The sequence below is a fragment of the Bubalus kerabau genome, chromosome 17 (genome assembly GCF_029407905.1).
Source record: "Bubalus kerabau isolate K-KA32 ecotype Philippines breed swamp buffalo chromosome 17, PCC_UOA_SB_1v2, whole genome shotgun sequence".
Taxonomy (NCBI): domain Eukaryota; kingdom Metazoa; phylum Chordata; class Mammalia; order Artiodactyla; family Bovidae; genus Bubalus; species Bubalus kerabau.
Window position 1 is genome coordinate 35,008,719 of NC_073640.1, and position 576,716 is coordinate 35,585,434.

Consider the following 576,716-nt stretch of genomic DNA (forward strand, 5'->3'; position numbering starts at 1 on the left):
CTAGGGAGATGGAATATATATATATAGGAAAAAAATGTAAGGATAAACTGATGAACGTTGGTTACTAATCAGACATAGGATGAAGTGGAAAGGGAGAGCAAAGAGTATAGGGCATAGTGAAGGACTGAAAGAGAAGCAAAGACTTTCATTTTGGTCACAGTCACATTGAGGTGTGAGACATGTACTTTGAGGTGTTCAACGGACAAATTGTACCTAAAATCTGGATCTCAAAGAAGACATCTAAGCTGGAGATATAGGTATCAGCGGTCGACAGACAAAAAAAAAGATAGCCAGAAGGAACAGAACAGGAAGGGTGGAGAGTCACAGATTAACACCAGAAAACTCAGTAACTTCCCATATAAAGGAGGTTTTCTTTCTCCTTAAAGATGTGAAATTCCTATTCCTGCCTGGAAAGTCCTCTTTTCCCTGGTTAAAAAATTATTTTCCTGAGCTTAAAGTTTTAAATGTTCTCCCATGTATAAGTAGGTCCTTTTTGTTATTGTCACTATCACAATGAGATCATTTAATGAATTATTTCTTTACCTGATCATTGTCTATCTCTTCCAGCAGAATGCAAGCTCCTTGAGATCATGGATCGTGGCTGTTAATCAATGAATACCTATCCTTTGTTTTCCATTGTGACTAAGTAGAGTAGTAACTCAAATATTTGATGAATGAATAAGTGAATATTAAGTACATGGGTCATTAAAAAGGCTTAATCCAGTTTGGAATTCGGTGTAAGAAGGATTGGTATTTACAATTTGATAACAAGAGCTGCTCTGAGATTGAGGCAGCCAAATTTGATTTCTGAATCCCAAAGTTGATGCACTTTGATCTCCTCTCTTCTTAGGAACTCTTGCGTTTTATTCCAGGAACCCATAAACATAAGGCTATACATGTGGAAAAGACATTCATTTTACTTTTATGATTATGTCTTATAAATCCCTCTCTCAGATGAGGAAAGGATTCCAAGCACCAAACATTATCTATGACTAGGAAATATGTGTTGTTGGAAGAGGAATTATTTATTTCAGTGAAATTATGTAGCTGTAATCAAGTGATGCAAAACTCAATTTCTAAATGACACCATATGTGAGAAAGATTCAGGCATTTTAGAATAAAATACAACCTCCATTTTTCTAAAAGACATTGGAGGTGTTAGATGGTCCAAAGGAAAAAAAAAATCTTTCTGTTCTAGGGCACAGTCAAGTGAATCTATTCACTAGATGCTTGTCCAAGACTTCCTAAGCTACAAAACTTCATGATATGGATCCTGCAGATCTTGTGAAACCATGCCTTTTATGGCAAGGGAAATCCTGATGCATACCATTCAGTCCACTCCTCCCTGACTTCATTACATCAACTACTTATTATAATGCCTCAATCAATTACTTGATCAAACTCTTTGTCCTAGCAATGACACATTTATTTAGGTACCTAAAAACCGCTATAGAGGACTGATAAATGCAATCTTCTCCCCGACTAATGATTAATTAAGTATGAGTTAGTGTGTAATCTGTCCAATTTGTAATGACATTTTAAGCTTTAAGTGTAGTCTATAATATGCTTTTGGATACTTATTAAATACCCAAAAGTTACAAGATTCAATTAGCAACATTTAGAGAATAGATATTGCTTTCTAGAATCCAATAAATTGCCTCACATCTTGGATTACTATTTGCTTTCTCTTATTTACCTAGGACATCAGGGACACAGATGGTTCAGCCAAGCTCTTCTTAGCCATTGTTTAGATAAGCTTTCACAGACCTCCACAATCTAACCGACAGCATAATCCTCAAAACTATATACTAGTGACAAACATGTTCTCAAGTCCTATTTTGCTCTATACCTGGGCTGAATGATTAGGATAAAAGATAAAGCAGATGTAATTCTGTATACCAGGGCTAGACAGACTCAAGGAAGGCTTTGTCAAAGCCACCATCTCTTCTTTATAATTTCCTCTTGAAATGGAGTGAATTGATACCCATTTCATATATAAGAAAAGAATGGCAAAGAGAAGATAAAAGACACTACAAACAAGATTACACAGCCAAGCTTCCAATGTAGACTTATTGATCCTAAATAACACCTTTCTTCTAATTCTATAGAGTACCATCCACTCCTAGGATTATGTGGAAGACAACAGCGGGAGTTGAAGTTTCCTTAGCTAGAAAACAATAAAGAAAAAGAGATATATTTTTGATCACTCCAAGTTCAGAAAAGCTCTAACTCCAAGTTCACCAGAAAAGGTTTAAAAAATAAAGTTTATAGGAAATGTTTTTTTTTGTTTTAATTTATTCATATTTTAATTAGTCTATTAGCATGTGGAGGTAATGCACTTTAATGGGACCTTGGCAGGAAAAGCACATTTTAAACAATAAAAAACCAGGGAAAACATTGAACATAGCTATTATTTTTGGCAGGAGTCTTTTCTTACATACTATTTTTTCTTTTTGTTTCTTCTCTCTGGTAACAAAAGGAGAAAGAAGTTTAAATGGAATAAGACTGCATAGAGTTGGGGATTAACATATTTAATTTACATAATGTCAGTGTGTTAAAAACTATAGAGGTGCAGTAGTATAAAATATTCTTAGTTAAAAAGCAGCTCAAAATAGGAACCTCTTTTATTGTGCACATTTTACCAAGTTCATTGTGCGGCTAAGTTAAAAAAGAACACCATTTTCTCAGCAAAGGCAGCATGGGATATGCAGAGAGGTATAATTATTTAGGAAGAAGAGTAGGTCTTCATTTGATTAACTCCCCAGATGATGTAATGAAGACATCACCAATGATATAATTTGACTCTCCTGGCCCATCAAAATGGCCAAAAAAAGCCCACACAGAAACATAATATCAGACTTAAAATTTCAACAATATAAAGTCAATGATAAGGGAAAGTCTTTTTTTTTTTTTTTTTTAGTAGAATCATCAAAATCTTCCTCTCTGAAGGCACAGCAGGCTGCATAGTAGCTCTCGCTTGGATACCACGAATGCTCACTGGCAGCTTTCACTCAGAAAGAGCTTTTGCACAAAGACCATAGAGTATTTTTCTCTACACAGCATGTTTAGCCAATGCCCATATTTGAACAGCATTCCAGGAGTCTTAACTCTTAAGTGCAGAGAGTCATAAACTAACTGCTATCTTTCCAAAACTCAGCTGTCCCCTAGTCAGAACACTTTGGTTTCCTTTTTATCTCAAGGCCCAGTTGGTGATTGAGAGAGGGAAAAAAATGAGAATCAATGACCCAGAGTTAAGTTTAGTCCATATAAAGAAAACATCATGGGGTCCACAGTGACCATCGGGGTTCAAATACTGTTCGAGTGAGGAAAATACTTCATCCCTTTGCATCTTATTTTCGTTCAGGTATAGGGAACTCCACTGTTGTGACCCTTGTGGGTATATTCCATTTATTTATACTCTTCATCTTAGAGAATTTGGAATGACAATCACACACATAAATCTGAGAGAACTGAAATGTTCAACTCTGCATTGTATTTGTTCCTCTTGGGGCTCAAGCCTACATGTGTCCAGTGACCCTTCAAGTTATCTTACCTGGGCAGACCCACTCCAAGTGATTAATACTGCTGTCCTGGTCCAGACCCATTTGGGACTGAGTGATTCCACATCAAATTCTGGAATATAGAAGTATCAAGTTCATCTAACTAATTAATCTAATGTCAATCATCTGATCTTACCCATTCTTAATGATAGCCAAAAAAGATATTTTGGTCTCTATCTGTATTTCCTGCTCTATTTTCAAATTGTTCATAATCTTTGTTTGAAAATGAGCATTCACTCTCTCTCTCTCTTTTATATATGTATATATCCTGGAGAAGGAAATGGCAACTCACTCCAGTACTCTTGCCTGGAAAATCCTATGGACAGAGGAGCCTGGTGGGCTACAGTCCATGGTGTTGCAAAGAGTCGGACAGGACTGGGTGACTAACACTTTTACTTCACTTTCTTTCACCTTGGTAGACTGACCTAAGAAAACATTGGTGCAATTTATGTCAAAGAATGTTTTGCCTATGTTCCCTTCTAGGAGTTTTACAGTGTCATGTCTTACATTAAAGTCTGTGAGCCATTTTGAATTTATTCTTGTGTATGGTGTGAGGGTGTGTTCTAACTTTTGATTTACAGGAGGCTGTCCAGCTTTCCCAATGCCACTTGCTGAAGAGACTTTCATCTATTGTATAATCTTGCCTTCTTTGTTGAAGATTAATTAACCATGGGTGTGTGGATTTATTTCTAGGCTCTCTATTCTGTTCCATTGAACTGCATGTCTGCTTTTGTGCCAATACCATGTTCTTTTCATTATTGTACCTTTGTAGTACTGCCTGAAGTCAGAGAGGGCTGTCCCTCCTGCTTTGTTCTTTTTTCTCAAGATCACACAGCTCACCTTACAGAGTATTTACAAAGGCCTACATAAACCTTACTTGATAGCACCACTCCTAGAAAAATCATATTCTTGGTCAGAAAAGTCCTGGTGCCTAGCCTGTCATTTCTAGATAGGAATGTCCAGGATGATTGTTTTTATAGATGATTCTAGTAATGACCTATCCATCCTTAAAATCACTGAATGTCTTAACTAAATAAAAGTAACAAAATTTAATGTCCCTCACACAATATAGAAAACGTTTAACGACTCAGTCATGCCTTTCATCCGCCGCCCCCTCCCCCACCCCACATTGTTAGTTCCTCCCAACTTCTGTGGGCCTCCAGGCCTTAGTTCATGATCAATCTTCTATCTGGAATGATTTTACGCTTCCTTCTCCACTGGGTAATTTCACCTGACATCTTTCAAGGCCAAACTTATATGCCTCCCTCTCTGAGAAAGTGTATTAATTGTTCTTATCTCTGTGTTCTCAGAACTCTTTATTTATATCTTTAAAAAGCATTCATTCCTTTGTAACATCATTAATTATGCATGTTTTGTTCCTTACTTCATGACAAAGCTATGAACCCTAGAGGCTAGGGACCACAAATATATCAGTTCTCTCATTAGAGAACATAAAAGATACTAGGTATTAAGTAAAAATATAAGGAATCTAATCCATAATACTCAAAAAAGTCTAATTTGGATTTTGCAGTGTGAAGGGATCTTTTCTTTAATCTCAATTATTTAAAAAGGAAAAAAAAAACACTCCTTTAAAATACGGATCATCAAACCCTTTGTTTTGCCTTGGTTTCCTTGTGTCCCTTTGCATTTATGATGTTGTTAATTAGTTTCTTCTCCCTCCAGGTTTATAACTAGCCATTGGGTAGTTATGTTTATAAACCAAATAATGCTGATTTTATGTCATCAAATTATGTACAACTGATGGTTGAAAGAGCTGCATGGTATTTACAATAGCTTTGTGAAATTGGGGAAGAATTTTTAGGAGAATTCCAATCAAGAAAAAAAGCTACTTTCCCACAAACATTGTCTGGCAAAAGTAATTAATTTTATAGAGAATATGCATTCATCCACACAAACTTTTTTAACTTTAACAGCAAATTAATAGCTAACAATTATTTACCAATGATTATGTGTCAGATACTTTTTAAAGCAGTTCACAAATATTAAATCATTCAGCACAGTTACGTGTCTTTATTTTCCCCAGTTTACAGCTGAGAAAAAAATGAGGCTGTAAAAGGATGAAGTATCTCAGCTCTATCTGAACACAGTCAACTCTAAGTCCCACACTTCTAACTTAATGAATGTCACTACTGAGGAAAAGAAGAAATGTCACATGATTTCAAAGTAGTTTGTGCAATTTACTTGCATTTCTTAAATACCATGAAAGGGCACAATGTCTAAAGTCATACTTTTTTCCCCTAGTTTCTCTTCCATTGTTCTCACATATCATGGCTCCTCCAGGATCTTTCTGTCCATCCCCCCTGCATTTGCCTACCGTGTAGACACTTCCCAAATCCTGGCCAATGGGCCTCATTTCCTACTGCCTCTGCTCCCTCTCTACCCCACAAATCCCATAAGTAGAGTCCAAAGGGATAGCCAGGAGAGACAGAATTCTCCTCATATCACATATTCATTTCTTAAGAAAGTTTTATTCAACTAGCTAAGCTAAAGCATATTTTCCTCATCACTATTCCATGACCTCCTTTAAACCACTAGTCTTTGGATTTACTTTATCGAGTTAGCAGTTAAGTGAGGGCTGTTTGTTTCCCACACCTCCTTAAATTTAAGCACCTTGAGACCAAGAACATCATCTTGATTACCATTCAGTCTTAAAAGGAAACAAAACAAAACCAACCACACAAAAAAACTTTTCTGACTGATTAGAGCATAGAGAGAGAAGTCTGAGGATTTTATAATTAAGATGAGTGGGAGCAAAGAGCTCAATGACATTTATATTGTATGATTTTTGAGCAAATACAACACTAACTTTTGTATATTACTGTATATTAGTATATTTAATACTACATGAGCATGCATGCTAAGTCACTTCAGTCATGTCCAATTCTGTATGACCCCATGGACTGTAGCCCCACCAGGATCCTCTGTCCATGGGATTCTCCAGGCTAGAATACTGGAGTGGGTTGATATTCCCTCCTCCAGGGGATCTTCCCGACCCAGGGATCGAACTCGCATCTCTTATGTCTCGTACATTGGCAGGTGGGTTCTTTACCACTAGCAGCACTTGGGAAGCCCTCACTCCTACTACTACTACACACACACACACACACACACACACACACACACAATGTGCATGTCTAGAAGTATGTATACTGTTCATTAATTCACAAACCATCAGACAGCAAAACATATGCCCTTACACAGTAAACGTGTTGAAAACAAATATGTCAGGTGCCAATTAAACACCAAACAAGATATCATTAAAGAGTTGCTATCAAATTTTGGCTCCTTTTTTATGTTCTAAGTAAAGCACATCACTAATTCTTGTCATAGAAGCAGACATCTGATTCTAAAAATATTAAAATATGAATATTTCATTATGTGTTGGGCATCAAGTTTCAATCTTATGCACATTTTTCATTATGTATTTTGATCCATCACACCATTATGAGAAAGAGACTTTTATTGCCCAATAGAACTTGGGGAAAATGAGGCTCAGAGAGGTTCACAGAATTATTCCAGGTCAAGGAACCAGGATTCCAATGGAAGTTTGACTGATTCTGAAGTCTATTGTCTTGTGACGTCCCTGGTGACCCAGTGTCTAAGACTTCACGCTCCCAATGTAGGGGGCCCAGGTTGAGTCTCTGTACAGGAAACTAGATCCCACATATGCATCAACCAAGAATTCACATGGTGCGACTAAGGATTCTGCATGTCACAACAAAGATAGAAGATCCTGAGTGCTGCAAATAAGATACAGTGTAGCCAAATAAATAAATATTTTTTAAAATGAAAATAAAACAACATCTGTAAATAGATAAAGTCTATTTTCTTAACCACAATGCTATAACTTATTGCATGTCATAAAAAGGAGGACACAAAATTGACCAAATCTAGTAACTAACAGTCTACTTCCATCCAACCCTCTAAACTATCCCTGCACAGAACAAACTTGAAAGAACATGTTTAATTGTTGTGATCTGCGAGATGCATGCTGTAGAGGTGTGTTTTTTTTTTTTCCCCTAAATTTGCCACTACACATACTGAATGCTTTCCCCATATTCAATCTTCTATGTCAAGAGTCATTTTCATATCGTCTAATAGTACATCAGGGCCATTTTGTTTACAATTACTTGTGTTTGTCAGAAATAATGGCTGTTCTTATTCTACAATATAATCCTCGGGTTAGAGTGCTTACTTTATTTGGCAACTATATTCCCAGGTGCAAGGTGATGGATTCTAAAAGAAATTTAATATGAGAACAATACACCCCCGGCAACAGCAGTCAGGACAGCATTGTGTTTCTTCCTGAAAACTTGTAAAGCTTTAAATGGGAGTCTTCCACTAGCACTTTGCTGTCATCTCAATTGGCTTGTAGTACAGAAATCTATGTGAAAAGTTGGAAAGGTAACAATTAGAGAAGAAATATTGCCCTTTTAACCACTTATTTTGTGCACAAGATTTTCCTCTGTTTCTATTACTTATTTAGGACAACTGCTTCCAGAATAACAGTAAACAAAAAATAATACAAGTAACAGTCTTGTGCTCCTGCTCTTCGCCAAGTCATTTCTGACTCTTTGTGATCCCATGGAATGTAGTCCTCTAGGCTCCTCTGTCTGGGGGATTTTACAGGAAAGAATACTAGAGTGGGATGCCATTTCCTTCTCCAGAGGATCTTCCCAACTCAGGGATCGAACCTGAGTCTCCTGTGTGTCTTCTGCATTGGCAAGTGGATTCTTTACCACTGAGCCATCTGGGAAGCCCACAAGTAACAGTAGATACTATTTATTGTGTGAAAGCTCTTCAAGGGATCAGACAATATTTGTATTTTACCTGCTGTATTCCAAACAGGTAGCACATTGTAGTATCCATTGTTGCTTGTAAATACTGTCAAATAATTGCTAAATAATTTCTGTTTTGTCATCTGTCTAGCTTGCAAGAAGTATGTAGCTTTACCCTTTCAATGATTATAACATACTGCCTCAGGGAGATATGTCTAAATTCACATAGTAATTTGATAATTAAAAAAATATTTATTTTCCATCCTTTTCTGGATTGACACTCATACTTCAGGTTTTCACTTTCAAAGGCATTTTCCCATGTTCTTTATCAATTGTTGAATGGTCCGAACATGGAAAGACAGAGTAAAGTTCCCATAAACCTTGGAATCACAAAACCTGAGTGTGAATCCCAGTTTTATACGTTTGATGTGTGAATTCTTTCTAGTTTTCTCATCTTGAAATAAGATAGTGAAGACATTACACAATGTTATCATGAGAAGTAAATGAATTAAGCAATATTAAAGCTCCAGTGGATCTTCCCAACCTGGGAATCAAACTAGGGTCTCCTGCATTGCAGGCAGATTCTTTACCAACTGAGCTATCAGGGAAGCCCTCTGACACCCACTGGACTCTTAATCTATTTATATATTATCCCTATTGGGAGATATATATATATATATATATATATATATATACACACACACACACACAAATGTACACATGTATATTTAAATATATATATATATAGGCTCATGATCATGCTCAGTTGTGTTCAACTCTGTGATCCAATGGACTGTAACTGCCAGCCTCTGTCCATGGGATTTCCCAGGCAAGAATACTGGAGTGGGTTGCCATTTCCTTCTCCAAGGGATCTTCCTGACCCGGGGGATTGAATCCACATCTCTGGGGTCTCCTGCACTGGCAGCCAGATTCTTTTTCATTGCATCCCCTGGGAAGCCCATATGTATGTATGTACTTGTGTGTGTGTATATATATATATATGTATATATACACACATACATATACACCAATTGCATGTATACAGCAAATATATAGCCATTGCAAAATGTGTCTTGAATTTTCAGTGATAGCCAAATGAGCAGCAATAAGTTAATATCTAACCAGGTTTAAGACAGATGGGTGGGTAATATATTCCTCCAGCTTTCTCAAATCTAGAAATGCAAAGGAGAATTGCAAGTAAATCTTGGGAATCAGGAAAAAAAAAACTGAGCTGGGTTATTATGATCAGCTCTAATTACTAACTAACTGGCCTTTACAAGTTAATGAGATTTCATAATCTCACTTTTCTCATCTGTAAATTTAGCTTGCTAATACATAAGATTAAATGAGAGAAATCAACATATGTCACCCAGGATGAGTAAATCACAACAGAAGCTTGATACAAGTTAGTGTTTATTTTCATACTTAGGTATACTCAGCTAAAACAAATCAAGAAGCCCAACTTCTAAGTATTGGTATAGTGGATGAGATATGAATATGAATTTCTGCTCTTCTTCCTTGTTGTTATATTTTAGTTTTTAATTTTTCCAAATGAATATCTACTGTCTTTTCCAAAATTCTGCACATTAGGATTTTATTAGTGTTATTCTTTGTTTGTTATTATAAAATCTGTAAATCATTATTTCATATTTCCTCATATTTCATCAGACACATACTTTACAACTTTATCTTTTATAGGAGTTCAGATTTTTTTTCTTTTTTACATAGTATTATAATGCACATCTTATTTGGATGTTCTAAGTAAATTATCTATTTCCTCATTATAAGTAAATAAGTACTTAAGAAATTTCTACAGGGACATATTATCTAGTAATTTCCTCTAAAGTCCTATTCAGAAGCAAGATATCATTACTGTAATTGCTGTCGTGCTTTAAAAACACAAATCAAGGTCAATGTGAACAGGAAGACATTGTTTAAAAGCTGATAATCAGAGGAAGAAACCTTAATGTTAAGTATTTGATTTAGGAAAGGACTTAGGAAAGCTTCCTTATAATGATCAGTTGATGCATTAATTTTATACTTGGAAAGAAACAGACCTCAAACAAGACTTACATGATCCCCAGGACCACACATTAAAAAAACAACAACAACAACTTAATGAATGCTAAGCTTTCAATGAGTTCATTGTTCTTTTAGCAACTCAGTAAGTGAATTTGACAGTAAGTCACTGTGTAAACAAAAGAAGAGTAGATAAGTTAAAATATGTGCTATTTAGGCCCCATTAATATCTATCTATTGGAAACACACCTGTGAAAATTTAGAGGTATAATTAGAAAAATCATGTAGATGTTTCTTGGTTGCTGTAGTGGAAATGCTGTCATTCTAGTTTCTGCTGTATAAACAATACCAAATGTATCCAGTTAGACTGCCTTTTTAAGAGAAATAAATAAATTAACCAAATTTTTACAGTCTTTTTCTTATTATTTTACTTGACTAGGAGATTGAAAAACAACACAGTAAACAAAACAATCTATCATTTCTCACAAAATTGTCTGCATTTAAAAATATTTAAAGCACTCACTCATAGAAAGATGACATATAAGATCTTATACCCAGCAAGGAATTGAGACTTGGCTTAATTGGACTTACATCCATTGGTTTCTATTTTATGCCTTTCTGGGATATTCAATTCAGTTCAGTTCAGTTGCTCAGTCATGTCCGGCTCTTTATGACCCCATGAATCGCAACACGCCAGGCCTCCCTGTCCATCACCAACTCCCGGAGTTCACACAAACTCAAGTGCATCGAGTTAGTGATGCCATCCAGCCATCTCATCCTCTGTCGTCCCCTTCTCCTCCTGCCCCCAATCCCTCCCAGCATCAGAGTCTTTTCCAATGAGTCAACTCTTCGAATGAGGTAGCCAAAGTACTGGAGTTTCAGCCTCAGCCTCATTCTTTCCAATGGACACCCAGGACTGGTCTCCTTTAGGATGGACTGGTTGGATCTCCTTGCAGTCCAAGGGACTCTCTAGAGTCTTCTCCAACACCACAGTTCAAAAGCATCATTTTTTTGGCGCTCAGCTTTCTTTATAGTCCAATACTCACATTCATACATGACCACTGGAAAAAACATAGCCTTGACTAGAAAGACCTTTGTTGGCATAGTAATGTCTCTGCTTTTCAATATGCTATCTAGGTTGGTCATAATTTTCCTTCCAAGGAGTAAGCATCTTTTAATTTCATGGCTGGAATCACCATCTGCAGTGATTTTGGAGCCCAGAAAAATAAAGTCAGCCACTGTTTCCACTGTTTCCCCATCTATTTCCCATGAAGTAATGGGACCAGATGCCATGATCTTTGTTTTCCGAATGTTGAGCTTTAAGCCAAACTTTTAACTCTCCTCTTTCACTTTCATCAAGAGGCTTTTTAGTTCCTCTTCACTTTCTGCCATAAGGGTGGTGTCATCTGCATATCTGAGGTTATTGATATTTCTCCCGGCAATCTTGATTCCAGCTTGGCTTGTGCTACTTCCAGACCAGCGTTTCTCATGATGTACTCTGCATAGAAGTTAAATAAGCAGGGTGAGACTATACAGCCTTGACGTACTCCTTTTCCTATTTGGAACCAGTCTGTTGTTCCATGTCCAGTTATAACTGTTGCTTCCTGACCTGCATACAGTTTTCTCAAGAGGCAGGTCAAGAGGTCTGGTATTCCCATCTCTTTCAGAATTTTCCACAGTTTATTGTGATGCACATAGTCAAAGGCTTTGGCATAGTCAATAAAGCAGAAATAGATGTTTTTCTGGAACTCTCTTGCTTTTTCCATGATCCAGCGGATATTGGCAATTTGTTCTCTGGTTCCTCTGCCTTTTCTAAAACCAGCTTGAACACCTGGAAGTTCACGGTTCATGTATTGCTAAAGCCTGGCTTGGAGAATTTTGAGCATTACTTTACTAGCATGTGAGATGAGTGCAACTGTGCAGTAGTTTGAGCATTCTTTGGCATTGCCTTTCTTTGGGATTGAATGAAAACTGACCTTTTCCAGTCCTGTGGCCACTGCTGAGTTTTCCAAATTTGCTGGCATATTGAGTGCAGCACTTTCACAGCACCCTTTTTCAGGATTTGGAATAGCTCAACTAGAATTCCATCACCTCCACTAGCTTTGTTCGTAGTGATGCTTTGTAAGGCCCACTTGACTTCACATTTCAGGATGTCTGGCTCTAGGTCAGTGATCACACCATCGTGATTATCTGGATCTTTTAGAGGCCCACAAAAACAATTATGGTTTTAGGGACTATTTTCTAGTATTTAAGGATTTAATTTTTTAAAAGATTATTAATTTTATCATCAAGAGGCAAAAGTGAAAAATCATATAGTTTTTATTTCATTTTAAATTATATCAGTAATTATACTTAGTTCTTCATGTTTATTTAAAAGCTTTACTTGACCTCTCTAAATATAGATAGATTGACAAATATAATACACAATGTATTCAAAACAATAAGTTTATTTAAGGCTTACTAATAGAAATTTAAGATATAATGTTGAATAAATACAGAAAAATCTGGCTCTCAGACTGAGAGATAAAAGAAGTAAATGATTACACACATAAAAGGTACATAGGTGGATAGAGACAAATTACAAATGAAATGATTGTGACCCGCAGGATACAACAGTGATACATGCACGATGCTTCTAACCAAGTCTTGAGTTTATGGAAGAAGTAATATTTAAGTTAAAATCCAAAAATATAAGTAGATGTTAGGCAGCCAAAGGATATTTTTTTTTAGGAGAGAAAATAAAAGTATAAAGCAGAGTAAAAAAACATGCACAGGCACACACAAAATTTTTTTTCTCTCTATGGCAATGAGTCAGAATAGCCTAACAAGCTTGTCAGAAAGGTCAAAGACTAGAGTAGGGACACTTACATGTAATGCCTGAAAAAGCTCAGTCATAAAACTCGCTCAAGTACAACATGAATCATGAGTAAAATGGAGAGTTAAGAAGAAGAACATGGGGAAACCAGCACAATCATAGACACTATCTAACAGAACATGTTGCTTGGGATTCCACTCTAACATAAGTACAAAGGAAAAAAAAAAAAAATCACATGCTGAATGGGGTCCCAAAAATGACTCCAAGCAATGCTGATGAAAGGCTGAATTATCTCCAATGGTGGATGCATGATTTTTGATTTTAGACCAGTGATTCCTATATCATCTAGGACTATGAATAAAGGTCAATTTCCAGGAAAAGAAGAGGACAGGTGAAGGCTCAACCTGGTGTCAGAACCTTTGCTAAATTGTTAAGTTTCAGCAAAGAGCTGTATCCTGCAGGGAGCTGCAGAGTTTATCCATAAATAGAGTCATAGAGTCTCAGCAAATTTACAGAACAACTATAGAGTTGTGCAAAGCTGAACATGTGGGTTGATAGGGGTACCCCAGGGTGCATGAGATAAAAAGCTCAAAGTATCATGGTAAACTGCAGAATCAGTGTGACTGTGGGAGAGGCACTAGAGGGTAGGACAGTTACATGCATATGGAGTTCAGATTTGGTCTATTCAAAATTACTACTTTAGACCTCTCATTTTCTATGATTTTGTGACACTGTAGAAATACTAGCACCCCACTCCAGTACTCTTGCCTGGAGAATCCCATGGACGGAGGAGCCTGGTAGGCTGCAGTCCATGGGGTCACTAGGAGTCGGACACGACTGAGTGACTTCACTTTCAATTTTCACATTCATGCATTGGAGAAGGAAATGGCAACCCACTCCAGTGTTCTTGCCTGGAGAATCCCAGGGACGGGGGAGCCTGGTGGACTGCCGTCTATGGGGTCACACAGAGTCGGACATGACTGAAGCAACTTAGCAGCAGCAGCAGCAAAAGCAGGAAGTACTAGCAGAATAAGACTTGCTTGTCTCAATAACTTAAGGGAATTACTTTTAATTTGAAGGGACACATGAAAACATCAGAGATTATAGCAGGGTATGATAATGAAGAATACAAAAGGCATTTAGTTCACCTCTGTTCTTGGAACATGTTAGGCATTCAGTCATACCCTTAATGATTTAATCAATAAACAATTGTATTATCTGAGAATTATTTTATTTATAATTGAATATATACAACACGTATTAGCATATATTATATATATATATATATATATATACACACACACACACACATATATATACACACACACACACACATTTACATTATAAACATAATTGTTTCTGGTCTACTGCCCAGTATGATGGGATTCTTTTTTTTTTTCCTTTGCATTGTCTCTCCCCATGGCTTTAATTATACAAGTTGTTCTGATTTGATCCAATTATAAACTGTCCTTCTCTATACTACACTTCCTAGTTGGCACAGTGGTTTAAGAATTCATGTGCCAGTGCAGAAGACTCAAGACGAGGGTTCAATCCTTGGGTCAGAAAGATGCCCTGGAGAAGGGCATGGCAATGCGCTCCAGTATTCTTGCCTGGAAAATCCCATGGACAGAAGAGCCTGGTGTGCTGCAGTCCATGGGTTTGCAACAGAGTTGGACACATCTGAGTGACTGACCACATCCTACAATGAATACAATTCAGGCTGGTAACAAGTTTTTGTTTGTGACTCCCCATCCTCTGTGTCCATTCATGCACAGTCATGGAGGACTAACTCTCTAAATCTCTAAGTCTTAGGTTATACTCATCTATCCAGGATTTAGTATCTCTTTGTTTCCCTTTTTTCTGTCAGGTTCCCTCTGTTCTGCTTCCTACCATTTCTCAATGCTCTTCACGCTTTCTTGTATCCAACAATACTTGTCTGGACCTAAGTTTTTATCCAGAGAGTCTAAGTCCCTTTTAATCCATCAGATCCTAAATGTTCCAAAACAGAGGGTATATAACAATTATTTATGGAAATTTTTGCATGTTTAATGTTTCAAAAAGTCTAAGAAGACAATCTTGAATGAAAATGGGAGCAAAGATACTTTCAAGGGCTTAACATGGAGGAGAATTATTTCAGATTAGCACCAAGCAGTGGTCCCTTGAAATGAGCTAGAAGTTGGATTGGATTTTATTCCCACAGATTAATTTTTTTTTTAAAAAATAGAAAAATAAAACTGATGAGATCACTTACTCTTTCACCCACCTAAAATATTCAATGGCTACCCATTACTTCAGGGATATTCTCCTTTTATACAGTCCACAATGCTCTGTGCAGTCTTGGCCCTATCTATCTCTAACTCAGTTTGTCTTTTGCCAGCTGTCTTCCTTTTTCTCTTTTAATACATATTCAGTCCTCTGAGATCTCAGAAACCCTGGCCCTTTCTTGGGTCCCTGAACCCAGCATGATTCTTGATCCACAGAGTCTTTTCAATGGCTTTTGTCTACCTCACCGTCTCCACTAATTACTTAACTCTGCTCATCCCCAGACCAAAATTGAAGTAGGGATTTGTGAGATAGGTCATTCCTGAGCAGGTCAAATTCATTCAACATAAATTCCTTAAGGGTCCACTATGTACCACACACTGTCCTTGATACTAGCTTTATAACAGTAAACACATTGTCTATGATATACTTTCATCATTATTTTTAACTCCCTTATACATCACTTACCACTGATGTAACCTAATTACTATTAATTTCATACTTAAATGCTTATTGTCTCTCTTACCGTTACTCTCCCTGAAGGCAGGAAGCATGGCTTCCTGCTCACTTTTTGAATTGAAGCTTACAGAAAGTCAGTGCACAATATTGGTAGAATGAGACAATGAGTAAAATTATGACTCCATATCATAAGGGTAAAAAATAAAAAAGGATCATTGATTTGGATAATTAGGAAGTACTGTCTATCCTGGTTCACAAGTAAACAGTTTATCAATATACCTCTCTTTTAAGCTGAAATAGGTTAAAAAAAAGAGTACAAAAATAAATGCACATAACATATACTTAGAAAGAGGACATTCATCATAGCTTAGCCATGTAGAGAGATCACCCAACTTTGATCAATAAAGCCCATCCACCTAAACCTCTCTTGGTACAAAGTACACTTTGGGCATAAAGAGATCCAATTTTGTTGTCAGCAGTGATCAAATTCACTAGCAGCTACCCTTCTCTGTAGTCAACCAACATCTCAGCTCTGGATATAGCCAAACAGTGAAAAGTTTTCAAAGACATTGTAAGGGAAGAATGGATTGTCTTTGTTTTTCTATAGCTGCAAAATTATGAAGATAATATTAGAATTCCTTTTCTCTTTGTAGAAATGGTAGGATTTTATTTTATTTTAGAGCTTCCCGGATGGCTGAGATGGCAAAGAAACTGCCTGCCAATGCTGGGAACTCAGGTTCAATCGCTGGGTCAGGAAAATCCCCTGGAGAAGGAAAGGCAACCCATTCCAGTATTTTTGTCTGGGGAATCCCATGGACAGAGGAGCCTGGCAGGTTACAGTCCGTGGAGTCACAAAAGTGTCAGACACGACTGAGTGACTAACACTTTCACTTTGTGTTTTATTTTACTTTTTATTTTATGGATGGAAATAAGACAGGATGGTTGCTGGCAATAGCAGACAGCTGCTAATTATTTGAAAAGGGAGATACTAAGTGAAGCATAAGATAGGGATTGAGAAGGCTGAATTCTGGTCTCTGCTTTGGGATTTAAGGATGTCTTTCAATCTCTCTTCACTTGATTTATGCAAAGAGTTAACATATTAATTACTTTTATAGCTCTAAATTCTATAATTTTATATAAACCTTTGTTGTTTTTTATAAAAAAGTTAATGTTTATTTGGCTGTGCTGGGTCTTAGCTGGGGCACACACAGTCTTCATTGCCTTATACAGGACCTTTCGCTGCGGTGCACAGACACTTTAGTCGTGAGCGTGGGCTCAGTACTGGGTGCACAACCTGCAGGGCGTACGGATTTTAGTAGTTGTTGCATGTGGCACATGGGCTTAGTTACTCCGCAATATGTGGGGTTTCAGTTCCCCAACCAGGGAAGGGACCTGCAGGGGACCCTTGTCCCCTGCACTGCAAGGCAGATTCTTGACCAATGAACCTCCAGAGAAGTGACTGCTTTGCTGCTTTTATTTTGAAAACTTTCAGAAAATTTCTTCTCCATGATGAGAATCAGCATCAAATAAGAGGTCTTCTAGGAGTCTGATTTTACACAATTAAACCAAAAACTTTTTTTTAGTGTTTAAACTATCCTATTTAAAATTCTCTGTTTTAAAGCATTTAGCATTTATGTGTATATTATGCTTGCCCTTTGCAAAATAGACAGTAAGAAAGTTCAGAAATTTTGAAATAAAAAAGTCACTTGCAGTTTCATTAAGTTTATTTCATTTTCCATTCTCATTACTATCACTGTCAAAATAATAGGTTCAATTTGTGTTATATTCTCATTACAACCTTGAATGAGGCATCAGAATTTTAATGCCTCATATTTTCAAAGAATTAGAGAGCATGCTGTATTACATTGACCTTTTCAGTATTCCATACAAATGGATTACTGGAAACTACCTTTGAGAAAACATATTTGTATCTCCCCTCCCTTGCTCACATGGCAAATTCTTTCCTTTAATTGGAAAGAAGAACAGGAGAAACTGTCCAATCAGGAAGGCACAAATCCTGAAAAGGTCATGAAGTCTGTGTCTCTGTGTGTATACACATACATAAATACACACAAATTATATACATGTAAATAATATTGAATATACACAAAGCCTTTTATAATATAAATAAATATATTGGTAGCTTTAGCAACTGTATCCTGACATTTAGAACCCATGGAAAAGATGAACTCTACAACATAAAATTAGAAGAATTTTCTTCTTATTCTCACTTATGAAACACAGATTGAGGTTTGGTTTCAAAGTTAACACTCAGTTCAGCTTAGTTCAGTCGTTCAGTTATGTCTGACTCTTGAGACCCTGTGGACTGCAGCACGCCAGGCTTCCCTCTCCATCACCAACTCCTGGAGCTTGCTCAAACTCATGTCCATTGAGTTGGAGATTCCATTCAACCATCTCATCCTCTGTCATCCCCTCCTCCTTCTGCCTTCAATCTTTTCTAGCATCAGGGTCTTTTCCAATGAGTCAGTTCTTTGCATCAGGTGGCCCAAGTATTGGAGTTTCCGCTTCAGCATCAGTCCTTCCAATGAATATTCAAGATGGATTTCCTTTATGATTGACTGGTTGGATCTCCTTGCAGTCCAAGGGATTCTCAAGAGTCTTCTCCAACACCACAATTCAAAAGCAACAATTATTCACTGCTCAGCTTTCTTTACAATCCAACTCTCACATCCATATATGATACTGGAAAAACCATAGTTTTGACTGGATGGACCTTTGCCAGCAAAGTAATGCCTATGTTTCTTAATATGCTATTTATATTAGTCATAACTTTTCTTCCAAGTGGGAAGTGTCTTTTAATTTCATGGCTGCAGTCACAATCTGCAGTGATTTTGGAGCCCCAACATATAAAGTCTGTCACTGTTTCCATTGTTTCTCCATCTATTTGCCAAGAAGTGATGGGAACGGATTCCATGATCTTAGTTTTTTGAATGTTGAGTTATAAGCCAACTTTTTCACTCTTCTCTTTCACTTTCATCAAGATGCTCTTTAGTTCTTCTTTGCTTTCTGCCTTAAGGGTGGTGTCATCTAAGTATCTGAGGTTATTGATATTTTTCCCAGCAATCTTGATTCCAGCTCGTGCTTCCTCCAGCCCAGTGTTTCTCATGATGTACTCTGCATATAAGTTAAATAAGCAGGGTGACAATACACAGCCTTGACGTACTCCTTTTCCTATTTGGAACCAGTCTGTTGTTCTATGTCCAGTTCTAACTGATTTCACAGGAGGCAGGTGAGATGGTTTGGTATTCCCATCTATTTAAGAATTTTCCATAGTTTGTTGCGATCCACACAGTCAAAGGCTTTGGTGTAGTCAATAAAACAGTAGATGCTTTTTCTGGAACTGTATTGCTTTTTCTATGATACAATGAATGTTGGCAATTTGATCTGTGGTTCCTTTGTCTTTTTAAAATCCAACTTGAACATCTGGAAGCTCACGTTTTAGGTACTTTTGAAGCCTGACTTGGAAAATTTTGAACATTACTTTGCTTGTGTGTGAGATGAGTGCAATTGTGCAATAGTTTGAGCATTCTTTGGCATTGCCTTTCTTTGGGATTGGAATGAAAATTGACCTTTTCTAGTTCTGTGAACACTGCTAAGTTTTCCAAATTTGCTGGCATATTGAGTACAGCACTTTCACAGCATCATCTTTTATGATTTGAAATAGCTCAACTGGAATTCCATCACCTCCACTAGCTTTGTTCATAGTGATCCTTCCTAAGACCTACTTGACTTCATATTCCAGAATGTCTGGCTCTAGATGAGTGATCACACCATTGTGGTTATCTGGATCATGAAGATCTTTTTTGTATAGTTCTGTGTACTCTTGCCACCTCTTCTTAATATCTTCACTTCTGTTACATCCATATAATTTCTGTCCTTTATTGTGCCTGTCTTTGCATGAAATATTCCCTTGGTATCTCTAATTATCTTGAAGAGAGCTCTAGTCTTTCCCATTTTATTGTTTTCCTCTATTTGTTTGCACTGATCATTAAGGAAGGCCTTCTTATCTCCTTGCTATTCTTTGGAACTCTGCATTCAAATGGGTCTGTCTCAGATATGCAGATGACACCACCCTTATGGCAGAAAGTGAAGAGGAACTAGAAAGCCTCTTGATGAAAGTGAAAGAGGAGAGTGAAAAAGTTGGCTTAGAGCTCAACATTCAGAAAACCAAGATCCTGGGAACTGGTCCCATCACTTCATGGGAAATAGATGGAGAAACAGTGGAAACAGTGTCAGACTTTATTTTTTGGGGCTCCAAAATGACTGCAGATGGTGATTGCAGCCATAAAATTAAAAGACGCTTACTCCTTGGAAGGAAAGTTATGAACAACCTAGATAGTATATTGAAAAGCAGAGACACTACTTTGCCAACAAAGGTCTGTATAGTCAAGGCTATGGTTTTTCCAGTGCTCATGTATGGATGTGAGCGTTTGACTGTGAAGAAAGCTGAGCACCAAAGAAATGATGCTTTTTTTTTTTTTAATTTTATTTTATTTTTAAACTTTACATAACTGTATTAGTTTTGCCAAATATCAAAATGAATCCGCTACAGGTATACATGTGTTCCCCATCCTGAACCCTCCTCCCTCCTCCCTCCCCATTCCATCCCTCTGGGTCCTCCCAGTGCACCAGCCCCAAGCATCCAGTATCGTGCATCGAACCTGGACTGGCAACTCATTTCATACATGATATTTTACATGTTTCAATGCCATTCTCCCAAATCTTCCCACCCTCTCCCTCTCCCACAGAGTCCATAAGACTGTTCTATACATCAGTGTCTCTTTTGCTGTCTCGTACACAGGGTTATTGTTACCATCTTTCTAAATTCCATATATATGCGTTAGTATACTGTATTGGTGTTTTTCTTTCTGGCTTACTTCACTCTGTATAATAGGCTCCAGTTTCATCCACCTCATTAGAACTGATTCAAATGTATTCTTTTTAATGGCTGAATAATACTCCATTGTGTATATGTACCACAGCTTTCTTATCCATTCATCTGCTGATGGACATCTAGGTTGCTTCCATGTCCTGGCTATTATAAACAGTGCTGCCATGAACATTGGGGTACTCGTGTCTCTTTCCCTTCTGGTTTCCTCAGTGTGTATGCCCAGCAGTGGGATTGCTGGATCATAAGGCAGTTCTATTTCCAGTTTTTTAAGGAATCTCCACACTGTTCTCCATAGTGGCTGTACTAGTTTGCATTCCCACCAACAGTGTAAGAGGGTTCCCTTTTCTCCACACCCTCTCCAGCATTTATTACTTGTAGACTTTTGGATCGCAGCCATTCTGACTGGTGTGAAATGGTACCTCATAGTGGTTTTGATTTGCATTTCTCTGATAATGAGTGATGTTGAGCATCTTTTCATGTGTTTGTTAGCCATCTGTATGTCTTCTTTGGAGAAATGTCTATTTAGTTCTTTGGCCCATTTTTTGATTGGGTCATTTATTTTTCTGGAGTTGAGCTGTAGGAGTTGCTTGTATATTCTTGAGATTAGTTGTTTGTCAGTTGCTTCATTTGCTATTATCTTCTCCCATTCTGAAGGCTGTCTTTTCACCTTGCTAATAGTTTCCTTTGATGTGCAGAAGCTTTTAAGGTTAATTAGGTCTCATTTGTTTATTTTTGCTTTTATTTCCAATATTCTGGGAGGTGGGTCATAGAGGATCCTGCTGTGATGTATGTCAGAGTGTGTTTTGCCTATGTTCTCCTCTAGGAGTTTTATAGTTTCTGGTCTTATGTTTAGATCTTTAATCCATTTTGAGTTTATTTTTGTGTATGGTGTTAGAAAGTGTTCTAGTTTCATTCTTTTACAAGTGGTTGACCAGAGTTCCCAGCATCACTTGTTAAAGAGATTGTCTTTAATCCATTGTATATTCTTGCCTCAATCAGAACAGAAAAAGAAATAAAAGGAATCCAAATTGGAAAAGAAGAAGTAAAGCTCTCACTGTTTGCAGATGACATGATCCTCTACATAGAAAACCCTAAAGACTCCACCAGAAAATTACTAGAACTAATCAATGACTATAGTAAAGTTGCAGGATATAAAATCAACACACAGAAATCCCTTGCATTCCTATACACTAATAATGAGAAAACAGAAAGAGAAATTAAGGAAACAATTCCATTCACCATTGTAACGGAAAGAATAAAATACTTAGGAATATATCTACCTAAAGAATCTAAAGACCTATATATAGAAAACTATAAAACACTGGTGAAAGAAATCAAAGAGGACACTAATAGATGGAGAAATATACCATGTTCATGGATCGGAAGAATCAATATAGTGAAAATGAGTATACTACCCAAAGCAATCTATAGATTCAATGCAATCCCTATCAAGCTACCAACGATATTCTTCACAGAGCTAGAACAAATAATTTCACAATTTGTATGGAAAAACAAAAAACCTCGAATAGCCAAAGCGATCTTGAGACAGAAGAATGGAACTGGAGGAATCAACCTACCTGACTTCAGGCTCTACTACAAAGCCACAGTTATCAAGACAGTATGGTACTGGCACAAAGACAGAAATATAGATCAATGGAACAAAATAGAAAGCCCAGAGATAAATCCACGCACATATGGACACCTTATCTTTGACAAAGGAGGCAAGAAATGATGCATTTGAAGTGTGGTGTTGGAGAAGACTCTTGAGAATCCCTTGGACTGCAAGGAGATCCAACCAGTCCATTCTAAAGATCAGCCCTGGGATTTCTTTGGAAGGAATGATGCTAAAGCTGAGACTCCAGTATTTTGGCCACTTCATGAAAAGAGTTGACTCATTGGAAAAGACTCTGATGCTGGGAGGGACTGGGGGCAGGAGGAGAAGGGGGCGACAGAGGATGAGATGGCTGGACGGCATCAGTGACTCGATGGATGTGAGTCTGAGTGAACTCCGGGAGTTGGTGATGGACAGGGAGGCCTGGCGTGCTGCGATTCATGGGTTTGCAAAGAGTCGGACATGACTGAGCAACTGAACTGAACTGAACTGATCTTTCCTTTTCTCCTTTGCCTTTCTCTTCTCTTTTTTCTCAGCTATTTGTAAAGTCTCCTCAGACAACCATTTTGCCTTTTTGCATTTCTTTTTCTTGGGGATGTTCTTGATCACTTGATAGTTTATATTAGATTCATTAAGTTGCCCTCAGTATAATATTATCTGTTTTTCCATGTTTGTGATTTAGATATTTAACTCCATTTTAATCTACTAAAATGGGCACCATAAAAATAAGATATCATGTTATAATTTACTCAGAACACGTAAGGACTAGTCAGTAGTCTAAGCAATCTATTTGTTCAAATATTCTCTTCTCATTACAACCTAAGTTGTCATCAATATCTCCAGAGGCAGAGTAGGCACAGAGTTTTATTGAGGCCATAAAGCAAAAGAGATGGAACCAGAAATACTTATTTTAAATATTTTAAAATAAAATAAAAGCACTCCTGTATTTAGTATACTATCACCATTAAATATATAAAATATATTTCAACTGGTTATAATTTCATCATACTGCTAACAATTGTGTTATAACTTTATCATGCTATAATTTTATATGTTACAATCCTAGCATACCATAATCTGCAGTAGGAGAGATGGAGAGAAATCTGATCTGTAACCCTTACTCTCGTGATCAGTGACTGAACCTATAATCCAAAAGTTTGTAAATCAGCAATATTGTTACAAGATTCTCCTGTCATGTCCCATTGCAATCAAATTCAGAGTCAAGAATTGTTTTTGATGATGATGACTATATCTCTACTAGATCATATGTAATATTTTAGACAGATGTGACTTCAAATTGTACTAAAATGACAGAATTAAGAGAAAAAAAACTAAACACCATATTTTAAAAGACTAAATATTTGTAATCATGTAATTAGGTATAATTAATACATTCATTTATCAAATTTCCTAATTCTTAATTGTACACTGAAAAAGGTGAGTGTGAGGTGGGGATAGAAGGGGATACTTTTTATGTTAAAGCATTTTAAAAGCTTCTTTAGATCTATATTTAATTAAGAATATTAACATATTTTTACTGGTAAAAATCATTCAGCTCAAACTTGAAGATTTTAAATAACCATTCAGTATTACCTGATTGTAGGTTCTCTAATTAAAACTTTAAACTAAATTGAACTTTTTTTCTCCTAATACACACATGCATACTCTATAGACACCTAAAACAAGATTTCTAAATTTTAATATAGAATTTAGAGAGTATAATTTCCTGTATCTTCTTTGTGAATTTTGAGAGCTTAATTGCTATGTTATGGCTGCACTTATCAGAAAGCATTGAAAAGTGTTAATTACTTTGTACTTTGGTTAGTTATGAATGCATGCAAAATTTAACTTTTTCCCCAGAAGCAAATAAAGTCCACATTTATTATGTTACATAAAAGTTATGGAATAACTTAAAATAATGAATCCAAAAGCAGTCATACTCCAAGTTTCAAACACTTGTGTGACATATAAAAGGAATCCTGGAAAATTCCATAAAACCATACAGCCATTTTAATAAATCATTGGTGGGTAATGAGAAAAAAATGTGTGTGTGCATTATGTATATGTGTATCTATGCACAAATGTGTGTGTATGTATGTTTTCAGGCAAACATAAAACTTTGTAAACAGTAAGAAAGTAATGGAAATGAGCATAGAAAGAATTTTTTTTTTTTAAATCACCTGTACCAACCATTTTCTTGGGATTACCTTGATATCAGTACCACATCCTAGTTTCTGAGTTCAGTATTAAATCTTTGTCAATAACCTTTGCGAGAATACTTCTACTGACTGGGAGCTCATTATGGCTTCAGGTCTTTTTATCCCATATATAACATTTTTAAAGCATGATTTGTGTTTAACTGGGATATGCCACACAGTTAATATATTTGTTACAATTCATTAATAAAACTGAGAAATATTTTTTGAGCATATGGTAAATAGCCAGCATTTTTTTTTTAGTGTGATGAGTCATAGTGATGAACAAAAAAAAGCAGAAAAATTCCTGTCCTCATGGAGCCTGTGTGCAGAACTGAGAGGAAGACTGGGTGATGTTAAACAATGATAAATAATGAGGGGAAAACATTTAGCATGAAAAAGGAGCATTATGATTAAGACACAGCTCCTGGAACCAAGGCCACCACTGCCACATAATAGACATGAGATATTGGATTACTTCTTCCAGTCAAAAGCTATTAGAAGGATATCACCTGACACATAAATATGGGTTACATTTGTTCTTGCCTCAGCATTCAGCAGTCTTAACTACTGGGTTGATGGATTATGGTGGTGGTGCTGGGCATGACGGGGGTAACCATTTTTATAGAAGAAAATGATCAGGTCCATATCTTCTTCCACACTGCAGTCCTCTAAATATTTGAGAACAAGTCACAGTTAATTTGAGACATCTTAACTCCAAATTTATCCCTTCTGGTCCCTAAACTGGTTCTTGATATGACTTGCTTTCAAGTTTCTCCATCGTTTTTTTTTCAGTATCTTGTGAAAAAAACTCCTATGTCTTAAGTCATGTTCCTGCATTCAGCATGCATGCTGAATAGAAAGATGTACAATCAAAATAATATGTTATAAAGAGGAAAAATCTATAGAATAGCCTTTTCAAGAAAGGTAAAAAATCTGATGATCCCACTGCAATGTAAAAATAATCTTTAAGAACTACATGTACCACAGCTTTCTTATCCATTCATCTGCTGATGGACATCTAGGTTGCTTCCATGCCCTGGCTATTATAAACAGTGGTACATATACACAATGGAGTATTACTCAGCCATTAAAAAGAATACATTTGAATCAGTTCTAATGAGGTGGATGAAACTGGAGCCTATTGTACAGAGTGAAGTAAGCCAGAAAGAAAAACACCAATACAGTATACTAACGCATATATATGGAATTTAGAAAGATGGTAACAATAACCCTGTGTACAAGACAGCAAAAGAGACACTGATGTACAGAACAGTCTTTTGGACTCTGTGGGAGAGGGAGAGGGTGGGATGATTTGGGAGAATGGCATTGAAATATGTATAATATCATATATGAAACGAATCTCCAGTCCAGGTTCGATGCACAATACTGGATGCTTGGGGCTGGTGCACTGGGATGACCCAGAGGGATGGTATGGGGAGGGAGGAGGGAGGAGGGTTCAGAATAGGGAACACATGTATACCTGTGGCAGATTCATTTTGATATATGGCAAAACCAATACAATATTGTAAAGTTAAATAAAATAAAAAAAAAAGAACTACATGTAATGTGTGGCATGGTGATTGTAGTTAACAGTATTGTATTATACATTTGCGAGTTGCTAAGAGAGTAGATCTTAACATTTTGCATCAGATAAAATTTTGCAGTCATATGAGATGATGGATGTTAACTAAACTTATAGAAATAATTTTGTAATACATACACATATCAAATCAATATGCTGTACATCTTAGTCTAATACAATGTCATGTGTCATTTATATCACAAAAAAATGGAAAAATTAGCAACCAGTTTTAAAAATGTAAAACCTCAAAGTTAAGTAGGAAGAGAGGGAAACAATCTAAATATAACAAAAATGGATTACTGAAATAGATGATAACCATCATCCTAAATAGTGAAACACTAAAAACATATCAAATAACAGAAACAGAGATACTATATATCATCTTTTTATTTAAAACTAGTCTGGAGGTGTTAGCAATTGCAATAATGAAAATAAAATTAGATAACCTACAGACACATTAGAAGATGTAAAAGTATCCTATTTGGTGATGATTATTATTATATTAGAGTTCAATAAGGAAATGTGGCAAAGTAGTAGGTTATAACATGAGTATATAAAAATCAGGATTTTTCTTGCCTCCAGCAAAACAGATGAGTCAAAATTTTAAAATCCATTCCCATTAGAAAAAAGTAATAAACTATGTAGGAATATATTCAACAGAAGAAAGGCAAAAGATCTATATGAAGAAATGTATATAACAAATGGAAAGGCTTCCTGAAAATGAAGATTTAATATCATAAAAATGCAAATTCTCCCAAAATAAATAAATTTAAAGCAGATCCTATTGAAACACCAACAAGATCAACATGGTAAAGGAGATTTGGATAAATTTATCTTAAGTTATGTGGAAAGTAAAGACTCAAAAATAGCTTAGAAAACTATGAAAATGGAAAGAGAAGGTGTACCAGATAAGCAGAATATTCTATAAAGACTCTGCAGTAAAATGTGGGGAAAATAAAGGACTACACTGAGACAGTCTTCTGGCTACATATCAGGCATAGTTATTTTCAATGTCATTTTCTATATTTCAAGTGTTTACCCTTCCCTCACCCCTTCTTTTCTCAATATATCTCTCAACTTTCATTCAGAAATTCCCATATATAGATTCAGTGGTATATTATATAGTTTGCTATGCTCAGTCAAGCATCATGGCTATTTTCCATGAAAAGAACAAAACACTAAACTGATAGACATGGGACTAATTTTTTCTCTTTATAAAGGAATAACCTCTTCTAGGTGTTATTCTTCTTATGTGTTTAAAACCCAAAATAAGTCAATCAAACTAGAATTGACTCTAATTGGGACTCCCACAAGCTCTTAATCTTTTAAAAAGTACCTAAAGTTAAGAACAGGTGAAGAATTCATCTGTGATTTTAAGTATTAGAAAATCTGATTTTCCTAAGAAATTATCTCTGATTCTGAATCAGAAATATATAAGTATGCACATATGTATATGTCAGTTCAGTTCAGTCGCTCAGTCATGTCTGACTCTTTGTGACCCCATGAATCGCAGCACGCCAAGCCTCCCTGTCCATCACCAACTCCTGGAGTTCGCCCAGACTCAAGTCCATCGAGTCAGTGATGCCATCCAGCCATCTCATCCTCCGTCGTCCCCTTCTCCTCCTGCCCCCAAACCCTCCCAGCATCAGAGTTTTTTTCAATGAGTCAACTCTTCGCATGAGGTGGCCAAAGTACTGGAGTTTCAGCTTTAGCATCATTCCTTCCAAAGAAATCCCAGGGCTGATCTCCTTCAGAATGGACTGGTTGGATCTCCTTGCAGTCCAAGGGACTCTCAAGAGTCTTCTCCAACACCACAGTTCAAAAGCATCAATTCTTCGGCGCTCAGCCTCCTTCACAGTCCAACTCTCACATCCATACATGACCACAGGAAAAACCACAGCCTTGACTAGATGAACCTTTGTTGGCAAAGTAATGTCTCTGCTTTTCAATATGCTACCTAGTTTGGTCATTACTTTCCTTCCAGTGAGTAAGCGTCTTTTAATTTCATGGCTGCAGTCACCATCTGCAGTGATTTTGGAGCCCAGAAAAATAAAGTCCGACACTGTTTCCACTGTTTCCCCATCTATTTCCCATGAAGTGATGGGACCGGATGCCATGATCTTCGTTTTCTGAATGTTGAGCTTTAAGCCAACTTTTTCACTCTCCACTTTCACTTTCATCAAAAGGCTTTTGAGTTCCTCTTCACTTTCTGCCATAAGGGTGGTGTCATCTGCATATCTGAGGTTATTGATATTTCTCCCGGCAATCTTGATTCCAGCTTGTGTTTCCTCCAGTCCAGCGTTTCTCATGATATACTCTGCATATAAGTTAAATAAGCAGGGTGACAATATACAGCCTTGACGTGCTCCTTTTCCTATTTGGAACCAGTCTGTTGTTCCATGTCCAGTTATAACTGTTGCTTCCTGACCTGCATACAAATTTCTCAAGAGGCAGGTCAGGTGGTCTGGTATTCCCATCTCTTTCAAAATTTTCCACAGTTTATTGTGATCCACACAGTCAAAGGCTTTGGCATAGTCAATAAAGCAGAAATAGATGTTTTTCTGGAACTCTCTTGGTTTTTCCATGATCTAGCGGATGTTGGCAATTTGATCTCTGGTTCCTCTGCCTTTTCTAAAACCAGCATGAACATCAGGAAGTTCACGGTTCACATATTGCTGAAGCCTGGCTTGGAGAATTTTGAGCATTACTTTACTAGCGTGTGAGATGAGTGCAATTATGCGGTAGTTTGAACATTCTTTGGCATTGCCTTTCTTTGGGATTGGAATGAAAACTGACCTTTTCCAGTAAAAAAGAAAAAAATGCATTTATATATATATATATATATATATATATACACACACACACACACACACAGTTATGTATATATACATATACATATCTCGTGAAGAGATATGGTGGTCCTTGGAGGGATATTGACTGGAAATGGACACAAGGGAGCCTACTGAGATGCTGATAACATCCTATAACCTGATCTGAGTAGTGAATGCATCCTGGGTGTTCAGTTCAGTTCAGTCACTCATGTCCAACTCTTTGTGACCCCATGGATTGGAGCACACCAGGCTTCCCTGTCCTTCACTATCTCCCGAAGTTCGCTCAAACTCATGTCCTTTGAGTCGGTGATGCCATCCAACCATCTCATACTCTGTCTCTCCCTTCTCCTCCTACCCTTAATCTTTCCCAACATCAAGGTCTTTTCCAATGAGTTGGGTCTTCACATCAGGTGGCCAAAGTTATTGGAGCTTCAGCATAAGTCCTTCCAAAGAATATTCAGGATTGATTTCCTTTAGGATTGAGTGGTTTGATCTCCTTGCTTTTTTTTTTTTAATTTAAATTTATTTTAATTGGAGGCTAATTACTTTACAATATTATATTGGTTTTGCCATACATCAACATGAATCCGCCACAGGTGTACACGTGCTCCCCATCCTGAAACCCCCTCCCACTTCCTTTCCCGTACCATCCCTCTGGGTCATCCCAGTGCACCAGCCCCAAGCATCCTGTATCCTGCATCAAACCTGGACTGGTGATTTGTTTCTTACACGATATTATACATGTTTCAATGCCATTCTCCAAAATCACTGGAAATGACACTGTGTTCTATGGAAATTGATGCACTGAATGTGGAAAATGTGGAAAGCTCCTATTTATAATAGTTAAAGTGTTGGCAAATAAGAGCTATGAGAAAAAGCAAAAGGGATCTAGAGTATTAAACTGTAAGCAGGGAATGTTGCTGAATAGCAGAACAGTTTCTATAAGGACACATTAGCTTATAACATAAATTAAGCTGATCACTTGTTCACTATTCTTCCTGTGGGTAAGCATCAACTGCATTAAAAAGACCAGAGGAAGGACAAGGGACTGGTCTGTTATGCTTTAAGTGGAAGAGAGAGTTATTAACATTTAGGGTACAAAGGTAATTCTAATACTAATAATACTTTTTTTGTAGTATCTTAACACACAGGTGGTTCAGGTAGATCTATTTGAAAGTACTAATGAATTCATCTTTTATGTGTTTTTATGACTCAGGAAAGATGAGGTGATCTCAGACAAGGTGATCTTTTGTGTTTTTGGACAATAACTTAATTGCCTCTAATCATGAAATGCTTTAGTTGTTGAACCAAAAAACAAAATTACAACACAAACGGCTTTCAATACTTCATCAGAATCAAAATCAGTCTATAGGGCACAGACTACCTAGAAACTCTGCTGGAAAGTTTATCTAAACATTATCTTAAACCTTGGCTTTGTGGAACTTGGAAAGGGGAGTTGATCACTTCTGAATGCACAGTTGTAAATATCCCTTTGCATAAGCACGTTAATGATCAAATATTAGACTACCCTTTTGTGACATTTTCTGAGCTTTAATTTTTATTTAATTGAAAGTATGTTAGAACTGCTGTAACATTTAGAAGCATGGCTCTGGGAAGGCCACGTGCTCCTGTCTCCTTAAGTACATATTTATCCAGCAGGCTAACATTTTGAGACAGCTATGGCAGCTGTTAACAAGACTTTATAAGTTTAATGTTGACACATTAAAATTTTAATTTATGCTTTATCAACTGCTGACGTAGGTGATGATTAGCAAAATATAAAACAAATCAATTGTTTTTCAATTAAAATATGTTCCACAGCATACAATTTAACCAGACATTTTCTGTTCCTGATACTGTATTATCTTCCATTCATATAGTTAAGGATATAATTTCCAACACTTCACACAGAACTGGCCATGATATTTTAAAAACTATACACATCAGCAACACTGCAATTAAACTTACATTTATTTAGTTGATTAATGTTTGGGGGAAAGTTTTAAAGTAGTTTAGTCCTTTCACAAATGTATGAGGCAGATATCACTATTCCCATTTGACAGAGGAGAAAACAATGCTTGTAAAGATCACTAGCTTATCTATAAAATTCAGGTTTTGAACCCAGATTCTCTATCTCCAAGTTCTGTGCTTTCTCATTGTACACAACCATGTATCTTTTAGAATGTGTCTAAGTCTGCTTGTCTACTGTAACAAAAATAACATAGACTAGGTGACTTATGAACAATAAAGATCCATTTCTCACAGTTCTGGATCCTGGGAAGTCCAATATTAAGTTGAGGGCAGATTTGGTGTCAGGAGAAGGTCCACTTTCAGACTTATAGGTGGCCACTTTCTCACTGTAACCTCACATGGCAGAAGGGGCAAGGAAGCTCTCTGAGGCTTCTTTCATAAAGGTACTAATCCCATTCAAGAAGACTCCACTGTCGTGACATACGTATCTCCGAGAGATCCTCCTTCTTTATATACCATCGCAGTAGGAATTAGATTTCAGCATATGAATTTGGGGGAACATAAATATTCATTCTAGAGCAGAGTGCATGTGTGGATGCATGTGCGTATGTGTGTGTGTTTCCTTGGACTGTAGTGAACGTGAACATGTCTTTAGATCATATGCACAAACATCTTGAGTAATGAAAATATAACACTGCTAGATAAGTATCTGCCTCTGCATTTTAATAATTTAAGAAGATTATAGCTCAGTATATTTAAGGACTCAATGTGTTCTGTATGATTATCTTGTGGCTTCTGTTGCTGCTCAGCTTAATTTCTGAAAATAATGTTTCTGACAAACAAATACTGATCACATTTGCATTACTCTCTCCAGATACAACACCACACTCTGTCTCTAGTCTACATTTGGTGTCTTTGAATCATATGTGTTATAAAAAAAAAATTGAGCAGAGAGAAAGCCTAACAGATTAATCTGAGAATGAAGCTAATTGAAAATATAAAAACAGGAACTTCTAGCATTTAGGAATTTCTAACTGCTACAACAAGTCGAGAGGTTCGGCTCACTAAAAATGCTTTAGTTAGTACAAGTGGTTACCTCCCAAACATCCACTCATGCTCAGTATGATTTTCTCTTTTATCTATTAGTAATATTTTAAATATTTGTTTTTTCTTTGTGTCTATATTAAACTATCTTATATACTATAATTCTAATATAATATATAGGCATATTCTTTTTTTTATTTTTTTGCCATTCTATCCATTATAATACATATACTCTATAATTTTTATCCTGTTTTGTATTTTGTTCCAACTGCAGAATCTAGGATAGTGCCAGGCACACAATAAAGATTCAACAACTATTTTCTGGCTTGATTCATTGTGTGAAAGGAGGCTGGAAAATTATTCTTCCATTGAGAAGCATTATATACCATAAGACTTTTAAACTGCTTTATTCTGAATCTTGAATATTGTTGATGAGGTGTCCATAGCACCATCACCAATTCTCATTTCATAAATTCAAACCACAGGTCAGAATTGCTTTTCTTTAATCAACTCTCATCCTCAAATATGTTGAAGAAACTGTCAAATGCAGTTCAAAAGGAGGGGGAAAATAGCCTGGTGAGGTTGTGAATAAAATTTTCCTCATTCATGTGATCTCTTTTATTAAAAAGGTCTCCAAAGCTTAGACCCATGAGCCAGGCTTAATTAAAGTTATTTGCTTTTAGCTTAGAATATGAATCGCCCCTTCTCATTTTGAGATGGAATCTACCACTGACAGCAGGAATGGAAATCTGGGGCTCTATCTTCCCTAGATTTTGTCCCTTTGTCTTCAAATGAATCACTTTAATTAAAATAACTTAGTGACCTTTCTCTCTCTCTCTCTCTTTCTCCCCAAGTCTCAGATTTGCCCTTGGCTATTTAAAAATACTGCACTGAGAAACTATTTTTATTTCCTCTAGGAATATGTTTTTGTAAACATCTCTTCCTCTTATTATGATTGGATATTTTACTGATGTCTTTGATTGATAAATATTAACGCCACAAACAAATAGACTTCAAAGCCAAGGGAATAGCAGTGCTCTTCAACATTTGTTTCTTTTGGACCTTATACAACACTTGAGACTTAGTGGGACTCAAACACAAACTTTGTGAATGAAAGAAGCAATGAATTATATGATCAGTTATTTGCAATACTGATGATGATATGACATCATTACAACGAACAGAGATGATTAGATTCCATGAGGACTTATTATGCATTATGCAGTCTATCAAAAATATTTATTCAACCATATAATATGCCAGTGTATTTAGTGTGCAACAGAGCAGTGAACAAACTCAGTATCTCTTTTCAGCAATCATATATTCTCATGGAAGAAATATACATTAATCAGAAAACCACATATATTATGAAATATTTATACCTATGTTAAGCTATATGAAAGAAATAAAAAAGAATTTTATAATGAGAACCCAACTTCAATGAGTAGAGGAGAAAGCCTCCCTGGGTAAGAATCATTTAATCTGAAGAAGAAGAAAGCTGTGTCACAATAAACAGGAAGGAGGAAAATATTCCAGGCAGAAGAAATAACAGTTGTGAAATGCCTGGGAGATGGCCCACTGGAAGAACGATGGGCAGCAAGAAGAGAAGCAGGAAATGGGAATGCAGATAATCTAAACCAGATATTGTGGATTAATGAGGTCATGTGAAAAATTCTGGATTTTGTTCTAAAACCAATGGTACTGATTTATTTTTAAAATGACTCCATTTTTCTGTATGCAATATGACACTGAAAGGAGGCAAGAATGACAGTGAGGCTACTGGAGACAAGATTACTGCCACAGTCCAGATGACAGCAACTTGTGCTTTGGGTGGAGGATCTAAAGTGCCTAGAAAGACTTGGCTCATATATGAACATTTTAGTAAAGATGACAGCTATGTGGAAATCAAATTTGGAGTGAGGATTAAATGCTCTGCTTTGAATACATTAAGCTTGACATTACTGTATGAAATCCAAGGGCAGATGTCAACTAGACATTTTTATATTTACATACCCACACAAATATAATCACACATGGGGTCTGCAGCTGACATGAAGGGCCCATACTGGAGATGAAATTTTGAAATTGAACACTTTACAAGTAATATTTATAGAAAAGAAGACTGATATCTTGTAGCAGAAGGACGGAAGGAAATCCATGCCTGAGTAACATCACAGAAAGCAAAGGCAGCAAGATTTAATAAAAAGTAACTCAACTGAATATGAAATGATGCTTGAGACTAGAGAGGTGAATGGGCACCACTGATATTATCTTCATTTTATAAATAAATTATACAGGATTTAGGAAAAGTAAACAACAGGTCAAAAATTACAGTGACATGGTCAAGATATCAGGTCAGTTTTTGTTTTTCCTATAAATTCTCATCTCACTGAATTATGATATCATGATAATTTGGATGCTAATATAAAGTAATTAGGGCTTCCCTGGTTCCTCAGTGGTAAAAAATCTGCCTGAAAATGCAGGAGATGTGGGTTTGATCTCTGGTTCAGGAACCTTCTCCCCTGGAGAAGGAAATGGCTACCCACTCCAATATTCTTGCCTGGAAAATTCTAGGGCAGCCTGGAGGGCTATGGCCCATGGGGTTGCAAAGAGTCAGACATGACTTAGTAACTAAGCAACAACAACATAAAGTAATTGAACTTATTTACTTATTTAAACAGAATGGTCAGAGCCTGGCACTGATAAGGCAAGTAGACAGACACAGGCACATTCTTATTAGAAGGTGGCATTAGAGTCTTACCCGCCCTAAACTGGTCACCTTCTCTTGAATGATCTAAAATTCTTATGCAAGTTCTAAAAACTTGACTCTGGAATTTCTTCTGTATTTGTCATTAAGGTACTGTGGGACATGAAAATAGAGTCACAGTGGATAAAAGATAAAAAGAATCAAGAATCATGACACATTAGGTCTCCACAAAAAAATAAACTTCTGAGTTGGGGCCACATTTGACTGTCCTATATAGAACAGCATCTCTCTCATTATCTTGTCACACTTTACTTCATAAAATACATACATAAAATACATACATCTGTCTACTACCTTCCTTGCTCATCTATAAGGCCAATAATGGTAAGAATTTTATTGTTACTCATTCTTTACTGAAACATCTAGCAGAGAGTCTACACATACTGGTCACTAGATAAATACGTATAGAATGAATGAGCAAATGGATTATTGCTGTAAACATCAGAAAACACCAACATATTGTTTATTTGTATGACCGCACATGGTCTGAATGCCAGTTTAACTAGAATAGTTATAATTTGTAATAAATAGGAAAGTCTGTTTATATCAGCCTGGTGCTTGGAAAAAGTAAGGGTAAGATACATGTGAGGGGGGAAAGTGAATGCCACTTTCTATTGAGAGATATCCAAAGGAGATATCCAGTGGATACCAGGAATGAGTATCCCAGAAAAGAAAATCCTGGGTGGCAAGCATAGGTAATATTTGGAAAAAAAAAATCAGTCCTGAGATAATGCATCTCCTATTCACCTTCCACTTATGAATAATAAATGTTCTCATTTATTGACTGTATAGCAAGTCCCATTTTCACAATCTACTGTTATTCCTTGTCACTAGTGTCTACCTGTCTACTACAAATGAAAAAAATTCAGATATTTGATGTATAATAGGGTACAGTCCCAGGTAGCAGAACATAAAAAGACACTGATCAGTGATCAGTCACATACATATGGGTACATTTAAGATCAAATTTCCAATGATTGTTTCTTTAACTTAGTGAAGACACACTTCATAACTTCTTAGTTTTACAAGTTTACAATGCAATTCGTATCTCTGGATTTAGAAACTGAATTTGAAATGGGCTGCCCAATCTTACTTAGGAAATTCAAAATGTCTAATATAAGTACTTTCACTTTCTGTTCTATGGTTGAAATTCTCCAACAAAATAAAGCATTTTTAGATGCAGCTAAAATTCTTAAGATATCCTCAGGGTTTCACTGAGGAAAGGAAGTTAACCTCAGATTATTTAGTATGGAAAACACTTTACATATATACACCCCCACATATAGGCATACTTCATTTTATTGTGCTTTGTTTTCGTTTATGTCACAGACACCATATTTTTTTCAATTGAAGTATAGTTAACTTACAATATTGTGTTAGTTTCATGTGTATAGCAAACGGATTCATTTTTGAGATTCTTTTCTATTACAGGTTATTGCAAGGTATTGAGTATAGATCCCTGTGCTATACGGTAGGTCCTTGTTGTTTACTTATTTCATATGTAATAGTGTGTATATGTTACTTCCAAACCCCTACTTTATCTCCCCCGGCATTATTTTACAAATTAAAGGTTTGTGGCAACCTGTGTTAAGCAAGTCTATGAGTGCCTTGTTTCCAACAGCATCTGCTCACATTGTGTCACATTTTGCTAATTCTTCCAATATTCCAAACTTTTTCATTATTATTGCTTTTGTTATGATGAACTCTGATCAGTGACCTTTGATACCACTACTATGAGTCACTGAAGGCTCAGGTAATGGCTAGAATTTTTTAGCAATAAAGTATTTTTAATTGATATGGACACTATATTTTAGATATAATACTATTTCCAACTTAGTGGTCTACTGTATAATATAAACATAACTTCTATGTGCACTGGGAAAAAATGTGATTCATTAATATTTTACTGTGGTGTTCACTTTGTCATGATGGTCTAGAACAGATCCTGAAATATCTCCGAGGTATGCCTGTTGGGCTTTCTGGTGGCTCAGTGGTAAAGAATCCACCTCCCAATGTAGGAGACACGGGTTCAATCCCTGGGTCGGGAAGATCCCCTGGAGAAAGAAATGCAACCCAACTCCAGCATACTTGGCTGGGAAATCCCATGGACAGAGGGCAGTCCAAGGGGTTGCAAGAGAGTTTGACATAACTTAGTGACTAAGCAACAATGCCTGTATATATTTCATGCACTCTTGAATATAGAGTTAATGCCATGAACCATTACCTAAAGTGTCTCTAAGTAAGTTCTATAAAGGTTACTAAAGCTTACAATTGCAAGATATTATCTTTAACACGGTAAAAATATCACTGATACAGATAATCAGACTGATAGGTAGACATTGACATGAACATGGATATACATAGATATAAACAAAGACATAGATTAGACAAAAACATGGGCATAGATAGACACGGATGTGGATAGAGACAGGTGTGGCCGCATCATGATCACAGACATACAGATGCAGACATAGATATGGATAGATATTATGGAATAGTAATTAAACCACCATGAGGCCACTGACTGGCTTTTACAGTGCCTTTAAACAAGGTTTCTAAGAAGAGCATTGCTGACACTTAGGGCCAGCTTTGTGGTGGTAAGCAACCCTGTTCATAGCAGGATGTTTACCAGCATCCTCGGCCTCTACCCACTAGGAACCAGTTGCCCCTGTTTCCTAAGTATAATGACCAGAAATAACTCCAGATATCACCAAATGTTCCCAGGATGGCAAAACCACCCCAGGTTGAGAACCATGTTCTAGAATCATGTTTCGCGAAAGGGTTTGTTTAAATGTAAAGATTTTGGATCCTCTCACAAATAGTTGAATCAGAATCTTTAGGGAGGAGGTTCTGAGAATATGAATTTTCCATAAGCAGCCTTGTTGGTACTAAGGAAATTATAAGTTTACTATGCAGATATGCTGTGAGATAAGCACAAATAAACCTCAATTTTGAAGCAGAGTGAAGATAATGATTCTACGAGGTTAGCATATATTTTTCTGATTTACAAATGCATAGAGTGAAAAATATTTATAACTAAAAGGCATTTGTATTGGATTTGCAATACATAATTAACATTGCACTCGGTGAGAACTGGACTACTAGCTAAACTTCCAATATTCTATCTGTCATATAACTATTTCTGTGGTTCTGAGCAGGTCTTGGTCCCTAACACAGAGTTAGTGAGCAGTAAATGTTCATTCCTCTTTTTGCTTTGCATTCTTTTTAAGTACTCCACTAAAAGGTGGAAATAGACCTACCTGGCCTATTTCACAAGAAAGTAAATTAAAGGGAGACTGTGATAATGCTTTGATAAATATAAATGTTACTTAAGTGAATGGACCATTATTATTATCCGTATGATATTATGAGGTTTTTTTTTTTTTTTTTTTTTTTTTTTTTTTTAAGATAACAGTCAAATTCCTGCTTTTCCTCTTTCCTCATGTGTTCCCTTCACACATAATCCAGCTGTGGCATATGGTCAATTCTTGATTATCTGCGAATGGATTAGCTGTCTTGGAGATTATCCACCTGCAATGGGAGCTGACTCATTATCTAGCTGAGCAGCTGTTAACACATCTGTCTTTTCCCACTCACAATGGGATTCCCAGAGAGGCTTTCCCCTTCTACCAACCAACTCATACAACTCTTCTCATTCGTGTCTCCTCTGAAATAACCCAGCCAGATGGAGTCTCTAGCCTTAGGGTTTGTGGGGGAAAAGTAGAAAGGAAGTAAGACATCAGGCATGTTTCAAAATTCCCTCTTCTCTTCATGGAGAAGCCGATAAAAATTGACCTCTCTCTTACTAAACAAATAGGTACACATTGCTTGATGAAGCATGATTGCCCCATCACTACACACATTGCTGTTTCCTGATAAAGAGTTCAATGGGTAAATAGACAATGGAAGAAACAGCCATGGGGATTTCAGAAAAACCTTACAAAGAAAAAAAATATACTTTATATAACCTTATGTGGTAACTTTAAACATGTATACAAATACTCTGACTCTCTTGACATCAAAAGATGTGCCTAAAACCCTTCCCTTTGGTTCTAGCTGACCAGAGTAAATAGTCATCTAGATGAATATGGCAGACATGACATTATGTGACTCTCAAGTGTAGCTCATAATGCTTCTGCCTGAATTTCTAGAAGACAGACAAGATAAGCAAGCCACTGTGGAATCAATCTGACTGCTCTGAGGCCACGGTACTGTGAAGAAGTCCAAACTAGCTCATGATGAGCTATCACATGGAGAATATATGAGAGAGACAGAAATGACACAACTTGCCATCCCCCATCTGCTCCAGTGGCTTCATGTTCCACCTCCAGCTTTCAACTCATTGCACCTAAGTGACCCCCAGATGAAACCACCAGTCTAACCTTTCCCAAATTTCTAAAACTGGGAAAGATGACAGCATCATTGTCATTACCATAAACCATTGAGTTTGGCGTAACTTACATAGCAATAGATGGCTGATACATCCCCTCATACATTAACATACAGCTTTTCAATATTGTTTGAGTCTGACTCTTCTCTGGCATAAAAAAATGTGTGTCAAGGCCCAGAGGCATATTTATCTCTCATTTATTTAATAAGTATATGTTACCTCAGACACTGTAGGCAAGGATGATTTATGGTTTAGCATATATAGTTCTACGCTCCTGGAATATATAGATCATAAGAGGGATACACATGTTAGGTGCAAATGAGTAAATAAATCAGAAAGAAACAAACAGTGACAATTATTAATGCAGAGAAAACAAAATATGTAAAGAGGTCACATACCAGGGATATAGGACTTCCTCTGGGTTGAGGGCAGGGAGGGTGGTAGGTTGGCTTTATTCTCTATTTAGAGTCACATCCTAATATCTCTGGGGTATATACCATTTCAAAGCTCAACAAGACAGGACATTGAACCAGGCTATACAGAAAATTCATTATGCAAATTGTGAAATCTTCAAGGTTCCATATGCCCTGGAATCTTAAATTCTTAAGTAAAAAGCTTAACCAGTTAGAAAATGAAAATAAACTAACCACATAAACAAGGGAATAAGCCATTTTTTTGTTTCCTCAGATTAGATTTGGACCCAAGTCTCTAACAATGTTGCTTTGCTTCAGGATGGTGACGAAAACAGTCATTGACTTACTGGCACTTTTGTACCATCTGTGTTCATGCTCCTTCTCATTAGTGTCTGGCAGCAAGAATTTATTTTATTTGATAAATAATAAATGTAATAAACCTCTACTATCCTAAACACTGTGAGAGAAGGCAAAAAAAAGAAAAGAGAAAAAAAGTAAAGGTTTGTCCTTCAGAAATTTATATTATGAAACTACACAGACTATGGCCCAAAAGATCTATTTATGTATTCTGTAGGAGTTTATTTAACATTTACTTAGGGACCTATTACTAGATGATAGGTGTTATAAGAGATAGCAAGTCAGTATCAGATATTGTCAATGCTGTCAGACTGAATTTTTTTTTATTTAAAGGATTAAGATAACTTATCACATAATTTCATTCCAGTTTGCTTTCCCATCACAAAGTAACCATGTTTCAGGAGAAGTTGAATTTTTACTTATACACAGTTTATCTTCTTAGTTTTTAAATCATTCCTATTAAATTATTATGGATGATTTGCATCCATAAACTTCAGTAACGTTTTTGGGACTTACTAAGATAAATTTTAGGTACTAGTTAATGGCACAGACTCTCAATTGTACAACACATGGTAACTAAATATGTGATCTAGCTTTTCGACCACATATACATTTTAATCTGTCTGTGCTTAAATTTCATCGTCTGTAAAGTGGGACTCCCAACAAATATTTTTTACTGCATGTTTAAGGAGTAAAATGAAGCCATTCAACACAATCATTGCATATATTAAATACCTGATAAAATATCACCATACAATTATACGGATTTTATTTGCCTCTCAAAACACCTTTTGCAGGTACATAAATATAATTTTATTATCCTCATTTTATAGAAGATGAAAGCTGAAACATTATAGTATTTTCCTCTGGCCACCCAGTGGTGCTAGCAGTAAAGAATCTGCCTTCCAATGTAGGAGCCAAAAGAGATACGGGTTCAATCCCTGGGTCAGAAAGATTCCCTGGCGAAGGAAACAGCAACTCACTCCAGTATTCCTGCTTGGAGAATACCATGGACAGAGGAGCCTGGTGGACTACAGTCCATGGGGTTGCAAAGAGTCAGATATGACTGAAATGAATTAGCATGCACGCACATAGTAAATTGAATAGTTGGTATTTAACTCCCAGTGTTCTGTTTTAATATCCATATGTAATTTTATAATTCCTGACATTTATTTATCTGAAGATGTCTAATTTAATTCTATGACTAGAGATAATATAGGAATAATTTATTCTCTTTTCCTCATCCCTCACAACCAGGAAAAAATAAAAGGCCTATCAATTCTAGATCCAAAATTATTCTCATCTATTGACCACTCCTGATCTATGCTACTGGACATCACATGGACCAAGCCATCATTCCATCACAATTGGACATTAGCTAAGTCAACTCACTAGTTTTATGTTGGCACCTTTTCTCCACTTCTCTGAGTATAATATATACAAATCCCTCACTGTGACCTAGAGAGGTATATACAATTTACCTGCTCTGTCTATTACTCCTCTTCACCTCTCAATACCCCATCCCCTTTGCCCAAGTCAACAGCCCTAAGACTCACTGGCTTTCTTATGTTAGCTAAATTGGTTTCCCTGCCATTCCCCAGAGTGGTCTTTCCTCCCATTCCCAGAATTTCCTATGACTGGATCTTATTTAGAATTTAAGAATAAACTCAATACCATCTCCAGTGTGAAGTTGCTCCTGTCCCTACCCACATAATCCAAATGAATCTCCCTTCACAATCATGTTTCTGTTTCACTTTATAGTACATACCACACTATAAAATTATCTGGTTGGATCACAGATACTGTTTATTTAGTTATTTACTTTTCTCTGTCTTCTCCCTCTAGGATGTAAGCACCAGAAAACTCACTCATCAAGTTCACTGCTCTTGTTTAGTCACTAAGTCATGTCTGACTCTTTTGAGACCCCATGGACTGTAGCCTGCCAGGCTCATCTGTCCATGGGATTCTCCAGGCAAAAGTACTGGAATGGGTTGCCATTTCCTTTTCAGGGGATCTTCCTGATCCAGGGATCAAACCCATGTCTCCTGCTTGGCAGGCAAATTCTTTACAACTGAGCCACCTGGGAAGCCCACCTTGTCCATTATTGAATGTTTAAATTGCAGAACAATATGAAACATACACTGTGCCTCCAATCAATACTTGCTAAAATAATGAATTAACTTTACTCCCTGAAGGTTTTTGAGTCTATGAGTCCACTTAAGAATACACACGTCCTGCAAAGTTGGTACTTCCCAGGAACAAGATATGCATGTGAGTGACTCTCACAAGAGAGTAGGTCCACAGAGAAAAAAAAGTTACTAGTATACCAGTATTAGTAAATATCATTGCTAACAATGAAAATAGTAATAATCACAACACACTGAGTGTTTACCGATCAACCAGTATAGTTTAAGGGAAATTTACATATGTCCTATCACTGAGTCCTTATAACAAAGCTTGAAGCAGCTGTCACTATGCCTATTCTACAGATGGAAAAATAGCTTCAAAAAGCTTTGTCCTGAAGCTAATCTACCAACAAGTGATAAAGGCAATATTTGAACCCAGGTTTATCTGGCTCCAAAGACACATTCTTTATAGAATCTATTCTGTGGAGCAACCTGCTGTCTTCTCGTGCCTGCTCAGTTGCTAGGTAGTGTCTGACTCTTTGAGACCCTATGGACTGCAGCCCACCAGGCTCCTCTGTACATGGGATCCTCCAGGCAAGAATAATGGACTAGTTTACCATTTCCTTCTCCAGGGAATATTCCACACCCAGGGATCAGACTCGTGTCTCCTGCATTGGCAGGCGGATTCTTTACTACTCAGTCACCAGGGAAGCCCCAGTGTCTCATTCCCAGTTGTTTTCTCAATGCCTGCTTATTATTTTCAGTGACAGATAATCTTGCTAATTCCATGAGAAGGATAAAAGTACTACTGCACTATCCATCAACTATACATGTGCTTTTGAAAACTGGTAGAAATTGTTCTCACTGGATCAAAAACACCACCAAACTCCTTATCATACTTACAGTTTTAAAGTTCAGTATAGTCACAGAATCTCAGGGAATACAAAGACAGACTGAAAACACTGGTCGTTCAACACACAGACATTCTGATGGGAAAAGAGGGGGCAGAGCATGGAGTCTGGTGAGGGGCTTGTGTCAGCATTTCCCTGTGCAGGATGAATGAAAGAGGACTTAGGAGGTTGACACCCATAATTGGGGTCAGAACACTGAATTTATTACTATTTTCCATTCACTGAAAGGCCCTCTCCTATGGTTTTATTTCATTTCCAGATTCTTGTATTTTAAACATTGAGTGAAATGCAAATGTGACATTTAAACTTTCAGAGGGACATTGAAAATGAACAGCTATGAGTAGAGTGTATTTGGTATGGATTGGTGGAGTGGAGAGGAGAGAAAAGGTTATTACATCCAAAGGAAATTTAACTAAAGAAGAGGAAGGAAAAAAAAAAAAAAACAGACTATGTTACTCATATAAATGAGAAAACAGAATGACTATAGAAGGGCATTGACTATAAATCTGTTCCTCCCTTAAGTCGTTTGAAAGAAATTATATGTTGGGAATGTCTAAGAATTTTATCTTAGCCAGAAAAATATAGATGGACTTTTTTCCTGAGTTGATTCATGAAATGTAGAGGGCTTATGGGGAGAAATCTCCATTTGCTTCTTACAAATAATATTTTAATTCTCTGCTGCTAACTCAAGAAGACTTTAACAATACTGCATGTTGAGATAGGGGAGAAAGTTTGACTATTTTAAGTAGAAAATATATACATATATTTATATGTATAGAAAATATATGTACATATAAATAAACTTGCTGAAGTGTTAGAAGAGACTTGCATAACCCAAAATATGATGTGAATAGTTACATAATATAGTCAGGACACAGGATATATGGCAACAAAGTAGTAGCAACAATTAAAACCTCCTGCGAAGGGGTGAGACCCAGAGAAGTCCGGTGATTTATCCAATAATCACTGCAAAAATGTTTCACAATGAATAGGGTTGGGTGAATGGGAAGTCAGGACTATCCAGTTTGGTGGGGCATTTCTATAGATGGAAGTACAGCCAATAGTCAGCACTGCATACTGGTTTATACTTAATTGAGGGGATGAAAATCTATTCAGAAAGAAGATGCTTCTCAGACTTTCCCTCTCAGAATTCCTTGTGCACACCCATATTTGAACATTATCTGTCTATGAGCTCTCATGGTCTGCTAAAATTCTAGCAGAGGCTCTCTTGTTCATTCTCCCTCTTCCTCTGTCTTCCTCTCTCTCCATCTTCCCCCACTTAATTAAAAAGAAGAGTATGCTGGATGGATAGATTAAGATCAGAGTTATTTAGAAAGATGGTAACAATAACCCTGTGTATGAGACAGCAAAAGAGACACTGATGTATAGAACAGTCTTATGGACTCTGTGGGAGAGGGAGAGGGTGGGAAGATTTGGGAGAATGGCATTGAAACTTGTAAAATATCATGTATGAAACGAGTTGCCAGTCCAGGTTCGATGCACAATACTGGATGCTTGGGGCTAGTGCAGAGGGATGGTATGGGGAGGGAGGAGGGAGGAGGGTTCAGGATGGGGAACACATGTATACCTGTGGCGGATTCATTTTGATATTTGGCAAAACTAATACAATTATGTAAAGTTTAAAAATAAAATAAAATTAAAAAAAAAAAATCAGAGTTACCGGGGATGGTAGGAAGAAGCTGCTACGCTGAGACAAAGAATATAGTTTTTCAAGAAGTAAACTTCCTTTTGAGAATCTCAGCCTTTTTGTTCTTGGTCTCTAAGCAGTTCTGAGTCATAAGGACTCATTACAAAGACAAAATTGAGGAAATTATTGGAGATCTGAAGTTCAAATGTAACAGATACATTGCAACAATCTCCCTTGGCTTGGCTGGCATTCTGCTTTCCCCACAAAAGAAAGTACAGGAACAGCAGAATCAGGAAAGTACCAGCCCTGTTCTTCTTTAAACAGCCTCTCAGAAGATGCTGCCAGGGATGTTCCACAAACATCTGGAAGTAATGTGGCATAGTTGCAACAAGAACCACATGTCTTTGCATAAATATCACCATATCATAGGTTGCTTGGGGGTCATGTCCTCATCACACTCATCACAGTCTCATGAGAAAATGGAAACTTAGGTCACAGAATATGTGACACTGTTACTTAGAATGCTTGTGGGTGCTGAAAATGGCCCAGCCCAGCTTCAAAGTCATTAATACAGTCTTTCAAACTATTATCTACTCCTCAAAAATATGCTTTCTGTATCTCTTCCAGGAAAAACATATATAAGAACATTATATCATTTTCCCTCAACTAACATCCAGAAGAAGTTGACATCTTTTTAATGGAGTCAAATAAGAGGTAATTAGTGTCCTTGCCAAACATCATCCTTTAAAACAGTGAGTCATGTTACCCTAAGCATTAAGGTATATCCATACATCAGACTCAGGCCCCAGAATTCTATAGGGAACTGTATAGCAACACATGACTGTATAGCAACACCTAACACATGACCTAATGCATGACCACCTCAATGATTTTATTTCTCAGATCAGAGACCTGGCTTTACTCATTTGTTATGTAACCTCAGATGAGTCACTCTCAGTTTCTTTTCTTGTAAAATAAGATTAATAATCACTCATTATGCTTCATAGGATGGCTGTGAGGATGAGAAATAAATGTGAATTGTAAGTATATATTAGCATAAAATTGTATTTTTATTCTTACAGGCCAAATTATTAAGTATTTGGAAGCTGCACTGGCTGTACTGTGGGCTTTTCCGTGTTGAAGCAGTACTATGATTCATAGTGGAATTCCATTTTTGCTTTCGCCTAATTTTAGGTTTCCATTGGGCCCTTCTCTTTCTATTTATCCTCTGACTCTCTAACTAAGCCACTCTACCTTCCAACCCTGAATGTCAGAAAAATAAATTATGATCACCAATTCCAATGCTAAGCAAATACCAGATGAGCCATCCACTTTTGCTCCTTTAATATACTTTCTCTCATCTTCTGGGCTCAAAATTATTGTCTCCATACTATGTTCTATCTACCTCTGATCCCTTCAAGTCAACAATGTAATAGATTTTCCCCAGTCTCTTGATTATCTTTCTAGTCTCTCTTCCTTGACTTTTAATGCCCTGGTTCACTGTGGTGATAAGTTTTGTATTTCAGTCCTATACTCTGCCAAAGTCCATCAGAGAAAGAAATATGGAAGACCACAGGTCCCATTTCATGTCCCTATTCTAGGTTTATTCATTCAGGGTTCCTCACATACTAGTTAAGCAGGCAGAGGAAAGCTAATTAATCACTTGCAGTCTCATTATTCTCGTGCCTAAAATGTGAACAATAGTACCTATAATACAGTCATAGTCTAAAGCGGATAAAGAATGCATGTAAATGCACAGGAGTTAGGATAGCATCTGACAGTGCAAAGAGGCAACACATGCAAAAGGGCTAATGCCTCCTGATACTAGAGTGCTTAGGCTCAATCATCTTAGATCTGTGTAGACAATGTTAATGAGCTCTACCTCTGAGATAATTGCTAGACTGGTGATATAATGGTCAATGTCTAGATGTTTCCTTCCATGTGGAGGAAACTCCAGTAATTTCACATTTCTGATCTCTTTCCACTTCTCACTGACTGACACATTTGGAAGGAGAATCCGGGCATAAATAACCCAGTCACCTTTGCCACACACCTCCTGAAAGTTAGTTCAGTTTTTATCACATGGAGCATATTATTTCATTGTCTTTGCCATCCTAAAATTTCTATACGCAGGACCTCAACCTGACGGACTGTGGAGTTTTACACTGTGTCTTGTGACTAAGTGGTTAAGTCTGACTACTTTTGAGTCTCAGTATTAATAAGCTCCATTTCTGACAATGTAAAATATAACCTTTACAATATAAAATTTATATTTGGGTTCTGTTATGGTTACCATAACAAAATACCACACTAGGTGGCTTAAATGACAAAAATTTATTTTCTCATAGTTCTAGAGACTAGAAATCCAAGATCAAAGTGTCAAGAGGTTTGATTTATCCTGTGGCCTCTCTCCTGGCTTTCAGATGGCAACTTTCTCTTTGTGAATTCACATGGCCATTTCTTTCTAGGCACATACCTCTGGCATTTTGTATTCTTCTTAAAAGGACACCAGTCAACCAACACAACATTGTAAAGCAATTATTGTGCAATCAAAAATTAAAAAAAGGACACCAGTCATATTGGGGTAGGGATCTACCATATGACCTCATTTAACCTTAGATATTAGCTCTTTAAACATCCTTCTCCAAATACAGTCACATTCTAACATAACAAAGGTTAGAGCTATAATATATGAATTCTGCAGGACACAACTCAATCCATAACAAATTCAGTTCAGTCACTCAGTCATGTTCAACTCTTTGCGATTCCATGAACAGCAGCATGCCAGGCCTCCCTGTCCATCACCAACTTCTGGGGTCCACCCAAACCCATGTCCATCGAGTCAGTGATGCCATCCAACCATCTCATGATCTGTCATCCCCTTCTCCTTCCCTCAATCTTTCCCAGCATCAGGGTCTTTTCAAATGAGTCAGCTCTTCACATCAGGTGGCCAAAGTTTTGGAGTTTCAGCTTCAACATTAGTCCTTCCAATGAACACCCAGGACGGATCTCCTTTAGGATGGACTGGTTGGATCTCCTTGCAGTCCAAGGGACTCTCATGAGTCTTCTCCAACACCACAGTTCAAAAGCATCAATTCTTCGGCACTCAGCTTTCTTCACAGTCCAACTCTCACATCCATACATGACCACTGGAAAAACCATAGCTGTGACCAGACTGACCTTTGTTGGCAAAGTAATGTCTCTGCTTTATAATATGCTGTCAAAGTTGGTCATAACTTTCCTTCCAAGGAGTAAGCGTCTTTTAATTTCATGGCTGCAGTCACCATCTGCAGTGATTTTGGAGCCCCCCAAAAATAAAGTCAGCCACTGTTTCCACTGTTTCCCCATTTATTTCCCATGAAGTGATGGGACCAGATGCCATGAACTTAGTTTTCTGAATATTGAGCTTTAAGCCAATTTTTTCACTCTCCTCTTTCACTTTCATCAAGAGGCTCTTTAGTTCTTCTTCACTTTCTGCCATAAGGGTGGTGACATCTGCATATCTGAGGTTATTGATATTTCTCCCGGCAATCTTGATTCCAGCTTGTGCTTCTTCCAGACCAGCGTTTTCATGATGTACTCTGCATAGAAGTTAAATAAACAGGTGACAATATACATCCTTGATGTACTCCTTTTCCTATTTGGAACCAGTCTGTTGTTCCATGTCCAGTTCTAACTGTTGCTTCCTGACCTGCATACAGGTTTCTCAAGAGGCAGATCAGGTGGTCTGGTATTCCCATCTCTTTCAGAATTTTCCACAGTTCGTTATGATCCACACAGTCAAAGTCTTTGGCATAGTCAATAAAGCAGAAATACATGTTTTTCTGGAACTCTCTTGCTTTTTCCGTGATCCAGAGGATGTTGGCAATTTGATCTCTGGTTCCTCTGCCTTTTCTAAAACCAGCTTGCACATCTGGAAGTTCACGGTTCATGTATTGCTGAAGCCTAGCTTGGAGAATTTTGAGTGTTACTTTATTAGCGTGTGAGATGAGTGCAATTGTGCAGTAGTTTGAGCATTCTTTGGCATTGCCTTTCTTTGGGATTGGAATGAAAACTGACCTTTTCCAGTCCTGTGGACACTGCTGAGTTTTCCAAATTTGCTGGCATATTGAGTGCAGCACTTTCACAGCATTATCTTTCAGGATTTGAAATAGCTCAACTGGAATTCCATCACCTCCACTAGCTTTGTTCATAGTGACGCTTTCTAAGGCTCACTTGACTTCACATTCCAGAATGTCTGGCTCTAGGTGAGTGATCACACCATCATGATTATCTGGGCCATGAAGATCTTTTTTTACAGTTCTTCTGTGTATTCTTGCCACCTCTTTTTAATATCTTTTGCTTCTTTTAGGTCCATACCATTTCTGTCCTTTATTGAGCCCATCTTTGCATGAAATGTTCCCTTGGTATCTCTAATATTCTTAAAGAGATCTCTAGTGTTTCCCATTCTATTGTTTACCTCTATTTCTTTGCATTGATCGCTGAGGAAGGCTTTCTTATGTCTCCTTGCTATTCTTGGAATACCAAATTACCACTGGCCTTTTCCAAGTTGTTTCCAAATCTTATGTTCAGAAGGAGAGTGCAGGTAAGTCATTTTGGAGTCCTCACTAGCCTTAAAGCAGTACTTTCCAATCTTATTTTTATATTCCTGTAAGGACCGTTCCATGGCCCTGTGGAAGTCCATAAGATTGTATAACATCTGAGACGTTTGGCACTAAGAACGAAACTTGCCCTCCTACGGGTGGTCATGCACACAGTAGTGATGTTTTAAAAAGCAGGAATACGTGTACACCCGTGGCGGATTCATGTTGATGTATGGCAAAACCAATACAATATTGTAAAGTAATTAGCCTCCAATTAAATGAATTTATATTTAAATAAATAAATATGTTTAAAAAATAAATAAAAGGCAGGAATAGAGAGCACTCACCAAGTAGACAGTAAGACTCATTCTAGAGGTCCTCAGCCTCCCTGAAGACAGTGCTATGAAATTGGAGCTCAGAGTGGGATTATCCACATTTGTGAAGCATAAAAGGGGTTTCTTCTAATAGGTACAACCTTAAAATAAATAAGTAAAGCCATGTTTCTATCTCTGTGTCCATAATATATTATCATATTTTTAAGGGTATATTTGAGGTTGATTATCTGACTTTAAAGAAGAATACATGGCATATATAAAAACTCACTTTATCAGGTCTAGGTGAACAAGACACTTCAAAGTAGTGTGTAACTATCTTCCAGAATAGCTGTAACTAAGGCATGAGATACTCACGTGACTCTCCACTAGGAGAGAGAGCACATATGAGTTAGAATACCATGAACAGAGAAAATCAAAAGGATTTTCAATTATGAGCCTCAAATCAAAAGGCAGGAATTCCAAACTTTTGCTACTGACATGCTATTGGGTTACTTCTCACATGGACAACATTTAGGGCTCTCCTGGTTAAATGCTACACGGATATGTTTATTCAGTAAAAGCTAATTATAGTTCTGGTAATAACAGAAAAATACAACAACAACAAACAAAAGATTGGTAACATCACACTGAGAGGAGGATTTCTATACCAGACATGGGGCTAAGCATAATCTCACTTAATACAACAATGCTAGGCAATAGATGGTATCATCTTACTCTCCTCCAGAGAAATTCCCATGTGGTTTCACAAGGTAAGTAACTTATTCAACATAAAAGCTATGTCTACTTGATTACAGAGTCAGAGTATTTCACCACTAACCATTCTGGGTGTCACCTGCTCCTAACTCCTGGAAAGAGATATATAAAACGTATCTTCCCAATGACAATACCACTCTTTCCTCTTATGTTTTGTCTTTAATACTCCAAGAGGGCTCTCTCTGAAACTTGTCTTTTATGTATATCCTCATATTATAAAAGGAGAAATATGCCATTTGGAGAGGAATTGTGACCAGAGACAGAGCTGCAACAATGTGAATTCCATCATCTAAAAAATTATTGTGCCCTTAGAACACCCATCCCTCTGAAGCAGATATCATAGGCAATAATTCCTACCTTACAAATGAGGACACCAAGAATTAGAGACTTCAATGACTTATCCAAGGTCATATATCCAGGTAGAAGCATCAAAGAGAAGAGATAATGTCTGACTTTACATTTGCTGTCAGATTCACTACTTTACACTGTTCCTAACAAAGGCGATAGTCTTTTCCTCTCTTCCACCCACTGTATTTCCCCTCCTGACCCTGACTTCATCTCCCTACTTTTTCACCACCATTGTGGTTTTAAAGTTTATAAGTCATTTGGAGGAGATAAGCTTCTCCAACATCCAGACACTCTTATGCTAAACAACTCTGTTGTACATAAAGCACAGAAAGGATTTACATCTTTGACTCTCTTCCAGCAGATATTACTTATCTTGAACTGCCAGCAGTATCTAGTCTATGTGATGTGCGTGACAGTGAAGAATAGCTTTTTGCCCAGCTTCCATGGGTAAAAGAAATCAGTAGTCCTTGTTTGATGGAATGAATATTCAGAGAAATCTTGGCAAGGAATTTGAGGCGGTGAGCCCTAAGCTTAGGAGCCAAGAAAATCACCCCTGACTGATTCACTGAACCTCTGCAAAGATTTTGCAGAGATTTGTCAAAGAAACAAAAAACAACAATAACAACAGAAAAACATGAGAGATGGATTATTTGGCCTTCCTTAAGACCCCTGTATGACAAATCTTTCCCAGTAAAATTGTCCTGAGTTACACATCTTGTGAGAAAATTTTGTTTATAACTTGGTTCTTTAGAACTTTGAACCAATTGTATATTATAAACAAAACTTTAATGAGTCTTAATTACAGATGGTTTCCAGATACATATCTTAGCAGAGCCTTGTATGCATCAGACAGTCGAACATGATAAGTCTTATTAATTGCAGTGGTCATTATAGGTATACACATTTATCTTATTTTTGTCTCCACAGCACAGCACATCCAAATGTGAGAGGAGATGCCTACATTTTATAGTGTACCTGTGGTGCAATTAAAAATATACTTTTTAAATTTATCTTTATAGCCTTCAGCACAGAGTTAAAATAATAATTAATGGAAATATTTGCAAATAAATTCAGAAGGAATAGCTAGACATTCTCAAATTTACTAATTAAAGTTACTAAATGCAAAACAGATCTGGCTGATTTAGCAGAACTGGTTGAATTGAGGTCAAAAAATGCTTTTATTCACAATTTTGACAATATGCTTAAAGAAGGTCTTCTCATTTTACTGCAATATTTGACTATAAACAATAGGAAATGTTTTAAAATTGTACAAAAGGGTCAATTATACTGATGCCAGTTTAATATCATTGGATCATGTGCAAAAGAGATAATTTTGTACTTTTCATTTTAATAGAATGACTGACCTCTGAATTCAGTTTTACTTAAGATTAGAATTTCTTCTGAATGAGATAAAAAAGGAACTGAACTCAAGAATTCATTCCTGGTAATGAACATTAGTTCAAAATCCTACTTTGACATATATGAAAATGTGTTAAAAAATAAAACACATTTGATAAGCACAAACATATTTTTTCAACATAAGCATAAGTATAGTGTCAAGTACTAACATAATATAAACTATTTTGAGGGTTTTAGTCATAGCACATATGTACTTTTTTTCTTTCCTCCTACTTCAACATCAAATACTAGAAGTATAAGATCCACTTTAGAATATATCAAGGGAATATGGGTATATTCTTGAATATAAATGTATTACCTATATATTTTCCATTCCAAATGCACATGGGAGGCTCCTTCATGGTTTATCCTTAGGTCAGCTCATGGATGCAACAGTTCCAGACTAATCCCACACCATTTGAGGAACGGGGAGTTTCAGTGAGAAAGCAAGTATTTTCAAGAAGTAATAATAAGCATTGTTCTGTATTAGGGATGTCTCCATCAAATCAAAAAGCAGTGCAAAACTAACTGAGTCCAATCCCAAACAACTTAAAGGGCTGAGGGCAAAGCACTCCCTCAAAATAAAATATGGGTTATATTGATGCAAGAAGAGGAAACTAAATGCAGCTGATCTTTGAACAACACAAGTCTGAACTGCATGAGTCAACTTATATGTGGATTTTTTTCAATTCACTATCTTACTTCACAATGTGTAACTGGCTGAACGTGCAGATAAGGAGGAAACTCAGATATGCAGGGCTGACTATTTTACTCAGGTTTTCAACTGCAAAGAGGGTCAGTGCCCCTAATTCCTGTGTTGCACAAGAGTCAACTCAGGGGGACTGCCTGATAGTCCAGTGGCTAGGACTCAGTGTCTCACTGCTAGGGGCGCTGATTCGATCCCTGGTAAGGGAATTAAGATCACACAAGCCGTGAAAGAGTCAACTCAAATTGTCAAATAGCCAATATTTGCCTACTACAGCTAATATATCTGAATCTCTTGTGGTTTAACCATGGTATTTGCATTTTTAACAGATATCCCAGGTGATATTTACTGGATTAAACTGTAAAAATAATTCTTCATGTAAGGTCAGCACCTCTATAAGAACTCTGAAATTAAGATTAGTATGTGAGTAAAGAAGATTGGGTTATCCAATGTGGATGGATGTCATTTAATCCACTGAGGGCCTGCACAGGTTAAAAATTAGGCAAAGAGGGACTCTCCTGGCAATCCAAGGGTTAAAATTCCACATTCCCAATGTGGAGGCACAGTTTATATCCCTGATTGGGGTACTAAGATCTTGCATGCCTCATGGTGAAGCCCCGCCTCCTCCCCGCAAGAAAAAGGGCAAAGAAAAGAAAATTTTACTCTCTCTCCCTGAAACAAGGTGGGATATTGGTCTTCCATCATCCAGGGACTAGAAATCTACACTATCTGCTGGTAGATCCTCAGGTCTTTGGACTCAGACTGGGATTACAACATTGTTTTTCCTGGTGCTCTGGATTGCATATAACGTATTAAGGGGTTTTAGAGCCTCCATAATCAAAAGATAATAGTAACATAATCTTTATAATAAATATGAAATATTGTTGCTGTTATTTAGTCCCTAAGTCATGTTTGACTCTTTTTCCACTCCATGGACTATAGTCCACCAGATCCCTCTGTCCATAGGATTTTTCAGGCAAGAATAATGGAGCTGGTTGCCATTTCCTTCTTGAAGGGATCTTCCTGACCCAGGGATCAAACATGTGTCTCCTGAATTTGCAGGGGTATTCTCTACCACTGAGCCACCAGGGAAGGCCATATAAAAATATTATTTATTTATCATTTTATATAATAAACAGTTTAAATATATTATTTTGTTGTTGTTCAGTCATTCAGTCATGTCTGACTGTGATCCCATGGACTGCAGCATGCCAGGCTTCTCTGTCCTTCAGCATCTCCTGGAGCTTGCTCAAACTCATGTCCATTGAATCGGAGATGCCATCCAACCATCTCATCCTCTGTCATTCCCTTCTCCTCCTGTCTTCAATCTTTCCTACATCAAGATCTTTTCTAATGAGTCAGCTCTTTGCATCAGGTGGCCGAAGCATTGAGCTTCAGCTTCAGTATCAGTTCTTTTAAAGAATATTCAGGACTGATTTCCTTTAGGATTGACTGGTTTGATTTCCTTGCAGTCCAAGGGCCTTAAGAGTCTTCTCCAATACCACAACTCAGAAGCATCAATTCTTTGGCATTCAGCCTTCTTTATAAAGGCCCAACTCTCACATTCATATATGACTACTGGAAAAACCATAGCTTTGACTAGATGGACCTTTGTCCATCATTACCAAATGTCCAGACATTACCAAAGTAATGTCTCTGTTTTTTAATATGCTGCTTAGGTTTGTCATAGATTTTCTTCCAAGAAGAAAGTGTCTTTTAATTTTGTGGCTGCAGTTACCATCTGAGTGAATTTGGAGTCCAAGAAAATAAAGTCTCTCACTGTTTCCACTGTTTCCCCATCTATTTGCCATGAAGTTATGGGACCAGATACCATGATCTTAGTTTTTTGAATGTTGAGTTTTAAGCCAGCTTTTTCACTCTCCTCTTTCAATTTCATTAAGAGGCTCTTTACTTCTTCTTCGCTTTCTGCCATAAGGGTGGTGTCATCTGCATATTTGAGGTTATTGATATTTCTCCCCGCAATCTTGATTCCAGCTTGTGCTTCATCCAGTCTGGCATTTCAAATGACGTACTCTGCATATAAGTTAAATAAGCAGGGAGATAATACACAGCCTTGATGTACTCCTTTTCCAATTTGGAACCATGCATTGTTCCATGTCCGGTTCTAACTGTTGCTTCTTGACCTGCATATGTAATATTATCTATTATGTGTGTGTGTGTGTGTGTGTATATATATATATATTATATATGTATATAATAAATATATGCAATATATGTGTGCATATATATGTATATATAATAAATATATGCACTATATATATATCATGTGTGTGTGTGTGTATATATATATATACACACACACATATATGCGTTGGTGAGTGTTTGTAGAGAAAGAGAGAGAAAAGGGATAAAGAAATTGGTTCTCTATTGGTTCTGTTTCTTTGGAAAATCCTGATTAATATATTGCTCCTGTTATAAGAATGCTCTTTAATTATAATTAGCTTTAATTAAATGATATCTACAAAAAGCTTTTATCCTTTCTGATGACCTCTGCAAAATACTAGCTTTAAAATTCTGTAAGAATGCTGTGAGATTCTGTTTTCTCCATCTCTCTCTATTCTTTTCTCTCTGTCTCTGTGTTTGCTCATGTAGATGCTTCCTCTGGTGAAACTGCTACTGCCTTCTGCATTTTTTGTTGATTTGGCTACATGTGTCCTCAGTGGAAAAGAAAGAGAAGTTGAGAATTACTTTGGGCAAGAAAATTTCTAGCTCTTTTGAAAATACTCTAAAAACCAGATTCTTCAGTGAACCTAAATATACGCCATATGTAACTTTTAGCCATGACCTTGAATATCCTCCAGACAAGTTAACACAGAACTAAACACATTACTCTTTCATTATGTTAAACTCTACCATGCAGATTATTGTTTTTACAAATGTTCTCTCTTAGTCCATCTCCTTCTACATACACCATATATTCAGTGCTTGACATATTCTTGCCATAATACAAGCCCTAAGGTTTTAAACTGGATTAGGTGGGGTCCTCCCTCAGTTCATTATTCTCATCAATATTATGAATAAAAATAGATAAATCAATAAGTTACAACTATATTGTATTAAAAGGGCACCCAATTGCTCCTGAAGACCTGAGAATATTTTCATTAAAAAGAAAAGAGATTTAAAGAATAATTAATGTTTTACTAAGTTTAAAATAAAGCAGTATGCACTGAGGCAAAGAGAGATGGAAATGCATGATATTTATTGTAAAGAGAATGTTTCACAAATATTTGGCTAGAGAAGGGCAAGTGATATGGGAATGGTTAGATGGGAGAAGGACCATAAATATCCATTAGACATTTTTAGACGGGGGTGACAACAGACATGTAATTTTCAAAACACTTCTAGCATCATATGGCAGATTAAAGAGGATAAGACAGAAAGGAGAGAAGGAAGGAAGGAGACTAAATGCAATAATTGCTCAATAATCCAAAGAAGATTTGACAAGATCCAAAATAAAGTCCTGATAGGAAGGCTGTCATGATAATTTGAACATTTAGGATATGTGTAGGATAAAATGTTTAGGGCTTTGCAGCTGATTGGATGGAATAGTGAAGGAGGAGATGGGAGTGAGGATGACACAGAGGCTTCAAAAATAAGTGATCTAAATGAATGAAGGTGAGCCATAAACCATATTTAATCTTTTTAATTTCTATTGGTTGCTCACATTGGAAATATATGGTAGCTACCAATGGCACAGATTCAGACTAGTGAATGTCACACATACTAAACTACCTCACCAAATTATAATTTTGAAAAACTACTGCCATTCTACTGCTTTTCACTCCAACAATGAGAGTTCTTTGAATCACAGTGTAGAGGTTCTTTTACCTTATACATAGGTTTCCCAGGAGGCTCTTTTTGAATTAATTATCTGTGTCATCTCAATGATCCAGAAAACTTTATATTTAGTGACCATAACTGTGTACTTGCTGAAGAGGCATTTTCTGCACAGCTATACATCAAAGGCCAAATAGGCACCTGAGTTTCACACAGCTTTTCTAGTAACAAAGTACTATAGAGACAAAAAGGATATAGGCATGATAGCATATTTTAAATGATTTTTTATTATTGATTATGGAAATTAGGAAACATGTAATCTTATCAGCTTCTGACTAACCCTTTGAAGATATTTTTGTTATTAGGTTTGATATTCCCTCACTCCACTAATGTACATTGCATTTCATTTCATCCTTATATTCTCAGCACTGTAATTTAATGTCAAGGCTTATGAGAGCAACATTTCCAATCCTTACTTTTAGAAATAAGATACAATTAGACTCAGAGATATATCAATTTTCCCAAGATCACACAAAGAAGAATTTTAAATAAATCAAGAGAATAATTGGACAATTAAAAGTGGGTCTAGAGCTTTGCCATTTAAGATCTATGACAAAAAGTAGGTAGCAATAATGAACTGGAGAGCCATTTAAGTCTAGGATATTATTTTTTTTTTAAGTGTAAACATGATTTTAATTAGTTTTTATGCTAATATTTCTTTAATTATTGATCAGTGTTGGTGATATACAAAGAGGGATGACTATGAGACTGGCTTCCATGTCTAGCTCTATGTTTTAACAAGATTTGTGGTTGGAGTTGAGCTGTATCATCTTTTTTTTTTTTTTTTTTTACATTTTAATTTTTTTTAATATTTTTTATTTTTATTTTTAAACTTTACATAATTGTATTAGTTTTGCCAAATATCAAAATGAATCCGCCACAGGTATATATGTGTGACCCGCCCTGAACCCTCCTCCCTCCCCATACCCTCCCTCTGGGTCTTCCCAGTGCACTAGCCCCAAGCATCCAGTATCGTGCATCGAACCTGGACTGGCAACTCGTTTCATACATGATATTTTACATGTTTCAATGCCATTCTCCCAAATCTTCCCACCCTCTCCCTCTCCCACGGAGTCCATAAGACTGTTATACAGAGTGAAGTAAGCCAGAAAGAAAAACACCAATTCAGTATACTAACGCATATATATGGAATTTAGAAAGATGGTAACAATAACCCTGTATACGAGACAGCAAAAGAGACACTGATGTAAGTCTAGGATATTAAGCTTTAGTAATTCAGTATGGACACACTGGAAAAGTTTAGCAAAGATGGATTTCAAGGACAGGGAAATAAGTCATTATCAGAACAAACTTCCCCAGAAAGGAGTAAGTATATCCATGACATGAAGCTTACAAATTGATTCTAGGTGGCCAGAGAAAGTGATGTGCAGAAGACCCAATGGACCAAAGGAAGAATCCATATGTAGGAGGAATGTCTCAGAAGGACACACAAGGCTGGAAGGATACTGGACACATCACCAATGCCCCAGTTTTTGGAGTGATCCCACAAGCATTTTGAGGTCCTTGAATGCATGGTTTTATAAAAGCAAATTGTTGTTCATTGTTCAGTCACTAAGTTGTGTCCAGCTCTTCATGACCCCATGAACTGAAGCATGCCAGGCTTCCCTGTCCTTCACTATCTCCCTGCATTTGCTAAAATTCATGTTCATACTGGCAGATAGGTGAGACCCAATGGAAGTCCTAAGGCATGCTGCTTAGAACCAGTTTACTGAAAATGTCTTTAAATGATATCTCACTTCTAAATAACAAGGTTGGGGTGGGAAATGGAAGCCTGTAACTCATGTTTGTTTTGATGTCTTCTTTCCTTCTTTTCTTTGCCCACATTTCAAAATAAAAGTATCACTGAATTCCTATTTTCAAAAAAATTACTCAAATTATCTTTGAAAATAATTACCCAAGACAGGGAATCTCAAAATAACTGAATACAAATTGTCTGGGTCATCAAAATCCCCAAACACAGTCACTCCTTCAATAGATAGTTGTGTGCAACTGTGTGTATAAGTCTTTGTTATGTGGGTATATTATAATGAAACTCTTTCTGACTGTAGCTTAGAAAATACATAAAAGATGGTGATTAAGCTGCTATTTTCTTCACCTTCCATGGTTTGGTGCACAGGAGCAATTTGAGACTTCAAGGTATCAAACAAACAAGTTTCCAGGTTGCTATACCCTAGAAACTAATTGAAATCATGTGCTTTTTCCACTTAAAGATTAGCTTTGACAGTGCTTCTGAAAATGAGAAGTGGGAAGAAGCACTCTACTCCATGTGGTGCTCCACAGCTTGGCTACAGACTCCAGAGTGACTCTAATGATCACAGATTTAGTGAAGAGCAGGTCATATAAATAACAGAAAGTTACAAATAACTTTGATCTTGGCTACCTCAAATTATGCAGAGTAACTAGGATATTCTCTTTTTCAGTTTGGCACTGGGATTTCAAATGAGATTTCAGGGACCCCTCTGACCCAAAAAGCAAGATGAACACTTTACACTCATCCAGGAGTTCTCTGACACCCAGTCAGCTTGCCATTTTCCCAATAGAATGTGTTAACCAACCAGAAAAGTCAAACATAAAAAAATCTTAAATTTGAAAATGTGGCCCTGTGGTGAGATCTGTCAATGTTCATACTACCTACATTGGCTATTTTCATGTGAAAGAGTGATGTCCCTCCCTCTCCCCAACCCCAACACACACTTACATCTTCCATAATGTTTCCCTTGGAATGCATCAAGATTCATCAAGAAAACATTTCAATATTCAGTACTGTTTTATCGAAATCATTTTTAGACAGTTTCACTAACTTTAAGAACAAGAAATCTTAATTTTAAAAGTGGCAGCACATGATAGCCATATTTTACACATAATTACTACTGCTCAAAAAATTAAAATCAAATACAAAACAACAAATGTCAATAAATAACAGATTTTAAAGTAAAGACTTCTTGAAAGAATTAATACATATTATGTGAGAGAACACTGAAGCCTGCTGCTGCTGCTGCTGCTGCTGCTGCTAAGTCGCTTCAGTTGTGTCTGACTCTGTGCGACCCCATAGACAGCAGCCCACCAGGCTCCGGTGTCCCCGGGATTCTCCAGGCAAGAACACTGGAGTGGGTTGCCATTTCAAGTAGCAAATAGTTTTCCCATTGATGAGCAACAGCTTTCACCAAATTTATCCCTTCTGAAATGACATTTAAGTAGATGCTGTTGTCTTCTAATATTATTTTATAATCCACAAAGTGAAACAAATAAAGCCCAATCGTTTTTAGCACTCACTTGTTCAGTTTCATCTTCTGATAGCCTCCCCTACATTCTCCTATGTGCCTCCTACACAGTCCAAGGCATCACTGTGGTCCATGTTTCTACTACTTTACACAGAATATTTATATCCCCTTGAATGCTTTCCCTTTCCATCGACTGCAGAAATCTTACTTCTTATTTATCTCTTTTTGCACCTTACCTTCTCTGCAGAGAAACCCAGTGTTTCCAGAGGAAGCTTCTTTCTTCTATGAGTTTAACAGAGCATAATTTATACCCTCTCTCTAAATATTTATTGCACTCTATTAGAAATGTTTGTTCATCTATCAGTTTCACCCAGTAAAGTGCACAGTCAATGAGGAAATCTTCATTTTCATCATTTCCTTACTTAAATTCCCAGGTTTCTTTTGACAGTAGCAGTGGATCCCAAACAGTAATATTCATCAGAAGCTCCCAGAGGTTTGTTAAAGTGCAGGTTGCTGTATTACAATCACAGACTTTCTGATTTACAGGGTCTGAGTAAGTCTTCAGAGAAGACGATGGCACCCCACTCCAGTACTCTTGCCTGGAAAATCCCATGAATGGAGGAGCCTGGTGGGCTGCAGTCCATGGGGTCGTGAAGAGTCAGACATGACTGAGTGAATTCACTTTCACTTTTCACTTTCATGCATTGGAGAAGGAAATGGCAACCCACGCCAGTGTTCTTGCCTGGAGAATCCCAGGGATGGGGGAGCCTGGTCGGCTGCCATCTATGGGGTCACACAGAGTCAGGCACGACTGAAGTGACTTAGCAGCAGCAGCAGAGTAAGGCTTGGTCATGTGCATTTCTAACAAGCTCCCAGGTGATAATAATGTTTCTGAAGACTCTAAGAACTACTGACTTACATGAGGAACTCAGCAAAACTATATTTTGTTGAAAATACAAATTAATATGAACATATTTATGATTCCTGTACTTAATGTCAGATAGATCTGAAATAAAATCCCTGACCTGCCAAGTACTATTTTTATACATGGACATTTTATCTGAATTATGTTGTTTTTCCTCAGAGCAGCTATTCTCTATCACTGCTTAAAAATGACTTAATGACTTAAGACACACATTATAATTTGGTAGTTCCTCCTCAAAAAAGGTAAGTTGTTCCAGTCCTGGTTATATAGTCTAAAGAATTGAAAGCAGATTCTCAAACAAATACAGATATACACATATTCACAGTAGCTCTATGTACAAGAACCAAAAGATGGAAACAACTCAAATGGCCATTGAGGCTGAATGGATAAACAAAATGCCCCATATTCATACAATAGACTACTAAGTGGTGAAACAAAGGAATTAAGTACTGAGAAATGCTACATTCATGAGAAATGCTAGACTGGATGAAGCACAAGCTGGAATCAAGATTGCTGGGAGAAATATCAATATCCTCATATATGAAGATAACACCACCCTTATGGCAGAAAGTGAAGAAGAACCAAAGAGCCTCTTGGCGAAAGTGAAAGAGGAGAGTGAAAAAGTTCACGGAAAACTCAATATTCAGAAAACTAAGATTATGTCATCTGGTCCCATCACTTCAGGGCAAATAGATGAGGAAACAATGGAAACAGTAACAGACTTTATTTTGGGGGGGGGGGCTGCAAAATGACTGCAGATGGTGACTGCAGCCATGCAATTAAAAGATGCTTGCTCCTTGGAAGGAAAGTTATGACTAACCTTGACAGCATATTAAAAAGCAGAGACATTACTTTGCCAACAAAGGTGTGTCTAGTCAAAGCTATGGTTTTTCCAGTAGTCATGTATAGATGTGAGAGTTGGACTATAAAGAAAGCTGAGTGCATAAGAATTGATACTTTTGAACTGTGGTGTTGGAGAAGATCCTTGAGAGTCCCTTGGACTGCAAGGAGATCCAACAAGTCCATCCTAAAGGAGATCAGTCCTAAGTGTTCATTGGAAAGACTAATGTTGAAGCTGAAACTCCAATACTTTGGCTACCTGATGCAAAGAACTAGCTCCTTGGAAAAGACCCTGATGCTGGGAAAGATTGAAGGTGGGAGAGGAAGGGGTGACAGAGGATAAGATGGTTGGATGGCATCACCTAGTCAATGGACATGAGTTTGAGTAAATTCCAGGAGTTGGTGATGGTCAGGGAGGCCTGGCGTGTTGCAGTGCATGGGGCTGCAAAGAGTCAGACATGACTGAGCGACTGAACTGAACTGAACTGAAATGCTACAGTTTATATAATCCTGGAACACATTAAGCTAAGCATAAGAAGCCAGACACAAAGATCACTTATTGTATGATTTCATTATATGAAATATCTATAATAGGTAAATCTGTAGACAGAAAAAGATTTGTGATTGCTAAGGGCTGAGGGGAGGAGGATGTAAAATGATTGCTCACTGGGTACAAGGTTTCCTTGAGGGGTGTTGAAAATTTTGGAAATTGAAAAAGGCAACAGTTGCACAAAATGGCGAATATACTAAACACCACTGAATTGTATGCTTTAAAATGGTTAACTCAATATTATGCGAAATTTACTTCAATTATAAAAGGATTTAAGAAAAAATAAGAATACTCATTTATTATTTCAGTGTGCCCATGAGTCAGGAGTCTGCACATATTTTAAATGAGTCTTCTATTCGGGGTCTCATAAGGCTGCAATTAAGGTGTTGGTCAGGTTGCATTCTGACCAGAGGCTTGACAAAACAGGATCCTATTTTTTTATTTGTTTGTTTGAAATCTCCCTTAAGTTTTCAGCAGGATTAATTTCTTTGTGATGTGGGAAATGGCACTTAACTTCTTTAGGGCAAGCAAGAGGCTCTCTCTGACTTCTCTGACCCAATCTTAGCCACTTGACTCTACTGCCCTGTACTTTTGAGGTTCTTGCTATAAACAAGTTTCTCCTTTGTAATCCACCTGAGACATTTGTATTCATCCTTCAATACAGACATCCTCCATGCAGGTTATGGCTCATATACCTGGCTTCACAAGACAACCAATGACTACTTCTACCTAAATATTACATATCACACTGAATTATAATTGTTTAGAATCTGCCTTCCCATCTAAAATGCTAAGTCCTTATGAAGAAGATTAAATGTCTTCTTCATATGCTGAACAGATGGTATTCTTTTATAGGATTTGATCACTTGATTAGATCAGACCACCTAGAATGATTAACTCAAAGTCAAATACTTTGGGACCTTAATTACACCTGAAAACTCCCCTCATTTTTGGCAGGTCACAGTTTCTGCCCAAACTCAAGGAAAAAAAGATTATTTATGGTTGCATCTCATTGGGGGACTCCTTAGGGTATGTATGCTTTGTATAAAATGAATATTTGTGTTCCCCAAATTTCATATGCTAAAATATAACGCCCTATGTTAAGATATTTGCAGGCAGGGCCTTTGGGAAGTTAAGTCACAAGGGTAGAGTCCTGATGAATGGGATTTGTTCCCTTATAAAAAGAGAGCTCCCTTTCTTCTTCTACCATATGAGGACACATCAAGAAGACCGTTATCTATGAACCAGGAAGCAAGCCCTCACTGTCATGCATCTTCCAGTACAACATATTGGAAGAAATAAATCTCTATTGGCTATAAGCCATCTAGTCTATGGCTTTCTGTTATAACAGCTTAAACAGACTAAGATAATACTATATTGGCTCTCCAATTTGTAAAGTGAGAAAGTACTAATACTTTCCCTTAGGCCTATCATAGGAATTCAATGAGACAAAGCCAGAACAATGGTGGTATACAATAACAGTTTAATAAATATTAGCCACCATAGTAACTATTTACCTAGTTTATCATACATCTATTTTCATTATGTAATTCTCTCTAATATACATTTACTGTACCTCCAAAAATGTAACTGAGGCTGGAAAAGACAACCTAATCATTCTAATTAGATTTTGCAGCTGAAAACCAGAGACCTTACTCCATGCTTCAAAATATATTTTGAAAGGAAAAAGCAGCAACCAATCCCCTACAAGGAAGTAACCAGAAGGTTCATAAGGAGATGTATGGGAGTTTTCTGAGCATGTCGATAGTCATACACAAAAATAAACTCAAAATGGATTAAAGATATAAACCTAAGATCAGAAACTATAAAACTCCTAGAGGAGAACATAGGCAAAACACTCTCTGACATACATCACAGCAGGATCCTCTATGACCCACCTCCCAGAATATTGGAAATAAAAGCAAAAATAAACAAATGGGACCTAATTAAAATTAAAAGCTTCTGCACAACAAAGGAAACTATTAGCAAGGTGAAAAGACAGCCTTCAGAATGGGAGAAAATAATAGCAAATGAAGCAACTGACAAACAACTAATCTCAAGAATATACAAGCAACTCCTACAGCTCAACTCCAGAAAAATAAATGACCCAATCAAAAAATGGGCCAAAGAACTAAATAGACATTTCTCCAAAGAAGATATACAGATGGCTAACAAACACATGAAAAGATGCTCAACATCACTCATTATCAGAGAAATGCAAATCAAAACCACCATGAGGTACCATTTCACGCCAGTCAGAATGGCTGCGATCCAAAAGTCTACAAGCAGTAAATGCTGGAGAGGGTGTGGAGAAAAGGGAACCCTCTTACACTGTTGGTGGGAATGCAAACTAGTACAGCCACTATGGAGAACAGTGTGGAGATTCCTTAAAAAACTGGAAATAGAACTGCCTTATGATCCAGCAATCCCACTGCTTGGCATACACACTGAGGAAACCAGAAGGGAAAGAGACACGTGTACCCCAATGTTCATGGCAGCACTGTTTATAATAGCCAGGACATGGAAGCAACCTAGATGTCCATCAGCAGATGAATGGGTAAGAAAGCAGTGCTACATATACACAATGGAGTATTACTCAGCCATTAAAAAGAATACATTTGAATCAGTTCTAATGAGGTGGATGAAACTGGAGCCTATTATACAGAGTGAAGTAAGCCAGAAAGAAAAACACCAATACAGTATACTAACGCATATATACGGAATTTAGAAAGATGGTAACGATAACCCTGTATACGAGACAGCAAAAGAGACACTGATGTATAGAACAGTCTTTTGGACTCTGTGGGAGAGGGAGAGGGTGGGATGATTTGGGAGAATGGCATTGAAACATGTATAATATCATGTATGAAACGAGTCGCCAGTCCAAGTTCAATGCATGATACTGGATGCTTGGGGCTGGTGCACTGGGACGACCCAGAGGGATGGTACGGGGAGGGAGGAGGGAGGAGGGTTCAGGATGGGGAACACATGTATACCTGTGGCAGATTCATTTTGATATATGGCAAAACCAGTACAATATTGTAAAGTTAAAAAATAAAATAAAATTTAAAAAAAATAGTGCATCTTAGAGAGGGCCTTAGTGAAAGGAATTTTTACCTGAATAATAGTATTACATGCATGCTAAGTTGCTTCAGCTGTTTCTGACTCTTTGCAACTCTTGGACCAAAACTTTCCAGGCTCTTCTATCCGTGGAATTCTCCAAGGAGGACTAAGAGTATTAAATACAATCAAACTGATGGACACCGATAGTGTTGTTGGATGCCTCCCCTGTGGGACTTGGGAAATACTTCCAAGTTAATATTTCAGAGCCTTGGGCTATTATTCAGAGAACTTTGTCTCTGAATAACTGTTAGGATCTTCATGACCACAGTAGGCACGTTCTGGGTCATAGCTGGAAGTGCAGACAGTGAACCAGTGAGGCAGCAGATACGGCCCTTTCTCAGCAGGAGGAAGTATTATGATAAGATTAGATACACATGGGCTCTAGGAACAAATCTGTATTCTATGTGTCATTTTATGTTTTATCGCCAACAAACTCTGTTATTGGACAACTACATGACCTAGCTAAACTCAGGATTCTTCATTGTCAAATAAACTAACCATTTCTAAGGTTTAGTATTGATTAAAGCACTGCCTTCTATAAGAAAAGGTCAGTTGGTAGTTATTTTAGTTATTATTTGTTATTAAAATGCCTAACACAGAGACTGATTCATGGTACAGAGTCAGTGATGATCACTATTTTTTCATAGGCCTTACTATTTAAAGCTAATATAGAGCAAAGAGATTGAGTATCATTAGCTGTCCTGGAAGCTAAGTTTGACTTTGGAGTCAAACCACAGGTATCCAGATCCCCCCTAATACTTGTATGACCTGGAGCCTGCCATAAACTATTTACGCCAGTTGCCTCATTTGTAAAATGTTGGCAAGTCATAAGGCTGCCATAAACATTGGAGAAGGTGATCTGATAGATTTCTTCTCCAATGCCCAGTATATATTAATTACTCCCTGGGGGAGAAATATTAGTACAAGATAATAGGGAAAAAAGCAAGAATTTATTAAAATCATTCCTCTGACTCCAGAATCCAAAATCTTAGCTTTAACTCTATTGTGGTAACATTTCACTCTGTTGAGGCTCTTGATCATTAGTGAAGCTCCTTCTCTGTAGTCTATCCAGAGAATATGTATTCATCCTTCAGTTCTGATGTTCTCCCTGTTGTTGTTGTTGTTTAGTTGCTAACTCCTATCTGACTCTTTGGGACCCCAGGGACTGTAGCCCCACCAGAATCCTATGTCCCTGGGATTTCCCAGGCAAGAATACCTCTCCGGAGAATTTTCCCAACCAGGGGATCGAACTCATGTTTCCTGAATCAGCAGGCAGATTCTGTACCACTGAGCCATCAGGGAAGCCCTATGTTATAAAATGAGTGGCTGAATAAATAAATGAATGAGCAGAACACTAAATGAATGCTCCATGATTAAATTTTGCCAAGTTATCTTTGCACTGTAGGCATATCTGGAAAATGAGAAATGGAATTTCCATTTGCATATAGTGGGTCCCTTTAAAATTCTGAGTGATGACTATTAAAAAAACAGGATTCTCTGCCCTCAGATCTCTTTTTAGAATTCCACTTTGACAGATAAAATTATTCCAAAAATTCCTACAAAATCATCCCCACAGCTCTATTTTCTATCAACCCAAATAAAGCCAGCAATAAAAGAAATAAAGAACCAAAATATTTCCTGTTATTGTCTACTAATATCAACCTTATTATTTACTTATTTTCAAGAATTTGAAATTCTTTTTTTATGCTTTTCATTTTAAAATAAAAAAGTTCCCTACTCTGTTTCCACACTCCCCACACTTTTCCAAGCAGATACTCCTATTAAGATACCTGTAATATCACTTCCTAAGACCTGATCCACACCTGAGAAATACACAATAAAGAGATAGCCAATGTTCCTTAGAAGATATGGGAGCTCTGAGGAAAATCCCTTGGGCAGGGGGAAACAAAAGGAACTGGGTAAATAGTTTTGGTTAATTGACTGGAACCCAAACTAATGATGGCAGTTCAGATGAGTGGACTCTGATAATTGGTACGGAGCTATGCAGGTCATAGAGACGGACTAAGTAGTGAACAGGAGGAAATGTCTAAAAAGAAGAGTCTCAGAGAAAGAAAAAAAAAAGAGAAGTGTAATTTCTTAAGCTTTGTGTATGAGGTATCATTCAAGTCTCTGGATATTTACACACACACACATCCAAACAGCATCACTCCATCTACCCACTGCTTCAAAATTTACTTCTCAGCAAGTAACTAACTGTGATGTGTTTTTTCTATGATTTTACTTTTCAATTGCTTCTACTGTCTCCTCTGCTTTGACTAAAATTCTCTGTTCCCCAATGTTTTATTCTTCACTTAGCCTTAATTGTCCATATTTTAAGTGTGAATTCAGCTATCAAGTCTTCCGGGAAATCTTGCATGTCCAATCCCCTTCCCATGTCCAATATTTTACTATGTATCTTTATATGCCCTAAACCTGTGGGTCTGTTTTATTGTATTTACTTAAGTCTCTTCCCAGTCACCAACAAATGATACCTAAATAAATAAAAGTTGGATGGATGATATTATTTCACTTTTATAGAATACCTATAAAATAGGTGTTATCTTCTGAACTTTAAACACATGATAAATAAATTGTCAAATACTCAGAGTAGCAGCATCAGCTCCAGGATTCAACTACATATCTATCATACTTATGTATCATGCTCTCGGGACTCTACAACATTTTAACAGTTTAATTAAAATATTACCTCAATGCAGAAATAGTTATTACTTGGGAAGGATAATGATATGGACCTGACAAAGAAAATAAGGATAACTCTACATTCTTAATGAGAAAAAGCAAAAGAAAGAAAGGAAATAAACACTTCAGATTGATTTGAGAAGTGAAAATACATTCTGTGCAATGAAATCTGTGTTCTTCATACATGCCAGGAAGATAAGTCAGAAAAAATGCCATAATCCATCCAAAGTGTTATAAAGTTTCTCTTGTGTTCCTATTAATAGAGCTCTTAGATGAAAGAAAAAGAGCAATGGTCTTGGATCCAGGCAAACTGAATCCATTTGTCAGACCTGATGAGCATAGCAAAACTGGCATTTTTAACAATGTGACCTTAGATGTGTTACTAGACTCTAGGCTTAGCTTTCACATCTGAAAATTGGATATCGTGATATCAATGTCATAGAGCTGTTGCAAATTATATAATTAATATAAAATGCCCATCACACTATCTGCTACACACTAAATATTCAGTAAGAAGAGATGATGATAATGATCATAATGACACCTAAGTCAAGCCATTTTAACTCCCTGAACCACAATGTTCTTAGGTGAATATGCTTTGCATAATCAAAGGGTTGTAGGGAGGATACTAAATGATGATGAATTCATCTTAAGGCACTGATATGCATATACAGGATGATGAAAAATTCTTGATGTACAGCACTCAGGATTGTAATAACTTTCTGCTTTTGTTTAGAAAGCCAGAGTAGGGACTTCTCTGCTGGTCCAGTGGTTAGGACTTCATGCTTCCAAGGCAGGTGGTGGGGAGTGCGGGGGCATAGTTTTGATCCCTGGTCAGAGAACTAAAATCCCACATGCCTTGCCCTGCAGCCAGATGAAAGAGCATCAAAGGATCAGGAAGGCTTCATTTCTATCATAGCCTATTAACACTTTCTTACCATGAAAAGGAGATGCAAGCACAAAAGAGGAAACCAAAGGGGAAGTATGGCACTATTTTATTTTCAATATTATATAAGTTGGTTCTCAAAACTCAAATACGATGCTCTTTGAAAGTAAGCAGCTGGGCTAATTGTAACCATGAAAAGAAAGCAGTTCTCCTTCCTTTTACATCCAAATCATTCTACAAATGGCTGCTTAAAATCTGAGCACAAGCCTGGACATCTGAACATGAGAGTGGAGGGAAAGCAAAGCCAGCTCTCCTGCTTGATGTTTCCTCCATTTGGTCTGCCTTCTTCTTTAGCTTCCTAACACATTTTCCAAAGATTAAGCTCTTTCCAAAGATTAACTGAAGCAGAGTTAGGAATGTAATGGCCATGTTGGGGAGCCATTCTTGAAAGAAAATACAAAGAAAGGTTAGTGGGCAGGGGCTGCTGCAGGATTACAGGACAAATCTGATGAAGTCTGCCTTGCAATCCCAATGAGAAAGTGTGGCTCAAAGATTACCCATCATATTGAGTGGAAATGGTCAGACTTTTTTTTTTTTAAACCAGTGCTTTGCTCAATAACTGGATTAAGGTCACATGAGGGAGTGTGATCTAGACTACAGAGTTCCTGAAACAGACCCTGAAAATGCTACCAAGTGAAGTCTGTCAGCTACCACACTACATGCAGATGTACAATAAATCTTTTCTTGAAGAGGAATCTGAGCAGTACATTTCAGTATCTTCAATACAAATAATGATCTGGTATATCACTTACATAATATAGTCAGAGATCTCAAAACTGATATTTGCTCTTCTGGTACAAACACTAACCAGCTGAGGGACATAAATTGTGTTCTTTTTTATCCCCTCTCAAAACGATGCCTGTGATAATCATGGTGATTAGTCAATTCCAAATCAACTTCATTTGCTCTATACTGTGTGCTTCTGCCAGATGACCTCCCTATACAATTTAAATATGGAATAAAATGCTTTTAAAAATATATTAAATTGTTCTATGTTGAGAAGCTGAAAATTTATAAGAAAAGAAACAAAAAGATGGTAGCATTCATTACACTCTGACACAATTTTTGAGATTATTCTTAGGGTCGATATTTTCTCCAGGGGTTAATAGGTATGAATGAATGAATGAATGAATGAGAGCTAGAGTACACTAGATGATTTGGAATAAGAAATTCAAATATTCAGTGAACACAAACTATTCCAATTAAGTTGCATATTTAATCATCTGCCTACTTTCTTGAAATAAAATATTTAACCCTCTTTCCCCAAAGAAAGCAAATTTCCTCAGAAACCCACTAAAACCTGAACTGAAATATGAGGAAGCCACTCAGTCATGAATTCTACTATACAGAGAGACAAATAGTCCCACATAGTTTCATTTAATCAACTAAACCCATTAGAGAAATGCGAGGTTGAGGTACTAAGTCAAGTTGGAGATTACACACATCAGTAGAGTTAATGGTCTTTCTTTTTTGAGAAATTGCCATGGGGACAGAATTATATTTAAACTTGTAGCTGGGGCAAGTAGGAAAGCACTTAATTTAGCACATCCCATACTACCCAATCAACTGATTGATTAACATTTTACCGAGCACCTATTATGTACCAGCTAAAATGCTAGACCTTGAGGCTCACAGGTAGATGCCAATACATTAAAAGTATTAAGTGCTAGGATATGACTTATATGACTCATTGATTAGCTAACGCTAATCACTCCCATTGCCTAAAAGCTTTCCAATAAAATGCCCATTAAATGAAGAGTGACTCTTTCAAATTTACAATACTGAAAGGCATACAAATTGTTCAAAAGTCTTTGATGGAACTGCCATGAGTTGCAGTATGGAGAGACTCAATTGAAAAGAAATCAGAAGTTAAAGAGATTTATGTTCCACCACTGACAAAGTCCACCAATAGGCTAGTTCCTTCTATCCAACCAACACACATGCTTTGCACCTTTCCTTTTGTTTCATTACAGAAATTATTAATCTAATTTCTGGGAGTGAAGGTTGGATGCTACATTCTGAATGATGAAGTCAGATTTTGCAAATAAAAAGAAACAAGTAATGGAGGAGATGTGGGAATTGTATCTTCTCATATGTTTGTTTAGGTAGAGAAGAATCATGAACAATCTCAACTATTAAAAATAACATAATTCCCTCCATTCATTTATAAGTTCTATCAGGCAGAGATATGAATAGACACACAGGGACACGGCCACCTACATGTAACCAGTTAGAAGGAGCAAAACAAATTCTTGCCAAATCCCATCAGAGCCTCACCTGACTTTGCCTGGTAGATTTACACAGGATATTCTGTAACTCAACAACTGAAAAACACATTCTTTTTTTTTTTTTTTTAAACTTTACATAATTGTATTAGTTTGAAAAACACATTCTAAAGACCCAGATGTTTGCAAGTGAAGCACATAAAGGAGAAACACACACCTAACTCAAATAGGGAATAAACAACTGTACAAATAACACACACACATAGGCACAGTATGTTCTACCTTTGAAAAGAAATTTAGCTTAGAAAATAATACCATCCAAATACTAAAAAGTTGAACTTTATTAGAAATTAGGGAGTGCAAAAGCAGATATTTTAACCTACCACATAGGCAAATACATACATTTTAAAGATAATATTTCAATTGTACCTTTTTGAAGCCACTTCTCTAATAGAGCAGGAGTTCTGAGCTTAAAGGATGAATAGGTATCTGCTGCTGCTGCTGCTGCTGCTGCTGCTAAGTTGCATCAGTCGTGTCCAACTCTGTGCGACCCCATAGACGGCAGCCCACCAGGCTCCCCCGTCCCTGGGATTCTCCAAGCAAGAACACTGGAGTGGGTTGCCATTTCCTTCTCCAATGCAGGAAAGTGAAAAGTGAAAGGGAAGTCACTCAGTCGTGTCTGACTCTTTGCAACCCCATGGACTGCAGCCCACCAGGCTTCTCCATCCATGGGATTTTCCAGGCAAGAGTGCTGGAGTGGAGTGCCATTGCCTTCTCTGAATAGGTATCTACTAAGAGATAAAGGTGTGAAAATACATACCGAGAAGAGGAAACAGCATCTTCAGGGACTAAATCCTGAATAAACATGACATTTTCTAAAACAAACAAACAAACCTCCCCCCCCCCCCCCACAAATCATAATGTGTGGAGTTAGGGCTGTGTGGTGGTGGTAAGATATGAAGGGAGCCAGGTAAATAGAGACTGGGGACCCATTCAGAGTGTTGGAATTCAAGATGCAGAGTTTGGGTCTTATTGTGAAGGCTAAGTGAAATCATCAGAGCCCTGGTCGGTATCTTCTTGGAGCTCTGGTCAGAGACATTTCTTTCAAAGCTTGCTATGGTAGCCTCTACACAGAACTGTAAGTAGCAAAGACTGTGGTCAAGAGAGGTGTCAGGATGTACTCAGGACCATACAACAAGTTAGTGATTTTATTGCCAAGGGAAAATCCATATCACACATTGCTACAATATGCATCACCATCCTTAAAAAGAACTATTTCTGCCTACAAAAGCATCTGAAACAGTGCGAAAGTCTATGAATTTTTTTTGGTATTTTATGCAAATACACTTTCCTTTCTCCTCTCAATCTGTTCCCATCTGTCCTATTCAAGAATACTCTGCAAAACATTTTTTTAATTAAAAAAAAATGAAATAAGCATGTTATCACTTGTATCAATTACTAAATACTTTGGATATTTTCCACAAATAACATTCAGAATAGATTGATCTCTGAAGGTTTTTCAGCTATATTGTTTATCAATACTGAGTCCATTACACATGTTTACACTGGAAAGACAAGAAGCAAAGATGTGAACTGGGCTAGAGTCTGAGACCTAGGGAAGCTATGGACAAGTACCATGGACTCAACAGTGAGAACCTGGGTGACAACAGATGTACAGCTTTCTCAGTTGAACACTTCTGGTAAGGTACTCTCTCCAGCTCCTTTACTGGTGTCTATAAATATGTATATAATAAAAACTACATAGTGATAGAAGTCTAAATTAGAATGAGACCTTTCCCATCATAGGGAAGATGTAAGCACTGCATGCATGATATACGTAAAATGCCTTGCCCAGTACCTGGAACACGGTAGATAGTCAAGTCAAGGTTAGCTTTGTCTCTTACCATTACTCTCTCACGACTAATCTCTTAAACTGTCAGCTCCTTGTGGGTGCATGACTTAGCATTTTATCAGATACACTGGAATTGCTCAATAACTGCTTCCCAATATAACATCTCTCTCTGCCTAAATTCTCTCACTTATAAAATCACAGTGGAAAACATTCTCCCCAAGCCTGAACTAAAGATTTCATGTCATATCTGTGTGGGATATAAAACACTCATGATAACCATTCAATAAATGTCAACCATTATACTATATGGGCAGTGTAGCATCAGTGTTAAGCACATACTCTTAGGAGCTAGACTGTTAATGATAGCTGTGTGACTTTGGACGAATTATTTTAAGGTTATGTGCCTCTACTTCTTATCTGAAAAGAGGGGTTGATAACATTACCTATGTTAGGAGTGTTGGACTTATTAAACACATTTAGAACAATGCTTGACATATAGCATGCACTACATAATGTCTAAGATTTTATTATAATCCTCCATTCAAATGAGATACCAAAAGACACACAGCACATTTTTGTCATGCTGATTGTTTCAGACCCCACAGCAGGGAGGGGCTGAAAGGAGTGGTTCTTTAGGGTTGGCTATTCCAATCACCAGCTGTTACTCTGTTAGACAGATCTCTGGTACAACTCATTACAAACGTATGATAACCCCAGAAGATTTTTCTTTCTGCTGCCTTGGGCTTTTGCAAATGTTCAAACCTCGCCTCTGCTTTCCCTTCCTTTCTTCCTTGTCAGTTGTCACCTTTGGATTCTAGGCTGCAGCCAACGTCAGTCAGTTAAGCAAACCTGACTCCTGCTGGGGCCTGTTCTTTGAACCTCTTCCAGCAAGCTCATGGTGTTCATCTGTGCGGAGAGGAGAAGTCTGCCCAAAAATTTCTCAGCACTTGAGGGCTTCCAAACATTTCCCTGGTGTCTTTGTGCATCTCTACTTCAAATCCCTGTGTCAGAATGTTGACACTGTCTGCATTGGGAGTAAAATATTACTTTTGGTGTGTCATGTTTCTTTAAGGGTCAAGTATTTCAAATCTTGGTACTGGATATTTTGTCTCAGTGATACCAAAGTAGGTTTAATACTGTGGTTTGTTTGTTTTGGCAAGATTCCTCCATATTCTCACTCTTTATGAGATATGAGTGAAGTGAAGACGCTCAGTCATGTCTGACTCTTTGCGACCCCATAGACTGTAGCCCCCCAGGCTCCTCCGTCCATGGGATTCTCCAGGCAAGAATACTGGAGTGGGTTGCCATTTCCTTCCCCAGGGGTTTATGAGATATACTTTATTTATTTATTTATTACCTATTCAGAGATACTTACCTTTAGGTCCAGACTCTGACACTTTCTAGCTATGGACTGTTTATATTAGGATTTAAGGATTCATAAATTCAAGGAATATTTGTTCAATGCCAAGTATGGATCTCATACTTTGTTTTTGTGTATTATTGCATCCTTGGTATTTACAAACATTTCCAGTGCTCTCAAAGTACTTACATTTTGGTGAGAAGAGATAAATATTAATCATCATGGTCACAAAGAGATGTATAGGTATTGAGATAATTTAATTAATAAAAAGAACATGAGCTATGAAAGCTGTGAATATGCCTGTCTAAATGTGAGGATGGTATGGAAGACACCATGAATAAATCATATTTGAACAGAAATCTGAACACTGAATATGAATTCACAATAGCAAAAAGAAAGTGTTCCAAGGAGAGGAGATAGATGTGCAAATGTGCAGAGCCACGGTTGCTGGAAGGAGTATGGTCTGTTTCAGAATCCAAAGGGTCAGTGAAAGAGAACCAAAAGTGTGTCTACAGAATTGAGCATCAATCACAGAGGTAAAGTCTGAAGAGGTCAAGTCTTCCATGCCTTCTGTAATCTAGACTTATAAAATGGCTCTCTGCTTGCAGTTCCTGTTGTGACTTCTTTAAGCAATAGAGCCTTCGAGGAAGAAGAGAGTTTTCTTAAGACCACACAGATCTTCCTCCATTATTTGCTTCTGTGCCTCCATTTCTTCACATACCACTCCGACGCTACAAACTGCTGCTGGTTCAGTATTCTATTTCTTGGATTAATGGAAGCTGTTTATATTCTTGTAGTTATGCTAAATTATTTCCAGTATGGCCCAACTAACCTTCATTATTCTCTTGCAGAGAGAGTGCCTGAAATAGATGCCTTCCTCTCCCTAAAATACTGTATTTGCTGCTGATCCATGGATCTCAGCTTGCAACCACTTGATATAATCATTTCCATTTCAGTCCATATGATACCATGGTCCAACTTAACTCCTATCCCTCAGGGGAAAATAGCAAATAACCATTGGTCATTCCCATAAATTGCTTAAATATTTAATTTTATATTCATATTATTTTGTCCCCACTAAATATAAGTTGTTTGAAATACAAGGGCCATAATTTCATTATCTGTTCATTGCAGTATGTAGTCTCATGTTTTTCTGTTTGGAAATAAGTAAGATCACTAAAGGTAGAGAGGTTAAAGAACTCTCTACTCTATAAAACATGAAAATTAAAGTCACTTACATCACTAAGAGATTACGGTAAGGTAAATGAGACTCTTAAAAAGCTATACAATGTGCTATATGCTACTAAACTTCATACACTAAAAATCATAATCTTTGAGGATTATGAACTTTCCCAGTGATCCAAAGTTTTAGTCTTGGTCAGGCTTGGTCAAGGCACAGTGCTTCTTGGAGCATCTAACTGGGGAATCAACACAGGTCTTTAGAGATTCTGTATGAGGTAATAAAACCCTACAAATAGAAACTTACAATCATTTTAAACCAACCACGTGGACCATTTAAATAAAATGCTTTTGACATGCAGAACCTTAAGCAAAAAAAATTTACATTTGGACTTTAGTGATCAAACAAGAAAATAAGATGTAGTATCCCATTTCTTTTACTATGTTTCAGTCACAGATTAGGATATTTCCCACAACTGACACTATTTTTGGATTATGAGTTTTCCGTATTATCAAGTGTTATCAGTGCTAGAAGAGGCTTTCTCTTAAGTTCTCCTGATCACTTCTAGTTCCCCTAATATTTTATTAAAGCTCCCATCAAGTCAAACCTCTAGCTCATCATAATTTAGAGGCATCCAGTATAAAAATATTTTCAGTACACATGAATATCTGTTACAGCTTTGCTAACTAACATGGGAAGAATAAAAAATGCATTTTCACCCATTCTGGAGATTAGAAGTCCAAGATCAAGGTGCCAAGATTGTCAGTTTCTGATGAGAGCTTTCCGGTTACAAATAGCCACTGTCTTTTTGTGTTCTCACAAGGCAGGGAGAAAGATGGGGAGTAAGCTCTCAGGTTTTTAGTAAAGGCACTAATCCCATCATGGGGGCTCCACCTCATGAGACTTATCTAAACTTAATATTTTTCCCAAATACCAGCACATTGGGAGCTAGGACTGGAATATGTGAATTTTGGGAGACAAGCCGGTCCATTTCAAGTAGGAATTAGGTCAGTTCCCATTTCAGTAGATTGCAAAATAATAATCTCTGGATAATCAGTTTATTATTAGAAACTCCAGGGAACTTTATTCTCATAATGTTCACATATATTCAGAAAATCTTTTTGACTTGCTTCATGTTGAGGCACAGAGAACTGTCAGCACACTGGACCTCAAGCCTGCAACACTGGATCAGCCCTAGACAAATGGATGCCTGATTCCTTCTTCTTGAACGTCACCAGATCCAAGACCTTTGTACTTTTGTTATATTTACTGTAACAAGACAGCTAGAAACATTTCCCTTTAATAGAATTGAGTAGATATTATTTGTTATCAAATACATGTGTAATTGGAGAGAGAAATGGCAACCCACTCTAACATTCTTGTCTGGGAAATCCCATGGACAGAGAAGTCTGGCAGAAGTACAGTCCATGGGTCACAAAGAGTCAGACACAACTTAGCAACTGAACAACAACAACATTTGTATTGTCTAATACATATTTACATCTAATCCAATTTAATAACTTTAATTAGTAAAAAAAAAAAAGGAATCAAATATAGAGAATACAAAATATTAGCACAAAGGCATATTCAGATAGGAAAGCATTTCCAAGATCTTTTTAATCCCAGGACACTTGCCCTCAGCGGGAGTTCAGTGCATGTTTGCTGATGGATGTATATCATATAACAACACTAGAACTGTCTGAAACCTGGCTCATTCCAAAGACAGCAGGGGACAATGGCAGGGGGCGGGGTGGACGAAATATGAGTTTACTTCTGATATGCTACACTTTAAGGTGATTTTCTCCCTCACTGAATTGCCTTCTTCTTCAAATGAATTCACTAATCTCTTAAGATGGGGTGGTATAGACCATATCCTGAAACAGCACTGAGATACTTAATAAATATCAGTAGAATAAATGCATAAATAAACTCTCAATGTGTTTCCCTTTACTCCTTACACCTCACATACAAAAAGCTGTTAAAAATAGCAATGATACTAGCATTTTCCCATTTTTTTCCCTGATAAACAGACTCAGGGTATGTTTTACCTAGCTATAATATGGTATCGAGCATTGATATCTATGAAAGGAATTAAATGAACATTATAAACTAAAATTCTAATTTATTTAAAAATCAAACCATTAGCTAATTAAAATAATAGTCTGTGATCCCAGCTGTTGATATGAATTAATAAATTATCATGTTCCTGTTCATATATTCTACTAACATTTAATGAGCTTCTGGTCTGTACTAGACTTTCAGTTTGGCTCTGAGATTTTAAATACAAATAACCTACAGACCGAAGCCTCAAGATGCACATAATTTAGCTGGAGAGATAAATACATGAAAAGATAAATAATAACATATGCTTTTGTGATCAACAGTATCTATATAAAAAATAGTGGTCTGTGGAGAAAACCAGGAAGAAGAACAAAGCAAGAGAAAATTGGAATGGCCAATCTTGGAACCTAAAAGTTCTAATTCAAATGATGAGAAAATTGCTAGGTGATGTCTTTCACAAATATTTACTTTCTAAAGTTTATTGTCATGCATTCTATTAGGTTCAATGTACAATTTTCTAAATGCTTTTGAAATAACTTTAGACTAATGGAAGTATTTCGAAACTGCCGTGTTTCCCCGTAACCTTTATCCAACTTCTCCTAATACAAATTTTTATGTAGTCATAGTATAATTATCAAAATCAGATTAACATTAATATAACTAAAATAACTAATATATAGATCTTGCTAGAATTTTTGCCATAGAACTCATGATCCAGGTTGAACTTCTAGCCTAATTCCTCCTCCTGGCTGAAGAGATTAATCAAAGGATGGATGAATGCCTTATAATAGGCCAGTGAGACTCAAATAAGGTATTTTAATTAAATTAATTGGGCAATAGAAGGTTCTTCTGTGTTACAATTTCTAAATATAGGATCAGTTCATCTTGAAACTAATAGATTTGAAGTGTTTCAACTTCAGCAATAGAGACATATGGAGAGATTTTTAGTAATATTACCATGTTACAGCTGTACCTGATAGAGATCAACCCATGAATGCTTAGCTATATGACTAAAGAAATTGCCTCTTCACTTAGAAAACTTTGTGTTTGATATTCTGTCACATGCTAAGCAAAAATACATATATTGTATTGACAGAGATACACATGACTCATTCAAATAACAGCACTTTTAAGTCCTATGTGCGTGTGTGTGTGTGTATAATTACTTATATAATTTCCCTTGGAAACAAAGCTATAAATACATTATAGGATATGAATCTGTGCCCTGAATATTCTAACTAATTTGTCATAACCTAAGTTGGAGGAAAATCAAATTTATTTTATTGATCAAAGATATGTGTCTGAAGTATTCAGCACTATGGCCTTGATTATGTGCTTGATACTGTGCTAGGCCACCAATGAATGGAAATACTCCATTCTTTCATAGAATTCAAGGGACATTCTCAATGTTTTTACCAAAGATCATTCATTCATTGAGAATAAGATCCATGAGAGGCAGAACAAAGTATGCTTTTTTGTGAATTCTTCATCTACCCTACTCACTCCATCCTTTGGTGGAAATGGTGAATTGTGATGTGCTGGGGGACTGAAATTCTCCTATTATATTCCGAATTTAGACAAGAAGTTTGATATAAAAACTGCCACAATTATTTTCCTGTTCTCATCTTTGAAAGTCACAGCCAGGCTGCGAGAGTGTTTGCCAAGTTTTCCGCCTGGAGGAAAATTGTGTGACTGAGTTATAAATACATTGATGGATCCAGCTGGAACTGTCTCTTGTAATTTAATATGCAAAGAAATAATCTGAGTCATAGATGGAGACGAGCAGTTCCTTTCAGATAAGAAAGCTCTAAGTTTGGCTTTGTAGAAGACTGTCGAGAGCTTTATACCATAGAAAAATAAGAGATGGTCACAGGGCAAGTGGGGTCAAACTTCATCCTTCAAACTAGCATTCAACTGACTTCCCTGATCTTTGTTCCAAAAATTGGCAAAAGGGCATGTCACCTGCCTTCTTCCTCAGTCAGCTTAAAATCAAAGGAGAATATATAAAGTGTTTGCAAATGTTGGGAAAAATAAGGATCTCAATTTCTGAAAACTACATTTTTTTATATTCCCTTAAGCTAAATAATGTGTATATGTATCTACTATGAATGAGATAACATGATAAGAAGTGAAGGGGAAGGGAGGATAAGACATTTAAATTGCAACTGAACCCTGCCCTCAATAAAATGTTGCAGTCCTAGTAAGATCCATCTGCCATCGAAAAAACTCTGAACATAATGCTGCTGCTGCTGCTGCTGCTAAGTCACTTCAGTCGTGTCCGACTCTGTGCGACCCCATAGACGGCAGCCCTCCAGGCTCCCCTGTCCCTGGGATTCTCCAGGCAAGAACACTGGAGTGGGTTGCCATTTCCTTCTCCAATGCATGAAAGTGAAAAGTGAAAGTGAATTCGCTCAGTCGTGTCCGACTCTTAGTGACCCCATGGACTGCAGCCCACCAGGCTCCTCCATCCATGGGATTTTCCAGGCAAGAGTACTGGAGTGGGTTGCCATTGCCTTCTCTGGGACATAATGCTACCTCTAGTTATTTTGAAGAGCTTGTAACATGACAATGTTACTATTTTGTAAATAGTAGTAATCATAGCTTAATAATTAATAATTATGCTTTCTTAATAAGTCATGCCATTTGATAACACACAGTGTATTAGTTATCTACTGTTACAACAAATCCCTCCCCCCAAATCTTAATGACTATAGATAGCAATTTACTATTTATCTTGATTATGTGGGGTGGTTAGGAGATTCTCCTCTTATTTTACTTGTATTCACTCTAGCATTGCATTTATCAGAAGGTTGATTATTCCAGAAGGTTCTAGAGCCTCACTGGTGTAACCGGTAGTTGGTTCTGCTGCTTGAGGTCCCTCCATTCTCCTCCATGTGGCCTCACATGCTCCAGTCCACTAGCCCAGCTTCCCACTGCAGTCTCAGGGCGGTGTCTCAGGAGAGTGAAAATGGGAGGCTCGGCCTCAGGAAAAGCATCATGTTTCTCCCACCACTTTCTGTCAAAGTAAGTCCTGAGGCCAGATTTTAAAAAAATAGAGAAAGACAGACAGTAAATACGAGAAAACTGAGGATCAGAAAGGTTAAGCAAAAACCTGAATAGTAAATGTCAGAGAAAGGATTCAAACATACAGATGCCCATGGGACCAGTGGTTCTGATTTTTCACAGCAGCACACTGTACTTTAAGGGGTTTTTTTTAGCACTTTTACCTACCTAAGATTATTTTTACTTCTATCATTCCTGAGAGAGAGTTGCTATGAGTATTTTATCAACAAGGAATCAGTTCAGCTCAGTTGCTCAGTCACATATGACTCTGAGACCCCATGGACTATAGCATACCAGGCTTCCCTGTCCATCGCCAACTCCCAAAGGTTACTCAAACTCATGTCCATTGAGTTCGTGATGCCATCCAACCATCTCATCTCCCGTCATCCCCTTTTCCTCCTGCCTTCAATCTTTCCCAGCATCAGGGTCTTTTCCAATGAGTCAGTTCTTCGCATCAGGTGGCCAAAGTATTGGAGTTTCAGCTTCAGTATCAGTCCTTCCAATGACTGAAAAGAAGACTCTACACATGGACATCGCCAGATGGTCAATACTGAAATAAATAAATATATATAAATATAAATATAAATAAACCTAGTGGAGGTGATGAAATTCCAGTTAAGCTATTTCAAATCCTAAAAGATGATTCTGTGAGTCTGCTTCACTCTATGCCAACAAATTTGGAAGACTCAGCAGTGGCCACAAGACTGGAAAAGATCAGTTTTAATTCCAATCCCAAAGAAAGGTAATGCCAAAGAATCCCCAAACTACCGTACAATTGCACTCATCTCATATGCTAGCAAAGTAATGCTCAAAATTCTGCAAGCCAGGCTTCAACAGTACGTGAACCATGAACTTCCAGATATTCAAGCTGAATTTTGAAAAGGCAGAGGAACAAGGAATAGAGGTTCAGAAAAAAAATTGTGACTTCACACAGGCAAACTGCTAAGTCAGGAGTTTATACAGAATACTGAAACTCATACCCCTCCCTTTACCCACCCATATTTCAACAGCAGCTTCATTCATTCACTCATTGATTCATTCATTCATTTACATTGCTCTGTAAAGACTGTATTGTCAGGGCATCAGACTAAATCAAGGGAGGAAGTTAGGCTATTGTGGGAGGAGGATGATGACTCAGACCCAGGTCAAGAAATGGAGAGAAGTGGACTGATTTCAGATAACATTTTGAGACTAGACTATGTAAGAAACCAGGACCGGATTATCCTCAGATCCATTCCTCAAATTAGCCTTTCTCTGCTTTTTATAAGGATTGAGCTGTGACTCTTCCAATGGGTGTTACTTCTAAAGCCTCCCTTTTCATCTAGATGCTCAACCAATGACACAGGCAAGACATTTGGAAGGAAAAAAAAAAAAAAAACCATATAGGAAAAGGTGTTTCACATGATCACTCTGCTTCCCAGCTCCATCTTCAGAGACATCTGTGTATCATTCATGGCTTCAGTCCCTATTGCAGAGTTCCAACTTTCTTCCATCAACCTAAGTACTGTAGCAGCTCCCTTTATTCCTAGTTTGTTAATGTAGGTGGCTTTCTGTCCATCTACCATCAATGTACCAAATCCTGGTTAAATCTCCTTTTGTTCTAAGTACCCTTAAGGATTTTTATTTTCTTCTTTGTATCTTGGACAGTGACTTGGTGATGTTTTTAATGAAAGGAATGAAGAGCAGAGGGGCCATCATTTTGGGTTTGTGCAACTAGGTGGATGTAGGTTCTTTATATTAAGAAACCTTTCATATGTGTGAAGTTACTCATTCTTATCCTTTGAGACTTGGTTTTACTATTAACCTCAAAACAATGCCTTAAAGTCCCTATGTAAAAGAGATTTTCATTATTTAGCACTAATTGAATTATTTTGTTTTTAGCTTACTGCATAAAAATGTGAGCTCCATTGAGTTATGCCATGCCCTTCTTTTTATTATATTCCAAGTGCATCACCCATAGTAAATAAAAGACTAGTGTTTGTAAAAGGAAGAAGGATGAAAGGCAAGGAAAGATGAAGGGAAGGAGGAAAGGGGGGGATGATTACAAGAACCTCAAGTTGCTTCCAACCACCTCTGTCCCCACGATTGAAACACAAACACTACACAGACAAGAACTCACTGGCCTCATGACAGACATGGACTGAATTATCTTCCCTCCTAAAATTATCACTGAATGTCAAGAACTACTCTGCATTTCCAGTTACTCCTGCTCTGAGATATTCCAAGTATTTTCTTTACCTACCAGGAACCATGTTTACTAAGCTTTAGATGACAAAAGATTTCTATGGATGAACCTTTTCCCATGGCTATCACTCTACCACCTAGATATCCTGTTTTGTGTGTTTGTGCCTGACCAGAATCCCTTAAAATTCTGATACTACTATTCTTCTCTATATAGAAAACTCCACTTAGACGGCAAGCCCTATCCTAAACAATCTACCTCCACCCAAATGCAAATCAATCACTTAACAGTCAGATTTGTTCTTAGGTCTGATGCTTTGAAACCAAGGTTATTCAGAAGGTACATTGACTAGGAAATTAAACACAACCAAGTTCATCCCATCCTGACAGTTGTTAGCTTGTTATTATGATAAATATATTCCTCTCTCTGAGCAGAAGTTTTCACATTTAAAAGTAAAACACAGTTATCCAGTGATGATTATAGTATCTGAAACACAGATACATTAAATTGATATTTGTTGGAGGAAAGAATGGCAGCCTATCTCTACTGCTGTAAGATTTATGTCATTTTACATGGGTACAAATAATAATATGGTACCTGTTCCACTCAGGTGTTCATCAAATATTATCTTACCAAACCTCCAAATTCTGATTGATGTTAGATTTGTAGACTTCACATCATCCCTATTCTGCGAAGACATCATAATCATTAATGTCTGTGAAAATTCCAGAAGACTGCTTTACCCACACTTCACTTGTCTGAAATAATCATAACTGTTGACCAGTTCCCTCCTGGACCTATGTTCCCGTACCTGCCCCACAGAACCTCATTCTATTATCTCCTATATCAGAAGACCACATTGCCTTCTAAATTCTTGTATTTTCAGACTAAAAGTCACATTATAAACGTGGAGTTATCCTTCTCTGCCCATGTCCAATTGATTCTTTAATAGAAATCTCTAAATGCCTTATTTTTCTCCCTATCTTCATCAATGCCTTAGCTCTAGTCCACATTGTATTACTCCTCAATTATTTCCTATTTTAATTGTTTTCTTATTGGATTATTTTAGGATCCCCATTTCTTGTATATTTCACTATTAATATTCCTATTTGAGTGACTTTCCTTTTAAAATATCACATAGATAAAAATAAAAATTCTATCTGGTCAATATCCTTCACAATTTACTAATCTGGGTCTTTATAGGAAAAAGTCTCAACCTCCTATCCATAATACACCATACCCCTCACAGAGCAGATCCTATAACCCTCCCTGGCCTTGTCACTAAGGTGACCATACACTTTTCTGAAGACTATTTTTCAAGAGCAGTTTTAGGTTCACATCAAAAATTGGGAGGGAGATACAGAGATTTTCCACATATTTTCTGACCCCTATTCATGCATATCTTCCCCCATTATCAACATTCCCCACCAAATCAGTATATTTGTTACAATTAAGTAACTTACATTGACACTCAATGTCCATAGTTTACATTAGAGTTCATTCATTATGTTGTACATCCTATGGATTTGGACAAAAGTGTAATGACATCCATGCATCCATCATTTTAATATACAGAGTAGTTTCACTGCCCTAAAAGTCCTTTGGACTCCACCTATTCAGTACTCCCCACTCACCAATCCACAACATCCAGTGATGTTTTTACTCTCTCCCAAGTTTTATCTTTTACAGAGTCACATAGTTGGAATAATACAGCATATAGCCTTTTTATATTGACTTCTTTTACTCAGTAATATGCATTTAAATGTCTTCTGTGTCTTTTAGGGTTTCCCTGGTGGCTATGTGGTAAAGAACCCACCTGCCAAAGCAGGGGACATGGGTTTGATCCCTGTATCAGGAAGATACCCTGGAAAAGGAAATGGCAACCCACTCCAGCATTCTTGCCTGGGAAATTCCATGGACTGAAGGAGCCTGATGGGCTACAGTCCATGGGGTTGCAAAAGACTCAGACATGACTTAGTGACTAAACAACAACAAATGTCTTTTCATGTCTTGGTAACTCAGATCACTTTAGCACTGAGTAATATTTTATTGTTTGGGTGTACCACAGAGAATTTATTTATTCACTTACTGAAGGACATCTAGGTTGCTTCTAAGTGTTGGAAATTATGAATAAAGGTCATATAAACATTCATGTGCAGGTGTTTCAGCAGACATGAGTTTTCCATTTATTTGGGTAAATACCAAGGAGTATGATCATGGATTGTATGGTAAGAGTATATTATGGTTTTATTTTAAAAATACCAAATTGTCTTCCAAAGTAGCTGTACCACTTTGCATTCCCATCAATAATGAATGAGAGTTCCTGCTGCTCCATATCCTAGATAGTACTTGATATTGTAAGTGTTCTAGATTTTGGTCATCATAATAGGTGGTTTAGCCGCTAGGTCATGTCCAACTCTTGCAATCCCATGGATTGTAGCCCGCCAGGCTCCTCTGTCCATTGGATTTTCAAGGCAAGAATACTGCAGTGGGTTTCCATTTCCTTCTCCAGGGGATCTTCTGGACCCAGGACTCAAACCCGGGTCTCCTTCATTGCAGGCAGAATCTTTACCAACTGAGTTAGGAGAGAAGCCCTAAGAGGTATATGCTGCTGCTGCTGCTGCTAAGTCGCTTCAGTCGTGTCCGACTCTGTGCGACCCCATAGACGGCAGCCCACCAGGCTCCCCCATCCCTGGGATTCTCCAGGCAAGAACACTGGAGTGGGTTGCCATTTCCTTCTCCAATGCATGAAAGTGAAAAGTGAAAGTGAATTCGCTCAGTCGTGTCCAACTCTTAGCAACCCCATGGACTGCAGCCTATCAGGCTCCTCCGTCCATGGGATTTTCCAGGCAAGAGTACTGGAGTGGGGTGCCATATAGCAGTATCTAATTATTGTTTTAGTTTGGATTTCCCTCATGACATATGATTTGGAACATCATTTCATATACTTATTTACCATCAGTATATCTTCTCCACTGAGGCATCTCTTAAAGTCTGTGGTCCACTTTTTAATTAGGTTGTTTTCTTATTGTTGAATTACATACTTTTTTTTTTAATAAAATGGAGTATCACCACTAATAATTATCTGGGACAACAGTAATAAACTGACACTTCCCTTTACAAATGAAGATTCATGCTCATTTCACTTATCACTCCTTACTCTTTCTGATTCATCTCTCATTGTCTGAACTGCTTATCATCACACAAAAGCCATGCACTATTTTACCACTCGGCCTTAGGTCATGTGGTAACTACTTGTGAAACTCTTCCTTAATTTTCTTCCAAACAGTTATAGAATTCTGAACACTGTTACTAATTTAAAACTTTGGTAAAGTTTCCTATGACTTTTATCAAAATATCAGAATTACTGTTCATTTCAAATATTGACACCACTTTTATTATAACTGACACTGTGTAGTAGTATAACAATATAACCATGCCTCCCACATCAATGCTTCTATCTGAACCTGAAAGACTTAGGGTTCTGTTTTATTCATCTTTGTATTTCAGTTCCTAACAGGTTTGTTTCATAGTAGGTTATACAGTGTTTTGTTTTGCTTTTTTCCCCTAGTGTTAAATTTCTTTTAAGTAAATAAATGGGCTTAACATCTGGGCTTAACAAATGGTGCTTAAACATAAATCACTTCTATATAGGACTCAATTTGAAAACTGCTAAAGGATCAGCTGGAGTAGCCAAATTTCCTAGAGCCCAATGACCCTATTTCATTTTCGAGGGGCTTCTGTATATAAAAGTTCATAAAAGTATCTCTTATGATTACTGTCCTCCATAGTGAAAACAGTGGCCTAAACAGAAAGTGAAGATATCCATGTCTAATCTGCCCCAAAGGAAACTAACTGTAAGGCAGGGAGATCTGGACAGATAAGATAAAGTCAAGGGATTTATAAATAAGAAGAACATCAGTAGTATGTGTTATGTGGAGAACTAGAATGGATGAATATGCTAGGCACCATCCATGTTTCTGGGATCAATGGAGTGGTCAGGAAAAGCTCAAGTTGGCAATGTTTAAGCAGTGCTCTAAAACACAAGAAAGAGCTATCTGTGCAAAGAAGGGGGAAGATGGGAAAGTTAGCTACAGAAGGAGGAAAAGCACTGCTGCTGCTGCTAAGTTGCTTCAGTCGTGTCCGACTCTGTGCGACCCCATAGACGGCAGCCCACCAGGTTCCCGTCCCTGGGATTCTTCAGGCAAGAATACTGGAGTGAGTTGCCATTTCCTTCTCCAATGCGTGAAAGTGAAAAGTGAAAGTGAAGTCGCTCAGTCGTGTCGAACTCTTAGCGACCCCGTGGACTGCAGCCTACCAGGCTCCTCTGTCCATGGGATTTTCCAGGCAAGTGTACTGGAGTGGGGTGCCATTGCCTTCTCTGAGGAAAAGCACTATGAACTTGTAATTTTCCTATTTTTAGTAAATTTTCCCATTTCTGAAATGTTTTCCTTAAACTTTTCATCACCACTTTCCTGAAGGATCAGAGAAATTGGGATTGTCTGATAGGATAAATATAAAAAAGTAAAGGAACCACTGGGCTTTATTCCTTTTCCTTCTTATTAAATGAGTATATATATATTTTTAAAGCAATTTTAGGTTCTCAGCATACTTCAGTGGAAGGTACATATAATTCCCATGTATGCCCCTCTACACACACACTCAGATTCACAAACACATATACAGGCTCCTCCACTGTCAATGTTTCCCATACCAGCTTTGTACACTTCAACACTGAGGCATCATTATCAACCAAAGTCCATAATTTACATTATGGATCACTCTTGTGTTGTACATTATATGGGTTTGACAAACATATGTTGATCTGAACATGTATCTTATTATGGAGAAGGCAATGGCAACCCATTCCACTACTCTTGCCTGGAAAATCCCATGGATGGAGGACCCTGGTAGGCTGCAGTCCATGGGGTTGCTAAAACATGACCGAGCAACTTCACTTTCACTTTTCACTTTCATGCATTGGAGAAGGAAATAGCAACCCACTCCAGTGTTCTTGCCTGGAGAATCCCAGGGACGGGGAAGCCCGGTGGGCTGCCATCTATGGGGTCGCACAGAGTTTGACACGACTGAAGTAACTTAGCAGCAGCAGCTACCTTATTATACAGAATAGGTTCACCATCCTAAAAATCCTGTGTTCTACCTAGTTATCCTTCCCTGCCCCTAAATCACCAATCATTTTACTGTTTTCATAGTTTTGTCTTTTCCAGAATGTCATATATTTGGAATTAAGCAGCATGTGGCCTTTTCAGATTGGCTTATTTCACTTAGTAATTTAGCCTTTAAGTTTCCTCCATGTCTTTTCAAGTTTCGATAGCTCATTTCTTTATAGTTTTACCTTTTATTATGTTTATTCTTAAAAGAGAGATTCATGCTATACAGTAAGGGTGTCATGATGTCAATTTCTTTGAACCTGGTGATATAGGATTTTGAAAGTATTAATCTAGTGAACAAAATAGAACCCCCCCCCAAAAAAAAAAGGTAAAAAAAAAAACCTAAAAATTAATTTTTTTCTTATTAAAAAAAAGTACAACTGAGAAAAGGACTTTTGAACAGGGAGAAAAAAATAAAACTTAACAGAGCAAGAAAAATATGATATACCACCAGACATATGCACTCAGAATCATACCCACAGTATCACTGTCCTTGGCATTTTGCTTCCCCACCAACAGCCTCTAAGAATAAACAATAAGAAGGAACAGCTTGTTCATCTCTTCATATGCTGCCCTAAACATATGTTATCAAAACTTTCCCTTTTTAAAAATATCATTAAAAGCATTAAAGATAAATCAGGCCTTTGTGGGTTTAATTATTCAGTATATTGCATTTTAATTATTTATTAATACTCTGTATTTGACAAATACTTCCAGAGAATTGGGGAAGTTATAATAAAAAGATTAATTGACTCCATTAATATTCTGGAATGAGCCTAGTTTATGCATCGACTGGGCAAAGCACATCCATCTTCTCTGAGGAAAACCCAAGATTAGGTTAGCAACATTGGGAAAACTACATCTTTAAGCCTTCATTTCCTCATCATTAAGATAGGCCTAGCAATAATGTCTTTTAGTAAAAGATTCTTGGAAAGATTAATGGGAAAAAGTATATTAAAGAGGTAGAACAATGGTCTGGCAGATAATATAGAGTGTTTAATAAATATTTTATTCAATATTATTTCCACTTATAGGGATGAGATAATATATATTTCCAGGGTTTCCCTGGTGACTCTGTGGTAAAAAATCAGCCTGCCAACACCAGAGACACGGGTTCAATTTCTGGGTCAGGATGATCCCCTGGTGAAGCAAACGGCAACCCACTCCAGTATTCTTACCTGGGAAATCCCATGGACAGAGACACCCGGCAGGCTACAGTCCATAAGGTTGCAGAGAGTCAGACACGACTTGATGACTAAACAACAAACAATATATATATATTTCTATTCTGATGGGAGGTGTTAGGAAATGACTTGGGTATTGAAGGAGGATATGACGTGCTCCAAGAAGACAGGGGACTACCGGATGTAGGAACAGTACCAGCACAAATCTGTATTTAAATCCTCTCTCTCTTCCCATAATTGACTTACTATTGGGCATCACAAAACTATATTCTACAACTTCAGTGGACTGAGCAAATTCAAAGCAATAATTAGAACACAGAATATGCTGCTGGAATTACACATTAGGGTGTAAAAATCTAACCATCCCAAACAAGGTATTACATGCATACATAAAATCTCAGTCTTCAAAGAAAGTAGAACCTTAACAAGCCCCCTCAAATGTGATTTTATTCCAAGTTCTTATGAGATGGTAGAAAGAATAATAATTTCTGCCACCTTGACTAGGCCTTTGACATTCATAAATTTTGAAGGGAGAAGTCTCTGAATGCAGGATTATTTATCAACAACAACAGTGTCTGTTCTGGTTCTGGTGTTGATGGTCTGGTGCCTATCAGATTCCCCAGAGTGACCAAGAAAAGATCAGAGTCCCACAAATACAGGAAAAACAGTTACAGGAAACGCCAGCATTTGTGGCATGTTTAGTTTTTATAAATACAATGAAGAGCACTTTATATGCATTATCTATTTCAACTTCACAGTAGGCCTGTAAGAATGATAATATAAAAGTGCATGACCAAGAAACCAAGGTAGAATGAACTGGTCAAAGTCACAAAAAGGGTGCAGTATGAACTGTCTTCTAAAACTCACAACTGTCCAACTGAAAAATGCGTATCCTTATCTGTTCTGCTGTGATGCTATCAATCTTTCATCGGTAGTTTGATTTTAACACACCTGTGCCAGTTAACTTGTTGTTTTACTTTTGTATAGCCTTCATAGCCTTTGTCTATGAAGTCTACAAATCTTAAGAATCCAAACACTCAATGATTCAAAGAATAGGGATGAGTCCACAAGTCTATATACGCTTCTATAAAAGCAACATCACTAAAACAATGACATTCATGTTGAGAAATCTCCTGGATCTGTCCCCACTAAGTAGAATTTGGCTAGCACTCTAAATCCTATATTATCAGTGCAAGTCCATTTTCCAGAGAGTACAGTATGTGGGGCAGACATATGAGATTTTTTTTTTTTTTCAATGCCATTCTCCCAAATCTTCCCACCCTCTCCCTCTCCCACAGAGTCCATAAGACTGTTCTATACATCAGTGTCTCTTTTGCTGTCTCTTACACAAGGTTATTGTTACCATCTTTCTAAATTCCATATATATGCGTTAGTATACTGTATTGGTGTTTTTCTTTCTGGCTTACTTCACTCTGTAGATTTTAAGTCAGAATAAATAAGGCCCATGTTTTGGTTCTATTACTAAAAACAGTAATTCAGAAGGATAATTTAATTTGTGTTCATTTCAATCACCTTGTAAGGAAATGGAAACATTAAATGTAACTACCAGCTAGAATTGCCATGTTTCCCACCACCAGTTCAAACCTGGCTTGGGATCATTTAATGTGATTTTCAGTGCATAGTAAAAATTCATATGTGAACTATCTGTATCATCATCATCAATGTCATCATTAACGTTATTATCATTTTATGATTATTTGCTAATTTATTCACCTTCAGTACTCCTGTGATCAAGAAAAAAAACACTGTGTGCTTTATAAATTATTTTTATTAAAAGGAAATCGGTTTTCGGATTGAGCCAAGAAGAATCTGTAGCAGACAAGAGAGTGAAAGGAGACAGAGAGCAAAATAAAGAGAGAAAGGTAGAAAGAAATAAAGTCAGATAAATGGTGGTAGTTTCCACCAGACTCTCTTTAGAGCATGCTAATTACTGGAGACTGAATGCTTCAGGGAAACTGATGCACCAATTACAACTCAGCTTTCTTGCATAATTAGCTCTTATTTGCTTTGTAACACTTTGCTTTTAACTCTACTTTTCTCTACTGAAAATAGGAAGGAGAGACTTATAAATTGTAACTGACTGTACAGGCATATCCCAGAGAAATCACAGGTTTGGTTCAAGACCTCGGGGATAAGGTGAGTCATAGAATTCTTTTAGTTTCTCAGTGCATATAAAAGTTAGGTATATTCTATTCTACAGTCTATTAAGTGTACAAAAGCATTATGTCTAAGAAAAGTGCACACTTTAATTAAAAAATAACTTGTTGCTAAGATGTGTTAACCACCATTTGAGCCTTCAGTGAGTTATAATCTTTTTGCAATAGTAACATCAAAGATCACTGATCACAGATCACTGTGATAAATATGATGCTAGGGAAAAGTTTAAAATATTGGTAGGGTTACCAAAATGTGACATAGAGACAAAGAAAGAAACAAAGAAAGATAGCAGTAAGTCATGTCCGATTCTTGCGATCCTATGAACTGTAGCCTGTCAGGCTCCTCTGTCCATGGGATTCTCCAGGCAAGAATACTGGAATGGGTTGCACAGAGACAAGAAGTGAACAAATGCTATTGGAAAAACAGCATCAATAAACTTGATCGATGTAAGGTTGCCACAAACCTTCAATTTGTAAAGGAAAAAAAAATCAGTATCTGTGAAGTGCAACTTAAAGCACAATGAAATGAGGTATGTCTGTATCTCCTTGATTACTTAGAGTTTACCAATAAAATATAAGAGTGGAAATTACAAGACACTCGTAAACAACAGTTTTACTGGTTTGGTACTTATCGGAATGTTTTCCTAGGATATTTTTTAAAGCATATTAGTTAGCCATGAAACAGCTTGTTTAGAATTGTTCTTGTGTCAAAAGAGGGAAATGAACAATCCTTAAGTAGAAGGGATTTTCGCTAACTCAGCTCCCTAGAAGAATCAATACTGTATCATAACTTTTTCCCCGGTGTTGAAACAGTGTGGTTTAAAATATAAAGATTCTATTCTTCCTTGGGAAAAAGCAATGTTTAAATTTTCCACCTGACATGTTATAGTGTTATATTTCATGTCAGGTTGTTTCAGGCATGGCAAATGATAGGAAGCCTCAGTGATACTATGATACAAATTCTGAAGCTCACATTGAGTTATCTTAGTGGGACATATCAGCTTGAAAACATACATGAGGAAAATGCACAAGTCTGAAGACCAGAGATAATACCCAAAGGTCCCAGAGATAGTAACGTTCATCATTTATTTCTGATGCAGGGACAAGTTAACAAAGCGACATACAAACACTATTTATCCAGCTTAATAAAATTAAGGCAACAGAAGGATTTGTTATAACTCAGTGGGTAGATAAATATACAAATAGCCAAATAGATTCAGTTAACTATAAAAAATTCTAAAACTGACAAGGAAAAGGGCTAATATTTATCTCATACCTACTGTGTTCCAGATTCTTTTCAATAGATTATTTGATTTAATAATAACAATTTTCTTTAGGTAGGTAATATTATTTTCAACCTTCATTTTTTGTTCAAAAAGAAAAGAAAAACATAAATTGAAGCTTGGTATGTTTAACTAAGTTGACCACCACCATCTTTTTTCAAGTCATCTAAAAACACGGAATTTCTTCTAAATTTTGCTGAGTGCCAAAGAATTGATGCTTTTGAACTGTGGTGTTGGAGAAGATTCTTTAGAGTCCCTTAGACAGCAAGGAGATCAAACCAGTCAATTCTAAAGAAAGTCAGTCCTGAATATTCACTGGAAGGACTGATGCTGAAGCTGAAACTCTAATACTTTGGCCACCTGATGCGAAGAGCTGACTCTCGGGAAAAGACCCTGATGCTGGGAAAGATTGAAGGCAGGAGGAGAAGGGGAAGGCAGAGGATAAGATGGTGGGATAGCATCACCTACTCAATGGACATGAGTCTGAGTGAATCCCAGGAGTTGGTGATGGAAAGGAAAGCCTGGCCTGCTGCAGTCAATGGGGTCACAAAGAGTCGGACATGACTGAGCGAATGAACTAAACTGCCTGAGTCAAGAGCCAAATGATGTCAGTATTTCTGTTGTAACAAACAGTACACTATTTCAGGTCTTCACGGCCTCTGGCTTAAAGTTTACAGTGGTTTTTTTTTTTTGTTTTGTTTATACTGGTTTTCTCAAATTTAGTTCCTCTTTAAAGCTTTCTATACATTGAAGCCAAACTATTATTATCTCTAAGTATAGTACCAATCATATTCATTTTTTTCCTCAGAAAACTTCATTGGAATTATTTCCAGTTTTAAATGACATTAGAGCAACTAAGAGAGGCTGGCTCAGCCTCTCTCAATTTCCTGATGAAATAATTAGAAACCCACAGAAATCCCCAACCTCCTCTCCCAAGTGACCAAAACACTCTGATATAAGGTTCTGGAAAAAGGCAATACAGATGCAACCTGGGTCTAAAAGGCCTCACAGCATCCATGGATGAAGATAAGGTCATAAAACCAAAGGGATTCTCTCATAAAACATCAATTTCAAAATGATTTAAACAGAGAAAACCCAAATACAAAGAAAAAGACCTTCAGCCACTCCCTGAAATACAGGACATGTTTCATGGCAGGGTTGAGGAAACAGTAGAAAAATAGAAAGGTTTAGCCCAGAACGAATCTCTGAAATATCCATATTAAAATTTGGCTCCATTAAAGAGGGTCTTGATTAAATATGATAGATGGTAATCCAAATTTGCAGGAAAAAAATCAAAACTATATAGAACGGTAGGTTTACTTATTGTCAGAAAAGTGTCAAGAATGAAACTGACAAGAACTAGAATGAGAATGAGAAATTGGTAACTCACATTTGCTATGCAACAAATCATAGAAACCCATCAATCGGGTTTGTTAGGGAATCCCTTTATCTCATTGCTGCTGTTTCATACCTCGTCAGAAATGATGTGTAATCATCTCTGGAATCAACTTCTATCAGTGAATAGAATTTTTAACTGAGAAACCCTGAGGGTTCTTCTTTTCTCATCCACATAACAATCTCAATTGCTATTTCTATCCCTAGACTAGAACATCCAGAAAACAGCTGGCTAGTAAGAAGCAGTTTACAGAGGCAAGTGGTCCACAGAGGTGTGGCAGGGGGACTCCAGGTAGGCGTGCAAGCAAGAGATTGCTGTTGTCAGTTACTCCATCTGCTAGTTTGTCTGAAAACCTGACATTTGCGGTAAGGCTACATCTCTTCAGTCTAACAGCTCTCCAGTAAACTTAAACAGGGTCTGTACTGAGAAGTGGGCTTATGGCTATTTACAAAAACCAACTTCCAGCTATGGAACTCCATGAGTATTCCACATAACAGAATGGTTGGCAAACTCCAGCTATTTATTCAGGAGACCAAAGTGAAATAAAGTATATTAAATCTACCCATATATCTGCCTGCTTTTATATCTCTTTAGAAACATATTATAGAACAATGGAAAGGTACATCATCCAGACACCAAAGGATAAATGCTATCAGCCTTATAACTTAATGTTGTTCGGAAACTTCTGTTTTTATAGGCTGGTTAACAGAATATGATACATCAGTTAAACAAAAAGTACACAGAAATACTTGATGATTCTAATTCTATTGATGTTAAAATGTGTGTGTTTGGGAGGGGGTGCTATGTATTCATGTTTAACTGGAAGGAAACATATGAATTAGATAATTAGTATCTCTGAGTAGTGGATTTTAGATGACTTTCATGTTCTGTTATATATTTTTCTATGGTTTCAAATTTCCTATAGTTGCCACATTTTTTTATGTATAATAAAAAAGTAATAAATATTTTAAAATAATTGAATAAAATAAATTAAAAAGGCAGGATTCAGCAAGCTCCTTGTGGACTGCCCAACAGTTCTCTGTTCCTTTTTAGTATTCAAGGTCTTCTTTACTTTGTTTCTAATTGTCACTTCATTCTTACTTTCTTACTTTTTTTACAAACATGCCACTGAATTTCTCACTTTAAAAAAAGAAGCTACCTCTAGCCAGGACACTATAAACATATAGAAAGAAAAAAGAAAATATTAACAATTTTATGTTGCTACTATATTCAATTGGTATTCACTATTTAACACACACACATAGACAAATACACACACAGAATGCTCTATTTAGTTCCATAAGATTATTTAAATGTTTCATATTAAGAACAAAGCTATTGGAGGTGATGGAATTCCAGTTGAGCTATTTCAAATCCTGAAATATGATGCTGTGAAAGTGCTGCACTCAATATGTCAGCAAATTTGGAAAACTCAGGAGTGGCCACAGGACTGGAAAAGGTCAGTTTTCATTCCAATCCCAAAGAAAGGCAATGCCAAAGAATGCTCAAACTACCACACAATTGCACTCATCTCACATGCTAGTACAGAGAAGGCAATGGCACCCCACTCCAGTATTCTTGCCTGGAAAAATCCCATGGATGGAGGAGCCTGGTGGGCTGCAGTCCATGGGGTCACTAAAAGTCGGGCACGACTGAGCAGGACTTCACTTTCACTTTTCACTTTCATGCATTGGAGAAGGAAATGGCAACCCACTCCAGTGTTCTCGTCTGGAGAATCCCAGGGACGGGGGAGCCTGGTGGGCTGCCATCTATGGTGTCGCACAGAGTCGGACACGACTGAAGTGACTTAGCAGCAGCAGCAGCAGCACACGCTAGTAAAGTAATGCTCAAAATTCTCCAAGACAGGCTTCAGCAATACGTGAACCCTGAACTTCCAGATGTTCAAGCTGGTTTTAGAAAAGGCAGAGGAACCAGAGATCAAATTGACAACATCTGCTGGATCATGGAAAAAGCAAGAGAGTTCCAGAAAAAACATCTATTTCTGCTTTATTGACTATGCCAAAGCCTTTGACTGTGTGCATCACAAAAAACTGTGGAAAATTCTGAAAGAGATGGGAATACCAGACCACCTGACCTGCCTCTTGAAAAATCTGTATGCAGGTCAGGAAGCAACAGTTAGAACTGGCCATGGAACAACAGACTGGTTCCAAATAGGAAAAGGAGTACGTCAAGGCTATATATTGTCACCTTGCTTATTTAAATTCTATGCAGAGTACATCATGAGATATGCTGGGCTGGAAGAAGCACAAGCTGGAATCAAGATTGCTGGGAGAAATATCAATAACCTCAGATATGCAGATGACACCACCCTTATGGCAGAAAGTGAAGGGGAACTAAAAAAACCTCTTGATGAAAGTAAAAGAGGAGAGTGAAAAAGTTGGCTTAAAGCTCAACATTCAGAAAACTAAGATCATGGCATCTGGTCCCATCATTTCATGGGAAATAGATGGGGAAACAGTGGAAACAGTGTCAGACTTTATTTTTTGGGCTCCAAAATCACTGCAGATGGTGACTGCAGCCATGAAATTAAAAGACGCTTATGCCTTGGAAGAAAAGTTATGACCAACCTAGATAGCATATTCAAAAGCAGAGACATTATTTCGCCAACAAAGGTCCGTCTAGTCAAGGCTATGGTTTTTCCTGTAGTCATGTATGGATGTGAGAGTTGGACTGTGAAGAAAGCTGAGAGCTGAAGAATTTATGCTTTTGAACTGTGGTGTTGGAGAAGACTCTTGAGAGTCCCTTGGACTACAAGGAGATCCAACCAGTCCATTCTGAAGGAGATCAGCCCTGGGATTTCTTTGGAAGGAATGATGCTAAAGCTGAAACTCCAGTACTTTGGCCACCTCATGCAAAGAGCTGACTCATTGGAAAAGACTCTGATGCTAGGAGGGATTGGGGGCAGGAGGAAGAGAGGATGACAGAGGATGAGATGGCTGGATGGCATCACCAACTCAATGGACGTGAGTTTGAGTTGAACTCCGGGAAATGATGATGGACAGGGAGGCCTGGCGTGCTGCAATTCATAGGGTCGCAAAGAGTCGGACACGATTGAGTGACTTATCTTAAGGAGAAAGATCACCTTGGAACCATCTAGTGATTTCTCTGTATCAATCTGTATCTATACACAAATTCCTTTCCCCGCCCCCATCATATATTCCTGACCATGTGATCCATTAACCACAATCTGTGTATACATCACCGGCAGTTCAATTCGTATCTTGGCTTTGCCTGTCCTTTCCATCTGAGATCACTTTTACAAAGCAATACTTAAAAGCACAAATCAAATGTTCCCATCAGTCAGAGATTATCTCTCTCCTTTTGCATCCTAGGGCCAAAGGATGTTTTTTGCAAGTATTTTTCCCACTGCATTACTGTGTCACAATAGACTTTCGGAGGGTAAACAGCTACCTTTTTCTGTGTTCTGTGTTTAGCATATAACTGATCATACAGAATCCATAAATATTCATTGAAAAATGGACAATTCAGGTTTCACAATTGAAACTCAGACCTTTGGAAACATGCCAGTGAGTAGAGAGGAAGGATCTGACTGCAGGAAATGAGGTTATAGAGACCAAGGAAGAAAAGGGGAGAAGGCATCAACACTACTTTTACCTTCTTCACAATTTTGCCTTACACTCACCCTAAGACAACATGAATGGTAGAGACAGGACACTGAAATTGCAATTGATCCCTAACACACTAACTAGAAGTTACTCCATTCACAGCAAATAATAAGAAAGAATTACCAGAGCAAAAGCAAAGCTAACTTACTTCTTTTTCCTAGAAATAAAGTAACCAAGAGTTATAATAGGAACAAAAACAGAATAGGGGACAAAAACAAAAACATTGCCTTTTCCACATCCAAATGTATTCTTCTCTTTGCAAGAAAAGGAGGATAAAACAGGGCTTGCTAAAGCTATGTGAAGGATGCATGTTATGCTTTTCAAATGGATATGTATGTATATAGATGTGTGAGTATAATATACCTATATTATATATACTTCACCTCATATTTATAACATACCTCTACAATAAGTCAGTAGTAGTACTTGAGATCTTAGAGAAAAAGAAGCCCCACATCTCCTCAGGTCTTACCTTTCACCCATACAGCAGGCTCAGTTACCTCAGATCATGTGGTCATTCAGTTTAGCTTATCTTAGTTTAGTTTAGTCATTCAGTTGCTCAGTCGTGTCCAGCTCTTAACAACTCTATGGACTGCAGCACGCCAGGCTTCCCTGGCCGTCACCAACTCCCAGAGCTTGCTCAAACTCATGTTCATCGTGTCAGTGATGCCATCCAACCAGCTCATCCTCTGTCGTCCCCTTCTCCTCCTGCCTTCAGCCTTTCCCAGCATCAGGGTCTCTTCAAATGAGTCAGTTCTTCGCATCAGGTGGCCAAAGTATTGGAGCTTCAACTTCAGCATCAGTCCTTCCAATGGATATTCAGGACTGATTTCCTTTAGGAACTGGTTTGATATCCTTGCAGTTCAAGGGACTCTCAAGAGTGGTCATTCAGCCACTGCTATATCCCTATAACTGTTCATTTTTAGGCCATTCCTACTTGACTACAAGTTTCTCAAGAGAAACTTTATATCTGCATATCAAATCCCTACTTTGGGAAATAGTGAAAACCAAAAATGGTAAAATGAGGGAACACATTATTGAGCCCTCTAATAAATAAAAAGTTTTATTTGCTTATACATTATCCTGAAATGTTCCACCCATCTTTGCCTGTAAATCATGTCTCTGAAACCACAAAGTGGGAAATTAACCTCTCTTGAAATCCTTGATTGTAGCTGCTAAGACTTCCACTGTGCTTTTAGTGTTTCTTGTGGCTCCTTAATGGTACATTCTCATGATTTCAATAAACTTGTGTTCTCAATATTGCTTCCCCTTGGTCAACACCTTTTAATGATTGATGGACCCTGGGAGCAATAGACTGCTTTCCTCAGTCCAGATTGTTTCATGGCTTGATGAGGATGAAGACTGCGTTTCAAAACATAGGTTTCTAGATTTCAACTATGGAGATGGTTTCACTCCATTAGGGAGTTTCAAGTAGTGACACTGCAAAAGTTTTCTAGGTGATACTTTTATATCAATAATTTATCTTTATGGAGCTGGGGAAAATAGGTATTCACAACAGAAGAAGGTTTTCCCTAGGAAGTATCTATCTGCAGAAAATTTAGTGTGAGGAAGGGAGGCATGAGGCTAGGAACAAAATGGTCAGAAGGTATAGTTTACCACTAAAGATGGAAACATTCAATAATAATATTCCACAAAATGCAGTGCACATATCATAGTATTAAAAAAGGTAATTAAGGGTAGTACGAAGTATATCTTTTTTTTTCTCCTTTGGCCACACCATGTGCCTTGTGGGATCTTGGTTTGCCAATGAGGGATTAAACCTGGGCCATGGCAGCAAAAGCCCCAAATCCTAGCCACTCCATAAACAGATTAACTCCCCAAACTATACCTTTATAACACTGATTCAAGTAGTAAGAAGTATTTCCTTTTTGAATTGTCTTTAAACTATGCTGTTGCATGTAGGATAAAGTTTCAATTTTTGAATACTTGTTAATTTTAATTTGAAACAAGGAGAAACCTGGCTCAAATTCAGAGACTTGGGAGCAATAGATCTTGTTAGAATATAAGAGTATTCTCTTGTTTTCTTAGGTTTATTTTTACCTTGTCTTTATAGCAGGTGATACTAGTTTTCCACATAAAATACCACTATATTCAAACCTCTTTAGTACAAGCACTGAAGTAAAAATGGTGAGTATATTAAATTATCAAGTCAATATTGCAGATAACGTTCAGTTGTGACAAAACCACGGACACAGTAAGAAATGACTGCAGTTTGGAAAATTTATCAAGAGTGATGGATCGATCTCCCAGAAATGGATTTCTATTTGATGGGGAGCGTAGAGAGAATTGATAAAGGCTAAGCATTTACTAACTGAAAACAACTATTCAGGCCTTCAAGTGATTGGATGAGGCTCACCCACATTAGAGAGAACAATCTGCTTTATTCAGTCTACTGATTCAAATGTTAATCTCATCTAAAAATACCCTCATGATAATACAGACTAGCATTTGACCAAATGTTTGGGCACTCATGACCTAGCTGAGTTGACATATAAGATTAACCATCACACACCTCAAAAAATTAGCTATAACAATACATATTCATCAGAAAAAAATACATTAGTAGAATGTAAGACCTAAACAGGGTCTATCTACTGTAACGTTTGTCACATGCTAAGAAATGGTAGTTACATTCTCTGATTTGTAATCTTCCTTTCTCTTATATATTGTTTGGCTTATGTTCAAAGTTCAAAGCATGTTTAGTGAATAGAATGGCAAATCTCGCAAGTTAGCACATTTCCAGGTGTGGGTCTGAACATTTTCCTTGCTACAACCATCTCCTACATTCCCCCTGGCTTTTGTCTCTGTTTTCTCTCTGCCTCCGGATGGGCCACTACAGTTTACCTTCCTGTGCAGTCTGCTGCTGCTGCTGCTGCTAAGTCACTTCAGTCATGTCTGACTCTGTGCGACCCCATAGACAGCAGCCCACCAGGCTCTCCCGTCCCTGGGATTCTCCAGGCAACAACACTGGAGTGGGTCACCATTTCCTTCTCCAATGCATGAAAGTGAAAAGTGAAAGTGAAGTCACTCAGTTGTGTCTGACCCTCAGTGACCCCAAGGACTGCAGCCTTCCAGGCTCCTCCATCCATGGGATTTTCCAGGCAAGAGTAAGTCTCTGTCAAAGTCTCCTCAGGAGCTCAGAAATCAGTTTTCTCTAGAAAGAAACCAGTGTCCTTAGGGAGCAGGTTTGAACACAGTATATTTAATTAGGTCTAAGTTTTTTAATCACTGAGAATATCATTCACAGACATGAATAAACCAGTAAGGACACAGCCATGTGTTTGATGAGGTTGCCTGCAACTGAAACACTTTATACTAAGTCAAAGGAAGATGCAAGGAGGATTGTAATTAACATCAATTAAAAGAGATTTTTTAACAACATGAGATGAATCCCAGCAAATTAAGAGGCTTAAAATCTAAATTTTCTAAACAGAGAAGAAACTGAGCAATGGCATATGTGATAAGGTCACACTAGACACCTGGCTTTTAAAAGGACCAAAGCTGTAGGCAATAAATAGATCTAGAGCCACCCACCGAATTTCTACACAACTAGTGACTTTCCCCTTTACATTCTAAGTTTCTGCTATCTCAGCTATAAAAGGAACATGGTGGTACCTTTCTCCTGAGGTTCTCCTGATGATTAATAATATTTTGCATAAAATTGCCCAGCCGATAGCACATGCTAATGCTATTTGCTCCTTCCTCACTTAAAAGAAAGGGATGATAATGATATCATAAACAACTGAAGACACGTTGATTTGTTTAAAAAGCCAGGCAAACTCATCAAAGTGAGTACATGCAGTGGTCTATAAAGAACGTTCTTTTATCTCTAAAATATTGGGTAGAAAAGCAGATGAATGCATGAATTAATTCTAACCAAAACAAAGATAAAGTATAAATACATAAAATGTGTAAGAGGTTAAGTTGCTGGTAATTTTCACTAATTTTATCCCTATTTTGTAACTTTTACAAACATTATGTTCCACAAAATAGGAAATCTTTAGAAAACATGAGAATTGTTCATAGCTTTGGAAAAAAAAAACAAACTATGATTCAAATGAGAGGAGAAATATACTCTACGGCAGTGAACTAGTTCACTTGAGCATTATTTTTAAAGTTTTCTCTTGAATTTTCACCCATAATCTTTCAAATGAGTATTGTAAGTAAACTGTGTTAATAGTTACTTGAGTATCAAATTCATCCAAAAGATATTTAGACAGGAAAACTACATATATGCCATAAAAATACATGGAGATAGGAGATACTCATAAACGTTTTCCTCTTAAGATACCTTAAGTAAGACTTAGCACTTAAACATTGCTTCCTTGAGGCATATTATGAAATATTTTTCTCAGAAGAAAGGGATTTGAAGTCCATAAAATAATCATACAAAATGGCCAATCTTAATATTTTAACCATTAAATTTGTAAAGGGAATATTTAGTGAGAGGAAAAAACATCAGTAATTCAGTAAATGAGATTTATGCATCCTCAGACATCTTTTGAAAAATTTTTTAATTCATATCTTTAGTGTTTGAAATGGAAAGTGTTAGTCACTCAGTCATGCCTGACTCTTTGCCAGCCAGACTCTTCGTGACCCCATGGACTGAAGTCTGCCAGGCTCCTCCATCCATGGGATTTTCCAGGCAAAGATACTGGAGTAGTTTGCCCTTTCCTTCTCCAGAGGATCTTCTGTTTGACTACCCAGTATTACAAAATTAATAACTGGCAGAGGAGGTATTTCTACCCTATTTGTTCTCAAAGTCTATATATTTCTACTCTTATGTAGATTATATGGTCTCTGAAAATATATAAGTCCATAACATCCATAACAATATTTAAACATAGTAAATAACATTAAAATATTTAAATAAAAACAATATTTCAATTAATATATAAATATATGATGCTATAATTTGTAAATTCACATAGGAATAGGTTACAGCATCAGCAATATTCAACCAGAGAATGCTAAAATCTCTACTTATTTTAAGGTGACATCACATTTCTATTCTTAAGAAACTTTGTGATACTAAGTAAAGTGAAGTTTTTCTTTTGAAAAGTTCAAGTTTTTTAGGAGATGCTTTATTCGGTGATTATAATTATTAACTCATGTTTATCCCTGATCTTCTGATCATGATCTTCTATAATACAAATGATCTGTTAGTGCTAAGTCAATAGTTATGAAATGTAAACATTACTGATCAAATGCACCTTTAGATGCCATCCATCATGTGACAAAGTTCTTAAACTTTGAATTATAAAACTACTCTTTACAGAGGAAAAAAAAAAAAACCTATATCCTATGAGTTGATTTAAAACACTATAAACTTATTTAAATATATGCAAACAGTAATATAGGTATAAAATCCTTATACTCACAATAAAATTTAAACTGCCAGAATCACAGCTTAAAACAAACATGGTTATACAAGTAATTAATTTAATGAGGACTATGAGGTCATGTGTAGTAGTGAGGTAGTGTTCTGGGTTTCTTTTCCTTTGAATTCTTTGTGACTCCACTATGCATACAAGTCAAGGTTTAAGCCATTTTTCCATGTTCAAACTACAGAGAAATCATCATTCCTACAGAATGCAAAGATGTCAGCCTGTTTTCCCTCAAAACACACAATTTCTGTATTAGATCTTATTTTTCAATTAACTTAAAAAAGCTGAATTTCTACATATATAATGTTGAAATATATAACGTTACATATATAATGTTAAAAATTAAAAACAAAGAGAGAATATGCACATGGTAAACATAGTTTCAAAAGTAGTACCAAACATATCTTTACTTAGGGTTCTTGTACACTAGTATTTTCTGAAAAATCTCATTACTGAACACTGATTTGACTTTTTGTAATCCAGAATTTTTCAAAATTTTATTTTAAAGTCATAGGGTATTTTTAATAACATATCTAATAACACAGTTTGAGAAATGCTGTATTAGACTGTCAACTGATTTTAAAAAGCAGTTTCATATAATTGTTTTTATTAAAATGCATCATTTCAAGCACGTTGTTCAGCTAATCACAGTGATCACCAAGAAGGAAAAACATGAAGTATATGAATTCAAGTAAATACAGCCAGTGAGAAACAATAAGAAAGCATACTTTCATTTTCTCTTTTTTTTTCCTTCTGTTTAGGAGAAAACAGTCTACTGTATTTAAATTATTAATTTAACAGAGTCTTATTATTATCATACTTTATACCATTTAAAGTTAATCTGAAATCAGGGAACTAAAAATAATTTTGTCAAACTTGATACTATCAAAAGGAAGTTTCTAGAGAATTTATTTAAATGAATTGGTAACCGTGATGAAATTATATATACAACAGTAAAGTTCTACTATAGTAAATATTACTTTTGGGCTACATATGAGAAATAACTGAGGTAAAACATAAAGTAAAAATTAAAAACATAAAGTATAAAATATAGTATTTAACAATGGATATACCTTTAGAGAGGGGAAAAAAGATACCTATGACAAATGATTATAAAAGAAAATGTGTAAAGTGTGAAATACATTCTCACAGCATGAGAGAGAGTGATGATATATAAGAATATAAGGGAAGATTTTGATGAATATAAGCCACATACAAACTGTATGAAAAAAACTATAGGCAGTTCTGCTTTGAATATCCCATCAAGGAGCCAGACCCCTATCACACACTCTACCTCATGTCCCCTTAGACACTGAGGACTTCTACATACTGAACTTGTTTCTAAATGTTATCCCACTCGGGTCCAGTCCTCAAATACTTCTCTTTTCAATTTGGGTGGGACTGTAAGAAATCAGAAGAGAAAATTTTCTCACCTGTACTATTATCATTTTCATTTTAACTCTCAAAGTGGTATTATTTCCTCCAGATTAGACTCTTCTCCCTAAAAATAAATACTAAACTATTGGATTGGCCAAAAAGTTCATTTTCTATAATATCCTATGGAAAAATCATGGCCTTCCATACCACTTGTATTAACTATCTTAGCGAGATGAGTTTATCTAGTTCTCTATTCATTTAAAATATATTTCAGGGGGAGACAGGGTGGGGGACTGTCATCCATCCAGACCCTATGCTAACTCTGAGGATCAGGAAAGAACATAAAACAGAGGAAATCACTGGTTATGGAACTGTACAACAAATTTTCTGATAAGGGTTAAGAAATAATCAATGCACATATACAACAGAATAGCTAATATTATTTCTGAGGGGGTGGTGAGTGAAAATTCCTTCTTGGAAGTGATAATAATGTAAGTCCTAAAGAATTACTAGAAACTTCACTGGTAGAAATACAAAAATGAGACTTAGGTCAATTTACATTTTCCTGAAGAAGACAGAAGTTATTTGGACATGATACCAAATGGACATAATCCGTACAGATAAATTTACAGGCCTAGTCTGCACCAGTCTAATGCAACTGTGTTAAAATAATAAAATACAGTTGACTCGTGAATGATTTGACCTGCATTTATATGTGAAATTTTTTCAATAAATACATACTAAAGTACGATATAATCTGGGGTTGGTTGGACCCATGGATGCAGACCTGTGAATACGAAAAATGACAAGCCAACTAAAACGTGAAATATTGATTTTCAACTGAACAGGGGTCAACGTCCCTAAGCTGTGAGTTGTTCCAGGGTCAATCATAATCAGAAGTTTTTCAATTCAAATATTATTAATGACTTCAAAGTAGATCAAAGTTTATTTACTTTATATTTCATAGTGTTATATGGCAAAATTGCATTTCTTCTCTTTTATTCCATCATATACTCCAAATTCTGTAGGTACTTCTACATGAAAGATGCTCATATAGAGCACCCAGACATGCATGGATCTCTTTTCTCTCAGTTAGGTCTCCTAATTTTTTTATTGTAGTAAGAACATTTAACATGAGATCGATTCTCTTAACAAAGTTTTAAGTGTAAACTACAGTACTGTTAACTTTAGGCACAACAGAATACATCAGCTCTCTTGAGGTACTCATAATGCATAATGAAAACTGAATAGTTCTCCGTTTCTCTCTTCCTTATGAAAGTGAAAATGTTAGTTGCTCAGTCGTATGGACTCTTTGCAAACCCACGGACTGTAGCCCATCAGGCTCCCCTGTCCATGGGGTTCTCCTGCAAAGAATAATGGAGTGAGTTGCCATTCCCTTCTGCAGGGGATATTCCCAACTCAGGGATTGAACCCAGGTCTCCCATACTGCGGAGAGATTCTTTACCACTGGAGTCACAATCCTGGCAATTACCATTCTACTCTTTGCTTCTATAAATTTGACAATTTCAGATCACCATATAAGATCATCTTATAAGTGAAACCATACATGTCATCCCGCGATTGGCTTATTTCACTTAACATAATGTCTCCATCCATGTTGCTTCATATTGTAGGATTTTCTTCTGTTTTAAGGCTGAATAATATCCCATTATATGCATAAGAAATGCAAAAAGGCAAATTGGTTGTCTGAGGAGGTCTTACAAATAGCTGAGAAAAGAAAAGAAGCTAAAGGCAAAGGAGAAAAGGAAAGATATATTCATTTGAATGCAGAGTTCCAAAGAATAGTAAGGAGAGATAAAAAAGCCTTCCTCAGTAATCAGTGCAAAGAAATAGAGGAAAATAATAGAATGGGAAAAGCAAGAGATCTCTTCAAGATCTCTTGATACCAAGAGATACCAAGGGAACACTTAATGCAAAGATGGGCACAATAAAGGACAGAAATGGTATGGACCTAACAGAAGCAGAAGATATTAAGATGTAGCAAGAATACATAGAACAGCTATACAAAAAAGATCTCATGACCCAGATAACCATGATGGTGTGATCACTCACCTAGAGCCAGACATCTGGGAATGCAAAATCAAGTAGGGCTTAGGAAGCATCAGTAAAAACAAAGCTAGTGGAGGTAATGGAAATCCAGTTGAGCTATTTCAAACCCTAAGAGAAAATGCTGTAAAAGTGCTGCACTCAAAATGCCAGCAAATTTGGAAAACTCAGCAGTGGCCACAGGACTGGAAAAGACCAGTTTTCATTCTAATCCCAAAGAAAGGCAATGCCAAAGGGTGTTCAAACTACCACACAATTGCACTCATCTCACATGCTAGTAAAGTAATGCTCAAAATTCTCCAAGCAGGCTTCAACACTATCTGAAACGTGAGCTTCCAGATCTTCAAGCTGGATTTAGAAAGGGCAGAGGAACCAGAGATCAAATTGCCAACATCCGTTGGATCATCAAAAAAGCAAGAGAGTTATAGAAAAACATCTATTTCTGCTTTATTGGCTACACCAAAGCCTTTGACTGTGTGGACCACAACAAACTCTGGAAAATTCTTAGAGATGGGAATACCAGACCACCTGATCTGCCTCCTGAGAAATCTGTATGCAGGTCAAGAAACAACATTTAGAACTGCACATGGAATGACAGACTGGTTCCAAATCGGGAAAGGAGTATGTCAAGGCTGTGTATTGTCACCCTGCTTATTTAACTTATATGCAGAGTACATCGTGAGAAATGCCAGGCTGGATGAGGCACAAGCTGTATAAGATTGCTGGGAGAAATATCAATAACCTCAGATATGCAGATGATACCACCCTTAAGGCAGAAAGCGAAGAAATAAAGAGAATTTTGATGGAAGTGAAGAGGAGAGTGAAAATGTTGGCTTAAAACTCAGTATCCTGAAAAATAAGATCATGGCATCTGGTCCCATCATTTTATGGAAAATAGTAGAGGAACAATGGAAACAGTGACAGACTTTATTTTGGGGGGCTCCAAAATGACTGCAGATGATGACTGCAGCCATGAAATTAACAGATGCTTTCTCCTTGGAAGAAAAGCTATGACCAACCTAGACAGCATATTAAAAGCAGAGACATTACTTTGCCAACAAACGTCCATCTAGTCAAAGCTATGGTTTTTTCCAGTATTCACGTATGAATGTGAGAGTGGGACTATAAAGAAAGCTTAGTGCTGAAGAATGGATGCTTTTGAGCTGTGGTGTTAGAGAAGATCCTTGAGAGTCCCTTGGACTGCAAGGAGATCCAACCAGTGCATCCTAAAGGAAATCAGTCCTGAATATTCATTGGAAGGACTGATGTTGAAGCTGAAACTCCAATACTTTGGCCACCTGATGCAAAGAACTGACTCAATGGAAAAGACCCTGATGCTGGGAAAGATTGAAAGTGGGAGGAGAAGGGGCAACAGAGGATGAGATGGTTGGATGGCATCACCGATTCAGTGGAAATGAGTTTGAATGAGTTCTGGGTGTTGGTGATGGCCAGGGAAGCCCAGCGTGCTGCATTCCATGGGGTCGCAAAGTTGGACACAACTGAGCAACTGAACTGACTCTATGCATATACCACATATTCCCAGGCATCTGTTGTTGGATATTTACATTGTTTCTACTTCTTGACTATTGTGAATAATGCTTTAAAGAACATGAGAGTCCAAAGACAATATATAAAGGATCAACAGATGCATGAAAAACGTTCAACATCCCTAATCATCAGGGAAAAGCAAATAAAAATCACAGTGAAATATCACCTCACAACTGTTAGGATGGCTATTATTGGGGGGGTGGGGGTGGAAGACAATAGTTAATGAGGATGTGAATAAACTGTTGGCAGGAATTTAATATGATGCATTCACTATGGAAAACAGTATGGAGCATCCTTAAAAGATTAAAAACAACCATATGATCCAACAATTCAGCTTCTTGATATTTATCTGAAAGCACTGAACTCAGGATGTTGAGCATAGGTGTCTCCTTCTTTATGAGTACCTTATCATTACACTGATAACTCTCTGTTTAGAGATTCTTCACAAAGAAATAACCAGAAAATTGGTCCCTCTCTTTCTAACTTCTTTAGCTTTCTGTAAAATTTCCTCCTCCTTAGAGAGTGGAAAGCAGGAAATGGAACGTGTAGGAAAAAGGAAGAAATTAGGCTGTAAAAAACAAAATCAGATTCCACTTCTCTCCTAATCTACAGCATTGCAGGTAGTATATATTCCGTTTGCTGCAAGGAATTCACACTCAGAACACATACCAGAGGTCAGAAGGATTAGGAGAGGAGAACCATTCACCAAGCTGTTAAACAGGAGCAAATGTTTTACCAACAACTCAAGCATATTTCACTTCACTTGTGTTTCCTGGCTCCATACACCTACCTTGGAGCTTTTATGCTAACTCTTGCTCTTAAATCTCCTTTCATATAAAAGAGTTTTTCCATATGGTACATAAAACTCAAAGAACAAATCAGTTCAGAAATCAAGGCAAGGTTTCCCACTGCTAACCTGTCAGAATGAGTCTGTTTATTTATTTATTTATTTATTTTTAAAATCTCTTAAGGCTCAACAGACTTATTACAACTGTCAGACTTATGTTAGACAAATTGGCCATAATGTAAATAAATAGTCTCTCACCTTTGAAATTCTAACACTCAGCAGAAACATAAACCTCAAAAGCCACAAAAGGAAAAGCTGCCCTGAATTAACGATGAGGCCTTCCAGCATAAAATAAAATCATGTTTAGACATGGAGTACTTCCTCCCTGAGCATGCAGATGAAGTTAGAATTAAGATGGCAAATCTAAAACAGGCAAAGTTTTTAGGAGCACCTCATTTATGTATTTTTATACACTACTCCTTGGAATCCTTGGGATTCTACAGAAGTCTTGGGGTCCACATTCTTATTCCAAATTCCCCAAAGATACTAACCTTTGAAATTTGAAAATAGAAGTAAAAATTCCCCGGAATTCTTAAGAATTTCCAAAATCATAAATAATTCTGTATTTTATGCACTTTAAAACTATGTCTTAAAATAATTAACAGCTAAAAAATAAAGAATGAATCTTTTAGATTCTAAAAGATTAAATATTTCAGGGGGATTTTATAAAAATTGGATACTACATAAACAAATATATTATGACAAGATTATATAGTTAAATAGTAAGCAAAATGAACTCTGCCTGATTAGGAAATATTTGATAATCAAAACATCAATGAAGGAAACATTACCATTAATAAATGCCAAGTAAAATAATTTAAAACTAAAATATAATAGTATAAGTATTTAATATTTAAAAGTTATTATTAAAAATGAAAGTTTAAAACACAGAAAGCTTAATTGTTCTATCCTGTTGTCTTAATCTTTGTTTCACAACAAATTTCCCAAACATTGAATGATTTCCTTCCTTTTGCACTGATGTTGGTTAACTTGTTATAAGTTCATCCAAAACATCTGCAAGTTGAATGCTATGATGTATGATGTTCTGTATGTTCATTTCATTTTTAAATAATAAAAATATTTTATCTACTTGTCCTGATTTTTATTTTGCCATTAAAATCTATATTTATTTTTCTGCTTTGTATTTTACGTCAGTTTCTAATTTTCTTTTGGAGTACTCCACAGCAACGTTCATATATTCTCTTTGCACTTCTTTTTCAAAGATCAATACTCTAAAGTGAATATCCAAGCACTGAAAAACCCCAGCAAACATTATTAGGTAGTAGTTAAATGATGTAAAATGCAGAACTCCTAGCAAAACTAATAGAACTTCACATAATTGTGCATTAAAATTGTCAATATAAACATTTATTTCTTTCCAAAAGTTATTTCAAAAATTTGTTTAAAACATACTGTATGACTAAACTTATTAATATTTAATTTTTTGCAAGAATGACTCACCTTTTGCAGTGGCAGATATCACTATGCACATTTATTTATAGCAGAGCAACAGCTATGAGGAAGACTGAATTATCAGACAGTATTGTTTATTTTGTACATACTTCTATCTTGGTTTTCAGAAATATCCATTTTATTCTTTAAATACAGATCAATGCTTTTCCTCATATTTCCAATTGATGTTAGGTAATTTTCTCAATCTAGTAGCATCTCTATGTTAACCAAGAAGTTTTTATTTTCAAAGTATAATTTTTTCCTACTTTCTCCTCTCTTTTTTGCAAATAAATAGCCCCTCACTAACCAGTGGATTAATGCCAAAGGGTAAGATATTCAAGTGATCAAAGTCCACAAAAAGATAAAGAAAGAAGTGTTTAATGCAAAAAAAAAAAAAAGAGAGAGAGAGAGAAATAAAGGTATGGGTTCAAAGAGTCTCAGTGGAATCCCTACAAAAATTAATGCCTTAAAATATATTGAAAATGGAAGACAGTAAAAAAGAAATCTTGAATGCAGAAAAATAACTACTATAAGAAAATATCAATCTTAATGATATTTCTCATCAAAATTTCTTATCAAAAATTTGGAGGATAGAAAGTAGAGAACACTTTTATATTACTAAAAGAAAAAATAAATTAACCTAGATTTCTATATTTAGAAAAACTATACTTCAAGACTGAAGCTGAATAAAGACATTTTCAGATAAAGAAAAATTAACATAATCTGTTACCAATGTGTTCTAAAATAATCACTAAAGAAAATTCTTCCAACAGAAAGAAATTATATCAGAAGAAAATTTGGAATATTGGGAATAAGTAAAAACAACAGAAATGGTTGATATCTTATATAAATACATTATTTATCTAAGAGTTTTAAAATATTTTATAGTTGTTAGAAAAAAATCATAATATTGTATCATCAGATTTTTAAAACAATGTAGCTTCAATTTATAAGAAAAGGTACATAAAGAAAAGTTACATAAAGCAAAGATGGTAAAGACAATATTGTTGTGACATTTCTACATCCTAATTGAAATGATAAAATGTTAATACTATTGTAAAAATATTACAAAACTATATTGTAATTTTTAAGATATTCCACAAAATACCATATGATTACAATCAACTACATAATGGGTAAACAGAAATACTAAAAATATTAAAATAAGCCACAAAAGATAGAAAAATGGAAACAATCAAGGGACAAATCAGAAAACAATTAATAAAATTATAAAATTAATCCAAACATACCAATAATTACATCATATGTAAAGTATCTAAATATACCAAAGAAAAGACATAGATTAGGAGAATGCATCTAAAATATATGTGCTGCCTACTAGAAATTCACTTCAAATATAAGTAGGCTAAAGTTAAAAGCCTGGCAACAAGAATTAACACATGAAAGCTAATCAAGAGTGGGAATATTAATATCAGACAATTTTCAGTCAAAGAGAATTGCTAAGGATAAGGAGATTACAAAATAATAAAAGAGTCAATTTCAACTAAGAAAGCTTAGCATTTTAAATTTAACTTACTACAGAGCTTTAGAATATACATGGCAAAACCAAAACAAATGAAAGGAGAAACAGATAAATCCACAATCAACATCAGAAACGTCAACACTCTTGCTGAGTAAAAACCAGGATCAATATGAATTAATACAAAATCAACAATGATATGAAAAAATGAACACCATCAATTAACTAGAGCCTTTGCATCAACACTTGCTTTTAAAACTCTTTTCATGTAAAGTCGGTTTTCCATGAAATACAAAAAAAATCTCAAAAATCCCACAAAATATTACCAAATAGGATCCAACATAACATATAAAGAATAATAACCTCAAATCATCTGTGGTTTATTATGAGAATGCAAGCCACGTTTAACATTTGAAAACAAATATACCCCAATAGAATCATAGCCTAAAAGTCGTGTCTGACTCTTGCGACCTCATGGACTATAGCTTGCCAGGCTCCTCTGTCTATGGGATTCTCCAGGCAAGAATACTGGGGTGGGTTGCCATTTCCTTCTCCAGGGGATCTTCCCGATTCAGGAATCAAACCCTCGTCTCCTGCATTGCAGGCAGATTCTTTACCCACTGAGCTACAAGGGAAACCCTAAAGAAAATCAACATGATCATTAATGTTCATGCCCAAAAAGCATTTGACAAAATTCAAAATCCACTGCTAATAAATATTCTCAACAAATCATAAATAGAAGATAACTTACTCAACTTGATAAAGAACATCTACCAAAAACAAAACTACAACTAACCTCATCCTTAAGAGTAGTGAAAGACCTAGTAAGAGTATCAACTCACAGCAGTCAAACACCTGTCCTATTAAATGGGAAGCTCCAGCCAGAAAAATGTAACAAAACAATAAAAGACATAAACACTTGAAATGAAGAAATAAAACTGTTCTTACTTGCAGATGACATTATTGTCTAAGGAGAAAATCCCAAAGAGTCTAAAAACAAATAAAAACAAAACAGAACAAAACCTCTCACACTAATTATTTATTGAAGCTTTAGGATGCAAGGTTAACACATAAAAATCTATTGTATCCTATGTCTAGCAATATAATACACAATTTTAAAATTGTGTTTTCAAAATTCAACAACAATGTAAATATTCAAAAGCAACCATGTAAATATTTAACTCCGAAAGGAAACACTCATGTACAAATATGTAAAATATATATATATATATAAACTGTATTCTGAAATCTAAATACACTGATGAAAGAATCAAAGAAGACCCCAAAAGCAGAGATGCATAGGGATAAAATTTCTATTTATCAATCCATGAACTGCTCAATAAAAACCAATTTGATCTTTAAAATAATTGAGATACATATTGTGTTCATGGATTGGAAGACTCAACCTGGTAAAAATGTCATTCCTCCCACTTTTTTTTTTTTTCTTACAGATTTGATTTCATTCAAATCAAAATTACAGGAGTATATTTTGTAATTTACAGAAGGAGTATGCAGAAGCTCACTCAAAAAAAAGAAAATGGGGTGGGGGGGTGGGGAGTGGGTAAGGGTGATCTTGGCAAGATGGTGGAGTAGACGACTGCAGCCTTCATGCCCTCAGACAGCACTACAATTAGACAGCTATCCACAAATTTAAGTAGCTCAGGGAGAGCTCAGGGATCCACTCAGAAGCTTCAGCAACAGACTGGGGAGAAAAGTCCAATAATGACTTCACAAAAAGGGAAGGGGGAACAGTTTCGAGTTGCCAGTCTCATCCCATCCCCCAGCGTGGGACAGCTTGGTGCTGACAGGAAGTCCCAGACCCCAGAGAATTCCCTTCACCAGGAAAAAAAACAGGGATGGTAACCAGCTACCCAACTTTTCAGGGCCCTGCAGGAGGACCGGCTTTGGTTTCATCCCATTCAGAGACTGGCACTGCCAGGCTGTCTAGAGACAGCACGAAACAAGGAAGCAGAGGCTATGGAAACCAGCGCTGAGTTTCCAGTCACCTGCTCCACCAACGACTCCACAAGCCCTGTCTCTGAGAGTCTGGACAGCCACTGCATATACCAGTGGACCCCTGAAGCTTTCGTCACTGAGGACCTCACTGTGGACCCCAGTGCACAGCTCTGCAGAGGACACTGAAGAAAACAGCGGCTGGCGCAGCCACCACAGACCCAGGCCGCTCCTGTCACTGAGGACTCCACAGGTTTTCTTGCATTTAGAAACACCAGTGACTGGGTCTCTACCTGCTTCTGTCCTCCTCCTCACCAGCTGCCACATCCAGTGCTACCATGGGCGCCTGGGACCGGAGAACTCGCACCTGGCGCCCATCCAGTCTCTCTCCAGGAGGCAGTGTGGCCTCGGATGGCCGCACAGGTGCAGGCATCTGGAGAGATTCCCACCACCCGCCTCCGCCGCTGTGCGCATGCCCACAGCCAGTCCACGCGCTTGCGCCGCGGCAGGGATCCTCACAGACACTAGCGGGCCCTGAGGAGGCTGGACTCGGAGCTCCCCGAGCGGCGCTGTCGCCTGTGCCCACAGCCTCGCCTGTAGCTCTGCGCCTTCACGCCGCAGACTCCGACTCCTGTCAGTGGCATCCACTGCCGCGCACAAGTCTGCGACTAGTCCTCTGTGCCGCCTCAGCAGTGCACACCACAGCCAAGGCCCCTCAGCCGCGCCAAGGCCTGGTCGTCTCTACTCCGCGCTAGTTCGCAAACTGGCGCCTAAACTTGGAGCTCAAGGAGTGACTGGGGATAGACGCAGCCCACTCCAAATTGGTAGGTGGTGTTTTTAATAAGCAAAGGAACATGTATGAGAGACTTGTTTGGGGAGACTGCGAAACAAGTAGTTGTGTGCACCTGCCCGCAGAATCTTCAGAGTTCCTATAGAGGATGGAGTTCAGTCACGTACGCTCTCTCAGCTGCTCTCTCAAGGCTGATTCACTGAAACAGCTGCAGCTGTGGGAATGGTGGGCAGAAGATACATTCCCAGGACAAGGGAGGGGGTTAAGGAATACCGAATTCCCGGCCTCCGGTGACTTGCAGGTCAGTCAGCGGTCACGTTCTCTGGATGACCTCCTCCAAAGCTTTATTCCCCATATTTAGCTCTTATATGTGCTACTCTTTCTCTCCTCCTCCAGAATGTGCCCTGAGGGGTCCGCCATGGGTTTCATTTGCATGACCAAGGCTCATTTGATGGCTCTCTAGCTGCACCATCCCTGTGGGACATTCCATTGCAAATTCCAATAGAATGTGCACCCCTGGCTAATTCATGTCAATGTATGGCAAAAACCACTACTATATTGTAAAGTAATTATCCTCCAACTGAAATAAGTTAATTAAAAAAAAAATCCAATAGAAAGGCTTTCCCTAGGCATCACGAGGCTTAGGGTTCTCAACAGGTTTATCACAACTTGAGTCTGAGCAGTAACCATCTCCCTATGATTTTCACACCTTTACAGTGTTGAGTGTCTTGGCAGGGGTTCCAGTCTGGCATCTAGGGTAGTAGGCTCTACTGGTTGGTCATCCAGATGTGTGAAAGCTTGGGACAATACGTTGGTCCACAAGGCCAAAGTGGTTGTATCTGTTACTAATTTAATCTCCTGCTATAATATTCCATTTTTCCTTTTTATCAACCCTGATGCCTATGGGTTATAGCAGAGAGGAAACCTCCATTCAGTGTTGTGTACTTTTGGCCAGTCTTGCACGCCATGACCCTTAAAATATGAGGCCTGATCACTTTCTATTCCATGAGGATGTCTGTACAGTGGTACTTGTTTCCCTAGTGCCCTAATGTTTGTAGCTTGGTAACAGGAGAAAGCTTGAGTTAGGCCAGACATGGTGTCCACACAGATCAAAACATACTTAAAAACCTCATTTGGAGGGAAGGGACCCTTATAATCAATTTGCCAATCTTTTACAATTTTGAAATTTTGGTAGATACCCCCATGTTCCTTTGGCAGTTGCCTTGGAAATCGATTTGAACACAAAGATAATTGTATTAAGCAACTCGCTGTATATAAAGGGCAATTCAGCATCCTTGGCAATGTGTCATCCCATCTGAGTGCTATGGTAACTCTTCTTTCTACATATCCAATCTGCTGTATCTACTGAAGGGTCAGTTGTGAAGATTCATACCTGGGCTAGGACATAAGCTTCCTGATTGCTGGGAGGTGTCAGTGCCTTATGATTCAGAATATTAAAAGCAATGAGGCATTCTCAGACACTTGAAGGTGCACTCAAGTGCCTTTCTGTATATCCTGACCCACAAGCACTTATTTATGATCATCCATTTCTCAGTACAAAGAGAAGTTCTTACCATGGCATGTTTCTAAATTCTTCTGGTCATATCTGAGTCCATGCATATTTGTATTTATTTAATTAAAAAATTATAGTTGATCTGCAATGTTATATTAGTTTCAGGTGTCATTCAGTCGCTAAGTTGTATATGACTCTTCACAGCCTCATGGACTACAACATATCAGGTTTCCCACTCCTTCACTGTCTCCCGGAATTTGCTCAAATTCATGTTCATTGAGTACGTGATCCTATCTAACCATCTCATCAGTATTTTTATAGATTATACTCTATTTAAAGTTATTATAAAATAGTGACTATATCCCCTGTGCTATACAATATGCCCTTGAAGTTTATTTATTTTCTACATAGTAGTTTCAACCTCTTAATCTACTAACTCTATATTGCCCCTTCTACCTTCCCTTTCCTCACTGGTAACCCCTAGTTTACCCTCTATATCTCTGAGTCTGTTTCTGTTTTGTTATAGTCATGATTGTTTGTTTCTTTGTTTTTAGATTTCACATATATGTGATAACATGCAGTATGTGTCTTTTGTCTTTTGACAGTTCACTCAGCATAATCCCTCTAGGTCCATCAAGGTTGTTGAGAATAGCAGGATTTCATTCTTTTTATGGCTGAGTAGTATTCCATCGCATACATAAACCACATCTTTTATATCTGTTCATTTGTTGCTTCCAACTCTTGGATGTTGTAAATGCTGCTGTGAACATTGTGGTCTATGTATCTCTTGAATTAGTGTTTTTAATTTTCTTTGGATATATATCCAGACGTGGAATTGCTTGTTAATATGCTAGTTCAATTTTTAGCGTTTTGAGGAGAAGGCATACTGATTTCCATAGTGGCTACATCAGTGTACGTTCTTACAAGCAGAGAACCAGGCCACCAACTGTGGTCCTGGGAATGCCTCACCTTCTCAGAAATACCCCACCAGGAGCCCTTTTGGGGGCATCACCTCTGCCTGTGCCCATCCCTCAGCCTAATTTCCCACCTTGGGCGCCTGGCCCAGCCCAGGCTGAAAGGTGAGGGAAGGGGAGAGGCAGGGGCATAACTCCATCCTCCCTTCCTTTTGACAAGGTCCTAGAGGTTTCAAGTCAAGGCTGGAGGACAGAGATCATGACCTCACCAGCTACCTCTGAAGTCATGTAACCTGGGAGCAGAAGTCCCAACCACCACGAAATCAAGCGTCAGTCAGACCTTGCAATCATGGGGAGGCCAGAGAACACAAGCCGCTACAAAGGGATATATGTGTGTGTACATGAGAGTGGGGCCGTTTAAGAGGTCATAGCTCATGATTTCTTGAGGTGCACCATCACTGCTCTTTTCAGTAAGCCAAAGGCCAAAGTGCCCCCATCCTTTTCATCTACCCCCAAGTCCTCAGGCTTTCTGAAGGCTAGGGGAGAAGGAGCTAAATGAAAGGTGTTCCAGGTACATATTTATCTCCCCTTCCACATAGCTCCCCAGAAGTCTTGTATATTTTTACAGGGGTGCCTCTTCTAATAAGCCCACTTCCTGGTTAAATCCTAAGACCAGTGTTGTGTTCCTAAGGTCTGGCCACTCTGAGGTGAGGGGGTACTGCATGGGGAAGAGCTGTGAGGGAACAGGCAGGAATCCAGGGCTTATCCCTGGAAATATGGGGTCCAGCAGGGGTTGAACCAACAGGGGAAGAGGCTTAGGTACCTGGACCAGAAAAAAAAAAAGGCAAATGCTTCCTGCTTATCTGACAGCCCAGGTTCCCCCTACTTGTAACTGTTGTGCCCCCATCTCCAAAGGTGCAAGCTCTAAGCTTCAGACTCTACTTTGTGGCTTGGTCCTCCCCACTCTAAGTGCCCCCAGGATTCCTGGGTCTTGCTCTCCAGAACCCTCTTTCCCAGAATGCTGCCCTAGGCTAAGGAGGGCCAGAGAAGGTACCATGTACCACATACCAAAAAAGGTTTGGCCTAGGGGTCGGCCACACAGCATCTTCAGCAGCCTCTTGGCATCAGCCCCAGCCTTCCCAAAGCAGCAGGTATCCCCAAGCTGGGGCCCGACCTAGAAGGCAGAGGTAGGTTTAACAAAAACATAATGTTGACTTTCCCCCTCCATTGGGGCTATTCTGTAATGTGACTTCCATATGTTTATATAAAATGAGTGTCACATTGAGAAAAAAAAAAACAAACCTGTTTCAAAAGGTTATATATTTTATTCTATTTGTATGATCCTCCTAAAAATAAAAATAAAACTATATAGGTAGAATACAAGTCAGCAGTTGCCAAGGGTTAAGGTTGGGGGCATGGTGAGACTATAACGGGATAACCTGAAGTGGTCTTTTGGAGACAGTGTAATTGTCTTCATCCCATTTGTTGTATACATGATTCTATACAAATGCTAAAATTCATAGAATGGTAAAAGAAATCAGTTCCACACAACAATAATTAATCAAATTACTGACGGAAGCATCCTGTTTTATTTAAATGATAACCAGTGTTTAACATCCTCACATATACAAGGGTGTTAACTATAACAAAATGATGCATATTTTATTTTGAGATAAATTATGGATGTGTTTAAGGTAAATTTTTTAAACTTCCTTGATGACATCATGTCAGTGAGGAGGAAGGGAGACCTAAAATTATGAGATCAGGCAAGCACTTTAACAGGACATATTTACCAAGACAGGCTGTGTAATGAATAACAATTTGAAGTGAGTTTCAAGGTATTAGTATTGACCAACTTAGGAGGAACCTAACTTTCCAGGTGTAGACAACCCCATTCTGAAAGCCATGAAGACCTACAATATCCTGGCCTTTTTAAAGAGAGTTAAATGATCCTTTATGTCTGGATCTTAAATTTGTAGAAAGATGTAGAATCAGATGGAACTTGAATGGTGAAAGATCTCAATTTCAAAGAACTGAGTTTCCAGGGCTGAAGAATGCTTTTACCTTGAGGAGAGTAGGGAACTGCTGAACATGGTTAAGCTATATATCCTCCACCTGATGTCTAAATAGTTGTAAAAAAGAACCAAACCAAACCAAACAAAACAAACCTGTTAATGTAGCAAAGCCCTGAAGTATTGCTGCTGCTGCTGCAGCTGCTAAGTCGCTTCAGTCGTGTCCGACTCTGTGCGACCTCATAGACGGCAGCCCACCAGGCTCCGCCATCCCTGGGATACTCCAGGCAAGAACACTGGAGTGGGTTGCCGTTTCCTTCTTCAATGCATGAAAGTGAAAAGTGAAAGTGAAGTCACTCAGTCATGTCTGACTCTTAGTGATCCCATGGACTGCATCCTACCAGGCTCCTCCGCCCATGGGATTTTCCAGGCAAGAGTACTGGAGTGGGGTACCATTGCCTTCTCTGAAGTATTGCTAGACACTTTCAAAGATTTATGTATTATTTGACCTAATTTCTTTTTATCTCTAACAAAATCCAGGTAATCTTTTGAATTTGTTTTGCTAGTATCTACATGAGAAATAAAAATAAATCTAAAAGCATTAATAACACATTAAAAGAGAGTAAATGAAAGAGGAATTGTTTTATATTTCTATTTATTTCATAAACAAGTACTGCTACTGCTACTGCTAAGTGACTTCAGTCGTGTCCGACCCTGTGCAACCCCATAGATGGCAGCCCACCAGCCTCCCCCGTCCCTGGGATTCTCCAGGCAACAACACTGGAGTGGGTTGCCATTTCCTTCTCCAGTGCATGAAAGTGAAAAGTAAAGGTGAAGTCTCTCAGTCGTGTCCGACCGTCAGCGACCCCATGGACTGCAGCCTTCCAGGCTCCTCCATCGCTGGGATTTTCCAGGCAAGAGTACTGGAGTGGGGTGCCATTACCTTCTCCAAAACAAGTACTAGCACATATCATATATCCAGGAAGATATTAGGTACTGGAAATTTAAACATGACATGGTATCAGTACTCAAAGGGTTTTTTTCCATGAATTTTATATATATATATATATATATATATATATATATATATATCTCAAGATTATAGTGCACTGCAGTTTGGGTTATAGCAAAATTATTCATAAGAATAATCTCAGAAAAGGGGCCCCAAATATAGCCTTAAAATGTTTCTAGGAATCCTAGGAGATGGGTAGAAATGAACTGGATAGTATACCCACAGGAAGGAACTTTGAGAAACAGAAAACAGCCTCAGATTTTCTAAAGTGTGTCACATCCAGGTAACTGGGACTGATTACATGTTACTAATAACATGTTAGGTAGATACATGGAGAAGCGGGGACAGGCAAACCTGACAAGACATCTGGAGCTGGATAATAATGGAACTTGTGTTTTGTGCCAGGGAGAGTAAATCTGAGGCGTTGATTCTGTCTTAGATTTGTTTTAAAACCCAATCAAGATTTTCTTCAGAAATCCAATTAACAAAACATGTTGAAACTTCAATTTTCTAGTTGTGCGAGGTAGTACAGAGGGAAAGGGAGATTGACACATTGAAGGTCTGTCCCCAGCTACTTTTCTGGCTGGTTCTCTCTGAAAATCCTCCCCAAAATTTGAAAAATTTCACTAATAATTGTGTAGTAGCTAAGGGACTTTCAGAAGAGGCATGATAAGATCATATTTACAATTTAGAGTGAAAATATGCATACTTCTGTCAGTGTCCTCAGAAGAACAAAAATTAAAAGTACCCTCTTTGATTAATCACCAATGTATACCATTGTCATGCATGGTAGGCATGTGGCTATGATGAAATGAGACCCCTTTCCTTTTTAGGTAAACTATCGGAGGAGGCAACGGCAACCCACTCCAGTACTCTTGTGTGGAAAATCCCATGGACGAAGGAGTTTGGTAGGCTGCAGTCTATGGGGTCGCTAGGAGTCGGACACGACTGAGTGACTTCGCTTTCACTTTTTACTTCCATGCATTGGAGAAGGAAATGGCAACCCACTCCAGTGTTCTTGCCTGGAGAATCCCAGGGATGGTGGAGCCTGATGGGCTGCCGTCTATGGGGTCGCACAGAGTCGGACACGACTGAAGCGACTTAGCAGCAGCATGGAATGCTTGAGGGAAATTTTCCCAGTGCTATGGTCACAGCATGGCCATGAGGAAGAGGGCTGACCTAAAATCATTGCCAGACACATACTTTATCAGAACACATGGAGCAAAACAAGTTTTTGAATGAATGAAAATCTTCAGTTTGTTTTTTTTTAAAGAAAGATTAATCAGCTGTTTCAAACATCTTCTAGATCAGAATTTTTCTGTATTCTGCAGAAATATTCATGTATAGAAAGTTCCCCAGGGATATTCATATACATTAGAGTTTCATGATCTCTGTTATCTAGATACATTATCTTATACATTCAAATGTTGGATATACCTCTTATAGCACTGAATGAAAGAAGAGAGTTGGAGAATGTTTGTAGACTTAAATGTTACTAATAAGCAAAATTAGACAAGGAGAGTTTATAAAGATCTGAAGGACTATGTGACATAGTCTTATGTCACAGGCCTCCTCAGAATCAAACTAGATTATTTTGAAGTGAAGTGAAGGTCACTCAGTCATGTCTGACTCTTTTCTACCCCATGGACTATACAGTCCATAGAATTCCCTAGGACAGAATACTGGAGTGGGTACCCTTTTCCTTCTCCAGCGGATCTTCCCAACCCAGGGATTGAACCCAGGTCTCCTGCATTGCAGGCAGATTCTTTATCAGCTGAGCCACAAGGAAAGCCCAAGAATACTGGAGTGGGTAGCCTATCCCTTCCCCAGTGGATCTTCCCGACCCAGGAATTGAACCAGGGTCTCTGCACTGCAGGCAAGATTCTTTACCAACTGAGCTATCAGGGAAGCTTTTACTTGGTGCAATAAGAGATTCCCACTAATATTTAATCTCCCTAAAGCAACCCCTGCCTGGATTCCCAACTGGATATTCCATGTCTCTTATGAACACAATATATATACCTCAAAGAAAGAACCACTTTTAACAAGTAACAAATGGTGAATACAGGTGTTTCAGTTCCACTGCTGTTCAGGGAAAACATTCATGGGTAGTAAGGTGTGTTGAGGGGGTCAAAGGTAACTGAAATCACTGATGCTCCAATATTATCATTTTTCCTTTTTTTTTTAAAAATTTTATTTTATTTTTAAACTTTACATAATTGTATTAGTTTTGCCAAATATCAAAATGAATCTGCCACAGGTATACATGTGTTCCCCATCCTGAACCCTCACATTTAATTTCTGACTGAAACTAAAGTCCAAAACAGTCATTCGAGTTTCACATTATCCTTTCCTTTTAGTCTCTTGAGGACATGCTAAGAATTTGTGAAAATGGCATAGTGTCAGGAAGAAGCAGGAAATCTAAAGAGGTAAATCTAAAGAATTTGAAGCATGTAATCAAGAAATTTGTTTAAGTGATTTGACTTTTTACATAGAAATTTTATCAGAAAATCCCATTTATACCCTAATGAGGGCTTGAAGCTCCTTGGAACTCTCCTCAGACATTGGGCATTTGGCCTCTTTAATTGAGAGTGAGCTCTGAGGATTTTTGTGTTGTGTTTTTTTTGTATTTTTTTTTTTTTCCTGACTGAAGTCAGACAGATTGACAGTGTCCCCAGAAAAAGCCCTGACCTGCCTGGAGCAAGGTAATAGATAATTAAGATGTTGAGTGGGATATGATGATTCTCACCTGGCTTGATCCCTCAGCTGCCAGGGGGTTTCTAGACTATAAGGCTCTGAGAGAAAATACTTTGCTCATGTCATAGACCTAGGAGAGAAGCAGTAGGAAGTAAAGCAATTATACTCATTGTGTAACTTAATGACACAATGTAATGTGCTTACTAAGTGGATGTGAATATATGTGGGTTATTAAAGCAAGGTTATGGATCTGAAAAAAGCAATAACCAAACTCTAAAACATTTATGACAATATTTAACAAGCTAATATTAAACAGACTTTTAAGAAGTTTCAAGCAACTTCATATAATAAATGATATTAGCCAAAAAGAAACAGCAGCTCCAAAGAGTCTCAGTCCAATCAATCTTTTTCTCATTTTGTGATAATTTATTTGTATTATTCTCCAAGACACTGTGAACATATGTGTTTATTTCTGCTTTGATATATTGAAACTCATTACCATGAGGCTTTTTCTAAATATCCTCTGAAATATTTATATAAATTATAGACATACCAATATTGCTTATAAATTGACTTTTATTTTATTCCTTTTTTTTTTTTTGCATTCAAGTCTTAGTAAGTTCTAATCTCAGCATCTAATTGTTATGCTTCTGTTAGTGGGGACAGAGAACATTCCAGGGTTTATAACTCTCCATCTGTGCTAAAAAGTTAACATTTATTTCATAATATTGTTTTTAACATATGCATATCACATAAATACTTTGCAAGAAAATTTGACCTTCTGATGTATTATTGATAGCATTCATTATTGCTGATTATATCATGGAGTCTTAATACCATTATACATGCTATATGACAGAGATTTTTGGTTTAAATTTAAGTCATAAGTAAAGGGAATACTATACAATTATTTTAAAGTTTTTTGAAATTTTGGTAAAATTTATTGTTCTAGTGATATTTAGGTGTACAGTTTAGTGGCTTTAATCACACATAGATGTACAGCCATTACCACCATCCATCTCCAGCACTTTTCATATTGCAGAACTGAAACTCTGTGCCTATTAAATAATAACTCCCCAACTTCTCTCTCCTCTGACTCTGACAAACACCATTCTACTTTCTATTTCTATGAATTTGACTCTTCCAGATAGTGGAATCATTTAGTAACTGTCCTTTTTTGACTGGCTTATTTCAAATTCCACAGTGTTCACAGTAGCATATATCAGAATGGCATTCCTTTTATAGTTAAAAAATCTAAAATATAAAATTTTTAAAATAAATAATATAAAATATTTTATGCATATACCACATTTTGTTTATCCACTCATCTATAGGTGGTTATTTGTTTCCTTTCTTTTGACTTCTGTGAATAATACTGCAAGATCATGGGTGTACAAGTATTTCCTGAAGTCCCTGCTTTTAGTTCTTTTGGGTATATACCCAGAAATGCAATCACTGAAACATATGATAATTCAATGTTTAATTTTTTTGAGAAACTGTCTGTCTGTTTTCTGAAACTGCAGCCCTATGTTACATTTCTGCCAGCAATGTGTAAGGGTTTTAATTTCTCCACAGTCTTGTCAACTCTTGTTATTTTCTGGTGTGTGTGTGTGTGTGTGTGTGAATTTGATAATAACCATTCTAATGGTATACAGTATTATTTCACTGTGGTTTTAATTTGCCCTAATGATTAGTGACATTAAGCCAGTTTTTAGTGATTATTGTTCACTTGTGGATCTTCTCTAGAGAAATGGCTATTCAAAATTTTTGCCTATTTTTTAAAACAGGTTAGTTTTTATTATTGAATAATTCATGTTCTTAAATGAATTTTCTTACTTTTTTTCTAAATGCACAGTTTTAGACTTTATTCAAGTTGTTCTTAACAGCAATAACAGAGACCTCCCTACATAAATTTTTCATGGCTTGTCTCCTTGCATCTTTCAGCATGGGATAAACATATTTTATTACAAAATACACAGACATATCTTAAGCTGAACTGTTGTCCGCAGATTCATGAAATAATGGTCAGAAAGACTAAGCCAATTACCTCTTATTACCCATAATTTCTCCAAAGGAGGTAAAAGAAAATTAATAATAATTAGTTGTATCTTAAAAAAACAAAGAATTGACATAAATGAATTTTGCCTTAGAAATAGTAGAAATTAATTTGGTTGAAGACTTTACTAAAATGCAAGTATCAACAACCAGACCCCATAGAACCTGCTGTGTCTTTGTGTCTTTGATCTCCAGTTAGATATCCACCTGAAAACCAGTGCATCTAAATGGAGTATATCCTTTCCCTCCAAAACCTCCCATTCATTTTAACCCTCCCTTTCAAGCAACATTACCACCACCAACTCACAAACTTAGGTCGGTAGCTTGACAGTCGTCTTAGAGTCTTCTGCACTCTATCTCATCCTTCCTCAACCAATCCAATATAAATTCTGTCCCACAGATCACTCACAATTTTTTTCATCCCTTTTGATATTTCCATGTGTCAGGCTATCGTTACTGGTACACCGAGGAATCTCATAAATGGGTTTTCTGATTTGATTTTTGTCTCTCATCAGTTCATTTTACGCATCAAAAATCTTTCTAAAAGACAAACCTACTAATACGTCGCTGTGGTCTAACACATTTTTATATGGCTCTCAGTGCATTTAGGATTAAATCAAAAGCTCTGTTTGGCTTGAAGGAAGCATTGTGGCAGCACCATGCTTTTAAAATCTCTGCATATTCTTCTTTTCTCTTCCTCCCACACTTCAGGATCACTTAAGTTCCCTAAATGAATAGTCTCAATTCTATGACTTTGCACAGATTGATTCCTATACCTGGAGTACCCTTTAGCTCTTTGATTTTCATAAATCTGACTCATACTTCTGTATCAGTTGACAATTTAGAAGAAATTCTATGGTTATCTTTCCTTGATCTCTAAATCTGAATAGAATGTTTCCACTCTCTGCTTTCATGCAGCCCATGGTTTCCCTAAGGGCATTTATCACATGGTGATATAGTATCCTTTTAATTCACCTATACCTCCCCAGACTAAAAATTTTTGAGGTCAAGTAACAAGTTTGTTTTGTGCATAGTTTAGTCAGTTCCTTACCCTAATGTTTGGTGTTATGGGCTGAACCATGTCCTCTCAAAATTTCTATGTTGAAGTCCTGCCCTTTAACATATGAGAATGTGACTGTATCTGGAGAGAGAGACTTTAGAGTGGTAATTAAGCCTGAAGTCAGTTGAGTGGGCCTAAATTCAATCTGACTGATGTCTTTATAAGAAAAGATGCACTACAGAGTATGTGTAACCAGAAGAAAAGATATATATCTATATATACTTACATACACACATATACATACACATCAGGAAAAGGGACATTTGCAGGTCAAGGAAAAAGGCTTCAGGAGAAATCAACCAGTCTACAATCTTCATCTTAGACTTCTAAACACCAGAGCTGTGAGAAATGAATTTTTGTTGTTTAAGCCTCATAGTCTGTGATATTTTGTTCTGGCAGCTCTACAAACTGATAAGTATTGACAGTCAACAAAAATGTGTTGAATGAGTAAAACTTAGAAAGGGATTTTTCATAGATTTCTAATGAACTTTGCCCTAATTATTTTATTAACACAATTTTGAACATACTATGAAACATTTATTCTACTATATTTTTTTCATTTATAACAGTGATGCAAGTTGGTCATTATTATCCTCAATTTTCAGGTGAGGAAACTGAAATTCAGTAATTTTAACTGAGTTTTCTGAGGCTGGTGGGCTGCCATCTATGGGGTTGCACTCAGTTGAAAAGTCCAACCAAGTGGTATCACCCTGTCAGTGAACACTAATCAATGAATTCAGTAAATTTTCAGGATAGAAAATCGATGTACTGAAATTAGTTTTATTTCTACACACTGACAACAGACTGTCTCAAAAAATTTTTTAAAAGAATTCCAGTTAAAATATAATCAAGCACAAATACTTAAAAATAAGTTTAACCAGAAGAAGTAAAAGATCTATACACTGAAAATATAAAATACTGATGAAAGAAGTTGAATAAGGCACAAATAAATGGAAAGATATTTCATGTTCATGGATTATAAGAATTAATATAGTGAAAATGCCCATACTATACAAGAAGACCTACAGATTTAATGCCACCCCATCAAAATTCCAGTATCAATCCTTACAAAACTAGAAAAAAATATCCTAAAGTTTGTATGGAACTACAAAAGACCACAAGTAGCCAAAGCAATCTTGAGAAGAAGTAAACACTTTGAAGCATTACACTTTCTCATTTCAAACTATACTAAAAAGACAAATTAATTAAAATAGTATGGTACCAGTATAAAACAGGCACATAGAACATTGAAACAGAATAGAGAGCTAAGAAATAAATCCACTCATATACAGTCAACTAAACTTCCACAAGGCATAAGAATACACAATGGGTAAAGGACAGCCTCTTCAACAAATGTTGGGAAAACTATATATTCACATGCAAAAGAGTAAAGTCACACATTATCTTACATCACTCACAAATGAACTCAAAATTGATTAAAGACTTAAATGTAAGGCCTGAATCTATAAAACTCCTCAAAGTGGCATGGAGAGAAAACTTGACATTTGTCTTGACATGGTTTCTTGGTTGTGACACCAAAAGCACAGGAGACAAAAGCAAAAATAAACCAAGTAGTCATATATCAAAGTAAATGGCTTTTCACAAAGAAGATGTACAAATGGCCAACAGATACAAGAAAAGATACTCAGCATCACTAATCATCATAGAAATTCAAATCAAAATCACAATGAAATATAACTGTACACCTGTCAGAATAACTATTATCAAAAAGACAACAAATAACAAGTGTTAAAGAAGATGAGAAGAGAGAGAACACTTGAGCATTTTTGGTGGGGATATAATTTGAAACAGCTATATGGAAAAGAGTATGAAGGTTCCTCAAAACAGAAAAATAGAGCTGCATATGATAGTCATCTCATGACTGGGTATATATCCAATGGAAATGAAACTAGGATCTTGAAGAGATGTTTGCATTACCATGTTTATTGCAGCATTATTCACAATAACAAGACATGGAAACAACATCAGTGTCCACTGACAGATGGACAGATAAAGAAGCTGTGGTATATATAAACAATGAAATATTATTCAACTATGAGAAAGAAGGAAATCTGTAATTTTCATAGCATGGATGGACCTTGAGGGCATTATGCTGAGAAAATAAGTCAGACTAAGGAAGGCAAATACTATATGATCTCACTTGTATTTGAGATCTAAAAAAGTTAAATTCATAGAAACAAAATAGAACCATAGTTGCCAGAGGCTAGAAGGTAGAAGCAAATGGGAGATGTTTGTCAAAGGGTACAAACTTTTATTTATGACTTGAATAAGTTCTGTGGATCTAATGCACAACATTGTGAGTTTACTTAATTTTACAGTATTGTAAACTTGAAATCTGCAAAGAAAGAAGATGTTAAATGTCCTCAGCACACACAGAATGATAACTGTTAGAGGTAATGGATGTGTTACCTAACTTGAGTGCCCTAATCATTTCACAAGGTATATGTATATCAACTTATCGTGTTGTGTACCTTAAGTATATGAATTTTATTTGTCAATAAACCTCAATAAAGCTGAACAAATATGTGTGTATATATAATATATATATATTATATATATTTTATATATATATATATGAAATGATGTGGGTGGGACTTGTTAAAAATAGAGGTGATATACACTACCAGGAAGGCAGAATAAAATCTATTTTTGTAATTGGTGTTTGTCTTTTTCAGAAAATAAAAATACAATTATTTTTTGGAATTTGAAATTTCAGAAAAATTACAAGTAATTCATTCACAATCCATAACAGAGAACCATCATTAATAATTGATAGACTATATCATATATAATTTCCATTTATGCATATGATATAATGCATTCACATATAAAAATATATATGTATATAATTCTGTTTTATGTTAACAATGCATAGAAATCTGAATGTCACAATTACACATGATTACATAATCTTCCCTCCCATAGATGTAACTCCATCTATCTTTCTTTTTATTTCCTTTGGTGTATATTTAAATTATTACTTATTTATAAGTAAAAAAGCAGTGGGTATATGTTTTTTTGAACTTCTAGTACTCCAAAGAGAACCAGCTGCCGAATCACTGATCCTGATTACATTGATGAGTTATTTGGGTGCACGGAGTGTATCTCACCTTTATAGCTCCAAGCTTTAGAAATATTGCTGCCACATGGTGTCAACTCAATTATCTGTGAGAAACTGAAATAATGAATGAATATCCATAAATACATACTGTGACATTTTTTTCTTTCTTGTTACCATATCTAGACAAGGATTGTAGTAGAACATAATAAGCTATAAAAAACTAGCAGCAAATATTTATTTGGAATACCAATGTTCAGTGACCCCTAGAGCAGTATTAGCAGTACATGCTTATGGGACAGAGGCCAGGCCTCTGGAGCAGAACTTCTAGATATGAGCAATTGAGAATTAGCCAGCAATCTGAGGCTTGTACTTGAAGAGATGATAGAACTGGGCTTGATTTAAGATGAAAATGATACTGAAATAAATGTGGATCTGTAGCCACAGCTTTGCGCCAGTTGTCTTTAAACAGTAGCAATCTACAGGGATGCCATTCTACAGGGATGTGAGAATAAAACATCGAGGTCTTGTATCCTCAGCAATCCTTACCTTATCCATGAATCCCTGTAACATTTTTTTTTTCCCTTTGCTCTCATACCCAGGTATTACTACTGGAGACTGAGAGGCTAATTCGAATCCAAATTTTGGCACTTACTACAAGTAAGTTGCCCATATCTCATTTTTTCCCTTCACATTCCAGGATTATTAAAAAGATTATGTGAAATGATCTCTGTGATGCATCTTGTACAGTTCCAAAGATCAAGGAGGTATATATAGCACATTATATTTTTCAACACTTCCCTCTTGTTAGACTTGATGACATTTGGGCTTAAGTAATTTAAAGATAGTGATTCTAATTTAAAACAAAGCAAATAACAACAACAAACTGTTTGGATCCCTGTAAGTTGACATTAGGGTGCCATTAAAATTTGTGAGCTGGGAAATTCCGTAATAAAAAGTGATACTCTAGGAAATATATTTTGTGAGCATTATAAAAGGTAGATTGAGAGTGAATATGGACCCCTAGCATGAAGATACAGCAGTAATAGAAATATTTATAAGAATTATTTGTCAAAATAGCAACAAAAACAAAAATAACACAAGGCTATGAAGGAAAGATTTTCAGCATCGGAGTGGCTTTGGGATACATTATTTACAAGATAAAAAGAAAGGTGTCATAAAGTTGTATATGTTCATCACTAAGAAAAACTGTTTTCATTAGTATTTCAAGAAAGAATGTTGTTTTTAGATCAAATGAAGGGAGAAGAAAGGAGATAAATTATTGGGAGTCAAAGAGCTAAATATAGCCTTGCTTCTGTTCTGAATAAGAAAGAAGTTAGGTGAAACCTAACTGAGTAAGGTTAGTCACTTGTAACATATTTGAGTCTTACTACTAGAGGACATAAAAGAGTTGATGCACTGTACCCTTCTCCAAGAGTTTAGCTTAGTGTCTTCCACCTTTAACTAAGGCATAAGAATAGCCAGATCCAAAAGTTATCTCCAAAGGAAATGTTATATAAAACTAAATAGTTATACCTTCATTTAATCACATTTATTATGTGATTTTATAATTTATAATTTTCATTTGTGAGGAATACACTCTGCTACATTTAAGAATAACCAACTTAATGACTACCAACATAGTCTATAATCCCCCTTCTTGCAGTAGTTGTATGGGTGGAGTGCTGTTATTTCTTCTTAGAGTACCATTACTCATAAAGACATCTTTATTTTCTTCTGAATTTTATTGCTAACATTAACAGTTGTCACTCATTACTCATTTTTATAAACAAACTCCATTTCCATCACTTTTCCAGAGATTATTATGTGCACAATAAACAATAAAGTATAATATAGCTGAAATGGTATACATATTTCAGAATCTGTACATATTCTAAGTGACTGACTCCTACACATCAGCCTCCTCCAGTAAGATTCAAATTCCTGCAAAATTATAAACCAATTTACTTCATGGAGTTCCTGATTGATTACAAAGGGAAGTGTTCAGTGCATGGTCCCTAAGCATTTGCAGGTGCCCTTAACTGACATGCTTTGAATTGCGCATAGAACAGCGATAGAAGTTTAAAAATAAAATAAAATTAAAAAAAAAAAAAAAAAAGAACAGCGATAGAGAATTCAGATGCATTTGGAATGTCTTCGTATATGTTCAGTTGAAATGAGCATACATAGCATAATTGCATTATGATGCTGCTGCTAAGTCGCCTCAGCCGTGTCTGACTCTGTGTGACCCCATAGACGGCAGCCCACCAGGCCCCACCGTCCCTGGGATTCTCCAGGCAAGAACACTGGAGTGGGTTGCCATTTCCTCCTCCAATGCATGAAAGTGAAAAGTGAAAGTGAAGTCACTCAGTCATGTCCGACTCTTAGCGACCCCATGGACTGCAGCCTACCAGGCTCCTCCGTCCATGGGATTTTCCAGGCAAGAGTACTGGAGTGAGGTGCCATTGCCTTCTGCCTGCATTATGATAGCAAAGTATTATTCCATATCAATAATACTAGCTGGATTTTGTTTGAGGAATAAAATTAATTGCCCTGTACCTCATTTGGTCTAGAAACGTGAACTAAGTAACTTTCTTTGGATTGTTTCTTGGAAGAAGATTAAAAGTTGATAGTAATTTTGAAACAAAGGCCTGTACACAAGTGCAATTGAATAAGCTATGTGAACATAAACTCCATTTTGATTGGGGGCTTCAACTATGAAATCCATTAGATTCGCTGCTTTTGTTTGAGCAGCTGTTGATCTGCAAATATATTCAGTGTAAATGTTTATATTAAACATTTAGACACAGTGTGTAGTTTGCATTGTTTCAATCCAATAAAAAAAAAATAAGTATCTTTAGTCACCCGGGTTTTGCATATGTTTGCTTTAAACAGTTCCAAACACATTGTTATGAAGTTTTTCTTTTTCTTCTCCCAAATGAACATTGCTTAGCCACACACCAAAGAAACTGACTCAAAGATTTTAGTGAGTTGTTGGCAAGTTATCTTTTTGAAATAAAGTTAAACTAGAAACATTTCCCTAGACATTAAATCCAAGAGCCATTTGTTCTTTTCAAAGGTGCCTCACAATGATATGGGAAAGTGAGGATTATTTGGAATTTACTCCAAAGAGAGATTCTTAGCAGTAAGTCCCCAAATAGTATGTTATTGGCTAGTAAAGTGACTTTTATGGCTTAAGTGTATTTTAGTTGTCTTTATTTAGTATAATATATGGTAGCTCAGTATCGGTGACTTCTTTCATATTGGAAAAGTATGTGACATGAACCAGAAAAGAAATCTATACCTAAAGACTCCTGTAAATCACTTTTTAAAAAATTTTTAAAGTCCTCTGTCACTTTAAATATCCACAGAATAATAATTTAAGAATAATAAGCTTAGACTTTGTTCAATAAATGAAGTTTATCAGCACTTCATTTGGGACTCTCCACTATAGCATGCTGGGGTTGGGAGTCAGAGAGAAAGTATATAAACTTTGTGCTATTGTATAACCTCTCTGAGGTTCACTGGCATTAACATCTATTATATAGGCTTACCCTGAGGTTTGAATGGATCATTGTACTTGCCATCACCAGGAGTGATGTCTGCATACAGCAAGTGGATAATATATAAGGCTTTTATCTTTAGGCACTCTTAACGTAATCTGGGAGAAGGGTTTGTTCGTGAGTTCCTGTAATTTTCTACAACTATCATCACTGAGAGGATATCACTCTTTGTTTTGGGGGCAAACCAGTAGATTGGAAAATGATTTCATTAAACAAAATAATAAGGAAGCCTAGAGTTGTCTGCATCAGGAGCAAAACCACATTATTCTTTATTTTGCTGACTCGTTGGAAAATACCCTGATGCTGGGAAAGATTGAGGGCGGGAGGAGAAGGGAACGACAGAGGATGAGAAGGTTGGATGGCATCATCGACTCAATAAACATGGGTTTGGGTGGACTCCGGGAGTTGGTGATGGACACGGAGGCCTGGCGTGCTGCAGTTCATGGGGTCACAAAGAGTCGGACACGACTGAGCAACTGAACTGAACTGAATGCGCTCTATGGAAGTTGGGGCAGGAATAGCCTCTACAGAGGCAAGTGATTTTTCAGAAGATTACCAGGTCTTTGGAAGAACAACTTGCTGCACTTACCTGCTTGAAACACAACACTGACTTTATTCTCTATTGATCCTGACTTGGACCTTGGGTGGCACACAAACACAGGGAGGACAGGTTGGGAACTGAATGTACCCCTTTGTTCTCTTTATCTGTTTTCAGATTATTGGTTCCCAGACTCTTGGCACAAGGTTCTCTTTTATTGTTTGCTTTATAACTTCTCTAAGTGTTTCTTATTGTGTGTATCATAAAGATCCCATAAGCTAAATGAATGATTTCTTTGACAAAACTGTTACTCACAAGTTACTTGAATGATATCAGTGATATAATAAACATTTTAACTCTGTCTTCAATACCTACATGTTTCTTCATATTTCTCTGTAGAAGCCTCCATAAACAAATAAGCTTAATACAGGTCAAATGAATAGAAATTAGGATTTTAACCTTATTTTTGAATTAAAGGTGCATACCCAATATTACCATTGGAGAAGCACTTGCAAAAAGTAATAAGATGAACAGATTTAGGAGATAATGTTAGTCATACCTGGCATTTGTACTACACCTCATCTTTGAACAGCACAGTGCATTATCAGTCAGTCAGTTAGTTCAGTCGCTCAGTCGTGACTGATTCTTTGTGACACCATGAACTGCAGCACGCCAGGCCTCCCTGTCCATCACCAACTCCCGGAGTTCACTCAGACCCATGTCCATCGAGTCAGTGATGCCATCCAACCATCTCATCCTCTGTCGTTCCCTTCTCCTCCTGCCTCCAATCCCTCCCAGCATCAGTCTTTTCCAGTGAGTCAACTCTTCGCATGAGGTGGCCAAAGTACTGGAGTTGCAGCTTCAGCATCATTCTTTCCAAACAACACCCAGGACTGATCTTTAGAATGGACTGGTTGAATCTCCTTGCAGTCCAAGAGACTCTCAAGAGTCTTCTCCAATACCACAATTCAAAAGCATCGATTCTTTGGCGCTCAGCTTTCTTCACAGTCCAACTCTCACATCCATACATGATTACTGGAAAAACCATAGCCTTGACTAGACGGACATCTGTTGACAAAGTAATGTCTCTGCTTTTGAATATCCTATCTAGGTTGGTCATAACTTTCCTTCCAAGGAGTAAGTGTCTTTTAATTTCATGGCTGCAGTCACCATCTTCAGTGATTCTGAAGCACAAAAAAATAAAGTCTGACACTGTTTCCAGTTTCCCCATCTATTTCCCATGAAGTGATTGGACTAAATGCCATGATCTTAGTTTTCTGAATGTTGAGCTTTAAGCCAACTTTTTCACTCTCCTCTTTTACCTTTCATCAAGAGGCTTTTTAGTTCCTCTTCACTTTCTGCCATAAGGGTGGTGTCATCTGCATATCTGAGGTTATTGATATTTCTCCCGGCAACCTTGATTCCAGCTTGTGCTTCTTCCAGCCCAGCGTTTCTCATGATGTACTCTGCATATCATTTGATTATTGTTTCATGTATCAAGTGTTTTGCAGCCTAGATCCCACAACCCATTTGCTTTTCAGGGAAGACAACTGTAGCTCTTTGCACTTCGGCTCAGCCTAACTTAGAGATTTTTTCTCGAGAGAGGATCTTAAAAACAAACTGAATTGATGCTGAAATATGAAATAGAATATTACAATGGAATTAATTTAGCCTAGGAGTTTCAGGAGAGGCATCCCGAGGTAGCACAGGATGAAATGTGATGGATGCTAAATAGTTAACTGTATAGGAGATGGGATGGGAGGATGGTCTCCTTAGTTTAGGAAATGGCAGTGACAGACAAGAAGAGGAACAAAGGGCATTAGAGGGACTGAAAGACATGGAGCAGGTGGCGAGGAGAGTAAACTAGAGAGTGAGTGCGAGTAACAGGGGGTGGGAAGACATAGAGGGAGAGAACTATTGAGTAAGATAACAAGTGATGGGACTTCCCTGGTGGTCCAGTGGTTAGTACTTTGCACTCCCAATGCAGGGGCCCCATGTTTGATCCCTGGTCAGTAAACTAGATCCCACATGCCACAACTAAGAGCCTGCCTGGTACAACTAAGAGCCTGTATGGTACAGCTAAGGCCTGGCACAACCAAATACATTTTTACAAAATAGTGAGTGATGAGAAGCTGATATATACAATATGAAGAGAAGAGGAAAAGATAAGAATGAAAGTTATGAGAGAGAAGGAAAAAAGGATGAAAGAAATGCATAGGGATGGACAGGGGATGGGAAGTAGAGAAGAGAGAAAAAAAGGAAGAAGAGAGGGAGGAAGGAAGGAAAAAGGGAAGAATAAAGGAGGGAGGAAGGTAAATTGGAATAGGGTTGAGGTGAGAAAGAATAAGGGATTTGGGGCTAGAAAGTCAAATCACTGGAAAATATTTCAGATGTTTGGACATTCTGTAAGGGTTGTGTGAAACAGTTGGGGAGTGTTAAAGATGACAATGATTAACATGATCAAATTTGGAAAGTGTGATTACATAAAGGGAAGATGATGAGTTATCCCTTCAGAAATTTGAAATCTAATGGAGAGTGGAAGAAGCAAAGTAAAGCATAAAAAAACAGCATAGAATCAGGAAACAGATTGGTTTTTGCTAGGGGCTAGGGTAAGAAGACAAATGGGAAGTAATTGCTTAATGGGTTTAGGGTCTTTTGGGGTGTGGTGGTGAAAATATTTTGAAACTAGATACAGATGGTGTTTGCACAGTATTGGAAATGTACTACATGCCACTAAATTGCTTAATTTAAAATGGCTGATTTTATAGTTTATGAATTTCCCCTTAATAGAAAGCGAAAAGTTTAAACTTCATTCCTAAAGTTATAGGAACCTCTGAAAGAAATAATAAAGAAAGTGAAGAAAGAAAAATATAGGGAGAAAGGAATGAAAGAGAGGGAAGGCAGGGGGAAAGGAGAAAAAGAAAAAGACGGCAAATTACACAAGTTGTTTCTGAAAAGTGACTGACAAAATAGTCTTGGAGGGAAGATGATGTCTTTGTGTTCCCAGGTTTAGATTTCTTGGAGACAGGTCTGAGAAGAGTCTGGATCTGAAATGTAAATTTGGAAGTCATCGGTTTTGTGTTTAGCAGTTTAAATCTAACAATTAAAAAGACTGTCTCTTTCAAAATGATGTTATAAGGAAGAGTTCAAGTCTACATTTCTACCGATCAGCTCTTATAATTATTTTTAGGATGGAAAGTTTTAGAGAAAATGGAAGAGCAAAACTCAGAGAAATATCTTCAGGGAGGTCACATGATAAACAGCATCTCTGCTGAGAGCCGGGTCTCTTGGAATTAGGACACAGCAGAGCCAATTAATTAAAGATTTATGAACAGATTGGTCTGACTGATAAAGATAGGCCAGAGCCCAATAACAAAATTTTATGTTTTATTCTTAATATTCAAAGTGTGTGTGTGTGCATTTTTTCCTTAAAGACATTGATTCTAAGGCTAGACAGTGACTGCTACTTTTATAATGCCAAATTCTGTTGTTTGCTTAATATCCTAAGACAGCATAACTGAGAAATGTTTCCTGACATTTGGGGTACAGTTCATGTGACCTGAAAGATCGGCTCACAACAGGCAATTGACATGAGAAGATAGAACAGTTTTGTGATACCTACTGGCCAAATTTTATTTGAATGGTGCTGGGGATAGACTAGGCGAGATAATCTTACCTATGTATATTCTCTTCCCTGGGTCTTATTCATGGCTTTATTTGTATCATGAGTTTGTTGAACAAGACAAATAGTTTTCTAACTTATTTTGCATAAGAATCACTAAGGGAAATTTTCAAAATGCAAATTCTTGAGCCCCATACAAATGTATTCTGACCCAGTAGTACTTGATCTTGATGCTATTAGCATGTGAGATATGGGAAAAAGCAAAGTTTAAGATAACTTTCTTCTCAAGTATTCTATAGTTCAATAATTTTATTTCATTTCCTGTGTCAAGGGTATTTTTACCAGCCACGATGAGTCACACCCATGGAATTTTTCTCTTCAAGAAAATTAGAGATACCTAGGGAACATTTCATGCAAAGATGGGCTCGATAAAGGACAGAAATGGTATGGACCTAACAGAAGCAGAAGATATAAAGAAGAGGTGGCAAGAATACACAGAAGAACTGCACAAAAAATATCTTCACGACCCAGATAATCACGATGGTGTGATCACTGACCTAGAGCCAGACATCCTGGAATGTGAAGTCAAGTGGGCCTTAGAAAGCATCACTACAAACAAAGCTAGTGGAGGTGATGGAATTCCAGTCGAGCTATTTCAAATCCTGAAAGATGATGCTGTGAAAGTGCTGCATTCAATATGTCAGCAAATTTGGAAAACTCAGCAGTGGCCACAGGACTGGAATAGGTCAGTTTTCATTCCAATCCCAAAGAAAGGCTATGCCAAAGAATGCTCAAACTACTGCACAATTGCACTCATCTCACATGCTAGTAAAGTAATGCTCAAAATTCTCCAAGCCAGGCTTCAGCAATAGGGGAACCGTGAACTTCCAGCTGTTCAAGCTGGTTTTAGAAAAGGCAGAGGAACCAGAGACCAAATTGCCAAAATCTGCTGGACCATCGAAAAAGCAAGAGAGTTCCAGAAAAATATCCATTTCTGCTTTATTGACTATGCCAAAGCCTTTGACTGTGTGGATCACAATAAATTATGGAAAATTCTTCAAGAGATGGGCATACCAGACCACCTGACCTGCCTCTTGAGAAATTTGTATGCAGGTCAGGAAGCAACAGTTAGAACTGGACATGGAACAACAAACTGGTTCCAAATAAGAAAAGGAGTACGTCAAGGCTATATACTGTCACCCTGCTTATTTAACTTATTTAACTATGCAGAGTACATCATGAGAAATGCTGGGCTGGAATAAGCACAAGCTGGAATCAAGATTGCCAGGAGAAATATCAATAACCTCAGATATGCAGATGACACCACCCTTATGGCAGAAAGTGAAGAGGAACTAAAAAGCCTCTTGATGAAGGTAAAAGAGGAGAGTGAAAAAGTTGGCTTAAAGCTCAACATTCAGAAAACGAAGATCATGGCATCTGGTCCCATCACTTCATGGGAAATAGATGGGAAACAGTGGAAATAGTGTCAGACTTTATTTTTTGGGCTCCAAAATCACTGCAGATGGTGACTGCAGCCATGAAATTAAAAGACGCTTACTCCTTGGAAGGAAAGTTATGACCAACCTAGATAGCATATTCAAAAGCAGAGACATTACTTTGCCATCAGATGTCCGTCTAGTCAAGGCTATGGTTTTTCCAGTGGTTATGTATGGATGTGAGAGTTGGACTGTGAAGAAGGCTGAGCGCTGAAAAATTGATGCTTTTGAACTGTGGTATTGGAGAAGACTCTTGAGAGTCCCTTGGACTGCAAGGAGATCCCACCAGTCCATTCTGAAGGAGATCAGCCCTGGATGTTCTTTGGAAGGAATGATGCTAAAGCTGAAGCTCCAGTACTTTGGCCACCTCATGCGAAGTGTTGACTCATTGGAAAAGACTCTGACGCTGGGAGGGATTGGGGGCAGGAAGAGAAGGGGACGACAGAGGATGAGATGGCTGGATGGCATCACTGACTCGATGGACATGAGTCTGAGTGAACTCCGAGAGTTGGTGATGGACAGGGAGGCCTGGCGTGCTGCGATTCATGGGGTCACAAAGAGTCGGACATGACTGAGCGACTGAACTGAACTGATTATACACAGTTATGTTGATTTCTTCTTCAGACAAAATGCATCTGCAGTGTGTTCTTTATTCATGCTGTAAAATACATAAAAGGCCTAGAAAAAAGTAGTTGCTGCTGCTGCTAAGTGGCTTCAGTCGTGTCGGACTCTGTGCGACCCCATGGACTGCAGCCTACCAGGCTTCTCCGTCCCTGGGATTCTCCAGGCAAGAACACTGGAGTGGGTTGCCATTTCCTTCTCCAGTGTATGAAAGTGGAAAGTGAAAGTGAAGTCACTCAGTTGTGTCTGACTCTTAGTGACCCCATGGGCTGCAGCCTACCAGGCTCCTCCATCCATGGGATTTTCCAGGCAACAGTACTGGAATGGGATGCCATGGCCTTCTCCTAGAAGAAAGTAGTAGATTCGATTAAAACTTTAAAATGAGAGTTTTTGAGTTAAGAGTTTTATAGCTAGTTTTATTTCAACTCTGATATATTAAGCTATCATTTTTTTAGCACCTATGGTAAGCCAGACACTAGCATAGGTGATTCAGGATATTAGAGCATTGGTTATGATCTTGAAGAACATCAAAGTAGACATCTTTTTAAAATGTGTAGTTGCATTAAAATGAAATAAATGTAATTAACAAAAAAATATAATTTATGCAATAGAGAAATAATACCTGAGAGGACTTATCTCCTTTTCATTTTATTTTAAAAATAGCTTTTTAAAAAACCTGAGAAGTTTTAATAATAGTATTTAGGCTTATGAACTATTTAATTAAGGACAGACATTTGGATGATAACACAGTGAATACTGCTGAATTTGGATAGATCAGAGAAGATGCACTTGGAAAGATCTACACTTTGTAGTAAATGATATGTACTAGAATTGTGCATGTGAATACATGCTTCTTTCTGTAAGATCAGTCTTACAGAAAGAGGAACAGTCTAACAACCTGGTATTTAACATCAAGCGTGTAATTGAATCTAAGCGAAAAGTTCCTAACTCAGATTGGGGCAGCTATTAATAGCTGACTAGGAGACAGGAAATAGGATGTCTGTTTCCAAGGGAAAATAGCAGATAAGAAGAGTGTTTAAATACTCAAAGTGTTAACGCCCTCCCATAATGCACTTGTATAGGATGGTGCAATCCACGTAAGACAGAAAAAATAATGATAAACAGTATTAATTGGTGGGTCACAGTATTGCAGGCACTGTTTTAGAACACTGTACATATTTTGTCTGAACTGATCTTCAAAACTACATTGTGAATCAGGTGCCAGAGGTGTGTGATTTGCTGCTCCAAAAAGTGGGTTTAAAGGGGCTGAGTATTTGGCCAAGGTCACACAGTGCTGCAGAACCAGACTTAACCTACTTTTCTGTCTGTGTGTGCTCTGTCTCTTCAGTCATGTCCAATGCTTTGCAACTCCATGACCCATAGACTACCAGACTCCTCTATCCATGGGATTCTGCAGACAAGAATACTGGAGTGGGTTGCCAGGCCCTCCTCCAGGGGATCTTCCAGGCCCAGGGGCAGAACCCACATCTCTTGCATCTAAGCACAGAGAAACCTACTTTTATTTAATACCAAATTCTTGATTTCTTTCCTTGACCATCACTTAATACTGCCTTTTAACATTCAGTGGTGCCTTACAGACCTAGCATAGATACAGTTGTTGCATCTGTTCATCATTTTTAGGGAAAGAAACCACGATGGAAAAGAGAGCAAGCTAATTAATAGTTTTCTCATTTCAGACAAAGGCCAGACCGTTAAAGTCTTCCACTTGTACTCAGAATGCCAGTACCCCTCTGAATATTCTATCAATTCACAGCATAAAAACAATCAAATTACAGTCTTTGAAGGAAAGGTAAACTCAGCCAGGAGACTGATTTTTTTTTTAAATGAGCAGAATTTGCTGAGCTACCATATAGAAAGCTCCATGTTACTAGACAGTTGTAGCAGCAAAGGAGGTCAGAGGAACATCCACACTAGGGGCCTAGTGAGAAGATGTCTTTAAGCTAGAGAAAAGCTGTTCAGCTCCCAGACTCAGAGGTTGGCTTTTTTTTTTTTTTTTTTTTCTGCGTACTTTTTCTTTACTTTATTTTTTCTTTTTATTTTATTTTTTAACTTTACAATATTGTATTGGTTTTGCCATATATCAAAATGAATCCGCTACAGGTATACATGTGTTTCCCATCCTGAACCCTCCTCCCTCCTCCCTCCCCATACCATCCCTCTGAGTCACTCACTCTCCACATAGACATGATAGCTATGAGATAATGCAGCATAAAATATTATATGCTTATAATGGGTCTCATAGCCTGACCCATTGCTACTATAAGAGAAAGAAAAACATAGAAAATGATTTATTTTATTTCTTCACAATTCATGATTCGTAACAGCTCTATTATAATGAAAATTACTGCTACAAATAAAATAGAAAAATCTTTAAAGAGATGATGCTGAGAGGGAGAAGAATTCTGCGATTGATAGGTTGATTGTGTCAAAATTAACACATTTCAGAACCTCTTTAAATATTCAAAAACCTTGAATGAACACCTAATCATATGCCCCCGTTTACATCTGGAGATCAAAGAAGACAAATAACTTCATCAAAATCATTGAGAAAACTGGTGCTAGAATCTCAATTAAAATCTGTATTTTCTAATTGTCATTCAGTGATGTTGCTGGTACAGTATGTTGATCCAGTTTTCCTTTCATTTACAATTATAAAATGTCAATAATGATGCACTGTACAATTTATATATCACTTAGGTCAAACAGTCCTTTGATATCCAACTAAAATAAGACTGAGCTGCCATCTCACATTCAGAGGAAGATTCAAGTCTCTGTCCCTATCTGACTATTTATGGATTGATTGAATTTTATATTAACACTCCTGCCTCCAGTTTCTTTCTTCAGCTGAATTAAATAATTTATTGGTTTTTCTATACCTGCTATCCCATTTTCAAAGTTGCAGTGACCTTCAGGACTCTCTATTCATTAACCCAAATACTTCTTCCATTGGGTTTTTGAGTGTAGGGACCTTTTCTTGAAGTTTGAAAGCATGAAAATCTTGTTACAAGACTAAACATGTTAGAAAACAAAATATCAGACATACCTATTTCAAATAATTTGAGACCACTTTGTCTTGAAAAATTTTCACTAGTCATCTTTGTTGACTCCAGACTTACAACATAGTCATTTGTTTCTTTTCTTCTCAAATTCCTCTCCTCCTCTTTGTCCTGTCTGTTGCAGGCAATGAATCCCACAATTTTTTTAAAAAAAATCTAAGCATGATTTTTTTTCTGTTTTATATATATGTATTTTTTCTGTCTTTTTCTCTGGCCTATTCCCTAAGTACTCCATTTTCAAAAGTAAGTTTCTCTAACAAGTTAGTTTCCTTAAAAGAAGGGCCCTTAATGATATATTTGCTTCTTTAATACGGTGTTTACTTATCTATGACATAGCATCCAAGTTTTTACTAAAATAATCCTCCCTTTGAATAGAAAAGACACACAATTTTAAGAAAAATGTGCTTAGATCATGTTGATCTGACATTCCTATTTCTATAAAATGTAAACCACATAGTTATTTATTCATTTTTCTTGGCGCACAGACTGAATGAGCTTTGTAAAAGGTGGGAACAGGAGAGCTAGACTACACTGCTTCCATCCAAATAAAACCAAATTAACATCCAAAGAAAGTGGAAATAAAGATAAACTTGGATCTGCACTGGAATGAAGGAAGGAAGCCATCTCATACCACATACCTTGAGGTCTCCCTATTAATGAGCCTAAGATAAAAGAGCAACCTTAAAAAGCATGTAAATTAAGTGTCAGTGTCAACTCGTTAAAAAAAAAAAAAAATCCCCTTTTGTGTTAAGTGATTAGATAAGGAGATTCTTAGAGGACTCTCTCCCACATTTCCCCACACATCGGAGTTTAACTGATACAAACCAATGCTAGATGTACAGATGATCTCTAAGGAATTCCCTGGCATTCCAGTGGTTAGGACTCCATGCTGTCACTACCAAGGGTCCAGTTTCAGTCCCTGGTAAAGAAACTAAAATTCCACAAGCCAGCATGGTATGGCCAAAAAAGACATGATCTCCAAAAGAAGGGACATGTAAAATCAATGCTGGACACAAAGGCTACCTCAAAACATATTGGCTGTGAAGCAGAGTGCACATAAAAAATACATAAATTATATATCCTTTGATGTACTCCTAGAGTCTCTTACTCAGTCATTTGTAACTCCTAAGTGCAAAATGTCCACCCTTAAAGGACTGAGATCAGGCTGTTATCTTGGAAAGTCTAGATCTTTTTCGAGGCAGGAGCCCAGTGTGTCTCGCTTTGCCTGGCAAAGCAATAAACCTAGCATTTTCTACTTAAAAAAATGAAACAAGCAAACAGAAAACAGGAAATAAAAGTGGATCTAGAAAACCAAACATAAATGAGGCAAGAGGAGATGAGTGTGTCATGTTACAGAGTCAAGACTGTAAGGAATGGGAGACTATAAGGGAGGTCATGGGTGATATGAATTGTGGGATTTAGAGGCACAGACAGAGAGAAAATAGAAGTTGTATGTATTTAAGTGAGCATTATGCAAAACCCCGACTTGTTTGAATATTGTGAAAGACCCACAAAATGTTCAAAGTTCCTGTTTCCTTTAGGTATTTTAATTCTACTTAGGAATAACACCTGTATCTCTCATTTCAAGAAATATTATTTTCCCAAATTTGACAAAGGTAATTCTTGTAATCCAAATTCTCAGCAACCTATATCAACTACTATTTTCTTCTTTTTGATCTGTTTTCCCAATTAAAGCATTATCATTTTAATATTATTAAAACCATTTATATTCATTTAACATTTCAAGTAACATAAAAGCAGAAAGACAAAAGCAAGAGATAACACCAACCCAGAAGCGACTAGTATTCAGATTAGATGATAGCAATGGTGGTAGAACAAATTAGTGGTTAAACAGACATCTGTCTGTCTATACATATAAATAGGAAGATGATTGGATGGATGGATAGAAAAATATATAATAGTTGGATGATTGGAAGTATAAAAGGAAGATAGAGACTAGACTCATGGATGCACATACTGATGAATGCAAAGATGACTAGATATACATTTGTAAACAGACTGTTTCTACTCTTATTGATATTTTAAATAACTGTACTTCATTTATTCTATTTGAATTTAAGAGAAAAAAGAACCTGAAAAAAATCTAATCACTAAGTTTAAGATATATTTTTTTTTTACATTAGGGAGTATAATTTATTAACAGACCTTTAAGAAATTAAAATACATTATTAAAATCATTGAAAGGTTAGAATCACTATTTTCCCTACATGTTTGAGGCAGTATGGATTGAATCCCTTTTATGCAAATAAGATAATTAGTACTCAATCTTTTTTTACCCACATTCTGTTTTTTATTGCTAATTATATTAGTGTTACTTTGTTAAGGATTACACAAAGTGCATTCTGTTCTGAATCAATAATTTCACAGTTGTTGAGATTTAGTTTATAAATGGATTAAAAGTGAATGCCAGTTTTTATTATGGAATATTTTTAAAAACACAGAGAGGATAGTAGAGGAGTGCCATTATTAGTTTGATATAAATCCTGCATATCATACCAAATTTGATGTATTGATACAGGTTGCTTCGAAAGTAAAGAGGAATCACAAACTCAGAGTCTCTAAGTTTACAGGCATTTTGAGAGAGTTTTCACTGTAAGGAAATTTGACAATGAGTTGTCACAGTAAGGATCGATAGGAGGTGGGGTGCTATTAACATCTAGTTGGCAGAGACAGGGTTGATGCTGAACATGGTAAAATACACAGGGCAGTGTATACTCCACAACAAAGAATTCTCTCATGCCAAAAGTCAGTAATGCCAAACTTGAAACACCCTGCCCTGAACATCACTCAGCGCACAAAGATCCGTGGCATTTTCTGTCTCCGGTGTTTTCCAGCGTCTACTTCAATCCATCTGTGTTCTACTGGAAGGTTAGAAACCCATTCTTCCTCTGACAGTTCCTCAAAGGGCTTAGTTTCTAAGAACCCTCACCATTTTATTTTGTGTCTACTGAATACCAACCAAGTTTGTTTCAGATATCCAGAATGGATCAGTTTCATCTGATTAAAATTGTTTTCTAATTAATTCCTGTAAAGCTGTATTTGAATTTACTGAACCAGAAGTAGTACTGGATAAAATCCATCCTTTTGAAAGATTCTTAATCAAGACTCTAAATTCTGCTGCCTCTTTGCCTTCATGTTAAACACCTTGTCTGCCCCTCATGGAAGGCAAATCATTCTCTATTACATATGTAAAATCCTTGAAAATGTTTAAAGTGTTGAAAAGCAGTTTTGCATTCTATTGGCAAAAATATTCTTGAGTTAAAATGCTTCTCTCCTATTATTTGATTATGTAATTAGTATTATCAGTAATGTCAATGCCTGACTAAAATCTAGATGTTAGCAAAATTTATGAACACACCAAAAAAGAATTTAATAGATTTGTCATCAGTCATCTCATTATCCATTGACACTTCTGAGAAGTCAGAAGCACAGAAAGATACAAACAGAGGCACTGTTGTTAAAACAAGAACAAATTAAAAATCAAAACACAAACAGTGAAAAGTCTGATATTTATGCGACTAATGAATATAATTTGAACAGAATTTTTGTAAAAACACAAGAATATATGATTAGTGTTCACAGAGTGGATCTTAAAGAAAGATATAGTCTCCAAAGTTAAAATCCCTTAGCTGAAATTCCAATACTACCACTTCAATTTCTTCATCTATAAAACGAGCATGTTAAAACAGCAGCTGACTCAAAGGGTTCTGCTAAGAATTATTTTAAGTAATTAATTTAAAAATCTTAGTTCAGTCTTTATCATGTTGGAAGCAGCAAATAAATATTAGGTGATATTACTATCATTAATTATTATCATATCTAATCTAGTCACACACACACACACCCTTTGTTCATATGAGGTAAATAAGTTTTAACCTTGTCAAGGAGGATATTCAGTCAGTGATATTGTCAGTACTAAAGGTCTTCTGCCACTGACTCCATCTGCTCTGCTTTCTTTCGAAAATGAAATTGTTAACAAATTCATTATTTTTAAACCCAGAAGCTCCTATGGAATATCCTGCAGATAAGGTAGGGAGGCAATTAGAAGTTAAGTAACAAGTTAGTGAAACTCTGCATACCGGGCATAAATTGTTCAGCTCTAAGTTTTTTTCTCACACTTTCATTTCCTGGTTGTTTATCTTCATCTCTCTCCCACTTATGGCTCCAAGTCAAGGGTCTACTCTACTTGGAGGGTGGCAGCATCCAAGAAAGACCAGCATGACCTTGATTCCACATCTCATCTCTTTCCTCCTTTCCTATTAGACCTAAACTTTTGAGAATTTCTGGAGTATAAGTTATAAAGGAGAAAATGCAACAGATGCTAATGGAGTGAAAAACATGGAGTAGATCATGAAGCATGACAACAAAGGTCCATCTAGTCAAAGCTATGGTTTTTCCAGTAGTCATGTATGGATGTGAGAGTTGAACTATAAAGAAAGCTGAGCGCTGAAGAATTGATCCTTTTGAACTGTGGTGTTGGAGAAGACTCTTGAGAGTCCCTTGGACTGCAAGGAGATCCAACCAGTCAGTCCTGAAGGAAATCAATCCTGAATATTCATTGAAAAGACTGATGTTGAAGCTGAAACTCCAATACTTTGGCCACCTGATGCGAAGAACTGACTCACTGGAAGATACCCTGATGCTGATAAAGCTTGAAGGCAGGAGGAGAAGGGGATGACAGTGGATGAAATGTTTGGATGGTATCACTGACTCAATGTACATAAATTTGAGTAAGCTCTGGGATTTGGTGATGGACAGGGAAGCCTGGCTTGCTGCAGTCCATGGGGTCACAAAGAGTTGGACACGACTGAGTGACTGAACTGATGAAGCATCTGTTACAGCTGTCAGAGGAGCTGAGAATTATTTTTTTTTCCTTTATCCAACAAGAAGCCTCAAACTAATTTTGAGCAAAGAGATGACCTTGTTAGTTGTATTTATTATAAATTTTTATCTAGTGGCAAAATTTCAGTGGATGCTTCTGGGAAAGGGAAGATGGTTAAGAATACTTGAACGAGGACACTAGCAGTGGATTGGAAAATGAACACATGCCATGGTTAAGAGATTGAATGAAGCAAAATTACTGAATTTATGAGTGATTAGACAAGAGGTTAAAAAATAGAAAAAAAAAATTGAGGAATATTCCTCTAAATGCAAAACTTAAAATTGAACTACTGTCTGCAATGGCACCCCACTCCAGTACTCTTGCCTGGAAAATCCCATGGATGGAGGAGCCTGGTAGACTGCAGTCCATGGGGTCACTAAGAGTCGGACACGACTGAGCGACTTCACTTTCACTTTTCACTTTCATGCATTGGAGAAGGAAATGGCAACCCACTTCAGTGTTGTTGCCTGGAGAATCCCAGGGATGGGGGAGCCTGGTGGGCTGCCGTCTATAGGGTCACATAGAGTCAGACACGACTGAAGTGACTTAGCAGTAGCAGTAGCTGCTTCCAAATACTGTTTCCACCATTTCAGAAAATATTCATTTATTACTAACAGTGCCTGTTTTCCCTTTACACCTACAGATAGCTGGTGTTGTTATTTATAAGTCTCCACATCTGGAGAACTAATTTGTTTGTGGACTAATCCAGTTCCACGGAGTTGTTAGCGATCACTCAGCTGCACCAAGTTCATTCAACCCTGATAATTAAATTAAATATCTACTGACATCAAAGAGACAGGAGAAACTTACTAACAATACCAAGAAATTTTTCATGCCCTAAAGAAAGCCACACTGTATTATAATGGAGACAGAGGACATGTTCTATAATGGAGGGATGGTCAATTTAATATTCCACTCATATTTTAATGTGTCTGTAGTGTAGTCTAGCGGAATATGGTCTCACAACTGGTGTAACACATTGGCGGCTCAATATAATAGGACTGACATTACAATGGAATTCAATATTACATGGGCATGACCTTACTGAAGATTTAATTACTTGAAATACCAGAAGGATGATGGTATAACAATATCATTGCAAAGGTCTTTAGAAAGAAGAGCATGAGTGTCATGGCTGCTGACTTCCAAACATTTATTTTTTTTTTTTAATTTCTGCATTCATTTTCTTACTTAAGGGTATCACCATCAATTTTTACACAGGCTGCAAGCCTTAGAATCATTCCTTCTCTTAAATATTTTTGCTCTTTAAAAAATGCTTACACTTTAAAAAATAATAAGCAATACCAAATAGTCTCCCCCATCATGCCTAAGGCACGAAGTTGTGTCCTGTCTACAAGTAAATACCATCATCAGTCCTTTATCTATCCTTCCTGTGATAAGATAAAAATATAATTGTGTGTGTGTGTGTGTGTGTGTGTGTGTGTGTGTGTGTGTGATGCTCTGTCTCTTTTTAAAATGTTAGCCTATTTTACTTTTTAACCCCATCTTTTCCTTATTTAGTCTCTCTTAAGAAGTGTTTCAAGTAAACATTGTATAGATTAACCAAATATTATTTATTGTAGAGATGCACCATGATTTATTTAAATAGTAGCCTACTGATGGCTATTTGGGTTGCTTACAGTTTGTTATAGGCTGAATTGTGCCCTCCCCAAATTCACATGTTAAGGTGAATTTCATGCAGTTACCTCAGAATGTTACTGTCTTTGGGGATAGAGACTTTAAAGACGTAATAAAGTTAAAATAAGACCATTAGGTTGGGCCCTAATCCAACCTGACTGGTGCACATTTAAGAAGAGAAAATTTGATTTATTTGTTCTAGTTTCTGTGAAAAATACCATGAATTTCATTGTCTCTGTAAATTGCTTTGGGTAATATGGACATTTTAATCATATTAATTTTTTCAATCCATGAACATAGAATATCTTTCCATTTATTTGTATCATCTTCAGTTTCTTATATAAATCTCTTTTACTTTTCACAGTATGGTACTTTCTCCTTTATTAAAAATGTTATTTTATTTTTAATTGGAGGATAATTACTTTACAATATTGTAGTAATTTCTGCCATACATCAACATAAATCAGCCATAGATATACATAGATCCCTTCCTTCTTAAACCTCTGTCCCTATCCCATCCCTCTACATTGTCACAGAGCACCAGCTTTGGGTTCCCTGCATCACACAGCAAATTCCCACTGCCTACCTACCTTACATATAGTAATAGATATGTTTCAGTGCTGCTTTCTCAAATCATCCTACTTTCTCTCTCCTCAACTGTGTCCAAAAGTCTTTTCTCTATGTTTGTATCTCTATTGTTGCTCTGTCAATAGGTTCATCAGTACTGTCTTTCTAGATTCCATATATATGTGTTAATATACTATATTTATGTTTAACTTTCTGACTTACTTCACTCTTTATAATAGGCTCTAGGTTCATCCACCTCATTAGAACCAAATCAAATGTATTCCTTTTTATAGCTGAGTAATATTCCATTGTGTATATGTACCAAAACTTCTTTACCATTCATCTATCAGTGGACATATAGGTTGTTTCCATGTTCTAGCTATTGTAATTAGTGCTTCAGTGAACATTAGGGGACATGTGTCTTTTTCATTTCTGGTTTCCTTAGGGTATATGCCCAATAATGGGATTGCTGAGTCATATGAACTATGCCAAAGCCTTTGACTGTGTGGATCACAATAAACTGTGGAAAATTCTGAAAGAGATGGAAATACCAGACCACCTGATCTGCCTCTTGAGAAATTTGTATGCAGGTCAGGAAGCAACAGTTAGAACTGGACATGGAACAACAGACTGGTTCCAAATAGGAAAAGCAGTACATCAAGGCTGTATTTTGTCACCCTGCTTATTTAACTTCTATGCAGAGTACATCATGAGAAACGCTGGGCTGGAAGAAGCACAAGCTGGAATCAAGATTGCCGGGAGAAATATCAATAACCTCAGATATGCAGATGACACAACCCTTATGGCAGAAAGTGAAGAGGAACTAAAAACCTCTTGATGAAAGTGAAAGAGGAGAGTGAAAAAGTTGGCTTAAAGCTCAACATTCAGAAAACCAAGATCATGGCATCTGGTCCCATCACTTCATGGGCAATAGATGGGAAACAGTGGAAACAGTGTCATACTTTATTTTGGGGGGCTCCAAAATCACTGCAGATGGTGACTGCAGCCATGAAATTAAAAGAAGTTTACTCCTTGGAAGGAAAGTTATGACCAACCTAGACAGCATATTGAAAAGCACAGACATTACTTTGCCAACAATGGTCCATCTAGCCAAGGCTATGGTTTTTCCAGTGGTCATGTATGGATGTGAGAGTTGGACTGTGAATAAAGCTGAGCGCAGAAGAATTGATGCTTTTGAACTGTGGTGTTGGAGAAGACTCTTGAGAGTCCCTTGGACTGCAGGGAGATCCAACCAGTCCATTCTAAAGGAGATCAGTCCTGGGTGTTCTTTGGAAGGAATGATGCTAAAGCTGAAACTCCAGTACTTTGGCCACCTCATGTGAAGAGCTGACTCATTGAAAAGACTCTCATGCTGGGAGGGATTGGGGGCAGGAAGAGAAGGGTGTGACAGAGGCTGAGATGGCTGGATGGCATCACTGACTCGATGGACATGAGTTTGAGTGAACTCCGGGAGTTGGTGATAGACAGGGAGGCCTGGCATGCTGTGGTTCATGGGGTCGCAAAGAGATGGACACGACTGAGCAACTGAACTGAACTGAATGTCGTATCTGGGTTTCCCAGGTGGCACAGAGGTAAAGAAACCATCTGCAGTGCAGTAGACTTGGGTTCAATCTCTGGGTCCAGATGATCCCCTAGAGAAGGAAATGGTACTCTAGTATTCTTGCTTGGAAAATCCCATGAACAGAGGAGCCTAGGGGGCTACTGTCCGTAGGGTCATTACAAGTTGGACACAACTTAGCTACTAAACAACAACAATGTTTTAACTAGTCATCTAAGTTAATTTTCTTGTTAGTATTTTAAAGTTGGTTGTCTTGGATTTATTAAATATACCAGTAAAAATTAGCTCCCTTCACCCTTTTTCCATTTGTTTCTTTTCATCTATATTTCATTCTCTAGGTTCTGTACCATCTCTCTTCTCTCACCTTGAATTCTATTGTCTCAGTATCTGTCACCTCCAAGATTCTGGGTCTCTGGCTTTTTATCACTGCCTGTGTTTTCACAATTGCTCTCCACTGACTGCTTACCTCAAATGTCTCACACAATGGAATCATTTTGCATAAAAGTACCGGAATATTTCTAATCACAACCTGGAGTGTACATGGTCACAAGTATTGAGAGTTTATCACTTGTACCATATACATAAGAGATGATAAAAGGGAAAAGATAGTGTTTTGATTGTGGTAATTGTGTCTGAACAGGCTTTAAACAAATTTTATTGGGTTATTCCTATGCAGATAAAATTTAATCATAGGGAATTCAAAGGCCTCCACTGGGGGGATAGTCTATTTCAATTCTCTAACCCCCATTCTTAGCCAATCGTCTTATTTGATCAAGTACAACTGAAAATTCCAAATGGATATATTAGGAAATAAACAACCTTGGTTGTGTCCTCTTTTCCCAACCTTTTAATGACTGTCATTCCTCAGCTCCAAGAGGTTGTGTGATCCAATTAGGCAAATTGAAAAAGACTGCTTCTATGCAAAAGCATGAGAAAGTTAATTGAAATCAATCCATGTTCAGTGAAAATGCTACAGATATCACTGATAATTTAGAGCAATTAAAAGATGTTGTCCTGAAGCAAGGCAGAAACATTAAGTCTAAAAGCCTGCTAAAGGAAGGGAAATTACCGAAATTATTTAAATGATATTATTCACCTAAGATGGACTAGGGACATCCAATCCAATTAGAAATTGTAAGATATTTCATTAGTCAGAAGCTTTGTTCTTAAAACCACTGAAATGAGAATTCTTTCACCTACTATCCTTTGTCATTGCAAAATAATCTGTTACAAACAATACATCAACCCTGGTTTTGAGTACATTCTTCATGCAAATAGTTGTTGTGGTTTAACTTTCATAAAATAGTTTCTCCATCTATAAAATAAGGTCATTTTAACTAGAATAGTTATTTTCAAGTGATTTGTTTAGAAATATAAATGTTCTAGGATGTAATTGGACATGTATTGTTTGGTAGGTTGAGGTAGGACAGAAAGCAAAGAAAGCAAAGACATAACCTGTTAGAACTCTGAGTTGCCCATCTCATAATTACCACATGAACAACTCTGTTAAAAATAGGGATATTAAGTATGTGGTTCACCCCCTCACCATCCCTTTTATCTTGACTGTAGTATACATCACCATTTAATCAAGTTTTCTATTTCCTGGAGCCTGGATAGAGAGAGCCTCAGAATCCTTACTATGTTATAGTAATCAGGTCATAATTACCTGTTGCTGCCGCCGCCACTGCTACATCTCTTCAAGCGTGTCCAACTCTGTGCGACCCCAGAGACAGCAGACCACCAGGCTCCGCTGTCCCTGGGATTCTCCAGGCAACAACACTGGAGTGGGTTGCCATTTCCTTCTCCAATACATGAAAGTGAAAAGTGAAAGTAAAGTCGCTCAGTTGTGTCTGACTCTTCGGACCCCATGGACTGCAGCCTACCAGGCTCCTCCATCCATGGGATTTTCCAGGCAAGAGTACTGGAATGGGTTGCCATTGCCTTCTCCATAATTATCTGAGATCCACAATACTCTTGAGATGATGAAGAGTGATTAAACAGAGGATAATGGTTAAAATGCCTGGCATGCTTTAATATTTCCTGACCAATACAGGAGTGAAGACTGATAATCTATCATGGGCAAGCCACAAGGTCACAGTCAAAATACATACAGTCACTCTAAATATTTGAATGGTAAGCCTTTGACTATGTGGATCACAAGAAACTGTGAAAAATTCTTAAAGAGATGGGAATACCAGACCACTTCCCCTGCCTCCTGAGAAATCTGTATGCAGGTCAAGAAGCAGCAGTTAGAACCAGACATGGAACAATGGACTGGTTGTTGGGAAAGGAGTACATCAAGGCTATATATTGTCACCCTGCTTATTTAACTTAAATGAAGATTACATCATGCAAATTGCTGGGCTGGATGAAGCACAAGCTGGAATCAAGATTGCTATGTGAAATATCAATAACCTCAAATATGCAGATGACACCACCCTTATGGCAGAAAGCGAAGAGAAACTAAAGAGAATCTTGATGAAAGAGGAGAGTGAAAAAGCTGGTTTAAAACTCAGCATTCAAAAAATGAAGATCATGGCATCAAGCAATGGAAACAGTGACAGACTTTATTTTCTTGGCCTCCAAAATCACTGCAGAGGGCAACTGCAGCCATGAAATTAAAAGATGCTTACTCCTTGGAAGAAGAACTATGACCAAACTAGATTGCATATTAAAAAGCAGAAACATCACTTTGCCAACAAAGGTCCGTCTAGTTAAAGCTATGTTTTTTCCAGTAGTCATTGTATGGATGTGAGAGTTAGACTATAAAGAAAGCTGAGCTCCAAAGAATTGATGCTTTTGAACTGCAGTGTTAGAGAAGGCTCTTGAGATTTCTTTGGAGATCCTTCGGTTTGATTGGCGATCAAACCAATCATTCTAAAGGAAATCAGTCCTGAATATTCATTGGAAGGACTGATGCTGAAGCTGAAACTCCAATACTTTGGTCACCTGATGCATAGGAATGACTCATTTGAAAATACCCTGATTCTGGGAAAGATTGAAGGTGGGAGGAGAAGGGACAAGAGAGGATGAGATGGTTGGATGGCATCACCAACCCAATGGACATGAGTTTGAGCAAACTTCAGGGATTTGGTGATGGCAAAGACTGAAGCCTGGCAAGCTTCAGTCCATGGGATTGTAAAGAGTCTGACACAACTTAGTAACTGAACTGAAGTGAACTGAAGAACAAAGGAACGTGACTGTTCACATATTCCTTTATATACTTTCAAGACTAAAGCAAGTGAAGAACATGATATGAGTGCTGGCAGGTATGCACTTCAGATATAGTTGTCTCTGAAAAAGGAACATTCAAGGTGTGATTGGAAGGAATATGTAAGTATCAGAATAAAACTCTGTTTTAAAGAAAAGAAAGGAGGTATGAGGAGTGAGAGAAAGCGCTTGCTGCGGAAGATGTGTATCAGCAGTCACCCAGAGTGATGCCTGCTTCTGGGCATTTTTACTGCTTTTATCTCTAATTTTACCATTTGGATAGTTTTTGATGCCTTGGTCTATTCAGTGGATTTATTCCTTTTGAAATGTACAATATAGGATAATGTTCAATGGTTTTGCTTCCTAGAGACCCTGGTTTCTGTGTTTGAATTCCAGGTCTACTGCTTATTATATGTGGCTTTCATTTCAGTTCAGTTCAGTTCAGTCACTCAGTCGTGTCCAACTCTTTGCGACCCCATGAATTGCAGCACGCCAGGCCTCCCTGTCCATCACCAACTCCCGGAGTTCACCCAAACTCATGTCCATCAAATCGGTGATGCCATGCAGCCATCACATCCTGTCGTCCCCTTCTCCTCCTGCCCCCAATCCCTCCCGGCGTCAGGGTCTTTTCCAATGAGTCAGCTCTTCGCATGACGTGGCCAAAGTATTGGAGTTTCAGCTTTAGCATCATTCCTTCCAAAGAACACCCAGGACTGATCTTTAGAATGGACTGGTTGGATCTCCTTGCAGTCCAAGGGACTCTCAAGAGTCTTCTCCAACACCACAGTTCAAAAGCATCAATTCTTCTGCACTCAGCTTTCTTCACAGTCCAACTCTCACATCCATACATGATACTGCATTAGTCATTACCCCCCATATCCTGATCGGACATCTTGTCAGCTCTAGGTTTAGATCAATAAAATTTTCTAACATGTACTTGGAAGCTCAAAAAAAAAAAAAAAATCCATTTTACTGTTGGAAAAATAAGCTTCATAATGAGGTAAAATTCTGATTTTGTAGATGACTTGTTCATTTAACCTCTGCTAAAAACAAAAATATGATTTACTGATTTTGATTCTCTAGTAAAAAATCATGTCACCTTTTAATAAGCAACTGATTGCCAAATGCTGGGGTCTTCAGTCTTATAAACAAGGATTATGGTTAAAACATATTGAAAGAAGAATTTAAATATAAAAATCAAAAAAATATGTAAAAAGTAGTATAAATCAAGTGTAAAAGCAATTCATTCTTGAGGCTTTATAATAACATTTATAAACTATTCTCAACCCGTTGCCTGTTTCTGAATAGAAAAGAGCAGTATTGAAAAAATTAACAAAGCAAGTGTGGTCATAAATAACTAAAAAAATAATCATAATAGCTACCATTTACTAAGTACTTGGAAGCTCAGATTACTACAAAGAACAAGTTGTACTTAGCATTGAAAGCATTCCAGGCAGGAGACTTATTCTTTTACATAAATTATCATATTTAATACTCAGCAATCCTTGGAGCTTTGAGTTTTAATGCCCACAATTTAGAATGAGGAAGTGGAAACTCAGAGAGGTTGACTCATTGTGCCAAATCACAATTAATATATGATTGAGTTTAGATCATATTGAATTCTAATTTTGGTGATCTTTCCACTAAACTGTGCTGCCTCTTCCAAACACAGAAAAATACTAAAATAAATTCTCTCAACTATCTTGTCCATTGGTTGAGCATTAATTATTGTTTGAGGAGAATTGTAGGTCTTTCTTTTTTAATGGATCATCCCCAGGGTGGTCCTCAGCTATTGCTCAGGGTAGAGTTAATAAGTGCTGGCATTTAAACTCTTGCATATTATAGCAGAGACTGTATGACTGAAAGCCAGGGCTTATTTTCTGTGAGCAATGTTTAATCAAAAGTGACCCATAATTTCAAGCTCCAATGCCTACCCCCACTTTATTAACCAGACACTTGTTCGTTTTGAAGCCTCTTCACTCAGGTTTAAAATACAGTGGGTGATCCTTAGAGAGGCTCTTTCTTTATCCCCTATCCTCTGGCTGCCCTTTCTAAAAGCTCAGGAAAGAAACTTCCATCCTTTAGTTTCTTAATCTTCCATACTTATGACAGATGAGTCGAAAAATATTAGACTGGCTAGTGAGGGTTTGCTTAGAGGAAATAAAGAGTTTGTGGTATATTTATGCACATACATGCATGTTTGTCTGTCTGTATGTTCTGAGAAGGAGCAAGAGAGCTTTCAGTTCCATTATTATCAAAATGCAGCCTTTTTTCCCAGCGTATATCAAAGCCACCTTCCTGTTCAGCCCAGTATTCCAACAGAATTCTCTAGCATCTCAGCAAAGGGGGATACTGTAACTGACTACAATTCAACAGGGTGTATTGTCCATTAAACCACATGGACAAAATGTACAGATTCTGCCCAACCTCTCCTGTGACTATATAAACATCAACATTTAAATTTATATATATACATACACACACACACACAAACTAACCCTATATCAATAAAGTGGTGCAGTTGCTCACAATATTTTCAAATTATATGCCCACCTCCAGGCATCTTCCCTCTTCTCTTCCCTTTATTCTTACTTTCTCCCTTCCTTTCAATTTATTTGTATATGTTGCTTTTTTATGTTACAGGTCTGCTTTTACTAAAGGCTTGAAAGAGTAATTTTCACCATAGAACAGGATATAAAACAACCAGAGGACTGTCTCACAACTAGAGGAAACTGACATCCAGAATAACATACGGAGAGATGGTTAGCTATGTTTTATGGAGGAAGAATTGACAAGAGCTAAGAAGCAAGAGAAAAAGAGAAGTGCAAACAGGGCAGAAGTCAAGGAAACAGTCCAAACTGATGTCAGCTTTTTTTCCCCGCAATTGGGCCACTGTATGTTAAACTTTTGAGTGGATTTCTTCAATTTATGCAATCAGGAGCAAGAGACCCCTTTGGCTTGCTGTAATGGAAGATACTGGCAGGCATTGGTACCTTGTGCTTCTTCTGAAAACAGTGTTTGAATTTAAAAGGCCAAAAAGTTTGAATCCTGTTATTATATAACTCTGTTTGTCACCTGTGAAACATCTTGTGAAAGAAATAAATCTCCATTGTTAAAAATGATTAGTGATGCAAATGCAACAGGTTCAAAAAAAAAAAAAAATAGTGATGATCAACCTTGTAGATTTATCAGGATTTTGAGAGTCACCTGTGTCAAGGAAAATACCTTTGTTTTCCCTACACATAACTCAACTGGGAATTTAGAAATACTGAATTAATTTGGACCCCTGTATTGTGATTTGTCAGCTCAGTGTATCAATGTAGAGAAATCTAGAAAACCCCACTTGGGTTCATTCCATTTGTCAGTTACTGACAGTTTCCTTCAAACTCTTCAGGCATCCAAGTGTGCTGTGCTGTCCTTAGTTGCTCAGTCGTGTCTGACTCTTTGCGACCCCATGGATTGTAGCCTGCCAGGCTCCTCTGTCCATGTAATTTTCCAAGCAAGAATACTGGAGTGTGTTGCCATGCCCTCCTCCAGGGGATCAAGCCCAGGTCTGCTGCATTGCAGATGGATTATTTAGTATCTGAGCCAATAGTAAGATGTTATTGTGATGGTGTTTGCCAGCTCCAACCTGGTAAAACTACTTTTAAAAAATTTGCTTATTAAATCAGTTGTGAAGGAATATGTCCTTATCTGAAGCTGTAAAAGGTGTTCAAATATGTGTTTCTCAATCTGTTTTTTGACTTTGGACAACTTCTAGAACCTTAGAATCTTTTGTTGTTATATTTTAAAAAATAATTTATCCAGGTTTATGTATTTATTTATTTATTTATTTTTCTCTGAAGAGAGTATTCACCAACCTCTTCCTTTTAAAGTAGGCAGAAATCCATATTTCTTTAATTTTTTCCTCTGGAGATTTTACATTAAAGGGAAGCAAAGAAACAAGACAATACCAGTGGAACACTTTCTTTCTGATGAAAAATATCACATCATGTATGATAGTGATAAAAATAACCAACCAGAGAGTAAAAACTTTATGATAAAAAGGTGATAAAAAGAAGTGTCTAAATGATGTTGCTGAGTAAATGATAAGGACAGGATCTAGTACAAAAATGGAAGGATTGGTTTTAGAAAGGAGGATGAATAGTTCATCTAATTTATACAAGGTAACAAAGAAATCAGCATATATTTGACCCTGTTAATAGAGGAGTAAATGTGGTTGGGGCACTGGATGCTGTTTTCTGATCATTCAACTTTCTTGATGATGTAGGTAATAAAGTCATCAACAAAGAATAAGAATTTGGAAAGACGTAATGGAGTAGAAGAAGAGACATAAAAAATGATACTTTGAAAGCTCTGAGGGAGTACATTAGGTCTTTAGTGATATATTTAAAGTAAGAATACAGTACTCAATATGGTTGTATGATCTCCTCTAAGTGTATTGGGCTCATCAATGCAGATGGAGAGGAGAGGGAACAGCTGGACTTAAACAGTAGATGTTATTTAGTAATAGATAACAAGGAAATGTTGATTGAATAAGAAAATTAATAACTTTCTCTAAGATCAAACTTCCAGAAAATTAAAATGGTGATTTCAAGCAAGGTGCATCTGATTTCACAGACTCTACTCTTCCTGCTGAATTTTACCATTTTGGGTCTGGAAAGGCATACCCTTCATAAAGTACAACTCCAGATATTAGGAAATTCTGTTAGAATAATATGGGGGTCTTCCTGAATGAAGCTATTCTAAAGGGGACAACAGTTTCTGTAGATATGGATGAGGCAAGTCCTGATGTTTGCAGAGGAGCCCAAGTCATCCATTAAACACTCAGATCAAAAATAAATAAATAAATAAAATAAATCAAATATTCTTTACATTATTAGCCTAGGATCAATCCCAGACTTAAGATATTGAATTAAATTACTCTTCTGACCTTCCTTTAGGATTGACTCAGAGGGACTTCTGCTGGTAAATAAGATTTGGAAGTTAAAAAGTTTTTGCCTGTTTCATCTTGGTTTGATACCAGAACTATTATTCTGTTGGTTCCAGCTGTAGTCCTCTTCACATTTATGTCCACAGATGCAGTCAGCCTTAAAGTCTAACTCCTCCAGTCTGTCTTTCTTACTCATTGTTGAATAAACAAATATTTATACACACCTGTATATTATAGTGCTGATTAACAATATTAATGATAAGATTAATATTAAAAGATAAATAAAAGGGAAAGAAAATGTCAAAATTCAACAACAGCAGCCATTCTTAGATAAATTTTGCAGTAAACTGTCCCTTTTGTTAGTTTCTCAGTTCCCTTATAATACCACTGTTACCTTCCACAGTCCTTTCATAAAAATCTCATTCTACTGAGAAGTAACATTGAAAGAACTTGGGCTTTTCCCAAGTTCAATGCTGAACTCACTGGTACTCATGGTGGGTTAGAATCTTAGATTATGCAGGATATTCTAGGGATTTAGGGGCTGTCAAGTAAAATGATAGGACTGCAAGAGACAGTAAAATGTAACAAGCTTTACTGAGTGATGCTTGGGTACAACTGAATGAGAAAGAAAGTCCCTTAGAGAATAAGACTATCCAGAAGCCTATGACGAGGACACCAGAATGGGGAACTGATAATGGAACTCCTGGAGGAGAGGGAAATGGGAGACAGGATTTATATGTCAAGATGATATTGCTGAGCTGCAAGTCAAGGAGTCTGTGCCAGACAGCTCTAAGGGTAGGAATGATTTGGTTTCTTCTAATTATAAGACTATCTTATTGGTGGCTAACGATGCTGGGTGAGGGATGCAAAACAAGCAGACTCTAAATAATTAAAAATTTACTTATTTGGGTTGGTTTTTAAATACTTGGTGTGTAAAAATTTGAGTTTTTTTTTACCTGCAGGCTTTTGAACTAACGGGTCTCAATCTGCAGTGAAGAAATAAACAAGTAAGCTGGGACCAACATGCAGAGGCCACCGTTGGATTATTTACATAGCAGATTCATAAAGAATTCAGACAATCAGAGGCTAGCACCAGGTTCCTAGATAAGGACAATTGAAAATATATTCTGTTCCTTTTGTTTTTTAAACTTTAAGGGAAAGAAAGGGGTGCATAATTTGAAAAAGGCTGGGAATATATCACTATTTATCAAATCTTGGTGAAATGATCCTTAACTGAGTAATATTTGGGCCTCATAACATATGACCCTCATGCCATTATCAATATTGAGCAATTAATAGCATATGTTAGAACTGATCCCCTGGAGAGGGGAATGGCAACCTATTGTAGTGTTCTTGCTTGGAATATACCATGGATAGAGGAGCCTGGAGGGCTACAGTCCACGGGGTCTCAAAGAGTCAGACACGACTGAGCAACTTCCACAATATTCCTTTTGGAAGATAAATAGGAATGTCATATTTAAGGCAATGGTACCCCACTCTAGTACTCTTGCCTGGAAAATCTCATGGATGGAGGAGCCTGGAAGGCTGCAGTCCATGGGGTCGCTGAGGGTCAGACACGACTGAGCGACTTCACTTTCACTTTTCACTTTCATGCTTTGGAGAAGGCAATGGCAACCCACTCCAGTACTCTTGCCTGGAGAATCCCAGGGATGGGGAAGCCTAGTGGGCTGCCGTGTGTGGGGTCACACAGAGTTGGACATGACTGAAGCAACTTAGCAGCAGCAGCAGCAAAGGACTATAGCTACTGAAAGTGTCTGGGGAGCATTAACTTGCAGTAAATACTAAACCAGCTTTAACAACTTGGCCTCGTTTGCTCTTTCATTTAAGTTTCCCATCACTATACATAGAACAACTTGTCTAGCAGTCTCACAAAACAACCCATGTGGATTTATTCATCATCGTTGTTGTGTTTTGATTTTAAACAATCTTGGAGCTAGCAATCTATCAGTGCTGCCTTGGGATGCCTTTATGTGTCTTTCTTAGTAAACTCTTACTAATATATCAGAGTGAACTCATTTGTTACCTCATCCCTCATAAAGTTTTCTCTGACTGTCCCAAGCCAAATGAATAAATATTCTCTCTATATTTCCATAAAACTTTACTCATGGTATTTTTATAAGAATGTTCCTGCTTCATATTATAATCAATTTGTTATGCTTTTGATACTGTAGACTTACCTCTTCCTATTTCTTCAAGGGCATGCCTCTCATAAAATTGAATCTCTATCATCTAGCATAGAGTCTGACACACAGAGACACTTAAGATTTGCTATATTAATGAAGTGTATTGATGTTAGTAACACTCTAAAATGTTTACCCTAATAAAATATGACTAGTAAGTTGCACTAAAGGAGAAATAATAATTATTTTTATTTTATAATAGGAATGCATTCAGATTAGCAAAACAATTTAAAGCAAATCCTTGTAAGTGTCATGAATGAACTCCATAATATATAAAAAATGTGATAATATTTCAAAATGTTCTGTGACTCACCTTTCATTCTTTGGGGAAAGTAGAACTAATTGCCCAGAAAGTTCTGTCCCACAATTCAATACAGGAGTTCCTTTTTGGATGGCAGCAATAATTCTCCATGTCATGAAAAACCAATGTCATTGGAATTTGCCCTTGAGAAGAATCTGACAATTGTCAGAGTAATGGAAAAAGTCACTCAGGGGCATATCTGCGATTGCCTGTTACAGATGTGAGTACACCCACTTTACCTGCACATGCTACTTCTAGAATTTCTTATAATTTACACCATCTGTTGTTCTGGATCCTTTGTTGATTTGTGCATCCTTTGGAAAGCAGAAGCAGAACACCTGCCTTCACAGATGTTTCAAGGTTTAACCTGATGCCCAGATGTAAACTGATTTAAAAGAAAAATAATTGGCTAAATTCCAGGTGAATAAAAAAATGCAACCTTAAAATTTCCATCCACATATTAGATAATCAGGGAATGGTTTATTCAAGATCTGCAGACCTAATTTCATTTTTAGGTTCATTCTGATTACCTCGGTTCTTTTTTTGTTATATAGAATAAATTTCTAGATCAGACTTCCCCTCTCATAATATCAAACACAGAGCCTCAATCCTGGAGTAAAACCTTACTTGATGGTGTACACACATACATGAAAAACCAAATGTTTTCATATTATCTATGAATGCAAATTAGGAAGATACTGGCACTCTCTCATTCTTCTCATCTTCATTTAAATGTCACCTATTCATACAGATTTCTTCGGTGAAACTATAAAATAATCATAATCTCCAGGTAATATCTCATGTATATCATTCATTCACACTTTGCCATTTATCACACTTTGAAATTGTGTTTGTTTTCTTGTTTTATTTTCCATATGTTCCATGAAAGTTAAGCTCTAAGAGAGGCAGACCTTTTCAATCTTGATCACGTCAGTATTTTCAGTTTTGAGAAACATGTCTGATAACTAGTAGGCACTTAACAAATATTTATTCAATGCATAGAGAAACTATATAAGAGTCAAAGTAGGAACAAAAATGACATATCTGATTTACATTCATTAATTCTTCTTTTCTGAAGAATCTCTGTCCAAATTAAATGGAATATGACCTGCATAAACAATTTTAGATTTCCAGTAGCCCCATCAAAAAATGAAAAACAGGTGAAATTAATGTTAATGATAAATTGAAAAAAAGAACTTTACATCCCTTGACACTGAGATGGAATGAGATGGAAGGTAGGTAGCTAAGTTCTCTGTGAGGTAACATGCTTAAACAATGTTTGGTACATTATAGGCCCACAGAAATGTTATGTATTTACACAAGAAATAAGGTCTGAGGCAATCTTTCTGGACTTGTTGACTCTGTATGAGCAGAGATGAGAGGTGTAGCATTTGGGTGGCAAATCACTGTTTTTATGGAGTCTCTCCTATATTCTGTTGAACATAAAGATTTAGTCTCAAAAAGGACTTCTACTTTAAGCCTCCAACTAAGTTTGATATAATGAGGTGCAATTTTTTAAAATGTTAGGTTCATATTTCATTCATCAATTTGCTTTTCAGCAGGTTTGCTGTCATTTGATTGTAATTTAAAGGTAAAAGAAGACTTCTTTTATGAGTGAAAAGATTCATAATTCTTAACTGCTATTATCACAGCAAATCATTCTAAATGAAACCTGGAAATATTTATTGATAAAAAATAGATATAAAGATTTTGTGATGTTATACTGAATGGATGCCTACTTGAGAATATTTACCTAGTCTGATTTATCTGTCCCATCTTTCTCATTCTATGTCACTGTCTTAATTCAAATGCTTATTATTTCTCACTTACTGAATGGCAACTAACCCTCAATTCTTCTTATCATCTCCTTTTTTTATCATGCATACATTACTTTTCCTTAAGCATAGTGCCAATCAACTCAGTCTTTGTGTTGAAAATATAACTTGTCTACTGTTTCAAATCCTCACTTTGCCATTCTAGACTTCCCAAATTATAACCAATAGTTCTAATATCTCATCTTATTTTTTCACTTAACTCCAATACAGACTATAATCTAGATACATTCTGTCCAATACAGTGGTCATGAGCCACACACATGGTTATAAAGCATTTTGCATGTGTTTCATCTGAGTTGAGATGTGGTATGATTACAAAGTATACACACCATTTTTGTAACTTGGTACAAGAATATTTAATATGTCTACATAATTTTACATTGATTACATGTTAAAGTGTTAATATTTTTAATCTATTGGGCTAGAAAAAAATATCATTAACATTTAGATTTCCAGTAGCCCCATCAAAAAATGAAAAACAGATGAAATTAATGTTGATGTACAAAGTTGGGTTAGTTTTATGTGTACAGCAGAGTGATTCAGTTATATATGTATCAATTATTCTCCAGATTTTTTCCCTTATAGGTTATTATGAAATATTGAGTATACTTCCTTGTGCTATGCAGTAAGTCCTTTTTGGTTATCTATTTTCTATATAGCAGTTACTCTCAAACTCCTGATTTATTAAATGCTTCTTTATGTGTTACTCTCAAGCTCCTGATTTATTCCTCCTCACTTTCATCTTTGGTAATCCTAAATTTGTTTTCTGTGTTTGTGGGTCTATTTCTGTTTTATATATAATTTCATTTTTATCTTTTTTTTAAGGTTCTGCATTTAAGCAATATCAATTAATATTTGTCTTTCTCTGTCTGACTTACTACATTTAATATGAAAATATGTGTCCATCTATGTTGCTGCAAATGGCAATACTTCATTCATTTTTTATGGCTTAGCAATATTCCATTGTATGAATATACCACATCTTGGAATGGGAAAGAAGGAAGATAGCCAGTCATTGCTAAGTAGATGTTGATTGAATAAAAGTTAATGTAGATGAGGCTTGTTTGATGGGAATGTCTAAAACTCCTCCATCTCTATGCAACTACTGTGATTAGACTTCTCAAGGAATTCATTGAAAATATTGGTGATAATATAAATTGTTTTAATTGTTATCCAATGAAAGCCTGATCTACTGGATAGCTGTAGATATTCACAATCAACGGTGACTTAAGAAGCATTTAATATGGCACTTCTATTGAAAACCTGCCATTTTCTCTGGTATCTAGGAAGAGCATGGAATTTTGTATCCTGGGTTTAAATGATCATCCAGTATCTTTTTATTTATTTTAATTGCTAAATGGATGAAAAATATTTTAATTGTTAAAATTAATATAATGCAACTTTTGGTGCTGCTCTGAGGTTGGAAAAGAAGCACTACATATATATGTGTATATATAAAGAATAAGTTATATATTTTATATAATATATAATAATTTGTTGATATAGTATCTACTTTCCCTTTCCTTTTCCATTAAAAAAAAAATCTAATAATGGCCCATCCACTTATAAAACAACTTTATGAAAGGCAGCTATGCTCATCACTATACCACCAGCTCTTTGTTTTTTAGACACCATAGTTATTAATGCCTCTCAGATTCCCTAAAAAGACTTTTGAAAAAAAAAAATTCTTATAAGAGAGAAACAGCTACTCAATAACTTATATCCATTGAAATAAGATGTCATTTTGCAAAAGCAAGGAGTCTAAGTAGCACCAAAGAAATTTTTTAAAGTTGAATATTTTATGGCTCCCATTCACCCCCAAATCAAAGTCTTTTCTATTCTGAACTATTCAGGGAAAAAAATTATATTATTTATCCAGCAGATGCTTTTAATTTCAGAATCAGTTTTCTACTAATTATTTCTTACTGACTATTTTTAGTGATATGGGATTATCATCTCCTTCACTGGAAATACTAGGCTAATTAAAGCAAAAAAAAATTATTGTGTACATACATGTTGAGTAAAATCTAGTCCTCCAAATAATATTAGACATTAATATTTAGTTTGTATTGATATAAACTGATGAATTTATGTAAATGAGAGAATATTATTTATATAACAAGAAAAATATAATCATCTACTCACATATTAAGGTCTTATTTATTAGTTACTGTATTTTGCAGGTCCTTCATTATATCACCACCCAAATATGGGGGTTTTGTATCATTGCACCATCATTTACTGGTTTACTAAACTTCCTTTAGCCCCAGTTACTTCATGTGCACAAAGTGTTAATTGTGATAGCCACCTCACAGCATTATTGTGAGATTCAAAAGGGATCCATGCACAACATCTTGGAATTGTAATTTGCCACATAATCATAAACATTAGCTGCTATTATTTAATAGCTTTCAGAATTCTATAACATAAATATATTTGATGCATAGTTTAGGAAATACAAAGCAAAAATTAGGAGCTATGAAAAAAGAAAAGGCAGTTATCATGAATATAGCAGATCTTGTTGCCAGTTTTATGTGACTGAAGTTATGCATTCTAATTTTTTTCTACAAGCCTAAATAAAATTGACATTTAGAAAAGTCACAGTGACTTGACTCATTGATTTAGATCAACTCTAAATAAGTTTTTTTTTTTTATTGGCAGAGACATTTTAGCCATTAGCAAGTTTGACTCTTAAAAGGCCCTGTCTCCATGGCTGAAGATTTACTGATATAAGGAACTCATATAGGGATCAAATAGAAGCTATTATGTGCAACAAAGGCAGGAAAATGAATAAATGTAGTAATATTCCTATTATAATTACATAGCCAAAGCTAATGCATGTGTATTTATGTAAATGATCAGATATTATTATCACATACTGGATGGATAAGCTTGTGATTAGTGACACTTGTGAAATTCAGAACACTAATCATAATTACTAGCAAGACAGTCATATGGAAATTAGTTAGCCTTTGCACTATAATACATTATGAATTAACACATTATTCATGGCTTGCAGTAAACTTATTTCCCAAATCTATATAATTTATTTCATTACACAATTTAAGCAACCACAACCCTTATATAAAGTTTTGGGGATCGTCTGGAAGTAAGCCAATGTCAAGATTAGAAGGTAACAGTTTCATTATGCTCTTAATCATTATCTGTGTGTTTTCCTATCTTGAGTTTATACAGATTTATATTCACTTTCCTAGGTGGCACTAGTGGTAAGGAACCTGCATGCCTGCTGATGAAATGCAGGTTTCATATAAGAAATGCAGGTTAGATCCCTGGGTGGGGAAGATCCCCTGGAGGAGGGCATGGCAACCCACTCCACAATACTTGCCTGGAAAATCCCATGGACAGAGGAACCTGGTGGGCTTCAGTCCAGTGGGTCGAAAAGAGTCAGACATGACTGAAGTGACTTACCGTGCACGCATATTCAGTTTATGTACTTATAGAGAAAAAGACTAAAAAAACTATGTATCTTGTGATTTATAAAGCTTTTAGTCTGCCCTGGCATGAATATATATACTTAATTCTTTAAGAATGGTGAAGAATGCAAGAGAAATTTTCAAAGTTATGTTTTAATTACTCTTCTCTAGCACAAAAGGAGTATTTTTTTAATCCAAGTTCTGAAAACTCCTTCTAAGTAATTATTATGCATCTCTACATTTTTCCTTTTTTATTTTTTTATTGAAGTACAGTTGACATACAATATTATATGTTTCAGTTCTTTTACATGGTGAGTCAACATTTATATACATTACAAATTTACCACCATGGTAATTCTAGTAACCATCTGTCATCATACAAAGTTATGACAATATTATTTATTTTCTGTGCTGTACATTTTATCCCCATGACTTATGTTATAACTTGAAACTTGTAGTTTTCTTTTTTTGTGGCATCTTTGTCAGGTTTTGGTATTAGGGTGATGGTGGCCTCATAGAATGAGTGTGGAAGTTATCTTCCTCTGCAATTTTCTGGAAGAGTTTGAGTAGGGTAGGTGTTAACTCTTCTCTAAATTTTTGGTAGAATTCAGTTGTGAAGCCATCTGGACCTGGGCTTTTGTTTGCTGGAAGATTTCTGATTACAATTTCAATTTCCGTGCTTGTGATGAGTCTGTTAAGATTTTCTATTTCTTCCTGGTTCGGTTTTGGAAAGTTGTACTTTTCTAAGAATTTGAAAACTACAGGCCAATATCACTCATGAACATAGATGCAAAAATCCTTAACAAAATTCTAGCAATCAGAATCTAACAACACATTAAAAAGATCATACACCATGACCAAGTGGGCTTTATCCCAGGGATGCAAGGATTCTTCGATATCTGCAAATCAATCCATGTAATACACCACATTAACAAATTGAAAAATAAAAGCCATATGATTATCTCAGTAGATGCAGAGAAAGCCTTTGACAAAATTGAGCATCCACTTACAATAAAAACGCTCCAGAATGCAGGAATAGAAGGAACATACCTCAACATAATAAAAGCTATATATGACAAACCCACAGAAAACGTTACCCTCAATGGTGAAAAATTGAAAGCATTTCCCCTAAAGTCAGAAACAAGACAAGGGTGACCACTCTCACCACTACTATTCAACATAGTTTTGAAAGTTTTGGCCACAGCAATCAGAGCAGAAAAAGAAAGAAAAGGAATCCAAATTGGAAAAGAAGGAGTAAAACTCTCACTGTTTGCAGATGACATGATCCTCTACATAGAAAACCCTAAAGACTCCACCAGAAAATTACTAGAGCTAATCAATGAATATAGTAAAGTGGCAGGATATAAAATCAACACACAGAAATCCCTTGCATTCCTATACACTAATAATGAGAAAATAGAGAAATTAAGGAAACAATTCCATTCAGCATTGCAACGAAAAGAATAAAATACTTAGGAATATATCAACCTAAATAAACAAAAGACCTATATATAGAAAACTATAAAGCACTGGTGAAAGAAATCAAAGAGGACACTAATAGATGGAGAAATATACCATGCTCATGGATTGGAAGAATCAATATAGTGAAAATGAGTATACTACTCAAAGCAATCAATAGATTCAATGCAATCCCTATCAAGCTACCAATGGTATTTTTCACGGAGCTAGAACAAATAATTTCAAAATTTGTATGGAAATACAAAAAAACTCAAATAGCCAAAGCAATCTTGAGAAAGAAGAATAGAACTGGAGGAATCAACCTGCCTGACTTCAGGCTCTACTACAAAGCTACAGTCATCGAGACAGTATGGTACTGGCACAAAGACAGAAATGTAGATCAATGGAACAAAATAGAAAGCCCAGAGATAAACCCACGCACCTATGGACACCTTATCTTTGACAAAGGAGGCAAGAATATACAATGGATTAAAGACAATCTCTTTAACAAGTGGTGCTGGGGAAACTGGTCAACCACTTGTAAAAGAATGAAACTAGAACACTTGCTAACACCATACACAAAAATAAACTCCAAATGGATTAAAGATCTAAACGTAAGAGCAAAAACTATAAAACTCCTAGAGGAGAACATAGGCAAAACACTCTCCAACATAAATCACAGCAGGATCCTCTATGCCCCACCTCCCAGAATATTGGAAATAAAAGCAAAAATAAACATATGGGACCTAATTAAAAGCTTCTGCACAACAAAGGAAACTATCAGCAAGGTGAAAAGACAGCCTTCAGAATGGGAGAAAATAATAGCAAATGAAGCAACTGACAAACAACTAATCTCAAAAATACAAAAGCAACACCTGCAGCTCAATTCCAGAAAAATAATTGATCCAATCAAAACATGGGCCAAAGAACTAAACAGACATTTCTCCAAAGAAGACATACAGATGGCTAACGAACACATGAAAAGATGCTCAACATCACTCATTATCAGAGAAATGCAAATCAAAACCACTATGAGGTACCTTTTCACACTAGTCAGAATGGCTGCTATCCAAAAGTCTACAAGCAATAAATGCTGGAGAGGGTGTGGAGAAAAGGGAACCCTCTTACACTGTTGGTGGGAATGCAAACTAGTAAAGCCACTATGGAGAACAGTGTGGAGATTTCCTCAAAAAACTGGAAATAGAACTACCTTATGACCCAGCGATCCCACTGCTGGGCATACACACTGAGGAAACCAGAATTGAAAGAGACACGTGTACCCCAATGTTCACCGCAGCACTGTTTATAATAGCCAGGACATGGAAGCAACCTAGATATCCATCAGTGGACGAATGGATAAGAAAGCTGTGGTACATATACACAATGGAGTATTAGTCAGTCATTAAAAGGAATACATTTGAATCAGTTCTAATGAAGTGGATGAAACTGGAGTCTATTATACAGAGTGAAGTAAGCCAGAAAGAAAAACACCAATACAGTATACTAATGCACATGTATGGAATTTAGAAAGATGGTAACGATAACCTATATGTGATACAGCAAAAGAGACACAGATGTATAGAACAGTCTTTTGGACTCTGTGGGAGAGGGCGAGGGTGGGATGATTTGGGAGAATGGCATTGACACATGTATATTATCATATGTGAAACGAATTGCCAGTCCAGGTTCGATGCATGATACAGGAAGCTCGGGGCTGGTGCACTGGAATGACCCAGAGGGATGGTATGGGAGGGAGGTGGGAGGGGGGTTTCAGGATGGGGAACACAAGTACACCCATGGCAGATTCATGTTGATGTATGGTAAAACCAATACAATATTGTAAAGTAATTAGCCTCCAATTAAAATAAATAAATTTATATTTAAAAAAGGAAACTTGTACCTTGATCTTAATCCCCTTCATCTATTTTACCCAACCTCACAGTATCTCTGTCAATATGAGTCTGTTTTTATTTTGTTTTGTTTGTTCGTTTTTTTTTTTCTTTTTAGACTTTTCATGTAAAGTGAAATCATGAAGCCTTTGTCTTTTTTGTCTAATTTCACCTAGCATAATACCATCCCATAATACTAGGTCCATCCATCTTGTTACAGTTGGCAAGCTTTCATTCTTTTATATGGTTAAGTAACATGCCATTATAAATATACCACATCTTCTTTATCAATTCATCTATTGATGGACACTTAGGTTGTTTTATTAAAATATCTTGACTATTGTGAATAATGCTGTGATAACAGAGGGCTGTATATATCTTTTCAGGCTATTGTTTTTGTTCTCTTTGGGAAAATATCCATAACTGAAATTTCTGGATCATATGATCGTACTATTATTATTTGAGCACCTCCCTACTGTTTTTCATAGTGGCTGCGCTACTTTGTGCTGTGCCTCCTTCTTAGCGTTTGTCACACAGGGCATGTGGGTCTGACTAGACCACATCTCCACCCCTCCTATTCATCTCAATGTGGTTCTTATTCATTATATCCTTAGTTCTAGGAAGTGTGTTCTGCTAATCTTCAGGTCACTCTCAAGAGACAGCTGTTCTATATGGAGTTGTGGTTTTGGTGTGTCCACTGAAGGAGATAAACTCGATCTTTCTGCTCTACTATCTTGAGCCAGACTCCACATCTCTTCATTTTAAAGTTATTTGAAAATGCCTTTATCCATTCTGCAATAAAAATGATAAGGTATAATCTCTCTTTCCCCCTCTCTCTTTAGCTTTTTTTTTTTTTTTAATTAACAATAGCTATTTCTCACTGGAACAATTTTTGTTTGGCAATAAATTTGAAGACATTTCCAAAGTCAGGGAAAAAATGAGGGGAGTAGGGGATTACAAAATTATAAAATGCAAGTTGTCTTGTTAAAGCATAAAATGATTGCAGCAAATGCCACTCCAGGGGAATAGTGCCTTGCCACTGATTTTTGCTAATGGAAACACCTGACTGACTCCGAGGAGAATGTTGCTTCATGATCACTAGGGCGATACCATTATTCAGAACCTTAGTATGATTTTAACACTAAGGAAATAGTTTTATGGCCAATGATGCTAAGTTCTCTTGGGCAATGAACAACTCTTACAAGATTCAGGAGTATCAGGTAGAAGGATCTTCAGCCTTAAATTCAGGCTATGAATCTTGATTATTTTTTTTTTTTTAAGAGCTTAAACAAGCAACTAAACTTTTGTGAGTACTTTGGGGTTTTGGAATTCTCTCTTAGTTACTCACCTAGATAACCTAATAATTATGTATTCATGAAAAAATTATTTATTGTTTAATTTGTTAATTCATTCAGGAAATATCTGTGTAGTGGCTTCCATTATATTAATAAATGTATGGCAGCTCTATGAAAGTTTTACTACTGACTACAAGCTTTAGTTTAGCTGATTGGTCATAACATTTGTTTCAACATATTGACATATAAGTCTTCATTTTCACCTAGTTGGATTATATACTCTAGGGCTCCTGTATGAAGATATTTTGCCCTTTGCCAAGATTATAAATGTATATTTCATTAGAATACTGTCTAACATGAGAGTCTGTCTAACAGGTCATAATTTTTATTTCATAGCATATTTTCATGTTACTGATTCTGTGATATTTGTTAGCACTTTAGTAAAAATTGTGTCACAGTTTCTAATGAAAGCATCTTATGTTATCTCTCTCACATACTGATATCCATTAATTTCCCAACACTTTCTCTGATATACAAAGTGTAAAGTACTGAGCAGAGTGCTAGGGGAGGGGGCATTGTGGTGTATCTGACATTAGCTCTCATTCTTTCATTCACCAAGGAAGTACTGAGACATGGATATAGTTTATTCTAGCCCTGGATATATAAAGATTAAATAAGTCAAGATCTATATATTTAGAATCCTGTACTTTAAAAAGGTAAGATGAAATATTAGGCAACTACCACTAATACAAGAGATAACATTGAGTTTCTATCAAAAGGGCAGCTCAAATAGTAAAAGAAATTCTTTCAAAATAAAAACCAGTTGCTTCTAAAATTTATATAATTATTTGGCATCCCTCACAGACATTAGTCAAATGTTTCCTACCTAAATAATTTAATGCTTTTATATTCAAAATAAAACACAGTATTAATTTGTCTTTCTAAATAGAGAACTATCCTGGAATATGTACTGTTGTGCACTGTTGGTTTTGTTTTTGTTTGTTTGTTTGTTTGTTTGTTTGTTTTCCTTTTAATATGGATACAACCTGGTATGTGGGATCTTAGTTTTTGACCAGGGATGGAACCCTTGCCCTTTGAAGTGGTAATACAAAGTCTTAACCACTAGACCACCAGATAAGTCCCATATCCTGGAATATCTAATAATGATATATTCTAAACTACAGATATTAGGTATCAGTTTACAAACTCAGAGAAATAGGTGTAATCACTGTCAGTTTAGGACAAATATAGCTTCTTTGCTCATTTGCTACAGTATAACAACCTCAAAATTAATTTAGGTTTCTTTTTATTTTATCAGGATTAGCACATACTATATAAGGACTGAAATCAAAGAGAGATTGTAATAGAGGAGACTTATTATTATTATTTGCTTGGCATTGAAGAAATTTGCAAACCTATCTCCAGTGTACTCCAAGTTTATCTGCAAATTCTAGACTCTTATTTATTTTAAATACTGTATTGAAAAATAATTGCTAACATTTGCTGAAGGCTCACATGAAGAGCTCTCTTCTAGGTTTTTCTGAGGTCTGTCTTATTTAATTCTGAGGATCATCACATGAGGCATTTTTCACAGACGAGAACTCTGAGTCATAAGAAGGTTAAGCAGCCTCTGTGAACCAGAGCCTGGCTAAATTTCACAGTCTGAGATATTTATTTCCTGGTAGATGAGCCACAAGATAAGTAGTTGTGGAGGAGCTACAAGTCTAAATTCTTAACCAACAGTAAGCTGTTGTGCACATGAAACTACTTTGCAGTCAAATCAGCATATTTCACGATCACTTCTTTTTTGCTTTCTCTGCAGCATCCACACATGGGTCTGCTTAATGTTAACCTACACATGGAAACATGATTTAACTGCAACTGAAGTGGTACTTTTTCTCCTGCTCAGTGTTATTGCTGCTGAAGGAAGAGTAACTTTCTGTGGACTATAATGCACAATTTTTAATACTGTATTATACTTGTATGCTTCAGAGTTCTTAAGAAATTGACAGTGTTCATCCGATCTTTGTCTTGGTACTAGGATAGTGTGTGCAGTAGACTGTAATGCAATGGAACTAGTAACAGAATGAAACTTGAAGTAAAATATGCCCAAACAACCATTCCTCCTTAATTGAGTCATATAATATATTGTATATTATATCAGTCTAGTTTAAATCAAAAGTGCAACTATCAAATATGTTATTTTTAGAGCAACTTTAAGATAAAGGTAGCATGTGACCATATTCAATATTTCTTAGGAATTTGATTGGTAGAAAAATGGCTTCATTTGTAGAAATTATTATGTTTTTATTTATTAAAATTTGATGCCCAGTAATTTCATATTAGTGCTCAATACTGTCTGAGGTTGGGAAAAGTACCAAATCATTGTTTGGAATCTTAATTGAGGATCTGGATACTAAAAAATTTTCAAATGTATGAGAGCACAATAATGGGCATTATTCCTGTATATGCATTTTATATTTTATTTATTTATTTTGAGGAATAAACTGTCAATTTTATTGGACTCAGACTAGAAAACTGTGGGTCTTGAGGACCTCTGTGAATGTCAGTTTTCTTCTCTATATTCTTTTCGGCCTGCTTCCGTAGCCTCATAAGCTGCTTTTTCTGATGATGGATCGTGGCCTTCTCCTTTCTCTTCTCCTCCAGGGTGACTGTTACCACCTGGTACTTCCAACCAACCTCATGAGATGGGTGGTGTAGGTAGGCCAACTTCTGTGTAGGCTTTAGGCACAAAACCTTGAGGGCAACAGAAACCACCATTTGCTTTTTCTTGTCATAGGGTGGCAGGATGCCAGCAAACATCTTGAGGTGGTCCAGGGCATCCTGGCCTTGCTTGGTCTTGTGGAGAAGCATGTCCCCCATGGGTGGGACTCAGAAGTGGTAGGGGCCACGAGAGCAGTTGGTGTTCATTACTTGTGGAGGAAGGCCAGATACTTCAACTTATTCTGTAGAAACTGCCAAAATGTTGATGCCCTCACAGCACACAAACACAGCCTTCTCACTGACCTGGAAGAACACGATGGCTGCCGGGTGGCTCAGGAGGCAATCTCAGCCATCTAGCACCAGGACCTGCCCTGCTGCCATCTTTAGCAGTTGCCTAGGCGGAAACCATTTTTTTTTATATGATTGAAAATATTCTAAAATTTGGGTATGATAAGTTTAAGAATTTGTTCTGCATGTGACTATCTCCAGCACTATAAATTGAAATTGTGTGGGTCCATATAAATTAACTAATATGTAAACTTCATGTATTCCTTTCTGTTTCAAAATACCACATCTAAACTATTATACAAAGCCAAAAAAGAGAGTAGTCAAATGAACTGAGAGGAATTATCTGCTTATTTAACTGTTTACACATATAATTTCATGTGTGGAAAAGCTATTTCTGAAAATGTATAGCCATCTTTATCATTTTTTTTCATTCGATGGTTTCTCATAACTAGCTGAGACATTCATGAGAATTTCACTTTAGCAATTATGTTTGTGAGGAAATATATTCACCAGGAAAAATTTTACGTTCTTAAAAAAACAATTATTCATAGAATAGTGCATGCATGTTAAGTCTCTTCAGCCATGTCTGACTCTGTGTGGCCTTATGGACTGTTGTCCTCCATGCTCCTCTGTCCACGGGATCTCCAGGCAGGAACACTGCAGTGGATTGTTATGCCCTCCTCCAGGAGATCTTCCCAACCCAGGCATCAAACCCACATCTCTTATGTCTCCTGCATTGGCAGGAAGGTTATTTATGACTAGCACCACCTAGGAAAGCCCGTCCATAGAGCAGATAGGAAGTCAAGTAAGTTGTCAAGTACTGAACAAATTCCCACTCAAACCTGACAGTCTCTAACTCCCTGAACTTGGGTAAAGAAGAAAGGGATTGTAAACCTTGAGTAGATACTAAGATCAAGCACACAGGAATATGCATTATATGATTGAATTCTATATGCTAGACAGTCCCTGTCTCCTCTTAGAAACCTCCCATGCAGAATAATATATTCTATTGTGTCTCTCCTCTTACATCATTGCCATCTCAGATATTTGCCCAGTTTATTAGCATGAAAACTGGGATTCGGTCTCTTAATTTTATCGTATTGCCTTTTCTGTTTAGTCTTGGCTCTGCATTAGCTCTTGCTACCACTAGTTTACTTAACAGGGGGACATGGACTAATCATCAGCAAAAGTGATTGCCTTACATAGCCAGGAGATAAAAAGGTTTTAATCAATACTGATTATTGATTATTTGTAATTGTCATTTAGCCAGGGTAATTCATTGGGCTTTCAATCCTCCTCTTCTAAATATGCATGTGTCAGTATAAGTATACTTAGAAACACATACTAGAACTAACATTATCTATGATAAATATACCTTTCCAGTTTTCAACAAATATTTTTGGGAAGGGAGCATTGATAAAAAAGGATGAGTTAATCATACTTGTTATTGATCTGTGCAAGTCCCCCATCTGGTTTGATCAGTTTCTTTTTCATCTCACATCTCTCTCGTCTTCTATTGACAATGATCCTAAAAATTTTAATGTATATTTGTTAAAATTGAGTGAATATATTTTAAATTTACATTAACAACATTTAAAAGAAAATTTTTTGCTGATTAATATGGTTTTAAGACCTATCCTCAGAGAAGGCAATGGCACCCCACTCCAGTACTCTTGCCTGGAAAATCCCATGGATGGAGAAATTTGGTGGGCGGCAGTCCATGGGGTTGCTAAGAGTTGGACACGACTGAGTGACTTCCCTTTCACTTTTCACTTTCATGCATTGGAGAAGGAAATGGCAACCCACTCCAGTGTTCTTGCATGGAAAATCCCAGGGACGGGGGAGCCTGGTGGGCTGCCGTCTCTGGGGTCACACAGAGTCGGACACGACTGAAGTGACTTAGCAGCAGCAAGATCTATCCTTGATGCTGCTTTGTCAAACTCTAGTACACTTCTCCCTGCAGCATTTTTGTTTAAGAACAGCTACTCAGTTCAGTTCAATTCAGCTCCATTGTCTCCGACTCTTTGCAACCCCATGAACTGCAACACCAGGCCTCCCTGTCCGTCACCAACACCCGGCGTCCACCCAAACCCATGTCCAGTGTGTTGGTGATGCCATCCAACCATCTCACCCTCTGTCATCCCCTTCTCCTCCTGCCCTCAACCTTTCCCAGCATCAGGGCCTTATCAAATGAGTCAGCTATTCACATGAGGTGGCCAAAATATTGGAGTTTCACCTTCAACATCAACCCTTCCAATGAACACCCAGGATTGATCTCCTTTAGGATGGACTGGTTGGATCTCCTTGCAGCCCAACGGACTCTTCAGGAGTCTTCTCCAGCACCACAGTTCAAAGCACCAATTCTTCTCTGCTCAGCTTTCTTTACAGTCCAACTCTCACATCCATACATGACCACTGGAAAAACCTTAGCCTTGACTAGATGGACCTTTGTTGACAAAGTAATGTCTCTGCCTTTTAATATGCTGTCTAGGTTGGTCATAACTTTCCTTCCAAGGAGTAAGCATCTTTTAATTCATGGCTGCAATCACCATCTACAGTGATTTTGGAGCCCAGAAAAATAAAGTCAGCCACTGTTTCCACTGTTTCCCCATCTATTTCCCATGAAGTGATGGGACTGGATGCCGTGATCTTTGTTTTCTGAATGTTGAGCTTTAAGACAACTTTTTCACTCTCCTCTTTGACTTTCATCAAAAAGCTCTTTCTTCTTTAGGCTCTTTAGTTCTTCTTCACTTTCTGCCCATAAGGATGGTGTCATCTGCATATCTGAGGTTATTGATATTTCTCCTGGCAATCTTGACTCCAGCTTGTGCTTCCTCCAGCTCGCATTTCTCATGATGTACTCTGCATATAAGTTAAATAAGTAGGGTGACAATATACAGCCTAAACGTACTACTTTTCCTATTTGGAACTAGTCTGTTTTTCCATGTCCAGTTCTAACTGTTTCTTCCTGAACTGCATACAGGTTTCTCAAGAGGCAGGTCAGGTGATCTGGTATTCCCATCTATTTCAGAATTTTCCACAGTTTATTGTCATCCACACAGTCAAAGGCTTTGGCATAGTCAATAAAGCAGAAGTGAAGTGAAGTCGCTCAGTCGTGTCCGACTCTTTGCGACCCCATGGACTGTAGCCCACCGGGCTCCTCCCTCCATGGGATTCTCCAGGCAAGAGTACTGGAGTGGGTTGCCATTTCCTTCTCCAGAGGATCTTCCCGACCCAGGGATCAAACCCGGGTCTCCCGCATTCCAGGCAGATGCTTTAACCTCTGCGCCACAAGGGAAGCCCCAATAAAGCAGAAACAGATGTTTTTCTGAAACTCTCTTGCTTTTTTGATGATCCATCAAATGGTGGATATTTGATCTCTGGTTCCTCTGCCTTTTCTAAAACCAGCTTGAACATCTGGAAGTTCACAGTTTTCATATATTGCTGAATCCTGCTTGGAGAATTTTAAGCATCACTTTACTAGTGTGTGAGATGAGTGCAATTGTGTGGTAGTTTGAGCATTCTTTGGCATTGCCTTTCTTAGGGATTGGAATGAAAACTGACCTTTTCCTGTGGCCACTGCTGAGTTTTCCAAACTTGCTGTCATATTGAGTGTAACACTTTCACAGCGTCATCTTTCAGGATTTGAAATAGCTCAACTGGAATTCCATCACCTCCACTAGCTTTGTTCATAGTGACTTCACACTTCACACTTGACTTCACATTCCAGGATGTCTGGCTCTAGGTGAGTGATCATACCATCGTGATTATCTGGGTGGTGAAGATCTTTTTTGTACAGTTCTTCTGTGTATTCTTGCCACATCTTCTTAATATCTTCTGCTTCTGTTAGGTCCCTACCAATTCTGTTCTTTATTGAGCCCATCTTTGCATGAAATGTTCCCTTAGTATCTCTAATTTTCTTGAAAAGATCTCTAGTGTTTCCCATTCTATTGTTTTCCTCTATTTCTTTGCATTGATTGCTGAGGAAGGCTTTCTTATCTCTCCTTGCTATTCTTTGAAATTCTGCATTCAAATGGGTATATCTTTCCTTTTCTCTTTGCTTTTTCCTTCCCTTCTTTTCACAGCTATTTGTAAAGCCTTCTCAGACAGCCACTTTGCTTTTTTGCATTTCTTTTCCATGGGGATGGTCTTGATTCCTGTCTCCTGTACAGTGTCATGAACTGCCATCCATAGTTCATCAGGCAATCTGTCTATCAGATCTAGTCCCTTAAATCTATTTCTCACTTCCAGTATATAGTCATAAGGCTCAAGTGGTTTTTAACTCTTTTACACATGTTTTAACATCTATGTACTAGATATCCAACTTTGGAGAAATTCTTATTTGAAGTTTTGGAGTACTAGAAACTGTTAAGCCTTTGTAATATTTTGATTCCCAGGTTGCTCAGTAGTAAAGAATCCGCCTGGATAGCAAGAGACATGGGTTCAATCCCTGAGTTGGGAAAATCCCCTGGAGAAGGAAATGGCAACCCACTCCAGTATTCTTGCCCAGGAAATCTCATGGACAGAGGAGCCTGAGGGCTACAGTCCGTGGGGTAGCAAAAGAGCTGGACACAACTTAGTGACTAAACAACAACACAATTTTGATTTAGTCAAGATTGAGAACTAACAGTAGACTACATTTATACATAAATCCTTGTATCTTAATCCATACTTTTTTTTATGTTACAGTGCCTCAACAATCCAATTGAACCAGCTTTCTTTAATATTATTAGCATCCACCAAATGCTAATTATTTTCTAAACATTAGGCTTAGTCATACTTTCTACCCAATCTTATATTAATTACGCTTTTCTCACCTTGAAACTTTACCTCATTTGCTTCTTTCCTCCTCTTGCCTCCTCAGTGCTTGTGACATAGACTTGGATGCAAGCATTCCTTCCCCCCGCCCCCCCAGTGTTATCTCAGAAAGAATAATGAGGGAATAGAAAGACTGAGACTGATCAATTGAAGGAAAAAAGTCATTAAAGAATGCATCCTTGAACAGTTTATCATCATGAAAAATGGGACTTCATCCTATTATTGACCCTGTATGAAACCATGTAGAGTGTGCCACAGAAACGTTTCTTTAGGATGATAAGAATATGAGGCATTTATCCAATAACTTCTGTAGCTTACTGGTTATGGGTTTCCTCTAGAGATGTTAGATACGTTTCCCTCTTCACACACTGTCAGGCTGTTCCTGTGCCATTAGACAAGCAGTTGTCTGACATTGAAGAAAACATAAGTCTCCATTGAGTCTCTTGAGATGAGATACTGGGAGTTTTAAAATGCTCCCCCTCACAGCTGTGGTGGAACTAGATAAGCTAAAGAATGTGTTGTGAAACTCAAGAAGTATCTGCTTTCAACAGGTTTCTCCTCTTCCTGTCCTACTCTTTGCTTTTTTCTTTTCTTCCTGCCTGAACATAAAAAATATGATCCAGGTACATGTATAGATCAAATAATGGGCACAACCCAATTACCTGCCACTAATGGGATCATGATATAACAGGAAAGGCAGAGTAAACCATTTTAATCTGAACTGGTAGTCGTGAATATATGCAAATAGGATAACTGAGAACATTGCATCTATGTTACCCTGGGAGAATCACAGTGCCTTGAAATGACTTGCCTCTGAGATGTAACTTCAGTAGTGCTTACAAGAAAATCTGTATCAAAAAACTAGTTGTTTCATCATGCATGCATGCATTCTTTTCTTTTTATATGCCTGAAAAAAATTATTCCATTCTTGACCTTATTGCTTTACATGCTTCTGCATTGTCATTCTGTAAAATTTACCTTTTTGAAATTTAAGTAATTATTTGATTAGTGTTTGGCTCCCATAATAGTCTAGGACCACTAGAAAAGAGATTGTATCTGTTTTCACTTACCATTCTTGAATTTCAAGCCCTGACATAGTGCCTGACACACAGATACATAAACAAAGAAAGCAAAGATAAAATGAAAGAACCAAGAATTCTGTGCTTCAGTGTTCCTTTTACTGTAAATGTGCTGTATGACCTTCGGAAGGTCACTTGATATTATAGGTCTCAGTGTTCACATTTGGTCACTAGACTTAGTGATCTAAAATGGATCCTCTAACCCAATCTTCTATGACTCAAATAATGTGATTGCAAATTCGGCATTTCAATAAATTGATGATAGCCATTCTTTACTGATGCATCTGTCTTAGAAAAGAAGTGACCATCTTATGTTTACATGACCATAGTAAACATAGTAAACATATATGACCATAACTCACCTCTACATAATTTCAAATCTCTTTCACTCCTACCCTCCACATATACTGTACTTCTATACAGTAAGTCCTCTACATACAAACCTTCAAGTTGTGAAATTTCAAAGATGCATACATGCATTCCATCAGCATCAGGTTGCCCTCTGTCTCTTATTGCTAACAATCCTTAGCTCTACCATCTCCCACCTCCTCTCTCTCCTCTAGGCAGTAACTCTTTTTACCTGTTCACTTGATGCCAGCACCTTTATGCCAGCTGGTGTACCATGCTATGGTACTTTTCAAGGTACTGTACTGTAAGATTAAAAATATTCTCTTTATTTTTGTGTTTGTTTAAGTATTATTTGTGTGAAAACTATTTTCAACCTATTATTTACTACTTGAAACAGTACACTATAGTACTTTATAGCCAATTGTGTTAGCTGGGTACCTGGGCTAACTTTGTTGGACTTACGAACAAAAGACTTACAAATGTGCTCTTAGAATGGTACTCATTTGTATGTGGGGGACTTAATGTATATATGTGTGCTCAGTGGCTTCAGTCATATCTGACTCTTTGTGACCTTATGGCCTATAGCCTGCCAGGCTCCTATGTCCGTCAGATTCTCCAGGCAAGACTAATGAAGGGTTGCCATGCCCTCTTCCAGAGGATCTTTCTGACCCAGGGATCGAACATGTGTCTCCTGCAACTTCTGCATTGCTGGCAGATCCTCTAGCACTGAGAAACTTTTTTTTTTTTTTTTGAAGGTCAGAACAGCATGAATATGAGCACACTTCCATTTTTTAAAAAAAGCTATCAGTCTTATTAGAGTCCCAAGCCTCCACCAAGTGGATACCTAATCAGAATATGTTTAGAGCCAGTGTATCTTGTTTCTTTTAAAGAAACTGCATTAAAAGGAGAAAAAAAAAAAAAAAGGATGTCGGATTGCCATGTTAAATATAAATCAGTAATACCAGAGTTGAGATATAATGTCTGGTCAACTCCTCTTTGTTTGGCAGAGCCATGGAGCCCCACATCCATGTCAGCATCCTCTAGGAAAGTTAGAGAAAAAACAGACTTTCTGATAAATTCACTACCAAACATAGACTATCAATGGGATGCTTTTAAAAGCTAAATCCTCAGCAGTAGAAAGTGACAAGATACTGATCAGAAGAGACTTCCTTCATGAATTCAGGCCTCTGGCTCCTCTACTGTATATCCATTCACATAGAAAAAGAGGCCACACATCCATAGTGAATGTATATTAGCATATAGAGAAGGAAGGGCATATCCATACAGGGTGTGAATTCACAACTAAAGAAGAAAGAACACTCTGACAAAAAGCATCTAGTGAGCTAAACATATGGCTTCAAACTTTCTGAGTTGTCAGCAGAATACACTGTCCCGTAGTGAAAATTATGTCAGCCTTTCCCCCTAGAAATCACTCCATAAAAATTTAACTCTGTACCATTTCAAATTCATCTGAGGAAAAGAGAGATAAAGTACCCTTAAATCAAAGAGATTTATGTATTCCAATAAAGATGCAAGATTTTGTTTTGATAGGAATAATGCAAGAACCAACAAATTAAATGCTCTTGAGGAATGATTATGACTATAGGAGTTATTTTGTTTTTATCAGGATTGAATAGCTGTAACTTGTCTCTTACAGTTGTACAGATTGCTGTGGTATTGATAAGTGGCTTATGAGAAATGGTGTTGAATTGGGAGGAAAGTTTAATTTACTTTTAATTTGATTTCATAAACCTGACTTTACATCTTGAGTTGTAGTTATTTATTATTTACCAGCCATGATACAAAGTAACCTGCCACCAGGGACAGGGACATCAATAATGCCCCTTACGAAGATCACTGTCATTGGAAGGAATGGCATACATTCCACTCGGATGTCAGTGATGAGTAAATTTGAAAATTGCCTCTGATCTCTCAGGGAGTTTCAGCTTTTACACACTTATGCTTCCTAAGGGTCCTTCTCTGCACTTGGCATTCACTAAAGTGCCACAGAGGCAGAATGGACTGATCAAGTGATCTGGAGGCCAGTCAAGATAAATTAGATGCTTAATTTATATACCAGGCATTGCAGACAGACTAATTACTAAGAGACAGTTTGATAAAGTAATGCAAGACTCTGCACATATTAGGCAGAGCTTGCTTCCATGAAATTCTTGCTGATATATTTGCTCTGCACTTTGAGATTTTGCATGCACAATTGTGCAGTGAGCACTATGAAACATATTCTATAAAAATATTAAAACTGTGCTATCTGCCAAACTTTTCTAATTTTATACTGCCTACAAGAGAGTATTTTCCTTTGCTTTGTAACTTTTTTTTTTAAATATTCACTGAGATGGATGTGAAATAGTTAAACAAGATGTCTAAAGATATAGTAGCTGAGAAAGATGATGAAAATAAAATCATAAAAAGATAGAATCAATCACTAAAAAGTGGAGAAATAGGCCTCTTGAAAAATAATGCTAGAATTAAAGTTCTTGTCTCATGTCTTAAAAATTCAGAGACTATACTAGATTTTGGGCTCCCCACAAGGCTCAGTGGTAAGGAATAGCCAGCCAATGCATAAGACACACGTTTAATCCCTGGGTCACAAAGATCCCCTAGAGAATGAAATGGCAACCCACTCCAGTATTCTTGTGTGGGAAATTCCATGAACAAAGGAGCCTGGTGGGCTGCAGTACATGGCTTTGCAAAGAGTTGGACATGACTTAAGGGCTAAACAACAACAACACTAGTGTTTAGAGAGACACAGTGCAAAACATGAGGTAAGAGCTCAGTTATAGAGAAAGAAGTTTTGGGAGGCTACTGGTGTTATATTGTGAAAACACAGGAATAAAGACTGTATTCCAGACCTTTCTGTGTGTGTACAGTGGAATAGGGGCAACCAATAGTTCATGTTCTGGGAAAAACTTTAAGCATTGTAATTGAAATGTAAGCTTAACTTAGTTGCATAAGGGGAGATGAGGAGTTGAGGTCACAACTTAAATACTGGTCATAGCAAACACCCTCTTCCAACAACAAAAGAGAAGACTGCACAAGGACATCACCAGATGGTCAACACCAAATCAGACTAATTGTATTCCTTGCAGCCAAAGATGGAGAAGCTCTATAAAGTCAGCAAAAACAAGACCAGGAGGTGACTGTGACTCAGATCATGAACTCCTTATTGCCAAATTCAGACTTAAATTGAAGAAAGTAGGAAAAACCACTATACCATTCAGATTTGACCTAAATCTAATCCATTATGATTATACAGTGGAAGTGATAAATAGATTTTAGGGACTAGAACTGATAGACAGAGTGCCTAATGAACTATGGACAGAGGTTCATGACATTGTACAGGAGACAAGGTCAAGTCCATTCCCAAGAAAAAGAAGTGCAAAAAAGCAAACTGGCTGTCTGAGGAGGCCTTACAAATAGCTGTAAAAAGAATAGAAGCAAAGGCAAAGGAGAAAAGGAAAGATATATACCCATTTGAATGCAGAGTTCTGAAGAATAACAAGGAGAGATAAGAAAGCCTTCCTCAGTGATCAGTGCAAAGATAGAGGAAAACAATAGAATGGGAAAGACAAGAGATCTCTTCAAGAAATTAGAGCTACCAAGGGAACATTTCATGCAAAGATGGGTTCAATAAAGAACAGAAAATATATGGACCTAACAGAAGCAGAAGATATTAAGAAGAGGTGGCAAGAATACACAGAAGAACTATACAAAAAAGATCTTCACGACCAAGATAATCACAGTGGTGTGATCACTCACCTAGAGCCAGACATCCTGGAATGTGAAGTCAAGTGGGCCTTAGGAAACATCACTATAAACAAAGCTAGTGGAGGTGATGAAATTCCAGTTGAGCTATTTCAAATCTCAAAAGATGATGCTGTGAATGTGCTACACTCAATATGCCAGCAAATTTGGAAAACTCAGTAGTGGCCACAGGACTGGAAAGATCAGATTTCATCCAATCCCAAAGAAAGGCAGTGCCAAAGAATGCTCAAACTACCACACAATTGCACTCATCTCACACGCTAGTAAACTAATGCTCAAAATTCTCCAAGCCAGGCTTCAGCAAAACGTGAACTGTGAATTTCCAGATGTTCAAGCTGGTTTTAGAAAAGGCAGAGGAACCAGAGATCAAATTGACAACATCCGCTGGATCATTGGAAAAGCGAGAGAGTTCCAGAAAAAACATCTATTTCTGCTTTATTGACTATACCAAAGCCTTTGACAGTGTGGATAACAGTAAACCCTGGAAAATTCTGAAAGAGATGGGAATATCCTGACCTGCCTCTTGAGAAATCTGTATGCAGGCCAGGAAGCAACAGTTAGAACTGGACATGAACAACAAACTGGTTCCAAACAGGAAAAGGAGTATGTCAAGGCTGTATATTGTCACCCTGCTTATTTAACTTATATGCAGAGTACATCATGAGAAACGCTGGACTGGAAGAAGCACAAGCTGGAATCAAGATTGCCAGGAGAAATATCAATAACTTCAGATATGCAGATGACACCACCCTTATGGCAGAAAGTGAAGAAAAACTAAAGAGCCTCTTGATGAACGTGAAAGAGGAGAGTGAAAAAGTTGGCTTAAAGCTCAACATTCAGAAAACTAGGATCGTGGCATCTGGTCCCATCACTTCATGACAAATAGATAGGGAAACAGTGAAAACCGTGACAGACTTTATTTTTCTGGGCTCCAAGATCATTGCGGATGGTGACTGAAGCCATGAAATTAAAAGATGCTTACTCCTTTAAAGAAAAATTATGACCAACCTAGACAGCATGTTAAAAAGCAGAGACATTACTTTTCAAACAAAGGTCCGTCTAGTCAAGGCTATGGTTTTTCCACTAGTCATGTATGGATGTGAGAGTTGGACTATAAAGAATGCTGAGCAGTGAAGCATTGATGCTTTTGAACTGTGGTGTTGGAGAAGACTCTTGAGAGTCCCTTGGACTGCAAGGATAATCAATCAGTCTATCTTAAAGGAGATTAGTCCTGAGTATTCATTGGAAGGACTGATGTTGAAGCTGAAACTCCAATACTTTGGCCATCTGATGGGAAAAGCTGACTCATTTGAAAAGACTCTGATGTTGGGAAAGATTGAAGGTGGAAGGAGAAGGGGATGACAGAGGATGAGATGGTTGGATGGCATCACTGACTCAATGGCCATGAGTTTGAGTGAACTCTGCGAGTTGGTGATGGACAGGGAGGCCTGGCATGCTGCAGTTCATGGGGTCCCAAAGAGTAAGACACGACTGAGCCACTAAACTGAACTGAACTGAACTTAAATACTATCTTTAAAAAAATGCCACTCTAAAATCAAGGGTGTGAAGCACGGTATACTTGGGGGAGAGAAGAGTATCAGGTTGTTAAAGAGAAGTTCAAAGGTCTACACAGAGAACAGAAAGAGTTTTTGTAATTACAGTTTGTTACATAATGTTTTTAAAAATTCCCTGATATGGGATGTTACCATCAGAATCACAGTGGGTATTAGTGCTAATATTGTGCAATGAAAGAAATCTCTTGATTTATCTCTAGAGAAGAATATTTAAAATGAAACAACAAAACTTGTCTAGAAGGTCATTGTAGTCAATGCACTAGGGACAGAATTTCTCAGTTAGATACCCAGTGCCTATAGCCAATAGGAAAATAAACCTAAATGAAGTTACTCAGATTGTCTCATAGGTTTTACTGCACATATTGTGGCTACTTCAAGTGAATGGTACCTGACATCTAGTACCTAAGTCATTGTATACATTTGCTCCTTAGGTTTTAAAAGATACTTCCATGCCTGCCTGAACCTCTTAGAATAAGAAACTTCTTTTTTAACTTTGAGTTGAAGTCTGCCTTGGAGCTCCATGGAAGTTTTGAAGTTGAATGTCTCAAAGCAGTTTTCTTTAGAATTTCAGAAGAAAATTCAGATTAACAATGTCCAATTTCTCAGGGTGGAGAATGCATTAAATCCCTGAACACTCCAATTAAGCTCTGAAAACTTCCTGTTCACTCCATAATTTGCCTTTATAAGATTCTGGAGTATCTGATATCTCCCCCTCACTGTGTAAACTGATCAAGAAAATAAGTATGTCCACAGACAAGTGATTTTTTTTGTCCCTGGACTCTGTGACACTTGGCATACCAATGAAGTTTCCTTGACAATGTGTCATGTGTTCAAGTCTCTCCTTCCTCTATGACTTGTATCAGCATAAACCCGCTTTAAAAACAACAACAAAATCCTACATTTAAATTCCTTTCTGGGTCAGAGGCCACTGATTACATGCTGGGAGGCATATAGCCTTCTCAATAAAAATATAAGGTCTGTAAGGTTCAGAATCAGACATTCCTGGTTCGAATCCCAGTACTGTATTTTGAACAATATAATCTTAGACATATTATTTTTTAAATGTCAGATTTTCATTTTGTTAAATTATTTCTTTTTTTGGTAAAATGGCAATGATAATTCTTACATTATTGGACTATAAGGGAAACTAAATGACATAGTGTATGCAAAATATTTAAGAATATGCTTGATGCATAATTAGAATTCAGCAAGTTTATAGATTCTATATACTTCTCACCAAAACTATTTTTTTCCAGGAACATATATGGTTTATATTTAAAGTAAAATAGAGAGTGGGTTCTCTACAATCTCAAATGCACAATGTTCTCGTTTACAGAGTTTTCCATTTCTGTTTATCAGAACAGCTAGAGATGGTATTCCTGAGATATTTTACCTTGCATTTGACACAGTCTTTAATTTAGTAATATCATCTTTGTCTTTATGTCTGAGACATTCTCTCCATCCATGTATAACTCAGGTAGGACACCTAAACTTCCCTTCCCTTGCTTCTTTATCTATGTAAAGAGGGTGGTAGCAAGATTTGTCCCCCAATACTACTATTCTATGACTTTTAGTTACCAAACTTAAAAATGCCTTAGTTTTTCAAATAAAAATAAACTTTAATATGCTGTTTTGTCTACTAAAGTATCTTTATCCTTAATGTGTTTCCAAGTTGGATCTCGAGCCTAATGACATAGAAATGACTAATTCCTCTAGAATAAGAAAGCAATCAGTAGATTAAATATTCCTCTGTCTGTATTCCAAACTCAAAATTGCTTGTTGGATGTAAGAATTGAATGATGGTATGATTACAATCTACAGTACATTTATTCATTCATTCAAAACTTATATGAGTGCCTATTATGTGCCAGATACTATGGTAATGCTAATAAATATGTATATATAATATATATGTACACACATATATACATGTGTTTGTATATATAATTATATGTGTACATATATATTTCTTTATAGTTCATAAAGTACTTTTGATTGAGATTATCTCATTTAATATTTATAATAATTCAATGGGGAAGGGGAATGATCCCCAATTTTAAGATAAAGAAGCTAATTATCGGAGAGGTCAAGTAATTTTCCTAGCATTCTATAATTAAGTAATAGACAGAAATTGGATGTAATCTGTTAACACTTTATGTTGTTTCTGATTAAACTACACTTATTTTAGGACTTTTCTTTGTTTATATGTTTGTCAAATAAACTACATAGTCAGAAAAACAGCTCAGTGCATGTATATTTCCACAAGTAAACTTTAAGATATATAATCTGCTGTTTTCTGTGTCAGCCTTAGACACACTGTACTTCTGGCTGGTGAGCTAATGTGTAGTAAATCCATGTGGTATGCAGAATTGGAGGTCCTGTGGAAATACTTGGTTTCTTTTTAGCTAATATGTAATGATTTTAGGTTGTCTGACTAATGAAGCACAGAATGCACTATTTCTCTCTAAATGGTGCTATTTCAACATTCAGCCTGGAACTTTATCAGAAATGCAAATTTAGACACAAAGCTGTCTATGCATCTGCTCGGTTGCATAGCCTCTGTGAATGTTTTTTCATTCTTTTCTTTTGGCAAACCTGAAGATTTGAGAACCAAAAAATATGGTCAAGATCACATATTAATAAATGATGGACTGGGACTAAAATTTATTTCTTCTTGGTTTCTTAATCATCACTCCTCTCCCATATAGTGATCTCGTTGATTATCATCTCATTACAGAGAAGAGGGAACTTTCTTCATCTATGATGCCTCAGTGCCAGGTTGTACAGTCAGTGCCTAATAAATAGGTGTTGACTTGTCTGTATGGATGGACTTTTCTTTCTAGCATCATATACCGGTATACTACTATATTTCCTAGGGCCAAAGCTTTTGAACTGGATGAGTTTGTGATGGTTGTCATGTCATGCTACACTGGATGGACTTTAAAAGCCTGTTTATAGCAGACTAATCCAGTGAGTGATTGTTGTATGCTTAAAACTGTCTCACTGAACTCACAGCATCTGATGTAGCCTATTCCATTTTCTGGTGTGCCTGCACCCACATGCATACACACATGCCTAAAGGGTGTTGTTTTTAACATTATGAATTGAAATCTGTCCCTTAAAATTTATCTTCTTTTTCCTAAATCTTATGTTGGAAGAAACATGCAGTTTAATCATTACAATATATCTCTCTCTCCTATATTAAAGAATTTTCAAGTTGTAATCATTTAAATACAGGGCCATAGAGGTACTCTTTTTTTTTTTTTCCCTAAAAATATCTTCCTTTTACCCTCATGAGCACAAGTAACATCAAGACCAAGGACTAATCTACTTTACACTATCTCCCATGAAATTTAAATTCAAATGGAAAAAAAAATGATTAATTAAAGGCATGATAAATAATGAAATAATGCATTATGTAATTGCTAATAAAAATTGGTAAATATTTAAAGGCACAATTACCTAGGATTTTTCTCAGCCAAAAGAATATTACAATGGATTTTCTGTACTTACAAATTTATTACAATTCTATTCATTATAGAAATTATCTTTTAAAGTTCAAAAGATTTTCTCTATAAATATATTCTATTATATATTAAGTTCAAATATTTATTTAATTTATTATATATCTATATATATATAATTGATGTATGGGCTTCCCCAGTGACTCAGCAGTAAAAAATCTGCCTGCAATGAGGAGACATGGGTTTGATTCCTGGTTTAGGAAGATTCCCTCAAGGAGGGCACAACAACTCACTCCAGTATTCTTGCCTGGAGCCGTGTTTGAAAGTGAAAGTGAAAGTCGCTCAGTCTTGTCCGACTCTTTGGTGACCCCACGGACTATACAGTCCATGGAGTTCTCCAGGCCAGAATACTGGACTGGGTAGCCTTTCAATTTCCCTTCTCCAGGGGATCTTCCCAACCCAGGAATTGAACCAAGTTCTTCCTCATTGCAGGTGGATTCTTTACCAGCTGAGCCATAAGGGAAGCCCAAGAATACTGGAGTGGGTAGCCCATCCCTCTCCAGCAGAACTTGCTAGTTTTAGCAGACATTTGGTCCTATCCAAAAAGATCCATGGAGACACATGGTCCACACCAAAAGGTCCTTGGTTGTTTGTCCTATCCAAAACTACTTGGCATGGACCAAATGTGCTCATGTACTTTTTGGATAGGGCCCAATTTCAACTATCTTTTAGTGTGAACTGAATTTTTTATTGATCAGGTGTCTTATGGACCAAACGTCTATGGATATTTTGGGCACGACTAAATGTCCTTCAAAGTAAAGCCATACCAAAATTATTGGTCATCCCTTGAATGAAGCAGGCCAAGTATACCTTATTTAGTTTAGACTTTTCTTTTTTTTTTTTACTTCGAGTCACTATAAACTAAAAATTTCATGCATCAGCTCTTATACCTACCAGTTTATTTTCTAATTTACTAGTTGGTATGAATCTCTTGAGAACATTTTAACACTTTTGAGATCTTTGAGCATATGCTCTGTAAAATTGTAATATTATTACCTCTCTGATTAATTCTGTGTTATTTTCACACAGAATATTTTCTCTAGTCTAAATGCAAGTATGTTATGAATTAAAATTATTAACTATTACTATTAGGATTAATCATTTTCATCATAGCTTGAGTAATGGATGAGTCTGATTCTTTACTGGAAACAAAAAGATTGAAGAAGAGGTTTTATAAATTACTTTTTTTTTTTTTTTTAGTACATTTCATTTGTGAGATTGGTACTCTTGTTTCTACTTTCAAATAAGTGAATGCAGAGAGGACAGCAAATTTTATTAAGGCTATATAGATTGTATATAAATGACACGGCCAAAATTTGAATTTGAACTTAACTATTCAAATCCATCCTATCAATCATTACTCTGTACTCCTGCTCTCAAATCTCTTTGGAAGTGAGGCCAAGAGTCTCACATTGCCCTGCACAGGCTTATCCTCTCTTATGTGGGCTCCACACATCATATTTCTTTCTTCTTCCACAGGCTGTTCCCAAGCAAACAGGGAAGCATTCTCCCCATGCTCCATATGGAGACTCAAACTCACTCTACATTTTTGTTCTCTCTCTTTCACTCATTTGTACATTATCTGTCCCAAGTTTACCACTATGGCTCATATACATTAGCTGTTGAGAAACATACAGTTAGGATAAACATATTCTTCAGATATATTTTTATTATTTGTTGTTCTTCAAATTATCTATTTTAAATAAATTCTGAAGATGTTTTAAATTATGACCTGAAACCTGTGAGAGCAGCTCCTCAGTTCTGAATGACTGAAAGAAAAAAAAACAAAACAAAACAACACCCTATTTCTATATCTGTTTCTTTATTTCTATCTCTACATGCCCGTATATCTATATTTTGCCATCAAACTCATAGAGTTCAAAAGCAACACTGGCTCCCAGTGAATGTTCCCATAGCAATATTAGCAAAGTTTCATTGCTGCTGGCTCAGTGCTTATTTGAATGGGCCAGCAGAACCATTTCCTCCTGTGTTACAGGCTTCAGTGCACAGCAGAGAACAACTAAGGCTGTGTGGGCACTTATCTGAGTGCCTCTCCACAGAGGTTACCTGAGGAAACAAGAAATTGGGAACCACATATATGTCCCTTTTACAGCTTCAAAGGAAGACCTTTATGCTTATTGGGAGAATTTTTTTTTTTAATTGTCGAGGACAAGAATCTGGCAGAATCAAATTTAAAAAGGAAAATTAAATGCTGTCACCAATCAGGACTTTCTAAGGTGGCACCACATCAGAACATTGTCAGTGCCAGTTCTGTGCCAGGGGAAGAATTACCAGAACACATTACTAAATGTTCCCTGGAGAACCACAGAGGTTGTTAAGGCAGGCAGGCAGGCAGACCTGGATGTATATCTGGATTTTGCCTTTTAGTGCTGTTTTAGGTTGGGCTCTATTGAAAGCAGACACTGAGATAGGATTTGAGAAAAGGAGATTCCAGGAAGTACCAGTAGGGGAGTAAGCAAGAGAGACTGGGAAGCATAAGGATTCAACTAAGTATGCATTATACAATAGGTTAGAGTTATGTGCAAATGAGACTCATTTCATTTTCATGGGGAAACCAAGAGACAGTGAGGATCATGCTTTACTGTTCTCCACCAGAAGGGCAAAGAAGCTAGACTGATGCTTCCAACATCCATCTATTATTGTCTGAGTCATATTCCTGAGACCGTTAACTCCCTGGCACTTCTGGTCTAACCAATGAACAGATGAGAAAAAGCTCAAAGGTGAGGAGTTGCATTGGGACCCCATAAGCATCTACTAGAACCATGTGGTGTAAATATGGGTGAGGTTCCTACAGTGCCTACTAGGTTGGTGACATAACTTCTCTCACTTTCATCTGTAAAAAAAGGCACAATCATCAGAATTTCACAGTATTTTCAAAGGTGAGTTGGCATTGCATGAGTAAGATGCTTAATACAATATCTAACGTAAAAGGGCACAAACAGAAAAACATGCCTACGTTTCACTTTTAAAAGATAGTAGGGAGAATGGCATTGAAACGTCTAAAATATCATGTATGAAACGAGTTGCCAGTCCAGGTTCGATGCATGATACTGGATGCTTGGGGCTGGTGCACTGGGACGACCCAGAGGGATGGAATGGGGAGGGAGGAGGGAGGAGGGTTCAAGATGGGGAACACATGTATACCTGTGGTGGATTCATTTTGATATTTGGCAAAACTAATACAATTATGTAAGTTTAAAAATAAAATAAAATTAAAAAAATAAATAAATAAACTAAAAAAAAAAAAGATAGTTGACAAAAGATATGTTTAAATCTATTTAGGAAACTCTAAAAAAGTTTAAAGGCAGTCAGTTCCCTGAACCACATGATTAAAGTTTGTGCAAAATAATATCTGAAGTGCCTTTATCTAGGGAAAGAAGTGCTCTATTTGCAGGTGGGTTTAGGTATAGGGGTGAATTATGAGTCCACTTACTAAGTAGTAAATGTGTATTAACTCTTGGGAAAGAAAAGGTCAAGTAGAAGGAGGGAGGAAGTGAATTAATTACAAAGCATCTTGCTAAGTAATTGTAAGAACTTAAGAAAAGGCTAAAAGAATTATTATGCTGCCAGATGCTGAATGTGGCCATGTCTGTGTTGAGCAAGTAGGCCAATTTACTTAACCAAGAGAAGAAATAAAGGATACAAAAAAAGAAGAGAGAGCCAGAAACAATGAAATCATTAGCTGTCTCTTGGTGCATTTATCTAGCAGAATTATTTGTTCCTTGTAGAGATGCTCTCTGTAGGCGCCTATGTGTGCACTGCTTATGTTTAAGTTAAAAAGAACTCTTCCTTGGATTCCGTGGCTGTGTACCTTTCATGTATAGCAAAACAACAAAATACACATTACAAAAGCACACCCCAATGCAAAATAAAATAACTTTAAGTGGACTAGAGTATTTTGTTTGATATAACTAGGTAAATTAAATGTTCTTCTAGCTCTATTTCCCGGCTACTGTCCATGGGATAGCAAAGAGTTGGACCTGACTGAGTGAGTAACACACACACACAGGACTATTTCAAACTCAAAGTTTAATGTGAGGTTCATCTGAGGTTTGAAATTTGGTAGCATAGTTTTCCATGCGAAACATACAAAAGGATGCAGAGCCCTGAGTTCAAATTATGGCTGCATCTTTTAATACACGTTAGGCAGTAACATAACCTCTGTAAGCCTCTTTTCCAGGATTACATGGTACGAGTCATAAATATTACCCTGTATGAAAGATGCCTTTGCCATTCCACTTGAGCACAATCCAGCTCTTCCTGGTGCTTATAGCATCATAACTCAGAGATAATTCATTTGATCAATGCACCTGTAGGATTTTTCATAGTCCAACGCATGACATATGACATAGTTTTCACACATGGGCTATGCTCAACAAATTACTATGTGGTACAAATTTATAGATTTATAAATTGTATACTACCAGCTATATCATGTTGGAGAAGGCAATGGCACCCTACTCCAGCACTCTTGCCTGGAAAATCCCATGGATGGAGGAGCCTGGTAGGCTGCAGTCCATGGGGTCGCTCAGAGTCGGACAGGACTCAGCGACTTCACTTTCACTTTTCACTTTCATGCATTGGAGAAGGAAATGGCAACCCACTCCAGTGTTCTTGCCTGGAGAATCCCAGGGACAGGGGAGCCTCGTGGGCTGCCGTCTATGGGGTCGCACAGAGTCAGACACGACTGAAGCGACTTAGCAGCAGCAGCAGCTATATCATGTATATAGTCATTTATTTACAATATTTATCAATAAACCATCATATATAGAACTCTGTTCAGGGACCACAGAAAAAAATGCAGTTAAGATGTAGCCACAGTCCAAAAGTTGATTTTTTTATTAAGAAATATGTTTATAAAATGAACTATATAATGAATTATAACAGGAAGAGTGCTGTTGGAGATGTTTGAAGGAAAAATATAAAGAATTAATGACTGTAATATATAGAGGTGACTCTATTGGTATCAGTAGCATATATCAAGATAAAAACCAGAATCTGGAGTCACAGTCTTTGGATTTGAACCCCAGTTCTGCCAGTTATTCTCATTATTGCTTTGGGCAAGTCAGTTAACTTCTGTATGCTTTAAGTTTCTTCATATTTAAAGAGATTCTTATGTGGAGTACATTTTTCTTTAACACAGGGCAAGCAATTAGTACAGTGTGTGGAATGTGGCAAAGGCTAATTAAGTGTTTACCTTTACTGAAAGTGAAAGTGAAGTCGCTCAGTCATGTTCAACTCTTTGCGACCCCATGGACTGTGGCCTACCAGGCTCCTCCGTCCGTGGAATTCTCCAGGCAAGAGTACTGAAGTGGGTTGCCATTTCCTTCTCCAGGGTATCTTCCCAACCCAGGGATCGAACCCAGGTCTCCCACATTGGAGGCAGATGCTTTAACCTCTGAGCCACCAGGGAAGCCCTAATTATTATTATATACTGAATTTTGGATTAAGTGCTTATGAACACCACCTAATCCTATAAGTACTATGAAGGAAGTCTGCTGTCATCTCCACGTTATGGATGAGTATACTTGGTTTAAGACATTACTTTAACTTGTCTAATTTTAGACAGATAATATATAGCTTCGGAGGGTGAGATGGCTGGATGGCATCACTAATGCAATGAACATGAACTTGGGCAAACTTTTGGAAATGGTGACGGACAGGGAAGCCTGATGTGCTGTAAATCAGTGGAGTCACAAAGAGTCAGACATGAATAACTGGGCGACTGACCAACAACAACAATATATAGTTGAGACAAGTTTTCTTTTATGTGATCCCATTTCAAGCTTCTAATCTCTTTGAAAAAGTAAGCAAAGCAAGGACTAAAGCCAGAATAATGTTTTTGCTGGAAATTCAGACTTGGACAAATAAAATACATGGGGGTGAAAAAAGGAGGGTTAATAATCTTATAACTGTGTCTGAAAAACAGTAGATGGGGCTCATAATCCATTTAGAAGGTCTTTAAGTGTTTGGGTGGTTGATAATGTAATCAAAGTTACATTAATAGTTAAGTTTTATCCATTATTTAAGAAAGTTAGAGAAAATAACCCCTCTTTTTAAAATGACTTATTACTTTCCCCTATGTAAGACTGAAATACATACTTAAAGTACATACATACTTATGGAATACATACATAAGCCAAGTATCTCTCCTGTTTTTGTTTTTATTTTTTTTAATTTTTAAATTTTTTTTTTACTTTACAATATTGTATTGGTTCTGCCACACATCAACATGAATCTGCCACAGGTGTACGAGTGTTCCCCATCCTGAACCCCCCTCCCACCTCCCACCCCATACCATCCCTTTGAGTCATCCCAGTGCAACAGCCCTAAGCATCCTGTATCGAACCTGGACTGGTGATTCGTTTCTTATATGATAATATACATGTTTCAGTGCCATTCCCCCAAATCGTCCCACCCTCTCCCTTTCCCATAGAGTTCAAAAGACTGGTCTATACATCTGTGTCTCTTTTGCTGTCTCATATACAGGGTTATCATTACCATCTTTCTAAATCCCATATATATGTGTTAGTATACTGTATTGGTGTTTTTCTTTCTAGGTTACTTCACTCTGTATAATAGGCTCCAGTTTCATCCACCTCATTAGAACGGATTCAAATGTATTCCTTTTAATGGCTGAGTAATACTCCATTTTGTATATGTACCACAGCTTTCTTATCCATTCATCTGCTGATGGACATCTAGGTTGCTTCCATGTCCTGGCTATTATAAACAGTGCTGCGATGAACATTGGGGTACACATGTCTCTTTCAATTCTGGTTTCCTTGGTGTGTATGCCCAGCGGTGGGATTGCTGGGTCATAAGTCAGATCTATTTCCAGTTTTTTAAGGAATCTCCACACTGTTCTCCATAGTGGCTGTACTAGTTTGCATTCCCACCAACAGTGTAAGAGGGTTCCCTTTTCTCCACACCCTCTCCAGCATTTATTGCTTGTAGTCTTTTGGATCACAGCCATTCTGACTGGCATGCAAAGGTACCTCATTGTGATTTTGATTTGCATTTCTCTGATAATGAGTGATGTTGAGCATCTTTTCATGTGTTTGTTAGCCATCTGTATGTCTTCTTTGGAGAAATGTCTATTTAGTTCTTTGGCCCATTTTTTGATTGGTTCATTTATTTTTCTGGAATTGAGCTGCAGGAGTTGCTTGTGTATTTTTGAGATTAGTTCTTTGTCAGTTGCTTCATTTGCTATTATTTTCTCCCATTCTGAAGGCTGTCTTTTCACCTTGCTGATAGTCTCCTTTGTTGTTCAGAAGCTTTTAAGGTTAATTAGGTCCCATTTGTTTATTTTTGCTTTTATTTCCAATATTCTGGGAGGTGGAGCATAGAGGATCCTGCTGTGATGTATGTCAGAGAGTGTTTTGCCTATGTTCTCCTCTAAGAGTTTTATAGTTTCTGGACTTACATTTAGATTTTTAATCCATTTTGAATTTATTTTTGTGTATGGTGTTAGAAAGTGTTCTAGTTTCATTCTTTTACAAGTGGTTGACCAGTTTTCCCAGCACCACTTGTTAAAGAGATTCTTTTCTCCATTGTATATTCTTGCCTCCTTTGTCAAAGATTAAGTATTCATAGGTGCATGGATTTATCTCTGGGCTTCCTATTTTGTTCCATTGATCTACATTTCTGTCTTTGTGCCAGTACCATACTGTCTCAATGACTGTGGCTTTGTAGTAGAGCCTGAAGTCAGGCAGGTTGATTCCTCCAGTTCTATTTTTCTTTCTCAAGATTGCTTTGGCTATTCGAGGGTTTTTTTGTATTTCCATACAAATTGTGAAATTATTTGTTCTAGCCTTGTGAAAAATACCATTGGTAGCTTGATAAGGATTGCATTGAATCTATAGATTGCTTTGGGTAGTATACTCATTTTCACTATATTGATTCTTCCAATCCATGAACATGGTATATTTCTCCATCTATTAGTGTCCTCTTTTATTTCTTTCACCAGTGTTTTATAGTTTTCTATATATAGAAAAGGAAGAAATGAAGAACCCCAGGGTTAGTAGAAGGAAAGAAATCTTAAAAATTAGGGCAGAAATAAATGCAAAAGAAACAAAAGAGACCATAGCAAAAATCAACAAAGCCAAAAGCTGGTTCTTTGAAAGGATAAATAAAATTGGCAAACCATTAGCCAGACTCATCAAGAAACAAAGGGAGAAAAATCAAATCAATAAAATTAGAAATGAAAATGGAGAGATCACAACAGACAACACAGAACTATAAAGGATCATAAGAGACTACTATCAGCAATTATATACCAATAAAATGGACAACTTGGAAGAAATGGACAAATTCTTAGAAAAGTACAACTTTCCACAACTGAACCAGGAAGAAATAGAAAATCTTAACAGACCCATCACAAGCATGGAAATTGAAACTGTAATCAGAAATCTTCCAGCAAACAAAAGCCCAGGTCCAGATGGCTTCACAGTTGAATTCTGCCAAAAATTTAGAGAAGAGCTAACACCTATCCTACTCAAACTCTTCCAGAAAATTGCAGAGGAAGGTAAACTGCCAAACTCATTCTATGAGGCCACCATCACCCTAATACCAAACCTGATAAAGATGCCACAAAAAAAGAAAACTACAGGCCAATATCACTGATTAACATAGATGCAAAAATCCTTAACAAAATTCTAGCAATCAGAATCCAACAACACATTAAAAAGATCATACACCATGACCAAGTGGGCTTTATCCCAGGGATGCAAGGATTCTTCAATATCCGCAAATCAATCAATGTAATACACCACATTAAGAAACTGCAAAATAAAGGCCATATGATTATCTCAATAGATGCAGAGAAAGCCTTTGACAAAATTCAACATCCATTTATGATCAAAACTCTCCAGAAAGCAGGAATAGAAGGAACATACCTCAACATAATAAAAGCTATATATGACAAACCCACAGCAAACATTATCCTCAATGGTGAAAAATTGAAAGCATTTCCCCTAAAGTCAGAAACAAGACAAGGGTGACCACTCTCACCACTACTATTCAACATAGTTTTGAAAGTTTTGGCCACAGCAATCAGAGCAGAAAAAGAAATAAAAGGAATCCAAATTGGAAAAGAAGAAGTAAAACTCTCACTGTTTGCAGATGACATGATCCTCTACATAGAAAACCCTAAAGACTCCACCAGAAAATTACTAGAGCTAATCAATGATTATAGTAAAGTGGCAGGATATAAAATCAACACACAGAAATCCCTTGTATTCCTATACACTAGTAATGAGAAAATAGAAAGAGAAGTTAAGGAAACAATTCCATTCAGCATTGCAACGAAAAGAATAAAATACTTAGGAATATATCTACCTAAAGAAACTAAAGACCTATATATGTTTTGTTTTGTTTTTTTTTTTTTTTCTATTCAACTCAAGAATCTGAATAGTTTAAGTTCCTGAAATCAAGGGAGGACTCAGGATCTGACAAGCAGTGGGATCTGACATGCAGTATCTGAATTCTAAGCAATCTCCTGTGAAAGTTCAGAAAAGCGAATTGGCTGATTCCAGTTACGTAGAACTAGAAAGATGATCATTGAAGATCAGTTTTACCTTGAGGCTATGAAAGAATGCACAAACTACCATTCTTCTATAATGAGTGCTTCATTAATAGTAGATTTAAAATACCTTTGCCCAGTACCTTATATTTTACTTCCTTCAAATCTCTTTATTCTATTGGTGGCCATCCACTCAGTTACCTGTTCCAGAAACAAGATATTAAACATATTCAGCAGTAAGCAGTAAAAACATTCAGACTTGCCCATCTTATAGAAAATACATAATCAGTGACTAAAGATGGGTTAATGGGACCTCTTAAATCTTGAATGGGAATTTGCCTTATCTACAGCAATTAACATGTTTGAAAACTAGAATTAATAAATAATCATAGAAAGTTCAGCTTCAATTACCATTACAAATGTTTGTATTTATTTTTGCAGAACAATTGACATCTAATTAGCATGTTAAGAGCTGCTTGTGTTTAGATATTAATCAGACATCTTTTAAAAATCTTAGAGTTGTTTATTTAGGTAAGCTTGGCATAAGCATAATTGTAATTAATTTATACCACTTCAGGACTTACCTCTCATGCAACTGCTGGAGCCATAACCATAAACATCTTGTTTATTCATTTATTCATTCATTTAATAAAATGGTGTATCAGAAACCAATTACTTCTTAAAATACAGGAAATTTATTCCAGCCCATCTGGAAGGATGCTTGTCCATATCTTTATTATTTCAGAATTTGAAAAGAAAAAGTTTGGGGAGAGAGGTTTTGTAAAGAAAACTGGCCATGCCTATAAAGCTTCTTCCAACTTTTAATACCCGTATAATACTTTGATCATATAATACTTTTATTAGTTTTTAATACAATGCATTGTAATACTTTAAATAAGTTGACTCTTTCCAACAGACTGTGAAATTTCAAACAATTATATTGAAATCTATTCCGGTTTGTATCCCCATTTCATAACATGATACCTGGAAAATAATAGGCATCCATAAAATCTATTTATTTATTTATTTATTTTAATTTTATTTTATTTTTAAATTTTACATAATTGTATTAGTTTTGCCAAATATCAAAATGAATCCGCCACAGGTATACATGTGTTCCCCATCCTGAACCCTCCTCCCTCCTCCCTCCCCATACCATCGCTCTGGGTAAAAGAATGAATTACCTACTGGTATGATCTGTTGTTAAGAATGTGTATTTTAAGTCTCTTGGAAAATCCAAACTTTGAGAAACATGGCACAGCTCTGCTCTAACACACAGGGGAACCTTATGCAACATCAGACCCTCATCCCTGAAACAGGAATTACAGAGTGGTGGTAAGTATGAGCTGGAGAAGGGCATGGCAACCCACTCCAGTGTTCATGCCTGGAGAACCGCATGGACAGAGATGCCTGGTAGTCTTCAGTCCATAGGGTCACACAGGGTTGGACATGACTGAAGTGACTTAGCATGCAGTGAGTATAGAATAGTAGTATAGTATGAGGCAAATATATGGCATGAAGTGAGTACTTAGGAGGTGGAATATTCTATTATGTGCTTTTTTAATGTAGATACAAGATAAACTTTGAAAATGAGATTGCATTTACAGAAAATCCACAGAAGTCCCAAGAGTTGTCTCTAAGCAATAACTTTTGTCCAAAATCTGCTAGAAGGAAATATTAAGGAGGAGTTATTCTTAAGTTCATTTGGAATCTTCCAGTTACGTGGCTTTGGAGAGCAGTTTCACTAACTCTGCAGAAGCTTTTTGGCTCTGCATGTGGCTTAGAGAAGTTATTTGAATTTCAGTAGCTGTGTCCTATTCCTTGTGTCTCAGGGGTATAGTTGTGTTTTCTCTGACTCAGAACCAGTGCTTGGAAGGAGGTAAAAATAGTCTGGAAGGCAATAATTTTTCTATCAAATGGAAGAAAGTGGGGCTGAGCCAACTCCTGAACTAAAGTCAGAAAGCAAGCAAGTGCAATATTTCTCATGTTGCTTAGACTGGGGAAATGGCTTCTACTCTAGCTAAAAAGAGAAACAGCAATCTAAGAGTTAATATTCCTATGAGGCTTTACTCCAGTGCAGCATAACATAGACACCGCCATTGATAACATGTTGACAGAAGGGTCAGTCTGCCTGCTTAGATTATTACCGGTGACTGGGACCTCATTGTCTCATTTGCCAGTGCCTTTTCTATCTTCGGTTTGGTTGGTTGTCTGTTTTTGTTTCTGTTTTCAGCAGCCACTTCTAATATTGTTTTCCAATAATGCCTGCCTCCTGATATTCATACCTTTATGTGATCCTTTCCTCTTAAGTCTAGGCTAGAGCTTATGACTTGCTCTTAAAGAAGAGAACACCACAAAAACAAGAGGATATGACTTCTAAGACTAGGTTATAAAAAGAATTTGGCTTCTATCTTGCTCAGCCTCTCTTGCTTTCTTACTTGCTCATCCTAATGGGAGCCAGTTGCCACACTGTGAGCTGTTCTATGGAAAAGCAGACATGGCAAGGAAATGGGAGATGTATTCAGGCAACAGCCAGAGAAAAACTGAAGCTGTCATTCCAGAAACCCGGAAGGAACTAGTTTGCTCAACAAAAATATTTTAAACTAAAAAAAAAAATTAACAAATCAAAATTTGTGAGTGTAAGAGAATAGGGCTTAGAGGAAAATTGAGAGCATTTAGTTTTATTTTAGGGGAAAAAATATATCTAATCAATAATATAGGTTTCCAACACTTAAAACACTAGGAAAAAAAAGTGAATCCAAAGCAAGTAGAAGAAAAGAGTTAATAAGTATAAAATCAAAAATCAATGAAATAAAATTGAAAATAGAATTAATGACAGCAAAATTTGATTATTTTTTAAAAAGAATTCTATAAACATCTATCAGACTGATATAAAAGAGAGAAGAAATAAATTATAAATATTAGACATGAAAGTATAAATATCTTTTTGAAATTCTGATTCTAAATTTTTTTTGAAATATACCCAGGAGTGAGACTGATAGATTATGGTGGTTCTACTTTTCATTTTTTAGGAACTTCCACACTGTTTTCCATGGCAGCAGCACCATTTTGCATTCACATTAACAGTGTATAGGGTTTTCAATTTCTCTCTATCCTTTCCAACATTTGCTATTTTATTTTTCAATAATAGACATTCTAACTATTATGAGGTCATATTTCATGGTTTTGATTTGTTCTTCTCTGATGATCAGTGATTTTCGAGCACCATTTAATATACTTGTTGGCTTTTTGTATGTCTGGAGAAATATCTATTCAAGCACTTTGCCAATTTTTTTTTTTAATTGGGTTATTTGCATGTGCATGTGTGCACATGTTTGTGTGTATGTGTATGTTTGCTTTGAATTGTGAAAGTCCCTTAAATATTTTGGAAATTAACTATTGTCAATATGTGGTTTGCAAATATTTGTTTTCCCTCATTTTGTATGTTGCTTTCTCACTCTGTTGATTGTTTCCGTTGCTGTTCAGAAGCTTTTAAAATTGATGTAGTCCCACTTGTTACAGGCTTCCAGGTGGCACAGTAGTAAAGAATCTGCCTGACAGTGCAGGAGAAAGAAGAGATGCGAATTCGATCCCTGGGTCGTAAAAATCCTCTGGAGAAGGAAATGGCCATCTGGTCCAGTATTTTTGCTTGGAAAATTACATGGACACAGGATCCTGGCAGCCTGCAGTCCATGGAGTCGCAAAGAGTTAGACATAACTGAGTGACTGAGCACAAACACAGTCGCACTTTTCTGGTTTTGTTTTTGTTTCCTATACTTTTGGTGTCATATTCATGAAATCATTGTCAAGATCAATGCCATGAATCTCATATTTTTCTTTTAGACATGTAAATTTTTAGACTTTAAGTCTGTAATCAGTATTGAGCTAATGTTTGTGTATCATGGAATTAAGGATTCAGTTTCATCCTTTTACATGTGAATATCTAGTTCTCCAAACATCAAATGTTGCAGAGACTATTCTTTCCATACAGTAGGTTATTCTTGGTACCCTTGCCAAAGGTCAGTGTGCATTCAGTTCAGTTCCGTTCAGTTGCTCAGTCGTGTCCGACTCTTTGCGACCCTGGTTTTATATTCTGTTCTATTGGTCTATATTTCTGTTTTTAGGCTAGTATCATACTGTTTTATTTAACATATATATATATATATCATATTTATATGTAAAATCAGAAAGTGATGTTTCAGCTTTGTGTTTTCTCAAGATCACTTTTAGCTATTCTGGGTCTTCTGTTGTTCAATATCAATTTTAGAATTATATTATATTACTGTAAAAATTACTATTGTGATTTTGATGGGAATTTAAATCAAGATCTTGAAGTGTTATCTGCAGTGCCACGTGTATTTCAGCATTATTCACACTATACATGATGTGGAAGCAACCTAGATACCTATTGACCAATGAATAGATACAGAATATGTGGCGTGTGTGTGTGTGATATGTGTACACCCACACACCCATACCCACACATAAGGGAATGCTATTCAGCCTTAAAAAAAAAAAGGATATTCTACCATTTGTGATGACATGGATGACCTGAAAGATAATATATTTAGCAAAATAAGTTAGTCATAGAAGGACAAGTAGTGCATGATTTCAATTACATGAGGTGTATAAAGCAGTCAAACTTATACAAGCAGAAAATAGGATGGGGGTTCCCAGGGCATGGAGGAAGAAGAAAATGGGAAGTTGTCATTCATTGCATGTAAAACTTCAGTTATACAAAGTGAATCAGTTCTAGAGATCTGCTGTACAACAATGTTCCTATAGTAATACAGTGCCATGTACTTAAAAACTTAAGAGGGTAGATTTCGCTTTGAGTGTTCTTACCATAAAACAAAATAAAAACAAAATCACCAAAGGGACACAAGGAATATTTTGGAGATGTTGGATATATTTATCACCTTGGTTGTGGGATGGAATTAATATGAGTGTATGCATACATTTGAACACATCAAAATATATATATTATATATATGCAATTTCTTGTATATCAATTACACCTCAGAAAAACTGTAAAAATATTAAAAATGAAAGAAAGGTTATCAGGATGGACCTCCATAGACATTATAGAATTTTAAAAGAATACATAATCTATACACAAACTTAATAATTTGCATGTGATAGACCATTTCCTGAAATACCACAAACTATCAAAATCATTGAAAATGAAGGATAACTTGACTAGATCTATAATCATTTTAAAACTTAAAGTAGTATTTAAAATGTCTGTTTCGTTTTCAGAGTTTTGTAGAGGCATTTGAAACGGTTCCCTTTGTCCACTACCTGGTGTCCAGACTGAAAGCTGGCTAGTGGTCTCTCCTGTAGGGCAGTATTTTAAAATCTAATGAATGCTTTATAGATTAAGGCCATGGAACAGCTCATGGGTGGTGCCAGGAGTTCATAAACAATTATATGCTATTCCTTGTCCTAAATCCTTTCCTCTTCACAATATACTCTATGCTTTATGGTTCCCCAGGGTTCTCTTTTGTGTCCTTCAGTCTTATTTTGCCATATCCTTCCTGCAAATGCACCTGCATTTAGCACCTACCTTCTATGGGGTCGCACAGAGTTGGACACAACTAAAGTGACTTAGCAACAGCAGCAGCAGCAGGCAAGAGTTAAGAGGTAAGAAATATATATCAGGAGGTTCATCCCAACTCTTGAAATCCGGAGTTCCTCTTCTGGAGAGCTTTAGGTACCTGTGGACTGTCTTGGGCACAAAAATAAGTAAATAAATAAAAATTATAGAAAATGGAAGATTTCTTCCATTCTCTATGATTGCTAGGAGATGCCTTTCTGATCTTCACATGAGATCTGGAGGGCTTCCTTTTCATCCTTCTCTGCCTTGTCTAAGGCTCACTTTCTGATTTGGGACTGCTTTGACCATAGGCTGAGAGACATCAGAGAGGAAAAGAAAAAAGATACTCTCATTGTTTGCTTTTAATTCTTCCCCAATCTGCTTGCTTCTCTTCAGATTTTAGAGTCTTCAAATAAATTCTATTTTTGTCCAGGTTTTACATCTATATCCAGTAGAGGAAAGAAAAATGTTTTTTCCCTAAAATTTAAATAATCTCAAAATTCAAGTATTTTCTAATATTGTTTTATATTCTGTTTCCATTAAAATAGGAAAAAATACTTCTAGCATATCACTACCCCAAAATATGTTGATATTTCTCCAAACATATTTAGTTTTTAAAAGAATATTCTACTTCTAAATAAAATGTATGCTATAAATCCAGTATGTACTAGGATGGCACAACTTAAAAGTAGTATAAATATTCTTACAATATGAAAGTGCATGATATTGTCTGATAAATACCTCAATAGGTTTCACCCACTATTTCCTTGTAGGAAATGTAGAAGTAAAACTGGAAAAAAATATGTCACTAAGCCTTTGATGAATGTTTGTTATTTTGAGATTTACAGTAGAGGATTCTTTTTTTTTTTTTTTTTTTTTTTTTAATTTTATTTTATTTTTAAACTTTACATAACTGTATTAGATTTGCCAAATATCAAAATGAATCCGCCACAGGTATACATGTGTTCCCCATCCTGAACCCTCCTCCCTCCTCCCTCCCCATTCCATCCCTCTGGGTCGTCCCAGTGCACCAGCCCCAAGCATCCAGTATCGTGCATCGAACCTGGACTGGCAACTCATTTCATACATGATATTTACATGTTTCAATGCCATTCTCCCAAATCTTCCCACCCTCTCCCTCTCCCACAGAGTCCATAAGACTGTTCTATACATCAGTGTCTCTTTTGCTGTCTCGTACACAGGGTTATTGTTACCATCTTTCTAAATTCCATATATATGCGTTAGTATACTGTATTGGTGTTTTTCTTTCTGGCTTACTTCACTCTGTATAATAGGCTCCAGTTTCATCCACCTTCTTGATTCAGAAGAGGTCTGGCCCACCCACTGAACTGCAGTTTCTGTCTGGATTCTGGCACCAAGCTCTAACTCAACAATAACATTCACCAGATGGGGGATAAAAAAGAAAAGTCATCAAAATCAATATGAGCTTATTTTTATAGAAAACTGTACTTCATAAATAGCACTCCTTTAATCTTACAAATTCAGAAATCAGAAGTTTCTTCATTCTAGAGTTTGTCAAATCTTCCCTTGTCAAATCTCCTACATTTTTTTTCTCCTCTTTCCACAAATTTAAAATTCAATTTGTTAAAGGTTTGTGAAGATCAGTACAACTATTTAAGGATAGTGGACCAAAACTCATGCTTTAAAAGTTCAGTACATCAAGAGATAAGACATATTTCTATATCCTTTCTTCGGTCACATATGAACCATTAGGTATAAAATTCTATCTAGGCATAAAATTACAACCATTAAGTATAAAATAACACTTAGTGAATGGTGCTCACTCTATACAAGACCCTGATTTGTAGCCTTAATCTCTAAAACAAATATTTTCCATCCAAGATAATGATTAAAATCAAGAAGTATTCAACATTATATGATAAAGTCAGATAAGTTGCTTTGCTTAATTTAGTTTGGTTTGTTGGGGACATTCCCTGTGGTGGTAATGATATATATAAAGCAAATGAAATGAGTACATACACACATACATACAGTGTCAAAAATACTAGTAATGATCAATGGTAGTTAAAATGTAGGTAGAAAGAGAACTAATCATTAAGGGCCCTTTTTAGAGTTTTCACTACACTACTGGGATTATTTTTATAATTTTAAGTATGTGTGTGTGTTTGTGTATGGGGTGAAATATGTTTATCTTCTTATTTTAGAAAAAGGAAAGCATTAATTGGATGGGAAGATGCAACAGATAGCCTGATCAGTTAGTAGATTATGACACTAGTCCAGAAAAAAGGAAATCATATAGAATGACAAAGATCACGAGTAAAATTTCAAAGAATTCATGTTATTAAATTAACTCTTCAGGTTTTCTCTAATTTGTTTTTGTTTTGCTTTATATTTTATTTATTTATTTTTAAAAATGCATACTAAAACTTTAGATTATGGGTTATAAAAGTTATTAAGCTTTTCCTACATTTATATTCATTTGGGGATGTTTTTAAAAGCAGATTTTTATATAAAAATAGCAGAAAAGCTATACTGGCGCAAGTGACTTTAACCCACTAAATTTCTGTTACTGCATTTCTCTAGAAAGGATAATAATATCTACCCATCTGGACCCCAGGAATGATGTCAGGGTTGTTTAGCTGGGATTAGAAGTTATATTTTTCTGGAATCTGCTTATCAGAGCAGAAAATGGTAAAAGGAAAATAATGTAAATATGAGTCTTAGAGACTTTCACGACTAATCCATGGAAATCAATAGGAGGACAATGTCCAAAATGGCAGAAGTGGGAAAAGTAAATTAAACTAGTTGCAAGTGGTTCAGTTAAGTGGAGTAGAAACAGGGGCAACAACAAAATAGTCATTCCCCTGGAAACTGTTCTTATTGCTTGTTTCTGTTCCTAGAGTGGCAAGATGCAAGGCTTGCCCATGATTTTTATCAGTAGGGCATTAGGGACCTGTACATTTTGGGTTAGTTTAAAGGCATAGATATTTGGGGAATATCATTCATTCTTCCTCATATCATGAAGAAAATGTTTATGAAGTTGATACAGCAAAGACAAGTTAATGTTGACTATTGATGTAATCATTGCTACTTTGATTAAGACAGAAGAAACTGTTTTGTAACTCTGAAAGCCTTTAAGCAACCAAAGTGTTATTAGAATAAACAAATCCAATATATGCATTTAACTTTATTAATACCCACTCTGGGATGTTTACCAGAGATTTTGTGGCATGCAACTGATCATTTTTAAAAGAATTTTTTCAACTTTTAACTCATGTATTGGTTCTCTGGCAGGACATATAAGATTTTATTAGATTCATTAGCTTTTCTGAAGAGTGTGGCTGGGGGAAATTGACTGCAACAGCTACATCATAGAATTTGGTTCTGATTTCAGTTTTCTCAGAAATCTTTTTTAAGAGCTCAGGTGTCAAACTTACAGAAAGGAGGCCCTCAGTTAACATAAAAGTGTGATTTTGCTTTACTTCCATCTTGTAGGGCCTAGGGATACAAGTGAAAAGAGACTTCAAAACTATTGTGATAAATCTGGCCCATCCATTTAGTTTGCTAACGAAAATTTACAGATAATCTCTGCTACTTAAAAAATGTTCTGTAGTTTGACCTTTATCATTTTTAATGAAGAGTTGTCATGATTTCTATCCCAAAGTTAATTAGTAGCAAAGAATATGTTTGAACATAGGTTTTCTGTCCTTACATTGTTGCCTTCCTCCACCCTCCTACCAATTAACTTATTTCAATGGAAAATACTCTGTCACTGATTAATAAAGACTAAGCCTATGTAATCATTTCCCAGGAAACAGTTGCCATCTCTTTGTACTTCTGCTGCTCTGATCTCAGAAGCCAACAAGTCCAACACTCATGGTAGATAGACCATGACCATATGACCTGACCTCTCTATAGCAAGCCAGTGTTTTTGTCTAGAACTTGGGACCTTGAGTTAGGAATATGAAGCATGGAGACCGTGGAGACAGTTTATAATTCATTTTGAAGTGCTTTATAAGCAGCAGCTTTCATTTCTTGAGGTAAGGAGTAGGTGCAGAAATAGTGGTGAACTCTACAGTGGCTGTAGACCAACCTCTTTGGTTCTCTTGCTTCCCTTGTTTTTCAGTTGCTCAGTTGTGTCCAACTCTTTGCAAACCCATGGACTGTAGAATGCCAGGCTTCTCCCAGAGTTTGCTCAAACTCATGCCCATTGAGTCAGTAATGCCATCCAGCCACCTCATCCTCTGTCATCCCCTTCTCCTCCTGCCTACAGTCTTTCACAGCATCACGATCTTTTTCAATGAGTTGGCTGCTTGCATCAGGTGGCCAAAGTATTGCAGCTTTAGTATCAGTCCTTGCTTCCATAGGAAGGAGCTAATATCCTTCTACTAAACTTACTTTCCTCTTGAGTTAACTGCCTGTCTTTTGTTGTCCACAAACAAAAACTTGATACAAATATTTTAGCTCTTGAGACAAAATAACAGTATATGCTGCCAATAACTTTCACTTAGGTGGACACATATTTTTAGTACTTTGTTGGCACAGATATGATTAAGATATCATCCTTATCATCAACTCCCAGAATACTGTCTTGATACAAAAATTTTGAGTTTTAAACACACACACTCTAGCTGAGATTAAAATGCCCATAATTAATTGATTTTAACACTGTATTGGCCAAAATTTTAGTGTACATGGTGCCATAACACAAGGCATAAAAGAAGCAGATTCCAAGAGAGCATTGTTTACATAAAAATTTAAAGAAGAAAATGTTGCTTTCATAAAAAGTATTATGGTATAGAGATTTATTCTCAGTTACTCAAAATACCCAATAACATTACTATTTGATGGCAGACACTAGAGATTTTAATTATAGTACTTTAAAAAAAACTATTAACATCATCAACAGAATTGTAAACATAAAACTTTTCTGTAACTTTGTTCTCCCATAACAAAAATAAGCAGAACTTTCTTCAGTGTTATTAAAACCATTAACTTAGACGTATTTTAATCTCATACTGTGTGTCTAAGTAAAAAAGTAATGTATATTTGAACAAAAATCACTTAAAATAGATAATCTTTTAGGAACTAACTATAACCCAGTTAGCATTTATTAGAACATTCTTTATTATGCAAGGCCTAAATGGGCTGCTGTCTATGGGGTCGCACAGAGTCGGACATGACTGAAGCAACTTAGCAGCAGCAGCAGCAGCAAATGGGCCACGGGAGGAAACTGACCATTGTATGCAGCAAGTTGTTACTTCTGCCCAGGATTGAAATCTTGACTGAGTGATATAAAGACCCAGAGAAAATTCAAAGTCCAGGATAAAGGTAAAAGCACATGCTGCTGCTGCTAAATCACTTCAGTCGTGTCCAACTCTGTGCGACCCCATAGATGGCAGCCCACCAGGCTCCTCTGTCCCTGGAAGGATATGGAGCACATGCTAGAACATGACATAGAACAGATTCTAGTATGAGGTCCAGGTTCACCCACTTCTATATATTGCATACTTGTGTATTATTTTGCTGTTAGCACCTAACCTTCCAGGTATTCATTTCCTCAATAGAAACCTGGGAATAAAATTGCAATTTCTAATTCATATGCTATATGAGGATTAAATTAGCTATTGAGTATAGCATGTTTAACCAAATGATGCTTAACACATAGTAGATGCTTAGTAACTGTTGGCAGTTATCAGTATTAGCATTACTTTTATGTTTCATCTATCACTATTCTTTATTTTTCTTCCTCTGTTATTTATTATTACAAGAAAATGACCAAAATTTAGAGAAGCTAAAATACAGTGAATATCTAAGTAAAGAGATGAACTATAATTGTATTTAAATATACCTGTTTGGAGCAATGAAAAATGTTGTAACTGAACAGGAATTATTCAGTTGTCCAGTGTACAGACATGAGTTCATGTGAGATAAATTCCTAGAACAGTCAATAGTTAACACAATCTGGATTAATGCCTATATTAATGAGATTGTTTTTACCAGAAGATGTTAGTCCTGACTGAAAACTATATGAATAGTAGCAACCAAGAATAACACTTTTGAATCAGATATTAGAGTGCTCTTGCAAATATTTTCTCTCAGCTAGCACAGCCTCCAGGAATGAATTAAAATGCAGTATTTTTAAAGAGAAAGTATTGCTGACATGCTAATTGGTATTAAGTAACACAGAGTCAGGGAGAATTCCAATCTTCTCTTTTAGTAAAAATGAAATAAAAAAGGAAAACCCAGAAAGAGGCAGGCCAGGCATATTGGGCCTCAACATTTATTACATAAGATAACTCAAGTGATGAGGGGAAATTGGCCACTTACTGAAATATTTCTGGGAAGATTTTAAATAAACAGGTAATGGTAGTCCCAGCTAGGTGGTAAAAGGTACGTGATAGATAATTGACTCTAAAAGGCAGATACAATATATCTCTAGTAGGCAGAGGGATGGCAGACTCATCACAAATTCTTTTTTTTTTTTTTTTTTAATGATTGCATTTTTTTTTAATCCATCCAAAATACTTCTCTGTCCTCTTCTTTCTCACTAAATAGATCTTTGATGAAGCCCAACCCACTTGTCAGCAGAACTAAATACAAGGAGAGGAACTCTTAATATGTCACTTAGAGTGCAGTAGACTCTTGGCCTTTTTGCTAAGATCAAGGGTAATGTGGAGGCTTCCTTAGTGGCTCAGTGGTAAAGAATCTGCCTGCCAATGCAGGAGATGAAAGAGACACAGGTTTTATTCCTGGATCGGGAAGATCCCCTGGAAAAAGAAATGGCAACCTCTTCCAGTATTCTTGTCTGAAAAGTTCTGTGGACAGAAGAGCCTCGCAGGCTACAGTCCATGAGGTCACAGAGTTGAACATGATGACTAAACACACACACACAGACACACACCCAGGTACTAAGGGCAAGGCTGAGTCCTCTCTAGTCCTGGCCAGGTGCAAGGCCTACCTCCTGAAGGCCTAGGATCTCCTCAATCAACCTCCACCAAAATCTAGGAAGTTTCCTAAAAGAGAAGATCAACATCTCTTACCTCAGATTTTCCATCCATAGAGATGCCAGCAAGCAGGATTCATGAGTCCAAAGACATTCACAAATAATTGGAATATCTTCGTTGGCTACAAGTCCTGCAGAGAACCAGAAGGCAAGGAAATTGTTTAATGTCCATTTTCCACTTAGGATTTAATTTTCTTCCTGCACAGACTCCTCCAAAGCTTCAGTGTATTACTCCTCTTTTGTGTTAGCAATAATGCCAAAACTATCTCTTCTCTATTTCCCAATTTATCATGCTTTGATCTAAAAAGTTTGTTTGCTTGTATAGTATCTATAAAGCAGAATATATTCCATGCATAGCTATGTAACAAAACTCTTAGAATGTACATTTCCCAGAAACCAAATAATTTATTCCTTGTATAATAAATAAATTTACCTGTAGAACAGTACCACCAATCATGCCCTGTTTATAAGTTTTCCACCTTCTTATTAAAAAAATAATAAACTTCATTTCTCTGTATCTTTGTCTGTTCTTCAGCAAGTCATTCATCAGGTATAAGGGTATTACAAACATAATTCTTTATATTTTTATATCAAACCTATGCACATGATGTTGCAAATCCTTAGAATAGTTGTACACACACACACACACACACACACTCATCCGTGGTGACATTAGCAGAGAGAAGAATGGGATAAGAAGTGATTGATAGCTATGAAGGTGAAAAGTCCCCGTAAGTCTAAAATTATTTTGTTCATTTTTGTAAATGAGAAAACTGAGAATCATCAGTTCAGTTCAGTCACTCAGTGGTGTCTGACTCTTTGTGACCCCCAAAACTGAGAATAAGCGAAGTTAAATAAATAAGTCTTCCAAGATCTGGCTGTAACTAAAAGACAGTGCTGGGATTTGAACTTCTATTATTCTGATTCTAAAATCTGTACTATTCCCCCTGCATTCTCATGAATATTTACAGTTGTGCATCTGCTTGAAGGGGCTAGAATCTAACATTAATTCAGTCAATAGAATCTCAGGAAATAATGTCTCCTTAATTTTCATTGAGAAATGTATCTTTTTTATATTTTAAACTAGTTATAGGTAATTTCTTAGCAGTTTTTTTCCACCTGTGAATTAAGGATCCATGCTGATTTCAAATCCAATGATCTATAATGTATAATCGGGAAAAATGAATTGCTAGTCAATTTCAAATTAGTTCTTCAATACTAGTTAAATAAATCCCTTCATTTTTCTAAGACAGAATAATAACTAGAATCACAGATGGTCTATGTTCCGTTATTAACATGAGGGACATAATCACACACTAAAAATATAGTACATCAGTGAATCTCCATGGGAAATCAGAAAGAAATTGAGCATGTCCATTGCTGTCAGTCTGACCTTCAAGATATGACAAAACGCCAAATTACTTAAGATTTCCAGAAACCACAGAGAAGTAAAGAAAGCATTTCCAAAAAAAAAAAAAGTCTCCTTCCACAATTCAGAATCTGGCTTGCACAATGCTTAAAGTCTAGGACTTATTTTGCATACCTACAGTAATGTTTGAGAACCATATATCTATTAAAAAATCTCCAACTAAACTGGAGAGAAAGGATCCAAACTACTTGAGACACACAGTGAGTTCTGAGGAACAGAGTTCAGAAAGGATAGAAAAGACTCAAATAATAGGTAGGCTTCATAAAAAAGGATGGACTTTGAACAAATATGTCTTCATGCTGAATCATTTATGTTCTCTGAATATTCCCCACATATGTTTTTACACATATACTTATTATTTTTAGCTTTAGTAGACAAATTTTTTGATGGCAAAGATAAGAGACTGTGAGGTCTTTCTTAATATGGTCAGGTTCTGTCTTCTTCCAACAGTTATTAACTAAGCCATAATGCAAATAACTTACTGCCGAGGCATCTGGGTTTTTCCTAAGATACCTTGTTCTGAGGAATTCCTTAGAACTGATTTATTCTAGTGAAGTATGATTTAAGTGTTAACATGTACCTCAAATGTACACTCAGTTCTACTCCTGCTTTTTTTTTTTTTTTAATCTCTTCCATGGAGTTATACAAGCCTATAAAAATGTTTGTTATTATTATTGTTAGTATTGTTCATGGAAATACTAGCCTACTAGAACAACAAATTATTTCAGATTTCTTATTTCCCTCCTCATTTTATTTTTCTTTATTTTCTCATACATGATCCTGAGGTGGAATTTTACTTGTAATGAACCCTTCCTCTTATTTGACATAGATTCACCAATATGAACATAAGATTTGGATTTTATATTTTCTTAAATTATTTTATAGATACAGAAATAGGCATAAAGATAGGTAGATGGGTAGATAGATAGAGCAGTCGATCCTTTGGGCTCAGGTCTTTTCTTTGTTCCATGGCTGTAGACATCTCAGTACCTGCATCTGTAAAACAAGAATACACATCCTCATCTGATAGGGTTATCAGGAAGATTATACAAAATAATGTACATAAATCACTTAACACAATTTTCTTTTCCTTTCTTTTTGTCACTAAGAAAATTAAGACCCAAAGAGGAAAAAGTTCTTGTTTAGATTATGAAACACTAATAAAACATTGAATGTTTCTTCATGATCATTTCTACATTTTCTGTAAGAAGTTAATCTCAAATCTTTCATGAGAACCATTTAGATAATTAGTCTAAGTAAACTTCTGTTTAATTAATGACGTCTCTGAATTTCCCTGTCCAGATGAATGTAACATTTTTTTATCTTTTAAAAAATACTCATTTCATAAGGAAACGTAGATCATAATGCTAAAATATGGCATGTGAAAAACCTTCCCTCACGGCTCAGACAGTAAAGAATCCAGCTGCAATGCGGGAGACCTGGGTTCTATCCCTGAGTTGGGAAGATCTCCTAGAGAAGGGAATGGCTACCCACTCCATTATTCTGGCCAGGAGAATTCCACGGACTGTATAGGTCATGGGGTTGCAGAGAGTTGGACACGACTGAGCAACTTTCACTTTCAACCATTTTTAGTTTGTTGTTCTGTAACTGCCTTCTTTCACTTAGCATAATTTCTTCAAGGTTTGCCCATGTTAGAACATAGGGCAAGATTTCATTCTTTTTTAAGGTGGGATAAAATTCCATTGTATGTATATGCCATGGTTTTGTTCACTAATCCATTGATGGACATTTGGGTTGTTTCCACCTCTTGTTTATAATAGTGCTGCCATGAACATGAGAATTGCAGATATCTCCCCGAGATCCTGATCTTAATTCTTTCAGATACTGCACGATTCTCTTTATATAAAGTATCTAAAGTAGTCAAAATCTTAGAAGAGAATAGTAGAATGGCAGTTGCTGGGCGTAGACGGAGGGAAAAATGGGGAGTTGCTGTTCAATGTATGTAGATTCTTAGTCATGCAAGATGAAAATGTTCTAGAGACTGGCTTTAGAACAATATACATATAGTTAATATTGTACTATAAACTTAAACTTTTGTTAAAAAGGTAAAAAAAAAAAAATCTCCTGGCCATCAATCCACTTTAGTTGTTGTGAAAGCTATTTATAAGTCTTAAATTCTATTTTGTTAAGTAGTATGATTTAGAAAAGATATAGGTGTATATCTTATGTATCATCTAACTGATGCATTTTAAAAAGTTAAGTCATATATTAGACATGAATAAACATTTATTTTTACCTCAAACTCTTGTATGTGTATAGCCAACATTGACCTTCCCATCAGTCATTCTAGAGGTCAAAGGGAACGGGCCATAAGTGTCTTATCACTCAGTAGGAACTGTCAGTTGAATTATTTTAAAGTAAGTTTAGGAATATACTTAATAAGTTGAATAATCATTTTTCTGTCCTCTTTTGCAGCTTTTCATTCTAGACATATGCTAAATAAGTTTTCGATCATTGCCAGAAATTCTAAGGAAGTGAAATTCATTTGTTATGTTATATTAAGGGTAATTGAAGGAGTTTTAATGTCATCTGCTGGAACAACAGCTGAATTCAGGGATGTTACATAACAGTTCCAGCATAACATGTATTGGATAACAAAGTCAGATATAGGCTGAGCGTAATAAAAATAAGTGAGCTCATGTTGTAACCTCATATTGAATTCAGTCTTTGATTTGGATCTAGCAGAATCTGTTTTATTCTCATTTGAGTAGTCATCATACTTTACCTGTGTTTATGTTTTGTGTTATTAGATAGGTACCAGATTTACACTAAACTATTTATTATAGAGTATCCATGTACTGTAAATATTTAAAAGTGTACACACAGAAGTTATAAATGTGAGTTAAAATTATTCTACATATAGCAACCACAAAGTCAGAAGGTCCCTAATACTAACTTTCTGTGTCAGTAAATTCACGTTCCTAGGTTTTGATTTCTTGCTTGTAAATGGAGGAGACTCAAGTAGACTGTTTTTAAGGTCTGCACTAGATCTAAGCTTTTCCAATAAGACATTACATTTTGTTGAGCGCCATGTGCCAAGCACTAGGCTAGATATACTGTGTGCATCATAATACCACAACAACCTTGTAAGAAAGATAGCATTATAGTGTCTCATATCAGAACACTGATAGGGCTTTTCTAAAAATCAACAACTGATACATAATACACTGAGAAAATATAGTAAGGCCTAGCTACAAAATCCAATTCTTTTTAAGTCAAAATTCTACTCACTACATGCTCCAAGAGTTAGAAAATTCCACGATTTTGTGTCTCTCCTATCCTCTTATGGAATAGAAAGTGTTTCACAGATATTAGAGATTATAAAATATATATTTTAATCCTAAACTTAAAAAATTGGAAATCACAAGTGAGAAGTTTCTTGGGCAAAATCTTTCTGGAAATCTCCCCAACATTCTTGTAGGCTTCTAGTTAATCCTAGTCATCGTCATGAGAGCTATTTCCAGTTTCTCTAATTTTTAAAATCCCTTTCCAGCCAGAAATCCAGCCTAGAAGTGCTTGCAACTAGCCATCTGAGTTAGAGCACTCAACAGAGACCAGCATTATATTCCCTGGCATTGCTACCTTTCCCTTCCTCACTTTTTCTGCTGCAATGAAAAATGATTCATATAAAGGAAACTGAAATAGTAAAAACAGAAAAGAAAAAAATGAGAAAGACTGCTAAACAATTTTCCAGTTGTGGCTGGGGATGAGGAAATTGAAAACAAGCCAAGAATGCTTACTTTTCAGCCATGCCCTAGAATTCGTTTTGGTTTCAGTACAAGAGAATTGCTTCCATGAAGGAGAGCCACAAGGAGACTATGAGATCACATTTATTTATTTTTTTTCCCTTGATCAGAAGCAGAACTATTGTGGAGGGATCAGGCAGTCCCTGAAGAAGCCCCTGAAATAAACTGATTATAAGAATCATGAAATACATTGGCCTCTTCCTCACCCACTTGTTTGCTGCCTCTACCCTCAGTATCACGGTCAGCGCAAAAGGCTGAGTTATATAGGAGATGTATTCAGTAACAAAGATTGAGCCTTGATAATTCAGGAAAATGAAACTTTGAGAAGGTTAAGCTTGCCATTTCTGAAGCAGGCTTTCCTTCCAGAATATACACGAGAGTCCTGGGGATGTCTCTTTGTACTCCTAACAGAGAAAGCCCTTTGCTCTCACCAAGTAAGATTCTCATTACTTTTTTCCATTATTTGCCCTAATCTCAGGGTGAGAATGGGAAAAGAAAAGAAAACACAAAATGTTCCTTACTTAGCATCATGGATATTCCTTTTGTGTGGTTGAATCATTATTGTATTGAAATAATGCCCACCCCACTACTTAGAGTAAGTAAATGCTGTCCCCACCTTTCCCACTGATACCGCAACCATCTCTCCAACCCCCAAGCCATCACTGCAACTGTGTTTATTGATTTGTTAAATTCAGTTCTTACAATAGCTGTTTCAAATATCACTGATTTTCCTTTAAAAATATTTCCCCACAAACGTAAAACTTTCAGACTCGCTGAGTTATTCGTGCTTTAGATGTGAAGAAATTCTTTACGATAATATCTAAAAGTGTGTTGCCAAAAAAACCCTGGGTAAAAGATGAATGTGTGCAAGAGGAGTTAGAATGAATTAGGAACATTTACCAAAATTACTTACTATGGCCTGTACAGTTCCAAACTCTGGCCAAGAGTCTATAAATATTATGTCCTTACTACTGGAAAGGAACTATTGCTGGTGCAGGGTTGGAGAATGCTAGAGGGCCAAGTTAGGTATCTAGTCATTCTTTGCTGGCACAGTAAGGACTTAAGATTTAGTAAAATAGCTAAGATAGAAAAGAAGCTGATTGGAAGCACTTACACAAAGAATCCTGGGGAGGAAAAAAATTTAGCTATGTCATCTGAGAGGCATAAGCATTAGGTGGTAATGATAGATAACTTGGGAAAATCAAATAAAAGTCTTAGGCATCTGGCTAAACACACTTGGTACACCCATGCAAGGGAATACTACTCAGCAATAAAAAGGAGCAAACTACAGATAAATCCAACAAGTTCAATGGATTTCAAGAGTAAATAATTACAGTCTTAAAGGGTTACATGTTGCATGATTACATTAGTGTAACTTTCTTAAAAATCATAAATTACAGCAATGGGGGACAGTTCAATAATTATAATGGATTAGGTAAAAAGCAGTGAGTGTGGCTATAAAGAGGGAGCACAGAGAAGTTTCTTAGTGGTGACAGGACAGTTCTATATTTCTATTCTGAAGATCTATTCAGATGATAAAATCTCAAAGAGCTATCAATATATACACTACACAAACATCCCAAAAAAATCCCAAATTATATTTTAAATCAAAGATGATCAATGGCTCAAGAAGATAAATTTATTCTGAAGTCATACCAGAATGTAAAGCGTGCATACACACATACACACACATATATGATAATAACTGATTTTAGTGATTAAAGATTTTGGAATCACCAACAACTTCCTGAGGTCACATGTCCACAAGTAGAAGTATTTTTCCACTTACAAGTTGGAAACACATCCATTCATTTACCCACACCTGCTTTGTCTTTATATTAATCTTGCCCCAAGGACCAAAGATTAAAGATATATTTCATTATTTCAAGGTGTTCAAAGCTCACTGAAAAAATATAAGTATTATTAAATTAAAAAACATACAGAATAGTAGTAGACGAATCATCTGTCTTCCACCCTCAAGAAGCTACGTCAGAGGTGGTGTATAGCATGTAACTTTTATCTGTGTTCAGAAATAAAAAATTGAAGATAGGTTCCACTCAGTTATAGTAGGTATATGTCTTTATCAATGCTTGTGTTTTACCTTTATTTTGCTGGAACTGTGGATTCTTTGTTTTATGCAGTCATTCAGTATCTCACCCCAAGTTATTCTGTCAGGGAAGAGATGGGAGAATGAGTGTGTTGAAATATACAAGTCTAGTTCTAGAAGTGCTGATAACTAACTGTGTGACCTTAAGCAAGTTACTTCTCTTGGTCTTGTTATCTTCTTTATATAAATCTAGACAGATCAGGATGATTAAATGTGAGGTTGTAATTAAATGTAAGCTTTATTGCCTAAAGAAAGTATTGAATAAAATTGGGAGACTTTTTCCCACTTGGAATAAAATTTAAAACATCTATGGACCTTTGTTGATATTTGTATTTGTCATTTTTTTTAGAAAATCTTGGGACAAAATCCTCTTTCTTTGCTCTTTTCTGATGTGAATATTTTGGCATCAGTGCCTCCAGAATCCTTCATCCCTTGCCCACAGAACTGCATGCATTTTCCAGTAATCCCTCATTTCCACCCCATGGCCACTTGTTGTCTAGATGTTTCTCTCTGATATTCCTATAATGGGAAATATTATAAAACCATAATCAGAACAAATCTATTCTCAGTACAGAGAACTTTTAATGTTACTTTATTTTAAACATAGCTTTAAAAAGTTTGGAAGTCTCTGGACTACAGTAAAAAAATTCTAGAGTGGGCTCAGAAAAGAAAAGCAGGCTTTATATTATGTGAACACATCTAATTCAAACTGCTCAAACTCTTTTCCCAAAATGAAAATTGAAATGCTTTCTTAAAAAAAGGAAAGAAAAAAGGCTGTGTTGGCTTTGTTATTCACAGACTATGTAAAGTTGGATATTTCTTTGGGCCTTAGTTTCCACAACAAGAAAAAGAATATTGGAAGTTTAAAAAGCCTGTTTTTTTAGCTTGAATTTTTATGCTAAAATGACTTGTGTGTGTGTGTATATATAATAATAATATAAATAATAATAAATAATTATTAATAATAATAATATAATATATATAATAATAATAATAATAAATAATAAATAATAAAATAAATAATCTAAATTATGTATAAACAAAAACAGATAAGTACATGACTAAACCAGGGTTCTGGAGCCAAAACTAAAATCACTGGGCATCTTTCTTCCATTGTTCAGCCTATCCCAAAACGCCTATATGAGTATGTGTGCATTTATGCACTCTTTTGTGCACACACAAACATACATGCATATACTATCAGGTTATAGAGCTAAATTTTATATAAATATTTGAACTGATTATGATAAAATGACTTTGCTGGTGTACAGTTGCTCAGTCATGTCTGATTCTCTGCAACGCTATGAACTGCCACACACCAGGCTTCCCTCAGTTCAGTTCAGTTTGGTTCAGTCACTCAATCGTGTCCGACTCTTTGCAACCCCATGAATCGCAGCACGCCAGGCCTCCCTGTCCATCACCAACTCCGGGAGTTCACTGAGACTCACGTCCATCGAGTCAGTGATGCCATCCAGCCATCTCATCCTCTGTCACCCCCTTCTCCTCCTGCCTCCAATCCCTCCCAGCATCAGAGTCTTTTCCAATGAGTCAACTCTTCGCATGATGTGGCCGAAGTATTGGAGTTTCAGCTTTAGCATCATTCCTTCCAAAGAAATCCCAGGGCTGATCTCCTTCAGAATGGGCTGGTTGGATCTCCTTGCAGGCTTCCCTATCCTTTACTATCTCCTTGAGTTTCCTAAAACTCATGACCACTGAGTCAGTGATGCCATCCAACCATGGCATCCTCTGTTGTCCTATTCTCTTTTTGTCCTCAGTCTTTCCCAGCATGAGGGTCTTTTCCAATGAGTTGGCTCTTCGCATCAGGCGGCCAAAGTGTTGGAGCTTCAGCTTCAGCATCAGGCCTTCCAATGAATATTCAGGGTTGATTTCCTTGTGGATTGACTGGTTTGATCTCCATACTGTCCAAGGGACTCTTAAGAGTCTTCTCCAGCACCACAATTCAAAAGCATCAATTTTTCAGTCCTCAGTCTTCCTATGGAGAAGGCAATAGCAACCCACTCCAGTACTCTTGCCTGGAAACTCCCATGGACAGAGGAGCCTGGTAGGCTGCAGTCCATGGGGTTGGGAAGAGTCGAATAGGACTGAGTGACTTCACTTTCACTTTCATGCATTGGCAAGGAAATGGCAACCCACTCCAGCATTCTTCCCTGGAGAATCCCAGAGTCAGACACGACTGAAGCGACTTAACAGCAGAAGCAGCAACAGTCTTCCTAATTGGTCCAGCTCTCACATCCATACAGGACTAGTGGAAAAAACATAGCTTTGACTATATGGACCGTTGATGTCTCTGCTTTTTAATACACTATATAGATTTGTCATGCCTTTCCTTCCAAGGAGCAAGTGTCTTTTAATTTCATGGCTGCAGTTACTGTCCACAGTGATTTTGAAGAACAAGAAAATAAAATCTGTTACTGTTTCCACTTTCTCCCCATCTATTTGCCATGAAGTGATGGGACCAGATTCCATGATCTGTGTTTTTTGAATGTTGAGTTTTAGGCCAGCTTTTTCACTCTCCTCGTTCACCCTCATCAAGAGGCTCTTTAGTTCATCTTCACTTTCTGCCATTAAAGTGGTATCAACGGCATATCTGAAATTATTGACATCTCTCCCAGCAGTCTTGATTCCACCTTGTGATTCATCCAGTCCAGCATTTTGAGTAATGTTCTCTGCATATAAGTTAAATAAGTTGGGTGACAATATACAGCCTTGATGTACTCCTTTCTGAGTTTTGATCAAGTCTGCTGTTCCATGTCCAGTTTTAACTGTTGCTTCTTGTCCTGCATATAGGTGTCTCAGGAGACAGGTAAGTTGGTCTGGTATTCCCATCTCTTTAAGTACTTTCTACAGTTTGTTGTGATCCATACAAGTCAAAGACTTTAGCATAGTCAATGAAGCAGAAGTAGATTTGATTTTTTTTTTTTTTGTAATTCTCTTGGTTTTCTATGATCCAATGGATGTTGGCAATTTAATCTCTGTTTCCTCTGCCTTTTCTAAATACAGATTGTACATCTGGAAGTTCTCAGTTCATATACTGCTGAAGCCTAGTTTGAAGGGAAGGATTTTGAGCATGATCTTGCTAGCATGTGAAATGCGTGTGCAATCGTGTGGTAGTTTGAACATTCTTTGCCATAACTACTCAGTGGGATTGCAATGAAAACTGACCTTTCTAGTCCTGTGGCCATTGCTGAGTTTTCCAGATTTGCTGGCATATTGAGTGTGTTACTTTAGCAGCATCATCTTTTAGGATTTTAACTAACTCAGCTGGTATTCCATCACCTCCACTAGCTTTGTTCATATTAATGCTTCCTAAGGCCCACTTGACTTCACATTCCAGGATATCTGGCTCTAGGTGAATGAACACACCATTGTGGTTATCCCAGCCATTAAGAGTAAAAAGAGTTTTGAAGGTGTAAAAGCAAATACTTAAAATTATAGTTTCCATAAATGACGTTAATCTTACTAGATGTTGATACACTGCTTTATAATGCCTTAATTTATATGCCCATTAAAGAGTATACTTATGAATCTTAGCCAGTGATTAGGATTATAGTTTTTTATTGATATTAATTTATTTCAGGCTTACAGACATATATCCATAAGTCACTATTTTAACTTTCAGTGACTTAACTACTAAAACGATAGTTAACTTTTCATTTACATGTTGAACTCTTCTACTTTTTGTTCTGTGAATTGTCTTCAATACTCTTGTTGCATTTTTCAATTTAGTCCATATTATAGATATATTCTCTCATAGTTCAGTTGATAAAAAAAATCCACCTGCAATGCAGGAGACAATGGTTTGATTCCTGGGTTGGGAAAATCCGCTGGAGAAGGGACAGGCTACCCACTCCAGTATTCTTAGGCTTCACTTGTGGCTCAGCTGGTAAAGAAACCACCTGCAATGAGGGGGACCTGGGTTCGATCCCTGGGTTGGGAAGATCCCCTGGAGAAAGGAAAGGTTACTCACTCCAATATTCTGGCCTGGAGAATCCCATGGACTGTATAGTCCATGGAGTTGGAAAGAGTTGAACACGACTGAGTGATTTTCACTTTCACTTTCACATAAATACAGTAAATCTTGCATGCATGCCAAGTCGTTTCAGTTGTGTCTGACTCTTTGCAACTCCATGGACTATAGCCCACTAGGCTCCTCTGTCCATGGGATTCTCTAGGTAAGAATACTGGAATGGGTTGCCATTCCCTCCTCCAGGGGATTGTCCCCACCCAGGGATCAAAGCCTGGTCTCATGTGTTCTGCATTGCAGGTGGGTTCTTTTCCACTAGCGCCACCTGGGAAGCCCTTAGTGAATCTTAGGTACTGCAGATACTTTTTTCCCAATCCATTGTTTCATCTATTCCTTTTTAAATAATATGCAAATCGATGATTTCTAATTTCTATCTTGTCAAATAGGGCTTGATTTCTAGTTTTTCAAATGTAATGCTTATACATGGTTCTTAAAAGGAGCTGCAGTGCATTATGTGGCCTGATTCAGTTCTATCTCTTAATCCTTCTTTCTCATCCCACTCACTTTCTTATACCCACATACCTACCTTGCTTTTCCTTAAATACCCAAGACACACTCCCACATTGGAACCTTTATAACAACTTTCGACTTTGCCTAGGGTTATTTTGCACAAGGAACCGGCCTGAATAGGTAGTTTGCCTTCCTCAAGTCTTCTCTCCAATGCCACATTTTCAGCCCTAACTTATGGTGTTATTCAGTATTATAATCCAACCTACTGTCCATTCACCCACTCTGGCTTCATCATTCACAACCTCTCTTTCACTGCTGTATGTTCTTTATTCCTTTTTTCTATTGCATGTGTTATTTCCTGACAAAATCAATGATATAATTATGTATTTTGCTTATTATTGGAACTCTGTGTTTGTACATTGATGAACTCAAACACTGAACATAAATAAGATTCAATAAATAGGAATGAAGGATGTATTCACTTTTTAGTTTTTAATGAGAGATCTCTTACATTATTTTAGTATTGTATTATTATTTTTACATTTAGATTTGGTCTCTGTCCTAAATGGTATTTATTTTCCTGCATAATATAGCAGAGTGATCCACTTAATAAAAGTGAATGAATAGAGGATCCACTAGATGGATGGTGGTTGTTTCAGCTTTATTTTATAAAAAACATACCTCTTTCCTCTGGATTAAAGTAGCATCTCTATTATACATTAAATTATGATGCATATTTAAAGCCAAGACCAGATCTCATTTCTTTTTCCATAACCCTTTTTTTTCCTCATCCAGTGTTATACTGATGCAATTAAGGTAGTTTGGGAATATGATCACTATTTAGAACTACATCCCCTTTGTACTGACAATTTCCCCCCACCTTGCTTAATTTTCCACTTCTGACATACTTTTCAAGTTATAACCTACAATACAATTTTACTTATTGATTGTGTTTATTGATTATATTTTATTTATCCTTTCTAGAATACATGTTTGATGAGGTCAAGGTATTTATTTCTGTTGTTAACTTATTTATCCCTATGTTTCACAGAGGGCAAATACATGGATGTAAGTACCAAATAATATCTTTAAAAATTAATAAATTTATTGTGCTTTTAAAAAGTGCACTATTACAACAGAAAAAGACTATTGCAAATGTATCTTATCTTCATCAACATTATTAAATATTGCATTAATTCTAGTATTCTATTTTAAATTATTCTAATCTCTTCCTTTCAAGTGTTTTTTATCCTTTTTTAAAAATGTTCCTTCTTTTCTTACTTGTTAGAACCTCAATATATTGTTGAATAATAATGGGTATAGTGAATATTTCTGCATGGTGTCTGCATCAGGGCAGAGCACCTGGTTAACACCCTGTAAATCTCTGTTGAATGAAATTTGCTGAAGGAAATCATTTATTATGTAATGCTAAATTAAAAGTAAAGCATAAAATATTGTTGGAACAAACCAGTCAAGAAAGTACAACCCATCTAATTCAAATTTTATGAAGTTCAAGAACAGCCAGAATTAATATATATGGTGATACATCAGAATACCAATTTCCCTGGAGAGGGTGTTGACTGGGATGGGCAGGAGTGTTCTGGATGTTGTGCTTCAAATGTCCTTGATCTAGTTACTGGAAACTCAGGCACATAGACATGCATAAGCTTTGCCCGTGCTGCTATATTGCATGTTAAAACTTACTTAAAAACAAACCATAAACAATGTACTGAATGATTTATAAATCATAAGTATGTGTGTAGAAGGGTGTTTACTTATTTAGAACTATATTAAACATATTAATATGTCAAACACATTGAAAGTGTTTGCTTTAGGATGCTGGGGCTGTGGAAGTTTTTGTATTTATGTCCTAAACTTTGCATAATTTTCATTCATGATTATATATATTTAGTAAACAAATGCAGGAATTTTGTTTTTGTTATCATTGGATTTCAGTATGCATGGGATCTTTTACAGTCTCTATTATACCAAAAATGAGTATAACCAATGACTAGTAAAGGAACTGTTACTCTGAGTCATAAGTTTTGAATAGCAGTAGATAGTCCAGCTTATTCCATATATAGAGTAAATATTTTCTCTCCCATGGTACTCCCCATACCTAGAATAGTTCCTGACACAGAGTAGGGTGTTCATTATATATTTGTTGAATGAGTGAATACATTTGAAGTACACTAAAATGGGCTTAAGTACAACTTGGAAGCAGATTTAAAGTGTCCCCTACCTGTGATAGAATTATGTTTGTATCTGCTAAGATAGGATGTGGATGAGTATTAGGACATTATTTGAAGAAAAATCCTCTTTCTTAGCTCAAATGGCAAGTCATGTAGCAACACAGGAAAAAAGGGATAAAAAATTTAATGTCTGGAAGATTCACTTAGAATCCAGATTTCACCACATTCTCTCTTTGTGAAGTTTTACCTGGCTGCCCAAATATTCAGATACCAATTTTCTTCCTCTGCAAAACAGAAATGTTTCTGAAATTGACTGAGATAATAGTATTCAGCCTCTGTTAAACATTCACTACATGCAACCCCCTATGCTAAGAACATTATATATGTTTCCACATTTCTAGTATGTGAAATATCTGAATTACTAAGCATAGAACTCAGTAAAAATGCATTTCTCTTCTATGGTGACTGAATTTTTAAGACCCCTCCAATTAGCTTTCTATATATTTTATATTACCTAATTTATTTTCTTTAGGTTTTGTAAATTATTCTAAATTGTACTCTGTTGCCCTTTCTCTAAAGACTTTTAGGTTCCATTCCCTTCTTGAGTTACCTAAAGTTCATTGGATCAGCAAAGTTTACTGTAGACTCTGCTGGCATGTAATCTTTTTTGGAATAATTATGGCATTATCTCTGGTCAAGGATCATCTGAACACTTTAGGATATTTTGGGTGAAGTGGAATTTTCTTCTGATACAACAAATTCCATCTTTTTTTTTTTTTTAATGCCATGCCTTTCAATCTTAGACTTTGTTCTGTTCTTTAAATAGCATAATTCACTGACAAGATTGAGATAGGTGAATATCAAAATCCCCATGAATATATCACACATGTAACAAGTAAGGTGACAGTAGCGCTATTATATAAATTTAAACTTTGGAGGGAGTGCCATATTAGATTTATGATTTCTTGAATCAGGAAAGGGAATGGAATTTGGAATAGATTCACATGGAGAATAAGAATGGTTAAGTAAAGAAAAGTATATTGATGTCTGGACTTCCAGGGACCTACGTCAGCCCAGGAGCTGCCTTGGTTAAGAGGGCAGAGAAGCAGTGTTTGCAGAAGAGATTCTATGAAAGAGGAAGGAAATGTTGATGGAGGCTTCTTCCTGAAATGTGCATTTGAGAAAGGTCACTGGTTCAATAGGCAGGTGCAAGGTCTTGAATCATATTAACAGTGTCAAAACAAATAGGAAATGAGGACCCATTCAGTTCAGTTCAGTTCAGTTCAGTCACCCAGTCGTGTCCGACTCTTTGCGACCCCATGAATCGCAGCATGCCAGGCCTCCCTGTCCATCATCAACTCCCGGAGTTCACTCAGACTCATGTCCATCGAGTCATCATATATAGCGATACTTGTGCAGTGTCCACTACATGCCAAACTCTATGCTAGGTCTTTCCAGGAGTTACTCCATTTACTAATCAGAGCAGCCCCTGAATTAGGCATTGCAAACCCAGATGAAGCAATTGAGGCTAAGGAAGGTAAAGTGGAAGAAATGAGAGAAAAACATGTATAAAAACTTTCCTCATCTGGAACACAAATGAGAATGAGGCGTCAGTTTTAAAAAACAAGTACTAAGCTTTCTCTCTCCACCCTCTCCCAGTTTTTTTTTTTTTTTAATGTCCTCGAAAGGCTGGGATTAGGAATCCTCCCACAGCTCATCCCTCTTGAGAGCTTTCCTAGTGCTGCTTCTGATTAAACTAACAGATTAGACCCAATGGCATAAGGCGCAGCTTCTCTCCTTTGAGAAAGAACAAATAAGAAAGAAGTGTTAGATTGCAAAGCTAATTATATATTCTGTTCAAGTGTCAACCATCTGTTGCAATTGTTAAAAAAGCAGGCATAAGTCAACTGTTGTGGTGAGATGTTTACCATTGTGAACAGACAGCAAGTTTATGACAGTGGTGGAGATTTATTGTTCTAGCATGTGCCTGGAGGCTGCGGTGGGACTCCACTGTTACCTTGGGAAGCCCACCTACCAGTGAGGGTTCAGGTGGTAGCTGATGATCAAGTACTAGTCGTAACTATTTCAGAACTGGAAAGCCTTCTTAAAGTACCAACATTCTGTTTACAAATGGAAAAACTGAGATACCGTGAGGGCAAGGTACTTCTTATACTACACTTAAAATTTCAGCACTTTTCTTTCTGTGGAAATTTTATGTCTGCATGTAGGGTTCTCCCTCAGGTGTAGTAAGTCCCTGAAAGAAGGGACACTATTATCCCTGTATTAGGTGCATAGACTAGTACCCAACACATCACGGTGTCTGGGATATACTGTAAAAAGATAGCTGTAAAATGAATGGAGGTTTTTCTAACAAGGTCAAAGCATACATAATTTGCACATTTACCTGATTCCAGAGTCAAGCCATTCTTTCCCTCATCGACTTCTTCACTGAATAAACTGAACTTTCTGCCAAACTGTGACTTTTGATAATTCTCTTTAATGAGAATAACTGGAATTAGACTCCTTGTTAGTCTCAGTTTACATTATGGAAGTCAATTTAAATCCATCTATGAAGAATGCTGCCCAAATAAGGAAAACCATTTTCTTTTGGCATAGGCCATTCTATTTCTGAATGAATTAATAAACCCTTTTGATAGAAGTGATTTTTGACCTTTTATATTATTGAGTGAATCTAGTCTCTTGGGCCATCAAAAGGAGAATATTACAGGTATCATGGGCAGGTCTGCCCCCAGCCAAGTTTCACTGGCATCTGCAATTATGCTATGGGAGTGGGAGTTATTCTTTGACGCCACTGTCTTGGGATCATCCACCTGGGACAGAGACTTAGAGTCAGCCTATCACATTGCAGAGAGTCAGTTATTATTCAGTGATTTTAAGTGTGCCTTTTTATAATTCTGTAATTTGTTTCTAGATTTGCCATCACTAGCAGCACATCCCTGAACAACTTCCTTCTCTTTTGTTGATCTTCCATTGATAAGAGATTTAATCTTCTCTTTGTGATTCAAAATTGCAAATTCCCTTAACCTGTTCTTCACAAGACTTAGTATCACAGGACTGTTTCCTATGGAAACATTTCAGTTGTCAGTGACTGTATTAAAATGAAGTGTTCAGATTTAGCCAGTGGAATTTGTGAGAAATATTTAATGGTACTAATAGCACTCCCTGAATGCATACTCAGGGAACCAGATAAATGATAAGTAATGATTTCAGACTAATTACTGTACTAGGTAACTCTCCACAATTTTAACTCAGGATTTCATTTGGATACTAACTTTTGCAGCTCTCTCCATGTCTTTTCAAAGATAAGAATGAAATGGTGAAACAGGCCCACATTTTAATCTAAGGCCTGGCTGATGAAGCCTAGTAAAGCTTTTACTCTCACTGGGCTTTGAGATTGGAATACTGACTTTTTTTTTCCCCTCCCAACATAAGAAGGGCAACTCTAAGGCATTTCAGCAATACCACCCCTTTTGGGGTGCTGGGGTGCAAGATTCCTCAGAGCAGCTTAAAAATAAAAAGTAGGTACCTCCTTAGAGCCAAGAGGGAAAATAAATGAAAACAAATTATTGCAAGAAAAGTAAGTGATTTTCTTCACATTATGCTTAGTTTTAACATCAGAGCTGCTATGTAAAAAATATAGCCACAGATACCTCAACCCCCCAACTATTTTTATTCTGTTTTCTTACTGTTCTTATAAAGTGAGTGCCACATCCACCCAGGGTATTTCCTCATACAAATACTCCTCAAATGACCACCTCAGACTCACTCCTCAAATCCACCCAGGAGGATATTGCCATAAGTCACTTTGCTTTAATGTTTAGAAGAGTAAAACTTTCAATGTATCTTAGTTACTATGCATTTATTTGTTCATTGTCTTACTTTCCCCTGGTGAATGTTGTTGCTACAGCAGAAAGGCCTGCAATATATATATATATATATATTTAACGGGAGTAAGAAAATAGGACTGGGGGAAATATTATTAAGAGTAGAAATTTGAAATCATGGTGAATATTGAAACCGAATGCTGGTCATAAGGGTTTATATGATAGCCACTTTCTCACTTCCTTCACCTCATCTGGAAGTGAAAGTGTTAGTCACTCAGTTGTGTCCTCCTCTGCAACCCCATGGAATGTAGTCTGCCAGGCTTCTCTATCCATGGAATCCTCCAGGCAAGAATACTGGAATGGATAGCCATTCTCTTCTCCTGTGGATCTTCCTGACCCTGGGATTGAACTTGTATCTCTCATGTCTCCTGCATTGGCAGGCAGATTAACCATCTCCTCTTAGGCCTGTTTTATTTTGCTTTGGAAGCCCATTGTTTTTGTTATTAGAAAAAGAACAATATCATTATTTTATCTTGGACATTTTCAGCAAGATGTTTATTTTCAATGATTTGGATTTATTTAGGGCTCTATTTACTGAAGTTAAGATGTAATGTTACAGCTGATGTTAAGAAGATAGTTTGTACTCTGGGAAAAAATACATGAAATTATTCAAATATAAGATACAGAAAGTTAATGAGGATGGTAGAATGTAAGTAGCTGAAATCCATGTAGCTCAAATTTTCCCATTTCTCTCAGCAGGAGTTTTTGCTGATGGAAATATATTGCAATGCAAAAGAGAGGACTCAAAATATTATCACATAGTCCAGACCGCTCCAAATGTGTCCCCCTCGTCCAGAAGAATATGGCACTCTAATTGCCCTATCTAAGGCAGTGTGTCCCAGGGCTAGTCTTGTTGCAAACAGTAAATTCAAAGAGCTCTAGATGAGGAGTGTCTGCACTGAAGGATGGCTTCAGAGGGCAGCCAGGAGGGTATTGAGATGATTGACATGAAAAGGAAGCAGAAACACCAAGTTTTCAACCAAACAGTTCAGTTCAGTTCAGTTCAGTCACTCAGTCATGTCCGACCCTTTGTGACCCCGTGGACTGCAACACACCAGGCCTCCCTGTCCATCACCAGCTCCCAGCGTTTACTCAAACTCATGTCCATAGAGCCGGTGATGCCATCCAATGATCTCATCTTCTGTTGTCCCCTTCTCCTCCCTCCTTCACTCTTTCCAGCATCAAGGTTTTTTCAAATGAGTTAGCTCTTCCCATCAGGTGGCCAAAGTATTGGAGTTTCAGCTTTAGCATCAGTCCTTGCAATGAATATTCAGGACTGATTTCCTTTAGGATGGACTCGTTGGATCTCCCTGCAGTCCAAGGACCTCTCAAGAGTCTTCTCCAACACCATAGTTCAAAAGCATCACTTCTTTGGTGCTCAGCTTTCTTTATAGTCCAACTCTCACATCCATACCTGACTACTGGAAAAACCATAGCCTTGGCTAGATGGACCTTTGTTGGCAAAGTAACGTCACTGCTTTTCAATATGCTGTCTAGGTTGGTCATAACTTTTTTTTCAAGGAGCAAGCGTCTTTTAATTTCATGGCTGCAGTCACCATCTGCAGTGATTTTGAAGCCCAAAAAATAAAGTCTGTCACTGTTTCCACTGTTTCCCCATCTGTTTGCCATGAAGTGTTGGGACCAGATGCCATTATCTTAGTTTTCTGCATGCTTAGTTTTAAGCCAACTTTTTCCACTTTCCTCTCTGACTTTCATCAAGAGGCTCTTTAATTCTTCGCTTTCTGCCATAAGGGTGGTGTCATGTGCATATGTGATGTTATTGATATTTCTCCCAGCAATCTTGATTCCAGCTTGTGCTTCAACCAGTACTTTCAAGAAATTGGTAGTAAACAAAGTCAAAAGATGAGGCAGAAGCTAATAGGATTCAGGGTTAAAAGGAAATAATTGCTTTTGTGGGTTCTGGTGTTTTTAAAATAGAAGATGCATGCAAGTTATAAATTCAGACATAAAAATGAAGAGCAGATGCCTGTATAACAGGAAAATAAGACAACTGACACACAAGATGATGAACAGGATGAGAAGTTAATGGTTGGTTAGATAGATTCACTTTGGATCTGGTACACATCTCTCTTTCTGGGAAAGGTAGAATGTTGTTGAAAATTATTCCTTTCCTCCATTCCCAGACTTACATGATTACTGAACCAACTGTGACATGAAATCATCTGCAAAGTTGGTTAAATGGTGAAATTCCATAGTTCTAAGTATCAGCCTCTTTGGAGGAGGGACTGAATGATAGCAGGAAATATTCATTTCTGTAGTGAGAATTTTTTAAAGATAGACAAAATGCTTGAGGGCCACAAACATGTATTAGAATTCCGGATAGATCTCTGCTATAGAGAAGAACCATCACCTTGGTCATGGAGACTTAAATAGAATCCCAGTCCTATGGAATGAGCCAGACATGTCCGAGATGAGGCTCCACACCATAAACATATTCCCCATTTAGCTGTTTACTCTTGGAGGGAGAGTGCCAAAGACATTTTTCTGATGGGTGCCTAACCCAGGGCAAAGTGCAGAGCTCACCAAAAGAAATTGGAGTTAGGAATAAAATATAACACCAAGACTTCAAGTCCAACTTGAAACAAATGACACATTGGATTGTTCTCTATGAACTCTGAACATCCCATAACTGAACAAGGAATTCAGTGTTTTAAATGCAAGAAGTGTTTACTCTTTATAATAGACTTGAGCCAGATGATTTTGGACTTAAACATGTAAAGCTGCATATTGGTTTGAAGTATTGTAGCTTGTATTCTTTTAAACAGAAGCACTATATTAAAATATTCCATATTTCTGGTCTTTAACAGAGAAAGCTTAGAATTCTGCCTCTGTCATTAGCTGATTCTTGGCCCATGGGCAAATTTCATAACATTTCTGAGTGTCACTTTTATCATTTGTAAAACAGGGATACTAGTGATGGCAATCTCACAGGGATTTTTTGAGATTAAATGATATAAAGTGAATAAAAAGGGCTTGGGAATACATTTGTAGAAAACAGAATAGGTTTTTGATTAAGGTGAAGTGAGATGACTCCTATGATTCCAAAATTCCCTTGGGAAGATGACTAAGATGTTGATTGGAAGAGAGAAAAAAGAGAACTGCCAAAAAAGTCCTACCTTCCCTTAAGGAGAGCTCAAGGGAAAAAATACATGCATGTGTGGGTGTGTGTGTGTGGGTGTGTGTGAGTGTGTGTGTATACAAATAGTCAATATCATCTTTAAAAATAACAAAATTCTAATGAATGATTTTAAAAAATATCATCCAGAGATGAAGTTTCTCAAGGTTAGAACTTGACTAGGTTAACATCTGGAGAAGGCAGTGGCAACCCACTCCAGTACTCTTGCCTGGAAAATCCCAAGGACGGAGGAGCCTGGTAGGCTGCAGTCCATGGGGTTGCAAAGAGTCGGACATGACTGAGTGACTTCACTTTCACTTTTCACTTTCATGCATTGGAGAAGGAAATGGCAACCCACACCAGTGTTCTTGCCTGGAGAATCCCAGGGACAGGGGAGCCTGGTGGGCTGCCATCTCTGGGATCACACAGAGTCAGACGTGAGTGAAGCAACTTAGCAGCAGCAGCAGCAGGTTAACATCACAGTACTTTAGACAATTAAATAGTGGAAACTTTGAAACCAAAACATTGCTCAGTTATCCTAGAGGGAGGTGACACGTGCAAGGCCAAGAAGGTCAGGGATCCATATCACAGCTATTAAACAGCTTAATTGACCTGACTGTCATTGTATCGGGAGTCAGCCTCATAGCAATGGTCACAACAAATGGTGAACTTCAGGAACTATGGTTCAAGGTAAAGAATATGGTTCTTGAAAAGTATGGGAAAAGTAAAAGAGTTTAATGGGCATTGTTCTAAATCAGGAACCCATTTATTGCCCAGAGAAAAATAAAAAATCAGATCTGAAGAAAAACTCAAAGTGAATAGAGTCTGGTAACCTAGGGGAAGATGCTGTAACCCTTAGGCTCTAAAGAATAGAAGGTAATTAACAAAACCCAGCAAAGGCAATTTTGAGAGGTCTATATTACAAGGGCTGTGGCCTTCAGTAGACGGGCACTATCAACCTTTGGCAACCCAATAGGAAGTGAATCCTCTCTTGCTATTTTACAGAGTTCCTGATGGTAGCCTTTATTGGCTAAGTCCAAGTGATACCAGAGGACACAGAAGGTAACTAATCAGGTCCAGACATATCAGCCTCCCAGCACAGAGCAAGTAAAGTATAAGATGTAGATCAGGAGAGATAAACAGAAGTTTCCCAAGATGTCAAGCAAGAAGAGGTGAAGGCATGCTTTAAATGCTGACAATATGACTCTGGAATCCTTCTCTCAACCATTACCACATACAACCTCTTATATGAGTAGGCTGGGGTCAGAGAATGACCCTCTAAGTCAGGCTAAGCAGTAGAGAATGTATCCTACAAGTAATATGGACCCTAAATGAGTTTTAGGTAGTGCAGTTATATTCTTATCTATTTAAGTATTTATTGGTTGTCTGATTTCTGTTTTCGATTGAGAAAAAGGTACACTTAGCTAGGGTGAAGGATGGAGACCAGTAGGACTGGGCAATGTTTTTGAGGAAGAGGAAGAAAGTAGTGTTTAAATCTTCTGTGCTAACTCAGCAGAGATTAAAACAAAACAAAACATTCTGGCTACAGGAATAAAGATAGCAGAAGAGGCTAATTTATTAAAATCTGTGGGATTTATTTGTTAAAATCTATAGATTACTTAGTTGTAGGCAGAAGAAGGAGCATGAAAGCCTCCCAGATTGCCGCCACAGGTGGCAGGTAAATGAATGGGGATTCTTCTTACTATTTGTTGTTGGTTACTCGATTGATTTTTTTTTTTTTTTTGCTGCATATTTTATAAGCAGTGTGAGCTGTCTAATGGATTGTTACACAAAAAAGTTTAGAATATAAGATAAGTGGAGCTGAAGATAATGAATTAAGGGTTACCATAGAAAAGATACTAGTAAAAATAATTGGGCTATGTCTGTAAAATGAAAAGGTAAAACTGATTTCAAGTGAAATACCACAAGTAGAAGAAGATCCTTAGAAAAACAGAGGAAAAAAGAATCATGATAATAGCAACAGTGGCAATAAAGAATTAATATTAATAACAAGTGACATATAACATATTTTATACAGGAAATTCTAAACTTTTTCTAAATGTTAAATCTTGTAAATTTTACAAAAAAATCTATGCAGTAGGCTACTATTAAGCTCTATTTTAATATTAATGGATGAGAAATAATAGCAATTTAGGCTTAGGGATAAGGAGATTTTTTAAGATTACATAGCTAGTAACATGCTAAATTTAACTTCAAACTCGAATCTCTTTACTGAATCCATGAAACCTTCCATTTGTTGTCAGAAATGAGGAAAGAAAAAAAATCTAAGTCATGGAAATCACAACTAGTAAAATTTGTAAGCAAAGGGTATTTCAAAAAGGCTTAAGCGTATTGGTGCGTCTGACAACTGCCTTCTCTTCTTCTAAGAATCAGGGTGATGCGTCTTTCCATGTGTTACCAACCCCATAGCACTGTCCTGTCCATTGTAACTTCTCTAGATCTGAGGTTCTGAACTTCAGGATGAATCAGCATCACCAGTAGGGCTTGTGAGACTTAAGATTGTATGGCCTCATCCCCAGAGTTTTGGATTCACTTGCTCTAGGATAGAACCTGAGAATTTGCATTCCTGACAGATTCTCATCTGATGCAAATAACAATACTCTAGGGGCAATACTTCAGATCCATTGGTTTAAACCACGTCTCAGTTCAGTTCAGTCGCTCAGTCGGGTCCAACTCTTTGCGACCCCATGGACTGCAACACACTGGGCCACCCTGTCCATCACCAACTCCTGGAGATTACTCAGACTCATATCCATTGAGTTGTGATGCCATCTAACCATCTCATCCTCTGTCATCCCCTTCTCCTCCTGCCCTCAATCTTTCCCAGCATCAGGGTCTTTTCAGATGAGTCAGTTCTTCCTATCAGGTGGCCAAAGTATTGGAGTTTCAGCCTCAGCATCATTCCTTCCAATGAACACCCAGGACTGGTCTCCTTTAGGATGGACTGTATCCTCTTGCGGCCCAAGGGACTCTCAAGAGTCTTCTCCAACACCACACTTCAAAAGCATCAATTCTTCGGTGCTTGACTTTCCTTATAGTCCAAATCTCACATCCATACATGACTACTGGAAAAACCATAGCCTTGACTAGATGGACCTTTGTTGGCAAAGTAATGTCTCTTCTTTTTGCTTTAAACCATGTCTACAGCTTTATAAATAGTATCAGTATTAAACACTCTAGAATTACCCAGTTTGACTGTCTATGGGGGCACTGACTGAATCAATATGCCACTTAAATTCTCTGAAATTCATCCTTTTAATGTGTAATATAAGAAACATGTGAAAATTGTTTCAATCTAATGACTTATTGGAAAGATTAAATTGTAAAAAAAAAAAAGTGTACAATAGTTGCCAGGTACTAAGGAATCAATAGGTACCAGAGATTATTATCAGGTTGCAAAGTATGATTCTCTCTTGGTATCATATGCATACTCTGCATTCCAGTGAAACCAAAGTAACTAAAATTTATCAACAACAATCTTTCTCACAGTTTTATGGATACCATGGCCAGTGTAGGTGCTTTGGTCCGTAATACTTTCTGGTAGCTTTTTTTCTTCTTATATTGGTAATTAAATGCTCAAGATTCCAGTGCATACTTGGGATAAATGTTTTCACTTTCTCTTCCCGATGCCTTAATACTGTTAACTCTATCATAGTCCTCCTCACACTACAATGTTTGCCTCCTATTTCCCTGACTAGACTGTTTTAGAAATAGCCTCTCATGCATCTCAGTAACCACAGGTCCTTGTCTAGTACCTGACACTGAGTAAATACTCAGATTTGAGTCAAATGAATGAGTGAATTATGTCTAGGCTTTGTTTCCCAAGAAGTGACCACATGACTCAGTTTTCCTTAGGACTCTCAGAAGAAGAGAAACCTAAACCCAAAATGTCAGAAAATGTTAGAACTGTAGTAGCACTGTACACCTCTACAGTCACTGTTTCTCATTATCTTAGTAAGACATAGCGCAAGGAAGCAGATGGTTTGGAAAGGCATAAAATAAACATGAGTAACACAAAACCTGCCACCCAATAACGCTAATCACACCACATATTTTGGACAGTAGCGTCTTCTCCACTTGCTAATAAAACTATTGTGAAACATATGTTCTGGGAAAAGTGAAAATAGATAAGGGAAAGTTAGCAGAATTTCAACTCTGCCACTTGCTTTAAAATACTTGTCTTTTTTTTTTTTCTACAAAATCACTGAGTGCACATGAAAACTTTCCATTTCAGTAGGCTCTCTCTCGTATCTGCAGTCCTTTTATCACGTACTTTAAAAAAAACAGCTCATGCTGTCTCTGAAACTCTACCATTTCATTTGCACATTATTTCGTATTATACTGAGATTATTCAGATGGTTCCAGGGTTATTTTGTATAGCAGTGACAGTTTTCCAAGAGAAATGTTTTGAAGTCAATCAGATCAGATCAGATCAGTCGCTCAGTCGTGTCCGACTCTTTGCAACCCCATGAATCGCAGGACGCCAGGCCTCCCTGTCCATCACCAACTCCCGGAGTTCACTCAGACTCATGTCCATCAAGTCAGTGATCGATGACTACCATCCAGCCATCTCATCCTCTGTCGTCCCCTTCTCCTCCTGCCCCCAATCCCTCCCAGCATCAGAGTCTTTTCCAGTGAGTCAACTCTTTGCATGAGGTGGCCAAAGTACTGGAGTTTCAGCTTTAGCATCATTCCTTCCAAAGAAATCTCAGGGCTGATCTCCTTCAGAATGGACTGGTTGGATCTCCTTGCAGTCCAAGGGACTCTCAAGAGTCTTCTCCAACACCACACTTCAAATGCATCAATTCTTCGGCGCTCAGCCTTCTTCACAGTCCAACTCTCACATCCATACATGACCACAGGAAAAACCATAGCCTTGACTAGATGAACCTTTGTTGGCAAAGTAATGTCTCTGCTTTTGAATATGCTATCTAGGTTGGTCATAACTTTCCTTCCAAAGAGTGAGCGTCTTTTAATTTCATGGCTGCAGTCACCATCTGCAGTGATTTTGGAGCCCAGAAAAACAAAGTCTGACACTGTTTCCACTGTTTCCCCATCTATTTCCCATGAAGTGATGGGACCGGAAGCCATGATCTTCGTTTTCTGAATGTTGAGCTTTAAGCCAACTTTTTCACTCTCCACTTTCACTTTCATCAAGAGGCTTTTGAGTTCCTCTTCACTTTCTGCCATAAGGATGGTGTCACCTGCATATCTGAGGTTATTGATATTTCTCCCGGCAATCTTGATTCCAGCTTGTGCTTCTTCCAGTCCAGCATTTCTCATGATGTACTCTGCATATAAGTTAAATAAGCAGGGTGACAGTATACAGCCTTGACGTACCCCTTTTCCTATTTGGAACCAGTCTGTTGTTCCATGTCCAGTTCTAACTGTTGCTTCCTGACAAATAAACATTGCTTTGTGACTTTTCTAAAGGGTCATTTTGACTTGTAAAATTTTATAGTTTTATGTGTTTAGTACTTAAATCTTCAAACAGATACATCAAATAAATCAGTGAAACTTTTAATCCTGTGCAAAAACTCCTATAATATAATGTATTTGAAATAAAAACAGCATGACTGTTTCTGTACCAGAGAACAAGACACCAGGTCAGATTCACTAATTCATTGAAAAGCATCACTATATAATTTTATCTTTAATAAGTTTTCCACCTTGGTAAATTCTCCACTTCTGAACCCAAAGTGCTAGATTTTGAATATCATTTCACTTTGTTGTTGCTGTTGTTCAGTCGTAAAGTGCTTTCTGACTTTTTTGTGGCCCCATGGACTGTAGCCCACCAGGCTCCACTGTCTATGGAATTTCCCAGCAAAGATACTACTGTGGGTTGCTATTCCCTTCTCTAGGGGATCTTTCTGACCCAGGGATAAAACCTGTGTCACCTGCATCGACAGGTGGATTCTTTACCATGAGCCACCTTATTTATTGTGCATGACACTAAATGAAAGAGTAAATGGATGAGTGAACTGCAACTCTTGTCTTATGACAGTAAAGATGGTAGTGAGTGTTAACACTAAAAATGTCATTGGGTCAAGAATCTATGGGAATATGTTTTGTAATAAATTAGGGTTAATCTTGCAGGCTATAGAGAATCATTAAGGCTAAATATTTAAACCAAACTCAACTTTTAATTAATTAAGTATTTCTTTCAAGAGATATTTGTTGAGCATCTACTATGTTCAGTGTTAATACAATAATAAACAAGTCCACTATGACTCCTGTCCTTATGAAGCTTTTATTATAACAGGCATGTGTTGTGTTTAGTCACTCAGTCATGTCCAACTCTTTGCAACCCTTTGGACTGTAGCCCATCAGGCTTCTCTGTCCATGGGATTCTCCAGGCAAGAATACTGGAGTGGGTTGCCATGCCCTCCTCACGGGGATTTTCCCAACCCAGAGATCAAACGTAGGTCTTCCACTTTGCAGGTGGATTCTTTATTGTCTGAGCCACAAGGGAAGCCCATAATGGCCATGTTGATCATAAACAACCATAAAACAAAATAAATGTTTCAACTGAAACTTGTAATTGATACCATGAAGCAGGGGGTCAGGAGATTATACTGGGCAGCTGAATCCTGCCAGTGCCCTGTTTTATTTACTATCTGGTTTAACACAGAAAAAAATTTACCAACCCCTTCTATGAATGAAACAAGTATAGATTCAAAACAATGGAGAGTAGACCATCTCAGAGAGAGTTCCAGGAGTGAATGACCTTTTAAAGTAGGTGACATTTAGCAGAGGTATGAAGGATGGGAAGAAGTCACCCATAAATAGATGAGGGCAAAGGGTCATCCTGAAATAGGCAATAGTGTGAGTGAAAACTAGAGGCTGGAAAAAGCAGGATGTTTGAAGACTTCAGAGATGACACCTTATATAAGTAGAGGGAATGATCAAGGAAGGAGGAGTTGACACATGATGTTGGAGATAAAAACAGATTGATTTATCAATCTATCCACCCATCTGTCTATCAAGATAAACCTCTGGCAGATGGGGAAAAAAAATACCTCTGTTTAAATACAAACCACCCAGCCCTTAGCCTATCAGTAAATATCTCTCAGATTTTGACTATGAATGTTGTTAACAGAAACAGCCAGTATATTGATGAAAAAGATAGGCTCTTCTCCAGCCTTTGAAATAAAGCTGGCATGAAGAAGGTTATTTGTGAGGCAAAGCCAATTAAATCTGCATTTACGCTGATTTTGCAGCAATTCCAGAGTGTTTTGGGTTTTTTTTCTTTTGAATGGCAGAGCTGGCAAAATGCTAACAAATTCAATGTACCATGTACCACATGAAGCCCAGAGAGTATTTCTAGAAAATGATGATGGTTTTCTAAACTAGTCAAAAAGGGGAGGGTTATTTTAGCCCTAATGCACTCCACTATATCAAGTTGTTTGCTTGAATTATTTATGTGTGTATTGCAATTTTTAAACTGGGAGCATCAGAGACATTTATGCCAGTGAGAAGTTAAGGACCTTGTAGGTCATTCAAGGAGAATGTTAACTAGGGCAAGCAGTAGTGGCTGGAGAAATATGTCCAATCCACTTCACAGGTCACAGGGGCTTCACTGTCAGACGCACCTAGATATAAAGATGTATTTGGCTACTTTTCAACTGTGTATACTGAGATAATTACAACCCCTACCTGGAGCTTCAGTTCCCAGATCTCTAAACTGGAGATCTACATTCTGATATAGTATATTATTATGAGATTTACTAATGTGCCTGAAGAATGGAATATATAGTAAGTATGTAATGAGTCCTAGCTATTGTTGTTGTGGTTATTATTCTTTTACTCCAGGAAATCCCAATGAGCATAAGAATTCACAAGCTGAACACTGTGGTTACTACTATGCACAAAGTATGCTGGTTATTCCAGTTGTGAAGACACACATTGTATGCAATTAAAATCCACAGAAAAAATTAGACCAGTATTTCATAAATATCCTTGAATACTTGTCTAAATATTGTTTCCCCAGCACCAACCCAAACCCCAGTGTATCAGAGTCTCCAAGGGAATGGCTGAAAGCTACGTGTCAAATAGACAACCAAATGATGATGCTGCTCATGTGGAAAGCTAGAATGATCAACCATACAAACAAACACAACACAAGATAGGATGGACCCTTGTCTTGAAAGAGATGTAGATAAAATACATTAGAAAAGTCAAGACAGGAGAAAGTTTCCTGAACAAAATTCTGACTTTGTGTCTTTGAGAACATATTTGTGAAAAAGGACGGTTGTTGCATACAATTAAAATAAAATGTGTGGCATGTATGTGTGTGTGTGTGTGTGTATGTGTGTGTTTGCTGTGCTCAATCATGTCTGACTCTTTGTGATCCCATGGACTATAGCCACCAGCTTCCTCTATCCATGGAATTTTCCAGGCAAGAAAACTGCAGTGGGTTGCATTTCCTCTTCTGCAGAATCTTTCCAACCCAGAGATTGAACCTGTGTCTCTTGCATTGACAAACCAATTATTTACCACTGAGCCACTGCTGGTGCTGCTGCTAAGTTGCTTCAGTCGTGTCCGACTGTGCGACCCCAGAGACGGCGGCCCACCAGGCTCCCCTATCCCTGGGATTCTCCAGGCAAGAATACTGAAGTGGGTTGCCATTTCCTTCTCCAATGCATGAAAGTGAAAAGGGAAAGTGAAGTCGCTCAGTCGTGTCCGACTCCTAGCGACCCCATGGACTGCAGCCTACCAGGCTCCTCCATCCATGGGATTTGTCAGGCAAGAGTACTGGAGTGGGGTGCCATTGCCTTCTCTGACTGAGCCACTAGGGAAGCCCAAAAAGAAAATGAATAAGGTTAAATGATTAAAACTAAATCTGAACCAAGACATGAGTATTGAATCTGGGTAAGAAAGTGTTTGTGTTTAGGCAAACTTCTAGATTTGCAGTTGGAAAACCACATTCATCCATCTGCTAAAATATCATAAAATGTGAGTCATGTGTGTTCTGTAAGAAAATAGAGTTTGTTTTGTTCAAATCCGAATAGTGAAATCTTCTGGGCAACTAAGGAACTACCTTAGTAAGTATATACAGTTTATGCCCTGCTTTTCATGAAGGAACATACCATAAGAACCTGGGTGTCAGCAAGTCAGAGTCCCCCAGAATGGAGAGTACTGAGATCAGCATAGCCTCTGAGGACAAGAACACCCAGCCCAGACCTTTTAATAAACCATTTGAACAACTCTAATGGTAGATTTAAAGATAAATACACAGAGAGAGGTAGATCGAGAAACTTATTCTTTGGAGAAAAATCAGGAAAAATAGGAATGGGACTAGTGATGGTAGCAAAACTAGTAGTAGAATGTGTAACATGGATGCGGTGGCAGTGTTGCGCTTACTATTTGTTGTTGCTGTTCAGTTGTCCAGTCGTCTCGACTCCATGGACCGCAACACACTAGGCCTCCCTGTCCCTTACCATCTCCCGGAGTTTGCCCAAGTTCATGTTCATTGCATTGATGATGCCGTCTACCTATTTCATCCTGTGATGCCCTCTTCTCCTTCTGCCCTCTATCTTTCCCAGCAACAGGGACTTTTCCAATGAGTCATCTGTGCACATCAGATGACCAAAATGCTAGAGCTTGAGCTTTAGCCTCAGTCCTTCCAGTGAATATTCAGGGTTGATCTCCCTTAAGATTGCCTGGTTTGATCTCCCTGCTCTCCAGGGAACTTTCAGGAGTCTTCTCCAGCACCACAGTTCAAAGGCATCGATTCTTTGGCATTCTGCCTTCTTTATGGTCCAGATCTCACAACTGTGACCACTGGGAAGACCATAGCGTTGACTGTATGGACCTTTGTCAGCAGAGTAATGCCTCTGCTTTTTTGTCATCACTTTCCTGCCAAGAAGCAATTGTCTTCTGATCTCATGGCTGCAGTCACTGTCCACACTGATTTTGAAGCCCAAGAAGAGGAAATCTGTCACTACTTCCACCTTTTCCCCTTCTATTTGCCATACAGTAATGGGGCTGGATGCCATGATCTTAGATTTTTTTTTTTTAATATTTTGACTTAAGCCAGCTCTTTCACTCTCCTCCTTCACCCTCATCAAGAAGCTCTTTACTTCCTCTTTGCTTTCTGCACCTACTGTATTCCAATACTAAAACCTTGTGTGCAACCTCTGAACCAATCTTCTGCCCTCTTATGGATGGGTCCTAGTGCTGCCCCCATTTCACAAAGGAACAAAATCAGCTTTGAAGCAATTAAACCCTAAATCCCTTACGTTAGGTCACAGGCTTATGAATGTTAAGCTAAGACTTACACCCATGCTATCTATCTCTGAGACTATTTTTTTTTTTAATCCCAATAAAGTTGTGTCCCTTGAAGTAGGAATGTGATTATAAAGAATCTGACTTCATTTTTTGATGTTTGACTATTTACAGTTTTTAGACTCCCCCCTCCTATTTTTCCCTTATGCTCTGCTCCTGGACGAGCTGATAAGAAAGCCTGGCTGCTTCCCCCTTTGCAGTCCAGTGTAGAATTCAAACATTTGTCCTCTGGGAACTCTCATTAGCATCACCCCCTAACAAAGTAAACGCCCAAACTGGTTTCTCTTCCTTTCCAGACTGCTTTTCTTTTCCTGTTTGAGAATCCTGTCCTACTCTCCCAGAGATCTCAATTATATAAATAGTAAAATTTTCCTGTGTGTATGTGAGAGAGAGAGAGAGATGTCCTCAGACTTGACCTACAAAACTAGATTTTGAATGGGGCTTCCATCTGCCTCTGCAGGAGACCGTAACAAATACGTCATTTAACATCTTCAACTCTTATTTTTCCTCCTGTGCATTATTTTTGTATCCCACACCAGTCACCCATCCCCTCTCCCTGTTGTACTCAGGAAAATTCCTTCAAGAACAGCAGTAGCAAATATTGAACACAATAGAGCTGCTTCTTGGAAATCACCCCTAACTAAATGTAGTCCAAATTCCTCCTGAGATTCTGTGGCTACTTTGACATTCTTCTCATCTTTATTTTTTTCCACAGACAGCCATTGTTGATCAGTTTTGAGAAGAGGGGTGAAATCTTATCCCAATATAGACTTACAGGTTTGTTTTAGAATAGGCTGAAGATATTTCTCAACCAGATCTGGGTATATAAGATGCCCAAGATACAGTGGTTGTTGGAAATACTAAGGAAAAGGGGAGGAAAACTGTTGCAAACGCCAGTAAAAGAGGCAGGAAAAATAAACAACACCAGGAATATACCTGAGATAAAATAGTGACCTCAGGGGCTTTAGTTTATAAAGTTGAGTCCTGTGCTTCTCCAGTAAATATTTTCTCATGGTCTGATTTAAAAAAAAAAAAAGATAATCAATGAAGTGACAACAAAACTCATTTTCCCCAGCAATAACTGAGTAGTGCCCATTAGAGGGACCCCTGTAGGTACCCTCAAATTCTCGAGAAAATATCATGACATTAAGCTCAAGGTGTGACACAGCTGGCAGAATATCCCTTGAAAATGTTTTGCCTTTCAGCTGCAAATGTTCTTCTAACAAAGTGGATGTTAGAAGAAGCTCCCAGGCACCCCTGGCTATGTCTATAGCTCATTATCTCCTCATTACAGGGAAGCTGAAGGGGCATGAGGAAAATGCATTCAGAAAGACACATTCATGTTTTATTGATTGCCAACAGAGCTCAAGCCTCTGAATTCTCACACTTTAGGATATTTTGTTAGGAAAAATAAGTACAATTGGCCCTTGTTTACATGCCCTCTTCCTTCTGGTACATTGATTCCAGCACAGCACAAAATTGAGCATCTTTCCCAATTAGATTCTCATGAGCCACCTCCACACATAAGCTAAAGTGAGGCTTTCAGTAATCACATGACTTATTGTCTCCAAGGATTTGAAGCATATCGCACTAATTGAATCCCCTCTTTTGATGAATAAGGACACTGAGTTCCAAAAAAGTAAATTGGATTGTCCACAGTCACACAGCCAGTAAGTGACAGAGCTTACGTTGGAACTCAGGGTTCCTGGTATCATTTCTTCACACTTTTTAAATTATTCTGTGTGTGTTAAGTTCATTCAGTCATGTCTGACTCTGCTACCCTTTGGATTGTAGCCCACCAGGCTCCTCTCTCCATGGGATTCTCCAGGCAAGAATACTGGAGTGGGTTGCCATCCCCTTCTCTAGGGGATCTTCCGGATCCAGGGATCAACCCCACATCTCTTATGTCTCCAGTGTTGGCAGGCCAGTTCTTTACCACTGGCATCACCTGGGAAGCCCTTTAAATTATTCTAACAAACCTATATATCAGTCACCCTTTCTGGAGAGAAAAGCAGAAGTTTTAAACTCTCCTGTATTACTATTAAAAACACATAGTCCATAGCCCATCTGTTGGTATACTTAATAATTATGCTTGCAGATTATATTAATAGTTGACAGACTAGGCAGGCAGTTGTTCTTAGGCTGGTCAGGTAATAAATTGAGGAACTTAGAATATTTCATTGTGACTTAGAGATGCAACTTAGTCAACGTGTGAGTCCTCTAGAGGAAGAAGGAGTTGATTAAATCTTAAGGACAGAGGCATCTAGAACCAAGGAGAAGTGGTTGTGAGTATAGACTTTGAAATCAGAAAGGATGATATAAACTTGGGCAAAGTGATTAAATTTTTTATTTCAGTGTACATGCCTGAAAAATGGAAGTAATAATAACTACCTTATAGGGCTGCAGTGAAAATTATATCAGACCATATAAATAGTGACTTTTTATTGGAGAGATATATCAGGCAGTGTTCTAATCACTTCACATGTGTTAATTTATATTTGTCCTCACACAACCCTATGAACCAAATGCTATTATCTTGATTTGGCCAATGGAGAAAACTAAGCATAGAAGAAAGAGCTTCTAGTCAAAATATCAAAGCTGTTGATTAGGGCAAACTAGCATCAAAACCTATGATGTTTACTATTGTGCTAAATACATATGGAATCTTTTAAGGACTTTTAAAGTAAGTACATAGTAAGTGCTCAAAAAAGTAACTTCTATGAGCATTATTATCTTATTGATGCTGATGATGAGGGTAAAGAGGTGAGGAAGGAGGAGGAGATGAAACCACAAAGGAGTAGGTGATAATAATTAAGTGTCTTGCCCAAGGTCACTTAACTGGTGTTTCAGCAAGAAAAGGCATTGTTCAGTAACAACAATCTTCAAAATGTTAACAGATTTAGAAAAGAAATAAAAAATAATCTATTTTGCTGATGTTATAGGCCAACTATCTGTCAGCACAGAAAGGTGGGGAAAGTCTACTTATGTTCACTCAAGGACTCAGAATAATGGAAACACAGTCTCAACACGTCCTTCTGTGATCAGCGCAAAAGGAAAGGGATATGGCCAAACATTGCCTAACATAGATACATATCACTTCTACTCACAGTGAAGTGTCCAAGATAAGCCATAAATCACACCTAATTTCAGAGTGTGGAGGGACATGCCATCATAAAATGGTGCTCATATGAAGAGGGAATTGAACATTTATAAACAGCCTTAGTGACTCTATAATTAACAAGCAGGAGAGCAAGAATCAAAAGTGGGAAGTTTGGGTAGATGTTGGTTTTTAAGGATCATCTAACCCTTAGTTTTTTATGACTGCATCACAACTTACCAGAAACTTTGTGAATTAAAGCAACACACATATAGTATCTCATATTTCTTAGGTCAGAAGTCTAGGTGATCTCAGCTGAGTTCTCTGATCCATGTCTCACAAGGCTAAAGTCAAGAAGTTTGCCAAGTTGGGCTCTTAGGCTTGAGGAAAGAATCTAGTTTGTTGTGACTTGGTGGAAAGTTAACACTCCCTTGCTGCATCTCAAGTCAGGGCCTCTCAGTTCTACTAATGACCATTCCTATCTCTTTTCACCTCAAACCAGGAACAATCTATCACATCCATCTCAAATTTATTTGCTCTCTCCTGCCACCATGCACATAAAACTATATGATTTTAAGGACCTGTCAGGCCCAGCCAGGTAATCTCCACTGTGACATATAATGTAACACAACTGTAGAACTGATAGCTCATAACATTCCCAAGTTTTGATAATATCTCTGGAACATCTCTGGTGAGCCATTTTGGGAAATCTGCATGCTACATCAGCACTGACCAATGAATTGCCTTCCAAAGCATGCATTCTCTTTATTGCAAAAATTACTTCCTGGACTAGAAAATTATCTTTCAATTACATTGCAGAGAGGATATTTTGGTGCTAGAATTTACATTAAATACCTTACTTTTACCTTTTTGCACACAGAAGAAATAAATGGAAGCCAACAATATTAGTTTTGTATTGCTGCTGTAGCAAACTACCACTACTATAGTGACTTTGTCCAAATTTGCTTTCTTATAGCTCTGGATATAAGAAATCTGACACACATCTCCATGGGCTAAAATCAAAATGTAATTAGGGATGTGATTCTATAGCCTTTAGGAAAACCTGCTGTTTACTTTTTACAGATTGTAAGAACTGCCTACAGTTCTTGGCTCATGCCCCCTTCCTCCATCTTAAAGCCTACAAGTGGCAAGAGGAGTCTAAACATTTCATTTCCCTGCTTCTTCATCTATAACTGCAACTCTTTAACCAAATGTTCTTCAGGGTTCTAAAAGATTCTTTGTTTTTAATGACTCATACAATTAGATTTGACAGTTTCAGATAAACCAGTATAATCTCCCCATCTCAACATCCATACCTTTAATCACATCTACAAAATCAGTTTTGTAATATCAGGTAACATATTCATAGATTTCAGGGACTACAACTTAGAAGACTTTGGAAGTCATTGATCTGCCTACCACACTGAGTTAACCTAAAAGAGTGAAAATCTATTGGAAGGATCCATGTATTTTTCAGGTAAAATAAGGATTTCCAGAAGGGTTTGAAATAACATACCAGAAGGATAATTGTAATCTCTCCACATATGTTTCTTTTGCTCCTCCTGAAAATCTGCTCTACTTTTCTTTCCCAGCAGAACCACCTTTTCTTTTTCACCCAACCCACACAGCAGAATAATCTTTCATCATCTCCTGATTTTATGATACCAATCTAACTGCCTGCAGAGGTGGTCTTGACTCTTTCTCAGACCATATTTCCAAAAGAACTAATAACAGGGGTCTTACCCTTGGTCTAATATGTCACACAAAGTGGTGTAGGGTGCCTTTTAACTAATGAATAAACACAATACAGCATTCTATATAATAGGATATTATTCAAGAGAGAAAAGGAATAAAGTACTGATTCATGCTGAAGCCTTGGGAATACACTAAGTGAAAGAAGACATACACACACAGAAAGTCCCACTTATTTAGTCATTTCATTTATATCAAATGCCTATATTAAGCAACTACACAGAAACTGAGAGTAGGTTAGTGGTTGCCTAGAGCTAGAAGATTGAGAGTAAATGTGGAGTGAATAACAATGGGGATAGGAATATCTTTTTGAGATGATAAAATGTCTTAAAAATGATTCTGGTGATGGTGTGTGTGATGGTTGGTACTGATTGCACAATTCTTTGATTATACTGAAAAATGTTGAATTGTTTAAAGTTGTGAATTCTATAGTTCGTGCTTTGTATCTCATAAGGAACTCATATTCTTTGAAGAGATATATGTGAATATATATCTATATATATGAGTATATATGTGAGTGTATATATATATATATATACACACTACTTTTCATGTAGTCATTAATCACCTATTCTAAAATTATAGAGATAAAAATGGATATTTTATACAAATGCTAAAACATACATAAGTTAAGTTTATACATTACATATACTTTCTAGACCTTATTTTCTTTTATTTGGTCTTATTCTATACCCAAAGTCAATTGGCTAGTTTTCCTACCAAAGAAGTATTAAAAACAGTCAATTAGAAGATGGATAATAGACACTCTGAAGTTCATGAGAAAAAAAGTGAAAGTTGTCCAACTACCATAAGGATATAATAAAAATAAATTTTATGAATTAATAATGTAATTAGAGGTCATTTATTTACAGACCAAGCAACTGGCCACTCTACAACTGATATCTATAAAAAAGTTGCAGTAATTAAGTTTGTTTGTTTGTTTTTAACTTAAATATACAGTTATATGTATTTAAGACAGGTACAGGGAGGACATATATTTTTCAAACTTATTTTCTGCCAAAATGTTTGGTTTCAAACAAACTTAGATCTTAATGTTGGATAGTTTAGATACCTGTGGTATATTTTTATGTAATAATTAATTCCACAGTTATTCCAAATGAAGAATATAACATCATTTAATGCTTCCTTATGGCTAATAAATGTGGACCATGTAGGAATGTAGGAAAGCTGTATCTATACCATACATATATCTTCAGTGGAGATGCCTCAGCCTCTTTATGCATATGTGTGCGCCTGTTTGTGGGGAGGAGGAAAGGAAGTGTGCAACCTGGGTAGGTTCAAAAATGTCCTGTGAGGGACCAAACACGTCTTCCTAATGACTTTGTAATCCAAATCCAGTGTCAGCACAGTGTTGACACTGGCTCCTCAAAATATGATTTTATCATATTTGTACACAGGTGACATCCACAGCTCATTATGCTCTTTGCTAATTTTCTTGATTGTCTGTCCAGTTCAACTTTCTCCTCAGCAATCTTTCCTGGTTAGTAAGTGAGTAGTTCAGAGTATTGCATATACAAAATATATTGTTGTTTCTGAATGTGTCCCACTTATATTTCAGGCAATAACAACAAGCTAAAGTCATTTAAGGAGAGGGGAAATAAATAGGGTTCTGTAAATGTCAGTGCTGGGAGACTATGACTACATGATCACATTCTGGTTCAGGGTTTTCAGGTGCTTGTGAACAGAAGGATCTGGGGCTTCTGAAAAAGAAGTTGAGAAATATGCTTTGAAGTACTTAGTATTTTCAAATTAAGTTTTATTATTTTCACTTTAGACTGTGATTTGTCCTTGAGAATTCCTTCTAATTCTCAGTTTGTATTATTTCACATGTGTTTTATGTTTCAGATGAACTGATTATGAGCATTACTGACCTACCAGCCAGGGTATCTCAAAAATTGTACTGAACATGGGCCTGTCAGCATGGTTGTAAATCCATATGAATATTGCTTACTTTAGAGTCAACATGCAAACTGGTCATCAGTACTAAGCATTTCTCTTTTTTATATATATTTGTGTGAGTTGTGAACACGTTCTCCCTTATTTTAACTACCTTATGTATCACAATGTAATTATCTGAAAATAATTGCTTTCTCATATTAAAACCACTTGTAAAATTAGAGAGGGAGTAAAAATTTGTACATATTATCCCCCCTAAAATAAAATTATTGCTATTATCATTGGATGAACATCATCTCTCAAAAATGACAGTATTTTAGGATGGAAATATTTGTCAGCTGCATCTAAAAATAGTAAAATTATTAGGAAGTATTGCTGAGGTTGTTTGAGAGAAGGAATGAGTTCTTTCTTTTCCTACACAAAGTTGGATTTTCCTTGAAATAAATGTGTTGTCCTTGAACTCAGAATCTGTGCCAAAATGCACTAAGGAATTGGGAAAATTGAATATCTTTAAGAATCTCCCAAATACTTTACTGTATGTTTTAAGGTTAGCCCAAACTGAGTACTCATGTTTATGTGTATACAAACACACACACATTTATATTTTGGAGTGGTAATTAAAAATTATCCTGTGTCACCAAGGAAAATAAAGCCTTTTCCAACCTTTTATAAAGAGAAATAAGAACCTTGCTGAAGTAACTGAATTACATTCAGGAAATTACATTTCTTAACAAATGATGAATTAAAATAAAAAGTCCATCTCACATTTTTCTAATAGCTGCTAATATTTCTTCTTCGAGTCTCTGTCATGATAAGACCTTAAATTGACCTCCAGTTATGTTCCCCTTTTGGTATTCACACCAGAATGAATTGTATAACTCCTTCTCCTTGAGTGTAAAGAGGACTGGTGACTTGTTGCAAACCAATAGAATATGGGAAAGGTGAGGGAATGTCACTCCCTTGATTAGGTTACAGTATATATCAAAGGTTATGGGATATCACCTGTAATCACATTACATTATATAAGACTCAATCCTTTGTGAAGACCTACACTAGTTTCTCCCAGTCTCCTGATGGTAGTGAAGAAGTGAACAGACGTATCATGAGCGGTCTGTAGGAAAACCATGTATCTGGGAACTATAGGAGGTCTTTAGGACCTCAGTGACCCATAAGAACAAACCAGCAAGGAGCCAAGTTCCTCATTCCTTCACTCATAAGGAGAACAATTCTTCCAGCAACGTAAATGAGCTTGGAAATGAACCCATCCACAGTTTAGCCCTCAGATGAAGAGCTAATTCTTGACTACACCTTCATTGTAGCCATACAGAGGAAACAACAATCAGATTTCTGATATGAACCAATAAATGTGTGATAGTTGAAGCTGCAAGCATGTAGCAATCTGTTAAGTAGTAATAATAAAGTTTCCTAAATCAAGTGTAAGTGTGGACAAAATATGACTTGAATACAACATATATATTCAACAAATTGACAGCATAGGTAGTCAGAAGTTATGATTTAATGTTCTTCACTTTTGTTTTAAAAACAAAATGTAAGTCTGACAAAATGTTAGACTGATGCAAAAGTGTTATGCATCATTCAATGAAAAGCTTAAACTCTAACACCTATTGCCATCAGTAAACTTCCTGTATTCATTTGTGTGTGTGTGTGTGTGTGTGTGTGTGAGAATATTTCAGCCTTTCTCATGGTTGGTCCCCAGAAAACATAAACACAAGAAACAAAACTCTCTCTTACAGAGCAATCTACCCAGACTATAAGTCTTCTTGTATTGTTCCTAATGATTTCATATTTATTATCTTTCATTATATGCATGTGGCAAAAAACTGTTCATAAATACAAAAGGCTGCAGAATAAAAAACAGATATAATTCATACAGTAAAGATACTTCATAGACAGTGGCATAATTAATCCTCAAATAACCTTATGTTGAATGGTTTCTCATGCCCATTTTGTTGATTGTTAAGCAGTTTAAATGATTTATCCAGTCACTCTTAGTATGCAGCAGAGTAGGAAGATTTGATAATTAATTTTATGTTCCAACTTAACTGAGCCGTGGAATGCACAGCTATGTGGTAGAGCATAATTCTGAGTGTGTCCATGAGGGTGTTTCTCTTGAGGGTAAGGTGTAAACCCATTCACTGAGTAAAATGAATCATGCTCCCCAATGTGCGTGGACCTTATCCAGTCTGTGGAGCATCTGAATAGAATGAAAAATCTGAGTCTCCCATATGAATAATAGGAAACTCATCCTGCCTGACTTCCTTTGAGCTGGAACAATCAATGAAGTGATTGTTTCCTATATTTGGACTCAGAGTAAATTATCAGCCCTTTCTGGGTATCTGCTGGTCTTTGGACTGTAACTTAAAACATGGATTCTCCAGGATCCCCAACTTCTTGACTTTGTGGTAATAACATGTTTCTAAATAGAAGTACTGACTTCTCAGCCTCTGTAATCATGAGTCAATTCTTTATAAATAAATAAATAAACATTTATCCCGTTGGTTCTGTTAGCCAAAGAAAACCCTACCTAAAATATAAGTCAAGCACTGGCCTCACTAATCTCTAAGTGCTTTTTCTACCACTTTCCTCCTTCCCTGTAAATAACAGCATCCCTCTCCCTTTTAAAAAATAAGACTGTAAGACTGTTTTATACATCAGTGTCTCTTTTGCTGTCTCGTACACAGGGTTATTGTTACCATCTTTCTAAATTCCATATATATGCGTTAGTATTCTGTGGGAGAGGGAGAGGGTGGGAAGATTTGGGAGAATGGCATTCAAACATGTAAAATATCATGTATGAAATGAGTTGCCAGTCCAGGTTCGATGCACGATACTGGATGCTTGGGGCTGGTGCACTGGGACGACCCAGAGGGATGGTATGGGGAGGGAGGAGGGAGGAGGGTTCAGGATGGGGAACACATGTATACCTGTGGCGGATTCATTTTGATATTTGGCAAAACTAATACAATTATGTAAAGTTTAAAAATAAAATAAAATTAAAAAAAAATAAATAAATAAAAAATAAGACTAGTGGAGAAATAAAAATACCTTACTTGTATACCATAATGTATATTTTTGCATGCATAATCTAAATTGTTAAACACACTTATTCTTTATAGGAAGTGCCCTTTTCTTCAAGTGTTCAAACATCAAAATGTAAAAGAAACAGAAGAGCTGTGCTCATAGGAGCAAGGAGTTATGGTCAGGGCACTCATCACCCTACCCCTCCTGAAATTCCAGAGCCTCACACACACACATACACACACACATATATCTTGAAGAAACAGTAAATATTTCAACTGGTGTTCATCAAAACCCTGGTGATATATAAGATAGGAATCATTACCTTTATTTAAAATAGAAAAAAAAAAGATTGGATTTAAGTGAGGCTTACATGGCAATAATCTATGTTATTGCCTTTCAGTAAGATCTAAACAGAGGTGTCCTAATGTGGGCACTAGAATTATGGCCTCATCACTTCCTAAATGGTCAATTCTAAAGAAGTCGGTCCTTTCCAGTTAAATCTTCATTCAAGTCACTTCTAAGCATCCCTAGGATGTTTGTCATCTCAGATAGCTTCATGAAACCATTCCAATTCTATTGACCATCTCTATCTGAAATAAAAATAATACAGAAATTGGTCATATTTTATACTGACAGCAAGACAATTACAAAAGCCATCATAAGCCTAATTATTAAGAGAAAATTTTACGTGTTTTGCCAAAGAAAACATACTCTGTTTCTCTTGCTTAATTTGTTTATCTGAAAATGGAGATGATGATGGTTATGGTATCTCATGGAATTTGCTATAACAATTGAAGTAACATATGCAACTGTACCTGTAATATGGTAAGAGCCAGTTGTATTAGCTATTAATAGATTTGTGAATTCTTTGTAAGGTAATTATTTTTTAAATTTACAAATATTGAATTGCATATATAAAAAACATAGTTAGAAAATCAATGACAGATTGCCTCAATGAAGAACAGCATTTTCTGTAATAACATTACAAAATAGAATTTCAATTTATTTTCAATAAATCCAATCACATTGAAGTATCAGCTAGCATATTGAAGTATCAAATGCCAGATTACCTCAATCAGACCAATGTGAAATGTCTCATGCTTAAAAATATAACTGGTTTTTGCTTGTACATTAAATTATTGTTTGCCCACAAACTGCAGTTTCAACTTTTGCCTACATGCAGGTGAATGGAGTGCTAAATGGGGTTATAGATAAACTATATGCTCTCTTTCATAAGCCTCCTTGTCTGTCTGTGGCTCATTACTTTCCAGAACATCATGGAGACCACAGACTTACAATACAGAAGGCACTCAGAAAGCAGTAAGGCAAGAATGCAGAGTTTCCTTGTAGTTTTGGTGATGCCTCCTCCCCATATATCATGGCACATCGCATGAAACCAGAATTCTTGGCCTCATAATCTGCATGTTGGGATCTAGAGATTGACAGATCTGGCAGACTCTGTGCTTTCAGAAAAAAAAATATAAAATGCACTAATCAACAAGAATTTTCATAGAGTTTTTAGTTAACTCATTAACTATCTTAAACTCCTGGGCTGAGTCCCTACAGAGAATTGATGTGTTGTCTGTACTGAGTCATACCACACATGATTAGAGAATGTCAGTTACTTACCTAAGTATCCAAAGTCCTTCAAATCTGGCTCCCAAATAAGAAGCATCATGCTAAAATGAAAATGAATCTGTAAGTCAAGGTATCTAGATCCTAATTCTTAGGCCACTTGACTCTGTGAGTCCCTGCCGTTAAGCTTTTCTGGGCCTTGGTATGCTCACTGTGAAGTTGAAACTATTGCAATCCCTATTTAAACAAATAGGAAAACTGACGGTCAAAGAGTTTAGGTGTTTTGTATAAGGTTGCAGAGCCACTATGCAGTAGAATCAGGTGTTGTTGGCACCAAAACTCATGCCTTTAAACCCTCCCTCACATTTCCTACTGTACTGAATGTTTATCAAATCATTCTGAACAGGTTTCAGCATGAATCACTAGTTTCCACAAAGCATAACCTTTTATTTTACTTACTCTACAGTCCTAGGCAGATGACTCAACTTTTCTGAGCCTCTCTTTCCTCATCTGTAAAATGAAACAGGGGTTATATAATAGCAGGTAGTTCAGAAGTTTATTTCAAGGACTAAATGGATTATCATCTATAAAGTACTTAGAAAAGTACCTCAATAAGTATTAAATATTAACATTAGTATTAATTAGTATTACTATTGCTGTTATTACCTGATGCTACCTGGTGGCTTTAAGCAGAAATTAAGAGCAGAGCCAGTACCAATAGATAGGCTGATGTGTCAATCACATATTAATTAGCAGTTTAATAAAATCAAGAATCACTTAAATGCTTACATTTAAAATATCACAGAAGGCAGATTTGGATTAAAACTAGAGTCATAATTTCTCAATGCTAGAAATATGCTTAGAATCAACTAGGAGCTTTCAAAAATATCCACACCCAAGTCTCATCCAATACCAGTTAAGATTATCAGCATCCTTACCTTTTTAAAGCACTCCAACAGCAGTTGGTTTGAATAGTTAAAAATGAACCACTTTACAAAGGATTTCAAAATTTCCAGGAGAGTTATTATTTGGGGAGGGGAATGGGACTAAAAAATGTTCTAGCCAGATATTTTTGTCTTTTCATTTTTCTGTGCTGACTTCTGCTGTCCTCCTGGATAGGGATAAACATTCTTCTAGTTCCTCCATTTCCAAAAGTTGATTTAAGCACTCTTTCCCTGCCTTGGCTATTCCATATTCCAATTGCCACCTCTCTCTGACAGCTACCCCAGTCCTACTTAAAATGACCATTTCTCGGCTGACCCTATATCTCTTTATCTTGCTGGCTAGGTGTTCAAGAACAGCATTCAGAAATTTAAAAATCTTAATTGTGAAGATCAGCCTGACATTGTCAGGTAAAAATAAAGAGTAGGAGAAAGCAAAATTTAATTTGCTTGTCCTCAATATAGCTTTACTTCTGTCAGTTTTAGGCATGGTTTTCCATTTTTTCATGGTAGTAAGGACTAGAAATGTGTGTGGGCTCAAAGATGGAAACAACTCAATTTTGCAGTCACTGAGCCATGCCAAATCCTCTCTGTGCACAGAAACTACGAGTAACCTTTTGGATGAATGCAGAGATTCCTTTCAAGACAGTTACCCATATCCAACTTGATAGGTGAACTGGGCCAGTAGACTGTGATTACTAATTAGCAAGGGAACAATGTTAAGATCTAAGTGTTTACTACACAGTAGTCTTCAGTCCATGAAAGTCTGCTTTGTATACATATACCCAGTGAGTTCTCAACTGTTAATGTTGTGTTAATTTAAGCTGTTCATTCAACTTAGGTATTTACTCTGTCAGGAATGGTAATGAAAGAAAAGAATGTGAAATGAAGGCACAGTTCCTGACCTCAAAGAAATCATGGTTCAGCTGTCCATCTATGGGAGGAAAAAAATTGTATGTCTGTAAGATGATTGCTAAATGTAGAGAGAGACACAGCTTGGCTGAAACACTGCAGCAGTACCTAACTTATCCTCACTCAAAATTGTTTTGGCAAATCTAATACAGTTATGTAAAGTTTAAAAAATAAAATTGTTTTTTGAGTAGATCTGAGTCTACTAGGGCTCTCCTTATGGAAAGACGAACACAGCCAGTGCAGAGAACTAGAGAGGAAAGAAAACAAGGTTTGTCTGCAGGATTGCAATAGCATGGCATGACTTGAGTGAGTCAGAGAGGCTGGCTGAGATCACGCCATGGGCATTTTTGTGATGGAATCTAGAGCTTAACTTTTATCCTGAAGTATACATAAAATATCTTCAGGTTTTAAGCAGGAGAGTTACACAATGTGGTTTTCACTTTAGGTCGGGAGAGAAGTACTTTGGGGTATTAGATTTAAAAGTCACATGGGATGTCACAGAGAAATAATCGGATTTTTGAGGGAATTCCACATTACATTACATTAAAGAGCAGATGAGAGAACGGAGAAAGATTTTAGGCTGGAGGGGATAATACCAAAATAGGACATCTGGTGCCATGAGAAAGAGGGAGAGAAAATTTATTTGTGATTTCTGGACACGAATGGAACTGCCAGTTATTAGAAACATATTCCCATTCAGCATTTAAAAAATACACACCTCTAGATGTTTGGAGTTGTTCCAAGATGGGAAGGTTTGCCAGTTGCTTCTGGTTGGGGCTGTAAGAACAAAGACCTGATAGGAACTTGGGTAGGTATATTTAAGTCTTTTACAAAGACTCTGTGCCCTCGTGGGTAGCTTTGGTCTCTATATGCAGCCACTGGAATGTGTGCTGATGAAACAAACCAGCAAAAAGGTCAGTAGTGGGACAAACTTCCTTAAGGTCTGAGATAGAAGTTCAGATAATGAGAATTCTTTGTACTCATTGCAGATACATGCTTTCAATTAAAAGCAAATAATGAAGCAAAGGTCCTTGAAAATCTGTGGCCTTCACCTTGTAACCAAAAGTACATGATTCAAAGGGTTCTTGATTGGCTCCTCCTGGCAAGGCACCTTACCTCATTTTTTTTCTACCAACTATCATGATTCCCAGGGCACAGACTCATCTTTACAGTTGCATTGCTAAACATCTTTCTCTTATTTTTCTTTCCAGAAACCTGGAGGCAAAAATATAGTTCCTGAAATGATACATTTTAATTAAAAAAATATTTTGTTCCAGTTTTAAGCTGGAACAAAACACTTGTATTCATGTTTGGGTCTAAGGTAATATTTATGTTATATATATATATAATTCTATATTATCTAATATATCTTTAATGCATTATCTTATGATCTGTATTATTCTAAAGAAGGCAGTCTATGAGTGAAAGGAATATTTATGGTGATGCTGTGGAAGGTAAGAGAAGGGGATGGTGTTCAAACAGCTCTTCCTTGAATATCCGTTTCACTGACAAACATGGACCAGTTTGGTGCCCATGTGAACGGAGATACAGAACCATTTTGCTTGACATTTCACTTGACATTTTGAATTAATTTGCTTTTGCAACCATGGAACCAGTATAAAATTAGCATGTTGTCGATTGAAAATTTTAGAGTACTGTACTCAGGATCCATTAGGTTGAACCATACCAAGTTGCAGATATTTAAACATTTCAACCTGAAAAATGACAACTTCTGTGATTTAGCCTAAGAGAAGCCTCAGTTTCAGTCTTTGCCGTACCACAAGGGGGCTTGAGTATTAAATCAGCTATTCAATCTCTTAGAACCTAAATTTTTCTTACCCAGTTAAATGTGGACAAAACCAGCAATCTGTTCCAGGTGATATGTAGATTAAACAAGACAAAGACACTGAGCTGGGGACACACTTTTTAAAAAGGTAAAATGCTTTGAATTGCCTTACCATCCTCAAAAGCCCAGTAAGATTGTTATGTTCTTCAACTTTCACTCCCTACTGGTTAAGTGATTTCTTGGTTAGAATACACATAGGATTACATACTTTTATTTCTTTCTGGATATGATATGACTTTTCTTTCATTGATCATTTATTCTCAAAGCTATTTTTCTACTTTCCTGGATTTACTGTATAGATTTCTTCTGAATGGGTAGAATATTTACACATTTCATTAACTGTGTACTCAGGCTTTCTACTTTGTTCATCCAGGAAAATACTCAGTAGAAAATATGCTTGAGGATTGTTCCCTTTACCACTGAGGAACTGAAATTAATTCCCTTGCAATTTCTAAGAGCTTCAAACATTTGTTTTATTTAGGAATCAAACAGCTGTGCTGGAAATGCTTTTATTACTGTTAATGTGCTTTGGTCCTTTATATCTGGGTGATACATTTACCAACATTGGTCTGACAGGACTTTCAACTTTAGTCTAGACTTTGGTACCAGGCTTCTAAGAGATCTTTCAACCTTCACTTTCCCTTCCCTTGAAATCTGTTGTCCAACTTAACATCAGAATTTAACTTCTAATCACAGATTACACTAGCCTCTATTTAAGAAGAATCTTGCATGACTCTGTGCTCAAAAGATTAAATTCACACTTTATGGTTCATTATACAAGATCTTCTTAAAATACAAGTTGGTGTTAGATGATCTCCTGCATTTCCCCTCACATCTCCTGAATCCAGTTTACTAAACTCTTGTCATCATCCGAATATTCTGTTACAAGATTCTCTTCTCTCTGACTGTTCACAACTTAGTTCTCTACCTGGAGTGACTTCTTTGTCTTCTTTGACTAGTAAAATCATCCTTATAAGACAGCTCAAATGCCATCTCTCTGTGAAAGTCTCCTCTCCTCCCTGAGGCTATTAATCATTTATTCTTCTCTGTTTCTCATAAAACTGTGCTCATACTTTCCATTGTGATTATGCTTTTACTTACGTTTTTCTCTTTCTGTAGTCTGTGACCTCTTGTAAAGCAAGGACACTTACTCATCTTTGCTTCCCCAGGGTCTAGATACTGATTGAACTGTTGCTTTTTTTTTTTTTTTTTTTCATTTTAAGTATAAATGAAGGGTAAGTTTCTCCAGCTTTTATAGATACATTTAGTCCTGCCTAAATGATCCACAATTACAGTTCCTGATTACTTGGTGAATGTTCAGAATGTCTGAAGGTCCTAGAGAAGAAAATTACTGAACACTTTTCAAGAGCAAAGGGGATTTCTGATATAAGATTTTAGCACAGAGTGTGATGGGCATGTATGAGGCCCACTTCTCCAAATCTGACCCATAAAAAGAGGCCAGGGAAATGACCTGTTTTGGTATCTGGGAACAGCTGCTGTCATTTAAGGTGACCACTGGCTCAATGAGATGTTTGGTGTTATTCAATTAATGATAGCCTCAGAATACTCAGATTGTAGAGGGTAATTGTCTAGCTGTATTCTCTCACACAAAGAAAATACCAGCAATAGTTGGTTCTTTCCATAGAATTTGGTTTTAAGAGGGACAGTGTCAAGCTACTGTCAGCTCATAAATGAGACACCAGAAAAATGAGGTATAGACATGACATCATTTATGTAATAGTTAAAGAAATTGAAATGATTAGATGAGAGCAAAAAATAAGAGAGTTACCGTATATTCAGATATGGGCCCACATATATGATAAGTTGACACATGAAAAGAGCAAGAGTACATTCCCCATTGTTTCAAAAAGAGGGACATTCTTTACAGGGACGGCTTACTGTTACTGCATGAAAGGGAGACAGACTCATTAGCAATTAAGCAAGTCAAGTGTAAGGTGAAACCATTTCCTGAGATGCACAATCATGTGCAGGATTTATAGTGGTAAGGTCAGACGAAATACATGTTTTGTAAACATTATTATGTGTAAGAATCACTTCTGCTCTTGGCTAAATGTGAATGAATTCTTATTCAGGAGATCTAGAGTGGGTCCTAAGAGTCTTAATTTCTCGCAGTATGCCTTTAGGAAATTTGCTTATCCTGCCTGCACCTTACTTTCCTCATCTATAAAGTGGGAATGCTTTGCTCTTTTCATATTGTCTTTGTCCAAATTAAATGAGAAGATGTATGTAGAACATTTAATGCACTGCAGCAGCTAGCAATAAGCTTCTGTATGATGTTAGTGATTGTATTTTAGCTTTGACAGTACTGTGCATTGCATTTCTAGGGTCATATTCTTATTTATTTCCAAACATATCAGAATAATAAAAAGATAACTGCAATGTGAAAATCAATGAAGGTACATTCTAATGTTCTGATAATGTAACTCTTTAATGAAACTCCATCTAGCTTCAACCCAGTGCAGAAAGGTCCTTCTAATGAACAACTATATATCCTTTAAGAGTCAACTGAAATACCACCTATTCTCCACCTTCCCAATCACAACAAGGGGATCATCACTCAACTTTTTGGTCCCTCTCCTGTACATACTGCAGGAATCTCTTAAAGCACCCATCATAAATTATGAAAACAAGTGCTTAACTACAAACACGTCTCCTCCTTGGAACTCAGGATTCCTTGAATTCAGGGACCAAGTTGTTCACAGATTATATCCCCAACATCTATATCTAATTGATAGCTAACATATAACATGGTAAATAATGGATCCTTTCAATTAATTGATGATTTAAATTATAGATGAATAGTCAAATTCATTAAAGAATCGATAAAAGTCAGTCCTTGATGTTCATATTTTCCTTTCAAATTCTCCCTGCTGTCTTCTGTAATTCTCTCTTATTGGAATGGAGTTTTTCCCCTGTACATGCTATGAGTCTCCATTGAGATGTTTTCAAAAAAATATTTGCTATTTGTCTTCCAAAGTGTGTAGGAGAGATACAAACACTTGTGAATATGTGTCTGAAAAACATACCAAGGACTAACAGGTGGGATAAATATTTAGGGAGGGGAAGTTCAGGTCAATTCAGATGCTCTCCAAATGATGAATATTCAGCTTACTTTGTTCAAGAGGTTACCTCTGCACAAATTCAAGAGTAAAAATTAGAAATCAGAAAATACTTTATTTTTGCTTTTGCTGTTTTTTGCTGGGAAGACACTCCCATTTTTGGTACCAACTACTGACATACTTCACCATTCAATCAACAGAGCCTTATGCAGAATATAAGTAAACATCCTTTGAGAAAATACAAATGGCTAGGAAGTTAGATCCTCCAGGCTGTAAAGAATTTTACAGGTAATTTTGCCCATGTTCCTGTCTCTAGAGGACAATAGCTTCCTTGAAATACAAGGCAGCCCCATATTTGTATCATCCCTGTGGACAGAGACATTTAGGTTTACAATCCTCTTTGTGCAAATACTTTCGAATAGTAGAGAAGAAAGTAAGGCGAGGCATGGTACCACCCATGCCCTGTGCCAATGGCAGCTATTAAAATAGCAAACAGGATAGAAAGATCAATCTCTGTAATCTCTTTGTGAAATAAACTAAAAATAAGCTGTCAGGCACTGTGCTAACCTCTTCAAGTGCATTATCATTTTGGTTTATTCTTACCAAACCTGTAAGAGGTGGATGCTATTACCCATTTTGGATAGTAAAAGCTGTCTTAGAGAGGTTTAGTAATGTAGTCCATGTCAGATGTTTGTGCCTGCGAAATATAGACTGCCCCATCATATTCTATGCCTCCCTGCCCACAGAAGCACTATGATAGTCATCTCCAAAATGGTGGCATCCTGTTTGCAAAATCCTTGAGAATCTAGAAAGATACATAAGAGATAAATTTTCAAGATGGTATGTTTGTCTCTTGGAATCTTAAATATTAACTGCAATAGTGTTTTTTTGTTTTTTCCCCCACTTAGGCAAATACCTTAGAAGTAGAATGAACAGATTTCCCTGCATGTCGCTCCAAGACTGCTCATAGGGTTTTGTTTTCATTTTTTTTTTTTTGAAGGATAATTTCTTTACAGAATTTTGTTGTTTTCTGTCAAACCTCAACCAGAATCAGCCATAGATGTACATACATCCCCTCCCTTTTGAACCTACCTCTCATCTCCCTCCCCATCCCACCCCTCTAGGTGGAAACAGAGCCCCTGTTTGAGTTTCCTGAGACATACAGCAAATTCCCGATGGATATCTATTTTAATGTAAGTGTCCATGTTACTCTTTCCATACATCTTACCCTCTCCTCCCGTCTCCCCATGTCCATATGTCTATTCTCTATGTCTGTTTCTCCACTGCTGCTCTATAAATAAATTCTTCAATACCATTTTTCTAGATTCCATATATCTGTGTTAGAATATGATATTTGTCTTTCTTTTTCTGACTGACTTCACTCTGTATAATAGGTTCTAGGTTCATCCATCTCATCAGAACTGACTCAAATGCATTAATTTTTATGACTGAGTAATATTCCATTGTGTATATGTACCACAACTTTATGCATTCATCTGTCAATGGGCATCTAGGTTGCTTCCATGTTCTAGCTGTTGTAAATAATGCTGCAGTGAACAATGGGATGGGTGTGTCTTTTTCAGTTTTTGTTTCCTCGGGGTATAGGCTTAGGAGTGGGATGCTGGGTCATATGGTCGTTTTATTCCTAGTTTTTTAAGGAATCTCCATACTGTCATCCATAGTGGCTGCATCAGTTTACATTCCAACCAACAGTGCAAGAGCATTCCCTTTTCTCCATACCCTCTCCAGCATTTATTGTTTGTAGACTTTTTGATGAGGGCCATTCTGACCAATGTGAAGTGACATTTCATTGTGGTTTTGATTTGCTTTTCTCTAATAATGAGCGATGCTGAGCATCTTTTCATGTGTTTGTTAGCCATCTGTATGTCTTCTTTGGAGAAATGTCTGTTTAGGTCATTCTCCCACTTTTTGATTGGGTTGTTTGTTTTTCTAGCGTTGAGTTGTATGAACTAGTTGTATATTTTGGAAATTAATCCTTTGTCAGTTGTTTCATTTGCTATTATTTTCTCCCATTCTGAGGGTTGTCTTTTCACTTTGCTTATAGTTTCCTTTGCTGTATAAAAGATTTTAAGTTTAATCAGGTCCCACTTATTTATTTTTGTTTTTATTTCTGTTACTCTAGGAGGTGGGTCATAGAGGATCTTGCTTTGATTTATGTCATCAAGGGTTCTGCCTGTTTTCCTCTAAGAGTTTTATAGTTTCTGGTCTTACATTTAGATCTTCAATCCATTTTGAGTTTATCTTTATGCATGGTGTTAAGAAGTGTTCTAATTTTATTCTTTTACATGTACCTGTCCAGTTTTCCCAGAACCATTTATTGAAAAGGCTGTCTTTACCCCATTGTATGTTCTTGCCTCCTTTGTCAAAAATAAGATACTCATAGGTGCATGGGTTTATTTATGGGCTTTCTATCTTGTTCCATTGGTCTATATTTCTGTTTTTGTGCCAGTATCATACTGTCTTAATGACTGTAGCTTTGTATTATAATCTGAAGTCAGGAAGGTTGCTTCCTCCTGCTCCATTCTTCTTTCTTAAGACTGCTTTGGCTATTCGGAGTCTTTTGTATTTCCATATGCATTGTGAAATTTTTTGTTTTAGTTTTGTGAAAAATGGCATTGGTAATTTAGTAGGGAACACATTAAATCTGTAGATTGCATTTGATAGTATAGTCATTTTTACAATATTGATTCTTCCTACACAGGAACATGGAATATCTCTCCATCTGTTTATGTCATCTTTGATTCCTTTCATCAGTGTTTTATGATTTTCTGTGTACAGTTCTTTTGTCTCCTTAGGTAAGTTTATTCCTAGATATTTAATTATTTTTCTTGCAGTGGTGAATGGGATTGATTCTTTAATTGCTCTTTCTGATTTTTTGTTGTTAGTATATAGAAATGCAAGCGATTTCTGTGTATTGATTTTGTATCCTGTAACTTTGCTAAAGTCACTGATTAGCTCTAGTAATTTTCTGATACTATCTTTAGGGTTTTCTATGTACAGTATCAAGTCATCTGCAAACAGCAAGAGCTTTACTTCTTCTTTTCTGATCTGACTTCCTTTTATTTCTTTTTCTTCTCTGATTGCTGTAGCTAGGACTTCCAGAATTATGTTGAATAATACTGGCAAAAGTGGGCACCCTTGTCTTGTTCCTGATCTTAGGGGGAATGCTTTCAGTTTTTCACCATTGAGAATAATGTTTGCTGTAGGCTTATCATATATGGCCTTTACTGTGTTGAGGTATGTTCCTTCTATGCCCATTTTTTGGAAGAATTTTAATCATGCATGAGTGCTGAATTTTGTCAAAGGCTTTTTATGCCTCTATTGAGATGATCTAATGGTTTTTATCTTTCTATTTGTTAATATGGTGTATCACATTGATTGATTTCTGTATGTTGAAGAATTCTTGCTTTCCTGGAACAAACCCAACTTGATCATGGTGTATGAGCTTTTTGATGTGTTGCTGAATTCTGTTTGCTAAAATTTTGTTGAGGATTTTTGCATCTATGTTCATCAGTGATATTGCCCTTTAGTTTTCTTTCTGTGTGTTGTCTTTGTCTGGTTTTGGTATTAGGGAGATGGTGGACTCGTAGAATGAGTTTGAAAGTGTTCCTTCCTCTGAAATTTTTTGGAAGAGTTTTAGATGGATAGGCATTAGCTCTTCTCTAAATGTTGGATACAATTCTCCTGTGAATCCATCTGGTCCTGGGCTTTTGTTTTTTGGGAGATTTTTAATCACAGCTTTGATTTCAGTGGTTGTAATTGGGTTTTTCATAATTTCTGTTTCTTCCTGGTTCATTTTCGGAAGATTGAACTTTCCTAAGAAACTGTCCATTTCTTCCAGGTTATCCATTTTATTGCCATATAGTTGTTCATAAGAGTCTCTTATAATCCTTTGTATTTTTGCATTGTCTATTGGAACCTCTCCTTTTTCATTTCTAATATTGTTGATTTGATTCTTCTCCCTTTTTTCTTGATGAGTCTGGCTAAAGGTTTGTCTATTTTATTCATTTTCTCAAAGAACCAACTTTTTGTTTTATTAATCTTTACTATTGTTGCTTTCATTTATTTTTCCTTTATTTCTGCTCAGATCTTTATGATTTCTTTCCTTATACTAATTTTGGGGTTTTTGTTCTTCTTCTTCCAGTTGTTTCAGGTGTAAAGTTAGGTTGTCTATTCAATGGTATTCTTATTTCTTGAGGTAGGATTGTCTTGCTATAAACTTCCCTCTTAGGACTAGATTTTGAGTTGTCATGTTTTCACTGTCATTTGTTTCTAGAAATTTTTTTATTTCTCCAGTAACCTGTTGGTTATTTAGATATGTGTTGTTTAATCTCCACATGTTTGTGTTTCTTACAGTTTTTTTTTTTTTTCTTGTAATTGATATCTAGTCTCATAGCATTGTGGTTGGGGAAGAAGCTTGATACAATTTCAGTTTTTTTTTAATTTATTGAGGTTTGATTTGTGACCCAAGATGTGGTCTATCCTGGAGAATGTTCCATGTGCACTTGAGACGAAGGTGTATTCTTCTGCATTTGGATGGAATGTCCTGAAGATATCAATGAGCTCCGTCCCATCTAATGTATCATTTAAGACTTGTGTTTCCCTATTAATTTTCTGTTTTGATGATCTGTCCATTGGTGTGGGTGGGGTATTAAAGTCTCCTACTACCCACTCTAGTACTCTTGCCTGGAGAATCCCATGGAGGGAGGAGCCTGGTAGGCTACAGTCCATGGGGTCGCAAAGATTGGACAGGACTGAGCGACTTCACTTTTCACTTCACTTTCACTATTATTGTGTTACAGTTTCTTCTTTTATGTCTGTTGGGTGTTTGTCTTATGTATTGAGGTGCTCCTACATTGGGTGCATAGATATTTACAATTGTTATGTCTTCCTCTTGGATTGATCCCTTGATCATTATGTAGTGTCCTTCCTTATCTCTTGTAATGCCTATTCTTTATTTTAGTCTATTTTGTCTGATATGAGGATTGCTACTCCAACTTTCTTTTCCTTCCCATTTGCATGGAATATATTTTTCCATCCTCTCACTTTCAGTCTATATGTGTCTTGAGGTCTGAAGTGAGTTTCTTGTAGACAGCATGTATATGTATCTTGTTTTTGTATCCATTCAGCCAGTCTTTGTCTTTTGGTTGGAGCATTTAGTCCATTTACATTTAAAGTAATTATTGAAATATATGCTCCTATTGCCATTTTCTTAATTGTTTGGGGTTGATTTTGTAGATTTTGTTTCTTCTCTCATATTTCCTGATTATATAAATCCCTTTATATTTGTTGTAAAGCTGATGGTACTGGTGGTAGTGAATTCTCTTAACTTTTGCTTGTCTGAAAAGGTTTTGATTTCTCCATCAGTTTTGAATGAGATCCTTGCTGGGTACAGTCATCATGGTTGTAGATTTTTCCCTTTCAGTACTTAAAATATATCCTTCCATTCCCTTCTGTCCTGCAGAATTTCTGCTGAAAGATTAGCTTATGGGGTAAGCTAATCCCCATTTGGGGTAACTCCAAAGCGTATGGGGTTTCCCTTGTATGATACTTGTTGCTTCTCCCTAACTGCTTTTAATATTCTTTCTTTGTGTTTAGTCTTTGTTAGTTTGATTAGTATAGGTCTTGGTGTGGTTTTCCTTAGGTTTATCCTGTATGGGACTCTTTGTGTCTCTTGGATTTGACTGACTATTTCCTTTACATGTTGGGGAAATTTTCAACTATAATCTCTTCAAAAATTTTCTCATGCCCTTTCTTTTTCTCTTCTTTTCTAGGACCTCTATAATTCGAATGTTGGTGCATTTGTCATTGTCCCAGAGGTCTTTGAGACTATCCTCAGTTCTTTTCATTCTTTTTACTTTATTCTACTCTTCAGAAGTTACTTTCACCACTTAATCTTCCAGCTCACTGATTGGTTTTTCTGCCTCAGATATTCTGCTATTGATTCCTTCTGGGACTTCTCTGGTGGCTCCGACAGTAAAGTGTCTGCCTACAATGCAGGAGACCCAGGTTCAATCCCTGGGTCGGGAAGATCCTCTGGAGAAGGAAATTGATTCCTTCTAGAGTATTTTTAATTTCAGTAGTTGTGTTTTTTGTCTCTGTGTGTTTATTCTTTAATTCTTCTAGGTCTTTGTTAATTGATTCTTGCATTTTCTCCATTTAGTTTTCAAGATTTTTAATCATCTTTACTATTATTATTCTGAATTCTTTTTCAGGTAGTTTGCCTGTTTCTTCTTCATTTATTTGGACTTCTGTGTTTCTAGTTTGTTCCTTCATTTGTGTAGTATTTCTCTGCCTTTTCTTTTCTTTCTCTTTTTTTTTTTTTTTTTAAGTTATTGTGTTTGAGGTCTCCTTTTCCCAGGGTTAAAGTGTGAATTCTTTCTTCCTTTTAGTTTCTGCCCTCCTAAGGTTGGTGCAGTGGCTTGTGTAAGCTTTGAATAGGGTGAGATTTGTGCTGAGTTTTTGTTTGTTTATTTGCTTGTTTTTCCTCTAATGTGCAAGGCTAAGTGAACTTGTAATCCTGTCTGCTGATGATTGGGTTTGTATTTTTGTTTTGTTTGTTGTTTAGATGAGGCATCCTGCATCGGGTGCTGCTGGTGGTTGGGAGATGCTGGATCTTGTATTCTAGTGGTTTCCTTTGTGTATGCTCTCACTATTTGATACCCCCTAAGGTTAGTTCTCTGGTAGTCTAGGGTCTTGGAGTCAGTGCTCCCACTCCAAAGGCTCAGGGCTTGATCTCTGGTCAGAAATGAAGATTCGACAAGTGGTCTGTTATGGTATTAAGTGAGATTAAAGCAAATATCCAAAAATGAGAAACCAAAGATGAACCCCAGACAAATGGCAGATACAACATCAGGCAAATAATAATTAAAATGATGGAATATACACATATATATGCCCATGAGCAAAGTAAAAACAATCCAATAAAAATAAATTACAATAGATTGACCCAGCAAACAAAGGAAATAAAAAATTATAGTTACCAGTTAAGAAGAAGAATAACTAAAGCACAAAGTGGAACACAAGACTAAAGCAAGGTGCCAAGTGGGGAATAAAGCAATGAAAACAAAACTAACTAACAAATATGTTGAGAGGAAAGGAAAGAAAGAAAGAATAGATATGTAAAGTTAAGTAGAGGTAGATGAAGAAGATTTATATCCATTAAAGATTAACCACAGGGGAAAAGAACAGTAGGAAAACCAAACAAAGGAATAAATGTAGAAAAAATAATAATAGGTTTAAAAAATTAATTAAAAAGAGAAAAGAATAAAAAAAAAAAGAAAACTTCCCAGAACTGTCAAAGCCCAATGTAGAGGCAAAGGTTTATAACAACAGTAAAAAATGTGACTTAGGAAGAAAAAAAAAAAAGCTCAAAAGCTTAATTAAATTTCATAGCGCCAATAAAATCGACTACAATGGTGGGGGGTGGGGTGGTGTACGGAGGGAAAAAAAGAAAAGAAAAAGGAAATCCAAAAGAATCTACAGAACATGTCAAAACATAAGAATAAGAAATGTTTTTTGTGAGTGTCTGCTGTCAGAATCCTTTTCCTCTCTGGGAGTCACAGTCCACCTTACCTCCTTAAGGTGCCCTCCAACACTGTGCTGATCTCTGGACTTGCTGTGGGGGCCACTCAGATTCTAATCTGGTCCTGCTCCTCTGTGTTCTATCCTCCAATGTCTACAGCTATCTATGGAACTAATGCATTTTCTTTTGTGGGAGCTCTCAGTAACCTTTTATATATTCCACAGACACAGAGTCTGCCTAGTTGATCATGTGGATTTAATGTGCAGTTTGTACAGCTAGTGGGAGGGTTTGGGGTCTTCTTTCTTAGCCATACTGCCCCTGGGTTTCAATTGTGGTTCCACCTCTGTATGTGGGTCATCCACTGGGGTTTGTTGCTGAGGCTACCCTGGAGGACTTGGGTTTACCCCTGTAAGGGCCAGGGATGGAGGTGGTTCAGCTGCTTGGGTCGCAGGGGTTCTAGCAGCACCAGGTACTCAGGGGGGTGGGAGGTTAGGGCAGCAGGAAACATAGTGCTCTAGAAGGGTATGGCAACCAGTATTGGCCAATACACTCCAGTAGTCTTGCCTGAAGAACCCGCTCCCTGACAGAGAAGCCTGGCAGGCCACATTCTACAGGGTCACGAAGAGTCAGACACACACCGAAGCGATCCTGCACACATAGGTGCAAGACTTCTTCTGCCTGTGGCAGCTCTGCCCCAGTGAGAGTTGAGCGTGAAGGTGGTACAGTTGCTTGGCTTGCAGGGACCCTGGTGGTGCCAAGTGTGCAGGGACACAGACTGTCTCCATGCAGGAGTGATGGCCCTATCAGAGTCTTTTTTTGAGCCTCTTACAGCTGGCGATCAGAAGGCCTCATTGGCAGTCTTTCTCTGTAGCTCCACCCATTCAGGTAACTTGGGGGCTCCCTTGCCTGGGATCCTTCTCTGTTGTTCAGTGCATCAGGCATATAGAGGGGCCCTACTCTGTAGTTCAGTGCTTTAGGCCTTTGATGGGCCAGACTCTCTATGTTCAGCTGCTGATGCTGGTGTGTGGAGACAGAGAGGTTATGGTGATGGATCCACCCCCTGCACAGGACTCAGCTGTATCACCTTGCTTCCATGGCTGCCTGGCTTTTCTCCACAGGAATTTCCCACCACAGTCTCCTCCCTCACATCCCTAGGATCTGTCTCTCTGTAGTCAATAGCAGCCCTCACCAGGGGACTTCTCCACAATCCCTAAACTCCAATTCCCCCACTGCGCCTTCCAGGGGATCCACAGCCCTGTCTGGGGTATGTATGGCTATGGCAAGCACTGTCTGATTCTCATTCCATTTAGGCTTCCACAGATCAGTTGTTTCACTCTCAGCCTTAAATGTTTCTCCTCTGACTCAGACAATTTCCCCGATGTGGGGATTGGATTCCTGCTTCAGCTCCCCCATCCACCGATGGCAGGTCCAGTCCTACTAACACTCCTGTTTTTCCCCCTAGTTCCTTCATCCTACCAAGTTTTGCATTGGCCTATATATTCTTTTCTGCTGGTCATGTACTCCTGTCCGCTTTCAGCTGGTATTCTGCATGCACTTCTGTGTCTGAAGGTGTATTCCTGATGTATCCAGGGAGAGAGATGTACTACTCCACGTCCACCTACTTCTCCACCAATTTATTCTCCTCATAGAATTTTATTCTCAGTTCTGGCCATTAAAATCTTTAAATAGCCCTGACTGGGCTTTGTGACTTTCATTACCCTTCTCTTCCTAGGTTTTAGGTTCTGTAGGCTAAAGCTATGGGACATACAGGAATGCACATAAGGTTAACCCTAGCATGAGGCTGTCTATCTCAGCAGAGTTCAACATGAGGGCCTGCAATGACCATCTCTCATGTGACCTTAATGCTGCTCTTTAGCCTTTCCCTTGTCCTTGAGTTAAGGGACTTCTCAATTGTGGGTGTTTTTGCTTTGTTTTATTTATGTTTATTTTTTATAATTTTTTATATTCAGTATAGCTGAGTCCAATGAGAGGGTATGGCAGGCCCAGTGCCCAAATCTGTAACTGAAATTGCATGACCTGACTTCATTTTCAATTGGAAGATTTTTTTTTTACTCAATTCTCCTTTTAGAAAAATCAATAAATGGTTTTTGGTGCCTTTCAAAGAGATTGAATGAGTGGAAATCAGGTTTTGCCATATCATTATGGCAACTAAACACCCTTGGTTTTCTGGGACAGATCCAGTTTCAAATATCCTATCTTGTCCCCCAGTTGTATTTTCTTATTTTTGATTATGGAGGTACACAGCTAGCATAATAGAGAAGGAAGCATTTTTGAACATCAAACTTTGGCCAGGCCTTTAAAATTGGAGATGTGTATGCGTGTGTCTGTGTGTATGCATAGCAGGTACGTGTAGATATATATTCATGTGCACATATGTATATGTGTACATATTTATTTTTCTCATCTGTCTAAATCTACTGATATAGCTATAGACATAGATACTTGTTTATGTACATATCAAGATACAGAAACAAATATTGTCCTTATGTTCCCATTATACAAGTGGGAAAATTTGAAGTTTACAACTTTCTCAAGGTCTACTACATCTGAGTAGCTGAAATAAGATTCCAATTTTGTAGTCTGGCTTTAAAGCCTGTAGTCATTATTCCCAATCTTCCTACATCCTGGCAGTTAATTTTGAAATGTAAATTTTCTTTCTTTACCTCATTTATTCCTTCTGAGAACATGCCCCAGGCTCCTGGTCATCTGATTACAGATGCCTTGTGAAGGGATAACTTGCCCCTTCCACAACCCTCTCTTTATTTTGCCCAGCCTCCTGCCCTTCCTAGTCCTTTCCTAACTCCTAAAAGACTTGCTCCTGTGAGATGTAAAATCAAACTTCAAACGTCTGAACTGGTGCCTGCCTGAGGAGCCATGATTGATTGCCATTCACTAATTATTTGGAAGGTTTGGGAGTGGGTACAGAAGAGAGATGATCACAGAACAGTTAGAAAGAAATTTGTTTCTCTTTTTGCTGCTCCCTTGTTATTTGCAAATGTCTGCTGGTTTCCTTTCAGCCTGTTTGTGATTAAGAATCCTGCTGAGATGACAGTTGGTGGTTTGAATAGCCAAGCACTGTACCTGCATTTCTGCGGGTAATTTAGAGGTGGATCCATGGGACGATCATCTGCAAGGCTCACCATATTTTTTTTCAAAAATCTGTAACAATATTACCTTAACAATAAGGTAATATTTTCCAATGAGAACATAATTGATGAAACAGTATTTTGTTTTTCATTAATATGTGCCTCGACTATCCAGTTTTAGGATATGAAATATAACTGAATTGCTGTTTCTTTTAGACACATCCAGGGAAACCATCCTGGTTATATTGAATAGCCAAAAAGATAAACATAGAGTTAGGTAATTATTTACCTGACACACCCATCAGGTGCATCATTGGCACCTTTATATATGTAACAGAGGAAAGAGTTGAAATTAAATTGTTCTAAGAAAACATACACAGATTTCACAAGATTCAAAATTGTAAGAGTGACCCCTAGTGACTATGTAACTGCTTAAATCTTTACTAAAACTCAAAACAATGTTAAACATGAGCATCTGAAGAAAAAGAGGGCATAGTTTTTCATAAAAAATAAAAACAACAAAATTACTCATTTTGAAATCAGTTATATTTCATATTTATGCTTTGAAAATAATATGATTTTATGGCAAAACATTGATATATTCTAGATAAAATATATATCACTTTTCTATTAATCCTTCAGTTCAAGTGAATTTGCATTGTGAATATACTGGGTACATATCCTAAGGAAATTCCTAAGGATGTAAAGAGAAAGGTCTCGTTTCTGTGGTGCTCACAGACTCATCAGGAAAGACACAAGCTTACTGGGCCATTGCAGGGCAGTGGGGTGCTGTGGGCATACGTATAACAGCACAGCCTCTAAAAATAGAACTATTGTACAATGGCTGGGTGGCTTTTCCTGGGGAACATAGATTGAAATAAGATTTCATCAGTGGGAAGAGAGAGAGCAGCTCTACCTAGGCACAGACACATAAAAGCAACATGAATCTGTATAAGAATCACGAGTATTTCAGTGAGGCTGAAGCATATAAAGCTATAAAGATATGCAGAATAGTCTTGAGACACGGGTACGAGATAGCTCAGGAAAGGCCTTGTACACCATTCTTGGGCATTCTGCTGAAGGCAATTGGAAAAGACTTAAGCAAGGAAGTAATGTCAGTAAATTTGCATTTGGGATGAATTATCTGGCTTCAGAGCAGAGCATAGTTGAGGCTATCAAGACTCGTGCTCAGCTGCTTCGGTTGTGTCCAACATTTTGCAACCCTATGAATTGAAGCCCTCAAGGCTCCTCTGTCCATGGGATTCTCCAGGCAAGAATACTGGAGTGGGCTGCCATACCCTCCTTCAGGGCATCTTACCAACTGAAGGCTCAAACTTGCATTTCTTGCATCTCCTACATTGGCAGGCAGCTTCTGGGAAGCCCATACATTTTGGTTATTTAAACATATAAATATTCATTAACATATATTAACTATATGAACTATATGAACCACAGTATGAAATTTAATTTTAGAATCAAATATTTTAAATCTTCATTACATGGTAAATTTACATGAACTAGAATGTAGTGGAAGAAACTGTTGTATCCCTAAATTGTCCAGATACCAGGTCAAAAATCCAAATCTGGAATTATAGGCCTTGAATTGATGATTGGATGTTTACCTTTCTGATACATGAAAACACCTACCTCACCTTCCTGCTTCCTATCTTCTTCTGCTTGGGCTTGCATAACAGACTAACTCAGACTTGGTGGCTTAACCAACAGAAATTTATTTTCTCACCTTCCTAGAGACTGCATGTCCAAGATCAAGATGTTGGCAGCTTTGATTTCTCTTGAGGCCTCTTCCTTTGGTTTGCAGATGGCTACTTAAAAAAAAAAAAAAAAAGTATCCTTACATGGCCTTTTTTCTGTGCATGTGTACCTTTGGTATCCCTTCCTATTCTTATAAGGACACCAATCCTATCTGATTGAAGTCCCAACCTCTGCCCTCATTTAATCTCCAAACACAGTTACATTAGGAGTTAGGACTTCAATATATGAATTTTAAGGGAGCACAGTTCAATCCATAACACTGCCATGTTTCCTTGCTCAGGAAATTAAATAGCAAGAAAATGCTTCTTCAAAGCTCACATTATATGGAAAGGTCATGAGCACAGTCAGAAATATGGTTTATGGTCAGGGAAAAAAACAACAATTTGTATTAGAAATTATAGCAGAGGCTGTGGTTTGCTGACCAGATGCCCACTTCAGAATTAAGATATTAATTTTTCCAGCTTCTAGGAGTGTTACCTGATGGCCATTCAAAGTTGAGTTCCTCTCCAGAATTTTCCAAAGCCTAGATGCAATTGCCTTACCCAAAGTCTTATTCCTTGCTCGGTACTAGTTCCCATCCAAAGATTATTCAAATAGGCTCCTAAAGTGAAAAGTGAAAATGTTAGTCATTCAGTCAGGTCCAACTCTTTGCGACCCCATGGACTCTAGCCTGCCAGGCTCCTCTGTGCATGGAATTCTCCAGGCAAGAATACTAGAGTGGGCTGACTTTCCCTTCTCCAGAGGATTTTCTGGACCAAGGGATCGAACCTGGGCATCCTGCATTTAGGGCAGTTTCTTTATTGTCTGAGCCACCAGGGGAGCCTATAGGCTTCTAAGGACTTGTCCTAACATTCATCATAGACAGGACAACTCTGAAGGGACATTCAAGGTCCAGATCTCCCCATGATGAATGACTTAATACTTCAGTCATTGCAGTCCATCTTCTACCTTATGTCCAATCCTACTTTGGACGCTTCTATCCTAAAGCAAAGAAGAAAGATCACTTTGTTGCTCCTGAGAAATCTGAATACAAATTTGGCTCACTTTTCTCAGGGAATCCAAGTAAATTTATTTCAAACACAGAATGTTAAATGGGACTGAAATAACCCATCCTATTTTAATGTTATCAAGTCTTAGAAATCAAGTGAATTGTTCACTCCATATTATGTTTGGGGCTTCCCAGGTGGTGCTAGTGGTAAAGAACCTGCTTGCCATTGCAGGAGACTTTAGAGACACAGGTTCGATTCCTGGGTCAGGAAGATCCCCTGGAGGAGGGCATGGCTATCCAGTCCAGTATTCTTGCCTGGAGAATCCCCACGGACAGGGGAGCCTGGTGGGCTACAGTCCAAGGGGTTGCAAAGAGTCAGAAACGACTGAAGCAACTTAGCATATTATGATTTTAATTTCAATTGAGTATTCTCAAGTTATTAGCTTGGTATTACATTCCACTGTGCTATAAGTAGCACAAGGACAGGGATTTTATTAAACTGGTTCTCTAATACATTCATAACTGCAAGCAATATATCTGGTATACCAGGCATACTATAAAACAGGTAGTGAAATAATGGTTTATTATATATTCTCTAAAAAGAAAATAAAAATCTTGCTATAACTTTGAGCAGTTATTACATATCCGTCAAAGTCTGGGTCAAAAGCTATTCCTGCGTGATGTTTTTTTATTGATGTATCATAGGTAAAAGAATCAATCCTCACCAAACATTCTCTGTTGCTCCTTTGTGATGTCCATTACTTCATACCATCTGTTGTAATTATTTGGTTTCTGCCCTCTATTGTAGTTCTTTGGTTCCCTTTGCTGTATATTTTGTTTTAAAAGTGAGAAGTTGAAAGAGGAGAATTGTGTCCATTTCTCAATATAAGTCAATAAAGTGTGCAAAAGTTAGGCCAGATGTGGCTGGAACCTTTTAAAACACAAATATTTGGATGGATCCTGGGATTTGGAATTCTCTTGATGTGGATCAGAGAACAGCTTTTATTGTGGTATCCCCTACTGTGCCCAAGAACAGTTTCACTTCGTGTTACAGTTAACTTCTAATGGCTTTAGGCTTTTATAACTTCTTTCTATCTTATATTTCAAATAGTGGAATTTTAAGCCTCAGAACAGAAGGGTAGAGGTAGACCTGAGCTCTTTCAAATAATGCAACCATATCCCTCATATTAACCTGTTCTCAGAGCTCATAAACCCTACCTCCCTTTATTGTGACAGTCTTATAGATCAAGGACACCATGTAATTTTACAGCAGTCACTTTTGACTGCCTGATCCCACATTCTTAAATCTAACAGGTCATCAGTGCATAAAGTGGCAGGAAGTAGACCAATACAAACTTTACATCAAGAAGTACCAAACTGTCTCAATGTCGTCTGCATTGACTGACTCATGTTCTCATCCAGTTCTGTATGTGATTCTTGAGATCTGATATTTCTTTCTCTTTCTCAGAATTAGACTTGCCATGAAGTGTTGTTGGTGAAATGCTTAACTTTCTGCCAGACATTGTTAGAACTCACTCTCTGACTTTCTCTGCAGTTTGATATTTGAAACGATAAGCTATTTACAACAAATATGAAAAATAGCCATTTATCAGTTAGCTTCTTGTCTTAATTCGGATTCCAAGAAACAGATACTGGGATAGAGATCTGCACACAGGACTGTTATTGAAGAGTATCCTTTTCCATACTGTCCTAAACTATGGGGAAATGGTATTTATGGTCCTGCATGAAAAAGACATTTGATGCATTATGCCGCCTGGGAAGAGGATATGATATTGATTAGAAAACTGTCTTCATCTGAGGCAAATCTCCAAGATTCTTAAAAGCTGGTGGCTATCAACTGACTGAAGTGCCAGTAGCTGAGGAATAAGTCCTTGTGTTTTAAAAAGTGGTCTGCACAGTGTTCCACATGGCCCACTGTATTTGGTAACGGTCAAGATCCTGTCTGTAGAAGAAAATGTCTTAATACCTTATTATTTGGGAATACATCGTAAGCAAATATTCAGTCTGATCACCTTTCTATGAGAATACAATAATATTAAAGTGTGATCTTGAAAGTACCCCCACTATGAAGAACACATTAGCTGCTTATTTTAAATGTTTCCCATCAAAAATACTGAATAAGAATCTTTGAGAATGGAATGCAGTGTCTTCCACTAATTAGCACCTTCCCCAAACCTGATGAAACAGGCTCTCCTAAATTCTCCAGAAAACACTGCTATGTAAGGGGGAGTCCTCTCTAGGCCTTAAGTCAAAGTCATGTTTCCTCATATCTTTGTGTGTGTGTGTTGAATGGATGACAATTCACTGTGATAATGTAGCACACGTTAGCTAAAGAGCACATGATATTTTAAAGCTTATTTTAATGAAAAATTTGATATTTTGAAGATTCAGGGTATTTTTAGTTGCTAGAATAGACTTTATTTGTATAGAAAAATCCTTTAAAACTGGAGTAAATCCATTAGAGTATAAGGTGTTTAGCAATTTAAGCATCCATAAGCAACCTCAGGGGTTTCCCAGGGGGCTCACTGGTAAAGAATCTGCCTGCCAATACAGGAGATGCAACATACACAGGTTTAATCCCTAATTAGGAAGATCGCTGGAGTAGGAAATGACACCCCACTGTAGTATTCCTGCCTGGAGAATCCCATGGACAGAGGAGCCTAACATGCGGGCATGACTTAGTGTTTAAACAACACAAGCAATTAATTCAGTACTTAGTTATGAAGTTTAATATGTTTTTTTAGAACTTAGAGCTATTAAAATTTATCAAAAGTACCCCATTAAATGATAAAGTTTTAAGACAACAGAGTTGCAGTTATTTAAATTATCAATATAAGCCTCCTTAAGTTTTGTCTTCAGAGGTTTGGCAAAAGAGTCATCATACAGCATTTTGGGATATGTATTCCTTGTGACTGTTCACTTAGAGGAATGATATGATTTTCCATCTTGGCTACATAAGAAGCGAAAAAATAGTACCGCTGATTTAAACTGAGATACTGAGAGTTTCACGATGAGGATTTCTGATAAACTCCCTGAATGTTAGCTAAACTGTAATTAGTGTTGTGCTGTTCTATCAAATATGTTGAATGTGAAGTGGAGGTCATTGATTCGAGCAAATGGGCTGAGAATTTCAGAATGTTGTGTAATAGACTTAAAAACTATAATCTGAAAGTCTTTTTATTAATTTTTTGGTGCAAGAGTAGTGATTTGACTTAATCCTAATAGAACCTGAATTAACCAGCTTTGATCTAGATGCTTCTTTAACTTTATTTCTTTTCTTTATTATATGTACAATTGTTAAAATGCATGTTAATAACAAAAGAGGCTGAGCCCTTACTAAATTTCACATCCTTTTAGCCATTCTTCAGCATACATCATGATCTACAATCTTTAAAAGAGACTAGAGACTCAAATTATTAAATGACTGCCCTAACAACACACAAAACTGAGATTCAAATTCAGGTCATACTTTAGTTCCAGTGTCCATTAGAAAACACTGAATCCCAGTCTCCTTATTCCTTGGCCTGTTCTCTACCCCACTTCTTTTATTTCTTTATATATAAATTCAGGGCAATGAAACTTAGTAATCACCCTTATGTCAGAGCCTATTTGAGTATCAAAGACAAGAATATACAGTTGGATGAGATTCATAAATTTATATTAATAATCAAATGTATTTTTTTTATAAACTGCTAAGGTCATTGACTAGGTTAATACTAATGCTCAGTGAATTATTTATTTCTATATAATCATCATCATCATCATCATAGTCATCAATATTCAGACACTATTCCCGCACCAGGGCTTCCCAGGTGGTGCTAGTGGTAAAGAACCTGCCTTCCAATGTAGGAGATGTAAAGAGACGCAAGTTTGATCCCTGGGTTGAGAAGATCCCTTGGAGGGGAGCATGGCAATCTGCTCTAGTATTCTTGCCTGAAGGGTCCTATGTACTGAGGAGCCTGGCAGGCTACAGTCCATAGGGTTGCAAAGAGACAGACATGACTGAAGCAATTTAGCATGCACACATGCATACACATTCCTGTACCAAGGAATTTAAATTTAGTGGAAATAAATATAAAAGCAAAATCATTATAGGAAAGAATTCTGATAGATTTAAGAGATTGTAAGAGGTTTCCTATATAAGTATAGGAAACGATTCTTATTTTTCTTAAGAGATATTGTAAACTTTGATTATGATTTAGCTAAGCAGAGAACAAGGCAGCTTCAACATTAAAACTCTCTTGAAAACAGACACCAAAGAAATTCTTAGAATCGCAAATTAACTTACCCTTGAATATATGAAGTTGATGCTAAGTAGATGGTGGCAGAAGATTCTTCTCCAGGTTATGATTTTCCCTCTTTTATGCAGGTCATAAAAGCTCCTGTGGTTGGAAAAGCTCCCAGTAGAACAAATCTATTCAGAAGAATCAATTTCCTTGTTGTTGTTGTTCAGTTGCTAGATCATGTTAGACCCTTTGTGACCCCGTGGACTGCAGCATGCCAGGCTCCTCTGTCCTTCAACTATCTCCTGGAGTATGTTCAGGTTCATGTCCATTGAGTAGGTGATGCAATCTAACCATTTCATCCTCTGCCACTTGGTTCTCCTTTTGCCTTCAATCTTTCCCAGTAAGTCAGCTCTTTGCATCATATGGTCAAATTATTGAAGCTTCAGCTTTAGCATCAGTCCTTCCAATGAATATTCAGGGTTGATTTCCTTTGGAATTGACTATTTTGATTTCCTTGCAGCCCAAGGGACTCTCAAGAGTCTTCTCCAGCACTACCCTTCAAAAGCATCAATTCTTGGGTGCTTTCTTTATGGTCCAGTTTTCACATCCATACATGACTACTGGGGAGAAAAAAATCAAACAACATAGCTTTGACTATATGGACCTTTGTTGGCAAAGTGATGTCTCTGCTTTTTAATACACTGACTAGGTTTGTCATAACTTTTCTTCCAAGGAACAAGCATCTTTTGAATTCATGGTTTCAGTCACCATTTGCAGTGATTTTGGAACCCAAGAAAAGAAGCTGTGACACTGTTTCCATTTTTACCCCTTCTATTTGCCAGGAAGTGATGGGACTCAAGGCCATGATCTTAGGTTTTTCTTTTTTTTAATTTTTTTAAAATTTTATTTTATTTAACTTTACAATATTGTATTGGTTTTGCCATATATCAAAATGAATCTGCCACAGGTATACATGTGTTCCCCATCTTGAACCCTCCTCCCTCCTCCCTCCTCCCTCCCCATACCATCCCTCCGGGTCATCCCAATGCACCAGCCCCAAGCATCCAGTATCATGCATCAAAACTGGACTGGTGACTCGTTTCATATATGATATTTTACATATTTCAATGTCATTCTCCCAAATCATCCCACCCTCAAGCCTGGTTTTTCACTATCCTCTTTTAGGCTCTTTCGTTCCTCTTCACTTTCTGTCATTAGAGTGGTATCATCTGCGTATCTAAGGTTGTTAATATTTCCTCTGGCAATCTTGATTCCAGATTGTGATTCTTCCAACCTGGTACTTTGCATGATGTACTCTGCATAGAAAAGGCAGAGGAACCAGAGATCAAATTGCCAACATCCTCTGGATCATGGAAAAAGCAAGAGAGTTCCAGAAAAACATCTATTTCTGCTTTATTGACTAGGCCAAAGCCTTTGACTGTGTGGATCACAATAAACTGTGGGAAATTCTGAAAGAGATGGGAATACCAGACCACCTGACCTGCCTCTTGAGAAACCTATATGCAGGTCAGGAAGCAGCAGTTAGAACTGGACATGGAACAACAGACTGGTTCCAAATGGGAAAAGGAGTACGTCAAGGCTGTATACTGTCTCCCTGCTTATTTAACTTATATGCAGAGTACATCATGAGAAACACTGGGCTGGAAGAAGCACAAGCTGGAATCAAGATTGCCAGGAGAAATATCAGTAACCTCAGATATGCAGATGATGCCACCCTTATGGCAGAAAGTGAAGAGGAACTCAAAAGCCTCTTGATGAAACTGAAAGAGGAGAGTGAAAAAGTTGGCTTAAAGCTCAACATTCGGAAAACGAAGATCATGGCATCTGGTCCCATCACTTCATGAGAAATAGTTGGGGAAACAGTGTCAGACTTTATTTTTTGGGGCTCCAAAATCACTACAAATGGTGACTGCAGCCATGAAATTAAAAGACACTTACTCCTTGGAAGGAAAGTTATGACCAACCTAGATACCATATTCAAAAGCAGAAACATTACTTTGCCAACAAAGGTTTGTCTAGTCAAGGCTATGGTTTTTCCAGTGGTCATGTATGGATGTGAGAGTTGGACTGTGAAGAAAGCTGAGCACCGAAGAATTGATGCTTTTGAACTGTGGTGTTGGAGAAAACTCTTGAGAGACCCTTGGACTGCAAGGAGATTCAACCAGTCCATCCTAAAGAAGATCAGTCCTGGGTGTCCATGGGAAGGACTGATGCTGAAGCTGAAACTCCAATACTTTGGCCACCTCATGCGAAGAGTTGACTTATTGGAAAAGACTCTGATGCTGGGAGGGATTGGGGGCAAGAGGAGAAGGGGACGACAGAGGATGAGATGGCTGGATGGCATCACCAACTCAATGGACATGAGTTTGGGTAAACTCCGAGAGTTAGTGATGGACAGGGAGGCCTGGTATGATATGACTCATGGGGTCGCAACGAGTTGGACATGACTGAGTGACTGAACTGAACTGACTCTGCATATAAGTTAAAGAAGCAGAGTGACAGTATACAGCCTTGATGTACTCCTTTCCCAATTTTGAACCAGTCATTTGTTCCATGTACTTTCCCTGTAAAGAAGAACAAACAGAGGAAACTCTGTGGTGATCCACATGGATTCTCCTCTTCCAAAATACCCTTTAAATCTAAAATGTTTGTCCCTGATTGAACAGTGAGGCTTTTTAGAAACAGCAGCTCCATTAGTACTTGTTCTGGACACTGCCTTTGTGAAACTGTCTGGCATTAAATTGTCTAATCTCAGTCCCTCCTGTCCCTACCCAACCATGTTGACTTGTGATTTTTTTTTCCCTAGTCACAGATTAGTTCAGCTAGGATGAATCTGATTTTCACTTAAGTCTGTGCAGATTTCCTCCTGTGAGCCACTGCTGGGTCTGCTGGGATCCTGCCAAGGACACTTCCTCACCTGGAATCTTGTTTAGAGTTTCAGACAGAGAGTTGGCAGCTCAGGTGTTTGTAGTCATAGTAACGCCAGGGGAAAATTAGGGATGTACACAGTTGAATGTCTGACCCTGTGAATATGAGGCTGTCTTTCTCTATTCATCCTTCTATCCATTCATTCACTGATTCATCCCCAAAACATTCATCAAGAATCTGCTGTATGTCCTACATTGTGTTTGATACCAGAAATCCCAAGCTGAAAATTATTTAGCTACTGCTTTTGAAGAGGTCATTCATCATTTGTTCAATGAGTAAATGTTACTGAGACTTTTACACATCTCCTCACTGAGCAGGTCCTTGAAATGCAGAGAAATGATAGATAGGAATTTGTGCCCATCTCTATAGTATGTGTCATCTATAAAATCCAGAAAAAAAGATGAGTACCCACTAGGCAGCGCTCAGTGACTTATAGATTATTTCTAATGTATTCATATAAATAGACAGAAAAACAAAAAACTTCAGTACAGTGAAATATGTGCCACATAACTATGTGACAGTGCTGCTGGAGCTATTTTGACCTACCAGGCAAAATATCCAGCAATGTCTGTAGACGTTTTTGACTGCCACAGATGGAGAGTGCTACTAGCATCTAATGGGTAGATGACAGGGATGCTGCTAAACACGCTGCAATCCACAGGCACCCCCCTACAACAAAGAATTATCCAACCCAAATGTCAGCAGCACCCAGGTTGAGAAGCTGTGTGTGCAGATAGACATAAACATACATAACTATGAGTGCAAAAGAAAGTTTGATTTTATCTTGAGGGCTAGAAAAGTCTGTCCGAAGAAGAAATCATTTCAGTTTGGTTGTTGACTCCATCACAAATTAATATGAGTGCCATGACCCTGAAGTATTATCTGAACATTGAATAACAGAAAATTCTTGTTTGTTTATTTTCATCCAAAACTACTGGAGAATATTTTTCCATGTAATTTTGTTAGATATTCCCAACAACCCTATGAAGTATATAGAACAGATACAATTCTCCTGTGGAACTTAAAACTCACAAAGATTGTGTTTTGTTTATTTATATCCCAATTTCCTCTAAGTCACAACCTATATGGTAAATGGCATTTCTCATAAAGTCTAATGATATCTTAAAACATATTTGGCTACTCCAACAGCAAAGAGAGGGGGAATTCTCAGAAATTCTTCACAAAGTAAAATGATCATATGCTATTGGACAGAAAGTTGCATTTTGTGGAATTAAATGTTAGGTGCTTTGTGCATTTTTCAATTTTACTAGAGTCCTTCCACACTCCAGGTATATACCCGATTAAGTAATATATCCAACCCCATCATTTTGAATAGGGAGGGCAATCAGTGATACCTATTCATGTTTTTGTGAAGGGTGTTCACTCCCCAGAAATGGCCAAGAAAAACAGAATTGTGCAGACACAACATATGTCAAGAATGTAAATACAGAGAGAATGTGGTTTCTCAAATAAGCTTCTTGCCTGCAGGCAACACCCACATTAATCAGGTAGTTACCTCTTCAGATACTCTGAACCAACTAGAGGTTTGGCTGAGGCTCAGAATCACTTGACCACTGACCATTTGAAGCTCTTCCCTGTCTAAACAAGTCTCTAACTTCTACTTATCTTCTCTTCTAGATGTTTCTCTAATCTGTTACTTAATCTCTGCTGTCAGTGCATACCTACTTTTGGACATTGATTATCACCTTATTGATGTTTTCTGTACTCAAGTAACATAGTAAACTATTACCTAATATATTTATCTAAATACACAAACTTAAGTGCATTTGTTTAAAAAAAAAACCATATATTTCAATCATGAATGTTAAATAAAAACAGTTCAGGAAAGAAAAGAAGATAACCTTAAAGTAATTACAATTTTAAAAAAATGAATTGTTTAACTCTAGCTGAAAGCCACTGCCTAGAGGTCAGCTCTGACTGTTGAGATGGGGGATTAGCAAGTTTTAAAGAGATGTGAACCGCTATCACCAAACTGAGACTATCTACTTTCTGTAATCAGGAGGACTGAAATAGCACTAGAAAAGGAAACTCATTATGCAAATAGCATTGTTTTGAACCTTTTCTGCACCCTGTAATATATATACCCCATACTTGGCCAGTGATATGGATACCTTATTTTGGGAAATGTTGGTTCAGGGCTTATCATCTTAGCCTAGACATTTAGCAATACATTTAAATTGATCTCTCTGTCTAGGCTCTTCTAAAACACTTCCACACTAGGGAACCCCATGACCTTTCTCTTCCACAAAGGCATATATATGTGTGTGTGTGTGTGTATATATATATACACACACCTTTACAACTTCAACATCCAGTTCAGTGGTCTCATTGCTTGGTATGTCTCTCCAGTAAAATTTGTTGCACAGAACTGGACTTATTTTCTGAATTTCTGAAAGGTGTGATTCAGGTTAGTACTAAAAAAATAAGCATAGTAGGAGCAAGATTGAAATACACAAATGTTGTTTGCTTCTTTTCCTTTTAGCCAATAATAATAACTAACTTTATCATGTGAAACTTGCTTATAATATATATAGGACAAAACAATGTCAGGAAATGTGCTAAATAGTTGCAGATACTGACACATGAAACATTACCAGGAAACTAGAATACAGTAAGATTTAAGGATCTTACCCAAAGTTTCTTACCTAGAAGAGCCAGAATGTTGCTGAATTTGACCATGGTCAGGTTTCTGAGACACTGCTTCTAGCTGTATTCTCAGTAGATCAAAGTTGAATTAGTTTGGTTAGAATTATGGTTTTGGCTAGGCACACATTTACCAGAGTTTCGTCCTACTCAGACTTTAGATAGAATAAGGGACACTGACACGGAGCACCAATTCAGTGTGAAACACACACAAACACAAATGCTCAGGTTTCTGTCAATGTGGTTAACAGTGAACCAGCTATTATTATTGTTAGTCATGTATTTACAAATTATTAAATATAGATAGTAATAATTTAATAATTTGAATTAAATATTTATATATTTAATATGGAAAAGGTCAAGAAGGAAAGAGTAACTTTACTGAATTGTATGTTAATAGGGTCTGGCTTTTCAAATAATGAAGCCAAATTGTCTTTCCATGCTGGACATTAGTTCAGTAAAATAGCATAAGGTTCTGAATCATGCTTTGTGTGGATTCTATAAAATGATCTTCGGTGTCTTGTGCTAGAAATGAAAAGAAAAAAGCAATTGCATTGTTTTTAGGCCTATCTTGAAAAGAGTTTATAATATCAACAGTTCCTCTTTCCCATTTTCAGGGTAGAATGAAATCTAGATTCCCCTTGCAAGACACAGCTTGCCACAAATGCTAGACTAAACATTCAGAAATAAAGGTGAGCTCCAGGGAGAGCTCTGAGTTTCCAGAGGCTAATTTGTACACCCTGGCTTGAGCACTGCTCTCTGACAAACAACAAAAGATGCTGTTCTCCAAAAAGAAGAGCTTATTTATTTGGGTTGTCTGCTATATGCTTGTTTGATATTTCTTTGACTCTTGATCTTTGTTGAAGTGAAAAAGAAAGAGAGAGAGATTTTTAAGTGCCTTATAAAATTGGTTTAAGTTTTGACTAGTTTTGGAAGAGAAAACACCTTAATCCAGCTAGAGATCCAGGCCATCTTGATTTACTTCCTCTGGCTTTCACAGTTAGTTCTCTGCTGTGGGCTTTGTTCCACCTTTCCCTCCAGGCTCAGACCTTGGTCCTTGAGACAATCCTGGCAAAGGTGGGATGCTTTTAAATGCTTTAACGCACTCCTACCCTTTCTATCTTTCTATGGAGCATTAAGTTACTACATCATATGTAGGATCTGGGAACCATCTGGGCACCCTGTTTTGCTTATCAAAAGCTGTATCATCAAAATTGATATTGTGGTATGAGAGTTGTCCTAAGTTCCTAAAGTCACTTCCTATTCCACGGACTTAGCAAAGTTAGTAGTACTCTTCTAAATGTTCCTTTCTTTTTGTCTTTCCTCCCTTCTTTCTTTTTCTCTATCCTTTGCTTTCTTTCTTTCACTCATGCATTTATGTAACGGATTTCAACAGCTATTAATATTCCACCATCATCCATGGGGATCATAGAGAATTTTCAGATATATAATTGAGTCACAGTTTCCTAATACAGATTACATAATTTATAGAGAAGCCAAATGGAAATTCCTTTTTTTCTGTAACGACTGGGATTTCTCCAGAACCTCTCCAGGAACAGACTTGGAAAAGCCATAATCCTAAATCTTTTCTATTATCTTCTCTGCATATCTAGATATGTATCATGTTCTCATTTGTACAAATTGCTTTTGTACATTGCTTCATGTCCATAGCATATTTCTGTGTTGAACTGCTTCTATTAGGCAAGCAAAACCAAGCTTGCTGACAGGCCATCAGTCATAATCCCAGACTCCCCAAAAAGACAGCCTAGTCCACCTTGTTTGAGATGGAATGTCAATGTTTAAGTAATTTCTTGGAAGAGCCTCTCTCTCCCTGTGCTGTAATCACTTGTCCTATCTGATAGAGAAGTCCACTCCTCTACTTTTGCAGTACTTTCCTAAAGCTCCATATTATTGTCATCATCAGCCAGATTGTCTGATGGAATCACTTTATTCTTCCCTGGAGCACTTGCTTTCTGTCCCCTGGTACTAATCCACTACTTTGAAGCTGATGTATACTAGGTTCTCAATAAAGTCTGCAGTGGTGGTAATAGTGATGGTACTAACAGCACCAAAAATATACAATGCTTTCAGGTGAAGTTGTGACTAATTGAGCAAGTGTCACAAATCCTATCCCCACGACGCTCATAGATAGATGTCTTAGAATAGTGTTTGACATGTAAGCGCACAATGTGTTAAGTAATATTATTTTCCCATACAAAGTAGTTGAGAGTGAAAAGAAATCTCCAAGTACACACCCATGTGTGTGTGTATGTATTGTCCCCACATCCTTACCTTACTTATTTTTAGCCTCGGCCATTTCTCACCGTTCTAACTGGCCATTGAGTAAACACCTGTGTGTTTATTGGTGTTCTGTGTGCACACAGAGTGCAATATAAATTTTTATTAAATTACCTAATACCATTAATAGGTGCTACTTGAGAGGGCATGAACAAAGGGAGGTCTTACCACTAAGTGCTTAGATTTTCCTTCTCTTGCTCAAAAATACTATTTTCCATCCCCATTGTTTTACATGGCATTTATCCTTTCTGGAGTGTTTGTGCCTATCAAAATCTGTCATAATATATAAGGCTTAGATTATCTACTGTGGCCTGTATGGCTATTTCCCCAGTCCTCCCCTATTTGGCCCTGATTATATCTTCTTTCTGTATATACAGCACTAGATTCCTAGCATTATGAGAAATGCCAGACAATTATCCCTTGACCTGATATACAGAATTTGAGTATCTGCCTTTAAGAGACACTGATGTATAGAACAGTCTTATGGACTCTGAGAGAGAGGAGGAGGGTGGGAAGATTTGGGAGAATGGCATTGAAACATGTAAAATATCATGTATGAAACGAGTTGCCAGTCCAGGTTCGATGCACGATACTGGATGCTTGGGGCTGGTGCACTGGGACGACCCAGAGGGATGGAATGGGGAGGGAGGAGGGAGGAGGGTTCAGGATGGGGAACACATGTATACCTGTGGCGGATTCATTTTGATATTTGGCAAAACTAATACAATTATGTAAAGTTTAAAAATAAAATAAAATTAAAAAAAAAAAAGAAAGTCTGCATGCAGCACTGTACTAGGCACAAGGAATAAGGTGGTGAAGAAAGCAGATATTCAGGCCCTTTCAGAGCTTCCAAGATAGGGCTGAATGTGGATCATAAGTAAAATAATTACAAATCATCCATTGATCTTTTAAGAATATACCAGTGCTATGTAATTGAATCTCAGAATCAGTTATAATATACACAAGAGTGTTCCAATTGAGCTTGGTTAGTCAAATTAAGTGCCCTGATGAAAATACTATTGAAGCCAAGACTTCAAGAATGAGTACAAATTACCAGTTAAAGAAAGAGGAGACACCTGATTTTACCAGAGGGAAACAATATGCTGATATGCTAATATTTCTTCATTCATGTACTCACTCATTCACTGAACAGTGAGTTCCTACTTGATGCTGAGCACTACTGGATACTGGAAACTTAAAAGTGAACAAGTAGGGAAATTGCCAGATCTTGTGAAGTAAGCCAGAAAGAAAAACACCAATACAGTATACTAACGCATATATATGGAATTTAGAAAGATGGTAACAATAACCCTGTATACGAGACAGCAAAAGAGACACTGATGTATAGAACAGTCTTTTGGACTCTGTGGGAGAGGGAGAGGGTGGGATGATTTGGGAGAATGGCATTGAAACATGTATAATATCATATATGAAACGAGTCGCCAGTCCCGGTTCGATGCACGATACTGGATGCTTGGGGCTGGTGCACTGGGACGACCCAGAGGAATCGTACGGGGAGGGAGGGGAGAGGAGGGTTCAGGATGGGGAACATATGTATACCTGTGGAGGATTCATGTTGATATATGGCAAAACCAATACAATATTGTAAAGTTAAAAAGTAAAATAAAAAAAAAATTCTTGTGGAGAAGACAGAGTAAACAAGTTACAAAACGAGGCTATTATGCCATATCTGGCACTAACTTGTATAATAAAGGGGATTTACATTAGGGTTATGTGATAGGTACTGTCAGGAAGAGGAAGAAAAAAACAATGAGACTGGTAGATCTGGGAAAACATCTCAGGGGAGGTAAGTTTGAGCTTAGACGTGAGTGAGAATACAGCATGCATGTGAACCTGGAAAAGGTTTGGGATGGTCACAGTGGAGAACATCAGAGGCAGAGGGATATGGGATTAGCCTGGAGATTTAGCCTGAGATTAGCCTGAGAGCAGATTCTGCAGGCCTTTCAGGTACTAGTGCATCCTGAACATGATTCTAAGAGAAAAGAGCAGCTATTAAAAGCCATTAAACAGGAGCATCATATTATCACATTTGCATTCCAGAAAATAAATAAAGAAGATTTTCTTATGGAGCAGGAATGGATGTTAAAATTTCTTCTCTACCATTAATGGGTGGGTGAATACTAGAAACTGCTTGTGTCTACTTTTGCATGTAACCAAGTTACTTTTTAACCCACCCTTAAATATATTACCCAACAGAAATTCATGCATATATGCACTAAGAGAGACATGCAAGAAAATTTATAGCAACATTATGTGTACTATCACCAATCTAAAAACAAGCCCAAAACTCAAGAGTAGATTGGATAATTAATCATGATATAAATCATATAATTGAATATTTTGCAGCAATGAGTAAACAAATTGCCACTACACACAACATTGAGGAATCTGACAAAGCATTGAACAAAAGAAGCCAGGAAAAAAAGAACACTTGGTATATAATTCCGCTTATATAAATTTTGAAACCGAATCTACAGTGTTTGGATTCAGGTTACTGATTGTCTTTGGGGAAGAAAATGGAAATAATTTTGGGGAGGTAGTTTGTGGGTACAACTGATATTCCATTTCTTGATCTGGGCAGTGTGTTACATATGGTTATAATTCTTTGAGTTGTACAGTTGCACTTTGTACATTTTCATTATAATTCACATATTTAATAAACAAAAAAGGTGATAAGAATTATTGATGGTGGTCATCCAGGTGAGGACTGGCTTTAGCTAACCAGAAACCATAAGAATGAATCCAGTTCAGTTCAGTCACTCAAAGTGTCCAACTCTTTGTGACCCCATGAATCACAGCACGCCAGGCCTCCCTGTCCATCACCAACTCCTGGAGTTCACTCAGACTCATGTCCATCAAGTCAGTGATGCCATCCAGCCATCTCATCCTCTGTCGTCCCCTTCTCCTATTGCCCCCAATCCCTCCCAGCATCAGAGTCTTTTCCAATGAGTCAACTCTTCGCATGAGATGGCCAAAGTACTGGAGTTTCAGCTTTAGCATCAGTCCTTCCAAAGAAATCCCAGGGCTGATCTCCTTCAGAATGGACTGATTGCATCTCCTTGCAGTCTAAGGGACTCTCAAGAGTCTTCTCCAACACCACAGTTCAAAAGCATCAGTTCTTCGGTGCTCAGCCTTCTTCACAGTCCAACACTCACATCCATACATGACCACTGGAAAAACCATAGCCTTGACTAGATGAACCTTTGTCGGCAAAGTAATGTCTCTGCTTTTGAATATGCTCTCTAGGTTGGTCATAACTTTCCTTCCAAGGAGTAAGCGTCTTTTAATTTCATGGCTGCAGTCACCATCTGCAGTGATTTTGGAGCCCAGAAAAATAAAGTCCGACACTGTTTCCACTGTTTCCCCATCTATTTTCCATGAAAGTGATGGGACTGGATGCCATGATCTTCGTTTTCTGAATGTTGAGCTTTAAGCCAACTTTTTCACTCTCCACTTTCACTTTCATCAAGAGGCTTTTGAGTTCCTCTTCACTTTCTGCCATAAGGGTGGTGTCATCTGCATATCTGAGGTTATTGGTATTTCTTCTGGCAATCTTGATTCCAGCTTGTGTTTCTTCCAGTCCAACGTTTCTCATGATGTACTCTGCATATAAGTTAAATAAGCAGGGTGACAATATACAGCCTTGACGAACTCCTTTTCCTATTTGGAACCAATCTGTTGTTCCATGTCCAGTTCTAACTGTTGCTTCCTGACCTGCATACAGATTTCTCAAGAGGCAGATCAGGTGGTCTGGTATTCCCATCTCTTTCAGAATTTCTCACAGTTTATTGTGATCCACACAGTCAAAGGCTTTGGCCTAGTCAATAAAGCAGAAATAGATGTTTTTCTGGAACTCTCTTGCTTTTCCATGATCCAGTGGATGTTGGCAATTTGATCTCTGGTTCCTCTGCCTTTTCTAAAACCAGCTTGAACATCAGGAAGTTCACGGTTCCCATATTGCTGAAGCCTGGCTTGGAGAATTTTGAGCATTACTTTACTAGCATGTGAGATGAGTGCAATTGCGCAGTAGTTTAAGCATTCTTTGGCATTGCCTTTCTTTGGGATCGGAATGAAAACTGACCTTTTCCAGTCCTGTGGCTGGAAATGAATAAGAATGAATAGGTAGACTCAAATGACATTATATAGAAATGAAAATGCTTTAGTGGTTAACCAGTGAGGAATTAGAAGGAGTCAGATCATTTTTAGAATTCAAACTTTATTCTTTCTTGATTTTACAAGCTTCTAACAGGTGTGCTTATCACCTGTTCCTCGTATCCTTGTGGTACCTAGCACTACATTTGGCATGGGATCAACAGTCCATAAATATTGAAGTAATAAGCACCACGCTTTCTGATAAGAGTGGAGGATCTTACTTGGCATCGGAAGATAAAGAGGAGGAGGAAAGTAAGGCATTTAGCTGTAGCACTCTCAGTTGTCATTACAACAGAAGAGAAAGTAGATTTAAAATTACTTGAAATACCCATATCAATGACCTTCTTGGGTCTCACGGAAACAGCAGTGAGCCCTGACACAGAATGGGAGATGATCTGTTGACAATCAGGACTGATCCTAAGGCTTTTAAAATTTTCTGTGGAAAGCCAAGATGAAGTAAAAATAGCATCATCTTATTCTCTGTCTGACTAATGGGAACAGTTGCATAAAGGTTTCTCGTTAAGCACATCAAATCTTACCCTTTATATGACTTTAGTTTACTTTTCTAGTCTGGTTAAATTCCATTCACCAACAGAGAAAGTGATGGGTATTTGTAGGACTGAAGCTGCTCTGAGTCTACTCTCCTAGACAATGTGGGTGTTTCTGGAGGGAAAGGGATAGGAAAGCCAGGGCTTAACCACTGATTTATACATGGTCACTGAGAACAAATAGAAATTTGGTTACAATGTGGAATATAAAGAGATTTAGCAGCTCTATATACATCTGAGCTGTCCCAGGTGCTTTCATAAAGCTTCCTTTTTAACCCCTCTGCATTAAAGCTTCCAACACTCAGTTCTCAAAATATTATTTACTCTTTCATGACAAAAGGAAGGTTCTCTGAAAAATAATAGATACTTAATCTATTAAGTAGATTAAAGAATCTGAAGTTTGTAATTACAAAGGACAATTCTCTAACATGGAGCAGTAAGGCCATGGGATTTTGAGAGAGGCCAATCATGTTTTACACCTCCATCTTTTCCTTTGTCACAGGCCTGTAACACTACCCACGGTACTTAGCTTAAAGAGCCTTGTCCTTAACTATGAAATGGTTGAGCATAGTACATAGTAACATTTTTATCAGCACCCCCAATATTAAAATAATGCATATTTTAACCCCTAAAATGATTCCTGGCATTATGTATATACTATGTCTTCGCCCCTTTCTGGTGTTAGATTGTGATTCACAGATATAGGCAGCTGTATATAGTTTCCCCTATATCATATAGTTTATTTAGTTTATAGTTCCCCTATATCATATAGTTTATTTAGTTTATAGTTCCCCTATATCATATAGTTTATTTAGTTTATAGTTCCCCTATATCATATAGTTTATATATAGTTTCCCCTATATCAAAATGTCCTAACTGATTTTACTTTGGGAATATTATAATTAATTTTAACGTTTTGCTTCCATTTATTATTTTCTCATTGTCAGCCATCAGTTTTTTTACCATGTATCAGTGGCTGTTGGTATTTTTCCTTGTTCTTCCTTAATCTACTATGAAATCAGATATCTACATTTATGGGAACTACATATTATCTACATTTATGTAAACTATCTACATTTGTGTAAACTAAGAGCAGAATCAGGTTTTATATACCTGAACTCATGAGTGCCTGTCTGGATTCAAAGCTGATCCTTTTTGCCATTTCTCTCAGCTGTTCACAGTTAAAATTTACATCCTTAAAGATTTGTATCAGATAAGTGAGGTCTTGTTGATATATTTTGGAAATTCCCCATTGAGTCACATTTACCTGCATGAGGAAGGGAAGGCCCTTGCCAATGTGTATAAGAATGAATCACAAATATCCTGGAAATAAGAGTATGGGGAGGGGGTGGGCAGTCTGCTGTGCTCATTTGAGGGAGACATCAAGGTTAGGAAAAGTGTGTGTAATTACTCTGATAAAAGGGCAAATGACTGAAACTAGTTTTATCAGTGAGAAAAAAAAAAAAGACCCCACAATAGGTAGTTCAATAGAAGAATTTAATTAGATACTAATATGTTGGAAAAGATAAATGGCCAAAAGGGAGGTAGTAAGGCAGTCGGGATTGTAGCAATAACTGGAAGTTGCTACCATACCTACTGTAAAGGGGCAAATATCATTTTCTAGTACCTAGGATATGGTTCCACCTAATGGGTACTTGACCTTGGGGTAAGGACTTCCTGTCTGAGAGGATATGCAACAATTGAAAATACATCATCCCACCATAAGTGATGCTTCCCAAAGCATAGAGTGGAGAGAAGTAGCCTGGCCTCTTCCTCTATTTGATCCTCCAGTTTTCTACCAGGTCATTCCCAATGACTAAACAGAACTGGACAGGGAGGCCTGGCGTACTGCTGTTCATGGGGTCGCTAAGAGTAGGACACAACTGAGTGACTGAACTGAACTGAACTGAAACAGAACCAGATGTTGGTTTGGTGAATGTAACTGGCAGTTAGCAGAGCAAAATAAGCAAAGAGAAATGGACAAATATGAGAGGAAAGAGACAAGTGGTCAGCCCACTGGTGAGAGATAATTGGTTGTAATCAAGGGATAATATTGAGGCTCGTTCTTGTGGGAACTATGTTTAAACAAGCCTGTGTGTCAGGGAAATGAGATGGCAGCGTGGAAATGAAGGTGGTTTCAATGATTCCTCACAAATGGAGGAATCCAGCTGCCCTGGATTTCCATCTTGTGTACAAGTTATTCTCCATCCTCTTGGTTTGGTCAGCGCTTAATCCAGGAAGACATAAATTGTGCTTATGACCTTCCTCCTATGAAATGATTGATCTCAATGCCTCTGTGTCTGCATATGCATGAAAAGATAAATATCTGTTCGTCTATAGATTCTTTTCCTCAGATTCCCAATCTTCGGAGCAAGGATAAAGCCACAAATCTGCCAGAATATCCAAGAAAAGCAATTAGTTCATTTTAGATACATTTAAATATGTTGAATAAACAATTTTGTGTTTTCTATGGGGCCTATTACACTTGGGCTTGAGAAGTACTTACTAATAATTTTTTGGTTAATATCCACTTGAATCACTTTAAATTAGCATTTCAAAATCAGGCTGAGTCCAAAGGCCAGAGGGTTGGCAGAAAGATGATGACAGAAGCTGAATCTCGACATTCCTTTAGAAAGCTGAGGTTTACAGAGGGTTGGTTTTGGCTTCTCCACTGGAAACTTATGTTTGGACAGCCATCTAATACTAAAACAGTTTTAATTTTGCCCAGGATTTGGATATGCGACACTAAATTAGCCTGATGTTGTTGGAAAGAAACCGACCTGAGCTAGGAATCAGAAGATCTGGCTTTGCTGCCAAACCTGCCTTTACAGCTCTGTGACCCTGAGTGTATCACTTAATATTGCTGAGGTTTGGAAGGTAGGGTGGTGGGTGTGTGTGAGCTGGTGGGAGGCAGGGAGGAGGTAGATTTATTGAGAACAAAGAACAAAAGCCTTCCTCTGACACAGTGGGTGTTAACTTTCTGTTGAGCCCCATGTCCTTAAAGAGACACATGCAAGGAAGGCAGAAATATGCATTAAAATATGGCATTTGCTCCAACTAGTTATCATATCAGCTTGATCACATCAGTCATGTTCCTTCACCTCATTGTGGCATTTTTCTCCTTCAAAAACACCAATAGATTGGTAAAAATATCTTACAATATAGTGATTATCCTTATAATAGGAGCCAGACAAATGTAGGCACAAATCCAAGTCCACAGCTATGTGACCTTAGGTAAGTCACAAAGCATTCTTAAGCCTCTGTTTCCACATGTGTAAAATAGAAAATATAATAACCCCTACCTCAGTGCTGTGTGCACTGAATGAGGGGAAGAATGCATTAGAGCTCTTAGTACAGCACCTAACACAAAGCCTCAATCAATTCTGTATGTTATTACAATGGTAGCTTATTAATATTTTAATCAGTGTAGTTATTTGTTTTTCCAGTTCTTGGTCTCTAACCATAGCCATCTCCTGGTGAAATCCTTTCACCTGAACTGTGTTTTTGTCTACCTGATCTTTCCTAAGTCTTATACAGGAAATTCTGTTAGTGCTTGAGAGCCTGTCTCAAGTCCAGTCCCCATTCAGGTCCTAACTACGTCCATCTCTTTTCTGGATGTTCAAGATTGGTTCCTCAGAAGGAAGTATCAGGCAAAGGATTCATGAGTATGTAATTTAATCTGAAAGAGTTGTCAGGAAAAAATAGTAGAAGAGTAGGTTGTGGGGAATAAAGAGACCGCACAGAGTGTGGTATCAAGCATATCCCAGGGAAGGAAATGTTTGCTCAGTCCCACAGAGGAGCATGGATTATACATCGATGTGCAGGTAATCTGACTCCCTGGAAAAGTTGGAATTGTCCCAAACAAACCTCAAGAAAACTTAAGGTTGTATCCAGCAATTATTGGTTGAACGCTACCCCCAGGCATTTAAAGCTCTGCCTCTACTAAGAGGAGGTGTTTGCAGACAGCCTGTGGAAAAGCTTCTTACCAAGAGGCATAGGTCTAGCAGCTATTGATAAAAGCACACTTGGAATGGATAGACAAACATATATCTTAAATATTCTCACCAACATGCAAAAGAAGTTAATTATGTGACGTGATGGATGTGTTAAACATCTTGATATCAGTAATCATTCCACAATGTATATCTATAATCATCACCTTGCACACTTGAAATGTATAGAATTACATTTTTCAACTATTCCTCAACAAAGATTATGAAACAGGAGAGGATAAAGGAATCCATAGGAATAGGAGAAGCATCTTTCATAGCAATAATGCTAATAATAATTTCCCTGAGCATAGTACTTTGCCCTTAATACTTTCACTCATGTCATTTAGCTCTGTGAAGGATTGTTATTCTGTATTGATGGATGGTGAAGATAAGTCTCATTTAACACATGTGCATATGTACACACATGTAGACATAAATATCTTTAAAAATATGTTTGACAATCCATGATATTTAGTCTTTCCACTAAAGCAGGTCACTTAATGGATTTTTTTTTTTTTACAAATTTATTTGGGCTATAGTGCTCCAAAAAAAAAGAAAAACTGTGTTACTTTTTAAAAAAATGTAAATATTTTAATCCCTGCTGAGTTAGGACAGTTCAGTTGTCAGAAGCTTATGAGGATGAATTGCATAGAAAATTCCCAAAGTAGTGAAAAGATCATTTTTGTCTCTCCTCTGGGGGCAAGAGACACACTTTTCTAGCACTATAGCACATGATAGTTGTTGTGGTGATGCTTGTTAGAACCTCTTCTCAGTAGTGTCACAGCCGCTGTCAAACTGCGATTACACATGTAAACAGCTGAGTAGGGAATATCTGGATTTCTGCCACATGGTCTCTCTCCAGCTCCTGCTCATCAGTCCAGTCTCTCACAGCAAGGTGTGGATCAAGTTGAATGTGGATATAGTGGACCTTGGAGTTCCCCTTTATCAGTTGCTAGAATAAGGAAAGAGTTGAGAAGCACCTAAGTCTTGATGTCCATTGATTGTGACATGCAAATGAAGCACACTGTAGTACCCAGGACCATATAAAGCTTCTTTAGCCATCAACCCATTACCTTCTCTCACGGGAAAAGAGAACCAGACAGGGGTTCTTGCTCCCTGACTCCTGGAACCCCAGCCTGCCTTTCTTCTCATCTGAGTTAAGATGCTTTGGTTGCCTGGATACAGCTGAGCTTGTGAAAAAAATGTCACTGAGCTGCTGTCATGATGGCCATTTTATCACCATGATTTATAAATGGATTATCTGTGAAAATGGCTCTAGTTTTAATCATGCCTCCTGCAGGAAAAGGATTGTTCACGTTGGTTTGTTTCAATGACAGGTCCAGCTACTCTGATATTTTACAACGATTGGCAGATGCTTTACTGCAAATGATATCCATCCTCCAGAAAGAATTAGTTAACTTCTAATATCGTTAACCTCAAAATATGTGTTCTACTTACCCCCTCAGTCCTATTTCAGATTCATTCTTTGGGGGAATCAGAACTTTCCATCCCATTTTCCTCTAATTCCATTTCAAGGAGGAAGCAATCAACAACAAATTGTTTCCACAGTGTTCCACATATGGGAATCAGCCTTTGATGTTTTTCATAACAAATAGATTTCAGTGGAGAATGGGAGGAAATGCACAATTTCCTCTTTTTGGGTCTTCAATGAAAGGACGTATACCTGGAATCTATCATATTATTACCATCAGTTTATTTGGTCTGTATCACAGGCAGGTATCATTATCTTTATTGATCCTCCTTCTTAAAACAGTCTTTCAAGATGGGATCATCTCCACTTAGAGTCAACCAAGGATTAGCTTGGTTAAGTGACATAGTTAAGTGGCAGGAATGAGATTTCAGTTAGATTTCTAAGATCCAGTCCTCCACTTATTTTCATCATTCTCATGTTTGCTAAGGTTTGTTCCACAGAGCACTAGGCCTGTACAGTCTCCATACCTCTGCTCCTTCTACTTGGTCTCAAAAAAGGTGAAAAAACAGGAAGAAAAGAAATTTCAAAGGAACAGTCTTGAGGAATCAGTGTGTACAATAATATTCGGAAAATTCGAGGAGGCCCTGATTTCTATAAGTCATTTTGTTTAACTGATCTTTTCCCAAAACTTAGTCAACCATGAAATATGTGTTTGACTGATATTTGCTGACAGAACCCTGTGGATAAGGTTTTAAGAAAAGCTCCATTAGATTATATTTCAGTGCCTGCTTTTATAGTTTTTTTTTTTTCTTCTTCTTTCTTATTTTACATTTACTTGCATTTTTAGGAGCAACAAAATTTTATATCAGTAAAATTAACTCTAGCATTTTTTTCTTCCTCTTTAATACTATTTCCTCTCCTTCTCCAGCTTCTGACCCTGCTGCTTCCCCTCCTCCTTATGTCCTGTCACTATCATCATCATCTCTTTTTTCTTCATCAGAGTCATGAACTGTATTTGCACACAAGTGCCATGTGAATACCACTCTTGGCCCTTGTGTCATCCTAACTATTTAATGAAGATCAGAGTGGTTAAATATATTCTCTCTCCCAATCACAGAGCTATAAAGTGTGGCTGAGCAGAGAGTCAAACCCCTGAATTACTTTTGGATCTTATTCATAGAAGCACAAGAAAGTGGGCCTGGGCTTTATTTAATTTTATTCCATACTTTACTCTTGGAAAATTGACTCATTGAAGATTTAAGAGACAAAACTCAAGGGTCAGGGCAAAACAGCAGTAGAGCAAGGTATAAACCCAGTCTTTCTGATCATCAGGCCAAATCTATTTCTAGAAGGAAGTTAGTGACACTCCTGGAAACATATCAAATAAATTTTCCACCACCTCCTTTTCATTTTAGCTCAAATATGTGACTCAGGTCATCTAGCATGTGATATGCTCGGCACACTAATGTACTTTGTAACTAAATGGAAACTCTCCTTTTAACTAACCAACAGTGATAAGCATATCAGTTACTCTGACTCATTACAGATTGGACCAAAAACTTGACCATATGAGCATGAAATAAGCACTATTAAATTTTTATTTAGATAGAGATTCAACTAAACTGCTAGTTCTACTATCAAAAAGTGAAATTCTCTTTTACTAAGATTTAGATTTTAATCAGTGTTAAAAACTGCCATTAGCTTTTTGCTTAGTATATCCTTCTCATCTCTGTGGAATTGTCTGATCACCAAAATGATAATGAAATAAAATGAAAATGAGCCTTATGTTCAACTATAAGATTTTGTCAGACATTAAAAAATTAAATGCATCTTAAAAATTGAGCATTTTTCAAATTTAAAATTTTCTATAGGAACAAAAAGGTGAATGCAGTTATGCACCTTTTTAGGAAGCACACATACACACAAATCTGACCTAAATTGGGATGCATTTATTTTCATTTATTAAAACACCAATTTTTTAGTGGCGATTAAGTATGCTTTTTATGAACAGCAATGCCCCCTAGGATCACAAGATTATTTGTGGATTATTAATTATGTCTGCTGCTGAAGTACAGAAAAAGGGACGGAAAATGTCTGGGGCACTCAGATAATTATAAGTCAAGAAATAGAATTTAGGTTTAAAATATAGCTTGATGACAACCAAAAGGAGACCCAATTTGTTTACTTAGTAGCCGGATGCAGTTAAGGGAAGAAAATACATGAGTTTTAGTCCAGAGGTCTAAGTTTAAGACTTATTTATACATCAACTGTTCATCTTTTGGTAATGTTATTAATTTCTGTGACCTTTTAAATATCTTTGTGTGGAGTATACAGGGACATTAAGTCATTCCTGTATAATTTTGCCCTTTAAATCTGAGATAATAGAAGTAAAATTTCTGAGACAAAGTTCACACAATAGGAATTCAATAAATGGATTGGTGTTACATTATCCTTTGATTGTTGTTGTTGTTGTTCAGTCACTAAGTCATGCCCAACTCTTCACGACCCCATGGACTGCAGTATGCCAGGGTTCCCTATCCTCCACTATCTCCCAGAGTTTGCTCAAGTTCATGTCCATTGGGTCGGTGATGCCATCTAACCATTTCATCCTTTGTCCCCCTCTTCTCCTTTTGCCTTCAATCTTTCCCAGCATCTTTTGATTAGCATTTGCTTAAAATGAAGTTATAAGGCTGTGTAAGTGTCCAGTAGGTTAGGAAATGGACATAGGCAGGCTTATTGGTTGAAGGTTGAAGAGTGTTTGGTTATGTATCTTTCTTAGAGTTTGGATAGATAACTGATACCTAAAGAAATCCAGATATATGCACTGTATTCATGGATTGTACTCTCATTGGTACTATCAGATTGGAAGCAGGGCATTATAGTTAAAGCCATTATAATTACCTGATTTATGAAATAAACATAGATTGATGAAACTATGCCTGTTAAAGATAATGTTCATGGAATAAATTGAGCTAGAAATGGATAGCGCTCAGCAAGTTATCATCTTTGAAAGCGCGTGAAAACAGAATAGTGTACAAAAGTATCATGAGATGGTTTGTCTGTTTGATCTTTCTCAAAACACTCATGTTCTGATTTCCAGATTTCTCACATGTCTAATGGCACTGATACAACTATATGCACTGTGTATTTGGATATACAAGCACAAGCACACACACAGTCCATCTTTGGATAATACTAAATCTGTTATAGTTTAATTGATACTAAGTTGAAAGTTGTGTCTATTTGTATTCTTAAAATGGTAACATTTGAGCAGAATATAAGATTAAGATTCCCCACCTTCTGTTTTTCAAGATGACAAAAATCATATACACAAGATACATAGTTCTTAAAATTTGTATACAAAAATAAGAAAGGAAAAAATAAAATGAAACTCACTGCTATTTTCATTATCATGAAATCTGTTTGGTTCAACACAGTATAGGCTAGTATGTCCATTTACAGATGACTTAAGGGCTGGTACAAAAGTTTATTGCCCTCGAGTCTCACATCTGCCTATAATCTGCTTATAGCATTACTGATTCTTGGTATTACACAGACACAGACACAGATACACACACTCTTAATTCATTTCTCATAGAGAATCATAAATATATTTATATTTATAAATAAATCAACGATTTTATTCACTGGGATTTCAAATGTAAATGAAACTTCAAATACTTCCAGAAGTAACTCCCATGTTTCCAAAGATCATGGTTCTGATGCAGTCGTGTCATTCTCAGGTTTTCATTGTATTTCTCTCTGTATTATACAGTTCTCTATGTAAATTATTTTATAGTTTTAATAATTAAGATATTTCAGCATTCTGTCTCATTTTCTACTTTTCTATATCTGTCTCTTAAAGTCATAGAAAATTAACCCTTTAGAAAAAGGGAGGTGGGAGGTGAGCACTCGTTGAGAACCTGTAGTATGCCAGACATGAAACAAGACCCTTGACAGTGAGGCTTTCACTTCATCTTCACAACCATCCAATGAGGCTGGTATAATTTTCCTCACTTGATGAGTAAGCAAGCTGAGGCCCAGAGAGCAATATGTAGTGGCTGAACTGAGCTTTGAATATGAGTTTTAGTGGCTATAAACCCCTGTGTTTCCACACTTGTTCTTCTGAATGTCAGTGATCATAATTCCCTTTCTATTTATCTTGTCAGTCATACAAAATGTCTAGCTCAGTTTTTTTCAGATAGAGCCTCAATAAATGGCAGTTAATGGGGACAAAACAGGACTGGGTCAATGAAATCACCATTAAAGTCTGCCTTAGTTTTATTGGTTAAGTTAATGAGAAACCACAGTGGAAAAAAAAAATCAATGTATCGGTTCTTCTCTGAATGAGAAACTCATGTGAGAACTTGACAGTTATGCATAGGAGGTTTTTTGTTTTTTTTTTTTCAAACTGGTTTGAGGTAGTAGTGTTCTCTCTGTTGGAACTTCTCTTTTATTTCTTGCATCAAAACACTGCACTATGCCAATATCATCATCAATATAAGTTGATGCTGATTTTTTCTTCATTGTTAGGATCACTATACTGAAGGTTGCCAGATATGCCTTCTGGTCCAGAGAATCCAGTGAACCTAAGTAACCATGGAGTGCTCTTGAAAATCATCTGCCAGATGTTAATGGTCCACATGTTCCTGTCACTGGAAAATTTACTTTCCTGTTATAGTGCCTGAGTTAGTGTTTATTGTTAAAATAATCAACCCATTGGACGTCCCTGCTTGTGATTTATTTTGAAAGATAAGACATTATTTTAGAAAGCACCAAAAATGCCACCCAAGCTGATACTTTAATCTCACACACACACACACACACACATAATGCAGGTTTCTTTATTGACACCACTTGAAACATCCTATGTTCAACCATGTTAAAAAACTTTTAAGCAGTAAGTTTTTGTTCTGCCTCATTAAAATTGCAATATGAATGCTTGGGAAATGTATCTTTGCACATAGAATTTTATTCTATTCCTGGAATAAGCCTCAAATCTCACAAAGTCAGTATAATTATATGGAAGACATATATGAATGTATACAACTATGATTATCTACAAACTTTGAAGATTTCTAAACAACACGTGCACAGATCTTTATGTGGCCACACAGAGGGGAGAATTATCTCCTACAATGTAAAGGGAAAATGGAGACAAGTTAATCATCCAAAGGAACAAAGAGTAATGCAACAGCTCCGTTGCCCTCGAAGGACTCAAGCAGTTTTCCCACATTCTCTGAAAAATTCAGTATTGACTAAATCTAACTGGGCCCACTGTGTCAGTTAAGCACTGTGAGCCTCCCCATGACCCCAGCATTTAAGCCCTGAAGTTACCTTAATCTCTTGTCTCTTTTTGCAGTTTGGAGTAGTCTTGAAGTTTTATTTCACAGAAGAAAATATACTGTATTGGCTAGAAGCTCTGCTGAGCTAAGATTCTGTTTTCAGACCAAACTTCCTCAAGCTATTTGTCAATAATTTAAAATGCTAATTATTAGCAATGTCTCCTCAGCAGTAATAATAATAGTAATAATTGGCCAAAATATTTCCCTTACCAAATAACTATAGGTGAAACTCCAAACTCATGTTACCCCAGGATCTTAGGTTTCATTTTGTCTTATGGCAGAGGTGAATGATGATATTTACCTCACAATTACTGAGAAATTAAATAAGAACATCTATGTTAAGCTTGCAGTATAGAACCTGGTGCTGGGTAAGTTCTCTTTAGTGATACATTATACCAGTGGTTGAAAGTACTAACAGAGTACTGGTAGTAACATCAATATTAATTGTGCACAATCCTGTTCTTCCCATTTGTGAATCACCCTGGTTCTAATGGTAGTTCCCAACAGAGGGAAAGAATTGGATATAGATGGTCCTGGGGCCCATTATACACCAGCACAGTGTTTCACAAGTGAGTGTTGGATCCAAAAATGTTTTGTGTTTGAGAGAAGGCCTAAGTGCCTATATCTTATTCAATACAGACATAATAGACACTTTTCCTAGATTGGATCCACATTTACTGTAATAATCTATAGATAGTTTTCTATGATTCTCAACTGACATTTTGAAAATGTTCCCAGAAACCAGTTTGAATTGTTCTTTGCAGAAACCAAGTGGATGGCACAGTCTTATTTCTTCAAATCAGTCTATATAAGAATGAGGCTAAAAGAGGAAAGGAGATACTTATTGAGTGTAAAAAGAGAGAGACTACGAGATGAAAGCTTTAGAGGACACTGATCAACACATTAGATGTTACCCATAATAGGGCAACTGGGAAGGAAAGAATTAAAGCACTCCTACCCACAGGCAGAATATTTAAAGACCTGTGGAGGGTTAACTCAATGATGAAAAGTCAGGCTGGAAAAAAAATAGCTGGCTACAACTATGTGCAAATTCAGTAAAGTCAGTTATAGTTGATATCAATCTGAGAGTCAGATTATGGAGCAATAGAAATCCATTGGTCCTAATACAAGGAAGAATGCTTTAATAGACAGACTTATCCAAAGCTTTAACATGTTGCCTTAGAAGGCAGAAAGCTTCCATCAACACTTACTACAGAATTTAAATATTCATTGCTCATAGATAATCTAGAGAAAAACTTACATGTGACAGAGCAAAGGGACAAGCAACTTTCAATCCAGAATGGCCTTGAATGCAGGCCTGATGGGTTTGGAACTTATGAGTACTGGTCAACTTGACCTGGCAACCATATAAATCCTTGTGTTATAATTTTCCAGTGAGATCAACTGGATCTGTGTTTTCAAGTGCCAGTTTTAAATCTTAGACTCATAGACTTTTGAAGCTGGAAGGAACCTTAGAATTGACCTGGGCTAGATTTCACAGGCAGGAAGTTGAAAAGCATCCTGAGACTATGTCCTGGCTCTGCAGAGAATGTCTGTTCCTGCCAGAGAGAGTGTCTCCTCCATTAATAATGTCTGCTAGAGACTGGGTGAGATGAGCAGGATGAGTGAAATGTTTGTGTGTCTGTAGTGTCCTTGCTGAATCTGTGCTACTTCATAACTGAGACTCAGAAAATGCCAGAGTGCCCCTTAATGACAACAGCTAGATCATGGATGAGGACATAAGTTTTTACCAGCGATGCATAATGAATAAACTGACCCAGTGCAACATTTCTGCCTACCTCTGGTTAGTTCTTTCTTCAGTTTGTATACCCCATAAAAACAGAACTTGTTGCTATTCAGTTGACAGGTCATGTCCTACACTTTGTGGTCCCATGGACTTCAGCACGCCATCTTCCCTATCCCTCACCATCTCCCAGGGTTTGCACAAGTTCATGTCCATTGAATCGGTGATACCATCCAACCATCTCATCCTGTCTCCCTCTTCTCCTTCTACTGTCAATCTTTCCTAGCATCAGGGTCTTTCCCAGTGAGTTGGCTGTTCGCATCAGGTAGCCAAAGTATTGGAGCTTCAGCTTCAGCATCAGTCCTTCCAAAGAGTATTAAGCTTTGATTTATTTTAAGATTGACTGGTTTGATCTCCTTGCTTTCCAAGGGACTCTCAAGAGTCTTCTCAAGCACCACAGTTCCAAAGCATCAATTCTTCAGTGCTGTGCCTTCTTTATTGTCCAGAACTTGATACAAGAACACTATTATATGTTTGGATGATACTGTAACAGTATAACTTGCCTGGAACTGTTCTAAGTATTTTCCCTTATTTAACTCATTTGATCTTCATGTCAACATCATGAGGTACATTTTATTTTAATGACTCCTATTTCACAGATAAGGAAACCAGAACCAGCCAGGTTAAATAGCTTGCTTAAAGCCCCATGATAAGCAGTGGAGCTCAGATTTGAACCTAGGAAGGCTAGGCAGCCCAGACCCAGAGTATAATCTCATGACTACTCTGTTGCTTTGCCTTTATGGGAAGCCAGCCCCAGTGGTATTACCTTTACTTTATCTCTAATGGTTGGGTGGGATGAGCAGAAGAGATGCCACTTCTTGAGCATTTACTTACCCATGTAAGACCCTGCAGAGCCTTCTTTATCCTACCTGGAGACAAGCTGTCAGACTGCACCCAGAATGATTATGCAGAACAGAATCTTCTAATGAGCTGTGATATTAATATATATGAAACATAAGCAGGAAATAAACTTTGGTTATTTTGAGTAAAAAATACCTTCAGGATGTACTTGGATATATTATGGAGATTCTTCTGGATGTTCCAGTCTTGTGTACCACCCTTACAACACGTTAACTATCAGAAAAAAATTCTACAATCCACTTCAAAGAGGCTGTTGATCACTGTCAAAATAGTTTTAAAGAATAAAAAGATACCCAATTCCCAGCTTCTTTAAGCCAAATAAAGACTATTTTCATGAAGTAGTGGTAGTTTATTCACTAAGTCGTGTCAATCTCTTGCAACCTGATGGACTGTAGCCCACCAGACTTCTCTATCCATGGGTTTTCCCCAGACAAGAATAGTGGAGTGGGTAGCCATTTCCTTCTTCAGGGAATCTTCCCAACCCAGAGATCCAACCCAAGTCTCCTGCATTGCAAGCTGATTCTTTTTACCAACTGAGCCACCAGGGAAGCCCACTTTCTTGGGTGAACAAGACAAATGAAGACAAAAACCAATCCCAAAATTCTGTTAGACTCAATGAAAAAAGACATTGGCAGAATAGTGTGTACCCTCTCTCCTTGCAGCATTCACTGATTTCCTTAACAAGAACTTACCTTTTTGACCTAATATGCTAGAAAAGTTTCTTTAGTTCTTAAAAGACATTAGCAAAATAAGCAGTTTGCAAAAAAAAAAAAAAAAACTATATAAAATATGCATTCCTTAACCACAGCATTCCTCCAAATTCTGCACAACATGCTAATTACAAAGAAACTCAGGTTTTGTTAAGTATAGGCTTTTAATGAAAGAAACATAGTCATGTGACTAACTGCAGCTGTTGAGGGGGAAAAAAAAGGTTGAAATATAATGAGCTAGAAGAGAATGAAAGAAATCCATGTGGATTAATATCTGTGGCCCTGTACCAGAAAACTAGACGAGTGTTCCCAGTCCAGCATTTCCCCCTGGTTTGAGAACAGTGTATGCATACTCTCAGGAGAACATGAAATCCCCCCAACTTTACCATCTCAGTTGGCAAGTCTAACTCAGGCAAGTTAAGTCTGGAATAAAGGAATCTTTCCCATTCAGAGATCAATGATGTTAAAGGCAGGAGAAGCTAAAGACACTGTCTTGTAACAAAACTTATGAGGGCTTTTTAAAAACTATGTCCCGATAAAAAAATAAAAATAAACAACAACCAAAAAACATGTACTAAGAGGAGTGCCATACAGAATCTGGAAAACATAGTAGCAACAGAAATGCCATCAGGAGGAAGGGAGATGAGATCATGTATATTGGAGATAAATGAAGAATTAAAACAGTACTTCAAGATGGGTTTACCAACAATGACCATATAGCCATATGGGTTTAGACACATACCAGAAATAATCCTCTCTTTATGTACCATGGTTGCAAATATTTTAGAATAATTTCCTTAACAAGAAATTAATAACCACTACACTTGAAATTAAAAGATGCTTGCTCCTTGGAAGAAAAGCTATGACAAACCTAGACAGCATATTAAAAAGCAGAGACATTATTTTGCTAACAAAGGTCCATCTAGTCAAAGCTATGGTTATTTCCAATAGTCATGTATGGATGTGAGAGTCAGATTATAAAGAAAGCTGAGCACCGAAGAATTGATGCTTTTGAACTGTGGTATTGGAGAAGACTCTTGAGAGTCCCTTGGACTTCAAGGAGATCCAACCAGTCCATTCTAAAGCAAATCAGTCCTGAATATTCATTGGAAGGACTGATGCTGAAGCTGAAACTCCAGTACTTTGGCCACCTGATGCAAAGATCTGACTCATTGGTAAAGGCCCTGATGCTGATAAAGGTTGAAAGCGTGAGGAGAAGAGGACAAAAGAGGAGAGATGGCTGGATGGCATCACCAATGTGATGGACATGAGTTTGGGTTGTCTCCAGGAGTTGGTGATGGTCAGGGAAGCCTGGTGTGCTGTAGTCCATGGGGTCACAAAGAGTCAGACATGACTGAGTGACTGAACTGAACTGACAAACTCTGATCTTCTCTCTCCCTCTTTTCTTACCTCATCTAGTTTCATTTCTTCAGAATAATTCATATGTGCAATTATTTGGTAGTTTTATTTTTCCCTCACTAGAAACTAAGATTAGGGAGAGCTGAAACCTGTTCTAATCTATTTTATTAAGTACACATTCCCAGAACAGAGAATAATGCCTAGCATGTAGCTGGTTTGGGATAAAATTTTGAACGGATGAATGTTCCTCACAAAAATGGTCTCTGATGGGCATTTCATCAGATATAGGAAGAGCAGGATTATAAGGCCAGAGCTTAGTAGATTTGAAAGAACTGAAATCAATGAGTAGAATAGTGTCTCCTGAACAAGGCAAGACAGAACAATAAAGGATAGAAATGGTATGGACCTAACAGAAGCAGAAGATATTAAGAAGAGGTAGCAAGAATACACAGAAGAACTGTACAAAAAAGTTCTTCACGATCCAGAAAATTACGATGGTGTGATCACTCACCTAGAGCCAGACATCCTGGAATGTGAAGGCAAGTGGGCCTTAGGAAGCATCACTATGAACAAAGTTAGTGGAAGCGGTAGAATTCCAGTTGAGCTATTTCAAATCCTGTAAGATTATGCTATGAAAGTGCTGCACTCAATATGTCAGCAAATTTGGAAAACTCAGCCGTGGCCACAAGACTGGAAAAGGTCAGTTTTCATTCCAATCCCAAAGAAAGGCAACGCCAAATAATGCTCAAACTACCGCACAATTGCACTCATCTCACACGCTAGTAAAGTGGTGCTCAAAATTCTCCAAGCCAGGCTTCAGCAGTACATGAACCGTGAACTTCCTGTTGTTCAAACTGGTTTTAGAAAAGGCAGAGGAACCAGAGATCAAATTGCCAACATCCGCTGGATCATCGAAAAAGCAGGAGAGTTCCAGAAAAAACATCTATTTCTGCTTTATTGACTATGCCAAAACCTTTGACTGTGGATCACAATAAACTGTGGAAAATTCTTCAAAAGACCACCTGACCTGCCTCTTGAGAAACCTGTATGCAGATCAGGAAGCAACAATTAGAAGTGGACATGTAACAACAGACTGATTCCAAATAGGAAAAGGAGTACGTCAAGGCTTGTTTAACTTATATGCAGTTTAATACTTGTTTAACTTATATGAAAAGTACATCATGAGAAACGCTGGACTGGAAGAACCACAAGCTGGAACCAAGATTGCTGGGAGAAATATCAATAACCTCAGATATGCAGATGACACCATCCTTATGCCAGAAAGTGAAGAACTAAAGAGCCTCCTGATGAAAGTGAAAGAGGAGAGTGAAAAAGTTGGCTTAAAGCTCAACATTCAGAAAACTAAGATCATGGAATCCGGCCCCATCACTTCATGGCAAATAGATGGGGAAGCAGTGGAAACAGTGGCTGACTTTATTTTTGGGGCTGCAAAATCACTGCAGATGGTGATTGCAGCCATGAAATTAAAAGACAGTTACTCCTTGGAAGGAAAGTTATGACCAACCTCAACAGCATATTAAAAAGCAGAGACATTACTTTGTCAACAAAGGTCCATCTAGTCAAGGCTATGGTTTTTCCAATAGACATGTATGGATGTGAGAGTTGGACTATAAAGAAAGCTGAGTGCTGAAGAATTGTTGCTTTTGAACTGTGGTGTTGGAGAAGACTCTTGAGAGTCCCTTGGACTGCAAGGAGATCCAACCAGTCCATCCTAAAGGAGATCATTCCAGAGTGTTCGTTAGAAGGACTGATGTTGAAGCTGAAACTCCAATACTTTGGCTGCCTGATGCTAAGAGCTGACTCATTGGAAAAGACCCTGATTATGGGAAAGATTGAGGGCAGGAGGAGAAGGAAACAATAGAGGATGAGATGGCTGGATGACATCACTGACTCAATGGCCATGAGTTTGGGTAAACTCCAGGAGTTGGTGATGGACAGGGAGGCCTGTCATGCTGCTCTTCATGGGGTTGCAGAGAGTCAGACATGCCTGAGCGAATGAACTAACTGACTGACTGAACAAGGCAGAATCCCAGGTACCAGTCATGGGGAAGAAGATACAGGTGGGACTCAGGCTCATTTGCTGCTTCACCCTCTTCTTCCAAAAAGGTACTCCTTTAACATTTATTGAACAGCTCTTACACATTACATATTAGACACTTTTTCAGGCAAAGATAAACAATGTCTGATCACTACTCAAGGAATCTGTGTTGTAGAGAGAAAGGCAAGTAAAAGACAGACAACTGGAGCACAGGGGGAGATTTTGCAGGATGCTGGTTAAGGGCAGATATTGGGGTACACCTTCTTGTTGGAAGGAGCCAACATTTTCTTCTAATGCAGAAAATCTCTGCAATTTCTCCTAATGCAGAAAATCTCTCAGCACTTAAGTTTCGATTGTCACACCTAGAAGTAAAATGAACAATTCTTTGCCATATCCATCTTGCTGTTTAGTAGCAACCTAGAAAGAAAGCATTAGGTCATGTCCAACTCTTGCTATCCCATGAACTATAGCCTGCTAGGCTCCTCTGTCCATGGGATTTTCCAGGCAAGAATACTGGAGAGGATTGCCATTTCCTTCTCCAGGGGAACTTTCTGACCCAGGAATTGAACTCAGGTCTCCTGCACTGCAGGCAGATGCTTTACCAACTGAGCTATGTGGGAAGCCCCTGTAGCAACCTCAACCCAATGAAATTCAGTAACTTGTCTAACACATAGCTGATTTTTGACACATTTTAATAAAGTGGACAATCTATTCTTTGCCCTTTTGTCAATGACCTAAGATGAGATAAACTGCACCCAGGTCTCATTATTAAGAAAGTTGTTCCTTTGACAAATTCAGAATCCAGTCAGTCTCCTTGAGCACAACTCAGTCATCATAACCTCTATCATCAAAACCCTGAACTTCATTGTGTATATGTACCACAGCTTTCTTATCCATTCATCTGCTGATGGACATCTAGGTTGCTTCCATGTCCTGGCTATTATAAACAGTGCTGCGATGAACATTGGGGTACACGTGTCTCTTTCCCTTCTGGTTTCCTCAGTGTGTATACCCAGCAGTGGGATTGCTGGATCATAAGGCAGATCATTACTCAGCCATTAAAAAGAATGCATTTGAATCAGTTCTAATGAGGTGGATGAAACTGGAGCCTATTATACAGAGTGAAGTAAGCCAGAAAGAAAAACACCAATACAGTATACTAACGCATATATATGGAATTTAGAAAGATGGTAACAATAACCCTGTGTACGAGACAGCAAAAGAGACACTGATGTATAGAACAGTCTTATGGACTCTGTGGGAGAGGGAGAGGGTGGGAAGATTTGGGAGAATGGCAGTGAAACATGTAAAATATCATGTATGAAATGAGTTGCCAGTCCAGGTTCGATGCACAATACTGGATGCTTGGGGCTGGTGCACTGGGACGACCCAGAGGGATGGTATGGGGAGGGAGGAGGGAGAAGGGTTCAGGATGGGGAACACATGTATACCTGTGGCGGATTCATTTTGATGTTTGGCAAAACTAATACAATTATGTAAAGTTTAAAAATAAAATAAAATTAAAATAAATACATAAATAAATAAACAGTAAAAAATAAATTAATTAATTAATTAATTAATTTTAAAAAACCTGAAATATATATTGCTTTCAATAGTTCTGGATATGGGAAGACTTCTGATGTTTATTCTTTTGTTTGCTGTAGTCTGTGCCTCTGATTCCTCCCCCAAGAAATAGGTAAGAACTCCTCCTAGCTAAACTCTTGGTTCAGTGTGTCATGACTGGAAGACCATTTTCAGAAGGTTGAATTGGTTACTGATAGTTCCTTAAAAGGAGGGGAAAAATAAATCTCTACACTGCTCAACCAGTTGTTGTTTGTTTTTTTTTTTTTTTTTTCCCTAAATTTCATCCTAACCTGAATTTCCAGAGACATTTTTGAGAAATGAGAATACATAGCAGGAATAAGATATCTTACTTTTATCATGTGCTGTGATGTCTAGAAATGTTTGATACAAAGGCAATTTAAATGGTAATAAATACTATGTATGCATGTGTATGTATATACAGTGGTGTTTATATTATATATATAATTAAGTGTTTTAAATGATATTTATATGATGATCAAATGTATACATAAAATTATCATATACCTTTTACATTTATCATTATTTGTGTGTATCTGATCAGATCAGATCAGTCGCTACTTTGTGTCCAACTCTTTGCGAGCCCATGAATCATAGCACGCCAGGCCTCCCTGTCTATCACCAACTCCCGGAGTTCACCCAGACTCACGTCCATCGAGTCAGTGATGCTATCCAGCCATCTCATCCTCTGTCGTCCCCTTCTCCTCTTGCACCCAATCCCTCCCAGCATCAGAGTCTTTTCCAATGAGTCAACTCTTCACATGAGGTGGCCAAAGTACTGGAATTTCAGCTTTAGCATCATTCTTTCCAAAGAAATGCCAGGGCTGATCTCCTTCAGAATGGACTGGTTGGATCTCCTTGCAGTCCAGGGGACTCTCAAGACTCTTCTCCAACACCACAGTTCAAAAGCATCAATTCTTCGGCACTCAGCCTTCTTCACAGTCCAACTCTCACATCAATACATGACCACAGGAAAAACCATAGCCTTGACTAAATGAATCTTTGTTGGCAAAGTAATGTCTCTGCTTTTGAATATGCTATCTAGGTTGGTCATAACTTTCCTTCCAAGGAGTAAGGGTCTTTTAATTTCATGGCTGCTGTCACCATCTGCAGTGATTTTTGAGCCCAGAAAAATAAAGTCTGACACTGTTTCCCCATCTATTGCCCATGAAGTGATGGGACCGGATGCCATGATCTTCGTTTTCTGAATGTTGACCTTTAAGCCAACTTTTTCACTCTCCACTTTCATTTTCATCAAGAGGCTTTTGAGTTCCTCTTCACTTTCTGCCATAAGGGTGGTGTAATCTGCATATCTGAGGTTATTGATATTTCTCCCGGCAATCTTGATTCCAGCTTGTGCTTCTTCCAGCCCAGCGTTTCTCATGATGTACTCTGCATATAAGTTAAATAAACAGGGTGACAATATACAGCCTTGGCATACTCCTTTTCCTATTTGGAACCAGTCTGTTGTTCCATGTCCAGTTCTAACTGTTGCTTCCTGATTTGCATACAGATTTCTCAAGAGGCAGATCAGGTGGTCTGGTATTCCCATCTCTTTCAGAATTTCTCACAGTTTATTGTGATCCACACAGTCAAAGGCTTTGGCATAGTCAATAAAGCAGAAATAGATGCTTTTCTGGAACTCTCTTGCTTTTTCCATGATCCAGCAGATGTTGGCAATTTGATCTCTGGTTCCTCTTCCTTTTCTAAAGCCAGCTTGAACATCAGGAAGTTCACGGTTCGCATATTGCTGAAGCCTGGCTTGGAGAATTTTGAGCACCACTTTACTAGCGTGTGAGATGAGTGCAATTGTGCGGTAGTTTGAGCATTCTTTGGCATTGCCTTTCTTTGGGATTGGAATGAAAACAGTCCTGTGGCCACTGCTGAGTTTTCCAAATTTGCTGGCATATTGAGTGCAGCACTTTCACAGCATCATCTTTCAGGATTTGGAATAGCTCCATCACCTCCACTAGCTTTGTTTGTAGTGATGCTTTCTAAGGCCCACTTGCCTTCACATTCCAGGATGTCTGGCTCTAGGTGAGTGATCACACCATCGTAATTATCTGGATCGTGAAGAACTTTTTTGTACAGTTCTTCTGTGTATTCTTGCCATCTCTTCTTAATATCTTCTGCTTCTGTTAGGCCCATACCATTTCTGTCCTTTATTGAGCCCATCTTTGCGTGAAATGTTCTTTTGGTGTCTCTGATTTTCTTGAAGAGATCTCTAGTCTTTCCCATTCTGTTGTTTTCCTCTATTTCTCTGAGCTGATCACTGAAGAAGGCTTTCTTATCTCTTCTTGTTATTCTTTGGAACTCGGCATTCAGATGTTTATAGCTTTCCTTTTCTCCTTTGCTTTTCACTTCTCTTCTTTTCACAGCTATTTGTAAGGCCTCCCCAGACAGCCATTTTGCTTTTTTGCATCTCTTTTCCATGGGAATGGTCTTGATCCCTGTCTCCTGTACAATGTCACGAACCTCATTCCATAGTTCATCAGGCACTCTATCAGATCTAGGCCCTTAAATCTATTTCTCACTTCCAGTGTATAATCATAAGGGATTTGATTTAGGTCATACCTGAATGGTCTAGTGGTTTTCCCTACTTTCTTCAATTAAAATCTGAATTTGGCAATAAGGAGTTCATGATCTGAGCCACAGTCAGCTCCTGGTCTTGTTTTTGCTGACTGTATAGAGCTTCTCCATCTTTGGCTGCAAAGAATATAATCAGTCTGATTTCAGTGTTGACCATCTGGTGATGCCCATGTATAGAGTCTTCTCTTGTGTTGGAAGAGGGTGTTTGTTATGACCTGTGCATTTTCTTGGCAAAACTCTATTAGTCTTTGCCCTGCTTCATTCTGTATTCCAAGGCCAAATTTGCCTGTTACTCCAGGTGTTTCTTGACTTCCTACTTTTGCATTCAGTCCCCTATAATGAAAAAGACATCTTTTTTGGGTGTTAGTTCTAAAAGGTCTTGCAGGTCTTCATAGAACCATACTGAATGAGAAACTCCCCAGGTCAGTAGGTGCCCAATATGCTACTGGAGATCAGTGGAGAAGTATTGCATAGCAACCTGGAATGTCAGGTCCATGAATCAAGGCAAATAGGAAGTGGTCAAACGAGAGATGGCAAGAGTGAACGTTGACATTCTAGGAATCAGCGAACTGAAATGGACTGGAATGGGTGAATTTAACTCAGATGACCATTATATCTACTACTGCGGGCAGGAATCCCTCAGAAGAAATGGAGTAGCCACATGGTCAACAAAAGAGTCCGAAATGCAGTACTTGGATGCAATCTCAAAAATGACAGAATGATCTCTGTTTGTTTCCAAGGCAAACCATTCATTATCACAGTAATTCAAGTCTATGCCCCAATCAGTAACGCTGAAGAAGCTGAACTGTTCTATGAAGACCTACAAGACCTTTTACAACTAACACCCAAAAAAGATGTCCTTTTGTGTGTATATATGTATATAATTCAGTTGTTTATTCACTGACTAATAATTATTTTATTTGTTTATGCATTCACTCATTCATAAATTGTAGGGGTATTGGTAAAAATAATCGTAATAGCTGGTAAAGGATAAACCCAGAACTTTGCCCTTATAAGGGTTACCTAAAGACCTTATTCAGAAAAGGCAATGGCACCCCACTCCAGTACTCTTGCCTGGAAAATCCCATGAATGGATGAGCCTGGTGGACTGCAGTCCATGGGGTCGCTAAGAGTCCGAAACAACTGAGTGACTTCACTTTCACTTTTCACTTTCATGCATTGGAGAAGGAAATGGCAACCCACTCCAATGTTCTTACCTGGAGAATCCCAGGGACAGGGGAGCCTGGTAGGATGCTGTCTATGGGGTTGCATAGAGTTGGACATGACTGAAGCGACTCAGCAGCAGCAGCAGCAGCAGCAAAGACCTTATTATGAGTCAATCTTCTCCCAAAGAGCTTATGTTGAAGAAATATCTGGCTTGATTTTGTTCAAGTGTGAGTTTCTGAAGATGAAATTCATCTCCATGCATTGTTTTGAAGAGTTTAAGGGAAAGGGCTTCCAGGGTTTTCTTGGCAAACATGTGGCTGTTTAAATAATTTAGGAGATTATCAATAAATGAACCACAAAACACTCATAATATGGACTACAACATAGAACAAGGTTCCTCTCATTGAACTTCATTTTAAGTTATTGGAAAAGAGGGAAAGACCTCCATGTGGTTATTTACTTCATAGCCATAAGCATCCCACCCTCTATGAAGTATATGCTGGTTGACTTTTCAGCATTTTGAATAATAAGCTTCAGTACCTATAAATTATTCTCTGTTGTTCACTTATGAGAATATATCTCTGAATTCCTGGAAGTGGGGATCGCTGGAGTCTTTTAATCGCACACTTTGGAGATGTTTTGGAAGACGGAAATGGTCATAACCAATTTAGCAATGTAATGTCATCAGTTTAGTCAATTAAATGCTGCTGTGTATCTGTGGGTTGAACCATTAAATTATGTCTCCATAAAGCTGAATTTATTGCAATGACATAATGTGTTGAAGCCAGAGATAAGGTTTTTACTCTGCCATTTGCTAAGCATATGGCCATGGAAACTCTGAGTTTCACTTTTTATAAGTAATATATGTAATGTAAGTTAAAATATATAAAAAGAGATGTACTATAAAAATAATAATTGCCTCTCACAAGCTCTATGTTATCAGATTTAGCCAAAAACAAACAAAAAGATCACAGCTAAATTCAAATTTCAGATAAATATTTGAAACAATTTTAGTGTGTGTCTCATGTTGTATTTGGGATATATTTTACTTACACTCTAGAAATATATCCTTTATCAGACATTCAAATGTAATGGTGTCCTGTATTTTAACTGGTAATTCTAATCATGAGAATAATTTGAGAAAACCTTTGAAGTAACTCATGTCAGTTTTCTTTCTTCCCCCTGGGTGTTGATAATACTAGCTAAAGAGTGTCATGTTTATGGGGACAGTCTCTGTAGGGAAACATCCTGGGTTCATGCCGCCTTTACTGTCTCTTTTCAGCCAAGTGAATTTAGACAATTTATTGTGCTTAGTTGCTTCAGTTGTGTGTGACTCTTTTGTGACCCTATGGACTGTGTAGCCTGCTAGGCTCCTCTGTCCATGGGATTTTTCCAAACAAGAATACTGGAGAGTGGGTTGCCATATCCTCCTCCATATCTTCCTGAGCCAAGTATCAAACCCACGGCTCTTATATCTCCTGAACTGATTTCTTTACCACTAGCACCACCTGAGATGCCCTTAGACAATTGATTCAAACTCTGTTTCATTTTTAAGTGGGACTAATAATAGTACTGACTTCATATCATTGTTATATAAATTAAATATACACTCAATGCTTAGAATCTTATTTTTTACATCAACTATTACTAGTATATCTAATATACTCTCCATAGTTTGGAACAAAGTATTCACATAGTAAATATGTTGAATAGAGACAAAAAGAGAGAGGTAGGGACATAGGAAGAGAGGCAGACAGGGATAGAAAGAAAGAGAAGAAAACAACAAAAAGGAAAAGAGAGACAAGATTCACCTAAAGCTAAAAAAAAAGTGCTGAAGAAAAACAGATACAAGCAGGTTAGTTTGGTTCTGAAAATGATTTGTGCATTCCTTTTCAAAGGAAACTAGCATCAAAGTTGATTTAAAAAAAAAAAAAAAGAAAGTAAGAAAGAAAAAGCTTCCAGGATCTCACCAAATAAATACATTTGGAAAAGAATCCATCTCTCAGCTTATGTGAAAATAATGAAAAGATGCACAGTGATGACACATTTCAGGAATAAATTTGAGGGGAATTGTTTCATACAATTTCACAAAGGGACCTTAGGGAAAGAGAGCCTATTCAGTAATTAAATCGCTTGTCGCCCTCACACATTGGCAGATCTACGAAGATGTCACCTCAGGGAATTTGATGACTGCTCTCCCCTGGGACCGCTTCGCTTTGGGAAATCTGAAACTTTACTTAAAGAGGTCATTTGCTCCACAGATTCAAGGAGCTATTTGACAGAGAGAGAGATTTTCTTGTTATTATAAGACATGTGGCATATCTTTCATTTATTCTCATAATCAAGCCAAGCTGGATTTGTTCATGGATGTAGGTATATTTTAAATGTTTCAGAATAAGGATTTCAGAGATATATATATAGAGAGAGATATGTATATATATATATATATAGATAGATAGATAGATATATAGATATATATATATTTTTTTAATGAAAAGGAGGAAATGCAGTCCATGGGGTCACAAAGAGTTGGACATGACTCAGCAACTGAATTGACTGACTGGCTGACTGAAGGGAATGGAAACTAGTGCTATGTTTATGTTCTCTGAACTCAGCCATCAGCTCTGCCTATTATTCACATTGTTCTGAGGACAGAAAGAGGGACTTCCCTGGTCAGTTTAGTGCACCTCTTTGAGAAGTACTGCAGGATCTCTTGCTGGAGAGTGTGAGACTGGTGATCAGAGTATCAAATTTACCTGTACGGTAAAAACTCAACATGAGGCTGGAACACTGATGTGAATAACAAGAAGGTAAGAAGGATTGGTGAACCAGAAAAGGGAAGAAAGGGACAGTAGCTAGAGCTGATGACTGGCAGATGGTCAGCTTTTCCTTTTCTGAGAATGAGAATGTGGTAGGGAAACATCTTCATCTGGGTCATCACAGGCAACCAAAATGAACCTAAGCAGGCAGCCTAGCTAGGTGTGTTGTCAGAGAGACATATTTTGTTGACACTTCTCTTTTTTATTTTTTTTTCATTCATTTTACTGAAGAGGAAAATACTGAATAAGAGAGATACTACAGGAAGATCAGAATATAAGGCTTTAGAATCCCACAGACCCCAGATGCATGCATACTTTCAAATTTAGCACCTTGGAAACTGTACTCAGCCCCTCTCTACTGTCATTTCCTCTTTTGTTTTAAAAAAAAAAAAAGGCTCTTACCTTTAAAGGTGATTATGACAGTAAAAACACTTTCTAAGTGCTTACCACAGAGTCTGGCACAAAATAAACCTTTAAATTATGTTAGATGCTCTCACTACCACCACCATTTAAATTTCTGCTATGTCTCTCTCTGCATGCCTCTCTCCTATACCTATATACCTATACTCCTATACCTATATAAGTAGAAGTATTAGTCGCTCAGTCCTGTCTGACTCTTTGCAACCCCATGGGCTCTAGCCCATCAAGCTCCCCATCCATGGGATTCTCCAGGCAAGAATACTGGAGTGGGTTGCATTCTGTTCTCCAGGGCATCTTACTGACCAGGGATTGAACTTGGGTCTCCTGCACTGCAGGCATATTCTTTATCATCTGACCTATACAGGTGATGTTATATACAAAAATAAATAGACAAACACACAAAACAGATAAATAGATAGAAGCCACATAAGAAGTTACGACTTATGTGAAACATTGCAAAATGTTTACCAAAGCAATGAAATGCAGATTATGGGATTTTCATTAGTAGTATAGATTTTAATTTGAAATGGTAATATATATGGAAAGCCAAATAAGTGATAACAGGGACCAGTAAGAGGAATAGGTGAGGAAAATAAACAAAAACTCAACTTTGATAACTAGAGAATTGTTTACATAGGAATATTTTTAACCTGACATCATCAGAAGGCCTTGTTTTTTCCATGTCTCTAAATGAATATTTCGGGATATATATACTTGAACTCACCCATTCAGATGGTACAGCTCATTTAGATGAAAGAACCCTGGATCCGCAGAGCAGTGCAAAGGATGTGAGTGTGAGAAGATTAAAAAAAAATGAGAGAGAACTTTGCCATCCAGCTGTAACTAGTCAGCTTTATGATAACATGACCTGCTGAATCAAGGCCCATCATTACCTGCATTTCTAGTACACCTCCACTGGCACATCCATGCCCCTCTTGTGATTTCTCAGTCATTCTTCTATCAAATCATGAGCCATGTTGCTTTGTTGTATACTGGGTACGTGTAGATTTCTCCCTTGTATATTTAGCTCCTAAAACACTAAATGAATACAAGAAGTTTATTTACAATACTTCATAAACCCTGGAAAAACATGCATGAACTGAAGATAATCTCTCAGTACCATTATGAACTGCTTTGACCATAGAAGCAACAAAATCATAAAATCTTAATGATTATTTCTTAGACAAAGGGATGGTGATAGGTTCCTTTAAATATGTCAGAAGATGCTATCATTGTAGATCTCCATCTTTTGACCAAGAAGCTATATAAGAATGACATAATCTGAAAAAGATTTCTGCTAGTGGAGGGAAGGGGAATATATATATATATATTGTGTGTATATATATATATATATATATATACACACACACACACATATTTTATATATATACAAATATACATATTTATACATGTATACATATTTGTATACTTACATATGTGTATATTTATATACATATTTTATATATATATATATAAAACACGAAGTTTCTTTGAATTAGTTATTATTGTTGTTCAGTCACTAAATCATGTCCGACTCTTTGTGACCACATGGACTGGAGTAAAACAGGCTTCCTTGTCTTTCACTATCTCCCAGAATTTGCTCAAATTCATGTCTATTGAGTCGAGCTCATATCATCCTTTGCCATCTCATCCTTTGCCTCCCTCTTCTACTTTTGCCTTCAATCTTTCCCAGCATCAGAGTCTTTACCAATGAATTAGCTCCTCACATCAAGTGGCCAAAGCATCGAAGCTTCAACTTCAGCACCAGTCCTCCCAATGAATACTCAGGGTTGATTTCCTTTAGGATTGACTCATTTACTCTCCCTTCAGTCCAGGGGACTCTCAAGAGTCTTCTCCAGGACCACAATTCAAAAGCATCAATTCTGTGGATATCCATATATGACTATAGGAGAAACCATAGCTTTGACTATATGGACCCTTGTCAGCAAAGTGATGTCTCTAGTTTGTCATACACTGCCTAGGTTTGTCATAGCTTTCATTCCAAGGAGCAAGCATATTTTAATTTCATGGCTGCTGTCACCATCCACATCAGTTTTGGAGCCCAAGAAACTAAAATGTGTCATTCTTTACACTTTTTCTATTTGCCAGGAAGTGATGGGACTGGATGCCATGATCTTAGTTTTTTTAATGTTGAGTTTTAAGCCAGTTTTTCCACTCTTCTCTGTCACCCTCATCAAGAGGCTCTTTAGTTTCTCTTCACTTTCTGCCATTAGAGTGGTATCATCTGCATATCTGATGTTATTGATATTTTTCCCAGCAATCTTGATTCCAGCTTGCGGTTCATCCAGCCCAGCATTTTGCATGATATACTCTACATATTAGTTATTATGTTGATGCAAAAGTAATTGTAGTTTTGGACTGTGAGTTTTAAATCATTGTAAGTAGGATCAAACATATCTTTAGTAATCAAAATAGGAACCGTTACTATCAACACATTTTGATAGTGATGCATAATAAGTTTCCTTATTCCTGTAACATAAAAGTTTATGCCTCAGGATTCACTGAACTCCTGGAAAGCATTTTCTGCCCCTTGCAGGTTGTGGAAGCATTTTCCCTACAAAAAGCTGTCTAGAAGCTTGAAGTAGTAGTATTTGGTTAGTGAGTGGTCAGGAGAACCCAGCAGATGAATCAAAACTGTGTAGCCCAATTTGTTCAACTTCTGAAGCATTGGTTGTGTGACAGACGTGCAGTTAGACATTGCTCTAGAGAAGAACTGGACCCTTTCTGTTGACCAATGCTGGCTGCAGGCATTGCAGGGTTTGGTGCATCTCATCAGTTTGCTGAGCATACTTCTCAGATGTAATGGTTTTGCTGAGATGCAGAAAGGTATAGTGGATCAGACAGGCAACAGACCACCAAACTAACCATGACCTGTTTTGGTATAAACCTGGCATTGGGAAGTGCTTTGGAATCTCTTGGTCCAACCACTGAGCAGGTTGTCACCAATTGTCATATAAAATCCACTTTTCACCGCATGTAACCATCCAATCAAGAAATGGTTCATTGTATTTGTGTAGAATAAGAGAAGATGACATTTCAAAACAATGTTGTTGTTGTTTGATCAGTTTATGAGCCATCCACTTATCGAGCTTTTTCACTTTTCCAGTTTGCTTCAAATGCCAAACCATGGTCTACGTTGAATTCTTCAGCAACTTCACATGAAGTTCTAAGAGGATCAGCTTCAGTGATCCTCTCAGTTGATCACTGTCAACTTCTGATGGCTGGCCACTATACTCTTCATCTTCAAGGCTCTTGTCTCCTTTGCAAAACTTCTTGAACCACCACAACACTGTACGTTGGTTAGCAGTTTCTGGACCAAAGGTGTTCTGGATTTGTGAGTTCTTTCCAGTGCTTTACAACCCATTTTGAACTTGAATAAGAAAATCACTTGGATTTGCTTTTTGTCTAACATAATTTCCATAGTCTAAAATAAATATAAGCTAAACAGCAAGTAATATCATTAGCAAAGAAAACAAAAAGCAAGAACTGTGCATTAAAATGATGTATAGCATAACCACAATTATTAAGAATGTATTCCAATGTCAAATTGCAAATTTAAACAATGCAAAAACCACAAATATGTTTGCACCAACATAAAAAAATAAACAGGGTGACAATATACAGCCTCGACAATACTCCTTTCCCAATTTTGAACCCAGTCCATTGTTTCATGTCCGGTTCTAGCTGTTGCTTCTTGATTTGCATGCAGGATTCTCAGGACTCAGGCAAGGTGGTCTGGTATTCTCTAAGAATTTTTGATAGTTTATTGTGATCCACAAAGTCAAAGGCTTTAACATAGTCAATAGAGCAGAAGTAAATGTTTTCCTGGAATCCTCTTGCTTTTTCTGATCCGACAGATGTCGGCAATTTGATCTCTAGTTCCTCTGCCTTTTCTAAATCCAACTTGTACATCTGGAAGTTCTTGGTTCATGCACTGTTGAAGCTTAGCTTGAAAGATTTTGAGCATAATCTTGCTATAGCATGTGGAATGAGTGCAATTGTGTGGTAGTTTGAACCTTCTTTGTCATTGCCCTTCTTTGGGATTGGAATGAAAGCTGACTTCCAGTCCTGTGGCCACTGTTGAATTTTCCAAATTTCCTGACATATTGAGTCCAGCCCTTTAACAGCATCATCCTTAAGGATTTGAAATAACTTAGCTGGAATTTCTGGAGAAGGCAATGGCACTCCACTCCAGTACTCTTGCCTGGAAAATCCCATGGATGGAGGAGCCTGGTAGGCTGCAGTCCATGGGGTCGCTAAAAGTCGGATACGACTGAGTGACTTCCCTTTCACTTTTCACTTTCATGCATTGGAGAATGAAATGGCAACCCACTCCAGTGTTCTTGCCTGGAGAATCCCAGGGATGGGGGAGCCTGGTGGGCTGCCGTCTATGGGGTCGCACAGAGTCGGACACGACTGAAGTGACTTAGCAGTAGCAGTAGCAGCAGCTGGAATTTCATCAGCTCCACTAGCTTTTTTGTAGTATTGCTTCCTAAGGCCAACTTGATTTCACACTCCGAAATGTCTGACTCTAGGTGAGTGAGTACATCATTGTGGTTACCCAGGTAATTGAGACTTTTTTTGCGTGTATTAGTTCTGTGTATTCTTGCCACCTCTTAATCTCTTCTGCTTCTGTTAGGTCCTTACCATTTTAGAGTTTTAGCTGTGTGTAACATTGTATCCAATTTGTTAAAATCCTTTGACATAATGTTGAGTCAGTTAGCACTTAGGATTGATGTTGAGTACAAATTACATACACTTGAGTGTTTTGATTTTCCTAAAATTATAAACTGAAAATGTGTAATAGATTTTCATTCTAGATTTGTATAGATTATTAATTGATGATTGAATTTAAAAGCATAAGTTTGCTTAGCAAACCAGTGTACAACTTTTACAATACTTTTTATAATAAGGGCACAAGAGGGATCTTAATTTCTATTAGCTTATACAGAAAAATAGTAACTATATTCTAACATATTCCTTAGGCAGTGGAAACAATAAGCTTACTTTGCTCTTCTTTCTGTCAAGGACAAGATTTGCAAAGGCAGTATCTTTATATTAGGGAGCTGATGATATTTATAACTACAGCTACTTTTAGATTGCCTTTATTATAATTTTATTATCAATTATCCTATATTAGATTATGTTTAAAATTTTAAGCTAAAGTTTCATATTTTGGAAACAGGAGATGAAGCATATCAATAATGGAAAATATGATACTTTGAGATATTCTATTCAGAATGAACTATGCGTTTTCCCTATCATAAACATAAGCAATACATATTTAGTAATGTGCATTTAGTATGAAAACATTAATAGCAGTTTTCTTAAATTATAGTGTGTTTTACCTGTTTTCTTTTTCTTTTCTGTTTTTTTTTTCACTTTCTAATTTCCTGATATAAAAACTATGAATAGGTGATCTCATGTTTTTATCATTAAAAAATATTCAAAAATCCATTTGGAAATATACTTAAATTCTTAAATTGATTTTATTCTTTTTTTTCTGTAAATTTATTTGTTTTAATTGGAGGCTAATTACTTTACAATATAGTAGTGGTTTTCACCATACATTGACATAAATCAGCCATGGGTGTACATATGTCCCCCATCCTGAAACCCCCGTCCACCTCCCTCCCCATCTCATCCTTCAGGGTCATCCCAGTGCACCTGCCCTGAGTGGCCTGTCTTATGCATTGAACCTGGAATGGTGATATATTTCATATATGGTAATATGCATGTTTCAATGTTATCTCTCAAATCATCCCACCCTTGCCTTCTTCCACAGAGTCCAAAAGTCTGTTCTTTACATCTGTGTCTCTTTTGCCATCTCACATATAGGGTCATCGTTACCATCTTTCTAAATTCTATGCTAATGCTAATGCTAAGTCGCTTCAGTCGTGTCCGACTCTGTGCGACCCCATAGACGGCAGCCCACCAGGCTCCCCTGTCCCTGGGATTCTCCAGGCAAGAATACTGGAGTGGGTTGCCATTTCCTTCTCCAATGCATGAAAGTGAAAAGTGAAAGTGAAGTCGCTCAGTCATGTCCGACTCTTAGTGACCCCATGGGCTGCAGCCCACCAGGCTCCTCTGTCCATGGATCTTCCAGGCAAGAGTACTGGAGTGGGGTGCCATTGCCTTCTCTGCTAAATTCCATATATATGCGTTAATGTACTGTATTGGTGATTTTCTTTCTGACTTACTTCACTCTGTGTAATAGGCTCCAGTTTCATCCACCTCATTAGAATTGATTCAAATACATACTTTTTAATAGATGAGTAATATTCCATTTTGTATATGTACCACAGCTTTCTTATCAATTCATCTGCCAATGGTCATCTATAGCATAAATCTATAGCAACATCTAGGTTGCTTTCATGTGCTAGCTATTGTAAACAGTGCTGTGATGAACATTGGGGTACACGTGTCTCTTTCAATTCTGGTTTCCTCAGTGTGTATGCCCAGCAGTGGAATTGCTGGGTCATATGGCAGTTCTATTTCCAGTTTTTTAAGGAATCTCCACAATGTTCTCCATAGTGGCCGTACTAGTTTGCTTTCACACCAACAGTGTAAGAGGGTTCCCTTTTCTCCACACCCTGCCCAGCATTTATTATTTGTAGACTTTTTGATATCAGCCATTCTGACTGGCGTGAGATGGTATCTCATTGTGGTTTTGATTTGCGTTTCTCTGATAATGAGTGATGTTGAGCATCTTTTCATGTGTTTGTTAGCCATCTGTATGTCTTCTTTGGAGAAATGTCTGCTTAGTTCTTTGGCCCATTTTTTGATTGGGTCATTTATTTTTCTGGAATTGAGCCACAGGAGCTGCTTGTATATTTTTGAGATTAATTCTTTGTCAGTTGCTTCATTTGCTATTATTTTCTCCCATTCCAAAGGCTGTCTTTTCACCTTGCTTATAGTTTTCTTCGTTGTGAAAAAGCTTTTAAGTTTAATTAGGTCCCATTTGTTTATTTTTGCTTTTATTTCCATTACTCTGAGAGGTGGGCCATAGAGGATCCTGCTGTGATTTATGTCGGAGAGTGTTTTGCCTATGTTCTCCTCTAGGAGTTTTATAGTTTCTGGTCTTACATTTAGATCTTTAATCCATTTTGAGTTTATTTTTGTGTTTGGTGTTAGATAGTGTTCTAGTTTCATTCTTTTACAAATGGTTGACCAGTTTTCCCAGCACCACTTGTTAAAGAGATAGTGTTTTCTCCATAATATATTCTTGCCTCCTTTGTCAAAGATAAGGTGTCCATAGGTGCATGGGTTTATCTCTGGGCTTTCTATTTTCTTCCATTGATTTATATTTCTGTCTGTGCCAGTACCATACTGTCTTGATTACTGTAGGTTTGATGTGTAGTCTGAAGTCAGGCAAGTTGATTCCAGAAGTTCCATTATTCTTTCTTCTTTCTTCATTCTTCTTTCAAGGATTGCTTTGGCTATTTGAGGCTTTTTGTACTTCCATACAAATTATGAAATTATTTGTTCTAGTTCTCTGAAAAATACCATTGGTAGCTTGATAGGGATTGCATTGAATCCATAGATTGCTTTGGGTAGTATACTCATTTTCACTATATTGATTCTTCTGATCCATGAACATGGTGTATTTCTCCATTTATTTGTGTCATCTTTGATTTCTTTCATCAGTGTTTTATAGTTTTCTATATATAGGTGTTTTGTTTCTTTAGGTAAATTTATTCCTAAGTATTTTATTATTTTTGTTGCAATGGTGAATGGAATTATTTCCTTAATTTCTCTTTCTGTTTTCTCATTATTAGTGTATATGAATGCAAGGGATTTATGTGTATTAATTCTATATCCTGCAACTTTACTGTATTCATTGATTAGCTCTAGTAATTTGGTGTCTTTAGGGTTTTCTATGTAGAGGATCATGTCATCTGCAAACAGTGAGAGTCTTACTTCTTCTTTTCTGATCTGGATTCCTTTTATTCCTTTTTCTCCTCTGATTGCTGTGGCTAAAACTTCAAAAACCATGTTAAATAGTAGTGGTGAGAGTGGGCATCCTTGTCTTGTTCCTGACTTTAGGGGAGATGCTTTCAATTTTTCACCATTGAGAATAATGTTTGTTGTGGGTTTATCATATATGGCTTTTATTATGCTGAGGTATGTTCCTTCTATGTCTCCTTTCTGGAGAGTTTTTATCATAAATGGATGTTGAATTTTGTCAAAGGCTTTCTCTGCATCTATTGAGATAATCATATGGTTTTTATCTTTCAATTTGTTAATGTGGTATATCACATTGATTGATTTGTGAATATTGTGAAGAATCCTTGCATCCCTGGGATAAAGCCCACTTGGTCATGATGTATGATCTTTTAAATATGTTGTTGGATTCTATTTGCTAGAATTTTATTGAGGATATTTGCATCTATGTTCATCAGTGATATTGGCCTGTAGTTTTGTTTTTGTTTTTTTTTTTTTTTTGTGGCATCTTTGTCTCGTTTTGGTATTAGGGTGATGGTAGCCTCATAGAACGAGTTTGGTGGTTTACTTTCCTCTGCAATTTTGTGGAAGAGTTTGAGTAAGATAGGTGTTAGCTCTTCTCTAAATTTATGGTAGAATTCACCTATGAAGCCATCTGGTCCTGGGCTTTTGTTTGTTGGAAGATTTTTTATTACAGTTTTGATTCCCATGCTTGTGATGGGTCTGTTACGATTTTTCTATTTCTTCCTGGTTCAGTTTTGGAAGGTTTACTTTTCTAAGAATTTGTCCATTTCTTGCAAGTTGTCCATTTTATTGGCATATAGTTGCTAATAGTAGTCTCTTATATCTTTTGTATTTCTGTGTTGTCTTTTGTGATTTGTCCATTTTCATTTCTAATTTTGTTGATTTGATTTTTCTCCCTTTTTTTTATTGATGAGTCTGGCTAATGATTTGTCAGTTTTATTCATCTTCTCAAAGAACCAGCTTTTAGTTTTGTTGATTTTTGCTATAGTCTCCTTTGTTTCATTTTCATTTATTTCTGCTCTAGTTTTTATGATTTCTTTCTTCCTACTAACCCTGGGGTTCTTCATTTCTTCTTTTTCTAGTTTCTTTAGGTGTAAAGTTAGGTTATTTATTTGATTTTTCTCTTGTTTCTTTAGGTAAGCTTGTATTGCTATGAACCTTCCCCTTAGCACTGCTTATACTGAATCCCATAGGTTTTTCATTCTCATTCATTTCTATGCATATTTTGATTTCTTTTTTGATTTCTTCTGTGATTTTTTGGTTATTCAGACCCGTGTTGTTTAGCCTTGATATGTTTGTCTTTTTAATAGTTTTTGTTTTTTTTTTTCCCTGTAGTTGACAACTAATCTTACTGCACTGTGATCAGAAAAGATGTTTGAAATGATTTCAATTTTTTTTAATTTATCAAGGCTGGATTTATGGCCCAGGATGTGATCTATCCTGCAGAATGTTCTGTGTGCAATTGAGAAAAAGCTGAAATTAATTGTTTTGAGTTGAAATGTCATATAGATATCAATTAGATCTAACTGGTCTATTGTATCATTTAAAGTTTGCGTTTCCTTGCTAATTTTCTGTTTAGTTGATCTATCCATAGGTGTGAGTGGGGTATTAAAGTCTCCCACTATTATTGTGTTACTGTTGGTTTCCCCTTTCATACTTGTTAGCATTTGCCTTACATATTGTGGTGGTCCTATGTTGGGTGCATATATATTTATAATTGTTATATCTTCTGGGATTGATCCTTTGATCATTATATAGTGTCCTTCTTTGTCTCTTTTCATGGCCTTTATTTCAACATCTATTTTATCTGATATGAGTATTGCTACTGCTGCTTTCTTTTCGTCTCCATTTGTGTGAAATATATTTTAACAGCCCTTCAGTTTCAATCTGTATGTGTCCCTTGTTTTGAGGTGGGTCTCTTGTAGACAGCATATATAGGGGTCTTGTTTTTCTATCCATTCAGCTGGTCTTTGTCTTTTGCTTGGAGCATTCAACCCATTTACATTTAAGATAATTATTGATAGGTATGATCCTGTTGTCATTTACTTCGTTGTTTTGGGTTCGAGTTTATATATCTTTTCTGTGTCTCCTGTCTAGAGATGATCCCTTAGCATTTGTTGAAGAGCTTGTTTGGTGCTGCTGAATTCTCTCAGCTTTTGCTTCTCTGTAAAGCTTTTATATATATATAAATTTATTTATTTTAATTGGATGCTAATTACTTTACAATATTGTAGTGGTTTTGCCATACATTGACATGGATCCACCATGGGTGTACATGTGTTCCCCATCCTGAAGCTCCCTCCCACCTCCCTCCCCATCCCATCCCTCTAGGTCATCCCAGTGAACCTGCCCCGAGCATCCTGTCTCATGCATCAAACCTGGACTGGTGATCTGTTTCACATATGATAATATACATGTTTCAATGCCATCTCTCCTTCATATTTGAGTAAGATCCTTGCTGGGTATAGTAATCTGGGTTCTAGGTTTTTCTCTTTCACCACTTTAAGTATGTCCTGCCATTCCCTTCTGGTCTGAAGAGGTTCTATTGAAAGGTCAGCTGTTATCATTATGGGAATCCCCTTGGGTGTTATTTGTTGTTTTTCCCTTGCTGCTTTTAATATTTACTTTTTGTGTTTGATCTTCATTAATTTGATTAATATGTGTCTTGGGGTGTTTCGCCTTGGGTTTATCCTGTTTGGGACTCTCTGGGTTTCTTGGGCTTGGGTGGCTATTTCCTTCCCCATTTTAGGGAAATTTTCAACTATTATCTCCTGAAGAATTTTCTCATGGCCTTTCTTTTTGTCTTCTTCTGGGACTTCTATGATTTGGATATTGAGGTGTTTAACATTGTCCCAGAGGTCTCTGAGTTTGTCCTCATTTCTTTTAATTCTTTTGTTCTTTTTTTCTTTCTGCTTCATTTATTTCCACCATTCTATCTTCTACCTCAGTTATTCTACTCTTGGTTCCCTCCAGAGTGACCTTGATCTCAATTATTGCATTATTCATTATTGATTGACTCTTTTTTTAAATTTCTTATAGGTCCATGTTAAACATATTTTGTATCTTCTCAATCCTTGTCACTAGTCTATTTATCTGTAACTCCATTTTGTTTTCAAGATTTTGGATCATCTATACTATCATTTGGAGAAGGCAATGGCACCCCACTCCAGTACTCTTGCCTGGAAAATCCCACGGATGGAGGAGCCTGGTAGGCTCCAGTCCATGGGGTCGCTAAGAGATGGACACGACTGAGTGACTTCACTTTCACTTTTCACTTTCATGCATTGGAGAAGGAAATGGCAACCCACTCCAGTGTTCTTGCCTGGAGAATCCCAGGGATGGCGGAGCCTGATGGGCTGCCGTCATGGGTTCGCACAGAGGTGGACGCGACTGAAGCAACTTAGCAGCAGCAGCAGCATACTATCATTATTCTGAATTCTTTTTCAGATAGACTCCCTATTTCCTCTCTTTTGTTTGGTTTGGTGAGCATTTACCTGTTCCTTTACCTGCTGAATATTTCTCTGCCTTTTCATTTTGTTTAGATTGCTGTGTTTGGGGTGGTCTTTCTATATGCTAGAAGTTTGTGCTTTCTCTTTATTGTGGAGGTTGCTCCCTGTGGGTGGGGCTGAACTAGTGGCTTGTCAAGGTCTCCTGGTTAGGGAAGCTTGTGTCAGTGTTCTGGTGGGTGGAGCTGGATCTCTTCTCTCTGGAGTGCAATGAAGTGTCCAGTTGTGAGTTTTGAGGTGTCTATGGGTTTGATGTGACTTTGGGCAGCCTGTATTTTAATGCTCAGGGCTATGTTCCTGGATTGCTGAAGAATTAGCATGGTCTTGCTCTGGAAATTGTTGGCTCTTGGGTGGAGCTTAGTTTTAGTTTAAGTATAGAGGCTTTTGGATGAGCTCTTGTGGATTAATGTTCCCTGGAGTCAGGAGTTTTCTGGTGTTCTCAAGTTTTGGCTTTAAGCCTTCTGCCTTTGGCTTTCAGTCTTATTCTTACAGTAGCCTCAAACTTATCCATCCATACAGCACAGGTGATAAAACATCTCAGTTAATGGTGAAAAGATTCTTCACAGTGAGGGACACTCAGAGAAGTTCACAGAGTTACATGGATCAAAGAAAAGGGAGGTGGGAGATAGAGGTGACCAGGAGGAGAATAGCGGGAGTCAAAGGGGAGAGGCCAGTCTAGCCAGTAATCAATTCCCTAAGTGTTCTCCACACACAGAACACCCAGAGAGGCTCACAGAGTTAGGTAGAAAAGAGAGGCGGGAGGAAGGATATAGAGATGACCTTGGGGAGTAAAGGGAGAGTCAAAAGGGGGAGAGAGCAATCAAACCAGTAATCACACCCCTAAGCAAAAAATGGGTATTGAAGATTAGATTCTTAAAGGTGCAAAATTGATAACAAATACCAAAAAGCAAAGATTACAAATCTCTAGTAGAGGTTAGACTCTGAAAAATACAATATTAAAAATACAAAACAAAATCAATCACACACACACAAAAATGTATATATGAAATTTGCTTTAAAAAATAGGGTCTTTTTTTTGCAAGGTAAGATGACCATTATATCTACTACTGCGGGCAGGAATCCCTCAGAAGAAATGGAATAGCCATCATGGTCAACAAAAGAGTCTGAAATGCAGTACTTGGATGCAATCTCAAAAATGACAGAATGATCTCTGTTCATTTCCAAGGCAAACCATTCAATATCACAGTAATCCAAGTCTATGCCCCAACCAGTAATGCTGAAGAAGCTGAAGTTGAACGGTTCTATGAAGACCTACAAGACCTTTTAGAACTAACACCCAAAAAAGATGTCCTTTTCATTATAGGAGACTGGAATGCAAAAGGAGGAAGTCAAGAAACTCCTGGAGTAACAGGTAGATTTGGTCTTGGAATACGGAATGAAGCAGGGCAAAGACTAATAGAGTTTTGCCAAGAAAATGCACTGGTCATAACAAACACCCTCTTCCAACAACAAAAGAGAAGACTCTATACATGGGCATCACCAGATGGTCAACACTGAAATCAGACTGATTATATTCTTTGCAGCCAAAGATGGAGAAGCTCTATACAGTCAGCAAAAACAAGACCAGGAGCTGACTGTGGCTCAGATCATGAACTCCTTATTGCCAAATTCAGATTTTAATTGAAGAAAGTAGGGAAAACCACTAGACCATTCAGGTATGACCTAAATCAAATCCCTTATGATTATACAGTAGAAGTGAGAAATAGATTTAAGGGCCTAGATCTGATAGAGTGCCTGATGAACTATGGAATGAGGTGCATGACACTATACAGGAGACAGGGATCAAGACCATTCCCATGGAAAAGAGATGCAAAAAAGCAAAATGGCTGTCTGGGGAGGCCTTACAAATAGCTGTGAAAAGAAGAGAAGCAAAAAGCAAAGGAGCAAAGGAAAGATATAAGCATCTGAATGCAGAGTTCCAAAGAATAACAAGAAGAGATAAGAAAGCCTTCTTCAGTGATCAGCTCAGAGAAATAGAGGAAAACAACAGAAAGGGAAAGACTAGGGATCTCTTCAAGAAAATTACAGATACCAAGGGAACATTTCGTGCAAAGATGGGCTCGATAAAGGACAGAAATGGTATGGACCTAACAGAAGCAGAAGATATTAAGAAGAGATGGCAAGAATACACAGAAAAACTGTACAAAAAAGATCTTCACGACCCAGATAATCACGATGGTGTGATCACTCACCTAGAGCCAGACATCCTGGAATGTGAAGTCAAGTGGGCCTTAGAAAGCATCACCACGAACAAAGCTAGTGGAGGTGATGGAATTCCAGTTGAGCTATTCCAAATCCTGAAAGATGATGCTGTGAAAGTGCTGCACTCAATATGCCAGCAAATTTGGAAAACTCAGCAGTGGCCACAGGACTGGAAAAGGTCAGTGTTCATTCCAATCCCAAAGAAAGGCAATGCCAAAGATGTTTAAACTACCACACAATTGCACTCATCTCACACACTAGTAAAGTAATGCTCAAAATTCTCCAAGCCAGGCTTCAGCAATACATGAACCGTGAACTTCCAGATGTTCAAGCTGGTTCTAGAAAAGGCAGAGGAACCAGAGATCAAATTGCCAACATCTGCTGGATCATCAAAAAAGCAGGAGAGTTCCAGAAAAAACATCTATTTCTGCTTTATTGACTATGCCAAAGCCTTTGACTGTGTGGATCTCAATAAACTGTGGGAAATTCTGAAAGAGAAGGGAATACCAGACCACCTGACCTGCCTCTTGAGAAATCTGTATGCAGGTCAGGAAGCAACAGTTAGAACTGGACATGGAACAACAGACTGATTCCAAATAGGAAAAGAAGTATGTCAAGGCTGTATATTGTCACCCTGCTTATTTAACTTATATGCAGAGTACATCATGAGAAACGCTGGACTGGAAGAAGCACAAGCTGGAATCAAGATTGCCAGGAGAAATATCAATAACCTCAGATATGCAGATGACACCACCCTTATGGCAGAAAGTGAAGAGGAACTCAAAAGCATCTTGATGAAAGTGAAAGTGGAGAGTGAAAAAGTTGGCTTAAAGCTCAACATTCAGAAAACGAAGATCATGGCATCTGGTCCCACCACTTCATGGGAAATAGATGGGGAAACAGTGGAAACAGTGTTGGACTTTATTTTTCTGGGCTCCAAAATCACTGCAGATGGTGACTGCAGCCATGAAATTAAAAGACGCTTACTCCTTGGAAGGAAAGTTATGACCAACCTAGACAGCATATTCAAAAGCAGAGACATTACTTTGCCAACAAAGGTTCATCTACTCAAGGCTATGGTTTTTCCTGTGGTCATGTATGGATATGAGAGTTGGACTGTGAAGAACGCTGAGCACCGAAGAATTGATGCTTTTGAACTGTGGTGTTGGAGAAGACTCTTGAGAGTCCCTTGGACTGCAAGGAGATCCAACCAGTCCATTCTGAAGGAGATCAGCCCTGGGATTTCTTTGGAAGGAATGATGCTAAAGCTGAAACTCCAGTACTTTGGCCACCTCATGCCAAGAGTTGACTCATTGGAAAAGACTCTGTTGCTGGGAGGTATTGGGGGCAAGAGGAGAAGGGGACGACAGAGGATGAGATGGCTGGATGGCATCACTGACTCGATGGTCGTGAGTCTGGGTGAACTCCGGGAGTTGGTGATGGACAGGGAGGCCTGGTGTGCTGTGATTCATGGGGTCGCAAAGAGTTGGACACGACTGAGCAACTGAACTGAACTGAGTAGGTTGTAACAGAGAAGGCAATGGCACCCCGCTCTTGTACTCTTGCCTGGAAAGTCCCATGGATGGAGGAGCCTGGTGGTTTGCAGTCCATGGGTTTGCTAAGAGTAGGACACGACTGAGCGACTTCACTTCCACTTTTCACTTTCATTCATTGGAGAAGGAAATGGCAACCCACTCCAGTGTTCTTTCTGGAGAATCACAGAGATGGTGGAGCCTGGTGGGCTGCCGTCTATGGGTCGCTCAGAGTTGGACACGACTGAAGCAACTTAGCAGCAGAAGTAGCAGCAGCAATAGGTTATAAAAATGAAAATTAAAGGAGTAATAAAGAACTTAAAAATTAAAAATTTTTTAATTTAAATATGATAATAGTAAAACTATATTTAGGAATTTCTCTGGAGTTTTTGAGGGCAGTGTGGGGTCAGTTCAGTTTCAGATAGTTTCTTGTTCCAACTTATACTTCTTCTCAAGGTCTATAGACCCCTTCCTGTGCTTAGTCAATGCTAACTACAGGGTTTTAATCTGTTGCACCTGTCACTTCCAGAGTGGTTCCCTCTTTGTTTATTTTGGCTTTCTGTTTGCAAGTCTCTCTTCAGTGTCTAATTTCCACCCTGACACAAGGGGGTGAAGGTAGTCATTTATTTCGACTTATTTGTTCCATTGTGCTCTGGGGAAGGAGGAACACTGCAAACAAATATCACTGGTATGTGTGGGGAGTGCTCGCAGTGTATGGACCACACTGGGTTTGCCCCAGCTCATGGCATGTGTGCTTTCCTGGTCTACACCGCTCAGGCTCCAGGTTGCTCTGCAGGTGAACTGTCCAAAGCGGGCCCTGTGTTTCATGCACTTCCCAGATCTAAGCTGCTCAGGTTCAGGTTCTCAGGTACTCCACAAAGACACAGACTCGGTTTGAGCATGTGTTTAGTGTTCTTCCCAGGTCCGAGCAGCTCAGGCAACCAGGTGCTGGCGAGTGCACTGTCCCAGGTGGGCTGTGCATCTTAATCACCTCCCTGGTCCTGGATGCTCAGTTTCCCAGGTGTGCTGCAACAGCGCCATCTCAGGTGTGTCGTGTGTCTCCTTTGGGGAACTGATCTCTGGCTGCAACCCTCCTAGCAGATGTCAACCCTCCAGGATCCCAGGAAGACTTGGTTAGCAACTTTGAGCCTGCTCACAGTTTGATGGAGGATGTCCCTCGCCTTCTGGCTTTGGCTGTCGCCCACCTGCCTCTCTGCCTCCAGTGGGGGGATGGGCCAGTCCGCAGTCGGCTAGCTCTCCTTTGGTATTTATGCAATCCTTCATTCTGTGAACAGGTCAGGCTGTGCCTTAAGTTAGAGCTTTTTGCAAGCAAGTTCTCTCTCTCTCTCTCTCCCCCCTCCCCACCCCCACCCCCAAGCTATCCCACCGTTTGTGTTGCTATCTCACTTTAGCTCCCTCAGATTGTCCTCAGGGCATTCAGGCCTGGTCCTTACCCTAAGCATGCAACCCGCACCTCCCTGTTCAGCTCCTGCTCGCTGGTGGCTAATGTGAGTATCTGGCTACTTCTCCACTGGGAGTTGCAGTTAGGTGCATATTCTGTGTTTTGTTTTGTTTTGTTTTCCTCCTAGTTATGTTGCCCTCTGAGATTCCAAACTCCCCACAAACCCACCAGTGAGAGGGTTTCCTGGTGTTTGGAAACTTCTCCTTCATAACTCCCTCCCCGGAATGGATCTCATCCCTCTTTGGTCTCTCTTTTTGTCTTTTATATTTTGTCCTACCTCCTTTCTAAGAGAATGGGCTGCCTTTCTGGGTGCCTGGTATCCTCTGCCAGATTTCAGAAGTTGTTTTGTGGAAGTTGCTCAGCATTCAAATGATATTTTGATGAATTTGTGGGGGCGAAAGTGGTCTCCCTGTCCTATTCCTCTGCCATCTTAGGACTGCCCCCTGATTTTATTCTTATATTCATTTCAGTTCAGTTCAGTTCAGTCGCTCAGTCATGTCTGACTCTGCGACCCCATGAATCGCAGCACGCCAGGCCGCCGTGTCCATCACCAACTCCCAGAGTTCACCCAGACTCACGTCCATCGAGTCAGTGATGCCATCCAGCCATCTCATCCTCTGTCGTCCCCTTCTCCTCTTGCCCCCAATACCTCCCAGCAACAGAGTCTTTTCCAATGAGTCAACTCTTGGCATGAGGTGGCCAAAGTACTGGAGTTTCAGCTTTAGCATCATTCCTTCCAAAGAAATCCCAGGGCTGATCTCCTTCAGAATGGACTGGTTGGATCTCCTTGCAGCCCAAGGGACTCTCAAGAGTCTTCTCCAACACCACAGTTCAAAAGCATCAATTCTTTGGTGCTCAGCCTTCTTCACAGTCCAACTCTCACATCCATACATGACCACTGGAAAAACCATAGCCTTGACTAGACGAACCTTTGTTGGCAAAGTAATGTCTCTGCTTTTGATTATGCTATCTAGGTTGGTCATAACTTTCCTTCCAAGGAGTAAGCGTCTTTTAATTTCATGGCTGCAGTCACCATCTGCAGTGATTTTGGAGCCCCAAAAAATAAAGTCTGACATTTTTTCCACTGTTTCCCCATCTATTTCCCATGAAGTAATGGGACCGGATGCCATGATCTTCGTTTTTCTGAATGTTGAGCTTTAAGCCAACTTTTTCACTCTCCACTTTCACTTTCATCAAGAGGCTTTTTAATTCCTCTTCACTTTCTGCCATAAGGGTGGTGTCATCTGCATATCTGAGGTTACTGATATTTCTCCCAGCAATCTTGATTCCAGCTTGTACTTCTTCCAGTCCAGCGTTTCTCATGATGTACTCTGCATATAAGTTAAATAAGCAGGGTGACAATATACAGCCTTGGCATACTCCTTTTCCTGTTTGGAACCAGTCTGTTGTTCCATGTCCAGTTCTAACTGCTGCTTCCTGACCTGCATGCAAATTTCTCAAGAGGCAGATCAGGAGGTCTGGTATTCCCTTCTGTTTCAGAACTTTCCACAGTTTATTGTGATCCACACAGTCAAAAGCTTTGGCATAGTCAATAAAGCAGAATATATATTTATAATTTTGTCTTCCTTATAATATATTAATCACTCAAAGCTTATTGGAACTTATTAACTCTCTAAGAAATTAGTTTCTATCATTTTACCTTATTATTAAACGTTTTCTAATTTTAAAAAAAATAAATTTATTTCTTTTGGCTGCATTGGGTTTTATTTAGTTCTTCCCTAAATAAAGGAAGGTGGCTCAAACAATAAAGAATGTGCCTGTAATGTGAAAGACTTGGATTCAGTCCCTGGGTTGGGAGGCTTCCCTGGAGAAAGGAATTGAAATCCACTCCAGTATTCTTGCCTGGAAAATCCCATGGACAGAAGAGCCTGGCAGATTACAGTCCATAGAGTCACAAACAGCCAGACTCATTTGCAGCACTTGGGATCTTTAGTTGTGTCATGCATACTCTTAGTATTAGCATGTGGAATCTAGTTCCCTGAACAGGGATCCAACCCATGTTCCCTGAATTGGGAGGTTGGAGTCTTAGCAACTGGACCACTGGGGAAGTCCCCCCCCCCCAAGTTGCTAATTTTAAAATCTGCTTGTGTCCTATTATTAAGTACATTTGTTGTTGTTTAGTTGCTCAGTTGTGTCTGACTCTGTGCAGTCCCATGGACTACAGCATACCAGGCTTCCTTGTTCTTCACCATCTATCAGAGCTTGCTCAAACTCGTCTATTGAGTCAGTGATGCCAGAGTGATCTTGTCCTCCATTGTCCCCTTCTCCAGCGTTTCTCATGATGTACTCCGCATATAAGTTAAATAAACAGGGTGACAATATACAGCCTTGACACACTCCTTTTCCTATTTGGAACCAGTCCGCTGTTCCATGTCCAGTTCTAACTGTTGCTTCCTGACCTGCATACAGATTTCTCAAGAGGCAGGTCAGGTAGTCTGGTAGTCCCATCTCTTTCAGAATTTTCCACAGTTTATTGTGATCCACACAGTCAAAGGCTTTGGTATAGTCAATAAAGCAGAAATAGATGTTTTTCTGGAACTCTCTTGCTTTTTTGATGATCCAGTGGATGTTGGCAATTTCATCTCTGGTTCCTCTGCCTTTTCTAAATCCAGCTTGAACATCTGGAAGTTCATGATTCACGTATTGCTGAAGCCTGGCTTGGAGAATTTTGAGCATTACTTTACTAGCGTGTGAGATGAATGCAATTGTACGGTAGTTTGAGCATTCTTTGGTATTGTCTTTCTTTGGGATTGGAATGAAAACTGACCTTTTCCAGTCCTGTGCCCACTGCTGATTTTTCCAAATTTTCGGGCATGTTGAATACAATACTTTAACAACATCATTGTTTAGGATTTGAAATAGCTCACCTGGAATTCCATCACTTCCACTAGCACTATTCATAGTAATGCTTTCTAAGGCCCACTTGACTGTGTGCTCTAAGATGTCTGGCTCTAGGTAAGTGATCATACCATCATGGTTATCTGGGTCATTAATATCTTTTTTGTATAGTTTTTCTGTGTACTCTTGCTACCTCTTCTTAATATCTTCTGCTTCTGAGTTCCATACTATTTCTGTCCATTATTTTGCCCATCTTTGCTCAAAATGTTTCCTTGGAATCTCTAATTTTCTTGAGGAGATCTCCAGTCTTTCCCATTCTATTGTTTCCCTCTGTTTCTTTGCATTGTTCTGTTAGGAAGCCTTTCTTATCTCTTCTTGCTATTCTTTGGAACTCTGCATTTAGATGTGTGTATCTTTTTCTCCTTTGCCTTTCACCTCTCTTCTTTTCTCAGCTGTTTGTAAGGCCTCTTCAGGTAGGCCATTTTGTCATTTTGCATTTCTTTTCTGGGGGATGGTTCTGATCACTACCTGCTTTACAATGTTACCAACCTCTGTCCATAGTTCTTCAGGCACTCTGTCTATCAGATCTAATCCCTTGAAACTATTTGTCACTTCCAGAGTATATTTATAAGGGATTTGATTTAGGTCATATTTGAATGGCCTAGTGGTTTTCCTTACTTTTTGAAATTTAAGTCTGAATCTTGCAATAAGGAATTCATAATATGAACCACGGTCAACTCCCAGTCTTGTCTTTGCTGACTGTATAGAGCTTTTCCATCTTCAGCTGAAAAGAATATAATCAGTCTGATTTTGGTATTGATTATCTAGTGATGTCCATGTGTAGTCATCTCTTATGTTGTTGGAAGAGAGTGTACAAGTGTGTTCTCTTGGCAAAACTCTATGAGAATTTGCCCTGCTTCATTTTGTACTCCAAGGCCAAACTTGCCTGTTTCTCTAGGTATCTCTTGACTTCTTACTTTTGCATTCCAGTCCCCTATGATGAAAAGGACATTTTTTTTTTTTTTTTTTTGGTGTTAGTTCTAGAAGGTACTTGTTAAGTGCATAATGTTTTATAAATGGTATATTGTCATTGGGTTTCCATACAAAATAATGTTCTTTGTTTAACCACTTATCCTTTGAAAATTAAAAAAATACTTTTGCAGGTTTTTTCTCTTATTAAAATTGCCTAAATTTTTTTTGTTTAACTTTGTACTGTACTGTACATTTTACTTGTATCTCTTACAAGCAAATTTGAGTTAAATAATTACCAAATCTTAAAGTCTTGGAATCTAGGAGATTTTAAGTATTAATCTTTATTTAAATAAATATCATAATTGATATACCACTAAAAATTTATTTTTCATCATTTTATGTTATTTTTTAATAATTTTATTTATTTATTTATTTTTGCCCCTGCTGGGTATTTGTTGCTGTGCAGCCTTTTCTCTAATGCGACAAGCAGGGGCTACTCTCCCGCTGTGAGTCTTGGGCTTCTTATTGTGGTGGCTTCTCTTGTTGTAGAGCACAGGCTCTAGGCTCATGGTCTTCAGTAGCTGCAACATGTGGGTTCAGTAGTTGTGGCTCCTGGACTTGGAGCACGGGCTCAGTAGTTGTGGTGCAGGGGATTAAATGCTTTGGGGCATGTGGGATCTTCCCAGATCAGTGCTCATATCATCATCTCCTGCACTGGCAGGTGGATACTTTACCACTGAGCCACCAGGAAAGCCTCTATGTTATGTTTTATCTTTGACTATCTTACTTTTTTTTTCTCATTAATTTTGAACAACCTGTTATATGTTCTCTTTGGTTGCCATTTACCTCTTTATATCTTTGAAGATATTTTACAGATTGTTATTTTATTATCAATAGTAATTATCTTTATATTTTTGTAAAATAATAGTCACAATTAATTTATTTACTTGTCAAAGTCCATTTTGTCTTTTTTCTATGCAAATTGAGTAATTTGATTAGATAAAGGGATAGTACACCTTAGTCTTAACCAAGCAGACTTTTGCCTGTGGTATGGCTCAATACATTCAAAAGTTTGAAATCTTATAAGATTAGTAAAAATTTAAATTATAAATCAATACATTTAAATATTTTCAAAATCTTTGGGTATTTGCAAATACACATTTCTAAATTACTCATTAAACAAGAATGTACAATGAAAATTTAAATATCATGGACTACATAAATACAAAAAGATAAGTGTATTGGAATCTGTGAGTTCTTTGTACTTAGAGGTAAAATTATCAGTAGTTAGAGGGAAAATTGGAGAAAGAAATGGCAACCCACTCCAGTATTCTTGCCTGGAGAATCCCAGGGACGGTGAGGCCTGGTGGGCTGCCATCTATGGGGTCGCACAGAGTTGGACACGACTGAAGCGACTTAGCAGCAGCAGCAGCAGCAGAGGGAAAATTACAGCTTTAAACAATATTAGAAAAGAAGAAGTGTTTTAAAACACTGACTCATCTTTTCACCTAAAGAAGCCAAAATAAAATAAATAAAATGCAAGATGAAATAAAAAGCCAAAACCAATAAAATAGAAGGCACAACTAATAATGAAAACTAAGAATGTCTAAGGCTAGATATTTGAAAATATCAAAGTAAACACCATGTAGCAGAAAAAGAAAGTGAATGAGAGCAAATTACCCAAATAAGGAATACAAGTGAAGATATTAGTACTGATTCAACAGACATGAAATGATAATGAAGAAATACTATGAATCACCTTAAGCTAACAAATTCTACAAGGTAGATAGAGGAAGAAATTTCATAAAACAAGTTACTAAAACTGATTGCAGACAGAACAGAGGATAAGAATTTCATAAATGTATTAAATAAATCAAAGTTCTATGAACAAAATTTTCCACAAAGAAGTCTGCATGATTATTAACATGATCAAAGGAGGAGGAAGAAGTACCAATTTTACTCAAACTTTTCCAGAAAGTAGAGGAGGAATGGACATCGCCCAACTCATTTTGTGAGATCAGCATTATTACCCTTACACACAAAATCTGACAGTGACAAATCAAATAGAGAAAATTACAGAGTAATATCTCTTAAGAGTTTAAGCACAAAAATCCTGTACAAAACATCAGCAACTCAAATGTATGTAATTTGGTTCAACATCTAAAAATCAGTCTATACTCCAGCCTCAGAATAAAAGAGGAATATATGGTCATCTTAATAGAAATAGGAAAAAAAAAAGTCTTGATAATATTTGATAAAATTCAATGTATATACATTCTCAAAATAATCAGCAAATTAGGAATAAAAAGAAATTTGCTGAATCTGAAAAAGTTTCATTAAAAATGAATCTATACCTAATGCCATTACTAATGACAAAAAAAGTTTATTTACCCCTATGACAAGATAAAGATAGTCTGTCTTACCACTTCTACTCACTACTTCTCTGGAAGTAGGAACTGTACAATAAGGCAACCATCAACATCATGAACAATGTCATCACCATCATCATTTAAGAAAGCAAAGATTATTATCATTGTTTCTAGTAAAGTTTTAATGATTGGAAAGAGAGAAGTAAAACTCCCTCTTTACATTTTATATGACACACAACTGTCCACATGGAAAACTCTAAGAAATTTATTTTGTAAAATCCTGGAAAGGTTTATCTTTAGGTGCATTTGACAGGATTAAAGTGCACTGGGACGACCCAGAGGGATGGAATGGGGAGGGAGGAGAGAGGAGGGTTCAGGATGGGGAACACATGTATACCTGTGGTGGATTCATTTTGATATTTGGCAAAACTAATACAATTATGTAAAGTTTAAAAATAAAATAAAATAAAATAAAAATAAATAAAGTTTATATTTATACACTAGTAGTGATCAATGAGAAAATAAAATTTTAAAAACACCACTCAAAATCATCAGAACATGAAATAAGGATACATTTAACAAAATATGTGCAAGACTAGTACAATGAAAAACTATAAACCATAACTTAAAGAAATAAAGAAAATATAAGTAAATGTAAAGTTATGCCATGTTCATATTAAAGGACTTAATATCATAAAGATGTAAATCTGCTCTGCATTGATCTATAGAGTCAACTCAATCGCAGCTGACATCACAGAGGATTTTTTTGTAGCAATTGACAAGTCAATTAAAATTCTTATGGAAATACATTACAAAGTAGGCTTCCCTGGTGGCTCAGTGGTAAAGAATCTGCCTGCTCTGTAGGAGACGCAGGGACACAGGTTCAATCCCTGTGTCAGGAAGATCCCCTGGAGGAGGGCATGGCAACCCACTCCAGTGTTATTGCCTGGAGAATCCCATGGGCAGAGGAACCTGGCAGGCAATAGTCCATAGGATCACAAAGAATTGGACACAGCTGAAGTGAGTTAACATGTATGCACATAATACAAAGTACTTCAAGTAGTCAAAATAACTTTGAAACAAACAAGCAAAGACTGACACTATCTGACTCGAAGACTTATTCTAAAGCTTTAATGGTCAACATAGAATGATACTGATATAAGGACTTATATATAGATCATTGAAACAGAATAAAGAATGCAGAAATAGATATCCATATGCTGACTTATTGGAAAAGACTCTGATGCTGAGAAAGATTCACCAACTCAATGGATATGAATTAGAGCAGACTCCAGGAAATAGTAGAGGAAACTGGAGCCTGATGTGCGGCAGTCCATGGAGTCTCAAAGAGTAGGACATGACTTAGTGAATGAACAACAACAAAATGCATTGTCAGTGATTTTCAATTAGTAGCCAAAATAATTAAATGGGAAATAATATTATTTTCAACAAATCATGATGGAAAAACCAAATATCCATATATTAAAAAATATTTTTTAACCCACCAACTCATATCACCCATAAACATTAACTCACATAAATAAATCTTAGAACTAAAACAACAAAATCTCTAGAGGAAAACAGAGGAGAAAAAAATTTTCCAATTCTTGATTAGACAAGAATATCTAATATAAAATATAAAAAGATGAAACATAGAAAAATGTTTAAGTTCAGCTTGATCAAAAGTAAAAAGCTTGCACTTGAAAAAAAAGAAAAAAAATCTCCTGTCCTTTGTTTCAGGAGAGATTCAGGAATAATCATTTTCTATGTGGAGGCCAAACTGTGAGTTTGTTCTTTATTGTCTACATGTTATCTCCTCATAGATGTTCCCAGATGCTGCTAACACAGGGTGGTGTTGACTTCCTCCTTTCAAACCCATGTAACAAGAGACTGTATTGCCTCACCTTAGTCTAAAGCCTCAGCTCTACTCTCCCAAAACTACGTTTTAAAATAAACTATCTGGAGATTAAAAACTAAGGACTCAATGACAACTTCTTAGCACATTTACCTGAAAAAGGACTTCAAAGTGTAGAAAAAAATCATATAACTCAATAATAGGATAAAAAGCATAAACTAATCTAAAAATGAGCAAAAGTCTTAGACACTTCACTTAAGAAATACACAAGTGGCAAATAATAAGCATTGAAAGATGCTTAATAGCATTAGTCATTCAAGAAATGCAAAACTAAAATCACAACACACAATTTCACACCTACTAAAATGGCCAAAATGAAAGGAGCACTAAATACCAAAATTCTAGACAATAATATGTTACAACAGGAACCTCGTATACTGTGGTGAGAGTATAAAATGGTATAACCAATTTTGAAAACATTTTTGGTAGGTTCCTATAAAGAAATATACATTTAGCATTTTTTCTCCAAGGTATTTACCCAAGAGAAATGAAAGCATATATTAATAATAAGGAACAAGCTACTCATTGGGTTAATCTCACAAATACTATGCTGAACAAAAGAGATTACACACAAAAGAGTCCATAGTGTATGATTCCATTTATATGAAATTTCAGAATAGGCAAAATTAATGTTGAACAAAGTCTGATTAGTAGTTTCCTGGATTGAAGGGTGGGAGTGAGAAGGAACAAGTGCATTTTCCGGAGTGATAGAACTGTTCATTATCTTGATTGAAGTGGTGATTACTTTAGCATAAACATTTTACAAAAGCCACCAACCTGTATAATTCATGTGTGTTGATTGTATTTGTATATAATACCTCGATAGAACACACACAGACACACAAACAGAGAGAAAGAAAGAGTATAGGCTGAAATCTGGCATGGGGAAATTTTCCCTAGGATCATCGAGTAGTTAAGATCAATTCAACACCCCCCCTCCCTTTTGTATAATCCTAACGGATCTCCATCTTGTCTGTATTAACCTATGTTCCTAAAAAGGTGTTGTTTAACAAAGACAAGCAGAGTAAGTAAAAAATATTTTAAAAATATCTACTAAAGATTCCAAGCATTTAAAAAAATAACATTATTTTTCCATTCTTACTCCTGTAGCTTAAACAGAAAATTCAGAAATGATCTCAGCCACTGAGTTTTCATGACAATGAACTTTTATTTTAATGAGTTAATGGACATGACTGAGCGACTTCACTTTGACTTTTCACTTTCATGCGTTGGAGAAGGAAATGGCAACCCACTCCAGTATTCTTGCCTAGAGCATCCCAGGGATGGGGGAGCCTGGTGGGCTGCCGTCTATGGGGTCACACAGAATTGGACACGACTGAAGCGACTTAGCAGCAGCAGCAATGAGGTGGTTATGTTTTTGTTTGTTTATTTTTAATTGCTTTATTTTCTAATTTTACTTGTTGAAATGGGGAGGGCCCTGTCTAGAGAGTGGCATTTGTCCAAGGACCGGGAATAAGGGTCTCTGGTGGAGTTAGTTTTCTGTATGAAGACAGCAGGTTGGTTTGTAGCCTCTGAGGAAATTCTGTCTTCTACAGAATACTGTAATATCTCTATCTCCCGCCTGAAATGGAAAATTCTACCTTCCTATATATTTTCTGAACAGAAAGAGGTATGAGAAAGCCAGAATTTCTATCAAGCTTCTTTGTCTTGTACTTTTAGTGAAACACATGCTGGGGGGCTCTTGCTTCCAAGAAGCAAGGGGCTATTATCAACCTTTTCTTCTTGGTAAGCAGTCATTTTCTTGGGATTATTTTGTCTAACTTGATCTCAAATAATAGGTTCTAATTACTAAAAGAACAGTATGCAATTTTTAGACAGCAAGGACCTGTTATCAATATGGATCATAGTGTCTGCTTTTAAGTCAGGAGTGGACACTGGAAACAGTCTCATTCTTTCTTCTGTTAAGGATGCTAGATTTGTTAGGTTTGGGCAGCAATACATTTATGGATCAAATGTTGTATTTTTCATTCTACTGTGCCACATTTAGTTTTAATTGCATAGTAACATAACCTTCTATGAATTACCTCTGTGATAAACCTCTGTAACACATCTACTAATAGCACTAACATATATTTGACATTTTTGTATATTCACCATGGTCTAAGTACTGTGAATCCGAATTAAAATGATCCTATATAAAATCACAAAGATGATTTTCTCTTTCCTCCTTCTCCCTCATTTTGGGAAAGTTTTACGTAAGAAAAATTAGCCTTGGCTCTAACTTGCTTATTGAGATACACTTTGTACTGTATAAAAGACTTTAGAGGAGCTCTAAAAATTTGGAGAAGTTACTTAAATTCTGAGTATCCACGTTTATATTTTTAAAGTTTATATATTATGTATTAAATATGCATGTATATCCTGTTGTTGTTAGTCACCAAGTCATGTCCGACTCTTCTGTGTCCGTATGGACGGCAGCCCACTGGGCTTCTCTGTCCATGGAATTTCCCAGGCAAGTATACTGGAGTGGGTGGTCATTTCCTTCTCCAGGGCATATTCCTGACCCAGGAATCAAACCTGAGTCTCCTGCATTGCAAGCCATCTCCTGCATTATAGGCAGATTCTTTATCACTAAGCCTCTAGGGAAGACCATTTTATACCCTATCCCATTGTAAAGAATATTTTAGATAGTCTGGCATTTAGTACAGTCCTTAGCAATTACTCTATTATTAACAGTTAATATTTTTATTTGGTTCATATTCATCTCTATGACGTAAAACTAAGGGGATAACTCCTTAAACTCAGAAATATTATTAAAATAACCATTTTATTCCCAGTTTCCTGTAGAGACACACTTTATTCAAATAACTTCTCCCTATTTTTTAATTAATTTATTTTTTATTGAAGGATAATTGCTTTATAGAATTTTGCTTTTTTCTGTCAAACCTCAACATGAACTTTTCCCCATTCTTATTTCTTGGGAAATGAAGGACTTCATGGCCAGCACTCATTTTATTCTTCGAACAGGGGCAGACCTCATCTGTAGCTTACTGTTAGATGAAACTGAACTATTCACACAACTATTTACTAACTAACACTTCCCCCATTTTTGAACTCCTAGGTGACTGACCATCTTCCATCTTTTGGTCTCCCTGGGATGGAACAACCCCAGTAGAATAAAGCATTGATATATATATATATATATATATATATATATATATATATATATATATGTGTGTGTGTGTGTGTGTGTGTGTGTATGTGTGTGTGTGTGTGTTAAGGAGAATTTTTAAGTGAAGTGAGAATAGAATATACAATAGGATCTCTCATTCCTCCATGGTTACTGGAGGATTCCTCTAATTTTCTTCCCACAAGACTATCTTGGATCCTAGATGTAATTGACATCAATATAATCATTATAACACAGAGAAAACCAGAATTCCAGTTTAACCAAATCCATGTTATTGAGATGCAACTTTTGATACTTTTATTATAATATTTCCAAAGAAAAATCAAGATGATTAAAACAGGTTCTGGTATCTTTTAGTAGAGCACATGTCAATCTGGAGATCATTCCAATGTGTTTTCTATTAAATTATAAGCATGTTTAAATGATGAAAGCATAAGCACTATGTATTTCTTGTGTGTAGTTTTCTTCACTTATTTTAACTGTTGTGAAATCCTATACTTTTTTCCTTTTATCTTTTCCCCCCTGTAATTAATTTCTTCTATATAGTTGCTGATAATATTATTTAGCTTATTTCAAGTATTCATTCATTTATGATTTTACTTTCCCTTGACTGAGTTGGGATATCCTAAGGCCTCAATAGAGTATATAGACTATGCTAAGTGTCTCAAAACAGAGACTGAACTTGCTGTGTCTTCTTCAGATGTTCTGAGTGATGGAATCAATTGCTATTGTCTGGAACCATTGTTTCAGATCTATATTAATATGATTTAAGTGAACTAAGAGCCTTTTTTTTTTTCAATTTTAAGTGTCCAGACCTTGTCTACTCCAGAACCAGGCAGGAAAAAACAAGATGATAATAAAATGTTTCCTAGATAAGCAGATCTCAAAATCTGTATATTAAGTGCTGGATTTATGTGTGCTTTCCTGTTGACCAAACTTCTTAGAAAACCAAGGTATGTAATATTGCAGAATAGAAAAACAGTATGAATATCTGAGGAGAGATACATTTTAAAAATTATTTCTGATAGCAGTATTTTCTGAGAAAAATGAAAGATTTTTGGAACAGAAGTTTAGACTTGTGTATAACTCGGCAAATCAAAGGGCAAAATGTTGCCAGTGGACCAAATGCATATTTTACTCTTAAAAAGTATTGCTAGAATTATAGCAGCTTCTAATTACCTGATAATTTCTAAACACCATTCTAAGCACTTTTTCTACATTCTCCCTGTACTTGTATGCGGTCTACATTATATGCATGTTGTATGTGCATGTTACATATGCTGCTGCTAAGTCGCTTCAGTCGTGTCTGACTCTTTGCGACCCCATAGACGGCAGCCCACCAGGCTCCCCTGTCCCTGGGATTCTCCAGGCAAGAATACTGGAGTGGGTTGCCATTTCCTTCTCCAATGCATGAAGGTGAAAAGTGAAAGGGAAGTCGCTCAGTCCTGTCCGACTCTGAGCGACCCCATGGACTGCAGCCTACCGGGCTCCTCTGTCCATGGGATTTTCCAGGCAAGAGTACTGGAGTGGGGTGCCATCGCCTTCTCCGATGTTACATATAGATAAATATTAATACAGATAGACAAATAGATATAGATATGTGTATTTCCTCAATATATTTCTCAATATTATCCAGCTACTCCCGATCAGAGAAAAGATCAGAACTCAAAACCAAATCTATATGTTCTAAGCACCTGTCACCTATAGGTACTTGATATCTTACCTCTAACAGGGTCATCTGGGCTCTACCCTTTGAGCCAGAAGATACTTCTCCATATTTAGTTCAGTCTAAGTGTGGGATCTTCATTTGACCAATCCATTAGATTTTCACAGATCTCTTTTTATATCATAGTTGTCTATGGTGTGCAAGATCTGCAGACGGAGGCTGAGTGGAGACTTGTGACCCAAGCTTGGTGTAGAAAGTATGATGAATCTATTTACAAGAAAATTAAAGAATTCTAATAATCTTTGGTTCTTCTTGAGTTATCCAACAGTGCTCCTAAAAGATGTCCTCCAAGGATCCACACACCCCCAGCATGTCCAGCCCTCTTCTGACCCACTCTTGGTCCTCTTGGGGTCATTAGTATTCCACTATATATTATAATGTTTCCATAAATGCCTCCAGCCCTGGTCACTTTAAAAATAAAATTAAAACAATGGATTTAGTTTGGGGGCATGTTAGATAACTAAGGTATTTCTGTCAGCAAGAAGCTCTTCATGTTTTCACTAATTTGAGTGAATTTTAGTGGGAGATCCAAAAAAGAAAAACATGTATCCTAAAGTTCCTAAATAGCTCTGGATGCTTTTAGATACCTGGGGAGATAGTCCTGATCAGTCAAAATTGGTAAATTGTGGTTCCAACTTATTAGGTTCCAAATATAGAAACTCTGTGACAAGTTATTCTTATTCCTAGGTGAGTTACTCATATAATCTCCATCTATTCCTGTAGATGTATCTTATGTTCAATGCAATGGGTACTTTAGGTGCACTTGATCTGCATGTCCATCATCTTAGGAGGAAGGAGCAAGCAAGCATGCAAAAGATAAATAAAGACAGAAAAGTAATAAAATGTTCTTTCATTGCCCCCCAAATCACAAAGCAGTTTTTGTGGTTCCATCCATCTCTATATTTCTTACACATGAGAAAATCCACATATTCAGACAGAAAAATTGAGGTAAGTGTAATCAACAACTATTAAAGGGGGTGCCTTAAAGTACAGAAAATTGGAGATGGTGAAGCACCCTGGGAAAAGAAGTATTCAGGCAATTTTAACACTTGCAGCTTACGCACAGAACCATATTTTCAAAAAAACTCATCCATCAGAGATCATTTCTAGATGATTCCATGGCTACAGTTATGACCATTTGGGCAAACTGGAAAAAAGATCTGGAAGGTCAGGGGCTCCTTCTCAGATCTTTCCTACCTCTGTCAGACCATTTGGGCAAACTGGAAAAAAGATCTGGAAGGTCAAGGGCTCCTTCTCAGGTCTTTCCTACCTCTGTCAGAAGATTTTAACTTTGCAAATTCTCTCACATTTTGCCCCATCCTCTCTGATTCTTAGGTCATAATCCTTGTTGGTCTGTCACTCTGTTGTGTCCCCACTCTTTGTGACCTCATGGACTACAGCACACCAGGCTTCCCTGTCCTTTGCCATCTCCTAGAGCTTGCTCAAACTCATGTCCATTGAGTCAGTGATGCCATCCAAACATCTCATCCTCTGTCATCTCCTTCTCCTCTTGCCTTCAATCTTTCCCAGCATTAGGGTCTTTTCTGATAAGTCGGCTCTTCACATCAGGTGGTCAAAGTGTCGGAGCTTCAGCTTCATCATCAGTCCTTCCAATGAATATTCAGGAGTGATTTCCTTTAGGATTCACTGGCTTGATCTCCTTGCAGTCCAAGGGACTCTAAGAGTCTTCTCCAACACCACAGTTCAAAAGCATCAATTCTTCGGCTCTCAGTCTTCTTTATGATCTAAATTTCACATCCATACGTGACTTGGAAAAATCATAGCTGTGACTAAATGGACCTTTGTTGTAGTCTTCACAAATTATTTCCTATACACTTGTTGTAATTTTGTCTCAAGGATAGCCTCACACGAATAGCAATGACAATAATGACCACAGTGCCATTTATTAATTTCTAATTATGTATCAAGCATTGTGCTAAATGCTACAAAAATATTATCACCCCTGTTACTTTAAAAAAATGTGAAGTAGGTAGTGTTACACCAATTTTATATACAGACTCATTTCACTTTATTGTGCTTCACTGGGTTGTGCTTTGCAGATATGGCACTTTTTCTTTAAATTGAAGGTTTGTGGCAGCCTTGTGTTGTCAGATGATGGTTAGTATTTTGTTTTTCAACAATAATGTATTTTTAAATTAAAAAAATAATTTATGTATTTCTTTTGGACTGTGCTGGGTCTTCTTTCCTGTAGAAAGGCTTCTCTAGTTGCAGAGACCAGGGGCTACTCTCTAGTTGCAGTTCTCGGGCTTCTTATTGCAGTGGCCTGTCTTATTGTGGAGCATAGGCTCTAGAGCTCGGTTTAGTAGTTGTGGCACATGGCTTTTGTTGCCCTGCAGCATGTGAAATCTTCCTGGACCAGGGCTCAAAACTGTGTCATTTGTATTAGCAGACAGATCCTCAACCACTGAACCACCATGGAAGTCTAACAATGTTTTGTCTTGTTTTGTTTTTAATTAAGATATGTACATTGTTTTTAAGATGTAATGCTATCGCACACTTAATAGATAATTGAATAGGGTAAACATAACTTATTTCTGCACTGGGAAACCAAAATATCTATGTTGCTTGCTTTATTGTGATATCCAATTTATTGCAGTAGTCTGGAACCAAACCCAACAGTATCTCCCAGATACATATAAATGAGGAAGGTAAGGCATATGTCAAAAAGCCAACAAGTTATGAACCTAGTCCTTGTATTTTGATCATTATGACTCTGAAACTGGTGTTGTTCATCTCTATGCTATTTTAAGTCCTACTGAAATGTTACCACCAACTGGTAAATATTCCTGAATTGCAACTCTGCATACCTTTCTCTGGATTTTAATTTTGTAATGGTTCTGTCCTGAAAATAGGACTAATTGCAAACTTTCAATAGCAAAAAAAAAAAAAGTTTTCTATTGCACTTTCTGCAAGTCCTTTTATGAAGCAGTCGAACTGAAAGAAAGTTGCACTTTCATGTATATACTCATGTATCCCATGGTTTTCTGACTCCTTCCATTCAATTCTATAGTTGTGTCTTCAGAATCCTTGCTTCTGAGCCAGGCCCTCCGTTAGGATATTTCATATATCTGATAAAGGAGATATGTTGCTCATGCTATCATGTTCTCATGACTTACGTTCAGTGTTCTACAATCTCTTTCTCTTTCCCATAGAACATTCTACATTCTTATGGTGTGCGTGTGCTAAATCAATTCAACTATGTCTGATTTTTTGTGATCCCATGGACTGTAGCCTGTTAGGCTCCTCTGTCCATGGAATTTCCCAGGCAAGAATCCTGGAGCAAGAATACCATGCCCTCCTCCAGGGGATCTCCCTGACCCAAGGATCGAACCCACATTCTCTTATGTCTCTGCATTGTCAGGCAGGTTCTCTACCACTAGCGTCACCTACGAAGCCCATTCTTACGGTACTTCCTTTTTAAAAAGCAGTAGTTTCTACAGTATTGGAGAAGGAAATGGCAACCCACTCCAGTATTCTTGCCTGGAGAATCCCAGGGACGGGGGAGCCTGGTGGGCTGCTGTCTATGGGGTCGCACAGAGTTGGACACGACTGAAGCGACTTAGCAGCAGCAGTTTCTACATCTAAACACTTTTTATTCTATCCACCCTGACACTGATTCAGCAAAATTTATAAATGATTTGTCTGTTAATATTCAAGCAAGGTGTATATTTATTTGTGCATATGTCATTTCCCCCACTGGGATAAAACGTTGCTACATACTGACTCACTGTATCTTCTTAGTTTTCAGCTTTGGAGTCAAAGATAGACTTAGCTTTCCAGCTTTACCTTCCATGTTGCCTAGCAGGGTGTCTTGCATTTGGTCTTAGTGAACGTTTGTTAATTTCTGAACTATTATCAAAATACTTCATCTTGGAAGCTATCCTATGATTTCCAGTGAATTTCAGACTCAGAGTCAATCCTGCTAATAGGTTCTTATATTACAACTCCCCTCCCCTTCACTTACATTTGCATAGCAAAGCTTGGATTAGACTTTAGTTTTTTTGGTGTATTGCTTGATTTTCAGATGAGAAAATAAACTGTCCTTTTAGCTCCTTCACACTCTCTCGAGGTCTCCTGTAGTAGTTAATGTATTTCTTTCAGTTGAAAATATAAACATAAAAATAAATGACCCTATTAACTTGTAATTGTCATCTCCTGGGGTTGCTTTCAATGCCTGATGGGGAATTTTTTTGCTCTAAGAGAGGTCTAAATTGGTCCTATTGCCCAAAATTAACCACAAGCTCTAGTAAATATCTGTGCCAATGGTTAATAGAAGATGTTGTCGGTAATTGTAAGGTGAGTGGCACATTCATAAGCAAGTATCCCGTCTGCCTTACCTGCAGTGGCTTTCTCTTTGGGAGAATTTTTCAAATTAGCCTTTAAAGGAAAATAAGATTACTAAAGATAAACACCAGAAAAAAATTACAAGGGACAATTGTATTCTGTTTGGTATAAAATATTTTTGAAGTGGGTACATTTATTTATTCCTCTAATCTTCTTCTTCTCTATTCTGTCTGGCAGGCATAAATTCAAAGCCGTCCTTGTCTCTTACCATTTTGAATGTATCCAATATGTGTACATTGGACATTTACTGAATGTGACGTTTACCCGATTTCCATATATTGTATATAAATAAATCTAAGTCAAATTTAATAGTGCTTTCAGAGTGCCAAGTTGTGTGTTGATGTATAAGACAAGGTGACATGTAAAATACTTTGTCAACACAATTATATGGGAGTTTAGAGGAAACACTGCTTGTATTGTGGAATGGATAGTGATTTTTTTTTTTTTTTTTTTTTTTTTTTTTTTAGCTCAAGAGGACTTAGGTTTAAATCTAGCCTGTGTAATTGATTAGCTGATACTTTGGACAATATAATTACTTTTCTTTGCCTCAGTTTCCTGAATTATACAATGGGAGTCAGCATTTGATATAATGAATTATTCTGTGGACTAAATAAGATGGCATTTTTGAAGAACCTAACAAAACCCTTAGCCTGTAATAAAGGAGCAATAAATGTTAGCTGAGATCCCTTCATTTCACTTGACATCCTCAAAAGACTTCCTATAAGGGAGATAAACATTTGGATTGGGTTTTGAAGCATGAATAGGGTATCAAAGTATAGACAATGGTGTTGGCAACATTTGCAAAGCATGTATGTTTAATATTAAGATTTTTCATTACCACTCTCATTTATTAAACATGATATGTTGCTATATAGAAAATCAGATAAAAATACAGGTACACAAGAATACTGTATTATAATACTTTAAAATTTGACTTTTCCTTTTATCTCTTTCTCTCTCCCTCCCTCTCTTTTCTCCCACTCTCTTTCTAACTGAAAATAAAGAAAGGAAATAAAGAAGATAGAGACACATCTGTGACCCCATAGACTATATACAGTCCATGGAATTCTCTAGGCCAGAATACTGGAGTAGGTAGCCTTTCCCTTCTCCAGGGCATCTTCCCAACCCAGGGATTGAACCCAGGTCTCCTGCATTGCAGGTGGGTTCTTTACCAGCTGAGCCACAAGGGAAGCCCAGGAATACTGGAGTGGGTAGCCTATCCCTTCTCAGGAGATCTTCCTGACCCAGTAATCAAACTGGGGTCTCCTGCATTGCAGGCAGATTCTTTACCAACTGAACTACCAGGGAAGCCCCATCTGATCAGAGTTGTTTGTAAACCTTTGTATACATACTAGGAGGTGAGTTATCACTCTCATTATCTTGATGAGAAAGCATATGAATCTCTGTGTTTGTGAGAGCTCAACAACCATTTATATAACTTTATTAAAGACCTCATTTTCCTCTCTGTTCTCATGCCTATGACACAGTACTGAGCTTGGTACCTAACCTCGTAACCATCACTCTATAAAGGCTTTCTGACTGGGTGAATTTGACATAGGTTTAAATCTAGGATTTAATTCTTAAAACTTGGATTTAAGTCTTCTCTTTAAGTTCATTAAGCACACACCAGTTATATTATTGTCGTGAACACTCTGAATGCTGTTAATATTTTATATTCATGATAAATGGGGTGTTTGTATTCAGCCAGTGTTTGGTCTAACTTGTTATCTCTTCAAATGAGGCTTGTGTAGTCAAAGTCCCTTCTGAACTGAGTAGCATTGATTTATTTTTTCCTCTTACAAAGTCAACATCAAATGTACAAACTCTCCTTCATGGTGAAATGTTTGTATGCAAGAGATACTGCCTGTGTCTGTTTCTAAACACATATTACCCACCCCATTAGATGTATATTTAAATATTTTACTGTTTCTATTTTTCTAGTAATTGACCTTCTGACTAAAGTAATTTGTGATCAGTAAAATAGTCATCAAAATTAACATGCCAATTTAATATGTTGAAAAAATCTAATCAAAACAGCTATTTTTAGTGGAAAGCTATCAAATTTATTTTTAGGAAGCTAGCAAAATGCTGGTACTAAAACTTGACAAAGATGGGTGCTGTTGTGGTGTGTGTGTAGTCATATAGTCATGTCTGACTCTTTACAAACCTTTGGACTACAGCCCTCCGAGCTCCTCTGTCTATGAGATCTTTCAGGCAAGAATACTGGAGTGGGTTGCCATTTCCTACTCCAGGAGATCTTCTCAACCCAAGGATCAAAACTATGTCTCCTGTGTCTTCCGCATTGCAGGCAGATTCTTTACATTTCTGAGCCATCAGGGAAGCCCACAAACGTAGGAAACCCGTACAAAGAAACTATAGTATAATCCATTCACGAAAAATATATATATAATTATAAAAAATACTTGAAAAAATGTTTCATTTGTAGATATGGTTACATCTACATAATAATTTACCCTCATCAAGTGGAGTCCCCCCCCCCACTTCCAGAAATACATTATTTCTAAATATATTCCTAAATATCCATCTAGTTATAAGTGGTAATAAGAAAAAAAATTATATGGAAATCTCAGCTAAAGAATGTATTTCTCATATAGTTTCCCTTATTTAAGTGGAAAGATAAATGTCTTAATGCCTAATTAATAGTGAAATAATAGTTACATTCAGATCAAGAAGAATAAACAAAATTATTTTGTATCAATATTATCTTAAAACTCTTTTAGAAATTGTGAATAATATAGTATGAAAAGGAATAAGTTAAACCAAAGAGTGATTTTAAAAGACAAAAAGACATAGTATAAGAATTTGTAAAAAAATATATATATATATAATACTTTGGCCACTTGATGCAATGAACTGACTCATTGGAAAAGACCCTGATGCTGGGAAAGATTGAGGGCAGGAGGAGAAGGGGACAACAGAGGATGAGATGGTTGGATGGCATCACCAACTCGATGGACATGAGTTTGAGCAAGCTCCGGGAATTGGTGAGGGACAAGGAAGCCTGGCATGCTGCGGTCCATGGGCACGACTGAGTGACTGAACTGAACTGAACTTTATATATATATATTTCTGCATTTAATATTGGTATTCCCATCACCACAAGAGAAAGTGAGGGCAACATGAGGCCAGTTCACCATGTACTAGAATCTGAGGGAGTCAGTCACTCACATTAGTCTCGGCTCCAGACTCCAAGTCAATGGAAAAAGAGACACAAATTTCAGACACATGTCAACACATAACTACTGGCTGACACCTGAGACATGGGAGTTTCTCCTTGAATGGAACTTCCCTCGCCAATCACAGCCAAAGAACCAGGACAGGTCCTGGCTTCCATCATCAGCTACACTCACCATTCTCACAGACTGACAACTTGAAAGAGGAAAGAACTTATCTTTGACCACTTGGAAGGCAGGTCCTGAGAGCCAAAAGACCAAAACCACTCATAAGTTTTTACTGCATAGTTTTTCATCATCAGTAGAAAGGAGAGTGCAGGGTTGGGGAGAGCTTGGCATCCTTGGATGTGATAGTCGTCCTAGTCCAGGCATAAGACATGTAGTGAGGAAACAATGCCAGAAACATCAGACCCAGTAGAGATGATATGGGGAAGAAGCAAAGAACTCAGATGACAACCAGAAGAAAGTCCCTAAACATATGGCCCCCAGTGGGACTACCCCAAACATCTCTGTTTTTCAGTCTATCTCAGTCAACACCATGGTCATTATGGAAAAAGAATAAGTTATTTTTTACTGTGCCCTGCTTTAATTTACTGTTCCCAGCTTCAATTCATAACCAAAAAAATTGTGAGCATAATAAAATCGTAACATGACCCAGGTCAATAATGTAAAGTATCTAATTATTTTTTCATCTGTAAATTGGGAACAAAATACTGGTATCTTTCTCATATCACTGTTGTATACACTAAATGAGAGGATGCATGTGGAGCTCTAAACATAATGTCTGACACAGAGTATGCAATAAACTTATTATATTTTGATAAACTGTGCCTCTCAAAAACTGAAGAGCCATGAGAAGAAAGAACACCATAACATCATTAGTATATCTTTGAAACATTGTCATGGCACCATGAAGCATATTTTTCAGAATACTTCAATCTGAAATTTCCTTGAAATTCCACTGTGAGACAATTTTTGGTTTCAGCTGAAACCAAAAATTGTCTCACAGTGGAATTTCAAGGAAATTTCAGATTGAAGTATTCTGAAAAATATGCTTCATGGTGCCATGACAATGTTTCAAAGATATACTTAGCAGTTAGTTATACCAGTATATTCCAGAATGATTATATGTCTCACCAAAAGAGATAACATTGGCATTTCATGGGAGAACCACATCCCTGGATTATTCTGATAAAAAGAATGAAATAAAGAGGGAAGGAAAGAAGGAGGAAATGAAAGACAGGAGGAGGGGAAGAGGGAGTCTGCAAGTGAGAGGGAGAGAGTCATAATCAATCTAAAAATTCATTAGGTATTGCTTTTAGAGCTTTAACAATGAAGGCAATTTGACTCAGTATTTCTTAGCTAGGAATTTATCCAAAAGAAATGCAAGAAGTTCTCTTCATAAAAGGATATTTATTATAGTTACTATATTTACTAAGATCGTGGCATCTGGCCCCATCTATTCATGGCAAATAGATGGGGAAACAGTGGAAACAGTGGCTGACTTTATTTTGGGGTTCCAAAATCACTGCAGATGGTGACTGCAGCCATGAAATTAAAAGATGCTTACTCCTTGGAAGGAAAGTTATTACCAACCTAGACAGCATATTAAAAAGCAGAGATATTACTTTACCACAAAGGTCCATCTAGTCAAGGCTATGATAAACATGTAAGGATGTAAACATGTAAGGATGTGAGAGTTGGACTATAAAGAAAGCTGAATGTCAAAGAAATGATGCTTTTGAACTGTGGTGTTGGAGAAGACTCTTGAGAGTCCCTTGGACTGCAAGGAGATCCAACGAGTCCATCCTAAAGGAGATCAGTCCTGGTTGTTCATTGGAAGGACTGATGTTGAAGCTGAAACTCCAATACTCTGGCCACCTGATGCGAAGAGCTGACTTATTTGTAAAGACCCTGATGCTGGGAAAGATTGAGGGCAGGAGGAGAAGGGGACAACAGAGGATGAGATGGTTGGATGGCATCACCAACTCAATGAACATGAGTTTGGGTAAACTCTGGAAGTTGGTGATGGACAGGGAGGCCTGGTGTGCTGTGGTCCACGGGGTCACAAAGAGTCAGACACGACTGAGCAACTGAACTGAAGTGAACTGATATTAACATCAGAAATCACTTGAAATATTCTACATAAATGATTTATAGTTAACCTAGTCTAAAGAATGTTGTGATTTCATTACCCGTTATATTTATCGAATATTGAAGACATTAATTTTTTTGTTGTTGTTGTTAAATACAGTGTGCCAAATAGTAAACATAAGTATATGAAATTTATATACAACAGCTATTAGAAAGGAATCCCCAAAATAGTACCAGTGGTTTTCAAGGATTTGTAAAATTGTTAATAATTTGTTTCACCTTTTCTTTTCTATATATCTCAAATTTCAAGCAAGAACTGTACTGATTTTTTAATAATACAAACAGAAAACAAACTCTGTTTTCAGTTAAGTAATGATAAACTGTAGAATCATAAAATAGCTTATCATATAGACAAAATGAAGCAAAATCCATGGTTAAATTTCCATTTTTTATTCTATAAATCTCATCTCTCATATTTGAGAACATTTCTGACAGCTTCAATGAAGATGTTAAAAATGAAAAGATATAAATAGGAAAAAATAATAGAGAACTTTTTTCTATTTTGCAAGGTGTATCTTAAGAAAAACTGTCAGAGAATTTTAGTTTGGCCCTGATTAATCTTCATTTTCACCTCCAGGTAAATAACTACATATAATAAATAAATATTGCTGTCAATCATTTCATGGGATTAAAAAATAAGATCTCATTGAGCATATGCTTAACTACCCAATTATTCATCTAAAAGGTGTAATAACATTTATAAGAAGTTGTTTATCTAATTAACTCTCATTGCAGCCCATATATTTAGACAAACTAGTGCTTGAAAGTTATTCATGTTGTTTGAATCAGATGCCTACAACATTCTAGGGATTTTCCCATTTAATGTGTTTCCATGGTCCTTTCACACCAAGAATCCTTACTTATCTGAATATATCTTTCAGGAATGATAGACAAATATTTGTAGAGAACTTGTTTGCTGGTCCAGGAATTTGATAGTCTCTGCAGGAGCTAAATTCCATTACACATATTTGCTGCCAGATTTTAGCAACATAATTCAATGCTTAGATGTTTGTTTTTAATTAAGTTTACAAATCCTTGATAATATAAATGCAAAGGAGGGAGGTAATCCTTAATGGACATGTCTTTTCTTTGTATGGTTACACTAAAGATATCAAACTTGGCTTTGGTAGCTCAGACGATAAAGAATCTGCTTATTATGCAGGAGACCTGGGTTCAATTCCTGGGTCAGGAAGATCCCCTGGAGAAGGGAATAGCAACCCACTCCAGTGTTCTTGCCTGGAGAATCCCATGGACAGGGGAGCCTGTCAGGGTACCATCCATGGGGTCACAAAGAGCTGGATGTGACTGAGTAACACTTTCCACTTTCCTTCTTATTGCTTTTCAAGGTCTTATGTTGCCTTGTTCTTTACAGGGCTGAACTCACTTTTCTTCTGACACTATTTAGAAAAGTCTGAGCAGTTAGTTTAGTGTCCCATGCCTGTGTGAAATCATACTTATTTTTGTACAACTGTGTATTCCAGAACATGGACAGAGTCTGATTTGGAAAGTGCCTCATAGAAATCTAATCAGAGATTGTCAAAGAAGTCTCACAGATGAACAGTATTAAGATGTTAATATGAGTTCATACCCAAAATGTAGCTGAAAACTTCACTGTGGTAAGTCACTTGGGGGGAAAAAAAAAACTTTATTTAGGCACTTGTTACAAGTAGGAAAGACTTCATGCCAGCATCTCTTTTTATGAATAAAGATATTTTTCACAATATTTTCAAGAAACAGTAAGAAAAGGTCTTGTCATCATGTGCCTCTCCTTTCAAAGAGCATAAAGGATGCAACTGTTACCAGAGTCTTCCTATTTTCATGTGTACATCATATACAGAGACTTTCTTTTCCAATATCTCTAGGATCTAGGAGGGTACAGTATCTCCAGGTTACAAAAGGAAAAGGTTCCAGAAATATAGATTACTGTTGTTCAGCCCAGTGGGCCTGAAGTCAGAAAATCTGGTTTCTGTCCTTCTTCCTAAGTTACTGTGTTCTGACTTTTGTCAACAAGCTACTTGAGTCTTATCAGGTGGCACTAGTGGTAAAGAACCCACTAGCTAATGCAGAAGACATAAGAACATGGATTCAATCCCTGGGTCAGGAAGATCCCTCAGAGGAGGGCATGGGAACCCACTCTAGTATTCTTTCCTAGAGAATCCCATGGACAGAGGAGCCTGGTGGGCTACAGTACATAGGGTCGCAAAGAATTGGACACAGCAACTTAGCATGCATGCACGTGCATACAACAAGCTACTTAGCCCTTCTGAGCCTCAATTTCATCATCTGTAAAATGGGAATAATATCTCCAAGCACTCAGGATGGTTGTGGATGTACAATGAGATCAGAGCTTAAATCCAGTTTTTGCAGTGGGATCTACTAAATTATTTTCAGGTGATCTGATCAGATTTGTTGTTAGTGTATTTGCTCCCTGATACACTTACTTACAGGGAATTAGAACAGCCGACCCTGTGTGACCCCATAGATGGCAGCCCACCAGGCTCCCCCGTCCCTGGGATTCTCCAGGCAACAACACTGGAGTGGGTTGCCATTTCCTTCTCCAATGCATGAAAGTGAAAAGTGAAAGTGAAGTTGCTCAGTTGTGTTTGACTCTTAGCGACCGCATGGACTGCAGCCTACCAGGCTCCTCCATCCATGGGATTTTCCAGGCAAGAGTACTGGAGTGGGGTGCCATTGCCTTCTCCGAAAAAAAAATGAGCTTCTCAAATGCCCATTAAACAGGGACGGTTTGGTTTAGATATCTATGTTTAATAGGGCAAAATTCAGTGTTTGTAAAACAGTGAAAATTGTTTGCTACACTGCCTTTCCTTTTTAATCCCATGCCCAAACCATCATCACTGGCTTATGAACCGTAATTAGTGTTGGTGGACAGCAGAGTGGTTCCATACCGCCATTGATTAGAATGAGATTCAATTATCAGATGAAGGTTTATTAAAGTGTATGTTTCTAGCTAGCTGGCTTCTTGCTGCTAGCTAGCAGCTGCTGCTGCTGCTGCTAAGTCGCTTCAGTCGTGTCCGACTCTGTGTGACCCCCATAGACGGCAGCCCACAAGGCTCCCCCATCCCTGGGATTCTCCAGGCAAGAACACTGGAGTGGGTTGCCATTTCCTTCTCCAATGCATGAGAGTGAAAAGTCAATGTGAAGTCACTCAGTCGTGTCTGACTCCTCCATCCATGGGATTTTCCAGGCAAGAGTACTGGAGTGGGGTGCCATTGTGGCCTCTTACCATCCAGCAATTTCCCCGCAGGGAGAAACACTACCCTCTAGGCAGTACAAAAGACCATCTTCACTTCTTATGTACATTGGGGCTGAGCACAATTTCTATCTGGCATGGGAAAAGTCCAGAAGGATAATACTAAAAGGAAATGAGTTTTCAGGTGGAAGAATGAAATTTCAGGATGACAGGGGTACAATTTCTTGCCCCGAATGAAGGAAAAAGCACCAATTCCTTCCAAGTTTCAGGTGACCCCTACCTCTGATGGAGGACAGGAAAGTAATCGCCCTCCTCAGCCATGGAACGGACCCTTCATTTTGAAACCAGGCTGGTGTGCTGATTAGTTCTGCTAAATAACTCTGAAGAGACCCATTTGTTTAGCACTATGTGTAATTTTAAAGGAAAGGATGTGTCAGCAGCAGGGAAGAGAGTCAAATGAGGTCGCTGGTGAAATAGTGGGAGAAATTTGCCGGTGCCTCTGCCTTGTTTTTTTCTATTCCATCTTCACTGACCTTTGCACTAGAAAACTGATGCCCCAACTAAATGGAACCTTCATTTTCTCATTCCCTGAATGACCAGGCCAGCTACCCAGTGCCTTCAGAAATGGATCTTCCTTTCTCTATTGGTGGGGACACCACATTTAACCCTTAATGTTAAGGCAGTTTTCACCTACAGAGCTTCCATCAGTATAAGCTGGTTTTATCATAGAAGCCTTGGGTATTCAAAAGTCTCATCTCTGGTATACTTTTTGTTTGTGTGGACAGTGAAATAACTGCCACCCTTGCAGAAATATGTGGATATAGGCAGATTTTTTTTTAATTTTATTTTATTTTTAAACTTTACATAACGGTATTAGTTTTGCCAAATATCAAAATGAATCCACCACAGGTATACATGTGTTCCCCATCCTGAACCCTCCTCCCTCCTCCCTCCCCATTCCATCCCTCTGGGTCGTCCCAGTGCACCAGCCCCAAGCATCCAGTATCTTGCATCGAACCTGGACTGGCAACTCATTTCATACATGATATTTTACATGTTTCAATGCCATTCTCCCAAATCTTCCCACCCTCTCCCTCTCCCACAGAGTCCATAAGACTGTTCTATACATCAGTATCTCTTTTTTTTTTTTTTTTTTTTTTTTTTTAAATTTTATTTTATTTTTAAACTTTACATAACTGTATTAGTATCTCTTTTTTAAAAAAAATTCTAAATGTGACAATCCAAGAAAGTGATTGAGCACTGATTTTTTTATTTATAGGTTACCTCAAACATAAATTAGTTTATGTCCTGAAAAGGTACTCGATATTTCAGACAATGTTGGTTGAATCTGATTTCACTTAAACAGCAGCAATTTAGTAAATATTGGATTCTTGATTTTAAGACTAACATTTTTGTGTGAAGAAATAATGTCCTATAAGAAACTGAAAATAATGAACTTTATCATTTCCTTATCTGCAATTCCAGAATATTAAAACATACCCCATCATGATCATGAGCACAATCACTGTATTTTAGAAGTCTCTTGATTAAAGCTTTCTTCCCATCAATTTAGTGAGAATTTGTGGCTAAAGATCTTGCCTATTCATATCAGTTTCTGCAGGGTTTCCAACAGAAGTTTGGTATATGGCAAGCACTTCAAAAATTTGAATCAAATAGGTGCATACTAAATAAATAGTGTATGAGTTTTCAAGATATGAGCAGATGAATTAAACAGGAAACTGAAGTTGCCAATCACATATTTTTCATCAGTTCAGTCATTCACCCCTGTCTGATTTTTTTCTGACTGCATGGACTGCAGCAGGCCAGGCTTCTCTGTCCATTACCAAATCACAGAGCTTCCTCAAACTCATGTCCATCGAGATGGTGATGCCATCCAATGATCTCATCCTCTGTCGTCCCCTTCTCTTTCTGCCTTCAATCTTTCACAGCATCAGGGTATTTTCCAATGAGTCAGTTCTTCACATCAGGTGGCTAAAATATTGGAGTTTCAGTTTCAGCATCAGTCCTTCCAATGAATATTCAGGATTGTTTTCCTTTAGGATTGACTGGTTTGATCTCCTTGCAGTCCAAGGGACTCTCAAGAGTCTTCTCCAACACCACAGTTCAAAAGCATCAATTCTTCAGTTCTCAACTTTCTTTATGGTCTGACTCTCATGTGCATACATGACTACTGAAAAAAACCATAGCTTTGACTAGATGAATATTTGTTAGTGAAGTAATATCTCTGCTTTTTAATATGCTGTCTAGGTTGGTCATAGCTTTTCTTTCAAGGAGCAAGCATCTTTTAATTTCATGGCTGCAGTCAACATCTGCAGTGATTTTGGAGCCCAAGAAAATAAAGTCTGTTACTGTTTCCTTTGGTTCTCCATCTATTTGCCATGAAGTGATAGGCCCGGATGCCATAATCTTCATTTTTTGAATGTTGAGGTTTTTTTTTTCTTTTTTTTTTAATTTTATTTTATTTAACTTTACAATATTGTATTGGTTTTGCCATATATCAAAATGAATCTGCCACAGATATACATGTGTTCCCCATCCTGAACCCTCCTCCCTCCTCCTTCCCCATACCATCCCTCTGGGTCGTCCCAGTGCACCAGCCCCAAGCATCCAGTATCGTGCATCGAACCTGGACTGGCGACTCATTTCATATGATGGCATTGAAATACGTATAATATCATATATGAATGTTGAGTTTTAAGCCAGCTTTTTCACTCTCCTCTTTCACTTTCATCAGGAGGCTCTTTAGTTCCTCTTCACTTTCTACCATAAGGGTGGTATCATCTGCATGTCTGAGGTTATTTATATTTCTCCTGCCCATCTTGATTCCAGATTGTGCTTCATCCAGCATGGCATTTCACATGATGTATTCTGCATATAAGTTAAATAAGCAGGGTGTAAATATACAGCCTTTACATACTTCTTTCTGAATTTGGAACCAGTCTGTTGTTCCATGTTTGGTTCTAACTGTTGCTTGTTGACCTGCATATGGATTTCTCAGGAGGCAGGTAAGATGGTCTGGTATTCTCATCTCTAAAAGAATTTTTCAGAGTTTGTTGTGATCTACACTGTGGTGTTGGAGAAGACTCTTGAGAGTCCCTTGGACTGCAAGGAGATCCAACCAGTCCATTCTGAAGGAGATCAGCCCTGGGATTTCTTTGGAAGGAATGATGGTAAAGCTGAAACTCCAGTACTTTGGCCACCTCATGCAAAGTGTTGACTCATTGGAAAAGACTCTGATGCTGGGAGGGATTGGGGGCAGGAGGATAAGGTGATGACAGAGGATGAGATGGCTGGATGGCTGGATCACTGACTCGATGGACGTGAGTCTGAGTGAACTCCAGGAGTTGGTGATGGACAGGGAGGCCTGGGGTGCTGCGATTCATGGGGTCGCAAAGAGTCGGACACAACTGAGCGACTGATCTGATCTGACACAGTCAAAGGCTTTGAGTAATCAATAAAGCAGAACTAGATGTATTTATGGACTTCTCTTGTTTTTTCTATGACCCAACAGATGTTGGCAATTTGAACTCTGGTTCCTCTGCCTTTTCTAAATCCAGCTTGAACATCTGGAAGTTCACAGTTCACATATTGTTGAAGCTTGACTTGGAGAATTTTGACCATTGCTTTGCTAGTGTGTGAGAGGAGTGCAATCATGTGATAGTTTGAACATTCTTTGGCATTGCCTTTCTTTGGGATTGGAAAGAAAACTGACCTTTTCTGGCCCTGTGGCCACTGCCACTGGAGAAAGGAATGGCAAACCACTTCATTATTCTTGCCTTGAGAACCCCATGAACAGTATGAAAAGGCAAAGATATGCGCTTAAAGATGAACTCCCTAGGTCTGGAGGTGCCTAATATGCTACTGGAGAAAAGTAGAGAAATAATAACTCCAGAAAGAATGAAGAAATGGAGCCAAAGTGAAAACAACACCCAGTTGTGGATGTGATTGGTGATGGAAGTAAAGTCTGATGCTGATAAGAACAATATTGTATAGGAACCTGGAATGTTATGTCCATGAATCAAGGTAAATTAGAAGTGGTTAAACAGGAGATGGCAAGACTGAACATCAACATTTTAGGAATCAGGGAACTAGAATGGACAGGAATGGGCGAATTTAATACAGATGACCATTACATCTACTACTGTGGCAAGAATCTCTTAGAAGAAATGGTGTAGCCCTCATAGTCAACAGAAGAGTCTGAAATGCAGTACTTGACTGCAGTCTCAAAAGTGACAGAATTATCTCTGTTTGTTTCCAAGGCAAACCATTCAATATCACAGTAATCCAATTCTATGCCCCAACCAATAATGCTGAAGAAGCTGAAATTCAGCAGTTCTATGAAGAACTACAAGACCTTCTAGAACTAACACCCCAAAAATGTCTTTTCCATCATAGGGGAGTGGGATACAAAAGTAGGAAGTCAAGAGATAGCTGGAATAACAGGCAAAGTTGGCCTTGGAGTACAAAATGAAGCAGGGCAAAGGCTAACAGAGTTTTGCCAAGACAACACACTGGTCATAGCAAACACCGTCTTCCAAAAACACAAGAGAAGGCTCTACACATGGAAATCACCAGATGTTCAATACTGAAATCAGATTGATTATATTCTTTGCAGCCAAAGATGGAGAAGTTCTATACAGTCAGCAAAAACAAGACCAAAAGCTGACTGTGACTCAGATCATGAACTCTTTATTTTTAATAAGTAACAGCTTTATACTTTTTTCATAAGAAATCCTTATCTTCTTATTCCCTTCCCTGCCTATTATTTATTGCTTCTGGTTATCAGTTTATGGGGTACTTTGGTGTGGAGGTTTTATAGGTCTCACTGACCCCAGCATTTCTAAGCCACTTTAAAGAGCTGAAGAATTAAAAGGAAGGGAGGTCTTTCTTCGTTGTTTTATTTTTCTCACAGAATATTAATAACCAGAAGCATATACAGGGATTCTCAGGTTCCTATTTTATTTGTTTGCTTCTTTGTGGCATCTGGTCTGTTTCAAGACTGGGCCTTGTGACTTTCAAAAATAAATTGTCAAATGTTTCAGCATGGAAATACCCCCAAGATGAGGACTGCCTCTTTGAATTCTGTGGGTAGTCGGTATGGAGTCCACTTTTTCTATTTGGAAGGCAAAATACAGAGTCAAAATAAAAGAGTTTGCTGTATAAAATATCACTAGCATGAGTCAAAACTGGCATCTGTGACCTAGCAAGGTTGTCATAATCTTTTGGGGCCCCCGTTTCTTCCTCTATAAAATGAAGATAATACCTTCTTTAGGAAGATTACATGAAAATTCAGTGTAATAATGTCAAGGAATTCATCCATGCCTTTATTTAGCGATCTGGCATGTAGAATACTTTCACTTTTGTGTGTGTGTGTGTGTGTGTGTGTGTATGAGCAAAAACAAGCCCAGAGCCTGTTTCTGTGTAGCTTATGCTCTAGTATTTTCTATACAAAAAAAGAATAACTCAAATACTGCATAGTTACAATGTAATACATTTTCTGCAGAAAAGAATTGGATTCTATGAGGATATTGAGTATTCCTATAAGACAGTGTCCAAGGACTGTGGACCTGCTTTGCCTTAGGTCAAGATGAGATGTAAATAATGAAGAGAAGCTTTCCACATGAAGGAGGAGTGAGAAAAATATTTCAAGCCCAGAGGCCAGCAGGGCCTCAAGCTCCAGAGTGGCAGCATGTGGGAAAAAGTAGGAAAAGAATGGACAATAAGCCCGGAAGGTGCTGAAGGAGGGGTGGGCTAGTGAGAGATAAAATTAAAGAGCTCAGCGGAAGCCAGTCTTTTAAACCCTGTAGACCGTACTAAAGTTTTAGACTTTCTATCAAGACCTGTCACAAAATCTAACTCCCTTTCAAATATACTGGTACTATGTTTGCTAGTTTTAAATAGAAACAGAAGTGTGTTTCTTGAATCATGACTAATGTGATTGCTTAGCCCAGCCAGATGATCTATAGCCCAGCCTTTCCATTCTGAACCCCCCTGGTCTCTTGCTTGCTGCTGGTGCAGCCACCCACAGTGGCATGTTCTAGTTCTTTTCGAATCCTGGGATGGAAAAGATGTCCACTGCCCTCCTCCAGGTGCCCTTGTGCCTGATTGGAATGTGCTGAACACAAGAGGACTATCCTGTCCTATAAATTTCCTGAGCTCAAAGCTTGTTTCTCTGCTGTTTAATTCCTTCTCCATATTTCTCCATCTTGGGTAGAGATGTCCCCTGGCTCACAAGCAGGACACATGGAAGAGATGAAAGAATAAAGAGGGATTAAAGGAGGTAAATTAATTTTTTTTCAAAGTAGCACGTCAGAATAAGTATTCTTCCAATTCTGCCACCACATCTAAAGGATTCTATCATAATATTTTAAATGCTCTCCTTTCCATCCCCACTGTATTACCTTAGATCAGACTCTCATTCTTTTCACATTTACTTCTATGATAGCACATTCACCCCTGTGTTAATCAGGCCAACTCATATACCTTATGTTGTCAGACCAACCTTCCTTCAGTGTGAAACTGAAACTGGTCCCTCCTCTGTCTAACATCTGTCAATAGTTCCCTTACAATATGTATGGCATTTAGTATGTGATCTTATGCTGGTAATCTACACAATGAGATGCTCAGATGCTTTCCATTCTGTAGTGTGAGCAAGCCACATGTTCCCAGTACACTGGACCTTTTCTCTTTCTTTGTGCCAGACACAAATGGGTTATGGTATGGTGGTGGAGATGCTGCTCCAGCTCATGGGATTAACTGAATAAGCCATATTTCATCTTAATGATGGTGACTGATGGCAGAACTGTACTAGGAATTATGCTAACCACTTTACATGCCATACTTTATTCATTTCTCATGACCAAGCTTTGAACATGGTGTCATCATCTCTATTTTATACATACAGAAAATCAGTGGTATTTCAGGGTACTATTTAAATTTCCCGGTGAGTAAGTGGCACAGTTTGAAGTGAGACACAGACAATTACCAGAGTACACACTTTCAACCACTGTTATATACTTCCATTTCCTAATTGTTTCTTCTTTTCTTATAGACAAAAGTTAATGAGCTAAAATCAAACTAGGATTTTAAGCTGTATAATTATTTCTGCTTGTCCAAATCCACAGAGTTAATTCCCAGGTTGTTTTTTTTTTCCTATAAATGCAAGATTATTTGGCTTGAATTCAGGTAACTATCACTAGATCCTTTAAAACTTTGTGTTATACTGAAGATCCACTTAAAAATGCCTACAATAATAGAATCTAAAATTCATCCATGACCTAGCCAAGGATCAGGTTCTCAAAGCCTCTTGATTGTTTTACATCATTCTGCAAGAATCTGGAGCTAATGTTGCTGCCCTATCCTTCCCCCTCCCACCTCAAGAACAATTTCACTAGCCTTTGGGATTTTGCTAAAAGCCCAGCACACTTGTCTTCAAGGAGCTTTATCATATGGTCTTAGTAACAAGAACCCAATGAAAATGCACACATTACACAGCCTTGGTTCCTCCACCAGTGATGGGAAATAGATCGGAAGAGCTAAGGCACTAACTCAACCAGCTATTCCATCATCAGCTTGTCTCAGGGTAGTAATAAACTTCTTGGTCTGCTAAATTTATGGAGTAGAAGTGTGAGCACAGCCTCCCAGCGGTACCCACACTTTGATCAGGTCAATAACAGTGGTCTGGAGATCTGCATGCTGACCATTATAAGCACCAGTGTGAACTCTCACCTGTGTGCTGTCATTAGCAATTGCTTCTACATTAGTTCCTTGGCTGCAAAGATAAATCAAGCTGCCTAATGTAAAGATTTTACCTGAGATTGCATGAGAGCCTTTCCTATGTGGGAGAGTAGGATTAAGGGTTTAACTCCTAAATACTCTCCACATTTATACACTCCACTAGTTTAACCAGAAACTCAGACCATGAAAGAGCTAGTATATTATAGCCATGAGTCTCCTCATCTGACTGAAGGTATGACCTCTATCTTTGCAAAAGCAATGATACCCTATGCTGCAGTGGGAAAAAAATCATATTACTATATAAGATTTATGCATTTAATAAGCTTAGATGTCCTAGTTGTACTCTGTGTTTACAGTGGATATAATTGATTTTGTAGCAAATTTGAAAGGCAAGTTGTGTTGGTCCTTGAAGGATTGTGCTTGATCTGACACTGGACCTTGGCAGGCGCTATTTGATCGACCTTTACCACTGTTGCTCTCTTCATGACATAGTTAACTTATTTATTCATTTGGCTGCATCATGTCTTAGTTGTGGCACACAGGATCTTCGATCTTCATCATGACATGCAGGATCTTTTAGTTGTAGCATGCAAGCTCTTAGTCGCAGCATGTGTCTAGTTCCCTGACCAGGGATCGAACCCTGCATTAGGAGCACACAGTCTTAGCTGCTGGACCATCAGGGCTAAGTATGAATATAATTAAATCTTAGTCTTTCTTCAGCTGGCTGTTCAGAATCACTTCCTCAGGAAAGCTTTCTCAGACCTTGCTGACTAAATGTCCATCTCCTATTTTCACCGCATATGAGTGCTCACTTCAGTGTAATCGATATATTTGGTGACTCTTGGACCCATGCCTGTGTCTCTCTCTAAGTTGGCACCTCCATGAGGGTCAGAACCCTGTGCTTTGGCTTACAATTATACCCTCAGTACTGAGTACAGTCTTCAGCTCACAGTAGGAAAAAAAGAGCTATTGTAGCCAAGAATGTAATGTAATGAGAAAAAAAAAATATTTTAAAAATTAAGAAAGATATGTAATATCTTTAAAAGAAACCTGGAGAAAATTATTCATCTTAAATTCTAACAGCATTCACTTATTTGTTCATTTTTTTCAAGAAATATTTTTCAATCTTCCCAGATTTTGCCAAAGGTTTATCTTAGGAAATAAATAAAACCTTATTTCCTAAGGTTTATTTCCCAAGTGTTTCCTAATACCTGGATCTACAATGGTAAATAATTAGTAAATATAAATAATATTTTTAATCTAGTTTTTCATTTTCTCTCTGATCAAAATAATACTATATACTTATTCAATAAAAATAGAATGGTATAAATCTTTGTCCTCTACTTATGTATCAGTGCTTGGTGGCAACCTTCCCTCTGAGAGTACAGGAAATTAATGCTTGGAAAACAATGTTTTACATTTGCTCAAAATTCCAGAAACGATTTCCTCTGGAAGAAACGTCTGGCTTTATAATTGATGATCAGGTCATATGACACCTATATTTATTTTTACAAAAGTATTTTTTTAAAAGTCCACCTTTTTTGTAGACTGAAAATGATGTGTTTTAAATGGGTTTATTGGTTTTTTTTAACTGTTAAGTAAAAATTTCCTCTTTCATGGAATAAAATCCTCTGGAAACCTCTGCCAGACAGTGGTTGATAATATTATAAGGAAAATAAACACGTGTTAGTGAAAGAAGAGGTATTTAGGTATTCAATGTATATATGTGTTTATTGTATGTGATGTGTCACAGAGGACTGTCTGGAGTGACAGTTGGGCGTCAGAGGAAAAACTTGAATTTCTCTCAGCAGTGTGTTAAGACTGACCATAATAAAATACATCTGGCTTGGTTTCCACAGAGATCTAAAAAGTTATTTTTTCTACAAACTAGACCCAGTTTGTATTGAACTTGTCTCTATAAGCAAGTTAAGATTGACCATAGGTAGTTTTTACTCACATGATTTTTATTGGCCACTTGCTTGTTTAGGGGAAATAGAGAAACAGGAGAGTACAAGTCTAATAAGAGTTCATTGAGTTTGCCACACCTTTAAACAAGAGCAAGATCCATGTTTTGCAGTGTAATAAGGTGATCATGTATTCCAGCCTAAAACATTCACTCATGAACAAAAATAGTTCTACGTAAGATCCTAAATATGAAACAGTTACATGCAATTCGACCGTAAACCACATCTGCTTAACAGTTTAGTAAGACACGTAAATGGCATTCATTTCACATTTGTTCAACAGGTGGAACTTTCATGCCAAAGCTTGAATGTCCTAGATCAGGGGATCTCAAAATGTGGTCCCACAACCAGCAATATTAGCATTACATGAGAAATTGTTAGAAATGCAAATTCCAAACCCTGTCCCAAACTTATTGAATCAGAAGCTCTAGGGATAAAGTCCAAAGGTCTGTGTCTTAACTGTCCCTCCTAACAAGTGTGTCTAACTGCCTTCTAATGAGTGCTAAAGTTTGAAAATGGGTACTGCCCTAGATTCAGGTAAACCAAGTTCAGTCCTGACTCAGAGTGGCACTTTAATTCTCTGCTTCCCTACTTTTTCACTTCTAAATCAAGATGTATTAAGCTACCTCTGGGGCTTCCCTGGTGGCTCAGATGGTAAAGAATCTCCCAGCAATGTGGGAGATTCAAGAGATGCAGGTTTGATCCCTGGGTTGGGAAGATCCCCTGGAGAAGGGAATGGCCATCTACTCCAGTAATCTTGCCTGGAGAATTCCATGAACAGAGTAGCCTGGCAGATTTCTTAGGGTTGCGTATAACAGAAAAGCCATTCAACCATGTCTGACTCTTTGCGACCCCATGGACTGTGTATTCCATGGAATTCTCCAGGCCATACTGGAGTGGGTAGCCTTTCCCTTGTCCAGGGAATCTTTCCAACTGAGGGTTAAACCTAGATCTTCTGCATTACAGGTAGATTTTTTACTGTCTGAACCACCAGAGAAGCCCAAGAATACTGGAGTGGGTAGCTTATCCTTTCTCCAACAGATCTTCCTGACCCAAGAATAGAATTTGGGTCTCCTGCATTGCTGGCAGATTCTTTACCAGCTGAGCTACCAAATCCTAAAAGATGATGCTGTGAAAGTGTCGCACTCAATATGCCAGCAAATTTGGAAAACTCAGCAATGGCCACAGGACTGGAAAACGTCAGTTTTCATTCCAATCCCAAAAAAGGCAATGCGAAAGAATCTTCAAACTACCACACAATTGCTCTCATCTCACACACTTTGCAAAGTAATGCTCCAAATTGTCCAAGCCAGGCTTCAACAGGACATGAACTGAGAACTTCCAGATGTTCAAGCTGGTTTTAGAAACAGCAGAGGAACCAGAGATCAAATTGGCAACATCCTTTGGATCATCAAAAAAACAAGAGAGTTCCAGAAAAACATCTATTTCTGATTTATTGACTATGCCAAAGCCTTTAACTGTGTGGATAACAATAAACTGTGGAGAATCCTTAAAGAGATGGGAATACTAGACCACCTGACTTGCCTCTTGAGAAATCTGTATGCAGGTCAGGAAGCAACAGTTAGAACTAGACATGGAAAAACAGACTGGTTCCAAGCAAGAAAAGGAGTACATCAAGGCTGTATATTGTCACCGTGGCTTATTTAACTTATTGCAGAGTACATCATGAGAAACGCTGGGGTGGATGATGTACAAGCTGGAATCAAGATTGCTAGGAGAAATATCAATAACCTCAGATATGCAGATTACACCACCCTTATGGCAGAAAGTGAAGAACTAAAGAGCCTCTTGATGAAAGTGAAAGAGAAGAGTGAAAACGTTGGCTTAAAACTCAACATTCAGAAAACTAAGATCATGGCTTTCGGTCCCATCAATTCATGGCAAATAGATGGGGGAACAGTGGAAACAGTGGCTGACTTTATTTTGGGGGCTCCAAAATCACTGCAGATGGTGATTGCAGCCATGAAATTAAAAGACACTTACTTCTTAGAAGGAAAGTTATGACCAACCTAAACAGCATATTAAAAAGCAGAGACATTACTTCACCAACAAAGGTCCGTCTAGTCAAGGCTATGGTTTTTCCAGTAGTCATGTAAGGATGTGAGAGTTGGACTATAAAGCAAGTTGAGTGTTCAGGAATTGATGCTTTTGAACTGTTGTTTTGGAGAAGACTCTTGAGAGTCCCTTGGGCTGCAAGGAGATCCAACCAGTCCATCATAAAAGAGATCAGTCCTGCGTGTTCATTGGAAGGGTTGATGTTGAAGCTGAAACTCCAGTACTTTGGCCACCTGATGTGAAAAGCTGACTCATTTGTAAAGACCCTGATGCTGAGCAAGATTGAAGGCAGGAGGAGAAGAGGACGACAGAGGATGAGATGGTTGGACAGCATCACCAATTCAATAGACATGAGTTTGGGTAAACTCTGGGAGTTGGTGATGGACAGGGAAGTCTGGCGTGCTGCAGGCCATGGGGTCACAAAGAGTCAGACACAACTGAGTGAACTGAACTGAACAAATTTAAAAGATGACTAAGCAAAAATTTAGAACTGTCACCTCTATCTGCTATTTTTAGTTTTTTAAACATTTATTCTGTTATACTTTACCAATCCAGATGTTCTTGAAGAGACAGAATGGACCTTACCCTTACTAAGTGAGAGGACTGTGGAGGACACATCCTAAGCTGGCTGTCAATGCTCCTTGTATCTGGACGTTATGTCTCTGTCTGGTTATGCCCTGTCTTTGAGTATGGGTGAGAATTCTGACTTGCTCCTAACCAATAGAATATGGCTCAGTCAATGTCATATCACTTCTATGAATATATTACATAAGACATGCCTTTATCTTTCTCTCAGACTCTCCCTGTATACATTTTCCTTTAAAGGCTTTTGATGGAACAAGCTGCCAGTACTGTCAACTTCCCTATACTGAAAAGAACTGAGAGTGCCTTTCAGCTGACAGCCAAGAAGGAAATGAGTACCTCAGTCCATCAGCCCACAGGGGACTGAATCTTGACAACAATCATTGGGAAGCAGATTCTTCCTCAGCTGAACTTTCAAATGAGACCTTAAGCCCCACCGCCACCTTGATTGGAGTTTGGTGAGACATCCTGGAACACAAGATCCAGGTAAGCCATAGCCAGATTCCTTATCTGCTGAAGCAGTGATGGAATGCATGTGCTTTATTTATCTTAAACCTCTACTGCTGTGTAGCAGTACATAATGCAAAGATTCAATGGCATCCATTGTAGACTATTAAGCCTATGTTGTATGTATACATGTGTGCTAAGTCACTTCAGTCATGTCTGACTCTCGGCAGCCCTATGGACTGCAGACTGTGAGACCTCTCTATACATGGGATTCTCCAGGCTAGAGTACTGGAGTAGGTTGCCATGCCCTCCTCCAGGGGATCTTCCCATCCCAAGGATTGAACCTGTGTTTCTTAAGTCTAACCTTCATTGAGAGGCTGATGCTTTACCACTAGAGCCGCATGGGAAGCCTAAGTCCCTATGCCATGTGCTTCTTTTTCAAAGTGCTTAAAATCAGAATAAATTTAGATTAAAAGTTAAATAACATTCTGTAACACTAAAACAAAGACAGTGATCTCTAGATATGACAGAGGAAACTTAGAGAAGAATAAAAGGCTACTGAAAGGGTAACCACAAAGCCAAGCAGGTGGCCTCTCAACAGAATTTAATGACCCTTCTCCTGGAATGCAATTTTTCACCTGCCCTCAAAAGTCTGGGCTAGGTGTCCTCTCCTCTGGAAGGCTGTTCCAGGGAACTCCATTCAAAAGTGACACTCTTCTGTGCTCCCATATAACCTGACTCCACTTCTTTGTCTGGTTGTATTCTTGTCTCCCTCATTTCATCCTTGGACACTGAGTAGTTCGTCTTTGCTTCCTTTCTCAAGCTGCTCTTTCAGGTCTCCTCTTGCCCCTCTCCACCTTCATACTTCATATGAGATTCCATATATAATATATTCCTAATTTGTGATTCCCATATACAAAATAATTTAGGGAAAAATCAGAGTATATTGGCTGTTTCAATGAAGCGGTCCAATGTGTGGTGCTGGTGTCAGCAACAGCTAGTTCCAGTCAAATTATGATGTCAGGCTTCATTGTGCTTTTGTCTGCCTCCTCTTTCTCCCATTTGTTCTCCTCCCCTTTTATCAACTTGTTTTCTCCTTCTTGCTCTGAGTCTCTCTTACTCTTTACCCCTACCCAGTTTCACCTTTCTTTCTGCTGTCTTCATCCTCAAGAAAAGTTTTGCCATGTAGCTCAATGATGTTTCCATTAACTTTGTGCTTACTGCATCCTTCCAGCCAAGTTTCTCTTCCTAGCATTCTAGACCATCCTATAAGGGATTCACTCTGTCCCTGGTTATATTGTGGGACTACCCCACAGTGAATCATTTTGGCTAGTCTTGGTAAAGCCTCTTCATTTGTCAGTTTCAGTCACATGACTGATGAGCTCACGAGACACACATGGAATAATAGAAAGGAATTTTCAAAATGGAAAAATTTCAGGACAGACTGAAAAGTAATAGACGACCATTAAGAACCACTATTTACTGACTCATAAGCAAAAACCCAACTAGTTCCTGGTTCACCCTTACTCCCCTTTGATATCCTCTGTGTGCTTATGTCCCTACATCTCTGGCTTTCAGCGTTTGTGAAATAAACCAACCCATGAGTTGTCTAGAACCTCTTTCCATGGTAAACTTACCTGTTCCCCCAACTCGTTCAAAAATACTTTTCCAATTATTTTAACTTTATGTTAAAAGATCAGTTCCTTGAGCTGGACCATGAAGATTCCATTTGACTTTCTCCAGTGGCTGCTGCATACTCTTCCCATGCTAGTTTATTGTACAGAATTACTTGTGATTTCCCAAAAGCTACTCCATGGTCTTGTCTCTACATGTGCTGCTTTCTCCTTCCTGACTGCTCTTTCTTGACAGTCCTTCAAAGGCCAGCCTAGTAAACTGTCCTGACAAACTCTGTTCTAAATTTTGAGACACTCTTTGGTGCTTGCATGTGACTTGATTTCTCTCTTCAAACTTGTTGTGTTTCTGTCTCCTTCACAAAAATAATGAGCTTCAAGAGAACAAGCACTGTCTCTTTTTTCTCCTCAGGCTTTAAAAGGACCAGAGTTCATTATACATAGTAGGCATGCAAATTTTGGTTAATGAATACATAGTCATATTTAATCTGCCCCATGACCCTGTGTGATTGATGTTCTTCATTGGTGGTGCTAGTGGTAAAGACCCACCTACCAGTGCAGGAGATGTAAAAGGTGTGTATTCGATCCCTGGGTTGGGAAGATTCCCTGGAGGAGGACACAGGTAACTACTCCAGTATTCTTACCTGGAGAATCCCATGGACAGAGGAGTCTGGGAGGCTACAGTCAGTAGGGTCACAAAGATTTGGACATGAATGAAGCAACTGACCATGTACACATGTACTCACTACAGAAAATACAAAATTATATAAAATATAAGGTAAAATGAGCTTGTACTGTGCAGATATAATCACTGTTGACATTTTGGTGCATTTCTTTCTAACCATTCTGTTTGCATAAAATTAAAAAAAAAAAGGTTGCAGTTATATGCTATTCATTTCCTGGGATGGTTTTCCATCCTCTCCTTTATACAGTGCAGGGTCCAATCTCAATCTTTAGTTTCCATCCTTTTGAAAATGCTCATCCTCCTTTATAAGGCACTCACTCTTTCTCCTGCAGCACATTCTTCTGGGCTCTCTCAGCCAATAACTTGGTTTCTGTTCCTTTGTGATTCTTTCTGTGAGACCCTCAAATTCAGTTATCTATTACTTCTCTGTGCCGATTGACTACCTGGGACATGTATCTCTTGTAACATTTAGACCTTTTATTTTAATTATGTGCTCACTGGATGTTTTACCCGTTCGATACAGCACCCCACTTTTGCCTCTTATCCTCCTCTGTTCCTTGTGCTCCCTTCTTGACCCTTCCCACCCTCATTCTTCACTTGTAATCTGACATATATCATATACTCAGTATGTGATTACAAATGAATGAACCATGCCATGAACTTTTAGTCCTGTATCTGATACAGACGAGCAAAGAGAGGCATATGCAAGTTATGTCAGTTGTCCAAGGACACACTGATATGCTGCTTTCATTTTCTTGAAGGAGAAAAAAAATCAATAGCCTGCAATGGCTTTCAAATAAATTAAACACTCATGAACCAGTTTTACATCTGGAGTAGATATTTGCAATATTGATGTTTCAAAATGAAATTGAGCATTACCCCATCACCAGAATGTCTTAACACCAATGAGTTAATGCTTCCATCAGCCATGAGCTGTAGCTAAACTTCCCTGAAAACTGGCTTCATTTCAGTGGCAGCTCTTCCAACCACCAACTCATCTCGTAACAATGTAGAGGCCATGCAGAGTGGTTTGCATCACTGGCCAGGTGTGCTAGTTTTGTTAAGACTGACAAAGGGACCAAGGAGAAGAGAGTTCTTGTAGGATAGAAGTTTTGTTTGCATTGCTTCTCTCTCCCTCTTCCTCCTCCTCCTGACTTCTCACTGCTGAACTGTGATTGTACCATCTTCTCCTTGAGAAACTCAGTCAGGAAAATAAAAGCACCCACTTGTGTAGATAAAGAGCTTGTTCTCCCAAAATCATTCCAGCAGTGCACAGTGGAGCTTGCTGTAAACACAAGAGCAACGTGATCTGTCAGCAAACAACATCCAGGTGCTACTGTCTGTGCTTTTGGGTTGTTTTCTTGTTGGTGTATTTGGAAAAGAAAAGACACTGCAATAAAGAAAAATAAGAGGTACAGGGGTTTTGCTCATCCAGTAATGACTAATAGAAAATTGTAAGTGAATTTCCCTGAAAGCAACTGGAGAGAGATTTTTACAGTTGTGTGAGGAGAGAGAAGGCACACACTGACAGAGCTAATTATTAGACTCTGAGCACTCAATGCTGCATTTCCTATTCTGTCAGGGTATCATTTTAACCCATGAGAAGAAAATAAACTCCTTGGGATGATTTGATTTGTCAATCCAGGTCATTTGTTAACTCTGTCAATGATGTTTATTGAGTGTCTACTGTATACACAGATGAGAAGTCCAGGAACATTTCATCAGTATGGTCACTTAGTACTACTGTATATGTTCCCAAATATGGATTCAGGAGAGTTCTCTCAGACTATTCTTCAACGGGGCCCAGCTAGAACCAGCAATATTCCCCTCAGACCCTTTGCATGCAACATAAAATAAACTGAGTGACCAAAAGGGCAATTCAAAGAATCTGCCTGCGGTGTGGGAGACCTGGGTTTGATCCCTGGGTAGGGAAGATGCCCTGGGGAAGGGAATGGCAACCCTTGCCTGGAGAATCCCCATGGACAGAGAGCCTGGCAGGTTACAGTCCATGGGGTCACAAAGAGTTGAACACAACTGAGCAACTGAGCACAATACAACATAACATTGTCATGCTTAGTTTCTGTAACTAGTACCTAGGAGTGAGGAACAATTATACCAATGTTTTTCAGATTTTGGATTGCCAAGTCCATACCCCATATTTCTGAATCTAATATTCACCCAATGATGCAGATGTAGCTGTTCCAGGACTTGTTCCAGGACTTCCCATCTTGAGTCACACTGTTCAATGTCATCTCCCACAAAAAATTTTCTACAGCATGTAAACAGTCACAGACAGTGTCACCTTGCTCATACACTTAACTTCCTGTCATTTCTTTTTTCTTCACTAATCAAAACATTATGCAGGGCAATAAAAATTAAGTATAATATCTTCCTAGTTAGCTCACCCATTCCTAGACATAATTTCTCAGGACCCAGTAAGATCATATGGTTTAATTATAGTTAGCAAGGCAGACTGAGTGTTGTTACATTCATTTGCTCACATGACCACTTGTTTAACCAACATATATTCTTATACTTGTCATAGTCAAATCCTGTGCTAGGAACTGGGGATACATACACGAGAAAGGCATAAACAGTTTTGTTATGGGATCAAAATCTAGAGGGGAAAATCAAGCAAATATAAAGCTGTCAGCTACAGTGGATCAATGATGGCAGCAAACACAAAGGAGGAGCTCTACTTCCAACCAGACTGGAGAGAGGGTCAGGCAGTGTTTCAGAGTAACTGATGTCTGTGCTGCCTTGGAGAGGATGAAAGCCTGTGGGTTTAAGGGCTGCAGTGCTTAGTTCCCAGAATGATGGTAATGCTAGAGATGAAAGAGTATGTTTTTTAACAATGACCCTTCTGTGATGAAAATGAATAGGTTAGGAGCACTTGCCTTAGGGATCAGCCTTCTGAGTTCAAATGTTGTCTCGGTCACTTGATACCTGTGTGACACTGGTAAGTTACTCAATTTCCCTAAGTCCCATTTTTTTCATTTGTAACATTTAAATAATAATAATAATTGGATTCTGTTGAGAATCAAGTTCAAGATAATGTGTTTAAAATCCCTAGTACACTGACTAACCTATACGTAGACAGCATAGACAGTACTCTTTATTTCTTGCCGCACCAAGTGCCATGTGGGATCCTAGTTCCTTGACCAGGGGTTGAACCCACACTCCCTGCATTTGAAGCCAAGAGTCTTAACCAGTGGACTGCCAGGGAGGTCAGACAGTACTCTTTAAATAAGAATGGAAATGGTAATGAATACCTAATGAACTCAGCACAGCAAGTTATAACCCTACACTTATGGGAAGAATTTGAAAGGTAAGATATGATAACTGGAATAGAAAATGAATTTTCACAGCAGCCTTGCTCATCACACTCCTAGAATATCTATACATTTCTTTTGTAAACTAAATTCTATGTGTATGTGTGTGTATGTATGTTTTAGTTGCTCAGTCATGTCCAACTCTTTGTGATGCCATGAATCCTAGCCCATCAGTCTCCCTGTCCATGAAATTCTCCAGGCAAGAATACTGGAGTAGGTGGCCATTTCCTTCTGTGTGCTGTGCTTAGTCACTCACTCATGTCCAACTCTTTGTGACCCCATGGACTATAGCCCGCCAGGCTCCTCTGTCCTTGGGGATTCTCCAGGCAAGAATACTGGAGTGGGTTACAATGCCCTCCTCAAGAGGATCTTCCCAACCCAGAGGTTGAACCCAGATCTCCCACATTGCAGGTGGAATCTTTACTGTCTGAGCCACAAGAGAAGCCCAATTTCCTTCTATACAGCCCTCTAAATATTTGTTAAAATTTTGGTCTGAAAAGAGAACACAGGAAAATTTTATCCAGCCCTTTCAATGTCAGTAGAAGTAACCCAAGGCTCAGGAAATTTAGGTGGCTTGGTCAGCCATTTATAATAGGACATAGGCTTCTTGAAGACCAGAGTCGCATTTGCTCACACTGTAATCCTACCTCTTAACATGAGCCTCAGACACGAAAGTTGGCACAGCACTTATTCATGAGCACTGAGTGAATGAACAATTCAAGGCTTTGTTTCATTTTTTGTTTTTTGAATTCTTATGGCTCATATTGTCAAAAACTCAATCCATCTTACCATGTATCTGAGACAAAGGTAAAACTTATGATATGTAAAGAGATCACATGTATTAAAATGTTTTTTCCTTATGTACACTTTTAATTCTTTAATGCAGTTGCAAAGATTCCTGCATAAAAAGGCTTCTATCTACAATTTTATTTAAATTTCTGGACTACAGTTAAACCTCATGGAAGTGAGTTATTCCTAATATTTTCTGCATATTTTTTCTCTAAGATCAATAAGAAATAGTTTGCTGAATCTTTCTTTATTGATTAAATAAACATGGTTGACTCTGCTCTTTTCAATTGCCCTTATCTTATCATTCTTGATATAGAAGCCAGGGCATTCATAAGTTATTGGCTTTAGAACTGGGCTCACCATTGAAAGGAAATGCATGCGTATCCTGATCAAAATATATCCAGAGCCTCAAGCTCTCTCCTGTGCTTTTTGTACTCTTTGCTTCCTTCATATTTTCAGACTTGAGGACCCTTTCATATGATCTTTGTCAATAAAAGATGGTTTATAACCTGACCACTTTCAATTTACCTTGATTAATGGTAATTTAATTTACCATGAAATTTACCATTTAATTTACCATGAAATTAAAAGACACTTGCTCCTTGGAAGAAAAGCTATGGAATAAAAGCTTGGGAGAAAGGCTACGACCAACCTAGACAGCATATTAAAAAGCAGAGAGATTACTTTGCCACCAAAGGTCCATCTAGTCAAAGCTATGGTTTTTCCAGTAGTCATGTATGGATGTGAGAGTTGGACTATAAAGAAAGCTGAGCACTGAAGAATTGATGCTTTTGAACTGTGGTGCTGGAGAAGACTTTTGAGAGTCCCTTGGATTGCAAGGTGATCAAACCAGTCAATTGTAAAGGAAATCAGTCCTAAATATTCAGTGGAAGGACTGATGCTGAAGCTGAAACTCCAATACTTTGGCCACCTGATGCAAAGAACTGACTCATTGGAAAAGACCCTGATGCTAGGCAAGATTGAAGGCAGGAGGAGAAGGGGATGACAGGATGAGACGGTTGGATGGCCTCATCAACTTGGACAGGTATTTGAACAAGCTCTCAGAGTTGGTGATGGACACGGAAGCCTAGAGTGTTGTAGTTCATGGGGTGGCAAAGAGTTGGACACAATTGAACAACTGGATGAATTATAACCTGGCATGACCCTAAATTAAACAATAATGGTCTCTCATTTTAAGGTAAATTGGCAAATTTTTCTCAATTTTTTTTTTCAACCATAAGTTGGTACCATGGATGTAAGGTGTTCCTCTGATAGTAGAAAACTTATTTTGCTTTACCATGAATGTTATAAGGTTTTTGATTCTACAGGGCCCTTTGTGGTATGTGATAATTTTTGTAAGACATTGGTCTGTTTGTAATTCAGTTAATAAGAAAAGTATAAGATCTGGATAAGCACTTACCAGGGTTTCAAATCATTTTCCCAGTGTAGAGCCTCCCAGTTGGTGTGCTCTTGATTGAGACATGTAATCATTTTCAGCTCCACCATTAACTGAAGCCAGTTTTGATTCAGTAATAAAGAAGCATTCTCCAATATTTCACCTGATGAAAATGGAATCTTCAGCTCCTGATTGCCCAGAATCAAGATACTGGAATTCTGGAGTTTTATGAAAATATTTCATGAGTTTTGGCATTTATCATTATGTTTTATGAGGTGAAATTTTTATTAGTAGGTAGTTAGAGCAAAAGGATGAAATAGGTCAAAAAAAAGCAAAGCTCTGTGAGTGACAGTAAATGGATTTTAAATTAGAATTTGATAATTTCATTAATTTTGGAAATGGGAAAGTAAGTGCGATGTCTTAATACATTTAGTCAAAATTATCTACTGCTACCCCTTGCTGCTGCAGTTAGTGATGGAGTCTCCCTTTTGTGGGTAAGCATAACAGCCATTAATTTTAATGAGAGTAATGTTTTTATTTTAATGTGGGGATTTGTTGGAGTAAGCATGCCAAAAGCTTGCACTGGCCTGAACTAAATGATAAAAGCATCATCTTCCAGGTCAATAATGCACTAATCAGGAGGTCTCTGTGTACAAAGATGCTATAAGCAGTGATTACCAAGGAGTTATTAAGTCAATAAGTAAATCCCTACTTTACAAATGAGTGACACTGACACTAAGCAACAGGTCAACCCTCAGAGTCTCCAATATTTCAAAGCCTTATTCCCATAAGGAAAGACAGACCTGATTCTGTACAGCAATCGAATTCAAGAATTATTTCATCATAATGAGTAACACAGCATAAAAATATCCCTTCCCCTAATGGGAAGATAGCATACTATTTGGTCTTTGTCATTTTGGGCTTCTCCTCACACCATGGGGTCCAGTACACTCTCCAGCTACTTTGACTCCAAACATCTAAGGTGGGGCCAGGAACAAGCATTTTAACAAGTAATTCAGAGGGATTGAATGCAAGTTTCTATACTACGAGTGATACTTCCAGTTGTGCCAGAATTATCCTTAGAATGCAAACATGATCGGCATCTCTCCTGCCACCCTACCCACCCCCAACTCTTCACCGCACTCACAATCTTTCAGGATTAAAATTGACAAACAAGTCCTAATCTTAGAGGTTATAAATTGGGCAGATCATGATATGGTTAATTTGTTCTGCACATTAATTTTTTTCTAGTATATTGCCAACATTTTAAAATTAGAGATATCACAGGAGGCAACAGATTAAAGGCTGTTCTTCAAATAGTATTCCAACATGGCTTGTCCAGGTTAAGGACATTTCTCTTCAAGTGGAACCCACTCTGTCTATTCATTAGTCCGAATCACTTCTGCTCAATGATACCAATCTGTCTTGCTAGCTATGATGTGATAGGACAACTAATATACTTGAAATTTTGGGACTCCCCCATAAAATAACTTCCCCCTCCCATAAAACACCTCCTTAAATTCTGACACAGAAATATGGCCTCTAGCCAAAACAATTTTTTTTTCTTTTGCCTCAACATATTTTGTTGTGCAAGTTTTAACTCTGCACCTTTCAACAAGTTTAGCATTGAACACCCAACCTCCGTAATCCTATCCAGGGTAAACATATTTTATTTTTCCCAAAACTCAAATCAGAAATGATGCAATTTAGAGTAGTGTATTGTTCTTCATTAACTTGCTATTACCATTGCTCACCACTTTTGAAGTCCATTCCTTAAATTCATTTACTTACATGAAAATGCTAAACTTTGAATTTTGCAGAACTAGGATCTAATTTAATTGCCTGTGTATTCCTCATGCCAAACTCAAGCCGGGGACATGGGAGTTACATAAACATGTTGAAGATAGATGGATGAATGTCAGCAATATAAACATACTTGTTGGTAGCAGTAGCTTCTATGAGCTATCTTTTTATTATCATCATTTAATATGGCATTTGGGCTTCCCTGGTGACTTGGATAGTAAAGAATCTGCCTGCAATGTGGGAGACCTGGGTTCGATCCCTGGGTTGGGAAGATCCCCTGGAGAGGGGCATGGCAATCCACTTCAGTCTTCTCTCTTGGAGAATCCCCATGGACAGAGAAGCCTGGTGGGCTACAGTCCTGCAAAGAGTTGGACATGACTAAGCAACTAAGCACAACATAGCACAATATGGTCTTGAAGAGTTACAGAAATAAGTTTTAGTCAGCGATGAGAAAAATTAAGGTAAGAAGGTAACTTTGTCTAGTATGCTAGTTACTCACATCATCTGGACACTCACGCAAACAAATTTGAAACCAGATTTGAAGAAACTGTAACCTATTTATATTATCTGCCATGTGAGACAAAGAACAGAGATGCAGAATCTAAGAGAATGAACAGAAATTAGGTTGTCAATAAATATTTGTTGAATGATTCAATAAGTGGATACATAAATGAATGAATTTGAAGATGATTGTGATTCCAGACTTCAGGGGCTTACATGCTTAGTGGGGGGCTCAGTGTTGAATAACGTGCCTGTCTATGTAGGAGATGCAAGTTCTATCCCTGGGTCAGGAAGATTCCCTGGAGAAGGAAATGGCAACCCACTTCAGTATTCTTCCCTGGAAAATCCCACGGACAGAGGAGCCTGGTGTTCTACAATCCATGGGATCACAAGAGTCAGACATGACTTAGTGATTAAACAACAACACCAATAACATACTTAAGGAGGACATGATTAGGGCTACCATGGCCAACTGTGCCAACTATCAATAAGCGTCCTCCTTTGGTCCCAATAAATCATATAACACAACCTCTTCAGACAGATAAATTATAAACTTGCTTCTTGTTGAACTAATTAGATCCAGCCCTGTGCCAAGCAGCATTAACTAATAACTGGGGCTGCATTCAGATATCTATTCATATTAGAATCTCGCACAGGGCATGACCTCTATAGCTGTATGTAGTAGTCCTATGCGTTCATAAAAACAACTGACACTAGTATTCTGTGATGAGCACAGGCACTTGAGTGTGTCTCAGAAGGCAAGGAGAGTTTAGAAGAGGAGGCTCTCTACAGAGGTCAAGTTGTCAGTGAAGCTGCAGAGGCAGAGCTGAGATCTGAAACTAGTCGTAGAAGATTGGGAGAGACCAGGCAGTCTCAGGACACTGGGCAGGGCATTCCATACCCAGAGGCTCAGCAGGTACTCACACACTGGGCTGTTTAGAGGACTCTTGCTGAATGAGTGTATGAGGATGCACAAGTCCAGTGAATTATAAATACATGTTATAGGAGATAAAAGAAAGCACACAACCAAGAATCAGGTGAAATAAAACAACAATAATAATATATTACTAACTGATAATGAGCAATTATGGAGAAGAAAATGGCAACCCACTCCAGTACTCTTGCCTGGAAAATTCTGTGGATGGAGGAGCCTGGTGGGCTACAGTCCATGGGGTCGCAAAGAGTCGGACACAACTGAGCGACTGAGCGAGCAAGCAAATGAGCAATTATAGATGCCAGGAAATATTCTAATCGCTTTTTATGCATCATGTAAATCATTCCTTTCAACAACCCCATGAAAGGTAGGATGATAACTACCTATAATCTAGTACTTTCTATGCATCATAAATGTTAGAAGCCTGTGAGTTAAGTTCTATTGTTTCCTTTATTTCACAAAGGAACACATAACGCATTTTGATTTATCCCCACTTCCAACTTGAGGCTCAAAGTGATAATGTTAGTGATTTGACTATGTTTATACAACTAATGGGGCTTCCTCAGTGGCTCAGATGTAAAGAATCTGCTTGCAATGCAGGAGATGTAAGAGATACGGGTTCAATCCCTGGGTGGGAAGCTCTCCTGAAGGAGGAAGTGGCAACCACTCCAGTTATTATTGCCTGGAAAATCCCATGATCAGAGGAGCCTCGTGGGCTGCAATCCATGGAATTGCAAAGAGTCGAACATGACTGAGAGACTGAGCACTCATTGACTCACCCTCTCACTCATACAACTATTAAGTAGTAGAAATAGATAGTTAATGGCTAGATCTCTGCCACTAGCAAATTAGACTAGCCCTTGTATTCAGAAGATAATTCACTGAGAAGCCTACAATTTGACTTCATTAAATGAAGAACCTCCCCTGTCCAATCACCTGTAGCCAAGGTAAAGAACTCTCTGGTGCAAAACACCATTGCTGGGAAACAGGGTCTGCTGAGGAACATAAGCACCATCATCAGAGTCAGTGAGGCAGATATTTCATACAGACTTGCAGTGGGTCCATAGGAAAGACAAGAAATCTGCTCTTATTACTCTTCTGTTCTTATTAAGTTCCATGGATAATTCTGCGGACCAGCTGTATTTGAAACCATAATTTTATAATATTGTAATGCAGCCCTACTAAAACACCCTCAATTTGTATTTAAATGACTAAGTCAAACAAATTTACTTCAAGTTGAAGAAATAGCTCTTGTTAACCAGAAGGCTCATAAGTTTGGGGAAATAAAAACATGTATCTGGGAGAAGTAATAAATAAAAGTACAGTAGCTTGTATTTAGGACACTAATAACTAAATATAAAGTGGAGTTTAAGGGAAACTAGAACATAAATTGATTGATAGAGATATCAGAGGTCTTCTACAAGTTCTAGCAGAAGTTATATTTCTTGGAGGATTTCCAGAGAATAAAAAATGCGTAATATATTTGGATCTGTACAACAACCCTTCAAGATGTAAAAAGAAGGCATTGCTATTTCCATCTTGTGGATGAGCTCTCAATTTATATGACAGTCCCTAAGACTAGCAAAAGTAAGGATGGCTCTCAGGATGTCAGATGTCAAATCTCTGCAGTATCCACTCCTTCATGGTAACTCCTCTGCAGAAGAAGAAAGAGGAGGATAAAAAGACTCCCTTAAACTTTTTTTCTATTTGGAGCAAAGCTACAATTGCAGAAGAAACATTAATGAACATGTCAAACTTCCAAAGATAAGCAAACGTTAGTCCTTTAACACAGCTGAAAGCATGAATGAATGCTGTACAACTAGATGTCCTGAATACCTTAGCCAAACTATTGGATTTCAGGCCATTGAACTGATAAGCTTATTTTGAACTTAGTGAAATTATTAGGATACTTATTCATTCAATGGAAACATATTAAGACAAGACTTGGTTCCAGCTACAATACAAGATAGGGCTTCCCAGGTAACACTAATGGTAAAGAGTCTGCCAGCCAATGCAGGAGACACAAGAGATGGCAGTTTGATCCATGGGTCAGAAAGATCCCCTGGAGAAGGAAATGGTAATCCACTCCAGTATTCTTGCCTGGGAAATCCTATGGATAGAGGAGACTCGAGGGCTACAGACTACAAGGGTCACAAAGAGTCAAATATGACTGAGAATACACACAATACCAGATACTAAACATGATGGTCTATAATTCTAGATTTTGAAAGGAAAAGAGGTAATTGAAGATACCACACACATATAAGTAAGTGGGTTTTCACAGCCCAGTGAGAAAAGAATCCTAACAGAGAGATATTTGGGCTCTGATAGAAGAAGGGAGATCCTGAGCTGAATTTCAAACATGAGATCAGTTCAAGTCAACTCAAAAGGAGGAGGGAAAGCTCACCTTATCCACGCACATATGGACACCTTATCTTTGACAAAGGAGGCAAGAATATACAATGGATTAAAGACAATCTCTTTAACAAGTGGTGCTGGGAAATCTGGTCAACCACTTGTAAAAGAATGAAACTAGAGCACTTTCTAAAACCATACACAAAAATAAATTCAAAATGGATTAAAGATCTAAACGCAAGACCAGAAACTATAAAACTCCTAGAGGAGAACATAGGCAAAACACTCTCTGACATACATCACAGCAGGATCCTCTATGACCCACCTCCCAGAATATTGGAAATAAAAGCAAAAATAAACAAATGGGACCTAATTAAACTTAAAAGCTTCTGCACAACAAAGGAAACTATAAGCAAGGTGAAAAGACAGCCTTCAGAATGGGAGAAAATAATAGCAAAGGAAGCAACTGACAAACAACTAATCTCAAAAATATACACGCAAATCCTGCAGCTCAATTCCAGAAAAATAAATGAACCAATCAAAAAATGGGCCAAAGAACTAAATAGACATTTCTCCAAAGAAGACATACAGATGGCTAACAAACACATGAAAAGATGCTCAACGTCACTCATTATCAGAGAAATGCAAATCAAAACCACTATGAGGTACCATTTCACGCCAGTCAGAATGACTGCAATCCAAAAGTCTACAAGTAATAAATGCTGGAGAGGGTGTGGAGAAAAGGGAAACCTCTTACACTGTTGGTGGGAATGCAAACTAGTACGGCCACTATGGAGAACAGTGTGGAGATTCCTTAAAAAACTGGAAATAGAACTGCCTTATGATCCAGCAATCCCACTGCTGGGCATACACACTGAGGAAACCAGAATTAAAAGAGACACATGTACCCCAGTGTTCATCGCAGCCCTGTTTATAATAGCCAGGACATGGAAGCAACCTAGATGTCCATCAGCAGATGAATGGATAAGAAAGCAGTGGTACATATACACAATGGAGTATTACTCAGCCATTAAAAAGAATACATTTGAATCAGTTCTAATGAGGTGGATGAAACTGGAGCCTATTATACAGAGTAAAGTAAGCCAGAAAGAAAAACACCAATACAGTATACTAACACATATATATGGAATTTAGAAAGATGATAACAATAACCCTGTATACGAGACAGCAAAAGAGACACTGATGTATAGAATAGTCTTTTGGACTCTGTGGGAGACAGAGAGGGTGGGATGATTTGGGAGAATGGCATTGAAATATGTATAATATCATATATGAAACGAGTCACCAGTCCAGGTTCCATGCACGATACTGGATGCTTGGGGCTGGTGCACTGGGACGACCCAGAGGGATGGTATGGGGAGGGAGGAGGGAGGAGGGCTCAGGATGGGGAACACATGTATACCTGTGGCAGATTCATTTTGATATATGGCAAAACCAATACAATATTGTAAAGTTAAATAAAATAAACGTTTAAAAAAAAAAAAGAGAAGGTGTATTTGAGGAACCAGAAGAGGTGTAATCAATTGTTGCCTTCTTAAAGAGTCATAGAAATTTACATACACTCTAATATTCATTTCACAAGTATGTGATATCTACCAGACACTTGCAGTGGGCACACTAGTCTGCACTGGTTTCGGAGAAGCACAGGACAAGTTTCAAACATACCAGAAATAGCACCTGTGATGAATGAGTGGCTGAGCCCTGTTTCCACACAGCATCTGACAAAGGGATTGCAATCAATACGGCTCTTGGAGTGCATACCACTTGCCTTGATAGCACCTTTTCACCTCTCAGCAGCTAGAGGGATAATGACGTATCACAGGAAGGGATACCTGGAGATCCTTGGGAAATGTTCGCTGCTTAAAGAAGCTGAGTCAGGAAGTTTGCAGCAAAAGGAGAAACCCATTGAATGGAAGGGGCTTCATGGACTCTGATTTTCACTCGTAACATGTGCCTTGGCCTGATGCAGTGTTGGAATGTGTTCCTAGGGAAAAGAGTCCTTCTACTATATTGTCACTGCAGTGTTGCTAGGCAGGATAGTCACTGAGGAACGTCCTAGCAGAGGGTGCAGAATCTGTATGGGTAGGGAAAACAAAGACATATGCTTTTATTCATTCTAGCATTTATAGACACACATATGGGAGAATTCCCACATCTTGAGTTCTGGCTTTAAGTTCTAAAGGGACCAGAGAGTTTCATTCAAGAGCTCTGTATACATTTAATGAAAGTGAAAGAGGAGCATGAAAAAGTTGGCTTAAAGCTCAACATTCAGAAAAACTAAGATCATGGCATCTGGTTGCATCACTTCATGGTAAATAGATGGGGAAACAGTGGGAACAGTGACTGACTTTATTTTCTTCAGCTCCAAAATCACTGCAGATGGTGATTGCAGCCATGAAATTAAAAGATGCTTACTCCTTGGAAGGAAAGTTGTGACCAACATGGATAGCATATTAAAAAGCAGAGAGATTACTTTGTCAACAAAGGTCCGTCTAGTCAAGGCTATGGTTTTTCTAGTAGTCATGTATGGATGTGAGAGTTGGACTATAAAGATAGCCAAGTGCAGAAGAACTGATGCTTTTGAACTGTGGTGTCAGAGAAGACTCTTGAGAGTCCCTTGGACTGCAAAGAGATCCAACCAGTCCATCCTAAAGGAGATCAGTCCTGGTTGTTCATTGGAAGGACTGATGCTGAAGCTGAAACTCCAATACTTTGGCCACCTGATGTGAAGAGCTGACTCATTTGAAAAGACCTTGATGCTGGGAAAGATTGAGGGCAGGAGGAGAAGGGGACAACAGAGGATGAGATGGTTGGATGGCATCATTGACTCAATGGACATGGGTTTGGGTGGATTCTGGGAGTTGATAATGGACAGGGAGGCCTGGTGTGCTGTGGTTCATGAGGACGCAAGAGTTGGACACGACTGAGAGACTGAACCAAACTGAATGACCTGAGCATTGGTTTGATACATAGTGAGGGAGGGCTATATGATGGCACACACACACAAAAAAAATGTGTATTTGGGATACAGGTGGACAGGTTCCTGCTCAGTCTTTTGGGTGTGTCCCTTACTGTGCCTCAGTTTCCCTCTTTATAAAATGTGAATAATTATACCTCTCACATACTGCTGATATGAGGATCTAATGATAGATCCTGAAGAAATACTTTGTATAGTGCATGGCATGTATAAAGTGCTTCGTGGATGTTAAAATCTCCTGCTACTATTCTGTTTTCTCCTTCTCTTCCTACTTTTCCTTCTCTCCTTCTTTCACTCCACCTCTATAATACTCATTGGAAATAGTATATCAATAAAACCACTATAATGGAAAAAGAGAAAGGTGTAATGGACATGGAATTTAGTGAGATTCCAAGTAGCAGAAGCCCAGAAAGTGGAAAAAGGGAGAGAGGGAGAGAAGAGTGAAGAAAGGAGTGGAGAGGAGAAATGAGGAGAGGGAGAGAGGAATGGAGAGGAGGGAAAAGTGGAAAGATTGATCCAATTCTTATTTTGTATAATTATTCCCTATAGCAAAAAATATTTTTTTCTTCCTTCTCCAAATATTCACTGAGACATTTTCATGATCAGAACTGTAATAAAGTCTTAATTTGCAATGATGAATCTGTCGCAATTTGCCCTTGTGGACTAGTTGGGAAGACAGCTAAGAAAATAGACTGTTCAGTACTTAGGGAGGAATGCATGTGTTAGAATGCAACGTGTGATGAGAACATATAAAGAAGGAACATGAGCAATTCCTGGGCCACCAAGGAAGAAAGTAGCATCTTAGGCAGCATCAGGTGTGTTAGTTGCTCAGTCATGTCCAACTCTTTGCAACCCCATGGACTGTAGCCCACTAGTCTCCTCTGTCCATGAGATTCTCCAGGCAAGAATACTGGAGTGGATTGCCATTTCCTTGTCCAAGGCAACATCAGAGAACTGGTGTATTTTGGCCAAATAAATGGTCAGGTGTCAGGGACTGGATTGGATTTTGGGTGATTGGCTATGTGAAGTTGGACAGACAAGAGGAAATGCATTGCTCTCATAGGATGGAAGACGTGTGGCATAACAAAGCAGTGGAGTAGAACACAAGGAGTTGTGAATGATTGGAGAGCCAAACAATGAGCAGAGCAGGAAGGCTTAATAAGACAGTTTTAGAAGCTTGGGATTTGCACTGACTTGGAAGTGCAAGTGTAGACTTGGAAGATTTTAATCAGAGTAATGACACAGTCAGATTGCTTCTCAGATGGCATAGATCACTGGTGTACTGTAAAGAAGGGAGAACTACACAGGCCATGTTTTGGAAATTTTTCAGATAAAAGTTTTTGGTGGTCCATACATAGGAGGAGGTGGTAATAAGACTGTTCATAGATAATTTCATAGACTAATCAGTACCTGGAGAGGAATACATGTGTTAGAAGGTGACATGTGTGATGAGAACAAGTTGCAAAGACGGAAGAATGGCAGATGACTTAAAGTGCATGTGTATGTTTCTAAGACAAATTTAGAGAGAAAAGAATCAAGGTATCAACTTTTACTGGGGAGCTATGAATAAGAACAATTGTTAAAATTAGAGTATTAAGAGAGTGAATCAAGTTTCAGCAGATGTGCTCTAATGATGGAAAAGATCTTTATAAAATAATAATTGTACTAGAATATCTTAGAGTATAATGAACAGAAGTTTGGAAACTCAGACACAGGATCCTTCCCCTTTCTCATTCCCTATTCTGTATTTTATCCAAAAAGCTAGAATGTTCAAATTCGTGTTTGTTTTAAGCTAATTGATGGTGATATCAGTGTTTCCAATAGTCTTTGAAAATGTCTAGAAAATTCTCTAAATTAGGGCTTTAGATAATCCATCTTGCACAGTCTTTAATTCAATGGAGCTCTGAATGAATACCAATTCCCAAAATAATTTGCAAAGCTAGGAGTTATGACCTTACTTTGAAACCACAAATATAGTTTTCTTTCTTATTTATTTGCAAACACTATAAAAAATTCTCTGAAAAGTGGAATTTTTGGTACTCAAAAATGCTTTGTTCAGGTCTTTTACAACATTTATTTAAGTGTGGCTGGATAATACTTCTTTTTATTTCAGGCCTAAATTACTCTGATCTTGCACTCTCCATGGCCCATAAAACTTCTGAACACAGAATAAAGGAAACGGTCATTCATCAAGCTACCTAGGGAAAAGGGAAGAGGTTGCCAAATTATTTCTCCAGTCTACATTAACGCTGACTGTCCAAATCATGAACTTTTAACTATGTTTCTATTCTTGCATTCAGAGGTCATTTTTATATAACAACTTCTAACAATTGGAAAAATAAATCTTCACCATGGCCTTTGTGGAAGATAGAGGCAAGAAAAATTAAAACAAATATCACCTGCTAAAATAAGTACGTTTTTATCTGGTAACAGATGTGTTCTCTGTTTCTCTGAATAAGGTCCCCGAGTCCTGTCCTAGATTTTCTTAAAATATATTCAACAAAGAACTCCTTGTAGCCCTACTATGTGTACCACAGCAGAGGAATTCAAGGTTAATAATAGGATCTCTCTATTTTAGTTTTTTAATTAATGCTAAGGATAATGTGATGATTTGCTGTAACAGTGCTTTTTGAAATTTAATAATTAAAATACTATATGTGAAGGAGAGATATGGATAAAAAATATGGTTTGTGAAAATGTCCAACAAAATACTTGTCACCTGATATTAATATCATAATATTAATATTAACAATCACAATTATTATAATAGCAGCTTGTATCAGGAACTTAGTTGTGATGATTTATTTAATATGTCAACTTGACTGGGCTCCTAGATGCCCAGATATTTGGTCAAACACTATTCTGAGTGTATTGATGAGGGTGCTTTTGTATGAGATTAACATTTGAATCAGTAGACTGAGTAAAGTTCATTTCCCTCCTTAATATGGGCAAGCCTAACCCAATCAGTTGAAGACCAGAATAGAATAAAAAGCCTGAATAAGAAGGAACTCCTGCCTGACTTTCTTTGAGCTGGAATAGTGTTTTGTTTTTTCCTATTTTTTGGACATGCATTTTATTTAATAACCAGAAATTCATTAGCCTCCTTCCATGTTACATGCATGTTTCTAGCATGGAAACAGAGCAAGTAATGTGCAAGTAACTGTTTAAAAACAAGTTCCCCAGAAAAAAATTATTTATAGTTTTGCTGAGTCTTATAATATTCCTAACATGATGATTTTAAGCTGCTGGTATAGTGTCAACTGGTTCATAAAGTTCCTGAAAGTTTACTAATCCACTATGATGTACTTGAACAAGCCAGGTCTAGCACACCATTGACCCAAGTGTGAACAAAGCAGACAAGAGCCTTTTGCTTTTGGAATGAACATTCTAAGAGAGAGAAAAATAAAATAAGCCCACATCTAAATTAAACACACAAGAAAATACGAGGTAGTGATCATTTCTATGAAGGTGGTTGGGATGGAAAGAACAAAATGGTGAAAGAAGAAGCTCTCAGAAGTGAAGACGTAAATAGTTAATCTGGAAGAAGAGAAAAGCTCTTGTTATGAAAATAGTGTATTTTATTGTATTTCCAGAAAGGAGCACAGCCACGTTCGAGGTCCTAGTGTACCAGTGTAGTGTACACTACACTGCTGGGTAGTCCCCTTCTTACTCCATAGTTACTTACACACATGTGCTTCTTCACTGCTTCATAATGCGTATTTAGTTCCTTAAAAGCATGACTCAACTGTGATTCAAGTGAGTTTACTTCTTTTGTCAGGCAGAACACTTCAATACTTTCTGTATAAGGAAATGTAGAATTCTAAGGTTTAGTATGCATATCATCTGGATCTGAGATCATTTTTGGTGGTACCTAAACAGGAATTTGTTTAAAGTAAATCACTGTTCAAAATATAGTATGTTTTTCTTTCGATTTTCCCTCAGTTATCCAAGGAAAAAGTCTTAGTATGTTGGAAACAACTCTTCAACCACTTCAGGATTTACTCATTATACATTAAAAAAAGACTAAAACTTTCATTCAGATCCCTAAGCAAATTGATCACCTTAACAAAAATGTTTTGCTTTTGTTGAATTTATGGTTCTATTGTTACACTTCTGGTATAAAACAAGTTTTACCTTGTATTCTACTTTCAGTGTTGATTTAATTTAGTTTGATTTTAAATAAATCTAATTATGTAATGGTATAAAGAAAAAATAAGTAAAAATGTACAAGTAGATGTAGAAAAATCATGAAGTTAATACATGAATGTTTGAGGTTTAGCTAACTGTCTGAATGACTAGATCATTCTTTGATATTACCTATGGGGGCAAAGTGTATGATCTGAAAATGTCCCTGAAATTCACTTCTGAAAATAGCCATGCATTGACTAGCAAATTCAAGATCTTTAATTTACATGAGGTGCTTTCCAAGTGACTCCGTGGTAAAAAATCTGCCTGCCAAGCAGGAGACGTGGGTTTAATCCCTGGGTCAGGAAGGTCCCCTAAGAAGGAAATGGCAAACCACTCAAGTATTCTTGCCTGGCAAAATCCCACAGGCTGAGGAGCCTGGCAGCCTACAGTCCACTGGGTTGCAAAAGAGTCTAACACGACTGAGTGACTGAGCAAGAACATGAGAAGTTTACATGAGATAATATAGGCTAAATGATTGAAGCAATCTGACCAAGTGTCAAAATCAACTTGGGCTGCTACAACAAATTACCATAGACTGGGTGTCTTAACAAACACACATTTCTTTCTCACATTTCTGGAGCCTGGAAGATCCAAGATCAAGACACTAACAGATTAACTGTTCGGTGAGGACAGTCTTCCTGGTTTACAAAAGGCCACCTTCTTGTATCCCAAGGTGGTAGAGAGTAGAGGGTGACACCGAGTTCTGCTGCTGCTTACAAAAGCACCAATCCCATTCATGAGCATTCCACCCTCACGACCTAATTATCTTCCCACCTCCTATTACCATCATACCTCAACATATGGATTTTGAGGGGATGTACACTTTCAGCTTACAAGTGCCATAATTCAACATAGAAAGTCCTATTTCAATCTGACGCTCATCCTACCTAAGACATCGTTTCCTTTCCAAAAACACTTATACTTTTCCCTTTATGTCTTTGTTTCAAAGTCAGACTGTTGTATCCATAGGCAAACTAAATTATCTGAATCAGCAGATCAGCTTTTGAACTGAGCTGGAGTAACTCAGTTTGGTGGAATGCCCATAGATTTTTGTTTGTTTGTTCTTTCTACCTTTGAGAGGAAATTGGCCATGGCTAAGAATTAATTTCCTACTGGCATTTACCCTGGAACTTGTTATCTAGAGCTGCCCATGTGTAAGAATCAGCCCAGTGGTAAATCAGTACAGTGATCCCTGTATCCACAAGGTATTGGTTCTAGGACATCCTTCAGATACAAAAATCCACTCTCTGGATGCTCAAGCCCATTATATAGAATGGCAAATATTGTAGTATAGTATAGTATACACATCCTCTTGTATACTTTAAATCATCTCTAGACTACTTATAATTCCTATTACAACTTAAATACTGTAAAAATAGTTGTAAATACGAGGTAGATACTAAGTGAATTGTCTGATTGAAACAAATACAAGTTTTGCCTTTTGGAACTTTCTGGAAAATGTTTTTCTGAATATTTTGTAACCATGATTGGTTGAATCCATGGATGTGGAAGGTGAAGGTGAAGGTGAAGTTGCTCAGTCGTGTCCGACTCTTTCCGACTCCGTGGACTGTAGCCTACCAGGCTCCTCCGTCCATGGGATTTTCCAGGCAAGAATGCTGGAATGCTGGAATGGATTGCCATTTCCTTCTCCAGGGGACTCTTCTCGACCCAGGAATCAAACCCGGGTCTCTCGCATTGCAGGCAGACGCTTTACCGTCTGAGCCACCGGGGAAGCCCATGGATGTGGAACCCACAGACAACCTACTGTACATGCTTTCTGAAGCCGCTCATCTCGTGGGTCAAACTGGATTATACATTTGAAACTACTCTGTGTTTTCTTTAATCATGTTTTCAATCTTGCAGATCTCACTCTGTTCTTGAACTTCAGCTGTTCTTGTAGATGACAACTTAACACTCAGGTAGCACGCGGAGCCCTCAAAGTGAAGTGCTTACTCTGTGCAGCCTATATTTTACACAGTGCCATCTCATTTACATTCTCCAAATGCAGTGAAATCACTTATGTGATTTGGCAAAAGAAATAAGAAACTTAAGTTTGTTTATAAGTTTTTTTTATTTCTCCTTTATAATAAACTAAGTGGACAAAATATCAGATTCAAGCTTTAATTCCAGTCCTCCCAGTCCCCCAAATTTGAGATCCTGCTTATTTTCTTTCCTTTTTTTTGTGCTTCTATCTTTTCTCATCTACACTAGGTAAATACTTACCATAAGTAATATACTGAAGATTTGGAGCAGTGCAAATTAGATGGAATATATAAATATAAATTAAAGCTGAAAGTACAGTTAACCCTTGAACAATGTGGGGTTAGGGGCACCACTGATCCCAGCAGTCAAAAATCTGATTAATACTTTATAGTCAGCCCTTTGTATCTGCAGTTTAATAGCTGCACATTCAATTAACCTTGGATTGTGTAGTACTGCAGTTTGTATTTTTTTTTTAAATCCATGTATAAGTGGACCTGAACAGTTCAAACCCATGTTGTTCAAATGTTGACTGTATTGTGATATTAAGTTAAACATTACTCTAAGAAACCAAGGTTTCAACCAGAAGTATATGTGGTAAAATGATTCTGTAATCAGACTGTACTCTTTTCTAACCCCTTAGCACTGTATAGAGTTAGTAGCAGCAGCAGTAGTAAAAGTAGTATTAGTACCAGAGAACTAGTGACCACAGCACCTAATATTTATTGTTTGTCATGACTACTGTTTTTTTTTTTTTAATTTTTTCTGAATTTTATTTATTTTTTTTTATTTTATTTTATTTTTAAACTTTACATAATTGTATTAGTTTTGCCAAATATCAAAATGAATCCGCCACAGGTATACATGTGTTCCCCATCCTGAACCCTCCTCCCTCCTGCCTCCCCATTCCATCCCTCTGGGTCATCCCAGTGCTCTAGCCCCAAGCATCCAGTATCGTGCATCGAACCTGGGCTGACCACTGTTTTAATGTTATTACATGATAATATGATTCTACCATTTGCTAGCAGTCAGCTTGCACGATTCATATAATCTCTCAAAGTTTTAGCTCTTCATCTATAAAACACAGATGATAATAATACCCCTGCATGAAGCTGACTTGATTTAATTAGTTAATACACCTAAGACTGTTCTGACACATAAGAGGTATGCAGTAAATGGTAATTAATAACTAATTAAGAGACTGAAACAGCATCTCTGTTAATAAATTTGTCTACAGTCTGTTTTCATCACAATGACTTTTTTGATGCATCTATTATATGTTGTTAAATGAAATTGTTAAAAATCAGAGTGACTAACTGGAGGAACCAAGATTCAAACCCATATCTATCTGAACACAGAGCCTGAGGGATAAACCCTTGAACTCTTCTAGTTGCATAGGTCATGAGTTATTCTCCTTAGCTCTAAGTCCACAAGACATAAAAAGTTATGGAAAGCAAGAGAGATGGAGTCTCAATGACCTCTATATGTCATCATTAGTAATTTGGGAACACCTAACTTGAAAGCAGTGGGTCACTAAAAATGAAAAAAACAAACATTTTTATGTTGAGTATCTCCTAACCAAATATTTCTAAATCTGACCTATTGTTAATTTAAAGATCTGCTTAGTGAAAGGAGCTCTGAGAGGAGTCATATCATTTAGAATAAGCATCGTGCCGGAGGGCATATTTCTGCATGAATTCCCTCAATGGCTGGCGTCTGTAGTCCTCATCCTGCATTTCATGTTCTAACAGAATGCGAGCTTATTTTAATAGTTATACAGTGTGCTTTCTCCCATGGATGCTAAAAAAAAATAAAAAAACATGATTTCAATTGTTGGCTTTGTAAGCTATAATCATGTAATTGGAAACAGCTGTGCACACAAGAAATATAACTCAAAGCAGTTTAATTAATACATCTTCACTGACAATTTCCACTCATAATACTGATATTATTGTGTGATTCTATAATCAAAAAGGGAATTTCTAAGCCCTGGCCTTTTCCAAATTGTGTGCTCAACTTTTACTTTCTTAAAGAAACATGAAAAAGGTATTTTGAAGATGGCTTTATCAGTCTCTCAACTCTCTTCCTGACTTCTTGCTGCAACCCCCTTCTCTTTTCAGAGTTACAGGGCAATAAAATCAAACTTCAGAGATTGGTTTCATTGCGTAGTGAAGGCTGTTGTAAGCACCATGTCTCCCCCTCAAGTCTGAGGCATTCATTCTCCCAGGTGCTTTGTTGGTGCTTCCCCTGAAAATTGCTTTCTGAGAGCTTCCTGTCAATAGGATTTTGTATCCAGTGACTGGCTAGTGGTAGGAAGGTATAAAGATCCTTCCTGCTTGCCTCAAGGTGGGCCAACTCTGAACACCATACCAGCTATGGTTATGGCTCAGACCTTCATTGCAACTGTCTCACAGCCCAGTTACTCCCTTTTCTCAATCCCATGCTCTTCACTCCTCCATAGATGTATATTCAAAGAATATTCCCTAATAAACTTCCTGCTGGAAAATGTCATCTCACCATTTGTTTCTTGGAGAATCCAACTTCAGATAGATTTTGGGCTTACTCTTAATGTATTATCTCCCTTGCTGTAAACTTTTGATACACTTCCATTTCTTTAAATCTACAGTGCTGGCTTGTATTCATACAGTGTTTGTTTCTTTACTCTCCTTTAAGATATATCTTTGATTCTCTTGAACTCCTGTTGACTCAAAATAGTAACTGCTATTGTTTGGGGTGACTCCATTCTATTAGTGTGTGTCAAACCTGGACAAACTTCTACCTTAATGAAGCAACTTCTATCTGCATTTCTAAACACACACACACACACACACACAGTGTCTTATGGAGCAGGGACTCAAACTTGATTCATTAAAAAATAAATCTTATAGCCTGAAACTTTAAATAGAATTAATTTTAGAAGATAAAGTTTTAGTTATTAGAAAATAAACCAAAGACAAAACAGTAGTTAGCCTTTATTAAGCACTTACTGTATTCGAGGTTTCATTTGTAGTAACTTCCTCACATGTATTAATTAATTTACTCTTCATCCCTACCCACAGAAGTATTATTACTTTCTCCACATTATACATAAATCATGTCTAGAAAGATGTACTTAATTGTCATAGTTTGCCAGAAGAAAAAGACTCTTCAGGATAATTTAGTTTTTTTAGAAAAATAGGGATAACTTAGACATGGTAGCAATAGATTTCTTTTGTGAGACATTTGTTTCAAAATGCTGTTAAACTAGTTTAAATTCTATAGAGAAAGCTAATTAGCATATACTTCTCTCAAAAAGTTCACAATATTGAAAACATATGCTTCTGAAAGAACATTTGTCAAGTAAGCCTTTATGTTTTTGATCTTTTACAATGCAAATATTTTTAATGAGTGACAGTATATCTGCATCATAAGTTTTGTCATTAGCTAATACTACAGTTCACATTTATTTATGATTTCCAATCAACTATCTGAAGTTAGAATGTTTATCGGAACAATTGAGATATTACTATCCTGAAACCCTTGGCAACTCCAGCTCTCAGTTATAATAGTCTCCCATAAAGGAAACTTTATTTTTTAAAAACTGATGTGGAATATATATATATATATATATATATATATATATATATATATGTATATGTATATATATATACACACGGAGAAGGCAATGGCACCCCACTCCAGTACTCTTGCCTGGAAAATCCCATGGATGGAGGAGCCTGGTATGCTGCAGTCCATGGGGTTGCTAGGAGTCGGACACGACTGAGCGACTTCACTTTCCCTTTTCACTTTCATGCATTGGAGAAGGAAATGGCAACCCACTCCAGTGTTCTTGCCTGGAGAATCCCAGGGACTGGGGAGCCTGGTGGGCTGCCGTCTCTAGGGTCGCACAGAGTCGGACTCGACTGAAGTGACTTAGCATAGCATAGCATATATATACACCCACATAATAAATGAAACCATTTATATTAATCTTTATGTCCCTATCCCCATTAGAGTGCTATGAACAGGCTGGCTTTATATTGGCTTCATAACATTATTGAGAAAATTTAACAAACATTTGTCAGTGTTTAAGGGTCAAGGGAAAAGAGGCATCGCACTGTGAGCAAGTCAAAATTCCTCATGTCAATATTTTAGTCGTGATAGTTTTTCAGTTCAAGATATATTTATACTGATAGCACTTTAGTTAATAGTGCCTTGAGTGTTTCTGATTTGGATATGATTGACATCTCATCTCGTTACCTCCACAAGAGTGGCAGAAAGTCACGTCTCAAGTCCCTTCTGATAAGGGTAAAATTTGCTAATATCATTGCATTCTGTTTTGAGTCACTACTTTAAAGATGTTTACAATCCACACTTTGATGTTTTGATGATGCATAGCCAAGGCAATCATACACTGTGGATTTTTGCTGCAGGTCTAATTTCAAATATTTTCCCTTTGTTCTCATATTAGTGAGACTACATGCTTCAGTTTTTGATTGAATAAACTCTAGCAGTTACGCACAGTTCTTACCTAATCTGAATCCTAAAGTAGAATTAAAAATGATGTTGAGAAAAAGGAAAGGCCTCTATTACAGATAAAAATGGGGAAATTACCTAGGAATAGTCTATAGGTATGTTCATGTTGCAATCTATCTGAAGCAAATTATGGTCATGGACTTATGCATGAAATGATACTGAAACTCACTATTGATAGAGTTGGGGAAATAATTTACAAGACTAAAGGCATGTTCCATAATTACAAAAATTTGTACATAAAACAGTATGTGGCAAAGCCTGATTTGCACAGACTAATGTGTGTATTCTTTACCTAAATGCACTAAGATAATAAGGAGCTGTAAAATGAAGTTGCTCAACTACAGACACACATAAGGAAATTAAAAAGAATATTGGAAACAAGTGATAATTCTAATTGGAAAAGTTATGAGTTTATACTATTATGCATAGTGTCTGAAACAAGTGTATGTCCACAATTTGAGATAAATCTGAATGAAGTTATCATTTATCTCTGGATGTTATTTGTATTTCTGTGATATGCTTTAGCTTTTATAGCATAAAACTTAATGAACGAGACTAGATAGGTCAAAGTTAGATGCTTGAACCACTATCCACCTTTTTTTCCTATCCTACATATTGTGGGATGCTATGGGTTGAATTGTGAAAGTGAAAGTCACTTAGTCGTGTCCGACTCTTTGCCATTCCATGGACTATACAGTCCGTGGAATTCTCTAGGCCAGAATACTGGAGTGGGTAGCCTTTCCCTTCCCCAGGGGATCTTCCCAACCCAGGGATCAAACCCAGGTCTCCCTCATTGCAGGTGGATTCTTTACCAGCTGAGCCACAAGGGAAATCCAAGAATACTGGAGTGGGTAGCCTATCCCCTCTCCAGTGGATCTTCCTGACCCAGAAATTGAAACGGGGTCTCCTGCATTACAGGTAGATTCTTTACCAACTGAGCTATCAGAAAGGGTTGAATTATGCTCCCCACAAATTCACATGTTAAAGCCCTAGGTCCCAGTACCTCACAACGTGACCTTTTGGGGGAGATAGGCTCTTTGCAGAGATAATAAAGTTTAAATGAGGTCATTAGGATGCCTGGATCCAGTATGAATAGTGTCCTTATAAAAATGAGAAACTGGGACTCAAAGTTACGTATATAGAAAGAATGTCATGTGAATATAAAGTCTGCCATGTATATACAAGCCAACCAGTGGGCCCTGGAACAAAGCTGTCCCTTAAAATCCTTCAAAGAAACCAATCCTGTCAACACCTTAATTTCAGACTTCTAACCTCAAGAACTCTGAGATAATCAATTTCAGTTGTTTAAACCACCCCATTTATGGTACTTTGTTAGAGTAGCCCTAGCTAACTAATACAGATTTTGGTACAGGAGGTAGAGTGATGCTGTGAGAAATAATTGATAGAGGCTGGAACTTTTTTGAGGTACATGATGGAAAAGGCCTGGACTGAGTTGAAGAGACTGTGGTAGAACAATGGACATTAAAGTAATTCTGGAGAGAGCTCAGAAAGAGGGTAGAATGACCAGAATATTGTTAGAAATATAAACATTAAAGTGTCTCTGGAAAAATCTCACAAGCAAATGAGGAATATTTTGCTAAAAACTGGAGGAAAGGCCATCCTTGTTTTAAGTTGTAGATAATTTGGCTGAACTGCATTACAGTGTTCTATTGCAGGTAGAATGTGTAAGCAATAACCTCAGATACTTATCTAAGGATATTGCTAAGCAAAGTGCTAAAAATGTGACCTGCTTTGTCTTTGCTCTGTATAGGAAAATATGGGAGAAGAGATTAATTAAAGAGGGAATTAGTAAGCAAAAGGGAACTAGAACTTGAAGGCTTGGAAAATTGTCAGCCTATGCAGAGAGTGTGGCAACAGGGACGAGCGTTTGGCTGATCAAGAATTTGCTCGAGAGAAGGCAAGTGACTCATGAGTCCAATCAACCACCTCAGCAGAAGCCAGGAATAGAGATAAGGTTATCAAGGAAATCTTGTGGAAAGAAAAGAAGGAAAGAAAGCAGATTCATTTTGATATTTGGCAAAACTAATACAATTATGTAAAGTTTAAAAATAAAATAAAATTAAAAAAAAAAAAAAGAAAGTGAAGTCATCCAGTCATGTCTGACTCTTTGCAACCCTATGGACTGTAGCCCACCAGGTTCCTCCATCCATGGAGTTTTCTAGGCAAGGGTGCTGGAGTGGGTTGCCATTACCTTTTCCAGGGGATCTTCTCAACCCAGGGATCAACCCTGGGTTTTCTTACAAGAAAAGGGACTAATAGCTTGAAAGTAGTTCAGAGGCCAACGAGGCTGCCAGTGGTACCATGGACCCAAAAGGCACTGGCCAAGAGAGTAGGGCTGCCATCCTGGTGGGCCTAGAGGACAGAGCATAGAGTCAAAGAGGATTAGCCTTAAGCCTTAAAATCTAATGGAATTTTCTCTGCTAAGGTTTTAGACTTACTTGGAACCCATGACCACTTTCTTCATTTCAATCTCTCTCTTTTGGAATGGGAATGTTTAACAAATTTTGCCCACCATTATATTTTTTAAGCAGATAACTTGTTGTCTAGTTTCACAGGTTTACAGGAGAAGAAGTATTTTGACCCAGGGTGAATTATACCCAGAATCACCCATCAGATCAGATCAGATCAGTCACTCAGTCATGTCCGACTCTTTGTGACCCCATGAATCGCAGCACACCAGGCCTCCCTGTCCATCACCAACTCCCGGAGTTCACCCAGACTCACGTCCATTGAGTCAGTGATGCCATCCAGCCATCTCATCCTCTGTCGTCCCCTTCTCCTCTTGCCCCCAATCCCTCCCAGCATCAGAGCCTTTTCCAATGAGTCAACTCTTCTCATGAGGTGGCCAAAGTACTGGAGTTTCAGCTTTAGCATCATTCCTTCCAAAGAAATCCCAGGGCTGATCTCCTTCAGAATGGACTGGTTGGATCTCCTTGCAGTCCAAGGGACTCTCAAGAGTCTTCTCTGACACCATAGTTCAAAACCATCAATTCTTCGGTGCTCAGCCTTCTTCACAGTCCAACTCTCACATCCTTACATGACCACAGGAAAAACCATAGCCTTGACTAGACAAACCTTTGTTGGCAAAGTAATGTCTCTGCTTTTGAATATGCTGTCTAGGTTGGTCATAACTCCTTCCAAGGAGTAAGTGTCTTTTAATTTCATGGCTGCAGTCACCATCTGCAGTGATTTTGGAGCCCAGAAAAATAAAGTCTGACACTGTGTCCACTGTTTCCCCATCTATTTCCCGTGAAGTGATGGGACTGGATGCCATGATCTTAGTTTTCTGAATGTTGATCTTTAAGCCAACTTTTTCACTCTCTACTTTCACTTTCATCAAGAGGCTTTTGAGTTCCTCTTCACTTTCTGCCATAAGGGTGGTGTTATCTGCATATCTGAGGTTATTGATATTTCTCCCGGCAATCTTGATTCCAGCTTGTGTTTCTTGGGTCCAGCGTTTCTCATGATGTACTCTGCATATAAGTTAAATAAACAGGGTGACAATATACAGCCTTGACGAACTCCTTTTCCTATTTGGAACCAGTCTGTTGTTCCATGTCCAGTTCTAACTGTTGCTTCCTCACCTGCATACAAATTTCTCAAGAGGCAGATCAGGTGGTCTGTTATTCCCATCTCTTTCAGAATTTTCCACAGTTTATTGTGATCCACACAGTCAAAGGCTTTGGCATAGTCAATAAAGCAGAAATAGATGCTTTTCTGGAACTCTCTTGCTTTTTCCATGATCCAACGGATGTTGGCAATTTGATCTCTGGTTCCTCTGCCTTTTCTAAAACCAGCTTGAACATCAGGAAGTTTATGGTTCACATATTGCTGAAGCCTGGCTTGGAGAATTTTGAGCATTACTTTACTAGCGTGTGAGATGAGTGCAATTGTGGGGTAGTTTGAACATTCTTTGGCATTGCCTTTCTTTGGGATTGGAATGAAAACTGACCTTTTCCAGTCCTGTGGCCACTGCTGAGTTTTCCAAATGTGCTGGCATATTGAGTGCAGCACTTCCACAGCATACTTGATTTAAATGATATTCAGATGAAGTTTGGACAGAGTTGATGCTAATGAACTAAGATATTTGGGCAGAAAGGGGGATGTGGGGACTAGGTAAATGTCTTTTGCATGGAAGGACATGGATTTTGATTGTCCAGAGGGCAGATTGTTATGAGTTAAATTGTGTCCCCACAACAAAATGTAAATGATAAAGTTTTAGCCTTTTGTAGCTCAGAATATAACTTATGTAAAGACAGACTCTTTACAGAGGTAATCAAACTAAAACAAAGTCATTAAGATGGGCCTTAATCCAACATGACTGGTGTCCTTATAAAAAGGGTAGTTTTGGACACAGATACACACATACAGGGAGAACACCATGTGGACATAAAGATAGTCATAAAGAAGGATCTGTTTCATATCCTTTTCTCATAGATGAAACAGATCCTTCTCTCATAGATCTCTGAAGAAACCAACCTTGCTAAGAGCTTGATTTCAGACTTCCAGCCTACAGAACTGTACAAAATAAATTTCTGTGTTATATTTATTCTTATTTAAGCCATCCAGTCTGTAGTACTTTGTTATAGTAGTACCAGCAAACTAATACATGAAGGGTTAATTCATACGCACATATTATTATGTTCTTATTATATTCATTCTTGTGTTTATACATGTATGTATTTATGTTCTATACATTTGCAAAAGCAATTGGAAATTTAAAAACATACCTAGAAACTTAATTATACTATGGCTAATTATATCATGTTATCAGCTTTACATATTCTTGAGGGTATTTTCTATATCAGATATTATTCTAGCTGCTGGACATACAAAAGTAGACTGGTCCAACAAAGTATCTGTCAGTTCAGTTCAGTCACTCAGTTGTGCCTAATTCTTTGGGACCCCATGGACTGCAGCACACCAGGCTTCCCTGTCCATCACCAACTGCCAGAGCTTGCTCAAACTCATGTCCATTGAGTCGGTGATGCCATCCAACCGTCTCATCCTCTGTTATCCCCTTCTCCTCCTGCCTTCAGTCTTTCCCAGTATCAGAGTCTTTTCCAGTGAGTTGTTTCTTCCCATCAGGTCACCAAAGTATTGAAGTTTCAGCTTCAGCATCAGTCCTGCCAATTAATATTCAGGACTGATTTCCTTTAGGATTGCCTGGTTTGAGCTCCTTGCAGTCCCAAGGGACTCTCAAGAGTCTTCTCCAACACCACAGTAAAAAGCATTAATTCTTTGGTGTTCAGCTTTCTTTATAGTCCAACTCTCACATTCATACACAACTACTAGAAAAACCATCCAACTTTGACTAGACAGACCTTTGTTGGCAAAGTAATGTCTCTGCTTTTTAATATGCTATTTAGGTTAGTCATGGCTTTTCTTCCAAGGAGCAAGTGTCTTTTAATTTCATGGCTACAGTGATTTAGGAACTCAAAAAAGCAGTCTGTCACTGTTTCCATTGTTTTCCCATCTATTTGTCATGAAGTAATGGGACCAGATGCCATGATCTTAGTTTTTTTGAAATGTTGAGTTTTAAGGCAAAATTTTCACTCTGCTCTTTCACTTTCATCAAGAGGCTCTTTAGTTCTTCTTTGCTTTTTGCCATAAGGGTGGTGTTACCTGCATATCTGAGTTTATTGATGTTTCTCCTGCCAATCTTGATTCCAGTGTGTGCTTCATCCAACCTGGCATGTTGCATGATGTATTCTGCATATAAGTTAAATAAGCAGGGTGACAATATACAGCCTTGACATACTCCTTTCCCAATTTGGAGCCAATCTGTTGTTCCGGGTCCAGTTCTAACTGTTGCTTCTTGACCTGCATACAGATTTCTCAGGAAGCAGGTAAAGTGGTCTGGTATTCCCGTCTCTTGAAGAATTTTCCACACTTTATTGTAAGCCACACAGTCAAAGGCTTTGGCATAGTCAATAAAGCAGAAGTATATGTTTTTCTGGAACTCTCTTGCTTTTTATGTGATCCAAAGGATGTTGGCAATTTGATCTCTGATTCCTCTGCCTTTTCTAAAACCAACTTGAACAACTGTAAGTTCTCAGTTCACATACTGTTGAAGCCTAACTTGGAAAAGTTTGAGCATCACTTTGCTAGCGTTGAAGATGAGTGCAATTGCGCAGTAGTTTGAACATTCTTTGGCGTTGCCTTTCTTTGGGATTCGAATGAAAACTGATGTTTTCCAGTCCTGTAGCCACTGCTGAGTTTTCCAAATTTGCTGGCATATTAAGTGCAGCACTTTCACAGCATCATCTTTTAAGATTTGAAATAGCTCAACTGGAATTCCATCACCTCCATTAGCTTTGTTTGTAGTGATTCTTCCTAAGACCTACTTGACTTCACATTCTAGGACGTCTGGCTCTAGGTGAATAATCACACCATTGTGGTTATCTGGGTCATAAAGATCTTTTTTGTATAGTTCTGTGTATTTTTGCCTCCCCTTCTCAATATAAAAACCCTCTATATGCTAAAGTAAAGGAAGATCATGATTAACACAGAATTTTTATCATCTCAGTTCAAGAAATGATATCAAGAATACACACACACACACATATATATGTGTGTATATATATATATATATATATATATATATATAAATTTTTTGAAAACTGGATGGGGTGCCTCATCTTCACAAATGGTAGTTGCAAAAGTTCTGAGAGTTTTACATTTGATTGGAGGGATGAGGGAAATCTGAAAGGAAATGTTGCCATCAAGATAGACAGGGCAAAGGCCTTGAATAGGGACCATCTTGGAGTGTTTATGAGAAACAGGAATGTCCAGTTTGGCTGAAATATGATGAATGAGAGGAAAACCTGAGAGAAATAAGGTTAGAGAAGTAGACAAAGTATCATTAAAAGTCTTGTGAACCACCCCATGGTAACACAATGTGCTCTAACAAATGACCTAATCAGTTAATTGACTTAATCCAAAATGAATATGTCCCCCTCTTGTTCCAAAATTCGATGTGAGTTGAGTAACTCTTGTAGATGTCTCTTTCAATCAGTGCCTCAGTGGTCCCTGCTCATCCTCTAGGTTGTCCTCAGAGTCCTTATTTGGATCTCTCCTTCCAGATATCCAGTGAGAGCAGCATGAAAATGTGGTTGATCCTGCAAGATGATTTAGAGGTCTGGCCTGAAACTAGTTATTGGAACTCAGTTATATGGCACCAACCCAATAAAAAGAAAGTGTGGAAAAGATAATCTTCCTGTGTATTCTGGAAAAAAAAATTGGATTTTCCAAGCTGAGAAATTCCTGCTTACTCCCTCCATCCAAATTGATCCTGAAAGCAGAGATCAACAAAGTATGGTCTACAAGCCAAACTCAGCTTAGAGCCCATTGTTGTTCACCCATGAGCCAGAATGTGGGGTTTTTGTTTGTTTTGTTTTTAATCAGGTGGCACTAGTGGTAAAGAACACTCTTGTCTATGAAGGAGACATAAAAGATGCAGGTTCGATCCCTGAGTCGGGAAGATCCCTTGGAGGAGGGCATGTCAACCCACTCCAGTACCCTTGCCTAGACAATCCCATGGACAGAGGAGCCTGGAAGGCTACAGTCCATAGGGTCTCAGAGTCAGACAAAACTGAAGCTACTTAGCACATAGTACATGAAGTGTTTTTACAACAAACAACAAATACAGCAGAAGAAAATAAAGATAGAAAGAGACAAAGAAGAGGAGGAGAAGGAGTATATATGACCCACAAATCCTAAAACATTTATTATCTGGTACTTTACAGAAAAATATTGCAGATCCATGCCCAAGAGGAATGATAGAGTGGAATTTCATAGAGAGAATGGTATGAAATCCCCAGGGTGACCAGAGGGCTGTTTGAGCTGGTGTATGTGCATGTGTGTTTGTGAATCATAGGCTTTTGGTCTGGGGTAAAAATTATATTCTTATTTCTTCATAATCATTAACATGAGACTAAATGCATCCACCTTATACTAACTGTATTCATACCAAATAAACTTTCAGACAAATACATAATATGTAAATCATAACAATCTGAACAACATAATCAATAAGCTTGATTTTATGGTCATATGTAATATTCAAAATTTCTCAAGTTCCCTTGGAACATTAACAACAACAACAACAAATTCCCAATTATCTATTTCTATATATTAAATCATTCCAATTTCAATGTCAAGACAACACTTGTTTTATCATTATCTTCCATGGTTCTGGAGGTTGACTGGGATCAACTAGGTAGTTTTCACTCAACTTACCTCAAATTGTGGCAATCCAGATAGTAACTGGGGCCAGACACATAGAAAGACTTATTTATCTTTTTGGCACTTGAGCTAGAAAAAGAGCTGACAACTGGAGCAACAGAGGGTCTTAAGGCATCTCTGTCTTCATGTAGTATCACCAAGTTTTTTTTGCAGCATGGAGCCTCAGAGCAGCTGAATTCTTTGCCTGATAGCTTAAATCTAAAAGTTTCTGTCCAAAGGCAGACAAAAGCTGTGTTGACTTTTATGTGCTAAACTTGGGAGTTTCACAGCATATATTGCCCATGTGTAAGCATGGTTTAAGTTCACCACAAATTCTAGACTATAAAGGTCAATAAATTTCAGTGAATGAGTATGTACAAACTGATTTCTGAACATCAGTGATAATTTACTGTTAGAAGAAAATGCACATTACTACACTGTGTTAACAAATTTAAGAGAATGACTATAGTTTCTTCTTGAATTATACAAACCAATAAGTATGTGATAAAATTCACTTAATTTCTGGTGAAAAAGAAAAATCCCTGGCAAAGTAAGATAGAACTTTCTTAATATGATGAGGATGATGTAGACACAAAAAGGAAAAAAATAGAAATCTAGAGTTAAGTGTAATCCTAAACAGGAAAAGATTAGGAGTATTGTGTCTAAAAGTGTAAATGAGACAAGAGCACCCAGGATGACTTTTGAATTCAGTATTTTATAAGCATTTAAATTAATAAGAAACAATATAGATGCATGAGATTGGAAAGGACATAAAACTATCATTAGAAAATATGATCATTTGCATAGAAATTCTAAAGGATATTCAGAACAAATTATTAAAAATAATAGGAAATTTGGAGAAATGTCTATTTAGTTCTTTGGCCCATTTTTTGATTGGGTCATTTATTTTTCTGGAGTTGAGCTGTAGGAGTTGCTTGTATATTCTCGAGATTCCCACTGCTGGGCATACACACTGAGAAAACCAGAAGGGAAAGAGACACGAGTACCCCAATGTTCATCGCAGCACTGTTTATAATAGCCAGGACATGGAAGCAACCTAGATGTCCATCAGCAGATGAATGGATAAGAAAGCTGTGGTACATATACACAATGGAGTATTATTCAGCCATTAAAAAGAATACATTTGAATCAGTTCTAATGAGGTGGATGAAACTGGAGCCTATTATACAGAGTGAAGTAAGCCAGAAAGAAAAACACCAATACAGTATACTAACGCATATATATGGAATTTAGAAAGATGGTAACAGTAACCCTGTGTACGAGACAGCAAAAGAGACACTGATGTATAGAACAGTCTTATGGACTCTGTGGGAGAGGGAGAGGGTGGGAAGATTTGGGAGAATGGCATTGAAACATGTAAATATCATGTATGAAATGAGATGCCAGTCCAGGTTCGATGCACGATACTGGATGCTTGGGGCTGGTGCACTGGGACGACCCAGAGGGATGGAATGGGGAGGGAGGAGGGAGGAGGGTTCAGGATGGGGAACACATGTATACCTGTGGCGGATTCATTTTGATATTTGGCAAATCTAATACAGTTATGTAAAGTTTAAAAATAAAATAAAATTAAAAAAAAAAAAAAAAAAAAAAAAAAAAAAAAAAAAATAATAGGAAATTTGGATAAGGTGGCTGGACATAATATAACAAAAGTGGTTGAATTTATATCAAAGAGCAAAAACAACCACAAATGCAATTATAAGGCAGCATATATCAGAAAATATCAAGTGCTTAAGAACAAGTGTAACAGAAATTGTGAAACATCTGCAGGCAAAACTGTAAAACTTTAGTAGGAGATGGTTCAAAAGACTTATACAAGTATACAAATAAGAAAATAATATTAAGTATATAGACATGAAGATGATATCATAAAGATGTCTGTTTAACAGAATTAACCCACAAATTCAATAGAATTCAAACCAAAATATTGATGCAGTTTTATGATACAACCTGATAAGATGATTCCAAAATGCAAATGGATGAGTTACAATAATAGCAGAATTCTTCAAAGAGGGCATCAGTAGGACTGGTCAGCATCTAGTGGAATTTGCTGTACCTTGGTAAGAGTTTGGATTATTTTGTAATTATTTTGCAATGAGAAGACATTGGTAGATTTTAAAGAGCCATCTAATCATTCTGGCTATTTTGTGGAGGAGGCAAGAACAGAGAATGATGAAGTAACTGAAGTTCCTAGCTGTAGATGATGGTGAATAACAGAGGCAGTGATGAGAACTGACAGATCTGACATATGATTTGCAAGTAGGTCATCAGCATTCACCAACATACTGTATATGAGATATGAGAGAAATAGAAGAAACAAGAATAAATTGTCAGTTTTGGTCCTGAGAAACTGGGTGAGTAATGATGCCATCTTTTGAAATAGAGAAGGCTTGGAGTGGTGTTGAATTTGGGAAGGATGAATAGTTCTGTTTTGGCCATATTGAGATTCCTAGTAGAGAAGACAGTAGGCAGTTTGATATATAAGTCTGGAACATAGGGGATAAGTAGAGCATAAAGATTTAAATTTGAGAGTCTACAGAAAATAGATGATATTTAAAGAAATAGAACTAGACGAAAGATCCCAGAAGGAGTAGAGAGAAGAGTAAGGCTGTAGTCAGAGCCTTGAGGAGACCCCATAACTTAAAAGTCTGAGTCATCATCAGCCTTTTCCAGGTAGAACTGGACTATTCATTTTTTTATTTGTTTATCATCCAGGTAGTAGGAGTTGTCAATGCTATTAATCAATTAATTGATAAATGCTATTAATCAATTAATCAATCTGGGCTCTGTGTATAAACTGGCCATTTCAATACTGTATTGGTAGGAATGAGGTCCTGGCCCCTTTCTTGCACTGCCCGCCATCCCATAAAGCATGTGTTCCTGGCAATTTGTCTCCACAGAAACTGAGAGAAGGAAAAAATGTAAATAACCTGATTATTAAAAATCTAATCTTTATGGCGTAACAGCCAACGTTATCTAATTCCCAGTAGTTCAGTATGAGAAGAATTTTACTGTTAGGAAAGTCCCATCTATGAAGCTTAGATAGGAATATGATTATTCTTTAAGTTGCTTCAAAATATTCTCTTAAATAGTGAGTCTTCATTCAACTTAACTTTCTCCCTTAGACAATTATGATCAGAAAAGCCCAGATCCATTCTCAATTTAATTTACAATTCTGTTACACTTAACGTAATTTTAAATGGGACGATTTGTGCTCTCAGTTAGCTGTGTAAAAATATTCTCCCATCACCAAGATGATTCTTAGAATATTTTATTTTAGTTTAATATACTTTAAAAGGATCCAAATCACACAATGTTAAATGTATAAACTTTGTAGGAAATTAATGAACATCATTAAAATAGAATATATATATATATATATAAAATGTGTGTGTATATATATATATATATATATATATATATATACACACACACACTTTAGTTGCATTATCTAAATTATTTTAGATATATTTTGGGAGAGAATTATGTTCAAATTTTTCCGTGACTCCTGACTTTTCTCTCACTTTCTATGCTCCAGGCATCCTCATAGAAAACAGAATCTGGCCAAAATTATCTTAAGACTGTAGCAAAGCTACTTTTTTAGTTTTTATACAAGTGTTCTTTAAATTACTCAGCAATCTTGATGCGGATTTTTATCTGTTTTTGATATCTTTTGTTCAGTTGTTATATAAATATCACCAGTTCTGTGCCCTCGGTCAGTGTCAGGTTTCTATGTAGATTCGGAAATGACAGTATACTTATTCAGTTCTGCCTTTGTTATACAGGAGGGCTTCAGAATGGTGGGAAGAGATCCTCCCCCCAGCGCGCGCGCACACACACACACACTGTAAAAATGGATTGTTGTGGGATTTCTTCATAAATAATTCAAAACATCAGGAAAGTGTGGGAGTTCCTAGAGTAAAAGCAAATCCAGCTTACCTCATATTGGTTTTCCATTTTCTCAACAAGAGACCCTGGATAGAATGTCTTCTACAACTGATGTTTAATTTTGTACTGTATAGGAGTTCTTTTTCACTCAGACTTTTGTCCAGGGAATGTGTAATTTCCTCAGTTCTGTCTCCTCACAACAAAAGTCTGAAGCGATGGACCAGCCTTACCGTCCTCAGACGGACCAGTATTACAGCTCTCGGATGGACCAGTGTTACCGCTCTGTGTTACAGCTCAGTTTTATTTAGAAAATAAAGGAAAATACATCCTCCAGGCGTGAGGGCATGCCAACTCAAAAAATGCAAAAAGAAGAGAGGGAGAGAGACCCGGCCCTTTGGCTCCTCTTTTAAATGATTGTTGTTCCTCCCCCTGGACCTGCCCTATGTAAATTGGGCTAGCCAGGAGTGCTGTTTGTTTTACCTGAGGTCCTCACTCTGGTCCTCGGGCCTTCCTTTGTTCTATTTTTTGCAGGCTTTTCCCTTCCTTGTCTTTTAGCACCGCCATTCTGGACTCCTTTTTTCCTATTCTAACTACCTAACACCTTTATCATCACCCAGGAAGCAATTATACAAGAATCTGTTCCTAAAGTAGAATATGTTTAGAGTTCCTCTTAGTTATCAAACCACATTCAGCTTTAGTTAAGGTATGTCTTGTGGGAGGAAGAATAAGCCAGGTGTAACTCTACTTTCAAATATATAGTGATCCAGAAAGCCCATTTTCTAGAAGTGTATGTTTAATGCTTACTTAGTGCTCAAATGGTATAATTTTGTAGTTCAGGGACCTGGGTTCAATACTTTGGATAAATGAATGCCACAGAGGATAAATAGTCTAAGAAGGGGTACATACAATTGATATGAAGTGAGACTTGAGACAGTTTCCTAATAATTATAATTAATGCTAGAAATTACTGTTAGGTTCTATAATAATCTGTGACTAATATTAAATATAGTTATTCCTATCATCTGCAACCTCAAACCTCCAGTTTTGGTAAAGCAGCTGAATCTTGAGGTTTGTTCTTCATGATATGTGCTCTCTACTTAGAGAAAACTGCAGTAAAAAGGTTCATCATTGTGTTTGTAGCAGTGAGTGCCATCCTAAGTTTCATTTTTACTGTCAACAGGTAAATGGCTAAATACTGTGAAGTTGCTCAGTTGTGTCCAACTCTTTGTGACCCCATGGACCATAGCCCAACAGGCTCCTCTGTTTATGGGCTTTTCCAGGCAAGAATTCTGGGCCATTTCCTTCTCCAGGAGATCTTCCCAATCCAGGGATTGAACCAGGGTGTCCCACATTGTAAGCAGACGTTTTACCATCTGAGCCACCAGGGAAGCCACAATGGCTAAATAAATGATTGATTTTAACACAAATATAAATGAGTTTACAAACATATCTAATTAGCATAGTTAATTAGACCGAAGATTTTTCTACCATTTATCACAGTCACAACTCCAAAAATGAAGTAATTTAATTGGTGAGTGTAACTTATTTTTTCTTTTAAAAATAAGCTTATGAAGGCTTTACAAAATATGAAGTGAAATGAGAAAATAATTTTATCTATAAAGGGCTGCAAAGTGTTCAGGAATTCCATGATATTCTGAAGAGAGCCACTGGTGTCTGAGTAGTACTTCTGTGATAAAACCTGAAAGTGGGAGAACAGATGGTAGAGGAGTAGGTGGACATGGAGTACATCTCTCTTCACCGATACATCAGGAATACATCATCAGACACAGAAGTGCATGCAGAACATCAGCTGAGAGCAGACAGGAGTACCTGACCAGTGGTAAAGAATATTTAGAACCACATAAAACTCGATAGGACGAAGGGACTAGGGGAAAAAACAGGAGTGTTAGTAGGACTGGACCTGCCCTCAGCGGGTAGGAGAACTGAAGCAGGGGTCCGATCCCCACAGTGGGTCAATTGTCTGAGTCAGAGGAGAAACATTTAAGACTAAAAGTGTAACAGCTGATCTGTGGCAGCCTAAATGCAATGAGAATCAGACAGTCCTTGCCACAGCCATACATACCCCAGCAGGAACGCTGGTCTTCTGGAAGGGGCAGTGGCTGGGAGCTGGAGTTAAGGGAATGTGGAGCAATCCAAGGGTGAGGGCAGCTGTTGGATGCAGAGAGATGGATTGAGGGGCTGTGTGGGAGGAGATCTTGGTGGGAAATGCCAGTGGAGGCAAGCCATGGAAGCAAGGTGATACTGCTGAGTCACGCATAGGGGGTGGAGCCATCACCATAACCTCTCTCTCCCCACATACCAGCATCTGTAGCTCAACAATAGAGAGGCAGCCTATCGAATGCCTGACGCACTGAATTACAGAATAGGACCCCACCCAGAGTGCTTCTTTCAGAGACTGATGTGCTGAACTACAGAGTAGGACTCCTCCCAGGGTGCCCTTTTAAGTGCCTGATACACCAATCTACAGAATAGGACCCCAGTCAGGGCTCAGCCCATCTATGTGCCTGATGAGCCGAACAACAGAGAAGGACCCCAGGCAAGGGAGCCCTCTAAGTGCCTGAACGGGCAGAGCTATGGAGAAAGATGGGCCAGAGAAGCCTTCTGATTGCCAGTTACAAGAGGCTCAAAAAAAGACTCTGATAGGGCCATAACTCTTGCAGCAGAGGCAGTCCATGTCCCTGTGCACTTGGTGCTGTCAGGGTCCCTGAAAACCAAGCAGCTGCACCACCTTCATGCTCAACTCTCACTGGGGCAGAGCTGCCACAGGCAAAAAAAAAAATCTTGCATGAAGTTTATGCACACAGAGTCGTTTCAGTCATGTCTGACTCTTTGTGACCATAGACTGTGGCCTGCCAGCCTTCTCTGTCAGAGAGGAGGTTCCCCAGGCAAGAATACTGAAGCATATTGGACAAGACAGATTGCCATACCTTTCTAGAGCACTGTATTTCCTTCTTCCCTAGCCACAAACCCTCCTGAGTACTTGGTGCTGCCAGAACCCCTGTGACCCAAACAACTGCACCACCTCCACACCAGGCTCTCACAGAGGCAAACCCAAGCCTTCAGGGCAGCCTCAGGAGGTAAACCCCAGTGGACGACCCACATGTAGAGGTGGAAATAAAATCACAATTGAAACCCAGGGGCAGTGTGGCTAAGGAAGACGATCCAAAACCTTCCCACCAGCTGTACAAGCTGCAGATTAAATCCACATGATCAACTAAGCAGACTCTGTGTCTGTGGAATATATAAAAGACCATTGAGAGCACCCACAAAAGAAAACGCACTAGCTCTGATAGGTGTGGACATAGGAGACAAGAACACCCAGGAGTAGGACCAGATTAGAATCTGAGCAGCCCCCACAGCAGGTCCAGGGATCAGCATAGTGTTGGAGGGCATACTAGGGAGGTTAGGTGGACTGTGACTCCCAGCGAGGGAAAGGACTCTGAGAGCAGTTACTCAAGAAAAGCATTTATTATTCTTATTTTTTGACTTGTTCTGTAGATTCTTTCAAATTTTTCCTTTTTTTTTTTTTTTTTTTGTTTCTTCCCCCTCTGTTGTAGTTGTCGATTTTATTGGCACTAAGATATCAAATTAAGCTTTTGAACCTTTTTTTTCTTTTTTCCTCAGTCACATTTTTTTATTGTTGTCATAAACTTCTGCCTCTACATTGGACTTTTGCAGTTCTGTAGAGTTTTCCTCTTTTTTTCTTATTTTAATTTTTAAATTTTTAAACCTATTAATATTTTTTCTACATTTATTCCTTTGTTTGCTTTTCCTACCGTTCTTTTCCCCTTGCAGTTAATCTTTAACATATATAAATCTTCTTTATCCACCTCTATTTAACTTTGCATATGTATTCTTTCTTTCTTTTCTCTCTCTCCTTTCCTCTTAACATATTTGTTAGTTTCATTTTAATTGCTTTATTCCCCAGTAGGCAACTTGCTTTAGTTTTGTTTTCCAATGTGTAATTTAATTAGTTTTGTTTTGTTAGATATTATTTTTGGTTTCCTTTGTTCAACATCTCAATCTGTTGTACTTCATTTTTGTTGAACTGTTTTGATTTTGCTTATGGGTGTATATGTATACGTGTATATTCAGTCATAATTTCTATTGTTGTTATAAACTTCTGCCTCTATTATGGGCTTTTGCAGTTCTGTGAAGCTTTCCATCCCCACCCCACCCCCACCCTGGCTTTTTTTCTTTCTTCTTCCTTTTTTTTTACTTCTACTTTTTAATTTTTTTAACCTATTAAATTCTTTCTAAATTTATTCCTTTGTTTGTCTTTCCTAAATTCTTTTCCCCTTGCAGTTAATCTTTAATGTATATAAATCTTCTTCATCTACCTCTATTTAACTTTGCATATCTATTCTTTCTTTCTTGCCTTTCCTCTCAACATATTTATTAGTTTTGTTTTCATAGTTTTATTTCCCATTTGGCACCTTGCTTTAGTTTTGTTTTCCAGTTTTTGCTTTAGTTATTTTTGTTCTTAACTGGTAAATATAATTTTTTATTTCCTTTGTACACCAGATCAATCTACTACACTTTATTTTTCTTGGACTATTTTCACTCTGCTCATGGGTATATAGGTATATGTGTATATTCCATTATTTTAATTATTATTTGCCTGATTGTCTAACTTCCATTTACTGGGGTTCATCTTCGCTTTCCCCTTTTTGAATATTTGTTTTAATCTCACATAATGCCATAACAAACCACTTGTGGAATCTTTGTTCCTGACCACAAATCAAGCCCTGAGCCTTTGGAGTGGGAGCACTGACTCCAAGACCCTAGACTACCAGAGAACTAACCATGCTGCTGCTGCTGCTGCTGCTGCATCACTTCAGTCGTGTCCGACTCTGTGCGACCCCATAGACGGCAGCCATAGGGATTATCAAATAGTGAGAAGTCACACAAAGGAAACCGCTTGAATACAAGACCTGGCATCACCCAACCACCAGTAGCACCTTGTGCAGGATGCCTCATCTAAACAACAAACAAAACAAAAATACAAACCCAATCATCAGAAGACAGGATTACCACCTCCCTCAGTCTTACCTATCAGAGGAAAAACAAACAAGTAAACAAAAACTCAACACAAATCTCACCCTATAGGAAGCTCACACCAACCATAGACCAACCTTAGGAGGGCAGAAACTAAAAGGAAGAAATAATTCAACCTTCTTCAAGGAAAGAATTCAACTTTCCTTGAAGCCTGGGAAAAGGAGAACTCAAACATGGTAATTTAAAAAAAGAAAAGGCAGAGAAATACTGCATAAATAAAGGGAAAAACTAGAAACATAAAAGTCCAAATAAATGAAAAGGAAGTAGGAAAATTACCTGAAAAAGACTTCAGAATAATGATACTAAAGATGATAAAAAAAAAAAAAACCTTGAAAACAAAATGGAGAAAATGCAAGAATCAATTTAAAAAGACTTGGAAGAACTAAACAATAAACATACAGCTGCTGCTGCTAAGTCGCTTCAGTCGTGTCCGACTCTATGTGACCCCATAGATGGCCTCCTACCAGGCTCCTCTGTCCCTGGGATTCTCCAGGCAAGAACACTGGAGTGGGTTGCCATTTCCTTCTCCAATGCATGAAACTGAAAAGTGAAAGACAAGTCACTCAGTTGTGTCCGACTCTTCGCGACCCCATGGACTGCAGCCTACCAGGCTCCTCTGTCCATGGGATTTTCCAGGCAAGAGTACTGGAGTGGGGTGCCATTGACTTCTCTGAAACATACAGAGAAAACACAATTACTGAAATTAAAAATACTCTATAAGGAATCAATAGCAGAATATCTGACAGAAAAATGAATCAATGAGTTGGAAGATAAAATGGTGAAAATAACTTCTTAAGATTATTCTTAAGATTCTTAAGAATAAAGTAAAAAGAATGAAAAGAGCTGAGGACAGTATCAGAGACCTCTGGGACCATATCAAATGCACCAAAATTCAAATTATAGAGGTCCCAGAAGAAGAAGGGAGAAAGAAAGGATATAAGAAAATTTTTGAAGACATTATAGTTGTAAATTTCTCTGACATGGAAAAGGAAATAGTTAGTCAAGTCCAAGAGGAACAAAGAGCCCCATACAGGAGAATCACGCCAAGACACATACTAATCAAACTAGTAAATACTAAATACAAAGAGACAATGTTAAAATCAGCAAGGGAGAAGCAACAAGTAACATACAAGGGAAACTGCATACACTTATCAGCTGATCTTTCAGCAGAAACTCTGCAGGCCAGAAGGGAATGGAAGGATATATTTAAAGTACTGAAAAGGAAATATCTACAACCAAGATTACTGTACCCAGCAAGGATCTCACTCAAAGTTGATGGAGAAATCTAAAGCTTTTCAAACAAGCAAAAGTTAAGAGAATTCAGTAACCATCAAACCAGCTTTATAACAAATGTTAAAGGGACTTATATAGTCAAGAAAAACAACAGAAGTAACAAGATCTACAAAATCAACCCCAAACAATTAAGAAAATGGCAATAGAAACATATATATCAATAATTACTTTAAATGTAAATAGATTAAATGCTCCAACCAAAAGACACAGACTGGCTGAATGGATACATAAACAAGACCCATATACATGCTGTCTACAAGAAACCCACTTCAAACCTCAAAACATATATAGGCTGAAAGTGAGAGGATGGAAAAATATATTCCATGCAAACCAGAAGCAAAAGAAAGCTGAAGTAGCAATCCTAATATCAGACAAAATAGAGCTTAAAATAAAGAAGATTACAAGAGATAAGGAAGGACATTACATAATGATCAAGGGATCAATCCAAGAGGAAGACATAACAATTGTAAATATCTATGCACCAACATAGAAGCACCTCATAGAAGCACATAAGACAAAAACTAACAGACCTAAAAGGAGAAATTGACAGTAAAACAAATAGAGGTAGGAGACTTTAACACCCCACTCACACCAATGGATAGATCAAAACAGAAAATTAATAAGGAAACACAAGTCTTAAATGATACATTAGATGAGATGGATCTCATTGCTATCTTCAGGACATTCCATACAAATGCAAAAGAATGCACCTTCTTCTCAAGTACACAGGGAGCACTCTCCAGGAGAGACCACATCTTAGGTCACAAATCAAACCTCAATAAATTTAAGAAAATTGAAATCATATCAAACATCTTCTCTGAGCACAGCAATATGAGAGTAGATATCAATTCCAAGAAAAAAATTGTAAGAAATACAAACACACGGAGATTAAGCAACACATTTCTAAATAACTAACAGATTACTGAAGAAATCAAAAAGGAAATCAAAAAATTTCTAGAAACAAATGACAATGAAAACATGACAACTCAAAACCTATGGGATGCAACAAAAGCAATTCTAAGAGGGAAGTTTATAGCAATACAATCCTACCCCAAGAAACAAGAAAAACATTGCATAGATAGACTAGCATTACACCTAAAACAACTGGAAAAAGAAGAACAATAAAAAATCATAGAAGGAAATAAATCATAAAGATACAAGCAGAAATAAAGGAAAAATAAATGAAAGAAACAATCAGATCAGATCAGTCACTCAGTCATGTCCGACTCTTTGCGACCCCATGAATCGCAGCACACCAGGCCTCCCTGTCCATCACCGATTCCCGGAGTTCACTGAGACTCACGTCCATCAAGTCAGCGATGCCATCCAGCCATCTCATCCTCTGTCGTCCCCTTCTCCTCCTGCCCCCAATCCCTCCCAGCATCAGAGTCTTTTCCAATGAGTCAACTCTTCGCATGAGGTGGCCAAAGTACTGGAGTTTCAGCTTTAGCATCATTCCTTCCAAAGAAATCCCAGGGCTGATCTCCTTCAGAATGGACTGGTTGGATCTCCTTGCAGTCCAAGGGACTCTCAAGAGTCTTCTCCAACACCAGACTTCAAAAGCATCAATTCTTCGGCGCTCAGCCTTCTTCACTGTCCAACTCTCACATCCATACATGACCACAGGAAAAACCATAGCCTTTACTAGATGAACTTTTGTTGGCAAAGTAATGTCTCTGCTTTTGAATATGCTGTCTAGGTTGGTCATAACTTTCCTTCCAAGGAGTAAGCATCTTTTAATTTCATGGCTGCAGTCACCATCTGCAGTGATTTTGGAGCCCAGAAAAATGAAGTCTGACACTGTGTCCACTGTTTCCCCATCTATTTTCCATGAAGTGGTGGGACAGGATGCCATGATCTTCGTTTTCTGAATGTTGAGCTTTAAGCCAACTTTTTCACTCTCCACTTTCACTTTCATCAAGAGGCTTTTGAGTTCCTCTTCACTTTCTGCCATAAAGGTGGTGTCATCTGCATATCTGAGGTTATTGATATTTCTCCCCGCAATCTTGATTCCAGCTTGTGTTTCTTCCAGTCCAGCGTTTCTCATGATGTACTCTGCATATAAGTTAAATAAGCAGGGTGACAATATACAGCCTTGATGTACTGCTTTTCCTATTTGGAACCAGTCTGTTGTTCCATGTCCAGTTCTAACTGTTGCTTCCTGACCTGCATACAGACTTCTCAAGAGGCAGGTCAGGTGGTCTGGTATTCCCATCTCTTTCAGAATTTTCCACAGTTTATTGTGATCCACACAGTCAAAGGCTTTGGCATAGTCAATAAAGCAGAAACAGATATTTTTCTGGAACTCTCTTGCTTTTTCCACGATCCAGCGGATGTTGGCAACTTGATCTCTAGTTCCTCTGCCCTTTCTAAAACCAGCTAGAATATCAGGAAGTTCACGGTTCACATATTGCTGAAGCCTGGCTTGGAGAATTTTGAGCATTACTTTACTAGCGTGTGAGATGAGTGCAATTGTGCGGTAGTTTGAGCATTTTTTGGCATTGCCTTTCTTAATAGCAAAGATTAATAAAACTAAAAGCTGGTTCTTGGAGAAGATGAATAAAATTGACAAGCCTATAGCCAGACTCTTCAAGAAAAAAAAATGAAGAAGAAGAAGAAGAAGAATCAAATCAAAATTAGAAATGAAAAAGGAGAGGTTACAACAGATTATGCAGAAATGCAAAGGATTATAAGAGACTATTATGAAAAACTATATGGTAATAAAATAGATAACCTGAAAGAAATGGACAGATTCTTAGGAAAGTTCAGTCTTCCAAGAATGAATAGGGAAGAAATAGAAATTATGAAAAATCCAATTACTAGCAATGAAATCAAAGCTGTGATTAAACAAAAGCCCAGGACCAGATGGCCCCACAGGAAAATTCTATCAAACATTTAGAGAAGAGCTAATGCTGATCCTTCTAAGACTCTTTCAGAGCTTTGCATAGTAAGGAACATTTCCAAATTCATTCATCGAGGCCACTATCACCCTGCTATGACAACACAAAAATACAAAACTACAGGCCAATATCACTGACTAACATAGATGCAAAAATCATCAACAAAATTTTAGCAAACAGAATTCAGCAATACATCAAAAAGCTCATACACAATGATCAAGTTGGTTTTATTCCAGGGATGCAAGGATTCTTCAATATATGGAAATCAATCAATGTGATACACCATATTAAAAATTGAAAGATAAAAGCCAAATGATCATCCCAATCGATGCAGAAAAAGTCTTTGACAAAATTCAGCAATGATTTATGTTAAAATTCTTCCAAAAATGGGAATAGAAGGAACCTACCTCAACATAGTAAAGGCCATATATGATAAGCCTACAGCAAACATTATTCTCAATGGTAAAAAGCTGAAAGCATTCCCCCTAAGATCAGGAACAAGACAAGGGTGTCCACTTTCACCACTATTATTCAACATAATTCTGGAAGTCCTAGCTACAGCAAATCAGAGAAGAAAAAGAAATAAAAGGAATCCAGATTGGAAAAAAAGATGTAAAGCTCTCAAGTTTGCAGATGACATGATACTGAACATGGAAAACTCTAAAGATAGTATCAGAAAATTACTAGAGCTAATCAGTGACTATAGCAAAGTTGCAGGATACAAAATCAATACACAGAAATCACTTGCATTTCTATATACTAACAATGAAAAATCAGAAGGAGCAACTAAGGAATCAATCGCATTCACCATTGCAACAAAAAGAATTAAATATCTAGGAATTAACTTACCTAAGGAAACAAAAGAACTGTACACTGAAAATTATAAGACATTAATGAAAGAAATCAATGACTACATAAATAGATGGGCAGATATTCCATGTTCCTGGGTGGGAAGAATCAATATTGTGAAAATGACTATACTACCAAATACAATCTACAGATTTAATGTGCTCCCTACCAAATAACCAATGCCATTTTTCACAGAACTAAAACAAAGAATTTCACAATGCATATGGGAAAAGAAAAGACCCCAAATAGCCAAAGCAGTCTTGAGAAAGAAGAATGGAGCTGGAGGAATCAACCTTCCTGACTTCAGGTTATACTACAAAGCTACAGTCATCAAGACAGGATGATACTGGCACAAAAACAGAAATAAAGACCAATGGAACAAGATAGAAAGCCCAGAAATAAACCATGCACCTATGTGTACCTTATTTTTGAGAAAGGATGCAAGAATATACAATGGGGCAAAGACACCCACTTCAATAAATTGTGCTGGGAAAACCAGACAGCTACATGTAAAAGAATGAAATTAGAACACTTTCTAATACCAAGTGCAAAGATAAACTCAAAATGGAAACATAGGCAGAACACTTGATGACATAAATCAAAGCAAGACCCTCTATGGACCCACCTCCTAGAGTAACAGAAATAAAAACAAAAGTAAATAAGTGGGACCTGATTAAACTTAAAATCTTTTGTACAGCAAAGGAAACTATAAGCAAGGTGAAAAGACAACCCTTAGAATGGGAGAAAATAATAGCAAATGAAACAACTGACAAAGGATTAATTTCCAAAATATACAAGCAGCTCATACAACCTAATACCAGAAAAACAAACAACCCAATCAAAAAGTGGAAAAAAGACCTAAACAGACATTTCTCCAACGAAGCATACAAATGGCTAACAAACACATGAAAATTTGCTCAACGATACTCATTATTAGAGAAATATAGATCAAAACTACAATGAGATATCACCTCACACTGGTCAGAATGGCTTTCATCAAAAAGTCTACAAACAATAAATGCTGGAGAGGGTGTGGAGAAAAGGGAACACTCTTACACTGTTGGTAGGAATGTAAATTGGTACAGCCACTATGGAAGACGGTATGGTGATTCCTTAAAAAAAAAAACTAGGAATAAAGCCACCATGCTGCTAAGTCACTTCAGTTGTGTCCGACTCTGTGTGACCCCATAGACGGAAGCCCACCAGGCTCTGCCATCCCTGGGATTCTCCAGGCAAGAACACTAGAGTGGGTTGCCATTTCCTTCTCCAATGCATGAAAGTGAAAAGTGAAAGTGAAGTCGCTCAGTCATGCCCGACTCTTAGCGACCCCATGGACTGCAGCCTACCAGGCTCCTCTGTCCATGGGATTTTCCAGGCTAGAGTACTGGAGTGGGGTGCCATAGGCATATATCCTGAGGAAACCAAAATTGAAGGAGACATATGTATCCCATTGTTCATTGCAGCACTATTTACAATACCTAGAACATGGAAGCAACCTAGATGTCCATCCACAGATGAATAGATAAAGAAGTTGTGGTGCATCTACACAAATGAATATAACTCAGCCATAAAAATGAACACATTTGAGTCAGTTCTAATGAGGTGGATGAACCTCAGTTCAGTTCAGTTGTTCAGTCGTGTCTGACTCTGTGACCCCATGAATCACAGCACACCAGGCCTCCCTGACCATCACCAACTCCCGGAATTCACTTAAACTCATGTCCATCAAGTCGGTGATGCTATCCAGCCATCTCATCCATTGTCATCCCCTTCTCCTCCTGCCCCCAATCCCTCCCAGCATCAGAGTCTTTTCCAATGAGTCAACTCTTCGCATGAGGTGGCCAAAGTATTGGACTTTCAGCTTTAGCATCAATCCTTCCAATGAACACCCAGGACTGATCTCCTTTAGAATGGACTGATTGGATCTCCTTGCAGTCCAAGGGACTCTCAAGAGTCTTCTCCAACACCACACTTCAAAGCATCAATTCTTCAGTGCTCAGCCTTATTCACAGTCCAACTCTCACATCCATACATGACCACTGGAAAAACCATAGCCTTGACTAGACAAACCTTTGTTGACAAAGTAATGTCTCTGCTTTTGAATATGCTGTCTAGGTTGGTCATAACTTTCCTTCCAAGGAGTAAGCATCTTTTAATTTCATGGCTGCAGTAACCATCTGCAGTGATTTTGGAGCCCCCAAAAATAAAGTCTGACACTGTTTCCCCTGTTTCCCCATCTATTTCCCATGAAGTGATGGGACAGGATGCCATGATCTTCGTTTTCTGAATGTTGAGCTTTAAACCAACTTTTTCACTCTCCACTTTCACTTTCATCATGAGGCTTTTGAGTTCCTCTTCACTTTGCCATAAGGGTGGTGTCATCTGCATATCTGAGGTTATTGATATTTCTCCCAGCAATCTTGATTACAGCTTGTGTTTCTTCCAGTCCAGCGTTTCTCATGATGTACTCTGCATATAACTTAAATAAGCAGGGTGACAATATACAGCCTTGATGTACTGCTTTTCCTATTTGGAACCAGTCTGTTGTTCCATGTCTAGTTCTAACTGTTACTTCCTGAACTGCATACAGATTTCTCAAGAGGCAGATCAGGTGGTCTGGTATTCCCATCTCTTTCAGAATTTTCCACAGTTTATTGTGAAGTGAGTCAGAAAGAGAAAGATAAATACTGTATTCTAATGCATATATATGGAATCTAGAAAAATTGTTCTGAAGAATTTATTTACAGGACAACAGTGGAGAAACAGACATAGGGAATAGACTTATGGACATGGGGAGAGGGAAGGAGGGGGTGAGATGTATGGAAATAGTAATAAGGAACCTTATGCTACCATATGTAAAATAGATAGCCAAGGGGGGTTTGCTTTTTGTCTCAGGAAACTGAAATAGGGGATCTGTGTTATCCTAGAGCGGTGGGATGAGGAAGGAGATTCAAAAGGGAGGGGGATATATGTATACCTATGGCTAATTCATTTTGAGTTTTGACAGGAAACAGCAAAATTCTGTAAAGCAATTATCCTCCAATAAAAATAAACTAAAAAAAAATTGAAAATTGTTTTCCTCATCAAGGGTGGGAAATATTGAAGTATTTCATATATATCCTAAGGAGTGTGATTAGTGTGAATAGAACTAGTTTTTGTGGTTTTGTTGATTTTTTTAAATAAAACTCCAAATTTTTTTATCTTAAAGTGTATTTAGTATGACGTTATTCAACAGAAAAAAAAAAAAGGCAACAGAAATAAAAGTAGTAGAACTGAATCCCCCGGGGAAGTCTCTGTATATAAACTAGTGCATTGTCTTGAAGTTTTTATTCACCTCTCTATTTTCTCTTTTCGTCACTGTGTCTATGTGAAATTCTCTTGTATTCCCCTCTGATGTTTATCTATCTCTGCATATGTGTTATCTACAGCAATGCTTCTCTCTCTCATTCCTTCTCTCATTCTTCTGTTTTAAAATGTGTATATTTGTGTGTATGTGCAGTATTTAAATACAGTTATACCATCTATATTTTAGAAACTTTCAATTTAACAGTATTTCATGGACATATTTACAATAATATTTATAAATAAATCATTAAAATTGAATGCATGTAAGCTACAAAAACTATAATTAACTGCAATACTTAATGCACATATAGAAAGTTGTACAGAATATATGGGCACCTACACGTCACAGAACTTTATCAAATGTAAATCTTTTCCATAGATATTTTTTGATATGGTGAGTAATCCTCTAAAAGTGTAATTGGTAGTTTTAAGTATTCCAACCTGATATGCATAGCATTGCATCTCATTGTAGTTTTAATAAGCATTTCCCTGATCATTAGGAGAACTGAGCATCTTTTAACATATGCTATTATTCGGTTTCCATCTTCTACAGATCATCTGTTTATATAGTAGAAGTTAAATAATTTCCAGTCCCAAATAAATTAAGTTCATTCTTAATCAAAACTAATCTAGGATCTTAGGCCAAAGACTTCAAAAGCTTTCAGAGGAGAAGTGTTGTGCTGCTGACACAACTGCTCGAGAATATCAAATAGAAGACTAGCATTTAACAATGTGTTATAAAGTTGAGAAAGAAGACTGAAAAACATTTGCTAGTTAAAGAGACACAGCCACTGAAAAGGATATAGTCATTAGGCAGGCTGTGTTAGACGGTCTTTACACACATTCTGGATCTTATAAACCATTGCCTTGGCTGCTGATTTCTTTTTCTCTTTCTCTTGGGTTTTTTTTTTTTTTTTTTTTTGGAAACAAACTTTGTTGTGACCTACTGACTTCCAAGAATAAAACAAACAAAACAAAAAAAGACAGTAGTTCATTGTTATTTTTCTTTGTCTCTTCTGTAAAATCCAATTAAAAATGGTTCTTGACTTAATGAATAAATTTCTAGAGTTTTACCATATTCAGGAGATTTGTGGTAGGTTTTTTAAAATATTGTGGAAATATATATCTCTTTCTAAGAGTTTGATAATTGATGAAATTTAATATGAATGATGCTGAATTTTATCAACATGGGATAGCTCCTCTAGGCCCTCCTGCACCTGTGCAGCCACTGCTCCTTGGACATGGGGTTGGTCCTCGGGCCTGGGGTAGCTCCTCCCAGCCACCATCCCTGACCCTGGACACTGGGTAGCTCCTCTCGGCCGCTGCCCATGACCTCGGACTTGGGTAGCTCTTCTTGGCCGTTCCTGCGCCATTGCAGCCTGGCACTCTCGGCAGCTGCCCCGGCCTCCGACGTGGGGTAACTCCTCCTGGCCACAGCCCTTTGGGGATGGGGTCCTCCCGGCTTCTGCCCCTGACCTCGGAAGTGGGGTAGCTCCTCTCCGCTGTGCTTAGTGTGCTGGTCGCAGCCGCCCAAGAGGTGGCAAGAATACACAGAAGAACTGTACAAAAAAGATCTTCAAGTCCCAGATAATCACGATGGTGTGACCACTCACCTAGAGCCAGACATCCTGGAATGTGAAGTCAAGTGGGCCTTAGAGAGCATCACTATGAACAAAGCTAGCGGAGGTGATGGAAACCAGTGGAGCTATTTCAAATCTTGAAAGATGATGCTGTGAAAGTGCAGCACTCAATATGCCAGCAAATTTGGAAAACTCAGCAGTGGCCACAGGACTGGAAAAGGTCAGTTTTCATTTCAATCCCAAAGAAAGACAATGCCAAAGAATACCCAAACTACTGCACAATTGCACTCACTTCACATGCTAGTAAAGTAATGCTCAAAATTCTCCAAGCCAGGCTTCAGCAATACGTGAACCGTGAACTTCCTGATGTTCAAGCTGGTTTTAGAAAAGGCAGAGGAACTAGAGATCAAATTGCCAACATCCGCTGGATCATGGAAAAAGCAAGAGAGTTCCAGAAAAATATCTATTTCTGCTTTATTGACTATGCCAAAGGCTTTGAATGTGTGGATCACAATAAACTGTGGAAAATTCTGAAAGAGATGGGAATACCAGACCATCTGACCTGCCACTTGAGAAATCAGTTTGCAGGTCAGGAAGCAACAGTTAGAACTAGACATGGAACAACAGACTGGTTTCAAATAGGAAAAGGAGTTCGTCAAGGCTGTATATTGTCACCCTGCTTATTTAACTTATATGCAGAGTGCATCATGAGAAACGCTGGACTGGAAGAAGCACAAGCTGGAATCATGATTTCCAGGAGAAATATCAATAACCTCAGCTATGCAGATGACACCACCCTTATGGCAGAAAGTGAAGAGGAACTCAAAAGCCTCTTGATGAAAGTGAAAGTGGAGAGTGAAAAAGTTGGCTTAAAGCTCAACATTCAGAAAACAAAGATCATGGCATCCTGTCCCACCATTTCATGGGAAATAGATGGGGAAACAGTGGAAACAGTGTCAGACTTTATTTTTGGGGGCTCCAAAGTCACTGCATGGTGACTGCAGCAATGAAATTAAAAGACGCTTACTCCTTGGAAGGAAAGTTATAACCAACCTAGATAGCATATTCAAAAGCAGAGACATTACTTTGTCAACAAAGGTCCATCTAGTCAAGGCTATAGTTTTTCCTGTGGTCATGTATGGACGTGAGAGTTGGACTGTGAAAAAGGCTGAGCACTGAAGAATTGATGCTTTTGAAGTGTGGTGTTGGAGAAGACTCTTGAGAGTCCCTTGGACTGCAAGGAGATCAGCCCTGGGATTTCTTTGGAAGAAATGATGCTAAAGTTGAAACTCCAATACTTTGACCAACTCATGCAAAGAGTTGATTCATTGCAAAAGACTCTGATGCTGGGAGGTGTTGGGGGCAGGAGGAGAAAGGAACGACAGAGGATTAGATTGCTGGATTGCATCACCAACTCGATGGACATGAGTTTGAGTGAACTCCAGGAGTTGGTGATGGACAGGGAGGCTTGGCATGCTGCGATTCATGGGGTCACAAAAAGTCGGACACGACTGAGTGACTGAACTGAACTGAATTTTATCAAATGTTATCAAGTGTCTCTCTTTTTAAATCTGTCTTATGGACTCTGTTGGAGAGGGAGAAGGTGGGAAGATTTGGGAGAATGGCATTGAAACATGCGTAATATCATGTATGAAACGAGTTGCCAGTCCAGGTTTGATGCACGATACTGGATGCTTGGGGCTGGTGCACTGGGATGACCCAGAGGAATGGTGTGGGGAGGGAGGAGGGAGGAGGGTTCAGGATGGGGAGCGTATGTATACCTGTGGCGGATTCCTTTTGATGTTTGGCAAAACTAACACAGTGTTTCAGGTTTAAAAATAAAATTAAATTAAAAAATAAATAAATAAACTGAGAACTGAATAAGCAAAACAGGTTTTTTTTTAGCAGGAAAAACAAACAAAAACACCTAATGCAAATAGGAAGGCTTATTGAATGGACAAATCTCCAGTTCTGAAGAGAGATCCTAAAGAAAAATAAAAGAGTTCAACTAATTGGTTTATAAAAAAAAAAGAAAGAAATAATCTATTGTATCTACAAAATTTGCTTTTTTTTTCCCTTCTGGTTTTAGTTAATGTAATACAGTACATCAGAATTTTTAGGCGTTTAGCCAGTCTTCCTGGGATAAACTTTACATGTCCATAATTCAATATATAGTTTATCTTGATGAATTTTAAGAGCTTTTTTATTATTTAAAACATACTAATATGTCAATTTGTATTTTTATCTGGTTTTAAAAATAGATATCTAATACTGACATAAAAGTAGCTATATTACTTTATTTACTTATTTTTATTTTGTTTTTGAAATACTTTATAGGACATAGGGATTACCTATTCATTCCTTGAGTGTTTTGTAGCAATTTCCTATAAGTTGTTTGGGGGGTGTGTGTGTGTGTGTTTATGTGTGTGTAAAACCACACGGAAATGTATTTTCAAAAATTTGTATTTTCTACTCCTGCAGAGTCAATTTTGGTTATGTTAACAGTAGAAATACACAACCTAAAAGTTGAGAATTATGTTTTATTCATCATACATGTTAATCATATAAGCCTAGGAGACAGCCTCTAAGATAGCTCTGAGGGACTGCTTCAAAGAGGTTAAGGGAGGAGCCAAGATATATAGGAGTTTTTGCTAAAACAAACCAGTTAGTTAAACATCAAAAGATTTCTGCTATTAAAACAAATAAACATCTCAAGTTAATGAATTTAGCTCTTTTCTATGTATGGGAAAATGCAAGAGTCTGGAATTATTGAAAGCATTCTGTTAGGGGAAGAACACTTTTTGAAACCGCCCACCCTGGCCAGGCACCATAGTAACCATTTGCTTGAGTTGTTTTATGACAGGAGGTCCTGGTAAGAAACACAGAACTAATAAGCCTCCACCAAGAGATTCAGGAAAGCTCAAAAGGAGGCACCACATGTCCAACCACCTCCCAGAATCCTCTCTGGCATCCATCTTGGCTGAACAAGGCCTGCACCACCAGGAAGGACTCTGAGTCAGAATGATTGGCTAAAGACAACCCAGAAACTAATCCCATCACCATAAAACCAGAGACTGCAAGCCATGTGACAGAGCTCTTCTCCTGGGTTCCCTTTCCCAGTAAAATCTCTTGCTTTGTCAGCACGTGTGTCTCCTTGGACAATTCATTCCTGAGTGTTAGATAAGAGCCCAATTTCGGGCCCTGGAAGGGGTCCCATTTCCTGCAACAATTCCTTTGATAATTCACCTTAACTATCTAGTGCCAGCACTGTGTTATTTTTCATCCTGAATACACTTAGAATGCACATTTGAGAGTGGCTTCATTGTCTAATGGCATATTGGCCACAACATCCTTTGTAGAAGGATATGGCAGGTAACATTTTTCATCCACAATTGTATATATGTGTATGTGTGTGTGTGTGTGTGTGTGTGTGTATACATATATATATGTATATATATATATATTCATTTTAAGAGTAATTTCTTCTAAATTTTCAAATTAATGCCTCACAATGTTTTCTTGAAGTTATTTTAAATTTATAACATTCCTATTACACATGTGTCATTTATCCATCTACACTTCTAAATATTTGTAACTATTTTCTCATTTATTTGTACATTTTCTTCCTTTTTCATTTTGTTCAGTCTTGCTAAAGATTTATATTTTGTCTAGTTGTTCAGTGAACTAACGTTGTGTCATTGATCTTCTATTGTTTCTGTGTATGGTGTTCATTAAACATTGTCATAAACTATTATTTTATTTCTTAAACTTTCTTCAGTTATACTATTGATCTTGAATAATTTGTTGAGTTGAACACATTTATTTTCAATCATTTTCATTTTAATAACAATGTAGAACTATTTATATAGTTGCATTTACACATTTTGATATGTGATGTTAGCTTGTTTCCCTTTTAATACATAATTTTAATTGTGCTTATTAGGAAACATGATAAATAACTCTCTTATTGTTACTTTCTAATAAACGTGCATTGTGGTCAGAGAAATTGATCATTTTATCAGACAGTATTCTTTACAAAATGAATTTAAATTTTCATTTAGTGTGTCACAGAATATTTTGGACTTCATTTTTTATCTTATTTAATGGATTTCCCTGGTGGTTCAGAGGTTAAAGCATCTGCCTGCAATGCAGGAGACCTGGGTTCAATCCCTGGGTTGGGAAGATCCTCTGGAGAAGGAAATGGCAACCCACTCGGGTATTCTTGCCTGGAAATAAACTTGCATTGTGGTCAGAGAAATTGATCATTTTATCAAACAGTATCTTTTACAAAATGAATTTAGTTAATTTTCATTTAGTGTGTCACAGAATATTTTGGACTTCATTTTTTATCTTATTTTTCTTTTGCTTTTCCTTCTAAAATGTAATTTGGCCCTCTGGTAGGTCAATAAACTATGCAAAATAATAGTTCTCTTTGTTGCTTTAATTTCCATTCTACTCATTCTCCCCATTTTTAATTCCCTTCCTCTGTTTTTGTTTTCTTACCAGAAATTTCTTAATTTCATCTTTACTCTTCTAGTATCTTTATATTTTAAATTAACTTAACCTTTGTATCTATAATTTTATCACTATGTTTAGATGCACACTAAATTATATATACCTTCTCTCTACTCAGAGTGTAATTTTAATTTAATTATGCAAATTTTTCTTCATTTCTGAAAAATAGCTCATCTTTTAATTTCCTCTATTCTGTTCTAGAACAATGGAATTATTTAGGAATTTCTCAGTCTCTTTTCTATGTGTCCTTAAATTCCATCTTGCCTAGCAGACTCTTTCTACTTTCTTTTCAGAAATTCTGTCCTCATCTGTGTGCAGTGTTGGTATTGTTTTTGTCTTTTATTTCAGTTACTCCCTCTGGCATTCATAGGCTTTTATTTGGGTTTCCATATCCTCCTATTGTTCTTTTGTAATTTCCGGTTCTACTTTTTGTCAATGTAAACTTTTCCTTCATTTCTCTGAAGACCTTGAACTTCACTGATTTTTAAATTATTTTATGTTGTTCTATGTTGTTGAAAGTAATTGAAATTACTTTCAGTTTTTTGAGGGACTTTTTTTTTCTAACTTAATTTTTTAAGTTTCTTTACATTGTGTGCTAGGTCTCTTCAGTTGTGTCTTTGCAACCCCATGGACTGTAGCCCACTAGGTTCCTCTGTCCACGGGATTCTCCAGGCAAGAATACTGGAGTGGGTTGCCATGCCCTACTCCAGAGAATCTTCCTGACCCTGGGATTGAACCTGAGTCTCTTTATAGTTTCTATATTGGCAGGCAGAGTCTTTACCACTAGCACCACCTGGGAAGCCCATTTTTTACATTAATATGATTTCATTTGACGGAGAAGGCAATGGCACCCCACTCCAGTACTCTTGCTTGGAAAATCCCATGGACGGAGGAGCCTGGTAGGCTGCAGTCCATGGGGTCGCTAAGAGTCAGATATGACTGAGCGACTTCACTTTCACTTTTCACTTTCATGCACTGGAGAAGGAAATGGCAACCCACTCCAGTGTTCTTGCCTGGAGAATCCCAGGGACGGGGGAGCCTGGTGGGCTGCTGTCTATGGGGTCGCAGAGAGTCGGACACGACTGAAGCGACTTAGCAGCATCAGCAGCTTTCATTTGAAGTGGGCAGGATTATCATTACTGAGAATCAACTTTTTTTTTTCTCTCTCTCTCACTCCTCATTGTCTCCTAGGGGTTTGTCTTTACCTCCCTGCCTCCCTTCCCTAGTCTTTGAAGGTGGCCCTAACTTAAATAAATATATTTTATAATTATAGTTGATTTAAAATGTGTTATTTTCAGGTGTACAGCAGAGTGATTCAGTTTGTACATATTTTAGATGATAGTCACAATGGCCTGTGACCCTGCAAATTATGTTTTCACTAAGTTCCACTTATACATCCTCCATTCTCTTGTTTTTTTCTACATATGATAAACCAAAGCTACAGCAGATTTTAAACATCAACATCTGTTCATCATCAGATATGTGCACTTCTGTCCTCTGGTCTCAAGGCATAAATCTGCCTTCACTCTAGCCCCATGTGGGTCTCCTTGCTTGACAGGAGGCAACAGTCTCTACCATAAACATGTCTGAAATAGAAACCCCCTAGAACAACTTCAGTGAAGCTTGCTTACCCTCTTGCCTTTCTGTTCTAGCCTGCTCTGTGGAAATGTTAATTTTGTTCTTTGGTGCTTCGGTGTCGTTTCATACTTCTTCCGTATACTTTACATATAATCACTGTGATGTTTTTAGTGCAGGGTAGAGTGTGAGATGGAGAAGGCAATGGCATCCCACTCCAATACTCTTGCCTGGAAAATCCCATGGACGGAGAAGCCTGGTAGGCTGCAGTCCATGGGGTCGCTAAGAGTCGTACGCAACTGAGCGACTTCACTTTCACTTTCCACTTTCCTGCACTGGAGAAGGAAATGGCAACCCACTCCAGTGTTCTTGCCTGGAGAATCCCAGGGACGGCGGAGCCTGGTGGGCTGCCGTCTATGGGGTCACACAGAGTCGGACATGACTGATGTGACTTAGCAGTAGCAGCAGAGTGTGAGAAATACAAAATTTGAATTTATGATCTTTTCCTGACTACATGTATCAGTGATCTTTGGACACACTAGCCACATCATTAATTCCATTATTTTTTTTCTGTAAGTTTATCTCATAGTTGTTTTGTTTTATTTAAATATTTGATGGAACACTTTTTACATTATAAACAGTAAAACTGTCCTTGTCATATGTATTTTATTTTTCTGTATCTCATTTTATGTAAAGACATATGGCTTAGGTTTTTTCAGTGATTTCATTGTCAGATTTAACAGTTCAGACCTTTATGGTTTCTTGGTTTCATGATATGAATAGAAAAACTATTAGCAGAAGAAGAAAAAAGTCATCTGAAACTTTTCCCAATTTATTTTTTTGTTTAAATATCTAATGTCTCTGAAGTTTATTGTGATAAATGGAATGACATAAGGCTCTAACTCTCCCCATAAAAGCTCATACGTATATCAACATATGGAGAAGGCAATGGCACCCCACTCCAGTACCCTTGCCTGGAAAATCCCATGGACGCAGGAGCCTGGTAGGCTGCAGTCCATGGGGTCACTAAGAGTCAGACACGACTGAGCGACTTCACTTTCACTCTTCACTTTCATGCATTGGAGAAGGAAATGGCAACCCACTCCAGTGTTCTTGCCTGGAGAATCCCAGGGACGGGGGAGTCTGGTGGGCTGCTGTCTATGGGGTCGCACAGAGTTGGACACAACTGAAGCAACTTAGCAGCAGCAGCAGCAGCATATCAACATAATTTATGAATAATCCATATTTTACCTCTCTTCTTAAAGTGCCATTTTCTCACATACTAAGATCGCAAATATACTGGTTGTATTTCAGTCTTCATTATTTTCTATTGATCTGTTTGTGTCATTGCCATGCAGTTTTAATTGATACATTAACTATTTAGGTGATCTGGCACCCTCTTCTTATTCTCATCATCCTTTTTATTTCTGACTACTTCTAAGGCTTTGTCTTTTAGATTAAATCCTTAGATCTAGATTCATATTTTTAATATTTTCCCTCCAAACATTTTTTAGGAAATTTATCAGAATGTCATTTCATTTACATGTCAATATGTCAATTTAAGATGAGTATTCTTTAAAAGATTATGCATTAAATGGTCATTAATGTCTCTCATTCCATAAAAATAAGATAAGAATGAATTCTTATCTCTGGATAAGAATTCTCTCTTATCCAGACAATTCTGGATAAGTTAGAAATTAATTAGTGATCTTTACCACTTTCTTTCTTGGTTTATATTTTTTAGCCAATTATTTGTGTATAAGGAAACCATTGAATTTTTCATTCATTTTTTAGTCAATAACATCCGTTCATTCTCTTATTTAGACTTTTTTTAATATTTAATTATTTTATAATTAAATATAAATTTCTGAATGATTATGTGTGCCTGCTATTTTCCAAAACATACCCCTCTTTTTCATTCTCTTTGCTAATTTTTGTCTTGTACTTTCAAAATAGTACTAAATTATGATGATTGTTATGAACAATCATATCGTTATATAGATATGACTGTAAAAGAGATGTTTCAATATTTCACAGTTAAGCATGAGGCAGACCACTGATGTTTGAAATGTATTACATGCCTTCGTAATGCCTATTGAGATGGCTATATTGTGAATGATACTAATATCACATCATTCTTAGTTTTTAACTGAACTTCAGTTGGTTGCTGTGCATTACTCTATTATGATATTACTAAATTCAACATGCTAGCAGGTTACTTTTTGTTTGGTATTCACGAATGAGATCAGCATGTGTTTTTCTACTTTTGTGTTATTTTTGGCAGGGGTTGTTGTTTCAGAGAATATACCTTTAAAATGTTTCTGTTGCTCTATTTAGGCATTGCTTTATTTTTGAGAATGGCTTTATTTATAATGCAAAGATATGCAACTGAGACGTACTGATTTGATTTTATAGTGGTTCATGCAATGAAGTGAAGTGAGGTAGCTCAGTTGGTCCGACTCTTTGCGACCCCATAGACGGAGAAGGCAATGGCACCCCACTCCAGTACTCTTGCCTGGAAAATCCCATGGACGGAGGAGCCTGGTAGGCTGCAGTCCATGGGGTCGTGAAGAGTCGGACATGACTGAGCAACTTCACTTTCACTTTTCACTTTCCTACGTTAGAGAAGGAAATGGCAACCCATTCCAGTGTTCTTGCCTGGAGAATCCCAGGGACAGGGGAGCCTGGTGGGTTGCCGTCTATGGGGTCGCACAGAGTCGGACACGACTGAAGCGACTTAGCAGCAGCAGCAGCAGCAGACTGTAGCCTACCAGGCTCCTCTGTCCATGGGATTTTCCAGGCAATAGTCCTGGAGTGGATTGCCATTTCCTTCTCCAGGGGATCTTCCCCACCCAGGTCTCAAACCTGGGTCTCCTGCATTGTAGACAGATGCTTTACTGTCTGAGCCACTTAAATGTAGAATATGAGGAAAGAGGAATTTGCTGCACACCCAAAGTTTTATTCAATTATTCATTCAACAAATCAAGTATTTTTCATATCTCAGGCACTGTTTTAGGATCTGGGAATAAAATAAAGTGGTCTCTTCAGATAGGCAACATTCCTATTTTCATGAAATCAGGGACAAAAGTAGTAAACAGGTAGACTAATATCACTAGTATGAAGTGACTGTACTTATGCATTTAGAGCCATTAAGATAGGAAATTCACCATGTAAAATGAGTAAAAGACTAGAGGACACATTTATTGAGAGGCCCTCAGAGTTGATATTTAAGCTAATGTATACAAGACACAAAGTTAAATTACTGAGATGGTATTTTTATTGATATAAAAAGGACAAAGAGGATGCTTAAAATTATCTCTGTACAGTTTTTTGGCATTTCAATAAATTTTAAGTTCCTTTGGTGATAAATATAGGAAAGAAGGAGAGTGGAGGGGGGTGCCTATTTTCACGTATAAGACACAAAGAAACAAATGTTTCTGGTATTTATGCCAGACCTGTACGATGCAAAGAGCAGAATCCCTCAGAGTGATCCCCTTGGCAAAATTTACACATACTTCAAGAATGCATCTATGACTCAATATATTGAGAGACTTTTCTCTGAATATTACTCCCACAGAGTCTCTTAAGCAAGAGACACAAGAAATTCTGTCTCACTTCTTCATATTCATGCTGGGTTGGGAGCACACATTACCTGGACAGGAAACCCAATTCACCAAACTTGGCTCCATGACTAACTTTAGTTGTTTTCAAAAGTCAGGGGTGTTGTGCCTGAGCAGTAGTAGTTGACATAATTGTTCAGGCATCACTGTGTAAAACAGCATACTCTTTACCAATTTTCCCACTGCAGGAACCCAAAGAATGACTCACATAAGCTTCTGGGAATGTCCCGGTGAAGTCCCTTCTCCAAAAAAAAAAAAAAAAAAAATATATATATATATATATAATAATAAACAGTGATTCTACACTTCAGTTTCTTCACAAGAAGTTTATATTTTCTTGTTCATGTTTTAACAGTTAGTGCCTGCAAGATACCAAGAGTATCATTTGCTTCTCAGTTAATACGTGTTTGATGAATGAAATGTTTTTAATTCAGTGTTTAACAGCAACCAAAAATTTGTTGAGAAGTTTTTGCACCCTGAAGAGAGAACTATGTTTGGTTTACTACACAATTACCTAATGAATACATATTTATTCAAATTACAAATAAAGTGAGATAGAACTACACATAGGAAGTCGTGGTTGTTAACTATCTGTAGATTGTAGCTAGAATAATCGTGATGCATTCATTTGCTAGGAGGTGCACTGAAAGTGAGTCAACCAATATTTAAAGAACTGTTGTCAGGCTGTGTTCTAGGATTTCAGTATACAGCAATGAATAGAAAGGAGTCCTTGCCCTCAAGTAGCTTCCTTGCATTGCGGTGGTGTTACATTTTCTCTCCTCTTGTTCTCTACCACTGCTTATTCTCTGTCTCCTCACCATCTCATTCTGTTTCTCTGCCTGATGTTATTACTTCTCCTTTCAAAAATATATGGGAGGCTTCCAGGGACCTGGGTTGAAGCAAACTAAATATATAAACAATTGCAGCGATCTCATTTTCTTTGCCAGCGACTACTCAAAATTCAGTCTTTAACATGAGAAACATTTTCAACCAAATGACATTTATAATGGTTTTCCTATTGCTCCAGCCACTATCATTCGTCTGTGCTACTGCAGATTCTGCGGGCACAGGAACTGCTATTAAATAGACAATGTGTGCAAATCCTCAGAGTGAAATGAACGTTGCATATGCCATCTGTCAAAAAGTTCTGATAGGAAAGATTCTGATGACCTTCCTGCTTGAATAGGGTGTGAGGGCAAAGGGACAGTAGAGCTGAGATTTTCTGAGCAAGGCTGGTGGGAAGCCATGACTCCATTACTCCACAACTTTCCTCATGTGTGGTTTCCTGGGACCTGCTCTCATATTCCTATTCAGTTATAGGAATTATCATCAAGACGTACCCTCTTGTGACAGCTGGTTTACTGTGATACTTCTAATTTCTTCTTGTCTACTACACATGGGTTTCAGAAATACTAAATCCTCAATCTGATAATAAATTTTGTGGGTGAAGAGAATATTAGTAGAATAGTTCACCTGTCCTAAAACTAGTACTATTCTTACTTTAAACAAATACTTGAGTACCTACCATACACTGAGCATTGTGTTAATAGTTGAAATATCTTTATGGAACTTTTTATCAATAATTTATTTTTAAGGATTATTGAGGTGAACAACCCCAATTTCTTTGTATACTTTGTGTACCTCTTAGACAAAGGATATCTACTTTACCACACTTATTCACATATTGTACTCTTCCACACTCCATTTTTAATTGTTGTGAACTTGGAGTGTTTTAAAATTTATTTGCACGTTTATACTAGGGATTTGCATATGAAGGCAATCACTTTCAAATTATCACTCACCGTTACAGAAAACTACAATTCAAGAAGCATCCACACAGAGAGTATTTGGAAAGTACATCTGTTTTCAGTCTCTTCAAACTGTGTTTGACATTGCAAGTGTGGCTTCCTTAGATATGTGTTAGACTTAACTTGATATAGTGAACAGAACATTGGCCTGAGAGAAAGGTGTGTGATAATTTGATTTTCAGCCATCTAGGACTCCTCCATTAGTTTGCAGGCATCCTTAGGGAAGAGAAACTTCCTTATTAAAAGATATATGTCCCCAGAATATGTATGGTGCTCATAAACATTTGTTGAACTAAATTAAATTGAAGAAGAACGCTATAAATTTCACTGGGCACATCTCACTCACTGTTATAAAATCAGAGAGCTGTCCTCAATGACCAGAGACACATTTATTCCATTGCCTTCCTGTCAAAATGCACTACTAGTCTCTTAAACACAGACCTAAAGTTAAAGTGATTCTGAACATAATTATAAATGGTCATTCATTTGCTTCCTAAGCTAATGCATAACATGTAATTATGTGTAGGAGATTTAATAACACAATTGCATCCTATTCAACTTGAGTTTTCAGTATTTAATTTGTTCGCATTTTATTTGAGTTGCCTTGCCCATGCTCTTTCACCAGTGTTTTGGAGATGTCATGAAAGCTAAGACAACAGAAACTTAATCTGAGGGGTTTAGAAGTAAAATTAGAATGAAATCCAATGCAGATGTAAGTTATTTCAGGCTTGGAGAACACAGACTTTGTTTTGCTGATTTTTTATCCCTTTGATACCCTTATAACCCTTTGGTGATATTTTACAAGTTCTTTATGGTAGGGCATACTCAGGGAAAAGTCATCTATTTATGCAAATAATCTTTTCAAGACAAATTGATTTCCTCCCATTGTCTGACATGCTCACAAAGGCAGCCTGGTATCGGAAGCCAGCCATTAAAGTTATTGGGCTCAGATCCAAATTACAATTTGAAAAAAATATGAAGCAATATAACTAACCTTTTTTCATAGTAACAGAAGACATTTTTAAAAAATTTTAAAAAAGGAAAATCTCGAACTCAACATATTAACAAACTCTTAACTGTTCAGGTTGAATTCAACTTCAGGTTAATTGCACTTTTGAATGCATGTCTGATTATGAGAGATGCAAATTAGACTTTTGTATCGTTCTGACTTTTGTACCTGGGGAGGATTCTGTTTGGATAAAAGAATCTTCAGTTTGATTTTAACTTTTTAGAACTGTTCTGAAGCATCAGAATTGCTAGGTTTGTGTGTACACTGCTTAATATGCAGGCAGGAAACAGCAGGAAATGATTGCTTAATGCTCTGTCTTTAAATTATAGTCTTTATAAAGCTGCTTCATTGAACTGGTATATTTTTTTATCATTTTATTAGACAAATTGGCTTACATTGAAAATGCATGGTATATTAAGTGCACAGAGCTAAAATACTCAACTAGGGTTTGTACAATGATTATGAATATCACAGTATCTAATTTAAACTGCTGCCATTATAAGTAAATCATTGAAATACCCAAACAACTCCTGTTTATTATTCAAATTGTTATTTTTCTGTGCACTTCCCAAATTATTTATTCATTTAATAACCAGACCTTCTAAGCCTATGTATATTTTTATGAACAATCATAAAATGTTGCTTTTGTGATACACAGAGCCAAAAATGTATTTCAAGGTTACAGCCTCTCAACAGCTAGTAGATCTTAATTACTAGTTGTGTGAAACAATGTCTTCTATAGGCTAGTTTTTTTCCACCAAAATTACCCTGTATGTATTCAGTGATTCAGTCTTCTAACCAAATGTTCTTATAGAAAGATGTAAAATAGTTTTTATGAGCATTACAGAGGCAGAAACTGATCTATCTTTGCAGAAGTTCTCTGTGATGAATAAAGCTTCTGTGTAGGGAGAGTGAGCTATGGTAATTTGTGTTTATTACACAAAAGTTATTCCATGGATTATATTTGGTTTTACTTACCAAATGTGGATTAATTATCTACTAATAGCCAAGCACTCTTGTGACCACATATATAATCTCATTCAAGTCTCAAAACTACTCGGTGAGAAAGATATCTTTATTTCCAACTAGAGCCACATGGTTTATGATTAAAAGGAGCATCTGCTTTGAGGTCATATACACATAATTTTAACCTAGTTTTATCACTTATTTTCCATATAACTTTGGAGGTTGTAGCCAACTTTCACTGACTTGCAGATTCTTATTTGTAAAATGATGAGAATGTTACTGGTCAGGGTGTTGGAAGGATAATTCTAAATAAAATGGTTGAGGAAATGTAGAGCATTTGGAAGTATTTGTCATATTTAGGGGGAGCTTCATAGGTGGCACTAGTGGTAAAGAACCTGACTGCCAAGGCAGTAAACATAAGAGATGTGGGTTCAATCCCTGGGTTGGGAAGATCCCCTGAAGGAGGTCATGGCAACCCACTCTAGTATTCTTGCCTAGAGAATCCCATGAAGAGAGGAGCTTGGCAGGCTACAGTCCATATGGTCACAAAGAGTTGGACACGACTGAACTGACTTAGCATGCACAGACATTTTATGCAGGACTTTATCCAGAAATACCAGTTTCTTCTCCTGCTTCTCCCTTCCCAGGCCAGGGATTCTAAATTAGATGGTGACTTGTCCCAAACCACACAACTCATGAGTGATAAACCTACAACTACAACTTTTTATTCCAAGCTCAGTGCTCTGTTCAGTGAAATCAAGAGCTTGCATAAATTAAGATTATGTGGTCTTTTATTTCAACATTTTACATTTAAATACCCTGTATCCATTTATCCTTTATTGAGATGGCAATGCCAATGAATTGATAACTTTCAATAGAAATGCACTTCTTAGAAAATAAAGGAAATTCCTATCTACCCACCTATCTCGCTATTCTATCAGTAGGAAACAGTGTTGGAATAAAATAATCCCACTCATTGATAGTACATGTTTTGCATTGTTGATACAGTAATGTCTTCAAATTTATGAGATTCTTATTACCATAGAGTTTGAAAGTTATGGCCAACCTAGACAGTATATTAAAAAGCAGAGACATTACTTTGTCAACAAAGATCCGTCTAGTCAAGGCTATGGTTTATCCAGTGGTCATGTATGGATGTAAGAGTTGGACTATAAAGAAAGCTGAGCACCAAAGAATTGATGCTTTTGAACTGTGATGTTGGAGAAGACTCTTGAGAATCTCTTGGACAGCGAGGAGATCCAACCAGTCCTTCCTAAAGGAGACCAGTCCTGGGTGTTCATTGGAAGGACTCATGCTAATGCTGAAACTCCAATACTTTGGCCACCTCATGCGAAGAGTTGACTCATTGGAAAAGACCCTGATGCTGGGAAAGATTGAGTGCAGGAGGATAAGGGGACAACAGAGGATGAGATGGTTGGATGGCATCACCGACTCAATGAACATGGGTTTGGGTGGACTCCAGGAGTTGGTGATGGACAGGGAGGCCTGTTGTGCTGTGGTTCATGGTGTTGCAAAAAGTCAGACACGACTGAGTGACTGAACTGAACTGAACTGAACTTACACTCTCATTGGGGTGGTAGTGTTTAATCAAATAACACAGACACAAATGATAATCCAAAGTTGTACTGGATAAATTTCATAAGTAGAAATATTTCACAGATGATGAATACATTCATTTCAGTTCAGTCGCTCAGTCGTGTCTGACTCTTTGCAACCCCATGAATTGCAGTGCGCCAGGCTTCCCTGTCCATCACCAACTCCCGGAGTTCACTGAGACTCACATCCATCGAGTCAGTGATGCCATCCAACCATCTCATCCTCTGTTGTCCCCTTCTCCTCCTGCCCCCAATCCCTCCCAGCATCAGAGTCTTTTCCAATGAGTCAACTCTTCGCATGAGGTGGCCAAGGTACTGGACTTTCAGCTTTAGCATCATTCCTTCCAAAGAACACCCAGGGCTGATCTCCTTCAGAATGGACTGGTTGGACCTCCTCGAAGTCCAAGGGACTCTCAAGAGTCTTCTCCAACACCACAGTTGAAAAGCATAAATTCTTCATTGCTCAGCCTTCTTCACAGTCCAACTCTCACATCCATACGTGACCACAGGAAAAACCATAGCCTTGACTAGATGGACCTTTGTTGGCAAAGTAGTGTGTATATATATATATACACACACACACTAAGGACTGATCTGGACTGGGAATCAGGAAAGACTTCTCTTCTTCTGGAAGAAAATTTTAAAGTGGTTTTGAAAGATAAGTAAGAATCACATATATTAGAAAAGAAACTAATAAAAACAGAACTGAATGAAGGCTGGCATGATGGGAGTTGAAAGAGCAGGAATAGATAGTTGTGTGATGAGGACAGGGCAAGAGGGATGAACAGCATCAGAACTCATGGGACCTCATGAAGCCTGACAAGAGTTCAGTATTTATCCTAAAATTATTTAATAAGCATAAGAAAATGAGTTGAAACCAAGGTGGTGACTTCATTAGATGTTTAATTTTTTTTTCTTTATTTCTTTCTTTTTCATGTTCTGGCTATTCTGTAGAGAAGAGTCTAGGAGGTGTATATAAGAAAGCCAGTTTGGAACTTGGTGAAATAGGCAAGACACTAAAAGTCAGCAGCTGATATAGGTGATGAAAGTTTTTGCTCATGGAAATGAGTGAACAGATCTGAGAGCCTTCTAAGATGTTCTAAGGAAAATCAAAGCAGTAATGTATTTTGGTTACCTTCTTTATCTAATTAACTTTCAATTATATCTCCCGTTGGAAATCACAGTAAATTGCTCACTTGACTTTTGTACCTTAATAAATTCAGTCTTAGGATAACTGAAGTGTTTACCATGGTTATGTATATTAGCAAAAATGTGCGGAAGACTTAAATATGAAAAAATGCAGGTATATGCACATAATTATATAGCATGGCGACACTGAAATATTTTTCAAATTGATATGATGACATGAAAAATGTGCAGGTTATATTCTTAAGTGCATAAAAAATTTGTGAAGAAAAAAACACTTTAAATACAATCTCTCTCCAATTTTCTAGCTCTCCTCCCAACACACACACACCCATATAATTAGGAGAAAAAAAAAAAAAACCAGACGTGTATACCAATATTGTGTTGGTAGATTACTGGGGAGTGGTGGGATATAGATTTTTGCATCACAATTTTCTCCTTGTCTATATTTTTCACGTTAGACATTGAATATATACTACCTTTCAAAGTAAGTAAATGATGCAATGAGTTATTTGTTAATTGTTTAGAAGACTGTTCAGCTAAGACAAGAATAAAGAACATTTGTGTTCTTACTACATATGCCACTTTGGCCCTACAGATGTCTTTAAATAATACAGGCTAATATCCTATCCCTCTTTAGACACCTAAGAGTTGATAAGATTATTTTTGCCTAAGCTTCAAATCAGAGAAGGCAATGGCACCCCACTCCAGTACTCTTGCCTGGAAAATCCTATGGACAGAGGAGCCTGGTAGCCTGCAGTCCATGGGGTCGCTAAGAGTTGGACACGACTGAGCGACTTCACTTTCACTTTTCCCTTTCATGCATTGGAGAAGGAAATGACAACCCACTCCAGTGTTCTTGCCTGGAGAATCCCAGGGACGGGGGAGCCTCGTGGGCCGCCGTCTATGGGGTCGCACCGAGTCGGACACGACTGAAGTGACTTAGCAGCAGGAGCAAGCTTCAAATATTTGATGATGAAAATCAATTGATTATTGAAGGGTGCTCCTACAGAGCCCAAAAAGTAAATCAGAAATGAAAAGTGAACATCAAAGTTTTTCTTGCTCAGTTAATTATTAATATACCACCAGGTACCTGCAACTTATTTGGAAAACATTTTAGAACATTAAGTGTAACTGAATGAGAATATACAGTCATTTCCTATATACTTAGATATGTAATTATTGGACAATTTTCAGGCAGCATTAGCTTATGCTTTGGATCACCTACATTTTTACAGTTGAAAATACAAGTCTATCAATGCCTAAAGTCAAGCCATTCATCTTCATTATTGTCAGCATTGTTCCATTATTTTGATGCATGAAGGTGCCATGCCCCTGGCTAGTGTGAGAAACCTCCATGCATGAATATCAGATCCCAGAGCTTCAATTCTCATTGCATAATAGCATTCTTACCCTTGAACCAATTTAATATCCATTTTACCAGGCTAAAAAAGGAAAGTATGAGAAGCCATATTTTCCTGTTATTTTAAATAACCCTAAATACATGAGCTCTGAGTAAACAATACTTTTTATGCATGTACTATACAACTTTTTATACTTTTCAAAGTATTTCTCCACTCACTAATTAAACCTAATTTTAAAAGCATATATGTTGTAGAAATCACCATGTTTAATGCTGGGGATGCAATGAGGAATCATGGTTTGAAAAACTTTTAGGAATTAATGTCCATGAGAGAGAGAAAAAAAAATCATTATCTACTCTGATTTTACAGATGAAAAAATTAGAGATCCGGAGGACTTTCCTGACCAGCCCAAAGACACACATAAAAATAAGTTATCCTTCATGTTCTATGTCACCTCTTCCATCTCACGTCTTAACCACATATTGACTTAATGTATTATCATCCATTAGCACTGTATAACCTTGCTCATCAGAGAACAGTAAAAACTCGAACTGGGACATTAAAATTCAGGAGGAAAGAAGTACCATTCTGTTATAAAACTCCCGCTAATTTACCTGATGGCCACACAAAAACAAGGTTTGTTTTTTTTTTTTTGGACAGTGAAGAAGAATAATGGTGATTTGGTAAAATGCAAAGTTTTCAAAGTATAAATTCAGTGGATGATGTAATAGCAGTGCCTCATAGAGTTTAGGATATGTGTATCGTGGGACATTAACAGGATCTCAAGGTAAAAAGGTTGAAAGCCACTGTGTTATTGAATTTATTACATGGTTTCAGAGAAACTGATTCTTATTTCTGTGTCCACTCAGTCCATTATAGATAGCATACTTATTACCACCACTCCCCCATATCTAACACAGCTCTGACTTGTGGCAGGAATGTACAAATGTCTGATGAATTCAAGAAAGAGGAAGAACAAATGAGGGAGAAAATGGAAAGGAAAAACTATGATTCAAACAATGCTTTGTCAGCTTGGGAAATGAATGAAGACTAGAAAGTCCTCAACCTGCAGTCCATTTTCTTGGTGACCTGAGTGCACTCCTTTAGCATCTCACATTTATCATGTTGTCTGTCCCAGCTGCTGGAAATAGAAGGGGACACTTCTCACTGCCCAGTGCTCCCCCAAAGAAAGGAGCACAACTACAAGAGCACTGCAGTCTGGGACATCTGGCACGAACATTAAATAGTGATGTGCATGCACTAAGTTGCTTCAGTCATGTCCGACTCTCTGTGACCCTATGGACTGTAGCCCGCCGGGCTCCCCTGGCCACAGAATTCTCCAGGCAAGAATATTGGAGTGGGTTGCTATGCCCTTTTCCAGGGGATCTTCTGGATCCAGGGATTAAATCCGTGTCTCTTATGTCTCCTGCATTGGCAGGCAGGTTCTTAATACCACTATCGCCACCTGGGAAACCCCTAAATAGTGGTAAAGAGTGGGTAATCCACTTCTGAGGGTTGGTAATGGGAACATGAAAGGATAAGGAAAAAAAACGAAATTGTTTTATTGATTTTGGAAATCTACCATTGAACTGAAAATATATCTCAAACAGAAAAAAAAAAAATCCATATATAGGATTCATACTAGAGATGTTAAAGAATCTTCTTTTGGAAAACAACCAGTTCAGAATTGGGCCCAGCCCAGCTCTTGGTGCTGTGGAAATTTGTGATTCAGCTATTTTTTCCTTGAGAGTCCTAGATTTCTCCGTTTATCATTCATTGTGCTTGTATATAAAATCATACACTCTGTGAAGATTACTAAATCAGTTATTTGTTTTAACACCTCTATCTCTCTCTGTCTCTCATTAATTATTGAAATAATCCATGTAAAATATTAGATCAGTGCTTGTCAACAGGAAGTTCTTGATACTTTTAGTAGTTCATTCAACATATATTCAATAAACTAATATTACATTTTTTGAGGATGTTGAAAATAAAAATATAATTGCAACATGTTCTCTGGCATTGAGGAAGACACTCTGGCTATATTTGAATTTCAAAGATCTTTCCATATACAAATTTTTATGGTTCTAATAATTTTAAGAGAATGAGAAATGTTAAAGATATCTTTTAAAACTTGGCATGAGTTTGTTTCCAGGTAGGAAAATCGGTATCAAATCAATTTGACAATATGATTAATCACTGAAAACTGATATTTGACTGATGAAATTCACTAATTACATTGCAGAATAGAATAAGAAACCTCAAGTTACTTCAAAAGTAACATACTATTTACAATTTGCCACTAATATCCCACCACAGACCCAAGTCCAACACTTCTCTCCTAGATGTCTTATCATGTGTCCTACTGAGCTTAGCACTTTCTTAAATATTCCATATCCACTATTTATTTAAAAATATATTTATTCTTCTTTCCTATTTAGAAAAAAATATAAATAACCAGTACTAAACCAAAATGTTTCCAATCCTAGGACACTATCTTATATTTCCCCAAAAAAATGACACACTCTGATCTCCCACAATAATGTCTACCCATTTAATTTCAAATATGTATTTATACATCCTATTCATCCTTTAAGCTAGTGAAATTTTTAATGGTGATAATGATTCTTACAAACTTCCATGATATACTACTTAAACATGCTGAATGCAATTCTAAATTTTCTCTTTCTCCTGTATAGATGCACACAAACACATATATGCGCATGTACATATACATCATCCATCCACATGTATATGGAATACGTAATATATGTGTATATATACATATATATCTATTTTACAAATAATTATATAGTCACACACACATATATGGCTAATTAGGCACGGTCATGAATATTCATGCAATATAGATAACCGTATATATGGATAACCATACCTGCTGCTGCTGCTGCTAAGTCGCTTCAGTCGTGTCCCACTCTGTATGACCCCATAGACGACAGCCCACCAGGCTTCCCCATCCCTGGGATTCTCCAGGCAAGAACACTGGAGTGGGTTGCCATTTCCTTCTCCAATGCATGAAAGTGAAAACCTAGACATATACAAATATAGATATATAATTAAATAGAGTGTCAGTTAAATAATATAAATAAAATCACCTCTATTCTGTAATGAAGAACTAAGGCTAAATTATTTAAAATATTTAAATGAGGAACTAAACACTAAATTATTTAAAAGAGATAGTAATTAATTTCTTCTTAGTCACAATGGTAGAGGAAATGGCCAAGCCAGGTGATAAATTCAGGCTTCTGACTCTCATAGTGTTCATTGTTGAGTCATCAGCATCTAACACTGTCTGACCTAGACTAAAATAATCAATACCTATATGCTGAATGAATATTATTATGTGAATTTTTATATTCCATAGGTCCAATTTCATGTGACAGGATTGTAATAAAATGGTTTGCTTGTGAATTGCTTTAGTATAGATTTCCACTGAAAATAATTTAGAGGTAACTTATATTTAATTGGTTTCAGTGCTGTTTCCAGATAAAGTCAAGGCATTTATGCTCCAGTAGTCTCCTGTACACACTAATATTTCAGTATTGAAATACTATTTTCATGCTCTATGTCAATAACTTATTTCCACCATTTATTCCTGATCATATAGTAAATTTCCTCAAAAATGTGGCTTTTGTGAATCCAAGGACTCCTTTGATTTCTATTTCAGAAATCTCACCATATTCCTCACCCCCCTACCCTTCCATATCTTTTTACTCATCTCTAATTAAGTAGATGACAATCCTGTAAGCCAACTTGGTGGAGTGACCCAACTTTCTCTCAGGTCATACTAGGTCTCTGGTAAAATTTTTGTAAGCACAAAATATAGTCCATTTTCTGAGTATCTAGTCATGCTTAAATACAGATTTTTGTTCTCTTACCTTCGTGTGATCCATTGACTCTGTACCAAGGATAGTGTGAATCCATCTGGAATATTTTTCTTATTCAGACTGTGCTCAAAAAACTACAACTCCCAGAGTGCACCGTCACCATTCTCAGTGAATTCATGTCTCAGACACATCCTACCTTCCCCTTCACATTTCAGAAATCAACAGGGACGTGTATAAAAAATGAGGTGCTTGTCCTGGAGAGCAAATCCTGCACATTGGGCAGTGGTTTCCTTTCTCAAATTAGAAATTTTTAAGTTTCTAAGTTTTAAGTATACAGTGGAGTACGTACAAATCTTTAACCATTTTGCTTCTTGAGTCCATTACGATCTCTCAAGGCCTTATTTAGTAATTTGTTGATTAGAAAATTGTTGTAGTGGTTGGTAATCTTAACTTCTGGTATGGGTTCATGCACATTTGTTCATCTGTATCACATGGATATTTCAGGAGAAGGTGAGCAGACATCACTCCGGCATCATTAATTTTTACTTGTTTTAATCTGGATGATCTAAACTTTTCTTCTCTACCATTCTTTCTTTATGATGTTGTATAATAGTTTCATGAAATTATCTTCTTGCATCCTACCAAAAGTGAAGAACATATTCCTCAAATATTATTTGGTTCCCAGTATATCAATTATAAAGTTATACCTGTCTTCAGAGTGTCAATTTCCTTTTCTCTTATTTTCATTCAGATTTTGTTTGTTAGGTTTCATCCTTTGATTTACTCCTGTTGAATGAAAAGAGATACAGCTAGATGAATAATTTTTTATCAATAGACATAGGATGCAGATTGCCTGTTTTTTTGCTTGCTTTTGGGATCTGGGGAGAAAACTTCAGCCCCACACTCTGGCTGATACACTGAACTTGTAATATCTACTTCACATCATAGTTTATTTGCAAGTACTGCATATTCTTTAGGCAATAAGGAACTACTAATCTCATCAAAGTCTCTATTTCTTTCATAAGGTTGGTTGAATATTAAAGGAGCTGACAAAATGTAGAGAGAAGAACTTTACTGTTCATAGTTTTATTTTTGTTTAATCTGCATTGTCTTTGCAATGTACAGAAAACCATTTCACATTTAAGGATAGGCTGCTGTCAGCTGTGTATATAGTATTATGTTCTAAAGTTTGTTGGCTTTTTTCCCCAGAATTTTCTCAAGTATTTTTTGAGAAGGCTGAAGAGGTCTTTTCAGAATCTTCTACAAGATTCAACTTTAAACTGGTAGTCTTCAGAAATAGTTTTAAGTTCATAAACTATCCTATTGCCTAATAGGGAAAAACGTAAATATCCTAATGTCTCTTTTGAACTATCTGATATTTTGATAATGTAATTCATGAGAATATTTGGCCTCTCAGTCATTCTCATTATCTTTGTTTTAACCAGCATTTCGTGCTATCTAATCATCTCACCCAGAAATTAAGACCTAACTGATGATAGAAAAGAAATTGAGAAGTTATTGAATTGTGTTGGTTTGACTAACAAGGCTTATATATAATTGCCAATATATCTCATTCAAATGTGTTAGCTGGCTGATTTTGGAAATCAGTAATTTTGTTAAATTGGGTCTTTACATTAGGCATAAAATATACTTCTATAATTTATAAAAAAAAATGTTTTAAAGTTTACCAAACTTTTGTAATTTAGAAAGTAACTAATGGATTCAGGTTTGCAATTATGAGAGCCAAGACATGAGGAAATATGTCTGGAGCACACACAAACCAAAAACCAACAGATAGGCATACAACCATAACCTCATTCAAGCATAAACTGTTAAATATCTCTATCTTCCAAATTACTTGAAAATATTCCCTCTGTCTCTTAATATGTGGAAGGATATGAAAGATCTTTATTCATTCATGTAGTTAAAAAATAGTAAATCCCAGACAAAATAAAAACTATATACAGGACTGCTGAAGTGTGATGCTGCTGCTGCTAAGTCACTTCAGTCATGTCCGACTCTGTGCGACCCTATAGACAGCAGCCTACCAGGCTCCCCCGTCCCTGGGATTCTCCAGGCAAGAACACTGGAGCGGGTTGCCATTTCCTTCTCCAATGTATGAAAGTGAAAAGTGAAAGTGAAGTCACTCTTAGCGACCCCATGGACTGCACCCTACCAGGCTCCTCCATCCATGGGATTTTCCAGGCGAAAGTACTGGAGTGGGGTGCCATTGCCTTCTCCACTGAAGTGTGATAGAGAGGAAAAAAAAACTTTGAAGGCATAAATTCTAGAGAGACTAAACCATCCAAGGTAAGAAGAGAGCTATGCACTTTCCATTCCTGAGAATAAGCTCCTAGTCTAGGTGAGGCAAGAAGCGCCTGCCATAGACAGAAAGACTCTACAAGGACAAAAGTAATCAGATGAGAGTTGTCAGGTACTGACACTGACAGCTCTGGGTTAGTAGGATAGCCTGGTGTCTGGGTATTCCACACGTAAATACAAAATATCTGACCTTCGGATTCTAGTAAGATAGATGAATGCATCTTTTTCTCTATGTCTTCCACTGAATGTAAACAAAGACCTCTGTATTGTATGCAAAACAAGTATTAAAATATTCTGTAATGTGGAAAGAATACACACAGGCAAGGGATTTTAAGCCTTAAGGGATGATATGGTGGTGGCTTTTATTTTTGCCTCATAATCCCTGGAACGAGGCTGAAGATCTGAGTATCCTGGACATGACAGCGCACAGACCTGACCCCACCCCATTCCCATGAAAATAAAAATAAAGAAAAAAGATCCAATAAAAACTCATTCCTTCCAGCCAATGACCCAGGAAAGGGACAAACTAGCAGTAGAGAAAAGTTAACTGGCTTACTGCTACAATCTAACATCACACACACACACACACACACCACTGTGGGTCTGCCTCCACCCTCCCCCAACAAAGTGGAAAGCCTAGACTTCCACTTTTGCTAAACTGAAAGACAAGATGTTACCCTAGCCCTTCTGCTGGTAGTGACAGGGAAGGCTGAGAACGTTGCCTGCATTTCCATCTCTGTCTAGTGATAATGATACACCTCTGTAGTCATTGGAGATGGTGTGGGAGCCTAGACTGGGCTGGTATCAGAGGAGGCCTAGTGGAGGGTCAGGGCATTCATCACTGTCCAGTGGTAATGAGGCCATGTCCCTCCTCTGCTCTAGATCATCTAAGTCCAAAGGGGACATTACTAAAACATACATGGGGACATATTTTTAACCCTATAATTTCATATGTTTTCCATTAACACAACCTTTATCATATATAAATTTTAGTATTTATTTCTGTATTATTTCATTATAGTTCATCATGCTAAAGAAACATAATGCATTTATCCATTTGCCCACTGTTGAAAGTTAGTTTATATCAACATTTTAAGCTTAATTTTTAAAAATAATCTTTCAGTGAACATATCTGTGTCTAAGTATCTATAAGTGGTGTGTGTGCATGTGTGTGTGTGTGTGTGTGTATGTATAGTAGGGATTTGATTGGAATTTATAGTTCTAGATTGGAAATGATGAACAAAGGGAAAAAAAAGCAATACAGTTTTCCTTAACATGATCGTGAATGGTAGGCAAATCCTGTCTGGAACCCGATGAAATGATTTCCCTAATTTTAATTACAGGATTTTATTCAGAGGGTTCTACTTAAGACACTTTAGCTTTCAGTCACCACAGACTAGAAATCTTCATTTGAATGAAATATTAGTTTCCAGAAAATTTTCCAATTTTTTTTTGTTAAACTCCAGCCTTTCTCAGATAGACATGTTCACAAAAATCCCCCATTTTTAAGGAGGCTTATATATCAGCTCACATGCATAGAAATATGTTCAGAATATCAAGGGGACCTCAACTACAATATTTTTGCAAGTCCTTGGACAAAAAGAGAATCAAATTCCCAAGTCTAAGATACAAGTAATACCAGTTATTCCAACTGTATCTGTCACTTTATTTCTCAAAATTCTGAGGGAAATATTATATTATTTAGAATACAACTTTTTATCCAAGTTTACTATGGTTCTCTAAATATATGTATAGCCACCTAAACTGACAATCTTTAATTACTTGACATTAAAAAATAGGTATTCAGATGTTCTATATTCCTAATATTTCATAAAAATGTGTAAGTGTAAGGACTGACTTTACCTGAGAAGATTTAATATAAAGTAGGAAAAAAAAAAGAGTTCCCTATGGTCCCTTTGAAATTATTTAAAAGTAAAAACACTGAAAGGTTCAAAATAGATATGCACACACAATTTACAAGCATGCATTTTAGGGAATGTGAAAGCTAGATTGAAATTATGGAAATGAAAGAACAAAATACCAGTTTCCAGGGGATATGAAGCAAGACAAATTGCAAAGGAAAATATGAATAACCAAGTCAGGCAGAAACTAAGGGAAAGGAAAGAGCTATGAGTTAATAATTACTTTGGGTACAATATCCGAAGATTATTATTTCATTTCTGCTCAAGGTCAGAGTAGCATATAATGGGCCCTGTTTGTATTTGACCATCCACAAAATTAAGTAGCAAGTTTCATAACAACATTTTCAAGTGCTTTGGAATTTCAAGGGTTTAAATTATTTATTTTTGTACTTCTTTATTGTTACATATACTTTGGTGCACAAAAGCCATCATGAATTAAATTCTCATTAAAACTCATCATAAATGCAAATTCTAAATAATTGTCAGAGAGGGAAAGTTATGTAATAATTTGAAAAGAAAGGGAAATATTTATAACAGATATTTAGATTGAGGATAGATGTTTCACTTGAATACAGACTAGGGCTTTGACCTTTTTAATAAAAAGCAGTATAGGAAACATAGTCAATATAAATGCTATGAAAATATTGGTAATCATAATTTGTCTGTAAGAACTTGAAAACCTGGAGAAATGTGAATAAGAGTGAGATGTAAAATATTGATATTCTAATTAAATTATGCATGCATGCAAATTGACTAGACAAAGGGAGGTTTATTATTGAAACTTGCTTTTGGATTTCCAGTTGGGGGTAGACTTTAAAATCTGCAGAGGTAGTACTGAAAAGATGAGGTAGCAAGCAGAATTTCTTAAGAAGATACTTTTCAAAGAATAAAAAAAAAACAATGGAAGGACATCATTGAGATGAAGACAGTGGTGTTGCTTTGTTGTGTTGTAAATAATGTATTTATCTGAAAAGCAAATAACACTGTTGAAAAATGTTTTAACAGGGAAGATAGTCATACAGTTACTTTTGGAAATACTAGGTCAGAAAATTTCATGCCTGTGGATATTTTAAACCTCCCTTGCCTATATATTATAATGCTCTAACACTTTCCATTTTCTTACTGGCACGTTGAGGGCCTTAAATAAGAAGGAAAAATTAGTAGGTGAGATACACTGAGGATAGTTTTTTGTTTTTGTTTTTTAATGAAGTTAGAGAAAAACTTGCAATTTCGTTGTCAATAACCTCATAAGTCTTCATAAATCATTAATTATTCTAGGATGTGAGTTGTGAAGACAATGGAAAGGTCTGAACTTAGAGTTATTAAGGTGGAAAGGCATAACCCACAGAAACACTGAGAGTCTATAAAACAGATTTGACCCCTAACATCTGGGATAAGCATAGTCTCTAAATTGGTATGCGGTAAGAACAGGGTGGGCATGAAAAGTAAAGCCATTGAAATAGAGACACATAAAATATTAATATCTGCTGCTGTTGCTGCTGCTAAGTTGCTTCAGTCGTGTCCAACTCTGTGCGACCCCATAAACAGCAGCCAGCCAGGCTCCCCCGTCCCTGGGATTCTCCAGGCAAGAACACTGGAGTGGGTTGCCATTTCCTTCTCCAATGCATGAAAGGGAAAAGTGAAAGTGAAGTCGCTCAGTCGCGTCCGACTCTGCGACCCCATGGACTGCAGCCTACCAGGCTTCTCTGTCCATGGGATTTTCCAGGCAAGAATACCGGAGTAGGGTGCCATTGCCTTCTCTATATTAATATCTAGAGAATAAAATAAGAAAAAAACTGAATGTCCAGGTCTGGCCATACAGGAGTAACTTGAATTGGACTAACCTACCTTTGGAATTAACTGCACATGCTGGATACAATTCAATTTTAAAACAAACCTTCCTGACATGTTAGAGAACAACCACTGCAGGTAGGATTTGTGGGGCTGAAATCTTGGAGTAAAAACAATACTAGAACATAAGATCCACATTTACCCCATCTTTTCCCTGAGGTTTTATGCCAATTTGCAGCAAGGTAAAATGGAACCCAAAGAGAAAGCTCAGTTCTGCTGACTGAACCAACAGTAGGGTCCTGAATTGGCAGATGAACCGGGGTTAAAATAGCAAAATCCTTGACAGGAGAGAAAGAAAGAGAAAGAGGTGACATCAAAATTATGTGTATAATATTTTCCCAAGGAACTGGCCAGTTTTAGAGGTGCTCAAGGATTTCGCTTCTGGCTCAGATGGTAAAGAATCTGCCTGCAATGCAGGAGACCTGAGTTTGATCCCTGAGTCAGGAAGATCCCCTGGAAAAGGGAATGGCAACCCACTCCTGGAGAAACCCATGGACAGAGGAGCCTTGTGAGCTACAGTACATGGGGTTGCAAACAGTCAGACATGACTGAACGACAGACAAACAAACAAGCAAACAAACAAACAAAAAGAGGTGCTCAATTGGGCTTCCCTGATAACTCAGCTGTTAAAAAATCCACCTGCAATGCAGGAGACCCTGGTTTGGTTACTGGGTTGGGAAGATCTGCTGGAGAACAGATAGGCTATCCACTCCAGTATTCCTGGACTTCCCTTGTGGCTCAGCTGGTAAAGAATCCGCCTGCAATGTGGGAGAGCTGGGTTCAATCCCTGGGTTGAGAAGATCCTCTGGAGAAAAGAGAGGCTACCCACTCCAGTATTCTGGCCTAGAGAATTCCACAGACTGTATTGTCCACAGGGTTGCAAAGAGTCAGAAATGCCTGAGTGACTTTCACTTTTACTTTTAAATGCAAGGAAAGAAAAATAAATAAAACAACATGTGGGAGCTTGAGGAACTGGGCAGAGATTTCATCAGTCATGTTGCTGAGACGATAAAGACTGGGATTCAAGCCTTCAGATGTGATACAACCAACCTGAGGAGTAAGAAGAAAACTGAAATAGACCAGCCTGAATGGAGCTGGAACCCACCCATGGCAGCATTGAAATATACCACCATTATTCTATCCACTGGCCAGAAAAGCAGATACTTTGGAGTAGATAGAAACCTATGATGTTCATCATTATATATATATAATGTTCAAAGGGTAATTTCATTTGCTATGTTGAAATAAAAGACAGGTAGGATGGGACTAGAGTGAGCAGAGAGTACTGTGTGGTGGCCACTATAAAATTCATGCATCTAAACGACATGCTTGGTACCATAATGGTGATGGTGAGGTCGAGGGAAATTGTTTGTTTCTGAAGCCAGAGCCAAAAAAGATTTCCTGCTGGGCTGTCTGTGGGATATAAGAGAAAAAAGGGGGTCAAGAAGGAATCCAAGTCTTTTGGCATTAGCAGCTGAAAGGCACTGCCCACAACCAAGTTAAGAACCACTGCAGGTAAAGCAAGTTAGAGGAGAAAAATCAGAAGTTGTCTTTTGGGCATTTTATAATAAAAAATATTAAATGAAACAGGTGGTAAACTCAACCCATTTATCATTTATTTAAATGGATATCATTTAAAGGAAATGGATGGTAAACTCAACCATTTATCATTTATTTCAACATAAAAAGATGGAATACATTGATTGCTCTCATTTTGCCTTCCCTAACCATTCCCCTGAGCTATGTGAGAAGTGAATTTAATAGAATCAGTGATATTTACTGCTTTTTGAGCATAAATCTTCACTTGTTCAATTTCAAGTGAGTAGTGTGGTCCCTTACAATTACTTTTTTCCTCCAACCTGTTCAAATATTTGGCAGGAAAATGGCCTTATCAGGTCATCATAGAACCTTCACTATTGCTGAGCTAATAATGCATTTTTGGAAAACTCCATTTAAACGTTGCAGATGAAAATCTTTGCTACTCTCGATGTCACTTCCAAACACATTGGAAGATGAGCCACAGGGGAAGCCCATATGTTAGAAAGGCATGCTTCATTTAGCTATTGCAACATGATGGCTGAAGGGTGCTATAGATGGAGTTGCTCAGAAAAGATTACATCTCTTGGCTTCTGGCAAAGAAAAAAAAAGCATAAAAACGGCTGTTCTAAGGATGAAGAGCTTTATTGAAATTCAACAGAAACCTTACAGAAACTGTGAGCTTCTGACTCGTTATCAGGTACCTGCATTTGGGCATCCTGACACTCTGTAATTGAAATTCATTGCTCGACCTTTAGTCTATAAAAACGGTATGCTGTCATTAGCACTGACTGCTTGCTATATTCTCCTGTCACTCCTTAGGCCAGCTTAAACCATCTCAGATGAAATAGCCTATTTCATGTCAGACCTCAGAGTTTGCCACTATTAAAGTGGAAAGCTAAAGCAATGTTTAGCAAAGTGGTAAAGACTAATGCAGTATGATTGCTAGAGAAGTAGTCGTCTTTCATTTTTTCTTAAATTCCCTTAAAAATTAATGCTCTCATATGGTACCATCTCTATTACACTGCTCCTGTCAGAATGAAAATTATTACTTTTTTAATTGCATTTTAATTTAACCTGCTAATACCACACTGTCTACCTTACACTTTAAGAACTATTTGAATGTTAGTTCAGCAATGAGACAAGTTAATGTAAGAATTACAAGGTAATATTTCACATTCATGATGTGAAGAATTGAGGCAATTATGTGGATAATTCAGTTAGAAAAAAAAAAAGTGCCAGACTGGTATACTTTTTCTTTTTTATTTTTTTTTAAATACTTAGGTATAAGAGGAAATCTTGGGTTTGGGAGACTCGTTGTGTTTATTCTGGTAATGACTGTATATATCACTTGGTGTCAAGGTTCTAGTCAGACAGTCAGAAAGAAGTTTGGTGTCCCCAGTCATTATATTATAAAGGGAATCACCTCATTAATTAAAGAAATAGAGGGAAATCACAACAATAATCCTCTTTGACCCACCTTCTAGAGTAACGGAAATGAAAACAAAAATAAACCAATGGGGCCTAATTAAACTTAAAAGTTTTTGCACAGCATTGTGTGTGTTAGTTGCTCAGTCATGCTCAACTCTTTGTGACCCCATGGTCTGTATTGCAGGCAGATTCTTTACCATCTGAGTCACCAGAGAAACCAAGGAAAACAATAAACAATATTAAAAGACCATCCTCAGAATGGGAGAACATAATTGAGAATGAAACAACTGACAGAAGATTAATCTCCAAAATATATAAGCAGCTCATGCAACTCAATATCAGAAAAACAAATAGTCCAATCAAAAAATGAGCAGAAGACCTAAATAGACATTTCTCCAAAGAAGATACAGATGGCCAATAAACACGTGAAAAGATGCTAAATATCACTAATTATTAGAGGAATGCAAATCAAAACTACAATGAGGCATCACCTTACACCTGTCAGAGTGACATCATCAAAAATTCCATAAACAAACAATAAATGTTGGAGAGGGTATGGAGAAAATGAAACACTCTTGCACTATTGATGGGAATTAAATTGATACAACCACTATGGAGAACAGTATGGAGATTCTTTTGAAAAAACTAGGAATAAAACTACCACATGGCCCAGAAATCCCACTACTGAGTACATACCCCGAGAAAACCATGAATGAAAAGACACATGTACCCTCAATGTTCATAGCAGCATTATATACAATAGCTAGGACATGGAAACAACCTAGATTTCCATCAACAGGTGAGTGGATAAAGAAGAAATAGTACACATATACAATGGAGTATCACTCAGCCATAGAAGAGAATGAATTTGAGTCAGTTCTAGTGAAATAGATGAACCTAGAGCCTGTTATAGAATGAAGTAAGTCAGAGAGACAAAAACAAATATCATATTTTTACACATATATGGAATCTAGATGAACCTATTTGCAGGGAAGGAAAGGAGACATAGATACACAGAACGGACTTGTGGACACAGTGGGGAAAGGAGAGAGTAGGACGAATGAAGAAAGTAGAATCGACATATATACACTGCGTGCGTGCATTGTAAGTCGCTTTAGTCATGTCCGACTCTGCGTGAGCCTATAGACTGTAGTCTGCTAGGCTTCTCTATCCATGGGATTCTCCAGTCAAGAACACTGGAGTGGGTTGCCATGCCCTCCTCCAGGGTATATCCCGACCCAGGGATCAAACCCGAGTCTTTTGCATCTTTGCACTGGCAGGCAGGTTCTCTACCACTAGCGCCACTTGGGAATCCGCATATATACACTTCCATGTGTAAAATAGATAGCTGGTAAGAAGTTGCTATATAACACAGGGAGCCAAGCCTGGTGTTCATGTAATAGCTGCCTCAACGTTTGTGAAGCTAGTGTTAGAATTTCCAGTTGAAATGGAATCTTGAGACATGCCCAGTCTCATCCATCTAGCAATTAATGGAGCTTGGATGGAAACCTGCTACTGCTAAGTCACGTCAGTCATATACAACTCTGTGAGACCCCATAGATGGCAGCCCACAAGGCTACGCCATCCCTGGGATTCTCTAGGCAAGAACACTGGAGTGGGTTGCCATTTCCTTCTCCAGTGCATGAAAGTGAAAAGTGAAAGTGAAGTCGCTCAGTCCTGTCCGACTCTTCGCGATCCCATGGACTGCAGCCCACCAGGCTCCTCCATCCATGGGATTTTCCAGGCAAGAGTACTGGAGTAGGGTGCCATTGCCTTCTCCAAGGATGGAAACCTAGATCTGTCCAACTCAGAGATTATGTTGTCCAGTTTCTCACACTGTCTACTGAGGGGGTGTTCCCCCTCACATGACTGACTTCCTTCTGTGGACTTTTTTAATCAAAATGCTACTTTGATTCCTGTTTCATGTGTCAAGGTACAAACAGTTTGTCATTCTTGCAGTCACACTTTTATCTCCTGTCAGCGCTGTTACAGAGTCTTAGCGTGAGTATGGTTTTCCACTCCCTAAGCAACTTGTGGGTTTCATACTCCTGTGAAACAATTTGTCACATCTTCAGTTTTCTCATGTTTCAATTAAAAAGCAATCCAAGTTCCACTTTATTTAATTCTTCTCCTTATTGAAAATATCCATATCATCAAAGATTTAGTATCCGAACTCCAGTCATAATACTGTCCCTCTGTTTGGGCATAAAACATCTCTCAGCAGAATCAATTACTCTTCTTCAGAGCTTCCATGACAAACTTCCTTTTGAATTTTATATCAGAGGGGAACTAAAAAGCCTCTTGATGAAAGTGAAAGAGGAGAGTGACAAAGTTGGCTTAAAGCTCAACATTCAGAAAACTAAGATCATGGCATCTGGTCCCATCACTTCATGGGAAATAGATGGGGAAACAGTGGAAACAGTGTCAGACTTTATTTTGGGGGGCTCCAAAATCACTGCAGATGGTGACTGCAGCCATGAAATTAAAAGATGCTTACTTCTTGGAAGGAAAGTTATGACCAACATAGATAGCATATTCAAAAGCAGAGACATTACTTTGCCAACAAAGGTCCGTCTTGTCAAGGCTATGGTTTTTCCTGTGGTCATGTATGGATGTGAGAGTTGGACTGTGAAGAAAGCTGAACGCCGAAGAATCGATGCTTTTGAACTGTGGTGTTGGAGAAAACTCTTGAGAGTCCCTTGGACTGCAAGGAGATCCAACCAGTCCATTCTAAAGGAGATCAGTCCTGGGTGTTCATTGGAAGGACTGATGCTAAAGCTGAAACTCCAGTATTTGGCCACCTCATGAGAAGAGTTGACTCACTGGAAAAGACCCTGATGCTGGGAGGGATTGGGGGCAGGAGGAGAAGGGGACGACAGAGGATGAGATGGCTGGATGGCATCACTGACTCAATGGATATGAGTTTAAGTGAACTCCGGGAGTTGGTGATGGACAGGGAGGCCTGGCATGCTGCGGTTCATGGGGTCGAAAAGTATCGGACAGGGCTGAGTGACTGAACTGAACTGAACTGAATATAACTGATGCTGGAGTCACTATGCCTTTGGTATTATAAATGAAGACTTTCTACCTTTTTTCTTCCAACTGTATTCCAATATCAAAAGCATAAGCAAGAATAGTAAAATGGAAAAGCCTACTAAGCCAAGAAAGGTGATGAGTTTGATCTCTGACCTTCTCCCCGCCTCAACCCTCCCATAACGTTTCACTGTTCAGCTTTAGATGAATTACTCAGTCCATCTGAATCCCAGATTCTTCTGCCATGGAGGTGATAATGTATGTTCTACCTGCCTCATGAGACAGATTAAAAAAAAAATCACTAAAACTATTTTGAACTATATTTTTGAGCTAAAATTTCATATAAATGAGTTACTAAACTTAATTCTCTTCTTTGTTGTTGATGTTGTTTAATTGCTCAGTCTTATCTGACTCTCTGTGACCCCATGGACTGCAGCATGCCAGGCTTCCCTGTCCTTCACTATCTCCCAGAGTTTGCTCAGATTCAGGTCCCTGGAGTTGATGATGCCATCCAACCATCTCATCCTCTGTTGCACCCTTCTCCTCCTGCCCTCAATCTTTATCAGCACCAGGGTCTTTTCCAGTGAGTCAACTCTTCTCATGAGGTGGCCAAATACTGGAGTTTCAGCTTTAGCATCAGTCCTTCCAATGAACACATCAGGTGACCAAAGTATTCGAGCTTCAGTTTCATCATCAATCCTTTGAATAAATATTCAGGGTTGATTTCCTTTAGGATTGACTGGTTTGATCTTGCTGTCCAAGTTGCTCTCAAGAGTCTCCTTAGCACCACAGTTCAAAATCATCAGTTCTTTGGCTTTATAATTTTTTTGAATTCTCTTTTTATAAAGGGTTAAATTTTATATGAAAGCATGTGTTTACTTTTCATTGTAATTGCTAATTTCTTTAAGCAACCTATTTTCTGATCATCAGAATTCTTTAAACTGAAATCCACTTGGACTGACATTCTAAACTAGTTTTTAAATGACAAACATATTAGTGGGATATTTATATTTACTCTCCTAAATAAAAACTGTGACTTCTAAACTCTTCTTGAGATTATAAACAAATTTTCCTGGGGATGCTTTGCAACCTTGCTAGCTCCTTCTAAGGAATAGAGTTACATGGGATAATACACAAACAGGAAAACATATGATCTTAAAAAATAACACATTATTCATGAGTTTTACATGCATACATGTAGGTGTACATGCATGTATGAAACTTTTTAAGTGTAAGAACTAAAATTTGCTTTGATTGTTTTTCATTTTTACTATTTTCTCAGCCATTGGTGATTTCAAAGAGATGATGCTTTCCTAGATCTTTTTAATCTTCTAGGAGTGGGACTCTGATGTTGGCAATGTATTCAATCCTTGCCATCATAAACATCAGACTCTGCAATTTTCTGTAGCTTTTATCTTTATCCAATTTTTCAAGAAGATGCCAGTTGCATAAGCAGTATCTACAGCCATGCCTCAGCAAATTCTCCCTCAATTTTACATCCTGGAGTACTTTCCATGAGTCTTACTTATGGTCAATTTTGCAGGAACCATAATGTTAAATTTAGTCCAGAAAAAATGTTCATCCCTTCTTCCCCTTGCATGTCTGTGCTTGAAGAAAATTTGTAGCAGTGATATATTGCCCATATGTTGGAGTTTCTTCTGGCAGGAAACACAAAGCTTCATTGAGTTCCCTCCCTAAGAGAAAATAGTATCATCCTTTCCTGAGACAATTGGATGCACCCCACTTATAATCCCTCTTCACATATGTTAGAAAAAGTAAGCTTAGCCAAGAAAAATATTGTCAATAAATATTATATCTATTTATTTGGGGTTGAGACTAATAGTCCTGGACCCTTGCAGGGTCTCATGAATTTTACCAGATATAATGCATCATGCTGCTGCTGCTGCTGCTAAGTCGCTTCAGTCATGTCCGACCCTGTGCGACCCCATAGACAGCAGCCCACCAGGCTCCTCTGTCCCTTGGATTCTCCAGGCAAGAACACTGGAGTGGGTTGCCATTTCCTTCTCCAATAACGCATCATGCTACTGCTAAGTCACTTCAGTCGTGTCCGACTCTGTGTGACCCCAGAGACGGCAGCCCACCAGGCTCCCCCGTCCCTGGGATTCTCCAGGCAAGAACACTGGAGTGGCTTGCCATTTCCTTCTCCAATGCATGAAAGGGAAAAGTGAAAGTGAAGTCGCTCAGGTTGTCTACTTGAAAGTTATACAGTTGTGTCTGACTCCTAGCGACCCCATGGACTGCAGTCTACCAGGCTCCTCCGTCCATGGGATTTTCCAGGCAAGAGTACTGGAGTGGGGTGCCATTGCCTTCTCTGAATAATGCATCATAGGGATATCTATAAAGTAGGGACTGAAGAACCGTGAGTGCTGTATCAACTTTCATCAATCCCTAAACTACTGATTCTCTCCTATGATAGGCAAAAATACTTTATTGATCCTACTCTTTATTTTTTTTTTAATTTTATTTTATTTTTAGACTTTACATAACTGTATTAGTTTTGCCAAATTTAAATCAACAGCTGAATCCAATCTTAATTCATCTTCCATCGTAGTCTTAATATCCCAGCATCACCTTTCATTGTTACTCTGTTTCTGTCTTTCCCTGGTATATTGGCTGTTTCTTCATCCTTATCTCTAGTATGATAACCTTCTGACTGTATTGACTGAACTCTTTTTTTAGTGTTTACTTATTGGAAAAGCTTTCCTAAAACTCTGTTTGTGTGAGTGTGCACACCCATGTAAATGTGTGTGTGTCCCTGGAGTGGCAAACAGGTGAAGTATAAAAATATATATAAAATTTCTTTCCAGACACCTTTTTTGCTTTACAGTAAAACTTTTTTGATAACCCTATATCCATGAAACAGCCTTGATTGAAGATAGGGACTTCTACAAGAAGGGTTATTTGCACTATCATATTATACAGAAAGAGAAAACTTTTTTCCCAACTCTTAGGGAGGAAAAGATAGAGTGATTTGATGACATCTAGTCAGAGTGTTGTTTAATGATCTTTCCCCTTCAGCCATGAACTATTCATAAACACAGTTTTTTTTTTAATTTTATTTTGTTTTTAAACTTTACATAATTGTATTAGTTTGGAGGCAAGAGTATGCCGATAAGGTATTATTTGATCAATTGCTCTTACCTGAATAATCCTACTTTGGTTTGAAAACATGGGCTATACTGGCCAGTATATAGCTGCCCAGTAAAACTCAGGACACCAAGTCAACTTTGAATTTCAGGTGACAAAAGTTAATATTTTCAGTATAAGTATTACTATCCATGGAGAAGGCAATGGCACCCCACTCCAGTACTCTTTCCTGGAAAATCCCACGGACAGAGGAGCCTGGTAGGCTGCAGACCATGGGGTCGCGAAGAGTCAAACACAACTGGGCAACTTCACTTTCACTTTTCACTTTCATGCATTGGAGAAGGAAATGGCAACCCGCTCCAATGTTCTTGCCTGGAGAATCCCAGGGACAGGGGAACCTGGTGGGCCGCCGTCTATGGGGTCGCACAGAGTCAGACACGACTGAAGCGACTTAGCAGCAGCAGCAGCAACCCAAATGCCACTTGTTGTTTATCTAAAATTCAAACTTAACAAGGGATTTTACATTTTTACTTGCTAAATCTGGCAACTTCTAATTCCTTCACTTGTTCTAATCTTTCCATCTCCAGAATACAAACTGGGGGAACTGAGGCAATCAAGACAATATAGAAAACAATTTCAAACTCCTATTATTTTGTATCTAAGTAATTCAAAATGGCCTCTTTTCTGAATGTATATGTATGTGTGTGTAACAGCGTCAGTAGGTCATTATATGTGGTGTTTTTTTGTTTTGTTTTGTTTTGTTTTTTTTTGCGGGGGGGAGGGAGGTTATTAGTAACAAGCAAGCCACAAAGGAATTTCTTGTGAGAATAAAGAGAAATGTAATATAAAGAAACTAAAGTTACTTACAAAGTCAAAAGTATGGCTATAAAAGCAATCTTTAGAAATAAAAGTTACTAGTACAGCACTAAGAAACTCCAAGTTCCATAAACTTCTTTAGCTGCTATGCTATAACTGTTTTCAAACCCTTGTGAGTATTTTCTAGTTCCAAGTTCCTTGAGAGTATATAATTGACCCACTTGGGGTTGTATATCTGTCCTTGTGGACTGTGCAGCAAATCTGTCTAACAGAAGAAAAAATCAGGGAAGTATGATGAGCAAATAAGTACAGAAATACCAAGACATGGATTAAATGGAAGAGAAAATTCAACCTCCCCATCTGAAGAGAGCTAGTAGACCTTCATCTAAACTCATTGCTAACAGAAAAAAGAATGACAACATCCTAATAGGTATCCCATTCGCAGCATATTTTGGAAGGTTTAACATCTAATGCATAACAATAAACATAAAACATTTCATACTCCTAGCAGTTAGACTTGGATAAACAGTGGAGAAGCACTTTAGTGGAAATATGAATCTTTTATACCACCCTTATCAAGAAAACATCATCTGACAAGAATGAGAAAACATGAATGCAGTGCAACAAAATCGTAAAAACACACAATTAATTCAGGAAATTTGAATTTACTTTTTCTGTTGTTGTTATTATTGTTTCTCAATAATTTGCCCTAACATCAGAGCAGAGCACCTTATCTACAGAGCTTAGCTTGACCCAGAATGGCAGAAACCTAATCAGTGTGGAGGTTCCATGATTATAGGACAACTGTCAGTCAAATTTGGATTTAAATTCTGTTTCTGCATACTATATCCTATGAAATTTTGGTTAGTTTTTTTTTTTTAATATTTCTGATCCTCGGTTTTTTTTAATCTGTAAAATGAATACAGTAAAACTGAGATAATGATTGTAAGGATTAAGAATGATGATTTTTAGCAAATTTTGATGTTTATAAAAGACTCTAGAAAACAAAATGAAACATCTAAGAACTACTATTCAGTGGTTCTACTTCTGGTAATATCCAAATTTTTCCAATCAAATCAGCCATCCTTAATAACAGTAATTTCTGGACAAAATAGACAATGACTATTCAGTGAAGGCACTGGAGCACAAACAAAAGCAGGAAGAAGAAGAAACAATGAAGGAGAGTCAATTTGTTGAAAAAAGAAAATAACATTTAATTAGCTTTTCATTTTTTATGATGTTTACTACAGACAGTATACCTAAATCTGCAGCTTGCTGGGTAAGCAAATATTGAATAGAAAAGCTGAAGATAAATGTCTAGATGACCTGAAAGGTATGCTTAAAAGAATAAAAGTTAAATTTTAGCTTTTGCAAGGAAAGATAAATTTGTCAGTTTGAGTTAACTCAAGTTATCTACTAAAAAATATAAAATAATACTCTTCAGAGTCTTCTACAAAGTATCATTCACAATGTCCAGAATGCAGTCCCAAGTCCTCAGCATACAAGGAAATTTAAAACAACAACAAAAAAGTTTTCAAGAGAAAATAAGCAACAGTTACTAAACCTGAGGTGATCTAGACATTAGAATTAGCAGACAGGGATTTTATAAAAATGATTATAACTAGGCTCAAGAAATAAAGGAAAATATGTCTCTAGGGAAAAAAGGAAATCTTTGGAGAAAAATATAATGATAAAAAATAACTGAACAAATATTCCAGAAATATGCCTGTTCTAGATTGTGATCATTAGATAAATCTCCTTTAAGAAGACTGTCATGTTTCTCAAATGCCAATAGGAACTAGACTGGGAATACAAATGAATGACACAATGACAGTGCAACATGCGAGGTGCTGACTGGGCTTCCAGTGCACTAGAAAACACTGTTTCCACTGAATCCTCGCTATTTTATTTCAACCAATTGTTGCCTTAAGTAGAGATTAATGAACACTTTCAGTAAAGAGCTAGATCGTAAATATTACAGTCTTTGCGGGTCATGTGGTATCTATTACAACTGCTGAACTCTACTATTATGCCATAAAAGTAAACATGTGTGTTAGTCACTCAGTCATATCTGACTCTTTGGGAACCTATGGACTGTAGCTTGCCAGGCTCCTCTGTCCATGGAATTCTCCAGGCAAGAATACTGGAGTGGCTAAGTCATTCCCTTCTCCAGGAGGGTCTTCCCAAACCAGGTCTCCGGCCTTTCTGATGGAGTCTTAACATCTGAATCATCAGAGAAGCCCAGAGAATCCCAAAAGTAACCACAGATAATACATAAGTGAATGGTTGTGGCTATGTTCCAATAAAACTTTGTTGACAGAACATGGTGGTGGATCATATTTGGCCTATGGGATGTTCTTTACTGAACCTTGTCTTACAGAAATTTGGGTTCAATTTACATGATATTTCAAGAAAAAACTTGGGCACCAGATCTGGACTCATCCTAGAGCAGATATGTATACACTTCTGAAACATAAATAATTGTTTTCAAGTCCAGAGAAAGTAGAATGGGATATCAGTCTATGCAAAGGAAGAAGGTTATGAAATATTAGAATATTTGAAAAAGTTGCAAGTATTTTGGTCTTGAGGAACATAAATTTTGTGGGGTAAATTTAAGAAAGTCAGATGGGGTTTGATATGACCAATAATGACACCTTTTTTTTCCTGCCTGAATTAGACAACAACTAAGATATTACATAACATTTAGTTAGGCAACAATAACATCAACTAAGAAAGGCAAAAAATACATTTAGATAGATCCCTACATCTTAGTTTATGTCCAATAAATGCTAGATTGGAAGACTTCAGTTATAAATTCAACACTGGGCATTTTAATCTTTCTTCCACTTTTATCACCACCCAGACACCCCACCCCACACCACACATGCATACAAACACATTAATCCAGGCTTATGCAGTGTTTGGAATACATAGGAGAAAGCCCAGGATCTCTGTCTCCCACTTGTCATGAGGAGAAGAGCATAGCTATAAACTAAATTCTCTCCCATGCTGATTTGTGATTGGTTATCTCCACCCACCAGAGAAAGATAAACCAGCGAATGCACCTACCAACAGGGCAATCCTTTGAATGCACCTACCAACGAGCAAAAGGATAGGAATGTTTAGGGAAAAATCTTTCTTTTGCATTGCAGGAGAGAAAATAACCATTGCTGACCTCCCAACAGCATATAGATTCTATGTATAAAATTCCTCAAGTGTATTGAAGAATTTTATTCTTGCTTATATTCAACATATAAATAATCCTGAGTTTAAGATCAGGTATGTTAAAATAGTTTAAATTGTTAACTCTTCATAGCAAATATTTTATGACTTTCTTTTACATCTACTAATGCAATCCATATTACTAAGTATATGCCCAAGCTGTGTGATAATTGAAAAATCCCATGCACAAATTCCACCCCATCTGAAACCATTTAAAAGCAAGCAAAATCATCAAAAAAAAATCTAAGAGTTACTATTCTTAGACATCTATTTAAAGTCCCCCAGGGAAAGTTTTAATTCAATGTTTCACATTAAAAACTAGCCTTGAATTGTGCATTTATCTCTGAGCCACTGCAAATAAATAAAAAAATGTGTGTCATACATCTTAGTCATATAGTCTCCATTACCAAATGCACCCAATACCTCAGCCTTGTCACTTGTCCCCAGCTTTCCAAAAGCATTTGTTACATCTACTCCCACCAGTCTGTTCTTGAAATTCTGGAAATTGAAGTTAAATATACATCAGAAATGATTTTTCTTTACTAGATTAAAATATCCTTCTGCCCTTTAACAATTTCTGGTAATGAGGTTACTTCAAACTCCTAAGCTTTCCAAATCCATACCTTCATGTTACCTGAAATAAAAATAAGTCAGAAAATCTAATGGCTCTCCATTGCAAAAATGCAACAGAGAAATCATGTCTCTGGTATTTGCAGTAGGCAACAAAGATGTTATTATAAAGTGGTATTCTGTTGTACAGGAAGTGTGAGAATAAGTATAATAGTGGTTATATATTTACTTATTATTTATTCATTTTATCAAACAATTTTTAGCATTTAAAAAGTATTTTTAAAATATACATGCTAACACAAGCAAAAGTGTATTTATTGACTTATGAAAAGAGTCCAAAATTCAGTACTTGGGTGCAGTCTCAAAAATGACAGAATGAACTCTGTTTGTTTCCAAGGCAAACCATTCAATATCACAGTAATCCAAGTCTATGCAACAACCACTAATGCCTAAGAAGCTGAAGTTGAACGGTTCTGTGAGGACCTACAAGACCTTCTAGGACTAACACCATAAAAAGATATCCTTTGCACCATAGGGGACCGGAATGCAAAAGTAGGAACTCAAGAGATACCTGGAGTAACAGGCAACTTTGGCCTTGCAGTATAAAATGAAGCAGGGCAAAGACTAACAGAGTTATGCCAAGAAAACACACTGGTCATAGCAAACACCCTCTTCCGACCACACAAGAGACAACTCTACACATGGACATCACCAGATGGTAAACACCAAAATCAGATTGATTGTATTCATATTCTTTGCAGCTAAAGATGGAGAAGCTCTATACAGTCAGCAGAAACAAGACCGGGAGCTGACTGTGGCTCAGATCATGAACTCCTTATTGCCAAATTCAGACCTAAATAGAAGAAAGTAGGGAAGACCAATAGGCCATTCAGGTATGACCTAAATCAAATCTCTTGCAATTATATGGTGGAAGTGACAAATAGATTCAAGGGATTAGATGCGATAGATAGAGTGCCTAAAGAACTATGGACAGAGGTTCGTAACATTGTACAGAAGGTGGTGATCAAAACCATCCCCAAGAGAAGAAATGCAAAAAGGCAAAATAGTTGTTTGAGGAGGCCTTACAAATAGCTGTGGAAAGAAGTGAAAGGCAAAGGAGAAAAGGAAAGATATACCCATCTGAATGCAGAGTTCCAAAGAATAGCAAGGAGACATAAGAAAGCCTTCCTCAGCGATCAATACAAAGAAATAGAGGAAAACAATAAAATGTGAAAGATTAGAAATCTTTTCAGTATAATGGGAAAGACTAAAAATCTCTTCAAGAAAATTAGAGATACCAAGGGAAAATTTCATACAAAGATGGCCATAATAAAGGGCAGAAATCGTATGGTCCTAACAGAAGCAGAAGATAAGAAGAGGTGGCAAGAATACACAGAAGAACTATACAAATAAAGATCTTAATGACCTAGATAACCATGATGGTGTGATCACTCACCTAGAGCCTGATATCATTGAGTACAAAGTCAAGTGGGCTTTAGGAAGCATCACTATGAACAAAGGTAGTGCACGTGATGGAATTCCAGTGGAGCTATTTCAAATCCTAAAAGATGATGCTGTTAAAGTACTGCACTCAATATACCAGCAAATTTGAAAAACTCAGTAGTGGCCACAGGACTGGAAAAGAATTTTCACTCCAATTCCAAAGAAAGGCAATGCCAAAGAATGTTCAAACTACCACAAAATTGAACTCATCTCACATGCTAGCAATGTAATGCTCAAAATTCTCCAAGCAAGACTTCAATAGTATGTAAACTAAGAAATTCCAGATGTTCAAGCTGGATTTAGAAAGGCATAGGAACCAGAGATCAAATTGCCAACATCTGTTGGATCATCAAAAAAGCAAGATAGTTCCAGAAGAATATCTACTTCTGCTTCACTGACAATGCTAAAGCCTTTGACTATGTTGATCACAACAAACTATGGAAAATTCTTAAAGAGATGGGAATACCAGACCACCTTACCTGCCTCCTGAGAAATCTCTATGTAGGTCAAGAAGCAACATTTAGAACTGGACACAGAACAATGGACTGGTTCCAAATTGGGAAAGGAGTGCATCAAGACAGTATCTTTTAACCTTGCTGATTTACCTTAAATGCGGAGTACATTTTGCAAATGGCAGACTGGATGAAGCACAAGCTAGAATCAAGATTGCAGGGAGAAATATCAATAACCTCAGATATGCTGATGACACCATCCTTATGGCAGAAAGTGAAGAGGAACTAAAAAGCTACTTGATCAAAGTGAAAGAAGAGAGTGAAAAAGCTGGCTTAAAACTCAGCATTAAAAAAACTAAGATCATGGCATCCAGTTCCATCAATTTATGGCAAATAGATGGGAAACAATGGAAATAGTAACAGATTTATTTTCTTGGACTCCAAAATCACTGAAGATGGTGACTGCAGCCATGAAATTAAAAGACACTGGCTCCTTGGAAGAAAAGTTATGACCAACCTAGACAGCATATTAAAAAGCAGAGACATTACTTTGCCAACAAAAGTCTGTCTAGTCAAAGTTATGGTTTTTCCAGTAGTCATGTGTGGTTGTGAGAATCAGACCATAAAGAAAGCTGAGCACCAAAGAATTGATGCTTTTGAACTGTGGTGTTGGAGAAGACTCTAGAAAGTCCCTTGGACTGCAAGGAGATCCAACCAGTCTATCACAAAGGAAATCAGTCCTGAATATTCATTGGAAGGACTGATGCTGAACCTGAAGTTCCAGTATTTTGGCCACCTGTTATGAAGAACTGACTCATTTGAAAAGACCCTGATGCTGGGAATGATTGAAGGCAGGAGGAGAAGAGGATAACACAGGATGAGATGCTTGGACGGCATCACCAACTTGATGGGCATGAGTTTGAGCAAGCTCCGTGTTTTAGTGATAGACAGAGAAGCCTGGCGTCCTGCAGTCCACAGGGTCTCAAAGAGTTGGATACTACTGAGCCACTGAACTGAACTTACATATTAGAATATACAGTATAAAACAGAATCCGAGATCAGACGAGATCGGGCGCCTTCAGGCCGATACGGCCGGAGACTAAAGCCTCCAGCACCCGGAATTCCCAGGTGGTCTCCCATCCAAGATACTAAACAGGCCCGACCCTGCTTAGCTTCTAATACAGTTATGTAAAGTTTAAAAATAAAATAAAATTAAAAAAAAAAAAACAGAATCCAAAATGCAATCAGATAAATGATAAGATTAAATAGTCTTTAAAATATTATTTAATTATACCATAAAATTTTCAGTCTTAATATTAATATAATATGATAAATATGTCTATATAGGTAGCTATATGATATCATTTTCATAGTAACATTTTTGGTGAGAACACGTGTTTGTGTATGCTTAATAATTTTAATATATATTTTATTATCAAGCACAATAAATCAATAGTTTATTTAAAACAATGAGTTTGGAAATACTTATTAAAATAAAATTATATTTCCTAGGTTCATTCCTTTTCTCCTATCTTTTTTTTTGTAATGTATACCTATTTGAACTTTTAGCACGTAACACATGCTATTTACAAGAACAAAATCTGGTAACTATGAGAGCACTTTTAACCATTTGGTTTTAATTCCTTTTCCCAAGCCTGATTTTCTTTTTCCAAAAGCACTAGTTTTTATACTTATTGTTGAAAATACCACCTTTATTTGAAGAAACCTTGAAATCCTCCTAGAGGCCTCTGGGATGCCCTGTCATAGCTTCCACAACTCCTTAATATTTTATTGGGCTATAACACCCATACCCCAGGGAAAGGGGAGATGGATCATGTAATCTGTAAGAGGGGGAGTAGCAGACTATTTGAGCAAAACTGTAAAAATCGAAAAGGATATCTGGGACAAAGTGCAGTACAAGGAGAAAAGATTATCTGTGATTGGGAAAGCAGTTTGTAGATGCTTGAGCTTCATGCGTGGGGCTTTTCACTGGGCTCTAAATATACAAGATCAGTTTAGAACAATCATGGAGACCTGAGATTCTCAAGCATAAGAACATTTCCTCTTAGAGCTTTCAGGTATTTGGTGTCCTGCATGCTGAAATGAAGCAGGTCCCCAAGTTGTACCCCCACCCAAAAGTGGATTCCTGCAGCCAGAAAGAGTTAAGTCATAATTCACCAGGACATTTTCAGTATCCACAGGCTTGCTGAATTGTCCCTTCTCTCTGCTCTCAAGGAATCCACTACCTCTGCCATCATTGCTTTACATTGCAATTAGGTATTATTTTCCAGATAAATGAAGACTTTTTTGAAGGCTAAGTCTCTGTGTAACTGTCACAAACTATCAATACAATCCCTTAAGCAAGAAGAAATTCTGAAAATATTTGTAAAATAGATGAGTAAATATATTTTCATTGATAGCATGTATTTTGAGTGGTTGAATATAAAATATTCTTCTTAGAGATGGTCAACTTTGAGAGCATTTCATTGGTTATGACTCTTTTATTCACAAGTGAACAACAACAAAAACAGCTCATGCAGCCCCATTGGCTCAGAGAAGCCCAGCTCAATAAGTAACTAGACATCGCTTTTGCAACATCATTAAATCCGGTGTCTATCTCCCATTTATGATTTTCAAGTTGGCTCCATTCTCCTTTCATTGGGAAAAAGTGGCTAGAGAATCTTCAATCTTACATTCTGAAAACTGGAAATCCAGAGAAAGACTTTTTTCTGGGAGTGCCAGTAAACCTGATTTGATGATTTTATGTCATGAGTTCACCCTGAACCAATCACTGTGTGTGTGTGGTGAGGGCGGGGGGAGTGGGGAGCGAAGGCTATAGTTAGACCAATAGCAGAATGAATGCTGATGAGGGAAGCAGGATAATATCCCCATAGACATAGAAAAAAATAACACCATTTCCAAACAGCACATACCATCAAAGCCCTCAAGTTTCTTTGTAATTTCCAAAATTCTTTCAACTTTATGCAGTTGTGGGTGTTTTTCACTAATGATGTTTTACTGCCAAGTTTGCCATATGTTGATCTCTCTAACACCCACTTTTAAGGAAAGGAGAGCTAAGGGGGCAGCAGAAGCCATTTAAGCCCACTTACACTGAAACTGGATTCTTTAGTGCCATGCAGCTGACACCGACATATGTTGTAAAATTCTTTTCTGAAATGAATGAATTGTTTTGACAAGTCTTAAATTTAGAGTAGCTTTTACAACTTCAATGGATATTATTCCCAGAACCCATTATTACGTGTACCTATCTATATCTCTCTGACAAAAAAAGATTAAAAATACAAAAAAAATCTCACTTTGTATCTGACTGTCTCTATCTCAGACTTTATATACTTACATTTTGACACCTTTTTATTAACTCCAAAAAGAAAATACGTTCCAAGATTTAATAGTTCTTCAATATAATCAATTTTAACATAGATATTATACCAGTTACTCCTATTAAATACTTTCATTTTCTTTCTCCCTTTTCAATTACACACAATCCATGCAGTGGAGTCTCAGAGTACTGAAAATAACTCTACTATTTGCTTTCAGCTCACAAGATTTTAATCTTTTTTTTTCTTTTTTTGATTGACTTTTACATCTTCATGTATTCACTATGTTCATCTATAGGTTCTTATATCTGCTATACTTGCAAATGACACTTATAATCATGGTAAGGAAATCATTTTATCTGGTTTCAGATAGACTTGGGTTTTACTTCCCTCTCAGTGATACATTGAACCTTCTCTGAACCCTCCATTCCAAAACATAAGATGAGAGTAATGATATATATTGAAACAGAACAGGATTGGTTTTGCTGCAGTAACAATTCCAAAATCTTCAATGGCTTAGCATAACAAATGTTAATCACTTGTTCCTACTACATGTCCATAATAGTTTGATTAAAAATCTATTCCAAGTTGTCTTCATTCAGTCAGGCTGGTGGAACAGCCTTGATCTAGGTTTATTAGAGGGGAACAGAATGAGACATATAATGTGCTTTCTCTTGAAGCTTCAACCCATAAATGGCAGGGGGGTTCTATTTCCTTGGTCAAAGCAAAGCATAGAACTAAATGCAGCCCTAAGAGGAAAGCACCCAGGCGTGCCGCAGCACTAAAGGACTGCCAGATGGTGGACACTCATATTTATGAACCCTTAGAACATTTTTCTGAGGACTAATTCCCTTTTCTTTGAAATTAGATTAGTAATTCTGAGCTTGCTAGTATCTGAAGCCACTTTTGTATATTACACTTCCAAAATAAATATCAATTTATCTTCCTGCCTGTCTTCATATCACAGTTATCTACTAGTTTCTAACTGGGTGCTCATGTCTGCTCTTGACAACTCCCTTTCATCTATCCTTCATACAGTGGTCAGAGACGTGGTCAGAACCATTTCAAGAGTGTGAAACCAATGACATCATTTACTGGCTTACAAGCCACTAATGTCTTTTTATTGCTTTGAGAATAAAGTTTATTTATTTTTTTTAATTTAGCAGTTTTTTTTTTTAATTTATTATTATTATTATTATTTTACTTTACAATATTGTATTGGTTTTGCCATACATCAACATGCATCCGCCATGGGTGTACACGTGTTCCCCATCCTGAAGCCCCCTCCCACCTCCCTCCCCATACCATCCCTCTGGGTCATCCCAGTGCATCAGCCCCAAGCTTCCTGTATCCTGCATCAAACCTGGACTGGCGATTCGTTTCTTATATGATACAGAGTGAAGTAATCCAGAAAGAAAAACACCAATACAGTATACTAACGCATATATATGGAATTTAGAAAGATGGTAACGACAACCCTGTATGTGAGATAGCAAAAGAGACACAGATGTATAGAACAGTCTTTTGGACTCTGTGGGAGAGGGAGGGGGGGATGATTTGGGAGAATGGCATTAAAACATGTATAATATCATATGAGAATAAAGTTTAAAATCATTAATTTCAGTTAAACGGCTATGAAAGCCTGGCGCCTACCTTTCCCAGCAACATTTCTTGTAGTTAACGGACTTCCACATTGTATGCCACCTGTACTGGCCTTCCTTTTGTTTCTCAAAGTGGATGAAATTATTTATACATATGGAGCATTAATGTTCTATTCTTTCTTCCTGGGGGAGGTAGTTTTAATCATACTCTTCATCTGAATTACTTCTTACCATCATTTAAGTTTCAGCTGAATGGGGGTGAATGTACAGAGACCTTCCTTAGTCTTACATTGCACCCTGAACTTTGCTTCTATAGTACTCATGCAACTATGATGATGCTTACTTATGTAGTCTTACATGTTTACTCCCTGCCATTGCCCTTGCTTCTGTCTTTACAGATACATTTAACTGGTACATTTTGAATTCCCTGGTCACTAACAGAACCCCCAGCATTTATTGTGTTCAGTAATATATTTTTTTTGTCTAAATGAATGAATAAGTGAATAAAAATTAAAGAGCAAATGTAATAGTATATTTGTAAGGGTTTTTAATGTAAAAGAAAGTGTGGGAATATGAGAGAACTATAAATATGTGAGAAATAATTATACAATAAAAGAGGTTGTGTTCCACATAAGACTTTTTTTTTTTGTATAAGACTTTTTTAACTCATTTTTTCTTCTAAAAGTGCTTGCATCTTTTTAAAGGTGGGAAAAATAACTAGAGAGCACAGTTTCCAATGTTTTTCATGAATTAAGATATTGAAATCTTTTTTGTAGAAGAAGAAATAGAAACCTTATTTTCATGAGAGTGTCCTAAATGTAAGAAAGCGATCATGGAATTATATTTCTCCTCCCCTAAACAACAGATAAATAGCTGCCTTCTTAAAATTGTTTATTGAGTATCTGCTATGTTCTAGGTAATAAATGAGGGTCTTCCACAAGATACTGAGCAGCATATGACAAACAGCAGATGTGGCAGGTAGGGCTAGGCAGGATGTGGACCCAGTAGTTTCCCTGTAGCAGGAGAATATAGTACAAGGCTCTCTAGCAACAGGTCTGTGAACCACAAGCCTCTTAAGAACATGAAAGAGAATAAAGTGGAGGCAGAAGTGTTTCAGAGCTTTGTGAACTGTTACCCGATGTGATTGAAAATTGCCCTAAACGGGCCATCTAATTGTGCTTTGCACAGTGAGGGTCATCAATACAAGGCCGAAATGCTCACCCTGCATCTAGTAGGCATTGACTCATTCATTATTCCTGACTGTGACTGACATCCTGGTGAGCCGGCAACTAGTCTACGTGCATTCATGCTTTCACTCATTCAAAAACTATTTGTTGAGCATCAATCGAATTCCTCATTTTGCCATAGACTATAGAGATGACCCATGTGTAAAAATGTGTTGATTTCTCCCTTTGTGCAATTTGTAGTGGAGAATGCAAGTGGACATAAGGGGAGGAGACTTTCAAGAAGGACATTCCATTGACTGGGACCTTGGAGAAAAATAGAGGACTCCAGAAGAAAAAAATTCTCTTGGCTGCTTCCTGACAGTCTTCCAGTGTTTGCATGGAACTCAGAGGACACTTTGTACTCCAGAAAGTGGAGGACCTAATGTGCTGCCTAAGAATTTTGCAGCTTTATGAGTTAGCTCCTTAGAGAAGCAGTGCTCTCTTAGAAAAGGACAGTAGCAGCAATTTCAAGAATGAGTCTTTGATTCTTTTGGTAGGCAGCCAAGGTCATCTAGAAAGGGGGAAGAAAATACCTGTTCTTTGAAGAGAATTTGTGTGGCATTCTGGAGATTTCCAGAATGCCAGGGGAGGTCTCTGAGAGGTGGGTCAAACTACTGAAGTGGGAATGATACAGAGGTTTTACAATGTATCTATTGACATTGCTAGAAATTTGAAGAGACAATGAGAGAGAAAAAGGATGCTCACTTATAATCCCTAGATCTTTCATGTTTGCACTTATAACTATTTCCTCTAATGTTTTTCAACATAAAGGCATGTTTAACACTATGATAATTTTGCTTTCTGCCTTTTGGGTTTATCGTTATACAAAAAGAATCATTCATGGTTCTCCTGTTTTCAATGAATAGCTATATTATCTTATCTTTTGAAGACAAATAGTAATTTATTTAAGGAGTCTTCTACTCTGAGGCGTTTTAGACATTTCTATTTTTCATTATTATAATTAGTCATGTAAAGTAAATATTTAATGTGCATATTGTATTTTGCAATTATTTTTAGTATCCTTTACCAGAACTTAATTCATTAGGTCAAGATATTGTTGATTTTGTAAGCCAAACTGCTTGCCAATAAAGTAGGCTATTTTTAATACAGCATCTTCACTAGTTAGATGTTAGCTATTTAAAATTTGACAATTGAATAGATGTTAAATGGAATCTGATTATTATTAAAACTTTTTCTATATGGATTAGCTAGTGGTTTATGAAATATAATTCATCATCTTCTTAAACTTTTGGAACTTGATGTATGTACCTCAGAGAAATCCCAATTTCTCTTACTTTTCCTAGAATTGAACTGATCTGAAAAAAATGTAACCCCCCACCCCCACCCATGGTAGACTGTCTAGCATTTCAACTCTCATTATTTTATCTCTGAGTGTATTTCAATTGTCATTATTTTATCTCAGAGATCAATCCCCTCCCACTTCCAAATAAATGGGAAGATATCCAGTGAGGATGAATTACTGGTATACTTATCTCTGAATTGTTTTTCTCACTTCTTTATTTGGCACATTCATTTACACTTGCACAGCAGACAGTTACGGTAGAAAAGACCCAACTGAGAAGTAAAATAAGTTATTTCTATTGTAGGTTTTCCTGTATTGCTGTGTCATATTTGGTGACATCTTTGAATATACCTGGATCTCCATTCATTGAAGAAATTAGATGGTAGGTCTATGTGGTTTTAATGTGTATTTTTTTTTTTTCTGCTTTGAAAATCTACACTTGCTGATTGTTTTGATTCTGATACTTTTTTTTTTCCTGCTTAATACCTTTGAAATGATAGTTTGCTTTCCACAGATGTCAAAAGCTAATGCTTTTGGCTTTTGGGGAGTTATTATTGACAGCACACAAACAAGCTTACTGTTGTAAGTGAATATTGCATTATGTAATCATCTATATGACTAAGGTGAAATGAGGCGTTTGTGCTGTGGTGCTCCATGGGGATGGATTTTAATTGGAATTTAATTTTTAAATTGTCACTTAAAATGTATTTTATCAGATTATGTCATGATGCAAGATTGAAGTGACAATCATTGTGGGAATATAGATCATTTCTCGTCACATGTTAGGCGTGTGATGGGAGAAAATAGAAACTGTCAAAACCCTCAGAATAGGTCATAGACTTTAAAGCTAAAAGAAGTTGGCTTGAGAAACCTTTGTACCATCAAGATCTAACAGTCATACTGCTTTAAAAGCATCCAGCTGATCTTAGAGAAAAATTATTTAATTTTAAATGGTATATAATTCAACCAAAGATGAGGATAAAATCACAGATTTAGTCACAAGTGAAAAACAGACAAAAACCCTGGATTCTTCCATATTTCTTAAAATGACACTATCAATGTAAGAGGTTTTGAAGATTTGGGAAACAAAAAAGAAATTATCATAAAAACTGTATCAACATACACATTAGGCTATAATATAGCCAAAGGTAGAAGAGAAAAAAGTTGCAAATAAATGACTGAACTTAAGGAGTTTTAAATATGATACTTAAAAGTCATGGGCAGTTTATGAATTAATCCATTTGTGGTCAGAAACAACAATGAAAGTTTGTGATCAAAACAGTCTTCTTTCTGTTTGCTTGCTGGTTTTCAGAAAACTCTTACTTAAAAGAAATCCAATACAGTATGCTAACGCATATATATGGAATTTAGAAAGATGGTAACAATAACCCTGTGTACGAGACAGCAAAAGAGACACTGATGTATAGAACAGTCTTATGGACTCTGTTGGAGAGGGAGAGGGTGGGAATATTTGGGAGAATGGCATTGAAACATGTATAATATCATGTATGAAACGAGTTGCCAGTCCAGGTTCGATGCACAATACTGGATGCTTGGGGCTGGTGCACTGGGACGACCCAGAGGGATGGTATGGGGAGGGTGGAGGGAGGAGGGTTCAGGATGGGGAACACATGTATACCTGTGGTGGATTCATTTCGATATTTGGCAAAACTAATACAATATTGTAAAGTTTAAAAATAAAATAAAAAAAAAAATAAAAGAAATCCATCATTCTGTCTCCTAAGGAATTACAACCACATATAAACCCTTCGAACTGAAAGCCTTTTAACTTTTCAAGAATCTGAACTTATTTTTTATTATTGTTAAATGTAACACACTTCTTTAGTATTTAAATTATTGCATACCATTTCCTGTAAAAAGAATGTTCATATATTCCCCAAACATATTAAGAAACTAGAAAAATTTGGAATTAATCAGGAAACACAAACCATTCATAATTTTATCTGGAAGTGATGATCAATGAAGCCAGGAGAATAGGCAATACAGTGAAAGTTTGAAAGTAAAGATGCGTCATTCCCAAAGGAACATGTCTTTAAAACACCACTGGTAAATGGATTTAATAAAAGAGTATCACTGAACTGTTGAATGACTTGGAAAGAGAAATTGGGAAATAGTTGGTAAATCTGATAGTCATTGTGCTTTCCATCGCACCTCATTTTTCTCTGAAACAGAAAATGTTAAAATGAGTCTAAAAGCATCATTCAATTGTTATTATAACAATTTTCTCAGATTCTCTGATCTTTTGACAGTATACCCAGTGCTCTCACCATGGCGGCCTCAGAACTTTCTCAATCTTCTGCCTACAATAGCTTACAAATCTCTTCTCCATTAATTTCTGGGTTATAAGCTCACTCCTCTCTTCATTTGGCGCTTAGTTTGGGAGCCCCTCTCCAAGTTTCTCTGAGGAGATTCTCTGTGCTATGGTAATTAGAGGAGTAAGCGTGCTAAATATTTTTTTGGCAGCAAAGAACCCTGCCAGATAAATAAAGCAGCCCAGGTGTAACAGAAAAAAGGGAAGTAGATACTGTAAGAAGCACTGCTGGCTTTGTCGCCCCAGTAGGATTTCAAATCTGTTCCAAACCTTTTCCTATACCCAGACAGTGACATTCACAGTGCTCTGGAAAATTTAATTGAAACAAACCCATTAAATTGAGAATGGTTCAGAAGAGCCACAAAAACTAGTAAATTTAGATGGGAGGAGTGAAAGCCTGCCGATGCAACTCAATTACTTTAAAAATATGTTAAAGACTAATTTAATTTTACATTTCCCCACAAGTATGGCTGTTAAGAAATCTGCATTAAGTGTAACTACCCAAAAATGCTAACATTGGGATTAATATTCAAGATGTAAAGTCACAAATTACTGCAAAAAAGCCATGAAAAAGTTAAGATTAGATCAAATATCTTATTGAATATGAAAATGCTTTTAAATGTGTCCAAAGAGAAGCATCACCTCTGTTCATCCTGTCTTGACCTCCGAGAATCAAGTTTTGGTATTCCTTGTCTTTATAACCCTCTGGAGTGGGCATCTATGCTACTCTGGGCCAAGAACCCTTCATTTCCTAGGAGTAGCCGCTTTCCCTACCATCCTGGTCCAAGTAGCCCTAACACCTGGCTCGAAGATCAGTAAATAATCCAATGTGATACCTCCCTGGGTATTTGAAATGGATCCAAATACCATCTCAGTCTGCCACACTACTTCGAATTAAGGAGCTGTAACCTTGGGAACTTTGGTTGCCATGTCCTAACAGGTAAATCAAGTAAGGGGGAAATGAAAGGTTAACTCATAAATAGATGAGTGAAAAGTCACACAGAGGGTGTATGTTTAAAATCGTAAAATAGCGAGGAGAAGAAACCTGACAGCATTTATGTCCGAGGATCCAGGTTTTCCTGAAATTGAACTGTGACCTCATTATTAGGCTCTCTGAGACACTTAAGTACCTTTATGAAAAACATTTAAATTATGTATTTTATAAATATTCTGTGTGTGTGTGTGTGTGTGTGTTTTAAGCTTGAATCTGCCATGGTGGTGAGCAACTCCAAAGCACTGAAATATATAATTTACTGTCTTCCTCATTGCAGTTTAACTATGTGGTCTAACCAAACATTTAAAGATGTCGGGTTGAGTTTCTCTTATCTGAACCCCAAAGAAAGCTAATTAGTATATACTGACAGAAAGTAATACTCATTTAGTATTTGAAAAGATTGAATGGATAAACAAAACAAGTCAAGTATTAACTTGCTGAAATTATATATTCTAGCTTTTAGAAGAGAGAGTGAGTACAATTTTAAGAAATAGGAATGGCTATATGTATGTGTATGGCTGAATCCCTTCATTGCTCACCTGAAACTACATGATTGTTAATCAGCTATACCCCAATACAAAATAAATAGTGAAAAACAAAGAAATTGAAACAGTAAAAAGAGTATATCAGGTATGGGAAGCCCCATCAATCAAGATAAAGGAGAGGAAAGACTTAGGCTGTGCTGGAAAGAGGCAGTTTAAATGGAGGATAAGATTCAAATGAAAATGTGATAGGATACAAGAATAGATATCTTTGGGGGCTATGTTTATGGGGAAAGGGAAAACAAGTATGGTTTAGGAGTTTGGGAGTGATGGAGTCAAAGCTGTATTTTAGGATTATCATGGAATCTATATCCAACATGATAATATAAACAGAGAGTAAAAGTGCCCCAAATACCTAAAATCCTCTTTCAGTAGTTCGGGGCTTCCCTGAGAGTTAAGTTGGTAAAGAATCTACCTGCCGCGTGGGAAACCCAGGTTTGATCCCTGGGTTGGGAAGATCCCCTGGGGAAGGGAAAGGCTGCCCACTCCAATAGTCTGACCTGGAGAATTCCATGGACTTGTATAGTCCATGGGGTCACAAAGAGTCGGACACAACTGAGCTAATTTCACTTCACTTCACTTCACTTCAATAGTTCAGTTATAACCTGCTCAGACTCTGAGTTGACAATGAGAAATTAGATAAATGAACAATTTTGGAAAAAGCAATCATAGACCTTTGGTAACTGAAATGGGGAGAAATAGAGAGTGTAGATTTGTAGAGAATTTCAGGGTCTTATGGACAAGTTATCACCCTATAGAGAAAAATCTCCAAAGTCAAAGCAAATGCCATTGTTGAAGAAATGCATGTAATTTGTAAGATCCATTTTAGACATGTTGAGTTTCAGATGTCAGACCAAAGGTGACCGATAGGCAGCAAGAACCAATAAATAGTGTTTGATAAGAAACTGTTGAAACATAGAGTGATAACTAAGATTCTAATATTGACTAAATTACAGAGCTGTTAAAAATTCCATTCTTTTCCAAGACAATATAAACCTTGTACTTTTCTACAGGATATATAGAAATTTAGAATGATATATGCATATTTCTAAAACTCAAAAATGTATACGTGTTTCATTTACATTTATTTTTTACTGAAATATGATGCATCAAATCCAAATTTTCCCTCACTGTCAGAAAACAAAGATCATGATATCTGGTCCCATCACTTCATGGGAAATAGATGGGGAAACAGTGGAAACAGTGTCAGACTTTATTTTGGGGGGCTCCAAAATCACTGCAGATGGTGATTGCAGCCATGAAATTAAAAGATGCTTACTCCTTAGAAGGAAAGTTATGACCAACTTAGATAGCATATTGAAAAGCAGAGACATTACTTTGCCAACAAAGGTCCATCTAGTCAAGGCTATGGTTTTTCCAGTGGTCATGTATGGGTGTGAGAGTTAGACTGTGAAGAAAGCTGAGTGCTGAAGAATTGATGATTTTGAACTGTGGTGTTGGAGAAGACTCTTGAGTCCCTTGGACTGCAAGGAGATCCAACCAGTCCATTCTAAGGGAGATCAGTCCTGGGTGTTCATTGGGAGGATTGATGCTAAAGCTGAAACTCCAATACTTTGGCCACCTTATGCCAAGAGTTGACTCATTGGAAAAGACTCTGCTGCCGAGAGGGATTGGGGGCAAGATGAGAAGGAGACGTCAGAGGGTGAGATGGCTGGATGGCATCACCGACTCGATGGACATGAGTTTGAGTGAACTCCAGGAATTGGTGATGGACAAGGAGGCCTGGCGTGCTGCGATTCATGGGGTCACAAGGAGTCAGACACGACTGAGCGACTGAACTGAACTGAACTGAACAATGTCATTCATTTCTGAAATGATAAAGGGCCCTAATTCCTATTCTGTTGGAGATACACATGGTGCCTCTGGAAAGAGTTATTTCTACTAGGGCTGTCTACAAACATGTGAATGAACAAAAGACCAGAATTATAGGAGACGATAGGCAGGTACTGTATCATGTAACTCAAAGTGTAACATACAGTTGACATTTAGGAAACGCTTACTGTTTAATTTATTCTTCCACCAAACTCAGTCTTAAGCTAACCTAGGGCCAGAACAAGATGAGTAAGTGTGCTGACAGGTTAATAATTTCACAGCTGGGTTAGAAAATACATATACACATATAGATACTTATTTTCTATTTATAGAATTTCACTTCTGTCCTGTCTCAGGGTGCTTACTCAGTCATGTCCGACTCTTTGCGACCCCATGGACTGTAGCCTGCCAGGCTCATCTGTCCATGGGATTTCCTAGGCAAGATTACTGGAGTCAGTTGCCATTTTCTCCTCTAGGGGATCTTCCTGACTCAGGGATTTAACCTCTGTCTCCTGCATCTCCTGCATCTCCTTCATTGTCAGGCAGATTCCTTAGCACTGAGCCACCTAGAAAGTCCCAAATTTGACTACTCTCTCAGTATGCTTGTAATTCATTCACCTTCTTCAACCACCTCTCCCCAGATGTCCTTTGCGCAAGAATACTAAGGAGAAATACATCATTACAAAATAGGATTACAAAAAAAAAAGAAGAAGAAGATGGAGGAGTTCATATTCCACAATGTCTAGCATTTCACTAAAAAAAAAAAAAATATTAGCCTCATCTGTCTTCTCTGAATGTCCCTGCTTCCAAGCCACTGGGTCCATCGTCCACATATATTGTCTTCCAGAACTTAGCTTTCATTGCTCCTGGCCCCTCACTCGGAAATTCCCTACCTACTTCCATCCTCACATGCAAGAGGACTTAACTCTGTCCCCATTTCTTTTTCCAAGCTTCCCTGCCTCCACCCACAATTTTAAAAGCCTTCAAGTGTAATATAAACCATTACCCAGAAGATAATAATTTTGAGATCTGAAAGCAAAGACTCTTTAGCTTCCAAGATCTATATTTCTTAAAAGAGAATGGGTATTAAAAATGACATACTTTTCTTTTTCTTCACTAATCTTAAAAATATTTTAGAGAACTTATTTTATGCACTGAAAGAGATAGAGCCAATTTATTTTTCATCCGTTATATTGGAGTTGTATAGAAACCTGAATCAATTGACACTACATTTCAGATGTATTCCAGCAGTGTTTTATGTCTCCTACTAGTCTATATCCCTCAATCACACTCCAGGTTCAGTTAATAGGCAGTACTGAATTGCAGAATGTGTGACCGAGAAAGCTGTGGTGTCAAATGAAGCAAATGTTGTTCCAATTCCTGAGTTTTTAATAGCATGTGTTTATTTTAATGTATTTGTGTTCTCAACCAAGACCACACCAACAGCTTTATAAAACAGAATAGAGTTTATCAAATAGGTAGAGATATACTTCTGTCAAATGACAAATTCTCTTACCAAATTAGGAAAGGTACTTATTACAAAGTATCGAAGCACAATCTAATTTTAAAAATTGTGTCACAGAAAAGTAACAGATGGATTCTTGGAGAACGTGAACATGTGGGAATTGCCGTCCTCCCTTTCTTTCTTCCCTTCTTTCTTCTTTCTTTCACGTAAAGGTATTTGCAGAAAATGCAAAAAAAAAAAAAAAAGCAAAGATGTGCTTCTATATACTAATTAGGTCGAAGAGGAGGATGTGAGAATATTGTAGTGAGAATATCTGGATTTTCAGATTTTTAAATAAATCTTTGGCTATATAATCATCCTAGGTACTTATATCTGCAGATGTTGGGGGAAGCATGCGTCCTTTTTTATGTGGCATTTTATTCATTCTTTCCTTCAACTAGATTAAGGATAGACTATATTCAAAGTATTGACTAGTCATTGAAGACTAAATTATTTCAGTCTAGTAAGATAATTTAGAAAAAAACATAAATACTGAGACAGCCTAATGGGCACTGTAATGAGGAAGTTCCAGAGTAGGCACCAGGTTCACCCCTAAAGTGTGTGGGGCCTGAAACAAGAGTACACATAGAGGCCCATATACCTTACTGTTTAAATATTTAAGATATAAATTCAAATATATGACTATTTAATAAATCTGGTTAGCAATCATGTGATAAAATATTGAAACTTGACAAATATGCAATCATAACAAAAATAGAATAAATACCTGCTGACTCAATTTTTGCTCTCTCAATCTTCTAATCACTTGGGAAATTCACAGGACAAAATTCTATTTTTCCTTTTCTTCCTGTGGAGGGGGAAAGAAGACTTATTTAACCCTGTCCAAGACTACCTAATAATCACCTAACAACACCATCTCCACTATTCTTGCTGGGTTTCTTCTCCTTGACCCAGTCTAAGCCAGGACATATCTGACCATAAGAGGCTTACCCTGGCATGCCTTTTAGGAACCTGATGAATAAAAGCCAGATTCAGATTTTAAATTCTCATTAGTGGCACAGGGAGAGCAGATCCTTGGCTCACCCCCTTCACTTTCCATCTCTAGCCCCACCCCACTTATCTGCTAATCTTCTTCACATCTATACACAACCAAAACTATAGTCAGTGGTGCTAGTCATAACCCCTACTCATTCTCCAAGAATTTCACTTCAGAAGACAGACATGAGAAAAGAGGCAGCACAGGTCCTAGAACGACACTTGGGCCCATCTGGGCATGGGATACTGGAGTCCTGGGAGAGTGATCTGGAAGGTGAAGTGTGTGGGCTCCAGGTGGAAGTGTCCTCTGAACCTTTAGACTCTTGCCCTTATATGGAGAAGCACTGACATAATGAGATTCTCTGATGCCAGAGTCCTGTGCAGTATCCAAGATTATGCAGTCAAATATAAGCGCCACCAGCAACATGTGGCTATTTAAATTTAAATTGATTAAAACTAAATCAAATTAAAAATTCAGATCTTCAGAAGCACTAGCTGTAGTTGAAGTGCTCAAGAGCGACAAACAGCCAATGGCTACCATATTGCAGAAAGTTCTATTGGGCAGTACTAAAACGGGCAAATCTCCAGCAATTTGACTGGACAGAGATGCGACTGAAATATTTTGTCTCAAATACATTAGAATCTGATATCCACAAGCTATCAGTATAGAATAAGTTCTTATACCTAAGAGTATTGAGGGAAAAAAAAAAAAAGTGTAGCAAAAGCATGTTAGGATGAAGAAGGAATTTTACAGAATATCAACAAGTTGGATCTTGGCCTTTACAGAAAAAATTTAGATTCTCTACTATTATTATCTGGAACGATCATTTAGCAAATGGGCATGAAATAGCCAATGAAGCAGATGAGCTTAAATAATTCAAAAGTAAGGTATCAGGTGGTCAGAATCATGTTGGCTCCAGAGAGATAATATCAATTAGAAATTTGGTAATGCGACAGAAGGAAAGATCAACGCCGTCTGGCAACTAACCTAGCTAAGTGAAGTAGAGGTCAGGGACAGCAGTTAGGAGGGGGGTCAGGGATCCATTCAGAGTTAAAAGAAATGTTACACTTCTGGAAATACAGATGTGAAAAATACTGAATTTATTTATGTTAGTACCACTGAAACCTAGCTGCATTTAGGTGCAGTGTCATCTTTTATGAGAATACTCAGATGTTCTCCCTTTGGAGAAGGAAATGGCAACCCATTCCAGTACTCTTGTCTGGAAAATCCCATGGACTGAGAAGCCTGATAGGCTACAGTCCATGGGGTCACAAAGAGTTGGACACAACTGAGCGACTTCACTTCACTTCACTTCATGGCTGATGCAAGGAATAAAACGGAGCCAGAGAGCCTTTGCTGTACGCTCTAAAATATAACTCTCCTCCTTGAAACTATCAGACACTTTCCCTTGTGTAGAGTGAATATTAAAGCTCAAATAGCTAAGATTGAGAGTATAGGCCTGTCTTAGGAGACTTTCTACATCCTGAGTTTCTCTGTAGACATAACTGGATTGACTCTCCTCCAGTGACTCTGGACCTCTTGCAGGACCACAGACTGTGACACTCTTTTGATGTCTGTGATAGTTAATTTTATGTATCCACTTGGCTAGAGTACAGTACCAAGCTGTTTTATCTAATACTAGTCTAGATGTTGTGGTGAAATTATTTTTTAGATGCCTTAATATTTACAATCAGTTGATCTTATTTATTAAAAGAGAAGTGGTCAGCAGAAGATGAGATGGTTAGATAGCATCACTGACTCAATGGACAGGAGTTTGAGCAAACTCGGGGAGATAGTGAAGGACAGGGAATCCTGTTGTGTTGCAGTTCATGGGGTCACAAAGAGTCGCACACAACTTGGTGACTGAACAACAACAATGTATATTACCCTCCCTAATGTAGGTTTTCCAATCAGTTGAAAGCCATGACCACAGAAAATACTATGAGATGGGAAAATACTGATGTGACAGATAGAGAGTCTCATGATTATTATGTCCTAATGCCTGTGCCCTTGATATGTACATTCTCTGTTCTAAGCACTTACATAGCTCTCAGGTAGCAGAAGCAGTTTCTAAACAGTTTTGAGGGCTCTGGTGCTTTTGCTAATTATGACCTTCAATATTGCCTCTGATTCCCTGAAATAAATTCTTAAAGATAGCCTGATCCTCACATTCTCAAGTTGTCTCCAATGGTAGCACCTTAATGCTGTCTTCATGTCTTTTATATATTGAAGGTTTTAATCCACTGTCTTATTCGTTGTTATTACTCCAAGTCAGTGCTTTGCAGTTTTTTATATTTTATTGTTTATACTTATTCATGCTTCCCTGGTGGCTCAGAGGTTAAAACGTCTGCCTCCAATGCGGGAGACCTGGGTTCGATCCCTGGGTCAGGAAGATCCCCTGGAGAAGGAAATGGTAACCCAGTCCAGTATTCTTGCCTGAAGAATCCCATGGATGGAGAAGCCTGGTAGGCTACAGTCCACGGGGTCGCAAAGAGTCGGACACGACTGAGCGACTTCACCTTCACCTTCATTCTTAACTAAAGGCTTAAACTGCTAGTAACTTTTATTTTCCAATCAATCTTCCACCAGTAAAGTTTTTCCTTAATTCCATATACATTATCATACTCATTATCACCCATTATGGTCATTCACATATGAGCTTACCTAAACAAATCAAAGCCCTAGATTATAATAAGCTATTCTTAGGTAAATTGAAGGGGGAAGTGTCTGTTTAACAAGAAAGCTTTACCAATGTAAAATGGACTAAAAGTGGATGTTATTTAGGATGAAATTATGTAGAATGACCCTGAAAGATATTTAGAGTAATCAAGAACATGCCATCTGCACCCACAAATTCATAATAGCTGTGAGTTTACCTTTCCATACAGTAAAACATATTTTAAATATATAATATACTTCTATGGTGCATACAGTTCTAAGATCTGTGGCCATCAAGTAATGCTAAATGGGTAGAATCAAAAGGTCAATACTTAACTGATCTCAAGAGAGTAAAATTTCATTAAAGTGTGAAAGTAATGAAAATAATCCTAAAATGAATAAGTATAAGCAATAAAATATAAAAAACTGCAAAGCACTGACTTGTAGTAATAATAGCAAATAAGACAACAGATTAAAACCTTCAGTATATAAATAATTGCTTCCATCAGTGGGATAAAATGTTAATACCTTCATAAGTATGTGGGCATGTGAGATGTTGAAAATAAATATGCAGTGAAGTATAAAAGATGAAAATGCATGTCATTAAAAAAGCAAAATCATATTAGTAGTCAAATAAATTAAATTAAAAGCAGTAGATACCATATTTACTTATCAAATTAGATAAAAAGAATATTTGAGTTCTCAAGCTCATGTGACTGCAATGAGATGGATAAGTCATACATTGCTGACAGCACAAATGAGGAGGTTTTAATGAATATTAATAAAACAATGTGAATCAGAATCCCTAAAAATCATCACACTCTTCAACTTAATAGTTCTACTTTAAATTTGTTCTAGGGAAGATATTAGCAATGCTGAATAAATATACATAAATGTCCATTATAATTTTTTTGTATTCATAAGAAACCAGAACCCAGATAAAAATCCAATATTGCAAGAATATTTACAAAAGTAAGTATTTATAACATGGCCCTCTTTAATGGTCTATTCTTGATTATCTAAGTTTGACCTGAAGTAGGATTGGGGAAAGGAACAGCGAAAACAGGTGCCCACCTATTTAGGGGGAACTTTCCACAAGATATTAATTTGTTTATTTGCAAAATAAGCCTTCAATTCTGATGTAACAAACATACCTAAAGCAGTAGCACCACTTCAGAGAAAGTTTTCTTCAAAGGGATCAAAGAATGAGGTTCTGGTTAAAGTGAGGTTTGTATCAAGTAGATTGGTCTTATATAAGTAAAGAGTTGAGATCTAACTCAGCTCAAAGTACTATTGCTTGAAAAGCAAACCAAGCAACTAAAATAAGGGCTTCCTAGGTGGTGCTAGTGGTAAAGAACCTTCCAGCCAGTACAAGAGACATTAGAGTTCAATCCTTGGCTCGGAAAGATCTCCTGGAGGAGGGCATGGCAACCCACTCCAGTACTCCAGAATCCCATGGACAGAGGAGCCTGGTGGGCTACAGTTCATGGGGTCACAAAGAGTCAGACATGACTGAAGTGACTTAGCACAGCTAAAATAAAGAAAGAGTGACAGAGAGAACAGAGTATGTGGAGTGTGTGTGGGTGGGAGTGGGGGGTGTGTGAGGAAAAGTGAACACAGGAAGTTAAATTATATCATAAATGCATTATTATTTTCCCATGTATTACCTCTCTGATGAAAAATGCTCAGTTGTGAGAGTTACCTGTACTGGGGGTGGAGTTGATTGAATGGGATAAAAGAACACTGCTTCCATTTCTCCCTTTTCTGAGTCTAGAGAGAAAATTCTCTTTTAGCTTGAACCATGGGCATGGGAGAGGAATGATTTCCAATACACTGGTCCTTAAAATTTTGCAAGAAAACTCTGCAAGTAGTCTGAAAGTAAATATAATGCAATTAATAAAGGATGTTTGTTAATAATATGCAATGAAATGGGAAACTCTCAATAGTGTCTTTTTTTAAATTCTAAATGTCGATAATTTATAGGAATATTATGCCTACATTCATGGTCCTTCCCCAGTTTTTGTTTTGTTTTATTTTTTCTTCTCATTTTAAAGTTCATGAAACTGATTCCTATCTTTAGCAATATTCCTTATTTTTTCTTTTAAAACTGTATTTGTATTCTTCTTTTATATTTACTATATCCTGTTTTCCTATTTGAAATGTAGTATATGTACATGCTCAGGCATGTCTGCATCTTTGAGAACCCATGGACTATAGCCCATCAGACTCCTCTGTCCATGAGACTTTCCAGGCAAGAATACTGGAGTGGGATGCCATTCACTTCTCCAGGGGATCTTCCCTACTCAGGGACTGAACCTGAGTCTCCTGTGTCTCCTGCATTGGCAGGCAGATTCTTTACCACTGAGCAAGCTGGGAAATTTAGTCTTGAGTTCAGATCAGTCGCTCAGTCACCTCCGACTCTTTGCGACCCCATGGATCGCAGCACGCCAGGCCTCCCTGTCCATCACCAACTCCTGGAGTTCACCCAGACTCACGTTCATCGAGTCAGTGATGCCATTCAGCCATCTCATCCTCTGTTGTCCCCTTCTCCTCCTGCCCCCAATCCCTCCAAGCATCAGAGTCTTTTCCAATGAGTCAGCTCTTCACATGAGGTGGCCAAAGTACTGGAGTTTCAGCTTCAGCGTCATTCCCTCCAAAGAAATCCCAGGGCTGATCTCCTTCAGAATGGACTGGTTGGATCTCCTTGCAGTCCAAGGTCCTCTCAAGAGTCTTCTCCAACACCACACTTCAAATGCATCAATTCTTCAGTGCTCAGCTTTCTTCACAGTCCAACTCTCACATCCATACATGACCACAGGAAAAACCATAGCCTTGACTAGATGGACCTTTGTTGGCAAAGTAATGTCTCTGCTTTTGAATATGCTATCTAGGTTGGTCATAACTTTCCTTCCAAGGAGTAAGCGTCTTTTAATTTCATGGCTGCAGTCACCATCTGCAATGATTTTGGAGCCCCAAAAAATAAAGTCTGACACTGTTTCCTCTGTTTCCCCATCTATTTCCCATGAAGTGATGGGACCAGATGCCATGATCTTCATTTTCTGAATGTTGAGCTTTTAGCCAACATTTTCATGCTCCACTTTCACTTTCATCAAGAGGCTTTTTAGTTCCTCTTCACTTTCTGCCATAAGGGTGGTGTCATCTGCATATCTGAGGTTATTGATATTTCTCCCGGTAATCTTGATTCCAGCTTGTGTTTCTTCCAGTCCAGCGTTTCTCATGATGTACTCTGCATATAAGTTAAATAAGCAGGGTGACAATATACAGCCTTGGCATTCTCCTTTTCCTATTTGAAACCAGACTGTTGTTCCATGTCCAGTTCTAACTGTTGCTTCCTGACCTGCATACAGATTTCTCAAGAGGCAGGTCAGGTGGTCTGGTATTCCCATCTCTTTCAGAATTTCCCACAGTTTATTGTGATCCACACAGTCAAAGGCTTTGACATAGTCAATAAAGCAGAAATAGATGTTTTTCTGGAACTCTTTTGGTTTTTCCATGATCCAACGGATGTTGGCAATTTGATCTCTGGTTCCTCTGCCTTTTCTAAAACCAGCTTGAACATCAGGAAGTTCATGGTTCACATATTGCTGAAGCCTGGCTTGGAGAATTTTGAGCATTACTCTACTAGTGTGTGAGATGAGTGCAATTGTGCGGTAGTTTGAGCATTCTTTGGCATTGCCTTTTTTTGGGACTGGAATGAAAACTGACCTTTTCCAGTCCTGTGGCCACTGCTGAGTTTTCCAAATTTGCTGGTATATTGAGTGTGGCACTTTCACAGCATCATATTTCAGGATTTGAAATAGCTCAAATGGAATTCCATCACCTAAATTTAGTCTAGTGTTCTATAATTACTAATGATGAATTCAATGCTTATCATTAATTTTTAGTCTTATTTTCTCTCCTGGTTCACATTTAAGGTTATATATTAGCCTCTAAATACCATAGTAACTGTACTATACAACTTTAATATGCAGTATTTTATTGTCATTCAAAAAAGTCTTAATCTACACTTCTATATTTTTTATATTACTCAAAATACACTTCTTAAAAGAAATTTTCATATTAATTTTTAATTCACTGCTCACTAAGATGACTTCTGCATCTTAGTATGCAGTCCATTTAAAATTTTTGTATATAAATAAAAGAAATATATTCATACTTCATTTGTTTCAGCATTCTATTATATTGAAATTCTTTTATGGTCATTTCAGTACATGACTATTTAATAATGAATTTGTCTGCAGTGAAACTGATATGTCAATTTATCTTTGTAATTCTGGAATTTTCTTCTTTATTTTGATCCAATGATATAAGAACATATAAGTTGACTATAAGTGATATTTTTTGCAAATTATTCCCTTTATGACAAATTGTATCTTTATTGCTGTCAATATTCTATAAATAGCAAATACTATAATTAAAATAGCTATAAATATTTGGTATTTGCTTCACTAAGTTTTCTTTTGATAAATCACTGATTTATTTGAACTTTACCATTCTTTTGTCTTTTTTATTAAAACCTTTATTTTACTGTTTTGTTCTCTTTATTACAATTCTTTAGATTATTAATGATCTTTAATTCTCATCATTTCATTTACTGATTTTTCATGTATTTATAGATATTCTTGATATCAACCTGTATGCTTGACATAAAGCATATAATTAGTTAATAACTCCCTCTCCTTTCAAAAACTCAGGATCCTTTAAGCATTTTAACCCCTAATATCTCCTTATGATTTCTAATTAATTGTTGCAGTATTTTGGTTACTTCTTGTTTAAAAAGAATAAGAAATAACAACATATTAACTACAATTAAGACCTATAGTAATAATAACTGAATATTATTATTTTTATCACTATAATTACCATTTTCTCTTTCAGTTTGTTCTATTAATATTCTTCCATGAAAAAAAAATGCATGGTGGTATAAGTTCTAAATAACTGCTGAAACATGTAAAATATCATGTATGAAACAAGTTGCCAGTCCAGGTTCGATGCACGATATTGGATGCTTGGGGCTAGTAAACTGGGACAACCCAGAGGGATGGTATGGGGAGGGAGGAGGGAGGAGGGTTCAGGATGGGGAACACATGTATACCTGTGGCGGATTCATTATGATATTTGGCATAACTAATACAATTTTGTAAAGTTTAAAAATAAAATAAAATTTAAAAAAAATTTAAAAAAAAAGCTAAGACTAGGAGAAAAATAAATACATAAATAAATAAATTTGGGTTTTAATTTTTATGCATACTCATATCTATGCTTGTGTGTAGATTAATTTTTAGTCTTAATTTTTTTATTACTGTTCTCTTACTGAACCTTATATTCCACATGGAAGTTAATTTGGAGAACTCTTAATTTATATGATGGACCTCCATTTACATGACCTTGGTTATATTCATTTGTATAGAAAGTGAGTTCATAGGTTTAGAATAACTTTTTTGTATCTTTCAGTATAAATGGTTCTCTAGAATTTTGGTACTTTATATGCCTGAGTGTAAACTATGTCCAAAATTAAATGAGAATAATATAGTTATTGTACATGTTCAGAAATATAACTTGAATTATTTCAGTTCTACTTTCTATGCAGAGCTCTCTCTGGGAAACCTGTAGAGCTTTCTCTGGGAAGTACTTTTTTGAGTGCTTTTCCCCTCTTATTCATAAAAGGCATTAATGGACTTAAATATTATACATCCATTACTTTTAACTTTATGCGTTATTAAATTTACTTTATATTTATGGGACTGATTTCACATAGAAAGTTCAGTAAAAGACATTTTCATTGTCTGCATTTCTTTCTTAGCCAGTATCATGATATTTCATGACTATCATTGAGAATATTTACAGTATAGAAGACAGGTGTGCTGAAAGAAAGAAAAAACAATTGATGCACTGTGTCAAACGTGCCAGATACAACCCTTACGCTCGCGTTCATGTTGGTTGTGTATGCTGGCTCTTTTTCAAGGAATGTTGTTTCTTCTTTGGGTCTGTAATTAGGGACTCTAAGCTTCCTTAAAGATAGTGTGGTGTTTTCTGCAGAAGCCACTGGTGCCCTGTGTTAGAGATGAGTCTCCTAAGAATACAAGTCGCATTCGTGTTGGTTAGCTCTGGCATTATTCCATTCATAAATATGTCCTCAAGGAGTATTAATACCTTATGAGTTTGGAAAACTTAGGCCTCACATCAGTATATGGTGCAAGCTTAGGACTTTCAAATCCTCTTAGGGAAATTTTTTTGTAACATTTTTTGTGAAACAGACGTGGGTGGAAATGGTTTTCTTATCACTTATCTGGACCAATGGGTGGCATTTTATAGTCCTCTGTTCACAGAGGCTGCACCTTTTCCACAAGGGTCTTCTGTAGGGGTCTTCCCTCCATGGTTCTAACTCCTGAGTGCCCAAATGTATTCTCCTGTCCCTGCAGACAACACTGAATTTCCAGACTCTAGTTTCCATGGCTTTAATCTGGACCTTTCTTCTGTCTCAACCTCATTGTTCCCTCCTCTACCTGTCTGCTTGTAGATTTATCACACTGGCTGGCGTTGATCTAGTTTTTCTGTGTTTGGAATAGGCAAGTTCACATCACATTCTCTTATTATAACATGATGTGGAACTCCCAGAATAAAATTTGTACAATAAAATATTTTGAGGGGTTAAGAAAAGCAATTTACAAAAAGACATATACAGCCTATGTGTGTGTTTGTAAGGTGTGGGAGCAGGGGTGTCTGGGTGTGTCTTTTGGCAAGGCAGGAGCAGATATAAACACAGTCATAGAAAAACTCCTGGGAGATATAAGTATGTGGCATGCATCCTTCTTCTCTCTATAATATCTATGAAACATATATTGCTTTTATGAGGAGAAAAAATAAACATGAAAGATACAGGAATGTATTTGTCTTTTGTATTTGCTATTTCAAGTTAAAATTGCAAGTGCTTTTAAAAGAAGAAATTTAATTTGGTCAGGTATTTCTTATTGGTACACATTAGAAAGCAGAGGATTATGGTGTGAGAATTGAGAAGACATTAAACTCTATACCTTGGTGGGAGTACTATAATTTTAAAAATTAGATGTGGGAAAGGTAAAACCACTCTACTTTTGTCTGTTGTGTAGGAAGCAGTTAAAATCCAGGTGAGAGGGATGATGGAACAGGTCAGAAGGCCCCAGCACATTCTGAGGTGTTCCACGTGGAGGGAGTTTGAGTGTGGCTAGAGCTGTATCTACTGAGGAAATGATTTATTTATTTGGTTGAATTCATTGAATCCCCACTCTGTCAAGCAACCTTCTAAGTATTATGGGTTTAGGTGTGAAAAACAAATAAGCAGGCAAAGGGAGCCCTGAGTCATGGAATTTATCTTCCACTGGGATTAGGGGAATGTCCATGGAAGCAAGTGGGGAGGGAGCTCCACATATAGGGTGATGGGATCCTGGGGTGCCACAAGCAAGAGGTAGATGACGCTCTAGGACATGTACCTTTCTGGTGAAGCTGGCCCTAAATTTGACTCTGGAATGCAGAAGGGCCTAGCTCCTCATAAATACTAGGAATACTGAGTAAAACTAAAGTGTAAAAGGCTCCGGTGCAGCAATAACTTGCCTGTCTCTGATTCCTTATGACCCGTCACAGATAGAACTGTCAGAAGCTGAATGATGGCACTAGGCCCTCTGCTGACCAGGGGTGGACACACCTAGCTCTGCAGTGTGGGCATCTGCTGCATGTGGCAAAATACACTGAAATTTAGCCCAATATTAAGGTCAATATTGCCAACAAAGGTTCATATAGCTAAGGCTATGGTTTTTTCCAGTAGTCATGTATGGATGTGAAAGTTGGACCACAAAGAAGGCTGAGCGCCAAAGAATTGATGCTTTTGAACTGTGGTTCTGGAGAAGACTCTTGAGAGTCCCTTGGTTTGCAAGGAGAACAAGCTGGCCAATCCTAAAGGAAAACCCCTGAATGTTCATTAGAAGGACTAATGCTGAAGCTGAAGCTCCAATACTTTGGCCATCTGATGCAAAGAGCCAACTCATTGGAAAAGACCCTGAGGCTGGGAAAGATTGAAGGCAGGAGGTGAAGCGACCAACTCATTGGAAAAGACCCTGAGGCTGGGAAAGATTGAAGGCAGGAGGTGAAGCGACAACAGAGGATGAAATGGTTGGATGGCATCACTGACTCAATGGACATGACTTTGAACAAGCTCCCGGAGATGGTGAAGGACAGGGAAGCCTGGTGTGCTGCAGTCCATGGGATCACAAAGAGTTATTCACAACTGAGTGACTGAACAACAAAAGTGAATATGTGAACATTATAAGAAAACTTTAAACAGGTACTACACTGCTGGGTGGAGGAACTAACCCATATCATCACAAAATGCCACATATATTAGAGCATCCGTTTTCATCTAAACAGGAAGCTTTGTTATATGTAGTATTTTTTCTTTACTCATCCATGAAGTGAAAAATTGCATCCATAATGAAGATTTAAAGGCTTAGTAGATTCTTACGAATCTGCAAAGAAAGTTTAAATAATGCTTCATTTTTTTAATTTGCAAAAGGATATAATAATGTTCCCTTCATAGAAACATGATAAGGATTAGAATGAGAAAATGTAGGTTTAGTAATATTATCATAATTTTCAATATTCCTAAAGATATTCTAAAATGTTAAAAATATGTATGTGATTAAAATACAACTAGTATGTTAACTCTTCTCTATATCACAATATACTGTATATAATTTGTCAAAATGACTTTCACAAGGAAATATCCAGAAGACTTAAACTCAATTTGTATCATACCACAAATGTGTCTGTTGTGGACTTACATTACAAATCATTTGTGGCACATCCTTGCATTCAAAACCAAGGCAAAGAATACAAATCTACTTTCTTCAGCCCATTACTTCAATGATATGTAAAGTGATGTAGTGATTTTTGTTAACAGATCCAACCAGATTCTAGTAAGATATATTATCATTCACATTCCAATCAGATTTTCAACTTTTCAATAAATACAAAAATTTATATGGTCTATTTCAACTCTCTAAATGGATTAAAAAATCATTCCTGTAAAAAGTGTTTCTGAAGTATATCTGAAAGTCCCTTATATCAATAATATAATCTAACTTACCACGAATAAAAGCTAGGCTTCTTTAATAAAAATGCAAGTACTGTGGACAATTACTCTAGCAATGATCCCAGCAAGAAGATATTTAATTATGTTAACAGAGTATGTTCATTTTCCCTTGTTCCTCTTTTTTATAATGGTGTCACTATTTTGTTCATGAAAGTCACTCGTTTCCTCTCACTCTGCCTTGGAAATCATTACTAACTCCTATAGGTCAGCTTGGTGGGATCCACTCAGCTATTCTTATGCTCTGATTTCTCTTTCATAGTCTAGTGAACTGACCTTTATTGAATCTTAATTTTAGCTAAAATGTTTAATGCTTTTCAAGTCTCAAAAAAAAAAAAAAAGAATTCAATAAGTGAGCAAGTCAGAGCAACGATTTTTATTGCAGTTTTCTACTTTTCAAAGCAATCAAAGAAAATAAACCACCATCTGGGAGCTATATGATGCTCATTCCAAGTGTGTTTATTCTAACTTGACAATGTCAATCCCTTTTGTCCATTCAATGTCTTCTGTCAGGGCCATGAGTGATCAGCATGTGTCAGTGAAGAATTGTGATGCTAAATAGTGCAGCACTTTTTTCTTTTTTTTTACTGAGAAAGATATTATCCTACATATACAAAGCCATGTGTTCATTTATTTATTTACATGTTGTAACCATGGTTGTTTTCAAACGTCATATAAATGTGTGAAAGCCAGAGGTTCCATTCATGGTGAACACACCACTTTCTATTTTTTTTTTTTTTTTCCTTCTGGGTTTCTACTCCACCACGGCTCCAGAAGGAATAAAAATTTCCAGGGTAAGCGATGCAGCAGAGGAGTTTCTGAGGCACATTTGCATTCTTACCCTCAATTTAGTTCTGCTTAAATACCAGACCATTCTTATATAAATGAAATCTGCCAGCAACTGAATGATGCAGGTGCAAGTGAGAACACTCACACCTCCTCCCAAGCACATGTGCAGACTAGATGGATCTCAAGACAGAGAATCCTGAAAGGCTTGGTTGAACACTTCATTTATAGTGAAGTTTAAATTCCTGCTGTGAGCCCGCAAACCAAGAAAACAGATAGCTGATATGTAATAAAAGTAAGAATACCCCTAATAAAACTATTTCTTGGCCTGATATTTGAACTGCTGACACTGACAAAGTCCAGGAGGAGAAGAGATTATGGGTGCATCTTCTTTCTTTGTTGTTGTTCAGTTGCTCAGTCGCATCCAATTCTTTGTGACCCCATGGACTACAGGACACCACGCTTCCCTGTCCTTCACCATCTTCCAGCCACAACGCAGAATACTAACCACTATATGACCACAGTGAGCTATGGGGACCTCTCTTCTTTCTAACCAAAGCATTAGTGTTTAAATCCTCAGGAAGAAATGACTGTTTGGCTGGGTTTTTTTCATTTGTTTGTTTGTTTTTCAGTATTTCCACACACTTGTTTTGTCACAGGGATTATTTTTGACAAAAATAATGTACCATGGTCAAATCTTGAAGGAATGTTCTTTAATATATCCTTTCTCTTGGAGATTAACCATATGCATTATCACATTAAATACTGAAAGAAACCCAGTGTCACACCTATCTCCTTAACTGTGGTTAACAGGCATTTCCTTAACTTAATTATCCATTGAATACTATCTTCCAGGAAAGCCTACTAACATTCTATGAAATGTATTCTAGTGTTTGTGTTTCAATAACAAAATTAAGGAGATGGTCTAGTGGCATGTAAAGAAACACCCAGCTCTAAATTTCAGGACCTCCACTCTCTGCAAAGTTATATTCCTCTACTCCTTTCCACTGCTAACCAACTTCAGTATTTATCATTCCAAGGCAGAAACTCTTCTACTTAAGACCCCTAATCCCTTCTGCTTTAATGCATAGCCATTCCTCTTTTCTAGCTCCTTCTTACCTCCTTCCCTAGCCACTCCTGAGGCAGGACCCTCATCAGAAATAACCCTTTACTTAGAAAACCACTTATGTCATCTGTCAGAGTTCTCTAAGTATTAGTTCTTTGATTGCCCCATATTGGTATCCTAATTTCTTATTATAAAAACAGAGCCTATGAATTTGAATATTGTAATTAAAATGACCGACAGTTGAAATAATAAGCTTATGATTAAAAAATCAAGACAATGGTCTGAGTCCTAAATAACCTTCCTGAAACATAATTGTTTCAGACTATAAGTTTTTCTTCATTTTTATTTTTCCCTCAACCTCTGACGCTACTCACATGGTGGTCCTCCTTTACTGAACTTCCATTCATGCCTCCCAGCTTTGCCAGTCACTAAGAAAAAATTCATCCCTCAGCAACACCACTGTTCATAAAGCTCAGGTTGTAGCCCATAAAGAGGGCACTGTGAGGTGGATTCTGATATACAGTAAGGAAACTTGGACCTATGCTGCTGCTGTCACTAAATAGTCCCAAGGTTTCTAAGCTTCTTAAAGTTTAGTAGTTGAGTATGACTAATTCTGGCCCTTCCTTGTGATTAAAACTGATGCAGGCCATTTGGGAGCCAGGACAGCAACACACTATGCACAAATCTCCAATATATCACCTTTGCAGCTATGGGGTACTGACTTTTAGGTATCAGGAAAAAGTAGTTTCCAGTGCCCATTTCTAAATGCACCATCAGCTATTCTCAAAAGACCCACTGTAGATTCATAAAGCCCTATGTTAAGGAATTCTCAAGATTGTAATGAAGATTCCTTACCTTGAGGACACCTCCTGACCACTAAAGTCAGCACTTCACTACCTAGATTGGCTCCAATGAGGAAAGCAACACCCCATGTCTCTTAAAGAATTTAGTCATAGCAAGTCTTATTTCAGGCATTTTTTTTCCATGCAACAGAATGATACAAGTAAGTAGAAACATAATCTTAAAATACATGTTCTGATTTCTCAATAGGAAATGTTTGCTCAAGTAACTGCTAATTCCTTTATGATTTTACTTACTAGAGACTTCTTCTACTATATTCTCCCCCCCAAAAGATAGAAAAGGCCAGAAATACATATTTTTATCGATGTTTTAGTTAATAATGATATAAAAATTATGATATTATTCCAACTTCCACTATTAAATATTTTAAGTAAATTTGTTCTACATGGAAACTATAAAAATTTAAAAGTAATACAGAATGTATTATCTGAAGGCTTGCCATGCCACTATCATGACTCAACTCTTAAGGGAAAAAAAAAATACCTTGCCCCCTATTTTGACAAGAGCAAGTAGAGTGTAGGTGAACACAAGGAGGGGAGGGGAAAGACATATAAATAACAATCTTTCAAACTTCTATTCACGAATATTGTTTTTTGTCATCGCAATTGCACAATGAAATATGAAAGTTCAATTTCCTCTTCATTTCCTTTTAATAAAACTTCTGTTCATTTCATTTCTGAGAGAAGATTGAATCTAAATTACTTTGACTTCTCTTGGCCTAACTTTGGCAAATGCTACCAGACATGAAAACGGAGGCTTTTTTGAGCATCACCCATCGAAATAAAGAGGCACAGCCTCCATTTCTGTTCATCTCTCTGGATCTTCCTCTCATGCATTAGCAGTGAGTGCCAAATGCACATTATGTTGAAATCCTTGCTCCGTCTTTTAACTAGGCCATTTGTAGAAAGAGAAAATCTACAGAGGAACCCTCTTGGGTTTTTCTCATTCATCCCGCAGCAAACTTATTTCCTAATGGTAGGAGAAAATAGGGTCCTTTTTAGTGAGGTAGCATTCGAATTCCTATGTGATATCAAAAATGCTTTTCACAAATATTCATGTTATAGGTTGAGTTCTATCCCACAAAATTCATATGTTGAAATCCCTACCCTAGTACCTCAGAACATGACTTTATTTAGAAACAGGATCATTGCAAATATAATTAGTTAAGGTGATTTCATACAGGGGTAGGATGAGCCCCTAGTCCAATATGATTGGTATCCTTTATAAAAGGGAAAATTTGAAGGCAGAAACATATACACTAGGAAAGTATTATGTGAAAATTGGAGCTATGCTATCATAAGTTTAGGAACTACTTGACACTAGGAAAGAATCTTTGAACATATCCTTCCTTGTATGCACAGAGGGAACATGGTGCCACCAACACCTTGATGTTAGCCCTCTAGTCTCTAGAACAGTGAGACAAAAAAATGTCTTTTGTTTAACTCACCCCATTTGTGGCACTTTGTTACAGCAGCTCTAGCAATCTAAGACAACTCAGAATACCACAAACACCTCATCAACTTCCCATGGTTCCTTATTGCCTAAGAAAAACAAGCAAACAAAAAAACAAGTTCTTTGGCATGAAAAAACTCTTGTTACCTGGCATTTATGTGCTTTTTCAGCCTAACTCTTCTTCCACATGGTTTTACCTTTAAAATAGCAACCCTATTCTCCTAAAAGTGTCTCCTTCTTCTACCTTAGGCCTTTGAATATGGAATTAACACTAAAATGGTGGATAATATATGATCTAAGTTTCATAATATTTTACTATGTTCCAGGAATGGTATATCCAAGGGAGTGAACTAATAGGCTATATTATCATAATTAATTAAGGACAATAATAAAAACATGAAGGTATATTCAGTGAAAAATATTATAGTAAATGGTCTGGAAGTCTCAATAAGATTAAAGAACTTTTGGATGCAGAGTAATGGAACAGAGAGATAGAAAGATGATTAGAGGAGAGCGCTGTACTTGAAATCAAGATTTTCAAATCATGCAGTTATTAGTGATGTCTCAGATATGACCATTAGAATGTGTTCCTGAAGTGGGAAATAGTAGGCTAATATATGAATGAATTCAAGGACTAATGAGATCAGGGTGTTGAATATATAGTTTATTTGGATGTTGAATTTTCTAAGAATAATATGTAACAATGGTGAATAGTATATTATAATTTATGGCTAAAATCTTTAATCAATGAGAAGAAGTGACCATAAATCTAATGAAGAGGCAGTGAGTAGAATGATCTGATCTTATGTGTTTCGAAGGAACTCAGCTTATAGGATAGGAAGGAAGGCAAATTGTCTAGATTAGCCAAAAAAATGCAGAGTCCCATAAAGGCCACATGGGAATCATGGGGTGGAAGAAAAATGCAATAGGTTCAGACTCTCCAAATATCACATATTAATAGAAACAGAATGAGATTACAAAACCAACATTGATAGATAAGATTTAAAACAAAGTTCAGTTCCGTTCAGTCGTGTCCAACTCTTTGCAACCCCATGAACTGCAGCATGCCAGGCCTCCCGTTCCATCACCAACTCCCGGAGCCTACCCAAACTCATGTCCATTGAGTCAGTGATGCCATCCAACCATCTCATCCTCTGTTGTCCCCTTCTCCTCCTGCCCTCAATCTTCCCCAGCATCAGGGTCTTTTCAAATGAGTCAGCTCTTCGCATCAGGTGGCCAAAGTAAACTCCAAAACTCCAGTACTTTACAACAAAAGTAGGTGACAAAGTATGACCACAAACACTAAAATTCAGGTGAGTGAGGAAGACCACCAACGGCATGACATTTGGTTTGGGAGAAGGAAGGGGGAAGCCAGAGGTAACAATGACCAAAAATAGCCAATAAGTGTTCACTGGAGAGCAGCACATGAAAATGGGCGGCACTTATATGTTTCTGATAGTAGGAGATTCGCCTATGAAAGTTTAAAGGGGCCACAGGGGTGAAGGCCATCTATCCACTGTGAGCTTCCAACCCTGACCTTCTAGGCTCCTTGCTTAGAACCATACATTCATTGTTTTAATTCAATCTACTCTTTTCTATCCACACTGCAGCCTCTCATACATTGTCAGCTCTTTAACCTTGCAAAAGACCACCCCAAACCTTGGAACTCAATCTTCTTGTTCTATGTTTTTGTTTTGTTTGGTTTTTAAGTCCCTTCCAAGATCTATTTCAACATTTTCTGTGATAAGATTGATTTGGAAGAGAAAGTTTGGGACACTGGGGAATGGAATTTAAGCAATGCCTCCAAGTTTAATTACGTTTCACTAACTAAAAGGGAAAGCAGACCAAAGCCAGTGAACACTAAGGAAAGAACAAATCGCTATCAAGAATGCATATCAGATGGGAATCAATTCAGACCTTACTGCTGGTGTCAACATTATCAATAAGATTTATCCTTAGGGACAGGAGGAAAGCTGATCCACAGTAGGAATAATCAGGGTGAAAATAGCCCCAAAATGTCATGTATTCTGATTTCTGGAAAAGCTTTTAGCAAGTAAGATCTTCCCTGGATGGCAGGGATCTTTTAAAGCCAAGCTTAATGGCTCTCCTTGTATTTATAAACATACATATGTTTGTCTATCTATTTAACTATCTATTAGCTGCCCAGTATGGTGCGAAGGGCACAGACTATGATATAATACAGAGTGGGATTTAGAAACTGACTCTAATGCTTCCTGGCTCTGAGCAAATTATTATCACGAGTCACAGTTTCCTTATAATAGCACCAATAACACATATGGATTGCCATGAAAATAAAATTAGAGAAAACAGATAGAATGTTTTCCCATGTTTCAGCAATTCATAAATACTAGTATTAGTAATGTTATTAGATAAGCTGTTGTAGTATGTATATTTGTTGCAGTAACAGTGTTTTTCAAATCAAATTTTATCCTCATGTTCTGACTTGCATGAAAGTCTTCATGGAGAAGATGGGATAAAAGAAAAATTAAGATAAAAAATATTTCAGGAAACTCGAGAGGGAGGCTCTGTAGCTTCAGTCCTTGACCCACCATCAGTGGCTTCAAGACTTGGTGCCTGCCTCAGACATTTGCTGTAATTAGTACTGAAAGTATCCCTGGGGGCTTGAAAGGAGGCTTCTTCCCCTGAATTCACATTTCCTGTGTGGCTGGCTTCCATGAGTTTAGGCTGCTGGCCAAAGGAGGCAGATCTGTGGGGGCACTGGCTTTTCTCAGGACGAAGTTAACAGATGAAAAGAAGAGAGGAAGGGAGTGTCAAAGGACTTCCTAATGAGGTCTCTGCTGGGCTGAGGAATTAGTGTGCAGATCATTTGCTAATGAGCATGACCACAGCCATAGAAGAACCTTTAAGTGTTCTAAGAATGTGTCGAAATTCTACTGACTGCCTTCCTAAACTGGATGTGCTGAGAAACAGGATGATCCATTTCAAAATGCAAGTCCAGAGAAAAGCAGTGATAATAAAATAAGCACAAATTCTAGTAGACATGTATTAGTAATAAACACTGTGGGATTACACCCTTCCTATATGCCAGTGGGCTTTAGGGAGATAGCTCTTACTCAAAATCCGTGATGGGCAGCAATCCAACTCAAGTCTAATTGCCTCTTTCTTTGCCCAACCCCCAGCAGTCTAAAACTGGAGAGGAGCTTTTTCCTCAATTCCTGGGAGCTCAGTAAACAATTCCTGGTGTTGAGGACTCATATTGCTCCTTTCATCTGTCTTCCTCTCATTTGTTTTTCATGTCTTCATTCTTTGGAATTGCATACAACCCTGGTGGCTCAGAAGGTCAAGAATCCACTTGCAGTGTAGGAGACCCAAGTTTAATCCCTGGGTTATGAAGATCCCCTGGAGAAGGGAATGGCAATCCACTCCAATATTCTTGCCTGGAAAATTCCATGGACAGAGGATCCTGGAGGGCTACAGTCCATAGTCACAGAGTTGGACACGACTGAATGACTAACACACATAGGCAATAAACACATAGTGTAGGTATGACATTCTTACTTTTAGGTAGTATATGATTGGGAGCAGTAAATACTACTGAGTATATCTTTAAAAACTTGTCTTAATATTGACTAATTTCTTACTATAGTTAGATATCTCAGCATCTTACTTCTAATTACTTTTTTATTAAACACATGCACACGCATTCTCACACTTTGACATTTTCTGCTCAACCTTTTTGAGAAAATGGAAGACATGTTTTCATGGTTCCCCAAGTGCTTACAAGTTTATCAGCAAACCATGCACATTCAATCATGCTCCCCTAATGAACTGCTGCTGTCAGTTTAGTTCTCATAAAAACACAAGTGAGACAACATAGAGAGTGGTGATTCCTGAGTCCAGGTCTGTGATATCCCAGGGTGTCTGCAATTATTTCCAGAAGAGGGTGGAGGGTGTCATGAAATTCTCTGACAGAACTAATTTTAATCTACTTCAATTTGCAAAATTGCAGGCCATGCTGCACTTTGATTAAGAAGGACATTTCAGAAAATCAAATGAGTCACAGTGGGGTATTGCAAATAGGAAAACAAACAAAAATATTCCATATAGCAATTCATAACAAATTTAATTTTTTCTTTTTTTGTCCATATAGCTTGTGGCAGCTCCTATTGTGATCCCAATATTTGGATAGATGCTAAGGTTCTAAGGAGAAGAAAATAGGGAGTCTAATATTTATTGAGAATTTACAATGTGCAGATCATTGTAGAAGTTTTTGCATATTACATTTCATATCATGCCTACAACATCCTTTTGAGGTAGAACCAATAACAACTATTTTATAAGGAAACTAAAGGCTTAGAGACACTAAATAATTAGCTCAAGGTCCAAAACTGATAAAGCATGGCTCTGCAAGCCGAATTCTAAGTACAAAGCTCACATTTTTCTTATTAATATATTTTTCATAATTACGGCTTGAGAGTACACAAAGAGAGAAGGTCTGGCTGAAAAACAACCTGAGAACTCAAGGATAATTAATTATATGTAGATGATATAGGAGTGCTAAATTTTATGGTAAAGAAATAAAATTAGGTGAGACATCAGTGTAGGCTAGGGGAAGTAAAGTTTTATGAATCATCATGATTAAGACCCTAAAAAATGAGTGAAATTGAAAGGTACTGAAAAGAACAGAAATAGGATTTTAAGTAAAGGAAAAAGTAGTAGAGTTTAGCTGGATGTGAAAAGGATCACCACGGTCACCAGAAGATATGATGGCCCAAAGTGTACAATTTGTGTAGAGCAGTAGTGGGAAATCCATTTGCTTAAGTAGTGTATGGCTAGATTCTATGAGAAGTGTTCCACTCTGGCAGACAGTTGTTCCTCTCCTTATCTAGTTTTTTTTTTTTTTTTTTTTAAAGAATATATTATCCTACTCTGGGTTAAGCACAGGTGGAGGCCAGTCAAGAGCTCTGCAGTAGTTGAAAGTTAATTCTCTAGGGACTAGTTCTATAGCACCAACACATACTAACAAGTTACTGAGCCCCACTTAATCCAAAATGTCCTCAAAACTTGAAACCATAACAATACCTGTATGATTGTTAAAATTGACAGATCTCCAGATATTTGACTTCAACTATTTGACGACTCCACTTTAGATGTCTAATTATACAATTCAAATCGTATATGTCTAAACAGAGCTCTTGATTTTACCACTTCACAAAACAGTGTGAGACGTAAAATAAAACTTGATTTTTCATTGTTGTTATATGCTTTGCACTGCTATCTTGGCCATGTATCTTTGATTTCTTCTTCCAATCTTGACTACTACTACTTCTGACCAATCAATTCTCCAAACCATAGCCAAAGTGCCTTTTAAAAAAGCTTTGTTAACCATCTAAGTCTTCAGTGTTTTTCCATCACTCTTAGAATGGAATCTAAATCTTGTTTTCTTGGCCTCAAGCCCTTAATTGGTGTTTTCTCAATCTTTAATGCCATTTCTTCAAAATCATTTGTCAGCCAACTTATTTTTTCTCTCTCTGTTTCACCCATGGTGGCCTTCTTTCTGATTCTCAGTCTTGCCAAAATCATCCCTGTCATTTCATGGTCTCTGCACCAGTTGTTCTCCCGACTGGAAATGTTCATCTGTATGTTTGGTACAGTTTTTGCCTAGAATGTTCTCACTGATCTTTGCATGTTTGTAACTCTCTTACCATCCAAGTATTAACTCAAGCATCACTTCTTCAGAAAAAGCCTTACTAGCACTCATTCTAAAGGCAATGCCCAATTGTAGTCTATCAAATCATCACCTTCTACGTACTGCAGGTTACTTACCATTAAGATTTTTCTTAGGTATTTATCAGATCATTTTTATGTTTCTTTTCTCTCTGACCCTACTAGCATGAAGCTGCAAGAGAGCCCAGAGACTTTCTCTCCTTGTTCACTATTTTACCCCTGCACATGGCAGTGTATCTGGCACTTAGAATGGCTACATAGACATTTGCTGTATTAATAAAATGGTCAACCAATGTTTGGCAGGGTGTAATGTGAAGAAAGTCATTTTTGTGGGAAAGTGGAAATGATATTCAGGCTTATTTGGTAAGGAATGACTTGAATTTGAGTGGCTATACCAGGAAGAGGGAATGAGGGAATCAGTACAGTTTGGACAATTGAAATGGAATATAAAGAGAGAAACTAAACAGGAATATCATAGGGAAATTTGCAAACATTTGATGACTGGATGCTATGAAAGGTTTAAAGTATATAAAGGTTCCTACTTCCTAACTTAAAAGATCATGTAAATATGGAAACCATGAGGTGAGGAGAGTCCTTTGACAGGATTATGAAAAGTGTTGCCCTTAGAAAGGATGTGGTACATTCAAAGAAAGATATCCAGTAGGCATTTTATTGACCTAACATGTTAGCAAGACTATGAAACTTCAGATACTGATTTTGGAAAATGAGGTAGATTGAACTATCATTGATAAATATTCACTGCCTTTTCATGATTCTGTGTAGGGAATGGACTTTTCTGCCCCTTAATTTTGAACCTACTCATGTGACTTTTAAAGACAATATTATGTAGTAGACAAGGGGTTTTAAAATGTGCTTGAAGGGTAGGGCTTTGCCTCCTATTTCTGCTGTGAGAATCTTAATAGCTGTTGTTATGAAGGAGGATGACAGATGCATGAGAGAAAACTGGATTCAATCTGTAGCCTGAAGCCAAGCCCAGATAAGTGTAGTCTAGGCCAACTGAACTCCAGCCAGTGTGAAGTCCTGAGAACAAAAATGAGTAATAATTATTATTTTAAGAAACTGAGTTTTGGAGTGGTTTGTGACAATTTCTGACTGATAAAGAATTTTCATTAAAGTCAAGGAGTTGAAACTATTTAAAAAATTGAACTTGCTGAACGAATGAATATAGAAAATTGTGAGTAGATAAGCAATAACTTGTTATCCAATGTAATTCTTTCTCTCTCTAATAACATTATTCCACTTCATTTACTGATTCGCATATTAATTCATTCAGATATTAAGAAATACACATTGAGTAATATGGTCATTTATATGTCAGAATTATAGCAGAAAACAAGACAAAATGTATATTACAACTTTAATATCCAAAGTTTCTAAGGAACTTCTATGAAAATTATTCCAAAATGTATAACTATCTCCTCAGACTGCCTTCCATACTCCAAATATATATTTCAAGATGTCAGCGTGAACTCTTGGATGTCCCCAAGGTACCTTAAACTCAGCATATCCAAATACTAGTTTATTAACTTTCTCACCTTTCAACTAACAATCTACTCCTCTTCATGTCTTTCCCATCTGTAAATCTGTCATCAGTTTATTCAAGCCAGGAAATCTGGTATACTTTCTTCCTTCTTCTCCCCTTACATTCCCAATCGATCTTCTCCCACCATCACGTCTTTCTCCTAATTGTCTTGCCTGGAAACACTTTCTGCTCTATCACACGTTGTCACTACTCTGAGGAAAGTCTTTTATTCCATTACAGTGGTCTTTCTTTTGGTAAGAAATAATTAGTAGAAAAAAAAACGTAAGGAACTTATACAGTTTCCAATACAAACATATCATTAGTTTGTCTTTGGCTAAAAATGTCACATTCATTTGCTGAAAGCCAGCAGAAATGCCATCTCTATGTTGAGAATGAATCTAGCAAGACATTTGAGATGGTGAGTACCTGGGCCTAAGGAAGAGCTTTCCTGGTAGCTCAATTGGTAAAGAATCCACCTGCAATGCAGGAAACCCCAGTTTGATTCCTGGGTCAAGATGATCCCCTGGAGAAGGGATAGGCTACCCCCTCCAGTATTCTTGCCTGGAGAACCCCTTGGACAGAGGAGCCTGGAGGGCTATAGTCCATGGTGTCGCCAAGAGTCAGACAAGATTGAGCACTGAGGACAGCACAGCACAGACCTAAGGAAAAGTAGAAATACATCTCCCAGTAGTTTATCCTATGAGCCAAAAAAGAGAATGGGACAGAGAGGGAGAGACTCAAACAAAATACTTGCAAACTTTAATTTCTTATTTCAAACTTTAATGAATAACTCAGAATTTAAAACATTAAATTTATTTGTTCTTAATTCCAACCAAATATTTTAAAAAGAGTCACCTGAAAAACTCATTTATTTGAAAAGGGAAACACCAGACCTTCAGAACCTCAATTTCCCTTCTTAAAATAAATGAGTTTTGGCTTTGTTTGTGCTTAATCTTGGCTGGAAATTTACATTACCCAATCAGGAGTTAACAAGCCCCGCAGGGGAAATCAAGTGTCGAATTAAAAATTCCACAGGAAATCCACCAATAAATCAGGGCAGCCAAGGTTGTATATATGGAGATTTCTAGCCTTTCTCAAGTCTATTAAAAACCTTTAAATCCTGTTTTAGACAAAACATAAAGGAGGGTTGGGAGCTCTAGCATTCCTGAGAGGCCCTTCAATTTCTACATACTAATATTTAATCACTGAAAATGTCTATATATCCAAAATTAAGTCATTTAGTCTTGGTATATATAACACATTAATTTTATATAAACTCTTATTCTGACATGAAGTGGTTTACATAAGAGGGAAATAAAATCCTCTGGAGCTGAGTACAGAACATTCCTCCTTACTCATCCTTTACCAAAAGAGACTTGTGATGATGGTTTAAAATGGCATTTGGAAAGCAACTCTTGATGGCATCTTTCCCACCTCTCTGCCAACATACCTACAAAGAAACCAACAGAGGTGAGAAATCACATCTCTGAAAACTGGGCATGGCTGTCAATTTTACTGCCGGAATTTGAGAGAAACTTCTGTTCTTGAGGTGAATTCATCTCAACTCTGAAGGCAAGAAATGGAAAAACCACGAGGACCGGAGTATGCTTGTTTCTCCAGAAAGTAAGTAAGACAATCCCTATTTACTCCCCCAATCTTTGGTCCTTATTTCACAAGTCCATATACTGTAATGTATTGATATTGGACCTGTTGTAACCCACCTCAACCCCACCACCGAATGCCAGTTGGTCATCATCCGATTCTGGGTGTATGATTCCCCAAATGCTGCTACTTTTAATCTCCTTCCCCAATAGAAAATTTCCTTTTTAACATCCTAATGTGAAACTCCAAGAAGACAATTGGGCAGGAAGTAAAAATGGCAGTTAATTGCAGTCCTGGAGATAGAAACAAGTCTTAATAAGTGATAGCTGTGTCAGGGTCTTGGTGAAAAGAGTTCTTACCGCAGGTTATCCAACTGCACTTTCCATGCCCACCAACCAGTCAGAACTTTGGAGAACCAGGCACTGGAGATAGGAAAAAATCACCTCTGTACAGCAAAGTTGAGTACCAGGCAACAGGCAGAGTCTCATGGACTTGGAAAGAGAGGCTGACCAACACCAAAGTGAACAGTGAGGTCAAAGTAAATACACATGCTGTTTATTTTTAAGGGTCAAAAACAAAAGCAAAAGGAACTAACATAAAATGTTCTGAGGCATCTTCACAGATATGCAAGAATGAAGAAAACAGAACAGTATCCTGAAAAGCCAATGTGAGGATGAACAGAGCTTCCCTTTATAAAATAACTTATTGGAGCAAATAGAGTATATGTATCGTGTGTACATTTATAGTGAGAACAGCAATGGACAGTGATAGACAACCTACTCAGATGATTTTAAAATATGATAATTCTTAAGCTGTTGACCATTTTTGCAAATGACTTAGAGCATATTAAAGCATCCTATTTTTTTTGCAAGGAATAAAAAATGAGTCTATCTTAATTCTCTATGGTAAGGAAAGGTATTTGCAGTGAGACTTAGAAGGTCAGGCTTCCCCAATGGCTCAGATGGTAAAGAATCTGCCTGTAATGCGAGAGTCTTGGGTTCGATCCCTGAGTTTGGAAGATCCCCTGGAGAAGGAAATGGCAACCCACTCCAGTATCCTGTTTATTGTCAATGGGATAATCCCCATAGACAGAGGAGACTGGTGGGCTACAGTCCATGGGGTCACAAATAGTCAGACACAACTGAGCGACTTTCATTTCACTTAGAGGTCAGAACAAATGTGACCTCACTTCCTTTCCTAAAATTCTGAAGTTACCGCACAATTGTGTGACTCCCAGGCTTCTGCCTTCTTTCCATTAACAATGGTACTTGAATTTTCATCTTCAAAGTTGTCAAATAGATTTGACTTGGCTGTTACATAAGTAAATCCCTCATTTGGGGCTGAGGGATTGACTTCTCTCAGTCTCCACATCCACCATCAATTTTAAAGGAAAGTTATGAGAATTAATTGGTAGTTTTAAACTGTAGTCTATGGAATTGAGGGGCTTCTAGAGTTGGATTTGAGAGACAGATAATTGGGCAGGTCTCCAATCTCCATTCATGCTTCAACTATGGCAGTTTGATATTTATCTGTTTTATGTTGTGGTCTTCTGCATGAGAATGAGTCTTGAACTAGTCTGAGTTCTCTAGAGAAAAAGAAACAAGATGAGATATACATGAAGAGATTTATTACAAGAAATCAAATCACATAATTAGCTGTGATTCATGGGGTCGCAAAGAGTCAGACACGACTGAGCGACTGAGCTGAACTGAACTGAGAAGTCCCACAATCCACTGTCTACAAACTGGATACTCGGGAAAGCCAGAGTTGTAATTCAGTCCAGCTCTGAAGGCCTGAGAACCAGGAGCACCATGGGAAGGAAGGATGGATGTCCCAACTCAAGCAATTCAGCAGGAAAAAAATAAACTCTTTCTTCCTCCAACTTTTTTTTTTTTTCCACTCAGTCCCTCAAGAGATTGGATGATGCCACCCACATTGGGATAGTTATTAAATCCATAATTTCAAATTCTAATCTCATTTAGAACAAAATGACCACACCATTAACTATTTTCAATATTAAAGTATATCACTTCTAAGTCAACTCTTACAGTTTGATTCCTTTCAGTATATTCTCTATATTTACAATAAAAGATAGGCATAGTTTTTTTTCCTACATACTTAGCCTACAGTGTCAAAGATGCAATCCAGATCAAATTCCTAATAATAGTGCCTTGATGATGATAATTCTTGTTCATTTTCCCTAATTTCAGAATTTCAAGTGTACTAAAATGAGTGTGCTGAAAATGAAGGATACTGATGACGCTTTTTTGGTATTCATTTGTTTCTCATGCTAGTTATGCAGGAAGTGTTCCTTGCCTTAGACTTGACAGAATAAAATGTGGGAAATCCACTTCTAGTCCTCTGACTTACAAAAATATTTTAATAAGACGATTAACGGGAAAAATCAACTGTTGAACAATTTTTTCATCTAGTGCTTTATTCACACCAATGGAATTCAAGGACTTTAGGCTTTTCTATTTTTATCATAAATTTTACTTTAATGTCTGGATATAGCTGATTAGGAAATGTAGAGTGCAGTTCAAAAGAAATACAGCAGCAGCGAGGGTCTATCAAAAGATCTCCTTGAGATGTATTACCTAAAGCTCTATCTAGACCACTCATAAATTTCTGGAGGGAAATTGATTTTGTTTTCTCTTCACTGCAGCAGTAAATAACTTTATATCTTGGAAACAATTCCCATACAATCTCTTCAGTATATGTTTAAAAGGAATATATTTTGCCTCTCACAGAGATATGATATGACTCACATAATTGTCATACTATATCTTCAATTAAAATAAAAGCCCGTCTAAACCATTTGGAATGGTGAATACATTATAATGGAACTTTATATTGAGAGGTGCAATATAACTAAAATAGAAAGCAAATAAGAGAATAGACAATACCATGTGATCAAATTGCATCCAGCCAGCCAGCCAATATTTATTATTATCACATCTAACTTGTGTCCAGCCTTATGTTGACTGAAGAAAGCACAAAGATTAATTCTATGTGATTCCTCAAGAAAGTGATGAGATTGTGAGTGGTCAGAAATATCAACATCCGCCCACAACATAACACATCATACGTAAGTGATGCATAGAAATATACATATGTTGAAGTATGATGACTAGGGAAGTCTGAACTGGCAAGCAGACTGCATAAATTTCCTAAAACGAAAAGCAAAACAGTATAGAATACAAGGAATTTACGAATATAAGGAAGTGAGCTTTGACTTAAGACAGATCCACATTATAAATTCCCATTTTGGTCACTTGTCACTTGTGTGACATTGGGCAGATTCTTAACATTTCACAATTTTAGACATGATGTGTCCAATGTTAAAATAGAGAACAATTTCCACGCAAAAATTTTGTGAGGATAGATAGATACAGGAATAATTGTGAATATTGTCAGGATATAGGGAATGTATGAGAGACATTATTTATTCCTCCTTTATCTTCTTAATAAATTTGCCAGTTGAAGAGGAGGCATGACTGAATGTAAATGCATCATCACGTGAATTAAAGGAGGTAACAGAATCAAGGATCACTAGGATTTTCCCTGGACTTCTGAATATGCTTTCTAGGTGCCAATAGCCAACTTGGGCTGTAGGATATAGATCAGAGAAGGAATCTAGGGCTGAATTTGTAGGACCTTGTGTGCCATGTTGAGCTTGTATATTAAGTTCATTAATTACTTTAAATATAGTAATCAGATGGCATATATATCATGACAAAGATTCAACATTACTTCTATGTACCAAAGATTTTCTAATATTGCAATAAAGTAAATATTCTTTGTATCAGAATATATATCAAATTACTTCCAACTAAGTTAAATTAAATTATTGGGCTTTCCTGATTAAATTATTAAATGTAAAATTTAAAAAATATTAAGAAAATATAGCTAATTATCTAGTAATTGTGGAGAGGTAGGATCTTTTACTTACTAAGCAATAAAATAACAGAAGAAAGAATTGAGAAATTTGACTCCAGAAAATTGAAAAGTTTTCAAATATTGAAAAAATAAAAATTAACTCAAAGACAAACTGAGTTGAAAAATTATAGATCCTGTATTAATACATCACTAAGGAACTGTTTTCTTAAACTTTCTAGATTGTGCATGTACTTAGCCAGCATTGGACCCATCTTCAAATTTGCTTTCAATGTAAAAATGAAGATTACTAATGTCTTTCCTATTAACTCAAAGTTATGAGGAACCACTGGAGAAAAATGCTAGTTTTTAGATTGAACATTGGCAATCTTTCCATGAAAAAAGCATAAAATAAATAAGCAATGAATGTTACATACTTACCAGAATATATTGCTACAATTTCAGAACTCTAATTAAAAGCAAATTTTCTATTTACTTTTTTCTTGATTAATTTTGAAGTGTGTCAATAATGCTTATCCTAAGTTTTTTAATAATATATTTGAATTAATGATCAGCATCAACTGCCATTTCTTGAACAACAACTTTGTATGTAAAACCATGCAATTTTTTATTTATATTTGTTGTTTAAATTTTACAGAAGCCTATAACACAAGTATTTTTATTGGAATGAAAATAAAGAAACTGAAGGTTAGAGAAATGCAATTCAATGAATTGCCCTAAATAATGAGCTAAGAGGAATTAGTTTCTGGGGTCTTATCCAAATTCTACATTCTAACATGCATTAATATCCCACATGATTGCTTTGGGGACATTTAATTTATGAGTAAGATTATGATACAATAAAGGAGATTGGATAAAACCAAAGAACACTCTTTTCAAGAAAGCAGTGACCCTGAATAAGCTGACTCATTGTTAGGCAGTGCCCTCCTCTTTACATTTTGTCTCCAAACAGGTAACTCCATCTGTATGGAAATCTGTATCTCACCTATATGATTTAACCAGAGTAGTGACACCAGGGGTTGAGAGTCTCAATCTTTGTTGTAAATGAGGATAATCTGGAGCCTTACAAAATTGTGTGCTCTGCTAAGTCGCTTCAGTGTGTCTGACTCTTTGCAACACTATGGACTGTAGCCTGCCAGGCTCCTCTGTCCACGGGATTCTGCAGACAAGAATACTGGAGTGGTTTGCCATGCCCTCCTCCAGGGGATCTTCCTGACCCAGAGGTGGAACCTATGTCTCCTGAGGCTCCCGCATTGTAGGCTGATTCTTTACCACTGAGCCACCCAGGAAGCCCCATTACAAAAGTACTGGGTGCCTATCTCAGAGATTCAGACTTAAACATGAGGATAAGGCTTCACCATTGGCATTTTCTTTTTCAAGCTCTGCAGGTGATTAATGTGCAAAGCTGAGAACCACTACTCTAGATCCTTGGCTACTTCAACAGCAGTAATTGGGGTTTGTGAGCTGTTTTCCATGTTAAAAAAAGAAGTCTTACTTCTAATTAGACTCTACAGTTTAAATATAAATAAAAAGTTTCTGTTGTTAAATTTTATTTGGTTGAAATGTTATGAAGTCACTGTGGTTAGCTCATGCTATCAGGCACTCTGAAAGATATGTCTCTGATTAATAATCCTAAGAAAGCAAATGAGCTATGAATAAACGCAGTTTGTTTGGTAAGCAAATTCAGACCATGGGGTTGATAGAAAAATAATTAAAGCAATAATTTGACAATGAAAAACTTGGAAATCACCTCACATGAAGTTATAATTTGCATAGCAATTGCTAGATCAAAGCAGGCCAGGGATTTTTATTTATTTATTTATTTTGGTTATGAAATTTGCAGAAACAATTATACAAAAATAAAACACATTCATGAAAATATCCTGCTAATTTATAACTATAGAGTTGATAAATTGAAGAACTCTGAGAATATTTAGAGCAGATTTCCCAATTCCTCTCTTTTTCTCATTTTTTTTTCTTTTTTCAATTCCTCTCTGCATTCCCCTGGATACTGGTCAATATTAATTTTCTTTTAATTATGCCTTGAAATAAATCTAAAGATTCTGAGCTAAAGAAAGATAAATGTTTCTTGGCTCTAGGACATGTCAGAGACTTTAAGATGTTAATGTTAATATTAAAATCTCTAAGAAAAATACAATTTTCCCCAATATATTACACCATGGGTTTTTTTTTCTACTGCATCATAGGACAGACTGTAGATCCCCAATTCTCCTGTTGAGCAACAGCAACATCAACAAATCCCACAAAATATACCAAGAGCCTATTATATGCCAAGGCTGGATTTGATATCTCATGACGTAAATCCAGCTTTAATGAAATTTTAACTTCTATATTTCACATCAGAATGGACTATTAAAAGAGCAGGCGGGTTGGGGGTGTGGAATTAACAGGGTTTCATAATAGCAGATGATACTAACACTATTTAGCCTCCAGAAGCAGCTTAATTACTGTACATTCAGGCCCTCAGTCTTAAGGGGTAGAATAGGATGAGTATATCCTTGAAGATTTAACAGAGGTGTGATAAAGGCAGTGGGATGGAGAGAGGAACAAAGAAGGAAAGGGTGTGAGGGAGAGAGAGAAAATGGCTGAGAGAGAGAGGAGGGAAAGAGAGAGAGGAGGGAGAGAGGAAGACATAAGGAAACCTGAAAAAGAAAGGGATAAGAGAGAGAAATAAAAAAAAGGCAAATGCCCATGTTTCCTGATGGAAATGCAGAAGGCAAAACCATGATGGGTACAACTGCATGCATGCCAGCCATTCACAGATCTTAGAAGTTTTCTTTCCACCGTTTTTAAAACATGCCTTGAGATCATTGTCTCTGAGATGACTATTATCCCCTGTTCCTCTTCCTGCTCTTGTGAGAAGCAGTGGCAGGAATGAATGTAAAGAGAACAGCTAATTTCAAAACTAAGAGATGAAAGAGAGGGCTGACAGGGGATCTATGACCCTCCTCCAAATCCACATAGTAAAATTGTGTGATAGTGCTACCACCAGAGATATCAAAGGTAGAATCCGCCTTAACAGTTATTAGTAAAAATTAAACCAACTAGTATGTGCATACATCTCTCTAGTGGACCAAGTTTAGCCTGTATCGTTCCTTGATCATTACTTGGTAAGCAAACTTAGATTATAGGATTCATAGAAAAATAATAAAAACAGTACTCTCATAATGAAAAAAACTTGGAAACTACCTCCCACAACTTCATAATTCATGTCCCAGTTGAGCCTGTGCACAGAATCCTTTCTATGAGAACAGAACACTATTCTTTCCATTCTATAGATCAGATGAAATCACTTGGTCAGCATACTCAACAGGGCTGGAAATGACAGAAAGGTGTTCTGACTCCACATTCTGGGCATTTTCCTCCATGTCCTAGTATGTTTTGTGGGCTTTCCCTCACATTCTTCATCTTTCTGCAGTCTCAGAGGGTATGATGTATTATCATGTACCATCTATCTGGGGCTTCCCAAGTGGTGCTAATGGTAAAGAAACCACCTGCTGGTGCAGAATACATAAAAGATGTGGCTTCAATCCCTGGGTCAGGAAGGTCCCCTGGAGGAGGGCATGGCCACCCACTCCAGTATTCTTGCCTAGAGAATCTCATGGACAGAGAAGCTTGGTCGGCTACAGTCCATAGGGTTGCAAAGAGTCGGCCACAAATGAGGTAACTTAACACACACACACACACACACACACACACACACACACACACACACACACATTTATCTGGCCCTCTAATGCTTTGCCTCAGCATTTCCCAAAATGTATTCTGTAAAGCATTTCTTCATTTAAGTGTTCCATGAAAAAAGAGATCTGTAATCAAATCCATACAGGAATGCTTCACAATATATTTAGTATTTTGAAAATAGCAATGCATATTATCACATTAAAAGCTGTGAGAAATCCTGAAAGTCTAAGAAGTAAAGAAAGTTTCTTGAGTAAGTTTCAACTTCTGTGACCACAGGAAGCTTTTTGTACTTATATCCCCATAGCCATTATTCAAACTGCATACAACCAAGTTTCTACTTTGGTATTCTGTGGATTCATCTAATCATCTTTCACCTATTTTCTGAATAAGACATAGGCTTTGGAAATATAGTTGTATATGACTACAGTTTGGAGTTCATCAAATACTTCCATCAATCAGGGTGTGGTAGCTTATGTCTAAATAAGACTGCACATAGTACAGAAGGTGCTTGGAGCTCCTCCCATCAGGTGATGAGGTCTGTTTACCCTGGCTTTATGTAGCTAATAAACTATGGCAGAAATAGTATTGTTTTTTATCTGAGACCAGCGCTTATGGGGTCTCAGTGTCCAGCTCTCTGCAACTCCATGGGCTGTAGCCCGCCAGGCTCCTCTGTCCATGGAATTCTCCAGGCAGGAACACTGGAGTGGGTAGCCATTCCCTTCTCAAAGGTATCTTCCCAACCCAGGGATTGAACCTGGATTTTCCACATTGCAAGCAGATTCTTTACCATCTGAGCCACCAGAGAAGCCCTTTAGGGGTCTTGACAGTGTTAAGTTTTGCCTTTTCATGAAACAACTTGGATCTAGGCTACTGAATGAGGAATCAAGGAAAGCAAAGTCCTCCACCAATAGTCAGAACAAGGACCCAGTCTAGAATGCTCCAGCCCTACAAGCTCCCTGCTGAATGAACCATAAGAGTCACCTGAGCCAACCTCACATGGAGAACCACCCAGCCAAATAGCAGCATCATAAAAAATAATGAATAGTTGTTTTTAAGTCACTACATTTTGGGGTTTTTCATTATGTAGAAATAGGTAAACAAACCACACAGTGTCTCACAAACAGCGAAGAATCCAGGGCAGGCCATGCATTTGTAACTTTCTACAGCTTTTAAAATTAGATTGCACAGAGACATTGGAAAACTAGATGGACTTAGGGTTAAAAATTGCACAATCATGAGGGGAGATTCTTCTCTCTCCTAAGCTGACACACACATTTGGTGTATGCTTACTTTTCTACCATGGTTATACAACCTTTGGTCTTAACCATCCTTCTGCTAAATGCACAGTCTCCAGAATAGATAGCTCCAGCTTCTGCAGGCCCTGTTCTTATTCCGTTGTCCACTTGTCTCTTCCCAACCAATCCCCTTCCCTCCTATTATACATTTCTCTCACTTTCCTGTGAGCTATTAGGTGCTAAATAACCCAAAGTGAGAACTATTCAGCCTATTGCAGACTTAGACATATAGAAAGCAATATGTCATTATTGCTCTTGATTTTGTTGTCTGAATTGCTCTACTAATGTAGGCACAATAGACATGCAGTCTGACAGTGGTTTAAAAAAATGGTTTACTAGCTGTCTTAGATGAGGGATGCCCAAATTATGAATGTACAAAAATAGTCTCCACAAAAATCTATTTATGAACTTAAAAAAAACAACAAAACTCTTCCCTTTATTCCTAGGCCCCACAAGAATGGGCACACAACCAGCAATTGGAAAAAGTCTCATTGTTTTGTAATAGACTTGTACCTGTTTTCCCAGCCTAACTCAGCTGACAAAATCAACAAATTTTCAGTCTGAGCTAGAGGTTTCTGGCCTCTTTACCTTCTCCTCTTTTCCTCCTTAACATATATCCAGGGTGTTGTAAAGATAAATTGTGTTGGGATATGGAGTTATAGACAATAAGAGCTGGAAGGAACCATAAAGCTACCTATGTCACTCCAAAACTGTGGCATAAATGACATATCGTGAACCCTGCTCCACTCTGGAAAATGTTAAATCAAATGTAAAATCAACTAAACCTGAGTCTCCCTGTCCCCACTCTCCATTCCTAACCAGGTCCCAGATGCCTATGTAAATAATCCCAATTAGAAATGCATTCATCACATAAAAACTCACCAAATGAATGCCTACAGGAAATAACACTCCAATAAATCTTGAAAAATGTCTGCTATTCACCATCTTCAAAGTTATGAGCATATGGAAATGAACATAATGTTTGCAATTAAAAGACTTACTTGACTTCAGGTACAGTAAAAACATGCCTGAACCTTTAAAATGTATTCCAAGACTATGAATAAGGTTCTATAAAAGTTGGAGTATGCTTTATGATATAGAGATTTATCATTTACTTCTCCAAAACTCTTTTCTTTCGGTGACTTGCTTCCTCCTTCAATATGCTTTTTATGCATATATTACAGAGATGATATCTCAAATTTTTCCATGTATCTCAAAAAGAACTAGGTAATAATATTTTGTTGATGATCATGAAAATGACTTTGCAATAGCTATTACAAACTGTTAATCCTGGAATATTAATGCCTCCCACTCATGATTATTTTAATAAGGTAATCCATAAATTCTCCATCAAGCGGTAATTCCCTTTATAGTACTTATTTATAAGGGTGTGTTTCTACAGAATATTTTGGGGAATTAAATCATTTTCTTCTCCATTGCTTCAATAGAGATTTCTCTTTTAAAGAAAGTCAGCAAGACAAAGTTAGAAAATTTAACCTCTCAAGGTCTCTATTCATGCACTTGAGTTTCTTCTATGGGGGGAATCAGCAAATCTTTTCTTTAAGGAGCCAGATAATAAATGTTTTATATTGTCTGGGCCATACGGTCACTATTGTGAGTGTGTGCTAAGTCGCTTCAGTTGTGTCTGACTCTTTTGAGACCCTATGGACTCTAGCTTGTCAGCTTCCTCTCTCCATGGGATTCTCCAGGCAAGAATAGTGGAGTGAGTTGCCATGCCCTCCTCTAGGGGACCTTCCTGGCCAGGGAATTGAACCTAGGTTTCTTACATCTCCTGCATTAGCAAGCGGTTCTTTACCACTAGCACCACCTAGGAAGCCCACAGTTTCTATTCAGTTCAGTTCAGTTCAGTCGCTCAGTAGTGTCTGACTCTTTGTGACACCATGAATTGCAGCACGCCAGGCCTCCCTGTCCATCACCAACTCCCGGAGTTCACCCAAACTCTTGTCCATTGAGTCGGTGATGCCATCCAGCCATCTCATCCTCTGTCATCCCCTTCTCCTCCTGCCCCCAATCCCTCCCAGCATCATGAGTCAACCCTTCTCATGAGGTGGCCAAAGTACTGGAGTTTCACCTTTAGCATCATTCCTTCCAAAGAACACCCAGGACTGATCTCCTTTAAAATGGACTGGTTGGATCTCCTTGCAATCCAAGGGACTCTCAAGAGTCTTCTCCAACATCACAGTTCAAAAGCATCAATTTTTCAGTGCTCAGCGTTTCTATTACAGCCATTCAATTGTGCTTTGTAGAGGTAAAACAGGCATAGAAAATCTGTAACTAAATTGATGAGGTGACTCCCAGTAAAATGGCAGCACATTGAACTTGGCCCAGAGCCATAAATTCACTGACTTCCTTTTTTAAGATCCCCTGAAGGAGGGCACAGCAACCCAATCCAGTATTCTTGCCTGGAGAATCCCATGGACAGAGGAGCCTGGCAGGCTGTAGTCCATAGGGTTGCACAGAGTGGGACACAACTGAAGCAACTTAGCACGTGCACACACAGATACTTTTCCAAGACCTCTTTGGACCCTCCATTGACCCACTATTTCCTATAAAGTAAATTTTGTAATTTGAGGATGAATCTGATCTTTACAATTTACCTGGGACTTCCCTGGTGGCTCAGATGGTAAAGCATCTATCTACAGTCCGGGAGACCTGGGTTCGATCCCTGGGTCAGGAAGATTCCCTGGAGAAGGAAATGGCAACCCACTCCAGTACTCTTGCCTGGAAAATCCCATGGACGGAGGAGCCTGGTGCAGGCTACTGCCCATGGGGTCACAAAGAGTCAGACACAACTGAGTGACTTCACTTGATCTTTACAAAGTAACTTTAATTTAGTAAATTAAATATATATTCAAATTTTTGTAATTAATAAAAAGTAAAAAGCTTCTACTTTTACGGGATGCTTCTTCAAATACTTCAATCCTATTCTTATGTTCTCTTATTCCTTTCCTGCTCTGGGCACTAATTCCTCAATTTTTCCATAAATAGTATATTTTTAGGCCCTTTCCTCTTTCTGCCAGTTCCCTCTGAACAGGATTCTTTGGCCAAAGTTCATTCAGTATCCAGAATGAAAACCAATATTACAAGTATGTTATGGCCACTGTCACAAAGTAGAAACATCATCTCCCTACTTCAGACACTATTTTTCTCTTAGCCTCATTCACAAATCCATTTTCTGACCTACCAGGAGCTGGCCATTCATTGTGCTTTTAAGGAATTATTAAAAATGTGATATTTGGCAGGTGAGAAGAGAAATGCCATGTGAATAGCACATTAGAAAGATATGTGACTTTTGCAGTGTAAGCTTGAGAAAGAGGATTAAATTAAACCCTAATAAAATTAGGGAAAAGGAGCATCTCCTATAGTCTTCTGGAAGAGGGAGCTGAGACTCAGAGGAGATGATACACTCTTGTCTGAACACTAGCATGATGTTTTCATGGGCAAACTAAGGCCCTGTCTTGTCCATTAGGGTTATAGGCTTTATGTTGCCCATGAGATGGATGGAGAAGTAGCTTGGATACCTATAAGATTTCTCCTCCAGCTTGGTTGACTGAAAGTAATATTCATCTGTCTCTAAGGCTCAGATGGGACTATGAAGCTGGAGTTAACAAATCCTTGGAATCTTTTTCTTTCCCCTGCAATTACATTATTTTCCATTCTGACTTAATGTTCTCCATCTCCTGCTCTCTCTGAGAGCTTCACTTTCAAATGTAGGTGCCCTACCTATGGCTGCTGCCTGGCTTCCTTGGCACCAGGCACGTGGAATAGAAACCTGATGACTTGCCCCACAGGAGTCCAGAGAATGAGGGTGCAGTGTCAACTGAGGTTTTGGCACAGCAAGCAGATGAGAGCAATGAACAGAGCAGAGGCCAAATGTAGAGTCTCCCACTTCCTTCAAATAAACTCTGCAAGGTCAGAGGCTATGTGAAAGGATCGCATGACGTAACCTGATAGTAGTCTTTCTCTTTCTGACAGCTTCTGTTTAGACAACTGTGTTGGTTTCGTACACATCAGTGGTATTTAACTTCACTGTAGCCTTCCCCAGATCCCTGCCTTTTGTTTCCAAGACCTGTCCTCATGTATCTTATTAAAAAGCATATGAGAGGTTAGCTATTAAAATTTTAGATATATCATGAGCAAGCAATGAAAGGCTTATCATTATATTTTATTTTTAGTTTCAAAACAATCCTAAGAGTACATGAAATAGTGTCAAATTTACTACTTCTTGTTTATTCTTTATTTATTATTATTATTATTGCTCTGTCAATCACTCTTCTGTTAGAACTTGTGTCTATGACTTTGGAAAAAATGAAGAGCCTTGCTGAAATAGACACATACATGTCAACATTCACTTTTAAGTGGTTCCAGGTCTGTGCTTGAATGCATAAAGTGATGATAATGCTGTCTAGTGCCCAGGTCTACAGCACCATATTTGCATGTTGTTTGAAAAGATGATATTTGAGCACATCAGACAATCTCAAACTTCAGTATCATTCCCTTCATTTGCAACAACTGGCTCTTCCTTTATTCTTTTTTTTTTTTTTTTTTTGCAAAATATTTTTGAGCTCCCACTACCTGCCAGGCACTGTTCCAGGTGTTAAAATCTGGGACACAGCAGTGTAAAACTTACACTTCCATCATATCAATATTGGGAAGGAGCCCAGCACTTATTTTTTCCCACACTGTTACCTCCAGAGTGAAAATTTTCATGGAAAGGAGACTTCAAATGTGGCAAATGCATAGTCATTCACACATGAGGGACATTCCTTCTTTTTCCATAACAACTCTTTATTTAAAAAGAAATGGTAGTGAAGTAATTATGAACTACATAGTGTTTCCTAATAAAAGGAAATGTAACTTCACTCTAATGTAAAGTAACTTCCTAATAAAAGGATGTAACTTCACTCTAGCCATTATTGTGCTTATCCTGATTTGACTAATGTGTATTTAGTATAGCTAAGTATTTGAGTGTATCTACTACATGCAATTATTTCTAAGTCAACTGAACTATTGTTTCAGTTCTAAAGAGACATTTTTATTTTGTACATTTGAAAAAAATACAAGTAGTTATCTAGGTACCAAAAAAGTCACCACACTTCTTCACAGAAAAGAGAGGCAGTGCTCTCTATCAATTTATTAATAAAAGTAATAGAATCAATGATAATTGAGAACACATCCTCCCTTGAAGTTGACTATGTTTGCTGCAGTAAGCAAAGCATTCTTTGATTATGATGAATGGGTTTTGCAGCCTTTTCATGATTGTGCAACATACAGTCTGTAATGAAGCTGTGAGGTGTGCTTTTCTTAGGGAACTATTCTGGAATTTACCCAAGCTTAGCAGGGGTGTCATCTGTGTAGATCAATCCACATGTGGCTGTGTATTTTTATGCTTCTAACAGAAGTCTTTGATAAGCTTGAACACATCATTGTCTTTGCTTTTTAAATGCAGTGGTTCATAACACAAGCTGTGTTTGTCTGTGATCAGTTTCTCTTTTATGGATTCCACAAACACGGATGGCTGAATACAGTTACAACTGCCATTCACTCGTTGAGTTGAATGCCCACCTTCAAGGGACAAATCTTAGCATTTCTAAAACCTGTTACAAGAGATGTTAGCTCCCTTTATTAATTCCAAAACATTTCACTTGACAATGGAACAAAGTGAAGGATTTTTTGTTTGTTATTGATGTATAGTTACAATACTATTTTTGCCATTTACTAGTTTAATTTTTCTTTTTTTTTAATTTTATTTTATTTTTAAACTTTACATAATTGTATTAGTTTTGCCAAATATCAAAATGAATCTGCCACAGGTATACATGTGTTCCCCATCCTGAACCCTCCTCCCTCCTCCCTCCCCATACCATCCGTCTGGGTCGTCCCAGTGCACCAGCCCCAAGCATCCAGTATCGTGCATCGAACCTGGACTGGCAACTATAATAAACTCATATATATGATGAAAAAAATCTATGAAAAAGAAACTTCAAATGTGGCAATTTTTACATACAGAAAACTTGGTACTAATGTAGATTCTTATATGTTCATGAAAGTAACCTGACTCAAACCAGAAGAAAAAATGGTGTTATCAGTGCATATAATTAAGTAATCCAAATATAATTTCAGACCTTGCTGGATCCAGAGGCTCACTCAGTGTATTTTGAATAAGGTTTTTCTTCTTTATTGTGCACTTCTTTTTGCTTCTCTGTTATTTTCTTCATAAGGAAGATTATCTTTATTCCTTGTCTACCTCTCTGTTCCCCACCAGCTGAAGACTGATCTCGAAGTTAAATAGGAAAATCTTTTCTTCTCTTAAAATTGAAAAAAAAAAAAAAAAGAAGAAGAAGAAGTTGTCAGGCATTTGTTGGTTCTGATTTGTTTAGTCCTGGCCATCTCACTATCCCTAAATCAAGCTTTGAGGTTGAGAGAAGTGAGACTCTGGTTGGCCAACCAGGTTACATACTCAACTCCTGGCACTAAAAATGGAGTCAGCTTCACTGTACCCAGAAAGACTAAAGATGATCTGAGAGATCTTAATAAAAGAAGGAGGGTTGAGTGCTGAGCAGCTGGAAAATATCAATACTCTAGATAATATTAACCATATGCTTCCCTCTAAGGACGTACCTTCTGCGCGAGACCCAAGTGTCCTGCTGCCGTCACGTAGATGTGAGTGTGTCAGTGTCATAGCCAAATTTACTCCCACATCCCGTTTCAGTTCAGGCAGCATAGTATCCATCGCAGTCATGGAGTTCTCTCCATTTTATGTCATCTAAGTATATCCCCTGTAAGCAAACATAGCCTTCACACTTGTATTTCTTCATGACATGGACAAGAACCCACAGATAGTAGCAGAAATGGAATGGGGTTTTGTTGTAGGAGTATCCTCTTTCCAGCACATACAGTCTAACTGAATTCAGAGAAAGAATTTGCATTGGCAAATCATCGTATCAGTGCTCATCAAAAAATCACAGAAAATGTGGAAGATAAGATTTGACTCTGTAATTTAACTCAAGCAACTTCCTTGTACTTAGCTCATTACAGACGCTTCACTAGAGTCATCAAGGTACTAGAAATGCCAGCACAAATTTGTCTTGATATGTTGCTTCCTCATCTTAATTTATGTCTTTAATGATGTGACTTTTAAACAAATCATATGAGTCTCCCATTTCCAGAAAAAGCAGCTTCCACTCTTGCTCCATAGGGTGACATGCAAATATATCCATACCTCTTGGTTGTGTGAACAAAACGCGATGGACTGAGCACTGATACGATGATTTGCCAATGCAAATTCTTTCTCTGAATTCAGTTAGACTGTATGTGCTGGAAAGAGGATACTCCTACAACAAAACCCCATTCCATTGCTGCTACTATCAGTCTCCATCAGAAATAGCCAACACCTACCATCGCACTGCAGCAACGTAATCAGAAAAACCAAAATGCCACTTTCTATTTCTCATGTCTTTCATCCTGTTCTCCCCCATTTCATCTCTACCCAAATCAGTTATTCCTTACTTCCCTGCACATCATTTTCTGCTGGATACTCACAAGTCCAAGACACACATCCCACTTTACTCTTTCATGGAATCAAAGAGTCTTTACATTGAATGGGACCTTTCAGTTCACCTGGTATTGTACTTAAGTTATCACACTAACATCCCCAACAAATAATTCATCTCTAAGTCTCTGCTTTATAGAAGGAGAGGTATTTGGAGTGGTTCAAATCATGGGTGCCAGGGCTGAGACCTAGGGCTCCGATCCTAGCTTTCTCACAGGCGTCAGTAATCTTGGAAATTACTTCCACTTCTAATTTCATCATATGGAAATACTGATGGAAATAATTTTACCTATTCGTTGGGGTTCTAATAGGAAATTTATGAGGTACTGCCTATATAATGAGTTTAACACAAGGTCAGGTATAAGCTCAATAAGTGATAATATCTGCAATAAATGATAACATTTACATACCCATATCTATCTATATGTCTATATTGATAACTCTATATTTGACATATTTAATTATTATTTAATTATGACATACATAATTAATAATGGTCAAAATAGAAAATGTGGATAATATGGAATTAAAGAACAGAAAAAATATGTGCAGAATTTATCTGATGAGAGCCAAAGGTTGTTTAATTAGTTGATTTTCTCTTCAAGTTTTCTTCCTCTGAATATTTTTTCTTACATAGTTGATATCGTATTATGGATATACATTGAAACATATTTTTAATAGTGTAATGTAAGTCATTCTACATGTTATTAAAAATGCTACACAAACATCATTTTTAATGGTTGATTAACTTTCTGTCATGCAGACTTTCCCTAATTTACTTAACCATGCCCCAGTTTTTGAACACTGAGGACAAATATTTTTTAAGCTATATTTGCATAAAAACATGAGAATTATACATTTTAACAGACAGTTTGTTGGAAAGAAAATAAATAGGACAATAGATGTCCAACATGACCAAAAGAAAAAGGATGTGGGAAAAGATGCCCAAAATAGTTTTTCTTCTTCTAATTCTTTATTATCCTGACACTAAAATTAATATTGGGGCTTCCCAGGAGGTACAGTGTTAAAGAATCCACCTGCCAATGCAGGAGACATGGGGTCAATCCCTGGTTGGAGAATATCCCCTGGAGCAGGAAATGGCAATCCATTCCAATATTTTTGTCTGGAGAACTCCATGGACAGAGGAGCCTGGTGGGCTACAGTCTGTGGGGTCATAAAGAGTCAGACATGACTGAGCCACTAACAATATTAATACTATTTCTAATAATAACACTTACTGATTGTCCACTATGTGCCAGAAATGCTGCATTATTTAATTCAGTCATCTCTAAAGACTCATGAGGTCGCTGGTAATAGCTGGTTTTATACAGAGGAAATGAAGCATAAGAGATGTAAGCATCTTTCAAAAATCAAGTCAGCAGTGGTCGAGTCAGGATTTTAATCTAAATCTGACTGCCTAAGATGCCCTTGTTCTTTCCCAAAGCCAGGTGGCCAGCCCAATCTTTATCTATCTGATATCTTCACCTTGGTGTCAAATAGGATCCCTCAACAGCTATAGCAAAGGTAAGATTCTTTGTTAGATTTGAAGAGAACACAATGCAGACTCTATCAGAAAAAGGAATCTTTTCCTCAAAAAGGAACTGTTACTCTAGAAGTTGAACACAAAGTAAGCCTAGACCTTATTCCAGTTGATTCCTTAACAGCCTAATTTTGATGTCATGTGTTCAATCCAGTGATGGCAATTCTAATCCCCTTTGCCAGCTTTTCGGAGAAGGCTATGGCAACCCACTCCAGTACTCATGCCTGGAAAATCCCAGAGACAGTGGAGCCTGGTGGGCTGCCATCTCTCGGGTCGCACAGAGTCGGACACGACTGAAGTGACTTAGCAGCAGTAGCAGTGGCCAGCTATTAATTTAGGAATGGCAGGGAAAGTTTTGACAGGAAGGAGTAGAGGGAAATGTAGAATTTATGTAAATGTTTCTTCAGGCTGAAGACAGAGAACCTATGAATAATGATCCTTCTTCTTGCCCTTAATTGTTTTGTCTGGATATGACGCCTGGAACTGTAGCAGTCTCCTTGTTGGTAGACTGAGGATGAAGTAGTGTGAAAGATATTAATGTGGAGACATGACATAAATTATAAGTCATCAATGATCTGCCATATTTACCTTTTCCTGGACTCCCCATTATGGAAGATAATGAATGTCCTCATTATTTAATTCTGTTTTAGGTCAAGCCATCTGTTACTTGCTACTGAAAGCATTCTATCTGACTTTAAGAGGTCTATAGGACCTAGGATCCTCAACTCAAATTAAGTACATAATGTTTTAGACCACATCTATCATATAAAAAAACCCATAACTCACCTCTGATAGTTCTAAGGCAAATATTATTCCATTTAAATAATGGGAAATCAGAAACAAAAGATTAAGTAACTTGACAAGGAGTAGTTTAAGTAAATGTCAATATCACAATTTGAACAAAGTTACAATAGCACCAGGACCCGTAATCTTCATGATATATAATGACTAATTTTTGGATGCTTCTTTATGGAAGGCTCAACACTTCCTTGGCCTTTATTCCACTTGATCTTTGTTGCAGTCTGCCCACCTGAAAAAAAAAAAAATATTTGTATGTGTTCACTCCTGAGTATATGGTAGTCCATAAGGGTGCAAGCTCTTTTCAGGATCGTGCATTAAGGTAAGAGACGCAGACAAGATTCACCCTTGAGAATGAAAGAGATCTCAGTCCAGTTCAGTTCAGTTCAGTCACTCAGTCATGTCCGACTCTCTGCGACCCCATGAATCGCAGCACGCCAGGCCTCCCTGTCCATCACCAACTCCCAGATTTCACTCAAACTCACGTCCATCAAGTCGGTGATGCCATCCAGCCATCTCATCCTCTGTCGTCCCCTTTTCCTCCTGCCCCCAATCCCTCCCAGCATCAGAGTCTTTTCCAATGAGTCAACTCTTCGCATGAGGTGGCCAAAGTACTGGAGTTTCAGCTTTAGCATCATTCCTTCCAAAGAACACCCAGGGCTGATCTCCTTCAGAATGGACTGGTTGGATCTCCTTGCAGTCCAAGGGACTCACAAGAGTCTTCTCCAACACCACAGTTCAAAAGCATCAATTCTTCGGCCCTCAGCCTTCTTCACAGTCCAACTCTCACATCCATACATGACCACTGGAAAAACCATAGCCTTGACTAGACGGACCTTTGTTGGCAAAGTAATGTCTCTGCTTTTGAATATGCTATCTAGGTCGGTCATAACTTTTCTTCCAAGGAGTTAGCATCTTTCTGCTATATAGCAAAATGATTTTGTTCACAATGTAGTCTTCTTACTTCAATCTCCCTCATGTAAATTAATGGCATGTGGCTAGTTCTGAGCAACATTGGCAAGAATTATCCTTAGCCCAGGGTAAATAAGAAAGGAGTCTTTTACTCTTCCTTATCTCTTCCCCTCATTTGTATGGCTGGAAGTGAAGAACATCAAGATTTTGCGGTCACTAGATGGTGACTGCAGCCATGAAATTAAAAGACGCTTACTCCTTGGAAGGAAAGTTATGACCAACCTAGATAGCATATTGAAAATCAGAGACATTACTTTGCCAACAAAGGTCCATCTAGTCAAGGCTATGGTTTTTCAAGTGGTCATGTATGTATGTGAGAGTTGGACTGTGAAGAAAGCTGAGTGCTGAAGAATTGATGATTATGAACTGTGGTGCTGGAGAAGACTCTTGCAAGTCCCTTGAATGGCAAGGAGATCCAACCAGTCCATTCTAAAGGAGACCAGTCCTGGGTGTTCATTGGAAGGACTGATGCTGAGGCTGAAAAGATCCTGATGCTGGGAGGGATTGGGGGCAAGAGGAGAAGGGGATGACAGAGGATGAGATGGCTGGATGGCATCAATGCACATGAGTTTGGGTGAACTCTGGGAGTTGGTGATGGACAGGGAGGCGTGGTGTGCTGTGATTCATGGGGTTGCAAAGAGTCGGACATGACTGAGCGACTGAACTAAACTGAGATGGTAGCAGCCAAGATCCAGCCTGGCTCCCACAGTTAACATGGATGAGAGTTAAACAAACCTCAAATCCCCATAGGATGTAACATGAGTATGAAATTACATCTAATGGATTAAAACCACTGAAACTCTGGAAGTGTGCATTACTGCAGCACACACATCTTATTCTATCTCAGCTGCTATAAAGTTGTCAATGGCTACTTGGCTTACCCAGTACCTAAGAAGAGGTTTGGTTTAGCTTCTAAGTGCCTAGTAGACCATTTCTGCATATAACACCTTTCTAGGTTTTCAGCCTCCATTTTACAGTCTTCAGATGCAAAACACTGATGCTTTATAAAGCTCCTTCTTTCCTTTGTTTTGCATGGGTGAATAGTTGCTTTATTTATTATATAGTTGGTGGTTGTTATGGAGAATTTTTCTTTACTATGCTTCAGATTTATAGAGCTGGGCTGCCCTTTTATTAGGCAATATATTCAGTTTGGCATTCTTAGGTGCCTAGAGAATTTGGCATAGATATACTTTTGTCATAAAAAATCCTCATAATGATTATTATTAGCATACCGTGTTGTTTATCAAGCCTCGGAGCTTGATAAAAAAGAAAATCACTTGGAGTTTTGAGAAGCTAAGTCTTTTGCTCTTTGAGTAGAGCGAAAAATGGCATAAATATTTCTGGGTCTTGGTGAATATACTGGCCAAGAAACACACAAGCTACTAACATTACAAACAAGGCATTGTTGTCGGCATCCTTGAAACTAAGGCTTCCCCACTCTGCAATGGATTTAACACACCTGTATTTCCCCCGTTGTACCTCCAGGGCACAGTTACAATTTATCTTAATTTTGAAATCATCAAATCCCTACCAACTATTCCTGGAAAGAGAAAGGCTCAGTTTCTCACCCCTAACATTGGTAAGCCTGAAGAAACATTGAGAATACCTAAATGACGCTGCTCGAAGGACAGGCAAGAAAAAGAGAGGCAGAGAAATGGGAAACGGTTTTGAAAGGAACAAAGCAGTTCAGGTCCAGCCAAAGGTGCTTCTGTGTTTATTGTACATCTTCTTCCAGACCCTAAAATACGGAACGCCTGGGCCACACCATGTGTCCTCCAATGTGCATTCTGTGGCCAGTCACTCTGCTCTACATCTAGGATTTAACAAAACATAACTATAGACAGTTAGGATGGCTGTTATCTCAAGGCATTAACTACTACTATTGTGTGTTGAACACCTACTAAGTGCCAAAAACTAAGCTACAATCCTTTAATTCTCACAAAAATCCCATGAGGTAGGAATCATCATCTTAAGGATGTTCAGAAAAGTTGAGGGATTTATCACTAAACCTAGTAAGTAACAAGTTATCTCCTTCCTATCAAGTGTTCCTATGCAACATTGTCTTAGGAACAAAGGAAAGAATCCTTATCTCCATTTTACACAAAGATAGATGTGACAAAGAAATGCTGAGCAATTATTTAAAATATTGCCTTAAGTCAGTGATGGAGCTGGAACTAACTATAACCAAAGTCCCAAGAATCAGAGATTGTTCTTCTCCTACTGAAATCTTAGTTTCTATATTGAAGTTAATGTCAGAGGAAGTTAAGAATGGAATGAATATAGACTGAAAAACGTTTTTTTTTCTCTTTTCAAACCTTTGTTTTCCATAGACAGTGAAGTGTCTACATAGCATGTATGTTTCACGCCTTAAAATGTATCTGAGAGTATAGTTTCATTTTTTGGAAGAGAAGAGGTAATTTGGCAGATGACAGCACTCAGCTGATGCTGTGTTGTCGTCATGGAAAGAAGACTATGGTCCAAGAGCCAGACAAGATCCAGACCCAAGGTCAGATTGAGGAAGATGCTCTGCATCCTCATGCCTCAAGATAAACCTCATGAGCATCTACGAGCATCTCCAGTTCACCCAAAAACACTCCACTTGAAATTTTATTTCAGGGCTTCATTACTTCAGGAATGAGGATGGCTGCCAAAGGCATGGAATTTAGATAATCAAGAGTCTTGAAGCCTGCAACCTCATTTTGAAGATGAGAAAGCTGTGGTCCAGAGAGAGATTGTGGCTTGTCAAAGGCCATGTAGCTAGATTTGTCACAAAATCTAAACCAGAAGGAAGTTTATTATGAATCTCACATCATAGTCAAATATCTGGAAACCTGGATATATAATCTGTAGACAAAATCATAATGACCTGGAGGTAAAGAAAGCTGAGAAGCATAAAAAAAGTATCTGTGATTGTGACACTAAGCCAAAGGCAGAGAAGAGAAAGAAAAGTAGGACAAGAAATTGCTCTATGTACAGTTAGTTAGCATTTATTATTCCCTCCTCCATGGAAAAACATAACACTGGAACGAAGGATAGTGAGGGGGGAAACAATTAACTTGACCCTGTCTTAAAGGGACTCATATTCTATTATGGGAGAGTAGACCTGAGTCACAGAGATTGGAAGAGATACATTTTCAAAGAGCAGTGCAGATAAATTGGTACTGGGAGTCAGAAAAGGAACAGATTTCAGAGGTGATCAATCATCTTCAGCCTACTTAACTTGAAGGAAATTTGCTCATAATTCAGAGGATATCACATTGTTAGAGCTCATATAATGCCTCCAGCTTAGGAACCCTTATGAAAAAGTACAGAGTGGCTGGTTAAAATAATAAATAAAAGAGTTATGTCTTTTCTCCTCCACCTCCCTCCAGGCACATTATCTACTCAGGCTGTCCTTGCATGTTCTCTTTCCTTTTAAGCCTATCTTATGTGTTGTTGTTGTTGTTGTGTAGTCATAAAATTGTCTCTTTACAACCACATAAACTGTAGTCCACCAGGCTCCTCTGTCCTTGGAATTTTCCAGACAAGAATACTAGAGTCTATTGCCATTTACTTCTCCAGGAGACCTTCCCGACCCAGGGATCAAACCTATATCTCCTGCATTGGCAGGTGGATTCTTTACTTCTGAGTCACCAGGGAAGCCCATACCTTATGTGTTAATCCTGACTTAACTTCTCATTTACTGATGTTTTCTGTCTGCTGACCACAGAGGATACCACTTGATATACATTCCATAAACTACCAACCTACATGATAGAAGTATCATGTAATTAACTTTATTTTTAAATGGGAAATAGAGAGCAAAGACATTAAGATGCTTTGTCAAAAAAGGCATATAGCTAGAAATCACTGGAGCCTGGATTCTAATTCTGAAACCAAAGTTCTAAGTATAATGGAAAAATAAACGGGGCTATAATAAAATTAAAAATGTATATTCATAAAAGACATTGTTAAATCTATGTGTGTGTATGTGTGTATATATATATATATATATATATATATATATATATATATAACTATATAAAATAAACATCTATCTATCATCCCTATATCTGTATACCTAAATGAGAGAGAAAAAAATTTTGCATCTTACACTATATTTTTTCCTCCCCATAGTGGATACCGGTGATATAAGGACACTATTCTCACTAAGTTCTGCCATATTAGGCAAGTCAATTTTCCTTCCTTGGGCTTCAGGAAAAGCAAAAGCTGATTAAACTGAAGAGGCATGTAATGAATGAAATGAAATATGCAGATGTCAGCTTTAGAACTTTCTGGTTACAAATTCCAGGTTCAGTATATCACTGGCTTGTAGACTAGCTATAGCATCTCTCTGTAACTTAGTTTTATCATCTGTAAATACTCACCTGGTTATGCAAACATTAAAGGAGATCATGCATTTTAAATGTTCAATACAGTGCCTAGCACCACACAGTCAAAATAGACAATCGTGAAGTTTTTTATGTTTTGCAAAAATGAAAATTTCCAGTTGTAGAGAGTAGGCATATTATTAGCTTCTACTTGGCTGTGAATTTAAGAAAGAAGAAACCATGTAATAGTTTCAAAGAAGTAAAAGCCCCAACCACTACCAGTTATAGACAGAATCAGGGAATTTAAAATGTTTCAGGAATAATATCCAGCTGCATATATGCTGGATATGCAAATAAACACACATAGGAGAATGAGAAAAAGAAGTGTAAAAAGCAACTGGCTTAAATATATTGTCTTTGATTCTAACTCACTCAGAAACCTGATACTAACTCCTACTTAGCTGAAAGTGTCCCCCTTTCAATATTGCTTCTTCACAGAAGCTTCCAGAACTCCCTGAAGAGAGTGCAGACAGACCTCACATATATTGTGGGAACAGTTCCAGACCACTTCAACTAAAGCAAATATCAAATAAAGTGAGTTACAAGTTTTTGTTTCTCATTGGATATAAATGATATTTTTACAATCTACTTGAGAAACCTATATGCAGATCAGGAAGCAACAGTTAGAACTGGACATGGAACAACAGACTGGTTCCACATAGGAAAAGGAGTACATCAAGGCTGTATATTGTCACCTTGCTTATTTAACTTAAATGCAGAGTACCTCATGAGAAATGCTGGGCTGAAAGAAGCACAAGGTGGAATCAAGATTGCCGGGAGAGATATCAATAACCTCAGATGACACCACCCTTATGGCAGAAAATGAAGAGGAACTAAAAAGCCTCTTGATGAAAATGAAAGAGGAGAGTGAAAAAGTTGGCTTAAAACTCAACATTCATAAAACGAAGATCATGGCATCTGGTCCCATCACTTCATGGGAAATAGGTGGGGAAACAGTGTCAGACTTTATTTTTGGGGGCTCCAAAATCACTGCAGATGGTGATTGCAGCCATGAAATTAAAAGACACTCCTTGGAAGGAAAGTTATGAGCAACCTAGATAGCATATTCAAAAGCAGAGACATTACTTTGCCAACAAAGGTCCGTCTTGTCAAGGCTGTGGTTTTTCCAGTGGTCCTGTATGGATGTGAGAGTTAGACTGTGAAGAAGGCTGAGTGCTAAAGAATTGATGCTTTTGAACTGTGGTGTTGGAGAAGACTCCTGAGAGTCCCTTGAACTGCAAGGAGATCCAACCAGTCCATTCTGAAGGAGATCAGCCCTGGGATTTCTTTGGAAGGAATGATGCTAAAGCTGAAACTCCAGTACTTTGGCCACCTCATGCAAAAAGTTGACTCATTGGAAAAGACTCTGATGCTGGGAGGGATTGGGGGCAGGAGGAAAAGGGGACGACAGAGGATGAGATGGCTGGATGGCATCACCGACTCCATGGACGTGAGTTTGAGTGAATTCTGGGAGATGGAGGTGGACAGGGTGGCCTGGCGTGCTGCGATTTATGGGGTCGCAAAGAGTTGGACACGATTGAGTGACTGAACTGAACTGAACTATAAATATAGTGTATATTGTAAGTATGTGATAGCATTATATCTAAAAAATCAGTATACATATCTTATTTTTAAAATACTTCATTGCTAAAAAATATACTAACCATCGTCTTGAGCTTTTGCTGGTGGAGTTTTGGAATATAAGCAAGAATTACCAAAATGTGATGCAGAGACAAAAAATCTGCACATGCTGTTGGGAAAAAAATGGTGCTGGTAGACTTGCCTGACACAGAGTTGCCATGGACTTTCAATTTGTTAAAAAAAAAAATGCAGTTTCTGAGAAGTACAATAAAGTGAGGCATGCCTACAGTCCTCTTGTTATATGGATTTCTAAAACCCTGTACTTCTTCGTATCATTGGTTTTCTAAGACTCCACATGCTTCTTTCTCAGATCATCTGCTGTCTTGATTATCATGTGATCATTTCTAAGGGCCTCGTTTCTTCCTGTCTCCAACACTAAAAGGTAGATCCTATGGAAGCAGGAATATGTCACTCTTGTTTCCCACCAGCCCTCACTTTGCCTGTGACAGAACATGGCACAAGTAACAGACAAAATAATAGGAGAATAAACATGAATGTGTGGCAGTTGAAGTGAAAGAGAGGAGAGGGGATAGAAATGTGGGAGAAAGAAGTGATGCTGGGATTTGAGTCAGATCTTCTATAATCAAGCTCAGAGCTTTTCCCTTTATTGCATCAGATTCCATCCTCCCCTCCTTTTTCCTTCCAAAATGTTTACTTTCTTCAAAATAAAATTTTTAAATATAATGCAGGATATAAAATCAACACACAGAAATCACTTGCATTCCTATACACTAATAATGAGAAAACAGAAAGAGAAATTAAGGAAACAATTCCATTCACCATTGCAATGGAAAGAATAAAATACTTAGGAATATATCTACCTAAAGAAACTAAAGACCTATATATAGAAAACTATAAAACACTGGTGAAAGAAATCAAAGAGGACACTAATAGATGGAGAAATATACCATGTTCATGGATTGGAAGAATCAATATAGTGAAAATGAGTATACTACCCAAAGCAATCTATAGATTCAATGCAATCCCTATCAAGCTACCAACAGCATTCTTCACAGAGCTTGAACAAATAATTTCACAATTTGTATGGAAATACAAAAAACCTTGAATAGCCAAAGCGATCTTGAGAAAGAAGAATGGAACTGGAGGAATCAACCTGCCTGACTTCAGGCTCTACTACAAAGCCACAGTTATCAAGACAGTATGGTACTGGCACAAAGACAGAAATATAGATCAATGGAACAAAATAGAAAGCCCAGAGATAAATCCACGCACATATGGACACCTTATCTTTGACAAACGAGGCAAGAATATACAATGGATTAAAGACAATCTCTTTAACAAGTGGTGCTGGGAAATCTGGTCAACCACTTGTAAAAGAATGAAACTAGAACACTTTCTAACACCGTACACAAAAATAAACTCAAAATGGATTAAAGATCTAAATGTAAGACCAGAAACTATAAAACTCCTAGAGGAGAACATAGGCAAAACACTCTCTGACATACATCGCAGCAGGATCCTCTATGACCCACCTCCCAGAATATTGGAAATAAAAGCAAAAATAAACAAATGGGACCTAATTAACCTTAAAAGCTTCTGCACATCAAAGGAAACTATTAGCAAGGTGAAAATACAGCCTTCAGAATGGGAGAAGATAATAGCAAATGAAGCAACTGACAAACAACTAATCTCGAGAATATACAAGCAACTCCTACAACTCAACTCCAGAAAAATAAATGACCCAATCAAAAAATGGGCCAAAGAACTAAACAGACATTTCTCCAAAGAAGACATACAGATGGCTAACAAACACATGAAAAGATGCTCAACATCACTCATTATCAGAGAAATGCAAATCAAAACCACTATGAGGTACCATTTCACACCAGTCAGAATGGCTGCGATCCAAAAGTCTACAAGTAATAAATGCTGGAGAGGGTGTGGAGAAAAGGGAACCCTCTTACACTGTTGGTGGGAATGCAAACTAGTACAGCCACTATGGAGAACAGTGTGGAGATTCCTTAAAAAACTGGAAATAGACCTGCCTTATGATCCAGCAATCCCACTGCTGGGCATACACACTGAGGAAACCAGAAGGGAAAGAGACACGTGTACCCCAATGTTCATCGCAGCACTGTTTATAATAGCCAGGACATGGAAGCAACCTAGATGTCCATCAGCAGATGAATGGATAAGAAAGCTGTGGTACATATACACAATGGAGTATTACTCAGCCATTAAAAAGAATACATTTGAATCAGTTCTAATGAGGTGGATGAAACTGGAGCCTATTATACAGAGTGAAGTAAGCCAGAAAGAAAAACACCAATACAGTATAGTAACGCATATATATGGAATTTAGAAAGATGGTAACAATAACCCTGTGTATGAGACAGCAAAAGAGACACTGATATATAGAACAGTCTTATGGACTCTGAGAGAGAGGGAGAGGGTGGGAAGATTTGGGAGAATGGCATTGAAACATGTAAAATATCATGTATGAAACGAGTTGCCAGTCCAGGTTCGATGCATGATACTGGATGCTTGGGGCTGGTGCACTGGGACGACCCAGAGGGATGGAATGGGGAGGGAGGAGGGAGGAGGGTTCAGGATGGGGAACACATGTATACCTGTGGCGGATTCATTTTGATATTTGGCAAAACTAATACAATTATGTAAAGTCTAAAAATAAAATAAAATTTAAAAAAAAAGAAAAGAAACTGAAGTTTAGAAAAGTAAAAAATAAATAAATAAATAAATATAATTCAGATCATTATGTGGTTGGATGATGGACTTGCTTTTCAGAAGGTCAAGGGGAAGGTTTTCTTATCTATGGACTTGACACTTTCACTGACACTATTAAACTCGAACAGTGGAGACAAATACCTTGGGCACTGCAATCACCAACTCACTTTTTTTGTTGTTGTTCAGTCCCTAAGATGTGTCCAACTCTTTGCAACCCCATGGACTGCAGCACACCAGGCTTGTCTGTCCTTCACTATCTCCCAGAGTTTGCTCAAACTCATCCATTGAGTCAGTGATGCCATCCAGCCATCTTATCCTCTGTCACCCACTTCTCCTGCCCTCAATATTTCCCAGCATCAGGGTCTTTTCCAATGAGTCGGCTCTTCACATCAGGTGGCCAAAGTATTGGAGCTTCAGCTTTAGTATCAGTTCTGCCAATGTATATTCATAAGTGATTTCCTTTAGGATTGACTGGTTTGATCTCCTTGCTGTCCAAAGCACTCTGAACAGTCTTCTCTAGTACCACAATTTGAAAGCATCAGTTCTTCAGTGCTCAGATTCCTATATGTTCCAACTCTCACATCTGCACATAACTACTTTTAGCACAGCCCAAATAAGGCACAGCTGGGGAATGATGGTGATTAGTTTGTCAACAGCTGGTTGCTGATGAGGTTACCACATCTACAACACTGCATCATGAGTGGGTACAGGTGGCTTTAACCAACAGGACTCTTTGCCTCTAAATCTGCTTCAGTCATGAGTCATCTTGACCCTCCCCTAGGCTCAGGTGCCAATCTTCTAATTCTTGGTTTCTGGACCAAGCGCATCTTTACAGTCTATTGAAAATAAAACTGTCTTCAGCAATGATTTTTCTCAAGGAACATCCTTTTACACCCAGCATTTCCTCTGGGTCTTGCTATTGACATGGACTAGTCTCCAACCAGTCCATCCTAAAGGAAATCACTCCTGAATATTCACTGGAAGAACTGATGTTGAACCTGAAACTCCAATACTTTGGCCACCTGATGTGAAGAACTGACTCATTGGAAAAGACCTTGATGCTGGGAAAGATTGAAGGCAGGAGGAGAAGGGGATGACAGAGGGTGAGATGGTTGGATGGCATCACAAACTCAATGGACATGAGTTTGAGTAAACTTCAGGAGTTGGTGATGGACAGGGAGGCCTGGCATGTTGCAGTCCATAGAGTTGTATAGTAGATGGTAGACAGTGTTCTGGTTCAGCCATTACCCTTGTTATCAGAGGCCCAGCTTCTTCTGCATAATTATATAATTACCTGGGACCTAGTTAGTAGGAAACTCACAGACAAAACTATCCTCCTTCCTCCCTACTATTTAATAAATGATTGAACTAAGACTGGTTCCAAATAGGAAAAGGAATACGTCAGGCTGTATATTGTCACCCTGTTTATTTAACTTATATGCAGAGTACATCATAAGAAACGCTGGACTGGAAGAAACACAAGCTGGAATCAAGATAACCGGGAGAAATATCAATAACCTCAGATATGCAGATGACACCACCATTATGGCAGAAAGTGAAGAGGAACTCAAAAGCCTCTTGATGAAAGTGAAAGTGGAGAGTGAAAAAGTTGGCTTAAAGCTCAACATTCAGAAAACGAAGATCACGGCATCTGGTCCCATCACTTCATGGGAAATAGATGGGGAAAGAGTAGAAACAGTGTCAGACTTTATTTTTCTGGACTCCAAAATCACTGCAGATGGTGATTGCAGCCATGAAATTAAAAGACGCTTACTCCTTGGAAGGAAAGTTATGACCAACCTAGATAGCATATTCAAAAGCAGAGACATTACTTTGCCAACAAAGGTTCGTCTAGTCAAGGCTATGGTTTTTCCAGTGGTCATGTATGGATGTGAGAGTTGGACTGTGAAGAGGGCTGAGCGCCAAAGAATTGATGCTTTTGAAGTGTGGTGTTGGAGAAGACTCTTGAGAGTCCCTTGGACTGCAAGGAGATCCAACCAGTCCATTCTGAAGGAGATCAGCCCTGGGATTTCTTTGGAAGGAATGATGCTAAAGCTGAAACTCCAGTACTTTGGCCACCTCATGCGAAGAGTTGACTCATTGGAAAAGACTGTGATGCTGGGAGGGATTGGGGGCAGGAGGAGAAGGGGACGACATAGGATGAGATGGCTGGATGGCATCATTGACTCGATGGACGTGAGTCTCGGTGAACTCCGGGAGTTGGTGATGGACAGGGAGGCCTGGCGTGCTGCGATTCATGGGGTCGCAGAGTTGGACATGACTGAGCGACTGATCTGATCTGATCTGAAGGCCCACAGAGAGGAAATAATTTGACTAAGGTATCACATTATGATACATTGTAACACAGTTAGATCTAGATCCAAGTATCCTTGACTTGAGTGCTAAGTACCTCTGTAGGAAGAAAATCATTTTTTTCTTCTTTCTTTTTCCCTTCCATCCTTCCTTTCACTCTCTCGCTTTCTGTGTCTTCCTTTCTCTCTCTTCCTCTCTTGCTTTTTTTTTTTTTTTTAAATGCATTGTAGGTACTGGGTCAAACCTAGGTATCCAGGCTCTTTCTATGGACAAATATCCAGGCCCTTATTATGAATCCCACTGGTGACTCCCACTTCTCTCTTCTATTAAGTCAACAAGAAAAGTAAGAGTGTGCTCCTCCCCTCTTCCCATTTTTACTACAGATTTAATGTCAGAGTCAGCAAAATACCCACCTCACCCCTACCCCTACCTCACAAACATGTATGTCTTGATTTAGACTAAGACTTGATACCTACTGAATAGCCACTAAATACATCCATACACAGGATGGAGCCTGTTTAAACCTTATTATAGTTCATTTTAATGTAAATTTAGTGATCACTTAAGGGCTGCCCCAAAGGCCATGACTCTGCTCCCCTAGTGCAACTCCCCTCCCCAAACATCCTGGAAAAATAAACAGAAAGAAACATGATCCACATTTTTTCATGTCTGCTAACTTTGCTACATGTGGTAACCAAGTAGGTTACTGTAATAGGAAACGGTTGTAATTAAGCCCTTTTCTTGCCATGCCATGTAGGAGCTGAGAGTCTGCTGGAAGTGATAAGAAAGTTCTGTTCTACTGAATGTTTTGACGTTGTCTTTTGAAATTTATAGCTACAGAGTATAAAACCTTTTTTATTTGGGTTGTGGGTGACTGAGAACCATATAAACAATTATATATGAATTGGAAATACAATATTAAATGTTAAACAAAGGGTATATTTTCTCCTAATTACAATGAGGCTGTATTTTTCTAATGGACTCCCATGATTCAAACATATTAAATTGAAAAAAAAAAAAGACCTTCAATCTTCCAGTCAGTTATAAAACCCTGGTGTACAGAGAAACTTTACAACAGCATGGGAGTTTATAATCCTCCAGCAGGAGGATTAGAAATTTGCAATGAGAGAAGTCCTTAATCTTGCACTTACATAACTGCACATTTCTTAGATTTAATTTGTACAAATCAAAAAAATGAAGATCATTTTGTTCTTTTCTAAAGCGTACTCATAGATAAATGATGACTAGTTAGAGCCTATTGAACATTTGAAACATTTGTAGGATGTAATTTATTCATACCAAATACATCAGAAAAGTAACTCTCGTGTTAAATTACAGCATGAAGAAATTAAAAGGCAAAAGTGAGCAGTCAGCTTTAAATGGATGCTCTGAGGTTTGTAGAAAATGTCAAAAGAGTTCAAATGTTCATAATGTGAAAGTAAATATTTGGGCATACTGTGGAAAGGCCTTGTCCTAATGTAAGACAATACAGTTCTTCATGAAATATAAAGAGGAGACTGTTTAGTCTAGCTTAATTTCCATATGTTTTATTAATAAACAATTATACCAAAAAGGTATGTTCTTGCTCCCCCTCTTCCTTATTCAGCTCTGTCTAGTTTTCCCATTAAGTTCAAACCAATTGTAATTTTCCTTTTTCTTACTGATTTTTTGTCATTTATCAGAAAGTTTGCTGGATCAATAAAACATATATCTATGAAGACTTGAAGTTAGGAGACTAATAATGTGACTTGGTCCATAGGATGTAGCAATAGCTAAAGTCACCTGTCCATTATGCCTTCCTAACGTGTGAGGGGAGATACAGACACAAAGAAGTCAAAGGCAGGCAAAATACTGCTTTACACATGGCTGGCTTTGACCTTAAACTTGGTAAACTGAGCCAAATTATATGCAGAATACATTTGATATGGTGTGATATTTAAAATGATAATTTTCTTTAAGCTTAAATTTGCATCTTGGGACTTATCACTTTGCTATTGCTATTGCTAAGTCGCGTCAGTCGTGTCCGACTCTGTGCGACCCCACAGACGGCAGCACACCAGACTTCCCCGTCCCTGGGATTCTCCAGGCAAGAACACTTGAGTGGGTTGCCATTTCCTTCTCCAATGCGTGAAAATGAAAAGTGAAAGTGAAGTCGCTCAGTCGTGTCTGACTCTTAGCAACCCCATGGACTGCAGCCTACCAGGCTCTCCCATCCAATCACTTTAGTAAATCTAAAATAACAATATAACTTGTAGACTTTTGGATCGAAGCCATTCTGACTGGCGTGAAATGGTACCTCATAGTGGTTGCAATAAATGCAGGAGAGGGTGTGGAGAAAAGGGAACCCTCTTACACTGTTGGTGGGAATGCAAACTAGTACAGCCACTATGGAGAACAGTGTGGAGATTCCTTAAAAAACTGAAAATAGAGCTGCCTTATGATCCAGCAATCCCACTGCTGGGCATACACACTGAGGAAACCAGAATTGAAAGAGACATGTGTACCCCAATGTTCATCGCACCTCTGTTTATAATAGCCAGGGCATGGAAGCAACCTAGATGTCCATCAGCAGATGAATGGATAAGAAAGCTATGGTACACATACACAATGGAGTATTACTCAGCCATTAAGAAGAATACATTTGAATCAGTTCTAATGAGGTGGATGAAACTGGAGCCTATTATACAGAGTGAAGTAAGCCAGAAAGAAAAACACCAATACAGTATACTAACGCATATATATGGAATTTAGAAAGATGGTAACAATAACCCTGTGTATGAGACAGCAAAAGAGACACTGATATATAGAACAGTCTTATGGACTCTGAGAGAGAGGGAGAGGGTGGGAAGATTTGGGAGAATGGCATTGAAACATGTAAAATATCATGTATGAAACGAGTTGCCAGTCCAGGTTCGATGCACGGTACTGGATGCTTGGGGCTGGTGCACTGGGACGACCCAGAGGGATGGTATGGGGAGGGAGGAGGGAGGAGGGTTCAGGATGGGGAACACATGTATACCTGTGGCGGATTCATTTTGATATATGGCAAAACCAATACAATATTGTCAAGTTAAAAAATTAAATTAAATTTTAAAAATAAATAAATAAAATAAAATAACAGTATTAAACAGCAACAAGAACCAAAAAATATAAACAAAATAAAAGCATAGAGCCAAAGAACAGAATAAAAGAAAATTGTTTATTCTGAAGGGAATAATGACTATGCCTATGATTCTATCCATGTATTTACCTAATTCCACATTTCTGCCTAAAAAATGTCCAGGCATCTCAACAGCAGGTTCAATGCACTTCTTGCTTTAAACTGATATAAAATAAAGATAAGCAGGATATACTTAGAGCTTTGAGGGCAATGTTTTGTTAAACAGGACACCAAAAGTTCTAACCATATAGGCCAATAATGAAAGAAAACATGTTTATTCACCTAGATAGGTAGGCGGGCCTGGGGGGAGACTAGCATATGTAGTAAAACATTAATATTTGAGGAATCTGTGTAACATGTAACCATTAAGACTTTTTCTTGAGTATTTTTCTGCATATATCCAATCTAACAAATGACTCTTATTTACAATATATAAAGAATGCCTATAAATCAATAAGAAAAAATAAAAAAAATTTTTAAATGTCAAAACATATGAATACATACTCAAATTCACTAGTAATCAGAGAAGCAAGGTTAAAGCAACAATGTAGTGATGAACCTGTTTGCAGGGCAGGAATAGAGATGCAGACAGAGATTAAACTTGTGGACACAACAGCTGGAGGAGAGGGTAGGACAAATTGAGAGAGTAGTATTGACATATATTGGCCTTCCCTCGTAGCTCAGTCAGTATAGAATCTGCCTGCAATGCAGGAGACCCAGGTTCAATTCCTGGGCCAGGAAGATCCCCTGGGAAAGGAAATGGCAACCCTCTCCATTATTGTAGCCTGGAGAATCCCATGGACAGAGGAGCGTGGCAGGCTACAGTCCATGGGGTTGCAAGAGTCAGACACAACTGAGCGACTAAACTACTACCACTACTACTATTGACATATATACATTACCATGTGTAAAATAGAGAGCTAATGGGAAACTGCTGTACAGCACAAGAAGCTCAGCCTGATGCTCTGTGATGACCTAGAGGGGCAGGATGGGGGTGGATGGGGAGGGAGGCTGGAGAGGGAAGGGATATATGTATACTTATGACTGACTCACGTTCTTGTACAGCAGAAATCAACACAACATTGTAAAGCAATTATCCTCTAATTAAAAATAAATTAAAAAAAAAAAACTACAACCAGAAAAGTAAAAGCAGTGTAGTAACACAACTTTCCCAAAATTATAGGAAATAAAAGGAAGCAAAGATAGAGAGGAGGTAAAGACAGAGAGAAAAAGAAGCAAAGAAAGAAGGAAGAAAAGGAGGAAAAAGGAATAAAAATGAATAGATAATACGAAGTATTGACAAGGATCTGGAGTAACAAGAAATTAATGCATATAAACTGTTGGCTGAACTTCTCATACCTTATTACCCTGTAATTCTACTATAAACAGTCTGACCCTTAAGGGTTAGATTGTATAATACTTAAGTATTACAAGAATATCCACACATTTACCAAAATACAAGTACAAAATATATATTTTCAAAAATGTTCACAACAACATTACTTCTGATAGCAAAAGCTGAAAATAATCTAAATGACTGTCTTCAATACAGTACATAAATAAATTATGCTGTATCTACATACTGAATTACAATAAAACTTCAGCTATACAACACAAGATGAATGAATATTACAAAGATTTAGCAAATTTTTTTCAAACACTTCAAACATTGAAGAGTAGATTCAATATGGTGTCATTTACATAAAGTTCAAACATAAGCAGAACTAATCTATGATATTTGAAATCCCAGTAGGGGTTAATATTGATCTTGGACAGGGAGGATATTGATTGAAAGAGGGCTTTTTTTTTTTTTTAAGGCATTTGAGAAGAGCTAATGCTGATAATTATATTTGTTGGTCTTTATAATGACTTGGTTGTGCTTATTTTATAAAAATTCACTAACCTTTGTATTTAGTGCAATTATCTGCATATATATTTATGTTTCATTGAAATAAACCTCAAAAATAGAATTAAAGATTGTTACAGATGCCCTTTTCACCCAGAGAATATTTCTCGAGTTTAGATGTTAGATGGATAATTTTACAAAAGGAAAAACATTTCTATCCAAAATAGAGATCCAAGGAGTCATTTTGTCGAGAAACTCAGTTAAATTGAATAATATTTAATTCATAATTAAATATGGATAATATTTAATTCAAGAATATAATATTCAAAGTGTATTAAACCCATTTTCAGGGAATGGTGGTCCAGTGGTTAGGACTCAGCACTTTAACTGCCATGGGCCTAGATTCAATCCCAGTGAATAATCAAGATCCCCGAAGCCATACAGTGTAGCCAAAAAACAAACAAAACACCCGTTTTCAATTACTGTAACCACAGAAAATAAGAAATTTTGTCATCCTAAATTGTATTATTTAGATTACTAATTTGTTTTCTTAAATTTGATGAGTCTTTTAGTCTCCAGTTTGAGAAGTACTAACTGGCAGTCAGGACAGACTAGGATCTATCCTAGTTTTCCTATGGAAACTAAAAAAAAAAGTCTCATGATGTGAAAACAGTAAGTTATGTTTCTCACTCAGAACTCATGTTGATTACGGACCACCTGACTCTGCTCTATATCCTCTTCGAGGACCTGGGTGACAGGAGAAGCCACCAGTGCAGCTGATCACTTTGGCAAAGGGAGAGAGTGTATGATAAGTCACTTAGCATTTTTTAATGTTTTTCCTTGAAAAAGTGATACCCTTTATTTACACTCATGTTTCACTCCCCAAAACAAATCAGCTGGCCATACCTACCACCAGTAAGGGAGGGACATAAAATCCTACCCTTTGCCTGGAAGAAAACTGCAGTTGTTGGAGGAACTGCACTGACTATTTAGTTCTCACATCTATAAGCTTAATCTGAGTCCTTTAACAGTAATGTGATCAAATGACTCCAGGAACACATCCTAGACGCGCATAGTGACTTACGACGTGCAATGACTTACTACTAAGGTGCTTGGCAGAGTACCTGACTTATGGCCTTTGCTCCCTGAATACTTGTTGAATGAATGAAGACAGCTGAGGGCATAATCAATTCTGTGCAAAGGTTATAAGTACCAGAAAAAGATACCCAAAAAGAGGTAATCTTTGAAAAAAGTATTCATCAGAAAGGGGAAAAAAGTGAGGGGGTGGGGTGGGGAGAGAGCACAGCAGAAAGGAAAGTCAAAAACAAGGAATTAGAAAAGTACCTGAAGGGCAAATTCAAATGTGTATGACAACCAAGTGTATGGTGTAAATCAGCACAAAGACCTAGAAATAAGACAATAGAGAGGAGTAGGGTAAACAAGAAAATCCCTTCCTCATCCACACAGTTCAGCCATTACTTAGTTCTAGCTAACTAATGCTATGCAGACATATTAACTCACTGTTTCCAGACCTTTCCATTTTTAATGAATGTTTCCAAAGTTTTATTTAGTAAAATATCCAAATTTTCAAACCAAATAGGTAAAACAAAGCATTTCTATTCCTTAGATTTAGACTAGAGGCTCTTGATGTGTAGCTATCTCACTCTTGTTACCACTGAAATTTAGGGAATAGTAATTGTGGAAAATACTGATTACACTGGAGCTGAGGGTTGAAATCTGGTTGTGGAGGACTTCTCATGAAAAGCATTAACTATTTTCCTCTGCAGTTTACAGAGAGGTTAATAAAAGATTTGTGTGGCTTGAAAACTTACATTAAAAAAATCATTTTAGTCATTCCAGAATTTACCCTGGTTTCGAAAGTTTCCAAGCAGTCACTGTTTCTTCTCTACTGGACAGAGAAAGATTGTTTTCTCAGTATTGCTGATTTTGTGGGATAACATTATCCCACTCTTCAAGAGTACTGACAATAAAAACTGTACAATTGTTTTGTTCTTGGTGGTAGTTGCTCTTGTTAAAATATGCAAAACTATTTGCCTTTTACCATGATCTAACATTTATTTAGCAAATATAGAGCAAAAAGTTTCAGCCTAAGTTAAGCAGATACACTAAGGTCAAAATGTTCCAGTAACCTAAACATTTCAGAACCAATACCCCATCCTCCCCCCAAAAGAATTACTCTCATTAAGTATTTAATTTACTTATTTTTGAGTGCTTGGGGCTAATAGTGCCTGAGTACGCAGTTCTCCTTAGTTTCATTAGCAGGCATTTATGAGTCCCTGCTATGGGTGGATATGAAAGAAATATAAACTTTAGGGTATTTTTATTTCTTATTAAGATAAAAAGCAAAACAATTCATTGTAATTTTCAGGGTCAAAATAGAGCAGTCTTTTGTGACTGCTTCTGGGGAGCATTCATCACCTTCCCCATTCTGCAGAAGAAGGCATTAGTCCAACTTTCTAGAACTAAAATTCGTTCAGGGGACATATTTTAATTTGAACACACAGTCAAACATTTCTGGGACATTAACTCTCCATTCTAATGAGAGCTCAAAGTGACCACTTGAGCCTTAATTTAGAATTCATTTCTGTTTTGTCCATATTTTCCATCATTCCCACTAAGAGTGGAAGGTGTTGAAAATGCCAGAATGAAGCCAGCAAGGAGAGAAACCTAATTTTCTGTGCAGGACTCATATAGTCTGAACACAGAATAGTGCATTCCTGTCCAAATGCACACAACGAGAGTTTCATTTGATTGGAAAAGCACATCCTGACTATGAATGGAAGGTCTGACCCTAATGTCTCCTTCTCAGCTCTCAAGACTGTCAACAGCCTGCAAGGCACTTAGCCAGGCAAAGGCAGATCCTATTTCCAGCATGAAATCTGTAGAAATTACACCTTGAGTTTATACAGAAGAGCCTTACTCTGAGAAACAAGGAGGGAGGAGGGATACTAATCACGAATAACATGATAGTACCCTGAAGTGATAAGCATTTCCTAAATTCAACAGTCTACTCACATCCAGATGTTCCACACACATGCTAAGCGTAGTTTAATGAGCATGGATAGATGTGCCCCACAAATAAGAAGATGAGACAGAGTAAACCACTGAAGGGCAGCATTTTCCTCAGAAAATCCTGCCTATCCTTTCCTTGCAGAGAGTAGAGAAATCAGAAGAATGCTCCTGCTAAATGCCTTATTATGTTCCCAGTTCATCTGGACTCAGGTCAGACTGAACAGGATGGAAACACAGCTTTGTCATGTATTAGTTTAAGTGACACTGCATGAATCACTTAACTGTACCTTAATTTCTCCATAAGTAAAAAGGGATTATAATAGCACCCGCTGCGTGTGATGCTGTCCATTAAGTGCATCACACAGTACTTGATACAAAGCAAGAACTCAGTAACTACTGTCATTATCATTGCTTTAATAGTTGGTACCGGTATCATTACTATTATTTTTTTCTATTTCCAGAATGTGGTCAGTTCACCATAACTGAGAATTGAATTAAACTTGAGTATTTCCTTAAATATTTATACTTTCTTTCTTTTTGTTTAAGAAATACAGGCTTGTTTATTCCAACTTTCTGATATTTACACAACTAAAGGAGGCCATTCCAGGTCCTTCTGGTTTCTATAAATTTTAGGACATTGTTTCCATAAGGTACACACACACACTCGCTTGCTCTCTCTCTCTCTCTCTCTCACACACACACACACACACAAATACACTCACACACAGAGCTGTATACCCATGGCTCTTTTGTTCCCAGTCACTCATGCATTAATTCCACAAATGTGTATTTGCATACGATAGCTCTATTCTATATTTCAAGATTGCCTTGACTGCAATCTACAGCACCTGTAAGGATTAAAATTTGTCTACATCTTTGATTGTTGTGTGTGAGGGTCAAGGCACTATAAGGGCACATGATTTTTATAAGACTGTTTATTTTTCAGCTGCGGAACTGCTGCAGAGCAAAATTAAGTGAGTGGTATAAAGGCTTCTGAAAGTTTGCCTTCAGGGCAGAACCTTAGGCTTCCAGCAAGAGCAGTCTGCAAACAGCCAGCTTCCCCCAACATCACTCCCTCTAATCATGCCAAATCACAGGCTGCCAGTTCACTACTCTTGCTTTGTGCCAGTGGCCTGGTTCAGGTTTAGCCAAGCATCACTGTGTAGCTTGATGACAGGCACAAGACTCTCCTCAGACTTCACTCTTACCACAGTGACTGGCATCTGGTCTCACTTCTGAGATTCTGACTGACAACCCATTCCTGAGTTTAGCTTCAAATGTTTCTCTAGACAGCAAGAAGAGCTCACCCTAGCCCCACTGATCTTCATGGGATGTTTTCTCCTCATACAAGTAATTCCAAATCAGGGACCACTTTGCAGTCATGGGCCTTCACATCTGTATGTCTGAATATCCTTCACTGGACAGATAGAAACTCTGATTCCTCCTTCTTCTTTGCTCCTCCTTCCCTCTGCAGACTACCCTAGAACAATTTGAATCTCTAATCAGAGGAATTTTATTATTCCATACTTACTGGCCTACTGGACGCACTAGCATCCTTTGGAGCTTATGCCCAGAAGGCTCTTATCTGAGTTTAGTTAGTGTCTCAAGAATTAATTGATCAAATTTCTCCAATTTTTGTTTTCAATAATCCACTTTTATTCAGGGGTGATGCATTTTTTAAAATGTGAGGTGATTATTTAACAACTGTTGTTCAAACCATTTACAAAGAAACATTTCCAGTGTTCTTTACTAGACCATGACTCTCCAGTATGATCTCCTCCCATCAACTCTCTGAACCTTGATGTATCAGGAAGCCTTGAAGTTTGCTACTCACCCCCAAAACACACACACTCAACAAGCAGAAAGAGCAATACAAAAATATGTGGCATACAGGAAAACAGACATGGGTTCAGATTCCAGTTTGTAAAACTCCTTGTATGTAATAGAAACTAAGACAAGTCTCATAGGTTCTGAGAATCTCACAACACTCATCTACAAATTTGGGAGTGTGCCAACATTGCAGTTTCACTAAGCATTAAATTATATATATATATATATATATATATATATGTACACACACACAAACATATGTATATATGTTATTAGATTATAGTATCAGGGCTTCCCAGGTGGCACTAGAGGTAAAGAACTTGCCTGCCAATGAAAGAGACATAGGGGATGTGGGTTCGATCCCTGGGTTGGGAAGATCCCTGGAGGAGGGAACGGCAACCCACTCCAGTATTCTTGCCTGGAGAATCCCATGGACAGAGGAGCCTGGTGGGCTACCGTCCACAGGGTTGCAAAGAGTCAGACACGACTAAGGTGACTTAGCACAGTACGGCATGGCAGATTATACTATGTATGTGTGGAATCTGATCCCCAGTAAATACCTGATGAAAAGCTATTTTCATTTTTCTTTACTGCAAAAAATGAAAAGATGAAACTTCCTTGGACTAGAAGTAATGTGACACTAGGTTTAAGACAGCTCCTCCAGTTGATACTAAAAAATAAAAAAAACAATGACAAAATAAGTATTAATAGATAATGGTAGACATGTAATAGATAAAATTAATTTTTAAAACCTTTGAGACTGTATGTACAAGCTAAACCCATAAAATACCCACCAACTCCCAACCAGATTGCCTCGGTCTACCATCTGGGATCTTTTGTACCTACAAAATTGACTTGAATTCCACATTCTCCCCAGAACCTGTGCATCCAAATCAGATAGGAGTCGGTCCTAGAGGTTGGTTTTCTCCCTCTTCTCCTTTCCTTCTATTTATATAGAGTCTGCTGGCTGCAGCACTTGAAAGGATAGCCCCTAAAGATTTTGGCTGGATCCTGTTTGTCGCTGTAATGTTGCTGCCAACCTCCTGCCCCTGGCCAGCTCTGTGGGGGTATCTCATCAAGGCTTCCACTTAGGTTTACCTCCAGCCCCACCAATGCACTAGTGTACTCTATCACTCACCCTTAGCCAGGGGACTAAAAATAGTCTCTGGCTTCAACTGTTTGAAAAGGGAAAACAAAAGTTGAGAGAGAACAGAAATGATGAGAGCTGTCCATTCCACCCTGCTGTACCGAAGACCTGCTCCAAGGGAAACACAGTCCTTTCAACTAGCTCACCTGATTACATCACCTAGGCTCCGCTGAGAGTTTGCACATGCTCGTGGGTAGCCTGGCTTCTGCCAAGCTTCTGCTGTCTCTTGCTTGATGTCCTTCTATGCCCCAGAATCTTTTCCTGTCAGATGTGAGAGTCTAATTCACTGTCTTTCAGAGAAGTGGCGAGAGACTTTCTGACAAGAGCTTATTAGAGGGAGCTCTGGTGAGACCACTCAGTTCAGAGAAACACAGTGACTGACGGATTGTGTTCTGATTGAGATAATTTCTACACATGTTCTGGGGCATCTGTATACTTCAGATTGTGTAACATTCATGGGGACTATCATGTAAAGATCTCCATGTCTGTTGACATTCAAGGACCTAAGTAACTGTGCCCAAATCCACATTGTACCTTTTCACCCCACCCCTACTTCCAGCACCAAGTTCCTTGTACAATTTCATGTTCTGGCTGTACCAAATTTGCTTGCCTACCTCCACTTAAGTGTGTTTTTAACAATTCTTGAAGTGCCTAGATGTCTTTCCTGCCTTCATTTGTCCACTTGTATAAGACATGAAATCATTCTAAAATATCATCTACTTCAAAAGTTTTCCACTGAATTTTGTACCCCGCACAACACTAAAATTAAAAACACAAACTCAAAGCCCTAAATCTGTTCATTTCTTATAACACAACACCCCATAACATATATTAATAATGTGGTGATGATGACAAAAATGGTGATATTGATGATAATGATAATTCAGGTGCATGTTTTGTTTCAGTATTAAAAGGTGAAATTCTTAGAGAATGAACTGAGTGTAACTTAATGTTAATGGCTCTTCAGCATGCTGAATGACACATAATGAGTGCTCAACAATTTTAGTTGAATAGGATTTAGTAATGCATAGAGAAAACTCAAACAAAGAAATCTATGTTCTTGATTTGGTGTTTGAAACTTCTGAGTTGTTTTCATTGCAGTGACTTTTTTTTAGACCTTTTATCCATCTTACAAAAATAGATTATACCTTTGGAAAGTATCAGGGTAAGGGTAATTGAAGGCTGGAAAATGCAAAATATATAGGCCTTACATTTTGAACAATTTCTTTACATCAATTTTCTTGTACTATTTTATGGCCAGGATTTCTTATCTAAGCCAAAGCTAAAAGCATATTACACTGAGATTATTCATAGGTATTTTGAATTCCATTTGGCATTCAGAATTCTGATTATTTCTATTCTGTCTGGCACACTATTTCTTTCTTTTAAAAAAGTAAAATAAATGTACCTAGATGCACCCTTATAAGAAAAAAAAGATAGTGGGTGTTTAATGATAATAATTGTGGCCATTAAGATAACCATTGTGCTACGTCATTTGTTACTTCCTTGAATTTTGATCCCTAGAAGATTAAAGTACAAGGGAGCAAGGAAAGTGTGTTATTATTCCGTTTCTGGTCTTGAGTGGGATAAATAAGTCAGTTATGATGTCACAGAAGTAAAGAAGGAAGAGTGTCTTTGGAATCAGTCGTAATATGCTACATAAGTTGTATATGGTAGGAGAGATATGCATATGTAAGCCCACAAAACAAAGCAGCAATTTGTTTTGTTGTTGTTTTTGTAATCTATAGAATTTTACTAAATGTACAATACTACAAGATATTAAGAAGAGGTGGCAAGAATACACAGAAGAACTGTACAAAAAAGATCTTCGCGACCCAGATAAACACGATGGCGTGATCACTGACCTAGAGCCAGACATCCTGAATGTGAAGTCAAGTGGGCCTTAGAAAGCATCACTACAAACAAAGCTAGTGGAGGTGATGGAATTCCAGTTGAGCTATTTCAAATCCTGAAAGATGATGCTGTGAAAGTGCTGCATTCAATATGCCAGCAAATTTGGAAAACTCAGCAGTGGCCACAGGACTGGAAAAGATAAGTTTTCATCCCAACCCCAAAGAAAGGCAATGCCAAAGAATGCTCAAACTACCGCACAACTGCACTCATCTCACACGCTAGTAAAGTAATGCTCAAAATTCTCCAAGCCAGGCTTCAGCAATACGTGAACCATGAACTTCCAGTTGTTCAAGCTGGTTTTAGAAAAGGCAGAGGAACCAGAGACCAAATTGCCAACATCTAATGGATCATGGAAAAAGCAAGAGAGTTCCAGAAAAACATCTATTTCTGCTTTATTGACTATGCCAAAGCCTTCGACTGTGTGGATCACAATAAACTGTGGAAAATTCTGAGTTGGGAATACCAGACCACCTGACCTGCCTCTTGAGAAATGTGTATGCAGCTCAGGAAGCAACAGTTAGAACTGGACATGGAACAACAGACTGGTTTCAAATAGGAAAAGGAGTACATCAAGGCTGTATATTGTCACCCTGTTTATTTAACTTATATGCAGAGTACATCATGAGAAACGCTGGGCTGAAGAAGCACAAGCTGGAATCAAGATTGCCAGGAGAAATATCAATAACCTCAGATATGCAGATGACACCACCCTTATGGCAGAAAGTGAAGAGGAACTAAAAAGCCTCTTGATGAAAGTGAAAGAGGAGAGTGAAAAAGTTGACTTAAAACCCAACATTCAGAAAACGAAGATCATAGCATGCGGTCCCATCACTTAATGGGAAATAGATGGGGAAACAGTGGAAACAGTGTCAGACTTTATTTTTTTGGGCTCAAAAATCACTGCAGATGGTGACTGCAGCCATGAAATTAAAAGACGCTTAACTCCTTGTAAGAAAAGTTATGACCAACCTAGATAGCATATTCAAAAGCAGAGACATTACTTTGCCAACAAAAGTCCGTCTAGTCTAGGCTATGGTTTTTCCAGCGGTCATGTATGGATGTGAGAGTTGGACTGTGAAGAAAGCTGAGAGCCAAAGAATTGATGCTTTGAACTGTGGTGTTGGAGAAGACTCTTGAGAGTCCCTTGGACTGCAAGGAGATCCAACCAGTCCATTCTGAAGGAGATCAGCCCTGGGATTTCTTTGGAAGGAATGATGGTAAAAGCTGAAACTCCAGTAGTTTGGCCACCTCATGCGAAGGGTTGACTCATTGGAAAAGACTCTGATGCTGGGAGGGATTGGGGGCAGGAGGACAAGGGGATGACAGAGGATGAGATGGCTGGATGGCAACACTAACTCAATGGACATGAGTTTGAGTGAACTCCGGGAGTTGGTGATGGACAGGGAGGCCTGGCATGCTGTGATTCATGGGGTCGCAAAGAGTCAGACACTCCTGAGCCACTGAACTGAACTGAACTGAATGAGGGAAGCCCCAAATATTTCTTTGAGCCGCTTTTTTTGGGGGGGAGGGGAGCGGTGGTGGCAGCAAGAATACTGGAGTGGGTTGCCATTCCCTTGTCCGAGAGATTTCCTGACCCAGGGATTGAACCCAGGTCTCCCGCATTGTAGGCAAACACTTGACCATCTAAAAGATTTAGACAAAGTATTCTCAACCAAGATTGATTGCCCCATCAAGTGACTTTTTGGTAATGCTTGGGAACATTTTTGTCACATCTTGGGGGATGCAATTAGCATCTAGTGTGTGATGCCAGGAATGCTGGTTAACATCTTACAATGCATAGGACAGTCCTTTACAACAAAGAATTATTTGATCAAAATGTCAACAGTGCCCAGGTGGAGAAATCTGATCTAAAGCCCTTGTACTCAAATGCTAGTCCATGGACCAGTATCAGTGCCATACTGCAGTATCAGCATCATACTGCATACTTCTGTGTAGTATGTCACCTTATCCCAAAGACTGAATCAAAAACTTTATATAGACAAGACTCCAAGAGATTCATATGCTCATAGTTTAAGAGGCATTGGGCTAGAGTGTAGTTCTTCACACTTAAGGGTCCCAGAGTCACCAGGGTAGCTCTTAAAAACAAAGAAAATTACCCACACTTGGCCACACCCTTGGAAATCATGATTCAGTGGTCTCAGGTGGTGCTCCTGGCAGCAATAATTCTTAGAAGCATCTTAGATAACTTTAATGTGCCACCAGGGTTGAGACTCCCTGGTCTGGTGAAGCTCAGAATGGGGAGAATGTGCTTAGAATAAACATACATTTTGGAATGCTTGGGACAATCCAATCTTTGTCATTTGCCCTAAAATATTCCATATTCCTTTTCACTCTCAAATATGTCCTGAACTTGGAGTAAGCAACAATATATATTGTTTAAAACAAACAAAAAAGTACTAATAGTGAAGGATCAATCAAACAAGATAAACTGGATCTTATTAAAATCACGAACTGGGACTTCCCTGGTGGTCCAGTAGTAAGAATCCACCTGCCAATGCAGAGGGGATGGGCTTCATCCCTGGTCTGGAAAGATCCCACATACTGCTGGGCTACTAAGCCTGTGCACTGAGCCTGCGTGCCCTGGATCCCATGCTCCACAACAAGAGAAGCTGCTGAAATGAGAAGCCTGCTCACCACAACTAGAGAAAGCCTGTATTCCACAGCCAAAGAAAACCCATGCAATGCAGTGGAGACCCAGCACAGCCAAAAACAATAAATACTTTTTAAAAATTGGGAACTTTGATTTATCAAAAGATACCATGAGTTTGAGCAAGCTCTGGGAGATGGTGAAGGGCAGGGAAGCCTGGCATGCTGCAGTCCGTGTGGTCACAAAGAGTCAGACACAACTGAGCGACTGAACAACAAACCATCAAGATTGTGAAAAGACCATTTACAGAGTGGGAAAAAGATATTTTCAATGTATATATCCAACAAATAATTTGTGTATATCTAATATATAAAGAACTCCAAACAAATCAATAAGAAAAAGATAAGACAATCCACTGGGGCAAAAGACATGAATGGGTGCTTCATAAAAGAAGCTGTGAAAATGGATAATTGATGTACAAAGACATGCTCAACTTCATCCACCTTCGTGGAAATGCAAATTTAGACCACAATAAGCTGTCAATACAAATTACAATGGCTAAAATGATAAAGACTGATTATTTCAACTATTATTAGTATGTGAAGCAAGAAGAACCTTTAGCCTTGCTAATGGAAAAATAAGTTGATAAAAAAAAAACATTTTAAAAAGTGTTTTGCCAGTTATCCACCAAAAGTTCAGCATCTGCTTATGTATACCCATGATGAATACTCCTACTCCTGGATATATACACAAAAGAAATAGATACATATGCTCACCAAAATATATGTATTAAATCTCTCATAGTAACACTATTAATAATAGCCCAAGATTGGAAACTACCCAAATGCCCAGCAGTGGAATGAATACGTAAGTTGTAACATGTCACAACAATGAAATATAAAGAGAAAGCATGGATGGTGTTCAGCCAGATAAAATTATATGGGTGAATCTCTCAAACCTAATATTGAATTAAAGCAACCGGACAAGAGCACATACTCTATGAGTTCATTTATAAAAACAAGCAAAACTAATCCATCCACCTAGAAATCCAAGCAGCAACTTCCCTTGAAGGACACAGAGCCTGGTGAGGGGTGAGGGGTGGGTGGAGAGTGAGGGAGATTCTGGTTTATTGTAATGTTTTCCTTCTGCCTTTGGGTTGTTGGTGTTATGAATATATATGTTTTATGACATTCATTGATTGGTATACTTTGTGCATTTTTGAATGTATACACAACATTTTGAATTATTTTTTAAAGTGCCCTCTATTGGTTGATAATGTTCACAGCCACCTTAGCCTGATGGAATGGCCTCAGGTCAGCAGAGTTGGGCCTAAACAACAGTCGTCACAGTTTACCCATGGTGGTAGCACTCCTTCTATTAGCTTTCTAGATGAAATGAGAAGCCTGCTCGCCATACCTAGAGAAAGCCTATATTCCACAGCCAGAGAGAACCCATGCACTGAAATGAAGACCTGGCACAGCCAAAAACAATAAGTACTTTTAAAAAATCAAGAACTTCGATTTATCAAAAGTTACCATGAGTTTGAGCAAGTTCTGGGAGATGGTAAAGGACAGGGAAGCCTGGCATGCTGCAGTCCATGGGGCTTTTCATAAGAGAACTGAGGTGATTTCATACTGATCCTCTTTAGAATAGTCATTTTCCACTCAAGCTGCACTTAAGCATCATCTGCTGAGCTTCTATAACTCCTGGCAATCTGTCCAATAACTTTTTCAGCTTCCCAGGTAATGCCAATATGACCAGGTCTGGGAACCACTCTGTTAGGCCCACCTCTCTGCAGCTTCTCCATATGGCTGCTTCAGGACAGTTTTTCTGATGGTGTTAAGGGGATTAGTTACATGCCCTCAGTTAGACATTCATTTAATCATTCACTATTTCAGTAAGCCCTATTTACTAGGTCCTGTGTCACATGCTAGGTGTTAGACCAGGGTCATAAAAATAGTTTGTAAGCCTCTAGGAGCAGAAACCAAATCTTTTTAGTTCTGTGTTGCAATCTCAGTGTCCAGAACTGGTATACACACAGAACCTCAAAAGAACTTTGGAGAACTTTTAGGGGAATAAGGGTAGAAAAAGTATTTTACATGAAAAAAAAAAAAAAAAGCAACATTGTGAAGGCCAGGAGCCATTTCTTGTCATCAAGTGAATTGACCATTTTCTAATCTCAGGGCATCAAGAGTTTCAACAATTCTAAAAATGGAAACTGTAACTCTAATAATAATGACAATATCTGACAAAAATAAGTAGATTTTCCCTTTATTTCTGTCTCTCTGTCTCATCATTTTATCCTCAGTGCTCAGCACAGTGCCTGACATCCTAGAATTGGTCAGTAAATATTTGTTGAATAAATTAATAATTGAACAAATGAAAGAAAATATTAACTAGGAAAGGAAGGGTGAATTAACATTTACTGAATACCAAACACACTCTGTGCAATGCCAGACACCTCGTGTTCTTAGTGCCCTTTAATAGTCACGGCACACTGTAAACAGGAAGCCTCATTATCCTCCTCTCAAAGCTTAAATAACATATGAAACCCAGAGAGTATAAAGAATGTCCCAAGATCACAGGGTTGGTTGGCAGCGCCCAGATCCAAACCCTGATCTGTTGCAATTTGGCTCCCCTGCTCTGGGCATTGCGCTCCACAGAGCAGCAGGACAGCAATGATCCTGGGACAAGATCCATCCAGGCCCATCTGGCCCCTACCATCCTCTGAGGCTGCGTGCTTTGCCACATGTATCCACCACTCCCAAGCCTGTGCTCCCCTCATCACTCATATTTACCATTCAACATCAAATTGTCTTATTAACAATATGCTGATTAAGATATGAGAGAGATGCCACTATGGAATCAGAGGTGTTTCCAAGGAAACTAAGTGGCAACCCCTTCTCCCCAACCCTGCAGTTTTATTTGAGTCTCCTGAGGAGGAAAAGTAAAAGTACAGAAATTTGAGAATAGCCAGTTTTTGTTGAAACATACCCTCCAAAGCTGCAGGGAGAAAATGAGTAGAAAACCCTTTGATGTTAGCTGGATCTTGCCCCACTCCTTATTTTTTCTCCCTCTTTTTTCTCCTTCCCTCCTTCTTCCTTCACACTGTCCAGGCTCTCCTGTCTCTCAGAGGTGTTTCCCCTCTGACCATAAATCCAGAGCACAGCATTGAAACCACAGCCCTCAAGAGTCACTTCCATCTTGCCTAAAAAGTAAGGACCTCCAAAGTCTTTATGGAAATGTTCAACTTCTGACTCATTACAGATCTAACTAGTCTTTACTTAGAACTGAGGTTCATCGAGGAACTGTATGGGCCCCTTTATACTATGTTTTCTCCTTTTCTTAACTTTGGTATTAGTCTAGGTTCTCCAGAAGAGCAAAACCAGTAAGATAGATAATATATATTTCTGTGCCATCAGTATCTGTGTGATCAGTATCTCAGTCTGTCTGACTCTTTGTAACCCCATGAACTGTAGCCTTCCAGGCTCCTCTGTCCATAGGATTTCCCAGGCAAGAATACTGGAGTGGGTTGCCATTTTCTTCTCCAGGGAATCTTCCTGACCCAGGGATAAAACCTATGTCTTCTGCTTTGCAGGGGGATTCTTTCCCACTGTGCCACCTAGGAAGCTCAAAATATATCTATACATACATATAAAAAACAGGATACACTATTTTGTGTTTCTGTATTTATCTATATGCATCTCTATCTATCTATCTATCTATCTAGAGAGCAAGAGAAGGATACTTACTAGAAGGAATTGGCTCGTGTGATAAAGGAGGCTAAGAAGTTCCACAGTGTGTAGTCAGCAAGCCAGAGACCCAGAAGAGCCAATGGTATAGTTCCAGTCCAAACCCGAGTTTGAAAGAAGCAGAAAGCCACCCCAGCTCAAAGACAATCAGGCAAAGAAAAAGAAGTCTTGCTTCCTCAGCCTTTCATTCTAGTCAGGATTTCAAGGGATTGGATGAAGTCCATCCATACTGTGGAAGGTAATCTGCTTTATTCAGGCTACTGATTCAGATGTTAAATCTCATCCATAAACACTCTCAAAGACACATCTAGAAATAACATTTAACCAAATATCTGGACACCCCATGGTCCAATCAAGTTGACATATAAAGTTAAAGGTCCCAACTCCATTTTAGCAATTTAATCATTGTTCCCTTCAGTAATCTAATTGCCTGCCTTCTGAGGTGTGTTCAATGGACTTCAAACCATTTTTCCAGTGTTACCTCTTCTAATCTCAGAGTCCAGAGTCTTCACAGCCCCTCCAATTCTAGACTGAGACAGACCTGTGGGCCACTTTCATTGTCTTTCACTGTGACTCATTGAAGGCTCCAAAGTAGGGAGAGTCCTCCCTTGGTGTCTGTTGAAACAGTAATTTCCAGAGTTTGTTCAGAACATGCTAGTTTCCATGGCGAGCTGCTGGAACATGATAGGTAAATAGTTGCTGAAGAGATGGGTAAATGTGAGTTAATCTGCAAAACAGTGCCATGTGCAAACTGTTGAGAAGCACCAAGTATCATATTCTTCTCCTGGATGTTTATAGTTTACTTTTTATTTTTATAATGCATATTACAGGATAAGGGCTCTAAAAGGCATTTATTCATTTCCTCAGGGAGTATCTATTGAGTGCCAACCAAGTATAAGGCACTTGTTCTAAGCTCAGGAAAGGTAGTTATATAGGAAATAGTTCCTGCTCTCAGGAAAACTGTATTTTGACTGGAGGGAAACAGTTGGTAAATAAATAAGTATTATAAAGACAAATAAAACAGGCAAAGAGCTAAATCATTGGGGAGCATGTCATTCCATAAAGGGCTATAAGAGAAACAACCCTGAAATACTATTTGGACAAATCCCTACATGAAGAGAGGGAGCAATGTCCAGGCATATTATAAAGGAGCCATACAGCAATCCTGCAATAGGAGTATGGCTCATGGGTTTAAGAAGGAGCAAAAGCTGTGTGCCTAGAGCTGGGAGGGAAGGGAGGTAGGAGAGAAGGCTGGTAGCAAGCGGCCAGGTTGTTTCCTGTTTTAGAGGCAGTGTAAGGATTGTAGGAACTTAGGATATGACTCTGGAAGTGGTGGTTGGAGGGATCTGAGACGAGTGAAGTAACCTGGCTGACATTTTAGAGGGATCACTGAATGTGGCTTAAACATTGCAGGGAGGCAGGGACTGAGTTCAGAAGTTGCCATACTCGTCCAGATGTGACCCAGCTGGACTTTGGGCTAAATGTGCATTCGTGGAGGTGGGGAGAAGTGTGTAGATTCTGAGAGTACTTCATTCTCCAGTGAGGGATTTGATTAATTCCATACAATCAAGGATCTCTCAAATTTACTTGACCATTGGCCTTTTCCTCAATTGACTCTCTCTTCAATTATTTTTTGAGTAAACAGTTCAAGTATAAGTTACAGTTAGTATATTAGCCTCTGATTAGTAAATGTTATATAGTTTATCTTCATGTCTAGTATGTTTCTACTTCAGATTATTCTTTTGTGTTTCCTGTGGGCATGCAAATACCCCTCAGAGTGGCAACATAAATCTACCACTAATAGACTTAAGTGGATTCATTTTTCCTTTTCCTCATGTGAAAATCTGTGAGTATGGTTCCCCCTAATATGGACTAGAGGCTTCCTTTCTAGTGGCTACATGGTTATGTCTGTCCAACATAAGGATCTCTCTGTGTTCCACCTTGAGATTCCTGTTCCTCCTTCATAGTCTCTTCCTCTGTGAAGCCCTTCCTGAACATACATGATGATGCAGGTGTTCTCTGATGGGTAATTTCAGAGTGTCCTGAGTCCATCTCAATTTTAGCATTACTTCCTGACATGAGTATGCACTGAATATGTGGACAAACCTCCCCACTGCACTATGGGGTTCTTGAGCTAAGGATTGAGTGTAGCCCTCCCTGTATCTGCAGACCCTCCCACTATGCATGGCATAAAGCAATTAGGAACAAACGCCCGGTGAGTGACTAAAAAGGATTTACTATTTATATGTTTAAGAAATAAGAATATATTGGCTTAAGAAATATTTATTTAGTGCTTTCTAGACTCAAGGGGAGCAGGGTGCTTTCCTGGTGGTTCAGTGGTAAAGAATCCACGTGCTAATGTAGGTGATGTGGGTCCGATCCCTAGGTTGGAAAGCTCCCCTGAAGGAGGGCATGGCAACCCACTCCAGTATTCTTGCCTGGGGAATCCCATAGACAGAGGAGCCTGGTGGGCTACAGTTCATGGGGTCACAAAAGAGTCAGACATGACTGAGTGACTGAGCATGAGCATGAGATTCAAGGGATTCGATACTCCATGTACACAAACATATACATTCACTCTTCTATATGTGTATACACATATACTTGTGTACACATGCATATGTATTCTTCTATTGAAAGAAATGATCAAGTCAATAGAGTTTTTCAAGGCATGCTGCATACTATAAACATTACAAGGTGTTGATTGAGCAGAAAAAGCCTTTAGGCAATGGTAATTTGTTCAATGGAAATTCTCCCAAAAGTAAGCAGAAGGAAAGTCTAGAAGGCAGGGAGTTCTTGTTTTCAGAAAATAATTAATTTAGAATGATTGGGAGTGCTACAGGGAGGATGGTAATAAATGAAAGCAAAGGGGTAGATTAGAATTTGGACTGTATACCATGGATTCAATTTGAGTGCAGATTGATGTGGCTTGAGAAAAAAAAGTTAATTTGTGAAATGGTTGAATTCCATTTATTTGGGCGTTCTCCCCAGTTTTTCCTACAGTTGCTATTGAAGTCAACATTTTCTTCAACCAGTACGTAGAGAAGTATCAGAAGATAAATATATGGAACAGAAGGTTCAGGGCATTTATCAGAGAACGTGGAAACCTGTGATTAGGGAACATGAGATCTGTCTCATAAAGATAATACGAACAAAGGGACTGATGAATTGGTGTGCCGATGTCGTTCAGTGGTAGATGGGATTGGACTGAATTAATGTTGGGAAATGTTATTTATGTTCCCAGATTTCCCTCAGCTGCTTTACCTGAAGTTCTTGTGTTATTGTGAGGGAAAAAAATGAATGTTGGATACAAGTGGCAAAAAGGGCAGCTGCAATTTGTATGAGGATAAATCATAATTATCTTTATCATAATTATCATCAGTATTTTTTTTGCTCAGCCAATTAAATATATTTCACACTTTTTTTCTCTTTAGACCCTAAAGTCAATACAATAGCAGTGAGCCTGTGCACTTAGGGAATATATTAAATATAATAAAAATGATTTATATTCAAGTTAATATCTAATAGCAGTAGCTAAGCCTCTTCTGTCTTTAGGAAATGCCTTTTGTGAATGATATTTTCAAGTAATATTTCTCTCTTTTTTAAACAGTCCTATAAAAAAGTTCTGCTTCATATGGCTCATAATTTTTGAGGACAGAATATGTTCTATTGTTAATGAATACTTGAAATATACATTAAATAATTAAACATCAAAAAAAAAAAAGGTTCATCTCCATATAAGCTAATATGTTTTCTCTTTCAATAGGCTATGCATTAATCAAAGCACTGACTGCTCTTTTGGCCTTGATATCTAGGAAGCCCAGAACTAGATTTACTGCTAAAGTCACAATATTAATTTTTTAAGGATATTTTTCCTTCCATTTCAATGCTATTTTTCTTTGTGCCTACTATTTTATCACATATGCCACTTCAAATCAGCCTTGGAAATGGATGGAATATAAATGAATATATTAGCAAGCACCAGCATAAATAAATGGAAGACGAGAGACAGTAATATGGAAATTTAAGAACTGAAAGGGTAATTCTTCCTGTGTAAATTACAATCAGCAAATATAACCAGTTCTTCAGAAGTAATCCAAGGTCCTAAAACAATGATTTGAAAATAGAAACAAAGATATTTGACAATTATAAAGAAGTGAGGGGAATGGGGAATGCATTGATGATGTGAAGAAACACTAGAAATTATTAAGATGCCATGATTTACTACTATCACTAGCTACATACAAAAAAGTTGGTAATATCACATTTTGACCAACTGGGGAAACAGACACTGCTCTGCATGGTTAGATGAAATGAAACTGGTGCAACCATTTTGCAAGGCAATTCGGAAATATCTGTCAGCATTTCAAATACATGTATTTTTTGATCCAGTCACTTTTAGAAATATATATTCACTACATTCCCTTATTCAAGTGTACAAAGGTATATGTAAAAGAATGCTTATTGAAGTTTTTGTTATAATAGTAAAGTTCTAGGAAAACTCTTTTAAAGTATTTATCAATAGTGGACCAAATAAACAATGGCAATATATAGGTAATGGAATTGTACTTAGCCAGTAAAAAGAATGAATCAGATCTTTGTGTATAAATATGAGACATTAAAGTATGTAATTTAAAAATTTTTAGAATACATGTTTCCTTTTAATATGTTTACTTATAATAAGCCATTGTTATAAGCCAGATGGTGGTAGATAGACAGTAGGCTTATATTTGCAAGCTACTCTTAATAGTGGTGTTTCTGGATGCTGGAACTGGGTAAGGCATCAATATAATATATTATTTAATTGTTTTTCATTCCAAAGTATTTGTGTTTTTCCGTGAATATCCACAATATTTATAGTAATGATAATAAGACAAGTTTTAGAAAAGAACTTATACAAAGCAAATGTACTCTAGAACACCAAAGGAACCATATCATATCACTTCTTCAACAAAGTCCAGGGTAGAGAGGAGGATTGATTCATGATGAGAGTCACCAAAATATAGATTTATATGTGCTAATAATTTTGTTCCAAGATACAGGAGAAAGTATTTTTTTAGAAAGACTCTTTCTTGAAAGACTGATCATATTTTCTGTTCTTCAGAGTGAATGCAACCTTGTCAATGAAAAACAGATGCTTGCAATGGTGCTAAAAAAATGCCTCAGACTAAGCATTTTGTGAAAATGAAATCACACAGCATGACCCTGGGATAAATCTCACCGTCTCCCCTGTTAAATTTCTTTCTCTTTCTTTAGTATTCTCATCCCTTCTCTGTCTCTCCCTCCCATCTCTTCCTCCTCCTTTGCTCCATACCCCCCAACCCTGTGCCCAATTTATATTTTAAAACTCTTGCAGTTTTACAACTCCACAGGCCTTGAAATATTTAACACCCTCTGCTTTATAGATGAGAAAAATAAGATCTATAGAAAAAGAAAACATCTCAGCCACTACAAACAAGTAACTGATAGATTGTAGTCATCTGCCAAGTGCCTACTGACCACTTATATATGTATTAATAGATGAATATATGCAGGTATGTGTATATTATATATATATGTGTGTATATATATATATTTTTTTTTCACTGATTGAAACATGGACATTTTGCCAGGGTCTGACAATTAGGAGATGGGGCATTACCATCCCCTTTCTTTTCTCAATCACAATAAAGTTCAAGGGTTAGAATTCTCATAAAGCAGTTAGTCAAAGGAAGATGCCTGCATCAAATTAATCAGCATTATTCCACAGACAAAGGCTTTGAAAACAGACAAAAATGACATCCAAACTCAATTCCTTCACTGATTTATGCCTAGAGACTCATTTTTCCCATCACTAAAATGAGGATAGTAACATCCAACGTGGAGAAAATAACATTCATATCTGGAGAAATGACTCCAGAAAGAATGAAGAAATGGAACCAGAAACAACACCACCCAGTTGTGGATGTGACTGGTGATAGAAGTAAAGTCCGATGCAATAAAGAGCAGTATTGCATAGGAACCTGGAAAGTTAAGTCCATGATGCAAGGCAAATTGGAAGTGGTCAAACAGGGGATGGCAAGAGTGAACATCAACATTTTAGGAATCAGTGAACTAAAATGGACTGGAATGGGTGAATTTAACTCAGATGACCATTATATCTACTATTGTGGGCAAGAATTTTTTAGAAGAAATGGAGTAGCCATAATAGCCAACAAAACAGCCCAAAATGCAGTACTTGGATGCAATCTCAAAAATGACAGAATGATCTGATATTGAATGGCAAACCATTCAATATCACAGTAATCCAAGTCTGTGCCCCAACCAGTAATGCTGAAGAAGCTGAAGTTCTATGAAGACATACAAGATCTTCTAGAACTAACACCCAAAAAAGATGTCCTTTACATTATAGGGGACTGGAATGCAAAAGTAGGAAGTTAAGAAATACCTGGAGTAACAAGCAAATTTGGCCTTGGAGTACAGAACAAACCAGGGCAAAGGCTAATAGAGTTTTGCCAAGAGAACGCACTGGTCAGGGCAAACACCCTCTTCCAACCACACAAGAGACAACTCTACACATGGACATCATCAGATGGTCAATACTGAAATCAGATTGATTATATTCTTTAGAGCCAAAGATGGAGAAGCTCTATACAGTCAGCAAAAACAAGACAGGGAGCTGACTCTGGCTCAGATCATGAACTCCTTATTGCCAAATTCAGACTTAGACTGAAAAAAGTAGGGAAAACCACTAGACCATTCAGGTATGACCTAAATCAAATCCCTTATGATTATACAGTGGAAGTGAGAAATAGATTTAAGGGATTATCTGATAGACAGAATGCCTGAAAAACTATGGACAGAGGTTCATTACATTGTACAGGAGGCAGGGATCAAGACCATACACAAGAAAAAGAAATGCAAAAATACAAAATGGTTGTCTTGGGAGGCCTTATAAATAGCTGTGAAAAGAAGAAAAGGGAAGGGTAAAGGAGAAAAGGAAAGATATACCCATTTGAATGCAGAGTTTGAAAGAATAGCAAGGAGAGATAAGAAAGCCTTCCTCAGCAATCTGTGCAAAGAAATAGATGAAAACAATAGAATGGGAAAGACTAGAGATCTCTTCAAGAAAATTAGAGATACAAAAGGAAAATTTCATGCAAAGATGAGCACAATAAAGGACAGAAACAGTATGGACCTAACAGAAGCAGAAGATATTAAGAAGAGGTGGCAAGAATACACAGAAGAACTGTACAAAAAAGATCTTCATGACCCAGATAACCATGATGGTGCAATCACTCACCTAGAGCCAGACATCCTGGAATGTGAAGTCAAGTGGGCCTTAGGAAGCATCACTACAAACAAAGCTAATGGAGGTGATGAAATTCCAGTTGAGCTATTTCAAATCCTGAAAGATGATGCTGTGAAAGTGCTGCACTCAAATGCAGCAAATTTGGAAAACTCAGCAATGGCCACATAACTGCAAAAGCTCAGTTTTCATTCCAATCCCAAAGAAAGGCAATGCCAAAGAATGCTCAAACTACTGCACAATTGCACTTATCTCACATGCTAGCAAAGTAATGTTCAAAATTCTCTAACGCAGGCTTCAAGTGTACATAACCATGAACTTCCAGTTGTTCAAGCTGGTTTTAGAAAAGGCAGAGGAACCAGAGATCAAATTGCCAACATCAGGTGGATCATCAAAAACGCATGAGAGTTCCAGAAAAACATCTATTTCTGCTTTATTGACTATGCCAAAGCCTTTGATTATGTGGATCACAACAAACTATGTAAAATTCTTCAAGAGATGGGAATACCAGACCACCTGACGTGCGTCCTAAGAAATGTGCATGCAGGTCAGAAACAACAGTTAGAACTGGACATGGAACAACAGACTGATTCCTAATCAGGAAAGGAGTACCTCAAGGCTATATATTATCACCCTGCTTATTTAACTTATATGCAGAGTATGTCATGAGAAATGCCGGACTTTATGAAACACAAGCTGGAATCAAGATTGCTGGGAGAAATATCAATAACCTCAGATACGCAGATGACACCACCCTTATGGCAGAAAGTGAAGAAGAACTAAAGAGCCTCTTGAAAGCGAAAGAGGAGAGTGAAAAAGTTGTCTTAAAATTCAATGTTCAGAAAACTAAGATCAAGGCATCTAAAAACTAACTTCATGGAAAATAGATGGGGAAACAATGGAAACAGTGAGGGACTTTATTTTTGGGGCTCCAAAATCACTGCAAATGGTGGCTGCAGCCATGAAATTAAGACACTTGCTCCTTGGAAGAAAAGTTATAACCAACCTAGACAACATATTAAAAAGCAGAGAAATTACTTTGCCAACAAAGGTCCATCAAATCAAAGCTATGGTCTTTCCAGTAGTCATGTATGGATGTGAGAGTTAGACTATAAAGAAAGCTGAGCACCAAAGAATTGATGCTTTTGACTGTAGTGTTGGAGAAGACTCTTGAGAGTCCCTTGGACTGCAAGGAGATTCAACCAGTCCATCCTAAAGGAAATCAGTCCTGAATATCATTGGAAGGACTGATGTTGAAACTGAAACTCCAATATTTTGGCCACCTGATGGGAAAAATTGACTCATTGGAAAAGACCCTGATGCTGGGAAAGATTGAAGGTGGGAGGAGAAGGGATTGACAGAGCATGACATGGTTGGATGGCATCCCTGACTCAATGGACATGAGTTTGAGTAAACTCTGGGCGTTGATGATGGTTAGGTAGGCCTGGCATGTTGCATTCTATGGGGTTGCAAAGAGTCGGACATGACTGAGCGACTGAACTGAACTGAACTGATCATCCAACATGTGGGGTTATTGAGTTGATTAACAAAAGAGCCTATATATTAAAGGCCAGTTTATGCATTTATCCTGAAATTCTTAACCTAGAAACCAAAACTCCCTGGGAAGGGTTTTGGGGGGTCCTTAGATCAGTCCTGAGTGTTCATTGGAAGGACTGATGCTAAAGTTGAAACTCCAATACTTTGGCTGCCACCTCATGCGAAGAGTTGACTCATTGGAAAAGACCCTGATGCTGGGAGGGATTGGGGGCAGGAGGAGAAGGGGACGACAGAGGATGAGATGGCTGGATGGCATCACTGACTCGATGGACGTGAGTCTCAGTGAACTCCGGGAGTTGGTGATGGACAGGGAGGCCTGGCGTGCTGTGATTCATGGGGTTGCAAAGAGTCGGACACTACTGAGCGACTGAGCTGAACTGAACTGAACTGAACTGAACTAGATGAACTTCAGGCATGCATAGCCCTTTGATAGTCTGTATTTTTCTACACATAAGCATTCTTTCCTACAGGAAAAAAAAATCCCTCACTCTTATTCTCAACATTGTGTTCCTGATTATTTTAAGAAAATTGAGAAAAATAGAAGCTGTAACTGCTGGTGTTAATAATAATTATTATAACCCAATAACATTACTAATATTTTACTACAAACAAACAGTGTTATTATGATTATTAAACTCAATTCCTTGCATATGAGCTAAAATTGGTGGATGAACAGAATTTAAAGCATTGGGTGCTTTGCTTTTACCAGGTAGAATGTTCTGATTTCTTCTTATTACATTAGCCCTTGAGGTTTTATTTCACTCTGATCCACAAAGAGGAACTCATTTCCCCCAGAAAGGCAGGCTAATGAGGTCTGCTTAATTTATAGCTGAGTCCATTTATGCAGTCTGTTCTGTTAACGGAGATGCCTGCTTTATTCAATAGAATCCTGCATGTGGTACACATAGAAGACACCAGGACCCCATCCACTCCACATCCATTTATTACTCTGATGCCTCTGATGTGCACAAACAAACCATGTTTTACAAACTTCTTAGCAATTTGATTAAGTCGCATTGTGCATTCTGTTGTAACAAGAAGGGTGATTTAAAATCATTAGGCCTAAAATTTAGGCCTCGGTGTGCTTTGAAGTCAAGAGGAACAATTTGTCAGCTGGTTGATCTTTTGCTTCTAAAGCTAGTTAACTGATCAATCTAATGTCAAAGGAGCAGAGACAAATGGGAGACATTTTACTATGTGGAAAACTGTACATGAAGATAAATCCAGCATTCTGCTTCATTTCATCTGCAGTTATCTTTGTGGTAATTGCTTTGGAACACTCAAGGTGCTCTTTGCATAAAGGATGTGTTGGAAGCTTTAAGTTCTTTAAATTCTTGCAACAAATCTTGCTTTGCTCCATTTTGGGGTAGGGAAGGCCATAATCCCTCACTTTAAATGCACACTTGGCAATGAACGAAAGTTGGGATTTTTGACTAGTTGTTTACTCTGTAATCAGTTCACACATTTCTGAAATTTCCTGACATGTTTGCAAAGTAAATCTATTCCTTGGAGGATTTATTTGATTTTTGCTATGATCATAATGATGAAAATGGATCTAGAGTAAAAACATCCCCATGAATAGATTTAGTTACACCAGCTGTTCTAGTTACCTGCTGCTGCCCCAAAAACTACCCCCAAACTCATAGGCTTAAAACGACAGTCATGTGATTATACTTCATAACTTCGTGGATTAGGAATTGAAACTGGGTAGGAAGAGCTAAGGTCACTTCTTGGTATTCAGTTAGCAGATGAACCTTCGGGTCTAATACACCTTCACTCAAGGGGCTGGTGTCCTGGGTGAGATGCAGAAGGGGCTGGGACAGAAAGCTGTTCCCTGCTGGGACTATCAGCTAGAGCACCTACATGTGGCCTCTCCAGCAGGCAGTATTATGAAAACTTATCTGACTTCTCAGGGCTCTTAGTGGAAAGCAGAAAGGTATCTACATCCATCTTTAATCTACCACACCAGCACATATTTATTAACAAATCATTTTACTGCCATCACCTCAAGCTTCTATGATATGTGCTAGAAGTTTCAGCAAGATGGGTGGTGGGGAAAGTGGAATGGTGATTGAGTAGATGGCTATTATTCCTATAGCCCACAGTGGCAAGTTACTCTTAGCAATAATGCTGCTTTAGGAAAATCAATAAGTAAATTTCTTGCCTAAAAAAGAGATTAGAAACTTTTATAGGGGAAATTTATTGTAGTTCTCCCCATTTTGACATCAGATCAGATCAGTCGCTCAGTCATGTCCAACTCTTTGCGACCCCATGAATCGCAGCACGCCAGGCCTCCCTGTCCATCACCAACTCCCGGAGTTCACTGAGACTCACGTCCATCGAGTCAGTGATGCCATCCAGCCATCTCATCCTCTGTCGTCCCCTTCTCCTCCTGCCCCCAATCCCTCCCAGCATCAGGGTCTTTTCCAATGAGTCAACTCTTCACATGAGGTGCCCTCCTCTATATTCATATTGAGAGATTGCTGTGGAAAATAACTTTTTTTCCCCATGATTCTGTGAGCAGAAAATTTTTTTGCTTATTTCTCCTGATTTTGAAGGCAATCTTTTTTTTCTCAAAGTGTTAGTTTCACGTTTTTTTAATTTATTTATTTTTCTTTCATATTGGAGTATAGTTGATTTACAATGCATTTGATTCAGATATAAAGCCAAAAGATTCAGTTATACATATATATGCATCGATCCTTTTTCAGATTATTTTCCCATATAGGTTATTACAGAATATTGAGTAGAATTCCCTATGCTATATAGTAGGTCCTTGCTTATTATCTATTTTATATGTAGTAGTGTGTATATGTTAATCTGAAACTCCTAATTTATCCTTTCCCTCACCTTTCCCCTTGGTAACCATAAATTTGCTTTTCAAGTCTGTGAGTTTGTCTATTTTGCAAGTAATTTCATTTGTATTCTTTTTTTTACGATTCTATATTTATGTGAGATCATTTGATACTTTTCTTTCTCTTGTCTCAAGTTGATTTAAGATGTCAGACATTTTTTGCCCACCATCCTTGGAGACTGAGATATATTTTACAGACCACTGGGCATAGAACTGTTTATGGGGTTCTGTGGAGAAAGAACTTTAATGGGCACAATAAAGGAAATGGTATGGACCTAACAGAAGCAAAAGATATTAAGAGGTGGCAAGAATACACAGAAGAACTATACAAAAAAGATCTTCATGACCCAGATAACCACGGTATGTGATCACTCACCTAGAGCCAGACATCCTGGAATGAGAAGTCAAGTGGGCCTTAGGAAGCATCACTACAAACAAAGCTAGTGGAGGTGATGAAATTCCAGTTGAGCTATTTCAAATCCTAAAAGATGATGCTGTGAAAGTGCTGCACTAAATATGCCAGCAAATTTGGAAAACTCAGCAATAGCCACAGAACTGCAAAAGCTCAGTTTTCATTCCAATCCCAAAGAAAGGCAATGCCAAAGAATGTTCAAACTACTGCACAAGTGCACTCATCTCACACACTAGCAAAGTAATGCTTCAAAATTTTCCAACCTAGGCTTAAACAGTACATGAACCATGAACTTATGATGTTCTAGCTGGTTTTAGAAAAGGCAGAGGAACCAAAGATCATATTGCCAACATCCATCGAATTATCAAAAAAGCAAGAGAGTTCCAGAAAAAACATCTACTTTATTGACTATGCTAAAGCCTTTGTGTGGATCACAACAAACTGGAAAATTCTTCAAGAGATGAGAATAACAGACCACCTGTCCTGCCTCCTAAGAAATGTGTATGCAGGTCAGAAACAACAGTTAGAACTGGGCCTGGAACAACGGACTAGTTCCAAATTGGGAAAGGAGTATATACCATACCCTGCTTATTTAACTTATATGCAGAGTACATCATGAGAAATGCTGGGCTGGATGAAGCACAAGCTGGAATCAAGATTGCTGGGAGAAATATCAATAACCTCAGATATGCAGATGACACCACCCTTATAGCAGAAAGCGAAGAATTAATGAGCCTCTTGATGAAAGTGAAAGCAGAGAGTGAAAAGTTGGCTTAAAACTCAACTTTCAAAAAACTTAAGATTATGGCATCTGGTTCCATCACTTCGTGGCAAATAGATGGGGAAACAATAGAAACAGTGTGAGACTTTATTTATGGCGGCTCCAAAATCACTGCAGATGGTGACTGCAGCCATGAAATGAAAAGACGCTTGTTCCTTGGAAGAAAAGTGATGGCCAACCTAATGGTAATTTGGTGGTTTACACACTAAGTTGTGTCTGACTCTTGAGATCCCAGGGACTTTTACCCACCAGGCTTCTCTGTCCATAGGATTTCCCAGGCAAGAATACTGGAGTATGTTGCCATTTCCTTCTCTTAGGGATCTTCCTCACCCAGGAATCCTGCATTACAGACAGATTCTTTACCAGCTGAACTAGGAGGGAAACCAGACCAACCTAGACAGCATATTAAAAAGCAGAGACATTACCTTGCCAACAAAGATCTGTCTAGTCAAAGCTATGGTTTTTTCCAGTAGTCATGTACAGATGTGAGAGTTGGAGTATAAAGAAATCTTAATGCCAAAGAATTGATGCTTTTGAACTGTGGTGTTGGAGAAGACTCTTGAGAGTCCCTTGGACTGCAAGGAGATCAAACCAGTCAATCCTAAAGGAAATCAGTTCTGAATATTCATTGGAAGTACTGATGCTGAAGCTGAGAAACTGCAATACTTTGGCCACCTGATGCAAATCAGTGACTCATTGTAAAAGACCCTGATGCTGGGAAAGATTGAAGGCAGTAGGAGAAGGGGACGACAGAGGATGAGATGGTTGGATGGCATCACGGACCCAATGAAGGTGAGTTTGAACAAGCTCTAGGAGTTGTTGATGGACAGGGAAGCCTGACGTGCTGCAGTCCATTGGTTCCCAAAGAGTCAGACACAACTGAGTGACTGAACTGAACCCAGGTCTCCCACATTGCAGGTGGATTCTTTGCCATATGAGCCACAAGAGAAGCCTGGACACAGAACAGGCACTCCATAAATAAACTCTTAATCATCAACACTTTAGTAAGTATCTGTTAGGCATGCTAAGCAAATGAAAAAAGCAAATGAGAACAAAGAAATGAAACACAATCTTGAGACTCTTGTTTTAGTCTATTGATGAATATACAAAGTAGAATATACATATATATGTATTGCAAAGCAAAGAAAATTAATTTAGTTTTGTTTTTAGAGGAATTTGACTGTTTTAATTTGGAATTCCATTTTCCCAGTTGGCTAGCAAGACACCTTTGGACAGTTCTTACACTTTCTATTTTCCTGTCTCTGAAGTGAAAGTAAAAACTGGTAGAACTGTAGTCTTAAATCATAGGGATGCAAAGCTTTGATTCTCAACCAATGTTTCATGGGCTTAAAAATCAGCTAAAATCTGATACAAAGGCTGCTGCTGCTGCTGCTAAGTCACTTCAGTCGTGTCCGACTCTGTGTGAACCCATAGACGGCAGCCCACGAGGCTCCCCCGTCCCTGGGATTCTCCAGGCAAGAACACTGGAGTGGGTTGCCATTTCCTTCTCCAATGCATGAAAGGGAAAAGTGAAAGTGAAGTCGCTCAGTCGTGTCTGACTCTAGCGACCCCATGGACTGCAGCCTACCAGGCTCCTCCACCCATGGGATTTGCCAGGCAAGAGTACTGGAGTGGGGTGCCATTGCCTTCTCCGATACAAAGGCAGTCTGGTCCAAAGGAAGAGGGTCTGTGATTTTGCATTTCTAACAAGCTCCCAAGTGAGGCAGATGCCACAGGCCCACAGACCACAGCTTGAATAACACAGGTGCAGTGCATCTATTAATGAGTATGAGTACAAATGTTGGTTCCTGGTCTCCACTTTCTTTGTCTCCCTTTAGAAATTTCTGCTAGATAGGAATGGATTTTTGTATTTGTCCTCCATCTCCAACTTGATGAGTTCTCAGTTGAGTTCCTTATTTAAAATATTATGGCTCCTGCACTTTGTTTAACTCTGCTTGACATTCAGTGATTTGTGACTTTCTCTTTCCTGAGTGTGTTTATAAGAGGATGACTTTGGGATTGAAGACTCTCACTGTCTAGACACAGCGACACAGTAGAAGAACTGTGAATGGCTATTTTATACTGTTTTTCTTTCCTTCTTTCTCTTTTTCTTTCTTTTTTTTTTTTTCTTTTCTGTGTTGTCTTCATATGCTAATAGAGTCAATATCCTCATTTGCCATTTTAATGTTTCTTAGGAAGCTCTATCTCAGAATTTCCTATGGTTTTTATGCTCATTAGTCTTCTACATGAATCAGAAATTTCCTGCTATAACATCATGAGGTTTCTCAGTAGACCCTCTTGCTCTTGGTTGAGTCTTTTGAACAACTTTATTATAACAAAGTTGACTTGAAGCCAGAAGAGGCAGAACTCCAGTGTAGGGCTTTCTTTCCAGTTTTATGGTTTTTTTCTCAGAAGCCTAATGCCAGTTTAATGAAGTTTTATAGCTATTAATACTCCACCACTCTTGCTGCAGTAAGAAATATATAACTAAACAATAACTTGAAATAGGTAAATCCATGATTAAGTTACAATAAAAAATAATGTCTGTGGGTCACAGTTCATAATTTCCAAATACACATCATTTGGAATGATTGGTAACTGCAGCCTTGTAACTCTTTCAAGGAGAAAAGCTGTGAGTTTAAATCACTACATTAAGCTGACAGTGAGACTCATATTTTCTGAGCTAAAGATATATTTTTATGGCCACACAGTGGACTCTGTTTATCACTCATCATAAACCATAGGAAACCATTTTCGTTTTAAATTAGGTGCTCAGGCTTTTGTCCTGTAATCTGTTTCTTTATTTCCCCTTTCCACTTTTTTTGGTC

The 576,716-nt window shown here is 37.5% G+C and overlaps 1 pseudogene; it reads right to left on the bottom strand.

The window, feature by feature from the left end:
- Positions 1–173,713: 173,713 nt before the first annotated feature.
- Positions 173,714–174,571, bottom strand: LOC129631929 (60S ribosomal protein L13a-like; annotated as a pseudogene).
- Between the last annotated feature and the right edge of the window lie 402,145 nt (positions 174,572–576,716).